This window comes from Homo sapiens, chromosome 19 (assembly GCF_000001405.40).
Source record: "Homo sapiens chromosome 19, GRCh38.p14 Primary Assembly".
Taxonomy (NCBI): Eukaryota; Metazoa; Chordata; class Mammalia; order Primates; family Hominidae; genus Homo; species Homo sapiens.
The window spans coordinates 27,724,152-28,300,867 of record NC_000019.10 but is presented as its reverse complement, the minus strand read 5'-3'; the positions used below and the strand labels follow the sequence as shown (position 1 = coordinate 28,300,867).

The window sequence follows — 576,716 nt, the reverse complement described above, 5'->3', positions numbered from 1 at the left end:
CTGCGCACATGGCCTCCGGAGGCCCCTGATTGCTCTCCTTCCTGTCTCCCCTGAAAGGCAAAGCTTTTTCTGCCAGCACTTAGCATTTGTAGACTTTACAGCTTGCCACACATTTTGTACTAAGTAAAATTATTTGTTGATTTATTTATTTATCTAAATTTCACTAGCTTTGGGGGTTCCAGTGGTTTTGGCTACACGGATGAATAGTATAGTGGTGGAGTGTGGCATTTTAGTGCACCCGTCACCACAATAGTGTACATTGCACCCCAGAGGTGACTTTTTATCCCTTTCCCCCTCCTAACCTTCCCCCTTCTGAGTCTCCAGTGTCCATCACACCCCTGTACATGACTTTGCATACCCATAGCTTGGCTCCCACTTATAAGTGAGAAAGTGCAGTATTTGGTTTTCTGTTCTTGAGTTTCTTTACTTAGGATAATGGCCCCCAGCACCACCCAAGTTGCTGTGAAAGACACTATTTCCTTCTCTTTTATTCACCACACATTTAACTTATTTTGTTCAATCCTCAAAACCATCCTGTGAGATTAGTGGTATTGCTCCCATTTTACAGAAGAGAAAAAGGAGGCCCTGATGATTCAATGACTTTTTTGCTTTATATTTTAGTTTGCCCCTAATGTGAGAGATGAAGGAAGCTGAAATGTCACCAACTCAGGGTGAACTATTCAAACCTGTTTAAAAGCAAGCTAGGAAAATCTGTCCAGAATACTTCCCCTTAAATCCTGCAGCCTCCCCTTCTCATCCCTGGGTTCCCTAGCAGGGGGCCAATGGTACAATGACTATCCAAGCCCTGCATTATTCCCTAGACCCTTTCTTCAGGAAATCCAGCAGGCAGGAAGGAGCCCAGACAGGCAAGTCTCCTGAGCACCTGCAGGCATTGCACCAAGCGGCCCTGGTGCTGCAGGAGGGGTGCACCCAGCAGCCTCCCACACCTGGGACAGGCACGCCTGTGGTGCACGCAGCAGCCTCCCACGCCCAGGACAGGCACTCCTGCCATGCACCCAGCCACCTCCCACGCCCGGGACAGGCACTCCTGCTCACCTCTGGAGGAAGTGCTTTCAGGAGGAGGCTGCAGAGCTGCACCATGAGTATGGCACACATCCCCAGAAGGGGCCGGGGTGCTTTCTGTGCAGTCTCTGGGGAAGGAGAAAGAGGATCCTTCTAGCAAGCAGGCTCTGGGCCCCTGCTCTGTGCCATGGCTTGTGTGCACTCTGAGTGGGATTCGGGGCTGAGAGAAAACATCTGCTCCCCTTACTCTTGGTGTGTTTGCAGTCAGCTCACAAATCTTCCAGAGATGCAGCAGATTCTGCATAAATAAAACTGAGGGATGGGACAGATATGCACCTGTAGAGCACATAGGAAGCTAGGCAGAGAAGCCCAGCACACAACATGTCAGTGACAAAAGTTCAATTAAGAGAGAGAGAGGATACAATTTAAACAGCACTGACAATTGTGCCCATGATATGCTGCATGTGTCTGCCCCAGAGAGGACAGAGCAGAAATCACTATCACCGCTTTTTAGCTCAGATTGGTCCCGGAACCTCCAGACCTAAGCATCTCACATCACTGATTGTGACTTCAGTCATTGAAGACACTGGTTTTCCTTATACCATGGCCCTGCAGTACAAGCCAACTGAGTGAGCAGGTCTACCCTAATGCTGGAGGGAAGGCTGGTTGAATGGAGTCACTATGAGCAAGTGTGTTTATCTCCAGCATGGCATCTTTCTAAGAGAGTTTCAAGAATCATCTTGACCATCCATGGCCTTGCTTTTTGTGTCAACTTTAGAACCCAACTATAAGGGGAATCCAGGAGGCCTCTCATTTACCATCACAGCATCTGGGAGGCCATCCTCTATGGATCCTTCCCAATCCATTCCACCCTCTGATGTGCCAGCAACACGTGGAGCTGGTTGGTGCATTTTGCAGGTTTGCTCTCCGTCAGTCCCCACCTCCAGCATGGGATGAGCTACCCTAGAGACAAATACCATGTTGTTAGTGTCCAGAAACTGATACATATTTGCTGGATTTAATTTGACTGTGAGTTTTGAGCCCTGAGTGCATAGGAATTTTAAGAAGTGGTCAGCCCTGTGGCTGGATAGTCAGGAAAGGGTTCCTGGAAGAGGAGGCATGAGCTGTACCTTCAAGAGTGGGCAGAGCTGAGGTTGGGGGGGATGTCGGGGGAAGGCTGGGCTCCTGCCCTTCCCTGTGTTCTCTGCTCTGTGCCTTGAGGCTCAGCAAGTTTAGGGTCACTGCCTATTGGTTCTCCCAACACTGGTTCCAGGACTTCTCTCAGTCCTCCCTGGACCCTCAAATTAAATTGTTTTAGCAGCCTTGACTACAGATGCTGGTGTTAACCAGCCTGGAGAACTGACCCACTCTCAATTGCATTAAGCTATGATGACAAGGCCAGGCTTGGTTGCTCACACTTGTAATTCCAGCACTTTGGGAGGCCAAGGAAGGAGGATCATTTGAAGCCAGGAGTTTCAGAACAGCCTGGGCAACATAGCAAGACTCCATCTCTAAAAAATAAAAATTGGCACATGCCTGTAGTTCCAGTTTCTTGGGAGCTGAGGTGGGAGGATCACTTGAGCCCCCGAAGTTGAGGCTGCAGTGAGCTATGATCATGCTGCTGCACTCCAGTCTGGGTGACAGCGTGAGACCCTGTCTCTAGAAATAGAAAGCTGTGATGACAAAAGAATGAGGCCTAGCAATTCTGCAGGTGGATGAGAAATTCTCACTGGGTGGTAGAGAAATATGCAGGCTTCCCCGTGTCCACCTACTTCTGAAAACAGTGCAGATTCATTCCAGTCTCAATCAAAAGGCCTCTCCTCTGCCATCCAGTCTGCCTGCCAGGGCAATGGGGAGGGGGGAGGGCCCAGAGATGGGAGACCAGCCGAGTGGCTCACCCCTCACTGCACGGATTATGTGCAGCAGTGTCTATAATGAAGAGAGGTGGCAGGAATGCATGAGGTTTTAAAACACTGAAATGAAGAACGTGCTTGGGCGAGTTGAACTTGTGCACATTGTCAGCCTGCTTCCTGCACAGCGTTGCTCAGCTGCCACTGCTCAGGGGCGTACGGAAGCCCAACTTGGCGGAGGTGGCTCACAGTCCTGAGTGCAGCCCTGTGGAGTCAGCCGTGTGGAGGCAGCCTGCAGACATAGGCTCAGGCCATCTTCCTGCTCACATTTGCCCGCCAGTTTGTTTGTTTTGTTTATTTTTCCCTTCATTTTTTGAGCATTTACTAGATACTGGGACCTGTACAAGGGTATCTCTAATTATGTGAGGATTTTGCCACATTGAGTGTTTTTATTCAAATGTACATTTGTTTGAATTCATTTAGCTATTTGGGTGTCTTTAATTATTTTAAACTTTTACCTTACAATCAAGGGGTACCTGTGCAGTTTTGTTACAAAGGTATATTACATGGTGTTGAGGTTTGGAGAGTGATTGAACCCATCACCCAGGTAGTGAGCACAGTACCCAATAGGTAGTTTTTCGGCCCTTACCCCACCCTTCACCTTCTTGTATTCCCCAGTGTCTGTTGTTCCCAACTTTATGTCCATGAGTACCCAATGTTCAGCTGCCACTTAATACGTGAGGCATTTGGTTTTCCACTTCTGCATGAGTTCACTTAGGATAATGACTTCCAGCTGCATTCATGTTGCTGGAATCATGACATGATTTCATTCTTTCTATGGCTGCATAGTATTCCATGGTGTATATGTTCCACATTTGCTTCATCCAGTCCATCATTGGTGAGCACCTGGGTTGACTCCATGTTTCTGCTATTGTGAACAGTGCTGCAATGAACATAAGGGTGCATAGGTCTTTCTTGTAGAATTTCTTTTCCTTTGGATCCATACCCAGGAATGAAATTGCTGGGTTGAATGGTAGTTTAACTCTTAGACCAGCCAGTTTCTTTTTTGCTCTTTCTTGGCTTCCATCCCAATCAGATTCATGTCCTCAATCCTCTCTTGTCTGCTCTTCTGGATGAGTGTAACATGCAAACACAGAGGGCCAACTTGTACACCCCCCACTACCTCCATGCACAGGCTTAGCTGGCAGAGTGGTAGAGTGAGAGGATCCCTGCCTGTCATGGAATAGCTACTCCATACTGTGGGTGAGTATTTCCGGTGTCACATTTTACTCATCCTGCTGAAGTTCATTAAGGTTTCGTAATCCTGTGGTCAACTGGAAAAAAATTTTTTTGGTAATAAAAGTCAGTGGGAGGTGAGGAACAAGACAGGGACTGAGAAATAAGAGATCATCCGTCTGATCACATTTACTGGCTGTGTGACCTTGAGCAAATCACCAAGCCTCTCTCAGCCGAGAGGCTGAGGTTATTCCTCTTATAAGGAATAACATTCCTTATAAGAGAAATGGAGATGCTGGAACTAGAAGTCCTCAGCATCTCCTCTGGACCTAATTTGGGCTAGTTTCTAGCTAGGTCACCTACGCACCGTCTGTCCCATCACAGTTTTACCATTTGGTACTCTCTGGAGCATTGCCATGGCCTAGACCTGTGATTAAATTGGTGCACCATTCTTTAAACTGATTAGCAATCTTTGTCAAAGAAATAAGTCAATGGAGAAAATTTTATTGGTTAAATGAGATACAATTGAAGGGCATGCGACCAGAGAAGTTTTTAGCTTGGCTCACATATAGCTTTACAAGTTCAGCTGGTTAAAAGAAGATTAAATTATATGTAGCCTTATTGATTTAACCAACTGTAATGAACTATAGCAGACTTACTAAAAGGACAGTATCTTCAATAAATGTTGCTGGGAAAACCAGATATCTGTTTGCAGAAACATGAAACTAGACCCCATCTCTTGCCATATACAAAAATCAAATCAAAATGGATTAAAGACTTAACTCTAAGACCTAAAACTATGAAACTACTAAAAGAAAACATTGAAGAAACTCACCAGGACATTAGCCTGGGCTAATACCTGAGCAATACCCTAGAAGCACAGGCAACTAAAGCAAGATGGACAAATGGGACCACATCAAGTTAAAAAGCTTCTGCACAGAAAAAAATAAACAAAGTGAAGAGACAACCCACACAATAGGAGAAAATATTTACAAACTACTCATTGACAAGGGAAAAATAACCAGAATATAAAAGGAGCTCTAACAACTCTATAGAAAAAAAAAATCCTAATAACCCAATATAAGATCTGAATAGACATTTCTCAAAAGAAGATATACAAGTGACACACAGGTATATGAAAAGGTGTTCAACATCACTGATCATCAGAGAAATGCAAATTCAAACTACATTGAAATATCATCTCACTCCAGCTAAAATGACTTTTATCCGAAAGGCAGGCAATAACAAAAGCTGGCGAGGATGTGGAGAAGAGGGAACATTTGTACACTGTTGGTGGGAATGTAGATTAGTACAACCACTATGGAGATTAGTTTGGAGGTTTCTCAAAAAACTGAAAATTGAGCTACCATATGATTAAGCAATCCTACTGCTGGGTATATACCTGAAAGGAAGGAAATCAGGCTATTGAAGAGATGTCTGCACTCCCATGTTTATTGCAGCACTGTTCACAATAGCCAAGATTTGGAAGCAACCTAAGTGTCCATCAACAGATGAATGGATAAAGAAAATGTACTTATACACAATGGAGTACTATGCAGCCATAAAAAATAATGAGATCCTGTCATTTGCAACAACATGAATGGAACTGGAGGCCATTATGTTAACTAAAATAAGCCAGGCACAGAAAGAAAAACTTTATATATTGTCACTTACTTGTTGGAGTTAAAAATTAAAACAATTGAACTCATGGGGATAGAGAATGGAAGAATGGTTACCAGAGGCTGGGAAGGGTAATGCGGAGGAGAGCAGAGGGGAAAGTGGAGATGTTAATGAATACGAAAATATCATTAGAAGGAATACATAAGATCTAGTATCTGATAGCACAACAGGGTGACTACAGTCAATGATTATTTATTATACATTTAAAAATAACTAAAAGAGTATAATTGGAATATTTATAACACAAAACAATGATAAATGCTTGAGGGGATGAGTACCCCATTTACCCTGATGTGATTATTACACATTTCATGCTTGTGTCAAAATATCTCACATACCCCATAAGCATATACACCTACTATGTACCCATAAAAATTAAAAACAAAATGAATCCAACTTTCTGAGAGTCAGTTAAAGATAAAAGCCTTGTCTGGCCGGGCGTCCATCCACAGGCACAGAGGGAAATGACTCATGCTGTTCCCAGGTTGGGTGTGTGTGTCCTCCTCCCCGGCCTCTCTAACTGCAGCATCTGATTGCTTCCTAGTGGCAGCTCTTTGTGGACTCGCGAAAAATTGGCTGAAAAGGAAGGACTGTGACCCAAAGATGCCCAGCTCCCTGGAATAGGGCACGTTACAGTGGGCTGAGGAGCTACAGTGAGCTGTGCTAAGAGTGTGCCTGGGAAGAGAAACCAAGGACGTGAGATTCAAAAACAGGCTTTGCCTAAGACTGCATAAAGCTGCAAGCTCTCCAGCCCTTCCCTGGCCAGTTCCCTGTGACCTCCTAGGCTGGAGAAACCAAGACCAATGGCAGCTTCCAACCAGCTTGGCATAAGTGGTTGGCAAGGCAGAGCACCCCCATCTGTGCCCAGCTGCAGGTCTTGAAGTCTCTCAGTCATCAGCTCACCCAGGACATCCAGTTCATCAGCCAGTCTTGTGGGTTAACTCGTATTCTGATTCTCTTTACTGTTCCCTCTGGTTTTAAAAAAACAGCTTTACTGAGATATAATTCACATACCATACAATTCACTCATTAGCGTGTTCAGTTAAATAGTTTTTGGTATTATTAGTTTTTTAAAATGTGCTTAAATATTGTTATTTTTTCAAGGTTCATCTGCGTTGTAGCTTTTATTACAACTTCATTCCTCATGTTTCTTAAATTTTTTTGTTTGTTTTAGAAAGAGGGCTTTACTATATTGCCCAGGCTGGAGTGCAGTGGTGCAATCAATCATAGCTCTGCAGCCTCAAACTGCTGGGCTCAAGCGATCATTCCACCTCAGCCTCCTCAGTATCTGGGACTACAAGTTTCTGCCTCTACAACCTGCTCACTTTTATTTTTATTTTTATTTTTATTTTGATAGAGATGGGGTTCTCACTATGTTGCCCAGGCTGGTCTCAAACTCCTGGCCTCAAGCAATCTTCCTACCTTAGTCTCCCAACGTGCTGGGATTACAGGCCTCTGACTTCTCTTTTAATCACTGTTTCTGCCACTCCATTCCGGGCCAGCATGGTCTCTCCTCTGGGTGGCAGATGCTATCAGGGCCCTGCCCCATGCCCTGACTTGCCCCTGCCAGCCCCTGTGTCTCTTTGTCAGAGCCTCTCTGCCCACACAAATCAGGCCAGGAGTGCTGGGCTGGTGTGATAACTCTCAAATGCCCTCAGCCCTGGGGCAAGACAGATCTGAGACATGTGTTCTCCACTGCGGTCCTTAGGGCCCAGCGGGATCAAACTCCAGCTGCTGACAGTGGGAACCTGCTTGCGGACACCCTGGGCTGGCTGCCCTCCCTTCCAGATCTCATTTCCCTTTGCCCCTACCAGTCTTCCGGCAACACTTCCTAAACAAACTACTTATACTGGACCAGCGTCTGTTTCTAGGAACCCGGACAATGACAGCCTCCCATCCAGACCCTCTGCTTTCACTCCCATCTTCCTAAAATACACACTCCACAGCAGCTGGAGTGGCCTGTTAAAATGCAAATCAGAGAATGTAGCTCTCCTGCTGAAATCTGCTCAACACCCTCCCAGGCCCTGAGAGTAAAATCCAAACACCTTACTGAGGCAGGTAAGGAATGCAGGTAAGGTATGGGACCCTCCACACTTGTCACATTCCTGCCCCCCACCCCCATGCCTGGCTGTCGCGAGGTCTTTGCAACTTGTGCTCTGACTGTTTATTTTATCATAACTGGGACCAGAAGAGATAGAGACTAAGCAGCCAGTCGTGACCACTGACCCATTAGAAAGGATGCCAGTTGTGAACAGCGTGGACATCTGTGACGCTGCCATCCGCACATGTCAGCCTGGCTGAAGCCGTTATTTTACTCAGGCCTCAGATTAGGTGTTTCCTCCTGAGCTAGGCCTTCCCTGGCTGGTCAATCTATTATAAATTGCCCTCCCCGGGCATGGTGGTGCATGCCTGTAGTTTCAGCTCCTTGAGAGGCTGAGGTGGGCAGATCGCTTAAGCCCAGGAGTTCGAGGTTGCAGTAAGCTATGATTGCACCACAGCACTCTAGCCTGGGTGACAGAGTGAGACTCTGTCTCTAAAAAATAAAATTAAATTAAATTTAAAAAATGACCCCCCATAAACCTCTCTTTCTCATCATATCACTCTGCTTCTATATCTTCATAGCACTTGCCACTATCTGCAATTATCTTGAATTTTTTAATTTGTTGTTTTTTGCCTACATCATGTCTCTCCAAGTAGAACACAAGCTCCATGAGCTCAGAGGCCTTTCTGTTTTGTTCACTGCTGGATCCCCAGTATCTGACTCAGGCTGGTCACCTACTGTGGCAGTTGTTCAAAAAATACTCATTGAACGACTAACTGAATGGATGAGTGTCATGGTTTCCAAAATCAAGAACCCCATGGCCTTAGCAAGTGGCAACCCCTTCCAGAGCCTGGGTACTATCACAGAGGGGCAAAGACCGTGCTGCGGCTGCCTGGAGAAGACCTACAGGCCCACGTGCTGTGCAAAGGTGACAGGAAGAGAAAGTGTTGGCCCATGCTACAGGTGACTCTGAGAGGTAGACAGTGAGAATGTGTGTGACCAGGGTCCTGATGACCTCTGAGAGTTAGGATGGATGGAGAAGAAAGTCAGGTTGCAAAGGCTTAGGGAGAAAGGAGTGTGAAGGAAATAGATATAACCAGGAGGTTGAGGTATGTTGCAGTGGGAGCTGGTGGTGATGGCTGAGGGAAGAGACTTGTTTTGGGGCTGCAGAAAGAGACTAGGGAGAAGCAGAGACTGAAGGTGCAAGAGACTAGAGACTGAGTGACTGAGGCCTGAGTAGAGGAGTAAAGACAGGACCAGGGCTTCAAGAGGTAGGATTTGCTTGGAACCAGAAAAAAAAAGACACTTTTTCCTTGAATATAGGAGGAAAGGAACAGAAGTTGAAGGGAGAATCAGAATATTTGAGCAGACAAGAGGAGGGAATGTGACCTCAGGGTCCTTGGAGTTAAAGGCAGGAGGGGTGGGGGTCTTCCAGAAGGGGCTGTTCTGTAAGCCATCCCCCAGTGAGAAGCAGCAGTGCAGGAGATTTCAGCGCTCCCCTGGGAGTGGGGAGGCTGGGAATCTCTCCTCTTTTATCTGAAACACCAACCACTTTATTTATTTGCACCACTGGAAACTGAACTGCTCAGCAGGGCCTCTTTGTGAGGTATCTACAGGGGAGCAGAGGACAGGCTGAGCAGCATTTCAAGAAACGCTTGGGTGGAGGGAGTGGGGCAGGGAAGTAGGGGACTGGAGGGGCAGGTTGGGCTGGCAAAGATTCTCTGTTGACTGGCAGGGAGGGAGGGGGCAGAGGGCAGCTAGTGTCTTCCTCCACTGCAGCAGCAGTTGCTGGAGGCAGGGGCTGCTAGGCAGGCTGTCCAGGCTCCTTTGGGAATGTGTACATGGGGACTAAAATGTTTGGGGCAGAACCTCCTAGGGGCAGATGGAGGTGCAGTCTCCCTGTGATGGAATCCCTCCCTGCCTTTATCTCCAAAGCCACAGTGGGGTGATGGTGGGGCTGTTCCAGGCTCACAGGGCCCAGGGCAGGCTGTGGCTCAGGGAGACCATTTTGGTTCCCTGGGCTATATGGTGCCATTACCTGCACGTGGCTATTGGCACCTGAAATGTGGCTAGACTGGGATGAGCTGTGGCAAGTACACACCTGATTTCAAAAGTTTAGTGCCAAAGAATGTAAAATATCTGTTTCATATTTTTTAATATGGCTTACACATTGAAATACTAATATTATGGACATATTGGGATAGATAAGATACATGACTGCAATTAATTTTTTTGAGTTAATTTTTTTAAACTAGAAAATCTAAAGCTACGTATGTGGCTTGCATTATATTTAATTGGACAGCACTGCTCTAGGGAGAAGGATATCTAGGAACCCAGTGGTCGTGATGACCTAAAATAATCAAAAGGATCTGAATCTAGTTTAAAGAAAGTTTATTCAAGCGCAAAGTTGAGGACAGGCCCACCCAGGACATCACGTATACAGACAAAGCCTAAAAAAGTTTAACAGAATTTAAACATCTTTCTATGAGAGGCTTACTGCATAGTCATAGTGATCTGATTAGACGAGGTGGTCTTTTTCTTTCAGAAAACGTATATTTAACCTTCCACATTAAGGCTGTAACCGTGCTGAGGTCTTGGACACCATCTGGTCTGAGTTGGGTACAAGACTTTATGGTAATCATTTAATCTATATAATTTAATATATAACATTTGCTCTATAATCATTTAATCTATAATAACCCATGATTAGTCATTTACAGAACAACAACAAGGAAGAGTTAAACTCTCATCTAAGAAGAAAAACTGCAAATATGCTACATGACTCATTCCCCAGGGCTTGCCTTCCTCCTCGGCATAATACATTCAGAGGGTCCTAAGTTTTATTTTCTTTTACAGTTGGAGCCCCCTGGGTGAAGTTGAGGAAGGAAGACCTGCCCACAGCCCCAGTTCCCTGGAAGTCTGTGAATAGCAAGAAATGGGGCAGGCTGGGCTGTGCTTGCTGTCATCTCTGGGTGGGGGGAGATGGAGGCCTGGGCAGGAGTCCTAAGAATGCTGGGTGTCCATGGCTGCCTAGTCGCTGGGGTCTCTCCAGCAGAGGACGGTGTGGCTGTGCACCTTGTCCAATGCCAGGAAGCCAGCAGCCGGGGGTGGAACTCGGTATTCTGCAGGGATGTTGTGACTGACACAGTAATTATGGGTTTTTGCATTGTTTATGCCTCTCTGGGAGCAGAGCCAAATGCTATGAGCCGGTGGCTGCAAGGCACTCAGTAGATTTCATGACAGAGTATCATTGTATTTACTCTTTCAGGCCTCCCGGACTATTGGCGCCTCATGAAGCTTTAACACTATTTGCTGTTCTCATAATTAAATCACTGACTAAATAAAAAAAAAAAACAATAAAAGAAATACCAAATCATTCTAAACAGTGATCCAACATGGCTTGGGTGCATTCACATAAAAGCAACTTTCTGTCATTTTACATTTTTTTCTGCTCTGATCTGGGCTATGTGGGTGCTTTGATGCTGGGCTGGAATCAGGCAGCTGTGTCCTGCCCTGTCCGCCTGGCCTGCAGCTGAGGGCTGGAGCCCCCTGCACTGCCCCTCCCCACCCCCTGCAGACCCCAGGAGGAGGGAGGGAGCAAACTTTGCCAGTACCCAGGGTGGAAAAACTCTCTCTGCTGTAAACTAAAAATAAAATCCTAAGCCTCATCAACTAAACAGACATGCCTTGTGGTGAAGGGGACCCAGAGAAGTTGAGTTCCTGCCATGACAGGATGGGCGGTCAGACATGCCTCTTTATACCCCTCTCCTTTCTGGTTCAGACACAGCAAGTGACCAGCGTTCATGTTAAAATAGAGATCGTAAGACTGGCAGAATGGACTTTTGTGGCAATAGATACCAAATTGTAACCTGGACCTAAGATCCTGCCCCACACTCCCACACTTAAAGGAGAAACTGTGCTCTGTCACAGGTGTTTCTTTTCAAAACTCCAGCAGCTGAGCAAGCACTGGCCTGGAGATAAGCAATGTTAAAACAGTTACAAGTTACCCAGCTCACAGACGCAGGCTAACTGACCCCTGTCCCACCAGCCATAACTGCAGCCTGTACTAGATAAGAGGCTGATTTCAGTAACTTTCTCCCGATCAGAGACTGCTGACCATGGACTAGTTCTGGCTGGTTTTTGGAAGTTCTACAGTCATGTGCCTTGTGTTCTGAAAAGGCCTTTGGATGGGCTAATACAGTTAAATGTTGTCTCATCCCCAAAGTGAATATGCATCATATATAGTCACATGCATATATCAGGACCACCTTCATGAATATTCATGGATTCTCCTGCAATCTGTTGAATATGTATGTTTGGCCAACCTGCTCAGCATAGAGCTCCTGTCCCAAACCCCTTCTCTTTCAGAGTGCCTGTCTCTGGTCTTGGCCAAAGGCTATGCTTCCCAGCCTGCGGACAGCCACCTTGTAGGCTGTACCCTTTTATAAGAAAGCCTCCTTTTCTAATTTATACATCTTGTGATTTTTAAGTTAACACTGCTCAACTCTGAGCTGTTGGGAGAATAGGAGGTACCCTTGTCTATTTTCAGCCCACAAACATTTTTCCTCCTCTAGATGCATTTGCTCAGAACTGGATCAAAATTGTGTGTGTGTATGTGTGTGTGTATTTGTATATATTTGTGTGTGGTGTGTGTGCACATGCATGTAGATATTTTCCTCTTCAATTTCACAAAGTACACACGTATACTGAAATAAACTCCTTCTGGATCTGCTGAGTGTGAAATTGATGAGACTCCAGCCTGTCTCACTCTCACTTTCCCCCAGGAGTGCCTGCTCTGCGGGTGCCTGGGCTGAAGCAGGATGGGCTCTGGGTGACTCCTCTACTGGGGAGGTGGGTAGGGGAAAGCTGGCCAGGCTTGCTGCGTGCTGGGGTCCAGGCAGACAGAGCTCCCCTGGGAAGTTTTCTTCAGGCAGGAAAACTCACCCTGTGGGGCCTTCACCTCCCTTTAGCCTAAAACATATAGATATTAAATTTTCACTTATTTTTATTTGTGGAGTACATGTGTAATTATGTGCATAGACTTCATAGTGGTCAAGTCAGGGCTTTTAGGGTATCTGTTACCTGAATAACATACATTGTACCCATTAACTGATTTTTCATCATCCTTACCCCTCCCACCTGGCACCCTTCCCAGTCCCCTTCTCTCTCATTCCATTCTCTATGTCCACATGAACACATTTATCATCCACTTATGAGTGAGAACATGCGATATTTGTCTTTCTGTGAAATAATTTTAACATGGAAGCAATGTCTTTTGTTTTACCGTTAAGGCTAGGACGTTATTGCAGATTCCCCCAGTGTCTTAAATTTACACCACAGAGTAAATGACCCATTAGAACCTCTCCTGAAAAAGCCTTTGATTGTAGTAGAAGCAATGATGATGATGATAATGATGACGACGATGATGGCGATGATGATGTTGACGATGATGATGATGATGATGACGATGATGATGATGATGATGATGACAATGATGATCGTCGCAAATGCTTCCATAGCTCTAGCTGTGTGCTGGGCGCTGTTCTAAGTGTGTAAATAAAAGTGGTGTATATAAGAGTTAATTCACAAAATACACTAATGCCTTGTGGTCATTAAAGCCCAGAGAGGTCAGTAGCAGTACCAAGACTTGAATTTGCATATGTCTTTAACCTCTATACAATGCAAGGCATAAATCCGCCTGATAGCTAGAATCAGGCTTGGGGTTGTCGGTGCGGGGGAGTTTCCCAACAAACTCTTCAGATCCTCAGGTTGGTGGAAGTTGGATTCTGTGGAAATGGTGGCGGAAGCAGCAGGAGATGGGGTGATGTGGCTGCTTATTACTGGCAATATTTAGGCCAGAATTAGCAGTAATTTTTTCTTCAATTAGCAAATATTGGACACTTAGAAAACTGTCTTAGAAAATCATGTGTTAAAATCAAATATTTTAATCCAGCTCTTTTAACAGATTACATGGCAAAGATAATTAGGCTGCTGGGAACAGGATATAGTGTTTAATTAATGCATTAATTTTGAAAGCGAAATTCGATTGTTAAAGAAAATACAATAAAGGATTGAAACATGAAATTAGCATAGGAGCATTACCCATTTCTTCAAGCAGCTTACTGGGCATGATCTTTTTCCTGCTGTTTCCCGGGGGAGGTTAAGTAGGAAAGTAGGGTCATTTGTGTCTTGCAGGAGAATGAAACTCTGCCATCCTGTTTGTGGGGGTGGAGGTGGAGACATTAAAAAGACCCAGCCTTTATACTGTGCCCCCAAATGCAAACCCACATGAACTATCTGGCAGGTTCCTAGGTGCTAAGTGCACTTCCTGGTCTTTCATGTCACTAGAAGAGACATGGGGCTCGACTTACAGAGATGACAACACACTTGCTTAAAGCCTGAAGGGTATCACTGCCCCTGCCTGCAGCAAAACGTCAGCCCCGGCCCAGTTCCTCTCTCATCACCACTCCTGCCCCTTTCTTTTTCTTTTTAATTGACACATAATCATTGTACACAATTATGGGGTTAAATATTATGTTTCAGGGCATACATATGTTGTGCAATGATCAAATTTAATGAGATATCTGGAGCAATATTACTAGAAGAAGGATGAGGTTGTTTTAGGATACAAAATCAATGTACACAAATTCATATGGAACACAAAAAGAGCCCTCATAGCCAAAGCAAGACTAAGTAAAAACAACACATCTGGAGGCATCACATTACCTGATTTCAAACTATACTACAAGGCTATAGTGACCAAAACAGCATGGCATTGGTATAAAAACAGCCACACAGACCAATGGAACAGAATAGAGAACCCAGAAATAAAGTCAAATACTTACAGACAACTGATCTTCCATAAAGCAAACAAAAACAAAGTGGGGAAAAGATGCCCTATTCAACAAGTGGAGCTGCGATAATAGGTAAGCCACATGTAGAAGAATAAAACTGGATCCTCATCTCTCACCTTATACAAAAATCAACTCAAGATGGATCAAAGACTTAAACCTAAGGTGTGGAACCATAAAAATTCTAGAAGATAACATCAGATAATCTCTCCTAAACATTGGCTTATAACCAAGAACCGAAAAGCAAAGGCAACATAAACAAAAATAGATAAATGGGACCTAATCAAACCAAAAAGCTTCTGCACAGCAAAACAAATAATCAGCAGAGTAAATGGACAACCCACAGAGGGGGAGAAAATATTTGCAAACTATGCTTTTGACAAAGGACTAATATCCAGAATCTACAAGGTACTCAAACAGATCAGCAAGAAAAAGACAAATAATCCCATCAAAAAGTGAACAAAGGAAATAAATAAACCATTCTCAAAAGAATACATGAAAACAGCCAACAAACATATAGAAAATGCTCAACATCACTAATTATCAGGGAAATGCAAATTAACATCACAATGAGATACCCTTTACTCCAGCTACAATGGCCATAATTAAAAAATCAAAAACAATAAATAGTGTCAAAGATGTGGTGAATAGAGAAGGCTTTTACACTGCTGGTGGGAATTTATACTAATACAACCACTTGTTCTAGCCCATTACCTGTCATCCTCCACCCTCTTCTTCCCTTCCACCCTCCAACCTTTTCTTCCCCATTCACCCCTCACCTCCTCCATTTTTCTAGCCTCTTCTTCCCCTCCAACCTGCTTCCCCTCCACCATCCTTCCCTTCCACCCTCCTTCCCCTCCACCTCTTTCCCCTCCACCCTTCTTCCCCTCCACTATCCTTCCCCTCCTTTCTCTCCACCATCCTTCCCTTCCACCCTCCTTCCCCTCCAGCTCCTTCCCCTGCACCCTTCTTCCCCTCTACCTTTCTTTCTCCCTTCCCTCCCATCCTCTTTCCCCTCCATCCTTCTTCCCCTCCACCCTCCTTCTCCTTCTTCCCCTCTACCCATCTTCCACTCCTTCCCTTCCACACTCCTTCTCCTTCACCCTCCTTCCCCTCCACCCTCCTTCCTCTCTGCCCTCCTTCCCCTCCACCCTCCTTCCCCTCCACCCACCTTTCTCTCCATCCTCCTTCTTCTCCTTCATCTCCACCCTCCTTCCTATCTACCCTCCTTCCTATCCACCCTCCTTCCCATCCACTACCCTTCCCTTCCACCCTCCTTCCCCTCCACCCCCCTTCCCTCCACCCTCCTTCTCTCCACCCTCCTTCCCCTCCACCCTCCTTCCCCTCCACCCTCCTTCCCCTCCACCCTCCTTCCCCTCCACACTCCTTCCCTTCCACCCTCCTTTCCTCCCACCCTCCTTCCCCTCTACCTTCCTTCTTCTACACCCTCCTTCCCCTTCACCCTCCTTCCTCTCCACACTCCTCCCCCCTTTTTCCTCTAGCCTCTTCCCTTTCCACTCTTTTTCCCCTCCACCCTCTTTTCCCTCTACCTTCCTTCCCCCTCACCCTTTTTTCCTTCATCCACATTTCCCTCTACTCTCCTTCCCCTATACCCTCCTTCTCCTATACCTTCCTTCTCCCTTCACCCTTCTTCTCCTCTTTCTTCTTCACCCCCTCCACCTCCTCTTTCCCCTTTATGCTCCTTTTCCTCCTTCCCCTCCACCCTCCTTTTCCTCCCCCTCTCCTTCCCTTCCACCCTCCTTCCCTTCTTTTCTCTTTCTCCTCTTTTCCTTCTTCTCCTCCACCTTTCCCCACTCCTTTTCCTCCTCCTTCTTCTTCTCTTCCAAGATGGGGAGAAGAAGTGTGGGGAGAAGATGGTGGGGAAATGATTTTGGGCAGATCGGGAGAAGACTTTGGGAAGAAGGAGTTTGGGCAGAAGATGGTGGGAAGAATGATGGAGGTTTTTTTTTTTTAAAAAAAAAAAGAAACTAAAAGTAGAACTTCCTTCTTATCCAGTGATCTCACCACTGTGAGTAAAAGAAGTTATTAAAAAGAAGCATTAAAAAGACAGATGCATACACATGTTTATAGCAGCACAATTAACAATTTCAAAAATATGGAATGGTGGTGAGAGAGGGTTGAAGGAAGATTTTGGGGAGAGGAAATGGGGAGACGATTCTGGGGAGAAGATGTGCAAAACACAGTGGAGAGAAGACTTTTGGGAGTGGAACTGTGGGTATGAGGGGGGAGAAGATGGTGGGGTGAGAAGTTGGGGAGAAGGCAGTTGTGAAGAAGGTGGTGGGGAAGAGGACGATCAGAAAAAGAGGGTGGGATAGGAAGAAGGTTGGGGATGGGGTGGAGAAGAAGGTGGAGAAAGGGAATGGGGAAGAAGATGGTTGGGGAAGAAGACAGTGGGAGAAGAAGACAAGACGGTGGGGGAAGAAAATAGGGAGAAGAGGGAGTTGGAGAAGTAAGGTGAGGAGTGAAAGTGGGGATAAAACATTGGGGAGAAAGAGTGAGGAGGAGGTAGGGAAGAGATGGTGGGGTGAGCAGGTGGAAAAAGGTGGTGGGGAGAAGGTGATCAGGGAGAAGAGGTTCAGGGAGAAAGAGGATCTGGAAGAAGATGGTGGGGTGGAGATGTAAAGAGAACATGCTAGAGAGGAAACTCTGGAAAGACGATGTTGGACACAACACAGTGGGGAGAAGACTCTGGGGAGAGGGAGTGTGGGAAGAAGATTGTAGGGTGAAGGAGTGGGGAGAAGGAGGTTGGGAGAATGTGGTCAGGGAGAAAAGGGTCAGAAAGAGGGTTGTGTGGGGAGAGGGAGTGGGAAAGATGATGGTGGGGGGAGTGGGGAGAAGACACTGAAGAGAAGCTTCTGGAGAAAAGATTCTGGGGAGAGAAAGATATTGGGTGGAACACAGTGGGAAAAATACAGTGGAGGTGGAGAGGGGGCAGTCTGGAAGAAGAAGGTGGGGTGGGAAAAGGAAATGGCAAAGAAGAAGATGAAGAAAAAATGGTGAAGAAGAAGAAGAGAGTAGGGTGGGAAATGGAAATGGGGAAGATGAAGGTGGGGAGAAGACAATGGGGAGGAGATGTTGGGCAGCACTCAGTGGGGAGAAGAGTTTAGGGAGAGGGCTTGTGGGGAGGAAGACAGTGGGGTGAGGGGTTAAGGACAAACAGTTGGGAAAAAAGTGGTCTGGGAAAAGGTAGCCCAGAAGGAAAATAATGGTGGGGTGAGGGAGTGGGGATAAAAATCTGGGTGGAATGAGTGGGGAAGATGGTGCAAAAGGGGACAGTGGGAAGAAGAGGATGGTGGAGGGGGAGGTGGGGAGAAGATGGTGGCGGTGGGATGGGAAGAAGATGGTGGGGTTGGAGAAGATAGTATGGGAGAAAATTTTGAAAGATGTTGAGCAGAACTTATTGGAGAGAAGACTGGGGAGAGGGATGGAGAGAAAGTGGAGAGGGAGTGTTGGGGTAGACAGTGGCGTGAGGGGGTGAGGAGAAAGTGGTTCAGGAGAAGATGGCTGGGGAGAAGGGGGTGGGTCGGGAAGAGAGGGTGGGGATAAAACACTGTACAGGGAAGATGGTGGAGGGGGAGCTGGAGATAAAATTCTGGGGAGAAAATGTTGGGAAGAAGACAGTGGGGGGAAGACTGTGATGAGGGGTTGGGAAGGAGTCAACAAGGGAGATGATTGGGAAGAAGAGGGTCAGGAGAAAGACTGTGGAGAAGAAGACATCGTGGGGGAGAAAACACTGGGGGAAAAATTCTGGGGAGAAGGTGGTCACAGAGAAGGGGGTGAGGATGATGGTGGGAAGAGAGAATGGGGAGAAAATGGCAGGGAAGAAGGCAGTTAGACAGAAAATGGTGAAGAGGGGCAGGGGAGTCAGAAAGAAGATGGTCTGAAAAAGAGGGGGTGGGAAAAAGAGGGTCAGGAGGAAGACCTTGGGGAGAAGTTGTTGGGTAGAACACAGTTATAAGAAGACTTTGGGCAGAGGGACTGTGGGGAGAGGGAGTGAGGGGAGGAGACACGAGAGGGAGTGTGGGAGAAGACGGTGGGGTGGGGGAGAAGACAGCCGGGAAGAGGGTCGGGGAAGAAGAAGAAAGAAGGGGAAGAGGAGAGGGGAGAAGGGGGTCTGGGAAGAAGATGGAACAAGAGGGGGAAGAAAAGGGAAAAAAAGGAAAGAGAGGGAAAAAGAGGGTAAGGGAAGAAGGTAAAAAAGGGAGTTAGGGAGAAAGGGGAAGAAGGTCAAGGAAGAAGGGAGAGAAGGGGAAGAAGAGGGTAAAGAAAAAAGAAAAAGAAGGTGGGAGTAGAAGGGAGAGGAGAAGAGTGTCAGGGAAGAAGGGGAAGAAAAGGGTAGAAGAAGAAAGCGGTCAAGGAAGAAGGGAAAGAGGGTTGGAGAAGAAGAGAAGAGGGTCAGGGAAGAAAAAAGTGAAAGAAGAGGGTCAGGGAAGGGGAAGAAGAGCATCAGGAATGAAGAGGGAGAAGAGGGTGGGGGAATAAAAAAGAAGAGGGTGGGGGCTAAGGGAGATGGAAGGTGAAGGAGGGTGTGGGGAAGGAAGGCGGTAGGGAAGAAGTTGTTAAGCAGAACACAGTGGGAAGAAGGCTTTGGGGAGAGAGAGTAGGAGTAGAGGGGGAGTTAGGGAAGAACAGTGGGAAGAAGACAGTGGAGAATAAGAGTGGGGACTAGAGAACAAGATGATGGGGAGAAAATGCTCAACAAATCAAGTATAGTGGAAATGTGTCTCACCACAGAAAGGCCGTATATGACAAGCCCTCAGTAAACAGTATTATGTACACTGAAAAGTTGAAAGCTTTTTGCCTAAAATCAAGATCAAAACAACGATACTCACTCTCATCACTTATTTTAAACATGGTAGTGGAATTCCTAGCCAGAATAATCGGGCAAAACAAGAAATAAAAAACATCTGAAACTTATGAAAATATATAAGTGAATTTATCTCTAATTGCTGATGACATGCTCTTACATATGAAAAAAACCTAAATGCTTCTTCACAAAAAACCGTGGGAACAGATGCACACATTCAGTGAAGTTGCAGGGTACAAAATCAACTTACAAAAATCAGTAGTGTTTCTATGTTGGTAATGTTTCTATATACCAATAAAGTAATCTGAAGAAATATTTAAAAATCTAATGTAGAATATTATAAAAATTTAAATATTTAGGTGTAAATGTAATCTAAATGGTAAAAGGCCTTTATACTAAAAACTATAAAACACCAACGAAAGGAATTTCAAAAACAGAAGTAAATAAAAAGGCATTGCATGTTTGTGAATTGGAAGAATTAATATTGTGAAAATGTACATAATACCATTAAGAGATTTAATGCAATCACTATCAAAAGTCCAATGCCATTTTTTTTTACAGAACTGAAAAAATAATGCTTAAATTTGTATGGAACCACAAAAGACCCCAAATAACCAAATGAATCTTCAGCAAAAGTAGCAAAGCTGGAAATATTGATTTCAATACAAATTTTAAAAGAATTGTAATCAAAACAGCGTAGTACAGCATATAAAAAGACACATTGGTCAATTGCACTGGACGGAAAACCTGGACATAAATCTCCACATTTACAGCCAACTTATTTTTGCAAAGCTACACAGTATGGAAAAAAGACAGTCTCTTAAATAAGTGTTGTTGGGATAACTGGATATCCATATGAAAAGTAAAATTTGACCCTTACACCACATAAAAATACCAACTCCAAATAAAGATGAATATAATAGTCGAACTGTAAAACTGATAGAAGAAAGCATAGCATAGGGCTAAAGCTCCATGACATTGCTCTGAGCAATACTGTTTTTGATATGACCTTGATAGCATAGTCAACAAAAGCGAAAATGGACACATTTGTTGTTAGTCTCCATGCTTTGGATTTCTGGTCATTACTCAAGCTGGTAATTGCTTTCTGGCACTTCACAATTACAAGTAGCAGCCCAGCCAAGACGTAGGTCCACCTTCTTGCCTGCAGAATGTGAAAATCATTTTCTGTTGTCAATAACATTCAGGACATAGGCATAGGCATAGGTAAACACTTAATGAATAAAAGCAATTGCAACAAAAGCCAAAATTGACAAATGGGATCTAATTAAACTAAAGAGCTTCTGCTGAGCTATGCTCAGTGGCTCACACCTGTAATCCCAGCACTTTGGGAGGCTGAGGTGGGCGAATCACGAGGTGAGGAGATCAAGACCATCCTGGCTAACACCGTGAAACCCCGTCTCTACTAAAAAATAGACAAAAATTAGCCGGGCATGGTGGTTGGCGCCTGTAGTCCCAGCTACTCGGGAGGCTGAGGCAGGAGAATGGCGTGAACCCGGGAGACAGAGCTTGCAGTGAGCCGAGATCGCGCCACTGCACTCCAGCCTGGGCGACAGAGCGCAACTCATCTCAAAAAAAAAAAAAAAAAAAAAAAAAAGGAAAAGAAAATATCCTCAGAGTGAACAGGCAACCTAGAGAACGGGAGAAAATTTTTGCAAGCTACCCATCTGACAAAAGTCTAATATCCAGAATCTACAAGGAACTTAAACAAATTTACAAGAATAAAACAACCTCATCGAAAAATGGGTGAAGAATATGAAGAGACACTTCCCGAAAGAAGACATTTTATGCGGCCAACAAACATATGAAAAAAAGCTCATCATCACTCGTCATTAGAGAAATGCAAGTCAAAATCACAATGAGATATCATCTCATGCTAGTTAGAATGCCGAGCATTAAAAGTCTGGAAACAACAGATGCTGGTAAGGATGTGGTGGAATAGGAATGCTTTTACACTGTTGGTGGGAGTGTAAATTAGTTCAACCATTATGGAAGACAGTGTGGCAATTCCTCAAGGATCTAGAACCAGAAATACCATTTGACCCAGCAATCCCATTACTGGCTATATACCCAAAGGATTATCAATCGTTCTACTATAAAGACACGTGAACATGTATGTTTATTGTAGCACTATTTACAATAGCAAAGACTTGGAATTAACCCAAATCCCCATCAATGATAGACTGGAGAAAGAAAATGTGGCACATATACACCATGGAATACTATGCAGCCATAAAAGTGAATGAGTTCGTGTCCTTTGCAGGGACATGGATGAAGCTGGAAACCATGATCCTTAGCAAACTAACACAGGAACAGAAAACCAAACGCCACATGTTCTCACTCATAAGAAAGAGTTGAACAATGAGAACACATAAACACAGGGAGGGGGATCTCACACACCGGGGCCTGTCGGGGGGTGAGGGGCAAGGGGAGGGAGAGCATTAGGACAAATACCTAATGCATGCGGGGCTTAAAACCTAGATGACGGTTGATAGGTGCAGGAAACCACCACAGCACATTTATACCTATATAACAAACTTGCGTATTCAGCACATATATCCCAGAACTTAAAATAAAATAAAAATTAAAAAAAATCACATTACTTAGTATCACGAGTAATCAGTCTCACCAGAAAAATCTGTAAGTATTAGTATATTAAGCTCGTGAAGGCAGATACAAATTTTCCAAGATTTTATTTTTTGCTCGAAAGCGTGAGTTTAATCATCGGCAGAGAATGCCGTGAGTTGTTTTACTTGGAGGGACAGGCTCTTTTCATTGATTTTTTGAAAAAACCTATGACATATACCCAAGTATGAATAACCATAGTTTGTCAGTTGGTCTTTCAAGTAATAAAATTATTATTTTTAATGCTCCATTAAGGACATTTTTAAGTGAACAAAAAAAAAAAAAAAAGAAAGAAAAAGAAAAGAAAACCATTGCCTGTTGTATCTTCTGCCTGGTCCTGTCTGGCATCCTTGGTGTCTATGACAGAAATGTATGAACCAGCCACATGCACATAGACTTTGCTTATGGACAGCAACACAGTTGGAAATGTATCAATCACCATTAAACAGGGCTATACATTTTATGTCTGCTTCTCAGATATCTAGATCACATTAAGATGGATTCTTGGATGTTGGGGCTTTTCATGTATAAATTGATAACACACCTCTCCCCTTTTAGTTCTAAACCAATTTAGAAATAAAACCAAGAGGTCAGATCAATATTCAAAGATGTTATTCCTGTTAAAAGCTCATTTAGAAAATAGGGCTTTTTGCCTTGACAAAAAAGATTTTCTTATGTTTTCTCTTTGTCTTGATTTTGGAACCTGAACAAAAGAAATGTTCATCTACAGAACATTTACCCAGCCAATGCAGGAAGGGTCTTCACCTGCCCTACACTTCTCTGCAGAGTCCAGAGGAGAAAAGGAGACTAGATATACTCATTGATGACCTATTAACCTTACTGACAAAAACATGGACCAATGGATGTGAGGTTTCCCTTACACCAAATAAGTTACACCTTGTCTTAGCTCTGGGAATAAACCAGTTCATGAAGAAGAGTTAGCACTGTTTTTACTTAATACTTGTGAGAAGATTAAAGTTCTTGTCAACGAGTAGATAGTAATGTGATGAGGGGCAAAGCGAGTTTCTCTCAGCGTCAACTTCTTTTGATTTATGTAGTTCTTGCTGAAGATTCCCCCTAGAATAATTGACTTTCGAAAAGATGATTTCCCTCACAATGGCTTTATACTGAGTGTTTTTGTATTAAATAACTAATGTTGATTTGTGGTTTCTATTGTGTACATTGAATAATTGGTGAATCTCAGTATGAAAGGAAGATGATAGTTCTCTTTCCTCCTATTTCCAGAGCCAACTGCTGAGGTGATCTGACTTTCCTCATTTGTGATATGAGTGTCCTCAACTACTTTCACAATTCTGTGTATGGTCATTTGAGATATATATCAGAGTGTCACCTGGAAGCATAGTATAACAAGGAAATATGTATTTGTCAAATAAAGATGTAAAAAAAATCAAAAATAAAAAATTGAATGAGAAAGGCAGGGACTAGATTATAGTTTGGCCATCTGGAACAAACATTGCAGGTTTCATCAAATATTTGCCATCTTTGTAGTAGAATATTTTGACATTTAAGTTCTAAATTATTTCTTTATTTATAAGTAACCCTGACAATTAATGAGATGATAGTTGTTAGTAACTTAGACCATCTGTTGGTTTACTACATCCTTTCAAGGCATGTAAGCCTGCGCTCCTGAGCAAAGCAGCAACGTGCCTGGTTTTCCCAACTGTGGAAAACTTCATGAAAGCAATGCATGCATAATATAAAGGAGGTTACCTCAGCAAGATAAAGTTTAATCTTCCCCATATCTTGTTCCAGGAGAGAATGTAGGTTATAGCAATACAGTGGATGTGAGTGGGGTGGGAATTTTGGGCGAATAATAAAAATGCATATAGATTTTTTCCTTTTGGGTGAGGAAGTAAATTATAAAAAAAGATGGACATAAAGAAATATTGTGGTGCTATTGGCAAATTCTTGAGAAAAAAGTGGTTTATGAAACAAAAGTTCAAAATACAGAAACAAAGGACATTAAGAGTTAGAACAAAGTTTATGAGAAAACAGTAATATACATTTTGTTCAGAATATATAAAGCATTCTTACAATTCAACAACAAAAACCCAATCAATTAAAATATGCTCAAAGGATCTGACTACATATTTTATAAAATAAGATTGACAAATGGCCATTAACCACATGAAAAGATGCTCAACATCATTCATCATTAGAGAAAGGCAAGTCAAAGCTACAATGAGATAGCACTTCACATCACTAGGATACATACAGTCAAAAAGATTAAAAATAAAGACTGGAAAGTATCTGAAAAAATGGGAGCCCTCCTACATTGCTGGTGATAATGTAAAATTGTGCAGCTGATTTGGGAAACAACTTGATGGTCCCCAGTCCCTCAAGATTAAATGCAGTTATCATGTGACCCAGAAATTCCACTCCCCAGTATTTTCTCAAGAGAGACATATGCCTATGTGCACATTCGTAGCAGCATTATTCATAATAGTTAAAACCTAGAAACAATCCACATGTCTATTATCTGATACATTAAATATGATATTTATGAGGTAGAATATTACCTGGGAATAAAAAGAAATAATGTAATGATACTTGAAACAATATAAATGAACTTTGAAAACATTATACTAAGTGAAATAGACACACAGACAAAAAAATGTTGTATGATTCCACTTAAATGAGGTACCTGGAATAGGTAAAGTTACAGAGAAAGAGATTAGAATAGAGGGTTCCATGGGCTGGGGTAGAACTTACAGGAAGTTAATATCTAATGGGTACAGAGTTTCTGTTTGGGATAATAAAAGCGTTCTAGAAATGGATAGTAGTAACTGTTGCATTACATTGTAAATGCACTTGATGAAACTAAACTGTGCACTTAAAAATTGTTAAAATGTTAAAGTTTATGTCATATATATTTTAGAATGTTAAAAAGAATTGATAAAACTTGGAAAATTTTTAACAGAATATAAGATTTAAAGTTAAACTCAAATTTAAACATTTTTTAAAAATTTATTATTATTATACTTTAAGTTTTAGGGTACATGTGCACAGTGTGCAGGTTAGTTACATATGTATACATGTGCCATGCTGGTGCACTGCACCCACTAACTCGTCATCTAGCATTAGGTATATCTCCCAGTGCTATCCCTCCCCCCTCCCCTACTCCACAACAGTCCCCAGAGTGTGAAGTTCCCCTTCCTGTGTCTATGTGTTCTCATTGTTCAATTCCCACCTATGAGTGAGAATATGCGGTGTTTGGTTTTTTGTTCTTGTGATAGTTTACTGAGAATGATGATCTCCAATTTCATCCATGTCTCTACAAAAGACATGAACTCATCATTTCTTATGGCTGCATAGTATTCCATGGTGTATATGTGCCACATTTTCTTAATTCAGTCTATCATTGTTGGACATTTGGGTTGGTTCCAAGTCTTTGCTATTGTGAATAGTGCCTCAATAAACATACGTGTGCATGTGTCTTTATAGCAGCATGATTTATAGTCCTTTGGGTATCTACCCAGTAATGGGATGGCTGGGTCAAATGGTATTTCTAGTTCTAGATCCCTGAGGAATCGCCACACTGACTGACTTCCACAATGGTTGAACTAGTTTACAGTCCCACCAACAGTGTAAAAGTGTTCCTATTTCTCCACATCCTCTCCAGCACCTCTTCTTTCCTGACTTTTTAATGATTGCCATTCTAACTGGTGTGAGACGGTATCTCATTGTGGTTTTGATTTGCATTTCTCTGATGGCCAGTGATGGTGAGCATTTTTTCATGTGTTTTTTGGCTGCATAAATGTCTTCTTTTGAGAAGTGTCTGTTCATGTCCTTCACCCACTTTTTGATGGGGTTGTTTGTTTTTTTCTTGTAAATTTGTTGGAGTTTATTGTAGATTCTGGATATTAGCCCTTTGTCAGATGAGTAGGTTGTGAAAATTTTCTCCCATTTTGTAGGTTGCCCATTCACTCTGATGGTAGTTTCTTTTGCTGTGCAGAAGCTCTTCAGTTTAATTAGATCCCATTTGTCAATTTTGGCTTTGGTTGCCATTGCTTTTGGTGTTTTAGACATGAAGTCCTTGCCCATGCCTATGTCCTGAATGGTAAGGCCTAGGTTTTCTCCAGGGTTTTTATGGTTTTAGGTCTAATGTTTAAGTCTTTAATCCATCTTGAATTAATTTTTGTATAAGGTGTAAGGAAGGGATCCAGTTTCAGCTTTCTACATATGGCTAGCCAGTTTTCCTAGCACCATTTATTAAATAGGGAATCCTTTCCCCATTGCGTGTTTTTCTCAGGTTTGTCAAAGATCAGGGAGTTGTAGATATGTGGCGTTATTTCTGAGGGCTCTGTTCTGTTCCATTGATCTATGTCTCTGTTTTGGTACCAGTACCCTGCTGTTTTGGTTACTGTAGCCTTGTAGTATAGTTTCAAGTCAGGTAGCCTGATGCCTCCAGCTTTGTTCTTTTGGCTTAGGATTGACTTGGCGATGCGGGCTCTTTTTTGGTTCCATATGAACTTTAAAGTAGTTTTTTCCAATTCTGTGAAGAAAGTCATTGGTAGCTTGATGGGGATGGCATTGAATCTGTAAATTACCTTGGGCAGTATGGCCATTTTCACGATAATGATTCTTCCTACCCATGAGCATGGAATGTTCTTCCATTTGTTTGTATCCTCTTTTATTTCCTTGAGCAGTGGTTTGTAGCTGTCCTTGAAGAGGTCCTTCATGTCCCTTGTAAGTTGGATTCCTAGGTATTTTATTCTCTTTGAAGCAATTGTGAATGGGAGTTCACTCATGATTTGGTTCTCTGTTTGTTTATTGTTGGTGTATAAGCATGCTTGTGATTTTTGTACATTGATTTTGTATCCTGAGGCTTTGCTGAAGTTGCTTATCAGCTTAAGGAGATTTTGGGCTGAGACAATGGGGTTTTCTAGATATACAATCATGTCGTCTGCAAACAGGGCAATTTGACTTCCTCTTTTCCTAATTTAATACACTTTATTTCCTTCTCCTGCCTAATTGCCCTGGCCAGAACTTCCAACACTATGTTGAATAGGAGTGGTGAGAGAGGGCATCCCTGTCTCGTGCCAATTTTCAAAGGGAATGCTTCCAGTTTTTGCCCATTCAGTATGATATTGACTGTGGGTTTGTCATAGATAGCTCTTATTTTGAGATACGTCCCATCAATACCTAATTTATTGAGAGTTTTTAGCATGAAGGGTTGTTGAATTTTGTCAAAGGCCTTTTCTGCATCTATTGAGATAATCATGTGGTTTTCGTCTTTGGTTCTGTTTATATGCTGGATTACATTTATTGATTTGTGTATATTGAACCAGCCTTGCATCCCAGGGATGAAGCCCACTTGATCATGGTGGATAAGCTTTTTGATGTGCTGCTGGATTCAGTTTGCCAGTATTTTATTGAGGATTTTTGCATCAATGTTCATCAAGGATATTGGTCTAAAATTCTATTTTTGGTTGTGTCTCTGCCCGGCTTTGGTATCAGGATGATGCTGGCCTCATAAAATGAGTTAGGGAGGATTCCCTCTTTTTCTATTGATTGGAATAGTTTCAGAAGGAATGGTACCAGTTCCTCCTTGTACCTCTGGTAGAATTCGGCTGTGAATCCACCTGGTCCTGGACTCTTTTTGGTTGGTAAGCTATTGATTATTGCCACAATTTCAGCTCCTGTTATTGGTCTATTCAGAGATTCAACTTCTTCCTAGTTTAGTCTTAGGAGAGTGTATGTGTCGAGGAATTTATCCATTTCTTCTAGATTTTCTAGTTTATTTGCGTAGAGGTGTTTGTAGTATTCTCTGATGGTAGTTTGCATTTCTGTGGGATTGGTGGTGATATCCCCTTTATCATTTCTTATTGCATCTATTTGATTCTTCTCTCTTTTTTTCTTTATTAGTCTTGCTAGTGGTCTATCAATTTTGTTGATCCTTTCAAAAAACCAGCTCCTGGATTCATTAATTTTTTGTAGGGTTTTTTGTGTCTCTATTTCCTTCAGTTCAACTCTGATTTTAGTTATTTCTTGCCTTCTGCTAGCTTTTGAATGTGTTTGCTCTTGCTTTTCTAGTTATTTAAATTGTGATGTTAGGGTGTCAATTTTGGATCTTTCCTGCTTTCTCTTGTGGGCATTTAGTGCTATAAATTTCCCTCTACACACTGCTTGAATGCAACCCAGAAATTCTGGTTTGTATCTTTGTTCTCGTTGGTTTCAAAGAACATCTTTATTTCTGCCTTCATTTCATTATGTACCCAGTAGTCATTCAGGAGCAGGTTGTTCAGTTTCCATGTAGTTGAGTGGTTTTGAGTGAGATTCTTAATCCTGAGTTCTAGTTTGATTGCACTGTGGCCTGAGAGATAGTTTGTTATAATTTCTGTTCTTTTACATTTGCTGAGGAGAGCTTTACTTCCAAGTATGTGGTCAATTTTGGAATAGGTGTGGTGTGATGCTGAAAAAAATGTATAATCTGTTGATTTGGGGTGGAGGTTTCTGTAGATGTCTATTAGGTCCACTTGGTGCAGAGCTGAGTTCAATTCCTGGGTATCCTTGTTGACTTTCTGTCTCATTGATCTTTCTAATGTTGACAGTGGGGTGTTAAAATCTCCCATTATTAATGCGTGGGAGTCTAAGTCTCTTTGTAGGTCACTCAGGACTTGCTTTATGAATCCAGGTGCTCCTGTATTGGCTGCGTATATATTTAGGAGAGTTAGCTCTTCTTGTTAAATTGATCCCTTTACCATTATGTAATGGCCTTCTTTGTCTCTTTTGATCTTTGTTGGTTTAAAGTCTGTTTTATCAGAGACTAGGATTGCAACCCCTGCCTTTTTTTGTTTTCCATTTGCTTGGTAGATCTTCCTCCATCCTTTTATTTTGAGCCTATGTGTGTCTCTGCATGTGTGATGGGTTTCCTGAATACAGCACACTGATGGATCTTGACTCTTTATCCAATTTGCCAGTCTGTGTCTTTTAATTGGAGCATTTAGTCCATTTACATTTAAAGTTAATATTGTTATGTGTGAATTTGATCCTGTCATTATGATGTTAGCTGGCTATTTTGCTCGTTAGTTGATGCAGTTTCTTCCTAGTCTCTATGGTCTTTACATTTTGGCATGATTTTGCAGTGGCTGATACCGGTTGTTCTTTTCCATGTTTAGCGCTTCCTTCAGGAGCTCTTTTAGGGCAGGCCTGGTGGTGACAAAATCTCTCAGCATTTGCTTGTCTATAAAGTATTTTATTTCTCCTTCACTTATGAAGCTTAGTTTGGCTGGATATGAAATTCTGGGTTGAAAATTCTTTTCTTTAAGAATGTTGAATATTGGCCCCCACTCTCTTCTGGCTTGTAGAGTTTCTGCCGAGAGATCCACTGTTAGTCTGATGGGCTTCCCTTTGTGGGTAACCCGACCTTTCTCTCTGGCTGCCCTTAACATTTTTTCCTTCATTTCAACTTTGGTGAATCTGACAATTATGTGTCTTGGAGTTGCTCTTCTCCAGGAGTATCTTTGTGGCATTCTCTGTATTTCCTGAATCTGAATGTTGGCCTGCCTTGCCAGATTGGGGAAGTTCTCCTGGATAATATCCTGCAGAGTGTTTTCCAGCTTGGTTCCATTCTCCCCGTCACTTTCAGGTACACCAATCAGACGTAGATTTGGTCTTTTCACATAGTCCCATATTTCTTGGAGGCTTTGCTCGTTTCTTTTTATTCTTTTTTCTCTAAACTTCCCTTCTCGCTTCATTTCATTCACTTCATCTTCCATCCCTGATACCCTTACTTCCAGTTAATCGCATCGGCTCCTGAGGCTTCCGCATTCTTCATGTAGTTCTCGAGCCTTGGTTTTCAGCTCCATCAGCTCCTTTAAGCACTTCTCTGTATTGGTTATTCTAGTTGTACATTCTTCTAAATTTTTGTCAAAGTTTTCAACTTCTTTGCCTTTGGTTTGAATTTCCTCCCATAGCTCAGAGTAATTTGATCATCTGAAGCCTTCTTCTCTCAGCTCGTTAAAGTCATTCTCCGTCCAGCTTTGTTCCGTTGCTGGTGAGGAACTGTGTTCCTTTGGAGGGGGAGAAGTGCTCTGCTTTTTAGAGTTTCCAGTTTTTCTGCTCTGTTTTTTCCCCATCTTTGTGGTTTTATCTACTTTTGGTCTTTGATGATGGTGATGTACAGATGGGTTTTTGGTGTGGATGTCCTTTCTGTTTGTTAGTTTTCCTTCTAACAGACAGGAGTCTCAGTTGCAGGTCTGTTGGCGTACCCAGCCATGTGAGGTGTCAGTCTGCCCCTGCTGGGGGGTGCCTCCCAGTTAGGCTGCTCAGGGGTCAGGGGTCAGGGAGCCACTTGAGGAGGCAGTCTGCCCATTCTCAGATCTCCAGCTGCATGCTAGGAGAACCACTGCTCTCTCCAAAGCTGTCAGACAGGGACATTTAAGTCTGCAGAGGTTACTGCTGTCTTTTTGTTTGTCTGTGCCCTGCCCCCAGAGGTGGAGCCTACAGAGGCAGGAAGGCCTCCTTGAGCTGTGGTGGGCTCCACCCAGTTCGAGCTTCCTGGCTGCTTTGTTTACCTAAGCAAGCCTGGGCAATGGTGGGCGCCCCTCCCCCAGCCTCGCTGCCACCTTGCAGTTTGATCTCAGACTGCTGTGCTAGCAATCAGCGAGACTCTGTGGGCGTAGGTCCCTCCGAGCCAGGTGCGGGATATAATCTCCGGGTGCGCCCTCTTTTAAGCTCGTCGGAAAAGCGCAGTATTCGGGTGGGAGTGACCCGATTTTCCAGGTGCCCTCTGTCACCCCTTTCTTTGACTAGGAAAGGGAACTCCCTGACCCCTTGAGCTTCCCGAGTGAGGCAATGCCTCGCCCTGCTTCGGCTCACACACGGTGTGCTCACCCACTGACCCGCGCCCACTGTCTGGCACTCCCTAGTGAGATGAACCCGGTACCTCAGATGGAAATGCAGAAATCACCCATCTTCTGCATCGCTCATGCTGGGTGCTGTAGACCGGAGCTTTTCCTATTCGGACATCTCGGCTCCTCCCCCAAATTTAAACATTTTTAAGGAAATAAAAAATGCATTTAAACACTTATTTTAATAAGTTGAATATTTAACCCTCTTTCAAAATCAATTAATGTTATTACTATATTAATAAAATGAAAGGAAAAGCATACACTTATGTGTAGTATATGCAGAAAGAGCATTTGACAAAATTTAATATCCATTCTTATTAAAAAATAATCTCATCAAATAAAGGATACATAAGATTTTTCTCAACATTTCAAAGGGCATCTTTAAAATACCTACAACTAACATCCTATATAATGATGAAAGACTGAATGCTTTCTCTTACAATCAAGAAGACAGGGATATCAGGTCTTACCACTTCTATTCAACATTGTCCTGGAAGGTCTACCTATTGCAAAAAAACTTAAAAAAAAGAAAAGAGAAGAGAAAGAAGGAAGGAAAACAAGAAAGGGGGGAAATAAAAGGCATCTAAATAGAAAAGAAGTAAGTAAAAATGTCTTTAATCACAGATATAATCATTTATGTAGAAATCCCAATTAAATCCTTTAAAAGCCTACTACTGAAGATAGTAAGTTAGTTTTGCAATGTTGTAGGATATAAGATAAATATGCACAAATCAATGGTATTTTCACATGTTAGAAATAATTAGGAATAAATTTTTAAATATAATACTATTTACAATAGAATTAAAAATATAAAATACTTAGGGATAAATTGAACAAATTATTTGAAAGATCTTTACACTGAAATCTAAAAAAATTGCTGAGCACATGTACATATGCTAGGAGAAAAGAAATGAAACTATACTATTATACTTTTCCTATACCATGTATGATGTTGTATAATATTACTTGAAGGTGGACTTCGATAAGTTAAAATTATGTAAATTCTAAAACAAATACTAAGAAAGCAAAAATAAAAATAAAAAAGAGTTATACCTAATATGCCATAACAGAAATGTAAAACTAAATCATTAAGAAAAGTTACTTGACTAATCTTTAAGAGAGCAGAAAAGAAAAAGGGAATAAAGAACAGCTGGGGCTAATAGTAATCAAACAGCATGATGACAGGTAAGCCTAAGTATGTCAATAATTACATCACACATGACACTGGTCTAAGAACCTCAGTTAAAATATAGACTGTCAGACTCCATTAAAAAAAAACAAAACAAAACAGGACCCAACCAGATGCTGCCAATAAGAAATGCGCTTTAAATTTGAAGACACAAATTGGATAAAAGGTTGAAAAAAGAGAATGCTAACACTTAGAAGAAGGCTGAGCAGGTGTGGCTGCCTTAATACCAAAGCACATTTCATAGCAAAAAATATTCCCATCAATAAACAAGATCATGTCACAATGACAAAGCATTCAATCAATCAAGAAGACATAATCCAAAATGTTTATGCCCCTATTAACATAACAGCTTCAAAATATATGAGACATAAATATCTAGAACTACAGACAGACAATTTTAAAGTAACCTGAGGTTTTAATACCCTGTAGTCAATAAGTGACTGAACAAGGAGACAGAAAATCAACAAGAATAGAATAGTCTTGAGCAACACTGTGCTTTTCAAGTACCTGTGGAACACTTACCAAGATAGATCATACTCTAGGCCATACAATTACTCTCAAAAAAAGGATTAAGTCAAAAGGATAAGTCATACAAAGTATGTGCCCTGACAAGCATATCAATCAAATCAGAAATCAGTAACAAAAATAGCTCTAGGAAATACTCAAATATTTGGAAACTAAGTAATACATACCCAAATACCCATCCTGAGTCAAAGAGGTAAGGGAAAATAAATTAGAAAATATTTTGCACTAAGTAAAAATGAAAACATAATATATCAAAACTTGTGGAATACAGCTACAACTATACTTAAATACAAATATAGCACTGAATGTCTATATTAGAAGAGTCTCAAACAAATAACTTTCACTTCTACTTTAAGAAACCAGTAAAAAGGAGATAAAACTAAACTTAAAGCATGCAGACAAAAATAAATAAATATCTCTGGTGATCTGAATGTTGGATCCTTTCAAAATTTATATACTAAAACCAAATCACAGAGCTGATGTTATTAGAGGTGGGGCTTTTTGGAAGTGATTAGGTAATGGAGGCCAAGTTCTTATGAATAAATTAATGCCCTTACATGTGAGACCCCAGAAAGCCCCTTCACCCCTTTTGCCTTTTGAGGACACAGGAAAAAATAATGCATCTATGAACCATGAACTAGTCCCTCATCAGACATCAAATCTAACAGCACCTTGATCTTGGACTTTGCAACTTCCAGAACCATAAGAAATCAATTCATTTTGTTAATAAGCTACTCAGGCTATGATTTTTTTAAAATAATGAGCCTAAAGGACCAAATCATCAAAGATGAAATTAATAGAGAAGAAAAACAGTAGAGGAAGTCAACACTACACACTTTGAGGAGATCAATAAAAGCAATAAACCTTTGTCTAACTAGGTTACTCAGGAAAAAAAGAAGATACAAATTAGTAACTTAGAATTGAGTAATGTGACATTATTACAGATTCTACAGATACTATAAAAAAGGTAATATTGTTAAATTTATGTGAATAAACATGACAAGTTAGGTAAAATTGAAAAATTCCTTGAAAAAGGTTAAATTACCAAACATAAATCAAGAATAGATAACCTACATTCCCCCATATCCATAAAATAAAATAAAATAACAGTTGAAAACCTTTTTACAGATAAAATTTCAGGCCCAATCAGCTAGGCTGGTGAATCCTTCCAAACATTGTAGGAAAAAATAATAAAATTCTACACAAACTTTGCCCTTCAAAATAAAAAGGAGTATATTCAAACTTCTATAATGCTAGCATCACCACGAACCAAAAGCAGACAAAGATATTTTAAACAAAAAAATTCTCATAAGCATAGATATAAAAATTCAATCAATTTGTGAAGCAACGAAGCTAATCTTCCAGTAGGTGAAGGAATAACATGTGCTACAGCCATACAATGGAATATTAGTGCTAAAAATAAATGAGCTCTCAAGCCATTAAAAGACATGAAGGAAACTTAAATGAAATAAGACAATTTTATCATAAAGAATGCCAGATTTTGTCAAATGCTTTTTCTGCATCTATTGAGATGGTTATATATATATATATTTTTAAAAATTCTGTTGATGTAATGTATCACATTTATTGACATACATAAGTGTTTGTATGTTTATTATAAGTTTTAATAATCTATGTATGATAGTTTAACATGTAGGTCATCATTTTCATGTTCAATTACATTAGAATTTTTAATCTTTCAGCAGCTTTGATACAGTTGAGGATCCTCCAGCCTTGGCTGACTAAACTATTCTATTTCCAGAGAAAGTAACTATTGCTAACATTCTTTCACAGGGAAATAAGCTTGCAAGTTTTACCTTCCTTCATCTTCAATTATTTTACTTAAACTGCTGTCATCATTCACTTGTAGCAGACCACCAGTGAGTAAGTTGGCCTTCTCAAACATTTGTTTAATCCCAGGGTGTTTTGAGGTACAGTTTTTATTTTCATGTTTCTCTACCTCATTCACATGCAAAGAAGTATCAGTATTCTTAAAAAAAAATCCATTAAAAAGGCAATCTTTTAAAAATAACTCTATGACAAAGAATTTTAAAAACTTTTTTTTGTAAAATTCAAAATGTTCCCAATTTCAATTAACTTACTATTCTAAAACCTGTTATGAACTATATATATATATATATATATATATATATATATATATATATATATATATATGTAGTTCCAACGATATACAAGAAAATGAATATTATCTGCTTTAAAAACAGGTAAATATACAATTATGATACAATGTGATACGTAAGAGTTAGGATGCCAAAAAAAAAAGCGTGAGAAAACCATTCTACATAGAGAATAGAATGTGAGCACAAAGGTTAGGCACGAGGCATCTAGGAGTTTCCTAGGAACTCAAAAAACTGTAAAACACATGAAAGCAAATACTGCAAGACGAATGCTACCCTAAACTTGAATACCACGCTCAAAGGCTGGAGCTCACTGCCCACAAGCAAGGACTCACAGGCGTGAGAGTCCTAATTGGATTTTTGTTATGTTTTTTGTTTTGTTTTAAAATATAATAATGTTTTATTTAAATCAAGTTCTTAAAAATAAGCTAAAACATATAACCTGAAAGGAAAAAATGAAATATACAGTGTGGGGAGAACTTTAAAAATATTTATATGTCATTATGTGTAGTTCAAAAATAGCACTATTCTGATTACTTATGATTATTTGAAAATAAAGTAATTTTGAAGCCTTTGTACAGTTTTAGCCCTGTATCTGATCCTAATATAAAAATGTAGATTTTTGGAAAAAAATTGTAATTATATTTTTATAAAATAAACACATGCATAATTGTATCACTATTATATAACCTACATTAATTTGCAAGGAGACTAAAACTTTCTACTGGAGATTATGATGTTAGGAGTTCAGCCTCAGCCCCTAAAACACACACACACACACACACACACACACACACACACGCACACACATGTAAAACTAATAATTATTTATCGAAAAATAACTATATAGATAACTCTCTCAATTGAGAATAAGTGTCTTAAAGAAGGTGAGGGGGGAATCTTTTTGAGAGCGGTTATTAAATAATTCCTCTTTAATCCAAACTTCAAAAATACATCTACATTTCTGGAATATAAAAAATTTTTGTTTTGAACCTAGTTGATGGAAGGCAACTTTGAAACAGAAAACATCTGATGAAAGTTGCCTCAAACTTAAGGAAAGTCTGATCTGTAGCCCCAATAACAAGCAGCCACACAGAAGTCGTTTTAAATCCAGACACATAATCAGTGACCACTAGACTCTTTCCCTAACCAATCAATGTCAGCTGCTTGCATCTGAAAGATAGCCAGTCAGAGACAAACTCACCTTAATCAGCATGCCTGGGAATGCCAACCATTCCATAGCAGTCTCCCTCAGATAATTACGCTGCACCAGGCAGGTGGCATCAACCCACTGACGCCTGTGAGAGCTGGCCAAGCTTTTAATTCCACTCTTCCCCCAAATCTGTATAACATCAGCAGCTGCTTAACCAGAAGAGACTGTGCCTGACAAGAATAGCTTTCTTACTATGAAAAGCAAGAAATTCAAACTGTGTCTTTTTATATCAGATATTGAAGGCTCATAATCTTTTGAAAACAAATTTTACATTTATTGCATTCATCACCCTTATATTTTATTATTTCTAATAAAATACAAATGAAGTTTGCAACTCCTTCGACTCATTTTACCATAATTAAAACTATCATAACAACCAGTAAAAGAAAAAATATTAACCGCAATATTGGACTTTCCTTCCTAAATGGAAGAATATAAATATAGAGAAAATAGAGTATTAAAAATAACTAAAATAATCCCACAAATGTGCATAATGCCAAGTAAAATTGTCAGAATTAGCCCATGTCATACTGTTCCTTAAGTGAGAATTTATGTTTAAAATAATATACCACGGTAAACTCTATTCACTTATTTAATAAATATGTATTGAGTTGCACTAAGGATATGGTAATGAACAGACAAAATCCTGATCATGAGAATGAAGTGAACATACAATAACAATAAACAGCATAAACAAAATGTATATGTTAAAGGAGAAAAATTAAAGCAGGAAAATGAAATGTGTGTTGGAGGAGAGAGATGGTGGAAATATTAGAATGGCCAGATATGGCCTTGCTGAGAAAGTGACTTTCCATCGAAGAACTGAAGAAATGGAGGCAGCGAGCTGAGAGCAGATCTGCGGGAAAAGCCCTCCGTACAGAGTGAGCTGCCAGGTACAAAGGGAAACATGCTGAGCATGCTTTAAAGTTTCCAAGAAGCTCAGTGTGGCTGGATTAGAGCAAAAGGAACGGAACAGTAGACGTTTAAGTCAAAGAGAAAACAGGTTAGAGCATGTGCTGCCTTTTGGGTATTAGAAAGAAATTTGAAATGGGAATCGATGGAGTTGAACAACAAGAACACATGGACACAGGACAGGGAACATCACACACCGGGGCCTGTCAGGGGGTGGGTCACTGGGGGAGGAATAGCATTAGGAGAAATACCTAATGTAAATGATGAGTTGATGGGTGCAGCAAACCAACATGGCACATGTACACCTATGTAACAAACCTGCACGCTGTGCACCTGTACCTTAGAACTTAAAGTATAATAATAATAAAAAGGTTTTGAGCAGAGGAATGACACAATCTGGCATGTTTTAATAGGACCCTCTTTTAAGAATAAATGGGAAGAGGATTAAAAATAAACAAGACCAATTAGCAGTCTAGTCACTCATCACTCATCTAGGCAACAGATGGTGGTGGCTGGGACCTGGAAGATCTGACTGGCTTCTGGTTGTATTTTGAAGGTAGACCTAACCCTATTGGCTGATGAATTAGGTGTGAGGTGTCAGAGAGAAAGAAGTCAAGGATGACCTGAAGGCTTTAGGCAGAGCTGCTGGGAGAGTTACCATGAATGCAAGAAGACTACATGAGCAGTAGGTATAAAAAAAAACATTGGCCAGGTGCGATAGCTCACGCCTGTAATCCCAGGACTTTGGGAGGCTGAGGCAGGCAGATCACGAGGTCAGGAGACTAAGACCATCCTGGCTAACATGGTGAAACCCTGTCTCTACTTAAAAATACAAAAATTAGTCGGGCGTGGTGGTGGGAATCTGTAGTCCCAGCTACTCTGGAGGCTGAGACAGAAGAATGGCGTGAACCGGGAAGCGGAGCTTGCAGTGAGCCAAGATCGCGCCACTGCACTCCAGCCTGGGTGACAGGGTGAGACTCCGTCTCAAAAACAAACAAACAAAAAACAAACAAAACAAAAAACACACAAAAAAACGAACACACAAACAAAACAAACAAAAAACAACCAACCAAACAAAAAACAAACAAAAACAAACACAAAACAAACACAAAACAAACAAAAAACAAAAACAAAAACAAACAGAAACAACAAAAACAAAACAAACAAACACACAAACAAAAACAAAACAAAAAACATCAGCAGCCCAATTTTGGACCTGATAACATTGCAATACCCAGCAGCTAAGTAAAAAGAGGTATCAAGTAGGCAGTTTGATATAGATGTCTGGAACTCAAGAAAGAAACCTGGACTGGAAATACACGTTGGGAAGTCATTAGCATGTACAAGGTGCTGAAAGTCATGAGAAAGATCCTGGCCTGGGTCCTGCAACACTTCAATGTGTGACAGGTTGGGGACAAGAAGAAGCAAGCAAAATAGATGATGGTACATGGATGGGATAGCAGGAGGAAAAACCAGGAGACCCTGAGAGCCAAGTGAAGAAAGTATTATGGAGGAGAGGGTTTTCAGCTGGGTCACACATTGCTGACAGGTTAAATAAAATGAGATCTAAGTAATTGTGTCTACCTTTATTAGAGTGAAAATCAGTGGCAAGCTTGAGAACAACAATTTTGGAGGAGAAGTAGGGATGAAAATTATAGGAGTGAGATCTATTATTTAATAGTACAACAGGGTGACTATAGTCAGTGATAATCTAATTGTACATTTAAAAATAACAGACTATAATTGGATTCCTTGTAACACACACACAAAAACAAATGATTGAGGGGATAGATACCCCATTCTCCATGATGTAATTATTTTGCTTTGCATGTCTGTGTCAAAACATTTCTTGTGCTCCATAAGTATATGCACCTAAATGTACCCACAAAATGTTTTTTACAATTTTTTAAAATAAATGAAAAGGAAATATGAGTTTGTGAGTATAGACAGTTTGATTTCAAAGACATCATACATACGTGGCATGATTGTGAGTGATTTAATTTTCTTCTTGTTCAGCTGTATTTTTCATTTCTTTTATGATGATTCATTATATAGATTTTTTTTTTTTTTTGAGATGGAGTCTCGCTCTGTCGCCCAGGCTGGAGTGCAATGGCGTGATCTTGACTCACTGCAACCTCCACCTCATAGGTTCAAGCAATTCTCCCTGCCTCAGCCTCCTGAGTAGCTGGGATTACAGGTGCCTGCCACCATGCCTGGCCAATTTTTTGTTTTTAATAGAGACGGGGTTTTGCCATGTTGACCGAGCTGGTCTTGAACTCCTGACCTCAGGTGATCCACCTGCCTTGGCCGCTCAAAGTGCTGGGATTACAGGCATGAGCCACCTTGCCTGGCCAATTATATAGGTTTTTAAAACTGTATACATATGGCATTTTTTTAAAATAGTGAGACCAAGATATTAAATAATAATTCATAAAATGATAGAACTAAAAGACCCCTTGAACATTTCTAAATTACATAAGTTGATTATAATTTTGCTCATGCTTATATAATAAAACAAAACCACAGAAAAAATAAAAATTTCAAGGGCATTTTTTTTTGCTTTCTGCCGGTACCATGCTGTTTTGGTGACTATAACCTTGTAGTATAGTTTGACGTAGGGTAATGTGATGCTACCAGATTTGTTCTTTTTGTTGAGTCTTGCTATGGCTATGTGCCTATCACCCTCAGAGCCTAAGGGAGAAGGGGACAGCAGTGGATAGAAACTTGGAAGAAGAAAGATGTAGGGAAGATCTCCTTGAATAGGAGCAGGGCCCCTAATGAGGGATGCATCAGCCTCGGTGAAGGAGTCAAGGGCTCCTACAGGGCCACAGTTTCCTTCTTAGCGGTGTTCTTTGGCTGGAGAAGCAGAAGGCTGGGAGCCTACAGCACATCAAAGCAGGGAGGAGAGGAGGGAGAGCTCTTGAGGAACCCATGGAAGATGTTCCAGGCCACATGTAAACCTGCAAAAGAGGCAGGGGAACAATGGCCCCGAGTGTGATGTGCATTGCACAGACAAGGCAAAAACAGTGAAGTAAAATCACAAAAAAAGTGTGCGGATCTGATTTATGAACAGTTAGCATGAAACATTCTCAAATATTTCATTGCGCTGTCTGGTTAAGTGAAAAAAAATATTGTACAAATGTTCAGATGTATGTCTCTTTCCATAAAAACTTGTAAGGTGAAATGCATTAGCCATGGTTTCACCATGGAGGAAGAATATGGCATGTGAATTAACTGTCTTTTCTTTTTAACCAGTCAAGTATGCTGACATTTGCAGTCTAAAACATAGAAAGTAAAATGATTTATTGTCCTTTGGCATATACCTAGTAATGAGATTGCTGGGTCAAATGGTATTTCTGTTTTATATTCTTCGAGAAATCTCCAAATTGTTTTTCGCAGGGACTGAAATAATTTACATTTTTACCAACAATGCATAAGCAATCCTTTTGCTCCACAGCCTTGCTGGCTTCTGTTATTGTATGACTTTTTAATAATAGACCTCTGATTGGTATGAGATGGTATCTCATTGTGGTTTTGATTTGCATTTATCTGATGATTAGTGATGTTGAGCATTTTTAAATGTTTCTTGGCCACTTGCATGTCTTCTTTTTGAGAAATATCTGTTCATGTCCTTTGCCTACTTTTTATTGGGGTTATTTGGTTTTTGCTTGTGGAGTTAAGTTCCTGATAGAGCCTGGATATTAGACCATTGTTGGATGCATAGTTTGTAATAAATCTGCATATGTAAGCCCTAAATCTAAAATAGAAGTTGAAATTATTTAAAAAAATAGAGAGTAAATATTGATAATGTAATGCTCAATACTTACTGAATACTTCTTATGTGCCATAAGCACTTTCTTACTCAATCCTCCCACAACTCAAGGAGGTAGTTACTTTGATTTGTCCCTATTTGCAAGTGAATTGTCTCAGCACAGTTATGACACTTGACCAACATCAGTGGCAGATTGGGGTCTGACAGCAACCTGTATGACCTGGGACTTGAGTTGGTGGCCTCTGTGTAGCCCCACCTTGGGCCTGGCCTTTCTAGCTCTGTGGCCAGAGGGCTCTGGCTCAGCCATCTCACAAGTTTTACAAAAGCCGGTAGTGAATCACTCTTCTCTCTCATGATCAAGCACCTTCAGAAAGCACCAAGGGCAGGCTCCACGGAAGGAAATAACTTTAAAGTTCATAAGGCATCATTACATTGCGATTGCGGTGCATTATAGGAGGCCACGTCCTGACACTGTGTCCGATCATTACTCCAGAGGAAAGGGCCCTCTGCAGTGTTGAATTTTCTGAGACTGTCTCTCCCCATTATCTCCAATAAACTGGGTCTATTCCATAGAGCAGTTAAATTAACAGTACCTGATGACACTCTGAGGCTTTCAATGAAATAAAAATGATCACAAACTAAGCCGAGCTGCCTGTACCCTCACGGGGAATCTATATACACAGTTGACTGGGTTGTTACATTTATGCCTGTTAGAATGTATGCATGCATCATGGCAGGAATGAATACAGGAAGAGAAAATACCAGGGAATGAAACGGGTTGAGATGCAGATGAACAGTGAGCACGGATGTGGGGTCCTGCATTCTTTTTGCTCCCACCCACGGCCCAGAGCCCTCTCCTCCCTCCCACCTATTCCCAGGAACGCTGCTGAAACATTGTCCTTTTGACAGTTAAATGAAGCCTGGCTTATTGGCAGCACCATCCACAGAATTAAGTGGAGAGCTGAAAGGTGGAGGTAAGAAGCTTGCCATCTGGATTTCCTCCAAGGAGGCTTTGATTCTTATTCTCCTGTCAGATGGACAAGTTTACTTTGAAATGTCTGGGAACGGTAAGCATTTTGCTGTTCACTGCTGAAGGCACCAAAACATTGGCGAGCATCCCAAGAGACAGCAGGATGGAAAGAAGAACACTTCTGACCAGGAACAGAGGGCTGTGGAGTCCAGCCACACCCCTGCTCCAGGAGCTTGTGACCAGGGCCAGCCACTCACTGTCATACCTCAATTTCTTTGTCTGAGAAATGGAGATGATCGAAGCTACCCTGCTCTCCCATTGCACAGGCTGTTCTGCTGACCAAGTGAGGTAATGGGAGAGAAACTGCTTTGAAAAGTACAGAGTGAAACACGAGCCTTCATCCCTACTATTTAACCCTAACTTCAGAGTTATTTTGACCAAGAGGAGTGGAGGAGTGAGGGAGCAGAGCCTGGGTTCTTTCCTGCCTGCCTGCCTTCTCCTGAAATGCCCTGGCTGAGACACCAGTCTCTCCAAGCCTCAGATCCTTCATCAGTAACAGCAGCTATTGGATATCAGTGAGCCTGTTCCAAACAGACTTGTTTTCAGAATTTAATACCAATAGTAAGAGCTGACTTCAGCTGGGAGCAGTGGCTCACGCCTGTAATGCCAGCACTTTGGGAGGCCGAGGTGGGGGAGGTCAGGAGATCAAGATCATCCTGGCTAACACGGTGAAACCCCGTCTCTACTAAAAATACAAAAAATTAGCCAGGCATGGTGGCGGGCACCTGTAGTCCCAGCTACTCGGAAGGCTGAGGCAGGAGAATGGCATGAACCCGGGAGGTGGAGCTTGCAGTGAGCCGAGATTGCGCCACTGCACTCCAGCCTGGGCGAAAGAGTGAGACTCCTTCTCAAAAAAAAAAAAAAAAAAAAAAAAAAAAAGCTGACTTCTATTAATATACTTGCTATATGCAAGATTAAAAAGTGTAAATAAACACTCTGTTTTGTCCTATTATGGCTTCTGGCTTTCATGCCATGCCTTTCCCTACACCAACATAAATGATTACAAAATATTTAAAAAATAGTTTCTTCTATTACTTATATGGTTTTTGTGCATTTAGTTCATTAAGCCATCCAGAGAATATTTTTGTTCATGGTGTTGGGTATATAATCTAATTGATCTAATTTAACTTTTCCAAAGTGGATAGAATATTGTCATGTGAATTTACTCTTTCTTGCCACCAATTCAAAATGTCATGTTTGTCACACTCTAAATTCCACACAGGTCTGTTTCTGGATTCCTAATTGTATTCAACTGATTTCTTTTATTGATTTCAATGTCAATACTATGCCATTGAAATGACCATAACTGTAATACTTTGGACAGGGTATTTGTCATTATTGTTTTTTCTCTGTGGAATGCTGCCATGTTTTCTTTTTCCAGAGAAACCATAGCATTTGTCTCCTTCCTGGAACATGCACCAATATTCACATGCCATGAGCTGTCATTGTTCATAAAGTTGGCTTGGGTCCTGGCATCTGTAAGCTCACAATAGGATGTTCTTCCTTATGTGTTTCCACAAGGGAATAAATGCAGCTCCATAACTGCTTATTGGATGGAAAATGCTCTCTGTGACAGCAGGGAGCTCGTGCCTCTTCTAAAGAGGAGATTGCATTTCTGGTGACATTGGCTGCCCTGTGCTGGATTTTTACTGACTGCCTCTTTAGAATCCAGCTCTCTTCATGGTGCCACACTGCCTGCCTGCTCTTGTCTCTCAGGGTAGAAGTCGTGGACCTAGATTCCAATCCTGCTGATGCCAGCCACAATTTTGGGAACCTAAACAATTCCCTGCACCTTGCTGTACACCTTGGTTTCCCCATCTGCCTGCTGTTTCTGGCTTCGGGTAATACAAAATAGCTGATCGTTGGGCTGTTAACAGGTGCCTGTGGTTTCCATTTACTTCATTCTTTAGTTAAGAGGTATTTAAAGGCTTAAAATAGAGTTGGAACTTTCTCATCCTGAGTTGCTTAAAAAACAAAACACAAACAATCCAAAACTTTTCGTTAAAAAACAAAATGCAGGCTGAGCATGGTGGCTCACGCCTGTAATCCCAGCACTTTGGGAGGCTGAGGCGGGCGGATCACCTAAGGTCGGGAGTTCGACACCAGCCTGACCAACATGGAGAAACCCCGTCTCTACTAAAAATACAAAGTTAGCTGGGTGTGGTGGTGCATGCCTGTAATCCCAGCTACTCGGGAGGCTGAGGCCGAAGAATCGCTTGAACTCGGGAGGTGGAGGTTGTGGTGAGCTGAGATCATGCCATTGCACCCCAGCCTGGGCAACAAAAGCAAAACTCTGTCTCACAACAAACAAACAAACAAACAAACAAACAAAAAAGCCCAAAAAAACCCACAAAATCCACAAATGCTTATCAGGCTTGCCTTCAGATGCTCTGAGTGCACAGATGTCTTCACTGTACAATGAGGTTGGAAAGTGAATCCTCTGTGGGGAGTTTCCAGGTGGCTGGTGCTATAGAGTGGGCTCATCAGGCTGCACTGGCTGTGGGCCTGTCCCTGCCAACCCCAGCTTGGAAATGGGGAGGCCCTTGGACATTTGCTTTCAAGAGCTGAGAACCAGTCCCTGTAAAGAGTAAGGCTTCTTTGCTTTACCTCAATTACATATTTCTATAAGAAGTTTCTTTCACCAGGAGAACCTTGAGCTCAAGGCAAGTGTGGACCATTGGGTTGGTCATGTGGGTCTAAATTTCAGGTCTTGGAAGGTAAGTAGTGCATGGACGGGTAGAAGCATAGTCCCCCAAAAGTAGCAAATTTTTTCTCTTTTTTTTTCCATTAAGACCTAAAAATCTGCTACTCAATTTGCCTAACGGTGAAATTTCTGAGATTGAAGTCACTGGATAATGACATTCCAGAATATGTTCTTTTATCTTCGTTATTTATTTATTTATTTGAGACGGAGTCTCGCTCTGTCGCCAAGGCTGGAGTGCAATGGTGCCATCTCGGCTCACTGCAACCTCTGCCTCCAAGGTTCAAGCGATTCTCCTGCTTCAGCCTCCCAAGTAGCTGGGATTACAGACATCTGTCACCACATCTGGGTAATTTTTGTACTTTTAGTAGAGACGGGGTTTCATCACATTGGTCAGGCTGGTCTTGAACTCCTGCCCTCAGGTGATCCACCCGCCTCAGCCTCCCAAAGTGTTAGGATTACAGGCATGAGCCACCATGCCCGGCCTTATCTGCATTGTTATCCTCTTGCTTGATAACTTTTTAAATTGTTAAATTTATTATTTGTCCCCATGAAAGCAAGCAACATTTAAATTGTTACAATTGACTATGTAAGAGTGTGTCTGATAAAATATAGTCTCAAAAATTATGCGCATTTATAAACCTTTCATCAAACAATAGTGTTCAAGAAAATAATTTCTCTGTATTCCTCTCCTCTTTTTCTTCCTTTCTTCTCCTTTTTTTTTTTTTCTCCCTGTCTCCTACACCTTTGGCTGCAGACTTCAGGAGCAAATTTCCATAGATAGAGAAAACAAATTTCATTACTGAATGTGACCCTATTTTCTAAGGACCCAGAAAAGATGTAAATGAAATGACAAATCTGAACATCTTTTGTAGGAGAGTAAAAGTTAGATTTGGTCAAGTATTTAAGTAAATTGGTTAAGTAAATCTATACCTTTTGCATAGCAGGTTAAAGCAAGTGAAAACTAAAGGAGATGTTTTCAGACAGAGCTGGAAAAAAGCAGTTTTTGGAAACTGAGAAGCAGTTCTGGGAAACCCGATGCATGTGGCTTTATTGATGATGATGATAGAGAATTTGCTGAGACCCTGAAACTATGGTGACTTGAGGATGTTAAGATACATTTAAAATTTATCATTTAAGTACCTACGATGTTGAACATTTTTACAAATGCATAAAGGATATGGCTCTCTGTACCTAAGAGGAGGGTTAGACACCTCTATAAATGCACTCTGCCAGGGGGGTATCTAGTGATATGTCCGTCATCCATGCAGGGGCTATTACTGTCTGTCTGGGTACCAGAAGCAGCCTCTGGAGAAAAGGAGGACTCTTGGGATGGGGAGGAAGTATGATGAAGACATCTTTAGACTTGGAGCATCTCCTAGGTTGGGGTGGAGCTAGTGTAAAAGAAGGATGGGCAGATGGGTGTTAGTTTCTTGGCCCAGGGGTGCACAGGCTCCTCCATTCCAGGGCACTCTGATGAGGAAGATTTTACTCTCTCTGTTTGAAGCTGGTAAAACCAAAATTCTGGAAATTTGCCGAGTCTTTCAAAGACTGCCTGTGATAATTTTATGTGTCAATCTGACTGGATCTGGGGATGCCTAGATGTCTGGTTAAACATTATTTTTGGTGTGTCTGTGGGGGGTTGGAGTTGGTGGACTTAGTGAAGTACATTTATTTTTCTGCTTCACTGTTGAGCTGGGATGTCTTATCTCATCTTGCCCTGTGCTCAGACATTACACCATCGGCCCCCCTGGTTCTCAGGTCTTCAAACTTGGACTGAATGACACCCCAGATTTCCTGGCTCCCAAGCTTGTGACAGCATGTCATGGGACTTCCCAGTCTCCATGATCTTGTGAGCCAATTAATGTGTGTGTGTGTGTGTGTGGTCAGATGTTAATTCTCATCTTACACTTGTGTGTAAGTGAGTGTGTGTGTTTGTGTGTGCGTATTGGTTTTGCTTCTCTGGGAAACCCTAACACATCCTCAAAAGCAGCTGTTCCATGGTGCATGGCAGCCTTTATGGAGATTGGACCAGCTTCAAGGAGCCAGGACTGACACTCACAGGGGCTCAGGGGCCTTTCCTCATTGGCCCCTCCCTGCAGGTTGCTTCTTTGTGGTCCGACTTTAATTCTCATTTTACACTTGTAACTTAGCGTGTTTGTGCATCCATGACTCTTGTGATTAAAGTTAGAAGCTTTTGTGAAGGGCTGGGGACACAGTAGAAGAGTGCCTTTGGATAATAAAAGAAAAATAGGCTGCATACTTAACATGTGCTGTGCAATGTGCAAAGCAACTTACACACATTACCTTCTTTAATCCTCAAAACAGCTCTATAAGGCAGATTCTACCATCTCCATTTTCTCAGAAAGGGCACTCTATGGTTTGCACCAGGTTCATGGAGTCTTTCTCACTGTTTGGAGATGGCTGAATGGCTGTTTCCTGCATTATAATACTTGAAGTTATACAAGGAAACAGAGAAAACGTAGGAAGTGACAGAGAGGACTTTACCCAGAAGAATCCTTTTGATATCAGGTGACATAAAATCTGACCTAAGTTGGTAAAACGGTACAGAGAATTCGTTGGCTCCTGTAATTGAAAAATACAGGGCTTGTCTCACTTCAGGTACAGCTTGATCCAGCTTCAAACACTATACCCAGGTTTTACTTTCTTTATCTATTTCTTGACTCACCTTCAGGAATGTTTGCTCATTTCTTTGGCAGGCTCTTTCTTCAGTCTCAAGGTGGCTATCGGTACTTCAGGGGCTACAGCCTTCCTTGTGCACATGCAGCAGAAGAGAGAGGGTTACTATTTTCAATTGTTGAAAAGAAGTTTTCAGCTGGATTTTTACTGGCCTGAGATGTCAGTGGAAATGTTCATCCACGAACCAATCTCTGTGACCAAGAAGGTGGAATATGCTATTCGGTGAAAGCCAATCAGAGCCCACCCCTGGGGCTGGGGCATGGAGTTAGTCCCTTTCCATTAACTTGGTGTGAAAGTGAGGGACGGCTGGTTACCCAGAAAATTGCTGAGACACTGTTTTACCAAAAGAAGGATGGAAGGATAATGGGCAGCCAAAACGACTGATGTCAACTGTAGGCATAGAGGATGAGCTCCCTGTTGGTTCCACCAACTGCTTGTCAGGTCTTTAGGTCTCGATTGAATCATAGATTTTTTTGTTGTTGTTGCTAGAGAATGGACCTACCTTCTTTTTCCCCTCAAGCGGTTGGCAAGTTTGGTCCTCCCCTGGCTGTGATAGTGAAGAGATTAAATTGATACATCACATGACTTCTAATTATGTTTTGCAATTCCCATATGTGCTGTTTTATTTGTTCCTCTTCGCCAACCTTTGAAGTGGGAAAGACTGAGATTATCACCTCCATTTTTCAAATAAGGACATAATCTCAGAAAGTTAATGATGAGGTTCAGGTCATGCTTGTCATTTGCCCAGTTACTCAACACATTCGGCTATTACTCTACAAAAAATATTTTGAGGGCCAGTCATGTTGGTAGAGCTGTTGGCAAGACACCACTTTATGCCCTGGGCAGCCACATTTGGCTTATCCAGGTCTGAGCACCCAGCTTTGAAAAGGTCACATTGGTCATAGGGATGATGTTCAGAGACAAGTGGCCCAGGGCAGAGGAGACCTGCGTTTCATGGCAGAAGGAGAGTGTCTGAAACAGAGGAGAAAAGACCATGAGATGCCATGACTGCTGTCTTCTCATACTGGAAGGCCTATCACATGGAAGAGGGAATCATTCTGAGCCAGAGGAGTGGCTGTCAGCTAAGAATATAGGAGAACTCCCAGCAATGAGGTCTGCTTACCAACAGGACAGTCTATCTTTACTCAAGCAAGAAATAAATGATGACAGAAAAGAGATGCCTTCATTTGGTAAAAGAGGCTGGATTTAATTTAATGAAATTATTTCACTGAGTCCCTCACACGTAAGAATTCCAAGGACTCTGCCCTGAAGCAACTTACAGCCTAGCCAGGGGGATGAGGAAGGTGCACAGACACACTAATATGGAAAAAGGTGCAATGCAGTCAGATCGTGCAGAGGTGGCAACAGGACTTTTGTCTGCCTGGGTTTGACTCTTTACTTTCTGCCTGCTTTGATTGGTTGTGCCTCAGAGTCCTCATCTGTAAAGTGAGACCATAGTGCCAACAACCACATGGGCATTCAGCACAGGGGTCCGCACAAGGAAAGTGCTCATTAAATCCTAGTGATTACTGTTGCTAGAAAAGAGAGAGTCCATGGGGTGTGCCAGGCTCAGGGTTTCTGACCCTACAAAGGCCGGCAGGGAGCTGAGGAGGTGGGGAGAAAGCAGGAAAGGCTTCAGTAGCGAAGCCCTGGAAACAGGTTTTCCTCACAGTCCATCATGCTTCCAATTTCAGGACTGATGCTGATTGTTTTGCAGACTCATCCATCCCAAACAAATTCCTGCAAACCCAAGTTAATCTGAACAGCATGTGGAGAGCTTCTGGGGCTTCAGCTGCTAACGGGTGAAGTGCTGAGATGCTTGGGTGATAATGGATCCATCTCCCAGAAGGACTTTTCTGGAGGAGACCAAGGAAAGAAGGGGTAAAGCTGGGTAAGTTACGATGGGCTGGGGATGGGGCACAGGTGGCTGCCTCTCCCTGGTAGCACTCTGCTCTGATGCAGCATTTGCTAAGGTGCCTGGTGTGGGAGGCGTGCTGAGATGAGGATTTCCACTGCAATCTAACTTTAGGTTTTCCCCTGGCTTTAGGCTTTCTCCCCTACTTATTTACCTATGCTCTGTGATTTGTCTCTCACCACTGCAGAATACTTATTAATAAAAATCCTGACAGTTCCTGTAATCAAGAGTTAAATTCTTTCAGCTCTGAGAGCAAAAGCACCTTTGGATTTTTTTTCCTTTGGGCTCCTGAAGTAGTTTCCAGAAACCTGGGTCTGTTCCAGGAGAGCAGACCCTGGTGGGTGTTGACATCATGATATTTAAAAAAGTGAATAACATCTATTTAATTGTCTTAACAATTTTATGAGATAAATACTATTATGAGGAAACAGGCACAGAGAGATAAAGAAACTTGTTAGAGGTCACACCGTAATGACCGAAGCTGGGTGTGGGCCCAGGTGGCCTTGTCCAGGTCATTCCACTGTGGCAGATGCTGTCAGTGTCTCACCTGTACCTCCTGCCTGAGGGCTTTCTCTGGCCACTACAGTGCTTGGGCCATGTGCAGCCTGGACAGAGGTTCTGGGGAGTCATGGCCCTGGAACACCCCTCAACTAGTGATGGACAGGAGGTGGTGGACTGATACCCAGCTCTCTTGGACTCCTGGGTTGGAGAATTTTAAGGTGTCTTTCTGTGTCACCTCCCAGAGGTCCCCAGTGGGACTGAGCCACTTTCTGCAGTAACAACCTGATCACCGGCATACTTTCCCCCTTCTACTCCTCCATTTCCCTTCTTCCCTACAGTTACTTTCTGGGGTCTCCTTTCAGGAAAATGATTTGCACAAAGGTCGTTGACTCAGAGTCTGCTTCTGGGGAAACCCAGCCTAAGACATAGACTGGGCCAGTCTTTTCTATGTCTGGCTTATATAGTTTTAATATTTCATGTTTAAATTAGCCGATTCTCTTTAAATTCTAAGCAGGTGATCTTAGAATTGTCTATGGTAAATCACAAAAATGGTCACAAATTACGTAGCTTGTTGTTGGCCATAGGATATCAGCCGAAAATGACACAAGCAGAGACTTGAGAAGCACTTGTCATTGCAGCTCGCTCTCTTGCTGCTGTTAGAACCCTGAGGTCACTGCGTGAATGAGCCTGAGCTCGTCTGTTGAGGACAAGAGGCCACAAGGAGGGGAACTGGCCTCCAGCCTGCCAATTGTCTGTGTGAGGCCATCCTAAACCATCCAGCTGTTATGGACCCACTGCCAATGAGATTGTCCCGCAGAGATCAGCCAACCTAATCTGGACCAGAACCATCCAGCTGACCACAGAGTCATGAGAAATAATAAAGGCGTGTTGCTTTTAAGCCAGTAAGTTTGAGGCCACTTTGTTAGGCAGCAAAAGCTGACATATAAGTCAGCTAACATCTCACATGTCTCAAACCAGGGCATCTCAGGTGATACAGGGACAAGAAGACCCCACGGAGTGAGTGTGCCACTTGTTTCATCCACAGGCCTGCCTGTCCTTAGCTCAGCCAAGAGGCTTCCTGGGCTCCTGGGAGGTGCACAGGCTACCAACAACAGGAAGAAAAGTGCATTCAGATTTTGTTTATAACATGCATTAGCTTCATGTCAGAGCATAAATAATTCCTTCCAAATACTGAAGCACAAAATCCAGGAGAGTGCAACCTATGCAGAGAAGACTTGTATATAAAATCTGGCTTCCCCTAGGGCATTTCATATATCCAGAGAGTTAATTGTTCCACTGAGGTTTCTTTTGATTTTATTGTATCTGAAAACAGCCAGGAAGAGCAAAGAAGTTGGCTGGGTCTCAAGCCAAGTAGAAAGGTGTGTAGGCCTGTCAGCGTGATGAGGGAGGCAGGCCCTTCCTTCGTCCTTCTTCTTGGGTGATCTTCCCAGTGACAACTGACTCCCAGAGAGAATAAGTGCTCCATAAATGTGCCTGTTTGGTTAACACAGTCATGAAAAGGGTGGATGGGGTTGACTTTGTAGATGTATTTTTACTCAGGGCTAAGAAATTTTGGAAATGGAGTAAATGCCTCCATTCCTGGCACAAATACAAGTGCATTTCCAGAAATTCTGGGTCTCATACTGGGCACAGCTGAGAGAAGCAGAACACAGCTGCCCGGTTAGGTGGGAAATGGGGTCACTTTGCCCCCTGTGCTTGCTTCTGCCATGTCAGGGTGCTAGGTCCATTCACTAGCACACAGCCCCTGACAGCAAAGAGTTTCACTTGCGCGTCAAAGGGAACAATCTAATTCCGTTTGTAAATGATGGCCGACAACAGTTATCATTGGAAACTTGTCACTAAGCGTGGTTGTTCATGTGGTCTTTGTGTTGATATAACCAATTACCAATTCACACCACCAATACCCAGTTTGATGTCTCACTTCTCGTTACTAATTTCTTCCATAGATTTAGCCTGGGTTCATTCAGGAACAGCAGTAGCTGGCCTGTGTTAGGTGATGAGGTTTGATTCATACTTCCAGGACTGTGAATCTTCTCCATATGTGGACTGTTTGCACTGAGTAATTCAATGTAAGCACAACACCTGCGTTTCTAATGCCGCCATATTGGTGAGACAGGTCCCAACTTACAGTCTGTCCATCATTACTATACCCATGCTGTGGTGTCTACTGCAGCAGTCAGATTCCCTTTATCAGGTACTGTCTGCCTGAATAATTGCTGTGGATTTGTTTTAACATGCTTTCTGGAGAAGCTACACATTCTTATTCTGTGCAGACATTCTATATATGTCTTGGTTGATTGGTTTTAGATTAGCCATTTAATGAAAATAAAATGTATTTGGAGAGCTTGGAAGCCACTGTCAGTTTATCAGGAGCTCTGCAGACAGAAAAATGAAATTATTTTGTGGATTCCTCCTCCTTAATGGGAATGTCATGCTACAGGCAGCTCCTTGGGATAATGAAAAAAGCTGGATGTAAAAATGTAAACATGCAATTAAGGAGGCCTAGCTGTTTGGTGTGTTTATCTACTGCGTAATTCTCCAAACTAATTAATTTTATGCTAAAATGCATGAAATCTAGATAATTCAGGCCTGATTTGATTAACCATCTCTTATAAAAGAAAACACCTTGTATCAAATCTTTCTCTGCTGGCAAGCAGGTTGCTACTGGGTGCTGGGGTATTTTAGTATTTGGTCTCAAACTAAATTGATGGGGGAGTAAGGGCTGCAATGCTAGCAAAGTGTTTGTGCAAATCTCTTTGCGTATTATTCTACTCCAATGTAGAATGAAGGCACTGAGGCCTCTTGAATGGTCAGAGAAGTCTTGTAAATCATAAGTATGTAAGAAATAAAGGTGAGCTGTCTATTCTAGCATTTCCCCTTCTGTATTCCAAACTGCTGGTTCCAGGAGAGATGGGCAGGGAGGGTGGCTCCTCCATGCATCTTACGCCCAGTTCTTGGAGAGTTGGTCTTTGCATGTGAGCCCAACTTTATTTGAGTGTTGGCGGTCTCTGAATTTTAGGATTAATGACATTAAATGTTTTGTTTTGTTTTGCTGAGACAGAGTTTCACTCTGTTGCCCAGGCTGGAGGGCAGTGGCACAATCACAGTTCACTGCAGCCTTAAACTCCTGTGCTCAAGAGACCCTCCCACCTCAGCCTTTCCAGTGGCTTGGATACAGGCATGCACCACCATGCCTGTCTAATTTATTATTATTATTATTATTATTATCATTATTAGCTGTAGAGATGGGGTTTTACTATCTCTACAATATTATTATTGTAGAGATGGGGTCTTACTATGTTGCCCAGGCTGATCTTGAACCCTGGGCTCAAGGGATCTTCCTGCTTTGGCCCCTCAAAGTGCTGGGATTACAGGCATGAGCCACCTTGCCCAGCCCTAGATAATATGCTTAATCTCAAATCCCTGCCTAATTGATACTTAAAAGTCTTCCATTTGCAATTCTATTTTTTTTAGTTGATTGCCTCATTCTAGGCTATGAATGGGTAACACGAACCTCTTTGATCCCATGTAGCTCCCTGTCACTCCTGCTCTAGGTCCAACTCTGACATTTATTGAATTTTTGAAGTTTCTTAGTTATTTTCCAGCTGTTTTCCAGAGTTAGGAGCTTGGAGATAGAGGTTTGCCATGAAAAATTACCATAAAGTCAGTACATATTTCTCCATGGGGAAGCCGAGCCAGAGAGGCCTGATTCATGCAAGTTCATGTTTCACCTTTGTCATAATTGTTCTAATGACATGGTAACAAGAAGCAGATGGCCTTCCTTACAGGAACCTCCAGAAACCAGATGGTGTGAGCATCTGAGACAGGCAGGGACTTGGTGGTGAGGGGAGCAGTAAATGAGGGGAGAGCCACAGGCTCTGACCTGTACTAGGTTTCAAGGTTTATCAAACTGAGCTGCATACCTGGGGTGTCCATTTAGACAGAGAAGAACATCGCACCATCTGGTCAGTGGGGTCCCTCTGAAAATGATACCTCTCAGGATGGAGGCAGAGACCTTCCTCTCAGCCTCATTCCTATGGTCTCTTGTGTCACACTGAGCAACACATCTGTTTGCTACTTCCTGGAAGAGTGTAAGAGAATTCATGGTCATTATGAAAGGTGTGGATGCCAGAAGTTATCTAGATATTTCAGATATTCAGACATTCATGTTTAAATATATTTGTAGCCAAAAAATGTTGGACAGTTTAAATAGCAAGATGCATGAAATAGTTGTGATAAAATAATTTGTACAGTGACATTTAAGCTTTGCACACAAGCAATATTCATTAAATATCAAATCGAACCTCTAATGTTGAATTTCTCTGAATTAAGTCCTGGCTTGTTTCTCTCATCTCTTCTTCTCCATTCTTTTACCAGTTTCTCTCATTCATCCCTGAGGCTTCAATACCTGCTGACACAGCTAGGCTCTGCCACACAGCTAGCCTGGATGCCTCATCTGAGAGACAAAAGTAAAACATATGTTTGATAAAGGGTTAATATCCAAAATATGTTGGAAACACATACAACTCAATAGCAATCTACCAACCAAACAAATCTGATTTAAAAATGGGCAAATGACCTCAACAGACATTTTTCTAAGGAAGACATGCAAGTGGCCAACAAGTACAAGAAAAGGTACCCAATATCATTAACCATCAGGGAAAAGCAAATCAAAAACCATAATGAAATATCACCTCACACTTGGTGAGTTGGCTGTTACCAAAAAGACAAAAGATAAGAAGGATGTGGGGCAAGCACATGGAGAAAAGGGGACGCTTGCGCACTGATCATGGGAATGTACATTTGTACAGCTATTATGGAAAACAGTATGGAAGGTCCTAAAAAATAGAACTACCATATGATCTGCAATCCCACTTCTGGGTATACACCCAAAAGAAAAAAATCAAAGATATATCTGCACTCCCATGGCTATTGCAGCATCATTCACTATGGCCACGTTATGGAATCAACAACCTAAGTGTCTAGCAATGGGTGAATGGATATAGGGAATGTGGTATTTATATATGATGGAATATTATTCAGCCACACAAGAAGGAAATCCTGCCACGTGTGATAACACGGATGAACCCCAAAAAGACTGCTAAGTGAAGTAAACCATTTAGTTACTTTTTTTGTGGAGAGACACTTAAGATCTCTCTTAAATCTCAAGTAGACCATGCAATATTATTAACTATAGTCACCATTATTCTCATAACTGATGGTTTATGCCATTTGACCAACTTCTCCCTATTTTCCCCACCCTTCAGTCCCTGGTAACCACTGTCTGCTCTTTGTTTCTGTGAGTTTGACTTCTTGAAATTCCATAATATAAGTGAGATCAAGCAGTATGTTTCTTTCTGTGTCTGGCTTATTCACAGATCAGGAAGCTGACTTAGAGATACAATGTGACTTAAGTAAGGCCAAGTGGCTCTTGAGCGGTGGAAATCGAATCTGGTCCTCAGGTCTGTACACTTACCCACTGCTCTATGCTGCCTGCCATGACTTCTAGTGCCTCTTTCTCTTCCTGGAATTCTCTAAGCACCCAGCCTGGCCCTTCTGTCTCCTTTGTACCTGCTTATCCCATTACTCAAAGGTCAAGATCATGGGATGCATCTGTGAGCATCTGTGAAGTTCTGGGAATTTCCATGTGCTTGAGGGATCCAGTGGCTGTTATCATCTGTGGTGCCTGAGAACTGGGAAGAAAAGACAGAAATGGAATGAGTGATGTCACCGAATGCTTGCTTAATGTCTGCCCATGTTCACAGCTCAGGATGAGGACTTTTAGTTGACTAACAGCTTCGATTTCCAGAATAAAATATCTAGTGATTGTTTGAACTGCGAAATCCTCATTATGTGAAATGCCAATTCGAAGCCCCAGCGTGTTACCTTCTCCTGGACAGTAATGCTTCTGAACAGAAAGGGCATCTTACTCGAAGTGAGCATGCAATTAGTCTTGACAAAAGAATTGAAAATGAAATCCTAATTTGTGCTGTGTTTATCGATCTGCACTGCTGTCTTTGCTGCAGCCTTGGAGCTTGTCTCCATCAGCACCTTCTTCCCAGGGACAGCTCTTTTTATGTTGAACATGGTCAGGCCTAATTGGAGTCTTGCTGTTGGTCTCCCAGAGCTTCAGGAATCTCAGTTCAGCCTCAGTTGGAACAAGGGAGTTGGGTTACCCCAACAGTACTTTGGAAAATGAATCATGGTGGTTGCCGATATTTTCGTTGGCATTTTTTCAGAAAGAGCCAGTGCCATGGCACTAGGAAGGGCCCCTGCTGAATAGCAAAGGAGGAGGCAGTCCTTGTAGAGAGACCAGGCGGTAGGACAAAGTTAGGGTTTGCTTTATGGTTTCCCCTTCCCTCTGTTTCTAGAACTCACACAGAGAGTTTGGACCCCTGAAAGTGATTATTCTTTTGCTTGGGATGATTTTCCCAGCATGTGCATAACTGACTGTGTCTCATTATTCAGGTCTCTGCGCAAGTGTTGCATCCTCAAAGAGGGCTTCTCTGGCAGTCCTATATAAAGTGTCTCTACTTTCCTGGGCATTCTTGTTCATACTTTCTCATTTTATTTACTCATGTAATTTGTTATTCTGTAAAATTACCTCATTTATTTTATGTCTCTCCAGCTAGAATATATGTTCCATGAGGTCAGAGACTCGGTTTTGTTTTCTGCTGTCTGCTGAGCATAACGGGTGCTCTATAGGTGATTTTTTAGTGAACGATTAAGTGAGCGAATTAATGAAATCCATTATAGAGGCAGCTAATCAGGTGGGCCTTCCCTCTGTTTTAGCTGGCAGATTTTAAGAGTGAAACCCAGAATATCTCTTCCAGAAAAGCCTAAGATGAAGCAAGGTTTGAATAAAGTCAAGAGGGATAGAGCTTGGTGGTGAATAAAAGGAGACTTTTACTGCTTCTCTCAACTTCAGCTGAAAATCTTTCCTGAGGCAACATTGTCAAGCCCATTACTTGGGTTATTTCACAAGTCATCAAAGGGTCTGCCATTGATCTGGGTTGTTGGGAGACTAAACAAATGCAATTCCCTAATTGGCTTCTAGATGGAAACTGCATTCAGCCCTGAGCTGAGAGCGATTTATCTTGTATGCAGGACAGTGGTGCGGAGAGGAGGAGTAATGGGCTAGCATCGGAAAGGGATAGATTGAGTTTAGGTGTTTAGAAATAACTGTTTTGTCAGATAAATCAGGCAGTGGGGCGATCTGATTAACGATCACAGAATAATCATTTGGTGCTTTAAAAGAAGCTAGAAATACTGAGAGAAGAGAGAATAAGAAATTGAGGGACAAGACGAGAAAAAGTTTTCTTATTCTGCATTGTTCCCACCATCCACTTGGGGCCACCCGCAAGTAAAAGAGAAGCTGTGTTCACACACAGATGAGTTTAAAAGGGTGAGAAATCTCACTTGAAACTAGCATTAAGATGCATCTTATGCTTTAAAAAATTTTTAATTAAGGTATAATGCATGCAGCAAACTTTGTAAAGTGCACTAATTTTAAATGTACAGCTCAATTAATTTTTACGTCTAAAATCATCAACCAGACAAGACATAAAGCATTTCCAGCTCCCCAGAAGAGTTCCTTTTGCCTCTTCCCAGTTAACATCTCCCAGAAGTAGCCACTGTCCTGAATTATACCCTCATACATTATGTAGTCTTTTGAACCTGGCTTACTGTGTTCAGCTGTGAGAACAATGTCTGTGTGATTTATCCATGTTATTGTGTTTCTTAGCAGTTTATTATTTTTAATTTCTGTGTCATATTCCATTGTATAAATATACGAAATTTATTCTCTTGCTGATGAACATTTGGATTGTTTCCAATTTTTGGCTATTATAAATATATTTAAAATAAATGTTTCCAATAAATGTTGGAAATATGCTTGGATATTTTCTTGACTCTTTGTGGGTGGCCAGGAGGGTTGAGGATTGGAACTTGGAACCAAAGTCTCTGAAATAAAGTTCGAATCAATCATACCCTCTGGTTCCCAGCAGCCCTCCATATAGCAGAAATTATAATCTCTGGACATTGCACACAGTTAAACAATTTATCTAACCTAGGCAGCCAAAATGTATTCCACTGCAATGATGACAATTCATTCCTCCTTATACATGATGGGTCACAGGCAAGAATGACACCGTAATAGCCAACATTTATTAAACACACATTATGTCCCAAGCCTGTGCAAAACTCCACCTGGGCTACCTCACTCATTCTTATTTACAGATTACAACATAGGCAGTATTTTTATCTCTTTTTAAAGATGAGAGGCTGTAGAAAAGATCATTCAAATGCAAAGTACTAAAATAATATAAAAACTTAAATCCTTTAATAATGATAGACTCAAAAACAGTAATAATTTAAAATAGATGGAGTGGACAGGGTGTGTTAGGACAGGGTTAGCCATCAAGGAGTCTGTCCCCGGATAAGATAGGCCTTGGGCAAACAGCTCTATGGCGGGTGTTCCAGTGTAGCTTCCTCTTTGTAGACTGACTAGCTATATAGGGGAGTAGTTCGCAGGCTCAGGGATGTCTGCACATGCATGAGTTGGGTGCTTCACGAAAATGCCAGTTCCTTGGTTACGCCCTAAGGTGACTGAACCAGAATTTTGGAGGATGGCTCTCAGGCATCTTGTTTTTAACATGCACCCCAGATGATGCTGATGGGTAGCCAGGGTGGATGTCTCTAGAGCCCCCTCTAGCGGTGACTTTTGAAGAAAGTCTTTGCCATTGTTGTCTCATCTGTTCAACTTGTGGGTGATTGACTGGGCCTTTGAATGCATTGACCAGATGACTTTATGTCACAAAGCCTTAATCACTAACTTTATATAAATCTACTTTCACAAATAATATAACCGTTCAATTCTTTCTGTGATGGCTGCTTTTATTTCCACAAAAATCAAGACAACAGCACATCTAATTAGACTCACAGAATGCTCAAGAGTTTGGGTCATGTGTTTTGGCTTTTGAAATTTATCTTTTTAATTTTCAGTGATAGAGATAGGGTGAGAGGAGCATACTTTTTTTTAGAACCTAATTTTTGACTTTCTAAGTTCAAGACTCATTATGACCCAGTTTTTCAGGGATCAGTAATGATACAGTGCTTACATTTCATAGAATGCCCATATTGGAGATGAAAACATATGCTCCTTTCCTTGCTGCTGTTCTATTTGGAGGGTATTTTATGAAAGTGTCAGGCTGATGAGTAACATATCCTTATCCATATTCAAATTTTCCAGGAAGTTATCTACAAATGGCTTCCAGTAATTTAAAGTAACTTAATGTACTGTAAGCAAAACTCCTTTTCTCATTTGTTTTCTGAAGTGAGAGAAGTATCACCTAAATATTTCATTAATGGGAATCTTACAAAGCTTCCCTGTATCTCAAGAAAGACCAAGGGCTACTGAAGGATCTTGTCCTTGGTCCAAGGGATTTCAGGGGATGCACCTGTCTTCCAGGTGTATCATAAAGGTCAGGAGGTGTGTCTGGAGGTGTTGCAGGGAATGGTCCTTAGCTACTCCAAGCTTCCTTAGCTCCAGTCTGGGGAGCTGGAAAGGCGTCAATCTTGTGCAAGGTGAGTGGAGATGCTCATGGAAACAGTGGAGGAGCTGGTGCTTGAGTGGAAGAGAAAACGGAACACCCTGCATTTGGGTCATGGTCCCAGCACATACTGACTGCACACCCTTGGGCAAGTTATCTAACCTTTTTGTGCATGCACTGATCTATAAAATGTGCATGATGATGATACAGCATCAGCCTCCACAGGGTTGCTGTGTGCACTCCACGGGAATCTGTATAAAGCTCAGTGTCAGACAGCAGTCACTTTTCTTATTGTATCTGGGGCTGCAGACCCTGTGTCTCTTTCCCAGTGGAACTTATAAGTGCTCAGCTGTGATGTTTTTACAATGTACAAATAAGTTGCTGATTTGTTCAGTTTTTGTTTACACTTGGACTTTTATTTATTTATTATTTTTAGAGACAGTGTTCTTCTCTGTTGCCCAGACTGAAGTGCAGTTGCACAATCACAAGTCATTGCAGCCTTGAACTACTGAGCTCAAGCAATTCTCCTATCTCAGTCTCCCAAGTAGTCATGACTGTAGGCACGTGCCATCATGCCAGAAAAATTTTTCAATTTATTTTCTTTTTTTTGTAGAAACAGGGTTTTGCTTGTTGCTTAGGCTTGGATGGTCTTCATAATAAAAACTCCTGGAGCAGGAAGTTTGGAGTGGTTGTTTCATGGAGTGTTGATAACCTGAGTTGTATGATTTAGATGGATGGATAACAGTAGGGGCTTGATGGAATAAAGCCTCTCCAGCCAAACTACTCATCCCTCCACCTTGCCTGTGGGCCCCATATTTCACCATTGTGATGTGCGGGAGTGTGTGGCAGCAGGTGGCAGTTGTCTTGATGAAGCCCAGAGCTACCTGGCAGAATCCTGGGAGAATAAGGTACATGTGTTCTATGGGGAAAATGTGCAGAGACATGGGTGCCATGGAGCTGGGTGTAGCCAGTGAACCAGGAATGGCAGCCAGGTCTGCGGAGACATGTCACTGCCGCAGTCCCTCCAGCCCACACGTTTCAGCTTGCAGGTGCCTGCTAGCCACGTGACTACAAAGGAGGGGCCTCCAGCGTGTCCTTCCAACACTCCTCAGACCTGAAGGATTATTTTTCCTCTCAGCCAATCTTCCCCTTTAGGGGTCCTAAATCTCTTTTAAATTTCAGCTTAGCCAAAACTCTCCAGCATTTAAATACAATTTGAATCTGAATGTCTTGGGACTGGGTCTGTGCTACAGTTACCTCCATTTCTGCTGCCTGTCACTCCCAGCTTCACTTTTCCCCTCCTGCTGACCCTTCTGGGCACTTAACTGGGTTGCCTTTGGGAAGATATGAGTTTTTCCAGGAAACCTTCCCTGCTGCCCCCAAGAATCCAGCGTTTCTTTGGACTTCTGCAGCCTCCTGCGTTTTCCATCAGTGCTTTGCACATCAGTGTTTCTTTAAACCATTTATTAGGAAATAGTTATAGATCAGAGCAGTTGCAAAACAAGTGCAGAGTTATACCCATCTCCCAGCCTCCACCTATGGCAATATTTTATATAACTGTAGTGCATTATGAAAATCAGGAACTTGGCATTGGCACAATGTGCTTAACTACTAGACTACGATGGACAAATAAGTTGCTGATTTGTTCAGTTTTTGTTTACACTTTGGAATTTGTTTTTAATTTTAGAGACAGGGTCTTGCTCTGTGGCCCAGACCGGAGTGTAGTTGCACAATCACAACTCATTGCTGCCTCAAACTCCTGGACTCAAACAATTGACCTGGTCTACTCAGATTTCACCAGTTTTTACATGGACTCATTTTTTTGTGTGTGTGCATGTTTTTGTGCACAGTTCTAGGAAATTTTGTCACCTGTATGGAGATTTGTATAGACATCACCACAATCAAGATACAGAACTGTTCCCACACCATAAGGAACCTCCTCCCCATACTGTCTGTGTCTTAATTTCCTCTTCACCTGTCTGACTTCTCCAGCAGGTGGTCAGCCTGCTCAGAGCAGGGTTCTGCTCACTGCTGAACTTTTTAGGACACAGAGTAGGTGCTCAGAAAATAGGAGTTGAAGAATGAGGGAATGAATCTGGAAGTCTTTCCAGAATGACCTGCGCATGCCAAGCCCTGTGCTGTGGGGGCTTCAGGGAGAGTGAGATGTGGTTTCCTGCCCTCTGGTGGTGGCTGAGGTCCTGGGCCTCTTGCAAGGAGGGGACTGCGGTTCGAAGCCTGGGACTTCCAGCGGCAAACAGGTGGGCCCAATGCCCACTGTGCAAGACAAGCCATTTTCTGCTTCTCGTGTTTGGTTTTAGACAACCCATTTAGGCATCTTGTATGGGACACAGTTGGGGTGCCTGAGATCTTCACTTCTGCCTCACAAGCCTGACTACACTCAGAGCCTGGCACCGGCCCCAGGAAAGTCCAAAGTCATTTCTACCGCTAGGATACAAAGTTGGTGACAAAAAGACACTAGCTGAGGCGCTTCTCAAGCAATTGTGTGGGGTCTTTTTAAAAGATTAATCTGTGCTCACTATTTTCCCAGCCAAATTGTTCAGGTTGGAGAAGCCCCTCTCTTTTCACCACCATCTCCTGCTCCACCTGTTCAAGGTGTCTTTGGATTTTTATCCTGCCTGGGTACATAGAGGACTTTAAAAAACAGACCCAGGAGGAGAATTGCTTTTTGAGGCTTTTGTTTTGCTCTTGCTTATTATTTTCTCCCTGTTTACTTGTTTGCAAATTTGCACAGTTATTGGAAGAAACTTTCTGAGCACAAATCATGTAGGCAAGATTAATTTTGTTCCCCAATCAAATCTATTTCTGTGACAAAAACATTTTAGCTTAGGTTTAAAAGTGTCTGGTGAATAAAATTAATTGCATCAACTAAAGAAAATGCATTCTGTCCAATGCATATAGATATTCTGTCAACAAGACAAATGGACTCAGTAGTAGAAGTATCTCTGTGGGTGAAATGCATAATAATGTAATTACTTTGCCAACAAAATGCTAACTTGCTTTAATCATTCTGTTCACAGTATAATGTAAAGTGATTTAGTGAGTAAAATGAATCCACTACAAATTGTTTTATGGTCATAATGCAGCCCTTTGGTGGACTGTAAATTGATGATAATAATTTTATGGGCAAATGATTTTTCAATTAAAATGTCTTTTTACAGACAGAATGGGAGTGTTACAAATGGCTCCCAATAACCCTGTGCCAAGTCACAGGCAGAAAGTGCTGTCACCTACATTAACCAAGCCTCAATTGGAAAGACTCAAAAGCTCAAAAGGTGATTTATTTTCATCAAATTTGTAATTTCCTTCCCTCCCACTTGAGAAGTATTTTCTTCCTGCCTTTACTGACCCAATAACAAAAATTAAATCTAGCAACCAACCCACCAGTCACCAGCAGCCATGTTTCCTTCCTGTGCCTTAATTGACTATGGCTGTATTGTTCATTAATAAGCTCTTAAACCAGGGCAATTGTTTCTGCTTTCTAGTATGGGCCCCATTATCTCTAGTGCAATAATTATTGCACCCATGAAAATGAAAAATTATTATAGTATAGTGGTTTTGAATTTCAAGCCTATGTTGAAGGAAATAATGTTTTTATGTGGGCTAATTGTCATAATTTCTTTTTAGAAAGGTGCAATTTCTGACCGGTTATAACTTTGCTGTTTCAACATCATAGGTGCTTGGAAACAGCCCCTTCCACAGTGAGTTTGCCTCGGTAGGGAGAAGAGCTGTGCCCTTAAGCAGCCCCATTTGCTCTGCCTCAGGCTGGTCACATGAGTGAAGGGTCCTGGGTGCTCCTCTCTGCCCTTGTCCCACCCAGCAAGGTTGGAAACTTGGTCACCACCATCCTTTCCTCCTTAAGCAAGGCAGCTTCATTGCTTTCGTTGTTGAGAGTTCCACGTTCTTTCCAATTTCCTTTTCTGGAGGCCACACCCACTGGAAATGAAGCAGACATCATTTAAGGCTGCACAGAGAAGGGGAGGTCATGTCAGAGATGGTAGGTGGTTAGTTACGTCAAAGGTGGCAGAATGGTGAGTAAGGGCAGAGACTAAGTCACTAGAGCTACGCTGGGAAGAAGCTGGCCCTGCTTCTTCCTGGCTGTGTAATCTTGAGCCATTCACTCTGTTATTCGTTTTTTTTTTTCCTTTTGAGACAGAGTCTCAGTCTGTTGCCTAGGCTGGAGTGCAGTGGTATGATCTCAGGTCACTGCAACCTCTGCCTCCCGGGTTCAAGCGATTCTCTTCCCTCAGCCTCCCGAATAGCTGGGATTATAGGTGCCCACCACCACACCCGGCTAATTTTTTTTTTTTGTATTTTTAGTAGAGATGGGATTTCACCGTGTTGGACAGGCTGGTCTCGAATTCCTGTCCTCTGGTGATCCACCTGCCTCGGCCTCCCAAAGTGCTAGGATTATAGGTGTGAGCCCTCACCCCTGGCCCATTCACTCTGCCATTCTGAGACTGCCTTTCTGCATCTACAGAGTAGGGATAAATAGTACCTACTTCTAGATTATGGAGAAGATTGAATGAGGTGATGTCTAGAAAGCACTCACATATAGCTGTACACAGTAAGCAATGGCTGTTACTGTCACTGCAGTCACTACCACTCAGCCAGGCCCTGGGAACTATTCGATGGGGAAATAAGAAAAGATATATAAGGCATAGCCCTCCTCTCAGGAAGCGTGATCTAAATGTGGACTTACTGATACAGTGGAGTGAAAGATTCAGATGTTCTTTGCCCTCTTCTGTTTTACCTTGAATCTCAACTTCCTGTGTTTTTGGAACTCACTGGAGTTTCTGACTGCACTCACAGCTCTTGAATTTCCTTCTTCTTTTCTTCCAGGGCAGTCAGAGCCCCTCAAGAGTGGCTGCCCACCCTCACAGCACTGTTCATACCCATAAGAAGAATGCCAGGGGATGGCTCGAGGTATCGCCACTTTGGGCTCCTGAAGTTTGAGTTGAGTTTTACTTTCAGCTAATTGGTGAACATCCCCCTTTCTCCATTCTGGTTCACAGTTGGTCAAATTCAAGATCAGAGGCAGGGCCGCTTCCTGCCCAGGGGGCTCCTTCTGAAGCCAGCTCGTCAGCCTCCATCTAAAGCCAGCTCGTCAGCCTCCGTCTAAAGCCTTCCTTTGCACAACACAGCTGGGCCCCTGGAGCTGGATGGGGCACGCGGCAGGCGTGCCTGTCTTCTCGTAAAAGCACATGATGTGTGAGAGGGAGCTACTCTTCTCCTTTCAGTTCAATGAGCCAGGCTTTGTGTCTCTCTGGCTGCCATGATTAGTTCCAGCAAGGGGACATGACCGGTGTGTTCACTGCCAGATGGTGGCTTGCTGTGCTGGCTGAACATGAACCACCCATGGGTGGGACTACTCTGTGCACCCAGTGCCTAGCACAGGACTGGGCAGGGGCTTGGGCAGGTACTGCATCCACCCGCAAACAGGCCCATTTGACAGAAACTTAAAAAAAGGTAAGCAGAGAGGAGCATTACTGTCTTCTCTTCAGACACCTCTCTGCCCTGTGGTGGCTCCCTAGGATCTGCTCCATCACCCCTTTCATTAGTTTAGGTGATCAGACCTGCAGTCACCTCCATAAACAGTGGGTTCACGTGGGAGAACAGGAGGTAGCCAGGGAGCTGAGCAGACTCAGGGAAAGCTATTACAAGCATGCTTATATTTACTCCTCACAACAGCCCTATGAGGTAGGGCTCGAGGTTACCGGCCAGAGGTTATGCAGTTAGTGAGCATCAGAGCCCAGGCTCAGACTGACTTCAAAGGCTTTGTTCTCTCTCCCACTATGCAGCTCTTAATGAGATAGGTTAAAATGGAAATCAGCCACCCACCCACTTACTTCTTCTTCAATCACTGCACTCTTCTCAGGCAACTGTTACTCACCAGGGAAGTTGGGTATAAAGAGGAGCAGGACACAGTCACAGCACTGAGAAGCTCAAAGGTGGCAGGAAGAGGGAAGCATCCTAGAGAAATGAGTAACTTTAGTGTGGAATATCTTTTGAAACCTGCTTCTCGTAAGGAAGTTGGTTTTTAAAAAACTAAATTGAAGAAAGCAAATAGTTATACTTCTTCAAAAATCATATTATAAAATGTGGTCACCACCTGCTAATTTCTATTCAGCTGATCTGAAACGATTGCATTTTAGCAAACACTTAACTGTGTCAAACACCTAGACGTTCCTGAAAACAGGCTTTTAGAGAATTGGAGAATCACAGTGATGGCACAAGCCTTCGTGAGCCTCTAGCCATCAGGGCGTCCTCTCAGTGGGTTCCGGTCAGGTGGATCCATTAAAAGATGGGAGAGGAGACCAATGGGACCTGGTCAGGTCAGCTGAGCTGGCTCCTCCTCTGTTCACTTTTGGGTTGCTTTGGGGGAAATGTCCTATTTGAAACTGTGCTCTTAGGAAGTCATGAAATTTTTTAAAAATGCTTTATTGACACATAATTGACCTTGACTTTTTTGTTTGAGAATGAGGAGATGGAGATTTTCATGCGCACACACACACACACACACACACACTTATGATAGTTGCAATTTTCTGAAATCAGATAATTTTTCCTGAAGATTATTTTGGCCTTTTCCGATTTACTGGATACATTTCAACAACAACAACAAAAAAGTTCACACGTAGAGGAACAGGAAGATATTTGTTAGTTAAGCTGAGAAAGAGTAGCAAATAGGTTAAAGAAACCTGAAGTCCTGTTTCTGAGAAGTCATTTCAAGTTCCGCTCAGCTCAGTGGAGAATGCTCTACAGTGCAGCTCCGAACTGCTATGAAGCCGGGCACAGGAATGCGGCTGTCAACACCCAGATGAACTTGTGTGCATGACTCAAACTGAAAAGTTAACCAGCCTCACAGAGCCTATTAAAAAGCCAATCAGCAGGACAAGAGAGGCAGCCAGAGCCTGGTGCAAAGAAGAATTTCAGTGCAGCATGACCCAGTTCTACAGCAAAAGTGCCTCTTTGCCTTGAATCGGTGTTTTTTGAAAAGTCAGTGAATGACTTGGGGAAAACATTGTGGAAAATTAGTGCCTCATTGGATGGTGTCTCTGCTTTTGCCCCAACTCTCCAATCTGCCTTGGTCAGGATGAGGCTCAGGAACTAGAACGGCGATTTCTTTATGATATACCTTCTGTAGACTGGTGTCAAAGCTCAGACACGATTCTGGTTTTATTTGTTTGTTTATTTCCTGCTGATAAGGGGAGGATCGGTAATTTCAAGTCCAAGTTTTCCTTTGTTTCCTATTTTGGATGATGTGTTAAATATGTGTAATTAATTATGTTGTTTGAATCTCATGATGAAATAACCTTGATATAGAAGTTTTCCCTTTTATAGTACTTTATTTTCCTTCCTCATTTATTTGTTCCAACTAATTTATTCATCTAGTTCAGTTTTCTTCATGCACTCCATTAGTAAAGACTTTTCAGCCTGTCCTCCCAGTAGATCAATATTTATTTATTTGTAAATTATAAATATGTACTACTACTATCTTTATCTAATTTTTAAAGGCACAATTGGTACTTAGGGCCTATCATTATTAATGACAACAGATACAAAATCACTTGAGTGTTTTGTTCATTTTTGCTGACCTTTTTGGACCAGTTATCTAATAAGATAATCATGGTTTTTAACCTCATAATGTGGCTAAAAAGGAGCTCAAACTGGGAGATGGAGTTCTATCACCCCGTTTTGCTGCTCCATTGTGCTCGTATCATCAGTAAAGAGATGAAGCAGGAACACTTTCTGAGGAGCCTGCCAGCCCCACCACCCCAAGCATGGGAATAAATAAAAATCCTATGTTCCTTCAAGGAAAATTCAAGGAGCCCAGTGATCCATGAGAAGTAAATAAACAACTTGATAAGCAAGAAGGTAATAAATAGGAGCTTAAAACAATAGCCAAGGAAGTTAGAATCAGGAGATGTTTGGTTTCTATAGAAACTAAAGATAACATCTTATATGATCCTGAGTTGTGTTTCAAAAACTCTATTCCCTACTGAGGACGCCCACCAAATAGATCCACGGGGATTAGACCTTGGAGAGAGGAAAACTGAGGACTGAGCTCTGGCCACCTTTCTCTCTTCTAAATTTCTTCCTGGAGTAAGTTATGGCCATGGGCCAGACTTCACATTTTTTTCCCTGACCTCAACATTTTAAACAAAGCTTCTCTTCCTTAACCAATTGCAGATAAGAAAATCTTTGAATCTACGTAAGACCTGTAAGCCCTCACTTCAAGATATCTTTCAGTCCAAATAAATGTATTAACTCCAGTATTTATTTATAATTTTTGCCTACAACTTCTGCTTTCCTGAAATTTAAAAACCCATTTAAAGTCCTGTTTCTGAGAAGTCATTTCAAGTTCCACTCAGCTTATGCCTTTAAAAACCCATGCTTGTGAGCCATTGGGGAGGCCAGGTGTTAAGCGTGAGCTGCCTGATTTTTTTTTTGTTTGGTGCCCTGCAAATAAATGACCTCCTTTCTCCCGCTGCAAAGCCTCAGTGTGGATGTTTGGCTTTACTGTGCAAACCTCAGTTCAGCTCAGAAACAATATTATCTCCAGTCTGCAGCTTTCTCTGTAGGAATCTTCATAAGCCTCCTGTCCATTGGTGAATGTTGGTTTGGTTAAAACAAGATGTCACCATCCATAAGTCCACTAACCAAGCCAAGTAACCTGCAAAAACCACACTTGCTTCTGATTGATGAAACTCCTCTCTCTCTCAAGGGACCTCATGAACCACATGGGACATGTGTTCATCTGATAAAATATCTGAGAGCGAGATCCAGAGACAATCATGTATTAACACGCTTTTCTTGTTCAACGTTTTTGTCCTGCGCCCAGTGGATGGTCCTGTGCATCCCTGGAGGTGCATGTAAGTTCCTTTGGAGAAAATGTCTGACTCAGCCCCTTCCTGGATCTGAGGACCCTGCACACACACCACATGGGAGAGGCTTAGGGACCACATGTTGGTCAAGGGAGTTCTGAGATTAGCAGGGAGTGGGCCATGAGGTTACAAAATTCCTGACATGAGCATGGCTTCAGAAAAGAACTTATGAGATGTAAAAGTGTCAAAAAAAACCTTCACCTGCGTCAAAATTTTGATTCCATATTTTTAGGTATTCTATCCCCTGCCACGTGAGCTAAACCTTCTTTCTTCTGCCTGATGCTCTGGTCTTTGACTTGGTTTTGACTTTGTTGGTACTGTACCCCACACACGGTAAGCTCCCATATATGTTCAACAATAGCATTTAATGTCAAGCAGTATTGATGGATGTCTTTAAGTTCAACAATAAAAGGCTTAGTTGTGTTTTGTTTTTCTTTAAAATCTTGTGCCTCTTCAATCTTAGCAGCCTTTTTTTTCTGTCTGTTGCATGGATGCGTGCTATGTTCTAAGTCATCCTGCAACTATCTTTGCCACCCACTAGGACATCTGTAAGTGACCTGAAACAGGTCTAAGTTCCTCATATCACCCAAGAAAATGCTGGGCATAGAGTAGGTACTAAAACAAAACTTTATATCAGAAGATAGAAACTGGCCACACACAGGAAAATTCAGCCCTGAGATGCATATCCCTGCAGATGTTAACATGGTTTTTGTTAGTTGCTAACATTTATAAGTTACATATGTTGCATAAAGAGCCAGATTCCTAGCTTTCTGGAGAAAGAGAAGACCTGGGAAAGTTCACCTGCACTCCTGCATGGAAACTGTCAGCTGGAGCTGACCTGTCACTGCCCTTCTTGACAGTTCAGACACTCACCAGGTTGTCCCCTCCTACACCACTCCCTGTTGATCCCTGACATGAAAATGGAGCATCAGATGCTCATTAACCATTGTTCCTGTGCTTTGGGTTTGATAGAAGAGAGATAGGATAATTGACTCTTCACTGACCCTGTAGCACATGCTCTTGGTGCCCTACATGTTTGCTCCATGCTCCCCTCTCATGCCCAAGACCACACTGGGGCAGGCCAGAAGTGCTGGGAAGTTAATGCTACCCAGAGCAGCCAACAAACAATGACAGACAGAAGTTGGTGGGTAAAAATAAGAGTCCTCACCGCCTTGCCCCCAGGTAAAGTAACTGCAGCAAGCTCCATTCTTTCTCCCATAGAGCCCCCGGCTTCCAGAGAGCAGGTGGAGCCTGACTGCCTACAGTGCTTGGGAGCACGCTCTTCATTGCCTCCCTTGCCCTCTTGTCCTGTCTGACTTCTCTCCACCAGAGGATCACTTCTCAGAGAAATGACTTGTTACCAAACCCTTGTCTCAGATTTTTGTGTTTAGGAAACCCAAACTAACACTCTTGTTTCTATCAGAAGTGAAGGAAAGATTGTGAGAAACACATGTTTCAGGAAAATTAGAATGAAACCATGCCTTTCTTAGCTTAATGGACAAGTGGAAATAGACTTTACTTTCACAAGTATCTGTTGAGAGAATATCCCAAGACCACTTCATCTACTCACATTACATTTCTATAGGCATCTAAGTTGGAGAGTCCTGCTTCAATAGACTAAATAAAGAGCAAAAATATCGAAATTACTTCTCACCGTTCTTACGCTTTTTAAAAGCTTTCTGAGCTTTAAGAAAGCTTCTGAGATTGAAATAAAAGCTGCAATATGAAATACAATTAGAACCTCTTTTTAATTTTCTAGAACTCACACCAAGGCCAGTTCCCTGCAGCCTCTAAACAAATACAAACTAAGAATTGAAATAGTCCCTATGCGGTCACTAGAGTTTCAGCACATGGGGTGCTTCTTGGTGTCTGCTTTGCCTAAGCATGTCATGGTAGATGTACAAGCCTTTAAAATAACAAGATTTTCTCATTTTATGAGCAATGAGTTTGATGGTGAAGCCCTTTGAAGCCCTCCCTGGCAGGCTGCTGGGTCTGAGAGAAGGCATTCATAAGGCCTGGGCCGGTAGGTTTGATGAGCTGTACAGAGAAGAAAAAAAATGAACATACAGTTGTAACTCTGCACTTTACACTGTATCTTCCTCCAGGCAATTGAGTTATTTGGAACCAGCTAGGGGTCAGTGTCTGTGATGGAGAGGTGCAGTCTTGAGGTGGGGGGAGGGGGGCTGGCCTCAGACTTACATTGATGATATGATTTTTAAACTAGAATTCCAGCCACTTTCTTGTGACTCAGAGATTTTCCTTTTTTTTTCTTTTTCTACTGCTGCTTGCCTTGCTCTTTTTTCTTTTTCTTTAATGTGTCAGGTGTCACATTAGGCATCTGAGTGACCAGGTGTACATCTGGTGACTCCTAAGGATAATTGGTACTTTAGGCGAGGCATGCACTCCCTGGTTCACCTCCATGCTCTCTGCTCTGTGTTGTCTTCTTGAATTGGCACCTGCTGATCCCCGTAAGCTCCTGAGTCATGGGCACATGTCTATGCTTATGTGGAGACTCTTTCTAGAGTGTTCACCCTCTTCCCAGAAGAGACAGTGAGGCCAGCCCAAAGGGCGCTGGCTTTGAAAGGCCTCCTGCTGTATTGCTTGCTGGGGTGACCTTTAGAAAGACGCTGAAACTCTCAATTCCTCAGTCTCTTCAGATGAAAAATGGGAAGAGTCATCCCTTAGATCACGTAGGGATCAAATGATCTAAGGGATCAAATGAGATGACAAATTTAAAAGTGTTGTGAAGTGCTATGTGTCAGGTGACTGATTAGTTGTGATAATATTAAAAGCTGCAGGCCGGGCACAGTGGCTCATGCCTGTAATCCCAGCACTTTGGGAGGCCAAAGCAGGCAGATCACCTGAGGTCAGGAGTTCAAGACCAGCCTGGCCAACATGGTGAAACCCCGTCTCTACAAAAATAAAAAATTAGCCGGTCATGATGGTGGGTGCCTGTAATCCCAGCTACTTGGGAGGCTGTGGCAGGAGAATTGCTTTAACCTGGGAGGCGGAGTTTGCATTGAGCTGAGATCACGCCATTGCACTCCAGCCTTGGTGACAGAGTGAGACTCCATCTAAAAAAAATAAAAATAAAAATAGTGAAGAAAATTTAAATTATTGTCTTAATTTAAGTTTTCAACTGCCTTCAACGAAAAAAGCTTTTTCTTTTCTCATTTTAGCTCTAAGAATGGAGAGAAGGTAGAGAAAAAGTGAAAATATAAAAGGTCATTAAGGAACTTGTGTTTCTTGGCAGCAACAGCAGAGTGGAGATTTGTACCTTTGCCATTAAGAGGAAGAAAACATCATGAAGCTCCAGGGGGCTAAGTAGAAGCTCCTCTCTGAGCTGGGGTGGGCTTCTGCCATTGCCTTGTGTTTAAAGCATTCTGGTTCACTGGCAGCTTGTTGGGCCAATAAGTCCTCATTACCAGGCAACCTATTAGTCAGGCAAATAAAAGACAATGTGTACAATCTTAGGACCTGTGTAAAATTTCATACAGCCTAGAAAAAACTTGACTCTAGGCGCTTGAGAAAGTTAGCATTACAAGGAATGGATGCCATGGACTCATTTGTTTCATCCATTAAAATAAGTCATATGAAATTGCCAGTTTTGCAGATCAGCCCTCAATGTGGGAAGGCACTGTCTGGTCAGCTGAGACCTGGATAGGATGAAAAAGCAGAGTAAAAGCCATTCTCTCTCTCTGTCTCTCTCTCTCTCTCTTTCTCCTTTCTCTCTCTCTCTCTCGGAGCTGGGACATCCTTCTTCTCCTGTCCTTGACAGTCTGTGTTCACTAGTCTTTAGACTCTGAGACTTGCACCAGTGGCCCCAGATTCTCAGGCTTTCAGCCTGGGACTGAGTGACACTCAATGGACTGAGTCAACAATGGCTGAATATTGTTGATTTTATGTGGTTCCACCTAATATTAAAAAACAGCAACAACAACAAAACTGAAGTAAATAACTAAAGGCTGCCTTTGCCATGTTGGTGTAGGGTGACCTGGGAAGAAGCATGACTTAATCAGACCTCAGCTCTGCCCTCCAGATGCTCACAGAAATCACCAAGCTCAAGCCGGCCACAAAAGATCCATGACCAAGCTGCAGCACACGTGGCCTTAGGGAGGTGAACCTCATCTGGGGCACCTGGTGGGCCGGCTGGAGGGAGAGGCTGTGGATGGAGCCAGGAAGAAGAGGGGCATGTGGTATAGGGCCGGGTGATGGTGGCGATGGGTCTCCTATAAGTCCTGTTCTTTTTGTTTTGTTTTTTTAAAATTTTTAAACTTTTATTTTAACTTCAGGGGTACAAGTGCAGGTTTGTTGGATAGGTAAACTTGGGTCCTGGGGTTTTTTTGTGCAGATTATTTCATCACCCAGGTATTAAGCCTAGTGCCCATTAGGTATTTTTCCTGATCCTCTCCCTCCTGCCCCCTGCAACTCTTCCAATAGGCCCCAGTGTGCATTGTTCCCCTCTGTGTGTCCATGTGTTCTCATCATTTAGCTCCCACTTATGAGTGAAAACATACGGTATTTGGTTTCTGTTCCTGTGTTCTTTACTCCTAAATATGTGCAGTCATTTCTGGTGTCAGCCTTGGCAAGGCCCAAGTCCACAGTCTCGGGAACATCTGCAAGAAAAAAGAAGCAGGTTTAAGTCACTATCTGAATGCTAGGTCTTGTGTGGGAGAACATCGGTGTGTTTGTCAATGTATGGATATTAATATTAAAGTAAAAATTGAGGTGGAATAGAGCGACCCAGAAGGAAGTGCGGACTCACCAAGAAATAAGTGAGTCCCTGCGTTGTTGATGGAGGGCACTATATACTGTATATAGCATAAACCAACTTTTTGTTTTGTCCCCTTTCCTTTCAAGGTTAATCTTTAAAAGCCAGCAGCATAGAAGAGAACTATGATTTGTTTTTCTCGTACACTCTGAGATGTGGCTGCGACTTAAGTTTTTCATTTTGATGTTAACTAAAAATGACTCGTGTTCATTTCCATCTCAGCAGCCGGGGATCACTTTGATAGTATCTTCAATTTTTTTGGTACCATTTCCCACTGGGGGTTGTTACCAGAACTCTAGCAAGAATGGTAATTTGCTATAGCATGTGAAAATGTCTATAAATCCTTAAGGCTTGTCATATTAGGAAGAATTTAACTGCATGATATGGGCAAAAAGTTGTAGAATCAATGATAAGAATAAATAAGGAACAGCAGGTGGTTCAAATTGATATTGACATTGCACAATGCGATCTATCTCTACCCTATTATATCTGCCCTCACCCTGGAGGGATGCCGAGGCTCACTGACATTGCATCAAGGAAGAAAGGTTGAAGAGTATCAGTTTTGAATATGCTATATATTAGTTTCTTTTGTTCATGTGTGTTGGGAATGGCTGTCCCCAAAGCTGTAATTCATATTTTAGCATCAGGTCTCTTAAAAATGTAGAGATTGTGTTTGTCTGAAAACAGATGGGATTTCAGACAAAGCTAGGCTATCATTGATAAGGTGCTTCCTGTCAGTCAAAAGGTGGGAATTCTAGGCAGACTGATTATTTTTCTGATATATATATATAAAATGTCCGGTCAGAAAGAAAAAATGTTGGTGCAGAGAACCTGAGGAAAGATGCACTTGATATTTCTAAAAAGGAATATGTAATTCTAGTTCTTTAAGACCCTCTAAAATAAAAGCCCTGCCCATGTCTGCATGGGAGAATGTTGATTAGGAATCCCTGGCCCCTGGGGCTGGCTGTGACACACAGCTGAACGGCACAAATCCAGCTTGCTTCAGGATGGTCCTGCTGGCTCTTTTGCCTTTATATGTTTAATTGAGGAGTAACCTGCCAAAAAAGCAAAGATTTAGCTTGGCTACTGGGAGCTAGAAAATGTTTTCATTTCTCTAGCGCCTCTCAGTCCTGATCTCCTTTGTTATCTGTTCAATTTTAAAGCAGACCATTCATCTACTGGGAGCTAAAAACAAACCTGTCTGTCACATTTGATAACAGTTTGAAATTAGTGGCCGAATTGTATTTGGAATTAAATGGTCTTGTGAATGATCAGACTGCACAAGGAGCTCTTTCATGAAAAGCAAGGAACTTTCTGTTGGATGTAGGAGCAGAGCTGAGCCAATGCATCGTGGACTCGGGCATGGCTACTTGATGAGATAATCATTTTCTATTTATGTTTTATATTTCTTTCCTGCTGCAGTTTGTCGGTTCCTGCCTATTTTACAGGCTCCGGCTCTTGGAGGTGTTGAGTAAAGGGGCTGCATTCTCCATAGATCCACTTCCTGAAAGTGATGTGATACAGAGGTCTTAAAGACCCCACCCTGCCACAATAAAGTCCTAGGAGAAGAGCAAATAGCTATATGAATAAACTAATACAAAAAAAAGTATTCTAGAAGCACAGATCATTCAGATTCTTCTTACACTGAGTTTTGTAGGAAAAATATGTGATTTTTTAAAAAATTAACTTTTCTACTGCATGTTTACCAGAAAATCTGCAGATAACTACTTGATGCCAAGACTCATTAAAATGTTAGTGCAGTTAATGGAGGAGATTATAAAATCATCGGAGACATGGTTCATAAGCACTGGGCAGCCAAACCTGCGGTCAGAGCTCCCTGGGTATTGGAGGAAAAAATGTTATCTTGGGTTTGTGTATGTGTGTTTGTCTGTGTGTGAAGAGGGGAGGAACCACAGATACTTTTTGAAGATCTGGGAGACCTGTCCAGCGCAGTCTCTGAGCAGAGTTTCAGACCTGCTTAGAAACATATAGTGCCTATCTCTGCCTCCATGTTTATGACACACTGGATTGGATCAGCTATTCTTGAGATGAATATTCCAGCCTTGTTCTCAGAAATTAAAATTAATGCTTAAAACATATGAAAAATGCTCATGATCACTAATCATCTGAGAAATGCAAATCGAAACTACAGTGAGACACCAACTCACACCAATCAGAATGGCTTTTGTTAGAGAAAAGCAGACACTTATGCACCATGAGTGGGAATGTAAATTAGTCCAGCCACAGTGGAAGGCACTTTGGAGATTTCTCAAAGAACTAAAAGTTGAACTATCATTCGACCCAGCAACCTCATTACTGGGCATATAACCACAGTAGAATAAATCATTCAACCAAAAGGACACATGCACCCATATCTTCATCACAGCACTAGTCACAATAGCAAATGCATGGACCCAACCCAGATGCCTATCAATGGTGGATTAAAGAAAATGTGGTACATACACACCATGAAATATGATGCAGCCATAAATAAGAACAAAATCATGACCTTTGCAGCAACGTGAATATAATTAGAGGCCATAATCTTAAGTGAATTAATGCAGGAACAGAAAGTCAAATACTGCATGCTCTCAACTGTAAGTGGGAGCTAAACACTGCGGACACATGGATATAAAGATGGCAACAGTAGACACTGGGGACTATGAAAAGGGAGAAGGAGGGATGGAGGGAGAAGGGCTGGAAAACTTCCTGTTGGGTACTATGCTCACTACCTGGGTGAAGGGTTCCATCATACCTCAAATATCAGCATTATGCAATATGTTAACACTTCTGTAACAATTATGCACATGTACTCCCTGATTCTAAAATAAAAGTTGAAAAAAAAGAAAAAGCAAAAAATGAAATTAATATTTAAGGAAAACTGCTAGAAATTTTCAAAATTTGATAATAGCCCTGGTGAGGAAAGGAGAGCTGGCTGGTGCAAAGATGAAGTGAATTTAAGGAGATGGGGAGGAGTCAGACACCTCCCCCAGGACACTGAGCCAGAGTGTCACTGCCTATGCCCTCCACCATGACCTCAGGCCCAGCACAGTGCCCGCCACAGGGCATGATTCAGTGCACAAAGAAATACAAAGAGAACAGTCATTGAGAAACCATCTTCCTGAATGGTTGTAACCAATGTTATAACAACAATGATAACATTATTATTATAATTATTTCACATTACTAGGAAGCAGCTCTGGGCCAGGTCTTGAGCTAAGTACCTCACATGCATTATCTGGTTTAATCTTCACGCATACGCCAAATCTTAAAAGTAAGTGGGGGCCATTTTCTTCTCCACGATGAAACAAAAGCTTAAAAAGGATGAGTCACTCACCCGAGGTCACATGGCTGACCCACAAGGAACCAAGAGTCCAGAGTCCATGCTCCTAGCCATGATGCTCCACTGCCATGCCTTGAAGTTCCTGCCGGCGTTGTCCATGCTCAATGATTTTCACTTCTGTGAGATGTAGGCTGCGTGGGCGCAGGAACCACGTCTGGCGCCAACAGTGCTGTGTCCCCAGAGTCTGGCACAGTGCTTGGTACATAGCACAGGTGCATTAATGAGTATTGAATGGATGTTGGAGGGATGCAGAAGCCCTGGTACACACTGGGAGGCCCAAGTGGCCATGGCTGTGCTGCAGGACTCTGCTCCTCCCTCTGCCTTAGCTCAGGGACAGGTCTCCCCCTACAGTAGCCACTGTTGGTACCCCACCCAGGAGCCTTTTATCTGGCCAGTGCAACCACTTCTCGCCTGCTGTGGGTGTCAGCTGAAAATGGCTCACACCTGCACCTTTTTAGGAGAATAGTTATCTGCTGTTGATGTCTGAGGGTTAGGCACTGCCCCTCTTTTCTCCCCTTACAAGGATGGACCTTGCTCATGTCTGTGGTGAAATTCACGCTCCAGAGAACCCATAGAATCGGGTGGAAAAGAGACTTCTGCTGATAGCACGCGGCTGCTTCTCCTTCCCTCATTTTCTAGCAAACTCACCTGAGAGCATCTCTCAAATGATTACTTATACAAGAATCCCTGTCTCAGGCTTGCTGTTAGAAAACGTGACCTGGGATACTCCAGAATGTAAACCTTGAAAAGGAGATTCTTGCGTATCTCCTTTCACCTCTGTATCATACTCATGGAATACTCTAGCATCTTTCTGGACTTTTTGCTGAGGCCAAACAGGACAGTTATTGTTGCCTGTTATTAAAATGAGCTCAACACACACAAATCCCAATCTTCGTGTATTTATTAGTGAAGAGGAAGAAAAATGGCCTCAAACTCGGAAACTGTAAGGAGTTTCTCTGATACCCCAATGCCTTCAGAATGTGGGTATCTTGGTCTAGGATGGTGACCAAGATCTGATAACAGTACTGTCAAAGAACTCAAAATGCACCCCTGCTACCGGGTGGGACTCCTGTGTGTCACATTGAAGAAGCTGTATTATCTGAAAACAGCACCCAAAGGAGTCCCTATTCGGTTCTCAGGAAAGAGACACGCAGCTGCTGCTACAGTTTTTGTTCTTACTGACAAGGGTTCAATGGCAGACTCCTGTTCAATTTTATCAAGATCTGAAATGATTTTGAGGTAGTTAAGGGGAACTTTTGGCTGAACTGACAAACACAGAGAGTCCAGAACAAGAGAGGAGAAAGCCCCACCTTGCCTGATGCTGCTTGCCTGCAGAGGGGTGGTAGAGCAAGTTAGGGAGGCATCTGTTAAACAGGTGACTGGCAGTCTAGGTGGGAAAAGGCCAGGGGGAAAGTGCCTGGAAATCAGGTCACCTGGAGGACTGAGGATGCTGAGCCTGAGAAAAGAGGCATAGTGGGGACTGGCTGAGGAAGGCTTGGTGCTTCTGGAAGGCTGCCATGTGGCTTCGGATGGAGAATTCACAGTGGGCGGAAGCTGTGCCCCAATTCACCTTAGCATCAGGAAGTCTTTCCACCAAAGTCACTCATGAATTTGAAGGCTGTTCTGGTGGCTTCCCAGCACAGAGCTGTTTGAGCTGAGTCTTGAGGGCTATTTGCCTGCGCTGAGGAATGGGGCAGTGTGTGCTGTGCACAGGTCTCTATGAGGTAGCCTCTGGGTTCCTTTTGACTCTTTAAGACTCAGATTCTCTACATTGGGGTTGAACAGGGACATACCTTGTAGAGATGATCTGGTTACATAAATTTATTTGTGGGGAAATTCTTGGGGAGAATGTGTGGATAAAACCAAGACAAGACTCAGTCCATGGCATTTATAAGATTTTTCAGCCTCAGCCCTCCAGCTTGGGCAGTGAGGCTGTCACTGGGGCAGCTGGACATGTATCCTAAGCCCCTACAGCAGCCTGTCTCCTTGAGAGCTGTGCTGTGGTTCCAGAGGGTTCCAAGGAAGCGTGGCTTGGAAAATGCCATAGCGCAGCTTCTAGATGTGCTGGCTCTGCTGCTCATGAGTCTTCTGACTTTGGGAAAGCCCTTGAAGTCTCTGTTTCCTGTGAAGATGACAATTTCTGCTGTGTCTATGGATGAGACATAAGAGGAAATGGGAAGAAGCCCAGACAGGACTTCACATTTGCGGCTCAGCAGTGTCAGAGCTATAGCCTGCTTCCCAACAGAAACCCTACAGCATTTGCTGTGGAAGGTGCCGAGTTCCTTGCGAGACCTGGTGAGGCTGCTGGGAAGATGGGAAACTGGGTCGGTAATGCTGGGGCCCAGGTAGGAGAGAATCAGTGCTGGGCCCAGGAACCTGGAAGCCACTTAGAAGTGATAACTGAGGCCCCGTGAGTGGACAACCCCTGAGGGGAAAGCATGCAGGGAAGTGGAACAAAAAGTCAGGCTGCAGGAGATTTACAGGGTTGATCAGAGGATCCCAAAAGGGGCAGTGGAAGCTGGAGGGTCTGAAGGAGGGAAGAAGGAAAGCTGCCAAGGTGTGGATTCATACAGGCTTCTGATGACCAGCATTAGATGTCAGGGATCATGGCAGGCGAGGAATGGGAAGGAACACTGGGCCAGTGGCGGGGAAGCCACCAGTGAGGAGGCAGGGCAGGACTCCCCTGGTGCCACATAACTCAAATTAGCAGTCATAAATGGTAACTATTGGCTCTTAACATCAAAGGAAGGATTGACTCAGAAATCCACAAAGAATGCCAGAAATGCAGCTATCCTTAGAATGGCTAGGACCAGGAGCTCAAACAGCACCCAGGCTATTGTTGGCCTTTCATTCTCTTTCATTCTCACTTCTCTCTGCTTATTGGCCTCATTCTGATTTTTTGAGATGGAGTCTCGCTCCTGTCATGCAGGCTGGATTGCAGTGGCATGATCTCGGCTCACTGCAACCTCTACTGCCTGGATTCAAGCAATTCCTCAGCCTCCCAAGTAGCTAGGATTACAAGCGTGCACCACCACACCTAACAAATTTTTGTATTTTTAGTAGAGACGGGGTTTTGCCATGTTGGTCATGCTGGTCTCAAATTCCTGACCTCAGGTGATCCACCCACCTCGGCCTCCCAAAGTGCTAGGATTACAGGTGTGAGCCACTGTGCCTGGCCTGGCCTCATTCTTACAGTGATTATTTCTTACAAGGGAGAAAAACCTGGCCACCTGTAGGTCCTCATCATCTTAATTACAGAGACACTGGACATACAACTGGACAGTGGCCAGACCACATAGAAAGATGAAACTTTGACCCACAACCTCCATCAAACCCACCCAGGAAACTGGCCCATTTATATACAATAAACAGGCCAGGATGCCAGTCTGATATGTCAGACATATAGAAAGTCAGATGGCTCTTCTCTAGCGAAAATCGGGGAAGCTCAACAATAAATTCTAAAACAATCAACCCCAAATGGTCAAGACTTGATTTATAATTGACAGATTTCCTAATGTTTGTCCCTGCTTCCAAATTAAGGCCAATCAGATAAATCCAAATATGCACCCCTAACCTACTGCCTAGGACCCCCTCTTCTAGGTAGCAGGCCTACAGCTTCCCTGTGCCAACAGCCTTCAATCAGGGCGCACATGAAACCTTCCCTTGTTTCTACTAAAATGCTTTCCCACTCCTCTGTCTGACCCTGAGTGATGCTAAAATGCGAATGATGGTGGTTGGCTCCATTGAAAGCTCTGAATACATAGGCTTTCCTAGTTCTCATTTTGTTGGTCTTTGTTTATTTCCATACTTCATGCCTCAGCTTCAGTTAGAAATCCTCATGACAGCATTGCGACTGATCTGCCTTGTGCTCCGTCCCTGGACCAAGCACTCCTGCCATTGTGGGTACACATATTTAGATTAGCTCAGGATAGATGCCACCCCTCAGAAAGATGTGACAGCTCCCATTCTGATTAAATGCATAGATAGGGAAGGAGTGATGCTCCTAAGAGGAAAGGAAGGCTCTGTATCTCCGTAGCTGAGACAACTCGAGACGGTTGGTGCTGAGGAGACCAAAGAGCTAATGTTCTCTAGAGAGAATTAGAAGGTGCAGCTGTTTAGAAGGGCACTCAGAGTGTGCATCTCATGTGAAGACGGAGTGGGGAAAGGGGAAGGGATGGAGAGACTGGGGCTGGAAGAGACATGGCTGCAGACATCCCAGAGCTGAAATGGAAGCAGGATCAGAAGGAAGGATGACAGCTGAAATCACCCTGGGGTGGAAGCAGATGATGAGCTGTGGAAAGAAAGAAGCTCCAAATCAAAGCAACAGCTTGGTATTTTCCACCAAGCCATTTTCCTGAACCTTCTTGCCCTTTTCAACTCTCCTATTCTTCCTCCTGATCTCTCTTTCTGCATAAAGAACAAACTGACTGACAGAGGCTGAGTGTTGAAAAGGGCATGTGATGCGGGGTTCTCGGACCTTTGCTTTCTGTGCTTCCTCCCCACAAGCCCCAGATGCTGCACCATGACTCCTCCCACAGCATCCGCTCCCAGCCTCTGTTTCTCCCCAGAAGGAGGTCTTGGTGCTCAGTGACTTCTCTGACAATGCGAAGCTGACTCCTCTGGGTGATGACACCCATTCTGCTTTATTTATTCACCATTGCACTGGTGTGGCATGGTGAGAAGGGAAGAGAAACTTAAAACGGGAGCAGAAGATGCTTCTCTTTTTTGCTTTCTCTCTTGAGAATACTGCGGGAGTGGCCAAGCCAGAGGACCCTGCTCCCGTTAGAGAAGCTGCTGTGGTGTGGGAGGCTGTGAGCTTCTCCTGGGTGATCTCCACCAGCATTAGCTGCAGGGATGCAACGACATCTAGGAGAGCTGGTGGCTGATGAGCCATCAGCCCAATTCCCTCAGCCCCTCTTCTAGTGCCTGGGAGTCGGGCAGAGTTAAAAAGGCAGATCTAGGTTTCCCATGGTAAGACTTGGATGTCTCTTCCAGGGAAGTAACTGACAGTTCCAGAAATGGCAGAGATGGAGAAGAAAACCTAGGAGAACAGGTGCTAAGGCAGGTTGGTGCCATGAAGAGTTCCGAAGCCCATGGCCAAAGCTCTCCAGAGGTGATTCTTGTGGAATCCACCATCTCTGCCAGTGAGGGTGATGGTAGTTCAGGGGCTTCTGCCTGTCCTGAGTTCCTAATCAAAGGCCAGGAGAAGCCAGGAGAGATCTGGGGATCTCCTCTGACCAGGAAGGGCCTTCCGGGGATCTCCTCTGAGTGACCACCTCACCCTGATAGGAGGTCTATGCCATGGCTGGTCCTCCTCTGGCCAATGTAGTGACTGGTGTGTGGTGGGTTCAGGTGTACTTTTTGGGGCTGATGTTGACAATGGCCCCAGATTAAACTGGGATGGACAAATAGGGTGGCCATGGAAAGAACAGTAGTATTCTAAAATGAAAATTTATGAAAATTAAACTTTGGGAAACAAATAAGTGTGAAAATCTGTCTCCAACTAAATTTGGATTCTGTTAGCACCATTCATCCAGTTGTGAATCTGGGGCTTTTGCCTTGGTTCCTAACATTCTAAGCACCACCATGGATTTAAGCATTGTGAGAGAGGGTGAGCATGAGCTCCAGAAGCCTCCCTCTGCCGTGGGTGTCTGGTTTCCTGGGAGAGGCGGGGAGGAGCCTGCATGGCGATCCCTGCATCTTTTGTGGCTCTGCTTTCTGGGCCCAGCAGGTCCTGATAAGAGCCACAGCCTCTCCTGGGCTCCACCTCAGCTGTGCCCCTCCTGCTGACAAAGAGCCCTAGGTGACAACCCGCCTTCCAGGATGGATCCAGGAGTTCTATCCCCTCTTTCCAAAGTCTGCTGGTAGCCTCCTGTGAACAGGAGTCTCCTTTCCCATGCTCGCTCCTCTGAGGTAGCAGCTTTCACAAGAAAGGAGAGAAGAAGTCCGGGTTTTGTGCTTTGTTTCCTGAGAGCTTTTTTTTTGCGGGATTTGTGTCAAAGCGTGGCTGCTTGTGCCTCAGCCCTCAAAAAAATCCCCGTGGAAACAATGCCCTCATCTTTCTCCTGCAGAGAAGCTCTCTGCACTCGTCCCTGTGGGGATATTGCCCTCTGCATCTCTCTGCCTCTGCCTCCACTGTCCTCAGGGATCTGAATGGAAAATGTCCTGCTCCAGGCCTTCTTCATTCTGTGATATCAACATATGCAAATAGACACCTGAAGAAGCCAATTTATTAGACAGAACCAGAGTCTACAAACTACCTCAGGTGCTATTGGAACCCTTGCAATAAAGACACAGCAAGACGGGCAAAACATCCTAAACAGATCACAATTGTTCTTTTTTGAGAGACAAGGTCCTGCCCTGTTGACACAGCTCATTGCAGCCTGGAACCCCTGGACTCAAGTGATCCTCCCACCTCAGCCTCCCAAGTAGCTGGGACTACAGGTGCCTACCACAAAACCTGGCTGATTTTTAATTTTTTTTTTTTTTTGTAGAGACTGGGATCTTTCTATGTTGCCCAGGCTGGTCTCAAATTCTGGCCTCAAGTGATCCTCCCACCTTGGCCTCTCTAACTGCTGGGATTACAGGCATGAGCCAATGCCCTGGGCCTGAAATACATTTTGATGCCATCTCTGACGTAAGAGAGGAAAGCCTCTCTCTGCCGTGGGTGTCTGGTTTCTCCTTTATGTTTTTTTCCTCTGTCCCCTGAACCTCTGGAACCACATGTTTGGAACTTTCTTTAGGCAGATATTGTGCATTGTCTTAATTCATAATTTTATAAATCCACTTGATAAACTGTAAGCACCACGGAGCTTACACACAATGCATTTAAGTGCTTGGTACACATATCAAGGTATCCAATACTTCTGTGTGTATGTATGTCTGTATACATATATATACACACATACATGCATTTTATATATATATGCTCCATAATTTCATAAAGCCTGCTGTCATCTTTGGCACTCAGCAGATAATAATTTCTGTTGAAAGAGTTGAGTGATTTCTTTTCTGTGCACGGGCTTCTCATCAATCACTCCCTGCATCTTGAAGCACAAAGGATTCTTTTGACACCTGGGGAGAGGAGTGTCTCTGCATCAGACACTGCACCTGCAGAAAAATTCCCATGCTAAGGAAGATTTGGGGAGCTCAGAATAGAAAGTTTCATTAGTTCCATTCTGTGTGTAATGACAGCTTCTTCTCAAGGCTGAGGCAAGCACTCATTCTCCAGGTGAGGACAGCAATTTACCTGTAGCTCTATGGGTGGCTTGGGAATTGACTGCTCCCCAATGTCTGCCTTGTCCCATTGGGTAGCCTCAGCTTCTGCTCACCTGTGCCCCCAACTGGGCCTATGGGCCAAATAGCTCTTTAAGACAAAGAACTGGGAAATTTGAAACTCAATGATTCAGTACTCTCCTTGGAAATTCAGTAGTGTCAGAACCAGGGGGCACCAGATAACCATTTTCCAACAACACAACAGCACTGCTTTTTTTGTTTGTTTGTTTTTACCAGAAGAAAGCGGCTGCTAATGGATGCTGGGCTGACAGCAACATATTATTTTCAAGCTGGCCACACAGACTTTCTTGGCTGCTCCCAAGGGAAAATCTGATTTGTTTATTCTGAGTGAAAATCAGTATGATTGCAGTTTCTGCCGCTTGGTTCAGGATATCTTCATCAGTGCGGGCCTGTTTTGATAACCTACAGATGGATGGCAGCCCCAAAACGAACATGGCATGCCACCCTGTTCTTGTGTCTACTGATTGGAAGCATCTATCAAAATACCTCTTTGGAGCTGAATTTCTCCCTGATTGAGTATTTTGAGGCAGCATATCAGGGAGCTTCTATGTGTTGAAAGGTTTCTTTTCACACAGATGAATGTGTGTTAGGTAACTTGTCATCTCTTAGAGTTCTGCTTTAATTGCAATTAATGTTAAAAATATTTTTAGTTCCTGCGCGCCGGGTTCTGTTGCTCTTTCTGTCATGAGTATTTTCACACGGGCTGTGTAAATCCTCAAAGATTTTATTGGAAAGTTCTCACTTCCTATTGGAATTTTAGAATAACTATATAGTGTAATGAAGAAAGTGCCACTGACCATTATTTTTTCTTGGGAGGCTGCTGGATGCATTTGGAAGACGAACTTTGATAAGCTTCTAAAAGTAGAGGACTGGGGTCCTAGAGGGCCTGGATGTGGGCAGGTGTGTTTTGCATGACCCAAGGGGAATAATTCAGGTTTTTGTTGTTGTTGTTGTTGTCTTCTGCAGAGGGCGTGGGGGCAGAAAAAGAGAGAGGGAAAGAGAGGCTGGGAGAGGGTGGGAGTGAGGTACTGTGTGTTGTGAACTTTCCCATAAATCTCAATGAAGTCTACAAAAAACAAAAACAAAAACAAAAACATGAGATACTTAGTGTGATGCTGTTCCTTTTAAAAACCTGTGATGACTCTAGGTTTTGAAACTCAAGTTGATATGGGATGAATTGGAGAATGCACATGGCTGCAGGAAGCTGAGAAATGCGTGGGCAAGAGAGTGGCAGCACTGTACCAGTGTTGGAGTGGCAGCTCCAGATCTCATGGGACATGGAATTCGGGTTTGAGAACAAGATCTCGTAGGTCAACCTGGTCGAGTCAGAGCATACATTTGCATTATGGCTATAAAGCTCTTAAACATTCTAGAGTAATATAACTTGAGACATTACATTCATGCCTGCCTTCCTTTACTCATTCATTCCATCTGATTCTTTTCATAAGTCCCACTTTGTGCCCAGCCTTACACTAAGTTCTGTGTAACATAAAGACAGTTTATGCCTCAAGCAATTTAATGTCTCATTGGGGAGGTAAGCTCATGAGAAAGTTTGAAATATTCAAAAGGTGAACCTTGCATATTCTTACTTTAATGCACTGAATTGCTTTCTCACTTAATAGTAGCTTGGATTTGGTTAAAGTGCGATTGAACCACTTCTAGACATTTTATTTTTATACCTAAAACAAAGGGGAGCTGATAATCTCTTTGCTGCTGGCCGTCTTCTGCATTGATACATGACTTTTCTGCATGCCTTGCTCTGCCCTTGGCCCACTCACATTTCTCAGCTTTGTTACCATCATAGGACCAGTACTTTTTCCTGAATTTCAGTTTGAAAAATCCCCAGGAAGAACAGTGATTGGCTTGACTTGGATTGGCCAGAGACTACATATAGGAGCCTCTGAAGACCTCAGTTGGAGGGGAAAGGAGCAATTCTCCCAAACAAGAGGTGCTTGAAACAGATGTCAGGAGAGTTTCTGGACAGACAAAAACAAAACAAAACAGAAACCTTCTTACATATACTTGAGTGTCTACTATAAGTAGTTCAATTTAACACTGGGGATATAAAAATAAAAAAAAACATAATCAGCATCCTCTTGGAGCTCAAAATAAGCCTGGTTTACAATGTCTGATATAAAAATGATAAGCACAGTGTGCTGTGGGAGCTCATAAGAGAAGCCCTCACCTGGCCTTATCAGGCGAAAGTGAGCTCTTTGGCAGCAGGAAAGGAAAGGAGTAATTTGTTAAGTAGAGAGAGAATCTTGGGCTGGGGCCCCGCACGGTGGGGATGCTGGGAAGCTGAGAGGAGGTGAGGCTGGCCATGTCAGCAGAAAAAAGTCCTCATGGGCCAGATGGGTCAAGGTCAGAAGTGTGATGTTTATTCTGTGGACAAATGGAGCAACATTTAAAAGTTTTAAGCAAGAAAGAGCATGATGAGATTTTGATTTTAGAGAGGTCACAAAGGCCGCAGGGGTGGAGGATGGGTCTGAAAACAGTAGGAATGAGGAGGAGATTGAGGATTACAAGATGGTAGGCAGTAGTGGTGGTGGACGGTAAGGGGAGGTAGACATATTTGAGTGACCTTATGGAGGTAGGAGAAAGACATGAACGGGTTTGGGAGGGGGAGCAGGGACAGGGAGACATGCGGATGAAATCAGCAAATGCTGTGGCATAATTCTGTAACTTGTTTGGAACACAGCTCACCTGGATGCCTTGCTCTTTTTTTGCTGTTGTTGTAGAATATAATGAACTTGAGATATATTAAATGTAATTTCAAATAAGTCAATATATGATATCATTCTAAGCCTCATGTTAGATCCAGCAGCTAAGTGCCAAAGCATTTTTTTAAATTAATAAAGGGAAATTAAAAGTAGGAGAATATTTGGTTTATTACATAAATAGTTTGCTCCTGAGAATTGGGAAAAGGTCACTGTTTTTAATTTTGGTAGTAGAAAATTGGTCTCCTCATTCATGGCCAGCCAGAGCTCAATGAGAGGATAGCTTGCAAGTTGACTTACTGTGAGAAGTTGTGGGCAGAAGCAGAGTCTCTGAAAATTAGACTGAAAAACTAATTCAAAAGTAGATCAAATAATGAAGTGTTCATTGATGTGTTTCCATAGTAGATTTTGTGATTTCTGTATTCTACTTTTATTTATTTATTCATTTTTTTCTTAAATAGATTCGCTTTTCTTAATTTAAATTCATTTTGTAAGAAAATTTTATATTTCTGCCATAGAAGAAAAACCAGTTTCAATTGCTAAAAATGGAAAACATAAAATAAGTAGAATGAAAACAAAACAATGTTATTAAACTCTAGTGAAAATGGCACTACTTGGGAAGGCTCCACGCCTGAAGTCTTAGTGCCTGCCATATTATGGAGCATCTCCAGGAGATTACTCAAAGCCTTCTTTCTGGGCATGCAGCATGACTGCATTTCCCAGAATTCTTTGCAGTGGGCTGTGATCATGTGACTGAGCTCTAGCCAATGAAATGAGACAGAAGTGATGAGTACCTCTTCAAGGACTTTCATAATAAACTTCCATGCTGCCTTCACATTCCCTCTCTTCTCCTTCTCTGTTAGTTGAATAAAAACGAGCCAGATAAAAATCTCTGAGACCCTAGCAGATGGCAGAGCCACAGGATGGCAGAAAATGTGGTCCTTGGGTCACCGTGTGGGAGGCACTCAATCACTTCTGTCTCATTCCGTTGGATAGAACTCAGTCACATAACCACAGCCCACAGCAAGGGAGTCTGGGAAACTGGATCATGAGTCACTGTGTGAAAGGCTGCCCCATAATCGTACTCACTGAATAAAAAATGACTTTGGATTGTGTAAATTCACTGAGATTTTAGGATTTTTTTTTTAAACAGCAGTCAAAATGCTTCGGCTAAAATACTGCTAACGATATGTTTGCCCAAATGGAAACTTTCTCTTTTTAATTTGTAAAATAAAATAGGACAAAATAAATCTTAAAAGCTAAAAATATTTTTTCTCTACAATTTAGTGTGATTTAATGCTGGGTCTATTAGCCTCTAACACCATATTTCATGCACACTCTGGAAAATATCAGAGCAGGTCATCATGTGCCAATCTTTGGAACTAGGACTTTATCTGTCTTAATCACTCATCTCTCTGTTCTCAAGTGTTTCTCCTACCCCAAATTTGCCAGAAGCCTCTTATACATGCTCATTATTAATAATGGCTAGCTAGCACAGCAATTGTTTTTCACCCATAATATGGGTGTGTCATTTTCTGTTGGGTTGGAGTGAAAAAAGCACGTCAAAAACTACAGTAGTGAGACATATTAAATGTTATAGTCAGCTACCACTTCCTCCTCAAACGTGCATGCTTCTGGTTCAGACAGGGCCCCACCTTGTGCTAAACCAAAGCTTCAGTGTCTATGGGTCAGTTTTGAAGGATGCTAAGTAGGGCAGTGACATGATTTGATTTGTGATTTAAAAAGAAAATTCAGGGCCAGGTGCAGTGGTGCTCATGCCTGTAATTTTAGCATTTGGGGAGGCTGAGGTGAGAGGATCACTTGAAGCCAGGAGTTCAAGACCAGCCTGAGCAATATAGTAAGACTCCATCTCTACAAAAAATAAAAATAAAAATAAAATAAAATGAAATAAAAATGTTGATTACAGCAAGATAGATGATTTGGAGGAGATAGGGACTGGAGTCTGGGTTTAGAGCAGAGCTAAATCACATCTTTATTTGTTTTTTGTTGTTGAGAATCAAGTATAAATTAAGTTGTGAAAATGGGTGACTCATATATCTCATATGCTAGAGATGAGTTATTTTAATTTGAACCATAATGACCATTCAAGCTATACTCTTCCATCACAGGTAAAGAGGTAGACATTCATGGATCATGAAAGGAATGTTGGAGATTAATTGGAACTACCGCAGTGTGGCACTGATGCTATAAACTCATTTTCAAATTGTACTTAATTAACATTTGCTTACAAGATCTCCTTTCTCTGCTGAACACCATGAATTTAAACTGTGTTTTTCTCTCTCCTTGTCCATGTCCTTGGCTAGTGTGGAGGCTCCTGTCCAACTTCTTTTCCACTTTATTCCTTTTATAGACCCAGAGATAAATGAATGAGCATTATAATTAACATTTCACTGCGTAGACCCTTGAGGTTCTTTGCAGTCCCACACCCCACTTCTTTTTATTTCCAGGGCAGGAACTTGTCCTGAAAGCCGTCCCACATTTCATGGGGTGACATGGAGTTCTACCCCACCTCTTCCAGGAAGCCTGAAAGTCTCTGGTCCGAACTGACCTCTCTTCTTCAAATTCCTGTAGCACCTGCAGAACAGAATGAATCATTTTCCATCTTGTGCTGTGCTGCGCTTGTGTGTCTGATGTATATATCTGTGTCTTTTATTTTACTTCAAAAAATGACCCGCGGAAAGACACATCCTTGTGCCACCCCCAACTGTTTAATCCGGCCCCTGTGTGCCACATGGAAGGGCGCAGTGACTCAGGAAAGCAGCAAGGCTACTAAACATTGTTGACAAAGGAGCCCACTCCACTGTCCAAGGCAGGGAAGGCTTCACACATTGTCTCTTTTTAAAACAATGAATTCAAACCAGAAACAGTAAACAGGCATCCACATGTAGGCCAAACTGTTTTGTTTGAATTTAACAAGTTCAAATATTTGAAGATTTTATATAAAAATCTAGATTGGATTAAGAAAATCTGGCACATATACACCATGGAATACTATGCAGCCATAAAAAGGATGAATTCATGTCCTTTGCAGGGACATGGATGAAGCTAAAAACCATCATTCTGAGCAAACTACCACAAGGACAGAAAACCAAACACATGTTCTCACTTATTGGTGAGAATTGAACAATGAGAACACTTGGACACAGGGTGGGGAACATCACACACCAGGGCCTGTTGTAGGGTCGGGGCGGGGGCTGGGGGAGGAATAGCATTAGGAGAAATACCTAATGTAAATGACAAGTTAATGGGTACAGCACACCAACATGGCACATGTATACCTATGTAACAAACCTGCACGTTGTGCACATGTACCCTAGAACTTATAGTTAATAAAAAAAATTCAGACCCTCACATAGAGGGACATCTCTTTTTATGGCCTTATAAAGAAGTAAGACTAATGGAGGGAATACTTTGACCAATTTAAAAAAAAAATCTAGATTCCTATCCTTTCCCAGAAAGTCATATGATCTGACAAACCTAGTTCAACTTACACACAGCAGCTGTGCAGTGGGGTGAAATAACAGCTGTTCCTCTACATGATGGAGGAGGGCATGAGCCCTGCCAGTTTCCACTCTGCCCACTGCACACAGTGACTGGCTTAACTGCCTGGACTCGGTCCTTAAAAGTCATTTGATTTTGCAGTCCCAGAGCCTGTGCTCTCTCTGAGATTTCAAGTTTTCTCTTTGGATGTGTATCTTAACGTTTGCTGTGTGTGTGTGTGTGTATGTGTGTGTGTGTTTAAAAATTCACCTGCTGGATAATTGTAACATAGAGTGTATTTGAACCTCACACTACTTTAAAGGTGATTGGATTTGGGGCATCTCTGCATGTAACCTGGGGATTACAGTGGACTCACAACCACAGACTTCCTACTGCATTATTCTAGATGGACTGACTCCCACTTGGGGAAATGTACTACTTGGGAGAGGAAGAGAAATTCACAGAGTGGATAAAAGGTGGGGTGCCCCCAAGCTCATGGCTATACATCCTCCTGAGACCAGAACCAGCATGCGCTTTCTCAGAGAGCTTAAGGCAGGGGAGTGAGGTCACAAACCAGGGGATCACCCTCCCTGCCCCAGAGTTTTAGCTACTTGAATACTTTAATTTAGACAAAGGAAAAGTCATATTTAAAATACAGTTTTAAAAATCCCTCCCCCATTTTTCCAGATGCTCCAATTTCCACTAGTGACTCCAATACTTCAGTACAATCTCTAATAGCTCCTGGGCTTGCATGGCAGTGCTGAGGACATGCACCCCTCACTAGTCACCAGTGCCCTTGCGGTGGGGTGACTCCAGGAGCTTACAGTATCAACTGGCAGTATTCTTTTTTTTTTTCTATTTTTCATATTGTTTTTATTTTCCAAATTGTTGTCATTCTACTCAATCCTACCCTCAAAACTTTCTTTTGCACTGTAATTTCAGTAATTCTATTTTTAATTTCAGTAATTACATGTTTAATCTCCCTTGTTGGCTGATTTCTTATTTTAAAAAGCATTCTGTTGTTTTAAGGAGCTGACCTCTCTTCCACAGTTCTTGGGACCAACTTTCTTCTTTCTACATCAGTAAATACTTTTCCCTCTACTTGGTGTTCCAGAAATATTGGTTGAAATATCTTGTTTCTGAATTGTCCCTCCTTTCTTTCTATTTTTAAAATTCATTTTTCTCTCTTTAGGGGAAGAGGTGGGGAGACAGAGAGACAGAGGGGGGAGGAATATGAATATAATATATGAATGTGTTTACTCTGCTCAAAAACCTTCAGTAGCAGATTTAATCAATGGAATGTTGATGAATGAATGGGTCCCTTAGGGAGCCATGTCTTTTTCTCCTTCCATGGGAAGACAGCTCTCGGTTTTCATCTGTTTTTGAAGGGGGATTATGACCCATGGCAGTGTCAGCTAGCCGTACCCCAAAGCCTGTGCCTCCTTCTGTGGTGTGAAGCTGGCTGGCCAGGGATATGTTTCCCTTTACCTCCAGATGTGGCCATGTGAAAAGTTTTTTGGCAGTGCTGCATGAGCAGAGTAATGATGTAGGTGGACAGGTGAGCCCCAGAATTGAGGCTTAGCCTGGCAGTGTTCTTGGCTTTGCCCAGGAAAAAACTCAAGGGCGAGCCAGTGGTGTGAGATGGCAATTTTTCATTGAACAGTACTGTTCCTTGTGGGTCAGGGATAATTCATAGGCAGTGCGCCCAGAGTCCACAGGCAATGGTATTTACACTTTCTTATGTCCACTTTAATTCCATGCAAATTGAGGGGTGGGTTATTTAGAACTTTCTAGGAAATGGGTGGCAATTTCCAGGTCGCTGCCATAGAAAGGGGCAGTAGCTTCCTGGTTATCACCATGCATTTATAAATTGTCATGGCAGTTGTGGGAGTGCCTTGTGCTCTCGTGCTAATGCACAGTGAGGGCAGCCAGGGGTCCCTTTCCTTGCCATCTGCTGGTCTCTGCTGGTTTCTTCACTTCATCTCATTGGGACTGAGAAACAAGTGCTGATGTCCTACCTCGGTAAGATGGGTCACATCCCGACTGCTTTTAGGGAGCAGGCGCGCCCCCTACACTGTATCTTTCTCTTTTGGCTGATTGACTGCAGAAGCCTCTGAGGCCTTAGGGGTGGTACAGCCACAGATGGAAGGAGACGGTCACTGAACCTCCACATGAGGAATGCGGCTTGCTCACCCACAACAGCCACAGTAGCACCCTGCTAGAAGCGAGCTCCTGTTGTGGTAAGCCACGGACATTTCCGGGTTTTTTTGTTAAACAGCTAGCAGTGCTCTAAGTAAAATAGCCTTCCAAAAAGATGAGCACCACTGTCCCAAGGCATCTTTGGGGTGTAGCAATGCTCAAGAAGCCCTCAAACCACAATGACAACGCAGCTGTCAGGATCCCAAGACTGGGATCATTTGTCTTTTCTTGAAAATATCTCTATTGTTCAGTTTTCAGGGGACTTTACATGCCAGCTGGTAGCAAATGCTTCTGCTGTTTTACAAGTTGGTAGTTTTCTCTTCTTGGCATGGTGAACGTGCCCTAAAGGCCTGATGTCAGGCTCCATCCTCCATGTTAAAATAGTGAGTTCTTAACTTTGTGTAATGATTTCTAGTTTTCAAAGTGCTTACAAAGCATTAGTTCATCCACAAAAACCAAAAGGAGAAAAAGAAATCGGAAGTCTATTTGCAGGGATAAAGTCAGTGCGAGAGGAATTAGAGGGACTTCAAAATTTCACGGGATCAGGCTCCACCATGTAGGCACATCCCACCCCTCTCCCCCTGGGACAGACCTGGGGAAGGGCCCAAAGAGTGCCTCAGGGCTGCTCCCACCCCCACCTTTGACATGGTCTTTAGGTTTGTTAATGGCTCTGTCCCTTAGGCTCCAGCTGAGCTCATGGCTTCTCTTGCTCGGGCTCTGGAAGGCAGCCTGTCCTTTAGATGTCCTTGACTCCATCCAACCTCAATCTATTATGCCTTAGTTTTGTAATTTAGCTCTCAGAGTTTCAAGGGTGCCTTGTTGGCACCTCTATGTAACAGCTGCATTGCCATCTTACAGACGTGAGGATGGAAGCAAAGAGAGAGGAAGGCCTTCACTCAAGGTCACCCAGTGAGTAAAATGCAGAGGGAGAACAAGGGCGATTTAGAAAACAATGCTGCTGGGCCCCTGAATCTGTGTTCCTCATCTCCCAGAGGCTCACTGTTGGGTGAAGAGACAGGTACCTGAGGACATAACCAGGTGTCCTGGCTGAGCCTGACTAAGGTGGATGGGGGCATGGGAGTCCTGGGGCTCTTTTCACTTCCTCTGTAAATACTCCATTAACATGGAAACTTGATGTCAGGGATGGACGTTCAGTTTGGGGCAGGCATATTGAGAGAGGCCCAGTGGAAGCCAAGCCAAGAACCCAGGAAGCAGAGGCCCTGGGAAAGAAGCACCCTAGGAAGAGGGCCTGGGAGAAAAAGTTGGATTCAGTACCAGGAGTGAGGCTCCAAGCCCCTCCTGACCTGCCCTGCTGCAGCATGTGTGCCCCTCTTGGGGAGAAAGCGGGACATGTTCTAAGCAGAGGGAGTAATCCTGTGGGATCCATCCTGTTACCGGGCCTCTTGAAGTGAGGCTAACACAGGTGGGGGCATCATTTTCCTACCCATACCACAGTGAGGGAATGAACAGCTGTCCTGAATACGATGGTGGCATCAATGACGTCATGGTTTGGGGGTGGCTGAAGCCTCCCTGGGGTGAGTGGTTTGAAGGTGAATTAGAGCAACACAGCAGCAATGCACTGAGAAGTGGAAGGGACGGACCTGCGAGGGTAGTAAGACCCAAAACAGCTCCCAAGTTATTCTGATGCACACTTCTGATTCAGACCGTGGAGGAGCCTTGAAGAGAGGAGGCTGGGCTCCCATATTTCCATGGGGGTGTCTATCAGGCTGTAGAAAGACAGGCTACAGCCTGTGATACATCATCAGTACTTGCAGACACAAGGCCTGGCAGCTCTAAGCTACTCAAAGTCCTGATGACATGTACTTATCAAAAGAGCTCTAGCAAGGAGAAGAGGTGATACTGATCAAGTGCATGGGAAGCTGGGGTGCCTAAGCTCCTAGGCCAGGCCTTTCCTTCTCAGGAGCCTCCTCCTGGAGGCAGGATGCTGAGGAACCTAGCTCCTTCCAGGATGCAGCCCCATCTATGCACTCGAGAGTCTACATCTCTGAAACTGGGTGTTGGAAATTCTCCAGGTTTTTGATGTTTTGTGAATTTTTCTCATTCTCTCTCCTTCCTTCCTTCCTTCCTTCCTTCCTTCCTTCCTTCCTTCCTTCCTTCCTTCCTTCCTTCCTTTACCTGAGAGAATTTTTCACTCTGCTGCCTAGGCTGTAGTTCTGTGACATGATCATAGTTCACTGCAGCCTCAAACTTCTGGGCTCAAGCAATCCTCCTGCCTCAGCTTCCTGAGTACTTGGGACCACGGGCATGCATCACTACACTCTGCTAATCTGTGTATTTTTTGTGAAGACAGGATCTTGACATGTTGCTAAGGCTGGTCTCAAACTCCTGGGCTCAAGTGATCCTTCCACCTTGGCCTACTGAAGTGCTCCAATTACAGGCATGAGCCACTGCACCCTGCCTGTGAGTTTTTCATTTGTTTTCTTTGTTCTGGTACATTCAATTTCATAACTTAGAGAAGACTTACTCCTCCCTAAACTCTTAGCAAATGCACCTGGATTCTTCATTTTTGCTGTCTGTTGCTGCTTTGCCCCATGTCTCTGGTTATTCCCTGAATTTTACTAAAAATCCACTCAGAAGCTCTTTAGTTTAATTAGATCCCATTTGTCAATTTTGGCTTTTGTTGCCATTGCTTTTGGTGTTTTAGTCATGAAGTCCTAGCCCGTGCCTATGTCCTGAATGGTATTGCCTAGGTTTTCTTTTAGTGTTTTTATGGTTTTAGGTCTAACATTTAAGTCTTTAATCCATCTTGAATTAATTTTTGTATAAGGTGTAAGGAAGGGATCCAGTTTCAGCTTTCTACATATGGCTAACCAGTTTTCCAAGCACCATTTATTAAATAGGGAATCCCTTCCCCATTTCTTGTTTTTGTCAGGTTTGTCAAAGATCAGATAGTTGTAGATGTGTGGTATTATTTCTGAGGGCTCTGCTCTGTTCCATTGATCTATATCTCTGTTTTGGTACAAGTACCATGCTGCTTTGGTTACTGGAGTCTTGTAGTATAGTTTGAAGTCAGGTAGCATGATGCCTCCAGCTTTGTTCTTTTGGCTTAGGATCGTCTTGGTAATGCGGGCTCTTTTTTGGTTCCATATGAACTTTAAAGTAGTTTTTTCCAATTCTGTGAAGAAAGTCATTGGTAGCTTGATGGGGTTGGCATTGAATCTATAAATTACCTTGGGCAGTATGGCCATTTTCATGATATTGATTCTTCCTATCCATGGGCATGGAATGTTCTCCCATTTGTTTGTATCCTCTTTTATTTCGTTGAGCAGTGGTTTGTAGTTCTCCTTGAAGAGGTCCTTCACATCCCTTGTAAGTTGGATTCCTAGGTATTTTATTCTCTTTGAAGCAATTGTGAATGGGAGTTCATTCATGATTTGGCTCTCTGTCTGTTATTGGTGTATAGGAATGCTTGTGATTTTTGTACATTGATTTTGTATCCTGAGACTTTGCTGAAGTTGCCTATCAGCTTAAGGAGATTTTGGGCTGAGACAATGGGGTTTTCTAGATATACAATCATGTCATCTGCAAAGAGGGACAATTTGACTTCCTCTTTTCAAAATAAACTACCATCAGGGTGAACAGGCAACCTATAGAATGGGAGAAAATTTTTACAATTTACCCATCTGACAAAGGGCTAATATCCAGAATCTACAAAGAACTTAAACAAATTTACAAGAAAAAGTCAAACAACCCCATCAAAAAGTGGGTGAAGGATATGAACAGACACTTCTCAAAAGAAGACATTTATGCAGCCAACAGACACATGAAAAAATGCTCATCATCTCTGGACATCAGAGAAATGCGAATCAAACCACAATGAGATAGCATTTCACACCAGTTAGAATGGCGATCATTAAAAAGTCAGGAAACAATAGGGCTACAGAAGATGTGGAGAAATAGGGAAACTTTTACCCTGTTGGTGGGACTGTAAAGTAGTTCAACCATTGTGGAAGACCGTGTGGCGATTCCTCAAGGATCTAGAAGTAGAAATATCATTTGATCCAGCCATCCCATTACTGGGTATATACCCAAAGGTTTATAAATCATGCAGCTATAAAGACACATGCACACATATGTTTACTGCGGCACTATTCACAATAGCAAAGACTTGGAACCAACCGAAATATCCATCAATGATAGACTAGATTAAGAAAATGTGGCACATATACACCATGGAATACTATGCAGCCATAAAAAAGGATGAGTTCATGTCCTTTGTAGGGACATGGATGAAGCTGGAAACCATCATTCTGAGCAAACTATCACAAGGACAGAAAACCAAACACTCCATATTCTCACTCATAGGTGGGAATTGAACAATGAGAACACTTGGACACAGGGCAGGGAACATCACACACTGGGCCCTGTCATAGGGTTGGGGGGGCTGGGGGAGGGATAGCATTAGGAGATATACCTAATGTAAATGACGAGTTAATGGGTGCATCACACCAACATGGCACATGTATACATATGTAACAAACCTCCATGTTGTGCACTTGTACCCTAGAACTTATAAGTATAATAAAAACAACTTATAGGTACAATAAAAAATCCACTCAGAAAACATTTTGTAAGTTTTTTAATGCTTTTTGGAGGATTTCAGGCTATGAGGGATGGTAACTTTGCACACTGCACAGCTGCCTACCGTAAATATCTTCTCTTTTCTTTCTTAACCTGCTTTCCTTCACCTTTTTCTCCCACCCGCCTTCAGAGCAAACCTGTTCTCCTCTTTGGTGCAGAGCTCATTTCCACTGTTCCTCTCCCTCAGCATTAAGGCTGTACAGCTCCCACCCTCAGCATCTGAAGGTATTTCCAACAAATGCCACCCTTCCTTCCCCTTCCTAAGAGAGGTGTTTGGGGAAGAATATTCCTTCCTCTTCTGGTTTCTAGTTTATTTCTCCCAAGTAGCTTCTTTCCCTCTTACATCAGAGCTTTCACCAGCAGACATCAACTCATTGACTTATCTTTCAGGGTGCATCCTGGAGAGGTTAAAAACAAACAAAAACAGACTCAGGATTTCCACCCATGATTTTCTTTCTGTTGTTTTAAGAACCATAGCTATTATTTCTGTTGTTCTAAGAACCACAGCAGTTATTCTGGGGCCATCTCCCATCATTAAAAATCTAATCTTTTGTTTTGTTTTGTTTTTTGTTTTTGAGACGGAGTCTTGCTCTGTCGCCCAGGCTGGAGTACAGTGGCACAATCTCGGCTCATTGCAACCTCCGCCTCCTGGGTTCAAGGGATTCTCCTGCCTCAGCCTCCTGAGTAGCTGGGATTATGGGTGCACACCACCAGGCCTGACTAATTTTTTTTTTTTGTCTTTTTAGTAGAGATAGGGTTTCACCATGTTGGTCATGCTGGTCTTGAACTCCTGACCTTGTGATCTGTCCACCTTGGCCTCCCAAAGTGCTAGGATTACAGGTGTGAGCCACTGCACCGGGCCTAAAAATGTACTTTAAAAAATATATTTTATGTTAGATTCTGTACATGGGCAGATTTATTACATGGGTATTTTGAACACTAGTGGGAATTGGGCTTCTAGTGTATGCATTCCCCAAATAGTAAACATTTCACCTAATGGGTAATTTTTCAACCATCACCTCCTCACCTTCACTGCTTTTCGAGTCCCCAGTGTATATTATTTTCATCCTAGTATCTCTGTGTGCCCATAGTTTAGCTCCCACTTATAGGTGAGAACATGTGGTATTGGGCTTTCTGTTTCTGAGTTACTTCACTTAGGATAATGGCCACCAGCTGCACTCATGTTGCTGCAAAGAACATGGTTTTATTCATTTTTATGGCTGCATAGTATTCCACAGTGAATCTATAGCACATTTTATTTATCCAATCATGTATTGGTTGACACTTATGTTGATTCCATGACTTTGCTATCGTGAATAATGCTGTGATGAACATCTGAATGCAGGCGTCTTTTTAATACAATGATATATTTTCCTTTGGGTAGATACCTAGTAGTGAGATTGCTGGGTCACATGGTAGTTCTATTTTCAGCTCTCTGAGACATCTCCGTACTGTTTTCCATACAGGATGAACTAACTTATGTACCTACCAACATGGTATGAGCCTTTCCCTTTCTCTGTATTCATGACAAATCTGTTGTTTTTTTATTTTTTATTTTTTTGAGTTTTACTTTAAGTTCAGCGGTACATGTGCATGCTTGTTGGATAGATAAACTTGTGTCATGAAGGTTTGTTGTACAGATTATTTCATCACCCAGATATTAAGCCTAGTACCCATTAGTTATTCTTCCTGATCCTCTCCCTCCTCCAACCCTCTACCCTCCATTAGGCCCCAGTGTGTGTTGTTCACCTCTATGTGTCCATATGTTCTCATCATTTAGCTTCTACTTAACAGTCACAACATGCAGTGTTTGATTTTCTGTTCCTGTGTTAGCTTGCTAAGGATAATGGCTTCCAGCTCCATTCATGTCCCTGCAAAGGACATGATCTTGTTCTTTTTATGGCTGCATAGTATTCCATGGTGTGTATGTACCACATTTTTTTTTATCCAGTCTACCATTTATGGGCATTTAGTTGATTCCATGTAATAATGGATATTCTGATTGGTGTAAAATGTTATCTCACCATGGTTTTAGTTTGCATTTCTCTGATGATGTGATGTTGAACTTTTAAAAATGAGTTTGTTGGCTGCTTGCATGAAAATCTGCTCTTTGCTGGCATTCTGGTCATCCCCCTAAGCTTCCAGAGAGAAAATAATGGCTGGGTATAAAATGGAAGGTGTGGCCAAACATGGTGGCTCACACCTGTAATCCCAGCAGTTTAGGAGGTTGAGGTGGGCAGATCACCTGAGGCCAGAAGTCCAAGAACAGCCTGGCCAACATGGTGAAACCCTGTCTCTACTAAAGATACAAAAATTAGCCAGGTGTAGTTGTGGGTGCCTGTAATCCCAACTACTTGGGATGCGGAGGCAGGAGAATCACTTGAAACCAGGAGGCGGAGGTGGCAGTGAGCCTAGATTGAGCCATTGCACTCCAGCCTGGGCGACAGAGTGAGACACCGTCTAAAAAAATAAGGAAGGTGTGAGGCACTGACTCATTGAATGATCTCCTATGATTAATGAGGGAAACTCTGGGACAGTATTCAACAAGTGGCTGAAAACATGGAACAAACAGGTGTTTTGAGATCTTGGGGAAAGGAGGTACCAACAGTCCTGGTGCCTAGAACAGTGCCTGGCATAGAGCTGGGACTCAGCGATGAGATGGATAAAGGCCTTCCTGAGTGGATAAGGCTTGAAAGTTGGTGGAGATTTGAATGGGGAAGGGGAGGAGCAAGTTGAAAGGGCAGTACAGGTCCAAGTTTGGAGCTGGTGATGAATGCTGTCATTTTGGTGTCTGAGTGGGCCTCTGGCCTGACTAGCCCACAGGAAGCAACAAGTGGGCCAAAGCAGGGGCCCGAAAGGCTGGGTTTTTGGAAGTGGAGAACCAAGCAAGCATTACGGGCAAGGGGTGTTGTACATGCAGTGGTGTTTTATGGAGATTGATAGGGTTTAGTGTGTTGGGTATTCCCAGGGGGAGAGAAAGATGGATGATGAGAGAGACAGGCTTGGAACCAAGGTGCTGTATGGCATACCCCAGGCCAGGGACTGCCAGGCGTGAGGCTTCCCCTCCTCAGCCCCATATGCAACCCTGGCACGTGTTCCCTTGGACTTCTCAATCCTAGCACAGACACTAATCAAGTTAGGACTAGAGTTCCTGAAAGATAACCTTCATGGGTTATCTTTCATGGGATCTGCACTTTCTTTAAGGGGAGAGAATGCTTTCATGTCCTCCTTCAATTCTCCTGCTTCTGGCTTTGAACTTGAGCTGCTCCTTTCTCTAATAGAACCCAGGAAAAGGAACACTTTGATTTTTCATAGCAGGAGGGGCAGGTCCAGCCTGATTTATTTATTTACTTTTTCACATGAGGGGTGTGCTTTTTTGCCTTGTTTTGAAATCAACAAGAATGCACAACAAACCCAAGCCTTGGAGACAGTGATAGTCTCCTGGTTGTGTTGCCGAGCTCTGGCATTCTGCTTAAGGGAGGCTGTCATCAGAGTACAGTGTAGGTGGCTACTACTGGAAAAGAATGCCAAAATTTCTCAGATGTCTATGTGTCAGGGTGGGAATTAGCTGCTCACCCAGAGGCTTCAGTGGGGAGGGGACTGCCACTGTCCACCTGGCATCCTCTGCAAGCAGGAGCTGCTTCCAGCAGTGTACCTGGCTCTGATTGGTTTCTGATGGAGACAAAAGCCTGAAGTCTCATGATTCCCTATGCAAGATCGTGGAAACTTGCAAGGTCGGGATTTCATGGCAGAGGGCGGGCCAGACGCAATTCCCCTGCCTCCAGCCTCCGCATGCATCCTTGCTTCTTTTCTCTCTTCCTTTCCCTCCCTCTCCACTTTCTTCTTAATCTGTTCCTCTTTTCTTTATTATCACCGTTCCTCCTTTCTTATTTAAAATCACTTAAAGAAGCCAGGCATGGTGGCTCAGGCTTGTAATCCCCACATTTTTGGAGGCCAAGGCAGGAGGACTGCTTGAGGCCAGGAGTTTGAGACTAGCCTGGGCAACACAGGGAGACTCAATCTCTATAAAAAGAAAACAAAATTAAAAATTAAAATAATTAGCCAGGTTTGGTTAATTTTTTAATTAACCTGTGGTCCCAGCTACTTAGGAGGCTGAGGTGGGAGGATCACTTTAGCCTAAGTACACTCCAGCCTGGGTGACAGAGCAAGACCCAGTCTCTTAAATAAATAAATAATAAAATCACTTAAAGGGATATTACACAAAATTGAGGCATGCAAATAATGTTTGGACAATTCAAACATTTACCCTGATTCGTTTGATGATATTTCCTATCTTCAGAATTTCCTCTTGGGTAAGGCATACATGAATGTGCTTTTTTAATCGGAGAAAAAAATTCTAAATCTGCAAGTCTAGCCCAAGCTTACAACTGAGAATCATGCTAAAGACCTCCCTCATTATGGGCAGGCCATACTCCAAAGTCCCGGGGCCCTTTTTCCAGGAGACGGAGACAGGTGGAGGTGTCCCAGGCTGGGCTAGATCACCAAGAGAGACGTAGCCAGAGCCTACATGTGCTGTCTTCAGGTTGGCCTGGCTTCCTGAGACAGGTGAAGGAGAGAGACAGATAATTACGCTGGAGCTGTGGTGGTGTCACACAAGTAGCTCAAGGCTGTTGGGACTGGCCAATGCCATGCATGTTCATGGGTCAACCTCTTCGGAGAATACACGTGCATGTTTCACACTTGCTTTTGCTTTGCCTCTACTTGCAGGAGAGTTCAGGATCATCAAGAAGCTGGCAGCTTGCTCTGCCAATGCAATGTTGGCAGCAGGCGGTGGGTAACTGACTGTACTTTGTGTTCTTGCCAGCCCCTCCCGTCTCTTCCCCAGTCAATCATTTGAGGGACCCATACCTCGCAGCTTCCTTGTATGACACCATGCTTGCTGCAGAACATAAGGAAATAGGAGGCAGCTTCTCCTTGCCAACACCGGACAGAAGAGATAAAGTCACACCATAATGCACTCAACTGCAATTTCTGAACTCTGTGCACTTACTGGCTGCTTTCCCCTGGTATTTAACATTTTAGGCCTAGGCTTGTCTTCAAGGTAGGGCCTGAGGACGATCTACATTCCAGTCCGCAGGTATGTTTATTAAAAATGGAGATTTCTGGCCGGGCACGGTGGCTCATGCCTGTAATCCCAGCACTTTGGGAGGCTGAGGCAGGGGGATTACGAGGTCAAGAGATCGAGACATCCTGACCAATATGGTGAAACCTAGTCTCTACTAAAAATACAAAAAATTAGCTGGGCGTGGTGGTGTGTGCCTGTAATCCCAGCTACTCGGGAAGCTGAGGCAGGAGAATCGCTTGAACCTGGGAGGCAGAAATTGCATTGAGCCAAAATTGCGCCACTGCACTCCAGCCTGGTGACAAAGTGAGACTCTGTTAAAAAAAAAAAAAAATGGAGATTTTGGGCGACTTCATGGTTTTCCGAAGTGATTGCTGTGAATGGGGCTTGGAAGCCCTGGGAAGCATTTGTGTGCACATTCACATTGAAGCAGCACTGCTTCCTGACAAGTAAGAAGGGGACCTGCCCGGCACTGTCTTCCCTGGCATTGTCTTCCAGGGCTCAGCACAGTGCCTGCTGCACACTCAGTCATTCATAACCATTCCACGATGACGAACATGCAGCAGGTAATTCCCTCTGTGGTGTTCATGGGCGCTTTCTCTCTACTTCTCTTATTGCCATTCCCTATCCCAGGGCTCTACAGCCCCTTCTTTCTTGCCTCGAGGAGGAATGGAGGGCAGAGCACAGCATAGTTGGCAAGGCGGCCTGTCCTGGTTGCTGTCTCTGAAGCCCCTCGGGGAGGTACGCCAGGGAGGAGATTGGAGAGGGACGTCACGGAGGAACACAGAGAGTGGGAAGGATTTTGCAGGACTCAAATTAGATTCCTTCCTGATGGAAGGTTGGGGGAGGCTTGTGGCTTTCAGGATCAGAGACTTGCAATGTGTCTGTTTCCTGAGATTTATAAACCTGAAGTTCAGCAGCAGAAGGGCCAGCCTGGAGGGGCCGTGTACCTGGGATGGACACTTCTGTGGAGCTCACCAAGTTCCAGGTGCTGTCCTAAGTGCTTTGCGCATATTACCTCATTCAATCCTCAACATCCCCATGAGGCAGTTACTGTTCTTATCTTCTTTATACAGATGGGGAAACTGAGGCTCACAAAAGTCAACAGCTCACCCAAGGTGACCCAGCTAATAATTTGCAGAGGCAGAATTAAGATCTAGGTCATCTGATTCTATGGTTCATGCCTTAACTAGGACCTTTGTGCCACTTGGGTGAGGTTGGATTTGGTTTTCAAAGAATGGGCAGTTCTGAGAATGACAGAAGCTAGAGGAATGTGGGCTCAGAGTTGAAATTACGGTAACTTAAAAACAAAACAGAAATGTGACATTTTGGACATACCATGGCTTTGGGTTGGGATTTGCCAGGTAGGAAGGGGCAGACAGGTGCAAGGAGACTTCATGGTGAGTGCAGAGATTCATGCTGGCCACAAGTCAATGAATGGTAGTTGCTTAACCCTAACTTACGATGATCTCCTGATGGGAACCAGTTTATTCCTCTCTGGATGCCCTGATGCCCGAGCCCAGATGAGTTAGCATGCTTCCCTCTGATCGTGGCTGGGAAGCAAGGGCTTTCCCAAGACTGGGTACTCGATTCCTCATCCCCAGGAGAGTGGGACATAAGTGCCTGAGGCTGAGTTTTCCAAGAAGCAGGCCCTGAGACAAGGATGTGAACACAAGCGTTTGCAGGAACTATGGTAGTGAGATGGGCGTGGTGGGGGGTGGGGGTGGTGCCACAGACAATATGAGCAGATTATCTGTCATCGTGGGCAGCAGGGGTTCAGTGTTAGCATGGGACCTTTAGTAAGGGACATGGGTGTCATGTGATAGTTGTTCCACTGAGGGCTGAGAATGCTGGTTATGTGTCTTCTGACTTCAGCTTGTCTCTGTCTTTGCCTGAGGGCTGCTGGGGAGGGGAGTAGCATTAGTGCCCTCCTGTATCCAGCCTGACCCCATCCCTGTGCAGAGAGAGCACCAGGTGGGGCAGTGTGGACAACGGCAGGATGCCTGTAGGTGATTAAGGCAGAGAGGATGGGGCCGGGGCTGTCTCCGCTACAGTCTCCCAGAGCCTTAAGTAGAGCTGTCCTGGGCCTCTGCCCACTGCCGCCCTTTCCCCATGATGCACAGCTGGTCATTCCTTGAGGCTCCCAAGGATTTGGGATTAGAATGCTGTGTGTTAGAATGCTGGCCGGCAGACCGCATCTGCTCCATATCTGTGCATGTCTGTCAGGAGCCATTTCTGAATGTGCTGCTTAGTGGTTGGTTTTGGGCTCCTGTTTTGCACCGAGAAGCCTTCTGCAAGTCGCTTTTTCTGACACGTTAATTAACAGCTTGTAGGAAGATACAAGTTTGCTGACAAAATGACACATTTAAGCTGTGACACAGTTAATCAGTAGTTTGGTGTGGGATCCAGCACAGTAAACAGCCTTTCTGCAGCTCTCACTGGGGCCGATGTGGGGATGCTGTGTGGTGGCCTGTCCTCCTGCCGGGGCCATCCTCCTGGGACCCCCATTCCTGTGTCTCCCTAATGCCTCTTGAAGGTGGCCCTGATTGTTTTTGCCTGATTTGCATAGTCCTCATAGTTAAACCATTTTTTAAAAAAAATCTATTTCCCTCTTACACAAAGATGACTCCTACTTTTGCTCACCAATCTCCTCTGGATGTTTCTTTTCCTTTCCCACCACTGTTCACCGATTCCTCTCTGCAAACCATCCTTGTCCCCAAATCAGATCCAGTTTCACCTCCTCCTGTTGCAGCACACGCTTGGAGGGGGAGAAAGAATGAGGAGGAGTGGGGAGGAAGAGAGAGAATGTGTGAGTGTGTTTCTATCAGGGTGGGCAAAGTGCATTTGACCCGCAGGCCTGCCTTTGTGAGTGGCATTGTGTTAGAAGCAGCTACACTCATGGTTTACTGCGTGCATACAGCTGCTTTCTCACTACAAAGGCCAAGTTGAGTGTCTGTGACAGAGATAGTCTGGTCTGCAAAGACTAAGATATCTGCTAGCTGGTAATTTACAAACAGTGCTGCCTATCCCTGGTTTATATTAATATATTCCTGAACTTGCTCAGAAAAAGCTTAGGCAGCTGAACAAGGACTTACAACATGTAGACATTTAACTGTGCCCCTTCATACCCCCTTTACTCTGCTCCACTCTGTTAAGGCCCCAGGAGGCTGACCTGGGCAGGCAGCGTTTCCTTGATCCAGGTTTGCGTTTGACCCATGAGAGGGCAGAGGAGATCAGAGGGAAGGAGGGGAGTTGGTTTTTTTCTGGATTATTTGGGCTGGCTGTCTCTCTTGGCCAAAGGCCAAGGCTCCCATCAAAGGCCCTCTCCTCTACTGTGTGACTGGCCCTGGGATGTTGCACTATTCTTTTGGATTTCCTACACTCTGCCCACACTTTTACACATGATATCTTCATTAAGATATCATGTATAAAATAGCAATATTATTCTCTCCTCAAATTGTCCAATTTAGGTGAGCCATCTCTTTACTGCAAGGACTCTGATTGACACAATAATAAATTAAAGCTTTTTATAGTTTCTTTCCTTAAAAACATTTATTTTAGATTCAGGAGGTGCATGCGTAGGTTTGTTACATAAATACATTGTGTGTTACTAAGGTTTGGGCTTCTATTGAACCCATCACACAAATAGCATAGTACGTAGAACATAGTACCCAATAGTTAGTTTTCAACCTTCTGCCTTCTCCCTCCCCACCTAGTAGTCCCCAGTGTCTGTTGTTCTCATCTTTACATCCATGTATACTCAATGCTTAACTCCCATTTACAAGTCAAAGCATGGTGTATTTGACTTTCTGTTTCTGCATTAATTCACTTAGGAGAATGGCCTCCAGTTGCATACATGTTGCTGCAAAGGACAGGATTTCATCCTTTTTTCATGTCTGTAGTAGTCTGTGGTACATATGTACCACGCTGACCTCTGCAAAGAATTTATGACTAAGTCCTCAAAAGTAAACACAACAAAAACAAGAATTGACAATCGGGACCTAATTAAACTAAAGAGTTTCTGTACAGTAAGAGAAACTATCAACAGGGTAAACAGGCAACCTACAGAATGGGAGAAAATATTCAAAAATGATGCATCCAACAAAAGACTAATATCTAGAATCTGTAAGGAACTTAAACAAAGTAACAAGAAAAAAACCAAGCAATCCTGTAGAAAAATGGGCAAAGGACATGAACAGATATTTCTCAAAAGAAGACATAATAGGAATGGTCAACAAACATATGAAAAAATGCCTCACATCACTAATCATGAAAGAAATGCAATCAAAGCCCCATGTAATTTCTAGCCAAAGGAGAGGGCCTTGTGTAATTTGTGGCTGTAATAGATGTGTGCACTCCGCAGTGCACCAGCTCAGGCACCTGGTGACTTGCTGCTCACTGAAGTGTCTGACCAGCACCATGGGGATCACCTGGAACTCGTTACAAGTGCAGAGTCACAGAGCCTAGCCCAGCTGAATCAGTCTGAATTAAATGCAAGCTCCAGGTTCCTTGGTACAAATTCCACTTGTTCCCTTTCTTTTCTCCAACCAAGTGCAGAAGCTCCTCTTCTCCATCTCTTGTCATACACTTTTTGATCTTAAAGTTATCCTGGGGAAGGAGACAGGGGATATTGGAGGGTTTCCTTGAAGGCAACCAGATGGAGCAGTGCTAGTAGCAGACGTGGGGAAGCAGGTGAGGGCCAGGAGGTCTTCAGGCAAGAACTGTGCTGCAGGGCACCTTCTCACACCCTCCCAACAGTCTGCTTCCCAGGCAGCCTCCACCCAGGCTGCCCCTCTACACAAAGCCCTATTCTCTCACCACAGCCCCTCAGGCCTACTCAGGAAGTGCCTTTACAGCCCAGAACTTAAATGGAAGAAAGCCCAATCCTCTCTTCTCTGATGGCTGGGAAGACCAGAAAGACACAGACAAAACCAAAAACGTACAGTCATGCCTGTTTGCTGACTTATAGGGAGGACAGGAGATCTTTGCAGTCTCTCCAGGGGAAGTCTTTGCCCTGGAAAGCTACCTTTTAATGCCAAGTGGCTCCCAGGGCAGCAAGGGGGAATCAGGATGGTTGGTTTCTCCATCGGAACAGGCTTTATGCCATGCCCTGAAGATCCCTCTCCAATCTTCTTCCCCTCCACTAGGAATTGGTGGGTTTCTTCGTTCTACTTTCTTGCCCAAATAAATGTTTTCTGAGTTTTCTTGGTCAACAATTACCTCATGCTACTGCTTCTGTTTCTTTTGAAAGCATTTGCTGAGCATCTGCTATGAACTGAGTCTTCTGAGGGGTGTTGTAGAGACAGAGAGATGGCAGGCAGTTTCTGATTCCAGGAGGGTGTGGGGCTCACAGGAGTGACAGCCACGGCACAGCTGAAACCAGCAGGCTAGGGGACTTGAAGAGGCGGTTGGTGTCCTGCCTGGATCCCCTCGGTGCTTCCTGTATGTGTTCCTGGTATATTTCTGTGAGTGTCTGTCACTCTCCAAGACCTGAAGGCTTTCTCCTGCATCATAAGCAGGGTAAATTGAGAGTTCAGGACACTGACACCCTGGGGAGTACCCTCAGTGATAACCAATAGGAGTGGTAGGGAAACACCTCAGATCCTTGTCCCTACTGTGGGACTGTCCTGTGTGTCACATCATTTCCCAAAGGTCCCCCTGAGGGTATGGGGCCACAGCTGCCTGAGGCCACACCATCCCTGAATGTGCCCTGTGTCGGCTGCCTTCCCTTCCTGTCTCATACCCGACTCATCTACAAATGCTGCCTAAGATTGTCTTTCCAATATTCCCCTTGCACTCAAGGGACACATTATCTCAGTGTCTGCTTCTGAGGAGCTCAGACTAAGACAACAGAGTGTAAAACCAGAAAATCTGAGACAGATCTCAGTTAATTTAGAAAGTTTCTTTTGCCAAGGTTGAGGACGCATCCGTGACACAGCCTCAGGAAGTCCTAAGGACATGTGCCTAAAGTGGTCGGGGCACCGCTTAGTTTTATACATTTTAGGGAGACATGAGACATCAATCAATGTATGTAAAAAGTACATTGCTTCAGCCTGGAAAGGTGGCACACTTGAAGCAAAGGGTGGCACACTTGAAGACATGAAGCGGGGAGGGGGCTTTCAGGTCACAGATAGGTGAGACAAATGGTTGCATTCTTTTGAGTTTCTGATTAGCCTTTCCAAAAGCAGACAAATCAGATATGCATCTAGGTCAGGGGAGCAGAGGGGTGACTTTGAGTAGAATGGGAGGCAGGTTGGCCCTAAGCAGTTCCCAGCCTGACTTTTTCCTTAAGCTTAGTGATTTGGGGGCCTCAAGATTTATTTTCCTTTCACAAGAGACATTAGTGGTGCGTGTGGGTGGGAGACAGAAGCAAAGCTTGTTGGAGTCTGGAAGGCAGGTGAAGGCAGGAGAACATTCTTCAGAAGTGACATTATTGCAAACATTTTTTAAGAATTCCTGTTCATAAAGTCATTGTTAAGACTGTGATGAAAGAATGTTTAAGGAATTGTTATGAAAGTAAAACAGATATTGGGGAAAAATAGGCTAAAAGAGGCAGCTTTTCTCTGTGCTCATACCCCAGCATCTATCCACAGAGGGAGATTCCCCCTTTGCCCCCAAAGGCCTCTTCGCTAGCCTCCACACCTGACTTAGCTACTCCCCTTGGGAGGAGTCCTCAAGAGCCTGTCTTAGCAACATGGTGGACGTGCAAAGTTTTGCTCAAAGAAGAGATTTGTGGGTGAGGAGGAAATTGAAAGTGATTGCATTTTACTGATTTTACTGGTTGACCTAGTGAGAAAAACAGCTGGTGGATGTGCTGTTGGTATAAACCAAAAACTATCTAAGACAGATCTCAATCAATTTAGAGTTTTTTTTTTTCCTAGGTTAAGATCCATGGTTTGTGATACAGTCTCAGGAGGTCCTGGGAACCTATTGATTGGGTTACAGTTTGGTTTTATGAATTTTAGTAAGACAGATGTAGGCAAAAACATAAATCAATACATGGAAAGTATACATCGGTTTGACCCAGAAAGACAGGATGTCTTGAAGCCAGGGGATTCTAGGTCATAGATGGATTCAAAGATTTTTTTTTTGATTGGCAATAGGTTGAAAAGGTTAACCTATGCCTGAAAAGCTTGAAGCCAGCCTTAATACTCAAAGGAATGTAAATTGTCCTACCATAAAGACACATGCATGTGTATGTTCATCACAGCACTGCTCACAGTAGTAAAGACATAGAATCAACCCAGAAGCCCATCAGTAGTGACTGGACATATACATTAAGAAATACTATACAGTCATAAAAAAAGAACAAGATCATGTCTTTTGCAGCAACATGAATAGAACTGGAGGCCATTATCTTAAGTGAATTAATAGAGAAACAGAAAACCATATATCACATGTTCTCACTTAAAAGTGGGAGCTAAACATTAAGTACACATGAACACAAAGAAGGAAACAAGTAACACTGGGGCCTATTTGAGGGTCGAGGGTGGGAGGAGGGTGAGGATTGAAAAATTTCCTATCTGGTATGATGCTGATAACCTGGGTGACAAAATTTTCTATACACCAAACCCCTGCAACATGAAATTTACCCAGTAACAAACTGGCACATGTACCCTTGAGCCTAAAATAAAAGTTGGAAAGAAAAAATAAAAAATGCTTGAATTTAGATAAAGGAGGTTGTGGAAGCCAAAGTACCTACAATGTAAATGAAGCCTCCAGGTAGCAGACTTCAGAGAGGGTAGTTGGTAAAAGATGTCAGGCTGGGCGTGGTGGCTCATGCTTGTAATCCCAGCACTTTGGGAGGCGGAGATGGGTGGATCACTTGAGGTCAGGAGTTTGAGACCAGCCTGTCCAACATGGTGAAACCTGTCTCTACTAAAAATACAAAAATTAGCCAGTTGTGGTGGTGGGCACCTTTAATTCCAGCTACTTGGAAGGAGAATGGCTTGAACTTGGGAGGTGGAAGTTGCAGTGTGCTGAGATAGTGCCACCGCACTCCAGCCTGGGCAACAGAGTGAGACTCCATCTCAAGAAAAAAAATGATAAATAAAGGATGTCAGACTCTCTGGAAAAGACCTAGTAAGGGAAGGAGATTCTCTACAGAATACAAATTTCCCCCACAAAAGAAATCTTTGTAGGGTCATTTCAAAATATGTTAAAGAAACATATTTAGAGAGAAAACACTTTGATTTTCTTCAAAGCAGCATCTGCTGTTTTATAATGCTCTACTTGAGTCAGGTTGGAATTTGGTGTCTTATTGCTACAAACGGTCTATCTTGTCAGTCTTATGATTTCTGTTCTAATGTTAATGCTGGCCAGTTTTACCTAAACTCCAAAGGAAGGCATGTGTGACCGTTCCTTCCCACTATGGCCTGAACTAGTTTTTTGGGTTTCTTTGGGATTTCCTTAGCCAAGAGGGAGTCTATTCAGTCAGTTGGGGGGCTTAGAATTGTAGTTGTGGTTTTCACTGGTCATGTATCAGGGGTAGGGAGAAAAGCCAACCCTGAGGATCCTGCCTCAGCAACTATAAACTTTGTTTTCTAGGGCAGAATCATAGACTCTTAGAATCAAGAAACACAGCTTGCCTACCTTATTATTTTAGCACTGAGGATTACAGGCTAGGCTTGGAAAGATGTTCAGTGGTTGACCATAAATAAAGGCAGCAGGTTTTGTGTTTGTAACCATTTCACAAATGCCATCAAGAGTTCCCTGTGGCCAGCATTCTCGGTAATCCACTTAGTCCTTCAGAGAAGGACCACATCTACTGCAGGACCGTGTCTGCTGCATTCTCACTGTCTGATGATTTTGGTGGCTCTGGAGAGGGCTGCCTCTCTCGACCCAGCCTAGCTGTCCCACTAACTGCAGCTGACAATTCCCAGAGGCAGGCTGATGGAGGTGTGTGCAAGGGATCCAAGAGGGCCCAGAGAGAGTGACTGAAAACAAGGGAAATGCAGATTTGTCACAGCTGTTGGCATCTGAGAAGAGAACCTTATGGCTTTGGTTGGAGAATATGTATTTTCCAGTTTGATTGAGCTCAGTTTTCTAGGGTTGTAGCCCCCAGTTCTGTTTCATTCTGATATGCTGCTGCCTCATACCCAGAGAGGAGCAAACAAGCCTGGAGAAAATCATGTTTGTCTTTTACTAGTCTTACAGCTTCACTAAAAGATAGCAATGCTGAGGTCACAGGGGGAGCGGCACTGTAATGGAGTCTCTACCATGCCTGACCCGTGGCTACTCCAGTCTCAAAGCATATCTGTTAGGTTTTGAATGCAATGTTGAGAGCTGGTGTGAAATGACACATCTGTCCTAAAATGGGTTGAAAACTATGCATGTTTGTTGGAGGAGGAAGATGGTACTGGCAAGACCAGAAATGTGGTGATTTTTAATGTAGTTAAACAGTTTTAGTAGGAATGGCAGCTTGATCCAGCCACCTTTATCCATCTGAACTGGGTCCATCTCTGACCCAGGCTGAGAAATGGTCTGGCAGAACTCCCTGAGGCGGGCACACCTTGTAACATGCACCCTGGTACCTTTGTCCACCTCACCTCAGCCCTCTTCCAGTGAGAGCTGGGGCCATGGCAGACAGTTCCACCCAGGCTCAGGGTCTCCTCTGACAGTCACCAACCTGAAGCTTGTGCTATTTGCCTCTATTTCCAACTCAGCATTTCTCTGATGCTACAGCCCAAAAGTGGGGTTTCAAGAACTATTGCCTCAAGGTGCAGTCCTCAGCAATGAGGGACAGGAACTGGAAAAAAAGCCTACACTGCCTGTCCTGAGATGATAATTCTGGGAGCCATTCTCCATGCCTCTCAAGAGGCCCCGGCAGAACTGAGCTGCTTTTGCTCACAGCAGTGACTTGAACAGTGCATCCTTATATTGGTCAATCTTTATTCTTTTGACCACTCTCTCAGCTCCCACACTCCTGCTTCCTGAGATCACCTCCCAAACAAAATGTCCATTCCTACTTTCTTTTCTCAGGCTTTGCTTTTGGTGTAATTCCTCATGGCTGAATATTTAATTTTAAAAACCTCTGGCAACCAGACTTTCTCTGAATTGAGGGAGTTGACTGTCCCATTTGCCATTCAGAGATACAGCTATCTCTCACTCTGTTTTCATAGTCCCAAAAGAGGTTTTATTTTTTACAGGGCAACGGGTACCAAAGAATTCTGAGAACCTAATCAACTAGCATTTGCCAGGTTTTTGCTAAGTAGTTTGGGGACTACCAAGAAACTTCCATATTACAATACATAAGAAGTAAATGTAATATAAATATAAGACACAAAAATTAGTCAAAAGATGGACATACATGGTATTGGAGTATCGGGGAACCTGCCCTGATAATCACGTAGGTTCTTTTCTATTTTTCCTAAGCATCAGCCAGCTTGAGAAATAAAGGGACAGAGTACAAAAGAGGGAAATTTCAAAGCTGGGCATCCGGGGGAGATATCACACATTGGTAGGATCCGTGATGCCCCACAAGCCACAAAAACCAGCAAGTTTTTATAGGGATTTTCAAAAGGGGAGGGAGTGTGCGAATAGGTGTGGGTGACAGACATCAAGTACTTAACAGGGTAATAGAAAATCACAAGGCAATTGGAGGCAGGGCGGGATCACAGGACCACAGTACCGAGGCAAAATTAAAATTGCTAATGAAGTTTCAGGCACCATTGTCATTGATAACATCTTATCAGGAGACAGGGTTTTGAGATCAACTGGTCTGACCAAAATTTATTAGGTGGGAATTTCCTCTTCCTAATAAGCCTGGGAGTGCTATGGGAGACTGGAGTTTATTTCATCTCTGCAGCCTCAACCATAAGAGACAGGCACACCTGGGGGGCTGTTTATAATCCTATACCTCCAGGCGCGTATTCTCTTTCTCACGAATGTTCCATGCTGAGAAAAATAATTCAGCGATATTTCTCCCATTTGCTTTTGAAAGAAGAGAAATATGACTCTGTTCCACCCAGCTCACCGGCAGTCAGAGTTTAAGGTTTTCTCTCTTATTCCCTGAACAATTGCTGTTATCCTGTTCTTTTTTCAAGGTTCCCACATTTCATATGGTTTAAACACACATGCTGTACAATTTGTGCAGTTAATGCAATTACTACAGGGTCCTGAGGCAATATACATCCGCCTCAGCTGACAGGATTAAGAGATTAAAGTAAAGACAGGCATAGGAAATCACAAGGGTATTGATTGGGGAAGTGATAAGTATCCATGAAATCTTCACAATTTATGTTTAGAGATTGCAGTAAAGACAGGCATAAGAAATTACAAAAGTATTAATTTGGGGAACTAATAAATGTCCATAAAATCTTCACAATCCACGTTCTTCTGCCATGGCTTCAGCTGGTCCCTCTGTTTGGGGTCCCTGATTTCCCACAACATTGAGGAAGAGCTGTGGTCCTGCTTGTCTGGCATTTGCTTTCCCTTCCGCTGGTTAAAGTCCTGCAGTTTCCCTTTGTAGAGCCCACCCAGGTCCATGCTTTATTTTGTGGCTAGCTTGGCTGGTTCCACTCCTGTCTCTTGAGGGAATGGCTTGATTCAAGGATGGCCACTTGGTTTAGTCCGCCCCCCAGGTCACAGTGCTTATTAATTCAGGGATGTCCATGTGGCTCAGATTGGTCCAATAATATTTAGAGCTGGGATTTTTGTTGGACGTTTTGAATAGCACAGTTATTTTTTAGCTGGAGTCACTGAACTGGTAGAAATTGAACTTTGAAGCTGTTGGTGACATTTTTGCCACCACGATGTGAGTCTATTAAATCTGAAGGCAGCTTAAGGAGAAGCCTGGCAGAGACTGAATCCTGATGGTACTGCAAGAGCACCAGGATCCATTTTCATGAGCTCATAGCTTCAGTTTGCTGTCTGAAGTTGAGTTAGGTAGATTTCTAACACTTGTAACTGAAAGAATCTGGACTAAAAAATTATTTTGATACAAGGTGATAACAGCTGAGCCCAAACTGGGATTCAAAGCTTTATCACGTCTTTTAAATTGAGGGGTTGGTAATCCTACTTCTTTCCCAGGTGTCAATTTGCATGAGTTGATAGGGAGGGAAAGGGGCCCACAAGGATGATGTTCCAGCATGGGCTCCAGTGGTCAGAAATGTGCTACTCTGTGCTAACTGATGGTGAGAACAATTTGATATCTATTCTCTCTCTAAGCAATACTAAAATAAGGACTCAGCTGGGGGCTTTGGGAGACCAGGGCCACAGCCTAGATGGTTTGGACTCTGATAACAAGGTCCACACAGATGGAGAAATATCTATTTTCCATGTTTGCCTGAAACACAGCATTACTCTGGTAGAAAGGGACTAAAAGGAGCCCAGGAATTTTTGTGGGACATTGGGAAGCAGAGCTCTGGGCAAGGAAGCATGTTCTCATGAAGGCTGAGATGAGCTCCTCAGGTAGCTGCTGGGAGGTTGCATTCAGCCTGGAGACTGGACTGAGAATGTGTGCATCCCAGAACCTTCCAGACATAATAGGCAGACCTGTGGCAGAGAGGCTGAGGAGGGGTGGTGGTGACACAGTGGACTATCACAGTGGGTGACAGTCCATTTTTATGTAAGCTTGCATAAAATGTTTCAGAGAGAAATCATTCATCTCTTTTCCTCTCCAAGTTGTGAACGAATTGAGATATACACATAAGAGTGAGAAAGATTCAAGGTATCACTTTATTGTTGCTGAAGTTGGTTCGTAGAACATGCTTGGATTTGAGTCTTGCTTATTTTCCACCCAGATACAGGCAGAGCAGCTGGACTGCAGTAGGTCTTTGCTCCTCAATAAACAAAGGAAAGAACATGAATGTGACTTCAGGGCATGCTGGGTTGAAAAGCTCCCAGATGCAGGCTAAGCTGTGATGTGAAGGAATTAGTTAGTGAGTAGAGAAAAGTCCAGAAGATTACTTTTGAAAACTTTTGAGAGGTCAAAAGTTTCTATTTCATGGCTCTTGGCAAGAATGTGGCAGAGGAAGAAAATAGCTCTCTTGACAGTGTGTGCTATGAGTTAGCAAAATTTGGGCATTAACATTAATTTGGCCTCATCTGGATGTTTTACTAGTTATTGAGCTGTTATCTCCCAGCTGCAAACCATGTCTTATACTTTGCTTCATGATGCTGTGATTGGAACCTGCAAACCACATTCCTCTTCTGCCATGGGTCTCTCTGTTAGTTCTGCTAATAGAGGATGCTGGATGGAGACTGGAGAGCTGGGTGAGGAAGACAGGACTTGTTTTTTTGTTTTTTCTTGTTCTGCTCACATCACCCAATAATACTTCTTCACCCCAGTGACGGAAGCTGGTTGCTGTGTTCCTGTTTCCAGGTTTTTCTGCAGTGCCAGAACCAGCCTCATCACATTCCCTTGGAGACACTAACACCAGCCTCCTCCTCATGAGGCTGGCTCCCAGCTTGATGATCTCTCCTCCAAGCTGCAGGCTCTTAGTAAGCACAACTTCCTCCCTCTGCTCCCAGCCTGGGAGCGAAGAGTTTCTCCCTGAAGTTGCTGTCTTAGTGTGCCCTTGCTCTTCCCTCTTGGCTTTTTGTTCCGTCTCCTAGGCCTGTTTAACCAGCTCCCTATGTCAGATTCCTTCTGTTTACAGGACTAGTGTGGTTTCTTTTTTCTTGAGTGAATCTGGCTGATGATGCACAAGCTCAGGGGGCCTGGGACATTCAGTTTACCTGACATGTCCTGTCTGTGATCCTGCCACTGTGAGCCCCAATTTCAGTAAAATGAGGATATTGGAGGAAAAATGTGTAATGTTGCTTTAAATACTGGCATTTGAGGTCAAATATGTCAAATAAGAGTGACAAAAAATGAAGGTGATCAGTTAAGGTTGTGAGGGTTATATAAAAATTCATATAGGGCAACAGAGAAAATGCCATGGTGAAGGCCTGAATCCTGTAAAGTTGCAGGCAAGGTGAAAAGTTAACCAGCCAGTGTTTCTAAGCTTGCCTTTCTAAATTGCTTACTGCTCAGAAGCCATAGCCCCAAGAGGGTTATGATTTGGGTATATCTCTCTCAAACTTGGCTGCAGGCTTTTCTGATTCATGCAGTGACTCAGCAGGTTAGCAGCAAGAGGTGAGTGCTGTAGAGTTTGCTTCTTCCCTCATCTCTTGCCATTCCCCTTCTTTTAGTGTTCTCCATAGCTATGAGTTCCCAAGCCCTTGAAAGTGTGTCTCTCCTCCTGTCTGGTGAAAGGGACTTTAATGGCACATCCCCAAAAGTTTGATATCTGCCCCTATAGTAAGGGGGTCACTGGGAAGTGTAGAGAACAAAACATGCCTGGATAGCTGCTTTAGTGGGGGGAGAAGAGGTGCTGCTGCATGAGGGACATGTGTTCTTCCAGACATTGTTGAGGTGGAAAAAACATGAATGTTTCCTATGGATGAGGATCAGACTTGTCAGGTAAATACCACTGTTGATGAGAAAAGACAAACTCTATAAAATATTTGAGGAGGTTTTTACTGAGCCAAATATAAGTGACCATTGCCCAGGATACAGCATCAAGCTGTTCTGAGAACATGTGGCCAAGGTGATTGGGTTATACCTTGGTTTACTACGTTACAGGGAGACAGAAGTTACAAGCAAAGACATGAATCAATCCATGTGATATATACATTGGTTCAACCAGGAAGGTGGGACATCTTCTAGCAGGGTGTGGTGGGGAGTGGTTTACAGGTGGATTCAAATATTTTCTAATTGACAATTGGTTGAAAAATTTAAACTTTGCCTAGAGAGTTGAAGTTAGCTAAAATAAATGCTTGAGTTAAGGGGAAGATAAAAGCAAGGCTCTTGTTATGTAGATAAAGCCTCTAACTAGCAGACTTCAGAGAAAATAGATGGTAAGTGTTTCTTTTTTTAATGAACCTTAAAAGGTGTCAAACTCTTAGTTGCATCTCCTCCTGGATCAGGAAAACACACATAAAGGGAAGGAGATTCTCTACAGAATGCAAATTTTTCCACAAGTGACAACTTTGCAGGGCAATTTCAAAATACATCAAATACATATGTTTCAGGATAAAATGCTTTGATTTCTTTTAGGACCTGTTATCTGTCATGTGATGCTATACCAGAGCCAGTTGAAACTTGCTGTCCTATTGCTACAAAGAGTCTGTTTTGTCAGTGTTAAGATTTCTGTTTTAATGTTAATGCTGGTCAGTTGGAACTAAACTCCAAAGAGAGGTGGTACAATGAGGCATGTCTGACTTCCCTTCTCAACAAGGCCTTTCTCAGTTTTTCAGGCTTTTTTGGAATCCCCTTGGCCAAGAGAGGGTCTGTACAGTCAGTAAGGGGGGCTTAGAATGTTATTTTTGTTTCACACTTTTTTTTTTTTATCATTATCTCTTTTCTTCTCATCTCCTTCTTTGACTCAGGTAGAGCTTGAAAATTTAATAAGCAATTTGCAGAGAAAGAAGAAATACTAGATAATGAAATGGAGAAAGAACATATTCTTCACCTTTTTTGACTTCCTCTGACCCATCCTTGCAAGTAGCTAGTATGCAATTTTAGGCTTTGCTATGGAAGGGAAAAAATATTTAGTGCTAAGTAACTTTGGAGCTTTGATTATTAGTTGGGACTGGGCAGTTTTACCTAATGAAATTTGACTTAGTTATTTATTTATTTATTTATTTATTTATTTTTATTATACTTTAAGTTTTAGGGTACATGTGCACAATGTGCAGGTTAGTTACATATGTATACATGTGCCATGCTGGTGCACTGCACCCACTAACTAGTCATCTAGCATTAGGTATATCTCCCAATGATATCCCTCCCCCATCCCTGCCCCACAACAGTCCCCAGAGTGTGATGTTCCCCTTCGTGTGTCCATGTGTTCTCATTGTTCAATTCCCACCTATGATTGAGAATATGCGGTGTTTGGTTTTTTGGTCTTACGATAGTTTACTGAGAATGATGATTTCCAATTTCATCCATGTCCCTACAAAGGACATGAACTCATCATTTTTTATGGCTGCATAGTATTCCATGGTGTATATGTGCCACATTTTCTTAATTCAGTCTATCATTGTTGGACATTTGGGTTGGTTCCAAGTCTTTACTATTGTGAATAATGCCGCAATAAACATACGTGTGCATGTGTCTTTATAGCAGCATGATCTATAGTCCTTTGGGTATATACCCAGTAATGGGATGGCTGGGTCAAATGGTATTTCTAGTTCTAGATCCCTGAGGAATTGCCACACTGACTTCCACAATGGTTGAACTAGTTTACCATCCCACCAACAGTGTAAAAGTGTTCCTGTTTGTCCACATCCTCTCCAGCACCTCTTGTTTCCTGACTTTTTAATGATCGCCATTCTAACTGGTGTGAGATGGTATCTCATTGTGGTTTTGATTTGTATTTCTCTGATGGCCAGTGATGGTGAGCATTTTTTCATGTGTTTTTTGGCTGCATAAATGTCTTCTTTTGAGAAGTGTCTGTTCATATCCTTCACCCACTTTTTGATGGGGTTGTTTGTTTTTTTCTTGTAAATTTGTTTGAGTTCATTGTAGATTCTGGATATTAGCCCTTTGTCAGATGAGTAGGTTGCGAAAATTTTCTCCCATTTTGTAGGTTGCCTGTTCACTCTGATGGTAGTTTCTTGTGCTGTGCAGAAGCTCTTTAGTTTAATTAGATCTTATTTGTCAATTTTGGCTTTTGTTGCCATTGCTTTTGGTGTTTTAGACATGAAGTCCTTGCCCATGCTTATGTCCTGAATGGTAATGCCTGAATGGTAGGTTTTCTTCTGGGGTTTTATGGTTTTAGGTCTAACGTTTAAGTCTTTAATCCATCTTGAATTTATTTTTGTATAAGGTGTAAGAAAGGGATCCAGTTTCAGCTTTCTACATATGGCTAGCCAGTTTTCCCAGCACCATTTATTAAATAGGAAATCCTTTCCCCATTGCTTGTTTTTCTCAGGTTTGTCAAAGATCAGATAGTTGTAGATATACGGCATTATTTCTGAGGGCTCTCTTCTGTTCCATTGATCTATATCTCTATTTTGCTACCAGTAGCATGCTGTTTTGGTTACTATAGCCTTGTAGTATAGTTTGAAGTCAGGTAGCCTGATGCCTCCAGCTTTGCTCTTTTGGCTTAGGATTGACTTGGCGATGTGTGCTCTTTTTTGGTTCCATATGAACTTTAAAGTAGTTTTTTCCAATTCTGTGAAGAAAGTCATTGGTAGCTTGATGGGGATGGCATTGAATCTGTAAATTACCTTGGGCAGTATGGCCATTTTCACGATATTGATTCTTCCTACCCATGAGCATGGAATGTTCTTCCATTTGTTTGTATCCTCTTTTATTACCTTGAGCACTGGTTTGTAGTTCTCCTTGAAGAGGTCTTTCACATCCCTTGTAAGTTGGATTCCTAGGTATTTTATTCTCTTTGAAGCGATTGTGAATGGGGGTTCACTCATGATTTGGCTTTCTGTTTGTCTGTTGTTGGTGTAAAAGAATGCTTGTGATTTTTGTACATTGATTTTGTATCCTGAGACTTTGCTGAAGTTGCTTATCAGCTTAAGGAGATTTTGGGCTGAGACAATGGGGTTTTCTAGATACACAATCATGTCGTCTGCAAACAAGGACAATTTGACTTCTTCTTTTCCTAATTGAATACCTTTTATTTCCTTGTCCTGCCTAATTGCCCTGGCCAGAACTTCCAACACTATGTTGAATAGGAGTGGTGAGAGAGGGCATCCCTGTCTTGTGCCAGTTTTCAAAGGGAATGCTTCCAGTTTTTGCCCATTCAGTATGATATTGGCTGTGGGTTTATCATAGATAGCTCTTATTATTTTGAGATACGTCCCATCAATGCCTAATTTATTGAGAGTTTTTAGCATGAAGGGTTGTTGAATTTTGTCAAAGGCCTTTTCTGCATCTATTGAGATAATCATGTGGTTTTTGTCTTTGGTTCTGTTTATATGCTGGATTACATTTATTGAATTGTGTATATTGAACCAGCCTTGCATCCCAGGGATGAAGCCCACTTGATCATGGTGGATAAGCTTTTTGATGTGCTGCTGGATTCAGTTTGCCAGTATTTTATTGAGGATTTTTGCATCAATGTTCATCAAGGATATTGGTCTAAAATTCTATTTTTTGGTTGTGTCTCTGCCCGGCTTTGGTATCAGGATGATGCTGGCCTCATAAAATGAGTTAGGGAGGATTCCCTCTTTTCCTATTGATTGAAATAGTTTCAGAAGGAATGGTACCAGTTCCTCCTTGTACCTCTGGTAGAATTCAGCTGTGAATCCATCTGGTCCTGGACCCTTTTTAGTTGGTAAGCTACTGATTATTGCCACAATTTCAGCTCCTGTTATTGGTCTATTCAGAGATTCAACTTCTTCCTGGTTTAGTCTTGGGAGAGTGTATGTGTTGAGGAATTTATCCATTTCTTCTAGATTTTCCAGTTTATTTGCGTAGAGGTGTTTGTAGTATTCTCTGATGGTAGTTTGTATTTCTGTGGGATCGGTGGTGATATCCCCTTTATCATTTTTTATTGCATCTATTTGATTCTTCTCTCTTTTTTTCTTTATTAGACTTGCTAGTGGTCTATCAATTTTGCTGATCCTTTCAAAAAACCAGCTCCTGGATTCGTTAATTTTTTGAAGGGTTTTTTGTGTCCCTATTTCCTGCAGTTCTGCTCTGATTTTAGTTATTTCTTGCCTTCTGCTAGCTTTTGAATGTGTTTGCTCTTGCTTTTCTAGTTCTTTTAATTGTGATGTTAGGTTGTCAATTTTGGATCTTTCCTGCTTTCTCTTGTGGGCATTTAGTGCTATAAATTTCCCTCTACATTCTGCTTTGAATGCGTCCCAGAGATTCTGGTATGTTGTGTCTTTGTTCTCGTTGGTTTCAAAGAACATCTTTATTTCTGCCTTCATTTCATTATGTACCCAGTAGTCATTCAGGAGCAGGTTGTTCAGTTTCCATGTAGTTGAGTGGTTTTGAGTGAGATTCTTAATCCTGAGTTCTAGTTTGATTGCACTGTGGTCTGAGAGATAGTTTGTTATAACTTCTGTTCTTTTACATTTGCTGAGGAGAGCTTTACTTCCAACTATGTGGTCAATTTTGGAATAGGTGTGGTGTGGTGCTGAAAAAAATGTATATTCTGTTGATTTGGGGTGGAGAGTTCTGTAGATGTCTATTAGGTCCGCTTGGTGCAGAGCTGAGTTCAATTCCTGGGTATCCTTGTTGTCTTTCTGTCTTGTTGATCTGTCTAATGTTGACAGTGGTTGTAGTTCTCCTTGAAGTCTCCCATTATTAATGTGTGGGAGTCTAAGTCTCTTTGTAGGTCACTCAGGACTTGCTTTATGAATCCAGGTGCTCCTGTATTGGGTGCATATATATTTAGGATAGTTAGCTCTTCTTTTTGAATTGATCCCTTTACTATTAAGTAATGGCCTTCTTTGTCTCTTTTGATCTTTGTTGGCTTAAAGTCTGCTTTATCAGAGACTAGGATTGCAACCCCTGCCTTTTTTTGTTTTCCACTTGCTTGGTAGATCTTCCTCCATCCCTTTATTTTGAGCCTATGTGTGTCTCTGCACATGAGATGGGTTTCCTGAATACAGCACACTGATGGGTCTTGACTCTTTATCTAATTTGCCAGTCTGTGTCTTTTAATTGGAGTATTTAGTCCATTTACATTTAAAGTTAATATTTTTATGTGTGAATTTGATCCTGTCATTATGATGTTAGCTGGTTATTTTGCTCGTTAGTTGATGCAGTTTCTTCCTAGTCTCGATGGTCTTTACATTTTGGCATGATTTTGCAGTGGCTGGTACCGGTTGTTCCTTTCTGTGTTTAGCACTTCCTTCAGGAGCTCTTTTAAGGCAGGCCTGGTGGTGACAAAATCTCTCAGCATTTGCTTGTCTGTAAAGTATTTTATTTCTCCTTCACTTATGAAGCTTAGTTTGGCTGGATATGAAATCCTGGGTTGAAAATTCTTTTCTTTAAGAATGTTGAATATTGGCCCCCACTCTCTTCTGGCTTGTAGAGTTTCTGCTGAGAGATCTGCTGTTAGTCTGATGGACTTCCCTTTGAGGGTAACCCAACCTTTCTCTCTGGCTGCCCTTAACATTTTTTCCTTCATCTGCAATTTGGTGAATCTGACAATTATGTGCCTTGGAGTTGCTCTTCTCCAGGAGTATCTTTGTGGCATTCTCTGTATTTCCTGAATCTGAATGTTGGCTTGCCTTGCTAGATTGGGGAAGTTCTCCTGGATAATATCCTGCAGAGTGTTTTCCAACTTGGTTCCATTCTCCCCGTCACTTTCAGGTACACCAATCAGATGTAGATTTGGTCTTTTCACATAGTCCCATATTTCTTGGAGGCTTTGCTTGTTTCTTTTTATTCTTTTTTCTCTAAACTTCCCTTCTTGCTTCATTTCATTCATTTCATCTTCCATCGCTGATACCTTTTCTTCCAGTTGATTGCATCGGCTCCTGAGGCTTCTGCATTCTTCACTTAGTTCTCGAGCCTTGGTTTTCAGCTCCATCAACTCCTTGAAGCACTTCTCTGTATTAGTTATTCTAGTTGTATATTCTTCTAAATTTTTTTCAAAGTTATCAACTTCTTTGCCTTTGGTTTGAATTTCCTCCCGTAGCTCAGAGTAATTTGATCATCTGAAGCCTTCTTCTCTCAGCTCGTCAAAGTCATTCTCCGTCCAGCTTTGTTCCGTTGCTGGTGAGGAACTGCGTTGCTTTGGAGGAGGAGAGGCTCTCTGCTTTTTAGAGTTTCCAGTTTTTCTGCTGTTTTTTCCCCATCTTTTTGGTTTTATCAACTTTCGGTCCTTGATGATGGTGATGTACAGATGGGTTTTTGGTGTGGATGTCCTTTCTGTTTGTTAGTTTTCCTTCTAACAGACAGGACCTCAGCTGCAGGTCTGTTGGAGTACCTGGCTGTGTGAGGTGTCAGTCTGCCTCTGCTGGGGGGTGCCTCCCAGTTAGGCTGCTCGGGGGTCAGGGGTCACGGACCCACTTGAGGAGGCAGTCTGCCCGTTCTCAGATCTCCAGCTGTGTGCTGGGAGAATCACTGCTCTCTTCACAGCTGTCAGACAGGGACATTTAAGTCTGCAGAGGTTACTGCTGTCTTTTTGTTTCTCTGTGCCCTGCCCCCGAGGTGGAGCCTACAGAGGCAGGCAGGCCTCCTTGAGCTGTGGTGGGCTCCACCCAGTTGGAGATTCTCGGCTGCTTTGTTTACCTAATCAAGCCTGGGAAATGGCAGGCGCCCTTCCCCCAGCCTCACTGCCGCCTTGCAGTTTGATCTCAGACTGCTGTGCTAGCAATCAGCGAGACTCCGTGGGCATAGGACCCTCTGAGCCAGGTGCAGGATATAATCTCCTGGTGTGCCGTTTTTTAAGCCGGTCGGAAAAGCTCAGTATTCAGGTGGGAGTGACCCGATTTTCCAGGTGCCCTCTGTCACCACTTTCTTTGACTAGGAGAGCGAACTCCCTGACCCCTTGCGCTTCCCAAGTGAGGCAATCCCTCACCCTGCTTTGGCTTGCGCACGGTGCATGCACCCACTGACCTGCACCCACTGTCTGGCACTCCGTAGTGAGATGAACCCGGTCCCTCAGATGGAAATGCAGAAATCACCCATCTTCTGCCTCACTCACGCTGGGACCTGTAGACCGGAGCTGTTCCTCTTTGGCCATCTTGGCTCCTCCCTCCAAATTTGACTTAGTTTTTAACTCAAACTGCCCATAGTTTTTTTGTTTTTTGTTTTCCCCTAAGAATGAACAGAAAAGTCACTGCCTAGGGTTTTATGTGGAAGCAGGAAAGTATCTTCACTGATTATAAATAAATGAACTATATAAGTCTGGGACCAGCAGGCAAGAAGTGGTTAACACATGCAAACTAGGTAATTGAAGAGGGTTTAAGGAAAGAACTATTTACAAAAGTGTGAGTAGGCTTAAATAAAATTAACAAAAGATGGCATAGAACCCCTGAGCTAGCAACAGTGAGGAACACTGCTGTCCTGAGGCCTAAGGGGCAAGGGAAAGGGTGGTTACAATGTACAGCCTGGTGGATTCTTCTTGCCCACTGCCCAGAGAAAAACAATACACTGAGACAGTAGGTGTTACAGCAGGGAAAGAGTTTAATAATTGCAAGAGAGCCAAGCAAGGAGGACAGGAGAAATCTCTCAAATCTACCTTCCTAAGAACTTAGAGGCTGGGATTATTAAGGTAGTTTGGTGGGCAGGGGTCTAGGGAATTAGAGCTGCTGATTGGCTAGGGATGAACTCATAGGGGTGTAGAGTATTGATTGTCTTGCACTAATCCAGTTTCTGGGTTGGGCAGGGGTGTCAGCCTGTTGAATCAATTTCTTGGAATGGGCCCTTGGTCCAGTCAGTGCCATTTGGTACAGTGGTTGACAAGTCTGAAAAATATTTTGAAGAACAGTCATAGGTTTTACAATAATGATCATTGACTACAGTAAGAAATTCTTCTTCAAAGGTTTAGCTTGTTTAAGTTTTCTTGTCCTTTGTTCCCTGATTTCAAGGCCAGACTTCCTTACTCTCTATATTCCCCCAGCCCTGGTAAACAACATTCCTGCCAGTCCTTATCTATAGAGCCCACATTCCACATCTGCTACCCACTCTGTGAATTACCCCTCCCAATGCAATGACTTCTCCCACTGAAACTGATCTTCTTGTCTTCCCACTGCTGATGTAACTACATTTCTGCATTTTTCAAGTTAACCAACCAGGTTCAGCTTAGACTGTGTGGTACAACTCTAGCCAATGGAGGCAGACACAGTAACAGTGACAAGCAGCGTTAAGAGATAATAAAAACCCCTGCTCTGTTTTGTTCTTTGTGCTCTTTCCATTGCTCCACATGGGAGAAGCACCCTTCTGCAGAAGAAAATTTGCCTTGCTGAGAGATCCTTTGTCTCAGTGCTGGTTCTTCTTTGTAGCACTAAGCATTTGTTTTCAACAATGATGCTATCTATAAGAGCAATTAGGAGAAGTTACAGCCCTTGTGACCACTGGCTACATGGCTTCTGGGCAGTAAGCAATTATGGGATGAGCTTAGAAACAATGGCTGGTTAACTTTTAACTATGCCTGCAACTTTTACTCTGTGGTCCTATGTTAACTGTTATATAGGTGGTTTCAGCCAAATACCTGATAACATTAACTGAGCACTAACAAATCAAAATGGCTTGTGGAATTGGTTTTGGAAAATGCTTTCAAATTAAATTTCACCAGAGTTGGAATAATTTTGACCAAAGCATTTTTACTTATAAACATAGGGTCAAAGTGTTCTTTTGTTGAATCCAGTAGATCAAAGTCTTGCAATGCCCAAGATAAATGAAAAAGAGAAAAGAGCTCAACCCATTTTCCAGACACCACATTCACTGGTATAAAACATATGGTTGGCTGGCCATAGCAGCCAGGTACCCACCAATGTTCAGGTCTCTGATAGAGTACACAGAACTTAGGCAGAACAGATTTTAGGATCAGGCTTCTAAGCCTAGAGTTTTTACACCCAAAATATTTTTATTAATGCCAGGCACTGTTCCATGCACCGAATATAGCAAAGAATAAAATAATGTTCCTTCCCTCCTAGAACTTACATTACAGTTGGTGTGGATGGGTGGTGTAGACAATCACCTTATTATGAGTTGGGTGGTGAAAAGAGAGAAAAAGAAAACAGTATTGGAGATAGAAAATAATGGGGGTGCTATTCAGATGATATGGGCCAGGAAGGCCTCTCACATAGAGTTACATTGAAGCAAACACCTGGATGAAGGTGGGGAGTGCATTAGTCTGTTTTCACACTGTTATAAGGAACTACCTGAGACAGTAATTAATGAAGAGAAAAAGTCTAATTGACTCACTGTTCTACATGGCTAAGGAGGCCTCAGGAAACTTACAATCATGGAGGAAGGTGAAGGGGAAGCAAATACCTTCCTCACATGGTGGCAAGAGAGAAAGAGTAAGCGGGGAACTGCCAAACACTTTTAAACCATCAGATCTTGTTAGAACTCCCTCACTATCACAAGAACAGCATGGGGGAAATGACCCCCATGATCCAATCACCTTCTACCAGGTCCCTCCCTCAACATGTGAGGATTACAATTCAAAATGAGATCTGGGTGGGACACAGAACCAACCCACATGAGGGAGTAAGCTGTGGGGCTCTCTGAAAAAAGAGAGTTTCCACAGAGGGGACAACAGGAGCAAAAGCCCCACTGCCTGAGCTTACCTGGAGTATGGAAACCACAGGGAAGCCAGCAGGGCTAGCTATAGGACATGGGGTGAAAACGGAGCCTCAGGGGTGTGGGGTGAGGGCCAATCGTGCGGCACACTGTGGGCATTAGAGGGCCTTGGTCTGTGCCAGGTTTCCCTGCTAACTCCTCCTGAGCTCCTCCTTCACCCTAAGTTTCCTTGTTTGTGCAGAGGGAATAATCGTCTCGAACCTGCCTTTGTCACAGAGTGGCTGGGAAGTTTGGGGGTCCCAGACCCAGCCTCAGCCTTCACTCCTAGTCTTTGAAATGACTTTGGAAAGAAATTCGGGAAAACTGAAAATAATTTCTTTTCTGCTTTTCTCTTCCAATGGCTGTTCTCTGGTCCATGTTCCCTCTCCCTTGCTCAGAAGATGTGCAATTGGCTGGCCAGAGAGGCCCCCTGGATGCCAGCCCAGCCCGAAGAACAATGCCTGTCTCCTCCCATCTCTACCTGCTTCTGTTTTCCAAGGACATTTTAAACAAACACACACACACACACACACACACACACATTATATAACTATAAAATTATCTATTACATATAATTGAATTATGTGATTATAGTTATGAATAAATATAAATTATAGTTATGAAAAATATAAATTAATTTTTAATGTATTTATGTATATAACTTAGTGTGTGTATATATAATAAAGAACAACATATGGAGTGTTCACCGTATCAGGTACCGTGTGACTGCTTTGAGACATTTCTTTATTGAATTCTAACAAAAACAATCAGTGAGGCAGAAGTTACAGTAATTTTGATTTGATAGGTAAAAATATTACATCTCAGGGAAGCCGAGAAACTCATCTCAGTCCCTGAACCAGACGCAGGGGCTCTGATGCAGACCCACTGGGCGTGCCTACCTCTGAACTGCCTTTTTGGGGAGTCTCGGCTCTACCTCGGGTCCTGCACTGCAACCTGGGAATATGCTTGTGCATGTCAGTAAACCTACTGATATTATTACCACTCTTGTGATGCTGTGGTCAAGACCAAAGCTAGGCAAGGTTGAATTCAAGGCAGTGCTGCTCTATAACGAATTCATAAACTTGAGCATGACCTGTGGTTTCTACCAAGCTTGATTTATATTTAAGTTTTGTTTGGCTAATTGGCTCCAAAAAAAAAAAAAACCTTGTGATTTATCTTTTTTTATTGCTACACATTTTTCCACAGCATGGTATAAAGATGCCATCAAGTACATTTTCAGAATGGTAATACATTTATGAATGGTGGAATTTTGATGGTATAATTGAGGCTGAACTAAAATAATATGGTTCAAGGGAGAAATTTGGAGAAGAATATTCAGAAATGGAAATTTCTGTGCAGCTGAGCATTAATGGCATTTAATGTTCAACAAGTTAAATGCCGGCTCTTCCAAGGGTACTTTACATGTCTCTAGAATGCTGGAAATATCTGTGTGCTACTGGTCCTTTCTCCAATGGCTAACTAGACATTTGCTCATTCTGACCTTGAATATTGTTCATGAAAATGCAACTGAAAAGTACATTTAGAGATGACTCTTGAAAGCTTTTCATAAGGGCCATTTAAAGGAATAAAAGTGATTTTATGAATTCTCAATTTCACACTCTCAGCTAAATGGAGAGCAAAATTCAGAGATAGCCCTCAGGAGTGGAGAAAGCAAAGTGTGCCCTTCATGGCTCCCCTCTCTCCCATTGTCCTGACCCCTGTCCTGGGGGTTCCCTCATGCACTGCTCTGGCTGTCTTCCCCTTCACTCCCTTCAAAAACATACTGCCCTCTGCCCCATCTCTGCTAGGGCCATTTCTAGCATGTTCCTAAGATTATGCTAGTTATTAGCTCTCTTTTCACACAGAATTTAGAATCTATTAATTATTTATCGATTTTGAGTCCCACAGTACTCCAGCCATGGTTTGAAGGACAGATGTAAAAGTATCTGGAATGATTGGGAAGAGAGGGAATGAGACAAAAGGGTGGTCATCTGCTGACTATGAAGTTACCCAGTGTATTAGTGTATTTTGTGTTGCTAAACAAATACTTGAGACTGGGTAATTTATAAAGAAAGGAGGTTTATTTGGCTCATGGTTCTGCAAACTGTACAATAATCATGGCACCAGCATCTGCTCAGCTTCTGGTGAGGGTGCAGGAAGCTTTTACTCATGGCAGAAGGTGGAGGAGGAACAGGCATGTCACATGGTGAGAGAGGCAGCAAGAGAGCTGGAGGAGGTGCCAGGCTCCTCTAAGAAATCAGCTGTTTCATGAACACATAGAGTGAGAACTCACTCATTACTTTAGGGAGGGCACCAAGCCACTCATGAAAGATCCACCCCCATGACTCAAACACCTCCCACCAGGCCCCACCTCCAACATTGGAGGTCACATTTTAACCAGAGATTTAGAGCAAACCCATATCCATGCTACAACAACCAGACTTTGGACTTCTGGGGCCATGAGGCGTTATCACAGCCTGATGAGAGAGAGAGACGAGAGTTCCTCCCGTGAAAAGTAGGTGTTCTGCCATGAAAAGTAGGTGTCAGGGAGGAGACCCATACTTGGCCTGGTTGGAGCAGTTGGGCCTGGATGCTAGATGCTGAGGCGTGGGGAGCTCTGCACTGGTCATGGTGGCTGGGGTGAGCTGTCTCTGGCAATGTGGATGCAGGCACTGGAGAAGATCCTGAGGCGTGTCTGGGCTCTGCTTCCACTGGCCATTGGCAACCTAAGCACATGTCATTAAACCCTGAGACCCCGAGCCAACACAGGGGCTTAGACATGTGGGGCACCCCGGCAGAAACTTGCTGTCAGCAGGGACAGCTGACGTGGGTAGAATGAGGACGTGGAGCCAACAACATCTATTCTGAAGCACACGGGAGGTGACACAGGGAGGATGACTCAGAGCAAGTGGAGCACGTCTGCAGTTGAATGGATGAAGGGAATGCGGGGCATAGAAACAGTGGAATATTATCCAGCCAAGAGAGAATGAAACTCTGTCATTTGCAACAACATAGATGGAATTGGGGGATATTCTGTTAAATAAAATAAGCCAGAAACAGAAAGGAAAATATCATAGGTTCTCACCATTTGAAGGAGCTGAAAAAAAAATTGCACTTATGAAGACAGAGAGTGAAATGATGGTTGCCAGAGGCTGGGAAGTGGGGGAAGGATAAAGAGGGGAAGGTTAGGCCGGGCGCGATGACTCATGCATGTAATCACAGCACTTTGGGAGATGAGGTGGGAGGATCATTTGAGACCAGCCTGACCAACATGGTGAAACCATGTCTTTACTAAAAATAGTAAAAATTAGCTGGGCGTGGTGGTGAACACCTGTAATCTCAGCTACCCAGGAGGATGAGGTAGGAGAATCGCTTGAACCTGGGAGGCAGAGTTTGCAGTGAGCCAAGATCGTGACACTGCACTCCAGCCTGGGCGACAGAGTGAGACTGTCTCAAAAACAAACAAACAAACAAACAAAAAACAACAAAAAAAGGGAAAGTTAATGGATTCAAAAATACAGTTAAAGAGAATGTACAAGATTCAATATTCAGTAGCACAACAGGGTGACTATAGTTAGCAATAATTTATTGCATATTTTAAAATAACTAGAACAGTGGAATTGGAATGTTCCTAACACAAAGAAATGATAAAGGCTTGAGGTGGTGTTTGCTCCGATTGCTCTAAGTTGATCATTACACAATGTGTGCCTGTATCAAAACATCACATGTACTTTATAAACATATGCTACTATTATGTACCCATAATAATTAAAAATAAATTTAATAAAGATTACACTGATCCTCTCAAAAACAAAAGAAGAAAAAGAAGAAGTAGAATGCAGAATGCAAGAGAGAGGAATGAAGTCATAATTTTCAGCACAGGGATGAATGGGGACTCATGGCATCTACTGACTTCTAAATTAGTCTATTGACTTTTAAATTAGTACCGTTTTATTTTATGGTCACAGAGGATACCACATTTTCATCTTTTACCACATTTTCTTTATCCCATTCAACACTGGTGGACACCCAACTTGATTCCATGTCTTTGTTATTGTGAATTGTGCTGCAATGAACATATGAGTGTATGTGTCTTTTCGGTAGAATAATTTAGTTTCCTTCGGGTAGATACCCAGTAATGGGATTGCTGGGTCCAATGGTTGTTCCATTTTTACTTCTTCGAGGAATCTCCAAACTGCTTTCCACAGTGACTGAACTAATTTACGTCCCCACAATGGTATATAAGTGTTCCCTTTTCTCTGCAGCTTCACCAGCATCTGTTGTTTTTTTGACTTTTTAATAATAGCCATTCTGACTGAACATCAACATTTATAAAGACTGGCACATCAGAGTCTCAGCCAGGCTCCAAATGTAATTTCTGGCATCAAAAAAGAAGTACTGATGGAAATAATCTGTAGTGTGAATGATCAGTATCCACATCTGATGCATGTTATTAGAGCCTTGTATCCCTCCCCACGTGAAGGCCTTCAAGAATCCACACTGTGGTCTCCTCTTTCCTGGCCGATTTCCTCCATTTACTGTTGCACTTCAAGGGTTAATAGCTGCAGATGGGAGAAGCTGAAATACTTACAGGTTATCCCACTGGATACCTACAAGGTTTGTCCTGGGATTATAGGAACCCTTGCCCTCAGCCTTAGTGACTAAGGCAGGGCCTCCATGGCTTTCCAGGTTGTGCATGTCAGCCGCACACAGACCCATGTCTGCAGGGGCGGGGTCATCTACTTATAGAGCAGGTGCAAGTTTCAGAGCCAAGACATAGGCAGGTGTTCATCCAGAGCTCTAGAGCCTGCTCCCTGGTGAACCCGAGCTATACAAGGCTGACTGATGTGTAGGGCTGGCCAGATTACTGGGATGATAGGGGATTTGCACAGAAATGACAGTGGGGGTTGCTGATATTGGCAGAGTACCTCCTGGGCAATGGGAGGAGGGAGGCTGCCTCTTCCAGCCAGGGAAGGGGAGGGAAGGATGGGACGAACTGTACCTTCAGGAAAACAGGGTGGAGGTTTCATTAAGAGCAGAAGAGAAATCACCAACTCCCTCACCAGATAATGGTTTTGACATTTGTTTTGAATTTGCCCAACTGACTTGCCCTTGTGACTGAAGCCAAGAATCACAGACTCTTGGAAGTGAGCAGAACTAGCAAAGCAAATCACAAACAATTTGTTTAGCATTTCCTCTGTGATTCCCCCATATCCCGACAACTCTCCTGGAGTACTCCCCATACACTGCAGGAGGCTTATCTCCTTATAAAGTAGCCCCTAGAGGGAAGCTGTGCTTTTTAGGAAACACTTCCTATGCTGGGCTGAGACCCTGCTCTAGAGCCAGATTTACTCTCTGAAATGGTGTAATGTTTCAGCACAGAGGCTTAGCCTGAGAGCTGTGACACAGGAGGCTTTGAAGAGGGCAGCAGGGGAGGGGGCTGCTCGCTTCCTTGTTTCAGACTCTGGGATTTAACCCATAAAATCACTCCCTAAAGCTCATTTTGGTTTTGGTTCATGGCAACAGATTTCCCAGATGAGGAATGAGCTCTAAACCATTGGCTTTTCTCTAATTATATATCAGAGGTCTGTCCTCCATGGGCTTCTCTAAATCTCCTGTGTTTTCTGCACTGAGGAATCCTCTGGTTGCAGATGCTAGGTGCAGCAGAGTGGCATTCCTGTGACTTAGAGGTGTTGCAGTCAGATTCCACGGCGGGGAATGGTGGTGCTGGACCCCTAGGGACTTGAGCTCAGTCACCATGCCCTCTCATCTCTACTCCTCTCTGCATCTCAACTTCGTTGTTTTAAGTTGTTCATTTTTGCTTTCATGGAGGAAAACATGGTTGCCACCCTTACCTTGCAAGAATCTCTTTCCATGGCTTTATTTCCAAAAGTTCCAGGGAAAAACCTTAATTGACATGGCTTAAGTTACGTGTTCACTGCAAAGCAATTGCCTTTAGCCAGGCAGTGTGATCCTGCTGTTGCGATTTGTATCATTATGGTTTCCTGTTTTTTTTTTTTTTTTTTTACAAACAGGAAACCATAATGATACAAATCACATAACTCTTAAGAGGGTAAGAGGGTCTTACCCTCTTAAGAGTGACCATAAGCCAAGAGAGCCATCTGTAGGAGCACTCTGACCAGGGGGATGTTGGGCCTGGGTGTGTCTGTCAGATGAAACACACTGAGGAGGTGAAACCAAAATGCCTGAAACAGAAGGAATTCATTACTTATAAGTCACAGAGAGGTTCGAGGTGTTGCTGAGAGGACAGCAGGAGGTCTGGAGGAGGCAGGAAGCTCAGACAGCAGGGAAGAGAGAGGCCTGAGGCCTGTGAGACTCTGCCTTTGTTAAATTCCTGGGAGTTTTTCAGACTCTCCTGCAGGGAAGCTGCAGGTTGGCTCCTTTAAAGAAATCATGCGTGAAGGGGAGCTCATTTCCATGACTCTGGTGTTGATCATTGGTTTTCTCATGGTCAGTAGCTGTGGGTGTGTTAGATTTTTGGTCAGTGGGATGAGGAACAAGTGGGTTATGCTGCAAACAACCCCATGGGTAGGGGAAGTTTTAATTAGGCCCAAAGTGACACATGGTACAACCGGGTTTCAAATAACTTTTATTAGGACTAAAAATGGATACCAAGACAGCAACTACATTAAACAAATGAATGACACCCGCTCTGCCTTGAGCCTCCTTATTGTAGCTGGGAAGGAACAGTTCTCCAGAAAAGTAGAGGCGCTTCACTCTGGACCAAGCAAATAGCATATGCCTGCTGCAAAACCCCGAAGGGGCAATCACTGGGAGGCTCCAATGTCTACTTCATAAAATTCCTTCAGCTTCTCATGCTGCAACTGTCTACGAAAAGGGAGCCGTAAGGAAAACAGTCTCAAAGACTGGATGTGCCAACAACCTCTAATTACTGCAAAAAAGGACACAGTCCCTCCACAAATGCCAGTCACTTCTTACTTCATCTAAATACAGCATGCTTAGTAGAACTAAGCTCTGTCAATCACATCTAGGAATCAGAAAAGAAACCTAGGAAAATAGGCATCGCTAAACCAGTGAATTGGAGCTTATACTTTTTCTATGACTAATAATGCTTATTTTATATGATGCTTAAGAAGCTAGATAATTCTTCAGCACATGTGAATATGCTGGGCTCTGTGCTAGGCACCAGGTGCAGAGAGGACAATAAAATGGACCTGGAATTTTAGTTTAGTGGAGGAGACTGGGTAGTAAGGCATCAATGTTCATAGATAATAATAAGCACTGTGGTGCTTTGGGGAGGTAAAACTGTTATCTGCCTCCCAAACACATACGAATAAAGATAGGGACCAGGTGCAGTGGTTAAAGCCTGTAATCTCATCACTTTAGGTGGCCAAAGTGGGAGGATCACTTGAGGCCAGGAATTTAAGACCAGCCTGGGCAACATGGTGAAACCCTGTCTCTATAAAAAAAATAAAAATAAAAAATGAAAAATTAGCTAGGCCTGATGGTACGTTCCGTCTGTAGTTCCAGCTCCTCGGGAGACTGAGGCTGAAAGATCACTTGAGGCCAGGAGTTCAAGGTTGCAGTGAGCCAGAATTGTGCCGCTACACTACAGCCTGAGTGACATAATGAGATCTTGTCCCTTAAAAACAAAACAAAACAAAACAAATAGAGTTTGTTTGATTTGGATAGACTGAAGGATTAAGAAGTGAGTTGATAACATGGGAGGAGGCAGAAGAGCTATGAAAACAGGCACAATAACTAAAATAAAATACAACAATTGGAGCCCTGTGGTGCTGGAGCAAAGAGTCTAGGCATCTTAAATACCCAGAGAATTTGACCATGGCTCCTCGGATGCAGCTTTCTTCAGGGCTAGACTAGAAGTCAGGGTGCTAAGATTCAAATCATAGATTTACCACCTCAAACCATGGTCCCTCCACCTCTCTGGGTCTCAATTTACCCATCTAAAAAATGCATGGGATAGACTATCTAATGTCTGATATTCTTTAATTGTGACTGCATTCATAATGATGACCTTGTGTTCAAGGTTAAACTATGTTCAGCTTACTCTGTGTAGGAAGGAAATGTATAATCAATTTGAGAAAGGCTCTTATCCAAAAAGAATTGATTATACGTTTGCTAACCTACCGGTGTGGAATAAGACAGCATAAATAATAAGCACATGTTTATTGAATGCTGGGCACTGAATGGGGCAATGAATTCACAGTCCAGGGGAGGGTCAGGTGGGTGATCAGGCAGTTATAATGCAGAGCTGTGCCTCAGTGGAGGTAGAGAAAGAACCCATGTCATGGGAATGTGGCCGATGGAAAGGGGTGGGTGGGAGCATCGAGGAAGACTTTCCAGGGGTGGTAGCATCGATCTTGAGACCTGAGAGGTAAACTGAGCTTGTTTGGGCAAAGGTAGAAAGTGGGTAGAAGAGCTCCAGGTAGAAGGAGAATCAAGTTTTATGGAGGCGTGTTGGGGCATGGTGTGGTGTGGAGTGGAAGCCTGGGTGTGATTCCCAGAGGCCTTTTACACTGTGGCCAAGAGTCTGGCCTTTGCTCTGGATGATTTGGAGAAGGGGAAAGAGCTTACATTCTGGAGAAGCCACTCGTATTTACTGCCTTTTCCCACCTGACTGCCTTGCACTCCCACGCATCCCTGTTCTCCAAGCCTGTGCCCACTCCCCTTTGCATCCCACCTGCACCTGCGATGGCCTCCTCGGTGGCTGCCTCCGTTTGTTCCCACTACCCTTTCAGCCATTCTCCAGAGCAGAGCCAAACTCACTTCTTCCAACTCATCCTCATGCCTTCACCATCCTCAGCACTCTGCGGTGGTTTTCTGCCTCGGTTAGGATGAGTGTAAACCCCTAGGTGCGGCCTGTGAGTCCCTGCATGGCCCAGCTCCTGCTACTTTACCAGCCCCTCCTTGAATGAACTTCTCTTGACTCTCTCCACTGTGGTCATGGGGGGGTCTCTGAAGTGGTCTTCTGAGGGTTCCTTCATGTGTTTCACAAAGGCCCGTCTGGTGAAAATAAGAGATTGTCTCCAGTGTGAAAACAACATTGACACTGAGCTTGAACCCAGTGCCAACCCTCAAGGGCCGTGACACATTGGCGAGCTCTTCCCCTTTCCAAGTTTTAGTTTCTTTATTTGTTCAATGAACATGTTGGACAACATCCAACAAAAAAGTTTAAACTATGTTCAGCTTACTCTGTGTAAGAAGGAAATATATAATCAATTTGAGAAAGGCTCTTATCCAAAATGAATTGATTATATGTTTGCTAACCTACCGGTGTGGAATAAGAGAGCATAAATAATAAGCAGATATTTATTGAATGCTGGGCACTGAATGGGGTAAGGAATTAACAGTCCAGGGGAGGGTCAGGTGGGTTAAAAGGGACATTCCTGATCTCTTTTAGCTCTTACACTTTGTCAGTTTTTAGAGAAACATTCTATTTTTTTCATAGACTTCTAATAATGCTGTTTTTTCTTGTATGAAATTTAATCTCCAAGATTCAGTCCAAATCTCACCACATTTAATATGTTTAACTGCAATATATTGGTGTCCTTTCTAGGGCACAGGCCAGAGGCAGGTGCTGGGGAACAGAAGGCAGTGAAGTCACGCTTGTGCTCTCAGGGCTGTTCTCGTCTCTAAGTGATCAGTGCTTCATTCGTATTGACTGCCCCCTTCCAACACTCTATACTGTCTTCCTGTTCCATGTATTAGTGCCTTGATTACATACTCTCTTGATTTTATAATATCTAATACAAATTATAATATATAATTATATAATATATTATATATAATATTACATTATATATCATAAGTCAATTTTTTTCCTCCAAAAAAACTATAACATCAACAAGGTCTGCTTTAATTTTTAAAAAACATGTTCCCTAGAGCTTGCTGGTTGTGGAGTAGAAATGCAGTGAACACTGGATAATGAATGGTCTGTGGGATCAGAACCATCGGACTCTGCTTCTACCTACCTTGTGGTGGGACCCCTGCAAGCTCAATGTCTTTGTCACTCAGGCAAGAGCCAGCTTTGTCTCTGAGTATGTCTACACCTTTTAGAAACTTCCTCTTTGTTCTGGATGAAGCCACTTCTGGGTTGTTTCTAGGGAGCCCCACAGGCTCCTCAGGGGTCAGCCAATGGGTCAGAGCCATGGTTGTCCATCTCAAACAAGCAGTGACCCTTCCCTGATCAAACACCCTTAGTGCCAGCTTAGTGACTGGTGTGTAGGCTCCTCAGAGTTCTCATTTTCCTAAGACTCTAAAGCCCTTTTAGCTACACCTAAGTGACCTTAGTCATCCTTTTCTGAGTTCTCAAGCAATCAAAGAGCAGGAGCTCTAACTAATTGTTGCCTTGAGATCCACTCCACCTCTCTCTCCAGTCTTCTTCCAGGACCACCAACCATGCAGGGATTCTGCTATTGTCTGTGGCTTTCAGCTGTCTTTGAATTAGAAATAGAATGAAGACAACAAATGATATGAAGAGAGTGGTTTGTCCATTTGAGGGCATTCCTGGACTGTGTTCCTTTCCACAGGGAGGGAGAAGATCCCATAGCAGCTTTGCAGTCCCTTACTGATTTATGCTCTGGAAGATAAGACACGCTTTGCAAGATTCAGCTGACGCAGACCTGCTGTGGTGAGTGAGATATGCCAGCTCTCTGATTTAAATGCAACTTGATGCTGTACAGCCCAGGGTACAATTCCAGTATCCACCAAGAGATAACAAAACACGGAGGTACATATGTGCAGGTGCAGAAAGCCCACAGAGGCTGAACTCACTGGGTATTAACCATAGCTGCAAAAGGTGTAGAGGAGGCCTTGTTGTGATTTTGAAGGTGAGCATGAGGCTGAGCCCCCTGGAGTTGGAGAAATGGTTCAAATCTGTGCTGAGCAGAGCAAAGAAAACACATCTATTACCCCTTATGGGACATGCGATACCTAGTTCATAAAAACTTATGAAAAAAAAACATGTCTTAAGTTCAAATAACTCATCTCATTGTACAACAAAATGGTTTTCTGTGTTTTATCCTTCAAAGACGACTGAGTTTGCTGCAGTGAGTCTGGTGCATGCATATTCACTGGAGGAAAATTTACTAACAAATAAATTTTGTTATTTCTTATTGTTCATTCCTACAGAAGCCAACTGTTTCTTAAAAGCAAAAACACACAAAATAGTCAAGTCAGTTATAAATTTGTCTTTGTTAATATTCATGACATACAGGTTAAAATATGAGTTTCAAGTTGTTGTTATTCCCCCAAATGTTCAAGTAATTAATCCCCCAGTGTGTTGAGATGTTAAATAGTCACAGTCAGCAAAGGCTGCAGTACTGATTTTGACAATGGGCTCAGCTTTCTCTCTGGACAAGCTGTGACGCTCTTCTAGTTTGTTACCTGGAAATAGTAAATGAGAGAAAGGTTTTAATGCACAGACAACAGCCAAGCTCCCGTTTCTGCTACAAGTTTGGCTCATTCAGGGTAAAAGGTCAACAGTGCTTCATATTTCATTTAGGGGAAATAGATAACATAAAAAGTTCGGGTTGCTTTCCTCAGATACTTTGTTACATTTATCTTTATTTTTTTTCAGTCATATTACTTTCTTTGTCTTGCTGGAAAGAAGTGCAAAATACCTAAGGAAACCTCCTTGTGGCCTCCATTAACCCCAGCTAGCACCTACCAAATCAGCAAAATCCGAAATATGATTTAAATAAATTATGCTTAAAGAAAAAACGTTCTTTTTAATTCCTTACTTTTCAAGGTTTACACAAACAATGAGAACAAAAAGAATCAGTAAATGGTATACAAATGTCATTATAATTTTACTTATTCTATTTTTTTATCAAGAGGAAACTATGTGTTCCATGAAAATTTTTAGTAATTATGCTTAAGAGTTTATCAAATGGAAAAGACCATTCTAAAATTCATGTGAAATCACAAAAGATCCAAATGAACAAAGAAATCTTGGGCAAAAAGAACAAGCCAGAGGCTTCACATTACCTGATTTCAAAATATACTACATACCTATAGTAATCTAAATAGCATGGTAATGGCATTAAAAACAGACACATAAACCAGTGAGACTGAATAAACAGCTGAGAAATAAAGCCATACATTTACTGTCAATTGATTTTGACAAAGGTGTCAGAAACACACAATGTAGAAAGGCCAGTCTCTTAAATAAATGATGTTAGTAAAACTGGATGTCTATATGTAGAAGAATGAAATTAAACTCTTATTTCACACCATACATAAAAATCAACTAAAATAGATTAAAGACTTAAAAGTAAGACCTGAAACTGTAAAACTACTTGAAGAAAACATAGGAAAAAGCTTCTTGACATTGGCCTGGGCAATGGTATTTTGGCTATGAACAAAAAAGCACAGACAACAATAAAAACATAGACAAATTTGATTAAATCACACTAAAAATCTTCTGCATAACCAATAAAAAATCAATATAGTGAAGAGACAACCTGCAGAATGGAAGAAAAATATTTACAAACCGTACAACTGATAAGTGGCTAATATCCAAAATATATAAGACCTGAAACACCTCAATAGTAAGAACATAACCAGATTAAAAATGAGAAAAGCCTATGAATAGACATTTCTCAAAAGAAGACATACACTTGGCCAAGAGGTATATTTAAAAATGTTCAATGTCACTAATCATCAGAGAAATGCAAATTAAACCCACAATGAGATATCACCCCCTACCTGTTAGAAGAGCTATTATCAAAAAGAGGGAAAGTAACAAGTGTTAACAAGGATGTGTGAAAGGGACCCCTTGCACACTGTTGGTGAGCATGTAAATTGGTGCAGCCATTATGGAAAACAGTGTGGAGGTTTCTCAAAAGTTAAAATAGAACCACGGTATGATGCAGCAATCTCACTAATGGGTGTACATTCAAAGAAGATGAAATCAGTATGTTGAAGACATATCTGCATTCTCATATTTATCAAAGCATTATTCACAACAGTCAAAATGTGAAATCAACCTAAGTGTCTATCAGTGGATGAATAGATAAAGAAAATGTGATATACATACAGACACACAAGGGCTCTTCAATAAGCTCATGGAAAATGATTACTATGAAAAAACAATCATGTATGGATTTCAAAATATTTTTTTGCAACAAAATAAACTCATACCTAATATGTGTGAACAACACTTAGTAGAAGAATAAGGCATGAGTTTGAAAAGAGCCCCTATCTGAGCAACATGAAGTCTGTTAAAATTGAAGCAAAAAAATTACATTTATGGTTAAGTTTGGGTCAAAGAAGGATGAAACCATAGGTGATTTACAAAAAGTTCATGGGGACAATGCCCCCCCAAAATTAGTACTTTTCAAATGGATACCTTGTTTTAAGAAGGGATGAGACATGTTGAAGATAAAGTATGCAACAGCAGACTATCCACATCAATTTGCGTACGTAAGCAATAATAAAAAAAATTCATATTGTTTATGCCATAATTGAAGAGAACCAACAATTAACAACACAAACAATAGCCAGTGCCATAGAGATCTCATTCGGTTCAGCCTACACAATTCTCTCTGAAAAGTTAAAGCTGAGCTGCCTCTTGGGTTCATGTGATTCTCCTGCCTCAGCCTCCCGAGTAGCTGGGATTACAGGCACCCACCACCACACACAGCTAACTCTTGTATTTTTAGTAGAGACAGGATTTCACCATGTTGGCCAGGCTGGTCTCAAACTCCTGACCTTGTGACCTGCCCACTTTGGTCTCCCAAAGTGGAATTACTGCCGTGAGCCACCACACCCAGTGAGTTGAGCAAACTTTCTACTTGATATGTGCTAAAACTGTTGTGCCCAGGTCAGCTGCAGACAAGAGCAGAGTTTTCAATGAAACATATAAACAAGGGGGATAAAAATTCTGAAGCATTTTTTCAAAGTATTGTACCCGGAGATGAAGCATGTCTTAATGAGTATGATCCTGAAGACAAAGCACAATCAAAGCAATGGCTACCAAGAGGTGGAAGTGGTCCAGTCCAAACAGAATCAGACAGCCAAGAGCAAGGGTCATGGCAACAGTTTCCTGGTATCCTCAAGGCATTTTGCTTGTTGAGTTGCTGGAGGACTAAAGAGCAATAATATCTGCTTGTTATGAGAGTGTTTCAAAAAAGTTAACCAAAGCTTTAGCAGAAAAATGCCAAAGAAAACTTCACCAGAATCCTTCTCCACCACAACAATGCTCCTGCTCATTTCTCTCATTGGCAAGAACACTGTGGGGGGAGTTTTGATGGAAAATCATTACACATCCATCTGAAAGTGCTGATTTGGCTCCTTCTGACTTCTGTTTGCTTCTTAATGTTAAAAAGATCTGTAAAGAGAACCCACTTATTTTCTGTCAATAATGTGAAAAAGACTGCACTGACATGATTAAATTTCCAGGACCTTCAGTTCTTTAGAAATTGACTTAATGGCTGATGTCATCAATTACAAAGTTAATTGAACTTGATGGAGCTTACATTGAGAAACAAAGTTTATATTTTTAATTTTTATCCTTTAATTTAATTTTTCACTAATTTTTTGAAGTTCCTCTGTGTGTGTGTGTGTGTGTGTGTGTGTTGTGTAGGCGTGTGTCTGAAATACTATTTGGTCTTTAAAAAGAGCCTTAAAAAGAAGAAAATTTTGGACATGGATAAATTTTGACTACACTACGTTTAGAGAATAAGCCAGGCACAGAAAGACAGGTACCACATGATCTAACTTATATGTGGAATCTAAAATAGTTGAACTCATAGAAGTAGAGAATAGAATAGTGATTTGGGGCTAGAGTTGGTAGGCGTGTATGGGGAGTAGGTTGGAGAGATGTTGATCAAAGGATACAAAATTTTAGTTAGACCAGAGGAATAAGACAAAGAGATCTATCATACAACATGGTGATTTTAGTTAGTAAAAACTTACTATATTCTTGAAAATTGCTAAGAAATAGATTTTAAGTGCTCTCACAACAGAAGGAATGATCAGTATGTGAGGTAATGTATATGTTAATTAGCTTGATTTAGCCATTTCATAATGTATACATACTTCAAAACAACAATTGCAGATGATAAATATGTACTTCTTTTTAAATTTAAAATAAAATAACAAGCCCTATTCCATGTTAAAAATATAAATAAAACTTCTATTTGCTTCTTTAAAGAACATTAATCATGCATACTTGATGATGGAGTCTAAAATTAATAAGTATTTTCATCTTCAACTTAAATGGTTAAAAAATTTAGAAAACTTTATCTCTGGCCTATTCCCACCATACTTTATGTTATTGTTCACCAGTGTTTCAGTTCTAGCTAACTTGTTAAAAGCTAATAATATTTCATTATTACCACATAATACATGTGTGTTTATATGTATCTACATATGTATGTAGGTATATATAAACAATATGTAGTACACATATGCAATATTATATCTTATATACATTCTCTTATATGCAATGCACTCTTTATTGCTTTTAATATTTTTCTCCTTGTTTCCAATGTTTGGCAGTTTTCCTATGATGTGTTAGACACATGCACACACACACACAACACATACACACACAACATACACACACATTTACATTTGTCCATCTATTTGCCAATTTTTTTTTTATATTTGTCCCTTACACTTATTTTTTTCTTTCAGGTTTTATTTCCTATTACTTGAAGGAAATAGTCTGACAGTTCATTCTTTGAGACCCTGCACATAAATAAAAACTCCTAATTTGTTTTAATCTGAAAAGTATTTTGTCCTTACATATGAATCATACTTCAGCTGGGTATAGAATTCCAGGTTAACAATAATTTTTTTCTCACAGTTTGAAGATGTTATACCATTATATTTTAGCCTTGGTTTTTGCTCCTGAGAAATTTCACTGGTTTCTTTTTGGGGGGAGATTTTCAACTAATGACCAATGAAAGTTGATAGATAAATAAATCAACCTGGCTAGGTATGGTTTCTCACCCCTGTAATCCCAATGCTTTGGGAGGCAGGAGGATTGCCTGAGGGAAGTAGTTCAAGACCAGCCTGGGAAACATAGAGAGACCTTGTCTCTACAAACAAGTACAAACATTAGCAGGGTATGGTGTTGCATACCTGTAGTTATAGTTATTTAGAAAGCTGAGGTGGAAGAATTCCTAGAACCCAGGAGTTTGAGGTTTCAGTAAGCTTTGATCACACCATTTCACTCCAGGCTGGGTGACAAAGTGATACCCTATCTCAAAAATAAATAAATATGAATAAATAATAACTAAACCCTCTTGGGGCAATGGTCTACACTGTCTCCCAGAGTTGGCTTGGAAATTTTATTTGCTTATAATTTTTCCTTGCTTAATATTGTACCTTTTATTTGCTTCCTTCCCTTCTATATCTCACTATTCTGTTCCTTCCCTTCATCTTCTCCCAATTGAATTATTTGTACTCACAGACTCGTCTCAAGATCTGATGGTTGGGGAGCCCAAGCTAAAATGCTTATAGGTAGCATCACCTAGCTCCATTTCCCTCTTGCTTCCAGGTGAATTTAGACAGGATAATTCAGGAACAGATTAGAGAGTGGAGGGAGAGAGGGATTTTGCACACTATAATATCTGTCAGGGCTTTATCTCTTTATGACTGCAGCTCTGTGGCTCTATTAATTACCAAACTTGAGTAACATTGTTTCTTCTACCTTGGCTTGAAACCTGAGTTATAGGTCTTACAACTGTTGCTAGTCTCACGGTTCCTCAATGTGCCTTGTTTTTCCCTCTGTCAGTTATCAATTTATTGCCTCTCAGCCCAAACGTGCAGTTCTGTAGCACTGAACATAAAACGTGCAAACAATTCTCCTTTGCCAGCTCATTCAGTATGAAACTTTATTAATAGAGAGCATTAAAGAACACTTCATGGCCATGCATATTTTTGACACAGTGAATGGGAATGTGGGAGGCATGAAGACATTCTCTTCAGCAGTCTTCTAGGGACCAGCTTTGGCCCACCCACAGCCTCTAGCAAGTTTTTCTACAAGCCACTGGGCTCTTAGTTTGGACCAGCACTTTCTGAAAAGTTTTTCTGTCACCTGGTGGGCTGTCCTATGACCAGCTTCAGCTCGCTCCCTCTGCTGCAGGCTGCATGTGGTGGTGGCCAGGATCTCTTCAAAAATATCTGAATCTCAGCTTCGAGAGGCTGGATTATTCTGCTAAGGCTGCTCTGACAAAATGACATAGACTGCAGGGCTTCAACAAAAGAAATTTATTTTCTCATGTTTCTAGAAACTGGAAATCCAAGCTCTCAATGCCTGCAGTGTGAGTATCCAGTGAGGGCTCTCCCTTGGGGTCACAGACGGCTGCCTTCTCTCTGTGCTCACATGGCCTTTTCTCAGTGCAGGTGCATGGTGGGAGGATGAGTGCCAGTGCATCTTCTTACAAGGACACTAATCCCATCAGATCAGGGCCCCACTCTCATGCCCTTAATTTACCTTAATTACCTCCATAATGGCCTTGTCTTCAAATACAGTCACATTGGGGGTTGAAGCTTCAATATATGAATTTTGAGGGACACAATTCAGTCTATATCACAGGCCCTCTTTAAGCTGCCTCTTTGTTCACTTTCTCTCAGGCAACAGGTGGCAGCTGCTTTCTGCATTTTCTTTCAGAACCCTTGAGACTTATTTTACTTCTTTGTGAAGAAAGTCACTCTTTCTAGTTAACAATTCTTTGTATCAGCTTCCCCTGCTTCAGTTACTCATGTAGTTTCTTTCTCTGACTGGACCTTGTCTGGCACCCCCACCTTTGTAAGTAGCCTCTGTTAAATTTCTTCAATTCCAACTGAGTGGACTCTCTATATCTTTTGGGGATCTTGGCTGATATAAATTATTTTACCAAATCTGGCTGATCACCAGGCAACTCTAATAGTAAGGTCACAGTTTATCCAAAATTATTATTTTGTTCTCTCTGATGATTGGTTCCAAATCCCCCATCTCCTGTTTTGCATCAGCACCCTCTACATAGCCCATCTCCCTTCCTACACTCCAAGGAGCTCCATCCTTTGAGGTCTAATCACTCAATTCCATCCTTTTTACTTTGAGTTTACCCCCAACCTTGCCCCACAAGACTGCATGAGGCCCATTAAGAAAACCGTTGACTTACCACAACATTATGTGTGCGTCTTTTACAAGAGGAGAAATAATCAACACAGAGACAGAAGTCTTTAATGGTGGAATTTATGGTGGGCTGGTAAAAAGTGCCTTGGGGAGAGTCCTTTTTGAAACTACTTTGGTTCTGCTTTTTCTTTCAGGTGTCCAAGCGAAAGTTAATGGAAGTGTAGGTCTACATGTGCAGAGAATCAATAATTAAATTTAAGCCCCCCACACCTATGTTTTGCTTGTTTTTTTTATTAGAACAGTTGGCAGATTCTTATCAGTGAAATTGATATTTGATTAGGTTATTACCCAAGGCCACAGAGAGAGTGAGTGGCGAGAGGAGTGGTGGTTTTCCAGGCTTCTGATTCTGCCTAGTCCCCTAGTTCATGCTGAAGGATGTAATTTTAGGGACAAGAGAAAGTTCAATTGAGGAATTTTGTTTTTAGTGCAGTGGTTGTTTATTCTAATTAGAAATTTGCTTCCCAACAATTTTCTCTGCATGTTTAAATTCAGCTTTAAAATGTATTTCTTTCTTTTTATACTAAAAATTCCATTAGATTGTTAAAAATTACACGTTTTATGAGAAAACTTCTATTTATTTGGGAAAAATAGAAATATATAGAGTGATGCAGAGAACAGAAAAAGATCGGACAGTTCTTATGCAAAAATAAGTGAAAAAGTTGAGAGAGTATTTTATATAATTTTTATGTTTTTTCACTACTAATATTGTTGACAAGTATTTTTCCATGTAATAAAAAATGTTAGCACAATTTTAGTGACAGGATCGATGTAATTAAAAATGTTACAGATGAATTATCCCCATAAGCTTAGCTCTAGGGGTGACCCAGGCAAGGCTTTTGGGTGGGAAAATTAGACAATCTATTTTCACTTAAAAAATCATTTGGGGCTGTTGTGATTTAACCTCTTTGGCCAAGCTCTCCGTTTGGGAGAGAAGTGAGGTCAGCATCTTTTCCTGGCATTGAGAGACCAGGGAATTTTCTGGCCAACATCCATGGGAGAAATCTGACTGTCATACCAGCAAATCTGAAAAGAAGAGGAGGAAAAATTGTGCTGGTACTGAAAGGATGATGGTAGAAAGATAACTAAGAAGCTCGTGTTTGCTTCCAAGGGACCTCACTCCCCTCTTGCCCAGAATAACAGCAGATGAGCATTTCCCACGCTGCCTCCACGGTACTGGGAGGAACAAGTGGGGAAGCCAGGCCTCCCAGCTTGGAAGATACGGCTCTCTGAGTTCCTTTTCCAAGTGTTCTTTATTCTCCAGGCATTGATTCTGTTTAACATTTTGCACATCTTAAGGTTGCAAACAGAAGGAAATAAATGTGGAAATGCTTTTAACAGTGTTATCCACAGAAACTATCCTTTTCTTGTCATCTGAGCAGTTCTATTGCTACTGCTTCTTCAGAGACTGTAATTTCTGTTGATGTCTGTCTATTCTTGACATTTTTGTCTTATTAATGGATCTATTTCTCTTGTTTACTCCCCCTTGGCCTGAAAGTTGATAGACAGATGCATGCATTCCACTTGAAGTCTTTGCGGCCTTCTTGCATCCCCATTGCTCTAAGCAATAGTTCATATATAAGAACTGTCACCAAAGTAATATGGTCCTGCTTGTTGTGGTGTGTGAGGTGCCTGGAGGCCTCTTCTACTCACAGTCCCATGCAGTAAACATGAGTGGAATTTTAAGAAGGACATAAATTACTTTTCTAAGTTATATTTTAAAGTGGATAGAGTGAAAAAGAGAACTCCTGTTTCCCAGAGTTATAGCCTGACCCAAAGCCTGTGGATTTGTGTGATAACCTCTGAAATGTAATAACCCCTGACACTTGCTTTTTAAAAGAGAAAATTCACATTCTCCTTTTCTCCCCACCTTCAGGAAATATATATGTATTGGTTTTGCTATGAAATTACAAGTGGAAAAGAAGTTTTAGATTGACAGATTAACTCTTGGGAAAATTTTTAAAAAGCAACTCTTAAAATAGTCTTTCTGGCAAGCTGAGAATATAGCCTACTTATAAGGCCAGTGAGGAATATTTTTAAAAATAATTTCAGCCTTTATTTTAGATTCAGCGGGTACATGTGCAGATTTGTTACATAGGTATACTGCGTGATGCTAAGGTTTGGGGTATGATGGATCCCATCACCCAGGTAGCGAGCACAGTGCCCAATAGGGAGTTTCTCAACCCTTTCCCCCAACCTTGTATTCCCCAATTTCTATTGTCATTTTTATGTCCGTGAGTACCCAGTGTTTAGCTCTCACTTATAAGTGAGAACGTGTGGTATTTGGTTTTCTGTTTACTCGTTAATTTGCTTAGGATAATGGCCTCTGGCTGCATCCGTGTTGCTGCACAGAACATGATTTAATTCTGTTTTATGGCTGCCCAGTATTCCATGGTGTACATGGAATTATTATCCAGCTTACCACTGATGTGAGCTTAGGTTGATTCCATGTCTTTGCTATTGTGAATAGTGCTGTGATGAACACACGAGCATGTGTCTTTTTGGTACAACAGCTTCTTTTCTTTTGGATATATGACCAGCAATGGGATTGCTGGTTCAAACGGCCATTCTAAGTTCTTTGAGAAATCACTGAGGAGTAATTTGGATGTTATTGTTACTACCTTTAATTTGCATTTATTTAATGATGAGTCATGTTGATAGCATTTTCTATGTTCATTGGCCATTGGTTTATTTTCTATAGCACTGTGAATTTTTTTCTTATGTAATTTAGTGCTGTTAAAATCATTTTATTAAAAGTGTTTAATTGCTAATCTATGATTAGAAAAAAAAAGCCCTGAAAACTAAGTGAAAATTGAGAATCTAGAGTGAAAAATGAAGTCTTTATTCCATTTCTGTTCTCCAGATCTCCAGTTTTGCCTCCTTCCTGGTGACCACTGTTATCCATTTCTTGTCTTTATAGTGTCTTAGAGATATTAGGCTTCCAAGTCTTCCCTTTTACTCCTTCATCTGGCTTTGTGGAGACAGAAGCCAGAAATGCTCAGTAAATTTGGCTGGGCTACGATGGCTTTGGCTACCATGGCCACAGCTGGAAAACTGGAAACGTTGGCAATTTAGCACAGTTTTTACTTTGTGCCCACATTCCTTCCTTGTAGCTCCCCGGTGTCTGCCATCAGGGGTGCTAGCTTGACCTCACCAGTTTGGTAGGGAGGTTGCAGTTCTCACCCTTACTTGAATTTTGGGCTTTTCTTCAATAGCTTGTTCTCCCTGTATTATCGAGGTCTTCTTGAGAAAATCCCCTACATGGGCACAGGGCCCCAGACTCTATAGAAGGAATTTCCTTCTCATTTGAAGTGCAGGGAAAATGACAGGTGTAAGAAGGGTGCTGGGAAAAGTGTAGCAGCATGCTGATATAAGGGCCGTAGAAAATTTCCTACAGGGGGAAGTTGTCAATTAGGTTTATCTCTAGGAAGACTTATGTCTGCAATCACATTCATGATTTTGTTATAAGCTCTGTGCTGCAGTCACCCAGCATGCTTCCAAGCTTTTATGAAAGTGTGGTGCTTTTGGGGAATGAAGGAAAAGGATCAGTCCTCAGGGTGAGAGAAGCATGTCAGTGTGGAGGGTGGGGGCTATGGAGATCAAGGCTGTGTTAGTCAGCTCAGACTGTCATAACAGAATACCACAGGCTGGGAGGCTTACGTGACAGAAATTTATTTTCTCACAATTCTGAAGACTGGAAGTCTCAGATCTTGGTGCCAGCAGGGTTAGAGTCTTGTAAGGGCTCTCACTCTGGATGGCAGGCAGCGGCCTCCTCAGAGTCCTCACACGGCCTTTTTACTGTGTGTTCGTGCAGACAAAGGGATCCGCTTTCTAAGGTCATTAGGATTCCACTTTTATGACCTTAATTTAACCTTAATTACTTCTGTAAAATCTGTCTCTAAGTACAGTCACATTAGGGGTTAGGGCTTCAACAAATTTTAGGGTGCACCACTCGGCCCATTAAAGAAGGTGGCGGCACAGGTGCAAGACGTAGCCTGCACTTTCTCAGGGAGAGATAAGAAATATCCCTCTCTTTCTCCAAATTTACCAGAAGCTGTCTTTATGACGGGATGGACAAAATCTTTGGTTTTGTTAAACAAGGTGCATCACTGAATGTTTTTTGTTGTATTCCTGCATCAGAGTTAACTTTCCAGCTTTCAATCCAAGGTGATGCCTGCTAGCATTCAGGACAGGGCTCACAGAGGCAGGCATGGCACTCACTCCTCAAACTTTCACTAAAATGAGAATCTTCTTCATCAGATGACACAACATGTATAACTCAAAACAGTCACCAAAACCACGCAGCTACTAAACAATCGCTGATCCACAATGCTTCAAGAGCAGCTAATGGAGTTATTCTTAGCAAAAGGGGTCACTTGTGTGAAGTGGAATCTTCCTTCTTAAATATCAAAGTGGCACCCAACCTGAAGGGACAATTTCACTGCAGAGATCCAGACCTGCCCCCAGTGTCAGCCACCAGAGCTGCAGGGCCTCTGTGGAAACGCAGTTAGCGCCATTCCCGGGTGATGAATTTGTTCCACTGTGTTTTCAGAGCCAGCCTCTTCCTGAGTAGAAAAATGATAGATTCTGCTCCATCCAGGAACACATCAGCCTATGACTTTCCTTTCAGAACAATCAGCGCAATGCATTCAAAAGAACAATTGTTTGATTATGGTTGCGATTTGTAAAATATCAGCTTGGGGAAGGGAAGGCTGAGAAGAGGCTTAGCTCAGCTCGTTGAAGTTTCTGAATAATAAAATAGGAATCTGCGCTCCATCTGCACCCAGGGGGCACTAGGATACCGTGATGAAGTTCACAGGGTTGGGAATCAAACCCACCTGAGCTAAGACCCTGGCTCTGCCTCTTGCCAGCTGCAGGGCTGTGGCTGTTCAGTTCCTGGGTTCCTCCACCTGTGAGGTGGGGACAATTATGTTATAAGGTTATCGTCTAAGACAATGCTTGTGACTGTCTTAGCACAGTGTTTGATACTTACTAAATGCTCCAGAAAATGTCTACTCTAAGTGGGATGTCAAATAATTGTCCAAAATTCATCAACTTTGAGATGGAAAGGGCACTATTAGTATTTACTCTGGGTCACAGGCATAAACCTGGACTTTCCCAGGCAAATGGTCATGTGTCATCCTGCCAGCCACAAGGACGAAACTGCCTGGTATAGCTTCTGTTTCTAACTCGATGGCCACTCTGGTGTAGTGGAAGATTTCCTCCCCATAGCAGATGAATTTGCCTTGAAATTGGAGAAAAGACACCAAAGTTGTAGCTAGGATCATGTTATAGATTGAATTTTGTTTTCCAAAAAAGGTCTGTTGGAATTCTAACTACCAGTACCTCAGAATGTGACATTATCTGGGACTGGGGTTGTTGCAGATGGGAGTAGCTAAGATGAGGTCATTCTGGAATAGAATGGATCCTTAATCCAATAGAACTGGTGTTTTTATAAGAAAAAGACAATTCAGACAGAGGCACTGAGAGAAAATGGAGGCAGAGTTTGGCGCGATACTGCCACAACTATCACAAGCCAAAGAGCAGCTGAGCTACTAGAGGTGAGAAGAGGCAAGGACAGGAATCCTCCTGGAGGTTGGGAAAGGAGCACAGCTCTGTTAACGTGTTGAATTTGGGCTTTTAGCATGCAGAAAAGCAAGGCAATGAGCTTCTGTTGTTTTAAGCCAATCAGTTTGTGGAGCTTTATTAAGGCAGCCCCAGGAAACTAGCACAGATCACAACGTTGACTAGCTCTGTGGTGCTGAACAGACTGTCCTCCTTGCTGAGCCTCAGTTTTTTGCCTTTAAAATAAGAACAGAGGCTGGGCACGGTGGCTCACGCCTGTAATCCCAGCACTTTGGGAGCCTGAGGTGGGCGGATCACCTGAGGTCAGGAGTTGGAGACCAGTCTGACCAACATGATGAAACCCCATCTCTGCTAAAAATACAAAAATTAGCCAGGCATGGTGCTGGGCACCTGTAATCCCAGCTACTCGGGAGGCTGAGGCAGGAGAACTGCTTGAACTTGGGAGGTAGAGGTTGCAGTGAGCCAAGATGGTGCCACTGCACTCCAGCCTGGGCAGCAGAGTAAGACTCTGTCACACACACACACACACGCACACACACACACACACACACACACACACAAAAGGAACAAAAGACTCACAGGTAGTGGTGAGGATTCAACATTGTGAGGTAGGTGGAAGTGTTCTCTCAGCACATTTCTGCCCAAGGGACAAAGAGAGAGGCACGTCACGTGTCCCGTCTTTCCACAGTTTAAAGACTCTTTGCTGCCTAACAGACAGTGGATGCAGTCAGCAAAACATATTATTAGTAAAAGACAAAAAAGGTTATTCTAGTTATTTGAACTGAAGGATTGGCTAAACCAAGTGGCCAGTTAGACAGGAGGGTGCTGAAGACCTTGGCGAGCTCTGGCGGCCCCTCCATGAGCACCTCTGTGACCCCACCCCCATAGGGTGTTAACAGGAACAGTGGGGATCCTGGTCAAAGTGTGGGGCTCTGAGGACATTTGTCAGAGGACTAAGGAAAGGGCAGGTAGGCAGATTCCTGAGGGAGCTCATAAGCCCTTAGCCATAGTGCTGGTCTCCCTGGCTGCAAGCCTGGGGACATTTGCAGATTTAAAACAGCCACTGATAGGAGCGATTTGGGAATTTCTGCTTACCCATCCCCGCTTGGCAGTGCTGAGACACAGGGATCTTTATCCAAGCCAGGCTCTGCTTGGAATCAGGACTGAGAACAGTTACGAAGGCCACATTTCAGAACCTGATGTTCTCAGAATCCACAGGCAATCTTGGAAAAAGTAAATGTAAGAAGGAAAAGTAAATAGATAATTGAAAGAATAAATAAAAAGCTGTCTGAATTGTGGCCTGGAGTTTCAGTCTGTTAGGAAGGCAGAGAGGACTGAGGGTGAAGGTGACATGGGGCAGCAGCGTACACTTGGGACGGGAGTTCCAATGACGTTTCCCTCGGAGGGAGCATAGTTTAGTGTTCACTAAAGCAACAAATCCGAACACCACCGAGAGCTGGTGCGGATTATATTAATAACAAAACACACCCCAATTTTATGTAGGCCCTTGCACAAACTCCTCCTCTGCGACTTGCTTCCCTTCCTAAGAAAGTTGAGCAGTTAGGATGGCCATGTGCCCCAGGGCCCTCTGTCCTTCAGCTCAGTGGCTGCAGTCTCAGCAGGATTCAGGGCTCGCCCTCAGGAGATGAGACACCAGCTTCCATGGTGCTCTTCCTCAACTTCTTCTCCAGATAGAAGCCAGAGTAGTCTCTCTAACATGTGAATCCAATCACGTCTGTCCCCACTGAGAATCCTCTCCGTAGGTCTGTCCTCAGAGAGACTGCGGTGTCCTCACGGCGCCTCTGCCTGAACGGCGAGGCTCCTGCCTGCCTTGATGACATCAGCTCCTGCCCCTCTCACTTTCTGATTCAGTTCCACCCACACTGTCCTTTTTATTCTTTGACATTCCAAAACTGACTCCAAGAAAATCACTTTATGGTCTATCTTCTATAATTCTCTTCTGGATACTTATATGGCTTTTGCTTTCTTTCTGGACAGGCCTTCTCTGGCCTCAGTGCACAAATAGGCAACTCCTCTCACTCTGTCTACAAAGGGGTTATCACTGCCTGATGTTAAGTTAGATGATGACACCTTCACAGAGTGCTGATCCCCCTACAGTGCCAGTTCTCAGAAAGCAGACATTTTGTCTCATTTCCCATGACCCCCAGGCACCTAGGACAGTGCAGGCATCTGGTGGGAACCGCAGTAAATGTCCACTGAATACATAGATGAGTAAATGGATGCATGAATCAGGTATTGAGATGCAGAATTATAGCTTGAAATTGCTGTCAACTTTTGTCACAAATCCGTGTTCCACAAAGCCTTAGGGCTTCATGTGCTGGCAGCTGTGTGACTCTGGACAAATTCTCATTCATTCACTCATTTATGGATTGCTCAACAGATGAGGATCATGCACCAGTAAAGGCCTGGCACCATGCAAGATGCCTGGGGCACGCTGCTGAGCAGACAGACCTGGTGCTGCTTTTCGTAAAACTCATATTCTACCAGTAGTATGGTCAGTCAATTTAAAAGGCAAACAAATTTAAAAAAAAAGGAAGTACTAGGTAGTGATATAGGCTATTTATAAAACAAAAAAAGGAAATGGAAAAGAGAGCAGCTGAGGTAGGTGAAATATACTTCACCCAGATGCCTGGGAAAGTTTTTTCTGAGCAGGAACACTTGGACTGAAATCTTAATGAAGAAGCTGGCCTGGTGAAGAAATCCAGGCAGAGACAGAAGCGAGTGCAAAGGCCCTGAGGCAGGAACAGACTTTGAGTGTTTGAGGAAAAGAGAACAGACCTTTATGGCAGGAGCACAGGAGATGAGCAGCAGGAGATTACCTTGGCGAGCAGGCGGGTGCCAGGACTTACAGGAGCTTTAGAGTCTTCCTCTGTGAAATGGGCCCAGGAGATGAGCGGCAGAGACAGCCTCGGTGAGCATGCAGGTGCCAGGACTTATGGGAACCTTAGTGTCCTAGTCTGTGAAACGGACACAGGAGCACCTATCCTGTAGGGTTGTCCAAGGGATCATGTAGGATAATGCACGCAGTGCATACAGCACATGGCTGAATACAGTGTAAACAGAAGCTGAAATCATCATTCTAGCACTGAAGCTTTGCCAGAAAGGGCACACAGACTTCAATGTTTGTAATAACTTTACTGTCTGGTCTGAGTAAGGCAGGACCTCTTGGCCACTGAGAGACAGAGATGGCCTGGAGCCCAGATGCGTGCCCTCCACCTGAGCGCTTGCTGCCTGCTCTCCCATCCGCCTGTCTGCCTACAAGTTTCCATAATGTCCATTCATTTTCAAATGGGTACACATGGGGAACCAGGCAAGAGCCACTGGGCATGAATGTTTCTGCTTGTTACAATCAGTTTTGGGGCCATTATGTAGCTGGAGGAGTTTTAAAAATCAAATTCTCATGTATCGGTAAAAGAGGAAAGAAGACCATAAAATATGAAAAGTCCTCCCATCTTACCATGGTGAGACTGGGAGCAAAACCCCAGGGCCTGACATGGCTCTGGAGTAAGTGGTTCGAAATTTGTCATCTCCGAGAGGGACTCCAGCCTCCCTTAGCTCTCCCTATGGTGAACTTTCCACTCAGGCTGACAGGTTCAAATGAAAAGGGAGGTGGCATTGGGAAGGTTTCTGGGTATGCTGGGCTGAATAGCACCCAGCTCCCCACTCTGTCTTCCAAGGAGCCACCTGCTTTGGCCTCTGCCTGAGTTTCTAGCCTCACCTCCCTGTGCCCGGCTGTGCTGGCTTCCATCCTGCCCCTGAACACTCCAAGTCGGTTCCCTTCCTATAGCTCTTACATCCAATTTTACCTTTGCATGGCTGGCTTTTTTTTATTATCTGTGATTTATCCCTGGCTTAGCAAGGCCTCCCTCGACGAGGCTAAATACAACATCCCTTCCTTCATTCCCCACTTGATTTTTTTCTCTAATGCTTATCACTGCTCTAAATTATTTTCTTTTTTATTAGCTGTTTCCCCTCAGTAAAATTGCATACGATATTAAGGAAGTGACTTTATCTGATTTGCTCCCCATGACACTTTAACATGTAGAACAGTGCCTGACATTTAATAGAAGTTTGTTGAATGAATAAATTATGTGAGAGAAGCTAACATTGAACTTGAACTTGCATAGGAAAAAGTAAGAAAGTATTGGAGGAATACTGGGGTATCTCATATAATTGCGGAAAAGGTCAAGCATTTGAGGCATAGAAAATACAGAGAGATGGCTGGGCCTCTGTTATCAGGGACTTGAATGCTTCTGGGACTCTCTCCATCTCTCTCCTCTGCTTCTTTTTGTGTGGGCATCATTCTACCTCACGGTGGATCCCCTCCCCACACAGCGAGAAATATAGCTGTGGAGGCTCACACATTTTAGTTTGTGACTAAAGAGGGAATCAATCTTTTATTAAATTCTCTTGTAAAATATCTCAGCCAAGAACTCTGATTGGTCTGTTTCAGCACCAAGGAACTCTGGTGGAGGGGGATGATGGAGATGGCTCATGGAAGAATGTGGTAGCTCCTAGTGTCACTGTACCCATACCCATGAGTGGGAATGGAGTGAGGGGTAATTTCCAAAATAAAGAAGTATTGGGAAGATGTCCACCAGACTGGGCCTTGAAATGCATATACATGGGAACATTTGAATAACTAGGAATAAAGATGGGAAGGAGAAAATATTTATCATAGGAAAAGCAAGCAGGGAAAGAGGCTAGAGTTAGGAAAACTGATTGGGAAACCTCTGCAGTCCTCCAGATGTGAGGTGATGCATGCACGTGTGCCTTAGCCTGGGTTTCTCTGAAAGAGACAGGTGTTCTATATTACTGACAAGCATTGTACCAGGACACAGGACAACATCTGACATTTAATCCAGGTTTGTTGAAGGAATGAATGATGTGAGGGTAGGGTGCGGCAGTGGGAGGAGAGTCAGTGAGTGCATGTGCCATTGAGCTGCTGCTGCCCTGTGTCAAGCACACAGCTTAGTATCAGGGCATTCTCTCCCATGAGGCACATAACTAACTGCTTCCAGGACAGTGCATCCGAGGGGAAAATAGAAAAGGAGTTTATGTTCTGGAGGATTTTTCCTTGACGAAAATTGGTCCCATGGAGCAGCAACTCCTCATACATCCAGACTGCACAGGGACAGGCACATAGAGAGTCTGTGCATCTCCTGCCTTATCAGCAGGGAAACCTCTAGGCATGAGGCAGGGCATTGTCAGGCTGCAGCCCCGAGGACCAGGGAGGGGGCAAGGGTCTGAACGGATACATAAAATGTGTCTGCTGCAGCGCCAAGATGGAAGGGAGAACAGTTGAGGGAGAAGAGAGGAAGGATCTAGGAGATGTGTGAAGGTTGGATGGAGCTTGCAAACTGATTGGATGTGGGGAAGAAGGTGAACTAAGAAGCTAAGATGGTGCAAGGTTTCTCCATGCTGGGTTGCCCAGGGTCTTAGGGTCAATCCCCTTTTTACTGTTTTCCTAAATTCTGATTTATCTGCACAGATTTTTGACCAAAAGACTTGATTTCTGGATCTCCAAACTTCACATTTCTCACCCACTTGGCAAATTCTGTCCTCACTGGCAAGTAACTAAGAGCTGAGATCTGGCTTTAAGTAAATAAAGCCAGGACACAATCAACCATTGGGGTAGAAAAAGCACAGCTGCCTAAAAGGTAGATCAGCACCAAGGCCATATTTTAAAAACACCAGGGGATGCTTCTGTCCATGTCCCAACCATAAGCAGCAGCGGCAGCAGGTGGCAGAGGGCTCTGTTGGGCAGAGCGTGGCCTGTCTGTTGATGGGCTCTCTGTCATGACCCGAGCCTCTGTCCAGGCACGTCAGGAAAATTCAAGGACATAAGGGTAGTCTGTTTCTTATCTCTTCCAGGGAATAGAATGGGTATTATATCATGGGCAAAACAGCAGGTGGGCAAGAGTGAAAGGAAGCCCAAGATGGAGTGGGGATTGGGCCACATTCTGCAATGAGTGGGTGGTGTCTTACACATCACACTCATCTCCCCTCTCCTGCAGTTGACATCACTGCCAATAGTAAACCACAACCAAATAATAAAAACCTGTTTTCTTAAAAACCGTAGTGAGTTTGTTTGCAGCGGCAGGAAATTGCATGGAGCTGGCATCTCTTAGGGTTTTAACTTCTAGAGTATAGTACAAAAAATATTATCATAGGAACTGAAAGACTATTGCTTTTGTCTAACCAAATACCTTGATAAATTGCTGGCGGGAGAAGGTAGGACCATGGGGACATTTGTTAGTGAGAAGCAAGGCTTCAAATCAGAAAACAAACTGGCAGGCATCAGAAATGAGCAAAGGATGGATTGGGGAAGAGTAGAAAAGGGAAGAAGAAAGAGGATGAGAGAGGAAGGATGGCTGAGCACATGGCCAGGTGATTAAGACCAGGAGTGTTTAACTACCAGTTTTAGAGTTTGCTTTGTGTGTTTCACTGCAGTGGAACCCCTTTGTCTTCTCAAACCTCCAGTCCTAATGATGACGGTGATAAAGCTGTTATTAACTGAGCTCTTACTAAGTGCCAAATACTGTACAAAATGCTTTACATACATTATCTCATTTAATCCTTCCAGCAGCATAGGAGTTGAGTATTACTATTATCTCCATTTTAACTATGAGGCAATGGAGGCTTGGAAAGATAATATGACCTACCCAAGATCACAAAGTTATAACACGGTAGAATCAACCTTCAAGCCCATGCAGTCTGATTCTAGAACTTGCTCTTAACCACTTACTTGCTCTGCTAATATGCTACACACAGATGCCATCTCTCTCTCTCTCTCTCTCGTGTATGTGTATGTGTGTGTGAAGCTACAGAAACTGCCTCAAGATGCAGGAGAGAGGAAGCAGGAAGTTGAAGACTTAGGTGGCCACAAGATGGAAGTTCCCCATGCGTTTGTGGGAATGTGAGGCCAGGATTGGCCTTCCCCAGGGCACGGTATAAAGATTATCCTTTCTAAATTTTAGAGGTCAGGGAGACCTTAGCTGATAACTGGTTTACTTTTCTAGACTAGCAATTCTCAATTTTGCATCTTGATAAGGAGGTGCTATTGTGAACAATTGTGAGGACTGCAGTGAGGATTCCTCCAGGAAATTTATTAATAATAAAGTAGTAGTGTTTGTAAATGATTTTTTGTTCTTGTGTAAATGAAAGCAGATTTAAGGTCATGCATGGTGGCTCATGCCTGTAATCCTGGCACTCTGGGAGGCTGAGGTGGGCAGATCACCTGAGGTCAGGAGTTCAAGACCAGCCTGGCCAACATGACAAAACCCCGTCTCTACTAAAAACACACACATACACACACACACACACACACACACACAATAGCTGGGCGTGGTGGTGCATTCCTGTGATCTTAGCTACTTGAGAGGCTGAGGCAGGAAAATCATTTGAACCTAGCAGGCAGAGGTTGCGGTGAGCCATGATTGTGCCACTACACTCCAGCCTGGGCTACAGAGTGAGACTCCATCTAAAAAAATAAAAATAAAAAAAAGAAAACAGATTTAAGTTGTTCCCTAGAGCAACATGGCTTTCATCCTTATGTATTCTGATTCACTTCCAGGAATAGGGGAGAAAGGCTGCAGCTATGTCACACATTACACATAACTCTACTCTGTCTTGCCCATGTTGTTGTCCATGGTCCACATTAAGCATGGAGACATTTTCCATCAAGAGATATCTTGGCACAAAAGCAGTTTAAGAATAACTCGACTGGGCAACTGCTTTATAACTAGAAGACTTTCCTCTCTCCTGGATTTTTGCAACACCTATAGCCCTTTGGAGAAAAAATGACATTAGGCATTTGCACGGGGGTTTTCTATATCATCATTCTGCATTGCTATGAATTTTGGCTTCCAGAAGATGTTTAATTGCTACCACATATAAAAGTGCAAACTGTGTAATTTTCCCACTGTGGAAATGATGAATGGTGGTGGGGTAGAGGTGGCTCGGACTTTAATTGGTGAAGAAGTTGGAACTTGTCATATACACAGGCAAGCAGAAATTTGTTTATTCTCCTGACAATTTTGCAGATATTCAGAAGCGAGTCCACAGCCAACAAAGAAGCAACTCATTCTCCTAAACCAGCATCACTTCCTTATCTAGATTAAGATGCATGATGGAAGGAGACCTGCTGGTGCCCCCTACAATAAGCTGGATTACCCCCAGCTTTGCTCACCATGTCCTTACCTAGGGCTTATTTGCATTTCAGAGAAAAGAGAGGGTGGGAGCAGCCAATGCTCATCCAATTCCAAACTGCTCTAGCTGCTGAGTTGCCAGCATGTCAACCGCAAGTCCCTTCTTGCTATGTGAGCTTTGAGCCCAAGGGCAGCCATGGTTGAGATGTGGGCTGAAATAATCAATGGGGACTGTTTTTGTACAAGTTTATTTGGGAGCCTCAGTGGTCACTCAGTTGATGAAATGGTATTTTTAGGGGAAGCTTTTAAGCCAGTGTTGGCCAAACATTTTTAATCTGGGAGATTTAATATAGCCCCACCAACAACAGAGGTAGCATTAGTGGTAGAGTTCTTATTCTTTTTTTCCTTCCCTTCCCTTCCTCCCCTCCCTCCCTCCCCTCTTTCCCCTCCCTCCCTTCCTTCCTTCTTTCCTTCCTTCCTTCCTCTCCTTTCCCCTTCCCTCCCTCCTGCCTTCTCTCCCTTCCTCTTTTTTCCTCCTCTTCCTTCCTCTCTTTCCCTCTTTCCCCCTTCTTTCCTTCCCTCCCTTTCTTCTCTCCCTCTCTCCTTCCTTCTCTCCCTCTCCCTTTCTTCTCTCTCTCTCCTTTCTTCTCTCCTTCTCTCCTTTTTTCTCTCTCTCCCGTTCTCCCTCCCTCTCCCCTTCCTTCTCTCCCTCTCTCCTTCCTTCTCTCTCTCTTTCTTCCTCTCTCTCTTCCTTCTCTCCTTCCTCTCTCTTTCTTCCTCTCTCTCTTCCTTTTCTCCTTTCCTTCTCTCTCTTCCTTCTCTCCTTTCTTCCTCTCTCTCTCCATTTCTCCCTCCCTCTCTCCTTCCTTCTCTCCCTCTCTCCTTCCTTCTCTCTCTCTTTCCTTTCTTCCATCTTTTCACTATTTCTTTTTCCCCTCCTTTTATCCATTTACTCTATGAGCATATATATATATATATATATATTCTTTGTTTCTGCTTTCTGACATAGAACTCCTAAAACCCTTAGAATTTACTGAATAATAGGAGTAACTTTTGTTATTCATAACAAACCCCTTTCAACCATACCTGCATTAGTGCTAGTGAGGTGGCTCTTTGAGAGTCATTTCCTGGGAGTGTCTGGATAGCAGCTGGTCCCCAGAAAGACTAAGCTTTGATTAGGCTTGACTGAACATTCAGCTCTGCCTGCTGAGCTACTGGGAGGAGAGAAGGGCTGCAGTTAGAGTTCGATTACTGATGGCCAATGACATAATCAATCATGCCTACATAATACAATTCCCTAAAAACCTCCAAAGGATGAGCTTCCAGATTGGTGAACATGCCAAAGTGCTGGGAGGGTGGTGTGCCCAGAGAGGATATGGAAGCTGTGTCTCCACCCTCCACACCCTGCCCTAAGTGTCTCTTCCGTTGAGCTGTTTCTGAGTTGGAAATGTTTTCCTGAGTTCTGTGAGCCCTTCCATCAAATAATTCTACCTGAGAAGGGGGTCATGGAGCCCCTCCATTTATAGCTGCTCCGTCAGAAGTGCAGGTAGCCTGAGTCTTGGGCCTCAAGTGGGGTTTGTCCTGTGGGAGAAAATCTCTTAATGTGTGAGATGAGATGCTGACTCCATGCAGAGAGTGTCAGAATTGAATTGCATTATAGGACACCCAGCTAGTGCTAGAGAATCAGTATTTATCCAACAACTAGTGTGTCCCTAGTGCTATTAAAGCTGAGAATAACTCATAAAAACATCAATTTAATAAATATTTACTGTAGCAATCCCAAAGGGACTTTTTCATAATCATATTCAAATATTAGTTTATTCTTCATTTACCCTGAATTAGAAATAAAGTCAGGGAGCTTTTATTTGTTAGACCATTAAGAGAGTCGCTAGTGACCAAATATGACACTAAGAAAAAAAATTTGGTTAACTATATTGTGAGTAACATTACAGAACTGCCAAATAGCTTTACCTACTATGCACTTAAAACTAAGTCAACATAGACAACTAACTCAGCAGTAAACAAGCATTTACCAAAACAGAGAGCAAAGGAGAAAGGAACAAAGGCAAGCCCAGGCGAGAAGAGTAGGATGGGTGGATAGGCCAAGGGTGTCTCCTGTGTGCTCCTCTTCCTTGCTTAAGAATTTCTGGAGAAAAACCCTTGACATGTCCCCCTCTTAACACTCAAGACACAGCAGCACTATTCACAATAGCTGAAAAGTGAAAACAAAACGAAGATCCAACTGATGAACAATAGAGAGAATGTAGCATATTCATACAATGAAATATTATATGGAAGTAAAAAAGACGAAGTACTGATACATGCTACCACATGGATAAATCTTGAAAATATGCCAAGTGAAAGCCAGCAGACCCAAATGGCACACATTGTATAGTACGGTATGTTAGAAATGTCTGTGTAAACCAAAAAGTACCTGAGGCAGGTCTCAATCAATTCAGAAGTTTATTTTACTAAGGTTAAGGATGCACACCCGAGAGACAGGTCTGTGCCTTTCTCCGAAGATGACTTTGAGGGATTTACTATTTAATGGGAAAAGTGTCTGGAGGAGAAAGAAAGAGGGCATGGTCACATTACTCAATCCATATGTTACAAGGGAAAAGAAGCAGTTGGGGAATTGTCAATTAGATATTCAGCTCACACTCAGTAAATCGTCTCTTTACACAAGATAAGGTGAACACAGAGTCGCTACCTGTTGAGATTTGTAGCCTTTCATCTGTAGCTCTCCACTTAGGAACAAAAGGAGAGGCAGCTTCTTGCATGACTCAGCTTTCGGCTTCATGTTTTTTTTTTTTTTCTTTTGACAGAGTGAATTGGGGTCCCAAGTTTTTATTCATCCTTTTGCATTCATAAAAGGCAAATCCATAGATACAGAAAGTAGATTAGTGTTTCTCAGGGGGTAGGGAAAGGAAAAAACGGCTGAAGGAATGCTAATGGCTAGAAAGTTTCTAACTGGGGTGATGAAAAACTTGTAAAATTAAATAGTTGTGGTGGTTGCACAACTTTGTGACTATGTTAGAATACACTGAATTGTGGCCAGGTGCGGTGGCTCATGCCTATAGTCCCGGCACTTTGGGAGACCGAGGCGAGCATATCACTTTGAGCTCAGGAGTTTGAGAACAGCCTGGGCAACATGGCGAAACCCCATCTCTACAAAACATACAAAAAATTAGCAGGTCATGGTGGTGTGCGTTGGTAGTCCCAGCTACTCAGGAGGCTGATGTTGGAGGATCGCTTCAGTTCTGGAAACGAAGGTTGCAGTGAACGGAGACTGTACAGCTTTACTCCAGCCTGGGTGACAGAGTGAGACCTTGTCTCAAAAACAAACAAACAAACAAACAGAAAACCCCACTGAATTGTACACTTCAAAAGTATGAATTTTATGATATGTGAAATATATGTCAATATAATAATTAATTAAAAATTGAGAATGAAAATATGAATAAAACTAAATTTCTATTTCTGTTTGATTGAGAGCAACCTCCAAAGTGTTGCTGAAGAATAGAAGAGGTGCCGGTGTGTCTATGTGAGCACCAGAGGAGCCTCACGGTCGAGGAACTATTTGAAATAAATCAAAATCTGCATAGGAGATTTTCCAGGGAGAGCAGAGAACACTCAGGGCACAAAGAGTCACTTTTACCAGAGCACAGCGGTCACTCTGGGGAAGTCACCTGTGGCTGGAACATGGCTGGGAGTCACAGGAGTAGAAGACGCTGGGCCCAGTGGAGGCCTCACTATGGAGGGACCTCGCATGCTGTAGTCACCAGGTTAGACTCACCCTGAGGTGGAAGAGACAAGTTAACAGGCACACTGGACACTATGCCAGGCTTCTCTACCTTATGCCTTTTCCATCTACCTTTTATTCCGTCTGTTGCTACAGCAATTGTCCTCTTGCAGGTGTAAACAGCCAGCACTCTGGTTTGCCTGCGCCATGTAGATCTTTTTCTCCTTCTTCTAGTGCTTCTCTGATACTGTGAAGTGTCTGTGAGAGCCATCCTGAAAGCTTGCATATGTGACCTGAAATTGTGAGGGAATTTGCAGCCCCATGGGGGCCACACTTGACCAACGGGAGGCTGGAGACAATGGATGAATACTCCTCCTGTCCTCTGGCTGGAATGATTTGCAGTGTATCCTAAATGGCTCCTCAGAGGATCATGGCAGAGTTCTGAACCAGTTGCCCATATTGGTGGCACCATATTGGCTGACCATCCTTTTCTGCCTTGCCCTTCCTAGTGCCCCATTCCTATTCCCTGGGATCATAGTCCATTTTTTATGGATGCCTGTAGGCAGCTGTCTCACGCTCTGCTTTCATAGGGGTGGTTGCAGGGTTGGGGCGTGGGGGCTCAGGGTAAGCATGAGGTTCCTGCAATAGTCCAAACCAGAGTAGTGAGATTTGATCCGCTTGGAGAGAAAAGCATTGGTAGTCATGGTGATTACAGGTGTTTGAAGTCAATGCTAAAGCAGAACAATGTTCACCAAGAATGATTCTGGAGGAGGAAAGTGAGGCTTCTTTCGTTTTCCTGGGAGTGAATGATGTACTCTTGTAGGCCTTGCAGCTCTATTTGAATTGTCTGTTCTGTGCCCAGATGAAGAATAACCAGTCACAGTCTCAGCTCTTGAGCCTGCAGCCTCCTGGGGGGCACTCAGGTGAACAGACAACTTGAACAGGAGTCTATATTTGTACCAAGGGACTTCAGGATAGGTAGAAGAACATGTGACCCGTATGCCGATATGCCAGTGGCTGTCTCCTCAGCCCCTATCATCTGTTACTGTGATCCTTTGCAATCTGGAATCCAAATGCTTTTTAAAAAAATAACTCTTAATAATTCACAGGATGGCTGTGGTCCCTTCTTCCCATACAGCCATTTCTGGGCTTTCATCCCATCTGTTCTTTCACCGTGGCATGCCTTCCTCCCCTTTCTACTTATTGAAATCCTACTTACCTTCTAAGGATTGGCTGGATTGCTGCCTCCTCCTTCAGAAACAGTGAATTGCTCCCTGCTCTGCAGTCCTGAGTTACAGAGCTCATCACACTCTGTCTGGCACTAGAGTTGGCTGTTTGCACATCTGTCTTCACCACAAGGCTAGAATTTGGGAACAGAGGCAGCCTAGTGCACCCCATCCTCCCTGTGTCTCTTAGACATGTTTGGCACCTCGTGGTTGTGTATTGAGGGTAATGTTACAACATAACCCTCCCTAATTGGTCCATTAGTCCTTTCTGATAGTAAAGTGCAGAGCTTTGCAACAACAACGATGACACAACAACAACAATACAATGGCAGCAATGACTCAGTCTTCAGTGAGTTGAGTGGTTTGGAAGAGTCATTGGAAGGGGAAGCCCTGGTGCCGCCTCGCCCTCAGAAGCCTCATCTTCCAGGACTGATCAGGACCAGGGTGCTGAACTCTTCCTCTTGTACTTAAAGAACTTAGGGGTTTATTTGTTTTATTTTAATTAATTAATTAATTAATTTTGGTGTCACTTCAGTGAGGCCAAAGCCCAGTGAAAGCATGTCTTCCTCTGCCTCCTGCCGCTGCACAGAGCCTTCATGGAGCCAGCTGTGCAGCTTCGGCAGAGTCCCACTCACACTCCTAGACCTCTTTCAGCTGAAGTGTCCCTGAGGGCAGCAGCGGCCACTCCCGAGCAGGTGCTCTGTGCCGGGCCCTGTGCTGGATCCTGTGTGTGCATTTTCTCATTGCTTGTCATCCTCACTTTAAACACAAAATACTGAGACCCAGTGAGTGATGTTGCTTGTCTGGGGCCTGGGCTTGAGACTCCAGGTTTTCTGTGGTCAGAGCTTGAGCTTATAACTATTGGGTTTTCCTGTTAAATCTGGGCACAGTGTAGAATCTTCACCTTCTTATAAGCCTGGCTGGGTGTGGTGGTTCATGCCTGGAATCCCAGCACTTTGGGATTAAGCCAAGGCAGAAGGATTGCTTGAGGCCAGGAGTTCAAGACCGGCCAGGGCAACATAGTGAGACACCATTTCTACAAAAACTTAAAAAATGGCACATGCTTGTAGACCCAGCTACTTTGAGGGCCTGAAGTGGGAGGATTGCTTGAGCCTGGGAGGCTGAGCCTGCAGTGAGCCATTATCACGCTACTGCACTCTAGCCTGGGTGACAAAGCAAGACCCTGTCTCAAAAAGAAAACATACACACACACACACACACACAAACAAAAACAAAACAAAACAAAACAAAAAAAACCAAACCAAAACAAAAAGCCATTAACTCAACCAACAGAGGCCAGCTCCAAGCAGAGGGGACAACATCTCTGGAGGAAATGATCTCATCATAGCCTTGGGGTCTTTAGGGCTTGCTCTGAAGTTCAAATACATAAGCCTCCTTCTGTTTTTTCTTTTCTTCTTTCTCTCTTGTTATCCATCATCCAAGTTTTTAACTGCAATGTTTTCAGTTAACATTCTGATAATGGATTTCAACAGACAGCTAACTATTTTGTCCTTAATATTCTTCAGTGGGACAATACATATAGAGGCTGCTCTTAATTACGAAGGAGCCTGGCATTCTATTTAGATGAGCAAGGCATCCTCTGACAGGTTGTAGTGGAGAATCCCGCCTGCTGGCATGTGGGGCATTAGGCAGTGGAGGGTAACATTTAAGGATGCACCTGGGCCTGGCTTCTTACGCCCCTGCTTTGGAAAGAACAAAACTGTGTGAGTGATCATGAAGGACTCTGACAAGTTTTCCTTCCGAAATGCTATTCGGTAACAAATACAGCTTTGTCTTTTCTCGGCCAGTTTATGGGTGTATTTCAGTTTAAAAATAGGTTTAAGACAATGAAGAAAGCTAATGCAAAGTTCTGAGGCCAAAAACATCCAGTTTTCCAGTCGAAGGAGGAATGGATGCTTGATGTGAAGTTTTGCTCACCAAACCATAGAGCAGAAAGACACTCATATGTTCTATGAGGTTTTAAACACTAATTGTTGCATTCCAAGTGGCACAAACACACACATAGGATTTTCCCAGCAAGTGTGGTGACTGTGTGCACAAAGTAGAACTCTTCTATGAGAAGCATTTAGTTCACAGCAGTTTCCTGAACATAGTGCTGGGTGGCACAGCTGTGCCTCTGAACACACTGTTCTTTCTGACAGGAGTTCCTCCCTCCCTACTCACCACTCCCTGAAACACTCATCTGTATGTATTATTGAAACTCAAGCATCTCCTTTCTTTGCAAGATGTTTCCCTACTCAGCCAAATTTGATCATCCCATCTCTGCACTCCCTTTGCCTAGCATATACTTAGCTCTCATTGCTCAACCTTGCAAATGTTTACATGTCTTTATTTACTATTACAGGGTTGTCCAAACATCTTGTGTGTCTTACTTTCATGATTTTTCCTGTGTCTGTGTTTTATTCATACTATTACTGTCTTAATGATTTTCCTTAAGTTCGGTCACCTTTAACATTTGCAAGGACACTATTCACAATAGCAAAGACATAGAATCAGCCCAGGTGCTCAACAATGGTGAATAGGATAGAGAAAATGTGGTACATACACGTATGATTATTGCAGCTCTATTTAAAATAGCAAAGACTTGGAACCAACCCAAATGTCCATCAATGATAGACTGGATGAAGAAAATGTGGCACATATACACCATGGAATATTATGCAGCCATAAAAAAGAATGAGTTCATGTCCTTTGCAGGGACATGGATGAAGCTGGAAACCATCATTCTCAGCAAGCTAACACAGGAACAGAAAATCAAACACCACATGTTCTCACTCATAAGTGAGAGTTAAACAATGAGAACACATGGACACAGGGAGGGGACATCACATACAGGGGCCTATTGAGGGGTGGGGGGCAAGGAGATGGAGAGCATTAGGACAAATCCCTAATGCATGCAGGGCTTAAAACCTAGACGATGGGTTGATAGGTGCAGCAAACCACCATGGCACATTTATACCTATGTAACAAACCTGCAGATTCAGCACATGTATCCCAGAACTTAAAGTAAAATAAATAAATAAATAAATAAATAAATAAATAAATAAATAAATAAATGCTTTCTATCATAAAAGAAAATGTGGTACATATGTACTATGGAGTACTACACAGCCATAGAAAAGAATGAACTTATGGGTGTTTTTTTTTTTTTTTTCCAGCAACACAGAAACAGCTGGAGGCCATTATCCTGAGTAAATTAACACAGGAATAGAAAAGCGAATGCCACATGTTCTCATTCATAAGTTGGGAGGTAAAAGTTGGGACACAAAGAAGGAAACAATAGATACTAGGAACTCTGAACGTGGGGAGGAAGGAGGAAGGGTAAGGGCTGAAAAACTGCCTACGAGGTACTGTATTCACTACCTGGGCAATGGTACCATTAGAAACCCGAACCTCAACATCACAAAATACACCCATGCCACAAACCTGCCCATGTACCAACCACCCGAATCAGAAATAGAAAATAAATCAATAAAATTTACAAGGAAGCTTAGCATCTCCTCTGTAGATGAGACACCAATAACAGTTGCCAAAGCGGTGACTGGACAACATTCTTCAGTTCCAGCAGAACTCTGTCGCCTGTCAAAGCAGGCATGAGACCTGCTCTATATCTGAGATCAGCCAGTGATAGAAAGGCGACAGACAGGCTGGCACCAAACTCAGACCTTTTCCTAAATGTAATCAGAAGCATGGAAGGTGACTGAACATGCAGTAACTTTTCACTCTGCAGTGATGTGACTTTATACTGTGTCTGTGAGTCACCTACAATTCCCTCTTATCTTACCCAGGGCAGGGGTTCTAATGTCTCACACTTTGAGAAACACTTTCCCCTGGACTGGGAGCTCCTCTGGAAGGCAGTGACAGGTCTTTCTCATATCTACTGTGCCTGGCACACAATAGAATGAACATTTCTGGGTGGAGTCAATATTATTGTACTATATTTAATGAACAAATGAATTCACTTGTTCTTCCTGACTGAGGAGCACTGTGTTGGGAGGACACAGATGCAGCCATCAGCAATGTATGGAGAGATTTTGAAGTTATGTGGCTCCTATTTTCTTGCCTGGTAAAATGCAGGACATATCTAATAATAGCTTTAGCATTTACTATGTGGTAGGTACTGCGTGAATGGTTTGCACAATGAGATCATTTAAACCTGAGAGGTAGGTGTTTATATCACTGACTATAAGATGAGGAGGCTGGGGCCCAGAAAGGCTAAGTAAGTTATTCAAGGGCACACAGCAATAAGTAACAAGATTAGGTGTTAAACCTGGTTAATCTTACTCCAAAGCCATCTCCACTTTACAGAGCTTCTTCTTTACACTTCTTGATGGAAAGCCCAGGCTTGGGCATCTGGAGAGCTGGAGGCCAGCTTCTTGTCTGATGCTGATTCCCCATGAGAGCTTGGGCCTCTGTGTTCTCCAACTCTAAGAAAGGGAATGAGACAAAAACACTTGGAAAGCTTGTTAAAACAACTAGCCCCAGTTGACAAGCCAGAACCTCTGAAGGTCGGGTCCAGAACACCACATTAAAAAAGAGAAATTACAGATGAATTTTATATTAGTTTCATGTTGTTGTGACAACAAATTACTACAAATGTTGTTCCTTACAAACAATGCAAATATATTATTTTAGAGTTTTGTGGCTCAAAAGTCTGGTATGGACCTCACCAGGCTAAAATCAAAAGGTTCAAAGGGCTGTGTCCTTTCACTAAACTCTAGGGGAGAAGACATGTTCTTGCGGATTCAGGTGTTGGCAAAATTCAGCCCCTGAAGTGGCACTGCTGAGGGCAGTGTTTCCGTGTGGCCAGCAGTTGGCAATCATCTTTACCTCCCAGCATTTCCTCCTGGTTCTTGCACATAAGTCCCCTGTGTCTCCAAATCCACATGGGGTGTCACACCCTTCACACGCCACCATCGCTCTTGCCTCTTCTTCTTGTCATGGCTTCTCTCTGGCCCACGCTTCTGCCTCCCACGTCCACACACAAGGCCCCCCTGGGTAATTCAGGGTACCCCCCACCTCAGGGTCCAGAACGCTCATCACATCTGCAGACTTCCTTTTCTCAAGGCAGGTGACATAGTCACAGGTTCAGGGATTAGGGTGTGGACATCTTTGGAGGTCCACTATTTTGCCCATTCCAAATCCCACACTAAGTAGTGAGAAGATGGTCTGCCACATTATTTTTTTCTCTACAATAAGTATTTTGGCATGACGGCCTTTTGGTTTTACTCCCTGTACCTTGAACAACTTTCTTTCCCCTCAGCTGCAGCTCATTGTTTCTGCTGCCTGGAGTATCTTCTCCCATCACATGTCACTGTGTTGAAGCAGCACACACCATTAGCCAAGAGTCAGCTTGAACCCTCCCTGCTGTACAAAGCCGTTTCTGGGACCCTTGTCAAAATATTATTTTGTGCCTATTGTCTTATAGCATGCCACCTTATAGCATTCCACATGGGACACCTCCCAGGCTGCCTGGCCAGCTGTTTGCCCGCAGTAGGCACTGTGTGTGTTTGTGTGTGTGTGTGTGTGTGTGTGTTGAATGGAACCAATGGAGCAGAGGCTTTGCTGGCCCAGTCACGATGGTCTTCTTCTTCTTCCAGAGATTGTGTTAGCCTAGCCATGTGACCCAGCATTGGCCCTTGGGTACACTCCAGTGATAACTGCTTAAACAGAGTCACACAAAATATGGTGCCACTTCATGGACTTAGATTGCCATTTTTGCATCTAAAAATGTTTATAGTAATTTAATGGACTAATTTTATGCTTGCTAAATCTAATAATAATAAATAATTGAAGCTTGGATTTGTATATATTTTCCTTCATTAATTTGTTGATTTGTATTGTAGTTTACAAAAATATTGATTCATAATGGATTGAAAATAAAAACAAACTAATTCTTCATCTCAGATAGTTTGAGAAGCTAGGGAACTTTGAGGAAAGGCTTTCATAACTAAAAGGAAGGATGTTCCTTCTCTGTGGGGTGTGCCGCATCTACACATGACACTGTATTCATCCAAGGGATCACATAAGAATTCTATATGGTTGGAATGTCAGAGCAGGAAGAAGAATTCCACCCTGGTGAAATGCCAGAGCTGAGGATATCAGAGTAGGACAGGCTGCTGACATTTATTGGTAACATTATTAGCTACTACTCACAGAGCACTTACTATAGAACCAGCACTTTTCTACATTATTTACACAAATTTACTCATTTAATCCTTACAATGTTAACATACCATTGTTACCCTATTTTACAAAAGGAGAAACTGAGACAGAAAGAAGCTCAGGGGCAGGCCTGGCTCCCGAACTCAAACAATCTTATTACAGAAAATGGCTCTTGACCATAATGACGTGATGGAGCCACAGACTGATGAGAGTTGAGCCACCCTGGAATCAACTATCCCGGGTTTCTGTATGTGAGGAATTAAATCCCCCTATCTGAGCCACTTTAGGTTGAAGCCATTACCTTTGGCCAAAAACACAGGCACTGACACAGTGAGAGAAGGACTGTCTCACCTGAAGTGTGTATTTGCTCACTCGCTGAGGAAATGGCTGGTAAAGCAATGGGTGCCATTGAAGGGGTGGGTTGCCCCTCCACACCTGTGGGTGTTTCTTGTTAGGTGGAACGAGAGACTTGGAAAAGAAAAAGACACAGAGACAAAGTATAGAGAAAGAAATAAGGGGACCCAGGGGACCAGCGTTCAGCATACGGAGGATCCCGCCGGCCTCTGAGTTTCCTTAGTATTTATTGATCATTCTTGGGTGTTTCTCGGAGAGGGGGATGTGTCAGGGTCATAGGATAATAGTGGAGAGGAGGTCAGCAGATAAACAGGTGAACAAAGGTCTCTGCAGCACACACAAGGTAAAGAATTAAGTGCTGTGCTTTAGATATGCATACACATAAATATCTCAATGCCTTACAGAGCAGTATTGCTGCCCGCCTGTCCCACCTCCAGCCCTAAGGCGGTTTTCCCCTATCTCAGTAGATGGAACATACAATTGGGTTTTATACGGAGACATTCCATTGCCCAGGGACAGGCAGGAGACAAATGCCTTCCTCTTGTCTCAACTGCGGAAAAGGCATGCCCTCCTCTTATACTAATCCTCCTCAGCACAGACCATTTACGGGTGTCGGGCTGGGGGATGGTCAGGTCTTTCCCTTCCCGTGAGGCCATATTTCAGGCTATCACATGGGGAGAAACCTCAGACAATACCTGGCTTTCCTAGGCAGAGGTCCCTGCGGCCTTCTGCAGTGTTTGTGTCCCTGGGTACTTGAGATTAGGGAGTGGTGATGACTCTTAAGGAGCATGCTGCCTTCAAGCATCTGTTTAACAAAGCACATCTTGCACAGCCCTTAATCCATTTAACCCTGAGTGGACACAGCACATGTTTCAGAGAGCACGGGGTTGGGGGTAAGGTCATAGATTAACAGAATCTCAAGGCAGAAGAATTTTTCTTAGTACAGAACAAAATGGAGTCTCCTATGTCTACTTCTTTCTACACAGACACAGTAACAATCTGATCTCTCTTTATTTTCCCCACATGCCATCCACTCCCAGTGAGTGTTTGCAGCTGAACTGTCAGCCTCAGGCCTGTAAAGTTGAATAGATTTGTTAGTGAACAACACTCATAACCTTATCTCACCCATATCATGATTTCATTTGTCCTCTAAATCTTCCTCTAGATGGTGTGGAAATAAACTCTTTAAGACACGTAAGCAGAGCAACTGCAGAATAGGCAGGGAAGTGCCGTGGCCAGCCCACCCACAAACACCATAATCAAGCAGCCTCCCTCCTGTGCCTCCCTCCGGATCTCTTTCTGCTCAAGGCAGACTCACACTGCTGTCTTTTGCAAGTGTATTTACATCATACTTCCTTCTAAAGCCAGGCCAAGAATTCACCTGCAGGGCCTGCGAAGATGCTGTCACATCTGTGTTTAGAGGCTTCTGAGATTTACAGAGTAGATTTTCCTGGCCCCACTTGTTCTCTGGTTGAGACAGGTCAAGTGGACCTTTATGACCCCTCTTGAGGTGGCTCATTCTTGAATGACAGCTGCAGTCTCTCTTGGTGGCTTGAAGGTTTTTACTGAAGGCCATGACCTAACAACAAATGATTAACTTGGCATGTTGAATTTAGACTTTCTGGTTTGAGTCACAGAAAATGAGATCAGAGTAGATGATTTTCACTACTTTCGCTTCATAAACATCTTTTTGAACTTATCTTTATCTTTAATTGCAGAAAAGTTATTTTTAAAAGTTATTTTAAGAGAGAAAGCTATACAAGCTTTCTTCTAAAGTCAATGTTAAGGGATTTATCACTGTAAGTGACATTTTTTTCAAAGCTATGTTGGTGAAGATTTAAACTCAGGGGTTGAGAAGGAAAAGATTAAGCAGATGTCACTGTTTGAGTTGAGGCTGTGCTTTGCAAATCTTCTTCCCCTTTAGCAATAAAGACAGAAGTAGTGATATTGACATAATCTGCATTCAGATCATCAGAATTTTTTTGGTTCATAACATGAATCAAATACAGCTTGGCTCGATTCAACGCAACCCAGCCAGAATAATGTTTTGATTTCTTAATCTTACTCTTCTTCCTAAAAATGATATAATGGAGAGCTACCAGAGTCAGATTCCTCCTCCTTAGTGGACATTAGGAGAAACCAAGTCAGAGTGATTACTGCCCCATTTCCCTTTGACTTTGGGAATGAAAATAAATTGTCTCAGCTCTTATAGACAGCAGTGTGTGTATTAGGCCATTCTTGCCTTGCTATAAAGAAATATCTGAGACGGGATAATTTATAAAGAAAAGAAGTTTAATTGGCTCACAGTTCTACAGGCTGTACAGGAAGCATAACACAGGCATCTGCTGCTGAGGAGGCCTCAGGAATCTTCCAATTATGATGGAAGGTGAAAGGGCAGCAGGCTTCTCAGCTGGCAGCAGCAGGAGAAAGAGAGAGGGAAGGTGCCACACACTTTTAAACAATCAGATCTCACAAGAACTCACTCACTATCAAGAGAACAGCACCAAGGGAATGGTGCTAAACCATTCATGATGAAACCACCTCCATGATCCAACCACTTCCCACCAGACCCCACCTCCAACAATGGGGATTACAATTTGACATGAAATTTAGAGGGGACACATCCATGCTATATCCATGTGCATATGGGCAGGGAAGTTTGCTAAAGGTGTGAGTACTGAACACAGTAAAGGCACTTTCATAAGTGATGGTGGTTAAGGCTAACGGCCCCTCATTCATGAAGCTTAAATTCTTTTCCACTTAGAAAGACATTCCAAAACAGACTCAACTGAGATTTTTTCTCTGCCTCTTCATGAGAGGTGAAATTATAGTGATCTGAGAATCTAAGCCATAGTCCAGAAGGAATCTTCTGTAAGCCACACCCATCCCAAGGCAAATGAAGCCCCAAGCAAAAGTCTTCCATCCTGGGGCCAGGGTGGTGGTGGTGGAAAATGAGGGCTGTGTGAGTGATGCCATTTTTTTTCTTTTCCTTTACACCCATGCGCTCAGTAGGCAGGCCTTTCCTCCTTTTTCAAGAACCTGATGTTAAGAGGGCTTAACTGGAGGATGAGCTTGAGAATCTTGGAATAAGCCTCTTATGAGCCACAGCAATTGGCATAGAAACCAGGCCGGCTCACACCTGACAAGGGGTTGGGTAACCATTGACATCTTAAGGATTTCCAATTGAGAAGCTCTCCCAATGAAGACCCGGCTTGCACAGGATGGAGTCTTTTTTTTTTTTTTTTAGTTTATTTCACACACATCTGTTGCCTATTCTTGGTTGGATTCTGCTCTGGCTGCTGAGCACATGGCGATAAAAGCCAGAAAGACATAAGAATGAGACTTCCAGTGATGGAGGAGAGATGGAGTTAACTAAGTAAACATAACCTGTATTACTTAACCCTGGAAGTATCATTTGCTGTGGAGCTCAGAGTGCTGGGTGTGTGGGGAATAGGGCAGCCTGACTTGTCCTGAGGTTCAGAGAAGGCTCTCCTATTTGATGGAAATCTGAGATAACTAGAAACTGGCAAAAAAAGAAAGAGTTACAGGCAGAAGCAGGAGCACAAGGAACGAGAGACAAATGTGTATTTGAGGAATAGAATGTATAAAGGGCACCTTGGTTTAGAGCCTGGAGGGTGATGCAAGTGTTACAGACCCAGGACACACTCAGGGTTACATGAGGAAGACCTCAAAGGCCACGGTGAAGAGCTGAAAAGAGCCTGTTAACAGAAGTGGGAGGCGTTTTAAGCAGAGTGTAAGATTAGGTTACTGTTCTTCGACAATCACAGCAGTTACTATGTGTAAATGGATTGGAGAAGAAAAGACATAAAATGTGAGGCCAGTCAGTAAATAATACAATTGTTCAGCAAGAAACGATGAGTGGCACTTGGGTGTTGTGGCATGGGTGTAAATTTTGTTTTGTTTTGTTTTGTTTTGAGGCGGAATCTCGCTTTGTCCCCCAGGTGGGAGTGCAGTGGCGCAATCTTGGCTCACTGCAAACTCCACCTCCCGGGTTCAAGAGACTATCCTGCCTCAGCCTCCCAAGTAGCTGGGATTACAGGCATTCACCACCATGCCCAGCTAATTTTTGTATTTTTAGTACAGACAGGGTTTCGCCATGTTGGCCAGGCTGGTCTCGAACTCCTGACCTCAGGTGATCCGCCTGCCTCAGCCTCCCAAAGTGCTGGGATTACAGGCGTGAGCCCCAATGCCCGGCCTGGGTGTAAAATTTAAATACTTGTCATCCAAATTCACTTCTCAAACCTTTCTATCCACTCAGAGGACAACAATGTTATGATTCTGTATGTGTTAATTTTTTATCAGGGTTTACGTATCAATTACATTTGTAATGCAGAATAGCTGAACATGTAGAGAGTCACAGATGGGTCCCTTTGCATACTCAAGATAAGCAGTGTAGTTTCATGGGGCTTGGGCACACAACTAAAGAGATTTTCATCTATTACAAAGTTGTGCTTAAGACAGTTTTGTCATAGCTCTGATTTATTAGATGTTGAGCTCTTGGTCTAGAACAAACCTCCAATAAAGGCATTGTTTTTGTGGGGAAATGCAATTAGCTTTATAATAGCATGCTTTATGGGTGAATTCCCAGGGGATTCTTTGATAAAAAGTGAGAAGTGGCTATACCCTATTGATTCATTTATTCATCCAACCATTCATTTTTGAGCACCAGATATATTCTAGGCTAATTATGTGCTAGATACAGGAGATAGCAAGATGCCCTCAATAAGGAGTTTGGAGCCCAAAAGGGCCAGGCTCATCTTCAAGCAGGAAAATCCCAAACCTAAACTTCATCTCATCAGAACTCATGATAATCTCTGCTGTCATATTTTCTCACACCACCCTTTCTCCCACTTAGCTGGCCCTTTATTGCATCCAGACAGACATTATTCATAGGCACAGTTCCCTAGAGACCCAAGACAACGGGCCAAAAAGAAAAGGCAAAGAAAGCCAATTTGTTCAAAAAGATTGCTGTGTAATATCTGTCTAGGCCTTGAGTTTTGTGGCTTAGTGTTTATTCCCTACAAATGACTCAGTATCTCAGAAATATTTTAAAGTGAACCTTTAAAAAATCAACAAACTGTGTCTTTTTCTACAATAAAATTATCTGAGTCAAAGGCACTGCCCTTCATTGATAAAATAGATAATATTTATTAACTCCCTGATGTAATGAAAGATGCGGTGTTTAGAGATGCAGCAACCATGTGGATGATTTATCACTGAGCCAGCTTCTGAAGCTGGCTTCCCAGGCCTGACACATAAATAAGAGCTCAGAATACCTCTTTTTAGTGACCTGGACTTTATGCTATATCCTCTCCTGAGACACAAGATAAACACTTAGCTTCTTTTAGCAGAAACACTTTGAAGACATAAAAGCTTTTCCAAGAAATCATTTATAAAAGCTGCTGCCTTTGAGAGGCCTGCCCATGGCTCTGTAATGAAGCAGTGGCTTATGTTTTTCTTTCTCTTGCTGAACTGTCTTGTTGTTTATTCTTTTTTGTGTTTTTAAAATGTGCTTATTTTTCAGAGGCATTTGAGGATGCAGCCAGAGCACAGAACTGTTTAAAATGTATAATTGTTAACCAGCAAACCAGGTCTGCGCTTTTGTGAAGGAACAAGCAGAGGGAACTGTCAGCTGGGGTCTCAGAGCTGGTTCCAGAAAAAAGTTCTCCGGAGATTTTATGTGTAATACCTGACTGTTTCCCAGCTCTTAATTTCTGTGAGTGTCTATCACTAAGCAGGTAGCTCTAAGGGTCAGAAATGGCATCAAAATCCTGCAACCTTGTTTATCTCCATGGGCATATGTACCTGTGTGAGAGAGACAGAGACAAGGAGAGGGATAAATCAAGATGAAAAATAATGGCTTCCACAGTTATTGGTAATGATAACAACATTAAGAGTGGTAATAATAATAATCATATTAGTAGAAACAATAATAATGATAGTAACAATGACTACATTGTGTTGAGTACTGCTATGTGTCAGACACTGAACTAGAGTTGATGTTCATTATCTACTTTAATCCTCAGAATTCCAGAGAACAGATTATATTAGTCAGAATAGGACAGGTTATGCTGCAGTAATAAGCAAATCTTGAAATCTCAGCAATCTGACACAAGTTGGCTGTGTTTCTTACCATATCACAGTCTGCTGTAGTTTCCCTGGTCATCCTTCTCCAGCAGAAACTCAGAGATTGAGCTGGTCCCTTCCTGTCACTCTCCATCTCCAAGTTCTTAGATCTCTTGTCTGTGAAGTTGGAAGCAAAGTGTGGAGAACTTGTATCTTTCCTTAAATGTATCAGATGAGAATTGAAGTGTTCCAATTCCCCTTACAAACTATTGGCCAGAAATCTTCAGATAGCCCAGACAAACTGCAAAGGGGCTGTGAAGCAATGGGAAACCCATGAGTTACTTATTGAGCACGACTGTCTCTGCCAGGCAGATGCCACAATTGTTACCATCTTTTGGAAGAATGAGAGATTTTGAGGGGTCAGTCTCACCATAACGAGAGGCAGGACCAAGGCTGGACCCAGACTGGGGGGACCCTGACCCTGCATACTCAAAAACAGGGCTCAAGTACCTTGTTTGTATTCTTTCTGGATAATTAGATTTCTTCTTTCCTTCATTCCACAAACATTTGACAAGCATCCACCATGTACCAAGAGCTGCCCTGTGCTCTGAGGATACCACAGTGGACAAGTCAGATGAGATTCAAGAATAAAGGAGACAGATGGCTGTGGGGCTGAAGCTTGCTTTTTCTTCCTACTCCCCAGACTAATTTCTTGAGCAATTACTGTGTACATAACACTGAGCCGAATAGATCCTGATCTCAAGAATTGTTGATCTATTGAGGTAAACAGGATGTCACAGTTCTTTATGCTTTATAGGACTCTTATGCTCTGCCTGATTACCAGGTGGAATAGACCAGTTATTGTGGGACCCATGCTAGGGAGAGGTCTAGACATGCTCCCGTGTTACAGGTGGAGTGTGAACAGGCGACAGGAAGTAAGATGTCTAACAGATATTGATGCAGTGAAGGATGAAGAGACTTGCAGGAGCAAAAACCCACAGTCAAGGGCATCACGTCTGTCCAGACAGATGCAGCAAGGCCCACACTCATGTAGAAGGGGAATGTGTGTGCAGGGCATGTGTGGCGGCAAGGTTGGAAGCCTTCTGTCATCAGAAGACATGGAGAAGGCAGTCCAGCAGCATGGTCAGCACTCAGGCTTTGCCATGAGACAAGACTGAATACCAGCCTGGCTGCCCTCCTGCTGTAGCCTCAGACATGTCCCTTATCATCTCTGAGTTTTCATTTCCTAATATTTTAAAATAGGGATAATTTTCGAACCCTCTTATAAGATTGCTGGGAAAATTTAATTACATAATCCTTGTAAAGTGTCTGGCACATAGAATCTAGGTTTAGGCCACGCCTACTTATTTAAACAGAAAGCAAAAGTGAAGTGGCTCATGAAGTTGATCACGCAGTGTGTTTGCTCCATACTACATCCAGAATCTTCTCGAGAAGAGAGAACCTAAACATAACTTTCTCTCTCTCTTCTCTCTCACCATCTGTGTCCCTTTCAATCCTATTTCTATTTATCTGTTTAAATCAAAGTGCAAAGACAGACATATTAAGACACAATTAACAGAGAAGACAAAGGCAAAGTTAAAAGACAACTCCCAGTGACCCCATATTTGTACTTAGAGAATCATAAAAGGTGCTTCCTCCCTGGGGCAGGCAGGTTAGGTGGTGGCTGTCAGGTAACTTCTGGATTCCTACCTCTCAGGCTTTTCATTGTTGAGACTGATTGAAGGATATGATTGGTATGTTCTTGTTTCTAAGGACTCCAATATAACATTAATCTCTTCGGGAATGTGTGGCAAGGATACTAGTTCTTGGAGTGTGTTAGAGATGGCAAAGCCACTGTGGCTCTTTACAGAAAATTTTTTAACTCCAGAGACATACTTGTTTTTTGGAATTAACAACTTTGCTGGCTGTTTTCCAATTAGAAAGAGCTTCTTTTCTGTAAGCAGACAAGCATTAAACATTTCATTAGTTTTTGCAAAAACACTTCATGTTTTTAACTAGAGAAAAAAATAATATTTTCTCGTCTCAGAATTGTGATACTCAACACATGCTGGGTTTTGAGAGTAAATTGTCCCATCATTTGGCAAGGATGACACTCATTTTTTTCTAACAGACTTTCAGGGAAGCACATTACCTCTCAAATTGCCAGATGCAAGCTGCCTCAAACTGATCTAGAACTGGAGCCAGTACTATGAGTTTCAGCTGCTCAGAAGAGCACAGGAAGGCTACCTTTTCAGAAAAGTATTTTGAGCACTTTATGATATTAGCTTCCTTGTAGGGTAAGGTGCCAAGGTAATTTCAGTCTCCCCTGTGATATAAAGCTTCTGCTTGCTGGCTTACTGCTATTTAATACTGATAGCTTCTGGATATATAATAGTTTATATTTATTTTACTAACTTAAGGGTCTGCTGAGAGGACTCAGGTAAGGAAGTGTATCGCTGACTATTGCCATGTGGCAGAAAGGGAGCTTCCTCTCTATGGCCTGCCTTAGCATCCTCAAGTACGCTCGGGAGACAGGTCACCTCGCATCCCTGAGAGCAATTCTGCCTCTGGTAAAGCCATAGATTCTGGCTTTGAAACTTCCTCAGCAGAATTTATGACAGACTGTGCGATGCCTCACTCAGGGATGAGTGTGTGCAGGTGCATCATAAGCAGCTGCTGAATAAGTCAGTTAATGAATGTCTACATGACATATTCAGGAGAGTGGAAGAAAAGGGTTCTGTAGATAATCCTCAATTTACCAGAGATTCTATCATTTTGCTCAATGCATATTTGTGGTGGCTCATTCTTTCATGGAAGTGTTTTGTGCCACTATTACAAATAAACTTTTGTTTGTAGATATAACACATTAGGAAGTTACTTATATTGGATGTGAGATATTATGCCATATATGTATTTGTATTTATAAACATAAATGAAACCTTAACACATAAGGTAATAACAGCATATCAATTATCTATTGCTATAATTAAGGCTGTGTAACAAGCAACTCTGAACATGGTGGTTTCACATAGCAACCATTTATTTTCATTCACAGGTCTGTGGGTCACATGAGCAGTGCTGCTGATCTTGGATGAGCTTGCTCATAAGTGTGAGGTCAGTTGCGTGTCTGCTGGCTGGCTGATCCAGGGTGGCCTTACTTTGAAGGACTGGAAATCTTGACTCTCTGTAATATGTCTCTCATATTCCTATAGCAGCTGGCTCAGTCGTGTTTCATTGTGGAGGCAGAGCTTCAACTACAAGCAAGAGGAAACTTACCCGACCTCTCGAGCCACAGGCTTGGAGATGGCACCGTGTTACCTCCTCTGGATTCTACTGGCAAAAGCAAGTTATAAGGTCATCTCAGGTTCAATGAATGGAGAATAAGCCCTCTTTTTGAAAAAAGTGAAGAATTACTTCAATAAATTTATCATAAGCAGGGAATAGTATTAGCTGGAATTACCAAGCATAAGCTAGGAACAACAGAATAACCAAAGATAAAAATTGTAAATGTTTAATTAGAACCCACTGTTGGAGCTAAAGATTTAATGTTCAGAGGAATTGATGGGGGAAGCCTGATAAACAGATGGTGAGGCTAGGACCTTTTACCCTGGGGAAATTTCCTGGAGGTTAAGAGCCTAGGAGAGAGTTGATATGGAATTACTATAACAAATTGAATGGATGAAATCCCACTCTAGCCTCGTAGGGATGGACTAGCTCTACAGGCCTGTGTCCAAGCACAGCCTCACTGTCTGTCTGTCTGTTTGTCTAGAGTACAAGAAAGAGGTTATGACCTACTCTCTTACCTTTGTAAACTTTATTCTTACACAAATATTTAGTAGACTAAAAGTGAGAAGAGCTGGGTGTGGTGGCTCACGCCTGTAATCCCAGCACTTTGGGAGGCCGAGGCAGGCGGATCACGAGGTCAGGAGATTGAGACCATCCTGGTTAACACGGTGAAACCCTGTCTCTACTGAAAATACAAAAAAAATTAGCCGGGCATGGTGGTGGCACCTGTAGTCCCAGCTACTCAGGAGGCTGAGGCAGGAGAATGGCATGAACCCGGGAGGTGGAGCTTGCAGTGAGCTGAGATCACGCCACTGCACTCCAGCCTCGGCGACTGAGTGAGACTCCGTCTCAAAAAAAAAAAAAAAAAAAAGTGAGAAGAAGAAACCTATACATTTACTTCTCTCTCTTTTCTCTAGCCCTATCCCATATAATCTTATTTCCATTTTGTTCTGTGTTTAGATGGAAGTGGCAAAGGAAGAAATGTTAAGAAACCATTAACCAAAGACAATCTCATCTTTGTTTCTCAATACACCCCTATACATCCTAGGCTTGGTGCTAATGTTTCTGTTGTGGGATAAAGTTGGCCAATTTCAATTAGATTTTTGAAATTAAAAATGAGATAGCAGATATTTTGGTTCTAGATCTGCATATAATTTCCTACATGGCGGTGAATCAATCAGTTATCCATCAATCAGTCAGTCAATCCATTTAGGGCACATATTATGTTCATCTCCATTATAAGGAAAAGTAAGAGCCAGGATCCCTACTGCTATGAGCTTTTATTCTGTTTAAATTCACGTTTCAAGTTGCTGAACTTTGGGTTTTTTAAACTGAGACCAGAGTTTTTGGCCTGGGTAACTTACAGAGCTGATAAGGAAAAGAAATGGACCAATGATGCAATAAGAGTTTGAATAAATGCCTTTAAGATATCAAATTATTGAGACTTAAAGAGGTTGGCTGGTTTGTTCTAGGGCACTGTGCATAAAGACAAGCACTTTAAAGTGGAGTGTTCTTATTTCAATCAGCGTGTTTTAATGCTGGGTGATATAGGAAGATGTGTGGGGTGACATACATAATGAAAAGGTAATTCATAATTACTCTACTACATTCTAATGCAGAATATGACAAATGAGAATTCAACTGTTCACTCTGTGAGGGCTACACTCACTCTCTATTTAACAGACAAGGTCTCTGATGTAGAGGCTTTCTCACCAGGACCTTGGAGAACATTTTTGCAGTCTCCACCATCCTGTTCTAAGGTGGGGGTGATCTATCCAAGGGTCAAGGAGAAGCTAGGCTCCTCTTATTGCACTGGACCATGCATCTAGCTCCTTGATTGGAGTGCGAATCCACTGACGTGTGTGTCTTTATTGAGTTCCTAGGGGTGTATGTAGCACTGATTCTAAAGATAGAAGAGGAGCAGGACTGAGAAACCTACATTCTGGCAAGATTGAGAAGCACATATTGCCAATTAAGGAACAAGATAGCACATGGCTGGTTTAACATCTTCCAAAGTGGATTGTTTTTGGATATATTTTGCATTTAATCTAGTCTTCCTTGTGTTAACTGTGTCAAGACCTGTCCCTGCTACTAATTGTAAATTTTGGAGGAGGAAAAACTATAACTTATGGTATTATAGAACTCTCTTGATTAAAATCCTTTAGTAGGAGCTCTTCTTCAGGTCATAATATAGTTTTGGGTACTGAACTCATTGTCCTGTGATAGACCGTGATGACATTGGACAAATATATAAAAGCACTGTGCCTGCATTGGTAATGCTGACAGTGTACAATTATGGTTCCAGATACATGGGAGGCAAGTGAGGAGGGCCCTATGCCCCAGCTTTTTTTCTGGAGGAGTTTTCCAGAGGACAGTGTAGGGATAGGAAACCCAAGCAGATCAAGGTGATGATGCCGGGTTGAGCATGTAAAGAGTGAATTTCTGAAATGTCTGTTTCTGGCTTCTGACTGGAGGCTCTGCTTCCCAGTCTGTTAGAATGGCCACCCTGCAGACTGTAACCCTTTATAAGAAATAAAGTCTCCTCTCCTTCTTTTCTAAATTTATAGATTGTATATTTTTAAGTGAACATATCTGGTAATGAGGATGAAATCCATGGAGAACCCCAGGGTCTCTTGGCATCACTGGGAGTCACCACACAGAGGCCTACAGGTCAGTTGTCTCTCCCACTGCACTGGAAAGACACCATGTAAGTTCCTCTAAATCTAGGATCTCCTGCTTTAAGGTTGAAGATTTCAGAGACTTTATTTCTCTCTACCTCTTCCCTTCATTTCATCTTGGTCTCTCCCCAGTCCCTGTTCTGGTTTCCTCCATCTGGACCCTGCAGGGGACCTTCCCTGTTGGCCCCGGGTTTGGTGGGGGTCCTTCCCAGTTCAGTCAGACTCAGCTGGTCCATAAAGATAAGGTGTTGTGGGAACACTCATGCTAAGAGCACTCAAAGAGACTCCTTCACCCAGTGAGTGAGTGAAGGTATAGAGAAACTTAGTTTTATTTATATATATACCTTCTAAGGCAGAAGCAAAGTTCTAAGGGCAGGGTGTAGAGAGCCTTAGTTCTGATGGGGCAATCTCTGATCAGCCACCATAATGAGCCTTATTGGCTTATATGGTTAAGGAAGATGGTAGGATCAAGTTTAAAAATAAACAAAAAAGCAAAAGACATAAATAGTGTCATGACCACCCTTAAAATTCCTTTGACAAACAGACCAAAATGACCTAAAACAAAGCTAAAAACCCTGTGCCCACTCAGGCTGCCTGCTTGGAGTCCATGTGGGATTAACAATGGAAGCTGGTCCACACTGTAATTTCGTGGTTAAAATTCAGAATCAGGGAATCAGTCCTTTTGGTTTAATATTTGTGTGACTTTTGCCATTTATTGATTATTTTTTCTTCCAGGAACAGCTTTTGATTTCCTGTCTTCAATCTGTGGAGGCTTACAGGGCTTTGGGGCCTCTGTGTGTAGACAGTAGCTGGGAAGCTGAGACCCTAGAGAAAATGGCTGAACAAAATGTAAGGTGTATCCCATTTGTGGCCAGCAGAACTTTACTTTCCTTGAGCTGCCTTTCAGTGATTCTGAGTCTTGTGAGGACTGCTTTGCAACTCTGTGGAGATGCCTCTCGTGTCTTCAGTTAAGTCATAACCTTGGTTGAGGCTTACTAGTTTCACTTGAGAGATTGCTTTGGTAAAGGTTCAGGAGCCAGGAATATCAGCTGTTTGTCCCAGCTAACATCTGGTAATAAGAGACTTGAGCGGACTTTCTTTCCTTTTAAAGAGCTCCATAGTTAGAAGTCATCATAATTAAAAACATATGTCCAAGCGATTGTAACCGGCAAAGGGGTCCAGCTGCTCACCGCTTGTGAAAACAAGTCAAACCAATCACGAGTTATGATAAGAGGAAGCAAGATTCCCTTACTATCCATGCTGGCAAGGGAAAGAGCAGAGCACCATTCCACTCTTTAGTTTGTGGAGGGAACACAGGCATCTTTGAATAAAGGGTTTGGAATGCAGAAAAGGCAAGGGAGGCCAGCAGGTGCCACGTCACTCCAAGGGTCCTCTTGAGTTATTGTTTCATTTGGTGAAACGGCTGGTGTCATCATGGATCCTGCCAGGTTGTAAATGGATCAGTAAGGCATGCACCGCCACACCTGGCTAACTTTTTAATTTTTTTTTTAGTAGAGGACAGGTCTCACCATGTTGTCTAGGCTGGTCTTGAACTCCTGAGCTTAAGCAATCCGTCTGACTCAGCCTCCCAAAGTGCGAGATTACAGGCTTGAACCACTGCACCCGGCCTGAGACATATGAGCTTTCAGTGCCTTCCCCTCACTTAATAATCCTGCAGAGATAATTATATGCTGATTTCCATCATCATCAATACTATTACCTTTTTTGTGAGTTTCATATTAATAGGCCGACTCCATACTGATCAAACTTCTGGTCTTCAGCATCTTTTACACAATACTATATTTTTAACATTCAGCCAGGTTCTTGTGCATCTCTATATTGCAGTTTGTTCTGTCTATTGCTCTGAATATATGTATTTCATTATGAAAACACTGTAATTTATTCATTTTCCAAGTGGTGAAAATTTGTTTTGTTTCCAGTTTATGACTATTATGAACAAAGCTTCTCCTTTGAAAGTTCAAGTATGGCAAAAGTAAGCTAAAAACCATACAAGTTGAAAATGGAAATTGAATGAATTAATTTCCACTACTCATAGGATTTCACTATTTGAACTCCAGTGTAGCTGTACAGAATTAGTCTCAATGTTTTTCTATGCTGCAGTAAGAGCAAAATAGAGTATTGGCTCAGGCAATTTAGCAGTGTTTTTTTTTTTTTTTCACCAAGACCATATCTTTGCTGGGCTCCCTCAGAATTTTGTTAGCCTTTGCCCTTTCTGTTAGCTTTGGCAAACACTGAGGGATAGAGAGCCACATTCATCTTGCCTATTGAACAGACCCTGCTTAGAATGTATCTACTGTGTGCAGAGATGCCAACATCCTGTTTTTCTGCATGGCATTCAACTAATACTGGAGATCATTTCCTAAGCCACAGAATAAGCCCATCATTAATAAATATATCATGCACAAAATAACCCCTAGGAACTCTCTGTTCTTTTCTGTTATCCTAACAGTGCTCATCCTATAATGACAAGGGTGTGCCCATCATTTCCTGGAAGATTGCCATGGCTGCTTGGGTCCACAGTGAGTTCTGAATCTTGGAATTCTACAGGCATTGAGGCTGAGAGACAGCAAATTCAGGTGGGAGCTGGGGCCCTGAAAAACAGTAAAGTTTTGCCCAGCTGAGACCAAAGCAAGAGATAAGGTGGCACAAATGTTTAGAGATTGAGTTCAAATAGTTGGGGAAGAGGACACCACCAGATGAGAGAGAAATGGACCAGTGAATGGTCTCTGCGAATCAGACACAGCACCCGTGGGGCTTGCTGAACAAGTGGAAGGGGCAGGGCCAGCACGGGAAACAGCATTGGAGCTCAGCACCAACTGCTATAATTTACTGACTGGGGGCACAGCCATAAATGCTTTCACTTGTGGAGAGAGTACGCTAATTTCATGAAGATTTCATCTCTGAGTGCTGGGTGATTACAATATAGGACAACACTCTTTTAGAAGACTTTACAATTAGATGGACTTGAATCAATGATAGACTGGATTAAGAAAATGTGGCACATATACACTGTAGAATACTATGCGGCCATAAAAAAGGATGAGTTCATATCCTTTGTACAGACACAGATGAAGCTGGAAACCATCATTCTCAGCAAACTATCGCAAGAACAAAAAACCAAACACTGCATGTTCTCACTTATAGGTGGGAAATGAACAATGAGAACACTTGGACACAGGAAGGGGAACATCACACACCCGGGCCTGTCATGGGGTGGGGGGAGGGGGGGAGGGGAGATGGATAGCATTAGGAGATATACCTAATGTAAATGACGAGTTAATGGGTGCAGCACACCAACATGGTACATGTATACATATGTAACAAACCTGCACTTTGTGCACATGTACCCTAGAACTTAAAGTATAATAAAAAAACAAAAACAAAAAACACATAAACCAAACCAAAACAAAACAAACAAAAAAAAGATGGACTTGAAAGTTTGCCGGTTGGGATTCTTTATCTTCCTCCAAGTGCACTCAGAGCTCCTAATTGTGTACCCGCAAGAGCCCTGTGAGATTGGGACCTGGTATTTACATTTGAGTGCGGGTACACATACCCACGAGAGTGAAGCCACCAGGCAGTACATGTGAGAGGCACAGTGTGCTCTCTGGATGTGTCTCAGTCACACCCTCTCCCCATCTTCTCCCCGAACTCTTAGCCTTTCATGAACCAGGCACATGGACTGGGTTTGCTTTCACTGTGGCCAGGAGCTTCTAAAACTGGTTATTGTTAGCAAGTTTCTGTTAAGTTGGCAAATCAAACTTTTGAAGGAAAGTGAAACCGTAGTCCTTTTGCCCCATTTCCAATTACGCAGTCTCAACCCACGCATTCATTATTCATTTCCTCATTAATAATCATAGCTTGCTTTAGTTGAATTTTGTGTCTTTTATGTGTCTAAAAGTTGAAATAAGTAAAATTCATACTGTGATTTTCTTATGTGAAAATTTTAGTATTTTGTATTTAAATTTCCCTCATAGCATAAGGAATTATACAATAAGATCTCTTTCAGAATCAATATAAAAAGGATGAGGAGGAAGGAGCTAACATTAGATGACCATCTATTGAATTCCAGACCTGTTGTATGTACTTTGAATGAAACAATATATGCAGTTTTTACAGCAAATATGCTGCGATAAACCCCAAATTGCCATGAATGAATGGAGGGTCAGAAAGGTTAAGTAAGTACCCCATGTCCATAGCTGACTAGAGAAGGAGCTGGGATCAAACCAGGGTGGTTTTGCTCTGAAGTCCGTCTTCTTCCTATTGGATCATATGACCCCCAAAACAAGCCGGTGAGCGTATTTTTTGTTTTGTTTTGTTTTGTTTTTGAGATGGAGTCTTGCTCTGTCGCTCAGGCTGGAGTGCAGTCACACGATCTCGGCTCACTGTTTTTTTAACTTATTGGCTAGACAGCCTTAAGAGCGGCACTTGGTAAGCATAATCTTCATCAGCCTTTTGCTTTTTAAATACAATTTGTCTATCTTTTCTTTTTGGTCTACCTTCTGTATTACATTCTCATATTACCAAAACACACAGAACATTTGGGTATTAGTAGCCTGCCATAATCTAATGCAGTTGGTGAAATTATGGCCAAAAAAGATAATTCAGGTGAAACCATGACAAGGCACCAGACATATCTGAATTGGCTGGTGATAAAATTCCTACCCTGAATGACCTCTACTTCTCACTCTATTGTTTGGCAAAACCATTAGATGCAGGCAAATTTATTGTTCTGATATTTCCACTCTGATTTAAGATCATACAGGGATTATATAAGCCGTATCTTGATCAAATGTAATCTAATGTGATTATTTATATACAATATTCAAACTAGCCTCCCTGTAGCCTGTTATTTTAGTGACATAGTCTTGGTAACAATGTCTCTTGTTTCTGGTAAATAGTTGTTTGCTTTCTCATAGTGACTTAACAGGCAATTTTTATTTAATTTTATTTTATTTTACTTTTATTTTTATTTTATTTTATTTTATACACAGAGTCTCGCTCTGTCACCCAGGCTGAAGTTCAGTGGTGTGATCATCAGCCTCAACCTCCTGGGCCCAAGCAATGCTCTCACCTCAGCCCCCCAAGTAGCTGGGATTAAAGATGCACACCACCATACCCGGGTAATTTTTTTCATTCTTTTAAATTTTTTAGAGACAGGGTCTCGCTATGTTGCCCAGGCTGATTTCAAAATGATAACTCCTGTCCTCAGGTGATCCTGGTCCACCCGCCTCGGCCCCACAAAGTGCTAGGATTACAGGTATGAGCTACCGTGCCCAGCTGGTAATGATCTCTTTCTTTCCTTTCCTTTTTTTCTTTTCTTTCTTTCCTCTCTTTCTTTCTTTCTTTCTTTCTTTCTTTCCTTCTTATTCGTTCTTTCTTTCTTTCTTTCTTTCTTTCTTTCTTTCTTTCTTTCTCTTTCTTTCTTTCTTTCCTTCTTATTCATTCTTTCTTTCTCTTCTTTCTTTCTTTCTCTTTCTTCTTTCTTTCTTTCTTTCTCTTTCTACTTTCTTTCTTTCTTCTTTCTTTGTCTTTCTCTTTTCTTTCTTTCTTTCTCTCTCTTTCTCTCTTCCTTTCTTCCTTCCTTCCTTTCTCTCTCTCTCTCTTCCTCCCTCCCTCCCTCCCTCCTTCCCTCCTTCCCTCCTTCCTTCCCTCCTTCCTTCCTTCCTTCCTTCCTTCCTTCCTTCCTTCCTTCCTTTCTCTCTCTCTCTCTCTCTCTTTCTTTCTTTCTTTGAGACGGAGTCTTCCTCTGCCAGAGATTGTTGCTCACCAAGTGAACTCCAGCCTCCCAAACCTGGTGTTCAAGACTCTCTAGACTCCAGTCCCACCACTTCCTCTTCTGCAGCCTATACAACTTGGTATTCAACAAGCACACTCTTTGTCTTTGCGCTTCTGCAGTTTTGATCATGTCACTCATTGTCTGGATTACCCTTGATGACCTCTCCCTTCCTATCCATATGATGTTTACCCTTCAGGACTAGCCAACTTTTCTTGGCATTATTTCTCATTGCCTTCTGCAGAAGGCAATAGCCTCTTCTGAAATCTTGGGCTCTTCAATCAAATGTCATGAATCACTTGCTTCCTTGAGCCATTATGTGTATGTGCTTTATTTTTGTCACTGTATCACATTTTTCTTAAAGGCATGGAGTTATTCTTGTATCTTTTTAAAAAATTTCATGTATCATTTTAATTTTTATAAGAAATATTAATTCTGTAACCAGAACATTGAAAAACATAATAAAGAGAAAATTTGCAAATTAAAAAATTGCAGTACTTATTTATCCTTTATTTTGTATTACTTTTGATTTTTTAAAAACACTTAGTAGCTTTGGGGTCCAAGGGTTTTTTTTTTTTTCTTTTTTTTTGAGACGGAGTCTCACTCTGTTGACCAGGCTGGCGTGCAGTGGTACTGTGTCAGCTCTCAGCAACCTCTGTCTCCTGGGTTCAAGCAATTCTCTTGCCTCAGCCTCCCAAGTAGCTGGGATTACAGGCGCCCACCATCACACCTGGCTAATTTAAAAAATATTTTTAGTAGAGACGGGGTTTCACTATTTTGGGCAGGCTGGTCTCGAACTCCTGACCTCAGGTGATCCACCCGCCTCGGCCTCCCAAAGTGCTGGAATTACAGGCGTGAGTCACCATGCCCATCTCCAAGTGGTTTTTGGTTACATGAATGAATTATATAGTGGTGAATTCTGAGATTTTAGTGCACTCATCACCCAAGTACTGTATGTTGTACCCAATATATAGTTTTTTATCCCATACCCTCCCTCCCAATCTCCTGCTTCTGAGTCTCCAGGATTCATTACATCACTCCATATGTTTTTGTGTATTCTCTGTTTAGCTCCCACTTATAAGTGAAAACACACAGTGTTTGATTTGCCATTCCTGAGTTATTTCACCTAGAATAATGGCCTCCAGCTCCATACAAGTCCATGCAAAAGACATTATTTTGTTCCTTTTTATGGCTGAGTCCATGGTGTGTGTGTGTGTGTGTATATATATATATATACACATACATATATATATCCATATTTATATATCCATATATATATCCATATATATATTTATATATCATGCCTTTTTAATCCATTTATTGGTCAATGGCACTTAGGCTAGCTCCATATCTTTGCAATTGTGAATCAGGCTGCAATAAATATTCATGTGCATATGTCTTTTTCGTATAATGACTTGTTTTCTTTGGAATAATGATATGATCTGGCTCTGTGTCCCCACCCGAATCTTATATTCGATTGTAGTTCCCATAATTCCCACGTGTTGGGGAGTGACCTTGTAGGAGGTAAAATCATGGGGGAGGTCCCCCTCATGCTCTTCTCATGATAGTGAGTGAGTTCTCATGAGATGTGATAGTTTTATAAGGTTTTTTTCCTCCCTTTGCGTGGCACTTTTCTCTCCTGTGGCCTTGTGAAGAAGGACGTGTTTGCTTCCCCTTTTGCCATGGTTGTAAGTTTTGAAATAAATCATTTTTCACAAAACTAGGAGAAACAATTCTAAAATTGTGGCCTCTTCAGCCATGCTGAACTTTGAGTCAATTAAACCTCTTTCCTTTAAAAATTACCCAGTCTTGGGTATGTCTTTATTAGCAGTGTGAGAACGAACTAATGCAGGTAGATATCCAGTAGTGAGATTGTTGGATTGAATAATAGATCTACTTTTAGTTCTTTAAAGAATGTCCATACTGTTTTTTTATAGAGGTTGTACTAATTTACATTCCCACCATCAATGAATAAGCACTCCCCTTTCACCAAATCCATGCCAACATCTATTTTTTTTTGACTTTTTAATAATAGTCATTCTTGCAGGAGCAAGGTGGTGCTCCATTGTGGTTTTAATTTGCATTTCCCTGATGATTAGTGATGCTGAGCATTTTCTCGTGTTTGTTGGCTATTTGTATATCTTGTTTTGAGAAATGTCTATTCATATTATTTGCCAATTTTTTGATGGAATTATTTTTTTCCTTGAAGATTTGAGATGTTTTTTTTCTTTTTTTGTATATTCTGGTTATCAGTCCTTTGTCAGATGCACAGGTTGCAAATATTTTCTTCCTTTCTGGGTTGTCTCTTTACTCTGATGATTATCTCTTTTTCTGTGCAGAACCTTTTTAATTTAGTCAGGTGCCATTTATTTACTTTTGTTTCTGTTGCATTTGCTTTTGAGGTTTTAGTCATAAATTCTTTGCCTAGGCCAATGTCCAGGAGAGTTTTTTCAAGGTTATCTTCTAGAATTTTTATGCTTTGGGGTCTTATATTTAAGTACTTGACACGTTTTGAGTTGATTTTTGCACAAGGTGAGAGATAGAGATCCAATTTAATTCTACATGTGGCTAGCCAGTTTTCCTAGCACAATTTATTAAATAGGGTGTTCTTTCCCTAATTTATGTTTTTGTATGCTTTTCAAAAATCAGTTGGTTGTAGGCATTTGGCTTCATTTCTGGATTTTCTATTGTGTTCCATTGGTCTCTGTGTCTACTTTCATACCAGTACCATGTTGTTTTGGTAATTACAGCCTTGTGGTAAAATATGAACACTGGCAATTTGATGCCTCTACTTTTGCTTTTCTTACTTAGGATTGCCTTGGCTACTGGGGCTCTGTTTTGGTACCGAATAAATTTTAGAATTGTTTCTTCTAGTTTTGTGAAAAATGATGTATTTTGATGAAAATTGCATTAAATCTGTAGATTGCTTTGGACAGTATGGTCATTTTAATGATATTTACTTTTTCAATCAATGAGCATGGAATGTGTTTTCATTTATTTATTTCAACTGTGTTTTCTTCAGCAGTGTTTTATAGTTTTGCTTGTAGAGCTCTTTCACCTCCTTGGTTAAGTATATTACTAGGTGTTTTATTTCTTTGCAGCTGCTGTGAAAGGGGTTCAGTTCTTCTCAACTTGGTTGTTTTTGATGTACAGCAGTGCTACTGATTTGTGTAAATTGATTTTGTAACCTGAGACTTTACTGAACTCCTTTATCAAATCTAGGAGTCTTTAGGGTTTTCTAGGTATACAATTATACCATTGGTAAACAGTAGTAGTTTGACTTCCTTTTTTCTTATTTGGAAACCCTATATTTTCTTCTCTTTCCTGATTGCTCTGGCTAGGACTTCCATTACTATGTTGAACAGAAGTGGTGAAAGTGGGCATCCTTGTCTTGTTCCAGTACTCAGGGGGAAAGCTTTCAACTTTTCTCCATTCACTATGATGTTGGCTGTGGGTTTGTCATAGATGGCTTTGATTCATTTGAGGTAAGTCCCTTCTATGCCTAGTTTGTTGAAGGTTTTATCAGAAAAGATGCTGAAGTTTATAGAATGATTTTTCTGCATCTATTGAGATGATCATATGGCTTTTGTTTTTAATTCTGTTTATGTGATGTATCACATTTGCTGACTTGCATATGTTAAACAATCCCTGCATCCCTGGAATAAAACTCACTTGTTCATGGTATATTATTTTTTTGACGTGCTATTGGATTTGGTTAGCTAGTATTTTGTTGAAGATTTTTGCATCTATGTTCATTAAGGATATTGGTCTGTGGGGTTTTCTCTTGGTTATATCTTTTCCTGTTTTTAGTATCAGGGTGATACTTGCTTCACAAAATGACTTAGGGAGTATTTCCCCTATTCTTCTTTTGGAATATTTTTAGTAAGATTGGTACCAATATGTTTGGTAGAATTCAGCTGTGAATCCATCTGGCCCTGGGCTTTTGTTGTCGTTGGCTTTTTAAAACTACCGATTCAATCTCATTGCTTCTTATTAATCTTTTCAAGGTTTGTATTCCCTATTTAATATATGAGGGTTGTATGTTTTCAGAAATTCATCCATTTCCTCTAAATTTTCTAGTTTGTGTGCATAGATCAGTTCATAGGATCTTGAATAATCTTTTGTATTTCTGTGGTGTCAGTTGCAGTATCTCCAGTTTCATTTCTATTTGAGCTTATTTGAATCTTCTCTCTTCTTGGTTAATCAAGCTAATGTTCTGTCAGTTTGGTTTATCTTTTCAAAGAACCAGCTTTTTTTTAAATCAAACTTTTGTATTTTTTGTTTCAATTTCATTTAGTTGTGCCGTGATCTTTGTTGTTTACTTTCTTCCTCTAGCTTTTTATTCAGTTTGTTCTTGTTTCTCTAATGCCTTGAGGTGTGACATTAGGTTGTCAATCTGTGCGTGATCTTTCAGACTTTCTGATGTAAACATTTAGTGGTATAAACTGTCCTCCTAACACTCTTTTGTTATATTCCAGAAGTTTTGCTAAATTGTGTCACTATTATCATTAATTTCAAATAATTTTTAAATTTCCCTCTTGATTTCATTGTTAACTCCAAAATTACACAGGAGCAGATTGTTTAATTTCTATTTTTTTGTATAGTTTGAGGATTCCTTTTGGAGTTGATTTCTAGTTTTATTCCACTGAGGTCTGAGAAAATACTTGACATGATTTTGATGTTTTCAGATTTACTGAGACTTGTTTTTTGACCTGTCATATGGTCTATCTTGGTGAATGTTCCATGTGCTGATAAGATGAATGTATATTCTGGAGTTCTTGTTCTATTCTGGAGTTAGAATGTTGCGTAAATATCTGTTAGACCCATTTGTTCTAGAATGCAGTTTAAGTTCATTCTTCCTTTGTTGATTTTGTGTCCTGATAATCTACTAGTGCTGTCACTGGAGTGTTGAAATCTCCCACTGTTATTGTGTTGTTGTCTATTTAATTTCCTAGGTCTAGTAGTAATTGTTTTATGCATCTGAGAGCTTCAGTGTTAGGTGCATATAAATTTAGAATTGTAATATCCGCTTGTTGGATTGATTCTTTTATCATTAAATAATGACCATCTTTTTATTTTTCTATTCTTGTTGCTTTAGTCTCACTTCTGGTTTCTATTTATGTGGAATGTCTTTTTCTACCCCTTTACCTTGAGTTTATATGAATCCTGATGTGGTAGGTGAGTCTCTTGAAGATAGCAAATATTTTATTTGTGATATTTGTCTGTTCTGCCAATCTGTGTATTTTAAGTAGAGCATTTAGTCCATTTATATTTAACAATATCAAGATGCGAGGTACTGTTACAGTCATCATGTTAGTTGTTACCTGAATACTTTGCTGTTGTTTATTTCATTGGTTTATTGTTTTGTAGGCCATGTGAGTTTTATGCTTTCAAAAGGTTTTATTTTTGTGCACATCAAGCTTTTTATTTAAGATTTAAAGCTCCTTTTACCATTTTTTTGTAGGGTTGGTTTGATAGTAACAAATTTCCTCAGTATTTGTCTGAAAATGACACTATTTCTCTTTCATTTATGAAACTTAGTTTTGCTGCATAGAAAATTATTAGCTGAGAGTTATTCTGTTTTAGGAGGCTAAAACATTACCCCCATCCCTTCTGGCTTGTAGGGTTACTGCTGATAAGTCTTCTGTTAGTTGGATGGGTTTTTCTTTATAGGTTACCTGATGCTTTTGTCTCACTGCTCTTACAATTCTTCTTTTCATGTTGATGTTAGATAGCCTGATGGCTATATGCCTTTGTGATTATCTTTTTTGCAATGGATCTCCCATGAATTCTTTGAGCTTCTTATATTTGGATATCTAAATCTCTACCAAGGCCAGGGAAGTTTTCCTCTATTATTCCCTCAAATACATTTTTCAAAGTTTTTGCTCTCTTTTCTCTCTCAGGAACATTAATTATTCTTAGCTTTGGCTATTTTAGATAATCTCATATTTCATGGAGACTTTGTTGATTTATATTTTTGATTCTTTTTTCTATATTTTTATCTGATTTGTTTAATTCAAAAGTCTTGTCTTCAAGCTCTGAAATTCTTTCTTGTGCTTGTTCTAGTCTATTGTTAAAACTTTTCACTGCATTCTGTAATTCTCTAAATGTGCCATTCATTTCTAGAAGTTCTGATTGGTTTTTCTTTAAAATATCGATCTCTTTAGACAATTTTTCATTTATATCCTGAATAGTTTTTTTTTTAAATTTCTTTTTGTTGGTTTTCATCTTTCTCTGGTATCTCCTTGAGTAGCTTAATAATCAACCTTTTGAATTCTTTATCTCGTATTTCAAATATTTCAACTTTTTTTGCATCCATTGCTAGAGGGCTGAGGTGATCTTTTGGGGTGTTATAGAACCCTGATTTGTCATATTGCCAGATTTATTTTTCTGGTTCCTTGTCATTTGGATAGACTATTTTTTATAATTATTCTAGCATTTATTCTTTATTTGACTGTTTTTTTTTAATTTTTTCCCCTTTAAGGATATGACTTTAACATTTACAGTTTATTGCAAACTAATTTGGCTCTTAGTGCTTTCAGAGGTGAAGACTCTGTAAGAGTTCCTTGGTTACAGACAGTCTTTGTATGATGCCTTTCTTGGATGCTTATTGTAGTAGCAATGTGCTTGGTGCGTGAGCAAGTTCATTCTCTCCTATGGGATTGGAGTGGCAGAGGTCTCTTGAAGCTTATTTCACTCTTCTGTGGTGTGCGCTTATTTATTTTTCTAATTTCCCTAGTATTTTATTTACTGGGTTGAATAATTTAGGCTTCGGGCTAATAGAGGAGGCATCCACAGGTAGAAATTGTCTATGGCTAAAGCAGGTGGGCAGATGCAGTACCCTTTCATGGGCAGAGGTCTCAGCTTTTACAGAGTGGATGGGGGAGCTTTCAGTGAAACACACGGAGGTCTTATCAGAGGGAAGGACCAGAGCTACCTCAGCTCTTCTCCCAGGCTGGCAGGAATGCTATTCACCTCCCAGACACACTCCATAACCAGTGTTCCAGCTATTCAGATCAGACAGGTGCCTCTTTATATCTGTGGGAGTGGTGATGTTCCAAGTAGAAAGAAATTGTGACTCTACCCCTTGTGCAGGCCCGCACGTGGATGGTGCTTTTCCTGGGGGGATGCAGTCGCTCTGAAGTGTTCCAGAGAGGCTGTCTATAGGTGCACCCACACCGCCTTCCAATGGGAAAAGCCCCAGCGGTGTCTGCAGTGGTGGATGCGGGGGAAAAAGCCTTCTTCTCCAAGCTCCTTCATGAGCACCAGAACTGCCTGGCAGCTGGAGAGAGCTGCAGACTTTCCCTGCTGAGCCTCGCACTACAACTGACCTTCTGCTGAAAGACACTTCCCACCAGTGGAATGATCTGAGACTCAAGTCCTGCTGTCCAGTTCCTTTGTCCTATGGAGGGTTCCTTTCATGTGGTTCACTCCCTCTTCCCCTAGGAGTCGGAGTCTCTCAGAGCCAGGTTACTGCACATGTTGTTGCTCCTCTGAGTCTAGCTGCCTTGTGTCGCTGCCACACTCCAGGCTGGTGCTGTGGAATGTCTTCAAGGGATCCAGTGATGTAACCTATCCTTAAGTCTCCCAGTAGTGGGAACCAGCACCAGCCCTGATGGGGTTGGCAGGGGAGTGACATAGACTCTGTGAGATTCCTTGGTTATAGATAGCCTCTGTATATTGGCTTTCTCAAATGCCAGTTGTGGTAGTAATGAACAGATCTCATGGATATACTAGGGACCTCCTGGTTAGCCAGGATGGTGCAGGCAATGGTGATAGCTGAGGTCATGCCCATGTTTTCTCCTTCCTGGACACCGTGTTATTCTGCCTGGAGATGTTGTAATGGACAGTGTTCGTTGGTCTCCAGTCAGAAGGTGGCACTTGCAAGAAAGTGCCAGCGGCAGTAGTAGCTTAGGAGGTCAAGGCTGCAGTAAGCCATGATTTAGCCACTACACTTCAGCCTGTGCAACAAAGACAGACCCTGTCTCAAATAAAAATTCAATTCATGCAAACTTAACAAGGATTTACACACACTAAATGTTTAATGAATTGAGTGGTACAGGTTAATTAACTTTTTAAGCCATTTTATGTGTATAGACCAAAGATCACAAAACTATATTCAACTGACCACATTTGGTACACAGGTATTATTCTTCCCGGTACAATGACTTTGTTTGATTGAAATAAACTTTTATGTCCCATGTCCTAGCCTCAAAAGTGTTCAACTCATGACCATCTATACCCCCACCAACTGACCTACACCCAGATTATTTTTGAAGCAAATCCCAAATATCATACGATTTTATCTGTAACTAAAAACGTATCTCTAAAAGATAAGAAATTTCTTAAAACCTGTAATCACAATATTATTTTATACTTTAAAAATCCCAATAATTTTTTGTACCATTACATGTTAGTGTTCACAGTTTCCTGATTGTTTTATAACTGTACCTGTTTGTTTGAATTACAATATAAGTAAAGTCCGTATGTTGCAACTGGTTGATGTTTTTCTTGACTCTTTTGATGTCTCTTTTCATAAGTTCTCCATCTCTTTCTCTTTTATTTTGCCTTGAAATTCTTTTGTTGAAGAAATCAGTAGTTACCGTAGTTTCCCACATTCTGAAGTATGCTAATTGCTTACTTATAGTGTTGTTTCTTCTGTACTTCTTGTAAATAAGTAGTTAGATCTAGAATCTTGATTAGATTTAGGTTTGATGATTTTGGGGGAAGACTGCAAAATAGGTCAAGCTGTGCATCTGCCTCAGTAAGCACCTCAGGTCAAACTATCTTTGTTATGATGTTAGGCATCGTTGATGGTCATTGTCTAGATTCTTTAATTTATTATTGGCTGAAATATGGGGAATATTTTAATTATATTTATATATTATATTAATATATTATATTTATATTTTTATTGTATTTATTTATATTAATTCTTTTTTTTTTTTTTTTTGAGACAGAGTCTCGCTCTTTCGCCCAGGCCAGACTGCAGTGGTGCTATCTCTGCTCACTGCAAGCTCCGCCTCCCGGGTTCATGCTATTCTCCTGCCTCAGCCTCCCGAGTAGAGTAGCTGGGACTACAGGCGCCTGCCACCGCGCCCGGCGAATTTTTTGTATTTTTAGTAGAGACGGGGTTTAACTGTGTTAGCCAGGATGGTCTCGATCTCCTGACCTCATGATCCGCCCGCCTTGGCCTCCCAAAGTGCTGGGATTATAAGCGTGAGCCACCTCACCCGGCCTATATTAATTCTTAATATAGTCATATTAGGCTAATCTGAAGTACAGTTCTATTTTTAAAAAGCAGAATAATGTTTAAATTTTTAAATTTTTAAAAAACTGTATTTTTAAAATTTATGATTGACACATAATAATGGTACATGTGTATGGGGCACTATATTTCACAAGTTGTGGCAGGCAGCCTCTAAGATACTGCTTAATGATCCCCACCTCCTGATAATCACACCCTTGTGTAATCTCTCCTTGAGTGTGGGCCAGAATTAGGATTCACTTTGAAATAATAGAATAAGGCAAAAAGGATGGGATGACAGTTTGGAGATCAGGTTACAAAGAGGCTGTGCTGTCTTCTTGGGTGGTCTTTCTGACAGTTTCTCTGAAGGAAGCCATTGCTTGTTGTGAGTTGCTCTGTGGAGAGGTCCACTGATCAGGAATGTGATGTCATTAGCCAAAAAGCCTGAAGCCTTCCCTCAGCATGGAGGTAAATTTCAGTGGAGGCTGAAGTGCCCGCCTACCCAGCACTCTGCTGCCAGACGGGAGACTCTGAGCAGGAGGCACCAAGTTAATGATGACCCAGATTTCCGCCCCACACATGTTGAGAGACAGGAAAGGCTTGCTGTTTTAGGCTGCTAGATTTTGAGTATTTTGCCCTCTTTTTTGGCACATTTTATATTTAGAACGGTTAATGTATCTCTGCAGGCATTTTACACTATTCAGGCTTTATAATAGCCATAGTTGACCCCCCATTTTTAATTTTAGTTATTACTATGGCCCACACTTTCTTTCCTTAGTACTTCTAATGTATTTCCTGATTTTATTCTGGCATAAGTCATTGCTTTAAAAAGTTTAAACGCAATCTGTGGTGAATGGTTTCGTGCACCCCCAGGTCCCCTCAGGACCATGCAGTCACACGTGCTAGGGGAGTTTTGGCAGCTGACCACGCTCAGGTGAGTTCCTGTCTGGGACGTGTCCTCTGAGGAAAAGAGGCATTTCATCCGAGGACATGTCTCCTCCTTTTTGACAGTCCTCGCCCAATGACTCGCTAATTTAGAAGTGGGGATAAAAAGCCTGTCCCCTCGTTTCAAGGTGGGATGCTCTGAAGGGCCATCTCAGCTCTAGAAGGACATGTGAGATTAGCTGAGATCCTTGTGGCTGAGGTACAGTTCAACTCCTCTCCCTAGTTTCTTTAGTTCCCCATAGGTATTTACCCTGAGGTTACCCCTCAATAAACTCTCTACACACAAATCCTGCCTCAGTGTCTGTTCCAGGGAAACCCAACCTGAGACACCCAAATCCTGAATTTCTTTGTTTTATGTGTGACTTGATCATTTTATCCAGAAGCTCTAATAATTTTTTCTTTACTTTTTAAATTAAATTGTTTTACCAAAATTTGTTTTTCAGTCAAAAGTCCTGGGTTAATATTCTAAGGTACATGATATATTCTTTCACTATGAGTTGAATAAGGTCCAGATCAAATTGAAGCAGAAGACACAGATTTCATGCAAAGAACTGAGGAGGTAGCTTTAAAGCTATAAAATTAGCAATTTTCTCCTGGCCCTTTCCATTTTTCTCAAAATTCAAGTAAAATTTTTTTCAGTTAAAAATAAGCAAGACACAATAACTGCAGTCAAATCACATACAAAGTACCCTAAAACTTAAAGTATAATAATAATAAAATAAAAAATAAAACAAAGTTATTATAGAAGAGAATATGAAGTAGAATAATGTTTTTGTAAACAATGAAAGCAAATCAAATGGATACATTCAAAAAAGTTTCTCCTTCTAGTGGAGCCATCCTTATACATTGGAGCCTGAAGAGCGTGCTCACATTTTCAGAAGCTGCTTCAGGCTGACCTGACGCGCATCCTGTGAGCACCTGCTGGTGGCATTGATTCCATGCTCCCAGGACCATCAGAAGCTGCTGCATTTCTCCCACCTTCTTCCAAGAAGATGGTGATGCCATGAGGTTTTGTCTGAAGTTTAACCCATCTGTCCAAATTTTCGGGTTGATGGGGATACCTGGCCACCCAGTTTGTTGTAGATATTTTCTGTAAAATTTTGGTTTTCCTCTATTAGGCAAAATTTAAAAATACTCTTGCATTTTTTGTTGTGTATTTTTGAATGCATATTTTTGTTCCCCAGATTTAAAATTTTGGATTTTCTGCTTTTCTTGAAGAGCTAGATGATAGAGCAAGACAGTCTACATTTATTTCATGTCTGAAAGGCTGGAAAAGAGATCATGTTCCCCACCATCTTCACCTGATCATGTAAGTCCTCTACAAGGCACTTAGCCCTTCTTAACTGCTGAGCATGTCGCCCTTCTTATATACACTCCTAAGGATTTTTATCCATGATGCAGTGGGGGAAATCCACATGACAGAAAATTTAGGGAGAGTGCTTTCTTTGTATTACAACTAACTAAATACAGTGACCTGACAGAGGCTCAGAGAGTCCAGGCATCAGTCAGGTGTGGATAAAGAGGTGTTGTTAGTGAATAGCCTGAAGGCAGGGAGAGAGTATTGAGATCATAGTTCAATTAGGACTCTCAAAAGTAGGTTGTCAATGAGGAGCTTCAGCTTGAGTTCTAAAGAGAGGAAGGCAATGTCCTTTTTTAGCTTAGTGAAGTGGTGTTGTGAAAAAAAAGTTAGTTACCAGGACATTTAAGTAAGATCTGTGATTCCCTAAAGAAATGCAGGTGAAAGTGGTGCTGTCAACATTTCCAGGGAGGGCAGTTGAATAATTGAAGAAATTATAGATGCTTGGCATAGAGACAACTGTGGGACTTTAACAGGAATGGTAGTCCCCTGCTTTTTGGAGATAAATTTTTACCAAAGAGGCAACTCTCCTATATCATGTGCAGCTACGGAGCTATGATGGCTCAATTGGTTGCTGCAGGGAATAAAACTCAGGCCTTCAGGTCTGAGAAAAAGATCAGCCTTTAGCTGATGACTTCATTCATTAATCTATCCAAAATTTTTGGTCTTCTGATTCTGGGATAGAATGGGATTTGTATCTTGAAAAGTAGTTTTTTGAGCATGTTGGAGGAACTCATAAAAAATCACACACTGGCATTATTTGGCCTGAAATCATACTTTGTTTGAATAGCACAGTATTATTATTTGTTTAAATTTGAATGTCTTCAGGCAGGGCATACACCCTTAAGTTTTTATTATCTCCACCAGTTTTATTTTCTTAAATCTGTTCAAGTGTACTTATTTATATTACCTGCTTAATATTGTTAGTTTTATTAAACTAATAATATAATTTTATTATAATTTTATAATTTTTATTTTATATAATTTTATATAATTTTTATACAAATTTTATTGTAAACTCCACCAGTTTTATTTTTTAAATCTGTTCAATTTTACTTATTGCTTAAATGCTGTAGGAATTTTATTTTATAACCTCAAAAAGAATACACTGGGCTTTGTCAGAGGCATAACAATAATAAAATATCTGCTTATGAATACTGCCCTACACAGCTTAGGAAGTCTGTTAAAATTTCTATTTTGATTTATAACCAGATAAGAGATAAGCGGTTTAGGGAAACAGGTTCAGAGATGGTATGAGCAGTGCCACACAGCTAATAGAAGATATAACACAAGTCCAGTTTGCCCCTTTTCCTGGCCACTAAACATTTCCCCTCAGCCAATAGCTGCTGAAACCATGTGTCTAGCACTGATAGATCAATGTGACCCGAAGAAGCCTCTGATAGTACCAACGACATACTAATCATTGCTAATAACTGCAATCATCACTAATAAACTCTACTAGAGTATGGAAATATTGCCATCAGGTCCAGGCTGAATGCAAACACCATTATACTCAGCTCATCTTTGCTGAGTGACTGGCCTCACAGGTATGTTGAGTGCAGTGTGAGAAAAGACTACAGCAGGTATCTAGCCATCCATGCCTGCTGCAGAGAGCAGGAAGGGTGGGAGAAGATGCCTACATTAGGGCCAAAGCTCCTGTCAATGGGCTTCAGGCTTCCATGAGCAAGAGCTATCCAAGTGCCTCAACATGTTAAATAGGGACACCAGTTTGACCACACATTTCCAAGCCTAGTGGAGCCATATTTAGTCACTAAATATGAACAGCACTTGCCTCAGAATTATCCCCTGAAAGGGAATCATCATTGTTTGACAGCTTTCCCAGATAGTGGCAATTTCCAGCACTTCCAGGCTGCTGTACACATGGTTCCCAGGAAGGTCCTCAGGCACAGAAAGACAAAGAAGCGCAAGGGAAGTCAGCAGGCCACTGACAGGGGAAGGACTGTGGGGTGCAGAGGAGCCAGCTTCACTAATTTGCTCCAAAGAAGGATAAATGAACATATAAAACTTCTCCATGCTCCTCAGATTGCTATATATAGAGTAAGAAGTAATAAAACCCAATTTTGACTAAATAGTTACTGCCTGCCAGGCACATTACACACGTTATATTATTGAATACTTCCTACAGCCCTTAAAAGCTGCCCATATTCTTATTCTTGTCATGCAGAGGAAGACATGGAAGCATAGAGAAGCCATGTGACTTTCCACTGGCACAGCTCATGCAGAGCAGCCAGTTCTACCATGCAGATGGCCTGTCTCCCAGCCCACTTCTTCATCACAGTGCTCCATCACACAGGCAGGGCTGAGCGTCTTCTGAATTCCTGAGGTCAATGGGCCCTTCAAGACCTAGCATGACTGACTTTCGCCATTTGCCTATCACTTGTGGCCCCATTCTGTAGGTGGTCCATGTGACTCCAGGGCTTTCCTTGCTGCTGGGTGTGTACTCTAGTCTTTGATTCCTGCACAGTTGAGATTTTTGTATCCCCCTCTTTGATAATGTTTAGACTGAACTTATAAAGCTCCATCTCCCCTCTTCACTGAACTCCTCTACTTCCATAGACTCAGATCTTGTATGAATCATGGTTCTTCTAGCCCACGGGGAGATACAAAGACATTTGTCAAAGGGAAGTGATCCCTTTCAGATCTCTTGAAATGAAATGTCACCATTGACCTTTCCACCTGAACCTCATCTTCCTTGGATGGCTCAGCACCTTCTGGGCTCCCTAGATGCTCCTGGAGCTCATATGAACCAACTGACAGGTCATCACAGCAGAGGTGACAAAGCTGAATTACCATTGCCACAATGTGATCATTGGAAGGCCCTGCCAGGTTATTTTAAAGATGAGAAGAATGGCTCTGATAATAAGGCTATAGCCCAAATCCCTTAGAGCCACTCTTTCCTGGATTCATGCTTATGGAGCTGTTCATAACCACAAGCACCTTCATTTCCCCACCCAATAATGACCATTGGTTATTGTATCTTGATTAAGCTTGCAAGCTCTTAGCCAGGCATGGGTAGTCACTTATGTGCAGGAAGAAGGGAAGATGTGCACCTTCTCTCAAGTTTCCTTTTGTTTCCCCCAATTAAAAATTTTATTAGTAAAAGCTGCAACCCCCCAGTCCATGAGACCTGTCTGCAGTGGCACCATCCCCAGGAATCCTTTTCTGAGCTCCAGGCAGATCCGGCCCTCTCCTGCTTTTCTTTCTGGACTCAGGCTTCCTCCATGCTTGCATTCAATATTTAGGCTCCTGGAATGGATGGAGGTCACCCCCTTCTTGGCATCTCCTATTTCCTCCTTCTGCCATAACCCAAGGGGTCCTTAGGATTCTTCTCCTGCCCATTCTAGTGGCAAACTTGCAACCTGGCCTTAGTTCAGCATCTGGCATTTTCTCCTTCTGGGTTTTCTTACATTATTCTGCCTGGCTTTGGCTGCTCTTGTCTTACCTTTCCAAGATTCTCTTCTTCTTCTTCTTTTATAGGGAACCAGAGAATATAGGTTCCCCTTTGCCCTCTGAAGGTTCCCTGAAAAATCAGCTCACAAAGGGCAGATTAATTAGAGAACAGGCATACAAATTTATTCAATGTGTGCACATTGAGACCTTCAGAATGAAGACACAAAGATACAAAGAAAATTGTCTACTGTTGTGCTTAGGTCCGACACAGTAGGAAAGCCATGTAGAAATATGATTGGACAGAAAGCATGTGATCTAATGCTACTAGACATAGTGGGGAAACCCGGAAAAGCCCGTCTTTCTAGATCCTTTTTGGCCTCTCTGAGCAGCATTTCTTCCTTCTGGGTATAGGGCAGGATACTCTCTGGAATGAGGGTTTTCTGATCTACAGTCCAAAAAGGTAGGCCAGATCATTCTTTATGGCCAGTTTTTATGGTAAGAAAGTCAGAGAGAAGTTTATTTTAATGATAATTTTTTTACCATTCAGGTTTTAATCATTATTATTTAATGATAATTTAATGACATTGATTCTATCTATGAGCATGAAAAGGTTTTCCATTTGTGTCGCCTCTGATATCTCTGAGCCGTTGTTTGTAGTTCTCCTTGCAGAGATGTTTCACCTCCCTACTTAGCTATACATTAGGTATTTTGTTCTTTTTTTGGCAGTTGTGATTGTGAGTTTGTTCTTGATTTGGCTCTTGGCTTGACTGTTGTTGGTGTATAGGAATGTGAGTGATTTTTGCACACTGATTTTGTATCCTGAGGTTTTGCTGAAGTTGTTTATCAGTTTAAAAAGCTTTTAGGCTGAGACTATGGGTTTTTCTGGATATAGGATCATGTTGTCTGCAAACAGGGATGGTTTGACTTCCTCTCTTCCTATTTGGATGCCATTTATTTTTTTCTTTTGCCTTATTGCCCTGGCAAGGACTTCGAATGGTATGTTAAATAAGAGTGGTGAGAGAAAGCATCCTTGCTTTGTGTTGGTTTTCAAAGGGGAATGTGTCCAACACTTGCCCATTCGGTATGAAATTGGCTGTGGGTTTGTCATAGATAGCTCTTACTATTTTGAGGTATGTTCCCTCAATAGCCAGTTAATTGAGGGTATTTTATTAAAAACATGAATGGATGTTAAATTTTATCAAAACTCTTTTCTGCATCTATTGAGATAATAATGTTTTTTGTCTTTAGTTCTGTTTACGTGATGAATCTAATTTATTGAATTGTGTATGTTGAACCAACCTTTCATCCCAGAGATAGAGGCTACTTTATCATGGTGAATAAGCTTTTTGATGTGCTGCTGGATTAAATTTGCTAGTATTTTGTTGAAAATTTTTGCATCAATGTTCATCAAGGATATTGGCCCGAAGTTTTCTTTTCTTTTCTTTTTTTTTTTTGCTCCAGTCACTCCCCCATTATTGGTCATGTTCTGAGTGAGGTTGAACGACCCCACAATCTGTCAAGGATATTGGTGGGACCATGGGCTGGATATGCATTAGGCTCTTCCAGTGCCTAGATTCTATGAGTGCTTGGATCTCCTGGTCTTTTGAGATGAGATGGTCTCATGGTCCCCCTGCTAGGTCTAAGAAGTCCTCTGTCCTCCTCATTCTGTTTCCAACACCCACTAAATGACCTCCCACTCATGTATAGCTTCTGTTTTATGTGGAGGTACAAGTAAAATTATATTTGAAGTTGAAAGTTGAACATGGAAATTATATTTGAAAATCACATATTAATGCTAATTGTGTTTTTCAAGTTCATTGGTGTTTTTAGCCCACAGACTAACAAGGAACTTGAGGATTTCTTCACTCACTCTTTCCTTTAGGAAGGGATGTTGCTCTTTCTTCCTGTCTGGATCTTCTGCATCTTTCCAGTTGCTTCTACATGAAGCCCTAAGGGGACTTGGCCCCATATAGTCTGCTTTCTCATTTCTGGACTTCAGTCCATTTCTACTTAGCACTGCACAAAGTGGCACTGGTTCACATTTTCTTAAACATATTAGTTTTCTGGTGACTTGAGGGCTAGGACAATATCATGAAAATTATACTTCTTTCTTGTATCCTCCAATATGCCCTCTCCCAAATCCATGCATTGATGCCATGGATTTTTGGATGGCCACCCAAAGACAAAAGCTGGTTTTTCCCTTTGTGGTCAGACCCTTATCAGTGTAGGCAATTATCATATGTTTATTCACTTATTCAACAGACATTGAATGAGTGCCTCCTGGATGACTAATATTGTGTTGAATTAATCATTTAATGAGGAAGACAAAGATCTAGGGACCTCTAGGACAGAAACATGAAACTTTGGCTTTTAAGGGACCACTTTTATAAGAAAAAAAGGTCAGAGATGAGGGAAGAGAAAGGAAGACAGTGTGATCAATAGTAAGGAATTCACAATATTTAAGGAAGATGTTTTTAGTAAATGTTTTCAATTTTGCAGTTGGAGAAAACGGATCAGTTCAAATGAGTGGGCCAGTGAGGTTTGCAGGAATTAAAGACAAAAAGGTGTCCCCCAGCCCTAATTCCACTCTGGCTAATACCTCCTTGCCATGAGGGTCAATCAGAGGAAGGGAAAAGTAAGCTAAATGAATGACAAGAGGAGAAAGGCAAGGCAGGGGTTCAAGGAAACAGACCTTGAGCAGTGCATTGAGGCCACAGCAGCCGGAATGTGGACTCAAGTGCTGGGGACTGTGCTGCTAGCTGGGAATTTGCTCACTCAACCAACACACCTGATACTTCACCTCCATTATCAGATCCTTTATTGTCCAGAGCACATCTGACAGAACACCCACCTTGCAATGAACTAAAATCATCACCTGTGTGCCTTGCATCTGCTCCATTCTAGGTGGGTTCTCCTATCATTTGTAGCTGAGTATAGCCTGGGTAGAATAAATCCCCTAATTCAGTTGTCTGCCTGGGGAAAAAGAAAAAAAAAACAGTGAATGGGTAGAGAGAAGTAGAGAATTATTATTTTTTTCCCCTAGTGGCTTGGTCTGGAAAAGAAGATAAAGTAATAGAATTGGAAGGCGGGGAGGAGGAGCAAAAACTGGGATGGGATCCAGAGAAGGCTCTGCTTTATTTGTTTGCTTTTTAAATTTTTTAACAATGGAAGAAATAAATTTGAAAGGAGCTTTTATTGTTTCTAAGAGTCTGAAGTCTGTAGAAATCAGAAGCCTGTCTCCAAGTATATCTACTATGTGGTTGCTAGGGAGGCCGTAAAGTTCTCTGTGACCAGGGAAAAGAACATTCAAGATACAGGTAGAGAGGCTATACCATGGGTGTATGGAAGAGTTATTTGGAAGTAAACAGCATTTGGAAGGGTTCTTCAATATTACATTAGGAAGGTTTAAGAATACTGAAGGTGGCAGAGTCATTTTGAGGCACAGGTAAAATTAGAGGTGAGTTGAAATGTCGATCGGCTCTGGAGTACCCATCTGTATCCTATCCTCTGCTCTCTGCCTCGACCCCAAACCCATGTCTTGTGACTCATCCCGAAAGATCCCCTTGCTGAGCTGTTGAGATCTTTCAGGCCCCTCCAGCCTTGACATCCTGTTATCTTGAAGATCATATGCAGAAGTTAAAAATAGACATGATTAGGGGTCCTGGCTATATGTGGTTCTTTTTGGGCAACCCATAGACTTTTATGCCCTGCGACTTCTTGTTGGTTTAGATTTGTTTTAAAATTTATTGATTTCTACAATTGCACATGTAATACATAAGGTTTTTTGGGAGATACTATATTCAAACAATAAAAATATAAGTGGACAGATGTGAATAGGTCTCTTTACCACTCCTACACCCACCTCCCTCTTTGTATGTAACACATGCCAACAAGTCCATAATTCCAGTCCATTCTCTGTGCATTTACATCTAAATATATAGAAATTTGTACAAATATATTTCTGGTAGTTTGTGACTGGGTTTTTAAAACAATTGTATTCATACTACATGTATCATTCTGTAAAACATTTTTTGCATATAATTATATATCAAATATTTTCATGCCAAAACATGTATTTATGCCATTTGTTTTAATGATTGACTGGTATTCTATGGCATGAATGTATAATGTATAATAATTAAAGGACATTATGTTTTGTTTCCTATTTCTCCTCCTCCTCCTCCTTCTACTTCTTTTTGCTATTGCAGACAAAAGTTAAATTCAATGATCATCTTCCTGTCTGTCATTCTGTGAACATGTGTGAGTGTATTCTACAGCTATACCCTGGAAGGAGAATTGATGAGTTAAGGGGTAGGCACATTTTGGATTTTGAATAGATTCAAGTGTTGCAGGAGGACCTAGGTAGGTCTCCCAGCCACAGCCAGTGTTCCAGGTTGTAGACATTGTTGCAAGAAAAAATTCAAGGATGAGTCAGAATGAAGGGAAAAGCAAAAAGCTTTTATTGCAAAGGGAAAGTATGCACTTGAGAGTTGGAGTGCAGGTATACTTGGGAGAGTGAATTGTGCACAGGAGAGTCTGGGTATCTAATGTTATGGTGTCTTCTAATTAGGAAGTAGAATAGAATAGATTTGCTAGGAAAAGAGTAGATTTTCTAGGAAAAAGGTGGAGATTTCTTAGGCTTGAGGGCCACCCATTTTTATAAGAAATATGGCCATGCTCAGATCTACCATGGTGTGGTGGGTGTGTGACTTAGTTTTGGAATAGGCATATAATTAGGTCTGGAGTAGGGCATGGGTCAAATCCAATGCCATGTTGGACCTAGACTGTTTCAGCCAGTGTGGCCCCATTTTATCTGTGAGGATCTTATCAGGCCAGGCTCATCTTTGTCCTTATAGCTAATTTTAACAGCTCTTTTCTTGACATTATGTAAAATTGTTTCTTGATATTTTCCTGCTTCTCCTGTGATCACCCAGCATTCCTATCTTATGCCTGTTTCTTTAATTTGAGAGTGAAATAATCATGAAATATTATGGAAAAGGAGGGGTTTCATGGACTCCCCAGTTACTGACCCCTATTTTCCCTTATTTGGGTTTGCCTGGAAGGGTCATGGACATGTCACCCTCACTGGGGCTTTAGACATTTTCTCTCCCTTATTTTGGGTTTTCTGTTATCCTGTGGGTTTTTGTGCCTAGTTCTTGTTTCAGCTATTGTTTGGGTTTTTCCATTTTCCTGCAACAACCCAGTTCTATTCCTATCTCACAACTAAATTATCCTAAAAAAAAAAAAAAAAGCAGTTCCCATTCATATTCCCACCAAGTGCTTCTGGCAATAATCATTTCAATCATTTCTTTTTTTTTTCTGTAAAAGCCTTGATTATTTATTTATTTTTTATTTTTTTATTTTTTATTATTATTATACTTTAAGTTTTAGGGTACATGTGCACAATGTGCAGGGTTGTTACATATGTATACATGTGCCATGTTGGTGTGCTGCACCCATTAACTCGTCATTTAGCATTACGTATATCACCTAATGCTATCCCTCCCCCCTCCCCCACCCCACAACAGTCCCCGGTGTTTGATGTTCCCCTTCCTGTGTCCATGTGTTCTCATTGTTCAATTCCCACCTATAAGTGAGAACATGCTGTGTTTGGTTTTTTGTCCTTGCAATAGTTTGCTGAGAATGATGGTTTCCAGCTTCATCCATGTCCCTACAAAGGACATGAACTCATTATTTTTTATGGCTGCATAGTATTCCATGGTGTACATGTGCCACATTTTCTTAACCCAGTCTATCATTGTTGGACATTTGGCCTTGTTCCAAGTCTTTGCTATTGTGAATAGTGCCGCAATAAACATACGTGTGTATGTGTCTGTATAGCTGCATAAATGTCTTCTTTTGAGAAGTGTCTGTTCATATCCTTCAACCATTTGTTGGTGGGGTTGTTTGTTTTTTTCTTGTAAATTTGTTTGAGCTCATTGTAGATTCTGGATATTAGCCATTTGTCAGATGAGTAGGTTGCAAAAATTTTCTCCCATTGTGTAGGTTGCCTGTTCACTCTGATGGTGGTTTCTTTTGCTGTGCAGAAGCTCTTTAGTTTAATTAGACCCCATTTGTCAATTTTGGTTTTTGTTGCCATTGCTTTTGGTGTTTTAGACATGAAGTCCTTGCCCATGCCTATGTCCTGAATGGTATTGCCTAGGTTTTCTTCTAGGGTTTTTATAGTTTTAGGTCTAACGTTTAAGTCTTTAATCCATCTTGAATTAATTTTTGTATAAGGTGTAAGGAAGGGATCCAGTTTCAGCTTTCTACATATGGCTAGCCAGTTTTCCCAGCACCATTTATTAAATAGGGAATCCTTTCCCCATTCCTTGTTTCTATCAGGTTTGTCAAAGATCAGATAGTTGTAGATAAGCGGCATTATTTCTGAGGGCTCTGTTCTGTTCCATTGGTCTATATCTCTGTTTTGGTACCAGTACCGTGCTGTTTTGGTTACTGGAGCCTGGTAGTATAGTTTGAAGACAGGTAGTGTGATGCCTCCAGCTTTGTTCTTTTGGCTTAAGATTGACTTGGCAATGTGGGCTCTTTTTTTGGTTCCATGTGAACTTTAAAGTAGTTTTTTCCAATTCTGTGAAGAAAGTCATTGGTAGCTTGATGGGTTTGGTATTGAATCTGTAAATTACCTTGGGCAGTATGGCCATTTTCACAATATTGATTCTTCCTACCCATGAGCGTGGAATGTTCTTCCATTTGTTTGTATCCTCTTTTATTTCATTGAGCAGTGGTTTGTAGTTCTCCTTGAAGAAGTCCTTCACGTCCCTTGTAAGTTGGATTCCTAGGTATTTTATTCTCTTTAAAGCAATTGTGAATGGGAGTTCACTCATGATTTGGCTCTCTGTTTGTCTATTATTGGTGTGTAAGAATGCCCGTGATTTTTGCACATTGATTTTGTATCCTGAGACTTTGCTGAAGTTGCTTATCAGCTTAAGGAGATTTTGGGCTGAGACGATGGAGTTTTCTAGATATACAATCATGTCATCTGCAAACAGGGACAATTTGACTTCCTCGTTTCCTAATTGAATGCCGTTTATTTCCTTCTACTGCCTGATTGCCCTGGCCAGAACTTCCAACACTATGGTGAATAAGAGTGGTGAGAGAGGGCATCCCTGTCTTGTGCCAGTTTTCAAAGGGAATGCTTCCAGTTTTTGTCCATTCAGTATGATATTGGCTGTGGGTTTGTCATAGATAGCTCTTATTATTTTGAGATATGTCCCATCAATACCTAATTTATTGAGAGTTTTTAGCATGAAGAGTTGTTGAATTTTGTCAAAGCCCTTTTCTGCATCTATAGAGATAATCATGTGGTTTTTGTCTTTGGTTCTGTTTATATGCTGGATTATGTTTATTGATTTGCACATGTTGAACCAGCCTTGCATCCCAGGGATGAAGCCCACTTGATCATGGTGGATATGCTTTTTGATGTGCTGCTGGATTCGGTTTGCCAGTATTTTATTGAGGATATTTGCATTAATGTTCATCAAGGATATTGGTCTAAAATTCTCTTTTTTGGTTGTGTCTCTGCCAGGCTTTGGTATCAGGATGATGCTGGCATCATAAAATGAGTTAGGGAGGATTCCCTCTTTCTATTGATTGGAATAGTTTCAGAAGCAATGGCACCAGCTCCTCCTTGTACCCCTGGTAGAATTTGGCTGTGAATCCATCTGGTCCTGCACTTTTTTTGGTTGGAAAGCTATTATTGCCTCAATTTCAGAGCCTGTTATTGGTCTATTCAGAGATTCTACTTCTTCCTGGTTTAGTCTTGGGAGAGTGTATGTGTCGAGGAATTTATCAATTTCTTCTACATTTTCTAGTTTATTTGCGTAGAGGTGTTTATAGTATTCTCTGATGGTAGTTTGTATTTCTGTGGGATCGGTGGTGATATCCCCTTTGTCATTTTTTATTGCATCTATTTGATTCTTCTCTCTTTTTTTCTTTATTAATCTCTCTAGCAGTCTATCAATTTTGTTGATCTTTTCAAAAAACCAGCATGTGGATTCATTGATTTTTTGAAGGGTTTTTTGTGTCTCTATTTCCTTCAGTTCTGCTCTGATTTTAGTTATTTCTTGCCTTCTGGTAGCTTTTGAATGTGTTTGCTCTTGCTTCTCTAGTTCTTTTAATTGTGATGTCAGGGTGTCAATTTTAGATCTTTCCTGCTTTCTCTTGTGGGCATTTAGTGCTATAAATTTCCCTCTACATTCTGCTTTGAATGTGTCCCAGAGATTCTGGTATGTTGTGTCTTTGTTCTCATTGGTTTCAAAGAACATCTTTATTTCTGCCTTCATTTTGTTATGTACCCAGTAGTCATTCAGGAGCAGGTTGTTCAGTTTCCATGCGGTTGAGTGGTTTTGAGTAAGTTTCTTAATCCTGAGTTCTAGTTTGATTGCACTGTGGTCTGAGAGACAATTTGTTATAATTTCTGTTCTTTTACATTTGCTGAGGAGTGCTTTACTTCCAACTATGTGTTCAATTTGGAATAGGTGTGGTGCTGAAAAGAATGTATATTTTGTTGATTTGGGGTGGAGAGTTCTGTAGATGTCTATTAGGTCTGCTTGGTGCAGAGCTGAGTTCAATTCCTGGGTATCCTTGTTAACTTTCTGTCTCGTTGATCTGTCTAATGTTGACAGTGGGGTGTTAAAGTCTCCCATTATTATTGTGTGGGAGTCTAAGTCTCTTTGTAGGTCACTAAGGACTTGCTTTATGAATCTGGGTGCTCCTGTATTGGGTGCATATATATTTAGGATAGTTAGTTCTTCTTGTTGAATTGATCCCTTTACCATTATGTAATGGCCTTCTTTGTCTCTTTTGATCTTTGTTGGTTTAAAGTCTGTTTTATCCGAGACTAGGATTGCAACCCCTTCCTTTTTTTGTTTTCCATTTCCTTGGTAGAACTTCCTCCATCCCTTTATTTTGAGCCTATCTGTGTCTCTGCAGGTGAGATGGTTTTCCTGAATACAGCACACTGAGGGTTCTTGACTCTTTATCCAATTTGCCAGTCTGTGTCTTTTAATTGGAGCATTTAGCCCATTTACATTTAAGGTTAGTATTGTTATGTATGAATTTGATCCTGTCATTATAATGTTAGTTGGATATTTTGCTCATTAGTTGATGCAGTTTCTTCCTAGCCTTGATGGTCTTTACAATTTGGCATGTTTTTGCAGTGGCTGGTACCGGTTTTTCCTTTCCATGTTTAGTGCTTCCTTCAAGAGCTCTTTTAGGGCAGGCCTGGTGGTGACAAAATCTCTCTGCATTTGCTTGTCTGTAAAGTATTTTATTTCTCCTTCACTTATGAAGCTTAGTTTGGCTGGATATGAAATTCTGGGTTGAAAATTCTTTTCTTTAAGAATGTTGAATATTGGCCCCCACTCTCTTCTGGCTTGTAGAGTTTCTGCCGAGAGATCAGCTGTTAGTCTGATGGGCTTCCCTTTGTGGGTAACCCGACTTTTCTCTCTGGCTGCCCTTAACATTTTTTCCTTCATTTCAACTTTGGTAAATCTGACAAATATGTGTCTTGGAGTTGCTCTTCTCCAGGAGTATCTTTGTGGTGTTCTCTGTATTTCCTGAATTTGAATGTTGGCCTGCCTTGCTAGATTGGGGAAGTTCTCCTGGATAATATCCTGCAGAGTGTTTTCCAACTTGGTTCCATTCTCCCCGTCATTTTCAGGTACACCAATTAGATGTAGATGTGGTCTTTTCACATAGTCCCATATTTCTCGGAGGATTTGTTCATTTCTTTTTATTCTTTTTTGTCTAAACTTCTCTTCATGCTTCATTTCATTCATTTTGTCTTCCATCCCTTATACCCTTTCTTCCAGTCAATCGCATTGGTTACTGAGGCTTGTGCATTCGTCACACAGTTCTCGTGCCATGGTTTTCAGCTCCATCAGGTTCTTTAAGGACTTCTCTGCATTGGTTATTCTATTTAGCCATTCATCTAATTTTTTGAAAATTTTTAACTTCTTTGCGATTGGTTCGAACTTCCTCCTTTAGCTCGGAATAGTTTGATCTTCTGAAGCCTTCCTCTCTCAACTCGTCAAAGTCATTCTCCGTCCAGCTTTGTTGCATTGCTGGTGAGGAGCTGTGTTCCTTTGGAGGAGGAGAGGCACTCTGATTTTTAGAGTTTCCAGTTTTTCTGCTCTGTTTTTTCCCCATCTTTGTGGTTTTATCTACCTTTGGTCTTTGATGATGGTGACGTACAGATGGTTTTTGGTGTGGATGTCCTTTGTGTTTGTTAGTTTTCCTTCTAACAGTCAGGACCCTCAGCTGCAGGTCTGTTGGAGTTTACTGGAGGTCCCCTCCAGACCCTGTTTGCCTGGGTATCAGCAGTTGGAGGCTGCAGAACAGCAGATATTGGTGAACTGCAAATGCTGCTGCCTGATCGTTCCTCTGGAAGTTTTGTCTCATAGGAGTACCCGGCCGTGTGAGGTGTCAGTCCACCCCTACTGGGGAGTGCCTCCCAGTTAGGCTACTCGGGGGTCAGGGACCCACTTGAGGAGGCAGTCTGCCTGTTCTCAGATCTCCAGCTGCATGCTGGGAGAACCACTATTTTCTTCAAAGCTGTCAGACAGGGACATTTAAGTCTGCAGAGGTTATTGTTGTCTTTTGTTTGACTGTGCCCTGCCCCCAGAGGTGGAGCCACAGAAGCAGACAGGCCTCCTTGAGCTGTGATGGGCTCCACCCAGTTCGAGCTTCCCAGCAGCTTTGTTTACCTACTCAAGCCTGAGCAATGGCGGGGGGCCCTCCCCCAGCCTCGCTGCTGCCTTGCAGTTTGATCTCAGGGTGCTGTGCTAGCAATGAGCGAGGCTCCATGGACGTAGGACCCTCGGAGCCAGGTGCAGGATATAATCTCCTGACGTGCCGTTTGATAAGCCCATTGGAAAAGCACAGTATTAGGGTGGGAGTGACCCGATTTTCCAGGTGCCGTCTGTCACCCCTTTCTTTGACTAGGAAAGGGAATTCCCTGACCCCTTGCACTTCCCGGGTGACGTGATGCCTTGCCCTGCTTCGGCTCATGCACGGTGCACTGCACCCACTGTCCTGCACCCACTGTCTGGCACTCCCCAGTGAGATGAACCGGGTACCTCAGTTGGAAATGCAGAAATCACCCATCTTCTGCGTTGCTCACGCTGGGAGCTGTAGACTGGAGCTGTTCCTATTCTGCCATCTTGGCTCCACGCCCCCTCCATTTCAATCATTTCTATTCCAACCCTGGATATTAATATTTTGGATAGTTAAGTATTTACATATTTTAAGCATTTGTCAATCTGACAAGTGAATGTTGTTTTGAGTTATATTTCCTTAATTATTGGTGAGGTTGGGTATCTTTTTATGTTTATCGGCTATTTGCTTTCCTTCTATAAACTGGTTGTATGTATCATTTACCAGTATGTTGTATTTTATGCCAATGTATTATATTTTTAATTTAGAGAACACTTTATGTAAGATGGACATTTATCCTTTTATTGTCTTTCCACTTAGACAGTAAGTTGTCAAATAGTCTGTTCATTCCTCTTTTTCCTGTAAGATCACCTTTACAGTCAACAAAATCTCCCTGTGTGCATTGCTAGAGACTACTTTGTTGTGTTGATTTACTTGTCTCTTCCTACTAGGATGTAGTTCTCTTTGATCACTGTAAATTTACACTATATTTTACTATCAGCCATGTTTCACTTCTCATTTCTTCCTCAGAGTATTTCAGGCTACTAATGGGCATTTATTCCTTTGAAGAAACCTAAGATTGAGTGTCTAGAGTTTCATAAAGAAATATATTATGATTATGACTGGGTTTGTGGTGGAATTTTTAGGTTTACCTCAGGAAATTTTCTTATATTTACTCTACTGAGTATCCTAACGAGGACAGAATTCCCTTTATTCAGTAATAAAGCTATATACTTTTTTCATATTCTTACTAAATCCATTCCTAGGGATTTATACATGTAATGCTATTATAAATAGGTCACCTTCACCTAGGGATGTCATGTACATTCTGCAGCTACTTTTTACAAATTGAACATTTTTTGAGATAGTTGTAGATGTACATACTGTGCAAGAAATAATACAGAAATTCTGTGTACCATTTACCCAGTTTTTGCCAATGGTAACACCTTGTGAAACTATAGAAGGACAGCACTCCCAGGATATTAGCGTTGATATTACAAGATGCAGAATCGTAAATCAACACAACAATCAGTCATGTTGCTCTTTCTAGCCACACACACTTCCCTCCCACCTCCACACCTTCATTAACTTCTGGAAATCACTAATTGCTTCTTCATTTTGTTATTTTTTTAAAGAATGTTACATATATGGAATTGTACAGCATATAGCTTTTGATGGTTAGCTTTTTTACCAGTATAATTCTCCAGCAGTTCCTCTGGGTTATTGGTGTGTAAATAACTCATTCATTATGTTTTCCTAAGTTATAAATTTTTTTAATTAATTATTTTGAGACAGGGTCTCCTCTGTCACCCATGCTGGAATGCAGTGGTAGAAACTCCCAGGCTCAATAGATCCTCCCACCTCAGCCTCTCAAGTAGCTGGGACTACAGGTGTGCCCCACCACACGTGGCTAATTTCTTAGTATTTTGGGGGTAGAGATGGGATTTTGCCATGTTGCCTAGGCTGGTCCCAGACTCATGGGCTCAAGTGATCCTCCTGCCTCTGCCTTCTGGTGTTGGGATTGCAGGTATAAGCCACCGTGCCCGACCCATGTTTATTGTTGAGTAGTATTCATTGTATAGATGTACCACACTTTGTTTACCCTTTCACCTATTGAAGGACATATGGGTTGTTTTCTGGCTTTGGCTATTACAAATAAAGCTGCTAAAAGCACTCCAGCATAGATTTATGTGTGTGAAAACAGAAGTCATTTCTTCTGTAGGATGAATGATGAGGAGTGCAGTAACTGGTTTGTATGGTAGTTGCATGTGTCAAATTTTTACAGAAACTCCCAAACTGTTCATCAGGGGGTGGCTTTATCATACTACGTTCCCACCAGCAATAGGGTTATTAGGATATTTTTAAATTTGGTTATTCTGATAGGCATTTAATTATGGCACATTGTGGTTTTAATTTGTGTTTCTTAATGGATAACAATGTCAAACATCTTTTCATGTGCTCTATACTTTCTGTATACCTTCTTTGGTTGAAATGCCTCTTCATGCGTTTGGTCATATTCTAATTTGGTGGTTTGATTTGTTACTGAGTTTTTATTGTTGAGTTTAAATGCCAGTCTTTTGTCATACATAAATTTGAAAATACATGATCTCAGTTTAAAACTTGTTTTTCTATCTGCTTAACAGGATCTTTCACAGAGCAAAAGGTTTTCGCTTTGGTGAAGTCCAGTTTATAAATGGGTCTTTTTGCAAATCATGCTTTTGGTATCTATCAAAAGAATATTTTGCCTAGTCCTAGATCTTGAAGGTTTTTTTTTCTATAGTTTTGTATTCTACATTTAAATACATGATCCATTTGGAGTTAATTCATATATAAAGTATGAGACTAAAACTAAAGGATTTTCGCCTATGAATGTGTAATTATTTCAGCACCATTTGGTTTTTTTAATATATACTTTAAGTTTTAGGGTACACATGCACAACGTGCAGGTTGGTTACATATGTGTACATGTGCCATGTTGGTGTCCTGCACCAATTAACTCGTCATTTAACATTAGGTATATCTCCTAATGCTATCCTTCCCCACTTCCCCAACCCCATAACAGGCCCCAGTGTGTGATGTTTCCCTTCCTGTGTCCCTGTGTTCTCATTGTTCAATTCCCACCTATGAGTGAGAACATGCTGTGTTTGGTTTTTTGTCCTTGCAATAGTTTGCTGAGAATGATGGTTTCCAGCTTCATCCATGTCCCTACAAAGGACATGAACTCATCATTTTTTATGGCTGCATAGTATTCCATGGGGTATATGTGCCACATTTTCTTAATCCAGTCTATCATTGTTGGATTTTTGGCTTGGTTCCAAGTCTTTGCTATTGTGAATAGCAGCACCATTTGTTGAAAGTCAATCTTCATCCATTGTAAAAATCAGTTGAGAATATTTATGTGATTCTATTTCCGAGCTCTCTGTCTGGTCCATTGATCTACAGGTCTATCTCTCTACCTTGTCCTTTTTGACTAGGTAAGTCTTGAAATAGAGTAGACAAATTTCTCTCATTTTTTTTCAAGATGGTTTTGGGTATTCTAGTTCCTTTGTCTTTTTGTATACATTTAGGATAATCTTATTTATATCTACAAAAAAAAAAAACCTTGCTGGGATTTAAAAGGAATCACCTCTAACCTATGAATCAATTTAGGGAAAAATGACATCTTTACTATATTGAATCTTCCAATACATAAACATAGTATGGTTTTTTATTTACTTAGAACTTTGAATTATTTTATCAGTGTTATGTGGTTTTCAACATTTAAGTCCTGTACATGTTTTGTTAGATTTACTCTATTGTATTATTTTCTAAGTGATTGTACTTTTAAAAATTTTTTAATGCTTGCATGTTATTTCCAATACAGTCATCCCTCAGTTTCCACAAGAGATTGGTTCCAGGACCCCCACAAATACCACATTCTGCAGATGCTTAAGTCCTTTATATAAAAGGTCATGGTATTAGATATTGTCTCACCCAGTTAAAATGGCTTATATTCAAAAGATAAGCAATAGTAAATGCTGGTGAGAATGTGGAAAAAAGGGAACCCTCTTACACTGTTGAAGGGGATCTAAATCAGTACAACCACTATGAGAACAGTTTGGAAGTCCCTCACAAAACTAAAAATTGAACTATCACATGATTCAGCAATCCTACTGCTAGATATATACCCAAAAGAAAGGAAATCAGTATATTAAAGAGATGTCTGCACTCCCATGTATGTTGCAGCACTGTTCACAATAGCCAAGATTTGGAAGCAACCTAAGTGTCCACCAAGAGATGAATGGATAAAGAAAATATGGTACTTATATACAATGGAGTATACTCAGCCATAAAAAAGAATGAGATCCAGTCATTTGCAACAACATGGATGGAAATGGAGATCATTACGTTAAGTGAAATCAGCCAGGTACAGAAAGACAGACTTTGAATGTTCTAACTTATTTGTGGGATCTAAAAATTAAAACAATTGAACTCGTGGACATAGAAAGTAGAAGGATGGTTACCAGAGAATGGGAAGGGTAGTGGCGGATCAGGAAGAAAGTGGGTATGGTTAATGGGTACAAAAAATACTTAGAAAGAATGAATAAAACCTGCTATGTGATAGCACAACAGGGTGAGTATAGTCAATGATAACTTGATTCTACATTTTAAAATAACTAAAAGAGTGTAATTGGATTGTAACACAAAGGATAAATGTTCGAGGGGCTGGATACCCCATTCTCTATGATGTGATTATTTCACATGGCATGAGTATATCAAAACATCTCATGTATCTAATAAATATCTACACCTACTGTGTACCCATAAAAATTAAAAATTAAAAAAATTAAAACTAAAAAGGGCATAGTATTTGCATATAACCTACACACATTCTCCTGTATTCTGTAAATCATTTCTAGATTATTTATAATACTTAACACAATGTAAATTTTATATAAATAGTTGTTATATTGTTTTTAATTTATAATATTTTATATTTTATTGTTCTTTTTATTAGTTTTTATTTCAAATATTTATTATCTCTGGTTGATTGAATCTGCAGATGTGGAACCCACAGATACCAAGTGCCAACTATATGTATTACACACACACACACACACATTACACACACACATTACACACACACACATGAACTCATTTATTTCAGGAGGGGTTTTTTTTGCTTATTATTTGAAAGTTTCAGGAATTTTCACACGATCATGTCATCTGCAACTAGGGTCTGTTTCTTTCCTTCTAATTTATAGTATTTTCCTTGCCTTCCTATACTGGCTAGAATTTCTAGCAATATTGGAATAAGAGTGACAAAAGTGGGCATCTTTGCCATACACCCAATTTTTGCAGAAAGCATTCAGTTTTTCATTCTCAGGTGTAATTTAGCTTTCTTTTTTTTTCTACAGATGATTTTATCAAGTTAAAAATTCTCCTATTCCTATTTTTCAGATAGTTTTCTTCATAAATTCATGAATGGGTGCTGAATTTTGTCAAACGATTTTTTTGAATTGACTGATATAATCGTTTGATTTTTTTCTTCAGCCTGTTAATGTCGTAGATTACATTGATTTTCAAACATAGAAGCAGCCTTGCATTCCTGAAATAAACTTCACTTGGTCATAGTGTGTAACTGTTTTTATACATCAATGAATACTATTTGCTAATATTTTCTTAAAGGTTTCTGTTTCTACATTTATGTGTCTGTAGTTTTCTTGTTTGTACTTTGTCTGGTTTTGATATCAGGGTAATATATTTTCATGAAATAAATTGTAGTATTTCCTTCTCTTCTGTTTTCTGAAAGATATTGTGTAGAATTGGTGCTATTCTTTAAATGTTTGGCCAAATTCTACAGTGAAACAATCTGGACCTGGAGATTGCTTTTTTGATAATTTTAATATAGGAATTCAATTTACTTAATAATTGTGAGTATATTCAAACAATTTATTTTACATTGAGTTATGTTAGTTTATGTTTTTCAATGAATTTGTGAATTTTTATTTGTGAATATTTAAGCTGTCAAATTTGTATGTGCAGAGTTGATTGCAGTATTTATTTATTATCCTTTTGATCTCTGCATGGTTTATAGTGATATCCCATTTTATTCCTGATAATGAAAATTGATGTATTTTCTCTTTTTTCTCATTAGCAGACTTGCTAAGATGTGTCCATTTTATTCATCTTTTCAAAGAACCAGTTTTTGGTTATATTAATTTTCTGTATTATTTTTGTTTTCAATCTCACTGCTTTTCTTTCTTTCTTTCTTTCTTTCTTTCTTTCTTTCTTTCTTTCTTTCGTTCTTTCTCTCCTTCCTTCTTTCTCTCTCTCCCTTCCTTCCTTCCTTTCTTTCTCTCTCTCCCTTCCTTCCTTTCCTTCCTTCCTTCCTTTCCTTCCTTCCTTCTTTCTGTGTCTTTCTTTCTTTCTTTCTTTCTTTCTTTCTTTCTTTCTTTCTTTCTTTCTTTCTTTCTTTCTTTCTTCTTTCTTTTCTTCCCTCCTTCCTTCCTTCCTTCCTTTTCCTTCCTTCCTTCCTTCTTTCTTTCTTTCTTCTTTCACTTTTTTTTCACAGAGTCTCACTCTGTCTCCTAGGCTGGAGTGCAGTGGCACGATCTCGGCTTACTGCAACGTCTGCCTCCCAGGTTCAAACGATTCTCCTGCCTCAGCCTCCTGAGTAGCTGGGACTATAGGCACACGCCACCATGCACGGCTAATTTTTGTATTTTTAGTAGAGACAGGGTTTCACCATGTTGGCCAGGATGGTCTTGATCTCCTGAGCTCGTGATCAACCGGCCTCAGCCTCCCAAAGTGCTGGGATTATTATTTCCTTTCTTTTAGTTGAATTGGGTTTATTTTAAGTTTCTTTTTCTAGACTCTTGAGGTAGGAGCTTAGATAATTGAATTGAGAATTTCTAATACGTACATTTTATGCTGTAAATTTTCCCTTTGGCACTTCTTTAGCTCTGTCCCACAATTTTTGACATATTATATTTTTATTCAGTTCAATATAATATCAAATTTCCTTTGAGACTTTCTCTTTGACCCAGGGATTATTTAGAATGTGTTTAGATTCACAGTATAATAGCTTTATTTTGCTGCTGTAACAAATTGTCACAAATTTAACTGCTTATAACAACAGAAATTTATTTTTTCTCAGTTCTGGAGGCCAGGAATTTAAGCTGAGTGTTATGTGGCTAAAATCAAGGTATCATCAGGGCTGCTTCCTTCTGTCAGCTCCAGAGAGAATACGTTCCTTGTTTCTGCCAGCTTCAGGTGATGGCTCACATTCCTTGGCTTGTGGCTGCACCCTTCCAGTCTCTGTGCCTATCATCATGTGGCTTTCTCCATTTCTGTGGTTAAAATTCTCTCTCTTTCCATCTTATAAGAACACCTGTGATTATAGTTATGGCCCATCTGGATAAGCCAGAATAATATTCTCATTCCAAAGTCTTTAAGCTAGTCACATTTGTATGTTACATTTTCACATGAGGAAACAGCCACACTGAGTGTTTGCAGATTTTCCTCTTACCTTTATGTTATCTTCTTGTTGAATTCCATTGTGGTTGGAGGATACTCTCAGTATAATTTCAACTCTTTTAAACTTTTGAAAAGTTTGTTTTATGATCCATATATGATATATCTTGGTATATGTTCTGTGGGCACTTGAAAATAATGAGTAGTTTGCTGTTGTTAGATGAGGTGTTCCATGTATATATAATACATATGTATATATGTACATACATATACATAGTATTGTTATGTAAACAATATTATATATAGTTTCTCTCTGTCTATAATGATTTTTATTGATCTGATGTCTACATGATCTGATATTAATATAGCCACTCTTGTATTCTTTTGATTAATATTTGCATGATATACTTTTTTGTATCCTTTACCTTTCAAGCTACCTATATTATTATATTTGAAGTGAGTTTCACTTAGTGAGGCTACTCGGGTTAAGGTTTTTAAAATCAACTCTGCCCATTTCTTTCTTAATTTGTCAGGGCTTAAGTCTGGCATTTTACTTTTTGCTTTGTGATTGCTCTCTATTCTTTGTTGTTGTTGTTGTTTATTTCTCTTTTTATTTTTCCTGCCTTCCTGTTTGTTACTTCAGCACTTTTTATAATAAAACCTTGATTTATCCACAGTGTCATTGAGAGTATCTCTTTGTATAGCTTCCTAAAATTGCCAATGTGTATTTCAAATTTATACATAACATTAGCCATTAATTATGTTTACAGTGTTGTACAACCATCACCACCATTTGCAAACATTTTCATCATCCTAACAAGAAACTCTGTACCCATAAATCAATAACTTTGTATTCCCTCCTTTTCTCAGCCTGTAATAATCTCTAACTTTATGTCTCTTTAGATTTGTCTAATATAGATACTTCCGTGAGCAGCCCAAGCCCCTCTTCACTGACAAGTTCTACCTCACCTTAACCGAGGGCATTGCTCTTTCAGACAGACCACCTTGCAAAGGACAGCTGCATACTCAACCTGCCGCTGTTTCTCCTGGAGGCCAACCTGGTGACCTTCCTCTTCCCTCTGGACCGCCTGAGAAGGGCGGCAGAAAAGGAGATGGTGACAAGATGCCTCTGCACAACCTCGCCATGGTTTTGGCCCCATGATGCTCTGGCTTTCTAGTCTTCATTGCTTTGTCTCCAACTCAAGCATAGTTTTTGTTTGTTTGTTTGTTTGTTTTACTCATTCTTGAGAGGAAGCCATTAGCTTTCTTTGGATGCTTTGTCATTTATCTTATGTGACTACACCAGTTAATCAAAGGATCACTTGCTGCTCTTCTTCCACTAAAACAACACCCACTTCATGCTCATTGTCTAAAGTGGGGGCATCATTTGTAACTACAGATACTAATTGTGGGGATCCCAGGTTTATTATGTGGGAGAGACTGAGACTCCCCTCATCTGTCCCCTGAGGAGGGTTCATAGGTGAGTGAGAAAGGGACAAGGCAGCGATGTGGACATCTCCCCACATTGCCCAAGGGGCATTGCTTCCTAGTGAGGAAACTCTCGCTGCAGTTTTCTGGCAGGGAAATAATACAATCTCCAGATCATTTATCAATTTTGTTTTTTTTAAATAAATATTTTGCCATTATTAGATGAGTATATAAAAAATAAATAATATGGATTTATCTTGCAGTGTACCATTTAACTCCATCCCAAAATAGATCTATTATCTTCTCTTTTGTTCAATGAATACTATTCATACCTAGGCAAAACTGTTGCTGTTACTCATGATTTAAGGGCATTAGGAATACAACTCTAGGGAAAAAATACTGCTATTGGAAACCAAAAAGAGTGTCTGGGACAGGTGTCAATCTATTTAGAGGTTTTTTTCACCAAGGTTGAGGATGCACCCGGGAAAAAGAGACACAAGCCACAGTGGAATCTGTGGCCTGCACTTTTTCCAAAGAGTTTTGAGGGTTTCAATATTTATAGGGGAAAAAGCAGGCCAAAGGGAAAGGAAAGAAGACAAAAAGGGGAGAGTAGAAAAAATGAGACAAGTGGTCTCATTGTCTTGAGGCTTTCATTAGTTCTCACTGAAGCCACAGGTTGCCCATGAAAAGGAGGGGGTAGAGGAACAGCTGATTATGTGCTCGCCTGGCACTGGTAAGGCTGCACCTCACATGAGATAAAGCAAACATAGAGTAGAGGAAGCATCAACATGCATTTGTCTTGGGGTGGTGGTAGGAATATTTCTAGTTTCCTTTTGTCCTGTATCCCTGAAGATAAGTTGCTAATTTACATGGTCAGGGTGAGGGAGGTAACCTGGAAAGATATGTTTAGGAACAAAAGGAAAGATGGTTTCTGGGTGTGACTCAGTTTCCAAGTTTAACTTTCCCTTTTGGCATAGCGAGTTTGGGGTCCCAACATTTTATTTTCCTTTTACACTATTGACTACTAACAGTCTTTGTTGTTAAATTCCATCTGTTTTAAAATTTTAATAAAATATTTATATCATAAAATATAAATTATTCACTTATAAGATTAATATAAATAATATTAACAAAACATTGTCTTGAAAAATGTAGTTTGACAAAGTTTCAATCTGAGTAAAAGATAGTATCTTAAATACAGTATTTTTTCACTGCTGGTGAGAGAGAATCTAAACTTTCTGTGAAGACTAAGAAAGTCTCACATTCTTGGTGCACGCCAGGAAGCCCCGTGTTCCTTGGATGTGGAGGAGTTGAACATGAAGGAGCTGGCTGTGATGTCAGCATGTGAAGGTGGAGGAACTCCAGCCCAGGAGGGGCTCCTGGATCCACCCGCCCCAGATGGACTCGAGGTGGGGAAGGCAGCCTGGAGGCTTGGGAGGCCTGAGTAGAGAGGAGGGAACAGCGCTCCCTTAAGACCCAGGCCCACTCCCAGGGAAGGGAGCAGCAGGGCCACACTCTTGGCCACCTTGGAAGAGCTCCTTGCTGTGGGCTGATTCCCACGACCTTGTCTAGGGATTCCAGCATTTTAGGTAGCTCCTCCATTGCCTTCGTTGGTTAGAGCATTTGGAACTTTTCTTTTTCACTTCTCGAACCAAAGAAGTTAATTCCTTCATCGATACCAAGTTGGCACTCTTCACCTTTTTGTAAGCATCTGCAAGGCTGGGAATATTTAAAGACTCCTTCTTTAGCCAGGCATTCTCTAGTGCTGCCTCCATCTCTGCATACTCCTTTTTCAAAACACCAAGCTTCTAAATGAATTGATTTTTTTCTCACATTCTGCAGCCTGTGTTTTGTGAGTCACTTTTCATGTCTTACATAAAGTCAGCTTCTAACAGATTCAACAAGTCTGAACAAAAATAAAAGACCTACCAAGAAGCTGATGAGACCAGTGTCTCCCCTGATGGCTTTGGAAAGTGAGTTGTGGACTGAAGCCATTGGGCAGCATCTTATATATCACCTCACACATTTCGTAAATATCAGCCCCAAACGAAGTTTCACAGAAGATCCCGGCCCCTCCATCCCTGCAACCATGGATTCTGCACCACAACAAACCCTGGGGAACACCTCAGCATTCCACCTGGAATCAACCAGGAACAGGCAGCCTATACTAGTCAGTTTCATGGTCACCATCAAGGAGGATTAGTAAATAAACATGCTTGTCTCCTTACTGTCTAGTAATCAGTCTTCTTTACCTGTTTCTTATTGTATGTGTATCAACAGACAATTAAAATATAGTGAAAGGTGCCAATCTTAAGTGTATAGCTTGAATAAGCCTTTAAAATGTTATACCCCCACTGCGTCCTGCAACCCTATCAAGGTATGAGTCCTGTGTATCAACACAGAAATCCCCCCCAGTTCCTTTCCAATCAGTGTCCACTCGCCCTGACTCACGCAGCCTTGGAGAAGGTTGCTCTGAACACATCCCAGTTGAGCCTCAGCATCAAGGTCATGGAATCAATTACAATGTGCTTTCTGATCTCTGCCTGCTTTGCTCAAAGTGTTTTTGAAACTTATCTGTTCTTGTGTAGATAAGCAGTTCACTCTGTTTGTTTCGGTAATATGACATTTTATATTACTGAGACAAATATTACACAAAATATTTCATGGACATTTTGTTTATTTTCAAATGTGGGGTATTATGAATATATTATAGATATATGCATATGTCCTTTTGATCAATATGAGCTTTTATTTTCTCTGGGAGTAGAACATCTGGGTTGATATATGCTAATATTTTATGAAACAACTTTATTGAGCTATTATTTGCATGTCCTAAAATTCACCCAACTCAATTAATTTAAAACAAAATCTGCAGAATTAAACAAGCACCACAATTCCATTTTAGAACACTCCCATCACCCAAATAGGTCCCTCTGACTTTTCTCTACTGGCCGCATTTGACACAGTCCATCCCTCTCTCCCTGAAATGCCTCCACTACTTAGCTTCCAGTTCAGTGGGCTATTTTCTTTCCAATCTCACTGGCCATCCTTTCTGTTTCTCTGTTGTTGGATTCTATTTTTCTCTCAAACCTGTTACCATTAGCTTTGACTCATGAATGAGTTCTTGCGTCACTTTTGTTCTTCAGAAACTCATCCCCTTGCTGGTCTCACCTAGCCCCTTGGCTTTACATGCCACCCATACTGATATGACCTCTGTATTTATCCATTCCACACTCTTTCATTTAGTCTAGATTCATAGCTACACAGCCACTGCCACAACATCTCTATGTTGACATCTAACACACCAAGCCCAAGCTCTAGACCCCTCCCCTGAGCCCAACCTCCCTCATCCTCCTCTTCCATGAGAGCAGCTCCATCCCCACAGGTGTTCAGGTTCCCACTGTTTTGTTTTTCTTGACTTCTGTCTTCTCTCTACCTCATCTCCACTCCATCGGCAGAGCCCCTCTCTGTAGCTTCACAGCATGTCCACACCTGACTGCTTCTGTCCCTCCACCTATTCTACCTGGCCAGAGCCTGATCTCCTCTGAACAGGATGACTGTGCAGCTTCCTAACCATGCACTGCCTCCTGCCATCACCCCTGCAGTCTGGGGTTCTGCCTATAAGGAGTTTGGAAGTCACCATTCCATGTGATCTGGTTTGTCTGTGTCCCCACCCAAATATCATCTTGAATTGTAGCTCCCATAACCCTCACATGTCTTGGGAGGGACCTGGTGGGAGGTAATTGAATCATGGGGGCAAGTTTTTCCTGTGCTGTTCTTGTGATAGTGAATAAGTCTCACTATCACTTTTCTACCTATATGATCATGTCATCGGCAAATAGGGAGAGTTCCCCTGCACAGGCTCTTGCCTGCCACCACCTAAGACATGACTTTGCTCCTCCTTGGCTTTCCACTGTGACTGGGAGGCCTCCCCAGTCATATGAACTGTGAGTCCATTAAACCTCTTTTTCTTCATAAATTACCCAGTAATAAATTACCCATAAATTACCCACACTACTATTTATTCATAGCAGTATGAAAATGGACTGATACACCATGTTAACAAAAAGAACAAAGCTGAACAATCAACTATTCATCATAGATTCACAAAATAATTAAATTCATGGGGCAACTGCTGCTTTCAAAATTACAGAGACAGGAAAATGAATGCAGGGAGTCAAGACACACAAGTGCAGAAAGCTCTGTGGGAGCCAGGCTAGGGCAGGAGAGCTTCAGCTGCAATGAAGCTGCTAGAGGCTGGCTGTGGACTGGCCTGAGAACTAAAAACACCAGGGGCACTCAGTCATGGGGAAGCGAGATCGTTTTGTGGTTTTGACCTCCAGTAGCTCAACCAGGTTCTCACAGTAAATACTGGGGGGAAATACTCATGCTACCAGAATGCTCTGTGCTTAACAAAGTCTGTCCTCAGGCAAAACTACTTAACCAGAACCTAAGTTTTCTAAGATTTTATCAGAACCTCACTGACCTAGGTAGGGAAAGTGAGACTGGATCTCAGCTAGCTCCAGCCCTCTGTGTTGGGGGAGGGAAATGTCCAGCTCCAGTCCACCTTAGCTATCCTTTGCGACCTCGTGGGAGAAGCCTGAGAAACCCATGTGAAGTTCAGAGACACAGGCTCAATAAAGACTGAGATCTAACTGGAGAAATGCAGAACGCCTCCTATCCACATGCCACCCTCACTAAGTGTCCATCCATCAATGGATGAATAGATAAAGAAAATGCACTGTATATACTCAATAGGATATTACTCAGGCTTAAAAAGAAGAAAGCTCTATCATTTGCCACAACATGAATGAACCTGGAGGGCATGCTAAACAAAACAAGCCAGACACAGAAGATAAATTCTGCATAATCGCAGGATATGTGGAATCTAAAGAAGTTGAACTTACAGAAACCAAGAGTAGAATGATGGTTTCCGAGGACTGAGAGGTGAGGAAAATAGGGAGATATTGGTAAAAGGGTTCCAAGTTTCAGTTATGCAAGATGAATAGGTTCTGGAGATCAAAGGTGCAGCATGGTGACTAGTTAATATTACTGTATTGAATGTGTAAAATTTGCTGAGAGAGTAAATCATAAACGTTTTTACCATATCCCAAAAAGAATGATAAGTATGTGAGGTGAAGAACATGTTACTCAGTTTGATTGGGGGAAATCATTTCATGATGAATATGAGTATCAAAATATAACTTTGTATACTGTAAACATATACATTTTTATTTGTTAATGATACCTCAATAAAGATGGAAAAATGAATAATATTTTAAAAAAACAAACAAAAACCTCCCAAAAAAGAAAAGCCCAGAACCAGGTGGCTTCGTGAGTGGATTCTACCAAACATTCAAAGAAGAATAATAACAATCCTTATCAAATGCTTCCAGCACATGTAAGTAGAGGGGACACTTCCAAATGCATTTGATGCAGCTGGCATCACACTGATACCAAAGCCAGAAAAAGAGCAAGAAAATAAAGCCACAAGCCAGTATCCCTGATGAACATAGATGCACATATCCTCAATGAGACATGACCAGACTGAATTCAAAAGCACATTACAAGGATCATACAGCATGACAAAGTGAAATATATCTCTGGGATATGGGAGTAGTTCAGCTGATGTGAATCAATTAATGTGGTGAATACACAAACAAGGAAAAAGTACATGTGATCATCTCAACAGATGGAGAAAAACCATTTGACAAAGTTCAACTTCTATTATTGATTAAAAAAAACTCTCAATAAAATAGGTATAGGAGGAACATATCCCCCACACAACAAAGGCCGTAGGTGATAAACTCACAGCTAACATAATCAATGGTGTAAAGCTGAAGGCCTTTCCTCTAAAATCCCATACAAGGCAAGGATATCCACTCTCATTGATTCTATTCAGGATAGTATTGGAACTTCTATCCAGAGCAATAAGAGAAGAAAAAGAAATAGCATGTATCTAAATCTAAAAGGAAGAAGAAAAACTCTCCCTATTTGCAGTTGACATGATCATATACATAGAAAAATCTAAAGACTCCACAATGGCTATAAAAACCTATTCGAACTGGTAAAGCAATTATACCTCATTAAAGATGGGGGAAAACTACTCCAACAAAACAAAGGAAAAATAGGAATAAAATATTTCTTTATGACACCCTTCAAGAATACATTTACAAATCCAAAGCTATTGCTTCTAACTTCATGCATTGTAACTAAATTCCTTTACTATTGCGGCTTAAGAATTTTATTTATACTCTTTCAAATGCTATCATTTTAAAATTTAAATAAAGACATTTAAATCAATATTTTAGGAAACAAACAAACCAAATTAATTACATTCATTTAGCAACTTATTTAACATTTTTTAGCTCTGTCATTTAACTAGCAGTGTGACTTCAGGCAAATAAGCCAAAATTTTAATCTTTTTACCTGTAAAATATAAACAAATGTGTCAATTCTTTAAAGTTGTTTGCATTATTTCAGGCTATATAAATATATATAATTATTAAATATATTGATAAATAGTAAAAACAAAGGAACTTTACAGTTTCTATTTATATGTAAACTAGTATCACTTGCTATTATTTTTGAAAAGGAAATCACACTACTGAAACCAAAAGGAAATCAAGAGATTTACTTTTTGCAAATGTAAATGCCATGGGCAAGCTCTGGGGAACATGACTGAGGCTTGGTTCCCTCAGTTGCCACAGCAAATATACTTGAGCATCCTGCAGGGGAAGCTCTGCTGTGAATACTTCTTATGACTGAAATGAGACCTGGATATAAAAAAGGTGATCATCCTACTGGAACCTGGGCCCCATCCAAGTACCTTTTGATTTGCAATCTAAATCTCTTACAACTGAGCTACTTCAGGTGTTCTTGTAAGATGAGGACATATATAAACAATTCTTCAATTTTGCAACTCAAAATTAGTATATGGTTACTGTGCATATCTTGCAAAACTCAGCAAGGGAATCTTTCCAGCCTTGTCAGCCTTGATACTCCAGTCTGGAGTCGTTCATGATGTCCACATCAGGAACATCTTGTTCTCACATCACTTTCTTTCTTTCTTTCTTTCTTTTTTTTTTTTTTGAGACGGAGTCTTGCTCTGTGGCCCAGGCTAGAGTGCAGTGGTGCCATCTCAGCTCACTGTAACATCCACCTCCCGGGTTCAAGCAATTCTCTGCCTCAGCCTCCCGAGTAGCTGGGATGCCCGCCACCACGCAAGACTAATTTTTTTTTTGTATTTTTTGTAGAGACCAGGTTTCACCATCTTGGCCAGGCTGGTCTTGAACTCCTGACCTCATGATCTACCAGCCTCGGCCTCCCAAAGTGCTGGGATTACAGGCGTGAGTCACCACACCCAGCCACTTTCATATCCTGAATGGCCCTCATGCCAGCTCTCTCCTGCCTTTCCCTTGATAAGAGGGCATGGTCCCAGGCACATTGCACATGTTGGTTGGAGAACAAACTAGGAAAGACAGTTTTCAGGGCAATCAGACTGTGTACACTAAATGCAAATTTTATTTTGTTTTTATAACCTTTTTTTATTATTATTATACTTCAAGTTTTAGGGTACATGTGCACAATGTGCAGGTTAGTTACATATGTATACATGTGCCATGCTGGTGTGTTGCACCCATTAACTCGTCATTTAGCATTAGGTATATCTCCTAATGCTACCTGTCCTCCCTAACTATTGTTTTTTTTTAAGAAAAAAACTCATACACTTAAAGATGACAAGGAAGCCTACTCCAGAAGAGACAACTGCAATGTGGTTTTGCAGTAGGGGAGAGAGATCAAGCTCAACCCTGAATACAGTGAGGACAAGTGGAGATTTATAGCCAAGAAGCAGAGCTGGGATCAGTGGATGGTAAATTCCTAAGAGAACACATCAAGGCTAAAACTCACCAGGATTCTTGCTGAAGGCAGGCCATGATGACAACATGTTGAGGGTCAGCAATTTGGCATTTGGTCAGATATGGACAGTGATCAGATACCAAGAGTGGAGGATGTTTGCTAAATGGATTCAGCAGGGTTCTTTCTAAAACTGGACTAAATGGGCCAAGAGCAGAGCTCAAAGCTGTGGCCTAGTCAAAAAGAGGACTTAGAGGAGGCTGACTCTAGCTTGGTCAACGAGATAGTCTTTGTTACCCTTGGCCCCCTTATTCAAAGAACAAAGAGACATTGTTCTTTCCTTTGAACAATACAAGATTATTTCTCATTTGGAGGGGGATATTTGCTGGATGATACAAGCATTTAGGCATTTAATGATGAAAATCTCTATGAGTAAAAAGGAAAATGAGAGTAACTACTACTTCAGAGTCCAGAGGGCAGTTAGCCCAGATTTGTAAATGCTGGGCTTGAAACACCTTTACATGCTGGAGTGAGGAAAAGCAAGGTCATCCAATGGTTCTTTCCATTTGCAGCTTGAGTATCTTTGGAGATACTGTGCAGTGTGCTGGGGAGCTTTCTGAGTGGCCTACACAGCAGCAGGCATGAAGGTTGTCCACACTTGAGTTGTTGTGTGATTTTCTTGAAACTTATATCAGGTCATGCAGTTTCAGGTTGCAGGGCTTGGGGAAAAGGGCAGTTCTAGTTCTCAGATAAGCCAAGTCAGGAGGGAAGGAGAAAAGTTGCAAACATTAGTTTGGAAAGTCTCCATGGAAATGTGAAGTTTCTATAGTCATTGCCTCCCAGTTAATTGATAAAAAATAACCAAAGTAAATTTATTCTTGTTTACAACATAAGTAATCTTATTAGATTTGAACTGATTATTTATATGACTGCAGCAAGAAGAGATGACCACATAGACAAGCTTTTCTGTAACTTGTAATACAGAATCTCCAATTAGCCTTTAAAAGACTCTTGAGCCTAGAAACCCAAGCCTAGGAAGATAAGCTAAGCCATCACCTCCAATACCGATAGATGTGAATGAATTCTTCTTTTTCCGGGTCCCCAAATTATCCTGTTTCCTGGGGATGCCGTGAAGTGGTTTTTCCTTAGTCACCTGTATGCCTGGAAACCCTATAAGCCAGGTGCCAGGCTGGTTTCCTCAAGAAGTCTTTGTAGGCATTGGCTCCATAAAGTTTATCTTATTTCCTTAAAATTGTCTGGTCATGTCTGATTTTATGCATTATTCCCAAATATGACATTCCAGTCAAGGCCTTGGTAATATAACCAATATTTCTAATTGTGTCCTGTTGCAAAGAGAACAGATTCTTTTTGAACTTATGCAAATAATTTTATTGCCCTTAAGAGTTTCTAAATTCTGAAGGAATCAGGCAGGGAGAAGATAAAATGTTTATTTCTGTTCACAAAATTTAGTCTATGAGTTGTAGACAGCTGAACAGAAAAGAGAAAGGAGTTCCATACACCCAGAAAATACTACATTAAAGAGTCAGCAATGTTTCTTTTTTTATGAGTTTTTTGTTTGTTTGTTTTGAGATGGTGTCTCGCTCCGTTGCCCAGGCTGGAGTGCAATGGCACGATCTCAGTTCACTGCAACCTCCGCCTCCTGGGTTCAAGCAATTCTCCTGCCTCAGTCTCTGGAGTGGTTGGGATTACAGGTGCACGCCACCACACCTGAATAATTTTTGTATTTTTAGTAGAGACGGGGTTTCACCATGTTGGTCAGGCTGGTCTCGAACTCCTGACCTCATGACTGGCCTGCCTCGCCTCCCAAAGTGCTGGGATTACAGGCGTGAGCCACTGCGCCTGGGTGAGCCGGTAATGTTTCAAACAAAATCCATTATCATTCTTTATCAGTTCATTCAGTCCTATGTGATTAAATTCTGTTCTGCTTGATCTTGAATTAGCAGTTTTATGCATCCGTCAGCTCCTCCATTCATTCTGCAAATCTTAACTCAGTCAAGTGGTATGATCTCAAAATTATGTAAGTAAATGTCATCGGAAACGTTTACTCGAAGCCCCTATGGGTCTCAGACCATCACTTTTTTTTTTTTTTTTGAAGAGGAGCCACTTTGGCTGGTAACTGAAAATATTTTAAAGAAGAATAAGAGAATAACAAAATCTGTGAATGACAAGACTTAAAATGACCATATTAAAGGCCTATTGAGACCTCATTATAAAAATAATGCAATTCACAAGGGATTTAGGTGATTTCCATGGCATGCAACATTTAAAAGTAACAGCTGGAATTATGACTGATAACATACCCGGACACATTATGAGCAGTAGAGACACTGACACATTTCTAGGAATTTCATACAATTTCTGAAATATTTATGTTAATACTTTCTACCCATGCAAATAAAACCAAGGGAAGGTTTTTGTTTCTTATTTGACATCATCTTTCCAGGCAACTGAACTTATCAAATAAACCACATTATTTTGAACATATCTCCTCATGAGATGAAAGAACAAATTCTCTCAGGTTTTTCTAAATCCCTCTGGGAAATCTCAAGACCATTGGAGAAGAAAGTTTCATCTAGGATCTGCTTTTGAGAGGCACTTTTAAAAGTAAGGAGCACTAATTCTCTTACATAAGCAAGGACCTGATAAAGGTTAACATTAAGCCCAAGAAATTATGATGATTAGATACAAAATCTTTGTTTCCTGGGCAAATAATTTAAAAGGTAAAGAAAAACTTTTTACAATCTTTTTAAAAAGCCGACCAACAATCTAAGAAACCATTGTTTTAACAGACAGAAATAGAAATTCTAGTTTTGCATCGGTACACTATTGGCCACATTTAATGAATTTTATAAATAAATGTATCTAATCTTACTGGCTTCACCACATATGCATTTGCCTTCCACAAACCTTCTACAACTTTCTATGTCCATTTATATTTTGCCCTACTCTTTTTTTTTTTTCATTCTGGAGTAACGAATCATTTTAGTTAAGGACAAAGTACTTTTTCTTTAATAAAAACATTTCCTTCACACTTAATACCTTTCCTTATCAGAAACACACCCTGCTTTTCTCACAGGCTTCACAGTTGTTTCTCTTACTGCTTTTAGTGGCTTCGTTTAAGCTCTGGTGGTCTCCTTCCCCAGCCTCATCCAGATCAGTCTCTGAGCTAAGTATTCTTGCTCTAGACTTTCAGTCTCTGAGCTAAGTATTCTTGCTCTAGACTTTCAAGCAGGAAATGAAACAGGTCTCATCAGAATCAGCCACTTGCATTTATTAGTTGGAAGTAAATGAAAATGATAATTGTAACTCTAAGGGGAAAGAACAGGCAGCCACTCAAGATCTAGATGAGTTCTTTCAGAATGAGTAGACACTTCATGAGAATGATGGATGGCCCTTTCTGAAATCGGCAAGTGTGTGAAACACAGGGCTTCTGAGGCACAGCTGTGAACAGATGTGCCTGTTCCTCCCACCCTCGAGTCCCCCTTTGACTGCCTCTTGAGTTCTTCAGCTGCCTCCTCACTTGCCCTGAGCCTCTCACTCCTGCCAGTCCATCCACTCTCGACACAGTACCCAAAGTCACTTTTAAGGACCTCAAATCCAATGCTGTCCATCCCTTTCTGAAACCATTCCAGTGTTTCCACACTGTCCTAGGGTCAGGCCCTGACTAAAGACAGCCTTGCAGCCTGACCTTGCTCTGTCCAGAGTCCATGCTCAGGACATGGGAGCATGCACAGGTACTGCTGCCACTGTTGGTGCCACGGGAGGCTCTGCTCCATGGCCTGGGCTCTGGGAGACCTGTTCTGCCATGGAGCCACTGGATGGGTGAGGCCTTCTGAAGGTCAATGGGGTCGAGGACACAGGTTAAGGGCACCTGATGGGGGGTGGTGCTTGTGGGATGTCAGTGAAACAGTTGAATTAAGGGAAGATGGGAGATTCCTATTGGCAAATATTGTGCATCTCCTGGTCTGAAGGAAGGTCAACAGTGAGTAAGAGATGGTCAGGGCTGTCCTGGGGTCATGGGGGCCCCATCATCAAAGGAGTCTAAACAGGCCCATCCAGGGACTCCTTGGCAAGGGCACCATGGGAGGGGGCTTTGGGTGGCCCTCCCCTGTTGGGAGCCACCATGGCCCTGGGGGCTGCGGGTCTCCAAGGTTTCTTCCACCTGTGAGATCCTGCAGTTCAGAGCCCAGGCCATTGAGGCAGGGCCAGGCTGCCATTGGGGCCACAGTCCCGACAGGTCCTCCAGGGAGGCATGCGGTGACACTCCGCTGCTACCCATGCCATGCATCCGGCTCCTACTAGCACTCCGTACATACCCATGCCGTGCACCCACCTTCTACCAGCACCCCACTCCTACCCGTGCCCAACTCCTACCTGTGCTGTGCACCCAGCTCCTACCAGCACTCTGCTCCTGCTCCTACTCGAGCCATGCACCCAGCTCCTACTAGCACTCCGTTCCTACCTGCACCAGGAACATACATTAAAGAAAGAAGAGTCTCTTCAATAAATAAGGGGAAAACTGAACATTCAAAGGTAGAGAAAAAACTGGGCCCCTATCTCTTATTATATGCAAAATGCAAATCCAGATGGATTAGAGACTTTAATGGAAAACCTGAAAATATAACACTACTAAAAGAAAACATTGAGAAATTCCTCTAGACATTGGTCTGGGCTGAGATTTTTAAAAAAAACCATAGGTGAGAAGAGCAAAAATACATAAATAGGACCAAAACAAGCTAACAAACTTCTGCACAGCAAAGAATCAAGGGAGTGACGAGATGACCTATAGAATGGGAGAAAATATTTGCAAACTATCCATCGAATGAGAAATTAATATCCAGACTATATAAGGAACTCGAGTCAACAGCAAAACAAAATAATCTCTTTAAAAATGGTCAAATGACCTGAAGAGACATTTCTCAAAAAATGACATACAAATGGCCAGCAGGCCTATGATTATGTGCTCGGTCCCACAGCACTGTCCTCACTTAGATGCCAGCAACCAATGGGGTGGCCTAGCTGCCGAGGCTTCTTCCTGGCAGACTACCAATTCAGGAGTTCCCACAACACCTCCCTCAGGTTCACCAGAATGAATCAGACAACTCAGAAAAGCACTCTACTCATATGTACAGGTTTATTTCATATTAAAAAATGCAGCTCAGGAAAAGTCACATGGAAGAGAGGCATAAGACAAGGTAGGTGGAGGTAGGGGCTGGCAGAGAGGATAACAACTATTTGCATAGCAGTTCCTGCCTATGGGGTTGAGGAGAGATCTGAGATGATTTCAAGTGCACAGGAGCACGGGCATGGCTTATATGCAGATGCTGTGCCACTTTATACCAGGGACTTGAGCATTGTCAGATGCTGGAATCTGTGGGGGTCCTGAAACCAACCCCTGCAGATAACGAGCAATGACTGTAAGCCTCAGCTTAGGAATATGTTTTCCAATTGCTCAATAAGAGGATTTGGGGCATAATATGACAGACATGCTTTTATATGTGGACTAAATTTTTAAATATTAGTAAAGAAAATTAAAAGAGTTCTTTCTTTTCAGAGGTTACTTCCTAAATAATACTTTTTAATAAAACATGGGCAATAATTTAAGGACAATTTATGGGGATTTTGTGACATCCACAGTGCACTGTGAAGAGCCTGTTGTCTATGCCTGAAAATGTCAAGAGGCAGAAAGAGTTTGTGGCCCAGTTAGACATGACCCTGCATGTCTGGGAATCTACTGGATTCAAAATAAATAACAACCACCCAATACCTAAAGATAAATCCCCACAGCAAACAACAAATCACTTTGAAAAGAGATACATCTAAAATCATGTGAAAATTAAGTCTAAAATCACTCAAATATAAACATCAAAATACAAAAAATCTTAAATACACAAAAAAGTAAAAATTGATAATCATAAGAATAAAATACTGACAAATAAAAATAAATAAAATAAGTCAGAGAAGAAACCGGTTTTCAGATATATAACAGAAAAGAACAAAATGATCTGGAAAGTGAATATGCACTTAAAGTGAATCAGCTTACATTTTGGCAATATTGTGGCAGTTGTCCCCTTGCAAGACAGTCTTCCCATTTAGGAGCAATATTCAGTTGCAGGTTCCAAAGAGAGGATTGGAGTGCAGTGGAGGAAACCAGGGAGGAGGCTCCTGTTACAGAAGGGGAGAAGCACAGAGGCAGGAAATTCCAGGAAACCGGTGTCATAGTTGTGAGCACTGCACAGAGATTTCAGAGAGAGAAGCTCTATGAGGTTGGAAAAGGTTTCTGAATTATAATGCTCATTACAAATTCATGAAGACAAAATCCATATAAAAATCAGCAACAGAAATATATTGATGCCAATTCTCATACAAAGACATGTAATAGACAAAATGAATACTTATAGAGTAAAACCACTAGAAAATGTGAAAGTTCCCACCTCAATGTAACTCACCCACTGGACTGTGGCCTTTTCAACAATGAGATCAAAGGCATTAAGAAAATAATATCAAACACAAAAGGACACCATTCATCAGAATTAAAGAAATAGAGCAATGCATGGATGAAACTCCAAAAAGACTAAGAAAAATAATTGGAAACACTCTTCAGCTATAAAATGTAAACTAGAGACAACACAATGACAGCTTCTGCCTTCTAAGAAACAGAAGGTTAAAGTGAGGAGAATATTTCAAAAGAAAATGAGCAAGAGGTTATAAATGTTTAGGGAGAGTAGCCAAATGGATGCATGATTAAGGTGCCTGAACGAGAACAATCAAAGCAAAGACACAAGGAAATATGAACAACGATCATTCCAATTTTTTCTGAAAATAAAAACAATGTTTTGTAAGTGTTTCTTCAAAAGAATACTGAGGATTGATGTGAAATGGCTAACAGCAAATGATATTTGAGTAAACTCCTGAACTTGAAGACAAAACGCATTTTTAAAGCATCTAGACTAGAAGAGTGAGTAATACACAAAGAAGTGAAAATTAGACTCTCATCCACCTCTCAGCAAGAAATACTCTATGCTGGAAAAAAATGGAGAAAAATTCTGAAGACACTCAGGGAAAGCGCCAGTGAGCCAGGAAGCTCACACCAGCTGTGCTGACCATGGGGCAGGAAAGGCCCTGACAGCTAAGTCACTGTGGAGACCGTGGGGAAGGTTGTTCCCAGGATCCCTTCCAGAGGAAGGAACAGATTTCAGACAACAATCTCTCGAAGGACACTGATGTAAAGACAATGAGTGAGGGTGTATTTGCTGGTACTTCGGCCAATTAAGATGAAATTAGGAAGACATAAGAGAGAGAGTGGCAGTCACTGGAGGGACTGCTTTCTAATTCAGTGAGTCCTAGCTCTGCTGAGGGAGATTTCCTATCATGGGTTTCATTTCACAGGAAAATATTCTATAAGCAATTAGAAGGGGATAACTATTACTTAATATGTAACTTTAAACAAATATAGAAGACAACAAATAATATAGCAAGACAAATATAATGACGTAACAAATAAAGCCACTATAAAAACAACAAATAAAAGAACAACAAATATAACATCAGCTATATACAAGACATTGCTAAATAAAATCTTCCAGAGCATCATGATTTGTATCCTTTCTGGGCCAGGGTGACATCCCCACATCATGACTCTTTCATGTTAGAGGAATCTGCAACACAGGCAGAGGTGCGGGGGTCACTGGGAAGGCACAGAGGTGAGGATGCGGGGACTCTCTGGGGCAGGGTGCAGGTCTCAGAGGGCTACTTTGGTCTCCCCAGAGTCAGGTCCACAGGGCACTGAGGCCTGCCCGGGAGTTCACAATCATTTTCATAGGAGCAATGTCCAGGTTTTCAGAGCTGTATTCATGGGGCTTAGCCTACATGTTCACTGTCGTCCTCATCAGGATCAGCCCAGGCATTCACAGCCGTACTCACTAGGCCAGTCCGAGTTTTACATGGCTGCCCTCATTGAGGTCAGGTCAGGTGTTCACAGCCATCCTCATCAGGTCCAGCCTAAGTGTTCAGAGCACTCTTCACTAGTTTTCAGACCAGATGTTAATAGCTGTCCTCATTGGGCCCAGCACTGTGGTTACAGAGGTTCCCATCAGGGCAAGTCCAGGTGTTCAGAGCCATCCTATTGGGCCCAGTCCAGGTGTTGGAGACATCCTAATGAAGGCCATCCCAGGTGTTCCCAGCTGTTTTTATCGGGCCTATCCTAGGTATTCACAGTTGTCTTCATTGGGACCAGCCCAGGTGTTCACATCTATGCTCATTTGGGCCAGCCAAGGAATTAGAGCCATCCTTATCAGGGCCAGCCTGGCGGGTCACAGCCATCTACCTTGATGCCACCCCAAATGTTCATAGCCATCCTTATCTGGCTTAGTGTTCACGGCTGTCATCATTGGGCAGCACAGATGTTAATAGCTGTCCTTACTGGGCCCAGCTTAGGTGTTCAGAGACTGTTTAATAGTGGCCAGACCAGGTGCTCACAGCCATCCTCATGAGAGCAAGCCCAGGTTTCATATCTGTCCTCACTGGGCCTCACCCAGGTGTTCCTAGCTGTCTTCATCAGGACTAGCGTAGGTGTTCATAGCTATTTTCATCTGGGCCTGCCCAAATGTTCACAGTGGTCCTCATCAGAGCCAGCTGAGGAGTTGACAGCCATCCTCATTGGGCCTAGCTAAGTTGTTCATAGCCATCCTCATTGGGTCCAGCCTATATGTTCCCACTTACGCTAATCGGGTATAGCCAAGCTATTATAGCAACACTCACTGGGACCAGCCAAGGTGTTCACTGCCATCATCATCTGGGCTGTCTCAGGTGTTCAAAGCTGTCCTCACAGGGCCAAGCCCAGGCATTCTTACCTGTCCTCATGGGACCCAGGCCAGTTCTTCACAGCTATCCTCATTGGGTACAGCCTAAATGTTCACAGTCATCCTCACTGGGCCCAGCCCAGGTGTTTCCACCTTTCCTAATCAGGGCCAGCCTAGATGTTCACAGTGGTCCTCATCAGGGCCTGCTCAAGTGTTCACATCTATGCTCACAGGGCCCAGCCAAGGTATTGTAGCCGTCCTCATCAGAGCCAGTTCAGGCGTTCCCAGCCACGCTCATGAGAGCCAGCACAAGTATTCACAGTTGTCTTCATATAGGCAAAGCCCAGGTGTTAATTGATGCCTTACTGGGCCCAGCCCAGGTATGCACAGCCATCCTTATCAAGGTCAACCCAGTTGTTCAAAGCTGTGCTCATTGGGCAGCTTTGTACTCATTGCGATCACTCAGGTGATCACAGCTATCCTGATTGGCCTCAGGCCAAGTGTTCAAAGCTTTCATCACTGGGTCAGCTTAGGTGTTCACTGATCTCTTTAATGGGCCCAGCCTAGGCATTCACATCTGTCATCACTACAAGCTGACATGTTTTCAGTGGTCCACATCAGTGCCAGCAAAGTTGGTACCATTCACAGTTGTCATCATCAAGGTCAGCCCAAGTGTTCATAGCCATCCTCATTGGCGCTAGCCCTGGTGTTCACAGTGGCACAGTGGTTCTCACAGGGGCCTAGTCAAGGTGTTAATAGCTGTCGTTATACGGCTTAGCCTATGTGTTCACAGTTGTCCTCAACAAGATCAGCTCAGGTGTTCAAAGCTGCCCTCATGGGAACAAGCCTATGTGTTTATTATTTTCTTTATTGGGCCAGCCCAGGTGTTCACATCTGACCTCACTGGCCACCATAGGTGTTCACTGCTGTCCTCACTGAGCCTAGCATGAGTGTCTACAGCTGTCCTAATTTGGTCCAGCTCAGTTGTTCACAACTGTCCTCATCATAGCCAGCCCAGGAGTTCATGGCTGTCTTCAGAGCTTTCCTCTTCTAGACCTGCCCAGATGTTTACAGTGGTTCTCTTTGGGGCCAGCCAAGATAGTCATATTTTTCCACACTGCCACCAACCCAGATGTTCATAGCCATCCTCACTGGGATCAGCCAATTTGTTCCTGCCCGTGCTAATTGGGTCCAGGTAAGGTATTATAGTCACACTCATTGGCACTGGCCCACCTGGGCTGAGCCCAATGAGAACAGCTGTGTACATCTGAGCTGGGTCTTATGATGATAGCTGTGACCCTCTGGGGTGGGTCCAATCAGGGCAACTATAAAAATCTTGGCTGGGCACAATGAGGACAGCTGTGAACACCTAGGTTGCCCATTGGACAGCTGTAAACAAGTTGGCTGACCCTGAGAAGAATGGCTGTGAACAAATTGGCTGGCCTTGATCAGGGTGGCTATAATAATTTGGCTGGTCCCAATGAGGAGGTCTGTAAACACATTGGCTGGTCCCGATAAGAATCGCTATGAATACCTGGGCTGGCACTAAAATAAACTGCCCTAATACCTGGTCAGGCCTCAATGATGAAGATGGCACTAATGCCTTGGCTAGGCCCAGTGAGCATGGATGTGAACACCAGGGGTGTTCCTGATAAGGATGACTGTGGAAACCCAGGCTGGCCATGGTAAGTATAGCTGGGAACACCTAAGGTAGCCATCTTGAGGATGGTTCTGAACACCTGAACTGGGCCCAATAGGATAGTGCTGAACACCTGGACTCACCCAGATGAAAACCACTATAAACACCTAATGATGATAGCTATGAACACATGTACAAGTCCCCTACGATAACGACTGTGAAGACTTGGGCTGGGCCAGTGAGGATGTCTCTGAACACCAGGGCAGGGCCGAATAGGATGGCCCTGAACATCTGGACTTGCCCTAATGAGTATTTGGATGGCTGTGAACATCTGGGCTCAGCCCAGTGAGGACAACTATTAAACACTGGACTGGGTCCCCATGTGAAGGACTGAAAATTCCTGGGCTGGCTCGGATGAGGATGGCTGTAAGAACCTGTGCTGGCTCTAATGAGGACAGCTGTGAACACCTGCACTGGCCAATATTTTAAAAGCTGTGAATACTTTGTCAGGGCCAATGCAGACAGCTTTAAAAACCAGATATGCCTTGATGAGAATGGCTTTGAATATCTGGGAAGCTCCAATGAGAATGGCAATGAACAATTTCCTGGGTCCAAAGAGGACAGCTGTAAACACGTGAGGTTGACCCAATGTGAATAGGAGTGAATACCTGGCTGTCCCAGATGAGAACAGCTGTGAACACCTGGGCCTGTCCACATTAGGACGGCTATGAACACCTGGGCTGGACCCAATGACTATAGCAGTGAACACCTCAAGGGGCTGGACCTGATGAGGATGGTTATGAACACCTGGGGTAGCCTCAGCTTAGGTGGCTATGAACACTTGGGCTGGGCCCAAAAGGATAAATGTACATTTGGTCCTCAGTGGGGCCAATCCAGGTGGTTACAGCTGTCCACATTAGCACCAGCTCAGATGTTCATAGCAATTCTTAGTGGAGCCAGCCAATTTGTTCACACTCATGCTAATTGGGGCCAGCCCAAATAGGATACCACCCTCAGTGAAACCAGGCAAGGTGTTCACAGTGGTCCTTTCTTGGCCAGTCACAGGTTTTCTCATAGCTGTTCTCCTTGGGCCCAGGCCAGGTGTTCATGGCTGTTCTCTTCAGGGCCAGTCAAAGTATTCACAGCTGTCCTCATCAGGGTAAGTCCAAATGTTCAAATCTGTCCTCACAGGGACCAGCCCAGATGTTTCAAAGTTTTCCTCATTGTGCCCAGGCCAGATGTACTCAGTTAAGCTTTTGGGCCATGCCCAGGTGTTCATAGCCATCTAGGTTGGGGCCAGTCCAGGTGTTGATAACCATCCTTGTCAAATCCAGCTGAGGAATTCACTGCTAGTGTCACTGGGCCCATCCCAGGTGTTCATAGCTGTCCTAATGTGGGCAAGCCTAGGTGTTCACAGCTGTCCCCATCTAGGACAACCAGGTATTCACTCCTGTCCACATTGGGCCAACCTCATGTGTTCACAGCTGTCCTCCTTTGGCCCAGGAAATTGTTCATTGTCATTCTCATTGGGGCCAGCCAAGGTGTTTGTCGTCATCTTCATTGGGCTGAGCCCAGGTGTTCATAGCCATCCCCATCAGGATCAGCCAATGTGTTCACAGCCATGATCTTTGGGGCCAGCCAACCTATAGTATAGCCACCCTCATTGGGGCAGCCCAGGTGTTCACAGCAATCCTCCCTGGGTCAAGCCAGGGGTTCCAGGCTGCCTTCATGGGGCCCAGCCTAGATGAACACAGCTGTCCTCATTGGGCCCTGGCCAGGTTTTAGAGTGAATACCTGGGCTGGGCCCTATTAGGACATCTGTGATCATGTGGGCTGGGTACAATGAGGGCAGCAGTGAACACCTGAACTAGGCCGCATTAGAACAGCAGTGAATACTTGGGATAGGACCTATGAGAACAGCTGTGAACACCTGGGCTGGCCCCATGAGGACAGCCATGAACACCTTAGCTGGCCCTGGAAAGAATGGTCATGTACACCTGGGCTGGCCCCGATGTCAATGGCTATGAATACCAGGGCTGGGCCCACAACCATAGTTGTGTATGTTTGTGCTGGGCCCAATGAGGAAACCTTGAATACCTGGGCTAGGCCCAAATAAGGGTAGATGTGAACACCCAGGTTACACCCAATGATGACAGCTGTGAACACCTAGGCTGGGTTCAGTTAGGACAGCTATGAAAAACTTGGCTGTGCCCAGTGAGGATGGCCCAGGTGTTCACAGCCATCATCATCAGAGAAAGCCCAGGTGTTCAAAGATCTCTTCATGAGGGCCAATGTAAATGTTTAGTGCTATTTTCATTGGGCCAGGACAGGTGTACAAAGTAGTTCATATAGAGACCTAGTCCCAGTGGAGGTATTCACAGCTATTCTAATAGGTGTCAGTCCAGGTGTTCAAAGCTCTCCTCATAGGGTACAGCCCACATGTTCAAAGCTGTCTTTGTTATACCCAGCCCTAATATACAGTTATTCTTTTGAGCCCAGCCCAGGTGTCCACAATTGTCCTCATCTGGTCCAGCCCCAAGAAATGTTCACTGATGTAGTTATTGGGTCCAGCACAAGTGTTCACAGCTGTCCTAATGTGGATCACTGGTGTCAATCAAGGTATTAAGGTCACCCTCATCGGGGCCTGGCAGGGTATTCATAGCTGTCCTCATCTGAGCTAACCCAGGTCTTCACTGTTGTCCACACTCAGCCCAGCCCAGGTGTTCATAGCTGTCTCCACTGGGAGCATCCCAGGTTTTCATAGCTGTTCTTATCTGGGCCTTTGCAGGTGTTCACAGTGGTCCTCACTTGAGCCAGCTCAGCCCATCACAACAATCCACATTATCACCATCCCAAATGTTCATAGCCATCCTCATCAGGGCCAGTCCTCCTGTTCACAGCTATGGAAATTAGGGCTGGCCAAGGTATCATAGCCGCCTTCAAGCAGGCCAGCCAACATGTTCCAAGCCTCTTCTTAGGGGTCAATCCAGGTTTTCACAGCCGTCCTCTCTGGGCAAAGCCCAGGTTTTCATAGACATTCTCATTGTGCCAGGCCAGGGGTTCATAGCTCTCCTCACTGGGTCCAGCCTAAGTGTTCACCGTGATACTTCTCTGACCCAGTTCACATGTTTATAGTTCACATGTTTTCATGACTATAAACATAGTTGTATAGAGGTCCATCTCAGGGCAACTTCAGGTGTTCACAACCATCCTATTGTGCCTTTCCTAGGTGATCAAAGCCTTCCTCATGGGGGCCAGACCAGGCTTTCCTTATCGGGGGCAGCTTAGGTGTTCACTGTGGTCCTTGTCAGGGACAACCTAGGTGTTCACATTCATGCTCAATGGGTGCAGCCAATATCGTAGGGCCACCCTCATCAGGGCAGCCCAGGTGATCACATCCATTCTCATCAGGGCCAGCTCAGGTGTTCTCAGCCATCCTCCTTGTGTCCAACCCAGTTTTTTTTTGTTTGTTTATTCATTTGTTTGTTTGTTTTAAGTTCTAGGGTACATGTGCAGAATGTGCTGTACCCATCAACCTGTCATCTACATTAGGTATTTCACCTAATGCTATCCCTCCCCTCACCCCCCACCCCCCCACAGGCCTCAGTGCATAATGTTCCCCTCCCTGTGTCCATGTGTTCTTGTTGTTCAATTCCCACTTGCAGTATTTGGTTTTTTGTTCTTGTGTTAGTTTGCTGAGAATGATGGTTTCCAGCTTTATCCATGTCCCTGCAAAGGACATGAACTCACCCTTTTTATGGCTGTATAGTATTCCACAGTGTATATGTGCCACATTTTCTTTATCCAGTCTATCATTGATGGGCATTTGGGTTGGTTTCAAGTCTTTGCTATTGTGAACAGTGCTGCAATAAACATACATGTGCATGTGTCTTTACAGTAGAATGAGTTATAATCCTTTGGGTATATACCCAGTAATGGGATGGCTGGGTCAAATGGTATTTCTAGTTCTAGATCCTTGAGGAATGGCCACCAGTGGAGGCTGCAGAACAACAAAGATTGTCTTCCACAATGGTTGAACTAATTTACACTCCCACTAACAGTGTAAAAGCATTCCTATTTCTCCACATCCTCTCCAGCATCTGTTGTTTCCTGACTTTTTAACGATCGCCATTCTAACTGGCACAAGATGATATCCCATTGTGGTTTTGATTTGCATTTCTCTAATGACCATTGATGATGAGCATTTTTTCATGTTTGTTGGCTGCATAAATGTCTTCTTTTGAGAAATGCCTGTTCATATCCTTTGCCCACTTTTTGATGAGGATGTTTGTTTTTTTTCTTGTAAATTTAAGTTATTTGTAAATTCTGGATATGAGTCCTTTGTCAGATGGATAGATTTCAAAAATTTTCTCCCATTCTGTAAGTTTCCTGTTCACTCTGATGATAGTTTCATTTGCTGTGCAGAAGCTCTTTAGTTTAATTAGATTCTATTCGTCAATTTTGGCTTTAGTTGCCATTGCCCTTGGTGTTTTAGTCATGAAGGCTTTGCCAATGCCTGTGTCCTGAAAGGTACTGGCCAGGTTTTCTTCGAGGGTTTTTATGGTTTTAGGTTTTATGTTTAAGTCTTTAATCCATCTTGAATAAATTTTTGTATAAGGTGTAAGGAAGGGATCCAGTTTCAGCTTTCTGCATTCCAGTGTTCCCAACACCATCTATTAAATAGGGAATTCTTTCCCCATTGCTTGTTTTTGTCAGATTTTTCAAAGATCAGATGGTTGTAGATGTGTGGTGTTATTTTTGAGGCCTCTGTTTTGTTCCATTGGTCTATATATCTGTTTTGGTACCAGTACCATGCTCTTTTGGTTACTGTAGCCTTGTAGTATAAAGTCAGGTAGGATGATGCCTCCAGTTTTGTTGTTTTTGCTTAGAATTGTCTTAGCTATGTGGGCTCTGTTTTGGTTCCATATGAAGTTTAAAGTAGTTTTTTTCCAATTCTGTGAAGAAAGTCAATGGTAGTTTGATGGAGATAGCATTAAATCTATAAATTATTTTGGGCAGGATGGACATTTTCACGATATTGTTTCTTCTTATCCATGAGCATGGAATGATTTTCCATTTGTTTGTGTCCTCTTTTATTTCCTTGAGCAGTGGTTTGTAGTTCTCCTTGAAGAGGTCCTTCACATCCCTTGCAAGTTGTATTCCTAGGTTTTTTATTCTCTTTGTAGCAATTGTGAACTGGAATTCACTCATGATTTGGCTCTCTGTTTGTCTGTTATTTGTGTATAGGAGTGTTTGTGATTTTTGCACATTGATTTTGTATCCTGAGACTTTGCTGAAGTTGCTTATCAGCTTAAGGAGATTTGGGCTGAGACAATGGGGTTTTCTAAATATACAATCATGTCATCTGCAAACAGAGATAATATGCTTCCTCTCTTCCTGTTTGAATACCCTTTATTTCTTTCTCTTGTCTGACTGCCCTGGCCAGAAATTCCAATACTATGTTGAAAAGGAGAAGTGAGAGAGGGCGTCCTTGTCTTGTGTCAGTTTTCAAAGGGAATGCTTCCAGTTTTTGCCTATTCAGTATGATATTAGCTGTAGGTTTGTCATAAATAGCTCTTATTATTTTGAGATACTTTCCATCAATACCTAGTTTATTGAGAGTTTTTAGCATGAAGGGCTGTTGAATTTTGTCAAAGGCCTTTTCTGCATCTATTGAGATAATTATGTGGTTTTTGTAATTAGTTCTGTTTATGTGATGGATTACGTTTATTGATTTGCATATGTTGAACCAGCTTTGTATCCCAGGGATGAAGCCCACTTGATCATGGTGGATAACCTTTTTGATGTGCTGCTGAATTGGGTTTGCCAATATTTGATTGAGGATTTTCGCATTGATGTTCATCAAGGATATGGGCCTGAAATTTTCCTTTATTTTTGTTGTATCTCTGCCAGGTTTTGGTATCAGGATGATGCTGGCCTCATAAAATGAGTTTAGGGAGGATTCCTTCTTTTTCTATTGTGTGGAATAGTTTCAGAAGCAATGGTACTAGCTCCTCTTTGTACCCTTGGTAGAATTCGGCTGTGAATCCATCTGGTCCTGGGCTTTTTTTTGGTTGGTAGGCTGTTAATTACTGCCTCAATTTCAGAACTTGTTATTGATCTATTCAGGGATTCTACTTCTTCCTGGTTTAGTCTTGGGAGGGTGTATGTGTCCAGGAATTTATCCATTTCTTCTAGATTTTCTAGTTTTTCGCATAGAGGTGTTTATAGTATTCTCTGATGGTAGTTTGTATTTTTGTCAAATTGGTGGTGATATCTCATTTATCATTTTTTATTGCATCTATTTGATTCTTCTCTCTTTTCTTCTTTATTAGTCTGCTTAGCAGTCTCTGTATTTTGTTGATCTTTTCAAAAAACCAGCTCCTGGATTCGTTGATTTTTTGAAGGGTTTTTCGTGTATCTATCTCCTTCAGTTCTGCTCTGATCTTAGTTATTTCTTGTCCTCTACTAGCTTTTGAAATTGTTTGCTCTTGCTTGTCTACTTCTTTTAATTTTGACGTTAGGGTGACAATTTCAGATCTTTCCTGCTTTTTCTTGTGGGCATTTAGTGCTATAAATTTCCCTCACACACTGCTTTAAATGTGTCCCAGAGATTCTGGTATGTTGTGTCTTATTCTCATTGGTTTCAAAGAACATCTTTATTTCTGCCTTCATTTCATTATTTACCCAGTAGTCATTCAGGAGCAGGTTGTTCAGTTTCCATGTAGTTGTGTGGTTTTGAGTGAATTTCTTAATCCTGAGTTTTAATTTGATTGCACTGTGGTCTGAGAGACTGTTATGATTTCCATTCTTTTGCATTTGCTGAGGAGTGTTTTACTTCCAATTACTTGGTCAATTTTAGAATAAGTGTGATTTGGTGCTGAAAAAAATGTATATTCTGTTGATTTCGAGTGGAGAGTTCTGCAGATGTCTATTAGGTCCACTTGGTCCAGAGCTGAGTTCAAGTCCTGAATATCCTTGCTAATTTTCTGTCTCGTTAATATGTCCAATATTGACAGTGGGGTGTAAAAGTCTCCCACTATTATTTTGCAGACGTCTAAGTCTCTTTGTAGGTCTTATTTATTTATTTATTTATTTATTTATTTATTTTTTATTATTATACTTTAAGTTTTAGGGTACATGTGCACATTGTGCAGGTTAGTTACATATGTATACATGTGCCATGCTGGTGTGCTGCACCCCCTAACTCGTCATCTAGCATTAGGTATATCTCCCAATGCTATCCCTCCCCCCTCTCCCCACCCCACAACAGTCCCCAGAGTGTGATATTCCCCTTCCTGTGTCCATGTGATCTCATTGTTCAATTCCCACCTATGAGTGAGAATATGCGGTGTTTGGTTTTTTGTTCTTGCGATAGTTTACTGAGAATGATGGTTTCCAATTTCATCCATGTCCCTACAAAGGACATGAACTCATCATTTTTTATGGCTGCATAGTATTCCATGGTGTATACGTGCCACATTTTCTTAATCCAGTCTATCATTGTTGGACATTTGGGTTGGTTCCAAGTCTTTGCTATTGTGAATAATGCCGCAATAAACATACATGTGCATGTGTCTTTACAGCAGCATGATTTATAGTCCTTTGGGTATATACCCAGTAATGGGATGGCTGGGTCAAATGGTATTTCTAGTTCTAGATCCCTGAGGAATCGCCACACTGACTTCCACAATGGTTGAACTAGTTTACAGTCCCACCAACAGTGTAAAAGTATTCCTATTTCTCCACATCCTCTCCAGCTTTTTGTAGGTCTTTAAGAACTTGCTTTATGAATCTGGGTGCTCCTGTATTGGGTGCATATATATTTAGGATAGTTAGCTCTTCTTGCTGCATTGATCTCTTTACCATTATGTAATGCCCTTCTTTGTATTTTTTGATCTTTGTTGGTTTACAGTCTGTTTTATCAGAGACTAGGATTGCAACCCTTAATTTTTTTTTCCTTCCATTTTCTTGGTAAATCTTCCTCCATTCCTTTATTTTGAGCCTATTTGTGTCTTTGCATGTGAGATGGGCACACCAATTGGTCTTGCCTCTTTATTCAATTTCCCAGTCCGTGTCTTTGGGCATTTAGCCCATTTACATTTAAGGTTAATATTGTTATGTGTGAATTTGGTCCTGTCATTATGATGCTAGCTGGTTATTTTGCCCACTAGTTGATGAAGTTTCTTCATAGTGTTGATGCTTTTTACAATTTGGTATGTTTTTGCAGTGGCTGGTACCGGTTGTTCTTTTCCATGTTTAGTGCTTCCTTCAGGAGCTCTTGTAAGGCAGGCCTGGTGGTGACAAAATCTCTCAGCATTTGCTTGTCTGAAAGGATTTTATTTCTCCTTCACTTACGGAGCTTAGTTTGGCTGGATATGAAATTCTCAGTTGAAAATTCTTTTCTTTAAGAATGTTGAAAATTTTCCCCTCACTGTCTTCTGGCTTGTAGGGTTTCTGCCAACAGATCAGCTGTTAGTCTGATTGGCATCCCTTTGTGGGTAACTCAACCTTTCTCTCAGGTTGCCTTTAACATTTTTTTCTTCATTTCAACCTTGGTGAACCTGACAATTATGTGTCTTGGGGCTGCTCTTTTCGAGGAATATCTTTGTGGTGTTCTCCGTATTTCCTGAATTTGAATGTTGGTCTGCCTTGCTAGGTTGAGGAAGTTCTCCTGGATAATATCCTGAAGAGTGTTTTCCAACTTGGTTCCATTCTCCTCGTCACTTTCAGGTGCACCAATCAAATGTAGATTTGGTCTTTGCACATTGTCCATATTTCTTGGAGTCTTTGTTCATTTCTTTTCACTCTTTTTTCTCTAATCTTGTCTTCTAACTTTATTTCATTGAGTTGATCTTCAATCTCTGATATACTTTCTTCCACTTGATCAGTTCAGCTACTGATACTTGTGTATGCTTCAAGAAGTTTTTGTGCTGTGTTTTTCAGCTCCATCAGGTCATTTATGTTCTTCTGTAAGCTGGTTATTCTAGTTAGCAACTCATCCAAACTTTTATCCAGGTTCTTAGCTTCTCTGCATTGGGTTAGAACATGCTTCTTTAGCTCAAAGGAGTTTATCATTAACCACCTTCTGAAGCCTACTTCTGTCAATTCGTCAAACTTATTATTTGTCCAGTTTTGTTCCCTTGCTGGCGAGGAGTTATGATACTTTGGAGGAGAAGAGGCGTTCTGGTTTTTGGAATTTTCAGCCTTTTTGTGTTGGTTTCTCGTCATCTTCGTGGATTTATCTACCTTTCGTCTTTGATGTTGTTGATGTTGATATTATTCCTTTCTGTTTGTTAGTTTTCCTTCTAACAGTCAGGCCCCTCTGCTGCAGGTCTGTTGGAGTTTGCCAGAGGTCCACTCCAGACTCTGTTTTCCTGGGTATCACCAGTGGAGGCTGCAGAACAAAGATTGCTCCCTGTTCCTACCTCTGGAAGCTTCATCCCAGAGGGGCACCCCCTAGATATCAGTTAGAGCGCTCCTGTATGAGGTGTCTGTCAGCCCCTACTGGGAGGTATCTCCCAGTCTGGACACATTGGAGGTCAGGGACCCACTTGAGGAGGCAGTCTGTCCCTTATCAGAGCTTGAACGCTGTACTGGGAGAACTGCTGCTTTCTTCAGAGCTGTCAGGCAGGGACGTTTAAGTCGGTTGAAGCTGTACCCACAGTCTTCCCACAGGTGTTTTGTCCCAGGGAGCTGCAGTGGGCTCCGCCCAGTTTGAACTTCCCGGCAGCTTTGTTTACACTGTGAGGGTAAAACCGCCTACTCAAGCCTCAGCAATGATGGATGCCCCTCCCCCCACTAAGCTCAAGCATCCCAGGTTGACCTCAAACTGCTGTGGAGCAGTGAGAATTTCAAGCCAGTGGATCTTAGCTTGTTGAGCTCTGTTGGGGTAGAACCCACTGAACCAGGCTGGACCCAATGAGGATGGCTGTTAACACCTCAGGTGTCTCAGTTGAGGATCACTGTGAACACCTGAGCAGGCTCAGATGAAAATAGCTATGAACACCTAGGCTGGTCCTGATGAAGACAGCTAGGAACACCTGGGTGAGGCCCAGTGAGGATAGCTATTAACACCTGGCTGGCTTTCATGAGGATGGCTGTGAGCACCTGGTCTGGCCACTATTAAACAGTCTCTGGACACCTAAGCTGGGCCCAATGAGGACAGCTATTAACACCTGGGCTGGCCCAATAATGACCGTTGTGAACACTAACCCAGATAAGGATGGCTATGAAAATTTGGGCTGGCATCTAGGTAGATGGCTGTGACCTCCCAGGCTGGCCCCAGTGAGGATGGTTCTAATTCTTTAGCTGGCCTAAAAGAGCATGGATGTGAACACCTGGGCTGGTCCCAATGAAGACAACTATGAATACCTAGCATAACCCCTAATGAAAACAGCCAGGAGAGAATCTCCTGGTCTGCTGGTTTTGAGGACTGCGGGAAAAGTGCAGTATCCAGGCCGGAATGCACCATTCCTCCTGGTACAGTCAGTCTCTCAAGGCTTCCCATGGCTAGGAAAGGGAAATCCCCTGACCCCTTGCACTTCCCAGATGAAGCAACACCCCACCCTGCTTTGGCTTGCCTTCCATGGGCTGTACCCACTGTCCAACGAGTACCAATGAGATGAACTGGGTACCTCAGTTGGAAATGAAGGAATCATCTGTCATCTGTGTCGATCTCACTGGGAGCTGCAGACTGGAATTGTTCCTCTTCGGCCATCTTGCCAGCTACCCCACAACCCAGTTTTTCATAGGTGTTTCCTTTGGGTCCAGCTCAGGTTTTCACAGCCATCCTTGCTGTGGCCAGCCCAGGTTTTAACGGCTGACCTTATTTGGCCTAGCCTAAGTGTTCACCACTGTTCTTATTGGGCTCATGCTGGGTGTTCACAGTTGTCCTTATCAGAGCCAGCCCAGGTGTTAACAGCCATCCTCATTGGGGCTAATGGAGGTGTTGATAGTCATCCTTATTGTGCAAGCCTGGGTGTTCAGAGCCATTCATATTGGGCCTAGCTTAGTTGTTCACAGCTGTTTTCATTGGTGCCAGCCCAGGTGGTCACAGCCATTCACATGGTGCCAGTTCAGGTGTTCATAGTCATTCTTCTTGGGGCCAGCCAATGTGTTCACCCTCATGCTAATTGGGGCCAGCCAAGGTATTATAGCCAGGTGTTCACAGCTGATCTCATGGAGTTCAGCATAGGTGTTTATAGCCATCCTCACTGAGCCTAGCCCAATTGTTCATAGCTGTTTTCACTGGTGCCAGGCCAAGTATTCACAGGTGTCCTAATGGAGCTCAGCTCATGTGTTCAAAGCTATTTTCTTGGTGTCTAGCCTAGGTGTTCACAGCCATTCTCATTGGGTTTAGCTCAGTTGTTTTACCTTATTTTGGCCAGCCCAGGTATTCACTGCTGTTCTCATGGGGCCCAGACAAAGTGTTCACAGCTGTCCTCATGAGGGCCAGCCTGAGTGTTCACCACTGTCCTCACTGGACCAAGCCCATGTGTTCACAGCTTTCATAATTGAGCTCAGCCTAGGTATTCATAGCTGTCCACATTGGGCAAGCCCAGGCATTTGCACTTTATCTCATAGGAGCCATGTCCAGGTATTCAGAGCTATCTTCATTGGGCTTAGCCTAGATGTTCACCATTGTCCCCAGTAGGATCAGTCTACGTGTTCACAGCTGTCCTCACTAGGTCAATCCCAGTTTTACACAGCTGTCCTCATTGAGGTCAGGTCAGGTGTTTACAGCCATCCTCCTCAGGTTCAGCCTAAGTGTTCAGAGCACTCCTCACCAGTTTTCAGACCAGGTGTTAATAGTTGTCCTCATTGGGCCCAGCACTGTGATTACAGAGGTCCTCACCAGGGCAAGTCCAGGTGTTCAGAGCCATCCTATTAGGCCCAGTCCAGGTGTTGGAGACTTCCTAATGAAGGCCATCCCAGGTGTTCCCAGCTGTTTTTATTGGGGGTTATCCTAGGTATTCATAGTTGTCTTCATTAGGACCAGCCCAGGTGTTCACATCCATGCTCTTTTAGGCCAGCTAAAGAATTAGAACCATCCTCACTGGGGCCAGCCTGGGAGGTCACAGCCATCTACCTAGATGCCAGCCCAAATTTTCATAGCCATCCTTATCTGGGTTAGTGTTCACAACGGTCATTATTGGGCCAGCCCAGGTGTTAATAGCTGTCCTCATTGGGCCCAGCTTAGGTGTCCAGAGACTGTTTAATAGTGGCCAGACCAGGTGCTCACAGCCATCCTCATGAAAGCCAGCCAGGTGTTAATAGCTATCCTCACTGGGCCTCACCCAGGTGTTCCTAGCTGTCTTCATCAGGACCAGCCTAGGTGTTCATAGCTATTTTCATCTGAGCCTGCTCAGGTGTTCACAGTGATCCTCAACTGAGACACCTGAGGTGTTAACAGCCATCCTCATTAGGTCCAGCCTATTTGTTCACACCCATGTTAATTGGGGCCAGCCAAGCTATTATAGCAACACTCGCTGAGGCCAGCCAAGGTGTTCACAGCCATCATCATTGTGGCCATCCCAGGTGTTCAAAGCCTTTCTCACTGGTCCACGCTCAAGTGTTCATATTCGTCCTCACAGGATCCAGGCCAGTTCTTCACAGTTTTCATCACTGAGTATAGCCCATTCTCACTGGGCCCTGCCCAAGTGTTCCCAGTTTTCCTAATTAGGACCAGCCTAGGTGTTCACAGTGCTCCTCATCAGGGCCTGCCTAAGTGTTCACATCTATGTTCACTGGGCCCAGCCAAGGTATTATAGCCATCCTCATTGGGGCCAGTTCAGGTCTTCCCAGCCAGGCTCATTGGAGTCAGCACAAGTGTTCACAGTTTACTTCATACAGGCAAAGCCCAAGTGTTAATTGCTGTCCTCACTGGGCCTACCCCAGGTGTACACAGCCATCTTCATCAAGGTCGGCCCATTTGTTCAAAGCTGTAGTCTTGGGGACCAGCCCAGATGTTCATAGCTGTCCTCATTGGGCCTAGCCCAGGTGTTCACAGCTGTCCTCATTGGGCCAAACTCAGGTGACCACAGCTATCCTCAGTGGCTCCAAGCCAGTTTTTCACAATTTTCATTGTTGGGTCAGCTTAGGTGTTCACTTCTCTTTCCACTGGGTCCAGCCTAGGCGTTCATATCTGTCCTCATTACTGCAAGCCAACATGTTCACAATGGTCCTCATCAGTGCCAGCAAAGGTGTTCACAGTTGTCATCATTGAGGTCAGCCCAAGTGTTCATAGCTATCTTCATTGGGGGCAAGCCCAGGTGTCCACAGTGGTTCTCATAGGGAACTAGTCAAGGTGTTAATAGCTGTTGTTATTGGGTTCAGTCTATGTATTCACAGTAGTCCTTATCAAGATCAGCTCGGATGTTCCAAGCTGTCCTCATGCGGATAAGCCAAGTGTTCACTGTTGTCCTTATTGGGCCAACCCAGTTGTTCACATCTGACCTCATTGGCCACCATAGGTGTTCACTGCTGTCCTCATTGAGCCTAGCATGAGTGTTTACAGCTGTCCTAATTTGGCCCAGCTCAGTTGTTCACAACTGTCCTCATCGTAGCCAGCCCAGGAGTTCATGGCTGTCTTCAAAACTTCCTCATTTTGGCCTGTCTAGATGTTTACGGTGGTTCTCTTTGGGGCCAGCCAAGATATTCATATTTTTCCACACTGCCACCAACCCAGATGTTCATAGCCATCCTCACTGGGGTCAGCCAATTTGCTCCTGCCCATGCTAGTTGGGTCCAGGCAAGGTATTATAGTCACACTAATTGGCACTGGCCCACCTGGGCTGAGCTCAATGAGAACAGCTGTGTACTTCTTTGCTGGGTCCTATGATGACAGCTGTGAACCTCTGGGGTGGGCCCAATCAGGACAGCTGTGAAAACCTTGGCTGGACCCATTGAGGATGGCTGTGAACACCTATGCTGCCCCCGGTGAAGACAGCTGTGAACAGATGAGCTGGCCCTGATGAGGATGGCTATCATAATTTGGCTGGCCCCAATGAGAATGTTTGTGAACAGATTATCTGGTTCCAATGAGAATGGCTATGAATAACTGGGCTGGCACTAAAGAGAACTGCCATTACCACCTGATCTGGCCCTGATGATTAAGATGGTTCTAATACCTTAACTAGGCCCAGTGAGCATGGATGTGAACACCACGGCTGTTCCTGATGAGGATGACTGTGGAAACCCTGGCTGACTATGATAATTACAGCTGGGAACTTCTAGGCTAGGCACCACAAGGATGATTCTGAACACCTAAACTGGGCCTAATAGGATGGCTCTGAACACCTGGACTTACCCATAAACACCTAATGATGACAACTATGAGCACACGTACAAGGCCCTGATGAGAACGACTGTGAATACCTGGGCTGGAGTAGTGAGGATGGCTCTGAATACCAGGTCAGGGCCCAATAGGATGGCACTGAACACCCGGACTTGCCCTGATGAGAACCAATATAAACTCCTGGGCTGGGCCCATAAGGACAACTATTAACACCTGGGCTGGGCCCCAGTGAGGATAGCAGTGAACACCTTGGCTCACCCAGATGAGTGTAGCTATAATACCTTGGTTGACACGTATTAGCATGGGTGTGAACAAACTCACTGGCTCCAATAAGGATGGCTATGAACATCTTGGATGAAGCCAATGTGGATGGCTGTGAACACCTTGGCTGGCTCCAAAGAGCATCACTGTGAACACCTCACCTGAACCCCATGAGGACAGTTATGAACACCTGGGCTGGACACAATGAGGACAGCAGTAAACACCTGGGTTGGCCTTGAAAGGAACAGCTGTGAGTACCTCACCTGGCCCCCATGAGGACAGCTGTGAATACCTTGGCTTGGCACAATGAGGACAGCTGTGAATACCTGGGCTGGCCCCAGTGAAGATGGATGTAAAAAACTGGGCTGAACTCAGGGAGGGGGTGGTAAACACCAGGCTGGGTCTCATGAGGACAGCTGTGAACAACTTGGCTGAGCTCCATGGCCAGCTGTGAATACCTGGGCTGACCCTGATGAGAATAGCTATGAACAACTGGGCTGGACCCAATGAGAAAAGCTGTGAACACCTAGGCTGGTCTCAATGAAGATGGCTAAGAGCACCAGATCAGGGTCCAATAAGCACAGCTGTAGTCTTGGGGCCCAGCCCAGATGTTCATAGCTGTCCTCATTGGGCCTAGCACAGGTGTTCACAGCTGTCCTCATTGGGCCAAACTCAGGTGATCACAGCTATACTCAGTGGCCCCAAGCCAGTTTTTCACAATGTTATATGAAAATATAAACAAACCTCGGTGAGGGCAGCTATGAACCCTGGGCTCGTCCTGATGAGGATGGCTATGAACACCTGCATGGGCCCAATGAGGTCAGTTGTGAACATCTGAGGTGGGCCTAGTGAGGATAGCAGCGACACCTGGGCTGGCCCTGATGAGAATGGCTGTGAACACCTGGGCTAGGCCTAATATGAATGCCTCTGAATGCCCAGGCTTGCACGATGAGAATGATTGTCAACACCTCCATTGTAAACACCTACCCCATACCTCTGGGCTGTCTTATTGTGGACCTAGAGTTCTCTTGTGAAATCAGACAGAGCCTCACAGCAGAAAGTGGAATGATCACGAGGTGGGACAGCACCAGAGCCAGGTGCATAAGCTGGTGTGGACCTCAGATGAGAGGTGAGCTGGAAGGTGACATGGCCCAGGGTGCTAGGTGGTCAGCTGTGCTCTCCCAGGACCATTGTCTTCATCTTACAGAGGAAATCCAACTGGTGCTGCCAGAGCCTGGCCCAGAAGCTTTTCTGCCTTGCTCTGTGCCTCAGGAGGGGACCTGGAGGCATGGCCCAGGTGGCTAACTTGCCTCTACTCCCTCAGCTCCCAGGGGGCCCTTGGGAGGAAGGCAGACGGAGTGAGGAGGGAGACAGGGCCTTGATTCCTCCTGCGTCCTCCCTGCTGGGTTGCTCGGGCTGACTGAGTCCCTGCTCTCGAGGCAGCTTCCTCCTTCTGAGCACCTGGGATCATGTGCTCCTTCATCTCTGCTGTCACTGTTCCGCCGAAATCTTTGCAAATTGTCAGGTTATTGAATCCTCTGATGTCCATGTGCCACCTGTTCCTTTGGGGACCCTGATTGATAGAAGAAACTCAATCCATTCACAGGGAATAAGACTACTGTGGTCTCTCTGAAATGATGGCAAGCAAAGGAGCTCAATTTCTCCATGGCCTCCCCGGGCCCTGGCTCTGTGCCTGCTCATTGCTCAGGGCTGTGGAGGGGATGGGGCGCAGGTGTGCAGGTGTGCAGCTCTTGCCCTTGGGAGGCTTCTAGCATGGTGAGTGAGATGAATGAGAAGGGGAATGAGGCCCTCCAGAACAGTGAGACAGCTGTCCTCCAGGACAGCGAGAGTGCTCAGAGTCCATCTGGAGCTTTGTCCCACACCAGAGTCTTCCCAGGTTCCTCTAGAGACCCCCGCCCAGGCCTTCCAGGGCCACCTCCCACATCTCGCCTTTCTTCTCTTCTCCACCCTAGCTGGAGTTGGGCTTTTCCCTCATTCTCTTTCATGTTGCAGTTCCAGAGGTTTCTGCTGACTGATGTCTCTTTTATAGATGTTCATATGACTGAAAAGCAGGCTTCAGATGCACACATCTCATATTAACAAGAGAGTGAGTGAGGATAATGGGGAAATTAACGGTCTTTTAACCAAGCACAGGGATTTTGTGACAGTGTTTTTTTTCCCTTTTCTTTGTGAATTCTGCAGAAGCTGTTATACTAATAGTTGTGATTTGCGTAATTTCTGAGTGCAGCAGAATAAAAAGCCAGGCTTGCAGGCAGACAGTCTGGCTCTGCTGGTGGAGGGCAGGGCCTTGTATTAGGGGAGAGACAAATCGACATATAGCCGCTGGATGAGGAGGTATGGCTGGGATGGGTGCAGTGAGTCAGAAGGTGGCTTCCACGATGAGGATGACTGTCAACACCTCCATTGTAAACACCTACCCCATACCTCTGGGCTGTCTCTTAGTGTGGACCTAGAGGTCTTTGTGAAATCAGACAAGGCCCTGCAGCAGAAAGTGGAATGATCCTGAGGTGGGACAGCACCAGAGCCAGGTGCATGAGCTGATGTGGATCTCTGATGAGAGGTGGCTTCCACACCCTCCCCTGTGACAGGAACTGACACATGGAAGGGCCTGGGGAGGGGCAGTCCTCAGCCTGTCCTAGATTGGTCCAGGTCAACCTCTCCACAGTAGCTGTTGCTCCGTGTGGAGCTGCACAGACATTGGCTGTCCCGGGTGAGGGTAAGGGCTCTCTGATTTGGGATCTCCCTGCCAAAGGGGTTCTTTGGAGAAATCAATCTTTGTCAAGTCTAGGCTATACCTCACACCAGACTCACACAATGGTGAGTCTCCACCTTCAATGGGCTAAATGTTGCACCACCAAAGGGCATCTCTGTGGTATCGAGGTAAACAAATGGGCTTTAGAGTTGAAAAGAGAAGGCTCTCCATGTGCGAGGCTAAGCGAGTGACTTTGGCTTAAGAATAAAGGTAATATGGCAGCACACAGTGGCTCATGCCTGTAATCCCAGCACTTTGAGAGGCTGCGGCAGGAGGATCATTTGAGGCTAGGACTTTGAGACCAGCCTGGGCAATGTAGTCAGACCCTGTCTCCACACACACACACACAAATTAAAAACCATTAGCTGATCTTAGTGGCTCGTGCTTGTAGTCCCAGTCCCTTGGGACTCTGGGGTAGGAGGATCACTGGAGCCAGGAGTTGGAGGCTGCACTGAGCACTGCACACTACCTTGTGTCACTGACTCTAACTGGGGCAACAGAGTGACACCCTGTCTCATAAATGAATAAATAATAACAGAATGAAGGCAGTGTGGCTTCGAGAGGATCTGGTGACTGTGTGAGATCGTACGGTGTGTGTGCTGACTGCATAGTTGCTATTGTTACATTTCATTCCCACTGGCTTCCTTTGCCAAACTTTTACTTCAGAGTTTGTGTTAAGGGGTTGGGTTAAATTTATCAGTGTCTTCTGAAAGACAGGAGTCATGGTTACAGATGTTTTCTGACGATTCTAAATTTTATGAATTCCCCACTAGAAAGTCTTGTTCACTCCCCCTGCTTCCTCCCTCTCTCCTGAGGGGTAAAGGCCTGTTCTTGGAGGCAGGCCGACAATGACATGTTTGTCAAGGCTATAGCTGCAGAGGCTCATAGGAGGAGCCCAGGTCCTCTCAAGATGCAGTGGCCAGAGAGTTCTGGAGTTTAATTAGCAGGACAGCAGCTGTGGAGACTTGGGCCGACTGTTGGTGTCAAAGGACATCCTCCCTTTACCCCACTCTGTGCCAGTGTGCCTCATATTTCTCTCTGGGCTACAACTGTTATTAACGTTCAGATTTTGGAGATAATGGTCTTAATTAAACTACTTTGCTGTTTACTACTGCTTTGGGAATTTGCTAATTAATCTTTATGTAATTATTTTGCAATGGTTGTACAGCAAAAGTTCTTAAATTATAAGTGAAGCTTCTCACAGATAATCTGAGAATCTAATTTTTAATCAGCATCCCATGTTAGTAAGTGACAATGGGGGTGGGGAATTAACTAATTGAAGTCCGTGCTCCGTGGAGGTTGTCTGTCTTCAACCTGACAAGTTGGCTATGCTGTGCAGAGCCCTCTCCCTGCATCTCCCCATGGTCTTTTCATTTCGATGGTGCTGAAGGAACCGCAAATGTCCACATATTAGGATAATAATTCTGATGCTTTCTTTGTAGGAGATATGTCTCCAAAGGAGCTGCTCCTCACTGATGCCTGAGGCCACCTTCAATTAAACCCAAGCCTCTTCCTCTTCTACTGGAGCCCCTGTGAGTAAAGTCCATAGAAATCATATCTGTTGAATTTTGGAGAAGGGTCATGAAGTATTGAGAGGTGTTTCAGGCTATCCCACAATATTTGATATGGAAGAAGAAGCATTTCTAATGGAAACTGGTGGAGATTGCTCTTTAATTCCTAAAATAAGAACGAGAGGCTTCAAGTACATCTGGAGCTCGTTTCCCTACTGTCTTACTGTCTTAGACTGTTTGTGCTGCTATAACAGAATACAAGAGACCAGGTAATTTATGAAGAAAAAATTTAATTGGCTTGTGGTTCTAGAGGCTGGGCAGTCCAAGATCAAGGGGCTGCATCTGGTGGCAGCTTTCTCACTAAATCATCCAGTGGCAGAAGGCAAGAGGGCAAAAGACATAAACAGCAACAGATGGAACTCACAGCCTCAAGTTCTTTATAGTGGACATTAATCCATTCATGAGTGTGGTGCCTCCATGACCTAGACACCTCTCATTAGGCGCCACCTCCTGACACTGTTGTGTTGGGGATTCAGTTTCCAACACGTGCTTTCTGGGGGACACATACAAACCATCATACCTACCTTGGCCAGAGTCCATCTCTCTCTAATTCAGGATTCTGATCCCAAGACTCATGGAAGGGACAAGCAACAGATCAGACAGAAAAGTCTGATCTCCCTCCTGGTATTAGCCCTCAGGAACAGGCATATAATATCAGCAATGCTTACCTCTGCCTGAAAGTTAGGATTAGCAGAGAGCTCCACCAGGCAGTACAGCACTCAGGTTAGAAGCATGAAACTTGAAGAAATACTTCCTGGGCTCCAAGCCTGACTCTGCTACTCTTATTGTGGCCTTGGACTAGTTACCCAACTTCTCTGGCCCTGTTTTCTTGCCTGTAAAATAAGGGTTTGTAAGAGTGCATGCCTGGTCGGGTGCAGTGGCTCATGTGTGTAATCCCAGCACTTTGAGATGCCGAGGTGAACGAATCACTTGAAGACAGGAGTTAGAGACCAGCCTGGCCAACATGGCGAAACCCCACCTCTACTAAAAAAAAAAAAAAAATACAAAAAATTAGGCAGGTGTGGTGGCATAGCTGTAATTCCAGCTACTTGGGAGGCTGAGGTATGAGAATCACTTGAACCCAGTAGGTAGAGGTTGCAGTGAGCTGAATTTGCACCACTGCACTCCAGCCTGGGTGACAGAGCAAGACTTTGTCAAAAAAAAAAAAAGTGCATGCCTTTTTATTACTATTTTGATGAGCAAATGGGATGAAAGATGAGGGTGTTAGTACACTGCCTGTCACACAGTTATGCATATTATTATATCTATTAAGCAATTGTATCCACGCTTCTGTTTTCAACCTTTACCATAGTGCATGCTGGTTCTCACAGAGGGATTGCCTAATTTTCTCATAGCTATAATCTTTTCAGCACCAAATATTTCTTTCCTATTGTGCTTTTCTATGTTGGGAGCTAGTCTGATGTTGCTTCATCTGTGATCTCAAGTATGTTTAAGGGCTGCTGACTTTAAACACATATTTGCTGCAGAAGAATAGTTCGGGGTGACAGGTACTGAGTATCTTTTCTTATACCTTTGGAAGAACTCACTCATGCACCACAGCACTCTTGTTCACCAGGTGTGAGTCCAGCATGGACTCCTTCTCAATACAATGCCTCAGCATTCAAGAGTCAGAGTCTTAACCCAGGAAACAGAGCCCCAAGCAGAGCGGACATGCTAATGCTTTATTGGGAGGTGCAATCCCAACAACCAAAGTAAGGGACATAGGGAAATAAAGCAGGAAGGAGAGAAAGCAAATACAAGGTCATATGTTATCAGCATGGCTGCAGTTTCTCCAGAGCTCCAGTTGGTTGCTCAAGTCATGTGGGACATCTCCAGGGAGGACATGTAAAACACTGTGGCTCAGAACACTCTGTCATAGGGGAGGAAGGCCAGGTGATTTTTCTGTTGGCTTCTTTCCATTTCCTGTCTCTCACTGGTCAAAGTTCACCTTATGGACTACCAATGCCTTGCATGACCAGGTTGTGTTAATTGTGCTAACCAGCCTCCCTGTCCCAGGGCAGCCACTGAGGAGGTCAAAGCCTCCATAAATACAGTGGAGTCAAGCTAGGGGCACAAAAACTGTTTTAGGTCCCAGCACAGCAAGTGTAGTAGGAGCCATGCAAGCCTGGCAGACTCCCCAGGGGAGGCTGAGTGCACTTGGGTGGCAAAGAGTCAGGCCACAAGCAGTGGTGCATCTACGGGAATTGAGCCAAAGCTTGGGGAGCTGGAATTGCTGAGTGCAGCTGGTAGCTCATAGACTGGCTTCCGTGAAGTTGGCACGTGGCACAAAAACCAGTCTTGGCGTTCAGTGTTTTGTTGAGAAACATCCCAGGAGGCTGGGCATGGTGACTCATGTTGTAATCCCAGCACATTGGGAGGCCAAGGTGGGTGGAGTGCTTTAGGCTGGAAGGTTGAGTCCAGCCTGGGCAACATAGTGAGATCTTGTCTTGATAAAAAATTAAAAAATAAAAATTAAAAAAGAAAACATCCAAGGGCTTTGGTCTTTTAAGTCTTCATCCTATCTTTTTTTTCATTTCCATCTCTTTAGTTCCTTAACTTTTTGCCAAAGTGCAGGGACCACCCCTACTTAGGGTATGAGGTACACATTAACCTCTTATCCCAGACCCTAGAGACCATGGTGGGACCACATGGGAGAGGAGCAGGGCTGCCAGTGGTTCCAAACTGAGACACCCTGACATCAGCTTCTGTGCCCTCTCTACTGCACCGTACTCCTTTCTTTGTCTCTCACCACCTTCTTCCACCTGTTCAGGTCATATCTCATGTTCAGCTCCTTACCTGATGGTCTCTGGTCACACTGTCTTTTTTCAGCTCTCAGCAAAGAGAACAGTTTGTGCTAAGACGTGGTTGGAAAACACATTCACCCCTCTCTGTCTTGTGAACTCCTGCTCATCCTGCCAGTTTCAGCTTCAGAGAGACCTGCCAGGGCCCCACCATGTAAAAGTCTCTGTTGCACATTACATCATATCACCTTTCTTCAACTGTAGGAGAATATTTATTGGGGCACTTACTGAATTCACATCTTTGTCCTCCACCAAGCCCTGTGCCCCATGAAGGCAGGGAATATGATTATTCTCTGCACCACTGTGTCACTGACTCCTGCCCTCTCGTTTACAACAAATGTCACACACACACACACACACACACACAGAATAAGTGAACACATAGGTGAGCACCTGGATCTAACTTTTCGATGCTTTGTCTCCATGAGCTTGGAGGCTGACAAGCTGGTAATTCCTACAGGAAGAGTAAGGCTGCTATCATTTTCTGTAACTGTTGTCCTGATTGCCTTGCAGAAGGTAATTGACCTTATGCCCTAAGCTGACCTTTTGAGTGGAACTGAAGAATAAATGAAGAGGGAAAAATGACTCAGAATGGTCCTGTTGGGTCCAATTATCAGTAGAGAAAGGTAGTGAGGATGAGGCCTGGATAAACCTGGGCTCCCCGGCATGAACTGCACTGTCTGCTCATTACATGTTCCCTGCAGACTGTCTGAGCTTTTGGGAAACTGGTCTGCTCATTATTCATGCCCATTTATCCTCACTGACAGGGCTGGTAGAAATAAGCTCCGAGTTGTGAAAACAGTGGGAATTCTAGGCCCCCAAGATTAAGTATCAACAATAGCTATTATCCTTCCATCAGTGGCAAAATCTACACTTCTCCAGGTTTGGGCAGCAGGTATTGTTTGAGTAACCCTGACCCCAGGGCCAGAGGGCAAGGGGGTGGTTGCTGAAGTTCTCTGCCTCCAATCTTATGATAAAGTGTGGCCTATGGAGAATGGGGAAAAGGTTACCATGGACCTCAAGGGACCCAGCAGAAAAAGCCACATGTGGGAACCAAATCACCTCCTTGTCTGTTAGATGGCAGAGTCCCTGTTGCAGGGAGGTGTAATTAGGGCCTGGAGAAGAGGATAGCTAGGTCTCCTGGTGAGCCAGTTGCCCCTGCCAGTTGACTCTGGGTGAAGAAGTTTATGCGGAGCACAGATTTGGTACTCACAAGGGATGGTGCACCTGACATTTCAGACCATTTCATGGTATGATGACTTCTCTGTTTCCCATTCACTGGGGCTCCATGCACCCCACTTGGTTTGTTTTGCAAAGAGCAATCTGTTCTTTTCTCTCAAAACTTCTGGGACCTGATGTCAAGCTTACCATATTCTCTCCTCATCCCTGAATTCAAAGAAGCCTCAAGAGTTGACTCAGATACCTTAATCCCTTTGCTGTGAGTGTCAAGAGATCCAAAGAGATCTACTCTTCCTTTTCTTCTTTCAGAACCCACCTTCCTTTTGAACTCAGGAAAGGTGGGGGCTGTGTACATCCCCTTGTATAATTGCCAGGGATGTGCAGGGTGATGCCTTTTTTGTTTTTTTAACACTGGGGAAAACTGACACTCTTTTTTTTTTTATCTCCAATTGGGTGGGCTATTGCTTGCTACTTGCACTCCTTATTTAAGAAAAATCCCTCTACAACAAACCCTCAGGAGAATGTCTTAAACCTCTGGTAAAATGTCTGGAAAGTTTGGAATAGGTGAGCAGATACGAGGACTGTACAGAAACATCCTGTCTTTATAGAGTCCTTTTCAATCATATCTTCCTTTCCATTCACTGGAAATGTTTGTAATTTAGGATGAGCAATAAATGGAGCATAACGTATCCATCTGCTTGTGAGAATGAATTTCGTGCCTACTGAAGGTTCTTTGCCCAATAAAATCTCCAACGAGATGAGGGTGAAAAGACTCACAAATGTGTTCTGTGTCCTGAGGGGAGAGGGATGTACATTGTCATTTTTATGCCATGCATAAAAATATCCAAGCTTCCCAAGTTACATGAGATATTATTTTTGCAGAGGCCAACATGGGGAATATTAGATTACTTTGTTTATATTTTCTAAAATAGTTTTACAATAGATTTCAAATGTATACAAAAGTAGAAAGCCTAATATAGTAACCCCCCATGTACTAATCACCCAGCTTCAACAATTACGAATGAATGGCCACCTCAGATTTTTACAATTTGATCTATAAATATTTCAATATATATCTACAAAAAAATTTCAAATATCAAATTTTTAAAAAATTATACCCACAATACAATTTTTCACCTCTAAAATATTAAAAATTTCTTAATAACATCAAACACTAAGTCAGTGTTCAAATTTTCTCAGCTGTCATATGGATGCTTCTAAAATTTTTACACAGTTTGTTTGTACCTGGATCCAAAACAGATCCATTCATTGTACTTGGCTGGCATAACTCATGTTTCTTTTAATTTATCTTCTCCTTCTGTATTTTTTCTTTCTGGCAGTTCTTTTCTCAATGTTGTTGTTTTTGAAGAATCTAGATCTTTTGTCCTGGAGAGTTTCCAACAATCTGGATTTTGTGGATTTTGTCCCACAGAGACATTTCCCTTGCTCGTCTGTCTCCTGCATTTTCTCTATATCCATATCCATATTTTCTCTATGTCCATCTATATCCATAATCAATCCAGATGCTTGATCAGGTCCAGGTTTGATGTTTTGTGGCAAGACTGCTTTAGAGGTGGTGCTGCCTGAGGTTCATAAGGCCTTATTATGTGATGTCAGCAGCTGTCAATGATCATGTAAAGATCTGTCACCTCACAGAAGGTGACACATGGGGATATTCCAGTCCCATCAAATTTGTCAGCTGGAATATGTCCATAAAAAGAAAATTTCCCTTATCAGTTCTGTGGTTCCACTGAGAAAGCATGCATACAGGGAAGGTGTTACACACGCTTTGGTTTTCCCCTTTTATTTGCAAGGTTATTTTTTAAATTAAACTTTCCATTTTAAGATAATTGTAGATTCACATGGAGTTTTAAAAAATAAGTACAGAAAGACTCTGTGCATCCTTTACCCAGCTTACTACCTATGGTACCATATTACAAAGCCGTAGTATGATACACAGCCAGGAAGCTGACATTAGTACAGCCAAGATCCTGAACACGTTCATCACCATAAGGCTCCCTCCTGCTGGCCTTTCATAGCCATGCTTCCCTGACTCCTGCCCACCAGTCCCTGACCCCTGGAAACCACCAATCCATTCTTCATTTCTATAATTTTGTCATTTCATGAATGTGGAACAAAAGGAATTATATAGTCTATGACCTTTAGGGATTGGCTTTTCTCACTTAGCAGAATTACCTGGAGATTCATCCAAGTTACTGCATTTGTCAATAATTCATTTCTTGTTATTGTGAGGAGAATTTCATGGTATGGATGTGCCATGATGTGCCAATAATGTGTTCACCCATTGAAGATCATCTGATTGTAGGTTTTTTAATGTGCTTACTTGCCATTTATTACATTACTTAGTAAATTATCTATTCAAATCCATTGCCCATTAAAAAAATCAGAGTTTGGCTGGGCACGGTGGTTCATGCCTGTAATCCCAGCACTTTGGGAAGCTGAGGTGGGCGGATCGCTTGAGCACAGGAGTTTGAGACCAGCCTAGGCAACATGGTGAAACCCTGTCTCTACTAAAATCACAAAAATTAACCAGGCACAGTGGCACATGCCTGTAGTCCCAGATACTTGGGAGGCTGAGACAGGAGATTCACATGAACTTGGGAGGCAGAGGTTTCAGTGAGCTGAGATCGCGCCTTTGCATTCCAGTCTGGGTGACAGAGTGAGACCCTGTCTCAAAAAAACAAACAAACAAACAAAATTCCAAGTTTGTCTTTTTTTAAATTGAGTTTTAGGGTTCTTCATATATTCTTAACAGAAGTTCTTTATCAAATGAACGTTTAGAGAATATTTTCTCCCAAACTGCACCTTTCCTTTAAATTTTCTTAATGGTGTTGAAAGTGGAAGAACTCAAGCTGTTTCTCTTCTGCTGTCATCCCACACAATAATCAACAAAGACTTCTGTGACCAAATGTGTGGGAATTTCTCCCCACCAATGAGGAAGCAATCAAGCCTGCAGTGAACACGAGCTGGGCCTCCTCCCATTCAACGCTGTTTACCTAGAGACAGTTTAGATCTCACGGGTTAAGAGCTCAGTCACTGAGCCTGTGAGGGGGACCACTGCACCCTTCAGTCACCAGTCACAAGTTCGGGCCTTCAGAACTTCTGAATGACTAGCTATATAAATCAGGGCTTCCAGAATCCCCTTTTTAGGTTCAATTAATTTGCTAGAGTGGCTCACGGAAATCAAGGAAACACTTATGTTCATCAGTTTATTATAAAGGATATTACAAAGAATAAAGAGAAAGAGATGCATAGGGTGAGGCAGTGGGGAAGAGGTGTGGAGCTTCCACATTCTCCCTGGGTGCACCGTCCTCCAGCAACCTCCATGTGTTCTGCTGTCTGGAAGCTCTCCAAACCTTGTTCTTTGTTGTTGTTGTTGTTGTTTTCTGAGACGGAGTCTCCCTCTGTCACCAAGGCTTGAGTGCAGTGGTACGATCTCGGCTCATTGCAACCTCCACATCCTGGGATCAAGAGATTCTCCTGCCTCAGCCTCCCGAGTAGCTGGGATTACAGGCGCCAACAGGTGCCAACACACCTGGCTAATTTTTGTATTTTTTAGTAGGGACAGGGTTTCACCATGTTGGCCAGGCTGGTCTTGAATTCCTGACCTCAGGTGATCTGCCTGCCTCGGCCTCCCAAAGTGCTGGATTACAGGCATGAGCCACCATGCCTGACCTCCATCACACCTGGCCTCTACCACGCCTGGCCACGAAACCTTGTTCTTTTGGGATTTTATGGAAGCCTCATTACGTAGACATGATAATTTAAATCATTGGCTATTGGTGATGAACTTAACCCTCAGCTCCTCTTCTCTTCTCAGCGGTTGAGGGGTGCGGTTGAAAGTCCTGACCCTGGAATCTTGCCTTGGTCTTTCTGGTAACTGCCCCCATCCTGAAGCTACCTACGGTTCCCTGGCCACAACTCAACTCAATATGAAACAAAATACATCATTTTGAAGATTATAATCTTCAAAAGGAGTTGCATGTCAGGAAACCAGGTTAAAGACCAATATCACACGTGTCTTTCAAAAAGCAGATTTCTAAAATATACATTTTGTTTTCTATCAAAAAAACTTTCTGACTCCGAGGTTCCAAATATTTTTTCCCTATATTTTCTTCCAGAAGTTTATAGTTTTAGTTTTTAAATTAATGTCTATGATGCATTGAGTTATCTTTTATATGATGTGAGGTAAAGATTAAGGATTCCTTTTTTCTATATGGATATGGCACCAATTGTTGTTAAGACTATCTTTTCCCCATTAGACTATCTTTTCTCCATTGAATAACCTTAGCATCTTGGCTGAACATCATTGGATCATTCATATGTGGATCTATTTCTGGATTCTTTATTCTGTTCCATTGATTTATTTATATTTCTTTACACAGTCTCTCTGAAGGCTCAGAGGTTAGGGTTTTTCAAAGATAGTTTATTGGGCAGGGGCTAGAAAATGGGTGCTGCTGCCTGGTTGGGGGTGAAATCATAGGGGTGTGGAAAACAGTCCTCATGTGCTGTGTCTGCTTCTGGGTAGGGGCCATAGGACCGGTTGAGTGATGAGTCGCAAGTCCAGGTGGGGTTAGTCTGTTGCCAGAATGCAAAAGTCTAAAAAATGTGTCAAGATACCAATCTTAGGTTCTATAATAGCATTGTAGGAGCAACTGGGGAAGTTACAAATCTAGTGACCTCTGGCCACATGACTCCTGGGCGATAAGGAATTATAGAAACTACAACTACATAGTAGGAGAATTCAGGGTTCTCCTATAATCTTGTGGCCTTTTGTTAGTTTTACAAAGGTGGTTTCAGCCCCTAAACAAGGAGGGATCAGTTTTAGGGAAAGACTATTTTCATCCTTCCTTCAAAGTTTAACTATAAACTAAATTCCTCCTGTTGTTAGCTTGACCTCTGCCCAGGCATAAGCAAGGACAACCAGTCTCTGAGGCTGGAAGCAAGATGGAGTCAGCCATGCTAGACTTCTTTCACTGTCATCATCTTTGTAAAGGCAGTTTCATTTCTGGTAGCCCAGTCTTTCAGCTGGGTTGCCAAGTGAGACACATGAGCAGTTACACCAGCTGCCTTGAAGATCCACAGCCTAAAGCAGAGCTGCCCCTCCTGACCCTAGACTCACATCTCAAAGAAAGAAGACGAACCTGGTGTGACCCACAGGCCTGGGAACATGGGAATCAGTGGCTATTCTTTTAAGCCACTGAATTTAAGGTAGTTTGTCAAGACATGGTTTGGCTGTACTCCACCAAGATCTCATCTTGAATTCCCACTTGTTGTGGAAGGCACCCAATGGGAGGTAATTGAATCACGGGGGCAGGTCTTTCTGGTGTTGTTCTCGTGATAGTGAATAAGTCTCATGAAATCTGATAGTTCTAAAAAGGGGAGTGTTCCTGCACAAGCTCTCTTTTTGCCTGCTGCCATCCACGTAAGACGTGACTTGCTCTTTTTTCCCTTCTGCCATGATTGTGAGGCCTCCCCAGCCACATGGAACTGTAAGTTCATTAAACTATTTTTCCTGTATAAATTGCTCCAGTCTCAGGAATGTCTTTATCAGCAGCATGAAAATGGAGTAATACAGTAAATTGGTACCAGTAAAATGGGGCATTGTTGAAAAGTTACCCAATATTGTTAAAGTGACATTGGAACTGTGTAACAGGCAGAGGTTGGAACAGTTTGGAGGGCTCAGGAGAAGACAGAAAAATGTGGAAAAGTTTGGAACCCCCTAGAGACTTGTTGAATGGCTTTGACCAAAATGCTGATAATTATATGGACAATCATTATCAGGCTGAGGTGGTCTCAGATGGAGATGAGGAATTTGTCGGGAACTGGAGCACAGGTGACTCTTGTTATGTTTTAGCAAAGAGACTGGCAGCATTTTGCCTCTGCCCTAGAGATTTGTGGAAAGTTAAGAGAGATTATTTAGAGTATCTGTGGGAAGAAATTTCTAAGCAGCAAAGCATTCAAGATGTGACTTGGGTGCTGTTAAAAGCATTCAGTTTTGAAAGGGAAACAGGACATAAAAGTTTGGAAAATTAACAGCCTGACAATGCAATAGAAAAGAAAATCTTATTTTCTGAGGAGAAATTCAAGCTGGCTGCAGATATTTGCATAAGTAAGGGGCAGCTTAATGTTAATCCCAAAGACAATGAGGAAAATGTTTCCAGTGCATGTCAGAGACCGTTGTGGCAGCCCCTCCCATCACAGGCAGGGAGGTTTAGGAAGAAAAAATGGTTTCATGGGCCAAGCTCAGGGTCCTCATGCTGTGTACAGTATAGGGACTTGGTGCCCTGCATCCCAGCTGCTCCAGCCATGACTAAAAGAGGCCAAGGTACAGCTCAGACTGTTGCTTCAGAGAGTAGAAGCCCCCAGCCTTGGCAGCATCCATGTGGTGTTGAGCCTGTGGGTGCACAGAAGTCAAGAATTGAGGTTTGGGAAACTCCACCTAGATTTCAGAGATTGTATGGAAATGCCTGGATGTCCAGCCAGAACTTTGCTGCAGGGGAAAGGCCCTCATGGAGAACCTCTGATAGGGAAGTGCAGAAGGGAAATGTGGGGTCAGAGCCCCCACAAAGAGTTCCTACTTGGGAACCACCTAGTAGAGCTGTGAGAAGAGGGCCACCAGAGCCCATAATGGTAGATCCACTGACAGCCTGCATTGTGCACCTGGAAAAACCACAGACACTCAACTCCAGCACATGAAAGCAGCCAGGAGAGGAACTATGCCCTGCAAAGCCACAGGGGCAGAGCTGCCCAAGACCATGGAAGCCCACCTCTTGCATCAGTGTGACCTGGACATGAGACATGGAGCCAAAGGAGATAATTTTGGAGCTTTAAGATTTGACTGCCCTGCTGGATTTCTGACTTGCATGGGGCCTGTAGCTCCTTTGTTTCACCCAATTTCTCCCAATTAGAATGGCTGTATTTACATAATGCCTGTACCCCTATCGTATCTTGGAAGTAATTAACTTGTGTTTGATTTTAAAGGCTCATAGTTGGAAGGGACTTGCCTTGTCTTGCATGACACTTTGGACTGTAGACTTTTAAGTTAATGTTGACATGAGTTAAAACTTTTGGGGACTATTGGGAAGGCATGTTGGGTTTTGAAATGTGAGGACATGCGATTTGGGAGGGGCCAGGGGTGAAATGATATGGTTTGGCTGTGTCACCACCCAAATCTCATTTTGAATTCCCATGTGTTGTGGGAGGGACCCAATGGGAGGTCATTGAATCATGGGGGCAAGTTTTTCTTGTGCTGTTCTCATGATAGTGAATAAGTCTCATGAGTTCTGATGGTTTTATAAGGAGGAGTGTCCCTGCACAAGCTCTCTCTTTGTCTGCTGACAGCTATGTAAGATGTGACTTGCTTCTCCTTGCCTTCCACCATGAACGTGAGGCCTCCCCAGCCATGTGGAACTGTAAGTCCATTAAGCCCTTTTTCCTACATAAATTGCCCAGTCTTGGGTATGTCTTTATCAGCAGCATGAAAAGAGACTAATAAAGTCACATGCCATTATTGCAGTTACAGTTGGCAGATACAGTAACCATTTTTATCTTTCCTTTTTTTAATATAAGGAAATCGTACATACATTATATACATGTGTGTATATATATACACACACCTTCATATGTATCTGTGTGTATGTGTGTTTGTGTGTGTGTGTGTGTGTGTATATATATATATATATATATATATATATATATATTCTTCACCCCTTTTGAATTTTTGTAATTTTATGTTTTAGTAAATGATAGTGTACTAGCACATTATTTTCCTTTTGAAGAATCTTTTTACTATAGCCTGGAGGTTACTCCATATAGTGTATGAAGATATCTCTTATTTTTTTTTCTTCACAGCTGCATGGTACTCAGTTGTGTTGTGCACTCTACTCTATTTAACCAACTTTCTACTGGTAGGCATTTGAGATTTTGCTATTTCTAATAGTGCTGCAGTGAATAGCCTCTTTTCATGTTTTTTTTTTTCTTTTCTTTTCTTTTCTTTCTCGGTTCATCCTTGGGCTAGATCTTTAGAAGTGGGATGGCTGGCTGAAAGGATAAATGCATACATGGTTTTGATGGATATTTCTGAATTTTCCTTCACTGTATCATGTTGCACTTAACACTGCCAATTTATCAGAGGGCCTATTTCTCATAGAATCACCAACCAAATATGTCATCAAGCTTTTAGATTTTTTGTGTCTGGTTACACACAACTCAGTACACCTTTAATCTGCATTTTAAGTTATAAGTTAGGTTTAACCTTTCAAAATATTTTAAGAGATATTTGTGCTTATGTTTCTGTGAAATGTGTGTTCATAATCTTAGCCTATTATAAAGTAATTGGTTCCCTGCACCAACATTTAAAAAAGTTCTTTGTGTATTAGGTGTATTAACCCTTGCCTTAAATATACTTTGCAAATAATTTATTCTGTTTTGCCATTTAACCATTTACTTAGATTATTTTTTCTATTGTTCCCAGAAAGGGGTCCCAATCCAGACCCCAAGAAAGGGTTCTTGGATCTCAGCAGGAAAGAATTTGAGGGGAGTCCACAGAGTAAAGTGAAAGCAAGTTTATTAAGGAAGTAAAGGAATAAAGAATGGCTACTCCATAGGCAGAGCAGCAGCTTGGGCTGCTGGACTAAGGATACTTATAGTTATTTCTAGATTATATGCTAAACAAGGGGAGAGTTATGCACGAGTTTTTCAGGAAAAGGGTGGGCAATTCCTGGAACTGAGGGTTCCTCCCCTTTTTAGACCATCTAGGGTAATTTCCTAACGTTGCCATGGCATCTGTAAACTGTCATGGTGTTGGTGGGAGTGTCCTTTAGCATGCTAATGCATTATGGTTAGTGTATAACAAACAGTGAGGACGACCAGGGCTCACTTTCATTGCCATCTTGGTTTTGGTAGAATTTGGCTGGCTTCTTTACTACAGCCTATTTTATCAGCAAGGTCTTTATGACCTGTATCTTGTGCCAATCTCCTAGCTCATCCTGTGACTAAGAATGGGAATTCAGCCCAGTAGGTCTCAGCCTTATTTTATCCAGAGCTTACTCAAGATGGAGTCACTCTGGTTCAAATGCCTCTGACATTATTATACTAAGATTTTAAACATTTTATGTAAATTTATTAAACATTTTCTTATGTTTCAAAATTTTATGTTAGGAAAACATTTCTTCACTCCCAGATGATAGAAAAATTTATCAAGTTTAAAAAAATTGTTTTGTTGCATTTTTTTACAGTTAAATATCTGATATATTTAGAACTTTTTGGTATAGGGTGTAATGAATGGATTCAATTTTACCTTGTTCTATATGGTTATATGGTTTTTCCAACACTACTTTTTAATAATTCTATTTTTTCTCCACTAATTTGAGATGTTGCTTTTATTGTATACTAAATTTTCACTAATATTTGGGTACAGTTCTGGAATTTTGATTCTGTGATTGAATTCTTTTTGAATTTCCATAAAGATAAGACATATTGCAATAAATATGAATCTTTATCCCAATAAAGTTGATTATTGCAGGGGTTGAAAAAGTAATTTTTTGTTTATTCTTCTAAGGTCTTAGCTAGGATCCCTTGTTAAAAAAAAAGACACATTACTAGAACAAAACAAACCAGAAGTTTATCAACATGTATTCCTTTTGTATACATAGGAGATACTCAGGAAAAGCGGGAAAATCTGAAAAAAAAAAAAAAAAAAAAATAGAAAAAAAAAAGGCTTAGAATTCAGGCTTTACTACCATCTTCATCTGAAATAAAGAAAGGAGGCTGTGGGGGAGGCCAGTTCTGGAAAGGTGACCAGGAAAAGCATGGCAGACAAAGGGTGAAGTTTGTTATGCAGATTTAAGTCAGAGCTTTCTCTATGGATGAGAGTCTCTTGTGATTAAGCCATCCTTCTCATCCTAGTGCTGAAAGGAAGGCACCCTTATGAAAGAAAATTTTCATCATAGAAGTAAGTCTTCCTTGCAAAAGAGTAACTTCTACTCTGTTTCTCTGGTGTCTGCTGTTTCTCAAAAATAATTGGCTCAAAATAATGCTTATGCCAAAGGGGTATATTTTGAGATGGCATATTCTGGTCTCTTAAGTTATCCAAAAGTGGAAAAACACATTAGACATGCTTAACACATTAGAGAGGCTTAAAGATGTCATTCAGAGTGTGGAGCTAATAACACTGCTGTGGTTGTTTAATTACCAAATAATTGCTCCACAGTTAACATTGCTGGTACAAAGAGAGTCTAGATATTGGAGGAAGAGCCCTTTGAATGGTGTCTGTTGCTCATGGAACAGGAGGATGCTAGGCCATTGTGGTGTACCAACCTTAAACAACGAGATTCAGAAATTATGATTAAGTATAGAGTTTATTTGAGCTTGAAGATGGCCACCTGGGAGCATAGATTCAAGTTGCCCTGAATACACACTCTCATTAGTAGCAGTTACAAGTGAGTTTTTTTTTTTTTTTTTTTAAAGACACACAGCTCAGTCTGTTATGAGCTGCTTTCCTTCTCCAGGTGGCTGTTATCTTTTGGGATCCTCTATACAATAGTCAACAGGGGTGCCTTGGAATGCACTGAAGTGTGAGATCCTTCTGGATTTTAGTTCCTGATCGTGAAACCAAAACATTATCTCCCCACAGCATCCTCTGAATACCTCTCACAGCCATGCTCAGGCAAGAGACTCGAATGCTACCATTTCCCAAGTGTGTGGTAATGACAGCTAACATATTCTATATTCTGGAGAAATGGCCCAACCATTTTAGAATAATTAATCATGGGACAAAGGAAGCTTGTGGGAGAAAAGGACTAGCCAAATATTTAAAAAACAGAGGGTAGTTTTACACATCTTGTCATTTCCAGCATTTAGGAATTCATTACCCACTCAACCACAGCTTTGCAGAAAGGAACTTTTTAGTATTACTGTATAATTGTTTAAGCATTGACACTGCTGCTTACTGAATAAATGTAAATTCTAGGAATTCTTCTATTTTTTTCTCTTTTGTCCACTTAAAAAGAAGAGAATGAAACACAAAGTGAGATTTAAACAGTTTACTTGAGACTGAGAAATAAAAATAAAATCCTAAGTCCCCCAGTGGACTAAACAGCCAGGAGGATCCCAGATAAACCTTAAAAACTGAGTTTTCCTGGCTGTGATGGGATGGGAGGTCAGACACGCCTCAGTAAGTCCCTTTCTCATTAACCTTTAACCAGAATTCTTTCCTAAGGAGTAGGCAGAAACCAGCTCTAGAAAGCAAGAAACGGACAACTCATTTTTCTATCACCTTTAGCCAGTCATCTGAGGCCACAACTGGACTCTCCTTTCCTCTCTGCACGTTTGGCACAGCAGCTCAGCAGTTTCACAATGCTTTCCTTCCTAAAAACTGACCACCAACTCTGGACTAGTTTTGGCCAACTTGTGGAGGATGCTCAGTGAGAGTTTTTGTGTTCCCCTCTTTGTCACTTTTTGACATCAGAGGGCCAAAGACTCCTTAGATCATGCCAAGATCACCATTTTTTGAATATGTGACCCACGAAGAGGCATGAAGCTCAATTGCACATGTGCCTGTTTCTCCTTTCACAGATATTCATGACATCTTCTATAGCTTATTAAATATGTATATTTAGCCAACCTGTTCAGCATAAATTCCTGTTCCCTTCACACCTCCCTCAAGCTTTGGGCTTCTGCTGGAGGCTATGCTTCTCAGCCTGTGGAATGGCCAGCCTGCAGGGTGCAGCCCTTTATGAGAAATAAAGGTGTCCTTTCCAAAGTTGTGAGCCTTGTGAGTCTTCAGCTCGCATGCTAAAATAAGGACAAGCTGCCCAGGAGGCTCAGACCCAAGTAACCTTGGATATGAGCTTTGTTCGGCCTTTGTTACAGGCATGTTTTTAAAGGAAAAGAAAAGAAAGGGGGAAAGGGAGTGTGCAAAATCCTGTCAGGAATTCTCATTGGTTTACAGAAACAAAACTGATCACTGATCAGCTATACATTGTTGTACTGTGGGGTGTGGAATATAGTGTCTGGTGAGGCATTATTAGGTTAATTCATAGCTGCATGTGACAATAGCAAGCCATTTCAATAGGTAAATACATAGCTCAAAAGCAGGAGTAGGATATGATTGCTGTCTCATTTTTATGTCTCTCCAGGCCTGATAATTTGAAAGGGCTCACATTTCTCAGATAAAAGTTTTTTTTTCCCCTAACTTTAATGTGGAAGACAAATAGCTTAGCTCTTTGCACTTCTCTAGACCCTCTCATCTCTTCCTCACACATTCTCTTAACAGTATAACTTTATTTTTAGTTATGCTTTCAGTTACTTTTATAACCATAGATAATATACATGCATCTTATTTCTTATTCTCTTAGTAGTTTAGAAGAGTACGAATTTCTAGATTTGAAATTCTGCACTCTCTGTCAGAGTTTATCTGTCTCAGATGGTTCCCTTAACTATGTAATTGGGCAAATTTGGATAAGGAGACAGATATTAAAAGATGTGGGCAATATTTAGGAAAATCAAAGGGAGAATGGAATATCCACCTCAAGCCTTCATGAGCTCATTAAATTCCAAAGGCCCCATCTTCTAATGCCATCATATTGGGGTTTAGAATTTAAACATATGAATTTTGGAATGGCACAAACATTCAATCCACTACAGGAAATAAATACATGCTCACTCTGTCAGCTGAACCAGACCCAAAAGTCAACTTAAAATTTTTACTCCTTAGATAGTTGATATTCTATGCCGAAGGGATGCTTTGAGTTTTGCTATTGAAGAGCCCTTCGCTAGTTGCTGGTTTACACATCCTTCTCCCAGGTCTTCAGTCACCTTGTGCACACCTATGCTATAGATGTGGTCTCACTGTACACTAATGTCTGCTTGTCCACTTCTGCCATTATGGAAGAATAGGCAGAAGGGTCCTCCCAGCATTCACGGTCACTTGCCCAGCACCTGTTGCATGCTCAGCATTTTACTCAACCCCTATGCCTTCACCTGTTCCCCACCTCACTACACAACACGAGGATTTGACACAGATCACAAATTCATACTGAACAAAGACAATTGAGTTTTAAAACATTGGAGCCAAAGAAAATGTTTAATAGTGTTCCATAGAGTTGGGGTATAACACCAGTAAAAGGAGTGAACAGTGGGGAAGAGATGACATTCAGGCCTTCAGGGCCTCTACGGTCATGAAAACTGTGCTACAAATGTGGCTTTTAGCCTCTGGGAGGCCACAGGAAAAGTGAAGCACATTAGAAACACCTATTTTGTATATAATGTGTTCTTGAAAGCATGTATAAAAGACATCATAAAACAAATAGTATTATAGTTTTAGCTGTGGTGGTAGCTGGGTGGATGTGCTCTGTTGCCAGAAGCCGAAAACTAGTATAAAATATCTGAATACATTGTGCCTTTTATGCATAATATTGAACACATTTCATTGAATCTAGTTTTTTTTCCTTTATAATGCAACCATTTGAAAGTCTATTTGAGATGGAGACTTACGCATGCAGCTCATTGATCCATTCCATCTCGGTCTTAATTATATTACAGTGATGGGACAAACATCTTTGTTACTAGTATCATTTTTCTGTTCTGTTCTAATTTATTTTTTGAAGCGTAAAATAACAAACACATAAATAGTGGCACAAACACTGGCTTACCGAGTTGGACCTTTTGGAGATTGGCATTGCTGCACCTGAGAAAGCTTCCAACACTTGTGGACTCATGTGCAAAAGTCCAAATTCTGATCATGAAACATTTAATTCTACCAATATATAATTAAGGCAAGTCAAACACATGAAAGTTAAAGAAGACTAAAATAACAAAATTTATGTTTTTCCAAAAGAAGTAACTCAGTTTATGGCAATGAACTATTCAGGCCTCAGAGTCCTGTACATCAGAAAGTAGGAACCCCTCAAAAACACACACACACACACACACACATGCACACACACACAGGTGTAGTTTAGAAGACAGATATAGACATAAATGTTTTTACTAAAGTTTTCATTTGCCTGGGTAAGTTAACATACAGAAGGACATGTTTCGTGACAGGTAATATATATTCTCACCACAATAAATTACTTTTATTTAAATTCATATTTTTTTCAAAAATGTAGCACTTACCCATGGATGAAAGAAAGTTAAAGTTGAGATTTGTTCTTCAAATGACATTTATTCTGTTTGAGTTTTGGTGAGAACCTCACCAATATAGATGCCATCTATTTCCATAATCCATTGCAAGTTGCAAGACCACCTGTTTTAGTTCAGGTAGTACTTGCTGCTCTAAAAAGGAAATCCCACATCTAAGGACTTAAAATAAAACTTTATGGACTGGCATGGTGGCTCAGGCCTGCAATCCCAGCACTTAGGGCGGCCGAGGAGGAAGAATTGCTTGAGGTCAGGTGTTCAAGATCAGCCTGGTCAACATAGCAAGACCCTGTCTCTACGAATAATAATAATAATAATAATAATGATAATAATAATAATAATAATAATAACAAAATAGCCAGGTGTGTTGGTGCATGCCTGTAGCCTTAGCTACTCAGGAGGCTGAGGAGGAAGGTTTGCCTGAGTTCAGGAGTTCCAGGTTGCAGTGAGCTGTGATTGTGCCACTACACTCCAGCCTGGGCAACAGAGCAAGACTCTGTCTATAAAGAATAAAATAAAATAAAATAAACTGAACTTAAAACATCTTAATGTTATCCTTGGACATATACCATCTCCTAATCCCTCTGGCCTCAGCTTTGGCACCTGCACAATGAGAATGGTTTTACTCACCACACAGAAATGTAGTCAGCGTAAAAGAACGTAACAAATACCAGGGAGGCTCAAACCTTCTTACAACTGGAGTGGAATGTGCTTTCTATGTGGAGTGCTGCGTGTCTCTGAAGTTCCCCACAAGCTGTTGGCCCTCACGGACTTTGTTCTTTACTGTCATTTCCAAGTCTGTCCTGGTTACTGTTGTGTGTGGTGTAGATGAAGCACGTCTCATTTTCTTAGTATCTCGACTACAGGGGAAAATTATAGTCATTAATGCACACTATTAAATTATGTCAAACACTAGACTCAAAATTTCTGCTGAATACCAAATAGATTTTAGTTAAAAGGAAAATCTGATGTAGATTTAGGGCTCTTTTTGGGATTGTCCCTCTAGCCTCCCCTCCGCTCTGCCCCATCTTCTTCAAGGTGGTGTAATGAGTTGCTGAATTTGGAAGGAGATAGGAATAAGTAGCCTGTGGGAGATCTGGGCCAGGGGTAAAGTCCAACCTTGAACCTGGCAGTGTCAGACTGTGGACCTGAGTCAGGGGCTGCCATGCACCAGCACAGCCATGAGAAGAAGCGAGTGCTCTGTTCCCATGCAGCCTGGCTGTGGCAGGTCTCCCACGGGCAACCCCGGATCTAACCTTGCGCCAACCTTGCAGCCCCCAAATGCAAGCCCCTTTTACAAAAGTGGCAGTCGTGTGATTACTAAAGTTTTCACTGGGAGATCAAGAAAAAGGTCTCTATCACTCACCACCTGTCAGACAACTTCAGAACCTACCCTGTAACATCGCAGCCCCCGTCGTTCCCCTTTCCTGCTACCCGCCTGCCAGCTACTCAATTTTCCTTGGCCCCACCCAAACCCCATGTTAGCCACTGCCTTACTTTTCATTTATTTCTCTGTTGTATGTTGGACAATTCAGCTCTGTACCAACTCCTCTTCTCCTGCATCTCCATACCCATCACCCCCTCAGCAGAGGCCCTGATGAGGGATTCCCCTCCCCCACATCTCCATACCCATCACCCCCTCAGCAGAGGCCCTGATGAGGGATTCCCCTCCCTCCCATCTCCATACCCATCATCCACTCAGCAGAGGCCCCTGATGAGGGATTCACCTCCCTGGGAGGTAGCGGGGGCAGTAACATACACATTTACAAGTGCTTTCCTTTCTCTCTATGGTACCATGGATGGCACAGTGTGAAGCTCTGTGAATCCAACAATGATTAAGAAGCAGGTCTTGGCCAGGCATGGCGGTCACACTTGTAATCCCAACACTTTGGGAGGCCATGGTGGGATAATCACTTGAGGCCAGGAGATCAAGACCAGCCTGGACAGCACAGCAACACCCTCTACCAAAAATCAAAAAAATAAACTGGGTGTGGTGTTGTGCACCTGTAGTCCCAGCTACTCAGAAGGCTGAGATAGGAGAACTGCTTGAACCTAGGAGGTCGAGGTTACAGTGAGTTGTGATCCCATCACTGCACTCTGGCCTGAGTAACAGAGTGAAATTTTGTCAAAAAAAGAAAGGAAGAAAGGAAGGAAGGAAGGGAGGAAGGGAGGGAAGGGAGGGAAGGAAGGAAGGAAGAAAGAAAGAGAAAGAAAGAAAAAAAGAAAAGAAAGAAAAGGAAAGAAAGAAAAGAAAAGAAAGAAAAGAAAGAAAAAAATCAGGTATCATCCACAAAGTGCTCTCCCTCTGTGGGGTGAGCAGCCAGCTTTCTGTGCCTCTGTGGGGTGAGCAGCCAGCTTTCTGTGCCTCTATGGGGTGAGCAGCTGGCTTTCTGTGGTGGCTTAGTTTTTCATCATGCATTTAACGTCGTTCGTCACTGTTTGTGCTCATAAGAACCCCCTCCAGGAAGACAGACTTCCTCATCTGCACACAGCAGCAGGTGATGCAGGGCCTGCGAGTTGTGGCTTCTCTGGCATCACATGGGGGTCTCAGGCAGAACAGACCACAGTCTGTCATCTTTTAAGAAAATGTGGTTTTTGATTCTATAACAGAAAACTCACAGGCCATCCAAGAGAATTCCAAATGACGAAATGAACAGAGCAGGTTTCATCACCACACGGAGCCTCCCTCTCTGTGGAGGCATTTGGAATTTGGTGAGGACTCCCCGTGTCCCTGCCCTATGATGAGAACTAGGGCAGTGTCTGGAACCTGCACACCAAGGCCTCCCAGAGAGGAAAACAACAGGGGATTCCCAGGGAATCTAGCCTTCCCTGTGCTCTCACCTCCAACCAGCCCCATCTCCTGGAAAAATACAGAATAAACTTTCTGCTTTGAGTCTGAAATTTGGAGCCAGCTCTGGTGGAGGGAAGAGGGTACCAGCCCTCCAGATACCCAGCTGCCAGCCCTGGGCCCCTTCATAACTTCTGTGGCGCCTCTTCTTTCTGGCAGAGTTGCTGATGGGAGCTAAGCACGGCCATCCATGCCAGCAGTTGCACAGGTTTAATCAAGGGTCTGGTCTGTCTGACAGTGCTGGGGCTCAGCAAAGCAGCTCCCCTGCTGTGAAAAAGTGCTGATCGATGCTCCATTGTTCTTTCATTTATGGGTGGCTCTCCTCCTCCTCTCCCCTCCTCCTCCCGCTCCTGCTTCTGTCCACCTGTCACAGTGTCAGAGGCTTGGGAGAGCAAGACTGCTCCTGCAGACACCCTTTTGCACATCTAGACAACCAGGGGACAGTTTCCACGTGGACTTGGAGGGGCCGGGGACGCAGCTGCACCAGGCTGCCCGGCAAATAGAGGGAGGAGGTCCCATGGAACGGCTTCACCATAGTCTTCCTGACTGTCAACAACTCTGCCCTCTTCCTTTAAGGTGCAGATTCCTGTATGGTTTAAAGCAGCAGCTGAAAGGGGTTTGTTAAGTAGTCAACAAGGCTCCTGGAAGCTTCAATCTCTCACTTCCAGTGTTCAGGTTTTCTGTCCTCCTAGACCAGGGTTTTTTAACCTGGGCCCCACAGACATTTTGGCTGGACCATTCTTTCTTGTGGGGGCTTTCCTATGCATTATAGGGTGCTTAAGAAGGTCCCTGGCCCCCACGACTGGATTCCAATAGCACCTCCCCCAACAGTGTGAACAACTAAAAGTGTTTCCAGGCATTGCCAAACATCCCCTGTGGGTGAAATCACTCCTGGTTCGGAACCACTGACCTAAATGGTCCTGACATGGCAGAGCCGTGTTCTTTCTTGTGTCCTCACTGTTATCCCATCATCACAGCAGCAGCGTAACCACAACTTTATCATCACCATCACCACCGTCATCATCCCGTAGGCAGCATCTGTGTCAGTCATGATTACTAACATCTGTTCATGATGATCGAGGACCTCCTGAAGGAGCTGTACTGCTCCCCAGGTGCCTGGAATGTTCCTGGAAATGTGTGCAGACTAATCCAAGATCCCTGGGAACCCTAAAAGGTGAATGTTATTATGCCGGTTTTAGAGATGAGAAAACCGATGATCATGGAGCTTAGGTCCTAACTTTTCTTGAGATGAGGCAGAACACAACCGTGCCCCTGTTTGACCTAAGCGGGAGATTTTGTTCACTATACTCGGCTACCGTGTACTTCTCTTTGTCCCTTCATTTGTGCTCTCCAGCTCCTGATAAGGGTTAGGCACAGGCCTGGCATCCTCATCAATGTAAGGAACAGGAATCAAGTCACTCAGCTTAGCTGAAGTAATTCAAATTGATGTGCACCTTGTCCGTTGAGGCAATAAAGAATTGTTGCAACACAGGACTAATCCCAGAATTCTGGTTCCAGCTTTGACTTGCTCTGTGAGCTTAGACAAGCCACTTGACCTTTCTAAGCCTCCCACACTTTATTTGTAAATGGACTAATACTTGTAAGAAGATAAGAACGACACCTGCATACAGTTAACCCTCAGTGAAGGCCGCATGTTACTATTAGTGACAGATGCTCTCCGGGTAAATCGACATCTTTCTTTTTGTTCTCTCCACAAAAGTGGTTGGGGAGGTGCTGTGTGAGCTTAAGGGAGATTAGAACCCTGGTGTTGGGGTCAGACAGGAAAATGCCTGGCTGCTTCTCTCAATTGCTCCCCTGAGAAATGGCAGCATGTCTTAGAGCCCAGCCTGGGTGTCAGAGGTCCTGAATTTCAGTTTGGGGAATGGACCATACACAGCAAGACTGAGAAAGTCATGTACCTACCAGGGCCCCGATTTCCTTATCTGCACATTAGGCTAGATAATTGCAAAGCTCCTATATCCGCATGTGTACAATAGACAGTTTTACTCACCTGCTATTGTAACGCGCACACTGGGGCCGTCTATTTCAGTGTTGGATGAGTCTTTCTCTGGTGCTGCCTGGGCTGGCTAAGGTCCGGCTCCCTCCCTGGAACAGCTCTCCAATGGCTGGCACCCATCCTTGCCCATCTCTGACAGCACACACCCTGCCCAGGATTGAGGACCGGAAATATATATATAATAGATAGCTAGATAGATAGATCAATAGATGCTTTTTAAAATACACATTTTATCTTTGTCTTCCCTTTAATCCTTCTACAGCAACAGATTCTTCAAACAAGCTGCACTCTCACGTGTACTCAGTGGGGTATGCTTTTCTTAGGCAGTAAGCAGGATATGCAATCGGGTTCATACACAGCTGTTGAGACTTCCTGAACACATCTGAAAAATCGATTGGCTGGGCACTTTTTTAAAGATGTCTCCTCTTGACCCGTAATCTGAAGATTAATTCTGCAGACAGAAAGGGCTGACTTGCAGGTCAATACCTCCTTTTAAGAACCTCCTCACTTTAATTAATTGTCCCTACAAAGTCCTAGATTACAGCTGAGGGATAGGTGATAAAAAAATTAATGAAAGCGCAGAGCATAGGGAGGAGGTAAGCCCTGACAAGATTATGGGGTGCGGGGAAAGGAGGATTTGGGAAATAGACTGAGAGGAAGCAACATCCTGAGTGGTAGCAAAGGGGAGATTACCTGTCTGTCTGTCTACCTGTCTGTCTCTCCATTTGACATTACTGTCTCTAGGGCATTTTGTTTTTCAGTGGTGCTGGGCACAGCTCACACCATCACTGTTATTTATAAGACACATGGTTATTGGAAGGAGCTCAGGGTTTGCAATCACATGATCATGCTGGCAGCTCCAGGTCTGTCCATTGCTCACCTTGGCTTGCTTCTCTGATAAATGGGGATAAGAGTTCCTACTGCATAAGGAAGCTACTTGGCTCTATGGCAAGCAGGGGCTGTGGATGGGCCAGGAACAAGGTTGGGTGACATCCCAGGGTCACACCAAAGCCATGCTCAGCACCCTGTCTCCTCCCTGAGGTCCCTGAGGCACAGTGAACTTCTCCTGCCAGGTAGGGAGAGGCCCACAGGAGCTTCAGACATCATTACAGTGGCCCTCTTCCACATAGGCTTGATGTATACTTTCTGCTTCTTTGTTTCTTTCAGATTCATTTCTTCAGGAGCATTGTGTAGTGACAAGGGTGGAGATCTTTGAAACCAGAGAGCCACCGTCAAGTTCTGCCCGGCTTCGCGAGCTTATGGAAGGCAGGCATTTAACAGAAGGGACACGCGCTGAAGCATGCTAAGAGTTTCATGAACTGCCATGCAGGAAAACTAGAGGGGAAGTCACTAGCAACCAGGAGCTAGACTGGAAGATCAGCAAAGCTCTCTCTGAGGAAGTGACATTAAAAGGCTGAAACAGGAATCAAAGAGGACAAATACAGACAGGGGAAGCAGGTGGAAGAGTTCCAAGGGAGGGAAGAGACTGCACAAGGCCCCATGCAGGGCAGAGGCTTGTGTGTGAGGAGCTGAAGGCCTTGCCAAGCAGGGCTGGCAGGAGGGAAAGTGCAGGAGATGAGGTTGGAAACTGAGGAGAGGGGATGTGGGGATTTATAGATGCAGTAGAAGTTAGTGTCTCATCTAAAGGGCAAGGAGAAACTCTTAAAGGATAACGATTTCCTTTTTTTTTTTTTTTTTTTTTTTTTTTTAAGAAACAAAGTTCTGTTGCCCAGGCTGGAGTGCAATTGTATAATCAGGGCTCACTGCAGCCTTGAACTCCTGGGTTCAAGCAATCATCCCGCATCAGCTTCTTGAGTAGCTGGGACTACAGGCATATGCTACCATACCTGGCTAATTTTTTTAAGAAAATGTAGAGATGGAGTCTCACTAGGTTGGCCAGGCTGGTCTCCAATCCCTGGCCTCAAGTCATCCTCCCACCTTGGCCTCCCAAAGTGCTGGAATAACAATCGTGAGCCACCATGCCAGGCCTCTTGAGACTTTAGTGCATCAAAAAATTGTCTCTACAAATCAAGACTCTTTATATCCAAAGACTATTTTGAAGCTATAAATCCCACACTGCCTTTCTTTGCTCTGGTATCTAGGAACCCTTTTCCTGGGGTGTGGGGTTGGAAAGCCCTGGCTGCCTGCACTGGCAGGTGTGGAGGACTCAAGGGTCCCATAGAAACCTGTGCATAGGGCGTGGGGAGTGCAGTGGTTGAGTTTTCAGAACACAGTCCTCATCGGCTACCAAAGCATTTTTCCTGAGGTGGACTCTTAGTATCATTTAGCCCCGAAGCCTCCCTCCCAGCAGATCTTTAAAATGTTACACTAAACATCAGCCTGAGTGCAAGCAACCATACAGGCATGCCCTTGACAATGCTTACACCAATGATGGCTTCAGCCATCTTTCCAACCACTCACTAAGTTCTTCATTTAGGGAGGCACAAATTGTCTACTGGTTTTAACCAGGACATGGAAAGTCCAAAGCTGATGGTGTCTTCTCATGCTTGCACAGATGAGATTTGGGCATCAACCCTTTGATTGGTCTCAGCTTGCTAAGAAAGATGCTTTTGGAATGCACCAGCCACTCCAAATAACCTAAATCAGGACTCTTGATCCAGTTCAATGCAGGCAGGTATATACACTTCAAAGGCAGCGACCAGGTCTGTCTTCCTCCTCATGTAATCCCCCAGTGCTGAGTATGGGGCCTGGGGTAGACAGAGTACTCAGGTCCATCTGTGGAAGGTGCCAGCCATAACTTCCTGATGTAGATGGAGACTGTGGTGGTGTGGGGAGTCAAAATGGCAGAAAGAAAAGACTTTGGTCTTTCAATCAAGAGGCCTGATTTAAGTCTTTAACTTAGAAGGTGGTCTTTGGGAAATAATTTTTTTCTCCTTGGGTCTTCATTTTCTTATCTGAATTAACTCATCTCTCAGCCCTAAATGATCTTCCGTTTCTTGCATTTTATTATTCCCTTACAGACTTAGCTGTAATCCCTTGTAACTCTGATGAAATGCAGTAGAAGTGAGATATTTTTTGGTAAGAAGATGGTATCAGTTCCTTAGATGCTTGCAGGAAAAAATTCAGGTACAAACTTAATGGATTCATTTTTTATTATCAACCAGCTTCAGTGGACTGGAAACTAGGATTCCAAGGTGTGGGCCTATGGCCAGGGGCCAGCAGAACAATGAGAGAGATTTTTCCCGGTGACACAGGCCAGAGGGTAAAATGGTTTCAAAGGCATGTTGTGTATTATGAGTCTCTCTACCATCTAAGTGATGAAGTTCCAAGGTCATGTGGGGCTTTTAATCTTTTTACTTACCCTATATTCCAAACAAAAGCTAAATGACAGAGGAAAGGATGGGGAGGCCAGGCAAGTGTCCCCTCTCTTGTGATACCTGTCCTTTCTATACTTTTACAAGTGAGTTCTGAAGCCTTGCTGGGCCACACAAAGGCTCACCTGATCCAATCGAGGAGACGTCTATTGAACAGGGCCACAACTCAGGTGTGCATGAAAGAAACACAGCTTGATGTTTCTATAGCTGAACTTAGTTTCTCTCTCAACCTCCCTTCCCTACCAGAGCTGAAACTTCATGTTAGTAAATGAGTAAATTCAGTCTTTGCATGAGTTTTCCCCTCTCCTCCTCAGGGAAGTTGCAGAAGAACTTCAAGAAGCTCATGTGTGCGGTCTGGCTTTTAAGCATCATTGTCTGTGAATGTTGACATCTGCTGAGTGACCTCCATGGTCCCCCTGACCTCTGGTCTCAGCAACCTCTATACCTTCTTGGGGTGTACACAGGTGAAACACATGGAACTTAAAGGGATCTCTCCTGCCCTGCATGGGCCTGCAGGAAACATGGGCTGGGGGGCTCTGGTGCCTTGATTAGACTCCACCACAGCTCCGATGCTGACACACCCTGCTGGTGCTGGAGGCCCTCAGGAGACTTGTTGGTTCCCTAGGCTCCACTGGAAGTATGGTTCAGGCTCCCCAGGCACTCAGCTTCTGGCGTTAATCTAGGGCTTCAGTTCTTTATTGTTAAGGAACTCAGCCCAGGGGATATTGATGCAGGGCAGGTGAGCCCTTAAGTGGGGCTCAGCCTTTGAGGGTTCTTGGCTGCGCCCAGCAGAAAATGGCTTTACTGAAGCAGCAATGTGGCAGCTCCACGACTGCTCTTGCAGAGCAGGGCTACCCCATGAGCAGTGCACTGAGAGTAGCAGCACCTCTAAGCAGTTCTGCATGCATGTTTACACCCACTTTTAATCACATGTAGATTAAGGGGTAGTTTATGCAGGAACTTTTAGAAAAAGTGTGGTAACTTTGAGGTTATTGGGTCATTGCCATAGAAAGGGGCGGTAACTGCCAGGTGTTGCCACGGTAATGGTAAGCTGATGTGGCACACTGGTGGGTATGTCTTATGGAAAGCTGCTTCCGCCCAGGCCCTATTTTAGCCAGTCCTTAATTTGGTCCAGTGTCTGAGCCTCACCTCTAGAGTGGAGTCTCACTTTTACTTCAGTATGACAGAGCCCTCAGTGGGCTTCTTCAACCCTGCCACCCACTACCTTCCACCCCGAATGCCTGTCCTTTGCCCCAGTTTCAAGGGTCTTTATCTGTTTTGAGGGATGAAGATGGGAGAGGGAGGGAAAACTGGCTCTGAGAACTTCTTATTATGTTTTTCCCACATTTATTGCTGTGGCATAAATGCATTGCTGAGGTCCTTCTAAGCTTCCTTCTCTGAAGCCAGTGTTGGTCCATTCTGGAGGCCTTCGCTTTGCCCCTCACTCTGCTCTGGGTGGCTCCGCTGCAAGGGCTTTATCCATGGCTCCCTTGCCTCCTGGTTCCTGGATGAGTTTAGGCAAGGGTGGCCCTAGCAGAGTCTAAAGGAAGACAAGCACAAAGAGGGGCATGTCTTCCTCCAGCTCCATCCCTGCTGGGTCCCCGGCTGAATGTCACAGCTCCTGCCAAGCAGTCCTTTCTGCTAGGCTTTCTGGTATGGTTTGGAACTGTGTCTCCATCTGAACCCCATGTTGAAATGTGATTCCCAATGTCACAGGGGGGCCTGCTGGGAGGTGATTAGATCATGGGGGTGATTTTTTTTTTTTTTATAAATGGCTTAGTGCCATCCCCTTGGAACTGTCCTGGTGATAGTGAGTGACTTCTCAGAAGATCTGGCTGTTTAAAAGTATGTGGCACCTGCTCCCTCTCTCTCTTGCTCCTGCTTCACCTTCCACCATGAGTAAAAGCTCCCTGGGGCCTCCCCAGAAGTAGATACCACTCTACTTCTTGTACAGCCTGCAGAACCATGAGCCCATGAAACCTCTTTTCTTACAAATTACCCATCCTCAGGTATTTCTTTATAGCAATGCAAGGACAACCTAACACACTTTCTCTTCCCTTTCACTCCTCTAGCTTAAGGTGATAAAGGCGTCCCGATGCCAGTGGCTATGTGTTACCCTGAACGTGGCCCAAATCTCTGTAAATAGCTCCTTAACTCATTAAACTCTCAATTTCAGCTCTGTGTGTCTGCTTCCAGAAGGGCCCCTGGTGACACCAAGCCATTGGTTTCAATAGTCTGGTTTGAAGTTGAGAGGTGAGAACTGACTTTTTTTTCTCTTTGCCTTTCTGCAGCAACAATTTTTTCTTTAAGGTGATGGAAAACTCTGGTCTAGTTTGAATCTGACAATTAATAGAGAGAATGGAAGAAAAAAAAGAAGGCAAAAAGAACAAGAGGGTTGCCAGCCAAAAAAAAGCATGAGTGAATATTTTAAATTATTATATTTCTATCCAATTCTTTGTTGTTATTTGGCTTGTTACTTTTTTACTGGTAAGTGGGACAAGTTAGCTTAGAAAAAAAGGGGACCTTTGCCCCATCGAAGAAGCTATGACCATTTTAAAAAAGAGTGTAAGGAATACTGAACTTGTCTACCTCCCAAGTTTTCTAGTTGAGAAAACTAAACTCTAGAAAAGGAGAATTTTGTTCACCTAGCCAATGAATGCTAACCAAAATAGTACCTGAGCTTAGGCTCTGTAGTAAATGCTAGAGATATAAAATTAAGAAGACCCTACCCTTGAGGAGCTCATAAAGTCATGGAGGATCATCTACATAGATTTAACATATAGTCACCAAGTCTTTGTTTGTTAGATCTGCTACATGCTGGGGCTCTATACTAGGAGAAAATCCATCATAATCTATGCCCCCATGGAGCTTGCTGCCCAGTGAAGACACAGACATTGAACAATTAATCCCAACAAAGATGTGGAACATTTTAACTATAATCCAAGGCCATTGTAAAGAGGAGTAGAGGACTTTAGGGAAAGCACAGCATCTGCAAAGGCCCCATGGCAGGAGGGGTCCTGGTGCATCTGAGGGGCTGCAGTTGAAGTGATGAGAGGTCACTCTAGGAGGAAGGTTGGGGACAGACCCTGCAGGTCTGCTGGGCCTTGTGAGTAGCCCTAGAGTGTGGTAGAATCCACACACTGCATACAATGCACAGAGGGAGCGGGGGAAGAGCGACCCCACCTGGAGGATCAGGGAAAGGCCTGTGGACAGGGATCTGGGTTTAAAGGATGCTTTGTCCCTCTCTCAGCCTGGTGTGGAGAAAAGCATATGAACAGCAGGATCAGAACATGTTCAGAAAAGTTCCTGTGGCTGGAGATCCGGGAGGTGGGGGTGGAAGGTGAGGTTACAGAGGGACACAACTAGAACCAGATCCTGGGAGCTTTCTAGACCAAGCTAGCACAACCTGGAAAAAAACATCTACCACCTTCTTGCAAAAGCACTTAGCCCATGAGTGAAAGGACAGGTCTAGAATTCAGATCCAAGGGAGTATCTTGCCCAACATCTTCTCTTTAAGAGGAGACTGAGACCCCTTCCAGCTCTGACATCCTCTGACTCTCAAACGTGATTTGCAGACTCAACCATCCCAGCCTTGGAGACTGTTGTTGGATAATGAGGAAGTGTAAGATGTGGTGTTTACACTGTGGTGCACTAAAGCCCAGGAGAATGAAGAAGAGAAGCTTACCCCACGCCTAAAGATGAGAACATGCGATAGTGTCCTGAGGCTGCAGTAACAGATTCTTACACACTTGGTGGCTTCAATAACAGAAATGCATTCTGTCACAGCTCTGGACACCAGAAGCTGAAATTAAGATGTTGGCAGGGCCATGCTCCCTCCCAAGGCTCTGGAAAATAACTCTTCCTTCTTCTTTCAGATTCTGGTGGCTCCAGGTGCTCCTTGGCTTGGGGCAGCCTCTTTCTAGTCTCTGCCTCCACCTTCAATGGCCCTCACCTCTTCTCTCTGTGTCTCTTCTCTGTGAGTCTCTTATCACTGGATTTAGGGCCCATAAATTAATCCAAGATTATCTGCTTCTCCTGAGACCCTTAACTCAGTTACATCTGCAAAGACTTTTTTTTCCAAATAAGATCACACCCACAGACTAGGACGTGGACATGTCGTTTCAGGGACCACCATTAACACACTACAGACAAGCATCAGAATTTACTGCTAAGTTGTTTTTCTGCAAAGGTGCTCACAGTAGTCTCATAGAACTTTCTACTGATATAAACTGTTTTAAAGATCTTTGTTTATGCAAGAGCAAAATGAGAAAAGGAGAATTCTCCACACTGGTAAAAGCTTTTACAAAACCCTTCATTCCTCTCTACACACAAGTCCTGGGCCCACGTAGGTGAGCTGTGAAGGTCTGACCAGAGGTGATTTTCAACCAGGCTCAGTAATAAAGCATGTGCCACCTCTGTAACCAAATGCAAGGATATAAGAGGCAGGAAGTATGAATTCACTGGGATCCCGAGGCATCTTGGTGCCCACTCCCGAATGACAGTCTCAACGATTGCTTGTTGGCTGCGGGGCTTGAACGCGTGAACCCTGCTTAGTGAGGCTTCCCTCCCTTAACCAGCACTCCGTGGTTATCTGATGCCTTTCTCCACAATACCCTGGTTCTGAGAAATCAAATTAAATATAAATTCTTTCTGCCACTAAGCAGCTCCTTGGAATTCCCCTAATAAAAATTCTCTTGAATATGCCACTCGGTGGAATTCTGTGTAATTCTAGACAAGAATAATCATTTCAGAAATAGGTTCCTGTATTCAACTGTGTAATGAACACAATTATTCTTATTACCCAGCACCGAGATTGCGGGTGTGACTGCATGTTAAAGACTGTTTGTAAAAGGGGCGCCTTATCTATCCTGGCAGCACACCCAGCCACCGGTCCACGTGGGACTTGCCTTATCTCCTTTCTACTGCTATGATTGTGGGAGAGGAAGATAATGAGGTTTTTTTCTTGTTGTTTTTTGAAAAAAATATGTTACAAAGGTAAGTAGAAACTTAAGCCCCAAAAGAAATTTCTCCATTAACATAACTTATGAAAATATTTTGTTCAGAGAAGTGCATCATGCTACCTCTCCAAAACGCTTGCAGAAAAGAAAAGTGGAAATCCATCTAAAAGCAGAGTTGCAGTGTTCCTCATGGCCCATTCAAGACATCGTTGTTCTCACAAACTCTTCAAACTTCTCACCCAGGCTGCTGGGCATTGCAGAGTCTGGTCTGGATCACTGAGGCTCACATTAGACACTATTTGAAAAGGAGTGCTGTTTCATTCTACAGACCTTACACTACACAGGACAATTAAATGTGGTGCCAGAGAAGAGTGGGAGAAACAGAGCCTGCTGAGCCAACTTCAATGAACTGATAAAAATGACTATAATTAGTGGCACCAATTTCCATATTCCATGTTAAAAACCATGGATTTGGTTACAAAGATTAAACATATTCCTTACAATGTTATTTTCCCCTTCTACGGAGAGCACACTTAATGGCTAATCAAGGCTGAGTTCTTAGTGCCTGGATTTTTCATGTGCATAGATTTGTATGTTTCACAGGTTCCTAAATGTTACAAGTCAGAGGCCAGAGCAATGTGAACTGAGCTCACAGAATTACCACTGCCAGTCGAGACATTCCAACATGTTTTTCTGACATATCTGTGTCAGTTGTCATCTCTACAATTAAAACTTAAACTAAGTTTAAAACTTGGACTCTTTCCATCCCTGCCAATCTCAAAAGAGTCACTTGAAGCATGATTCACATTTTAAAACATGTTAGGCTCAGGGTAGTGCCTCAAAGTTGGTGTGACCTGCTCAGGCGTGGGAGCTGGGGGCAGAGCGTGTGTGAGCCCTGCCTGTGAACAGTGTACCCTCATGAGCTCTGTGGTTCCAGCCGTTCCTGCAGAGCTGAGTCAGACAGACAGTGCTGCACAGGAACTCCTTCTCACACTAGAACTCTGCCAAAAGATACTCATGGGCTGGAACTGCCAGAGTCACTTTTTGGCTTAGAATATCACACAATGTCCATATGATCATTTGCACAATGGAATCTATGTTGTGGAACAGCCAAGATAAAAGAGGCAGATTCAGCAAGAGGGACTCTCACCCTGATTTATAAACACTTGACATTTAATACAGAACCTCTCTTGGTCCAAGCCCTGCTCCCCTTTGACTCCCTGATCAAGTGACAGGCAATGCATCCTCCTGTCTGTCCCATCAAACCACAAAGAACCTGTTCATCCCCAAATTTCTTCACATTCCTCAAATCTGCCCAAAGCCTTTGGGTCAGAACTTTCTCCTACTATACCTGCTTTCTAGCTCCCCGGCTTCCCATTCCTTCCCTTGGTGCTATTATCTTAGTTAGATGCCAGCATGGGCTTCATTTTGATTAAAACCAAAGGCCACCCTCACACCTCAGTGTCCTTCATCATCTCCCCACTCCCTGCCAGAGCAAGTCCAGCCTCCTGAGATTTATCCATGTCTTTGCAGCATCTGGCCTCAGCCTCCTCTCCCAGCCTCCCTCTTTGCTCCCCTCTACTAACATGCTGTGCCCTTTCTCATGTGAGCACGGCAGTCTCTGAGCTCTGAGGAATGCAAGACCTATGGACATGTGAGCACAACCTCAATTTCCAGCTACCAATAATCAAGCAGGTACATCGTTAACCCTGACAACAGCTTTGAACAACGGCCCAGTACACAGAAGTTACAATTTCCTGTCTGTGACAGACATGAGCTGGTGTTAAAGTATGTGCTAATTATTGAAATGTGCCCTCTCTGTTCTGAGCAGCATTTTCATGCAGATTTATAGGGCCCTGCTGGCTGCCCAAGCACAACCTGCTTCTTTTCTCATCTAAACTCAATCTCTTCCCTGCTGGCTCTTTGCATACTGGAGGTGAGAGGTAAAGCCAGCTGATCTTCTGGGTGGGTGGGGACTTGAAGAACTTTGGTGTCTAGCTAAAGGATTGTAAATGCACCAATCAGTGCTGTGTCTAGCTAAAGGATTATAAACACACCAATCAGCAATCTGTAAAAACACACCAATCAGCACTCTGTAAAACGGACCAATCAGCACTCTGTAAAATGGACCAATCAGCAGGAGGTGGGTGGGGCCAAGTAAGGGAATAAACACTGGGCACCCAAGCCAGCAGAGGCAACGCACTGGGGTCCCCTTCCACGCTGTGGAAGCTTTGTTCTTTTGGTCTTCACAATAAATCTTGCTGCTGCTCACTCTTTGGGTTCGCACTAGCTTTATGAGCTATAACACTCACCGCGAGGGTATGCAGCTTCATTCCTGAAGTCAGTGAGACCACAAACCCACCGGGAGGAACAAACAACTCCAGACTGCCATGTTTAAGAGCTGTAACACTCACTGCGAACGTCTGCAGCTTCACTCCTGAAGTCAGCGAGACCACAGACCCACCAGATGGAAGAAACTCCAGATACATCTGAACATCTGAAGGAATGAACTCCGGACACACCATCTTTAAGAACTGTAACACTCACTGCAAGGGTCCGCAGCTTCATTCTTGAAGTCAGCAAGACCAATAACCCACTGGGAGGAACCAATGTCAGACACAGAGGGACTGCCAAGTAAAGATGTCAGAACGTGGGCTTCATTGAACCCCAGTTCAGCTGCAGGCTAAAGACTGTGGAGGCTAAAGACTGCTCATCTCCCTTTGTAATAACAGAATGCTGGCTTTTCTCTGGGACTTCTCAAATCTCTAAATAAGCATTACAGTTTTTAAAAGGTGGGTAGGAGGGCATTAGAGTATATAAATTTTCCCAAACTCGGTGTTCTTGAAAATTTATTATTTCTATTTTTTCAGAGCCTTTCATACTGGTTTTCTGCAGAGCTCATTTTGAAATACACCGTCTTACAGTTTTCTGTTGTCATTCCTGTAGGCAACTGCAGAATAAAACCCCGCCATCAAACATCATTCCCACAACATTTATTTTTCTATTTCTTGGATGAGGTTTTCAAGCGGGACATCTGGTTGTTTGCTGCTTGTATTAATTTGCTAGGGCTGCTGTAACAAAGTCTCACATTCTGGATGCTTAAACAACAAATTAATTTTCTCACAGTTTTGGAGGCTGCAAGTCGCAGATAAAGATGTTGGCAGGTTGGTTTCTTCTGAGGCTGCTCTTCTGAATTGCAGACAGCCATCTTCTCCCTGTGGGCTTCCCCCTGTATGTGTCATGTCCAAATCTTCTCTTCCTGTAAAGACAGCAGTCATAATGGATTAGGGTCCATCCTAGTAACCTCATTTCAGTTTACCTCTTTAAAGACCCTGTCTCCCAATACAGTCACATTCTGAGGTCCTGAGGGCTAGGATTTCAACGTATGAATTTTGGGGGGATATCCCATAACACTGCCAGAGCTTGAAAGCTGGATTTGCAGGATAATTGTAAGTGATGGCAATGTCAGACAGACCCAAGATGTATAGAACATCTGGGCTAGTCCCTAAAGAGAGGGGGAACATTCCCTGTGATGATACAGGATGGATCCACTCTTTGTAGTAACAGGTGAAGGGAAGTGAAGGGAAAATGTGGGAAAAAAGTCCTTGACTAGGAGCTGGCCCCATCTTGGTGTGCTTGGTATCTGGGCAGAGGGCATGCCATGTACTGCACATGGACACTCTTGTTTAATTGTCCAGCACCTCTAAGAGGTAAGTACTGTTATAACCATCACTTTGCCAGCAAGGTTGTTGAGGCTAAGGGGAGTCTGAGAATTTGCTGCAGGCCGGAAGTGATTAAGTGGTACACTTGGCATTTGAACCCAGGCAAGTTTACGCCAAAGCCCACATTGTGTGCATTTCTCAGCTTGCCTAGAATCTTACCAGCTACGTGCCTTTGTAAAAGTAGTATTTCTAGGCCTTGATTCTCATCTTCAAAATGATACTAATGAAACATGTGTCCCCTATGTCTCTTTGCAACCTCAGTGAGAAAAGCCAGAGCAACTAAGGAGAAATGAGAGAGGCTATGGTGATCTACCTAAAACACTCCTAGACTTTAGGTTACCCCCAGGACCATGGTCAGTTCATTCATTCATTCAGTCATTTGCTTATTCAATGATTCAATGTATACAAAACATCTACTCTGTATAATGATAATGCCAGTAATAGTAGCTAACATTTGCCAGACATAATATGGGTCAGGACATTTCCCTGATGCTTTCTCATTTGTTATACATTAAATTTTTGCAAATTCATGCTAAGAATAATGGTGAAAATGAAATAATTTATTCCAAGAGTTGATAAAGCTGATATACAATGCCCCTTGGGGAGAGAATTCTAGAGAACCCTTTTTGATTTAGAAGCACCACCTGAGAAGCATATGAAGGATGAAGGCAAAGCACTTTGAGCACAGAATGTGATTAGCGAGGCTACTATGTGAACAAAATTTTAAAAATAAAAGAAGGTGGATTTGGGGGGAGGGAGAGAGAAGAGATGGCCGGGAAAACTTTAAGGGCAGAAATGCCAAACGTCACACTTGGATTATTCTGAACTTCCAGGGAAGTCTACCATGCACAGCTGTGAGGCAGTCATGTTCTGGGCAGCTACCACTACCCAAAAGAATCAGGCTGATGTTAAGCAAGGCAATTTGGTGTGGAAAAATGAAACTACTAACAAAAGCATGATGCAAAAGAAAATGATATAGGCCAAAAGAGCCAGCAGTAACTATGAGAACTGAAATTCCTCCTGGAGTCCTTGGAGATACTGGAATTTCCATGCACCTGGGAAGGGGTATACCATCTTCTATTTGGATGACAGAAGAAGGGATTGACTTTAATAGATATGTGGATTGTCTTCTTGGAAGATCTTTCAAGATCTTTCAAAGGATCCGTATCTCAAAAATAAGATTCAAGTGAAAACCAGAAAAAAAATCACCATGGTTGTTGGCTTCCTGAGTGATTAGATGTCCTTTTGTATTTGGAACCTGTAGACTTGATCTTTGAGTCTCAAACCAGAAAAGACCTTGAGTGTTGGGACAGAAACAGAGGATGCTCCTCCCTGCCCATGGGACACAATCTCGGTTGTGTGAGTGGCTTTGAAGGATTCCTGAACCATGGAAGACAAACACCTCACAGGAGCTGAATGCTGGACCACAGCAGGGATGGTGAGAAAAACCTGGCATTTGTAACCCTGAAGAGTGCAGACAAAGACTTCCAGCACTGCTGTTCCAGCAGCTCTCTTAGAATATTCTGGAGTCACAGAAAGCTACCTAGGTCCTCGATAAGAGACTCAAAATCAATGGGAAGGCCAGGTCCACAGAGAATCATCTCAAAGTGCTACATAGGGGGGCATTGCAGGCAACATGAATAAATTACTAAGTGCAGATAAAGTTTCAGGATGCTGTAAGAAAATAGGTAATCAAAAATACATATATAATCAAAGTGTTCAATCATATAGGAAACCTCATTTGAAAAGCAGATTCTACAAAGGAAAGAATTTGCTGGTTTTGGTGGATGTGGCAGGAATAACATAGAGAATAGCATGTTTTTATGGATCAGTGTTTCCAGAATCAAAAACAGAATGTAGTGGATTATCTACCTCATTATCTGAAATACACATCACCTTGTCCTCTTCATTATAATACACACAAACCATACACACACACACACATCCCCCTAGAATTTAATTTTTGAAATTTCACATACATTTTTCCAAGAACTCCGGCATCTTTTGTCTCGGCTGGTTTCTACTGCAATCCTATTAAACAAATACAGATAAGTTTATTATTTTCCACTGACAGGTAAGACCACTCAAAGCCAAAAGAAATTAAGTGATCTTGGCTCTTTTAATAAATCTATTAGGGTGCTTTGGGTAGCAAATAACATAAACCCAGTTCATATTGGCATAAGTAAACAGGGAAAAATGGGCTCATGTAACCAAAGCTATAGGGTAGCTTTCCTTGCCTAAAAGAATAGCTTGGTCTTCATTTTCAGATAGCTTCTCTTCTCTTGGTGCAAGACGGCTACCACCAGCTTCAGATTTCTCTCTCTTTTCATCTGATCAACCCCAGTAGAAATTACGTACCGCTCTTCAACATAAAACATATTTTGTTACAGAGAAAAAATGTGTAAATGAAGACTGTTTTTCTTTTTTCATAGGCTTTCCTGATGGATTAAGACTCTGCTGCTCAGTGAGGTATTTGAATTTTTGTCTTCATTTGTCTATTCCACACCCATGGCAGACATCATTAGTCAATCATGGCATATTTGCTGCTTTCAATCAGTAAGATCCAGTGTGTGAGTTGAAACCTTAGACCTCCTGCAAGCAAGGATGCAAAACCTGGTGTCATTGTCTTCATCTTATTCTTCTTTTACTTTTTGAAATTTCATCAATCACCTGAATGTTTTTTTTCCCAGAAGCCTCAATGATAAGCATTTCCCCAGTAAAACCTTAATGAATCAAATAACAGTGAAGTGAATCACTGAAGCATAGCTGTACTCTTCTTTAGCTTCTCCTTGGCCCTATTCTCTCCCCAACAGACCAGGAGCTTAACTCTAAAATCCAGGAAGCTTTCTGCAGAGCCATTCAGCCCAGCCCATACTGATTAAGAACAAGCACTCATTAATATTTCCCATAATGATGCCTTTTCAAATTAGAGCCTGAGTATTTGCTGCTACCGTATATCCAGCATAATCTCATTTGAAAGACTGCATCAACAGACCCTAATTTGGGCATTTTAAAGTAAACACAAAGTAGCAATGTCACATCAACTAATAACTCTGCAGAAATTACAGAGATACTAGCATTGCAGTGGGAAAGAAGAGCCATACACACTCTTTACCCTCCCTCTCCACTCTCCCTATCCCACACAGTGACCAACAGAGTCTGTGGAGAGTGGCAGCTCTGGTCTCCCATCCTGTCTTGCCCACAACTGGCATGTTGGTGCCCATGGTGGGCCCTCAGCATGAGTGGCAACAAGACAGAGCCAGCAAGTACCCTACAGGCCATTGAGTTGCTGCTGAATTAATAGGCTGGCAACAGGTAGTTGCAAAAAGATTTGCCACTGAGTTTGATGAGACAGCTTTCTATGCCTAAGAGAGCCATGGCACAAGGAAGCCTTTCTGCCAAGAGACCATGACCTCCCTTGGTGTCTTGGCTACTTATGTCCAACACATTAAGAAGCTGTTTCCAAGAGTAAAATAAAGCAGTCAAGCCCAGCGGGGACCTGGTGAGAGCATCGTCTGTGTCTTGGGTGGGAGGGTCTTGGACAAGGCTGCAGGAGGCCAGCCTCTGCTCTCAAGTGCTTGAGATCCTGGGTGAGAGGCAGGTGAGCACTGGGTCCTCCGTAATGCAGGTGGCAGGGAGAGTGACAGGGGGTGTCAGCAGGAACACAGAAGCGCACAGGCAGGAGTCAACGCAGTGGAACTTGGTCCAGGGAACAAAGCTTCCTGCAGCTGAGTCTTGAGAAGTGAGTAGGATTTCCACAGGCCAGGAGGCTATGCCAGGCAGGGGGAATGATGCCAGCAATGACGAGGGACCTCTGTCTGGGGTGTGTTCCCAGGTGAAGCAACCAAGCTTCATTTCTGTAGGCAGGAAGAGCCTACAGTGACTGATCAGAGGCATGGCTGTGAGAAGAGCATTTGCGAGGGCTCTGAGAGCAGCGCTTTCTATTAATCACTTTTTCAATTCATCACTTAACTTCACTGTCTCTTCCAGACCAATGCGTGTGCTAAGCTGTCATTTATTTACTCACAACTTCCACTGAGCACCCGTCTGTGCCTGTGCTGTACTCTGTCCATGAGGCGAGCACGGGCTCTTTCCAAGGTCATGTGGGTGTGAATGACCTTTGGGCCTCACGCACCTTGCTCAGCTCCTGGTCCAGAGTAGACACCTACAATTATGTGTTGAAAAAATATCTTCATATCAGGTCTTCAGATCGTCAGTCAGACAATCTGACCCATCACTTAAGGTTCTCTTCCTCATCTTGTTACCCACATGGCAGGTGGGTTCAATGGCTTGTCAGGTGACGTCCAATGACCACAGCCAAGGCGGGTTCAACAAGGGGATTTTATGTGGCAAGTAAGGAGGACATCATGGATAGTTTTTAAGCAGTGCCTCCCAGAACAAAGGTGAAAGCTGGGCTTTTACTGGGCTGGCTAGCTGAGTCATTAATCGTAGAGATGGAGTAAAGGGTGTCACTGGTCATGTTCCACATACCTCGCATGTATAAAAAATGGTAAATGGGCTGGGTGTGGTGACTCACGCCTGTAATCTCAGCACTTTGGGAGGCTGAGGCAGGCGGATCATGAGGTCAGGAATTGTAGAGACCAGCCTGGCCAACATAATGCAACCTCGATTTACTAAAAATACAAAAATTAGCTGGGTGTGGTGGCATGTGCCTATAGTCCTGGCTACTTGGGAGGCTGAGGCAGGAGAATCATTTGAACCGGGGAGGCATAGGTTGCAGTGAGCCGAGACCACACCATTGCACTCCAGCCTGTGTTACAGAGCAAGACCCCATCTCAAAAAAAAAAAAAAAAAAAAAAAAAGTGAATGAGCTCCTCCCTCCCTGGGTGGGGATTTTAGTACGCTAACAAGGGGAGTTCTCCAAAGTTTATCTCCAATGCAGGCAACTCTGGGTCAAACCCATTCTTGTTTTCCAGGGCTGAGATTCCTCTTGGAAATTTTTGAAACAACTCTGGATGCAATCGTTACCAGTGGGTGCTTGTTCACAGTGCATGCACAGAAACCTGTGGACCATGGGTTAGGCTCTTGCAAGACTTCCCTGAAAGATTAGACCTGGTCACTAACAACATTTGTCTGCATTTCCCCTTGACAAGAAAGTCAACTGTGTGACCAAGCCAGGCTCTCCAACCAGTCTAGATTCAGAATGGTTCCTGGAAGAGAAAGCTTAGGAGTCGCAGCTTGAAAGGTACTTCAGAGATGTTGTATTTGTCTTCCAGCCATCTATTCTCCCTTCTGCTGGTGCCAGCACCTCGATTTGCCTTGATGAATCATCCTCCTGTTGGTCTCAGACAATGTGGGTCTGGTGCCCAGCTCCTTCCTGTACACACCAGCTTGAGCAGTTGACAGCTGACTCAAGATGACAACTTTGCCATCCCATGACCCTCGAGGCTGCTTCAGGACCATGCATATTAAATAGGTCAGTCTACTATGGACCAATCCCACACATTTTTCTAGAACTGGGAAACGGGACATTGTCTTGTCTTAGGAATTGAAGCCAGTAAGGCTTGGTGGCTTCAATCTTGGTGGACTCCCCAAGAATTTGGCCAAGCAGCAAAAATAGAACCAGGAGATGGAGATGGCCAGGGTTTGATTAGAGTTGGGGAAAGGCTTTAGGTGGCTCTCCTGATGTGGCAGTTTCTAAAGAATAAGGATAGTTTTAGGTAATAAGAAAGAGACCCCTGGCTAAGCTGTAGTGCCAAGCATGCTGTCTGGTTACCAAAAGCATGGCTGACCAAAACCTTCTTCCAGAGTGGCCCTGGGAAATATTAGTGGGGGATTTACTGAAGGAAGAACTACACTGAGAGACTTCCATCCCAAAGTTGCAGCAATGGCAGATTTGGGCAAAAATAATAGAAAAAAAAAAGAAAAAAAAAACAGTGTAGTGTGTCTCAAATTATTCCACCTCTCTCCATCTCTATCACCACTACAAGCGTTTAGTCCACTGTTGCCTCGCCCTGAAAGACTAAAACCATCCTCAGTTTTCATCCACATCCTCCTGTCTTCCATTCTCCACAGTGCATCCAGAATCATCTTTTTAAAATACACATTCCGTTAAGTCACTTTCCTGCGTAAAATCCTCTGATGACTTCTCATTCAAATGAGACTAAAATCCAAATTCCTTACCAAGGCCTGTTTGGCCCTAAAAGACTTGTTCCCAATCTCCTCCTCTACCTCATTTCATGTGACTAAAACCCAGCCACGATGGCCTTTATTTTGTTTTTCAAAGACATCAAGCTCCTTCTGACCCTATGGCTTTGTTCTTGTGGTCCCTGTCACCTGGAATATACTCTCTCATACTTTCCTCATAGCTGAATTCTCAACCTTCTGTCCCAGCTAAAATGCCACCTCCTCAAAGAGTTCTTCTCCACCTCAATTAGTTTTTAACCTGGGTAACTCTGATAAATTGTTTTGTGACATTCAAAAATGTAACCATAGTGGCTCTAAATAATTGAAAGTCAGCTATGCAAAAATAGAGATTTTGTCTTTCCTTGTCAACAGCAGTTTTTTGAGGTCTTAGAAAGAGTTCCATATTCCATATTCAGTTAGTATTTGTTAGATAAGTGGCTGGAGGCTGACTGGATGGCTAAATGGTGATTGGACAAACAATGGTGATTGTCTATGCAATGTAGTTCCTACACGCTACTGAAAGCAGCCACCCTCAACCAGAAGCACTGGACTTAGGAAAGTTTGAAACCAAAGAATCTCCAGCTCTTAGAGCCACAGAGCACTTGGCAAGAAACAGGCTTCTCAGCAGACTACCATCAAGTGTAGAAGCAGACAATTCAGGTGAGAGCCAGCACCTTCCATTGCAATGACATTAAATCTGCTGGTAGGTGCTTGCAATAAACATATGTGTGCATGTGTCTTTATAGGAGCATGATTTATAATCCTTTGGGTATATACCCAGTAATGGGATGGCTAGGTCAAATAGTATTTCTAGTTCTAGATCCTTGAGGAATCCCCACACTGTCTTCCACAATGGTTGAACTAGTTTACAGTCCCACCAACAGCGTAAAAGTGTTCCTATTTCTCCACATCCTCTCCAGCACCTGTTGTTTCCTGACTTTTTAATGATCGACATTCTAACTGGTGTGAGATGGTACCCTAGAACTTAAAGTATAAAAAAAAATCTGGTAGGAACAAGTGCAAGGCGCCTTAGTTACTCATACCTACTTGCATTGAGATGATGACTAACTTCCACATTGCCATGTTATGCAACATGTCTTATTTTCCTTCACATGGGATGGGTGATGTGCTGATGGCATGACAACTGCTACCAGCCAAAACCTTTGCATTTTGCTAAACTAAGCTTCATAAATGAAGGAGAAATGCTAAGAAAAGCAAATGCTAAGGGAATTTGTCACCATTAGACTGGACTTACAAGAAATACTAAAAAGAGTTCTAAAGATAAATATGAAAGAGCAAAATTTGCCATCATAAAAGCACACGTAAGTAAAAAGTTCACAGATCCTATAAAGCAATTCTACAACTGTTGCTACAAAACAACCAGGTAACATTACAACAACAACAGAATCTCACATATCAATATTACCTTTTAATGTAAATGGCCTAAATGTTCCAATTAAAATATACAGAGTGGCAAATTGTATAGAAAAAGTAAGATTCAAACATTTGCTGCATACAAGAGATGCATGTTAGAGGTAAAGACAACCAAGCCTCAAAGAAAACTGATGGGAAAAGATATATCATACAAATGGAAAACCAAAATGAGCAGAAATAGCCATACTTATATGACATAAAACAGACTTTAAATCAACAGCAGTAAAAAAAGACAAAGGAGATTATTATATAATGATAAAGGGCTCAATTCAACAATAAGATATAACTATCTAAATATGAACCCAACACTGAAACATTCATATTTATTAAACAAATGCTGATAGAAAAGAGATAGACAGTAATACAATAAGAGACTAACGCCCTTCTGACAACACTGACAACAGAATATCTCAAATTAACAACATAATGTTGCACTGCAACGAGTTTAAAAAACAAAAACAAACAAAGCCTAAACCTAGTGGATGAAAAGAAAGAACAAAGATCAGAGCAAAACCAATGGGATTGAGAACAAAAAAAGATAAAAGGATCAACAAAATGACAAGTTTGTTTCTTGAAAAGATAAACAAAATTGACAGATTGCTAGCTACACTAAACAAGAAAGAGAAAATTCAAATAAACACAACCAGGAAAGATAAAGGTGACAATACACCTGATACCACAGAAATACACAAGATCACTAAAGACTACTGTGAGCATCTCTAAGCACACAAACTAGAAAACCTAAAGGAAGTGAATAAATTCTGGAAGCATACAACCTCAAAAATAAACCAGGAAGAAACAAATCCTAAACATACCAATAACATTTAATGAAATTTAATCAGTAGAAAAAAAATCTCCCAACAACAAAAAACAAAACCAGGCAGATTCATAAATTTTTCCAGATATACAGAGAAGAGCTGAAACTATTTTGCAGAAACTATTCCAGAAAATTGAGGAAGAGAGATTCTTCCTCAACTCATTCTATGCAACCAGTATTGCTGTAATATCAACATCAGGCAAGAACACAACAACAAAAACTACAGACCAGTATCTTTGATGAACAAAAATCCAAAGATCCTCAACAAAATTAGCAAACCAAATTCAACAGCACATCAAAAATATAATATATTATAATCAAGTGGGTTTTATCTCAGGGATTCAAGATGGCTTACCATATCCAAATCAATAAATGTGATTCACCACATAAACAAAATTAAAAACAAAATCATATGATTATCCCAATAGCTGCAGAAAAAGTATTTGATAAAATCTAATACCCCTTCATGATTAAAAATAATCTTAACAAATTAGCATAGAAGAAATATATCTCCAAATAATAAAAGACACATACAACAAACCATAGCCAACATCATACTGAATGGGAATAAGGTGAAAGAATTTCCGTGAAGAGCTGGAACTGGTCAAGAATGCACACTCTCAACCATTCTATTTAACTTAGTATGTCAATTCCTGACCAGAGCAATTAGGCAATAAAAAGAATTAAATAGCAAAAAACTGGAAAGGAAGAAGTAAAATTTTCTCTGTTTGCAGATGTCATAATAATAAACATAGAAAAATGTTACAACTCCACCAAAAACTATTAAGACTAATAAATAAGTTCAATAAACTTACAGAATAATCACATAAAACATTAATGTAAACGTGATTAACAAACATAACTTGTTTTTCTATACACAAATAACAAACTATCCAAAATAAATTAAGAAAACAATCCAAAGACAATAGCATCAGAAAGAATACATATGAATAAATTTATCCGAGGAGGTGAAAGATTTGTACATTGAAAACTATAAAACAGAGATAAAAATCTTAAGAAAAACATAAATAAATGGTGTGTATCTTATGTTTACAAATTTGAAAACTTGTTAGTGTTAAAATGTCTATACCACCCAAAGTGATCTACAGATTGAATCTAATCTTTACCAAAATTCCAATGGAATTTTTCACAAATATAGAAAAACAATCTTTGTATGAAGTCACAAAAGACTCCAAATAGGGCAAACTTGAGGAAGAGAAGAAAGCAGAAGGCAGCACACTTCTTGATTTCAAGCTTTACTATAAGGTTATAGTTAACAAAACGGTATGCTACTGGAATTTTAAAAAGACACAAAGACCAATGGAACAGAATAGAGAACCCAGAATACAGAGTCATCTGCAAACAGAAATAATTTGACTTCCCCTTTTTCACTTTGGATGCCTTTTATTTATTTCTCTTGATGACTGCTCTAGCTTAGACTTCTAGCACTATGTTTAAAAGAAGTTGTGAGAGTATGAATTCTTGTTCCAGTTATCAAAAGAAATAATTTGAGCTTTTGCCCATCAGTACGATGTTAGTTGTGGGTTTGCCATAGAAAGTTCTTATTAGTTTGAGTCATATTTCTTTGACGCCTAGTTTGTTGAGGGTTTTTATCATAAGGGATGTTGAAATTTATCAAAAGTTCTTGCTGCATCTATCAAAACGATCATTTTTTGTTTTTAATTCTGTTTATGTGGCAAATTCTGTTTATTTATTTGCATATGTTGAGCCAGTCCTGTATCCAAGATATAAAGCCTACATAATCATGGTGAATTAACTTTTGAATTTGGTGCTGGATTTTGTTTGCTAGTATTTTGTTGAGGATTTTTGCGTCTATGTTAATCAGAACATTGAATTTTATGTGTGTGTGTGTGTATGTCTTTGGCAGATTTTTATTACCAAAATGATGCTGGCTTCATAGAATAAGAATGATTTGAGTAAACTAGGTAGAGTTGGTCAAATATGATGGGAGAAAGACCACGACAACAAACAAACCCAACAATATGATTACTGAGCACTCTAATGGTAAGGAGAAATTAAGGCCAGCTGGTTGTTAATCTTTTCCTAGAAGCAGGAAGAAACAACTCACCTTCTTTGTTGAAAGCGAGCTGAAATTCCAGGAAGTAGTTGCCTGCACTTTTTTGTCACAGAAGCAGAAAACTTGTCTTCCCTTTTTGGAAGCAAGTAAAACTCCAGAAAAGAAGTTGTACAGCAAAATAAACTTCAGATCTTGACCAAATTTTGGGAAATCAAAAATTCTCTGGAGTGGGGAGATAGCTCAAACTGGTACCAAGCATTGATAGATTTGTCAAAGGTCAGGGACACCTCCACTCAGAATCCTCTATGGTTACCAACTTGTAAAGCAAAAAGTATCTGAGACAGGTCTCAATCAATTGAGAAACTTTATTTTGCCAAAGTTAAGGATGCGCACCACGGAGCCTCTCTCATTGCTAGCACAGCAGTCTGAGATCCAACTGCAAGGCGGCAGCGAGCCTGAGGGAGGGGAACCTGCCATTGCTGAGGCTTGAGTAGGTAAACAAAGCTGCCTGGGAGCTTGAACTGGGTGTATCCCACCACAACTCAAGGAGGCCTGCCTGCCTCTGTAGACTCCACCTCTGGGGGCAGGGCATAGCCGAACAAAAGGCAGCAGAAACCTCTGCAGACTTAAAGGATGCATCCATGCAACAACTTCGGGAGGGCCTGATAAACAGTCTCGCTCTGTCACCCAGGCTTGAGTGTAGTTGTGCCATCTCAGTTCACTGCAAGCTCCGCCTCCTGGGTTCACGCCATTCTCCTGCTTCAGCCTCCTGAGTAGCTGGCTACAGGCACCTGCCACCACATCTGGCTATTTTTTGTATTTTTAGTAGAGACGGGGGTTTCACCGTGTTAGCCAGGATGGTCTCGATTTCCTGACCTCGTGATCTGCCTGCCTCGGCCTCCCAAAGTGCTGGGATTACAGGCGTGAGCCACTGTGCCGGGCCATAGCTTGCTTTTATACATTCAAGGGAGGCAGAATACATCCATCAATACATGTAAGATTAACATTGATTCAATCTGGAAGGATGGGATGAGTCAAAGTGGTGGGGGAGGGGGTGCTTTTAGGTCCTAGGTAGATTTAAAAATTTTCTGATTGGCAATTTGTTGAAAGAGGTATTATTAGTAGTAAGGAATGTCTGAGTTCCAATAAGGGATTGCAGAGACCAAGGTTTTATTAGGCAGAGGAAGCCTCAATAAGCAGGCCTCAGAGAGAATACATTGTAAATGTTTCTTATCAGACTTAAGGTCTGTGTTTATGTTAATGCTGCAAAGGTAGTGTAGTGCTACCTCTAGCACTACACTGTTTCTTTCCTTCTGAGAAAGCCTGTGTTTTGATGAGCACACACATACACACACACACACATACACACACACACACACACATACACACACACACACACACACACACAGAGAACTTCTTTGCTATTAGATAATTTGGTTTGCTTTACTAAACTGTTCAACCATTCCTTCATTCATATTTGAAAGCCTATATAATGATACACACACACACATAGACACAAACAGAGATTTCTTTGCTATTAGAATTTTTTAAAAAATTTGTTTAAGCATTCATTCATGAAGGATTTGAGGTGATTACTGGACAAGAGAGTGGCAGTGCATCAGCAAGCAAAATACCAATGACCAAGATTGAGTGAGTGCTAAATTTAGAAAGATAAAATTGCTACTGCAATTAACATTTGAGGAAACCTACCTGGAAAAACACCTGGAGTCTAGGCATTTGGATTTAATTTACACCAAAATTGGAAAAGTAATGTTTAAGCCTAGGTCAATTTTTACTTTGTGGATATTGAGTAGATAAATGTATACTTTCCACAGGCAATTTGAACATTTTTTATGGGGAACAGCGGGGGTTGAGGGAAAAAGTTAGTACTATAGTTTTAAGGACTCTCAAAAGCTCTTAACATTTATATATATATATATGTATATATATGCCTGCTCTTACACAACTCATCCTCTGAATCATAATTAAAATTTCAGTGGCCACAACAAAACCTACTACACATAGCTACAGAACTTTAGCCTATCTTATTTATTCTTCGAGGAAGAAGCCCCTTACTCGTATTTTGAAACAGATTGCCTGTCTGGGCAACAGTTCCTCTTCTGTTTTTCAGATGAGAATCTCTGGTCACCTTGAACTTTCCCCTCGTCTAGTATGTATTCCCACAATGTATGTAGACTGCCCTGCCTCCTTCAGTTATGCTGCCTAATTTGGGTGTTCCCTCTTTTCTTTGTGGAGAAATCTAGAAATGATGCACGGTTCCCTAATACTGTGGAATGAAGTAGATAAAACTGATTTATTTATTTTTAGATTTTTAAAAAAAATTTTGGCAACATGCTAAACCTAACAACAATTAATTCACTCAGAAATAAGACAGTTTTAGAAAACATGCTAACCCCAAGGGCAGGCAGTATAAATCATGGTCTTTGGGATCTAGTTCCAGACTAACTTTCAGAGGCACTTAAAGAAAATTCTCATCCCTGCTATCCCTCTATTCCCTCATTCCCTGAAAGACACAAAGATAAAGGCCATCTGCTTCCCTGAAGTCTACCATCAGCCTCCCTAGGGAAGAGAAGCTGGATTTACAGCCACCCCCATTTCCATCCATATAATTTGCATTTGATTATGAAAACTAGTTTTACTCATAAAAATACTTGTAAAATAAAAGGTTATGGGGTGGTACAGCAACTCCTTTACAGCTAGCTTTGTAAAAGTGGGGACAGACTTAGACACAGTGGAGTTTCATATGGACAGCTTGAGGGCTGTCACTTTCACAGCGTGATTCTCAGCAATGTCTCACTTCGTAGACAAGGGGATGAGAATTCAAATAGGTTATCTAAAGAAAGTAATGGGAACTCTCAGTGAATCAGTTGACCAGATTTTCAGGAGTCTTTTTTTTTTTTTAATTTCACCCATTGTAATTGGGAAACTGTTCTAAAAATTCTTTTTAATCATCCTCTTATTTTTCTTCCTTTTCTCCCTCTCACCCCTCTATTCCTTCCCTCTCTAGAGTACCCTCCAAGCTTATCTAATTATGTTCTTGCTTAAGAAATGTCAGAAGGTAATCTTAGAACAAGTAAGGCATGGAGTCCCTGTGAAATTCTCCTGCTTAGGGGGAGTCACAATTAGTCCATCACATTAAGGCCAAAGTCAAGATAACACCAACCAGGCCTCCAGTTGGGTGATTAACCCTGACAGCCATCGCAACAAAGACACAGATGCTGCACTCCACACGGCTCCCACATGTCTCCCATAGCAAGTTTTTCTTTAAAAACCCTATGGTAATATTTAAAAATCTGTGATGGTATTTTAGAAAGCTAGTTTGCCATCCTTGGGGTTTGCTGCCTCTGATTAAACCTGCTTTTCCTTCCACCAACCCTCACCTCTCATGTCTGGCTTTTAAGTGGTAAGCAGCTGAGTCTGGTACAACCTCATATTTTGAAGTTAACTGGGAATTAACTGAAATTAACTGGAAATATTTTTTCTTGGTGCCTTATTGGTATGTGTTTGCAAACTTTTGTCATATTTTCACGTGATCATTGCCAGTGAACTGGTCCTGGGTGTGTGGTGTAACTGATGCATGTACAAGCTTTAAATAACATGCCCACGGCACTATTTCAAAGTTAGCATTCTTTAGGCTGTTTCGTCCTGTTTTGTCACACACCAAACCTCAATAACAGCATCCATGACCTGCACTCTCCAGTAGAGAATGGAAACCTTAGAGCTAGGACATGCAGTTACATTTTAATAAAACGGCTATTCTTGCCAAAGGAGCTTCTTTCACTTTTGTGCTCTACAGAAAGACCAAAGGGAGTAGCAGACACAGAACTTTGAATAACTGCTTTCTAACCCAAATGTGTCCAATGAGACAGAAAACAGCACTCATCTCAGCAGGTGTGAGGGAAAGTGGCTGAGAGATGCCTGCCTCTTCTGCATGACCCCTTTTTTCTCCAAAACCCAATCAGGTCATCCTGGAAAAGAAATCTTAACTGCATTAAGGGGAAATGGTTTTGTATGAACAGACTACCAAGACATTACAGAAGCATGAGGGTAGGCAGGTGGGAAGTAACTCACCTGACTCAAAACTCCCAAAAGTTTCTAGTAGCTTGATGACAATTACAATATTTATTTTAGCCAGATTAATGTTCATCTGTGGTATATCATTTTACAACAATGTGACTTCATAGCCTAAGCAACATAGCGAAACCCTGTCTCTACTAAAAATAAAAAAAATTAGCTGGGCATGGTGGTGTGCACCTGTAGTCAAAGCTACTTGGGACGCTGAGATAAGAGGATTGTTTGACCCTGGGAGGTCAAGGCTGCAGTGAGCCATGATCATGCCACTGCACTCCAGCCTGGGTGACAGAGCAAGACCCTGTCTCAAAAACAAAACAAAATAAAACAAAACCATAAAACAATATGACTTCATGTTTCTAAAAACTGAATGTATAGTATATATGCTTTGTAGATGGGTGTGTATCTACAGAGTATATATGATATAGATGAAATATTTTGTGACTTTTGATATGAGGTTGGTACAGGTGGATTTATTAGTGAGCCAAATGAAGCACATACCAAGTCAACGGTTCAAGTCCAGGCATTCAATGCTCTTTATGATTTCTATACATGTATCGTACCCATCCCATGCAGTGTAGTCACTGTCATGCTAACTCCAGAACTTACATGTCAGAGCCAGTGATGTATTTGTAGATAATCAACTTTGAACACTTAAATTTTTACTGGCAGATGATAATTATAAATCTGAATACTAACAATAACAACAACAACAAAACCCAGAGCATCTTGATTAGGAATTTTTTGTTCCTCGGAGTCAGTAGAATGACTATGTGGTTATGTTAGTCTCAAAATGTTTAATTAGTTGATACTGTTATTGCAAAAATTTTTGTATGTATTCTGTTTGTAGTAAGGAAAAAATAACAGTTTGAGCTTTTTTAAAAATCAAATATAAAGACTAGTTATGACAAAAAGTCTTTTTGTTCCTTTATTCTCAATTAATATAGATTAATTTTAAAATGCATTAAAGCAATAGTGAAGAAAATAAAAAGATGCCATGGAAGTCTTTTTCTCGTCATGTTTCTATGAAGAAATACACTTCTTTTAAAGAATATCTGGGGAGAGATGTAGATTTTAACTTTATAATCAGATTTTTCAGATGTACTTAAATATAAGCAGAAAAATTTTATAAACAAGTAAAATTAAGCAAATTCTAATCACCAGAAGCAGAACTAATTAAAACATGTTTTAATCGAAAATACTTCCTAGGTTTCTCCTGCCAATCTTAATTATTCATTTGAAGAAATAAAGAGGGACATGAAAAAAAGTTATTTCCTGAGATTGCCTTCTATTTTATGAGCCCTTCATTTACACTGAAATCATCTGAATAGACATGGTGCTCTTTTGTGTGTCTGGCTGGAGGACAGAAACTTCTACAGCTTTTTAATTCAGCAGTTGTATCCATAATTTGCTGTCAAACTCTAAAGTCAGGGAGCCCAGATGAGAACGTAGAAACTGATTGAAAGTAGATTTCTCCCTTAAAATCTAGAAGGATGCTTAGTGAGCCTGAGAGTACTGTCAGACCACCTTCTGCTGATTTCTCTTTGGCAAAATAAAGATTAGCCACCAATCTACCAAATGCCACCTCATTTTAATGCCTGGTATATCCACATTCTCCATCAATGATCCCAGACATAAGTGTGTGGGAGACACAACTATGTGAGTAATTAGGAGATTAAAATGTTTGGGGGAGGCAACATAAATCCAGGAAGAGGTGAATTAGCAATATGGGAGCATGGAATTCTATGTCAAGGTGGGTGACATGGGTGGGTGCTGTCACTTCATTCAATTGGTACATAAGGCAGTTGGGAGAGGCAGATTAGAAAATATAATAGTTGAGCTGAATCCTAAGAGAAGAGCAACTGTCCCTTCCATGTTCAGGACTTTACAGTCAGCACATCTTCCCCATGCTTTCTCATTGCTCATTCATCCCCAGTGGAAAAGCAGGGGAGGCAAAGTCTGTATGCTGAAGCAGAAAGACTGTTTGTTGGACTTAGAAAGTTACAGAAATAGGTAGGCCTAGGATAATATTATTGGCAATAATGCTGCTTTTAGTGCTTTACCTACAGAGCTTTTTAGCTCACTGTGGATAGAAATAGGGTTGATGGAGAGTGGTTATGAACATAGACTTGGGAGCCGGGCTGATTGGGAATTCAAGTCCCAGCTCCACCTTTTCTGAGCAGTGTGATCCTGGATGCCTCAGCTCCTACTATTTCAGCTTTCTCATCAGGGAAAAAACAGATAATAATAGTACTTACATCATAGAATTCAGAAGGTTTAACAGATTAACTCAGGTTAAGTTAGGTAGGTGAAACAAGGGAGAAGCAACTGTTCAGACATGGAATTAAAGGGAATTGAGAAGAGGAGGATTTAAAATTTGAGGCTGTATAACAATCATTTAGGTTGCCTCTTAAAAATTTAGATTCCCAGGCCTCAGCCCCAGGCATTGAGACTCAGTAGTTCTGGGGCCCAAGAGGCCATTTTATAAAAGTAAATTTACAAAAAGTCGCCAAAATAACTCAGAGTTTCTGAATACCATTGCCAGTTTTCCCCTAATGCGAACATCCGAACATCTTATTAACATGGCACATTTGTTAAAACTAAAGTCAGTGTTGACACATTACTCTTAACTCCAGACGTCATCAGATTTCCCACTCAAGTTCTTTATCTGTTCCAGGATCAAATCCAGGATACCACACTGGACTTAGAAAATCTTCATTTTTCATAAGCTCTTTCAGTGGAAGAGAGGCAGGGGAGCTGAGGACCACATTTTGAGAAAACACTCAGACATTCAGAGAACCAAACCAAAATTGCTACCTCCCCAAGTTGGGGAGGTAAGTGCAATTTTAAGGAAGATAATTGATGGAGCAGGTGTAAATAAAAGGTTAATTTTAGAGTTAGAAGTGGAATGCTTTCCATTAGATGGGAGGGGGTTACCTTCAGAACAAGGAATTTCATGCCAGAGGAAATAGTTGGTTTTGGAAGGTGGGGGTGCAACCTCAACCTCAGTCTAGATTGAGAATACATGACGAGGGTTGTGAGTAGGTCAGGAGAATAGGTAAGTGCAGCAAGTTGGGAAGAGCTGCTTTGGAGAACACAGGATTCACATAAGTGATGAAAGGGAGTTACAAGGGGTCAGTTAGTCTGTAAGCCACATACAGCCTGCATGCTCTGGAATCCGGTGCTAATAATGCTTTGGCAGTGGGTCATAATGACCAACATCAAACATTGCAGAAAAAGCAAGGATAACGCTGGAAGAATTTTGTTTAAAGAGGGTCCTAAGGGTCTTGGGTGAAGCAGCTGGTGAAAGAGAAGGTGGAAAAACACTTGAAGCTCTACCTGTGGAAGAGTCAGTTATCACACCAAGGAGACACAGGAGCCACCAGCTTGGGCTGACAGGTAAGAGTTTGTAGAATAGACAAGGTGGAAAAGACAAAGCGATTTTTCTTACAAGAAGGTAGCAGCCTAATTTGAGAATCAGTGGAGGTCTTTTGAAGAAGATACTACTGGTATTTTATTAAAGACCTTAAATTCTGGTACTATCACTGAATTTTCCTAATCACATTAAAATTGCTTAGCTCCCTTACAGCAGTTGTAAGAATCACCTAACCTGTTCCTCTTTAAAGAATATTAACGTTATTTCATTGGACTCAAGATTCTCATAATTTTTATTCTATTTCACTTTCCCAGTTAGTTTTTCTTCTTGTACCCTGGAGATCCTAAACCACAAGCTGATATTCTTAAAATTTATTTCACATTAAGTGCATGTTCTGACACTTGCCGAACACATTTAAAATAGTTGAATGGAAATTGCCTTAGAAACTTGTGTTATAGGGGTGCAGACTTCACTGAAGGGCTCCTACATCTTTTGCCTTGCCTGCTGGCACAATGTCAGGCCCAATCAGGTCTGGAAGTGGCTGTTGAGTAGATTTAAGTTTAATCCTTAACTTGATAGATTCTGGGCGTACTCTACAGATCCTGCGTAGAAACTAGCACTTACCTGGGAGATTTCTCTGCCGTCTGTGAAATCATTTTCCAAGTAGTTTCATATTCAACAATGCTGTGTGAAGGAACAGTCAGGCCACAGTCATCTTAAATGTGCTTAGGGAGAAGCCTTTGCTGACGAAAAATTCAAGCTAACTTGCATACTGCAGCTAAACTAGTTTCCAGAAACACTGCATGAGCTGAATACAGAACAAAGAATGATTTGATTTTTGGTTAAAATTGGCTTTGGCATTTTTTTTTAAATCAAGAAATAGAGTATTTAGAAATGTAAAAAAACTAGGTCAAAAATGAACCTTGAATTGTGATAAAATTGGGATTTAGTGTTGTTGGATTTTAATAACATGTGGGCATATTGGTTACATAAAGAGGAAATGTGAAGGAAAGGGCCGGGATAAGATTTCTCCAGAAACACTGAGCTCTAAGCAGTCACCTTAGGGTGAACCACATGAAATTGCCATTAGACAACCATTTTTGACTTATAAGAATGGCAATTTCACTTGGTTCAAATGTATATTTCAAATCTTTGTCTTTTCCTTGTAATGATGTAAAAGTTCAGTTCACAATATACTGGAGTTAAAATTTCACTGGTGGCTGTATTACAACAGTTGAAATATTTCCTAGATATCAAACTATAAGAAAACTGCCATAGTTGCCACTGTACTAGCAGCTTGGTTTCCATGCTCAGCACGGATGATAAGCCACACATGCAGACTCTTTTAGATAGTTCACAGTTCCAGCTACTTTGGCTGAGGTTCACACTGCCAGGTTCTGGGGCCCTGCCACCTCACATTCTCACATAACATTTGTCAGAAAACCTACCCACTTTCAGTGACATTTATATTCTTATCCTAAGTTGACCCAATTTCCCAATTATCAAAATGACTGTGTTGCCTTCTAGAATTCAAGCCAAAGGGGAGAGCAATGTTACTGATTTTTATTCTACTGACTTACTCCTGAAGTCACAAATTCATGTCCAGTTCTTCTCTCCCAAACTGTTTTTTGAACCTTTGACCACTCATATATGTCAGGATTTCTGCTTATTGTCATATTATATGCTGCAAACTTTCTTATAAACAGTAATTTATAAATATTTTCTTTTAAGTTAAATGAGATCATTGATTTTAGTCAGCACTTTATCAAGATAAGGTGATAAGTTATTTAAAATTTTACCTTAGGTACTAAAGAATTAAAGATTTAGTGAGAATCACTGAAGCTGAGTGGCTAGACTCTTAGTTCTAAAAAACAACCTAACTGATTTGATATATTTTTAACTAAAATGTAAGCTTGAAAACAGTGTGCGAAAGTCAAATTATGTGGTTTGTCACCCTCTGTACAGCAACACTAATTCTACTTTTTGTACTTCCAATTTTTTTTCTGTGTAATTGAATACTTCAAACACCTCTTGTTCTAATTCTGTACTATTTCTGGAAATCCTTTCTCTTTTGTATATTTACATAATTTTATATCCTAATAAGCATATTATGCTTTTTTCTCACAGGCACAATAACCATTTATTCAAAGATGCCATCTAATGCACTATGCCACTAAGTACTGTGGCTGGACAGTGATTTTAAGTGTAACAAATTATCTTCACTTTGAAAAGAGCTTAAGAGAGAGAAAACAAATATTACATCTTAAACAGAGGCATGAATCAAACCAACTTATGAACGGTGAAAGCAACTTATCAAAATGTCTTCGGACATATCAAGACTGACTTAAACCATGTAAGTTAGGCAGATATGTAACATAATGTAATTACAAGTGTTATGAACACATTGGTCACATTTTAATTAAAACAGTTTATCAGGTTTTATTTTAATGTAAACATGAGAAATAAAAACCACATAAATTATAGATAGCATTTATCATTTGAAAATAAAACTGCAATAAATACTTAAATCTCCAAGCTCTAAACTCCATAAACAATAATTTTTGAGGAAGTAAGATTTCTAAGGTTTATGGAAGTTCTTTTTTGTAAACAGCAGGACATGAAATATAATACCTGTAGCCAGGCTAACAGGTGGGATAATAAAATGTTTAATCACCTGCTACTATTAGGGTCCAATTCCTTCTAATCTGTTACATGTAAATTAACACTGATCATATTCTTCCTTTACCACATGTAGGGAAAATAATTTTAGGTGATCAACGTAGATAACAGCCCTGCTAAGAACTACTTTAAAAGAGAAGAGGGCACTTTATAAAAATACAAGAATTCCAAAAGTCTTAGTGTAATTTTAAGCTTTGATACTTGTACAAGTATCAGTGCTACAAACATTTACAAAACATCATTGGAAAGTTTATTATATTGCTTATACATGTATTTAGTTTTGCAATTCTTTAAAGGCATAGGGTCTCACTATGTTGCCAAGGCTGTAGTGCAATGGCTATTTACAGGCACAATCATAGAGCACTGCTGCCTCCAATGCTAGGCCTCAAGTGATTCTCCCACTTAAGACTCATGAGTAGCTGGAACTACAGGCATGCCCAGCTCCTAAATATTAAGCTTTTAATTTTTTGTTTCAGCGTTTCTTGGAGACAGCAGATATTGACTGAAACAAAAAGTTAAAAGCTTAATATTCAGTTTTTGCAAAATAAAACCAGAGGTGGTGGTACTACACCTATAGTCCTAGCTACTTGGTAGGCTGACATGGGAGGATTGCTTGAGGCCAGAATTTCCAGGCTGTGGAGTCATGATTGTGCCTCTGAATAGCCATTACACTCTAGCCTGGGCAACATAGTAAGACCCCATCTTTTATAAAAAAGAAAAAATAAATACTATGAAACTTTTGAACGGTATTTTATAAAGGTTTATAGCATATATACATAAGCTGCCGTGCACTGGAGGGTCTAAGCACACTACATTAAAACTAGAATCTGCCCTGAAACTTTCAGATCACATCACTTATTATTATTTTTATATCACCACTGGATCATCATGTGGTTTGGCATTATGAAAATATCTCTCAATACATTTATTTAACAAATAAGAAAATTTATCAGCAAATAAAAAATAAGTAAATAAATAAATAAAATTCACACACACACACAAAAGGATCATTATAGTTTATAAGAAACATACCATGGACCCTAATACAAGTAGGTAACCAATAACTAATAGTTTTTCTTTTGTGACCCCAAACATGCTAAAATGCTAGCAAGTAATGCTTACAAAAGATATGAATGGCAAATGAACTCCATCAGCTTTTGTTTAAAATGATTGCCAGTGACGAGCAGCTCCGATGGTAAAAGTAGGCAGGTAGAACCCTTCAACACCTGAAAATGAGCGGTCTGCTTCTAGTGGCTTCATGAGTTATTACAGTCCCATGTTTTAATAGTAATACTGCATTTATTTTAAATGTGTCTGCAGCAATATTGGGGGAAAAGAAAAATAGAAAAGAAACAGAAAATTATGTCTGAAATCTAAAAATTTAAACTATTGTTTTAAAACCCTTACATAGTTCACAGCTATTAGTCCACACACAGAAAAAGATATCTATGTATGGGCAAGAAGTCTTCACTTTGGAGTAGTTTTTATACCTGTTTACGTTTAAAAAGACAGAAGAGTGTACGAGAGTTGTTGCACTGCAACGATCCCATTTTTTTCCTGTGGAGTGCAATCCTAGTTGCCCACAAGCCTCTCAACTTTGAGATTTTTCTTCTTTTGAAAATACTAACTTTTCTAGTTGTTGAGCATGAGAGGTAATATTTTCCGAACTTTTTTGATGAGGGGTTCACATGATATAGCCCCTCATTTCTTCCTTCAAGAGTTAATGGCTTTAGAGCGCTGAAGATTAATGAAATTATCAGCGCTGAAGGACCTTCACTATAAAAGATTTTGGCGTCTTCCATCCTTGAAATAGCCTAAGAAAGTAAATGAAACAGAAAAGAGGTACAATTTTAAAAAGGGCTCCAGCCTTTTAACAAGCACCATTGATGATAAGCCAGACATGCAGACGCTCCTTTAGATAGTTCACAGTTACAGCTCCTTTGGCTGAGGTTCGCACTGCCAGGTTCCGGGGATGCTACTCCCTGCCACCTCACTAAGGTAATCTCCTTTAAGGGCTATGATTAGATTGCTGGAGCAAAGGAAAATTTATAGTTTATTAATCTATTCAGAGTCTACCCCATCTGCAGTAGTTATTATATCCTCAAAGCAAATTTGAATGAAGCAGATGTGTGCAGGAGTGCACTGGAACATCAAAGAGGTCGAACGACTAAAGCAGCAAAAGGCAGAACCTGGCACATTAATTATGGTAGAAGGTATGTTATTCTAAAGTACTTCTAAGGTACCACAGAAAGTACTAATTATAAATATGCATCCATTTCAGTTGCAACTTTGCTCACAACTGAAACCAGAAGTCACAAACCATAAATATTGCTTTGCCCCCCAAAAGTTACCATTTCCAGTAAAACACATGTACTTCTTGCATCACTACCTGAGACGCTCATACCTTATACAGACTAAGTGTAGGTCTCTTGGCTTAAGCACTAATGCTTTGCCTAACAAATTTATGGAACTGGCTGCACTGTAATATATACAATAAAAAATGACATAAATTTGCAAACTAAGTAATAAAAAACAGGCAAAAGTGGTAAGTGCATTACATATGCAGATATCATTTAAAATAGAATTGCAAGAAATTATTCATGTATGCTTACTTGAAAGGGCAAAGATTCAAAAAGAATACCACTAAGACTGAATTAAATTTGGTTAAAAATATTCTGAATTATGGTCACAGAAGAGATCTATAATATTTAAATAATGTGGATTCTTGTATAAACCATAAATGATACAGGAAATAAGCTCTTCAGTATGTAAGTTAATTTTGGAGCTTTTCATTTTTCTCATCACTACTTAATCTAATCTAGTCACAGATGTTGGCTTTGGTGGTTGACAGAAAACCCCCCTTAGTGACTTTATCGCCTTACTTCCAGGTTCTGTGCCCTTTCTTTGTTGAGAAGATAAACTGGAAAATGCAAGCTATTGTCCTTTGCCAAGGATCGAAGATCAAAATAGTACTTGGCATAAACACTTCCAGAAACTTCGACGTTATAGTCAATTAGCTGCAAAAACTGTCTTTCAAGCTCATTCCTGTGGGAGGAGAAACACAAGAAAACCAACATGGGACAATGTTAGTCCACTGGGCTATCTTCAAAAACATTATTCTGATGTAAGAAATGTGATAAAGCAATTATAAGTTCTAGTTCTTTAAGAACACATGAAAAAGCACACACTAGAGAGAAACCCTATTATGTAATAAATATGGGAAAGCCTGGAATTTTCTCAGTTCTCTTTGAAAACTTAGAAAAACTCATACTGGGGGAAAAGCATAAATGTAAAACATGTGATAATAAACTTGATTTTCCCACTTGCTTTTAAAGACATTTTAGGATTTAAAATGGAGAAAAACCACAAAATTTTAAGAAACATGGTAAAGCCTTCGGTTTTTGTCATTTCTCTTTGAAAACATAAAAGGGTTCAATGAAGAAAAGCCTTATAAATACAAACATATGGTAGTGTTTTACTCGTTCCAGTTCCACCTGAAGACAAGAAAAAACTCATTTCTGAGGTAAAACCTATGAATGTACAGAATGTCAGAATGCCTTTAGTTGATATTCACTCAAAGACCCATGATATTACATGCTGTAGAGATGGACCTTATAAATATAAAAAAAGCACCCTGAATTGGAACCTCAGTAGTTTACAAAATACAAGAAAGTTTTCAATTTTAACATATTTTTCAAAAGTTGTGTGAAAACTCCCACTAGAAAATAATTCTATAAATGTTGCTAAAATGAAAAGTCTGATGCCAACTGATTATTTTATAATCCTCAAAAATGCACATAAATTTTATATGACTTTTAAATATTTTGTGTTTCTCAGTGGTTCCTTGTTACAGAATGTCTCTTCACTTTATATTTTCACTTCTTTTGCAAGAAAACATTAGGGTGAGAATTTTGTAGATACCCTTCAAACAATACTACATAAGTTTAGTTCATGTACTAAACATGTAGTGGTTTTTTTCTGTTGTCATTTAATAAAATTTATTTCTATTCATTTAAAAATATAATTCTGAGCTACTAGGATGTCTCTAAATTCTGTTTTGAAACAAATAAAGGCTACCCAGTTGGATTCCTATGCTAATGTCCAAACAAGGCACAGTTGCTTGCAGTCCCTTCTGCATCCAGCACCCTGACTCTGGGATGGGGAGAAAGGTGACCACCTCTCATGCATATGTGCTGCTGACTCGGGGCTCATTCTTGAGAGTTCCCTTAGTGCAGGTGCACAGCTCAGACTCCATGCTCACTCACAAGGCCCCACAACAGTGATCAGATGACAGGAATGATGAATGCCATTTATTAGCTCTGAAGAACTTGCAGACTTTTTCACAAGGATAACAAAAAGAGGCTTACTGAAGTCAAAAAACACCAACAAAAGCCATGGGTACAACACCATGGCAACAAATGGATCCATGGAGAGCCACCCTGTTATTTCTGAGGAGGAAAAACTCCAAAACAACAAGGATTGGTCTCAAATACATACATAAGCTACATTTGATGGGAAAGGGAATCCCTCCCCTCTGCCTCAGTGCATGAGGCTATGTCAAAGGGCATAACGCCAGTTTCTACTCACCTTGAAATTATGAAGGTGAGAAACTGTCACTAGACAGGACAGGAATACTCTTTAAACACTGGAAGGCAGAGAGATTAAAGAGAGACATCTTGGCTAGACTAAACTCACTTTATGATATGACTTCTGGCAGGGCACTGGACTTACTCAGTGTTTCTCCTGAGCTGGAAATAAAACCCTAAGGTGCTCAGCTTCTGTCACCCACAGACAGAACAGAATGTGGGGGATGAGTTGAAGGCAGTGGGAGAGATAAAGGCTGAGAACAGCCTTCTGTCACATGATCATAGAGCTGCCCTTGCCTATTTTTTTTTTTTGTTAAGAAACAGGGTCTCAGTCTGTCACTTAGGCTAAAGTGCAGTGACATGATCCTAGCTAACACCAGCCTCAAACTCCCGGGCTCAAGCAATCCATTTACCTAAGCCTTTCAAGTCACTGCGACTACAGGCTCATGCCACTGAGCTGGGCTAATTTAAAGGAAAAATTCAATTAAAGACAGGGTCTTTGTTGCCCAAGCTGGTCTCAAACTTCTGTGCTCAAGTGATCCTCTTACCTTGGCCTCCAAAAGTGCTGGAATTATAGGTGTGAGCCAGTGTACCTGGCTTCTTGTTAAATGTTTAAACAAATGAATATAAAATAATATAGAACCACTTTCACAGTAATCCCTGTAAAGACTTAATTGTATAAAAACAATCAATACCTGAACAACATATTTAGTTTCTTGGTTTTAAAGTTTTAATATCTTATCCACTGGCTAAGTCAACAAATGTTTGATGTTCTCTGGAAGAGCAGTTAAAATATGAGCAGAGATGTAGTTTTCTCATCTGTTTAACTGAAAACCCATCTGAAACTATTTCCAACATCAATTTCCTGTTCATATGACCGTAAGGCTATAGAAATGTAAATCAGACAATGTTTTAATAATCAGCTAATCAGGACTTTTGTATTTATTTGTTTTATATTATCTCACATTTTTCCATGAACACATTTTGACTGTGTAGAAATACAATATTTTATTAAATTATTACACCTATTAATAGAGGTTTAGTTACTGAAGATAAGCATAGGCCTACAGGATATGGATCTTCTTAGTTTTTTTTGTTTATTTTTTTTAAATGACTGAACAGCATACCCTTTACAGGCACAGCACATTTTCTTAAGAGCAGCTGCTCAGTTTAACTGATATTTTGAAGGAAAATATATTCCAACAAGACATGAAGATGTTGAAGAGTTTTAAGAAAAACCCAATAGACACTCATTTTTAAATGGTCCAATTTACAGTCAAAACAAGATTATTATGCATAATCAACAGCAGGGAGACAAGGTAAATGTATATTCAACACTTTGTTGTAATGCTTTCCAGTTTCCAAAGATCATAAACAAAAGCAGCCTTTGCAGAGCATAGCTTCTGATGCTTCCACATTCACAAACAGCATTGTGTAGAACTGGGTTTCTTACAGCAGGCCTCTGACACCACTGCCCCTGGAGCTCACGTCTGTGAGAACTTGCACATTCCCTGACCTTGTAACTACAACTAGAGCTCAGCCAGCTTAGTTGCAAGTTTTGAGAATAATTTAGCTGCAATTATAGCAAAGCTAAGTGTTCATAATGACAAATTTTGTTTCCTTTGAGAAATCAGTCTGCAGACTGATGACAGTAGTGATCAAAGTCAGTTTAGTGTCTGCAACTTTCAAAGTACTTCTGTTTCAAATTAATTTTCTGTCACATCTTTTGCTAAAATGGCTACTAGCAACATCACCATCATCACTCGTTTATACTATCAGCAAAGTGGTCATTTTCACCAACAGCCATTTCAACAGCAACCAACAGTCACTAGTCTTTTGTTAGTCACAACATCCTCACTTCAATTGTATATTATGCACAGTGTAGTAATTCTGAATGATAGCCTTTTTTTGGCGGGGGGGGGGGGGGGGCGGGGGATGAAGTCTCGCTCTGTCACCCAGGCTGGAGCGCAGTGGTGAGATCTTGGCTCACTGCAAGCTCCGCCTCCTGGGTTCACGGCTTTCCTCAGCCTCCCAAGCAGCTGGGACTACAGGTGTCCACCACCATGCCCGGCTAATTTTTTGTATTTTTAGTAGAGATGGGATTTGACTGTGTTAGCCAGGATGGTCTCGATCTCCTGACCCCATGATCCGCCTGCCTCGGCCTCCCAAAGTGCTGGGATTACAGGCGTAAGCCACCGAGCCTGGACGAATGATAGTCTTTTTTAAAAATTGTGCATACATTATAGCTTTATATATTCATAGGGTGTATAGGATATTTTGATACAGGCCAACGATGTGTACTAATCCTACCAAGGTAAATGAAGTATCCATCACACATTTGTCCTTTGTGTTACAAATAATCTAATTATAATCTTTTCATTATTATTAAATGTACAATTAAATAATTACTGACTATAGTCACCCTGTTGCGCTATCAAATACTAGATCTTATTCTAAATACATTTTTGTACCCATTAACAATTACTTCTTACTCCCCATCCCCCATACTACCTTTACCAGCCTCTGGTAACAATTCTTCTACTCTCTATCTGCACAAGTAAAATTGTTTCAACATTTAGCTCCCATAAAAAGTGATAACATGGGAAGTTTGTCTTTCTGTGCCTGGGTTATTTCACTTAACATAATGAGTTAATACTCCATTTCATTATACTCCATTTCCATCCATGTTGTTATTGCAAATAACAGAATCTCATTATTTTTTAAGGCTGAATAGTATTCCATTGTGTACATGTACCTTTTCTTTATCCACTCATCTGTTGATGGACACTCGGGATGCTTCTAAATCTTAGCTATTGTAAATAGTGCTGCAACATACATGAGAGTGCAGGTATCTCTTATCTCTGATATACTGAGTTCCATTCTTTTGTGTATATAGCCAGCAGTGGGATTGCTGGATCATATTGTAGCTCTATTTTTAGTTTTGAAGACCCCCAAACTGTTCTCCATAGGGGTTGTACTAATTTACATTCCCACTAACAGTGTACGACTGTTCCCTTTTCCCCATATCCTATCCAGTGTTTGTTATTGCGTGTCTTTTGGATAAAAGTAATTCTAAGTGAGGTGAGATGGATGTCTCACTGTAGTGTTGGTTTGAATTTCTGATGATTAATAATGTTGAGTATCTTTTCGTATATCTGTTTGCCATTTGTATGTATATTTTAAAGTTTTGAAACAGATCCTCACCCTATTACCCAGGTTGGAGAGTGGCACAATCACAGCTCACCACAGCCTTGACCTCCTGAGCACAGGTAATTTTCCCATCCAGGCCTCCCTTGTAGCAGGAACCAGAAGCATTTTCCATCAGCAGCTAATGTGTCTTCTTTTGAGAAATGTTTATTCAGATCTTTTGCCCATTTTTAAATCAGATTATTAGTTTTTTTCCTACAGAGTTGTTTGCACTTCTCATATATTCTGGTAATTAATCCAGATAGTTTGCAAATATCTTTTCCCAGTCTGTGGGTTGTCTCTTCACTTTGTTGTTTCCTTTGCTGTGCATAAGCTTTTTAACTTGATGTGACTTCATTTGCCCATTTTTGTTTTGGCTGCCTGTGCTTATGGAGTATTAAAAAATCTTTTTCCAGTCCAATGTCTTCAAGAATATTCCTAATCTCTTATTTTAGTTTCATAGTTTGAGGTCTTAAATTTAAATCTTCAATGCATTTTGATTTGATTTTTGTATAAGATGAGAAAAACTAGTTTCATTCTTCTGCATATGGATATCCAGTTTCCCCAGCACCATTTATTGAAGACACCATCCTTTCCCCATTGTGTATTATTGGCATCTTTGTTGAAAGTGAGTTCACTGTGGACTTATGGATTTGTTTCTGAGTTTTCTCTTCTGTCTCATTGGTCTATGTGTCTGTTCTCATGCCAGTGCCATGCTGTTCTGGTTACTATAGTTGTAGAGTATCATTTCTATTCAAACAATGTGACTCCTTCTGTTTTGTTTTTTTCGTTTTTTCCTGAGAATAGCTTTGAATATTCTGTGTCTTTCGTGGTTCCATATAAATTTTAGGATTGTCTTTTCTATTTCTATGTCTATGAAGAATGTCATTGGTTCTTGCAGATATGTAGAGGTAGCACATTAGTGATCTCGGATTTGATCTGGAAGAATTCTCTGCATTAGCAGCCAGAGACTCATTTCTTCTCTTACTTTCCCCCAAACAAAAAGAGTCTCTCTGTGCTGAGCTTTCTGGAGTTCGAAGATGAGTGATACAAGCACCCCTGTGGCCACTACACCTAGGACAGCACTGGGTCTGATCTGAAGCCCACACAGCACTGTTACTGCCCAAGGCCTCTACTGTAACAACTCCCTGGCTGCCAGCTATTTTGCAGTAAGCCCCAAGGCTCTACAATTAGCAGGTAGTGAAGCCAGAGAACCTTCTGTCCTTCACTTAAGTGTAGTAAGTTCCCCCGGCCCCTGGATGGGTTCAGAGGTGCTGTCTGGGGGCTAGGGCTGGGGTTATAAACCTTAGAAATCCACCTGGTGCTCTGTTTTACTGTGACTGAGCTGGCACTAAAACCATCAAACACCTTTCCACTCTTCCTTCCCCATTACCCAGGCAGAGTAGTCTGTCCCCATGTTCACCAGCATCACAATCCCCTGGGGTGTACTGCCAGGTCACCACTGATGTTCACTAAGGCCCAAGGGCTCTCAGTCAGCTTGTGGTGAATGCTGCCTGGCCTGGAACTCACTCGTCAGAGCAGTGGGCTCCCTTCTGGCCCAGGGAAAGCCCAGAGATGCCATCCAAGAGCCAAGGCCTGAATCAGGGACCCCAACAGCCCACTTGGTGCTTTTCTCCACTGTGGCTGCTCTGGTGTCTAAGCTCAAGACAAAGTCCTCTGTACTCTTCCCTCAGATTTTCTCAAGCAGAAGTTGTCTCTCCTCATAACCACCACAGTTTGGAATGTGCTGGGTCACACATGAAGCCAGCAGATCTCTGAGGCTCACTAAAGACCCATGACATGTACTACCTGCTTACCACTGCTGATTATTCAGGGTCCAAGAGCTCTTTAGTCAGAAAGTGATGAATCCTGCCCTTACTGATTCCTTCCCTTCAAGGCAGCAGGTTCCCTTCTGGCCCAGGGTTTGTCTAGAGGTATTATCCAAAAGCTAGGACCCAAAATGGGAGCCTCATGACTCTGACCAGTGCCCTCTCCTACTGTGGCTGAGCTAGTATCCAAGTTGCAAGACAAAGTCCTCTTTACTCTTTACTCTTCTCAAGCAGAAGAAAGAGGTCTCTGTCAGAGCTGTGAGCTACACTGCCTAAGATTGAAGGAGGGGTGGTACAGCACTCCCTGGGCTGCCCCATCTGCTGTCTCTCTAGGTCACATGCCCCCCAAATACACCGGCTCCAAGCCCAGCACAACACTCAGACTTGCCTAAGAGTTGCGGTCCTTGTGGCCTAGACAGTCTTTCAAGTTTATTAAGGACCCCAGAATACTTTATCCCACAGCAGTGAGGCTTTCCACAACTCAGTTTTCAGCCACTGGGATGGGTGATTCCCTTCAGGCTAGGGCTAGAAATGTTCCATCCGTGGGTGGGCACTGGCTGAGTTCAGCCCAGTTTTGCTTTCTGCTATGACAACGCAGCACTGAGTTCAATGCAAAGTCTCACACTGCTGTGCTCTCCCTTCCCCAAGCATGCAGATTCTCTTCTTGTCACATGGCCAATGCTAGGACATAAGGGAGGGCTGGCATCAGCAACTCAAGACTGTCTTTCCTACCGTGTTCACTGCCTTTTTCAGTGATACAAAGTTTAAACCAGGTACTATAATTATTTAGCTATTTTTAGTTCTAATAAAGGTGTTTTTTATTTAGATAGTTACTCAATTTGTTATTCTTATGAGGAGAACAATTGGCAGAGACTTCTAATCAGCCATCAAGCTCTACTTTTGTGATCACATACATTCTGGATGGCAGTCTTATCTGGAGTAACGGGCAAATGTAAAAAAACAAACTCTTGCCACTGCCTGTCATGATATTGTTCTTCATATGCTGCTCAACGACAGCAACAGGTGTCCCTTTATATTTTCTTAAGTGTCACCCATATAGCTATTCTCACTGTCCTGTGGACATTACTAGAGTGTTTGGTGGAAATGCTTCCCTAGCTCACCCTGCTTACAAGCTCCAAGGCTCTTCCCTTTACAACAGTCGTAAGGCCAGACTGGAAGAAAGCCCCCATGAAGCCCATGTTTCAGTATCATGTTGGCACCGTCTATGAGCAACCCCATGACTCAGCAAGATTTCTCGCACTCTCCTTGGTAACTCAAGTCCCACAGATTGCTGCTGTGGTTGTATGAGTGCCCCAGGAGCCTCTTGAGTGTGGTGGGCATTGTGTGATGCCTGGGCAATTTTTTGCATACTGCCTCAAGGAAACACTGGAGCAGCAAACTCATCAACCCAATTTCTAAACACATGCAACACTCCTAATGGGGAGGGCACAGGGATCTGTGGCTATTCTGCATCTCAAGTTTTCTATAAAAAAACAGACATTTAAATATAAGGGAGAAAACATCAGCAAAAGCAAATACACAATGTGTGACTGAGGCTGAGGCTATAACTTCTCCATAGTCCAGAGGCCCTAGACCTTAAGAGTGGCCAATTATTTCAACAGCCAGACATGTGTCCCTTAAAAAGAGACTGGAACTTACAGACAGCTTCTAAAAAGCCATAAAGATATTTACTGTGCTATGGTGTTCTGGTAGTGCACTTGTGAAGTATTTGCCAAAAACCACCAGAAAAATACTTTTCCATGTATGAGCAGAGCAGATTATTACAACAGTAACTCACCAAGACCTACCCATTAACAGTGAAAAGATATGAACTTTTATACTAAAGCTGGATATAAAGAAGTATGTGGTTTTATGTGTTTTCCTTATCTGCACACTGTAGCCTTTAAAAATATGTCTTAAAGTGTTACATTTATGGGAGCAAATAAGGTAATGAAAATGGTTAGAAAGTTCACAAAAACCTTAGAAACTCACATGTCTTTAATGCTAGTGTTCACAAAGAGCCTGCAGTATTCCCTATTCCATATAGTCACATCTTTCCAAACTTTGGAGGTGAGAAGAATGGCTCCCATGACAATCTCTTCCAGTTGGTCGGGCAAAGGTCTATCTCCACATAACTTAAGAGTCTTTCTATGTAAATATGCAAAATAGAGCACTGGCCTTTGATTTAGTTCACTTTAAGTGCTCTGATAAGAACTCTTTTGAATGACAGATTTCTTCTGGTTTTGACCAGAAAGTGTCTTTTATTCTTATGCTCTACATACTTTGCTTGGTCAGGCAAAGCAAGAGACCACATTACAATCATAGGTCAGATACTTCTGCTGCCTACTCTGCCTATGGGAATTTCCAGCCCAATTTCGGTGACAAGAATGCCTGCATATGTCAGCCAAGGCCACCATGAAGAGAGGCAGTGTCATCATCTTCACACTCATAAAAGGCAGCACACACTAAGGACCAGTGTGGATTGAAGTTGTTCAGGAAATACTCAAGTGCCTACCAAATGTAATGTCTCATACTTAGCTGGGAGGTAGATAGAAATTCTACAGGCATGTCAAGCTTGAATATATAAAACCCATGTGATAGTGAGCAAATGTTAATCTCCTTTTCACAAACACTAACCCTTTTGTGGTGCTAGCTTAAAAAACTGCTGGTCAAGAGAGCCTCCCAGTGGCCGCTGTGCAGAGCAGCATGGCAGGTGCAGGTCTCAGGGGTTGTAAAACATTCTCAGTATTCAGTTGCTTGATAAAAAACACATGTGTATAAAAGAATGGCCCTCCTCTCAGCCCCTATTTTCCCATCTTCATGATCACTTCATGAAAATTTATTCTCTCTTACATCCTGCAACTTAGTCAATTCTGTTGGTTTAAAGGTGGAAACAGCTGCCAGTTTCTGCATCCCTGGGATTCCTCTAAGCCTGCCGAGTAGTTTGTGAGACAATCTCATGAATTAGCACATGTTTGATAGTTTACATTTATCAAACATCTGCTTTACAAAGAATTGGGCAAAGTGAACAGCTGAGTAAAGATTAAAGGTGAGCTGTGAGGAGGTGTTACCTCAGAGGGTGCTCTGCAGAAGAGTATGTCTGCGAGCTACCTGAACTCTTTATGTCAAAACAAAGGGAAAAAGTTTATTTTATACGAGTTTATTTCTTGTCTGAAGGTTATGATCATCAGCTCAGATGTAGAAATGTTTTCCCCACTGATGCCAACTTTTCTCAGTGCAGTTGATCCCATTCCACTTTTGCAGAACACTGTTCCTACAATCACCTCTTTTTGAAGATTTTGTGCCTCTCTACTAGCGATTTTCCCCAATCTAACTGTGTTTCCTTTGTTCCCATCTCACTCCCCACTACTCCTCCAGCTGTGTCATCTCATTGGTGCTCACAGCACCATGCCCTCATGCCAGCTCCTCATCTTCCATCTCTCCTTAATGTACACTGCCTGCCCCACTGACATTACTCTTCCAACACTTCTCTTGCCTAGGTTTCTGGTGCCTTCACACTTACAAACTGGAAGTCTCCAGCCCAACAGTCAACCCCCCAAGCCTTTTCTAATCTTGTACAGGACATTGCCATCTGCCTAGCTGCTGGGGCCAAATACCTGCATTTGAGTTACCCTTCTGCAATGTCTCCAATGCCTGTTATGTCTGCCTTCACTGGTAGTCTGCCTGGGTTGATTATGAGCCACAATCTCTCATTGCTCACCTGTATCACTCTAATTGCTTTTTAGCCCTCTTCTCTGCCTCCAATCTGCCTCCCAACCATGGCCTACTTTCCCCAAAGCAGTCACCATAACCTCTTTATTAACAGCACTCACTTCCCTGCTCAAGATCTACATGAGTCCCCTATCAAACTGGAATAAAACCTTAACATCTTCCTATGGCCTGAAGCCAAAAGGCCCTGTGAGCTGTGGCCCTGCCTGTGTGGCCTTATCTCCACTGCTTCCCTTATTCCTCACTCTGACCACACTGGTCACCTTGCTGTTTGTTCTGTGAACACATGTGAAACACATTCCTGTCTCTGCTGCCTGTAATGCCAGCACTCCTTCCCTTCGTTGCTTTGGGCAGGTCACTGTTCAAATGTTGGCTCTCTAGAGAGACTCTTCCTTATCATTCTATCTAAAGTACTGAGCACCCCGACACTCTGAATCCCTTTATCCAGCTTCCTCTTCCTGCTATTTGACACTACCTGAAAAACTACTTGTGTCTCACTAGAACATAAGCTCATAAAGGCAAGAACTGTATTCAACCTGTCCTCCCTTCTACCCCAGCACTTAGAAGAGTGACACAGAGTCAGTATCCAGTGAGTGTTTATGGAATGAGTCACTTCTCGGCAGCATTCAGCACTGTGACCACAGCATCTTTTAACTCTTTTATTATCCTTTCCTGCTTTTCCTCCTCCCATTCTAGCAGCTACTCCTCTGGGGGCCTGTCCTTTACTCACTATAAGTCCTTACAGACCTATCGTCTCTCAATTTTCTTTACCTTTTTTAAGACAGGGTCTAACTTTGTTGCCCGAGCTGCAGTGCAGTGGCATGATCATGATTCACTGCAGTCTCCACCTCCTGGCTCAAGTAATCTCCCTGCCTCAGTCTACCATGTACCTGGGGCCACAGGCATGTGCCATAATGGCTGGCTAATTTCTTTCTTTTTTTGTAGAGATGGGGCCTCACCTTATTGCCAAGTCTATTCTAGAACTCCTAAGCTCAAGCAATCCTCTTGTCGTGGCCTCCCACAGTGCTGGGATTATAAGGGCGAACCACCACACCTGGCTTTATGTTTTCTTTTCTCAAGATATGGGTTCTCACCATGTGGCCTAGGCTGGACTCAAACTACTGGGCTCAAGTAATCCCCCCCAGCTCAGCCTCCCAAGTAGCTGGGACTAAAAGTATGAACCCACCATGCCTGGCTTGTCCAATTTTATTCTACACACTTACTCTGCATTTGAACAGCTGCTATTACTCTTCACTCTGCATCTCTACCACAAATTCATGCTCTAGTCCCATATATCCAAATGATGACTAGACACTGCTACTCTGCTATCTAAAAGGCACATCTAGTTTAGCCTGAGTACAAAACTCTCCCTTTTCCAATCCAGCTTTCCCCCCAGCATCATCTATCTGTCTAAATCTGGAAGCACCACTCCTGCTTCCCTCCAGCATGTGCTGAGAGTTCCAAATGACTTGCAGCTCCTCGAAAAGGCCTGTGTCTGGTCCAGCACCCATTGAGGGCTTTGACTCAAGTGCACATCAGAAGCCTTCTCTCCTAAACTCTAATTGAATGGTAAATAAGTAAGTATTGACCTAAGTATTCTTTCCTTCCCAGCCATGCAGTTGACTTTCCTCTATAGGTTGGCTGTGAAGAGGGGTAAAACAATTTCAACAATTTGAATAGAATTTATTATTAACATTTTTACAATAGGAATTCTGTAGGGATGATGTAAATGTAAGGAAACAGCTATGGCTTGGAAGACTAACGAGCAAAGCTTGTGTCCCAGGCCTACTGGAACCACATTCCTGGGCAATTTCATAAGCAGGCACAAGTGATCAGTAGGGGTAGATTAAGACTCATGGCCCAAGGAACAAAGACGACACGGCAGCAGCTGTCAATCACAGCCTGCATGAGAACTGCCTGAGGAATGCAGCCTGGGACTCAGCTCAGAGCTCCACTGGAATCCGTCTCCTTACTGCTCCCCATCCCAACACCTCCGCCTGCCTTGCATGTGTGTACACTTCATATGCACTGATGTGTGGGGGGGAAATCAGAAATCTCTCCCGCTGCTTTTAATAGCAATGGTTCTATTATGAAAAACGCAATGGCAACATTTTAAGCTGTAATGATGATACAACTCGAATGTGTGTATTTACTTTGCTTTCATAAGTTTCTCTTAAAGTTTGTATAATAATTTCAGAAGCAAACTTTTTTATTTTATTTTATTTTTTAGGCAGAGTTTTGCTGTGTCACCCAGGCTGGAGTGCAATGGGGAGATCTTGGTTCATTGCAACCTCTGCCTCCCGGATTCAAGCAATTCTCCTGCCTCAGCCTCCTGATTAGCTGGGATTACAGGCATCCCCCATCACACCTGGCTAATTTTTATAATTTTAGTAGAGTTGGGTTTTCGCCATGTTGGCCAGGCTGGTTTCAAACTCCTGACCTCAGGTGATCTACCCGCCTCAGCCTCCCCGCAAAGTGTTGAAGTTACAGGTGTGAGCCACCACTCCCAGCCCAGAAGCCAACTTTTATTTAAAAACAGCACCATACCCTGTGTACAAGTACCAACTTCTAAAAATGCTTTATAAATAAGAAATATCTTACCAAAGTTACTATTGCAAATTCAGCTGTTAGGTTTGTGGCTTTAAAAAGAACATGGACAAATCTGTAAATAAACTTGTGTTCAGGAACATACTCAAAGTATTCCTTTGGCATCTTTTCTTGCTGAAAGAAGAAAGGATGTGATGTAAGTATCCGTTGGAAAAAAAAATGAAGTATTCTTAAGACAGCAATATTCATACTTGTGCCTGTGTGTCACTTAGAACAATTTGGATTGGGGAGATGTCTTTTAGTTTCTAAAATACGAACAGTGGAATCTTAAGATACTATAATGATTCAATAGTCATCAACATTCAGTGAAAAAAATGGGCTCAAGCTCAGAAAATTTTTATGTTCCTTTCTACTCTTTTTCCCATAGAATTCTATAAAAATGTAAACTACTTTTAGGCTTTAAAGTCTTACTTACTGACAATAATTCATTCTCCTCTGCAACAAACTTTGAAAAAACACATTTAGTTTTCTGTAGCCATAAGGCTCTAAGGTTGCACTATTCAATACAACGGTCACTAGCCACATGTGGCTATTATGTACCTGAGGAAGTACACTTTTAATTTGTACACCATTTATTTAAATTTACATTGTTTTTTATTTCTATTCACAGAAATCATGTATATGTGTTAAAGGCATTTACAAAAATGTTTATTGTTTGATGCTACTGACAATTATCTTTTTAAAAGATACATTTTCTGTTATTTGGATTATATATTTACTCTCATTAGCTCACTAATTAACCAGAGCTGCAGGTCATTTCTTATTCCAGCACATCCTTTTTATAACAGTTCTTAAATAAGACGATTAGATGCAACATGGCATGGGGAAGAATACTTAAAAATGTCTTTGACTTCAGTGTGAAACAAACACAAGTCTATGAGAAAAATACGGCCTCAATAAAAGTGATACAGTGAGTGGATGTAATTGCTCGTCAAACATATCGAGGGATTTATCTGCATCTCTATAAAGTAAAAATGTGCATTTAAGAAATTAATTCAGAAATGATTAATATATTTACTAAACATATCTGTTTAGTAAAATAATGCCTCCTGTGTGTTTTGCTGTTTTGCTTCACCAAGGCAAACTGTTTTACAAATCCTTCTCCCGGAGCCTGACCTTCAGAGGGTCTCCTGGACTCTTCTTACTCAGCACATCAAGTCCTATGAAGTCTTTTATTACAGTAACCAGTCAGAATTGCCAGTAAGTACTGACCCTCCCTAACAGGCCATGGTAATGAACCTGTTGTATTTTCACTCCTCTAACCTGACATTGGAACACAAGAATGTTTTAGAAAGCAGTAGTAATGGGCAATAAAGTCTTTAGAACTTTAGTAAATGTGAATATGGCCGGGCGCAGTGGCTCATGCCTGTAATTCCAGCACTTTGGGAGGCCAAGGCAGGCAGATCACGAGGTCAGGAGATCGAGACCATCCTAGCCAACATAGTGAAACACCGTCTCTACAACAAATACAAAAAAAAAAAAAAAAAAATTGGCTGGGCATGATGGCACATGCCTGTAGTCCCAGCTACTCAGGAGGCTGAGACAGGAGAATCGCTTGAACCCAGGAGGCAGAGGTTGCAGTGAGCCAAGGTAGTGCCACTGCACTCCAGCCTGGGTGACAGAGAGAGACTCCGTCTCAAAAAAAATAAAAAATAAATAAAATAAAATAAAATAAATAAATAAATGTGAATGAGATTCAGATTCCCTAGTCTTTTTCTCTTAATAATTACTAATTAAAAAGTATTAATAATAATATAATAATGACTATCAATTACTGATAATAGTATAATTATTCTCTTTATCATCATTTTCTCTGTATTAGATTCTCATGATATATTTATTTATTTTAAGTAGTTTGAATTAAAAACTTAATCTGTCTTTTTATTTTCAAACAGGCCAGTCTTTGATGAACTTAAGAGGTTAATACAACTAATACATTTTGCCTGTTTAATAAACCAATGGTTCTTGCAATGTGCTCTGTGGACCTCTGGAGATCCCCTAGACCATTTTTCATGAGGCCCAAGCAGTCAAAACTGTTCTGATAAAAATACTATTTCAGCCTGAGATATGGAATCAACATAAATGCCCATCAATATTAGACTGTATAAAAAATGTGGTACATATATACCATGGAATACTATGCAGGCCATTTTTCATGAGGCCCAAGCAGTCAAAACTGTTCTGATAAAAATACTATTTCAGCCTGAGAAAGCTGATTAAAAATAAAAAATAAATTAAAATAATTTTTAAAAGGATATGAAGGCATTGCCTGCTTTCTCACTGTGACACTTGCCATGATTTTATAAAAGCAAAAGTGGGTGAAATAGCTGGTTTTTCAGCATAAATCAAGGTTTCTCAGCATAAATCAAGGTGATCAAATTACACTAGAAGTCATTCTATTCTCCACAGCCCCTTACAGTTAAAAAAGAGAGCCTGATTTAGTTAAGAATGTCTTTGATGAAGCAGTAACAATTAATGGTATTATTAAATCTTTGCCTTCCTATTTAATACTCTGAATAAGTGGAAAGTTAACAAGAAGCACTTCTTCTTACTGCAGTATGGTTGTGTTAAGAAAAAGAAACAATGATTTAAATGTAAACTGAATAATCACTTTTTTAAATAAAATATTGTTTTTATTTAAAAGTACAACTGACTATCATTCTCAAAAATGAATAAAGTAAGCCTTTTACATCAATGAAAAATAAGTGTTCCCCTATTGGTGAAAGTGTAAATTAGTTCAACCATTGTGGAAGACAGTCTGGAGATTCCCCAAAGACCTACAGACAGAATTACCATTCAACCGACCAATCCCATTACTGGCTATATACCTAAAAGAATATAAATCATTCTATTATAAAGTCACACGCACACATAGGCTTACTGTAGCACTATTCACAAAAGCAAAGATATGAAATCAACATAAATGCCCATCAATGTTAGACTGTATAAAGAAAATGTGGTACATATATACCATGGAATACTATGCAGTCATAAAAAGAACAAGATCATGTCCTTTGCAGGAATATGAATGGAGCTGGAGGCCATCATCCTTAGCAAACTAACACAAGAATAGAAAACCAAATATCACATGTTCTCATTGGTAAGTGAGAGCTAAATGATGGGAACACATTAACACATAGAGGGGAACAACACACACTGAAATCTTTTGGAGGGTAGAAGGTGAGAAGAGGAAGAGGATCAGAAAAAATAACTAATGGGTACTAGGCTTAATACCCGGGCAGAGAAATAATATGTACAACAAATCCCCATGACACAAGTTCACCTATGTAACAAACCTGCACATATACCCATGAACTTAATATAAAAGTTAAACAAAAAAAGAGAATAACTGTTCTCAATGATAATAGTCAAGCTTTCAGGCTAAAACCCAGAACTTTGGAAAACACACTCCTACCGTAAACTCGACAGCTTCTCAATACTTAAAGAGCTCTTAATAAGACATGGTGATACTAACAAAAGTGAGTTTTTGACACAACAAAACATAAACCATTATTTCCCAAATAACCAATGCATACTCTTATACAAGCAAGCATGGGGGAAAGACCCATTTACTGCACAAGAAAAATCAGTGAGTATTGATGGAATAAATGTATTGATATGCAAAATTCCCCTGTAACTAAGAAACTAGTTACAGGGGAGTTTTGAGGTAGTATTAAAGAACACTCACAATTATCTAAAAACATTAAAGATACACCTTTTAGTAACTATATATTTGCAAAAAGCTTGATCATCTTATTGCTTCTCTAAAAATATTGTGAAGGGAATCCATCTGTCTTCTATTATGCCAAACTTTAGAGGTTTGCAATAATATCAATGCATGACACACTTTTTACTCAACTTTTTATTGTAGAGAAGTTATTTTTCTTTAAAAAATGCTATTTATGTTAACGATATAGTTTTCAGAAAATATTTTTGTTGTCACAACCTGGGTTATTGCTTACTACTGACATCTAGTGGGTAAAGGCCATCAATGCTGCTAAACTTCCTGTAATGCACCAACAAAGCATTTATTTCCTCACAACAAAGCGTTATCTAGCTCAAAGTTATCAATAGTGCTGAGGTAGTAAAATCCAAGCCAGAAGCAGATTTTTTAAAAATCTCAATTTTAATTTCTTACACAGTATATAAACACAGATTCTTTGGGATTCTCAATAAGTTAGGACTTAAAGAGTCTCAAGGGTGAAAGAAAACACAAATAATATGCTTCAATATTTCAGTAGGCACAATACAGCTTATGGTGTCTATAGCTATGAACTAACACTGAGATTGATATTATAAAAAGTAATGAGTTGGAATAACAAGAAAGGTTTTAAAAGAACTCACCTTTTCTTCATGTGATAATATATTGCTAAGGCCACACTACGGAAAGAGAAAAAATCATAACAATGGATTTTATCATTTGTTGGGTCTAAAAACTTTTTTTAAAAGGGGGGAGGAAGAAATTATCCCAGTGGCCCTGAAATTTAAATCTTCTACTTCAGAACAGTACCATTAGGGCACTATATTCTTGTTTTAGTTTTTTGTCTTTTAACAAAAATACGAGGATCAAAATGCTAGGCAATATACTGTTAGAAGACATGTTTCTGTTGATGATTATAATATATAAATAATAACATATTTCCCTGTTAGATGCTCTTCTACCCACAAAACCTTTCATCCCATGCAATTTATACCTATGTGTACATATGCTTAAATTTAAGACATACAGTAGTGTTTTTTTTAAGTTGTTAGGCCCTGCACTTTAGTTGATTTAATTAACTATCTCCTACCCATCCGTGTTTTATGATTTCCTAAAAATTAATGATAAAAGTGTTTTATACCAAATTAAATCATTTACAATAACTTTTGCATAATTCATGTTAGTAAACCTAGGTACACACAAAATCAGTGATAGCTTTCTGAAAATAAGCAGTGCTAACGATAATGCAGCATAGCACTACACAGTATAATATTAAGGGCAGGTACTTTCAATTAGTTTAAGTGAAATATTTATGAACAAGTAAAACTCTTCAGATATATGTTACTGTATTCTTAAGTTGTCTACAGACACTGTGTATTAGGAAACATAAGTTATGTTTTTCCATGTGCCCACAGCATCTAAAATGAGGCTCAAATAATTGAGGGAAGGCAAATCTGAATTTAACAATAGGTTTATATAATATTAGCATGTTTTTAAAAGCCTGTAACATTAGTATCTAAGATGGCTATGTCTATAGTGCTTCAAGAAGTTTTTAATCTCTAAAATAATTTTAAAATCACACAATGTGAAGTTACCTGCTGAAAAGGACCAATGATCTAAATGACATTGAATCCAACACCATTTTACAGATAAGAAAAAGAATGTTTAAAATTGACTTGCCCAAGGTCCCACCAAATAGGAGCAGCTTGTTGTCCTAAATTCAAATCAGGCAGTAGCTCTCAAACTTTGCTGCACGTTGGAATCACCTGAAGAGCTTTAAAAACTGCCTTCTTTTTAACATGAGACATTTTGATTTAATTAGCATTGTGTATAACTTTGAACATCAGGGTGGTTGTTAAAATTTCCCAAGTGATTCCAATGTACAGCAGGGTTTCCGAATGATTGGGTTGGGGTTCAAAGCAGAATCTTCTGAGATGCTTTTATCCATATAAGAATGCCTCACATCCATCCCTATTTTCTTAAAAGGCTTCTGAGTGCCTAGAGTTGAAGGAGAGGTGGAGGTAGGAAGAGGCATGTGATTGCAGACATATATTTTAAGAAAACTTGCGTAAGTAATCAAATGTGGTCCATGCATTCCATTGAGAACAATGCTCTACTCACCTATATAAAACATTTTCCAAAATCTGTTCATAAACCCATTTTGCCCTATTAATTTGCTCAATAAACCTTTATGTTACCAATAGTGAATATACCAAGTGATAATTTCTCAAACTTGCTGACAGAAAATTAAAACTTACTACACTTCCAAAAGTAGAATTCTAAAAATTAGAATGATGGAGGAAAAAAACATAAACTTTATGAATACTTGTTTGAGCAAGATTAATCTTTAAAACTACTTTTGAATTGTATACTAACATATTACAATCTTTTGAATAGAAGCCAGGGACTCTAGCCAAAGTACAGTAATTTTTTTTCCCAAGGGTTTAGAGACTTGGCTGAATACAGAAGTTTAGGGATTACTTAATAGGTCACAAAGCTTAAGACTTTAGACAGAGTTTGAGTCAAGTTTTTGCTGAAACACAATTTTATCTCAACCACTGTTAGAAGTGAGATAGAAAAGTGACATTATCATGAGTGTAAACTTCCTACTTTTAATTAAAATAGAAGTTACTGACAATTGGTTTGGCTAGGAAAGCTAGTGCATTAGAAACAAAATTGTTTATAAGCTAGCTATGTTTATAGAATGAAAAGTAAAACTGACAACCATCCTCTTGTGAAGAAAAAGAAGTACAATGAAAGATAAAGACATTAATATTCTAAATTAGCACTTTCCAAACTGTGTTCTAAAACTGTGTTCCAAAAATTAAACGCTCATAATCCAAGCAGATGATAATGATGTTCTCTAGACAACCCCAACAGAGCTGGTGTTGTTGTTGTTGTTGCTTTTAAAATAAACTTGAAAGGCTCGTCTTAGGTTGTTCTAAAAGTGCATCTTCACTTGTGCCCTATGAGGTATTCATGCAAAATGAAGGGAAGTCAAATGCAGATACACTACGGTGCCAGTAGAGAAAAAGTTGTTCTTTCTTCCAAGATTAATGTCAAAACTAGTACACATTGATTGATTTAGGCCTGTAACTCATAAGAAACCTTTTTTTGGGGGGAAAACATCCTATAAAGGACACCTATCTTACTCATTGTGTTCAACATTGTCATAAGGCATAAAAGCATCAAATAAATAACTATACTTTTCCAGGGATTGATTATTTGCTAACTAATTTTCCCTTCCAACGTGAAATCTAAAGTTAAAGGAGAAACTGAAAATTAGTATTTTTTTGAAAACTAATATATAGAATCAGAAATCAATATATAGTTGACACCAGTTTCTTAAACTGATTGCCCAAAAGGACAATCAAACGGCTGAAATAACCGAGGATGGCTAGGATGATCTTAGAATAAGGGGCTGTGTCCCTTGACATCATAGTTGTACTCACGATTTTACTATGATTGTAAGATGAGGCTGGCTGGCTGTGCTGTCATCTAGGTATATGGTTGAACACGAGCTGTACTTTTTAGTAAAATGCTTAGTAGATACCTGAAGGGGAAAGGAAATAGAAGAAAACATCACAGTAAGTTAAACCTATAAAAGTGTATTTTTTCCCATTGGTTAAAATGTCAAATGACAAAGTACTAAGGTACTTCTTACACTTCGTGAACTGAGTGTGGACTTATGTGCACTCCATAGGAAACCCATTGGAGGCTCTTAAATTCAATAGAGGATGTTTGAGAAATGGGTTATAAAAGGCTGCCCTTAATATGGTACCTATCATCAGACCTGGCAAGCGTCTATTGTGAATTCCCCTTCTTTATAAATGAGAAATGTTTAAGATGTCAGTGTTTTTAAAGCAATATAAAGCAGCTGAGATTTTCTATTATTTACTTACTGCAATAAGCTGTAATGCATTAAATAATATTGGCACAAGAGCATTTTATTGCAATGAATGAAGACTAATGCTACATTACTAAGTTACTAATCCTAAATGTAATATTCCAGGAGACAGTGGGACAAAACAAGTGTTTTAGATTCAGAGGCTCTGTGTGCCAGGGCTGCTCCATAACCAACAACAGAGAAAGCCATAGCATTCTCTAGTCCTGTTTTCTTACATAGAAGATAAAAAGACTATCACTTTAATATTCTCTCACATCCTGAAAACAGATAACAAAGACAACTCTACGAATTTAACTTTCACTTCATGTTTCAATAAGACTGCCAGGACATCACTCAAATGAGACTCTCGGAGAGTACTTTCCATTCATTTCCAAAGTTGATTCATTTTATTCTACAAGTCATTTGACCTGCGCATAGGCATTTTCCTGCCACACAGTTTCCTGCTGCTCTCTGCCTAGGATTCTTTTTCTTTGTCCCAGCAAACTTGACCCCATTTACCCTCTGTGATTCCTTTGCCAGCAACCACACCACAGAATATTTCCATTTTTGTAAACTAGTCAGTCTAATTCACAACTTGTCACATGATACCAATTCTTACAGAGTATTCCCCTCATAAGAAAGTAGGTCTTTCCAAGGAAGGGAGAGTCCTTTCTTCTCTACCTGGAGATGCTGAGCACAGAATTTTGGACAAGTTTAAAAGTTCAACAAGTGCTTGACAAATTAATTAAATCAGTTCCAATTTGGAAGATAAATCTTACTATATTTAATTATATCAAATACAGTAACAATTTACCATTTATAGGTATTATTTCAGGTAGTCAAAACTAGAAAGGAACAAATTATCTTCATTCAGTCAGCATAAATACCAAGAATATAAAATTTTACAAACTTTAACACAAAATGGAAAGTGTTACTTAGTATTCTTAAGGTTGAATAATGAAGACTAGAAAATCATCATACCTTATAGTTTAGTAAGCCAAAACCAAAACATTACCATCAAAGGTCCAGTATCTGTTGAACTCCTATACTGACTTTTTTTCATTGTACCTGCTGCCTTTTGTTTTAGCCCATTGAAAATTCTAAAGTTTACTTCTGTCTCTCTCCTTTTTGGGAGGACAAATTTTAGGTATTTTTCAAAAAATTAACTTTTTTTTTTTTAGACAGAGTCTCACTTTGCTGCCCAGGCTGGAGTGCAATGGCACAATCAGAGCTAACAGCAGCCTCAAACTCCTGGGCTCAAGTAATCCTCTGCCTTAGCCTGCTGAGTAGGTGAGACAACAGGGACATGCCACCATGCCTGGCTAATTTGTTTTTTAATGTTTTTGTAGAGATGCAGTCTTGCTATGTTGACCACGCTAAAAATGAACACATTTTAATTTAATACTTCTAACACTTTGGGCATTAATGAAAACAGCTCCATTTATAGTGTGAAGTAATGGAACAATATGGCAGGGTATAAAATTTGAATAGGAATACTAAACAAGGGCTGGCCACAGTGGTTCACACCTATAATCCCAGCACTTTGAGAGACCAAGGCAGGCAGATCACTTGAGGTCAGGAGTTCGAGACCTGCCTGGTCAACATGATGAAACCCTGTCTCTACTAAAATTTAGCCGGGTACAGTGGTGGGCGCTGTAATCCCAGTTACTCAGGAGGCTGAGGTGGGAGAATCGCTTGAACCTGGGATGTGGAGATTGCAGTGAGGTGAGATTGTACCACTGCACTCCAGCCTGAATGATAGAGTGAGACCTTGTCTCAGAAATAAAAAGAAAATTTAAAAAGGTAATGGTATAAAAGTGTAATGTTTATTATAAATATATAAGTAAAATTATCTGGATTAATATTAATTATATTGAAATTAAATTATAATTTACACTTTAAATATAGGTCATAAATTTGGGTTAAATGTAATAGATTGACCATAAATTTATTCCCTCTCTCCTGAAATTTCATTAGAATTACTCATATAACTCAAGTTATATGCAGGACCAATAGGGAAGATTGACACTGATGATTTTTAATAAATGCTGAATTATAAAAAGTAGATAATGGAGTGGTAACTGGCATGGTAGCACAACTTTGGTGCCTACAAGAAGTGACTGGAACAGAAACAAGCAAGCCAGTTTGTCTTCCAGAACCCAAGGCAGACTTCAACTTAAAGGGAAATGGCATCTCTGAAAGTAGGGTGAGACATAAAATAAAAGCGAGCGAGGTCAGTTGAAAATCTGTGGTTAGATCCCCAAGTCTACCTGTCCTTCCATCTTACAAGGAATTTAAATGTGTGTTCTCTGGATATATAAAACCTGAAATTTCTGGGTTCAGAGATACCATAGCTAAAACCTGAGAGATGGAAAAAAACTGTACAGCAAGAAACACAACTCCACCTCTGCTTCTGGAAAGCAAGTAGCCATGCTTTTACATCCCAGGCAGAAAATTGGGAGAGCCTTCTCGGAAGGAATGGAATGGTCCCAGAGTAAAGATCCCCAGATAATACACTGAAGTCCCCCAAATGAAATGCTGGCTTCATTTCCAAAACCTCACAGTGAGTCTCCTTCGTGAACAGAAGTCCTGCTTCCAATGAAAGCCAAGGACCACCATTCAAGAGAGATCAAAACAACAGGAAAAAATAATTCATGGGACCAGTAAAAATTTTGGAGCAAAACTTTAAAAAAATGCCCTCAACAAGAGAAACATGAGAAATATTAAACTATAAAGTAAAAAAATATCCAAGAAGTAGAATGAAAAGACAAACTGGAAAATAGGAGGGGGTGGGGGATTAAAAACCAATGCGGATACAGGAGTCTAAGCAGCCCAGCATCTGAATAACAAGAATATCAGAAAAATTTAACAGAGAAAATAGAGAAGAAAAGAAATTCTCTAGAAGAGATAATCTGAAGACTTAGTAGCCCCAATAAAGAGAAAAGATCCCCACACCAAGCTGCATTATAAAATTTCAGAATCCCAGAGAGAAAGAAGGTCCTGAAAAGCTTCTAGAGATATGTAAAACCCGGTTACAAATAATGTATCACACAATGGCAACAGATTAAAAAACAATACTATAATAAGAACACAATTACAAAATACCTTTAGAACTGTAACATTTAGTTTCAACCTAAATTTTTTTTTTTGGCTAATAGTGTATTCAGAAGTAATTTGTATAACAATAACACAAAGAAGAGGGTAGAGAACAGAGCTATTTAGAAGCAAGATTTTATATACTACTGAAATTAACTTGGTATTAATTCTAACTATATTGTTATAAATTGAGTTATTTCTATTAGTATGCATTTTAGTTGTTTGCAACCTAAAATTTTATACTGTATCAAAGAAGAAGGGTTTTAAGATTGGCTGGGTCTCTAAACATGTTCCCATGTGCCCTTTCCCAGGAAAATGTGCTCTAGTACAACTAGAGAAGATAACAAGGCAGAAGGAAACACAGAATCTAGGACTCAGGGAATCTCACAGAAGAGGGCAGTTAAGTGAGATCTCAGAAGACTTTCAAGAGATAGCTTAGAAAAGCAAGCATGTAGCACATCTAGGAAAGCCACTCTACACTGAACTAGGATGACAAAAGGCCAAGGAAAATTGCCCCAAGAGAAATATAAAACAGATGTATTTGAGCTGATGAATATTTTTGATATGCATGTGACAAATATTACAACACTTGGGGTAAGAATAACTGTTAGAGACAGGCAAATGAATATAGTCAGACAATTAATTCTATGCTAAAAATTACAGGATGTGAAAGCAGAGAGACCAGCCAACGGCTACTTACTGCATTTGGCTGGGTAAACTAACATAGGCCAGGAAAAGGATTATCTGGGAGAAGTGAAGAAGTGCTCAGATGCCAGAACTGTTTAAAGGAATGAAGGATACGTAATGAAGATGCACAGCTGAAACACCGTATGACTTAGCAGTAAATAATACTGGCATAAGCAGAATCATGTAAATATTACTGATTTAATAAAAATGTGCTACAATTGGACAAAGCAATGGGAAAAAAATAATGTCATGGTATACCCAGAAAGCTGTGCTTTTACCTGCTATACCAGAAAGTCAATAGACAGTGTGGAAAATTAACTTAGTTATTCTAATTTTGTTGTTTGATTTATTTTAAGATTAAATAAAGATCTTTATACCAACCACATTCTTAAAATTTAACTTGCATGTCAGATCCTTTAAAAGATGGACACACTAAGCTAAAGACTTTTCTGCATAAATCTGATACTTGGAAAGATAGAAGAGATTTACAAAGTCCACAAAGAGAGTTCCATGCTAATAACACTGGGTCCTCATTTTATTTTTAAGGAATCAAGATAGACATATTTTACTTCAAACTATGAATTTCTTAACTTTGTGACTATTTACTTACATGGTTCATGTCGTTGCTCTTTCTCTTTTCTTGAACTAAGAATAAAAAAAATCAGTTCTGATACAAATATAAAATAAAATAGTTGCTAACATCTGATTGATTATCTCTATGTAAATGAGACAAAATTCCATTTAAAAATAATTTCCAACTATTTATAACTTAAATTATAGGGCCTAATAAATCTTATAAAGTAAAATCTAAAAATTTGGCTTTACTTTTTGTCCTAACAGATATTCTATTACATTCATAACCAGGCATGGTGGCATGCACCTGTTATCCCAGCTACTTGAGAGGCTGAGGCAGGAGAATGACTTGAATCAGGAGGCGGAGGTTGCAGTGAGCCAAGATCGCACCATTGCACTCCAGCTGTGGGCGACAGAGCAAGACTCCATCTCGGGGTAAAAAAAATATCTATCTATCTATCTATCTATCTATCTATCTATCTATCTATCATCTATCATCTATTCTATTACAGTCAAATGAAAGAATGCTCATGTACAAAAAAAGGGGCATAACAAATTAAGCCAGATGAGAAATTTAGCTAATAAATAAGTTTAACAACTGTTGCATATATGAGCCATGATTCATTGGTATTTTCTCACTCTGTGTTTACACATGGCTTACTTTAATTACTAGAATCTAAGAGCTAGCAGCTCTAAGAACTAGTTCCTGGCAAGGTACAAATCTGTAGATGCACCAGAATCCCTGTAAGCATCTCAAACCACTTATTGGTCATCTACTAATATGTCACTAACAAAAAAAATGTGTCTTTGCACAACTGGAAAGTAACCTATCTTACATTTAAATTTTAAAATGAGTATGCAAACTTAATTGGACATAGTATCTGCAGCAAACAAAATCATTTTTTTTTTCTAACAAAGGCCAGAATAATAAAAGCTCCAAGAGGGACTTGGGCCATGCTTTGTTTCCTACACTGCCTCCTCCTTTGATGCTGGAAGGCCTTAAAGGCAAACATTCCTACCACTGAAGACTTGAGGGACAGGAAATAGCCTTCAGGGCTTCCACACACTCTGTGAGAAGCCCATGGCTCTGGAAGGAACTGAGAAATACAATTCTTATATGGTTTAGATATTTCGCCCCCTCCAGATGTCATATGAGAATGTGACCCTCAATGTTGGAGACAGGGCCTCCTGGGAGGTGTTGGGGTAATGGCAGTGGATTCCTTATGAATGGCTTGGTGCCATCCTCACAATAATGAGCAAATTCTCATTCTGGTAATTTACATAAGAGCTAGTTAAGAGTGTGGCACCTTCCCCCTTCCCCTCTCTCTTGCTCCCTCTCTCATGTGAAACCACCTGCTCTCCCTTTGCCTTCCATTATGATTGTAAGCTTGCTGAGGCCCTCAGCAGAAGCAGGTGTTGAAGCTATGTTCATAAAGCCTGCGGAACTAGGACCCAATTAAACTTTTTTAAAAAATAAATTACCCAGACTCAGGTATTTCTTTATAGCAATGCAAAAATGAACAAACACAAGTCCTGACCAGAGATGACTGACTTAAGGCAGGCAAAATCCACACAAACCATAAAAGCACAATTAGAAACCCAAATTTTATTGTACTGCATTACTTCAAATATTATTATAGAACCCTCATTTATATTCTTGCTGTTGAAATCAACTAAAAAACTTGGTTGTATATGGCTTTTTAATCAAATAAACTAGGATTTACCATAACATTTAAAATATAAGCAGGAGTACTGGATGTTTAAATTTATATTACATTAGCAGGAAAAGTTTAATAGCTTAAAAGTTTTGAGTAGCATAAACTTGGATGTGATAAGCTCATATGGTTAAAGCACTGTATAAGAGGAGGCTGAAATCACAAATTCAATCCCCATTGATGAACAAATGGTTTTTTTATTTGTTTAAATAAAGATCAAGCTGAAGCCTAAATTCTATCATTCATCATTAAAATGAACTCTTTGGAGCAAGGGAAAAAGGGCGAAAGACAAAAAATATGAATAAAAAATTATGAATAAAGATAAATCTATGACTACTCTTAAATCACATGACAAATGGTGTTGCCAAAAGGTAGCAAAATGTATAAACAGAAAGTTTACATGTTTTCACTCACACAGTAACAACTAAAGAGAAGTATTTCACACATTAAAATAGGACAAGTGAATATATGAAAAGTTGAAAATTTTAAACCAATGTAAGTTTCTCTAAATGCTTTCTATAATACACTCATTATGACAGAGAGTTTTCAGTCGTCTTCTTGGTGGAAAAAACAGTGTCGTCTCACCATCTGTTTGAGATTTTTGCAAGAAGACTGTGCTTGCCCTTGGATCATCAGAAGGGTTTGGCTCCAAAGCTCTATCTACAGAGAAAAAAAAATGTGATAATTTATGCGAATAGAAAAAATGATTTTTAAAGTAGCTACACATTCATTTCAATCATTTTAAATAGTCCTGAAAAAAGTTTCTAGTAATAAATATGAAGGAAATAAAGGCAAAAATATAATAATTCTACTTGGGAATGCAAAATTATAGCCTCTCTGTATACATATGGAATAAAACTGGGCTATGTCAAGGACTTTCAAAAAGACTAAAACTAAATAATCTAATGCAAAAGAGAAGTCATATACATGCCCTGCTCCTTCTGCTGCAAAACTCTGCTCCTTAGTTCAGCTAAAACCAGGTTCTTGTCACACGACCAAGAAAGATTAGTCTCAAGGACACATTGAAGGGTGAGTAGAACAGAATTTATTTGGCAAAAAGGAACAAAAAATCTCAGAAAAGCGAGAGGGGATCCTTCCAGCGGGCTCCCAACTCACAGACTGAATACCAGGCCACCACACACAAGCTGAAGAGGCCAGGCTCCTCCCCACTGCACAAGATGCAAACTTCCCGTGACCCCACCCCATTCTCCCAGTGCACAGGCAGGTCACAGATTCTCCGGACACCCTCCCCCTCATCTGCCTCCTGCATCTACCACTTCTACTTATCAAATAAAAATATAATCACTTGCCTCTCTACTGATATTCGCAGCACATTTTAGGAATAGGCTCAAGCAGCAACTGATGCTGTGTGAAATTACTGTCAGACATTAGCTCAATATATCAAACATGCTAAAATAAAGAGCTGTTTTTTGGCCACTATCCCTCAGAAAATAACATGGCTAATTCATTTACTTATCTGTGATTTATTCAGGGGCAATTCATCATGGCAGATTTAAGTGGACTGCATAAAAATTTCAATGCTCTAATCTATAAGGACACTTTCATGTCAGAAAATGATTTTTAACTTTTGCCCTCCATTTCCAAAGCTAAAATCTCACTTCTTTCCAACACATGATTCATTTGGGACTTCATCAAGAATACTTTTGAAACAGATCTTACTTAGACCTTCTTCTAAAAAATGTTGGCCCTATGTATGTCAAGGTAGGTCTGTTTACAGTCCACCTTGCACCAAAGTGAGATAATCCATTTAAGCAAGACTAAAAATAATATTCTTGAATTTTTATTACACATTTTCATCATATAATAAAAGGTGTAATAAGGGAAAACAATAAAAACCTATGACACTCCTCAGCACTGTCCATCTCAACCCACTTATCTTAAGCAATCTTGTAAGAAACTAGGTGAAGATCCACTCAGAGTAATAATTAAGGCAATATTTTCCAAATCACATATTAGTAACTGTTCTACTTTTTAAAAAGGGTTTTAGTGGGCAAATCACAATCCACTCTATCCCTTGCTTTTACAAAATCAAAGTGCACAGTGGTACAGTAAAAACTAATCAGCCCGTTAGTGAATAATGTCCAACTCAGCATTTCACAAATTTATCTACCCAGGATCCTTTTCTTCCCTCCAACTAAAGTGGTTAGAATCTAGTATAAAAATAATTTAGGAGTTTCTGATTTAGCAGAAATCCGAATCATCTATTTTAATAATACTGCCATCTCACTAGAATATTACATAGCTAAAAAATCTGCTTTTTCTCCATGATTTGAAGTTTACTGGGAGAAAACTATTGTTATGTAAAAAACTTACACAAAAGTCATTTTCAAGTTTTTTCCCACATATTTGAAAATTTGATGATATAATGTTAGCTATGTGGAAAAATAAAATTGTTTGTGCACAACATGACAGGAAGAGACTTGTATAGCCGTCCCTAACCTAAAGCTTCTGAAAAAGTCCATGACTACTTTGTATCAAAAAAGCAAATATATTATCATTTGAGTGTGAAACATAACAAGTAATGTTTGCAGAACTCATATAATGTTTCAGTACCTGTGTCATAATGTTTAATTTGGAATTTTCCATGGAAGCCCAGGAAAATTATGTACAAGATTCAAAAAGTAGCAGGCTTACGCCCATACACATATACCCCACACATAAAACCAAGATGTGCTATTGTGTATTTCAATACAAAAATCAAGAAGAAATGAAAACATACAGGAAATAAAACAAGATCAGCCCAAGTAACAAGCTGTCACTCTCCCATTCCTGGGGTTTTAGGCATCTGACCGAGAGGTTGGCCAGTCAATCGCAGTTCATCTGGGACTTCCCAAGAACTAGAGGAGAAAGGATGAACTGGCTCACAGGACTGGTAGCTGACCAGGAGTTGCCAGTGGCTCCCATTACCATCAAGAGAAGGGTATTTTCAGGAGAGATCAACAGAGAAGAGCATAACTGAGATAGGTTCTGGGGATATCATTTGATTCCTTGGTCAAGCAGTGCCTCACTGACTCCTGTTAACTCCCTGGCTATGCAAGTTAATTTTTCAATAAACATTTTTAACTATTTTGAGGTAGATTTTCTTCAACTGGCAATTGTAAGAGACTTGGTTAGTCAGCACTGCTGATAGTACTGATGATTACACTAAAGGCAGGAATAGGTAAAAGTCTCTTGCTTACTTCTTTAAGAAATGTCTTATCAAGAACAGAAATTTGCAAGAGCCAAAATAATGCCTTGTTTAAAACTCACAACCATTACTTTTTGTTTTCCTTATGCATGGTAAAAAAATAGCTCTAAGCAGTACACCATTTATGTTTTATTTTCTTACAAATGACCTTGACCCCTTTGGAAAATATTGGCTCATCAAGTGTTATTCCTATACTTTACTTAGCCAATGCCCTATTGTCGGTGATTTAGGCATTTACAAAGTTTTGTTCTTATGAGGAAAACCTTCATGTATAGTATCTTGTACTTTTTCTTAGAGATCCTTTGGAAAGATTTTCAAAAGTGGAATGACTAGAACAAAGGTGAGATTGTTTTCATGAATCAATATATAGTGCTAAGTTGCTTTCTAAAGAAGATATGGGCATATTAGGGCACAGTGCTTCAAATCACACCAGTTTTAGCTTCTAGTTCAGCTTTGGATACTTAAAAAAATTCCTACTGATGTGAAGGAGGAACACTATTGAGGCTCTAACTTATATTTGTTTATTAGATTATACACTTTGACCATTTTTCCATAGTTAACAATGTTATTTCCACTTTGATGAGTTTCATATCATTTGTACATACTGTATGTACTGAATTCACTAGGAATTTACTAGTGTTTATTTGCATGGGGTTTTCAGAAAATATTCATTTTATGTCTATAGCCTACCACAATTTTCTATATAACTTGTAATTTCTGCTGATGACAAATACCACATATTGCTATTTTATAGAATGGACACTTAAGCCATTAGACAGAAACTTAAACACATACACTGTTATTTCTTCATTCTCCATTAACTCTTTTCCCAAGAGCCTAAGGAGAGTCGAGAAATCACACTACTCTTTTTTCATTGTCACAAAAGACTGCCAACTATTAAATAAAATATTAGGCCCCATAAACAGGCACCTGTGGAGATTTAGAGACATCCAGAGGATAAAAACACAATAACTACACAACTTGATGTGAATACCTTCAAAATTATTTTTGTAACCTCCTAAAATGTTTGAAACTAGGAAACTAGGAAAATAATTTTGATCTCATGATTAGGGGTTATAACTATCACTGTATTTTAAGACCCAGTGTTTTTGTATTATCAATTTAAGTTACAACGTGATCTGGCAGCATAAAAGAATGATGGGGAAACGTATGACTTAAAAAACAGTTATGCTCAGGTCTAAATGTAAACATCCCTCAGAGGAAGGAATCTGTAGACTCGCTGACACTGAATACCGGTTTTTCTCTAAGATTCTATTAGTCGTAAGATCTATCTCAATTGTAAAGATGTTAAAAATGTAACAAAACAATGTATGCAATTTAGAATAAGTAAGATGCATTATTAAAGGCCAAAGGTATTAAAGTTATGCAACTGTAAACTTACGTAAAACTTGTAAAATTATGCAAGAAATAATTTTTCCTGTCAAAATATTAAAAGGGAGAGGGCAGTAATGAAGGAATTAACTGACAGAAGGAGCATATTCAGAGAAAGAGATTAATTTCAACATATTATTTTCATATATCCCAATTAAATAAAATACGTCAACACTTTCTGAGCCCACTGCTGAGCATCTGTTTATGTAAAGACTTACTGCATTTACTGACCTGCTCTATCATCCCTATACTGTACCTGGTATTAGTTTTATGGCCCATAAAAACATTCCAAGTCTCTCAATTATGATGCAGTTTGAGATTTTATCTAAGGCCAGACTTTTCACATATCAGATGCTACCTACCTGATAGCCTTGAGCTGGCCTGCCTGTATCACCTGAGGGCACACGTGGAGCTCCTTTGTGCCCATCTCAGGCTCACTCATGCCTTGGTTCTGCTTTCCCAGGTCGGACAACCCCACCTTGGGCTTCCTAACCACTGCTGTTCCTCCATGTCAGTTCTCAGTCTTGCCATAACTTTTTAACTCCTCGATCTGTTTTAGTGACTGTGACTGAGCTGTGACATTTCACATTAGGTAGTATACTTCCCCCTTTATATGTTTCTTTTTTTTTTTTTTTTGACAGAGTCTTGCACTGTCACCCATGCTGGAGTGCAGTGGCGTGATCTCAGCTCACTGCAAGCTCCACCTCCCAGGTTCATGCCATTCTTCTGCCTCAGCCTCCCGAGTAGCTGGGACTACAGGCGCCCTCCACCACGCCTGGCTAATTTTTTGTATTTTTAGTAGAGATGGGGTTTCACCTTGTTAGCCAGGATGGTCTTGATCTCCTGACCTCGTGATCCACCCACCTCGGCCTCCTAAAGTGCTGGGATTACAGGCGTGAGCCACTGCGCCTGGCCTATATATGTCTTAAGAGCACTTAACTCTACTTCTTAGGCTTTTAAGAACATTTCTGAGCCAGCTGTGGTGACTCATGCCTCTAATCCCAACACTTTGGGAGGTTAATGTGGGAGAATTGCTTGACACCAGGAGTTTGAGACCAGGCAGGACAACACAGTGAGACCCTCATCTCTATAAAACATATTTTGAAAATTAGCCAGGCATAGTGGTACACGCTTATAGTCATAGCTACTTCAGATGCTCTGAGGTGGGAGAATTGCTTGAGCCCAGGAGTTCAAGGCTGCAGTGAGCTACAATCGTGCCACTGCACTCCAGCCTGAGTGAGAGCAATAATCTGTCTTTAAAAGAAGAAGAACACTTCTGGGTTATAAGTACCTCCTTTTCATTTCTCACCACTGACTATTACAGTTTTAACTCTAAAGCCTAATTACTTTAATAAACTTTAAGAAAGTAAAATAAAAAGGGTATTCAAATAAACTCATGAATCATTCTATAAATTCTAGTCTTATGTAGAATTTACACTCTCAGTTTACCAAGTCTTATATATCCAAACCTTGAAAAACCTAATTTGTACTTCTCAGAGGCCTTGTCCTCACATGTAAAACAAGTATAATTCTTATATCAACAAATTCAAAATATTATGAGGATCAAATGAAATGCAAGAGCAATCTATATGCTAAAAAATAAACAATAAATTACAAAGAAAAGCTTTCACAAATTAACTCAAAAGCAAAAAATAAATGGTTAGCATTCACTGGAAAACCAATGCCAAAATAACATCTTGAGCAAATATGCACTTTGTCTACCCACTGAAGTTAAGGGAAAAACTGTCACACATCATCATCAAGAATCCCTTCCAGTGTTGTTTTTTTTTTTTTTACAGTAAGCAAATACATGTTTCCCCTGCTTTCTTTTATGTATATTACTGTACATTCTCCTCCTTGCTTTTTTTTTTTTTTTTTTTGAGATGGAGTCTTACTCTGTTGCCCAGGCTGGACTGCAGTGGTGCAATCTCAGCTCACTGCAAGCTCCACCTATCGGGTTCACGCCATTCTCCTGCCTCAGCCTCCCAAGTAGCTGGGACTACAGGTGCCTGCCACCAGGTCTGGCTAATTTTTTGTATTTTTAGTAGAGATGAGGTTTCACTATGTTAGCCATGATGGTCTCGATCTCCTAACCTCATGATCTGCCCACCTTGGCCTCCCAAAGTGCAGGATTACAGGTGTGAGCCACTGCACCCAGCCCCTCATTGCTTTTTTTTTTACATAATATAACCTGGAAATCACTCCACAGCAGTAAAGAGAGATTTCATTCCTTTTACAACTCCATAGTTCTCCTTTGCATTGTTGTATCACTTTATTTTATCAGTCCCTTTCTAGACATTTGAGTTATTTCCAATATTTTGCTATTGAAAATAATAGAACAAAAATTTTGTGTTTATGTTATTTTATATTCATGGATACACCTTCAGGAAAAATTATTCACAGTAGAATTTCTGGATTAAATGCATTTACAGGGGATCTGTTCCAAGATGGTCAAATAGGAACAGCTCTGGGCTGTAGCTCCCAGCGTGATCGACGCAGAATATGGGTGATTTCTGCATTTCCAACTGAGGTACCTGGTTCATCTCATTGGCACTGGTTGGACAGTGGGTGCAGCTCACGGAGGGCGGGCCAAAGCAGGGCGGGGCATCACCTCACCCAGGAAGCTCAAGGGGCCAGGGTATTTCCCTTTCCAAGCCAAGGGAAGCCATGACAGACTGTACCTGGAAAAATGGGACACTCCTGCCCAAATACTGTGCTTTTCCCAAGGTCTTAGCAACTGGCAGACAAGGAGATTCTCTCCCATGCCTGGCTTGGTGGGTCCCACACCCACGGAGCCTTGCTCACTGCTAGCACAGCAGTCTGAGATCGAACTGTGAGGCAGCAGCGCGGCTGGGGAAGGGGCATCCGCCATTGCTGAGGCTTGAGTAGGTAAATAAAGTGGCTGGAAGCTTGAACTGGGTGGAGCCCACTTCAGCTCAGTAAGGCCTACTGCCTCTATAGACTCCACCTCTGTGGGCAGGGCATAGCTGAACAAAAGGCAGCAGACAGCTTCTGCAGGCTTAAACGTCTCTGTCTGACAGTTCTGAAGAGAGCAGTGGTTCTCCCAGCACGACGTTTGTGCTCTGAGAACAGACAGACTGCCTCCTCAAGTGGGTCTCTGACCCCTGTGTAGCCTAACTTGGAGACCCCTCCCAGTAGGGGCTGACCGACACCTCATACAGCCAGGTGCCCCTCTGAGACAAAGCTTCCAGAGGAAGGATTAGGCAGCAATATTTGCTGCTCTGCAATATTTGTTGTTCTGCAGCCTCCACTGGTGATACCCAGACAAACAGGGTCTGGAGTGGACCTCCAGCAAACTCCAACAGACCTGCAGCTGAGGGAACTGACTATTAGAAGGAAAACTAACACAGAGAAAGGAATAGCACCAACATAAACAAAAAGGACATCTACACCAAAACCCTACCTGTAGGTCACCAGCGTCAAACACCAAAGGAAGATAAAACCACAAAGATGGGGAGAAACCAGAACAGAAAAGCTGAAAATTCTAAAAACCAGAGTGCCTCTTATCTTCCAAAAGATTGCTGCTCCTTGCCAGCAATGGGACAAAGCTGGATGGAGAATGACTTTGATGAATTGATGGAAGTAGGCTTCAGAAGATTGGTAATAACAAACTACTCTGAGCTAAAGGAGCATGTTCAAACCCATTGCAAGGAAGCTAAAAACCTTGAAAAAAGGTTAGACAAATGGCTAAGTGTAGAGAAGACCTTAAATGACCTGATGGGGTCGAAAACTATGGTATGAGAACTTAGTGATGCATGCACAAGCTCCAATAGCCAATTCGATCAAGAGGATGGAAGGGTATCAGTGACTGAAGATCAAATTAATGAAATAAAGAGAGAAGACAAGGTTAGAGAAAAAAGAGTAAAAAGAAATGAACAAAGCCTTCAAGAAATATGGGACTATGTGAAGAGACCAAATCTATGTTTGATTGGTGTACCTGAAAGTGACAGGGAGAAGGAACCAAGCTGGAAAACATTCTTCAGGATATCATCCATGAGAACTTCCCCAACCTAGCAAGGCAGGCCAACATTCAAATTCAGGAAATACAGAAAACACCACAAAGATACTCTTCGAGAAGAGCAACTCCAAGACACATAATTGCCAGATTCACCAAAGTTGAAATGAAGGAAAAAATGTTAAGGGCAGCCAGAGAGAAAGGTCAGGTTACCCACAAAGGGAAGCCCATCAGACTAACAGCTGAACTCTCAGCAGAAATTCTACAAGCCAGAAGGGAGTGGGGGCCAATATTCAACATTCTTAAAGAAAAGAATTTTCAACCCAGAATTTCATATCCAGCCAAACTAAGCTTCATAAGTGAAGGAGAAATAAAATCCTTTACAGACAAGCAAATGCTGAGAGAGATTGTCACCATCCAGCCTGCCTTACAAGAGCTCCTGAAGAAAGCACTAAACATGGAAAGAATTAACCAGTACCAGCTACCACAAAAACATGCCAATTGTAAAGACCATTCATGCTATGAAGAAACTGCATCAACTAATGATGCAAAATAAACCAGCTAACATCATAATGACAGGAACAAATTCACACATAACAATATTAACCTTAAATGTAAATAGGCTAAAAGCCCCAATTAAAAGACACAGACTGGCAAATTGGATAAAGAGTCAAGACCCATCAGTGTGCTGTATCCAGGAAACCCATCTCATGTGCAGAGACACACAAAGGATTAAAATAAAGGGATGGAGGAAAATCTACCAAGGAAATGGAAAACAAAAAAAGCAGCGGTTGCAATCCTAGTCTCTGATAAAACAGACTTTAAACCAACAAAGATTAAAAGAGACAAAGAAGGCCATTACATAATGGTAAAGGGATCAATTCAACAAGAAGAGCTAACTATCCTATATATGCACCCAATACAGGAGCACCCAGATTCATAAAGCAAGTCCTTAGAGACCTACAAAGAGACTTAGACTCCCACACAATTATAATGGGAGACTTTAAAAGCCCACTGTCAATATTAGACAGATCAACAAGACAGAAGGTTAACAAGGATATCCAGGAATTGAACTCGGCTCTGCACCAAGCAGACCTAACAGACATCTACAGAACTTTCCACCCAAAATCAACAGAATATACATCCTGAGCACCACATGGCACTTATTCTAAAATTGACCTGATAATTGGAAGTAAAGCATTCCTCAGCAAATGTAAAAGAACAGAAGTCACAACAAACTGTCTTTCACACCACAGTGCAATCAAATTAGAACTCAGGATTGAGAAACTCACTCAAAACTGCACAACTACATGGAAACTGAAGAAACTGCTCCTGAGTGACTACTGAGTAAATAACAAAATGAAGGCAGAAATAAAGATGTTCTTTGAAACCAATGAGAACAGAGACACAATGTACCAGAATATCAGGGACATGTTTAAAGCAGTGTGTAGAGGGAAATTTATAGCACTAAATCCCCACAAGAGAAAGCAGGAAAGCTCTAAAATCGACACCCTAACATCAAGAACTAGAGAAGCAAGAGCAAACAAATTCATAAGCTAGCAGAAGGCAAGAAATAACTAAGATCAGGGGAGAACTGAAAGAGATAGACACATGAAAAACCCTTGAAAAAATCAATGAATCTAGGAGCTGGTTTTTTGAAAAGATCAACAAAATTAATAGACCACTAGCAAGACTAGTAAAGAAGAAAAGAGAGAAGAATAAAATAGACGCAATAAAAAATGATAAAGGGGATATGACCACTGATCCCACAGAAATACAAACTGCCATCAGAGAATACTAGAAACACCTCTACACAAACAAACTAAAAAATCTAGAAGAAATGGATAAATTTCTCGACACATACACCCTCCCAAGACTAAACCAGGAAGAAATTGAATCTCTGAATAGACCAATAACAGGCTCTGAAATTGAGGCAATAATTAATAGTCTACCAATAAAAATAGTCCAGGACCATATGGATTTACAGCTGAATTCTACCGTAGGTACAAAGAGGAGGTGGTACCATTCCTTCTGAAACTATTCCAATCAATAGAAAAGGAGGCAGTCCTCCGTAACTCATGAGGCCAGCATCGTCCTGATACCAAAGCCTGGCAGAGACACAACAGAAAAAGAGAATTTCACACCAATATCCCTGATGAACATGGATGTGAAAATCCTCAATAAAATACTGGCAAACCAAATCCAGCAGCACATCAAAAAGCTTATCCACCACGATCAAGTTGGCTTCTTCCCTGGGATGCAAGGCTGGTTCAACTTATGCAAATCAATAAACGTAATCCATCACATAAACAGAACCAATGACAAAAAACATATGATTATCCCAATAGATCCAGAAAAGGCCTTTGACAAAATTCAATAGCCCTTCATGCTAAGAACTCTCAATAAACGAGATATTGATGGAACATATCTCAAAATAATAAGAGGTATTTATGACAAACCCACAGCCAATATCATACTGAATAGGCAAAAACTGGAAGCATTCCCTTTGAAAATCAACACAAGACAAGGATGCTCTCTCTCACCATTCCTATTCAACACAGTGTTGGAAATTCTGGCCAGGGCAATCAGGCAAGAGAAAGAAATAAAGGGTATTCAATTAGGAAAAGAGGAAGTCAAATTGTCCCTGTTTGCAGATGACATGATTATATATTTAGAAAACCTCATTATCTCAACCCAAAATCTCCTTGAGCTGATAAGCAGCTTCAGCAAAGTCTCAGGATACAAAATCAATGTGCAAAAATCACAAGCATTCCTATACACCAATAACAGACAAACAGAGAGCCAAATCATTAGTGAACTCCCATTCACAATTGCTACAAAGAGAATAAAATACCTAGGAATCCAACTTACAAAGGAAGTGAAGGACCTCTTCAAGGAGAACTACAAACCACTGCTCAATGAAATAAAAGAGTACACAAACAAATGGAAGAATACTGGGGGAACCTACCCCCAATATTTTAACATAGGTCCTTTCTATTCTCTGTAAGTGTTGACTGGCTGAGAAATAAAGAGAGACAGTACAAAGAGAGGAATTTTACAGCTGGGCTGCCAGGGGTGACATCACATATTGGTAGGACCATGATGCCTACCTGAGTCTCAGACCAGCAAGTTTTTATTAAGGGTTTCAAAAGGGTAGGGGGTGTAAGAACAGGGAGTAGGTACAAAGATCACATTCTTCAACACGCAAAAAGCAGAACCACTGATAAGGGTCCAACAAAGATCACATGCTTCTGAAGGAACAGGACAAAGGGCAAAAGGAGAACCACTGATAAGGGTCTGTGTTCAGTGGTGCATGTATTGTCTTGATAAACATCTTAAACAACATAAAACAGGGTTCGAGAGCAGAGAACTGGTCTGATCACAAATTTACCAGGGCAGAGTTTTCCCAGCCCTAGTAAGCCTGAGCGTTCTGCAGGAGACCAGGGCGTATCTCAGTCCTTATCTCAACTGCACAACATAGACATTCCCAGAGCGGCCATTTATAGACCTCCCCTCAGAATGCATTCCTTTCCCAGGGTATTAATATTAATATTCCTTGCTAGGAAAGAATTTAGCAATATGTTTCCTACTTGCACGTCCATTTATAGGCTCTCTGCAAGAAGAAAAATATGGCTGTTTTTGCCCGACCCCACAGGCAGTCAGACCTTATGGTTGTCTTCCCTTTTTCCATAAAAATCACTGTTATTCTGTTCTTTTTCAAGGTGCACTGATTTCATATTATTCAAACACACATGGTTTTTTTTTTTGTTTTTTTTTTTTTGAGACGGAGTCTTGCTCTGTTGCCCAGGCTAGAGTGCAGTGGTGCGATCCTGGCTCACTGCAAGCTCCGCCTCCTGGGTTGACGCCATTCTCCTGCCTCAGCCTCCTGAGTAGCTGGGACTACAGCAAACACACGTTTTACAATCAGTTTTTACAGTTAACACAATTATCACAGTGGTCCTGAGGTGACATACATCTTCAACTTACAAAGATAACAGGATTAAGAGATTAAAGTACAGACAGGCATAAGAAATTATAAAAGTATTATTTCGGAACTGATAAACTTCCATATTAAGATGAAATCTTCACAATTTATGTTGTTCTGCCACGGCTCCAGCCTGTCCCTCCGTTCGGGGTCCCTGACTTCCTGCAACAGAAGAACAATCCATGCTCATGGATAGGAAAAATCAATATAGTGAAAATGGCCATACTGCCCAAAGTAATTTATAGATTCAATGCCATCCCCATCAAGCTACCAATGACTTTCTTTACAGAATTGGAAAAAACTACTTTAAAGTTCATATGGAACCAAAAAAGAGCCTGCATTGCCAAGACAATCCTAAGCAAAAAGAATAAAGCTGGAGGCATCACACTACCTGGCTTTAAGCTATACTACAAGGCTACAGTAACCAAAACAGCATGGTACTGGTACCAAAACAGATATATAGACCAATGGAACAGAACAGAGGCCTCAGAAATAACACCACACATCTACAGTCATCTGATTTTTGACAAACCTGACAAAAACGAGAAATGGGGAAAGGATTCCCTATTTAATAAGTGGTGCTGGGAAAACTGGCTAGCCATATGCAGAAAACTGAAACTGGATCCCTTCCTTACACCTTACACAAAAGTTAATTCAAGATGGATTAAAGACTTAAATGTTAGACCTAAAACCATAAAAACCCTAGAAGAAAACCTAGGCAATACCATTCAGGACATAGGCATGGGCAAGGACTTCATGACTAAAACACCAAAAGCAATGGCAACAAAAGCCAAAATTGACAAATGGGATCTAATTAAACTAAAGAGCTTCTGCACAGCAAAAGAAACTACCATCAGAGTGAACAGGCAACCTACAGAATAGGAGAAAATTTTTGCAATCTACCCATCTGGCAAAGGGCTAATATCCAGAATCTACAAAGAACTTAAACAAATTTACAAGAAAAAAACAAACGACCCCATCAAAAAGTGGGCAAAGGATATAAACAGACATTTCTCAAAAGAAGACGTTTATGCAGCCAACAGACACATGAAAAAATGCTCATCATCACTGGTCATCTGAGAAATGCAACTCAAAACCACGAGATACCATCTCATGCCAGTTAGAATGGTGATCATTAAAAATTCAGGAAACAACAGATGCTGGAGAGGATGCGGAGAAATAGGAACACTTTTATACTGTTGGTGGGACTGTAAACCAGTTCAACCATTGTGGAAGACAGTGTGGCAATTCCTCAAGGATCTAGAACTAGAAATACCATTTGGCCCTGCAATCCCATTACTGGGTATATACCCAAAGGATTATAAATCATTCTACTATAAAAACACATGCACACATATGTTTATTGCAGCACTATTCACAATAGCAAAGACTTGGAACCAACCCAAATGTCCATCAATACTAGATTGAATTAAGAAAATATGGTACATATACACCATGAAATATTATGCAGCCATAAAAAAGGATGAGTTCATGTCCTTTGTAGGGACATGGACGAAGCTGGAAACCATCATTCTCAGCAAACTATTGCAAGGACAAAAAACCGAACACCGCATGTTCTCACTCATAGGTGGGAATTGAACAATGAGAACACTTGGACACAGGATGGGGAACATCACACACCAGGGCCTGTTGCGGGGTGGGGGCCTGGGAGAGGGATAGCATTAGGAGAAATACCTAAAGTAAATGACGAGTTGATGGGTGCAGCAAAGCAACATGGTACATGTATACCTATGTATCAAACCTGCATATGGGCACATGTACCCTTGAACTTAAAGTATAATAAAATAAATAAATAAATGCATTTGCAATGCTGTAAGATTATGTCAAAGTTTTCTTTATGGAGCTGAGCCACTTTGCATTTCCACCAGCAACATATGGACACAACTTCCTTCACAGCCATACCAAAGAATGTATTGGAAAGTTTTTGAAATTTCTCCCAATAAGAGAGAAACTGCAGCATAGTTTTCATTTGCATTTCTCTTATGTGTTAAGATGTGTTTAAAGATTATCTGCATTTTTTTGTGACTTGTCTATTGATCACTTTGTTACCTACTTCCGGATTCACTTAATTTCTTCAAGTCAGCCTATTTCAGGTCCTTCTTATTTTTCTGTTCACTGTTGAGTCTCATCTGAACCACTCCATCAGCTTCCTAGCTGGTCTGCCTCCTTCCACCCTCACCTGCATCCCAGCATATTCTCACAGAGCAGCTAATCTGATCTTTTTCTTAAAGAACTATCAGTATTCCCTGGGCTATATTCCTCCAATGGCTTCTCATCACAAAGTCTATAATCTTTGTCAAGGCTCATATTGCATACAAGGTCTTAACCCACCTGGTCTGCCTTTCACTCTGCTGCAGCCATCCTTGTGTCTTTCTGTAAGGTCTTAACCACCTGGCCTGTCTTTCAATCTGCTGCAGCCACCCTTGTGTTTTTTTGTCCTTTGGTCAAACCAAGTTTGCTTCCATTTAAGGAACTCAAAAGCAGCTATTCCTCTGTGTGGAAGCTCTCCACATCCTCACAAGTTTCCCCTCACTTTTAGAACTGCTCGCATGTCACCTAAGGAAAGCAGCCAACTTCTGCCTCCTTCCCTACTGTAAAACTGCCCTCCTCTTCAATCCATTGCTCTGTTTTACTTTCTTCTAAACATTTCACCACCTCACATTCTTGATTATTCAAGTGCTATTGATCCCTAGCTCCCTCTAGAATGTAAGGTTCAGAGTTAGGATGGGCAGTCTGTCTTGTGTAGTACCATTTGCCCTGCATCTGGAACACATATGCTCATTACATATGTTTCAGTATACCTAAAACTAGTTAAGTTCTCCCAGTTTTCCCACATCTTCTAAGATTTCTTCTAGTGCTGTCTCCTGATTGGTCATCTAAGACAGCATCAGAACTCTTAAAGGGGCAGCTATTCAGAACTGCCAGGAACTGCAAAAGAGCTACCAAGAATCACAAAAACTTTAATGAGAAATGCTAATATCCAGTGAATAGTCAATGGTTAACTTCAGTTTGGCAAAGGAACATTTAATACTAAACTACCCTAACTACAAAATGACTCATCCCATTGATTTATGTTCTGAGACAAAAATATACCATCTGAATTTTATAGGGAGGTACAATGCATCAGTTATCAAAGTACATTTTTTATCTGTGTCCGCATGATCAAACAAAATGGAACTGTGTATGATGTTACTATAAAAGATATACAGTCATAAATGACAAGTAAATAAGTAATGCTCCAACCAGTCCATGGTATACCAATATTCTATTAGAAGGCATGAGGTAGAACAGGGTGCAGGTGCACAGGCATGGAAAGACATCCTGGAGTGCTCTCTAGATGTCAAGCACTGTTTCAGGAACTTATGTCATTATTTCACTGTGTTAGGTAAAAGTTAGGAAGCAGCACATATACAGTAATCTTGTTTTTGAAGAAATGTTATATTCACATGCATAAAGATTAAGAAAGAATCAATATCAGAATCATAATGAATATTAGCTTTGAGTATTCTGAGTAGAACAAATTACTTTTCTGTATTTTCTGTATGTTTTCCATTAAACACATTGGAAAGGAGGGCTTAAAATAGCTACTGAAAAGAGGACAAGTCTGTTGCTCAGAGGCTTTTTCACTTCATATTGTCCATTCTTTCCTTCCCTCACCGCTAGGGTAGGGGAAAGAAATGGGTCACTGGAGAGCACCTTTACCTCCCAAATTAGTAAAGCTTCTAAAGTCAGAACATAAAAGGCTGCATGAAAAATTGGTGAGTAACAGTGAAACTGGATAATAAGATCACAGTACCTTACTTTGTGTTACAGTTACTACCTTGAGTTACATTAGCTAGGCTGCTAAATGAAGGTAAGGTAGTAAAAAACACTTTTGAGTAATCTGAAATCTATTCCAGGTTCTTAGAAACAGCTTTCTGAAATGCCTTAAATAAATCTCGTTCTTCTGAAATGTTTCAGGAGAGAAGACAAAAGTAAAGCATAACTTGTGTCTAATTTTTTCTAAACAACCGAAATAATTTAATTCCTCATTGAAAAAAAACCAAAATGTTTCACATCTAAGTAGAAATTTCTCAGTTTCCAGGAGTACCAATATAAAATTGTCTCAAATAAAGATTTTAGAAGCAAACTTTCAATGTGTCTATACTTTTATCATTTGGTGCTTTGCTGTGTTCCTATGAAAAGTTAATAGGCAAATGATGAAATTGAGATTTTGCTTATTGTTTTATTGAATTCCACACAAATACAATTAAAAAGACAAATTGAAATAAAAATTTAATGGTCATGGTAATCAACACAAAATGAGAAATTCTGTGCTCACAAACTTTTTTTAAAGCTATTCTGCTGTAACACTCCTTATCACCCTATGCTTAATGCCTGGTTCCTTACCTGCCTCTTGCCACCTTCTCCTGTCCCACACACTCTCAGCTTCAATTCACAGTAACCAAGAGAAATTCTTTAGAATTTATCAACTTGTTTATTTGAATGACAAACCTGAGCTATTTCACTACCTCTACTTTTATTCTTATCCATTGAAATAAATGTATAGACATGAGATAGGGCCAGGCAAGATGGCAGATGCCTGTAGTCCCAGCAGCTCAGGAGGCTGTGGTGGAAAAGTCTATTGAGCCCAGGCCAGCAATTTGAGGCCAGCATGGGTAACGTAGTCAGACTCTCCTTTATTTAGAAAAAAATGAAGAGGTAAATGTTGCCTTTGAGTTGTGTAAAATGAACTTTAAATGGAATAAATAATTTTAAAAATCATTTAAAAATCATTTTAAAAGACAGGTCTACTTTACAGTAAAATATAAGATGTATTCTGGAGTTTTAAAAACTTTAAAGAACTAAATTCAGCATATCTATCATTTCCATGTCATTCTGAGGACTTACAAACCTTAGTTCTGTTTAGTAGCTGTTTTACTAGTCATTTAAGATCTCTTTTTGTTTCTTCATTAGCAATATAGGGAGAACATACAGAGGCCTTATCTGTATTTGGAGGGGCCAAATGAGACATACATAAAATGTGTTGTAGGCCGAGCAAGGTGGCTCACGCCTGTAATCCCAGCCCTTTGGGAGGCCAAGGTGGACAGATCACGAGGTCAAGAGATTGAGACCATCCTGGCCAACATGGTGAAACCCTGTCTCTACTAAAAATACAAAAATTAGCTGGGTTTGTTGGCATGCGCCTGTAGTCCCAGCTACTCAGAAGGCCGAGGCAGGAGAATCGCTTGAACCCAGGAGGTGGAGGTTGCAGTGAGCCGAGATCGCACCACTGCACTCCAGCCTGGCAACAAAGTGAGACTCCGTCTCAAAAAAAAAAAAAAAAAAAAAAGTGAAAAAAGTGTTGTAAATCCTGAAGAATGACAATAAAGAGTCTATTTTGGGCTGTCATCCAAAACTACTCGTCTACTAACTCATGTATAAAATCACTCAGAGTCTTACCTTACACTTTCAAGCAAAGCAGAAGTTTACACAAGTACTTACGTGCTTTGTGGATAAAGGTATAATCAATTAATTCATATAACGTATTTATTTATTCTAAGACAATTCTGAAATATCCTGAAAAGTGAGTATAGTACATCCCAGTTACAAAGTCACATTCATCATGAGTCTTAATTATTCTACCTTTTTAAAAACTTAAGAGCCCAACCAAAGTTTTTATAGAAGAGCTACAAGACATTTCCTCTAAATTAATGAAATCTCTGACATTTAAATGAAACCAATGAACCAACTGGATTTAAATATCTTTACAATACAGTGTTTTCTATTTTGGAAGATTTACTTTTTATTCAAGACATATTGTTATCCAGAATTATTTTTACCTAGATTTATCTCTTTCCAAAATTTTAGAGGCAAAATTTTAAATGTTTCCTCTTTTCTACCTCTTCCCATCCCCCTGCCTCTCCCAGAAGTTTAAAGTCTGAAGAACTCCTACTCTCTTATCTTTGAACAAGATGCTACTGGCAGGAGGGGGAAAGAGGAACCATGGCAACAAACACTCTTGCATAGTTAAGGTCTGGCATTTTGACTTCCAATCTTTACATTACAAATTGAAGTCCAAACTTATGTTTCATCTCTTTGAAGCTTTTGATCATGAACCGCCCCACTTCTCTTTTAGAACAAGGAGGTAAATGAAGTCTGTTAAGTCACCAAAATAAATGTGGAGACCCATTTTGTGTTAAACTGGGAATTTTCTTTCTTTCTTTTTTTTTTTCGAGACGGAGTCTCGCTCTGTCTCCCAGGCTAGAGTCCAATGGCACATCTTGGCTCCCTGGAACCTCTGCCTCCCGGGTTCAAGCGATTCTCCTGCCTCAGCCTCCCAAGTAGCTGGGATTACAGGGGCTCACCACCATGCCTGGCTAATATTTATTTATTTATTTATTTTTAGTAGAGACGTGGTTTTGTCATGTTGGCCAGGCTGGTCTCAAACTCTGGACCTCAGGTGATCCACCTGCCTAGGCCTCCCAAAGTGCTCGGATTACAGGCCTAAGCCACCCTGCCCAGTGTAAACTGGGAATTTTAAAGTAAACAGAACTTCATGGGTAAATTCCTTTGGGGGGAAAACACGTTAATTTTTCTGCAGCCCTGGCAGTAGCACTTCACATCTTTCCCAATTATTTTAAGCACGCTCCATTTTCTTTCCTTCTGTGTTCAAATTATAGTTAGAAGGAATTAGCAGCTTCTATCAAGGTGACTTAAAACAACCTATTAAGAATACCATGGCAACCTCTATTTTGAATTTAAATAAGAAATTCCAAAATATTTGGGTATGAATTGTCCTGAGTATTAGTATTAGTATTATTTCTTCCATACGCTAATAAATGGAAGGAAGGGAACACTTGGGCACTTACCTGGTTCCTTTACTTAGGCACCATCTGGATAGGTAAAGAGAGAGAATGGATAGGTACTGGAATGCTGGGGTATTTGAGATATTATTTAGAAGCAGGAGAGAATATACCAAAAAAAAAAGCCTCAAATAATGCTTCTTATGCCAAAGGATAATAAATAGAGACACAAGCAGGAAGAGGCACAAAGTGGAGGGTCCAATGCCAGCCTGGAAGAATGAGATGAGACAGCAAGAACTAGGCATTTAGGTAGAGAGGAAAAAAATTCACTGGACCCTGTGGGGAAAGACTAAGGGGTGGGAATACAAGGCAGAGCCAGTCTTTGTGCCTGGTGCCCAGCCCTGGGAAAGCTGGCTACAGGCATGAAGGAGACCTATGTAGAGGATACCTCCCAGGGGACCCTGGGGACAGTGGCAGCCAAAGGTGTGCCAAGAGCAGATGGCATCCATCACCTCCTTACCTTCTGGAATCTCTTGGTCATGGATGTGGTGTACATGGAGGCTCTCAACAGCTTCAAAAGCAAATTCAGTAGGCTATACAGCAGCAGGCACTGGTGCTACTGGCGTTGTGTTCCCAGTTATTGCCTCACAGATCTCAGGCTCACAGGGCCACACACGACCCCGGTGCCAGCCCCACTTGGGGCACACACAACAGTTCAGTGTGTTCCCCATGGGGGGCCTCTACTCCTCTCTGCCACTACCTGTGCCTTAGCTTGCAGGTTTGGCCTCTCACACCTGCTGCTCTAGGCCAGGGCTTCACTGCGCCTGCAGAGATGGTCTTGCCTGCTGCTCTCCTGACTGCCCCACAGCTCAGCCTTGGGTGGGGCTCAGGCCAAGGCCCGCACCCCACCGCCTCCCTTGAGCTGACTTGTCTGGGAGGGTGAAGACCAGCTGGCTTTTAAATAGGTTGTGAACCCAACAAATGCTGAAGAGACACTACAGCTGCCTGAAGAGACAACAAAGGGAGCTGCTCCTCCTTCTGCAATCACCTCCAGACTGAAGCCCACTGACCCAGGGGATCCCAGGCATGTGGCTCACAATGCCCCACCCGGCTGCCCTATCCCACAGTTCACAATGCCCTGCCCAGCTGCTGCCCTGCCCCACAGCTCACAGTGTCCCAGACTGGGCTACCCCACCCTGTCATTTATGATGCTGCTGCTTTCCTGGCCCCTTGTGCAGTGCTATTGGGACTAATGCTTTCATTCATCACAGGCTTTCTGAGCTTTTAGGTCCTGAGGAAAGCACAGGCCAATTTGTTAGTTGAAGCCATCCTCCTCTATAAGTTCTGCAGGAAGTCCCAGTTAGTAGAATGGGTCCCATTAGCAAGTTCGTTTTGCCAAGTAGTACATTTTTCATTTGCTCACTGAATTTAGATATGCCTAAATTGTTGAATGTTTTTGTATCTAAACACTCTCCTCCCTCTCCTCCTGTCTTCCAAGGGGTAATTTTTGTCAGAACTTTGTCCATAGCAATTCCTGGGACCCTAGTTCTACTCTCAGTAAGGAGTTATCACTGTGTATCTTGCATGAGATCCCAGGACACATCCTGCCTCCACTTCCTTGTTTATAAAATAGGGAACTAACTTGTCCCCACAAGCTCTGAAATACTGAAACTAGCCCACTCCCTTTTTTCCCCTCTGTGTCTTCCTTCCATGGCAGGGTTTTTCTGATTTTGTTTCTTTGATTATCAATGCACTAAGCATGATTTTCTCATACAAACTTGAGAACCATAAAGTAGAGTACCATAGTCCTAATTCAATAAAGATGAATAGTCAACAACTGGCAAACAGCATGTGCCTGACAGTGTTCCAACTGTGGTATGCTCATTTAACCCTCAGAAATAATCTCATTTTACAAATTTTACAGAATAAATTGAGATGAAGAAGTAAGTAAGCTCCCCAAAGTCACATGACTGCTCAGGGGTAGCCAGGATTTGATTCCAGGTAGTCTATATTCCCCAATTCCCCCAGCCTGATTATCAGAAAGTGAAGGTGGAAGTCGATCTTTTAGAGGAAGTGATATTGTAGGTTCGTATAATTTTTGAAAGAACAAAGATTTTTTTCATGTCGATTTAAAAATGTCTCCCCTTCATTCTTCATTCAGTGGCTGACACTGTCCCCAGGGTACCCTGGGAGGTATCCTCCACATCGGCCTGTAGCCAGCTTTCCCAGGGCTGGGCACCAGGACCAAAGACTGGCTCTGCCTTGCATTCCCACCCCTTAGTCTTTCCCCACAGGGTGCAGTCAATTTCTTTCCTCCCTACCTAAATGCCCAGTTCTTGCTGTCTCATCTCATTCTTCCAGGCTGGCATTAGACCCTCCATTTTGTGTGTCTTCTTGTTTGTGTCTCTAAATTATCCTTTGGCTTAATAATAATTAAGTCCCTTCTACGTGCCAGGCACTGTATATATGAAACAGTCCCCACTCTCAGAGAGTTTAGGCAGATAAGCAAACAAAGGCTTAGAAAGTTCAGTTTTCTGAGACCACACTTCTGGACAGTGCATGAACCTGGGATACAAACCCAGGTCTATTTGATTCCAAATTTGGTGCTGGGGTGGTTTTAATTTTATTCTGAAAACATGAGAATCTTTGAACCATACAAAGGTGAGGCATCACTGTCAGATGTGTGTGCAGTGTGGTCACTCTGAACAATAATAAAGGATTGCAGGAAACAACAGGACCAACTAACAGGCTTCATCTTAAAGAAGAGTAATGTTAAAGGCAGTGGCAGTGATTAAAGCAAAGGGAAAAGTTTTGTGATCATTGGGAGATAGAATAGGTAGTGCTTGGTAATTATATGTTAAGAAGAGGGGAGATACAGGGAAAACAGAGCTGCTAAGGCTCTGGTGTGGGGGACTGGGGAAACAGTGGTGCCTTTCTCCTAGCAGAGAATGTAGGAAGAAAAATAGGTAAGAAGGAAAAGATAGGTTTTTAGTCTCAGCATCACATTAAAATGGAGCTCTCTAGTCAAGAGTTGGATATAAATCTCTGTAGACTAAGTCCATTTGTGACATCCCAACATATATTTTCAAAAATAATACACATACTAAATCAAACCATTAAGAGTAATTGGGGAAATTCCCTAAAATTTACATGCTAAAAATGTCACCATATTTTAGCAATTACTTTTATGGAGCAACTTTGAATCTATGTTTATAGCAAATGAGGCATCTTGTATAAAATAAAGCTATTAAATGAAAACATTTATAATTGTTTTGTCCTCAAAGAATAGAGAAGGCAACTGAAGCCATGAGCATGGAGACAATTGCCTTGAGAAGTTGTGTATAGCAAGGGGAATCGGAAAGAAAGACTTGGAGAATAGGGAGATTTACATGGCATTAAGTGAAGCTTGCAAAAGCTAGGCCAAGTCAAGCGACCTGCATATGAATCAGGAATAGCTGCTCCACTGAGTCTTATCAGAATGGAGAGGATGTCTGCTTCTCATTTCTATAACAGCAGGACCTAACGCAGTGCCTGGTCAATAGGTGCTGAATACATATTATCCCAATGCACAGAGTCAAATTTTGCCAGGAGGGCAGGACAGCTAAACGTTGTCTATGGCAACTTAGTGACAAGGGATGTGCATGAGTGAGCTGGATGTCAGGCAGTGGGGAAAGTGAACTGGAGGTGAGAAAACAATGACACAAACTGAGGGCTTCTCTTCCCAAATATTTCGCTGAGAAGAGAGATGAGGTAGTAAAGGAGATACATGGTAAAGCAAGCCTTTTTATTCTGAGATTTTTAAAAAGGGTGGGTATAGTTCTATGTTAAAGGGTAACAGCCAATACAGAAACCTCATTTTTGAAGTCAAGAGAGAAGAAAAAACACAAAAGGGCCCTGAGAAGGCACAAGTGCATGCAGTCCAGATCAAGGAGAGATTAGTTTTGGACTCAGACAAAAGCAAGAAGGGAGAAAGGACCATGTGACTATAGAAATATTTCTGGTAGAGGGGAGGTTTAGGAAGAGCTCTTTCGAAGACCTGTATTTTTCTCTGTTTTAATAGACTTTTCAGAAAACTACTCTGGAAAAAGAAATTCTTTATAGAGAAGTCTACACTTGTTGATACACCTATCAAGAAAAGCTTGATACACCTAATGAAAACCAAATAATGTCTTCTCTAAAAAGCAGGTAACTTGAAAAGCAATTTGAGCAGAAATCAAGGAGCTCAAGTATAAATAAGTATATAACAAAAGTAAAACATGAGTTTAATTTTTCTCACGAAGAGTTAAATAGCAACAACTTTGGAGGTAGAGTAAAAAATAATTAATAAAATTATATGCATTTGCAAAAAATGTATTTACAAACCCTATAACCATAAAAGTGGCCATGAAAAGGGCCCAGAGGAATTGTTATCATAGGAAGAAAAGGATCACTTCAAAAAACAGGGCAGGAGTAATGATTAATATTTAATTTATTTCTGTTGAAAAATTTAAATAAAGTTTGAGGACAAGTATAGGTGATATGTTGAAATGCGGGAGACCACAGTGGAAGGAAAAGAATTCAAGAAAGTTCAGTTTCAGTAACTAACATCTAGTGAAATCCTCAGGATCCAGTGGCTGCATTCTGTGTTAAGAATAATATTGTCTGAAGTCCTAGAATTTTGAACTTGCTAAGCAGGAAAATATTGGAAAGCACTGTTATAAAAACAGCTTTTAAAACATTTTAATGGAAAGGAATATTGATGTACATTTAAAAAAAATCTTATCTTTCTATAACATTGGCAAGGCTGAGGCAGTAAAGATAAAAAAATAGAGTAATGTGATTTGATCAGGAGTTTGATTATGTGAAATAAGCTGAGACCTTGTTTACTCATGACTCCAGAGTGAACTATTAATTTATTCATTCATTCAATACCCATTTGATACCTGAGCCCTTAGCACATGCCATACACTTTGTGTGAGCGCTGGGGATATTGCTTTGACCAACATAAACAAGATTCTTATTGTTCTGAAACTTATCTTCTAGTAAATAAGTTAATAGACTGTGTTGCCCTTCACTCCTGCCTGCATTACCTAGGAGGGCTAGTGATGTCCAGCTATTGTATTTTCATTCCAGACTGCTTGGTAGATGAAGAGAAGAAGGAGGAAGGATTTATAGAAGGTACACATAGCACAGTGCTTACAAATCACTGGCTTAGTCAAATAGCTATAACAAGCTGCAGGGAAGCTCAGAAAATATAATCACATAGCTAGGGTGATAAATGCAGAAGAAACAATTGGATATGAAAAGGAAACTAGCATGATATGCCACAATCTCTAAGGGAAGATTAGGGAAGTTTCAGCCTAAAGTAAGAATAATCAAAACAAAATTGTATAATCTTTTGCAAGTACATATGAAAAACATACAAAGTTTGCCATAATCTTTCCTTAAGCTAAGAGAACAGAAAAAGTGGAAAGAAGATTAAACTATAGAATGAAGTGTTGGTTTAGAGGCAAGAAAGATTTTACGGCAGTCAAAAATCAGTCTTATATTGTTGCAGGATTTAGGAGGACAAGAGATACCTCGGGTTAAAACAGGAGAATCTCTTATTGAGTGCACTCAGGCCCAGCAGACTCACATCCAAAGACTGGGCCTGAAACAAAGACAGCACTTGACTTTTATACACACTTCACAAAAGGGGGTAGGCTAGCTTGAAGCAAGCTTACAGTGGCATGAAAGCAGGATACAGAGACAGGACAAAGACAGTTAATCAAATTGTAACAGGTTCATAACTCAGGATTGCACATAACTGTTGCTATGAAACCCAGATGTCCATTATCTAGGTTTGCCTAGGCACGGGCTTATCCCATAACCTTCACTATGGTGTCTAGATAGCTGTAGTTCAGGCCTGCTCAGCCTTCTCATGACCTTTGCTGTGCTTTTTAGATAAAACAGAATACTTGAAGTTACTGGTTACAGAGAACAAGAATCTATAAACTCATACCCTAAAACAAAGGAAAATTTTTCTTCTCCCTATGTTGAGGGAGTGCTGGGAGAGTCTCCAGAGTACATTAGATAATATTATCAAGACTTTTCTTGGGTCTGGGATGTGCCAGTTTGTGCCTCTGGGACAAGTCAGCCTAATACAGGAAAGCTTATTTCTCTTTCTTTTCAATTTTATTTTTCTTCAATTTCCCACCTCATTATGGTATATTATGTGTATATTGTGAGTAATTGGATTTATCTTGGATATATTACTTGACTTTTTAAAAAGTCATTTTTGATGGGAAATTTCCCAGGTGTTCTATAAAGTACTGTCCCATCAGACATTAATAATAATCTTCCATATTCTTGAGTATTTTAATGACTCCTTCTAAAGTCTTCCATTTTTTAGTTTAGATTAACCTGGGAATGATGTTTGAGTATTGTCTCATCCAAACTGCTGTTACCCATCCCCATCATAAGTCAGAGAGGTCTTGGTTATTTTGTGCTCTAGCAATTAATTCATCATGAACCCTGGAGTTATTTGCTATTCCAATCATTTGTGCTAATTCACTTCTCATAAGCATAATGGATTTACCATTGTTAACCCATAAACCATATAGAACTTATACATCTGGTTTGAGCCCGTGTGCTAAAGTTCTACATATACCCTGTAACTCTTCCCTAGTATAAAACTTATTTTCAGTAGAGATAATATTTCTGCACTCATGTCCCTATGTAACTTTTACTGTTACTGCTGGTCAGGCTTTCTGGGGTCATCATAACCTCCTGGGTCCTCTGCATGAGGGACATATTCTTCAGGATAACTTTGTAATAAATCTTTTATCCATCTAAATCAATAGTACCTAAAGTCTTGAGTAACAAGGTTAGTACTTGGTTTTTCTTAGCTCTGTGAGCTAATGTGACCAATGCCTGAGGTTGTGTAATAAGGCCAACAATCAGCCAGGTCTTTGCCAGAACTTTTTTTCTAATACATTTCTCTACTGATTTCCAGGGGTCACTGCATGTCAATATATGAGTTCTGGCATCGCAATTTGTTTAAATGTTTTGTGAATGACTAGCAACATAGTAACTTAATATAATTTCAAATATAATTTGCAAGTAAAATGTTGACATGGTTTGATTGTGTCCCCATCCAAATCTCATCTTGAATTCTCACATGTCATGGGAGTGAGTTGGTGGGAGGTAATTGAATCATGGGGGCAGGTCTTTCCTGTGCTGTTCTCATGATAGCGAATAAGTCTCACATTATCTGATGCTTTTAAAAAGTGGAATTTCCCTGCACAAGCTCTCTTTTCTTGTCTGCTGCCATGTGAAATGTGCCTTTCACCTTCTGCCACAATTGTGAGGTCTCCTCAGCCACATGGAACTGTAAGTCCAATAAGCCTCTTTCTTTTTGTAAATTACCCAGTATATATAATCACTGTTTTCAGATTCTAAAAGTAATTTTGGATAATTCCACTAAATCAAGGCAAATGAACACTTGAATTCAGTTCTATTCCTACCCAAATTCCATTAAAATGACTGAATATAAACAATTGAATAAGAAACATAAAAACTGAGCATAAAAAACTAAAAGGAATTAAAAAATAAAAAAAAGAAATGAAAAAAGCAAACAAGTGATGGCTTCAAAGTTATAGAAATTGGAAAATGGATGGTCTAATGGTTGCTGACATAAAACAGAAAAAGTTGAAATCCAGCTCTCAGACTTGAGGGACTCCCATAAAAAGAAAGCTACCTAATGCTTTGGGATAGAGTGAAGACAGCCACCATAACAACAACAACAACAAAATGAAGTAGGCAATACAGAGTAGCAATGGCAAAACTTAAATATTATTACCACAAGTAAGTGTGAGAATGCTTAGTGTGTACATTGTCTAATCAGCCCACAGCGTTCTGATTGTTCATGTAACTCAACACGGTGAGCGGTGAGCTAATCTCATTAAGCCTAATCCTAAGCAAAGCCAGAAAGTCACTGATGCTGTTTTTGGCCTGAGAGTTCTTAAGCTGTCATTCTCAGTTGAGGGTGGCTAGATATTTCAGATAGCCATGAAAATTAAGTGCTTCTTAAAGCAAACAAAGAAATGTCTCAGAGAACAAGACAAGAGAATAGGAAAAGAACAAGAAACAGAACAAGAAAACATCACTATATAGTAGAAGGATGCCTGTTCAAAGATTTTGTTCGGTAGCTGCTTAAGTCCTTCTTGGATCTGTAAAGACTATCATGTGTGGTTAACTTCTCAATGATCTGACCACACTCTTCCAACCACTGAGCTCCATTTTTCAATGTGTTGCTGGCTTCTTGATAGCCTTTCAGCCACTCCTCATAATCATCCTCAGAGAGAACAGCGTAAGCCACAGAGTGCACAAGCCTGCAAATCAGCCACTGGTGAATGGAAGCAAGCAGAGTGTTTTACCTCACAGGGGACATCACACATGCTCAAAAGTTAAAGAAACCACTGCTTTTTAAGGACACTTTAATTCAACATTTACACAGTTCCAAAGGGATATTTAAAAACAGTTCTCCCATTTTCTAACTAAACCACTTCTACCGCAAGATGGAGAGTGCACAGTAAGTTGCATGAGTTAATTCCCCACAGCAGAGAGACACAGGACCTGTGCATTATCCATGTGTACATGTACAGTAAGCAGGTATCAATATGAGGAAGCAGGAAGTATGTTTCAACATAGCAACATAATGCCCAATGTGCCTTGAGCTCAGGAGTTTGAGAGCAGCCTGGGCAACATAGGGAGACTCCTTCTCTACAAAATAAATATTAAAAAAAACCAGTCTTGGTGGCATGTACCTGTGATCCTAGCTGCTTGGGAGATTAAGGTGGGACAACTGCTTGAGCCCAGAGGTTTGAGGCTACGGTAAGCCATAATCACACCACTGTACTCCAGCCTAGATGACATTATGAGACCTTGTTTGGAAAAAAAAAAAAAGCCTAATGTGCTGTCCCATGAAAGATCCAGTCTTTCAAGCAGCTACACCCATGTATCTGCATGTATTCACAAGTGCATGCATCATGCATTCAGTGGAACACACTAAGGCAAGAAAGCAGCCAGCATCTGAGCATATCTCCAGCTATCATTACTGGCAGGAAAACCTGACATCAGGGTTGTTTAAAGCCTTTCAGATAACACCTTTCCTGCTCACAATGGGTTCCATGAATTTTTTGTTCAAGTCATAGATCAACCAATGTCATAAGCATAAGAGAGGGATAAGAAAACACTGTTTTCTTATGACAGTTATGACAATGTTTGAGTTTTCTAAGAAAGAGACCAGTAACTAAAGTTGATTCTGCATGGGATGCCTCCTCTTTCTGCACTACTGGTGATGAGTTATGGAGGGCTATACAGGTAATTGACTTTGGATTTGGCCACACATCTAGTCCCTGCCATGGGCACAGGAGGAGTAGGTGGGAGGGAAAAGGGGCAGGCAGTAGAAGAATATGCTCCTGTGAAGCCAGCCAACATGCCAGAAAGTACAACTCCAATGGTCAAAAATAGCATTTTCACATTTCACTTACCTTCTGTGGCAAAATATCCAGATGGCATAATGTTTCCTCCATGTATTTTAACACTTTTAAAAGTGTCTCACAAAATACACTATCCTATAAAAATACAGAGACACTGTGGCTGGAAAACCTTTCAATAAACCTTGTAGCCAGCATGCTTCGCATGGCTTTGTATTATTGTTTTTCCAGTGTCCATGAGAATACTGAGTGGTCAAATAGGAATACAGCCTTCGGTTGGGCTCAGGCATGAGCTTTGGAAAACAAATTGGGTATAGATGTGTCCAAACAAGACTAAAATCTGTTCTGTACATAAAAGTCAAACAAAAGCAACACTGGGGAGAGCCAAAGTTGCCAGGAGAGTCATCAGAGAAACATCAGTGCCTACATGCACCCAACTCTGTAAAACTCATATCCCAACATTTATATTTTTGTGCAGAAGTGGAAAGGGTAAAATGCACATCCTAAATTGCTCAAGTACAACTTTGCTCCCTGATACTGAAGAAGCTCCTAATCAGGTAAGACACAACCCAGTAGGCAGCCAATCCATTTCTGCCCAGAAACATTTGGGTGTACACAGCTCATTGCCCTGTGAGTATTTCCATGATGACAGACAGGGCTAGGGTACTGGATTCCACAGATAATCCAATATGCTATAAAGTACATAGTTTTAGGATGCTTTTTAATAAAAAAAAGTAGAAGAACCTAGCTTGAATTTTGGAAAAAATAAAATCCTGTAAAAATAAAATACCTCTATAGAAATAGAATATGCCTCTGTGGTGTTTTCATATGGACACTGTTCTATATTTACAGCCTTCCTCTCTCCACTGCCTCACATTGATGCCTTTTGTACTTTCTGTAGTACTTAGAATTTGATGTCAAATCAACAAAAAGTTTAAGAAACAGATCACGTGAGAACAAAACCTAGACGAAATTAATTTAAGTAGCTATTACTCAAAACATAATTATTTCATGTATAAAATATAATGTTAAATAAACAAAAAGTTTAAGAAACAGATCATGTGAGAACAAAACCTAGATGAAATTAATTTAAGTAGCTATTACTAAAAATAGAATTATTTCATGGGTAAAATATAATGCCCTGAGAATTCCCATGTATTCCTCATTTTTAAAAACCGCTAGTCATACTGTACTCATATGAAACCACCGTTCTTCCCACAATTGGTAACGATTACTAAGATTTTCAACTAATCAGTAATCCTAGAATAGCTTTATATTTTTGACAGTCAAATAAAATAAGCTTAATAATTATTTTCCTCAATACATAAGATCATGATTTAACAAATAAGATTCACAAATTCCTTAGGGAATACATAAAATTAAAAAAAAATAAGATTCACAGATTTCTTAGAGAATACATTTAGATTTGGGTACTAGGAAGCAGACAGGACGAAAAGCCTGACCAAAAGGAGCAGCAATAATGCAGCCACAGATGGACACTGCCCTTGTCCCCACAACATAGCTCTTGGTGATGAAAAAAAAAATTAACCACAACAATTGAGAAGAATAGCTGCTAGAGAACATATATTTACATATCAGAGCACTTAAAGAAGATCATCACAGGCCAACCAAAATTCTTTATCTTCCCAAAGTCACAACACAATGCTGGTAAAACTGGAATCAGAATTTATACTCCAAGGATTTTGCCTGACACATTGAGTTGCTGTTTCTGAAACAACTATTGGCTAAAACTGACCATCTGTGCCATTCTGCCTTGAACCACCATGGGCTTTTACTCCTAAGTCAACTTGACAACCTACCTGAAAGAACCTTTCAACTTTGGGCAAACAATAAGCAAATGATGAGAACCACAGTTAGGAAAAGGAGCTGATTGACAAAGTAGTTGCCAAGAACTCTCTGCTATGCAGGACACTGCACCGATACTTACAGCCCCTTTACAGTGGAGTTAAAGTTGCACTGAAAGACTTTGAACAATTACATCCTTTTTCTGTCACTGGGAGAGTAAAAAATGAAAGGTCACCATTGCTCTGTTGATAGAATGTGTGTCCTACAGCTAAACACCAATAAAAACAAAAGGTGGCCTGACACTCCTAAAAACAGTCAAGCTGTATCTTTCCCTACCTTTTTCCTCAAAGTTGAACGTAACTGTGTATCTCCTAGTCTTTTCATTTACATCTAATGGACATAAACCTATTTATTCCCCTGCCACAAAAATATACTAGCAAAGCTATTTGCAGTAGGAAAAAAAGAAAAAGAGAATTCTAGCACTGGCTGTGTATGTGATTGACTTCTGGATCTACTCTCTAAAAGTATTCTTTACTTTTTTAGCTAGGAATTATCAAGTAACTTGATCTTTAGGTAGCAAACTGGGAGATTCAGTATAGATCCATTTGACTCAAAAGTTCCTCACTGTTTCATCTTTAAACTGGGTAGAAAAAAAATTACAAACCTCTAGAACATTCCCAATTCAGCACCAATAAACTCTTCCTCTCTCCTTTCCTCACCAAAGCATCTATAGTTCCTTACACATCTTTCATCATGGTCCACCCTCACCCACCAAGGCTTTCGTGAGTCCCAATCACCCATAAATTCTTCTTACTGCTATCCACCCACTTGTGCAGCCTCCTTTCATCTCCCACTCATCCTTCCATGCGCAACCTCCAGACTTCAAGCACACACAAGCCTCACCATTCTCCTTTTCTGTACATTCCAATCCATGCCTATGTCAACATGTTATCATTCTGAGACACACCTCAACTATAGCAGCCCTGACCACCCATCTCTGTGGATCTTCAGTTTGGTCCTTCCCAATCAACTTTAAATGCCTAAGAGTGAGGATAGTCTCTCCTCAGCTCTGGATAAATTCCTGCATTCTCTCTCAACTACCTAGTGGTTGTGTGCGCTTACCAAAGATATCAAATCCATGTCTTAGGTTCTCAATATGTAAAGCAACTGCTTGAAAAGAGTGTTATCAAAATTAAGTGAGGCCAGGCATAGTGGCTCATGTCTATAATCCCAGTACTTTAGGAAGCTGAGGTGGGTGGATCACCTGAGGCCAGGAGTTTGAGACCAACCTGACCAACATGGTGAAACCCCATCTCTACTAAAAACACAAAATTAGCCGGGCATGGTGGCGCATACCTGTAATCCCAGCTACTTGGGAGCCTGAGGCAAGAGAATTGCTTGAACCCAAGAGGCAGAGGTTGCAGTGAGCCAAGATCATGCCACTGCACTCTAGTCTGGGCAACAAGAGCGAAGCTCCGTATCAAAAAACAAAAAACAACAACAAAAAAAACAAATTCATGTCTTAGTTTCTCAATATGTAAAGCAACTGCTTGAAAAGAGTGTTATCAAGATTAAGAGAGGCTGGGCACGGTGGTTCATGCCTGTAATCCCAGCGCTTTGGGAGGCCAAAGCAGGTGGATCATGAGGTCAGAAGTTCAAGACCAGCCTCGCCAACATGGTGAAACCCCGTGTCTACTAAAAACACAAAAAGTAGGCGGGCATGGTGGCAGGAGCCTGTAATCCCAGCTACTCATGAGGCAGAGGCAGGAGAATCACTTGAACTTGGGATGAGGAGGTTGTAGTGAGCCGAGATGACAACACTGCACTCAAGCCTGGGTGACAGAGTGAGTCTCCATCTCAAAAAAAAAAAAAAAAAAAAAAAAGATTAAGTAACTTCAGGTAAAAGATTAATTAAAAAGAGATAGGACCACAACTATAACCACAAATGACCTGTTCTTTCTTATTCTCCCATATAATTTAAAATTAATCGGCTGGGTGAGGTGGCTTATGCTTGTAATCCCAGCACTTTGGGAGGCTGAGGCAGGCAGATCACCTGAGGTCAGGAATTCGAGACCAGCCTGGTAACATGGTGAGACCCTGTTTCTACAAAAAATTAGCTGGGCGTGTTGGCACGCGCCTGTAATCCCAGCTACTCGGGAGGCTGAGGCAAGAGAATTGCTTGAACCTAGGAGGTGGAGGTTGCAGTGAATGGAGATCGTGCCATTGCACTCTAGCTTGGGCAAAAAGAGCAAAACTCCATCTCAAATAATAATAATAATAATAATAATAATAAAATTCATCTTCACATCTTAATCCATATTCACCCATTTTTATCTAACTCCCTTCTTGCTTGTCCATTAACTGCTGGTCCTAGTTAATGCAACTAGAAAGTAATGGACAGTCTCCAACAAGAGATGGGCATAAAAAAGTCTGGAGGGCTGCCTAACACGTCCCTCACCTCCATACCCAGAGCACCATCACCACCCACTCCACGAGCTATCACAGTCATCAACCATCCCCAATCTCTCTCGTTAAATATGTAACCCCAAGGGTTGTTGTCTCACCAAAGTTCACACTTGCAAACCTAAAGACTAGATCTGGAAGGTATTTCCTACAAGCGAATGCAGTGCCGACATTTATCCAATAGCTTATAAAGCAGACAGAGCAAGCAATTCATGAATCATTTAACAAACGTTACAGAAAAACTCCCCTAACTTTAGTAACAGGAAAAGATGCAATTCAGATAGCAACAGAACCTGGTTTTAGCATTGACCATTCAGTGTTAAAGAGGCAAAAACAAAAAAAAATTAAGATGCGTTTTCTTATAACAAAGTATAAATATCCTAGGGGAATAAGATAATTTAACAAATGTTTATGAGTCTTAATTTTCAAAACTGCTCTGGGGAAAAATGCTTACACACATGCGCAGTAGAACTGTCCTACATGGACCAAGCCTCTAATGAGATGAATTTATCTCATCTGTCATCATTTGTCACTTTCTCAGATCTCCAGAGGCACGCTCAGATGGAGCTAGGAGAAAGACCTCATAGGACGTGGGAAATGCCAATGAAAATAATGCTCTCATCACATGTATAAACTATTCAGACTGCTCTGCAGCTGCTGATGCAAGAACATCAAACTGTAGAAGTGTAAAGAAAAGGAGCACATGAAACTTTACTTCTGTTGACTAAAACAAAGAAAATAACTTACTTCATTTTCTTTAATAAAAGTCTCAAATTCCAAGGAGAAGAAGATTTGGAGAGATGTTTACTGTATTTAATACTTAAGTACTATATTGAGTCATGCCATACAATCATACAAATGAACTGAGATAAAGCTTTTAAAAAGATATATTTAAAAACTTTCATACACTTAAACTTTCATAAACTCCTTCATACACTTAAAACATATTTTAAGTGTATAAAAGAGATACAGGCCTAGAAAATTCCAGGACTATAAGGATTCCTAGTGTCTGTTCCTGTACCATCTAAAGGAAAAAATAAATAGGCTCTTACCTATTAAAAGTGTAAGTATTAAAATCTCAAAGCAATTTTCTCCCACTCATAAACCCACTCTCTTTCTATCTCTCTCTGCCCCCATCTCTTCTGCTTTCTCTCCCCTTCCCACCCTCTAGCCTCCTGCAACATGTACTATTTTCTGACAAGTCTTCTGGGGTCATAGCTTGCTCTTCTGATAAAAGCTTCTCATTTTTCTTCAGTGACATGGCTGTCTTAACAATTGGCTGGTGTAACTACCTCCAAGAAATGAAGATAAAGAACACAAAGCTGCATGGGTCCATCAGAAATCTTGGGGCTAGTTATGCCTCTGAATTCAGGATTTTCCAATTTTATATAGTTATATGCGCATTCTAGACCATTTATCATAATGCCCCCTGCACGGTCTGGGGTAACACTGCTTGCTATAACATATCCACTTCCTGCAGAAAATTGTATGAAAGTCACATGCAGTGAGATTCATAAAGATTATAATAGCCTCATGTCAGTTCTGATTAGATTTTGCTGCCAAATGACTATTCCCCAAACTTAGGACAAAACTTTTGGAATTCAAAGGCTTTTGGATCTTGGTGCAGATAAGAGATGGTAACTCTGCACCTGGTTTTAGGGCAATTAATCAAATGCTCTTCTTCTTTGGGTTCTTTCAAGTTAGAAGTCAAGAATCACAATTTCTTTCCATCTACAAAATCCCAGATGCTGTGTATGCTGTTTCTAAAGGTTTTTGTTTTTGTTTTTAGACAGGGTCTCACTCTGTTGCCCAGGCTGGAGTGCAGTGGTGCAATCACATCTCATAGCAGCATCAACCACCTGGGCTCAAGCGATCCTCTCAGGTAGCTGGCACTACACGTGTGCACCACTACACCCAGCTATGTCAAAATTGTTTTTTGAGAGATGGGGTCTCTCTGCATTGCCCAGGCTGGTCTTGAACTCCTGGGTTCAAGTGATCCTCCTGCCTCCCAATTTCTGGCATTACAGGTGTGAGCCACCATACTTGGCCTGCTTTCAAACTTTTTAATCTAATCTGGTATTTCCATAACACATCACAGTAGAAAGAATGTAGCCTTTGAAGCCCAGTAGATGTGAATTTAAATTCAGTTTCTTCCACTAAGTGTTTGACTTACTGATGAATAGTGATAGCACTCACCTCTTGGGGTGAGAGAAATAATCAGTGAAGTAATGTATCTGAATGACCAAGTACATGACTGAATAATCATCTCCACAACGCTTTACTCCTCACTACATCCTAAAATACAACTAATAATCTACTTCATCCAGCCTTCACCCATCTTTATTCAGCTCTCTCTGGATCCACCAGTTCCCTTTCTCCTCAGGCTGAGGAATGTTATAATATCCACTGTCTAGCAGCAGGGCTTCCATTCCCAGGAGCCACATCTCTCGGTACGATGGTTACATCAACCACCTCCACGTGCACCCATGGACTCAGCTCTTATGATGACCAGCAAGGTCATCATAATACCTGGTAAATACCTGGTATCTAATTTGACAATCTGTGGTTCCACGTCACCCCAGTATTAATGGTTTAATAGGATTATATTTATTATGATTATTTGCAAGTCCTAATGAATAGGGTATTCTTTTTTACTCCCAGAAATATGACCAAAAAACTTCAATGAAATAACAAAGTGGTACCAGTCTGGCATCTAACACTAAGAGGATGGTATCAACAGGCTCTGTAGATGCTCGTCTTTCTTTGGCATGTGAGTGAGACAGAAGCAGCTGTTCTTGTCTGTCTCTCCCACTTCTGATTGACTAGTCCCTGCCCACTACCCCCAACCTCCATTTTTGCAATGCAGATAAATGTTGCAGCACCCAAGCACCCATGCGATTGAAAGTTCTCCAGTTAAGGTTAGAAGCCTCCTCAAACGCAAGAGGGAAAGGCCTCATTTTTAAAAAGCTTCTGTAAAGGAAATACTATACTCAATCAGTACTTTGTTCTATTTTTGCACACTTCCCTAAGCTAAATTCCCTCTGTTGGTTACAATAAAAATAAACATAATCTGATCTTTGTACTCCATAAGAAAGGAAACTGCAGATGCTAAGAAATAAGCAATTTGTACAAGGTCTGATATTTCACAGGTTTTGCATAGAAGCAAAGGCAAAAACTGACTACAGTACTAAACAGTCAGAAACAATATCACGCTAATATACCCCTTGGAAGTGAACTTCGAATGCACTATAGCCCTTCTAACTGGTCATCATGACAAACTCCCCTGCCCTGCTTGTCCTCATCATCATTTTACCCTGTTGCCCATCTCAAGGGTCCCTATTTGATCTTATTCTTGATATAACCTTTTTTCTATCACTAAATTTCTTCCTCTGAACCATAGGGAGCAAAAATAAAAAAAAAAAATCAGAAAATACATGACCTCCCTTTACTTTAGTGAAGAAGAACCCTCCTATATAGATTAGGGATATTAAGCTTTGACCCCTTCTCTCTCAGCCAGCCAGACAGAAGCCCAGAGGACTGTGAGGCTTCACTGTGTAAGAAATCTTAGGTGCTGAGGCTACAAGAGGCATAGAATATGCCCTTATGTGCAACAAAAAATTAATTTTCCAACTATTGTAGAATGAAAACTAGACTTTTGAAGTTTTTTGCTACTAATATTTTCACACCAATGTAAAAAGATGTGTGGGGAAGCATCTTAAAGAGCAAACAAGTATTGTAATGCAAATAACACTAATAATATAATTACATTAACAACTTTTCAACAGTTCTGTTTTTTCACAGATAGAAAAATAAACATTTAGCTATCATTCTTGCAATAGACATGCTATGTCCAATACACAATCTTCAAGAAAGTAGCTGTTCTAAAATGTGCACAAGTTTGCCACTTACTGCTTCTATGATGACCGAATATGGTGTTCTCACTGTACAAAGCCCAGCTTTTTAGCACCTTCCACCAAAGCAGCTTCATCTGTCAATAAAGAGTTGGTGAAACATTGACAATCACTCATAATGGTAAAATTCTGTTTACTGTCATTTTTCAAATTAGCAAAACTCACTCTAGTTAAAGAGGCCTGGCATTATCTGCACAGTAGTAAGGACTCAGGGTATAGCAGCACTCACTCTTCCTACCACCATGGTCCTGAAATAAGCGCTTCTGTTAAATGGGAGCACATGGACCTAGAGCTAATTCACCAGGAAAGTGATTTACATTCCTGCTACTTTCACGGGCAAGTTCTCTCTAATTAACCTAAGTAGTATTCCCACAACTTTCTGACCAAATGTCACCTCTGAGCAAGGCCATGTTTAGTCGTGTGCTGTGGGACTGCCAGAGCCACACAAAGTGGGGAGAGTGCTTCATACACAGCTTCCACAGCAGTTGGAAAACTCCTGGGGGCTAGGGGATGACAGAAGCTTGCCCTGCTCTCTCTTCAGAGACTTACTTAGCCCAATAGCCACTGCTGGGAAATGCAAGACAGCCTGGGTCCTCCCTCTGTTGTCAGCGTTAGGAGAGTCGGGAGAGCACAGTCCCAGTTCTCTACAGCTCTAACACCTGTAGTCACAGCCTGGTCATGGTATGAGGGCAGGGGCAGACAGCTGAGTCTGTGGCAGAGGTGGCACCATTGCATCATTCACGAATAACTGCCAATACCCTTGTCTCCTGAGGAGGGTCTGGCAGGATGCATCTCACCACAGCCCTCACCTGGGGAGGAGGCGTGGTAGATGATGTCATCTCCATCCTCCTCAGTAACAATCACATGGCATAGGACCAGAAGAATGATGATCTCCTGTATGCAAGGCACTGTGGGCTGCAAATGTGAGGCCTGGTTAGTCATCAGTTACAACACTATCAACATACACCAAGGCTATGTGCAAACCAAACCCACCTAACATCCATTCATGGGTCTCCACTCCCTGCAGGACAAGGTCGAGGTCCCTAGTGTGGAGCCTGGGTCCCTGCAAGTCTAGCTCTCCTTCTGCTGCTGTGGTTTAGAGTCCTTTCCAATGGTCCCACCGTGTCCTGGTTTCAGCCAGCTCTCCCAGGTACGCTTCTGTTCTTTATCTGTTCTTTAAAAGATGTTTTGGTGCATCAGCCACTTTGCCCCAGAAGTCCACTATTCCCCAAGTCTTGGAACTCAGCTCCTGGGCCCCAGTGAAAGTGGTGGCGAGAACAAAGAGAAGCCATGAGCCCTCTGGTGCCTCTGGAGCCCTGCCTTGTCCACGTGCTTCCTCCTCACTTTCCCAAGACCCAGCTAGAACCTGTGTTCCACCTCCCTCACTGATATATTCCCAGACCCGCAGGTAGAAGACATGCCTATCTACCTGACTTTTATAAATGAATTTCCAATTGTAACCAACCTCTTACTAGTACTAAGTTGCTGTTGACTCTTCTGGGCTTCCATAGTGGACAATTATATCATCCAAAAATGACAAGTTTTTCATTTTCTTTCTTATATACACAGTTATTCAGTTCTCCCCTGTCTGCATGGGCTAGCACTTCAAGAATGATGTTCAAAGAGAGGGGTGATAACAGGTTTCCTTTTTCTGAGGTTATTTTAATGCCAATGTATTTTATGTGTCCCTTTTAATTAATGGCTGGGTTTAAATTTGAAATAGATTGGTAGATTTTTATTAAGGAAGCAGCTCTGCACTTGCTATTTCTCATGGAATTTTTCTCTTCTTTGTTAGTCATAAATGAATGCTGACTTCCACAAATTTATTTTTAGTTTATTCTATGACCTGTTTGTTTGACTAGAGAGGAATTTTATGGAAACAAATCCCAACTGTTCACGTGGCCACTTCTTGGCCTACAAGAAAAGAAACTGCACATTATATTATGGTTCAGTGAAATCAAATAGGTGAGCTTAGAAAATTCCCTAAGGTCAACACTGCAAAAATGTAAGAAATTGTATACAAAACACTTTAATTTGGGAATTGAGCTTCAAGATTACCTTCCTCTGCATCTGATAACTATTCAGTCCTAAAAATATCCTTGTACCATAATGAAAAAAATCATAGAGTCCTTGCCCTTATAGCAAATAAACAAAATAGTGAAATATTTTCTGAATTATAAAGAAGAGTGGCACACACATTCAAATTGAGTTTCTACTCTCAGTGGTAAGCCAAATAAAATTCAAAAACAAAAAAATTCCCAGGACCAAATTAATCTACTTTTCCTTCCCTACCTAACTTGGCATTCTATAATAAATTAGGGAGAAGAGGCAAATTTAATCTGAAGCCTATGGATGCATGTACACATGTATATGTATACATGTATGTATGTATAATATATGTGTGTATATATATATCTTCTTAGAAGTTACAGGTTTTCATTGTATATATACATGCCATATTTATCATCTTAACCATTTGTAAGTGTACAATCCAGTGGCATTAAATGCAATTACAATGCTATGTACCTATCACCACTACCTAAACCCCAAACTTTTTTGTCTTCCCCAACAGAAATTCTGTACTCACTAAACAACTCTTGCTTTTACCTCCAGTAAATTCTATTCTGTTTTTACCTCTATGAATTTGCCCATTCTAGGTACCCCATATAAACAGAATTATGAATTTTATTTTCTTCAGTAAACAGCTTTTAACATGCACAAATGCTGTATCTAGAAATGAATATTTTCTATTTAATATACTTAGAAAATTATACCTCTTAAAAATAGTTTTGCATGCCAAATTGCAGCTACAAAGTATCTAAATAATATACATTATATAAATAATTTCTTTTTGAAGATTCAAGCTCAAAAAACCCAGGCAAAATAATTCAAAAGAAAGTTATATATTATTCCTTGATGAATCTTTGGAAATCTTTCCCACACAGGGGCAGGCACTGGGTAGGAATGGAATCAAGGGATCACATGAATTGTCCTCTGAAATTTGCTATAGGTTGATTCTCTAAGAGTTAAATTACATCTTGTCTATCAGTCCACACAAAGCTTAAAACAGCCCTAAAGGACCCAGAAAACCCGAAATGATAATCAAGGATAAAAGAAAATTCTGTAGCAGATGCAAATCAAATATTCTCTTGGGAGGAGAGTAAGAATTTTCTTGGGTAAAATGCTTTAATTTTAGCCAATGGTCCCATGACAATTTAGATGAGAATGTGGGGCCATCCATAGCCTAAAATCCTCAAAGGCTCCTTCTCTCTCCCCAAATATATTTTAGCAAAATGAGCAAGTGATCTAACAGGCTCTGTATTTAAACTGCTTAAAAACATCCATTGGATATATTTGATCCAATCCCCATCTTTGCAAAAGAAAAAATATTGAGGGCTCTGGTGTTAATTATGTATAGCAGAGCTAGATGCATGCAAATTGCCACAATTTGGCCTTTTCCCCCAAGCAAATTAACAGAGAAAAAGAAAAACAAATACCACATGTGCTCACTTATACGTGGGAGCTAAACATTGGGTCCTCATGGAATTAATGATGGGAATCAAAAGACAATGGAGACTCCAAAAGGTGGGGAGAGGAAGGAGACAAGGGTTGAAAAAGTACCTATTGGGTATGATGTTCACTGCATATGTGATGCATTCAGTCAAAGCCCAAACCTCAGCATCGTGCCACATACCCTTGTAACAAACAAGCATATGTTTTCCCTGAATCTAAAATAAAAATAATAAAAATCTTCATGCCAAGAATATGCCCAATCTCAATTGCATCAGTGATGTGTATTTTGCCAATTTTTGATGAACAATTACAACCAATCCTTTACAAATATGAAAAAAAGGAGAAGGAAAAACTTCCCAATTAATTATGCTAGGCCAGAATTACTATAATACAAAAACCACAGGAGAAAAGAAAAAAACTGCAGAACACTACCCCTGTTGAATTTGACAAAATAAGTTCTCAATACTAGCAAAACAAACCCAACAACATTTAAAAAGAATTAAGGACCCTTACACCAAGAGGAATTGTGGCACAGATATGCAGTTTATGTGGCAACTAAAAAAACTTGATGTTTCCATTCATATCCATTCTTCTAAATGATTTCTCAAGTCCCTGGATGTGTGGGCCCTGTGGTCATTACAATTAACATAGATATATTTATTATCTTGATTGTGGTTCTATATCACAAGTGTTTGTCCACACCTAACATATTGAATATAATAAACATTCAGTTTTCTGTACATCAATTGTATCTCAATAAAGCGGCTAAAACAATTAATGTAATATACCATATTGTAAAAGTGATGGAAGACCAAGAGATGGTTATCGGATTGACACAGAAAAAAAATTCACTATACCTAGCATATAACGAAAATTTTAACCAAATCAATAATTGAAGAGAATTTCCACAACCTGATAAAGGTTATCTATAGAAAACCTACAGAAAACGTCATACTTAGTGGAAAGAATGTTTTCCACATAAGACCGGGAACAAGATGCACAAATATTCGCTTTTGCCACTTCTATTCAACATTGTCCTTGATGACATTGTTAAAAAAAATCACAAGGAGGGGAACATCACACACCAGGGCCTGTTGGGGAGTTGGGGGGATAGGGGAGGGATAGCATTAGGAGAAATACCTAATGTAGATGACGGGTTGATGGGTGCAGCAAACCACCATGGCACGTGTATACCTATGTAACAAACCTGCATGTTCTGCACATGTATCCCGGAACTTAAAGTATCATAAAAAAAAAAACATGAAAGAACAAATGAAGAAAAGGACTCCAGATTCCAAAGGAAAGTGTAAAATTGCCTTTTCATATCCAAAACATAATCTCATATGTATGAAGTCCTAGCCAGGCACAGTGGTTCATGCCTGTAACCCCTGAACTTTGGGAGGCTAAAGTGGGGGAATCACTTGAATCCAAGAGTTTGAGACCAGCCTGGGCAACATAGTGAACTCTCATTCCTACAAAAAATAAACAAAAATTAGTTGGGCAGGGTGGCAATATGCCTGTAGAACCCGCTACTCTGGAGGCTGAGGTGGGAGCAGTCAACCGTGTTCGTGCTACTGTACTCCAGCCTGGGCAACAGACTGATATACTGTCTCAATAATAATAATAATAATAATAACAATAATCCTGAGAAATTTAGTAAAAACTCACTCAAAGTAATAAGTTTAGCAATATTGCAGACGATCGAGATCAAGATAGAAATATCAATTGCATTTCTGTGCACTACCAATATTCTCAAAATATAATTAAAGAAACAATACTATTCAAAATACAACCCCCCAAAAAACACATAGGGAAGGACATTTTTTTTTAAACTGTAACTTTTTTTAAAACTGTAACTTTAAACTAAAATGTTTTTTAAGACTTTTTTAAACTGTAATTTTTTTAAAACTGTAACTTTAAACTTAAGAATACAAACTATAAAGAGACAAAAATACAATTTTAAAAATGAGATTTTAATAGAAATTTTTACCGTTGCCAAAATATATACAAATTTTAAATAGTATGTATAAATATATTCAATATTAGTCCATTAGGGAAATTATAATCAAAACCTCAGAGAGATACCACTTTACACCTTGTAATCCAACAACAACAAAAAGTGTTGTCATGAATGAGAAAAATAGGAAAACCTCACATTGCTGGTGGGAGTGTAAAATAGTGCAGCCAGTTAAAACACAATGAGGCAATTTCTCAAAATGTTTAAGAAGGAACTATTGTTTTGACCCAGCAATTCCACTCCCAGTTATGCGCCTATAAGCTATGAAAGTCTACGTGCACAACAAGATTCACTGCAGCACTATTCATGATGAAAACTACCTGAATACATCTCAAGGAATGAAAGGAAAAACATGGGTGGTATATCTTTATTATATTTTTTGTCAATCAAAATAAAGTAATAATACACATTACAAAAGGAATGGAACTCAAACACATTAAGCTGACAGAAAGAAAGCAGCAGCAAATGACCCCATTCTGTGATTCCACTGGCAAGGCATGTCCAGAAAAGGCAAATCTCTGGAGACAGAGGGGAGATGTATAGTGGTCTAGTGCTAGAAGGTAATAGGGACTGGCCACAAACAGCATCACCTTTTGGGGATGAATGAAATGCACTTCAATTATACTGTGCCTATAGTTCCATAACTCTGCAAATACACTACATGTATCAAATGCACACTTACATGTGATTGTTGGGGATTATCAGGCTGGGTCCTGAGGCTGGCAGTTTAAGGAAGGTTTCCAAATTCAGAAAGATACATCCTGGGTGTCCAGGGAGCAGGAGCCACCACCCCCAGAGCCACAGACTACAGCAACACCAGCTTCCATAGTGCCTCTGCCACCTGCAGGCTCCAGCCTCCAATGACCAACTCATCCTGCTGGCCTGGTTTAGGCCCAGGACCTCTGTAGGTGGGATAAGCAACCATGAAGCAGGCACCCCCAAAACTAGCACACTGGAGCTCAATACTCTCAAGGGAGGTGCCATGGTACCCTAACTTTACAGACACACCAGCAGAGACTACAGCAGTGGGAGTGATAAAAGATTTGGTGCAAAGCCTCCAGTCCCACTATGTAACTCTCAAATCAAGAACTAAAAACAGTCCCTAAAGGGCCTTGGGTCAGTATTTTCAGGTTTTCCCACTGGTGTCTGTCCCAAAGACTCAACTCTGCCACTGTAGCAGGACAGCAGCCTTCTGCAGACACCCTGTAAAAGAACAGGCATGACTGCACCTCCACAAAAGTTTTCTTCTGGACATGGAAAATTTCAAAATGTCCTTAAGTATTATTATTCTTTTGATGAATTCTACCATTCGAAAATAAAAAGCTATTTCTTGGCTTATAGGAGGCACAAGACCAAACAGGGATAGGCTGCATCTTGCCAACCTCTGGCAGAAATGGAGCTCAAAGGAGGGGATAACAGAGTGGGGCAAGCCCAGGCTTTTCAGAGCAAAGATTTACCCCAGGAGAAGACCCTCCCCATTCCTCATCTTGGCTTCAGGAGCAGTTCAGGTGAAAAGTGAGAGACAGAATAGACCTCAGTAATGAGGGGGAAGGAGATGCAGGATCAGGAAGCTATGTCCACAGATCACACTCAGCAGTGTAGACTGCATAGGCCATTTTTGTTTTCATCAAGCTGAGCACATGCACAGCCAGCCCAAAGGGGGTGGAATCAGGGCTTGCTGATGTAGGGACTTTCTGGGGTGGGGAACATTCCATATCCCGAAACTTATATGGAAATGCTGTATCATTGCCATTATAGCAAACATACACTGAGAAAAAGAGAGATACAAATAGGACACCAGGTCTGGACATTTGGCTTTCCTACACAAGTGGAGTGAAGAGGCCCAGGTGGGCCCACAAGGGTGGCTGGTGGTTGGATCCTAAATACAGGGGGCCTGGGATCCCCATCTCATATGAGGAGAAGACCTTGGGTCAATCTCAGACAACAGGCAACAAATTCAGACTTGTGTCTGAAGCTGGTTGCTCCGAGGGATTTAGGTTTTGGGGTGAGATGAGGGCCCAGGGTCAGGGAACACATCATTCTAGTACTGGACATGCATGAAGTTCTTCCCAGCTCTCTCAGGTACAGGATGAGTTGCTAGGCACGTGCTTTAAAAGATCCTAAAAGGAGTGGAATGCCCTGAAGGGACTGTTAAGCCAAGAGAAAGTATCCCAGCCTTCCTGCCTCCCCATCTCTAGATAATCCATTGAAAAGATCCTTAAAGTCAGGAAAAAAAAATTTAGAGAGCCAGTAGGCTGAGGGTTTCCCAAAGTAACAAGTCTAATAATCTAAACACTGCCATATAGGTCCCCCTGGTCAGGTGAGGAAACTGAAGGCTAAGGAGGAAACCCAGAACCTCAGCAGGCAGCTGGCAGCCTGGAGCCCTGGAGGTCTGGAAAGACCCCAACTTAAAGCCCAGCCAGAGGTGGCTCTACTCCCAGCTCTTTCTCTTTCTGGCTGGGCCGACCACCCTCCCCCAAACCCACTTGCTCCCTGGGCAATGGCCTCTGTGCGTGCAGCTGCCAGGCTGTGGATGGGAGCTGGATTTCCCCAGGAGGCAGGCTCCTGCTCTGTGCCAGGCCGCCTGGTGCCTAACAACACACATAGGGGTAGGATGGCACCCGGCGTGCTGGGGCCAGCTTGGCTGGAGGACTATGGTGCTTGTGTAGAGTGGGCCTGGCTTACCCACCCCTCTCCTGACCCCATAGCCCCATGGCCCTTCCACTTCTGCTAGAAGACCCTCCACATCCCCCCAGACCTTGACTACCGACTTGGGTCTGTTGCCCCACCACCATCTCACATCTGCCCCTTCCTGCGGTTGAACACACTCCACCAGGCCCCTCAGACCATCTGACTCAAGAGTAGGGTGAGGAGAGTGGTGACACTAAGTTGTGTCACCGTGTTATGCTGGCCACTTGGGATAAGGGGCCAGGTTTCAGCTGACGGACTCACACCCACCCACCCTCCAAAGTGCAGCCTCTCTTTGCAGAAACTGGGGCCCCGGGGGTGAGGGCTGCGGACAGCACAGTCCCTGGCTCCCGGCGGTGGTTCCGCACTTGGGTGGAGGTCCTGAGCCTCGGGGCATCACGCAAACTACGACCACTGGAGCTACGATGTGGTGGAATTAGGAGCAGCAGAAACTGGGAACCAGTCCCTCAGTGCCATTCACACCTGGTGGCCCCTTTTCATGCAGGTGCGAGTTCCTGGTTCCTGATGCAGCTACCTACAGGGCCCAACCCTCCTGTGCCCCCTAGGTTCTTCCTTGCCTGCTGCTCTCCCATAATGGGGCTGCTCCCTGCCCAGTGGCTCCTAGGCAGTCCTGGCCACACAAACTGCAAGGATGCAAACCTGGGAACCCACGGCAGGAATCCTGACGTTCCCAGGCTATCTGCATGGGCATGCTGTCCCCCACGCCTGGCTGGGTCACAACCGGAAATATGAACCCTATTTTCCCTGGCCCCGCTACCTGCTGCAACACTGTGCCACCCTCCTCCCCCGGCCCCAGCAGTGTTGTATCCCCCCAGCAGTGTTTTATTCCCCAGCAGTGTTCTATCCCCCCAGCCTCCAACTCCAAAGTCACATCCCTCATCCCCTGGTAACCTGGTCGCACCGGTACCGCTGACGCTGAAGCTAGGCCACCACCAGCAGAGCGATGCTACCTCCCGTGCCATCCGCCCACCAACCAACCTCCTGTTGCCATAGGTCCCCCTCCTAGCGGCTGCCATCTCACTGCAGCCATCCGCAGACTCCAGTCTCCAATAAAGCCGCCCAGCAGGTAGGCCAGCTCGTCCTCCTTTTGCCAGAACAGGACAGCACAGCACACAGAACCAGAAGAGAGTCAAACGAGAAGACTGACCCACCTCAACAGCTATATACCCACCTTCTGCAAGTGCAGGCTCCTAGGACACATGTTCTGATTGATGAGAAGGAAGCTTTTGACCTAATCTCATTGGACTAAATTATCCAATCAGAGTTGTCCTATAGACTTGCTCTCATTCAATCAGAACACGTGTTCCAGGAGACTTTATTTGCATAAAGCTGGTATAAAAGCCTGCTGAGGGCCTGGTCCAGCGTTTGAGTTGCCTGTGGTTTTTGCCCAGGGCTGTTTTGTGCTCTGCCAGAGGAGAAGCCGGCGCCGAGGCCACCCGCCAGCGTCCTCCTTGGAGGCCGGAACTTGCGGGCGCTAAGGAGACCGCTGCGGGATGTTGCACTACCTGGGCGGTGGCAGCGGCTGCCACGGTGGAGGGGGCTGGGGCAGCAGGCAGCCGGCGGGCGGTAGTGGAGGCAGGCAGACCAGGGGTAGGGCAGTCAGAGGTAGGCGGCCATTGGGTAGGGCAGGACAGTGGGGCGGAATGGCTGGGGAAAGGAGAGTTCCCTCCTTCGGTGCCCAGAAGGTAGCACCGACCTGTGGCGGCTGCCTCGGCGACGCGACCGGGGGTAGGACAGCGCTGGGGCAGCAGCGGGAGGAGGCGGCCCGCGGGTAGGGCCTCACTGTGCGGGCACAGCTAGGGAAAGAAGGGGTCTTCCTCTGGTGGTGGCCAGGGGGTAGGATAGCGGAGCGGCCAGGGGGCAGGGCAGAGCTGAGGCCTAGATGGCCGGGGAGAGGAGCTGACCTCCAGCCGCGGGGGCGGCAACAGCGCGGCAGAGGGCGCCGACTCAAGAGGGCGCCCTCCCTCTGCAGGTGCCCGAGCCAGGCGTGGGGACCACAAGCCGGCGTGGGGACCACAGGCCCGCGTGGGCACCCCCAGCACGTCAGGGCCTCCGGCATGAGTACTGGGACCTGCGACCTCGCGCTCTGGGTGGCCGGGACCGCCCCAGAGCCCCTGGGCAAAAGAGCAGCCCCGTTGTGGGGAGAGCAGCAGGTGAGGAAGCACCCACCAGGCACGGTAGGGACGGGGCCCTGCGGGTAGAGGCCTAAGGAAACCGAACCTGGCACCAGTTGTGAGCGCCCGCGTTTCTGCTGATCCTACTTCCTGGTGAGCCCAGCCCCAGTGGGCACAGCAGTCTGCGTGGCGCCCAGAGCTGCGGGACCACCATCCAAGTTCAAGGACACCCACGGAGCCGGCCCACAGGTGTCTGCGGCCCTTTCCCCGGGGGCCCCCCATTTTCTGGCCACCTTGGACCAAAGTGAGAGCTGGCTTTCAAGTCCCTTTTATTAAGTATCTGGCTTCTTTGGGTGGTAAAAATTTTTACAAGCTCTTGTAAAGCCTGTATCCTGTTATTTGTTTTTATTTATTTATTTTTGTAGAGATGGGTGTCGCTCTGTTGCTTAGGCTTGTCTTGAACTCCTAGCCTCAGCCTCCCAAAGTACTGGGATCAAAGGCATGAGCCCCAACACGCCTGGCCCATCCTGGTATTTCTAACAGAGCTCTGGAGAAACTAGCTTGAACCCCAAGAATTAGTAGCCACTTCTAGCCTGAGTCCATTTCCATTTGAAGAAAAGTTATGAAGATTGGGCCCAGCTTATTCCTCCTGTGTGTCTGCTTCAATAGCCTGTCGATGTGTATGTCTGCTTTGGGTTTAGGGACATATGAAGAAAACTCTCCATACTTACTCTAGCTCCCACAGAGGTTGCTGGTGCTTCTGTGGTTGGTGGGTTTTTGTTTTCAAGTTCCATATCAGTATGACAGTGTTTTCATATAGCTGAGGTCCTGAAGCCTTGATTCATGTTGAACTGAAGTGTTGTGGACTCAAGATGTAACAGGAAATAATGATCTGTAATTTTGTGATCCTGGTGTGCTATATAATTTGTTTTTTTCTTTTGAACAGAATGTAGAAAAGCTGAAGTTGATGGGAATAGATTTCATTTGGAAAATAACCATGAAATTACCTGATGAAGAAATTGCTAATGAAGCTATTCAGTTAATCATAAAATATAGTTATGGTAATCTAAATCCTAGCTTAAAGAGGATGAATATCTAAGGAAAGAAAGTTACTCATTGCTATGCAAGATTTGAAGTAAGTCATTAGCAAATTTTATTTAGCCTGTCTTTGAAATAAATGCTTTGGGATTTTTTTTCTTTTATAATTTTATATTTTCAGATAATTTATAAAGTTGATGTTTGAGAGTGCATTCTATTGAAGAATTTGTCAACTGTACCACTGTGGCATAGGGAACAGGAACTTGCCATGATACCCTCAATATGGATGTGTACTGTAGCAAATCTCATTCTCCTACCACCTCTCTTCTGCACTCCATCCTCCCACCACTATAGAAATACAGGTACTATCTTCAGAAAACAGGTCTGCTATATATTCCGTATTTTTGATAGTTTTTTCTCCTTATTCTCTTTCTATACAAGAACTTTATACAAGCACCGCTTCTTTTTCTGTTTTTCTTCATGTTTCACTTAGTTATCCTGTAAATACTATTAAAAGCCACAGCAGAACACTCAGTAGTAGGGGGTGTTTGTTGTCTTTATCCATTAGAAGCCTGCTGTGTAATACTAGCTCATGGGTATTTCTGTCTTATTTCAATCAAAAAGTATTCAAAAGCATGAAGCGTAGCCAGGCACAGTGGCTCATTCATGTAACCCCAGAATTTGGGGGAACTCGGGAAGGAGGATTGCTTGAGGCCAGAAGTTTGAGACCAGCCCAGTCAGCATAGTAAGACTGCTGCTACAGAAAAAAAAAATACAAAAAAAAAAAAACCATGTATGTGTACAGATATATAACATATATAATCTATATCTAAGATATATATATATAACATTTCTCTTTGTTCTCTGGTAAACCATTATCATCTTGGTGAATCTCAGCAGATTGATTTGTGGTAAATTAGCTTGAGAAAGCTTAAGCAATGGGAAAGTAGACATTTTAACTTTGCAAGTGGACACACTGAGGCCCAGGGAGGAAAGAAAGCTCCCTGGCCACATGCCACATCCTAACCCTCCTGCACACACTTACCCCCACAGGCCTGAGATCAACGACATGACTGGTCAGGGCCTCCCAGGCCTGATGCTGAAAACCCATCCATTCACCCAAGTGGTGAACACTGAATATCCCTGCCTCTCTTGAAAATGCTACATTTAAACAGGCAGAGAAATGTATTTCATAGAATATGCATACTTTTTCCTTTGTACAAAAGCATTTTAATCTCTCTTAGTTCATAGCCAAGATGAACAAGAGGAGGAACAATCACCACACACAAAAATCAGTCACCAGGCATCAGAGCCTTCTGGGGTGAACATCTATCATTACCATCATCACCACCACCATCCTCACCGCCGTCATTGCTGTTTTTTATGGTTAGTGCAAATTTTGCTTTGTTCCTTGGACATTCAGACTGGATCTTGTTCATTACATTAGCTGCCTCACCTAGAATGATGTTTGTCACATGTCTGATGCCTATGAATATCAGATATTGTAAATGTTTATTAAAAATTAATGAATGGTAAAATATAATAAAAACAAATGAAAAATTTTAAAAAAGAAAATCAATGAATAGGCTAAGTGCAATGGCTCAGGCCTGTAATCCCAGAATTTGGGAGGCCAGGGCAGGCAGATTGCTTGAGCCCAGGAGTTTGAGACCAGCCTGGGCAATATGGCAAAACCCCATCTCTACAAAAAAACAAAGTAAAAGTTAGCCAGGCATGGCTAACCTGTGGTCTCAACTACTTGGGAGGCTGAAGTGGGAGAATTGATTGAGCTCAGGAAGTTGAGGCTGCAGTGAGTGGTGACCACACTGCTGAACTCCAGCCTGGGCCACAGAGCAAGACCATGTTTCAAAGAAAAAAAAAAAAATCAATGAATGAATGAGGTTTCACATACATTATATTACTTGTTTGTTACTGATTATAATTCCACCAGATGAGCAAGAGTAGGTATCATCACCACCCAATTTTATATAAGAAAACTGAAGCACAGATAGGTGTATTGTCTTGACACAGGCCGTGTTTTGTGGTGTGACCTGGTAGAGATGTATTGCTCAGCTCTGGCCAAAATTCCCCCATGAGCAGAATCTGGTCAGGAGCCTCCCTGCCCCTCCCTCTCTCGCTTTGGCACTGGCCTGGGTGCCTCTTCTTGGGGCTGAAAGCAGCCCTTTATGTGTGTGGCTTTTGTGTTCTAGCAGACTAATCTCACTCCCATGGACAATAGCCCCTTGTCAGCGCTAGAGCCTAAAGGAGCAAATTCTTCATTATTACATGGAGTAGACAGGCAAGAACAATTGGACGAAATAGACTGTATTTTCCAAGGTCATCCCCTGGCTTCTAATTCTATCTGCAAGATAGAATTAGAATTTGAATGATAATAAACTTCTACATGAGAATCCAAGCCCTTGATCAGAAATGGAGAATGGGCCCTCATGCAGTCCAGTGGGAAGGAGGTTTCTGGGCCTGCAGTAGGCCAAGGACCCTTCTTTCTCAGAAACAGTCTCTGGTGAGAAGGAAACCAGACACTACTTTCTCAGAAGTTCACAGTCTGGTGGGATATATATCATTTTATGTCTGTAAGCACACCTGCATATGTACAGGGGTGTGTGGTGTGGGGAGGCAGCTAGCACTGGAAATGGGAGCAAAGTCTGGCCTTAGCTTGTCCATTGCTCTGATGAACATGGACTCATGTGGGTGCATGGGTGGGGCCAAGTTCCCACAGGATGTCCAGGGTAAGTGCCAGGGAAGCCCTGGGAAACCAATTCAGCCACAGGGGCCCCTGGTCTGTCACCTCTGCCCAGCCTTAGCTCTCATATAGCCCCATGGGCAGGAGCAGCTGCTGCCAACAGTCACCCTGATGAGGCACCTGGAACAGAGGAGCACTTCTGCTTCACTCCCTAAGTGAACAACAAGCCTCAGTGGGGAGGCAGGAGAGAAGGTCACTGTCAACTGAGCCTGCCAGGGTTGGGAGGAATGTGCTGAGAGTGTGACAAGCATGGCCTTAGTCAGGGAGGCCTTAGATGGGGAGGTTGGTGGGCAGCTGAGGGCCAGCCTGCAGCATATTCTTGGCATTAAGTAGTAAATTGAGTGTTCCAGTCCTGGGATAGGGGCAGTGGTGAGTGGGCTGGCTGGGTGCCCTGGTCAGAGGCCTTGATCTTTTCTCCCTGGACTGGCCTGTCTGCAGGAGGTGAGAGGTGGATCTGAGAGCACCTGGGACTGAGTAGCCAGTGGTTAATCATTTCCCAGGGGCTTGAGCTGCCTTCCCACCTCCATGCACTGCCCTGGGGACTCCCAACACTTTGCCCAAAACCATCAGGGCTGGAAATGACCTCAGTGACCACCCACAGTGACCCTTTATGTTGAAGGGGAACCTAAGGCCTACCCCGCTTAGGGAATGAAGGTAGGTCCAAGATCATGGCCAGCCCCCACTGCAGCTTTCTCCTCTGTTCTCCCTTTCTCTATCCTAGCCCCTAAGAATTGCAAATTATGCTCCTTGAGCCCCAGGGTTCTAGAAAATGCTTCTGGGGCAGCCTTCACACCCTCTCCCTACTTTAACCAGAGCATCCGAGCCTTGATCTGTTGTATAAGAAGCATCTACCTATAATTCAGTTTGGGAAAATGGGTTTTACTTGTAAACATGACCTTTACTAACCACTGCACTTAAACCCTTGCTATCAGTTGCTACATAATAGATGGAAGTTAAACTTTAGGAAGAAAATTCCAAAAGGAGAGGTCAAAACAAGCTCTCCAATGAGTAACGGGGCAGATGTCTTTTAGAAATATTTAAGAGAAAAAGTGGAGCCCCATTTTGGAGTTGGTGAAGTCTGGAATAGGGAGGATAGCAGTATGACATGCAGGCATAAGGAGGGAAATGTGTCCCCTGGTGAAGGCCAGCACAGGGGGAAAGCATTGTTCGGAGGGAAGCAGTGGTGGGCAGCCACCTGGGGCTGTGCCCTCAGCTAGGGAGAGTGGCTGGGACCCCCAGTTGTTGGGGCCTTTAGGTTTCACCCCAGGCCTGGCTCTGGCCTTGACGGTCAATGTTGTACTGGCCACTGGGTTTCCCCAAAACTCTGCCCTCCCAGGCTGTGCCCTGAGCTGCAGCCTGCCCCGGGGTGGGAAAGCCCACACCTCAGAGGCCCCTCTGTTCCTTCTCCTGAATGCTCAGCTGTTGAGCTCCCAAGGAGGTGGAACCTCACTCTGGTTTAGGGCCAGGCTTCCTCAGCAGCCTTTTCTGGCAGTAGTAAAGTGGTTAAGGGTATGGGCACTTGAGATGCTAATCTAGATTAAAATCTTGGTTTCCTTTTTTTTTTTTTTTTTTTTTGAGACAGACTCTCGTTCTGTCGCCCAGGCTGGAGTGCAGTGGTGCCATCTTGGCTCACTGCAACCTCTGCCTCCTGGGTTCCAGTAATTCTCCTGCTTCAGCCTCCAGAGTAGCTGGCATTACAGGCACTTACCACTATGCCTGGCTAATTTTTGTATTTTTAGTAGAGATGGAGTTTCACCATGTTGGCCAGGCTGGTCTCACACCCCTGACCTCAGGTGATCCACCTGCCCTGGCCTTCCGAAGTACTGGGATTACAGACGTAAGCCACTGCATCTGGCCTGGTTTCCTATTTTTACTAGCTGCGTAATCTTGGGAAAGTTATAATCAAAATGGGGATAACACACACTTACCTCCCAGGGCTGTTGTAAAGAGGAATGTCAGTGACATTACAGCAGTGCCTCTCATTGGAGTAAGCACACATGTGAGTGTCCTTTCTTCCTCCTTTATTCCTTTAGTTACTGATTATTATTCTCCACATTCAACAAATGCCAGGCACTGTTCTAAGCCCCTAATTATTAATTTATTCTCATAGGGGTCTCAACACCTGCACCTGCTGTGGTCCCTCCTGGGGACTGACCTTTGCCTTCCATTTCTATCAATTTCCTCATAACTTTTGCTTATTGGAGATAGCTTTTCTTCCCAGGGTTGGATGGTGATTCTCAAGGGACTCAGGTTTTGCCAATGTCAGGGGTTGAAGGTGGCCACATGATTCCCAAGCAGCAGGAGTGGTAGCCACATCACCTTGAGTGAGCTGTGGGCTCTTGGTGTAAAGCTCAGGGACATTCAAAGATGCCTGGGCCCCATCTTCTATAGCCCAGCCCCCTGGAGACCTCTCAGGACCAGAACCAGCCTGGGGAATGAGTCAATTCCAAGGAGACCAGGCTCTGATCAGACACCATAAAAGGCTTCACTGGAGGGTAAACAAATAGACCACTTCCCCAAGGGCTGAGGGCAGTATGTGGAAACTGGATTGCTCAGGATTCAGGGGTCCTGGAGGCTCCAGCCCAGCCAGCTCAGGGAAGAGGTGCTTTGAGCTGTGTGGGTCACTTTCCCCAGTATATGAATCCCTCAGCTTTGGAGGGCAAGAGCTGTTCCTAGACTATGGGCAAGGGGCAGGGGTGCATCCAGAGAAGCAGGGGTGTGGGGGCTGGAGATGTGGTATCAGATGAAAGACAGCAGAAGTTGGCATTTCTAACTTTGAACAAGAAAACCAAGGAGAGGTGCGACGTTGAATCCTACCTCATAAGAGACCATCAGTTGGTATGCAGTGAATGAACGATGAATGATCATTCTACAGAGCTCACAGGAGTCATGTGGAGGCCCAGGGGAACCTCGCTTAAATTCCATGATGAAGGCCATGGGGAGAAACATTTGACTGGGGCCCTTCTGCATGAGGAAGTGGAGGTAAGACTGACAGAGGGACTGAGGTTCTAACCTGGAAGAGCTGCACTGATGGCAGAATTAAGAGGGTCCAGAAAGTTCCTCTTCAAAGGTACATCCTTTCCTATAGAGTGATTGGCAGGCACACACCTTCCCGGAAAGAGAGACAGACAGATTGCCTTTGGGAAAGACATAGAGTTTTCTCCTGCTTTGTGCTCTTCAGTATCAAGGCAGAGGTTGAATAGTTCCTAGGGAGGAGGAGAGCCCTGCACTCCTGAAATTGACATTGCCTTGCTCTTCTACATTGGTCTGCACTTGTTGGGTGCCAGGTGCCATGCTGGGTACTAGAGAAGAAAGAGGCCCTATCCTGCAGTTGTTTCCCTCACTGCAGGACAACTTAATCACCCTTTCTTTTCAGGCCCTCTCTACTCTCCTGCATTTGCTCATTTTTTCTAAGAAAAGCAAAACTTAAGATCTGTACATTTATATAAATTATACCTCAACTTAAAAAAAGCATCCTGTGACCTCACATCCTCTTCTGGGTACTTACTGTCCCCTTCTATTTGCTTTTCTTCTCAGTAATATTTCTCAAAAGAGTGCTGCTAATCACTAATTTCTTTCTTCGTTCCCATTCATCCTCACCAGCTGGGTCAGGCTCTGGCACAATCACTGAAGCTGCCGCTTCCAGGAAGCCTGGCACCCCTGTACTCATTACTCCACCTGGTCTCATTCTCCCTCACAGCAGCATTTGACTGAGGCCCTCGCTCCTTTGCCCATGCCAACGCCCTGGCTTGGTATTTTTCCAGCTTCCTGACTGCAGCATCTTGATCTCCTTTGCTTTTCACTACCAGAAACACAGGTCTTCATTTCCCTCCTGTCCCTCCCCTCTACCACCCAACATCCCCCACACTCCTTGCTCCCCTGGTCTTCCTGTCCTGCTCATGGTAGCTCCAGGAATAGCTCAGGCCAAAAATCTTGTTCTTAATTATTCTTTCCTCACCAACCACGCGCCTCCCCCAAGTCCAACATCCAATATAGTAGTAAACCTGGTGGCTCTATCTTCAGAATGTGCCCCGAATCCATCCCTTTCCCATATCTCTCTGTCAGTTCAAGTCATGATAGTTCTTACCTGTGCAATTGCAGGTGCCTCCCAACAGGTCTCCTGTTTCCCCTTTCCCCTGCCCTTTCCATTCTTTTTCCACACATCAGCCAGAGAGATTTAAACTACAGAAATCCCACCCTGTCACTTCTCTGTGTACAACTCTCCAGGGCTGTCCAGCACACTTTGATTAAAACCCAAGTTCCTTCCTTGGTCTCCAAGACCCCATGCTCTAACCCTGGCACCTTGTCCAACTTCCCTTAAGGCTACTCCTTGGCCCACGCGTACCCTCTTCCCTTAGATACCTACCTCCTCACATCCAGGCTCTGCACTCGCTGTGCCCTCCTCCTGGGACTCTGGCTGCCAGATCTAGCTCTGCCTCCTCCTCATGAACCTGATCTCTCAGAGGGTTTCATCACCCAGCCACCCTCTCCCACATTGCTTACTTTGTTCTGTTGTCCCAGTGACACTTATCTCATTTTGTTCATGAGCTTGTTTTCCTCACTCATGGTCTGACTCTCCTCCACTCTGGATCTGTGCTCCATGAAGGGGAGGATCTTGGTTTTAGTCCCTGGAAGCATGCCTGGCACATAGTAGATGCTCAGAAGTATTCGTTTAGTGAATATTGGCTCAATACATGTGATGCTGGACCTAGAAAAAAATGAGAGCTGTCTTGTGGTTGAACCTTCTCATTTTAGGAGGGAAAATGGAAAAAGAGAAAAGGAAATGACTTACCCAAGTGCAGGAGGACTAGAAACCAGATCACCTGACTCTGTCTTACCTAAGACTCCATGTGGCACTGTTTTATACCATCCAGGAGGGAAGAGGCTCAGTAGGAACTAGAGGTGGGCAGCAAGGGAGGCTGGAGAGCAAAAAGAAGGGAGAGTTTGGTGCCCAGGAGTGGCAAGGGCAGGCCTTATAGTCATTGCTGTAACTCTGGAAGGGAAGACGGAGGCTTTTTCCAACCCAGGTCTAAGCATGGGGGAGACAGAGGGAGGTGCCAGGAGGGGCTCACCTGACTGACTCTCTCAGTCTGCTACTCCCCTGCTCAAGCCCTCTCCTGCCTCCCTTGGGAATTACAGCCTTTTTGTCCCCAGCAAACCCCGAAACTTCTGGCCTCCTGGGGTGCTCAGTACTTCTCCTTTGCCTGGACTGCCAGTCACCACATCCGAAGCCTGGTTGCTCACTGAGATCCAGCCTAGGTTCAGTCTCTTCCTTGAGCCTCTCCGGATAATCTTGGCTTGTAGCATTTGTGTTCTCACTCTGCAGAGTGACTTGTGCACTTTGGTTGGGGGAGTTATTGGTGAACATTCTTCTGTTTCTTGGTGGACGTTCTTCTGTTTCTTACTAGGTTGTTAGTGTCTCCAGGGCAGATACCCTGCTATGTTCTCTGACCCCCCTCCCCACTCCACCGCAGTTGCTGAAATGGTGCTGGCTTGTCACAGTTGCTCAGTAAGTATGCATTTGCTCCTTTGTTGGATTGGAAGAGATGTGGTGGTTGGAAGGGAGGATGGGCTGGGGGGCAGTGGGTGAGTGTGTGGTAGGGAAGGTGGGACAAGGATGATGGAAATGGGTGGGTGGCTGGGTACACAGATGTGTGAGTGAGTGGTAGATGGATAAATTGGTGGGGCTTGACTGGCTGGCTGCGAGAGTACCTGGATGGCCACGTGAATGAAGGGTCATTGGGGCAGGAGCCAAAAGTATGGTGTGTGGGCTCCCTTTGCTCCCCAGACAAGTGAAAGTTTTCTGGATTTTCATCACCATCTGTCAAGCTCTCTGACTCAGCTCTTTTCAACTAGAAGGTGACAGAGACCCCAAGAGCCCCTGGGAAGCAAAGAGGAGATGATATCGGGGTTTTCAGGTGTAATTGGTTTTATTTGCAAGTCTCCCCATCCCCAAAGCTAAGAAATTCCATGGGGAACTGAGTAACTCTGAGGAAATCTCACCCTGACTGTCTGTCAAGGAGTATTATCTAAGAATCCCAGGACTAAAAAGAGAGAGGCACTTGGCAAGCTCATCTACTTCCTTCAGGCATAACCATGCCCACCCTTCCACATTCCTAGTCACCCTCAGGCAGGGAGGCCTCACATTCCCACCCTGAAGTCCAGAGTAATGTCCAGCCCAGGGATTCTCATCTGAGGTGATTTTGCCCCCCAGCGACATTCAGCAATGTCAGAAAGCATTTTCATTGTCACAGCTGGGGGATGCTACTACTGGCACCCAGCAGGTATTGGCTAAGTTTGCTGCTAAACATCCTACAATCCAGGACAGACTCACACACGGAATTATCTGGTCAAAGTGTCAGTGGTGCCGAGGTGGAGAAACCCTGGTTTAAATCAAATCCCTACAGCTTTAGTAGAAATTTAATAGACATATAATGGGAACTACATTTAAAATGTTAAAATTTTGAGTGGTCACATTAAAAAAGTAAAAAGTAAAATTATGTTAATACGATAGCTCATTTACCCCAATATATCAAAAATATTACCATTTCACCATGTAATTAGTATACACAATTCCTAATGAGAGTTTTAACTGGTTTTTAAAATCCAGTGTGTATTTCACACAGTATGTCTCTGTTCAGACCAGCTGCATTTCAAGCACTTGACAGCCTCTTGTGTTCAATGCAGGCAGGAGGGTATGTGGTCTCTTCTTTCAGCCCCACAGGAATATGCAATGGGGAGGGTCTTATGTTTCTCCGTGCTGTGCTGACCCTCTCCTCCCCTCCCTGAGCCTTTCCTAGTAGTGGTCTTTGGAAGATAAGGAGGAGCAGAAGCTCAGATGGTGCCACTGCAGCCAGAGCTAAACCACAGAGGACGAGGCTCCCAGGATCAGCCAGATGGAGAACGTCGGGCCTCTGAGAAGTGCTCAGGTCAAGGCAGGGGCCAGGGTACCATTGTGGTATCCTGGGTGGTGGGGATGAATTAGCTTCTCCAGATTTCGTGCAGCGTGTTCAGCCGGCCAAGCACTGAAGCCCAGAGAATGAAGCTGAAGGTTGTGAAGATAAATTTCAAATTCCTCACCTTCTCCAGACCCCTCAGACCTGCTAGGTTCCACCCTCTTCACAACAATGATTGCCAGTATTGAGATCATCCATGAGCCAAAACTGTGTGGGACATTTTATGGCCATAGCTCACTTAGTTCTCACAATATTCCTGAGAGGGAGGTATTGTGAACCCATTTTACAGAAAGGGAAACTGGGCTGAAGGATACTGAGGGAATCATATGCCTACAGAGCAGCAGGACCAGAGTTTGTATCCAGATCTGTCCAGCTCTGGGGCTCACCTCTTCCTGTTAGCCAGCCTGCCTCCCTCTAATCCTGACCCCCATAATTCACTTCTGAGGGGAGGAACATTAGAACTGGTTTTGCCATCTAGACTTTGAGATTATGAGGAAAGGAAGAGAAGGGCCCAGAATTTACTGAATGCCACTCACATGCCAGGACTGTGCTGGGCACTCTCATGAGATGAGTCTCCTTTTACTTCCTTGCAAGCCTTGTTTGCAGATTTGAAAACCGAGGCTTTGAAAGTGAGTTAACCTGCCTGAAATCACATGGAGAAGAGGTAGTTGAGGAAGGAAAAGAATCTCCTTTCTCTGGAGGCCGAGTGCTGTGGGTTTTTGACAGTCTTCTCATGCTGTTGTTTCCCTGGGTGCCCCAGAGGATGGAGAACAGGGCATGTGCCCTAGGCCGCAGCAATACCTGTGGCTATCACTTGGTCTCAACTGTACCCATGTGACTGACAGGAAAGTGGAATGGTGCATCAGAAGCCCTCGCTTTCACTCCAAGCTCTCCTGTCAATTAGCTGTGAGACCTTTGACAAATCCCTGAATACTTCTAGTTTTGATCTAAGTTCTAAGGAACAGAAGCTGTGCTTATTTCTTTTGACCCTCAATGCCTAGCACAGGGTCTGGCACATATAATATAGTTGCTTAATTTTTTTTGACTATGTCTAAACATGGAATAGTTGGACCTTACTAGGGGTTTATTAACTTTTTAAAAAAGCATGGCTTGCTTTGTTCAATGACCCCTTGGAAGCCTAATATGTAGAGTAGGTAAAGATAATCCTTATTTAAGTGGTGGTGGGGAGGAGGGCAGGGCCTGACATTCTTGTATTCCCCATGGTGGTCCTGAAGGCATCTCCATTGGTTAGGTGCCCCCAAGGTCCCTTCCATTTCTGATATCCTGTGATTATATTTCCAACTCCACCTCCCTACTCAGACTCTCAAGCATGGAAGAAGTAGAGGTTTCCAAGCTGCTGCCCCAGCCTCCAAAGATGAGGAGGAGGACATCCAAGCTATCATAATCTGTCAGAAGGGGCAGAGGTAGCAGGTGGTGAAGGCTGCATGGGCACCCATCTGGGAGAGGCAGAAGGCAGAGGAGCAAAGGGGAAGCTGGGACCCTAGCAGGACGTGCAGCATCTCCTAGTCCCCAAGAAGGAACTGGAGACCCCACCTCACCAGAGACAAAGCCAGGAGCAGCGGGGTCCCTGGGCCCTGGAGGAGGAGAGCTTGGTGAGCAGGGAGCCATGAGGGAGGAAAAAAAACAGAGAAGTCCCCAGTCTTCTCAGAGAAATACTCCATGCTAGGGAAGACAGCACTGGATGAGAGACTGGTCTCAGAAAAAACCTCCATCGCCAAGAAGGTGCTAGCCTTGGAGAAAACATCTCTATCTGAGAAGACAGTGGTATCAGAGAAAAGACAGCTCAGAGAAGAAGCTGGTTCCAGTAAAGACAGGTGTCTCAGAGAAGACACTGGCCCCAGGAAAGGCATCAGTGTAGGAGAAGATAGTGGTGATAAAGCAAAAGTCCATCTCAGAGAGGTCGGTTCTAGAAAAGACAAGTGTCTCAGAAAACACACCAGGCTCAGAAAGGAGACTGGTGTCTGAGAAAGCATCGATCTTCGAGAGGTCACCAGTCCTAAAGAAGAGCCTGACAAGACATCAAGCTGGCTCCAAAGAAGACTGCAGCCTCAGAGCAGCCCAGGCCCAGGAGCAGCCGGCCTCTCGGAGGAGGCCAAGCCACCACTGAGAGGCAGACAGAAAGGGCCCTCCCTTGGAAGAAACTGCCGTCCTCTGCAGAGCAGGGCATTTTGGGCCCTCTGACTGTAGTCTCCTGCCTCTCACTAGTCACACTCCTGGTTGGCAGTGTCCTCTCCCTCCTACCCTTCCACCCTCCACCCTGGAGGGCTCCTTCCTATTTCCACTCAGGTGGTCTCTGGCTCCCTGTCTGTCTCTCACCCACCCCACTAAGGCAGGTTGGTGTTGGCAGTCTCTTCCCCACTGCCTCCTTCCAGCCATGGTCAGAGCAGGGACTGAGATGGGGCAGGCTGCTAGACTTCAAGGGGCACCAGCCATGGGGCAGGGAGACCTGGTACCCCCTACCACATCCTCATCCAGGCCTGGACTCCAGGGCTCCAACAGACTCTTGGGAAGCCTCAGATCATTCCGGAAGCTCCCCTAGGAAGCTCTGCCTGGTGACCTGGCCCCAAGGGAATGCTTATCCACCAACCACTCTTACAGAAGGTGAAGGAGGCAGGAGAGAGAGGCAGAGGACTGTCTCACTTTCCCCTTCTCCTGCAGCTCCTGGGATGAAACATGGGGTCTGTGGCTGCCTGAGCCCACTGGGCTCTAGACCTCTGTGTGATGCTCCCCCTGCCCTGTCTGGGTAAAAAACCCCAGCAAGGAGGAAGAGGCAGACCCCCTCATCCACTCGATGCGCCTGCAGTAGCTCCCTCAAATACTCCAGGCCAGGACCACCTCCTTTCAGGTAAGAGCACAGCACACCCTTGTCTTGAATCCATTGCAAGGTAAACTGAGGAATCCAGCACCCATCACAGCATAGGAGCCTCGGACTAGATAGGACCATGCTCTGGATAGAGTAGGCTTTGGGTTCCCATGGGTGGCCCCAAGCAGACAAGGCTGTGCTAAATAAAGGAGAGTAGGTTAGTGACCCAGGAGCTGGGTGCCAGTAAGCATTAGCAGCCCCACGTAGTGGGCAAGGTCGGAGCTGCAGATGACAGTACAGGCCAGGATGGCACTGGGCTTCAGGAGGCCCACACCTGCCTTCATCAGTTTCTGGCATCACTTAGGAGGCTTGCACAGGAGCAGAGGGGAGAGGTGGAGAGCAGCAGGGCTCTCCTAATGCTCTCTGCTAGGCCACTGCTCCAACAGTACAAAGTATGCGGTGTGGGGAAATCTCATATTGCCTTGTCCTAGTGTTTATTCTTCATTATTTGGTTCACAGGGTCACTCACTCATTCACTGGGCATTGCGTCTCTAATGTGTGCCAGGCCCTAGGGAGGAGGCTGAAGGCCCGATGTTGATCGGTGCCCCACAGGGCTGGCAGGCAGATAGGCAGATAGGAAAACAGGTAGTTAACAGCTTCCCAAGAAGGAAACCTAGAGAAGGGCTTGTGACCCTGACTGGTGTATGGGGTTTCACAGATACGTTTACCAGACAAGACAAGGGTCTTTAATGAAGGCTTGTCCACAGACTTCTTTGGTCACAGTTGACGCTTGGTGGAAGCTGTAGGATATCCAAGGAGGAGGAAGCGTCCTGACTTGAGGGGGCCACCGACCTCCCCAGGACTCTCACAAGCCACCGCTTTTCCTGCCCCCTTCAGATGAGCCCCAGGAAAGACAACTGAGAAACCACTTTAATCTGCAGGTTGGGGCGAGGGGGACTGGAGGCCCCAGCTCTTTCCTGTTGGTCATATTCAGATTGTTTTCTGAGTATCTGCCACCCATGTCCTTTGTGCCAGGCTGTACCCTATGATACACAAAAGGAACATGCATTCCTTGCCCAGGGCTCCAGATCTGGCAAGGGATGGGATTAACAGGAGAGACTGTAGCTGGATTAGATGGAACAGGGAAGTAGGATCAGGGAGAGCTGCTTGGAGGATGCAGGGCTTGGATGGGGCACCAAAGAAGGAGGAGGGTTTAGTCTTGAGGTGGGAAGGAGGAGGAGGCTTTTCAGGAGGGAGACCAGGAACAGCGTAGGGAGGGAAAGCCTCTACCTCAGCAGGCCTGGTGCCTGTGGATCTGTGGGATTGATAAGGGTCCCCATGCTCCATAACATTGATGCAGGAGTCTGAGGATCATGCTTTGGGAAAAAAATATCAGATCTGAAAAGGAGTTGCACGTATGTGTTAGGAATTTAATCCACTTGTGCTGTATTCATCTGCCCTCTAAACATTCACTGAAGCTGACTGCTGGGCTAGGCCTGGGGGTTGGGGTGGGGATGGAAGAGGATGAGTACAATGATGAATGGCAGAGTTGCTGCCCTCAAGCAACTCACATGAGACCATGAAACACACACAGACCACTCGAGCAGGGAGGTGCAGGGACAGGAATTTCAAACCCAGGGCTAGGAGCTCAGGAGTAGCTGCAACCACTCAGCCTGTGAGAGCTGGGGAAGGTATTATGAAGCAATTGACATTCAACATGGAACTTGAAGAACTAGTGGGATGTTTTCAGGTGGAAAACTGGAGGAATGGCATTTCCAATAGAAGGAACAGAATGTGGAAGGGCACAGTGAAGAGCATGGGTGTTCTGTCGGCTGGCACATAGGCATGAGGTGTAGGCAGGGGGAGGGACCAGATAATGAGAGCCTTGTGTGATATGCCAAGGAGTTTGGCCCCTGTTCTGCAGTCTGAGGGGTCTGAGCGGGAAGGACCAGATCAGATTTATTTGAGGTATAAGCAGCCTGGTGAAGAGCTCTGGGTGGCAGGCCGGGGAGCAGATAGATGTTGATTGCTTTGGTGGGGAAGATGGAAAGGAAGGATCTGACTCAGGAGGTGTCTTTGAGGTGAAAGTGATAGTTGTTGGAAGAGAAGGGGAGAAGGAAGGAGTGGAAGATGTTCTGATCCTGGGGATGTCCTACTGAGTGGGATGTTTCTCAGGAATGGAGAAAAATTCCTGGAGTCTGGAAGTTCTTCACTTTGGCCAAGTCAACATAGTCCACTCTGTGATGGAGGACCATGTTCTCTTTGGTGCTGGGGACTACTCCTCCAGCCCTAGGGACAGACCTGGTCTTCCTGAGGTGGGGATGTCTCACATGGCTTGTCTGTCCTGTCTTCCATTCTGCAGTGCCAGCATGAGGCTCCCGGCCAGCACAGTGAAGTTGGGAGAGACACTGGCAGGATACACACAGCTATGCAGGTGAGTGGGGCCCCTCCAGAAGTGTAGAGGATACCTGATGTGCTGGGCATGGTCTGTGCACCTCACCTCTATGGGTCAGGGAGCAGTTTGTGTTCTTGGTTCCCAGAGATCAGAATCCATTAAGTCTCTGAGCTCCTGTCACACTGAGCGCTTCATTGTTTGTGTGGGTATAGTCAGCAAACACCACCTCTTGGAGAAGGAACTGGCAGATCGGCCTACAGCCAGAAGGTGGGGGGCTCAGGGCCTGCAAGGGATCTTTAGGCTGATTAGCTCGGAGGTCTCCAAAACCAAAATCTTGGCCATGGCAGTGCTAGAAAACTCTGTATTTTCATATGTCAAGTAATGTTGGCAGAACCTTGAGTTACCATCATGTTCCTGAGCCCATCTCCTTAGCTGAGCACATGGCTTCCTAGGGACAGTGAGGGAGCTTTTTCATGTGTCTATAGCATGTTCTGGATGTAATGGGAGTGAGGCAGAGTCTATCCTCAATCCAGGGCCTCTGAAAATGCCTTGCTGCTGCAAGTGGCCCTAAACCCTAGGATGGAAGGCTCTCTTTTTAGGAGATCTTGAGGGTCTTAGGGGTGGTGATGTCAAGGCTCAATGTGTGGATCAGAAGGTCCAGGAGTCTGGAGATCAAGACTCCCAGGTACCCTTTCCTTCCCTGATGTCTCTTACTCTGGGCCCAGGGCAGAGGAGGAAAAGCCCCTAGAGCAATGAGTCATTTCAGGGGTAGATACGGGGGAGGTAAGGGGGCAATGGACAGGCCTGTGGGTCAGACTATAGCAGAGGGAAGGGGTAGGTATTGGTCGCTTCCCTTTCAGGAAGAGGGGGAATACCCTGAGCAGGGGGCTGGGCCTGGGGGATCTTGAGCCCCTCACTGTCCTGCCTTAGTCCCTGATCTCCACCTTGATTCTCTCAATCAGGAGGCATGAAAAGAGTCAGCAACCACAACAGGACTCAGTGGGAAAAGAAATCTGACCCCTCACTGGACACTGAGGGGCAGGGAGGGGCCTAGCTCTGGGGCAGAGGACCACAGGTGCATGGTGGGAGACTCTCACATACTCCCCTTTGTGCACACACTAATATGCCTGCAGTTGCACAGTCCAACCACCCAGAATGCCCCACACCTGCTCACATAGGCTGGTCTGAACCAACCACAGGAACATAGGAGAACCCTCAGCTGGCTTTGCTTCCCTGCAGCTTTGCAGAGCCCCTGCCCTTTCAGCCAACAGATTGCAGGACTCTGACCCACTGTGGGCGTATCATTCATGCAAAGGAATGTGCTTTATTAGTACTTTATCACATTGCTATAAGAAAATACCCGAGGCTGGGTAATTTGTAAAGGAAAGAGTTTTAATTAATTCACAGTTCCACATGGCTTGGAAGGCCTCAGGAAACCTAAAATCATGGCGGAAGGCAAAGGGGAAGCAAGCCACCTTCTTCACAAGGTGGCAGAAAGGAGAATGACCAAAGAAGGAACTTGCCCAAACACTTATAAAATAATCAGGTCTCATTAGAACTCACTCACTATCATGAAAACTGTACAGGGGAAAATGCACCCATGATTCACTTACCTCCACCTGGTCTCTCCCTTGTCACGTGGGGATTTTGGGAATTATAATTTAAGATGAGATTTTGGGTAGGGACAAAGCCAAACTCTATTAGTTGCCTTCCTGTCCGGTGACCCCTTCCTCTCCCAGCCTTTCCTTGTTCTAGCTCTTTGCCCCACAGGTGTGACAAATCCTGCCAAGACAGACCTTCGAGTCTGCATCTCAAGAGGTCTCCCTCATGCCAGAGCCATGACTCTTGCAGAAGCACCCGTGTGTCTCATTGCCTCTGCTCCCTGTCTGCCTATGGACCTGTCTGGCCAGAGCCTCTAGGGCTCAGGGATATTGGCGAGACTCAGCCAACTTCTTCCCAGCCCAGCCTCTGGGAGCAGGTGTGCCCTGACACCTTGTCCCACTGCAGGCACAGCAGATACTGGAATCTGTGCTGGTGCACATCAGCACTATGGGGGCTCAGCGCCCTTATCTGGAGATGTCCATCCCTTCCAGCTCACTTCTAGGGTCAGGTGCAGTGTCCTTCAAGAACTCCAGGGTCATCTGTCTCATCAGCTTCCAGCACATACCTCCATGTGCCTGTGATATCCTCATCACTGAGGTCCTGATCTGCTCCCAGCTGCTTGTCCCTCCTCTTCTCCTCACATGGACTGTGTGAGCTTGTAGAATGATGAGCCTTCAGAGACTCTAGGACCAACCACCCTAAGAAAATCAGCCTGGTGCCTCTCAGCCCCTTCAGGCTGTAGTTTAATGCTTTTCTTTCAATCATTAGAACTCTGTTGATTGACTATCCTGGTGCTATCCATAACCAGAGAGGGTGAGACCAGGTGCAGAGCCGTGCCCACTCCCCACAAGCATGTAGGGCAGGAGCCCTGCCCTGGCTCCATGATTCTGGATGAGGGCTCCTGTCTCAGATCTGGGGTCCAGGGAACAGAGGCCCTCAGAGCCCCATCTGTGCAGGATTCCCGGTGCCCCTGGGCTGGCCCGCTTCCAGCCAGTGAGTCTCCTGTGCCTGCACTGAGCTAGGGGTACCAGGACCTGAGGGCCCTGCCCCAAGCAAACCTCACTCACTGCCAGGGCCGGAGCTTGGTGAATATTCCAATTCCACAGCTGAGAGTTGGAGGACAAATCGAGGACAGGGCAGAGGAATGGGTTCAGTCCTGCCCAGAGCTTTGGGTGATTTCAACAGCTCTGGCTCTGCCGGAACCTCCAGTGTGACCCTGATACATTTTTCCCCTCTGAGCCTCAAGCAGATGACCTTCACATGCTCATTTTCTAAACTTTGGAAAGTCCCTCTCACACGTAAACTTTTTTAGTAAGCAAAATTCTCCCCACACAGGCTTAGGAGAGGCTCCTAAAAGCCTTCCCAGGTAGTGGAGCCGGACTCCTCTGGAGTAAGAGCCTGAGAGGACACCGAGGGGCCTCTTCCTGCAGCTTCAGCTCCAGGGGTGGGGCCCTTCATGCCTGCACACTCTCCCTGGGGTGCCCATTGAGGGCAGGCTGCTGGGGAAATGTCAGGGGCACCGCTCCACAGCTCCCTCTCATTTGTATGTGTGCATCCAACACATGAGGTCCCTGCCCTCATTCCTGCTGGGGACACAGCTACTAAAGAGACCAGCATGTGTTCAAGATGACTTCATTTGGCAGTTAAATGAGTAGTAGCCACTGGGTAGGCAGGTGGGTGGGGAGGCCTCTTGGAGGAGGATGACATTGAGCACCCTCTGGAGACAGAACAGGGCTCCCACTCACCAATCTTTGACCTGCCCACCTGCTCTACTGTCACAGTGGCCCTGTGACCCCATAAGTGGCCTGTCCTCTTGTGGCCCCTGAAATTTGCAAGCACTGTTTCAGCACATACTTTCTCCTGCTGCTACAGCTTGGATTTCTCTTCCTATCAATTGTTGTGCTGGAAGGTGACTTTTGTTACATCACTTTGCAAGGACAGGGATATCCACAATGGGCTGGGAGTAACTATTTGGTGTTGAGCAGTGGCTGCTGGATGGTGGCTGGATTTCCTCACTAGATAAGTGACTGTCTCATAGCTTCCTGAACAGAGTTCCTGCCTTGGAACGGTCAGTAGGAGCCTCACACATGCAGTCCATGATACCCAGGATCTACTGGGGTTTGTCCATTGGGCTTTGTAGGGCTCTAGTTGCCCAGATCCCTCTTCCAGGCATCCAGACAAATAAGCTGTAGTCTGTTTGAAGGGCTGTTCAGCTTACAAGGAACAGTAAGCCACCCTTAAGTTAAGGGAGGGTTTAAGAAAAGCAATTCCTAAATTCTAGATTATTCCAGGCCAGGACACAAAGCAAGTCTGGACCCTGGTGGGCTAGAATGGGAAACAGAGATTAAAGGTTCCCTGACTTTTCTCTGAGCAGCCTGGCTTCTTTCTCACTCTCCACTTTATCCCCCAACCCATTTGTCTCTCTCTGTCAAGCCTCTTGCTTTCCTGATATCTCCTCCTTCTCAGGATGCTGGCTGGCAGGCATGTGGCTTCAGCTGGCCCTGCTGTGGATCTGCTAGTAGTGTGGAGGCCCACATGGAGGAAGATAAGCCTGGCTGGGGAATCAAGGCCACAGGACTCAGAGGCCACCGGGGACCGTGGAGGGGATGGGGTCCGGAATGGTGTGGAGCAAATGGAAGTCCCATGTGCAGAGGATTCTTTCAAGGACAGGAGCTGTAGATGCAACATAGTAGTTCCCAAGGCAGCAGGATTGAGAGAAGAATTTGAGGACTGGAAGGCAGGACATGTGGTTGAGTGACTGGAGAAGGGAGCAGATAATGGCAAGACTTCATTCTTTGTCCACAAACAGAAGAGTGTGGATCGCAAGTAGGCAAGATCTGCAGGTTTCGGGGGGCTCATGGGGGAGGGGAAGGCCTGGTCCAGAGGACCATTTCTCCTTCAGAGCCAGGCAGGACCTGGGCTGTGAGGATTCAGAGACAGATCAAGTGGAAGAGTCAGCTCAGCTGCCACCAGACTTGCTTTCCTCCTCTCTCATTTTCATTATGTACTGAACCTACAATGTGCCATCAACGAACACAAACATGCACATGCATAGGCATCCATGTGCAAGCCAATAGACCTCCTGGGTCCTGAACTATGGATTTATAATCTGGTAGCTTTAGCAGATTGTGGTCTTACATCCCTTGATTTTAAAACCACTGGGAAATGATCTTTATCGGTCCTCACTACCCCCCTCAAACAGTTTCCTGTTTTAGGTTTTTGAATGAAAACTCTGCTTTGTATCTGACCTCTTGTAGCACTTTAAGTCCATTCCCTGGGAGGAGGGCTTGCCACATGGCCTTGGGGTTCATGGAGAAGATCCATGTTGCAGATGTTCTCACTGAGCCCTGCAGAGCCAGCAGCCTGCCAACACTGCTCAGCCCATTAAAAGGAGCCAGTAGTCTGGTCATGGGGTGACCTTTCCTAGTAGGCAAAACTGTCCCCACATAGATTTAGGAGTGTGTATCCACAGCATCAGCTCAAGTACAGCTGTAGGTGTGCTTTTACCCTCTGACTTCCAAGATCCTGGCACAGAGATTAAGGAACATCTTGGAGGTTGCCTTCTACCCCCAAACTCTGCTCCCAGCCTGCAATCCCAGGCCTGGGTGGCCTCTGCTTTATCAGGATTCTCAAGAGGGACAGCTGGTTTACTTTCCATCCGTGTTCCCTGTGTATCTGCTCTGGTTTCAGATAGCTTATCTGAGCACCTGGAGGGCCACATGGGCATCTATGGCATGGGGCACATATTTCTGTGGCTTTGTTCCTGCACCTGCCAAAATAGCCAACACCCCCCACCACCATCTCCCCACTCTGCCCATCCCCTGCCACACATTCTTCCTGACACAGGGCTGGCTCACCAGGCTCCATCCCAAAGGCCTGCTTAAAGCCCTCTCCAGCCCTTGCCCTCACCCAGTCCCTGCTGAGGCTGAGCAGCATCTGTCAGCAACTGCTGATCTTACGTAAGACTAGGGCAGGGCTCTGGGGAAGGAGAGAGAGAGTGGAGGGAGAGACATGAGGATCTTTGGCCCCGGCACCTTCACCCAGAGTCCACCTACATCTACAGAAATCCATGGTCCCTCCTGGAGGAGGCCACACTTCAGAGAAGGTGTTGTCATGGTTGGGCTATGATATGGTTTGGCTCTGTGTCCCCCACCGAAATCTCATCTCGAGTTGTAATCCCCATGTGTCAAAGGAGGGACCTGGTGGGAGGTGATTGGATCAGGGGATAGTTTTCCCCATGCTGCTCTCATGATAGTGAATTCTTATGAGATCTGATGGTTTAAGAGTATGGCACTTCCCTCTTCTACTGCCATGTAAGACGTGCCTTGCTTCCCCTTCACCTTCTGCCATGATTGTAAGTTTCCTGAGTCCTCCCCAGCCATGCAGAACTGTGAGTCAATTAAGGTTCTTTATAATTACCCAGTCTCGGGTAGTTCTTTATAGTACTGTGAAAATGGACTAATACAGCCTCCAAGATTAGTGCAGTAGAGCAGAGCAAACACCGTGATAGCATTTGGAGACTAGGGTTGGAGTCCTGAATCTGCTACTAAAGATGTTGTGTGCACTTGGGTAAGTCACTTCCCCTGGCTGGACCTCAAATGTTCTCATCTGTAGTGTAGACTGCTAGTTCTCTGTCTGCTATAAACACAATGAAGCTGTAAATAACAGGGACTCCCCCAAATTGCTTGGTCCATCCCCTGCACTCCAGGCCAAGGGCCATCAAAACCTTTCCAGGTAGGGTCTTCCTGAGACCCAGAGAACAGAGACTGCAGCCAAATTAGTCACATGAGTCCCTGTGGTCATATTCTTAATGGCAGGGACTCAGAAACTGTCCTGTAACCATGGGGAAAGACTAAATGTACAGCAGCAGGCAAGGACCACTGGCGTGCCTCTCCAGGCTGACAAATGGATTCCATTTGATTTCCCTAACTTGGAACCATTCCCTCTTGAGAGAAGAGCCTGAACTGAGCAGTACTTGGGGCTGATGAGGAAAGGCCTCACTAGGAGAGCCTTCCATGGGGTGTGTGTCCAGCTTGTTGGCAGGAGAGGGTTAAGCCTGGGTCCCTGCAGGTATGACCCTTGTCCCAACACACCTCTAGAGACAGGGTTTGCTTTGTGTGTAGGAGTGGTAGAGAAAGTGTCCCTTGATTTTTCAACTTCTCCTTGGCAGGCTAAGGACTGTATGGGGAGAGGGTTGGCTTGTGTGTAAGGAGTTCTAAAGAACATCCCTGGCTTGGTGCATGAGAAGCCACTGCCCTCCTAAATTCTTACCAGGCACATTCTTTTTCTCTCAGGCAAAAGAGGAATCAAAAAGGATCAAGTTGCCAGCTGCCATCTGCCTTTTGCCTTTCCCTTCCACTTCCCCCAGCCTGTCACCCTCCTCTCCTGGTGGGCTAAAAGTGGCACGTTTAGGAAGATCACAGCTGAGTGTTTGGGACAAGGACTGAGGGGTGGGGTTGGTGTTCCTGAAGACAAACATCATGTTCTCAATTATTCGTGGGAGCTAATAATTAAAACGATTGAACTCATGAAGGTAGAGAGTAGAAAGATGGTTACCAGAGGCTGGAAGGGGTAGTGGAGTGGGAGGAGATGTGGGGAGGGTTAATTGGTACAAAAACATAGAAAAAAACCTAGTATTTGCTAGCACAACAGGGTGACTAGGGTCAAAAATAAATTAATTGTATGTTAAAAATATCTAAAAGTATATAATTGGATTGTTTGTAACACAAAGAATAAATGCTTGAGGGAATGGATACCCCATTTACCCTGATGTAATTTTGATGCATTGCTACTTGTATAAAAATATCTCATATACTCCATAAGTATATACACCTACTCTGTACCCACAAAAATTAAAAATAAATAAAAAAGAAACTCAGACTGTTTCTGAAAGACTGGAACTTGAGGCTCATCTATTTGATAGACAAGTTAACTGAGTCCAGAGAGGATGAGCTACTTAACTAAGGTCACACAACAGAAGCAGAGTTTTAAACCCAGGTTTTCTTGACCCCAATGATACGGCTTCGATGACTGGAGGAACACCAGGGTCCTTTGTCCTGCACCAATTTATATAAAATGACACGGACACACATGGAGCGGTTTTAAGGAGCAGAGAGTTTAATAGGCAAAACAGAAGGAAGAAGCTCCCTTGTACAGAGACAGAGTGAGGGGGGCTCCAAGTGGAGAGAGGAAACCACAAGTGCAGCGGAAAACAGTAGGTTATATTAGGAGGCTGGAGGAGGCGGTGCCTGATTTTCATATGACCCAGGGGATTGGTTTGACCAGGTATGTCATTTATGTAGACCGCGAAAAAACTGGCCCTTTCACCCTAGCCTTTTAATATGCAAATGTAGACCGCCATGATGTTCTGCAGACATGGAGATCTCTGAGGCGGGGCGGGGGGCCTGAGGCTTGGCACTCATGGTGACAAGGAGAAGAGGATGGGAATCCCCATATTGGATGGACCCAGTTTGTAATGGCTGGCATTTGCATATCAAAGCCTGCTGGCCTGGCCCTTCAAGCCATTTTTCTGCTAGAAAAGAAATGTTTTGGGAGTTACTTTTAAGAAAAAAACTTACCAAGGATCCCTTATCTTATCTGCCTAAAACAATTTCTTAATAACTCATATAATATTCGCCCCTGAGGAGACGTTACCATAACTGCTGTTAGGGGGATTTGGGCAACGACTCTTTCTGGCTACTTCCTGCTGAAAAGGGGTGTCGATTGGGGAACAGCAGTTAGGGCTCCTCCTGGATTCGATATAAGTGTCCTTGGAAGAATGGCGTGTTCCTGCATGGTTCGGTTTGCAGCACCATTTGGAGTTTGATTTCAGAGGAAACAATTCAAGTTATAGTATTGAGTGTACAGGTTCAAATGTTAATACAAGACATATAAGCAAGAGGGGGCTTAATAAAGGAGCTAACCAATTCCATAAAGAAGTCTGGAATTTATTAAAGAGGGATTGTAGCCACCTGGGACTGAAGCCTACATATTCTCTTAGCCTGATAATACTTTTGATTTGATCTTTACGTACCTGTAGATTTTCCTCTACTAGAAGTGTTAATTCAGAAGCAGCATGTTTCATTTAAAAGTGCACACCAGTACTTCCTACTTCAGCTGTGAGGACATCTAAGGCCCATCTATTTTGTGCTGTTACTGAGGATAAAGGGTCTATAGATTGTTGTTGTGCCTCTATGGCACTTATAGTTACCTTCCATCCTTGTTGCATCATAATAGAGACAGTAAGTACTGATCTTTCAAGAAGAGGGATGCCCGTAAATCAGAATAGGCCTCTGGCTATAGAATTTCCCATCCATGTTTTTTTTCAAGTTGGGATTGTCATGTGCATGCCCTTCCCCAGTCTGCCCTTTCAGCTAAATCTCCATGTGAGGGCTTAGAAATGATAGATCTCTTTGTCCGGTGTATTTGAGATAGTGCAGTTTCTAGAAAAGAGCCTAAGTTAGGTATGTCCCATGATGATGCTGCCAACTCAGTAGAATTTAAAAATAAGTTGGAAACTACTGCTACTGTAATACAAGTTCCCTTCTAATGCCTTGGGAGAACTAAGTGTATCTAGGAGCCACAAGGAATATCTAGCCCTGTTTCTTGAAGGGATGGTTCCAAGTTGTGGTTTGTGAGAGACAGTGGCAGACTTTTCTCATATCTTAGAAATTCCCCTTCCTTACACATAATAGGGGCATCCTTGGGATAAGGATAACCATATTTAAGATAGTCATTTATGATGCCAATTGGAATTTGACATGCCAAGTGAGAAGGGTCCACCTAACAAATGGAGTTTCAAAAAATTAGACATTTTATACCCTGGCCAATATCTCAGATGATCCTTGTGGCAAGGGCTGTCAGTCCAGATGTCTCCAGTTTGCCCACAGATCTGTAAGCCACTACTATTAGCAAACGTCGTGCAAGGATCTGGAATTCTATAAGCATGCATGTTTGAAAAGGCCCATGTGTTATTCTTTACATTGTAGTCAAGGTGGTTGTTTAGAGCATGCCACTCCCATCATAGGACTTCCAACCAGAAGGAGAGGCTAGATTCTGAAAGCCCCCCACTAGGGCTTCTGATCCTGTTAGATCCCCTTTGTTGCAGTCTTCTCCCCAAATCTTTGAACTATCAACAATTACAAATGTGATGTTACAATATTTGAGCCCAAATATGGGCTTTCCCCACTGCTTTCAAAGCATTTGCTGTTACTAGGCCAACTTTTCCCAACCTGAGGGTGTGAAGCTGAGTTTTAGGGAAACTGTTCTTTGGCACTGGGGGCAGAATGTTCTCTGAGAGGAGTTAGTTACCCAGTTGAAAGTCCTCCCATATCATGTCCCATTTATGACTGATAAGTCTTTAAAGGTTAGAGGTAAAGCCAACAAATGAAATCCTAAGATGGCAAGTTCTGGGTCATTTTAAGGTTTCTTAGTGTCATCGAACTGAGTGAGCCACTTAGGACAGACCCAACAATTAGTCTTATTGTACAAATGGGCTATGGTGAATATTGTAGGAGCTAAAGGGTGTGATGTATTACTAAGTCCAGTAAAAAGTTTTAACACTTAGTGATAGTAAAATGCTCATGTTTACTTCCAGTTAGGAACTGTTATTCCTGCTATGAGGATAATAATTAAGCAAAATCGTACAGTAATTGAGATTCCTGTCTGATATTCCACCCAGAGGGTGGTACAGTGTATAGTCCTAATGCAAATAGTAGCACGAGTATAGCAATTCTTGCAAGAGTGGCATAGTCAATAATTTCCATCAAAATAAGTTCTAATATTTGGCAACAAATCTGAAAGGAGAGGTAGAAACAACAAAAAGTATTTGGTGAGGTAGGGGTGAGACTAAGATGAGTAGATCTCACTCAGTTACTTATATTTTGTGATTTTCAGCTTAAGACCTCCTATTTCTTCACATTGATATTCAGGACATTCCTCTGGGCTGTCAGGGGTTGTTCCCTCAGCTCTCCAGGCTTTGACTCGAGTGTGATGTATCCAGGCATTGATTCCTTTGACTTTTATTGCCAAAGGGGTTGAAAGAACAATAGTGTAAAGCCCTTCCCAGCTTGGGTTTAGGGAGAGAGAGAGAAGGGAGAGACTTTACCAGTACCAAATCTCCTGGGTTAAATAGAGGTGGTTCAATGTCCTGGGGTTGGGCTTTTACTAATTGTGCTAATTCCTGTTGGAAGTGAGCCAGAGAGGTTACATACTTAACTAGCTCAGAGTCTTCCCAATCTAATAGAAAATTATTGGGAAAAAAAGCCATCCGTACAACATCTCAATAGGGCTAAGAACTAATTTTGAAGGGGTATTTGTTATTCATAGTAAGGCCATGGGAAGAAGAGTGACCCAAGGAAGATGAGTTTCTTGGGATAATTTTCTGAAATGTCTCTTCATAATATCATTAGTTTTCTCTACCTTTCCTGAGGATTAGGGTCTCCAAGCACAATGGAGATGATATTCCATGGCTAGTGCTTTTGAGACCCCTTGAGTGATAGCTGCCTTAAACAACAGCCCATTGTCACTTTAAAGCTACTTAAGTAGACAAAGTGGGGAGTTATGTAATTAACTAACACTTTTATTACCTTAGAGGCTTTTTCTGTATGGCATGAAAATACTTCTAGTTAGTGAGGGTATCTACTCATATCAGCAGGTATTGAATGCCTTTTGTCTTTGGCATGTGGGTGAAGTCTATCTGCCAGTGTTCCTCTGGACAATTTCCTATTCTTTGGGTTTGAGGAAGAAGGAGTCACCTGTTCAGGGGATTATTTTTAAGACAGACTTCACAAGCATTAACAATTTGCTTGACTGTTTTTAGTAAGTCCTCTCCTGAAAATGATTCCTGGGCATATTGATAAGTTTTATCTTTTTCCAAGTAAAAAGCTTGGTGAAGGATTTAAATGATTTTCCACTGGCTGGAGGCTGGCAATTGAGTTTGCCAGCCTCCAGTCAATGGAAGGAGTAGCCATCCATTGGCTACTGTAGCCATCTGACTGTGGCCATCCTGAGAGCTGAAATGTATACCATAGAGAAGTGGCCAATTCTATTTCTGTAGGGGAGTACTGAGGTTTAATTTCTCTTATGGAGCCTTCCCAGATTAGAGGGTTTTGAAGCATGTTGATGTCTTGAGGCTTCCTTGTTGCTGATTTAGCTGCCTGATCAGCTAATCTATTTCCTTCGGCTACCTCATCTGTTCCCTTTTGATGTCCCCTACAATGCATCACTGCTATTTCTCATGGAAAGAAAACTGAGGGTAATAACCTGTTAATTTCCTGGTGACATTTTATAGGAGATCCATTGGTGGTAAGAAAATGCCTTTCCTTCCAAATGGCAGCATGAGCATGGAGAACCAAGAAAGCATACTTGAAGTCAGTGTAAATATTAGCTACCTTTCCTTTGCCTAATTCAATTGTTCTTGTAAGAGCTATTAGCTCAGCTAATTGAGCGCTTGTGCCTGGAAGGAGAGATGCACTTTCAATGATGTCATTTAGAGTGATTACTGCATATCCTGCCTTACGATCCCTTGTTCTACAAAAGAGCTCCCATCTGTGAAGAGGGTCCAGTCTGCGTTCTCTAGGGGAGTTTCCCTGAGATATTCCCTGGCTGCATAGGTCTGTACTGTGACTTGTTCACAGTCATGCTCAGGTTCCCCAGTTTCCTTGGGGAGGAAGGTGGCTGGATTTAGGAGAGAACTAGTTTTTAATTGGATGTTGGAACCTTCTAACAGCAGGGCTTGATATTTAAGGATTCAGCTATCTATTAACCAAAGGCTCCCCCTAGAATGCAGTAGTCCTGCCATGTTATGTGGAGTGTAAACAGTTAAATCATTTCCCAGGATTAATTTGGAGGCTTCTGGGACCATCAGAGCCACTGAAGTAATGTCTCAGAGGCAGGCTGGCCATCCTTTAGCCACCAAATCAAGTTCCTACTTAGGTAACCCACTGGCTGTTGGACTGGTCCTCGAGCCTGTGTTAAAACTCCTAGGACCATTCCCTTCCTTTCTGATACATACAGATTGAAGGCCTTCCCTACAGGAAAGCTGAGAGCTGGTGCCTTCAGCAAGGCTTGGTTTAGCTGGTCACAGGCCTTTTGAGTTTCAGGTTCTCAGGTTAAAAGAGAGGTTAGCTCCCTGAGTTTCTTTCATGAGGTTATACAACAGATGGGCTACTTCACCATACCCAGGTATCCATAGTCTACAAAAGTCTGTATTGCCCCCAAATCCTCTTAGTTTCTTGAGGGTTTGCGGGAGGGGAAAGGAGGAAATAGGCTTAATCCTTTCTTCTCCTAATGCTCTGGTCCCCTTGGACAACACTAAATCTAGGTACTTCACTGAGGTTTTGCAGAGCTGGGCATTGTGTTTTGAAACCTTATGTCCTCTGTTAGCTGAGAAGTTGAAAAGAGCTTCAGTGCCTTCCTGAGAAGCTTCCTCAGTTGGGACACAGAGCAGAATATCATCAACTTATGGCAAGACCCTAACTTGAGGATGAGAGAACTCAGAGAGGTCTTTTGACAGTGCCTGTCCAGATGAGGACTACCCCGAAGTCCCTGAGGCAGCATCCATGTTAACTGGGCGGACTGGCTGGATCTTTGAAGGCAAACAGGTATTGAGAGTCAGGATGTAATACTATGCAGAAAAAGGCATCCTTTAAATCTAGGACTGTAAACCATTTATTTCCCTCAGGTATTTGAGTTAACAGGATACAAGGATTAAGTACCACTGGATGGATTGGAACTACAGCTTCATTAATGAGGTGAAGGTCCTGAAGTAGTCTCCATTCCCCATTGGGTTTCTGCCCTCCTAATATTGGGGTGTTGCAGGGGCTATTACAGGGTTTGAGGAGGCCCTGCATCTTTAGGTTATTAATTATGGCTTTCAGCTTTTTCCTAACCTCTGACCTTAGGGCATACTGTCTCTGGCTAGGAAGAGAAGTGGGATACTTAAGGTAGATCTGTACTAGCCTAGCAGTTATAGGTCAGCCTATTTTTCCTTGACTTACCCACACTTATGGATTAATGTTAGCTTCCACTGGGGGAGAAAAAAGTTTGTCCTGGGGCATTAAGGATGCTGGCCCCCATGTGAGCTAGAATATCTCTACCTAATAAAGGAGTGGGTCTTTCAGGCATGATTAAAAAGGCATGTGTAAATAGTAGGTCCCCCCATCTGCAGCTAAGGGGTTGAAAAAAATATTGGATTAGATGTTTTCCTGAGACACCACTATGGTCATGCTATGGGAAGAGGGGAGGCCTGGATTAGAGAGGAGAAGAGAGAGACTGGCTTCAGTATCTAGAAGGAGATTTACTTTCCTTCCTTCAATTTCCAGAATTACCCAGGGCTCCTGTGCTGTAATGGCAGTCTGAGTCACCAGAACCAGAGGTTTGAGTCCCAGGACCTGTCAGTCCTGCTGGACCATCTGTGAAACTGGTTCTGAACCCAGTGACCTCTGTCTTCGGGGGCATATCCATCTCTAGTGGTCTCTGCCACAGGCTAGACAGGGTTGAAGTGGCTTGGTCTTGCTTCCAGGGCATTCCTTTTTAAAATGCCCTGACTTGCTACATCAGTAACAGCTAATGGAGGTAACTTGGGAATCCTGGACTTGCAAGCTTGCAACCCTGCTGCTAGAGGTTCTGTTCTTCTCTTGTATTTCCTTTATTTTTTCTTGGGCCTCTTCTTGATCTCTATTGTAAAAAAAAAAGTGGCTATTCTCAGGAGGTTCTTTAGGGTGCTATCTGGTTCTATAACTTGCTTCTGTAGTTTCCTTCTAATATCGTGAGCTGCCTGTGTAATAAACTTGTCCTTCAGGATGAGCTGTCCCTTGACTAAATTAGGAGTAAAAGAGGTGTGTTTTATTAGTGCTTCTCTCAGCCTTTCCATAAAGTCTGTGGGATTCTCATTTGGTCTTTGGCCTATTGTGGACAGCTTAGTGTAATTGAGAGAATTGGCCCTGGTTTTCCATAGTCCCTCTAATATGCACCTTAAAAAGTGTGTCCTTTTTCAGTTATCTCCTGAATTATTGGGGTTCCAGTTAAGGTTATTTACTGGAACAGCTTCCGTTTCTAATGGGAATGGAGTTTCCACCTCTTTCTCACCTTCCCTACTTCTTCTTTTTCTCCTTGGTCAGCTATAGGAGGCATGTTGCTCAACTCTTATTTTTTTTCCTGCTGCCTACAGAACAGCCTGCTTTTTAGCTGCAGTGAGGGTCTGACTTATCAGCAACATAATATCCCTCCATGTGAGGTCAAACACCTGAGTTAAATTTTGGAAAATTTCTATGTACCTATTAGGGTTGTCAGAAAATTGGCCTGAGTCTCCCTTTATTTGTTTAAGGTTCTGTAATGAGAGGGGAACTTGAACCCTCATGGCACCATTCCCATCAGACATTTCCTACAGAGGTAAAAGTGAAGGAGGAAGAGTAGGATATACTGGAGATGGTGGAGCTGGAGGAGCTGATGGTACGATTGGAGGGAGACTGGAAGGGTTGGGACATTCAATAGCTGTGTTAGATTGCTCTTCTGGAACCTTCCTTTACTCTGGGGAACTATTTCCTGGGCTTTCCTGCCATGGCTGCTAAAAGAACTGGGTCAATTGTACAGAACTTGTAAATGTCTGGGTTGTCTTGCAGGGCAAAGAAAGTGCACATAGGGGATGTCAGTCCATTTGCCCTTCTGTCAGCAGAAAAGACCTGTTAGATAATATTAAAATTAAGTTTCCCCCCAGCAGGCCAGGTTTGTCTGTTCCCAAGATGGTAAGAAAGCCATGCCTTGTGCAACAGAATATGAGGTGGCTTTTCTTCAGAGTCTCGGGGTCAGAGGAGTCCCAGTGCTTTAAAATATACACTCCAGGAGAGTCCATGCTGAAGATGATTTGTTACCCATCTAGAAAGAGAAGTGAGAATAAAAGCATTCTTTTAGTCTCCTTTCTTTCCATATGTGACCTAGGATGAAGAAAACAGTGGGGGCATTCCCCGAACTATTTTCCCTTCCTGATTCCTGGGTCCCAGCACCCTGTTAAATGTGCTGCCCATGACTGTGGGCATAACCCTTCAAGCCATGGCACCAGAGGAACTAGGCTTTTGAGGCCTGGTCACACTTACCCAGTTAGCCCTAGTCCTCACCTATTATTTCCCTTTGACGTCCTAGACGTGTGTGTCCTGTGTGCCTCCCTTAAAAAAAAAGGATCTCAAGAAAAACTATGTAATTGGGCAAGGCCCCTTTAATGAAGGGGGCATGCTAGATTGAACGCTATATCCTGCTTTTATGGCCCATGCTAAAGAATTTACGCTTAAAAAAATTGTTTTTAGCTTGCTCCCATACTCACCGCTCTGATGAATGTTATACCTCAGATTCCTGGCCAAAGCACCAAAATGATACAGCTCCGATGACTGGAGGAACACGAAGGTCCTTTGTCTTGTGCCAATTTAGATAAAATGACACGGACACACGTGGAGTGGTTTTAAGGAGTGGAGACTTTAATAGGCAAAAAAAGAAGGAAGAATCTGCCTTGTACAGAGACAGAGGGAAGGGACCTCTGTCCCTTCTGTCCCGAGCGGAGAGAGGACACCCTGAGTGAAGCAGAAAAAAAGTTGGTTATATGGGGAGGCTGGAGGAGGAGGTGTCTGATTTGCATATGAACCAGGGGATTGGTTTGACCAGGTATGTCATTTATATGGCCCATGAAAAAACTGGCCCCAGCATCTTAACATGCAAATGCAGGCCACCATGATATTCTGCATACGTGGAGATCTCTGGGGGTGGCCATGATGCTTGGCACACGTGGTGACAAGGAGAAGAGGGCAGGAATCACCATTAGATGGACCTAGTTTCTAATGGCTTCCATTTGCATATCAAAGCTTGCCAGCCTGGCCCTTTGAGCTGTTTTTCTACTAGAAAAGAAACATTTCTGGAGCTGCTTTTAACAAAAAAACCTTACCAAGGACCCCTTATCCTATCTACCTAAAATAATTTCTTAATAATTCCTGTAATACCAAGGTCAGTATTCTTTCTGCCTTCTCTTGTTTTTGCTTTACTCCCCCAAGCAAGGTGACCCTGATCTCTTGATTTGGAAGATGTTTGGCTAGGAAGGAGCCTGTGAAGCCAGTAGAGCTGGTGTGTGAGGACACAGGTGCCTCAGGACATTCTGGTGCCTTGCCCTGCCAGGTTCTTGATCCTTTCACACTCTGGATCCTGTTTAGGCTGATCCCCTTCCCCTTCACCAGGTCCTGCCTTTGAGCCATAGGCTTGGATGTGTTCTCTAAGCTGTCCAAAAGGCCCCCTGTACCCTCCGTGGTCTGTATGCTATTTTGGGAGCCCGATGGTGCTCCCAGGAACAGGGAGAGAAGTCCAAGTTGCTTGTTTCTTCTCTGAACCCCAGCAAAGTTTGAACTGGTGGCAGTGTAGGACACAACAGGACAGAGAAAGCTAGAAGATACTCGTTCCAGGATGGCCACCCACAATTCCCCTGAAAAACTTTTGTTGCCTCTTGAGTATCATTTAACCCACACCCACATATAGAGTGTGGCAAAATAAAACTATTCAAACACTGGTCACTCCAAGTACCCATTGCAGTATGCATACCTCACTTTGCTGCTGAGTATCGAGAGAAGCAAGACCCCCGGGGGTTACTAAGGATTTGAAGTCAGGCTTCTCTGTGAGGGCTAATTAAGATGGGTAAAGTTTTCATCACTTCATGAACTCAACTCTTGAGCAGTCTGGGTCACAGTTTACCTTATATCTGGTCCTGGACAGCAGCAGAACCAAAAGGCAGGTGAGAAAAGCCCAGATGCACTAATTAAATACTAATTATTGAAATAAAATAGAAGACAAGGTGGGGTCAGGAAGTCCCGCAGATTAACTTTCCTGTAGGATGTTCAGGAAGCAATCAGGGCATCAATTCTGAGTGTCAATTTGCAGCAGTCATTTAAGGCTCATTAGAAGAACAACTCCAGGTAATAGGCATAAAAATAAGCTATTAGAAGGGGGAATACCATTGATCCATTACATTCTCTAAAACTATTCTTTCTCGTGTGTTTTCTTGCTTTACTCTGCTCAGAATAACTGACACAATAGGATAATGTGAAGGCCAAACAGAACAAACTAAAAGACAGAAAATTGGTGAAATCTCTAATAAGAGGAATTAAGAATGGTCCTCTTCTGTTGTTGACTGTTCCAACTGAGTTTTACAATGTATTTTGACAAAACCCAAAATATCTAGGGGTGTGTAGCAGAGCAGTTTGTACCGACCAAATGTCTCATGTTCTCCCCTAAATTTCCCAGCTTTCCTTGCAGTTATGTTGGGGTAATGTGACTAATTCTGGCCAATGAGCTGTAAATGCAAGTGATGTGTGTCACTTCCAGGCTGGAGTAGTTAAGAGCTTGTGGGCCTCCTCCTTAGGCTCTTTATCTTGCCTCAGTAATCTTTGAGAGGCCACATGCTGCAGAAGATGCAGCTGTAAGAGATGGAACAGCTGACAAACCCATATCATGCTTACCTACATTTATTAAAGAATGTATTAAACTTCTGATATTTGTCTCTGTCATAAGGTATCCTGATAAATCCAGACTACCCCTTCCCAGTGCTTTTCCAAAAACTTCCTCCAGCCAATGCAGACATGACAATTTTCAGTTAGAAGCATCCTGGAACAGGATTTCTATGCTTGAGCCAGAGGATGCTGTGGACATAGTAGAACTTTAAGTTCCCATGCTCTGGAAAGTCTTTGCACCTTCTTAGTGGTATTATGCACAGCTCCAAGAGGAAATAGAGCTACTCAGGTTAGTGGTGATAAATTATATTAAAAGAATAAGAAGATTTAATTACTCATAAAATAAATTTTCCAATGGTGACTGCAGTGAGTTGAGCTGGAACCAAAGTCTGATATTCTGTATTAAATTAAGAATACGAAGTGATATGGTTTGGATGTTTGTCCCCTTCAAAGCTCATGTTGAAATGTAATCCCCACTGTTTAAATTGTGGCCTGGTGGTAGGTATTTGGCATATGGGGGCAGATCCCTCATGGATGGCTTAGCACAATCCCCTTAGTGATGCATGAGTTCTCACTCTGAGTTCATGTGTGATCTGATTGTTTAAGAGTATGAGGGATCTCTCCCCTTGCTCTCTTGCTCTCACTTTTGCCATGTGAGCTGCCTGCTCCACTTTTGCCTTCTGCCATGATTGGAAGCTTCCTGAGTCCTTCACCAGAAGCAGATCCTGGCACTGTGCTTCCTGCACAGCCTGCAGAATTGTGAGCTGGTTAAATGCCTTTCTTTATGAATTACCCAGTCTCAGGAATTTTCTTATAACAATGCCAGAACAGACTAGTATACTAGTCTTTGGTCTTTCATGCAGTAAATTAAACAAAATATTGGAACAAAAATGATTTTAGAAACAACCTGTTTATATCTTTCAATTTAGTTCACATATTGAATGAAGGCTACTAGGTTTTTGACATTCTGCAGTTTACTGGGAAGTCAGAGATAATGTGACTCAATTTATTTCCTGTTGATTCTGGACTGGGAATCCACAGTAGGGCTCATTCTCCCAAGAAGTTCATGAGTGAGTCTGGATTGCTAGAAACCATGGCAATGGTTTCCTCAGTATCCCTGTCTGATCCTTGCAGTTCAGTAACCTGATGTCAAAATGTTCAGAAGGAGGAAATGAAAGGTGAAGTGGTTAATGATAAGGTTTGAACAGGTGGACATGTCACAAGCAGGGATGCATCACTGAGGAACATGGAATTTATACTTGTATGGTTAAGAAGCAGCCTTGGGAAGCAGGAGACTTATTTAAGTTCCCATCATTAAATTTGCCTGAACCAAGACTAGAAATATGGTATGTTTTTTCAGGTGATAGCAATTTATTTTCTTTCATACAGTCCCTCCTAATTATCATCCTCATAGGATACCATCTTCCTTCTTTTATTCATTTATTGATTCTCCTCTTATAGAAAATCCAAATACCAGTATGTTTCTTATCTACTGAAAACAGAAAATTAGAAAAATTGTGAAGGACATAAATAACAAATTGAAAATAAAAAGACTTTCCTGAATACAAAAAGCAAGGTGCTCTGAGAAGCTAACAACATGTCCTTTATGGGAGGGAAAATTTTCAGAGTGGCTGAGTAAGTTTTGAAAAGAAGAGTTACGTGCATCAAAAATTCAGTTCAGATTTGGCTTTCTAAATATATTTTTAGCTTAGAATATTTATGAACTGAGACTTTTCCAAAAATACTTAATAAAATACTGGTCACCACCAATCTTTTGTAAATAATTAGTAGATTATGAAAGAGACTAATGCCAGATCCAGATGTATTTGTCCACTCTGAAATCTATGAACCATGATCTACACTGAGTTTGGACTTGAAAAGGCACAGCATATAGGTTAAAAAAAAAAAAAAAAAAAAAACACCAAGGAATAATAGGTGTTCCCAAGCTTAGGATGATGCAGAGAACTTCCTCACAAGCTTATGAAAGAAAGACAAATCATGGATCTTATTTATAAAGGGGATGGTTCTATAGTCATATAACATAGTGTCAAAAAGTTAATCTAAACTTTGGAGTGAGATATTTTTCCCACCTATTGCCAATTTCTATCTTGGCAAATGAGCATATTCCTTGACGTCTCTAAGTCTCAGTTCAATACTTCAAATGAGGATTATACGTGGGTCTTTGCTTTAGAGGTTTTCTGTTTGTTTGTTTGTTTTTTGAGGCAAAGTCTCGCTTTATTACCCAGGCTGGAGTGCAATGGTGCAATCTTGGCTCACTGCAAACTCTGCCTCCCAGGTTCAAGTGATTCTCCTGCCTCAGCCTCCCAAGTAGCTGGGATTACAGGTGCGCACCACTATGCCTGGCTAAATTTTTGTATTTTTAGTAGAGACAGGATTTCACCAGGTTGACCAGGCTGGTCTTGAATTCCTGACCTCATGTGATCCACCCTCCTTGGCCTCCCAAAGTGCTGGGATTACAGGCATGAGCCAGTGCACCCAGCCTGCCTTAAAGTTTTATGTGGGTTAAATTAAAAGATTATGAAGAGAAGCAGAGTCCATCCTAGACTAGAGATGCTCTGTAAAGACCACAGACCACCCCTTGCCAATCAAGGGGGCAAGGAAATGTTTCCAATGGATAATTCAACTTCCACAGCTCAGGATAAGTCTAAGCCACAGCTCCAACAGAAGTTGGGGTCCTCATTGCATAGAGGAGCAGTAGATATATAGAAGGCAAAGCACCAGCTCTATGACTGATCTTTGAGAATGGACAGCAATGTGACCCACCACAGCTAAACTTACTGTAAATCGTTATCACCATGACTATCATCATCAACATTATAATCATCATCATCACCATCATCACTATCATCATCATAGTCCACATCATCACCATCAACATCGTCATCACCACCACCATCCTCACCACCGTTATCATTAGCAGCACCATAATCATCATTATCACCATTTTTGTTTTTGAGACAGGGTTTTGCTCTGTACCCCAGGCTGAAGTGCAGTAGCGTGATCACAGCTCATGGCAACCTTGAACTCCTGGGCTCCAGTGAACCTCCTGCCTCAGCCTCTTATTACCATTATCATCATAACTGTAACTAAATCTGCTCACTCAAATGTTTAGTGACTACATAGGTATCAAGCAGCTACTAGGTGCAAATACTGTTTTTGTGTTCAGGTGGAGCCTACATTATGAAGGGGAAGAAGACAATAGGCATATAATTAAGTCAGTGTAGAATGCTTTTTTTATGGTAATAAGTGCTATAAAGAGATTAAAGATACTATGGAGGAGGTGGCCAACAATAATGTGGTCAGGGAAGTTATTTTAAAAAATCTGGGACAAAGTAATTTAAAATTCTAGTACAATATTACAACCAGAATATTAAAATTAATAAAATCAAGATACAGAAAATTTTATCACCACAATTTGGGCATTTTCATTATGTGTTTAAAATTTCAAATGTCTTTTTCCCCCTTTCAAATAGATTTTATTTTTTAGGACCATTTAAGTTTACAGCAAAATTGAACGGAAAGTACAGATATGTCCCACATCCTCCCTTCCCTCACAGATGCACAGCTTTTCCCTCCAGCATGGCAGTCTTGTTACAATTAATGAATCAATATTTACATTTTACTATTACCCAAAGTCCATAATTTGCATTAGAATTTACTCTTCATGTTGTACATTCTAATGACAAATGTATAACGACATGTATCCACTATTATATTATTATACAGAATATAATGCAGTATGATACTATAATACAGTATATGTATAGTACACATTACAATATTTGTACTGTCTTAAAAATTGTTTGTGCTTCACCTATTCATCCCTCCCTCCTCTCAACCCCTGGAAATCACTGATTGTTTCACTGTTTCTATAGTTTTGTCTTCTCCAGAATATCATATAGTTGAAATCATACAGTATGTAGCATTTTCAGATTGGCTTCTTTCATTTAGCAACAGGTATTTGTTTCTTCCATGTTTTTTCATGTCTTGATAGTTCTTTTTTTAAATAACTGAATAAGATTTAATTGTCTAGATATAATGTTCATTCATCATTCAAGTTTTGGTAATTATGCTTCTATAAATATCTGTGCATAGGTTTTTGGGTGGGCATAAGGTTTTTAACACATTTGGGTAAGTACTAAGGGGCACAACTGCTGAATTTTATAAGACTATGTGTGGTTTTGTAAGAAACTGTCAAACTGTCTTCAAAAGTGGTTGCACCATTTTGTGTCACCAGCAATGAAAGAGAGTTCTTGTTGCTCCACGTGCTTACCAGCATTTGGTGTTGTCAGTGTTCTGAATCTGGACCATTGTAATTTGTGTATAATCATATCTTATTGATATTTTATTTTGAAATCTTCTAATATCATATTATATGGGGCATCTTTTCTTGTACTTATTTGGCATCTACATATATTTTTGATAAAGTATCTGTTCAGGTCTTTTGCCTGTGTTTTTTAATTAAGCTTTTTTACCTATTGTTGAGTTTTAATTTTTTAAATATATTAGATAGAAGTACTGTATCAGATATATCTTTTGCAAATAGTTTCTCCCAGTCTATAGCTTGTGTTATCCTTCTACTGACAGTACCTTTGGCAGAACAGAAGATTTAAATTATAATGAAGGCCAGCTTATCAATTGTTTCTTTCATGGGTCATGCCTATGGTGTTGTATCTAACAAGCCATCACCATGCCCAAGGTAGTGTAGATCTCTTTTCCTATGCTATTTCCCAGAAGTTTTACAGTTTTGCATTTTACATTTAGTCTTATGATCCATTTTGAGTTAATTTTAAGCAGTGTAAAGCCTGTTTGTAGATTCTTTTCATATGTATATCCTGTTGTTTGAGTGCTATTTACTGAAAAGACCATCTTTTCCTCATTGTATTACCTTTGCTCCTTGATTATATTTATGTGGGTCTATACCTGTGCTCTATAACCTGTTGCATTAATCTCTTTTTATCTTCTTTTATGAATACCATACTCTTTTGGTTACTGTAGTTTTATAGTAAGTCTTGAACATGGGTAGTGTCAGTCCTCTGGCTTTTCATTTTTTCTAATGTTGGTTATCCTGGGTCTTTTGCCTTTTCATGTAAACTTTAGCATCAGTTTGTTGATTTCCATGAAATAATTTGTTGGGATTTTTATTTTAATTGTGTTAAGTCTATATGTCAAATTAGAAATAACCAATGTCTTGACAATATTGAATCTTTCTATCCATAAACATGTAGTATCTATCAATTTCTTCAATTATTTGATTTTTTAAATCATAGTTTTATGGCTCTCCTTATATAAATCTTGTACATACTTTGTTAGATTTTTAGCCAAGTATTTTATTTTGGGGGATGCTAATATAAATGTTATGGTGTTTTAATTTCAAATTTCAGGTATCTATTGCTGATATATAGGAAAGTGATTACATTTTGTATATTAACCTTGTATCCAGCAAATGTTGAATGGTAAAGATCTTTGTTTGGTTACACAGCTAATGTGCAGTGCTGGCAGGATTTGAATCCAGGTTAGTCTAATATTCAGGTTCTCTAAACTATGATCTGTTTTCTTTCCTGAAATTTTCTTCACCCATTTATTCCCATTTGGGACCCTTGCTCAACATGCTGTGTGCAATGAAGGCTTACCTATGCCCTCACTGATACTAAAGATCTTTCCCAGCTGCCTTTCACCACACCCAAAAGAAAGTTAAGGGCAATTATTACTTATTTGTATTTTTTTGCTCTAAGTCTTAATTCATTTAAGGAGGAATCTAGTTAACCTATCCCTGTAATCTCAGAGCTTAGCACAAGCATTGACCCAAAGATAGCAGTGAGCAGATACTTCTTTAAATAAATTACTATATGTTGATATCTGCCCCACGTAAGCGGGGAGGGAAAGATCTGGAAGAAATTAGGTGTTCAGAATTAACATTCTATGCTTAGGCAGCCTGGGAGGTCTGCATGTTCATTGAGGCATCAGGGATTTTGTGGTTTCCTTCAAGGAAACCCCAAGCATGTAGAATTTTTTCTCTCCTCACATTATGCTTTGAGAAACTTGAGATGGATCTTGTCAGCATAATTCAAGAGTAATTTAAGTAGTAAACCAAAATCAAAAGCAGAGGCACACTTTCATTGATATACATGAGTGTCAAAGTATTTCTCATGCAAAAAGTATCCTAATTCATCTAATAACTAAAAAGATGGCTAAGCAGAGACAATGGTAAGAAAAAAAAGTGAAAATTAAATGCTCTTAGATTTACTAACTTGTTTCCTTTTTCATTTAAAGTAATATCAATTAAAAAGCAAACTAATTTTCTCTACTTCTTCCACAAAATCAAATAAAATTAAATTTAGATTATAACATATAAATAGAATATAACCCAAAATAAAGGTCAAGAACACCATTATTGGCTGGGCACAGTGGCTCATGCCTGTAATCCCAGCACTTTGGGAGGCCAAGGTGGGCAGGTCACCTGAGGTCAGGAGTTCAAGACCAGCCTAACCAACATGGAGAAACCCCGTCTCTACTAAAAAACACAAAATTAGCTGGGTATAGTGGTGCATACCTGTAATCCCAGCTACTCAGGGGGCTGAGGTAGGAGAATCACTTGAACCCAGGAGGCAGAGGTTGCAGTGAGCATATATCGCACCATTGGACTCCAGCCTGGGCAAGAAGAGCAAAACTCCGTCTCAAAAAACAAACAAACAACAACAAAAAAACACAATTATTTGCTTTGAAAAGTTTGTTTTCATTCTGATTACCAAACAAGAATGCATTCAAAGCCTTAGGGACAGCAAAACAGGCTTTATGGAGATTGTTAGAATTTCCAATTAGAAAGAATGTTTTCTCAAGCATCAATTATGAAGCCATGAAAGTCTCAACCTCCCTAACTAAAATAAGATCTCAAATCCATGAACAGTCCATTAGAGCAGCAATTCATGTTCCTCTTGAGAAAGCCAGACAGTAGTTCCTGCTAGGGGAGACAGAAGAGGTAATGGGCAAATTGGCAGAGTACTGTGCTCACTGTTCTAACATCAGAGCTCTCTTCACAAACCTCTGATGGGTCTAATGCTGGGACAGTTCACAGTAGGACACTACAACAAAGCCTGCCTTTAACATGAAAATTATTCCTAAAATGTCTCTGTTGATAGCTGGCAATGCACAAAATAAGGAGTTGGCTATTTGCAAGGAAGCAAGAATTAGCATAATCAGCAGCTGCAGCCTTACCCACAGACATAGAACCATAAAGAACCTCATGCCTTCTAAAACCAAGTTAGGCAAGAGGCCTGAATAGAATAATACTCACCACCTGCCAATGTCCCCCAAACCACAGCAAGGAAGAGCCATTTGCTACTGGTCTAAGCATACTCTATAGTTTTCTAATTAAAATAGAAACAAATCTTGTGTTAATAATATGACATTCTAGTGATTAGGGATGTTTCCCTTGCAGATAAGATTTTTTTAAAAAGATGGCTTTTATTCTCCATCATCCCAAATGTAACAGCAGATGGCTCAGTTAATCTGTGCCTGGCCTCCTGGCCTCCTGTGAGATAATAGACTTCTAATTTTTCAAACCACTCACTTTGTGATTTTTTATGCAACATAAAATAACAACAATAACACAGGCCTGGGATGGTGGGTCATGCCTATAATCTCAGCACTTTGAGAGGTCAAGGCAGGAGGATTGCCTGAGCCCAGGAGTTTAAGATCAACCTATGGAACATAGTGAGACCCCATGTCTACAAAATAAATAAATAAATAACATAATCCAGGCATGATATCTCATGCCTTTATTCTCAGCTACTCAGGAGGCTGAGGTGGAAGGATTGCTTGAGCCAGGGAGGTTGAAAATGCAGTGAGCCATGTTTGTGCCACTGCACTCCAGCCTGGGTGACAGAGCAAGACCTTTTCTCAAAAACACATGGCCAGGTGTGGTGGCTCACGCCTGTAATCTCAGCACTTTGGGAGGCTGAGGCAGGTGGATCATGAGGTCAGGAGATCAAGACCATTCTGGCTAACACGGTGAAACTGGGTCTCTACTGAAATACAAAAAATTAGCCTGTCATGTTTGCACATGGCTGTAATCCCAGCTACTCTGGAGGCTGAGGCAGGAGAATCACTTGAACCTGGGAGGCGGAGGTTGCAGTGAGCTGAGATTGTGTCATTGCACTCCAGCCTGGGCGACAGAGCGAGACTCTATCTCAAAACAAAACAACACGGAGACATGCAAATAAATAGATTATGTTTATAATAACATGTTTTACCTAGTTTAATGAATAACTGGTGCACTGTTGTATGGATGCACTGTTGGTTATTTCATTACAGTGTCATAAATCCTATGCATACAGGATACTAGCAGGTAAATTTATTTTTAAAAAGTTGGCCATAAAGCACTACTGAGTAAGGGAGTCCTAGAGAATTGGAAAATGCATGGCCAGACTAAAATAAAAGGATGTTACTTAGCTGCAGCCAAATGATTTTTTCTAATTTTTAAATTTATTCATTTATTCTTGTTACTTCACACTGGCATAGAGTATCCCAGATCTTCTCTGTTTTTTGAAGAAAAGCCAGCACTCTAAAATTCTATGTGGGAAGTAATTTTTACAAATATTGACAACAAATTGTCAGAATGACTGAGGTCAACCAGGTGTCTCTCCCCTTAGAATGCCTGAAGTTGGCCAGGAGTCTCTTCAGTTAGAGCGCCTGAGGATGGCCAGGTGTTTCTCTCCATAGAATGCCTGAGGTCAGCCCAGAGACTCTCCTTAGAATGCCTAAAGTAGGCCAGTTGTCACCCCATTAGAATGAATGAGGCCATCCGGCCATACAGGTGTCCCTCCCCTTGGAAAGCCTGAGGTCAGCCAAGTGTCTCTATAATTACAATGCCTTTGGTGGGCCAGGTGTCTCACCTGTTAGAATGCCTGAGGTTGGCCATGTGTCTTTCCCCTTAGAATTCCTGAGGTCGGCCAGGTTTCTCTCCTATTAGAATGCCTGAGGCCAGACAGGTGTCAATTCTGTTAGGATGATTGAGGTAGGTCAGGTGCCTCTCCCCTTAGGATGCCTGAGGTCGGCCAGATGTCTCTCCTGTTAAATATGCCTGCAGTTAGTCAATTGTGTCTCCCATTACAATGAATGAGGTCAGCGAGGTTTCTCTCCCATTACAATGAATAAATAAGGCCAGCCAGGTGTCTCTCCCTTTAGAATGCCTGTGGTTGTCTAGGTATATCTCCCATTAGAACGAATGAGGTTGGCCAGCTGTCTCTTCTGTTAGAATGCCTGAGGTCAGCCAGGTGTCTCTCCACTCAGAATGCCTGAGGTTGGCCTGGAGTCCTACCCCTTAGAATGCCTGAGGTGGACCAGGTGTCTTTCCCATTAGAATGCCTGAGGTCACCCATGTGTCTCTCCTATTAGAGTTCCTGAAGTCTGCCAGATGTCTCTCCCCTTAGAACATGTGATGTTGGCCAGACTTTTCCCTTAGAATGCTTGAGGTAAACACCTATTCCAAAATTGACCACATAGTTGGAAGTAAAACACTCCGCAGCAAAAGTAAAATAATAGAAATTATAACAAACTGTCTCTCTGACCACAGTGCAATCAAACTAGAAATCAGGATTAAGAAACTCACTCAAAACCGCTCAGCTACATGGAAACTGAACAACCTGCTCCTGAATGACTACTGGGTACATAACGAAATGAAGGCAGAAATAAAGATGTTCTTTGAAACCAACGAGAACAAAGACACAACATGCCAGAATCTCTGGGACACATTTAAAGCAGTGTGTAGAGGGTAATTTATAGCACTAAATGCCCACAAGAGAAAGCAGGAAAGATCTAAAATTGACACCCTAACATCACAATTAAAAGAACTAGAGAAGCAAGAGCAAACACATTCAAAAGCTAGCAGAAGGCGAGAAATAACTAAGATCAGAGCAGAACTGAAGGAGATAGAGACACAAAAACCCCTTCAAAAAATCAATGAATCCAGGAGCTGTTTTTTTTTTAAAGATCAACAAAATTGATAGACCGCTAGCAAGACTAATAAAGAAGAAAAGAGAGAAGAATCAAATAGATGCAATAAAAAATGATAAAGGGGATATCACCACTGATACCACAGGAATACAAACTACCATCAGAGAATACTATAAACACCTCTATGCAAATAAACTAGAAAATCGAGAAGAAATGGATAAATTCTTCGACACATACACCCTCCCAAGGCTAAACCAGGAAGAAGTTGAATCTCTGAATAGACCAATAACAGGCTCCAAAATTGAAGAAATAATTAATAGCTTATCAATCAAAAAAAGTCCAGGACCAGACGGATTCACAGCCGAATTCTACCAGAGGTACAAGGAGGAGCTGGTACCATTCCTTCTGAAACTATTCCAATCAATAGAAAAAGAGGGAATCATCCTTAACTCATGCTGTGAGGCCAGCATCATCCTGATACCAAAGCCTGGCAGAGACACAACCAAAAAAGAGAATTTTAGACCAATATCCCTGATGAACATCGATGCAAAAATCCTCAATAAAACACTGGCAAACAGAATCCAGCAGCACATCACAAAGCTTATCCACCATGTTCAAGTGGGCTTCATCCCTGGGATGCAAGGCTGGTTCAACATACGCAAATCAATAAACGTAATCCAGTATATAACAGAACCAAAGATGAAAACCACATGATTATCTCAATAGATGCAGGAAAGGCCTTCAGCAAAATTCAACAGCCCTTCATGCTAAAAACTCTCAATAAAGTAGGTATTGATGGGATGTATCTCAAAATAATAAGAGCTATTTATGACAAACCCACAGCCAATATCATACTGAATGGGCAAAAACTGGAAGCATTCCCTTTGAAAACTGGCACAAGACAGGGATGCCCTCTCTCACCACTCCTATTGAACATAGTGTTGGAAGTTCTGGCCAGGGCAATCAGGCAGGAGAAAGAAATAAAGTGTATTCAATTAGGAAAAGAGGAAGTCAAATTGTCCCTGTTTGCAGATGACATGATTGTATATCTAGAAAACCCCATCGTCTCAGCCGAAAATCTCCTTAAGCTGATAAGCAACTTCAGCAAAGTCTCAGGATACAAAATCAATGTGCAAAAATCACAAGCTTTCCTACACACCAATAACAGACAAACGGAGAGCCAAATCATGAGTGAACTCCCATTCACAATTGCTTCAAAGAGAATAAAATACCTAGGAATCCAACTTACAAGGGATATGAAGGACCTTTTCAAGGAGAACTACAAACCACTGCTTAATAAAATGAAAGAGGACACAAACAAATGGAAGAACATTCCATACTCACGGATAGGAAGAATCAATATTTTGAAAATGGCCATACTGCCCAAGGTAATTTATAGATTCAATGCCATCCCCATCAAGCTACCAATGACTTTCTTCACAGAATTGGAAAAAAACTACTTTAAAGCTCATATGGAACCAAAAAAGAGCCTGCATTACCAAGTCAATCCTAAGCCAAAAGAACAAAGCTGGAGGCATCACGCTACCTGACTTCAAACTATACTACAAGGCTACGGTAACCAAAACAGCATGGTACTGGTACCAAAACAGAGATATAGACCAATGGAACAGAACAGAGGCCTCAGAAATAATACCACACACCTACAACTATCTGAGCTTTGACAAACCTGACAAAAACAAGAAATGGGGAAACAATTCTCTATTTAACAAATGGTGCTGGGAAAACTGGCTAGCCATATGTAGAAAGCTGAAACTGGATCCCTTCCTTACACTTTATACAAAAATTAATTCAAGATGGATTAAAGACTTAAATTTTGGAACTGAAACCATAAAAACCCTAGAAGAAAACCTAGGCAATACCATTCACGACATAGGCATGGGCAAGGACTTCATGTCTAAAACACCAAAAGCAAAGGCAACAAAAGCCAAAATTGACAAATGGGATCTAATTAAACTAAAGAGCTTCTGCACAGCAAAAGAAACTACCATCAGAGTGAACAGGCAACCTACAGAATGGGAGAAAATTTTTGCAATCTACCCATCTGACAAAGGTCTAATATCCAGAATCTACAAAGAACTCAAACAAGTTTACAAGAAAAAAACAAACAACCCCATCAAAAAGTGGGCAAAGGATACGAACAGACACTTCTCAAATGAAGACATTTATGCAGCCAACAGACACATGAAAAAATGCTCATCATCACTGGCCATCAGAGAAATGCAAATCAAAACCACAATGAGATATCATCTCGCACCAGTTAGAATGACAATCATTAAAAAGTCAGGAAGTAACAGGTGCTGGAGAGGATTTAGAGAAATAGGAACACTTTTACACTGCTGGTGGGACTGTAAACTAGTTTAACCATTGTGGAAGACAGTGTGGCGATTCCTCAGGGATCTAGAACTAGAAATACCATTTGACCCAGCCATCCCATTACTGAGTATATACCCAAAGGAATATAAATCATGCTGCTATAAAGACACATGCACACGTATGTTTATTGCAGCACTATTCACAATAGCAAAGACTTGGAACCAACCCAAATGTCCAACAATGATAGACTAGATTAAGAAAATGTGGCACATATACACCATGGAATACTATGTAGCCATAAAAAATGATGACTTCATGTCCTTTGTAGGGACATGGATGAAGCTGGAAACCATAATTCTCAGCAAACTATTGCAAGGACAAAAAACCAAACACCGCATGTTCTCACTCATAGGTGGGAATTGAACAATGAGAACACTTGGACACAGTAAGGGGAACATCACACACCGGGGCCTGTTATGGGGTGGGAGGAGGGGGGAGGGATAGCATTAGGAGATATACCTAATGTAAATGACGAGTTAATGGGTGCAGCATACCAACATGGCACATGTATATATATGTAACAAACCTGCAGGTTGTGCACATGTACCCTAGAACTTAAAGTATAATAAAAAAAAATATATATATATATATATATATATATATATATATATATGAAAAAAGGAAAAAAAAATAAAAAAAGAATACTTGAGGTAAGCCAGGAGCCTTTCCTCTTAGTATGGATGAGGTCAGCCATGCGTCTCTCCCCTTATAATACCTGAGGTTGGCCAGGTATCTCTTTCAATAGAATGAATGAGGTCAACCAGGTGTCTCTCCCCTTAGAATGCTTGAGTTCAGCCAGGTGTCCCTATCCTTAGATGCCTGATGTTGGTCAGGTGTCTATCCACTCAGAATGCCTGAATTTGGACAGGAGACTCTCCCCTCAGAATGCCTGATGTCAGCCAGGAGTTCCTCCCCTTAGAATGATGGAGATCATCTGGCTGTCTCTCCCATTAGAATCCCTGAGTTAGGCCAGGAGTCCTTTCCATTATAATGCCTGAGGTTGGCCAGGTGTCTCTCCCCTTAGAATGCCTGAGGTCATCCAGAAGACTCTCACGTTAGAATGCCTGAGGTCTGCCACATTTCTCCCCCATTAGAATGCCTGAGGTTGGCCAGTAGTCTCAATCTTTTGAATGCCCGAAGTTGGCCAAGAGTCTCTGTTAGAAAACCTGAGGTTGGCCAGTTGTTTCTCTCATTAGAATCCCTGAGGTAGACCAGGTGTCTCTACCCATAGAATGGCTGTGATCGCCTAGGAGACACTCCCTTTAGAATGCCTGAGGTCGGCCAGGTGTCTCATGTTAGAATGCCTGAGGTCGGCCAGGAGTCTCTCCCATTAGAATGACGATGGTCGGACAGGTGCCTACCATTAAGATAAATGAGGTCAGCCTGGTGTCTCTCCCATCAAAATGAATGAGGTCCACCAGGAGACTCTCCCTTTGAATGCCTGAGGTTGGCCAGGTGTCTTTCTCATTAGAATGCCTGTGTTTGGCCAGTGTTTCTCCCCTTAGAATATCTGTGGTCAGACAGGTGTCTGTCCCATCAGAATGAATCAGATTGGCCAGGAGACTCTCCTCTCAGAATGCCTGAGGTCGACAAAGACTCTCTATGGTTAGAATGCCTGTGGTCGACCAGGAGACTCCCCTTAGAATGCCTGAGATAGGGCAGGTGTCTTTCCACTCAGAATACCTGATGTCGGCCAGGGACCCCTCCCCTTACAATGCCTGAGGTCAGCCAGGTGTCTCTTTCACTAGAATGTTTGAGATCGGCCAGGTGTATCTGCCATTACAAAGAATGAAGTTGGCTTGATGTCTCCCCATTAGAAAGCCTGAATTCAACCAGGAGTTTCTCCCATTAGAATGCCTGAGATCGGCCAGGACTCTCCTGTGAGAATGGTTGTGGTAAGCCAGGAATCTCTCCTCTTAGTATGAACAGGTCGGCCAGGTATCTCTCCTCTTAGAATGCCTGAGGTTGGCCAGGTATCTCTTCCAGTAGAATGAATGAGGTTGGCCAGGTGTCTCTCCCATTAGAATGCTTGAGGTCGGCCAGGTGTCTCTTTCTTTAGAAGACCTGAGGTTGGTCAGGTATCTCTCAACTCAGAATGTGTGAGGTCGGACAGGAGATCCTCCTGTTTGAATGTCAGAGATTGGCCAGCTGTCTCTCCCATTAGAATCCTTGAGTTCAGCCAGATGTCTCTCCCATTAGAATGCCTGATGTCAGCCGGGTGTTTCTCCCCTTAGAATGCCTGAGGTCAGCCAGGTCTTTCTCCCCTTAGCATACCGGAGGACAGCCAGGAATCTCTCCCATTTCAATGCCTGAATTCGGCCAGGAGCATGTCTTCTTAGAATGCCTGAGGTCAGCTAGGACTCACTCCCATTAGAATGCCTGAGGTCAGCCAGCTGTTTCTCTCAAGTGCCTGGGATTGGCCAGGAGACTCTCCCCTTAGAATGCCTAAGGTTGGCCAAGTGTCTCTTGTGTTAGAATGTCTGAGGTTGGCCAGGTGTCTCTTTCATTAGAATGCCTGAGGTTTGACAGGAGTTTCACCAGTTAGGATGAATGACGTCAACGTTGTGTCTGCCCTGTTGGAATCCCTGAGGTTGGCCAGTTGTCCCTCGTCAGAATGCCTGAGGTCGGCCAGGAGACACACTCGTTAGAATGCCTGAGGTCGGCCAGGTATCTTTCTCCTTAAAATGCCTGTGGTCGGCCAGGTGGCTCTCCCCTTAGAATGCCTGTGTTCGGCCAGGTGTCTCTACCATTAGAATGAATCAGGTTGGCCAGATGTCTCTCCCCTTAGAATGCCCGAGGTCAGCTAGGTGTCTCTCCCATTAGAATGTCTGAGGTCGGCCAGGAGTCTCTCACTTCAGAATGTCTGAGGTTAGCCAGGAGTCTCTACCATTAGAATGCCTGAGATTTACCAGGAGATTCTCCCCTTAGAATGCCTGATATATGACATGTGTCTCTCCACTCAGAATACCTGAGGTCGGTCAGGAGTCTCTCCCCTTAGAATGCCTGAGCTCGGCCAGGAGTCTCTCCTCTCAGAATGTCTCAGGTCAGCCAGGAGTCTATCGTTAGAATGCCTGAGGTCGGCCAGGAGTCCCTCCCTTTAGAATGCCAGATGTAGGGCAGATGTTTCTCCACTCAGAATTCTTGAGGTCAGCCAGGAGTCCCTTCCCTTAGAATGCCTGAGGTTAGCCAGGTGTCTCTCCCATTACAATGCCTGAGGTCGGCCAGGTGTCTCTTCCCTTAGGATGCCTGAGGTCAGCCAGGATTCTCTCCCATTAGAATGTCTGAAGTCAGCAGGAAGTCTCTCCCAAGACTTCCTGAGGTCGGCCAGTCGTCTCTCCAGTTAGAATGCCTGAGGACAACCAGGAGACTCTCCTTTTAGAATGCCTGAGGTTGACAAGGAGTCTCTTCCATTAGAATGCTTGAGTTCTGCCAGGGGTCTCTTCCCATAGAATGCCTGAGGTTAGCCAGGAGGCTCTCCCCTTAGAATGCCTGCGGTTGCCCAGGTTTCTCTGTTAGAATGCCTGAGGTTGGGCAGGAGTTAATCCCATTAGAATGAATGAGGTCAGCCTGGTGTCTCTTCTATTAGAATTCCTGAGATCGGCCAGGAGTCTCTCCAATCAGAATGCCTGAGTACAGCCAAGAGATCCTCCTCTTGGAATGCCTGAGGTCGACCAGTTGTCTCTCTTGTTAAAATGCCTGAGGTTGGCCAGGTGTCTCTCTCCTTAGAATGTTTGTGGTTGGCCAGGTGTCTCTCCTGTTAGAATGAAGCCGCCAGCTGTCTCTCCCATTAGAATGCCAGAGATCAGCAAGGTGTCTTTCCCATTAGAATGCCCAAATTTGGCCAGGAGTCTCTCCAGGTAAAATGAATGAGGTCAGCCAGGTGTCACTCTCATTAGAATGCCTGAGGTCAGCCAGGAGTGTCTCTTGTGTTATAATGCCTGAGGTAGGCCAGGTGTCTCTTTTGTTAAAATTCCTAAAGTCGGCCACACGTCTTTCTGTTTAGAATAAATGAGGTCGGCCAAATGTCTCTCTCCCAGAATGCCTGAGGTCGGCCAGGTGTCACTCCTGTTAGAATGAATGTGGCTGGCCAGGTTTTTCTCCCTTTAGAATGCCTGAGTTCAGTTAGGTGTCTCCCCTGTTAGAATGCCTGCAGTTGGCCAGGTATCTCTCCCATTAGAATGTCTGTGGTCAGCCATGATGATCTCCCAATGGAATTCTTTTTTTTTCAGAGTAACTTTCTTTTTTTCTCTCCCTCTTTTTTTAAATTATACTTTAAGTTCTAGAGTACATTTGCACAACGTGCAGATTTGTTACATATGTATACATGTGCTTGTATAATTGTGCCGTGTTCGTTTCTTGCACCCATTAACTCACCATTTACATTAGGTATTCCTCCTAATGCTATCCCTCCTCCAACTCCCACTCCACGACAGGACCCAGTGTGTGATGTTCCCTGCCTTGTGTCCAAGTGTTCTCATTGTTAAATTCCCACCTATGAGTGAAAATATGCGGTGTTTGGTTTCCTGTCCTTGTGGTAGTTTGCTCAGAATGATGGTTTCTGGCTTCATCCATGTCCCTACAAAGGACATGAACTCATCATTTTTTTATGGCTGCACAGTATTCCGTGGTGTATATGTGCCTCATTTGCTTAATCTAGTCTATCATTGATGGACATTTGGTTTGGTTCCAAGTCTTTGCTGTTGTGAATAGTGCTGCAATAAACATACATATACATGTGTCTTTATAGTAGCATGATTTATAATCCTTCAGGTATATACCCAGTAATGGGATGGCTGGGTCAAATTGTATTTCTAGTTCTAAATACTTGAGGAATCACCACACTGTCTTCCACATGATTGAACTAGTTTACAGTCCCACTAACAATGTAAAAGTGTTCCTATTTCTCCAAATCCTCTCCAGCACCTGTTGTTTCCTGACTTTTTAATGATTGCCATTCTAACTGGTGTGAGATGGTATCTCATTGTGGTTTTGAGTTGCATTTCTCTGATGGCCAGTGATGATGAGTATTTTCTCATGTGTCTGTTGGTTGCATAAACGTCTTCTTTTGAAAAGTATCTGTTCATATCCTTTGCCCACTTTTTGATGGGGTTGTTTGGTTTTTCTTGTAAATTTGTTTGAGTTCCTTGTATATTCTGGATATTAGCCCTTTATCAGATGAGTAGATTGCAAAAATTTTCTCCCATTCTGTAGGTTGCCTGTTCACTCTCATGGTAGTTTCGTTTGCTGTGCAAAAGCTCTTTAGTTTAATTAGATGCCATGTGTCTATTTTGGCTTTTGTTGCCATTGCTTTTGGTGTTTTAGTCATGAAGTACTTGCCCATGCCTATGTCCTGAATGATATTGCCTAGGTTTTCTTCTAGGGATTTTTATGGTTTTAGGTCTAACATTTAAGTCTTTAATCCATGTAGAATCAATTTTTGTATAAAGTGTAAATAAGGCATCCAGTTTCAGCTTTCTACATATGGCTAGCCAGTTTTCCCAGCACCATTTATTAAATAGGAAATCTTTTCCCCATGTCTTGTTTCTGTCAGGTTTTTAAAGATCAGATGATTGTAGATGTGTGGTGTTATTTCTGAGGCTTCTGTTCTGTTCCATTAGTGTATATCTCTGTTTTGTTATGAGAACCATGCTGTTTTGGTTACTGTAGCCTTTTAGTATAGTTTGAAGTCAGGTAGCGTGATGCCTCCAGCTTTGTTCTTTTGGCTTAGGATTGACTTGGTAATGCAGGCTCTTTTTTTGGTTCCATATGAACTTTAAAGTAGTTTTTTCCAATTCTGTGAAGAAAGTCATTGGTAGCTTGACTGGGGAGGCATTGAATCTATAAATTACCTTGGGTAGTATGGCCATTTTCACAATATTGATTATTCCTATCCATGAGCATGGAATATCCTTCCTTTTGTTTGTGTCCTCTTTCGTTTTATTAAGCAGTGGTTTGTAGTTCTCCTTGAAGAGGTCCTTCACATCCTTTGTAAGTTGGACTCCTAGGTATTTTATTCTCTTTGTAGCAATTGTGAATGGGAGTTCATTCATGATTTGTTTCTCTGTTTGTCTGTTATTGGTGTGTAAGAATGCTTGTGATTTTTGTACATTGATTTTGTATCCTGAGACTTTGCTGAAGTTGCTTATCAGCTTAAGATTTTCGGCTGAGACGATGGGGTTTTCTAAATATACAATCATGTCATCTGCAAACAGGGACAATTGGCTTCCTCTTTTCCTGATGGAATACACTTTATTTCTTTATCTTGCCTGATTGCCCTGGCCAGAACTTCCAACACTATGTTAAATAGGAGTGGTGAGAGAGGGCATCCTTTTCTTGTGACAGTTTTCAAAGGGAATGCTTCCAGTTTTTGCCCATTCAGTATGATATTGGCTGTGGGTTTGTCATAAATAGCTCTTATTTTCAGATATGTTCCATCAATACCTAGTTTATTGGGAGTTTTTAGCATGAAGGGCTGTTGACTTTTGTCAAAACCTTTTTTGCACATATTGAGATAATCATGTGGTTTTTGTCTTCGGTTCTGTTTATGTGACGGATTACGTTTATTGATTTGCATATGTTGAAATAGCCTTGCACCCCAGGGATGAAATCAACTTCATCTTGGTGGATAAGCTTTTTGATGTGCTGCTGGATTTGGTTTGCCAGTATTTTATTGGGGATTTTTGCATCAATGTTCATCAGGGATATTGGTCTAAAATTCTCTTTGTTTGTTGTGTCTCTGCAAGGCTTTGTTATCAGGATGATGCTGGTCTCATAAAATGAGTTAGAGAGGATTCCCTCTTTTTCTATTGATTGGAATAGTTTCAGAAGTGATGGTACCACCTCCTCTTTGTACCTCTGGTAGAATTCAGCTGTGAATCCATCTGGTCCTGGAATTTTTTTGGTTGGTAGGTTATTAATTGTTGCCTCAATTTCAGAGCCTGTTATTAGTCTATTCAGCGATTCAACTTCTTCCTGGTTTAGCCTTGGGAGGGTGTATTTTTCCAGGAATTTATCCATTTCTTCTAGATTTTCTAGTTTATTTGAGTAGAGGTGTTTATAGTGTTCTCTGATGGTAGTTTGTATTTCTGTGGGATCGGTGGTGATATCCCCTTTATCATTTTTTATTGTGTCTATTTGATTCTTCTCTCTTTTCTTCTTTATTTGTCTTGCTAGTGGTCTATCAATTTTGTTGATCTTTTCAAAAAACAGCTTCTGGATTCACTGATTTTTTGAAGGGTTTTTATGTCTCTATCTCCTTCAGTTCTACTCTGATCTTAATTGTTTCTTGCCTTCTGCTAGCTTTTGAATTTGTTTGCTCTGGCCTCTCTGGTTATTTTCATTGTGATGTTAGGGTGTCAATTTTAGATCTTTCCTGCTTTCTCTTCTGGGCATTTAGTGCTATAAATTTCCCTCTACACACTGCCTTAAATGTGTCCCAGAGATTCTGGTATGTTGTGTCTTTGTTCTTATTGGTTTCAAAGAACATCTTTATTTCTGCCTTCATTTCGTTATGTACCCAGTAGTCATCCATGAGCAGGTTGTTCAGTTTCCATGTAGTTGTGCAGTTTTGAGTGAGTTTCTTCATCCTGAGTTCTAATTTGATTGCACTGTGGTCTGAGAGTTTGTTGTGATTTCTGTTATTTTACATTTCCTGAGGAGTGCTTTACTTCCAATTATGTGGTCAGTTTTGGAATAAGTGTGATGTAGTGCTGAGAATGATGTATATTCTGTTGATTTGGGGTGGAGAGTTCTGTAGATTTCTATTAGGTCTGCTTGGTGCAGAGTTGAGTTCAAGTCCTGGATATCCTTGTTAACCTTCTGTCTCCTTGATGTGTCTAATATTGACAGTGGGGTGTTAAACTCTCCCATTATTATTGTGTGGGAGTCTAAGTCTCTTTGTAGGGCTCTAAGGACTTGCTTTATAAATCTGGGTGATCCCGTATTGGGTGCATATATAGTTAGCTCTTCTTGTTGAATTGATCCCTTTACCATTATGTAATGGCCTTGTCTCTTTTGATCTTTGTTGGTTTAAAGTCTGTTTTATCAGAGACTAGGATTGCAACACTTGCTTTTTTTTTGCTTTCCATTTCCTTGGTAGATATTCCTCCATGTGTTTATTTTGAGCCTATGTGTGTCTCTGCCTGTGAGATGGGTCTTCTGAATACAGAACACTGGTGGGTCTTGACTGTTTATCCAATTTGCCTGTCTGTGTCTTTTAATTGAGGCATTTAGTCCATTTACATTTCAGGTTAATATTGTTACATGTGAATTTGATCCTGTCATTATGATGTTAGCTGGCTATTTTGTCCATTAGTTGATGCAGTTTCTTCCTAGCATAGATGGTATTTACAATTTGGCATGTTTTTGCAGTGGCTGGTACCAGTTGATTCTTTCCATGTTTAGTGCTTCCTTCAGGAGCTCTTGTAAGGCAGGCCTGGTGGTGAAAAAATCTCTCAGTATTTGTTTGTCTGTAAAGGATTTTATTTCTCCTTCACTTATGAAGCTTAGTTTGGCTGGATATGAAATTCTGGGTTAAAAATTATTTTCTTTAAGAATGTTGAATATTGGCCCCCACTCTCTTCTGGCTTGTACAGTTTCTGCTGAGAGATCAGCTGTTAGTCTGATGGGCTTCCCTTTGTGGGTAACTCGACATTTCTCTCTGGCTGCCCTTAACATTTTTTCCTTCATTTCAACTTTGGTGAATCTGGCAATTATGTGTCTTGGAGTTACTCTTCTCAAGGAGTATCTTTGTGGCATTTTCTGTGTTTCCTGAATTTGAATGTTGGCCTGTCTTGCTAGGTTGGGGAAGTTCTCCTGGATGATATCCTGAAGAATGTTTTCCAGCTTGGTTCCTTCTCCCTGTCACTTTCAGGTACACCAATCAAACATAGATTTGGTCTTTTCACATAATCCATATTTCTTGGAGGCTTTGTTCATTTCTTTTTACTCTTTTTTTCTCTAAACTTCTCACTTCATTTCATTAGTTTGATCTTCAATCACTGATACCGTTTCTTCCACTTGTTCAAATCGGCTACTGAAGCTTGTGCATGCATCACATAGTTCTTGTGCCATGGTTTTCAGTGCCATCAGGTCATCTAAGGTCTTCTGTACACTGTTTAATCTAGTTAGCCATTCATCTAATCTTTTTTCTAGGTTTGTAGCTTCCTTGCAATAGGTTCAAACATCCTCCTTTAGCTCAGAGAAGTTTGTTATTACTGACATTCTGAAGCCTACTTCTGTCAACTCGTCAAAGTTATTCTCTGTCCAGCTTTGTTCCATTGCTGGCGAGGAGCTGCAATCCTTTGGAGGAGAAGGGGTACTCTGGTTTTTAGAATTTTCAGCTTGTCTGTTCTGGTTTCTCCCCATCTTTGTGGTTTTATCTACCTTTGGTCTTTGATGATGGTGACCAACAGATGGGGTTTTGGTGTAGATGTCGTTTTTGTTGATGTTGATGCTGTTCCTTTCTCTTTGTTAGTTTTCCTTCTAGCAGTCATGTCCCTCAGCTGCAGGTTTGTTGGAGTTTGCTGGAGGTCCACTCCAGAACCTGTTTGCCTGGGTATCACCAGTGGAGGCTGCAGAACAGCAAATATTGCTACCTGATCCTTGCTCTGGAAGCTTCATTCCAGAGGGGCACCCAGCTGTATGAGGTATCACTTGGCCCCTACTGGGTGGTGTCTCCAAGTTAGGCTACATGGGGGTCAGGGACCCACTTGAGGAGGCAGTCTGTCAGTTCTCAGAGCTCAGACGCCATGCTGGGGAACCACTGCTCTCTTCGGAGCTGTCAGACAGTGATGTTTAAGTCTGCAGATGTTTCTGCTGCCTTTTGTTCAGCTATGCCCTGCCCCCAGAGATGGAGTCTACAGAGGCAGGCAGGCCTCACTGACCTGTGGTGGGCTCCACCCAGTTCGAGCTTCTCGGCTGCTTTGTTTACCTACTCAAGCCTCAGCAATGTCGGAAGCCCCTCCCCCAGCCAGGCTTGCTGCCTTGCAGTTCGATCTGGGACTGCTGCACTAGCAGTGAGCAAGGCTCCTTGGGTGTGGGACCTCCTGCGCCAGGCACAGGATGTAATCTCCTGGTGTGTCATTTGCTAAGACTGTTGGAAAAGTACAGTATTTAGGTGGCAGTGTCCTGATTTTCCCGGTATAGTCTGTCATGGCTTCCCTTGGCTAGGAAAGGGAAATCCCCCAGGCCCTTGCATTTCATGGGTGAGGCGATGCCCCAAGCTGCTTTGACTTGCCCTCCGTGGGCTGTACCCACTGTCCAACCAGTACCAATGAGATGAACCAGGTACCTCAGTTGGAAATGCAGAGATCACTTGTCTTCTGTGTCAATCATGCTGGGAGCTGCAGACCGGAGCTCTTCCTATTCATCCATCTTGGAACAGTGTGTCCCCAGTGGAATTCTTGAAGTGGTCCACGTGTCTACTTTATTAGAATGCATGTGGTCGGCCATGAGACTCTCCCCATAGAATGTCTGAGGTCGGCCAGGTGTTTCATGAGAAAGAATGTGGTCAGCCAGGGGTCTCTCTTTTTAGAATGAATAAGTTCGTACAGATGTCTCTCCAATTAAAATGCCTAAGATTGGTCAGGCGTTTCTTCCACTAGAATTCTTAATGTTGGCCAGATTTCTCTCCCCTTATAATTCCTAAGGTCAGCCATGTTTCTCTCCACATAGAATGCCTGAGATTGGCCAGTAGACCCTCTTCTCAGAATGCCTGAGGTTGACCCAGAATCACTCCTTTTAGAATACCTGAGGCTGGCCTGGTGTCTCTCCCATTGGAATGCTTGAGGTCGGCCAGAAGACTATCCTCTTAGAATGCTTGAGGTTGGCCAGGAGTCGCTCCCCACAGAATGCCTGAGGTCAGCCAGTAGTCTCTACTGTTAGAATGCCTGACGTCAACCAGGAGACTCTCCCCTTAGAATTTCTGAGGTAGTCCAGGTATCTCACCACTCAATGCCTGAGGTCAGCCAGGAGACTCTCACTTCAGAATGCCTGAGTTCATCTAGGAAACCCTCCCCTTATAATGGCTGTGGTGGTCCAGGCATCTTTCCCATTAGAATGCCTGAGGTTGGCCAGGTGTCTCTCCCCTTACAATACCTGAGTTAGACCAGGAGTCTCGCCCTTAAAATGACCTCAGACACGGGCCAGTGGCTAAGTATGGCACCCGCGGCTGACAGCTGTTCCACACAGGGTCCAGAGCAAGCTTCCCTCCCCACTGCAGCTCCTGTGAAAGGGCCTGCTGGTCGACCTCAGACAAGGTGAGCCAGTGGCCATGTACGGTGCTGGCAGTCAACATCGTGATGACCCAGAGGCCCGAGGGAGTGAGGAGCAGCTGGTGGGTGAAGGTGGCCGGGTGTGGGACACTCGGGGCCAGGACTTTCAAGACCCTGACCCATCCTGAGCCTGGCTCACCCCTCAAAGGGCATCTCACTTGGTCCAGTGGGCTTCCCTCCCCAGTGCTCTGATGAGAAGACCTGCTGGTCGACCTCGGACACAGCAAGCCAGCGGCTAAGTCAGGCGTGGCTGGCATCTGGTTGACCCGGAGGCCTCAGTGACTGAGGAATGGCCAGTCCATCGATGGTGGCTGGGTGTGGGATGCTCAGGGCCTGGAGCCATACCAGCATGGTCAGGACTCTGACCCGTCCCGAACCCAGCTCCCCGCTGCAGCCCGTGTTGCACTCGGTCCGCCGGGCTTCCCTTCTCACTGCTTACTCCGGGGGAGGGCTTGCTGTTTGACCTCCGACACTGTAAGCTGGCGGCTAAACCAGGCGCTCACGGCTGAACTCTTGTCAACCCGGAGGCCTGAGCGAGCGAGGAGCGCCGGCCAACACAGGTTGGACGGGTGTAGATGGGTTTGCAACGCTCAGGTCCCAGAGTGGTGCTTGCCAGGTCAGGACCATGAATTGCCCAGAGCCCTGCTGACCTCCGTGGCCCACGTCTTGATTGGTTCACTGAGCATCCCTCCTTACAGCTCACTCCGGTGAGAGGGCCTGCTGGTCGACCTCAAACATGGCGAGCCGGAGGCTAAGTCTGGCGTTCGTGGCCGACATCTAGTTGACCCGGAGACCTGACAGAGGAGCGGCCAGCAGGCCGGATGCTGAGGGTGGAGGGTAGTGGGACACTTGGGACCAGAAGTCATACGGGACCTCCCCATCGCTCCCTTCCCCCACCCTGGTAGACCTGGGCAACAGAAAGTGGAGGAAGGGTGCACAAGAGTGGCCCAAGTCCCAGTGTGCCCACACCCTGCCGCAGTGCAGAGGAGATCTGGAACTCAGAAAGCCCCCCCCACCCCGCCCCTGGGCCCACGCGGCCACCCCTGGTAAAGGACTGCCTCAGCTGTCCCCAACATGCTCCCAGAACCCCATCCCAGCCCGAGGATGAGCCCTCCATGGTGTAGGAGGAGGAGGCGGGAACCAGAGTGGCTGGACACCAAGCAGGGGTGCTGCCCTCATTCACCCAAACCACGAAGTCCACTGGTTGAGACCCAGCCAGGGTGAAACTTTCCTACAGAGGGAGGCCTCAGGAGCGAAGGGGGAAAAAAATCACAACTCCAGTTCGGACCGCCCAAGCAGGTGGAAGGCTATAGATGAGAATGCAGTTATTTAGTTTATTGTTGGTTTCATCTTCAGTGGTGGTGGTGATGAAAGAGGCATGACACTAAATTGATTCTTAGGACACTCCCCTCCCTCCTCACCCCACACCCCTTCCCCACACACACCCTCGCCCCTGCACCCCCTGCTCAAGCCCAAGAAAGGAAGAAAAACAGAAAGCAAAGTAAGAGGTCAACCTCCAAGGCGGTGGAGATGGGGGATCTGTTAGGGTAAGCAAGGGGTCCGGGGGGCGGCAGATGTCGTTGCTGAGCTAGCAAAGGTAGGGGACTGACTTTCTAGCCCCACTCCACCCCCTAAACCCCAGGGGAAAACAATACTGGGTAGATATCTGGATTCTGGTGCACACTACCATTATCACTGTTTTCCATGTTGATGTTCATGCCTTTTTGCTTTCTCTTGACAGACTAATCAGCAGGCAGACCAACAAGCTAAAATTTCTACTATTACTGCCGACTCAGACCTGGAAGAAGTAGATTGGGCTGCAATCACACAATGGGTGCATCACCAGTGCGGACACCTAGGCGTACAGGGAACCATGGCTTGGGGAGTGTAAAGAAGGATGTTACCCCAGGATGCAGTTCAGACAATTTTATCCCAATGCACTACATGCCAACAGTTAAAAACCAAGCCAATTCCTCAAAGGGCTATGGGGCACATTCACCGGGGAAAAATGCCAGGACAAATTTGTCAAATGGACTATATTTGTCCCTTGCCACTTTCTAAAGGGTGCCAATATATATGTACTGCTGTAGACACCTACTTAGGGCTCCTAGTAGCCTGTGCTTATGCTAATGCTAACCAAATTAACACTATTAAAACATGAAATATCCTAATTCTATATGATGGTGTGCCCATACAAATTCAAACAGACAATGGCTCCCATTTCAAAGGTGAAGCTGTACAAACCTTTGCAGCCCAAGATGGCATTGAATGGATTTTCCCATATTCCTTACCACCTGCAAGCAGCTGGTTTAACTGAAAGAATGAATGAGTTATTGAACAAACAGTTGAAAGTGTTAGGGCAAGGTAAGTTAGAAAAATGGAAGGATCACCTGTTTGACACATTACAAAATTTAAACAATTGGCGATTAACAACATCTGAAACCCCAGTGAGCCAAATGCTTACCCCACACCTACAAATTGCTAAGTGTGCCAGTGTAGTCCAACCTCTCTCGCTAAAATTCTAGAAAATCCACCCGGAGGCTATACTCCCATGAAAGAGTACAATAGAAGCTACTGGCTTGGACTTACATAGTTTCAAGTCTGGGATAATTCCTGCCCAAAGTACATACATGGTGGCCTCAGGCCTAGGAGTTATAATACCTCGCAAACACTGCAGATGGGTTACATCCTGATCAGGTCTTGCAATGTGGGGTCTTACGGTACATGGGGGCATAACTGACAGTGATTACTGGGGAGAGTTGAAGGTCATTTTATACAATACCACTCCAGATTCTTTTGCTATAAAACTGCAGATGCGGGTTTCTCAATTGTTAGTGACACCTTGTCAACAATTAACCCCTGAGGAAATCTCTGCCCCAAAAGAGGCTACTTATGGAACTGGGGGATTCGGATCCACTGGTACAAGTAGCTTAAATCCTGGAGCCAAAATATGGGTACAGTGTCCATCAGATCCCGTCCCTATGTCTGGTAACCTTGTAGCTATGGGAGCAGAAAATGAAGGCATAGTACAATTTCCTAAAGAGGAAAAACAATATAATGTGCCCCTCCATTTTTCTTATTAAAGAGGATAACCTGTTTGCTAGTAATCAGTACCTGGGTTATCATGTCTGAGCCAAGAATGAGTTCATCAACTGGGTAGCCACCACTGCAACAGAAGCCAACCGCAGTCAATGCTGGCTATGTGTCTAATTGCCAGAGGCCACAGGAAATGGACTACCTTGGAGAATCATCCCTGCCGATGTTTCTGAATGCTATGTCGGCACCAATGAGGCCACAACAACAACACTTGCAATCGAACCCAGACTTTTTTTGGCCAAACCAAGCATTCTGTCTTTGCTCAAGTTGGACAAAAGATTAACTCCACCCTTGCCTTATGTCAGAAGCCTTGGTATTCTGCCCAATATACCTGGAATGGCATATACCTAGAGCCTGCCATGTTGGTGGCTGGACTCCATATAGCCTCCGCTTTGTTTGGAGGCCTTGAATGGCTCCTCCAATGGCACTCTGGCATTTCTCCTTCCAGACAATTGTCAACACATACTCCAAATCAGTGACACTGCTCCTAATGAAACACAATCTCTTTCCTACTTTAATAACACCTTAATACACTATAATTATAGTAAAACCATTGCTGTTCCCTGGAGGGCCCTCTGGGTATGCAGATCCTACAGATGGTGATACCTGCCCCCACACTGGGCAGGAAGATGCATTGGGGGTGGCCATTAATTCCATTCACCATCTGGGATGATATTCCCCTCCCCAGTAATTGAGATGCTTACAAACATTGCTGGTTGTGAATGCGCCAGACTCCCTGGTGGTGGTACCCTATCACAGTATTCTCCCCTGCCGCTGGTACAATCCTGCTTCAGCAACAAATTAAAATATTAAGTTTCCATGTAGAAAAAGCTCTTGAGAGTAGCACTGGATTTATGTTGTTATCGATGAATTTGCTGAGCTGCATACTGTTGTGTTGCAAAATCGAATGACATTAGATATGCTTACTGCAGCCCAAGGAGAGTTTTGCTCCTTACTGCATACTGAATGTTGTGTGTATATCCCTGACAATTCTCACAGTATTACTCTTCTTGCCCAAGACATGCAAAAACAGGTAAAACAGTTGGAATCTAACCAGTAGGACCCCATCAAGGACTGGCTATCCAACTGGCATTGGCATTGGCCATAGTGGGTGTGGTTTTTATTAATTGTGATTTTAATTCTCCTGTGCTTACCCTGTATCTGTAATCTATATCAACTGTGCCTTCCCCATGTATCTGTAAGGGTATTTTCCTACAATTGAGTATCAAATTGAGGCCGAATGTGGAGGAAAACTTAAATATCAAATTTGAACTCAGTTGAACACGGACAGAAACAATGGTCACCACGTCCCGGAAGAGGTTGTGTGATCCCCTTGAGGTGTTCATCCAGCACTGTTGTGGAGAAATCTCTATTTCAATCTATTCCTATACATTAGTTAGTGTAGCTCCAGCTGGGGGCAGTGGCGGGCACCTGTAGTTCCAGCTACTGGAGGGGCCCAGTCAGGAGAATCACTTGAGCCCAGGATGCAGAAGTTGCAGCAAGCCGAGATTGCCCCATTGTGTGTGTGGCAGGCCAGGTCTCACTAACTAAGGCGGGCCTCTGCAACAACCGTTTCAGTACTGACCAAGTGGCTAAGTTAAATATTAAAAGCTGAGAGAACCAGTGCACTCTTGCAAAGGGTGGAATGTCGCAAAAGTCCACCAAGAGTTTTCACTAGGACTTTCCTGGGCCTGCCTTGGAGCATGACAAGATGATGAGGGAATTCTTAACAGGACCATTTAAGATTAAATAAGTTTAATTGGGGGTCTGAAAAAACTCCCTGTTAGGGTCACCCCGACCAGACCCTTCCCCTCCCACAGGCCTCACAATACACTCCCTTGTGCTCTCCACACAGCTACCCCAGGGCAAAAGACAAACCCCTGCCTTCACTGAGCCCTCCAGTATCTGTTTGTCCAGACAGTTATAGGATGCGGTTAACATATCTCTTAACCTCGCATAACAAAGCTGGCAAAAAACATCTCCAGGATGCAGTTGAGACACCTGCATCCCCAACTCAGCTCCTCTACTGGGACCCAGTTCTCCTGCCCCGACTCAGCTCCCCGACCCTGACCTGGTTCTGGCCCTGTAAAACCCTGCTATAGTCTGTAAGTGGGGCTGCCTCCTCTAACTGTGATGGAGCAGCCAAGCAGCTCAATAAAGCTTGCTTGTCTGACTTTGGGTCTCCTCATCCTTTCTCTCAGCTGACCTTACATTTCTGGTGCTGAAACTCAGGAAGGTGGTAGAGTTTGGCCTCCCTTTCTCCCTTTCTCCTTCCCTCCATTCTTCCCCCGGCCGAACTACCCCTTCCAGAACCTGCTAGAGACCCAAGGATCTCATACAGCCTTTCCATCGCTTGGTGAACACATCCGACACCAGGACCACCTCAGGGGTGAGTAAAGGAGACTTTTGCCTTCGGTCTGGAACCCTTGTCTACTCTTTCCTTCCTGAAAGACCTAGCACTGGGCCAAGGGTTTCCTCCTCCCGGCCTCTAGGCCCTTGGTATCTCCCTTTCGGGGATGCCTGAACGGAGGATTATCGCACTTCTCCGACTTGAACCGTGGGACAAGGGATGCCTTCTCCCACCATTCTAGCCAAGTCTCCTGTCTCTACCCCTCCCTTTCTCATTTCACTAAGGGAGCCTCCCAATCCACTCCCTCAAAGACATCCCCCCCCCGCCCCTTGGGTATCTCCTCTGTAACATTAATGCCCTTATCCTCCATTCCAAAATTTGGCCAAAAAAACCTCATCTTTTATTGTAACACTCCCTGGCCAAAATATAAACTAGACAATGGCTCCCAATGGCCTGAAAATGGCACTTTCAATTTCAACATTCTCAGGGACCTAGACAACTTCTGCCATCGCAATGGAAAGTGGTCAGAGATCCCTTATGTTCAGGCTTTTTTTTGCCCTCTGTAGCCGTCCCTCCCTCTGTCAGTCCTGCTCTACTTTCCAAATCCTCCTCGCCTGCTCCAAACCCGACCCATCCTCAAACACCCCCCTCCACCACTCCTAGTGACAATTCCTCCTTCTTTGACCCTGCCAACTTTCCTTCTCTCTGACAACACCATAATCCTCCCCCAAATCATCACAATCCTCCACCATATGCTCCCGCTCCTGCCTTACCTCTTTCCCCTCCTCTCTCCTAACCACCCAACTTCTGATTCTGATTGCTCCCCATCTCCACTTCATACCTGCTCTCGGACTCAGCATGCCCAACAGTCGGCCCCCTTACTTCCCCTCCGAGAGGTGGCTGAGGCTAAAGGATTCGTTCACATCCACATTCCCTTCTCCCTCTCCAACCTTTCCCAAATTAAGAACGGTCTCAGGTCCTTTTCCTCCAATCCTGACACTTACATCAAAAAGTTCAAATACCTCACTCAATCTTATAAACCCACTTGGCATGATCTCTATATTATCCTTTCTTCTACTTTCCTCCCAGAAAAACAAAGAAAAGAGTGCAGCTTGCAGCTCAGGCACATGCTGACGATCTTCATTGGCAAGACCCTCCTAAGCCCATAAAGGCTGCTGCATTTCCCCGGGAAAAATCCTCCTGGGAGTACCAACCCACAGAGCCCGGCTGGCATCTCATAACCACATGATCACTTCCTTATTGCAGGCCTTAACGAAGCTGCCCACAAGGCCGTAAACTTTAAAAAACTCAAAAAAAAAAATCTCCCAAAGGGCCAATGAAAATCTTGCCAAATTTCTTTCCCGCTTTACAGAGGCCCTCCAAAAATACACCAGTGTTGACCCCACCTCCCAGGAAGGAACTATTGTTCTTAATACCCATTTCATCTCTCAGTCTGCTCCTGACATACAGCGCAAGCTCAAAAAGGTAGAAGATGGCCATCAAAACCCTCTACAAGACCTTCTTATCCTGGCCTTCAAGGTTTTCAACAACAGAGATGGGCAAAATAAATTAAATAAAGCCCAACAAGATCAGGCTAAATACCAGCTCCTAGCAGCAGCTATCTACCCAGGCTGCCCAGAGGCTCAAAAGACCCAATAGCAGTGACCCTCCTGGGCCCTGTTTTAAGTGTGGCAAAGAAGGCCATTAGGCCTGAACATGCCCTAACCCACGAATACCAAAAACTCCTTGCCCAGCCTGCCAACAAACCAGTCAATGGAAGTCTGATTGTCCTCTTAACAAGTAGACTAACAGGCCGGTTCCTCAAAGCCCTGGCAAATCAAAGAGTGAAGAGTCACTCACACTCCCACACCTCCTTGGCCTGGCTGCTGGAGACTGACAGAGCCCAGGGCCCCCGGCCCCATCTGCCGTCACTGCATTGGAGCCCAGGGTAACTCTGCTAATAGCAGGTAAACCGATCTCTTTTTTAATCAACAGTGGAGCCACCTAATCGGCTTTACTTGTATTTTTAGGACCCATTTACCCTTCCCAGGTCTCTGTTGTGGGGGTTGATGTACTCTTCTCATGTCCATGCACTACTGAATCCCTTACTTGTTCCCTATTTAATACTGTTTTTTCACACTCCTTCCTTATCATGCCTCATTGCCCCACCCCCATCCTAGGCCGAGACATTTTAGCCAAATTCAAGGCTTCTATCAACTTTTTCTGTCCCCCTCAACCAGAGTCTCTCCTGCTCCTCTCTGCTAGTCCAGCCTCTGATCCCTCCTCCCCAGCACCCGCTAGCCGCCTCCCTCATTAATCCAGTAGTGTGGACACCACCACCCCTTCCATAGCTGCTCACTAGGACCCCATCAAAATCCAGTTAAAACAACCCTCTAAATTTCCCAATGTTCCCCAATTCCCCATTTCCCTAACATACCAAAAGGGCTTACAACCCATCATAAACAAGCTCTGCTCATGCAGTCTTCTTAGACCAACACACTCTCCGTATAACACCCCCATCCTCCCTATTAAAACATCTGATGGCTCATACCACTCATCCAGGACCACCGAGCTATCAATCAGGCTGTCCTCCCTATTCATCCTGTAGTCCCTAACTTCTATACACTTTTCTCTCTTGTCCCCTCCAACACCACCCACTATACAACAATTGACCTGAAAGATGCCTTCTTCACCATTCCCCTACACCCTGATTCCCAAAACCTCTTTGCTTTCACCCAGACTGACCCCAACACTCTCCAGTCACAACAACTCACATGGACTGTCCTCCCTCAAGTCTTCAGGGATAGCCCTCATTTCTTTGGGCAAGCCCTAGCCCAAGACTTCACCTCCTTAAATCTTTCCTCCAGCTGCCTTCTTCAATATGTAGATGACCTCCTCCTCTGTAGCCCCTCCTTAAAAATCTCCCAAACTCATGCTGCCACCCTTCTCAATTTCCTTACTAATAAAGGCCATAGGGTCTCCCCCTCCAAAGCACTGCTTTCCACCCCTATGGTGACCTGCTTAGGACTTCAACTCTCCCCCAGGTCCCAAGCCATGACCCTGGCATCAGCAGCCTTAATAGTCAGCCTATCTCTACCTTCCTAAAAAAGCAAAATCCTTTCTTTCCTAGGGATAACAGGCTTTCTAAAAATATGGATTCCCAACTTTGCCCTCCTAGCTTGCCCCCTTTGTAAAGCAGCCAAAGACCCCTCAACAAACACCTAAACTCCTCACATAACATACTCCCCAACTTCCACAAACTCTAAACCAATCTTATCACTGCACCAGCTCTGTCCTTACCTAGTATATCCCAACCTTTCACTCTCTATACTGCCAAAAACCAAGGAATAGCCCTTGGTGTCTCAGGACAACAAAAACAAAATCCCTCTTCCTTTGCTCCTGTAGCCTACCTCTCTAAACAACTCAGCAACTCAGTCAAAGGGTGGCCAACCTGTCTTAGAGCACTGGCAGCAGCCACAGTTTTAGCTCTAGAAAGCAAGAAACTAACATCAGCCAAAATACCACGGTCTACAGTCCTCATAGTCTACAAGATCTCCTCTCCTCCCAAGCATTAAGCTCTCTTCCTCCTTCCCAGATTCAATTACTCCATGGCCTCTTTATCAAAAATCCCAAATTCTGCCTTGCCAAAAGTGCTCCCCTCAACCCAGCATCCTTACTTCTTGTATCCTCTTCCCTTCCTACTTATTCTTGCACTGACATCCAAGACCACCTGCAGCCACACTTCCCAAACATTTCCTCCAAGACTCTCACCAACCCCAGTGACCAGCTGTTCATAGATGGCTCCTCTTCCAGGCCCACTGGCTCCCCCAAAATTGCTGGATATGCAGTTGTTTCTCTTGACCAAGTAATTAAAGCCAGGCCCTTACCTCCAGGAACCTCCTCCCAAAAAGCAGAACTTATAGCTCTCACCAGAGCCCTAACCCTTCCCAAAGGTAAACAAGTCAACATTTATACAAATTCCAAATATGCCTATCACATCCTTCATTCCCATGCTGCCATCGGCAAAAGAGAAGATTCTGTCTCAGCTAACCTCTCTGGCTGCTAGTAGAAACAAAATGCCCAACCGTGGGGCCATGAAGTTACCATGTGAACCGAGCTGCTCATCACAAACTGGCTGTAAATGGGTGTGCACAACAGCACTTCAGCATAACACAGAAGCTGTGTGGACCTGATCAGGTCTGAACAGACCCTGAAGCACAAGTAAGTTCCATGAGGAAGTGGCCCAAATGCCTATGGTCCCCAGTCAAGAAATGAGCTGAGTTAAGGAACGACATATAATTTTATAGTGTCGTTGCTGCCTCAAAAGTCGAGAGGCATATGTTTCACTGTGGGTTTTTTTCATTTTTTTTTCCTGGAAACTCATTTATTTTTAAAAATCGCAATTTAAGCTAGGCGCGGTGACTCACACCTGTCGTCCCAGCACTTTGTGACACCAAGGTGGGCGGATTGCCTGAGGTCAGGAGTTCAAGACCAGCCTGGCCAGCATGGTGAAATCCCATCTCTACTAAAAATACAAAAATATAGGCATGGTGAAATCCCATCTCTACTAAAAATACAAAAATATAGCTGGGCGTAGTGGTGGGTGCCTGTTATCCCAGCTACTCAGGAGGCTGAGGCAGCAGAATCGCTTGAACCTGGGAGGGGGAGGTTGCAGTGAGCCAAGATGGCACCATTGTACTCTAGTCTGGGCAACAAGAGTGAAACTATCTCAGAAAAAAAAAAATGTTTATTTGGCCAAGGTTGAGGATGCACACCCGTGACACAGCCTCAAGGTACTCTAACGACATGTGGCTAAGGTGGTCACAGCACAGTTTGGTTTTATACATTCTAGGGAGACATGAGACATCAATCAACATATGCAAGATGAACATTGGTTCAATCTGGAATGGTGGGAAAACTCGACCCAAAGGCGGGAAAACTTGAAGCATAGGTGGGAAGACTCAAAGTGGGGAGGGGGCATTGAGGTCATAGGAAATAGGAGACAAATGGTTGCATTCTTTTGAGTTTCTGTTAGCCTTTACAAAAGAGGTAATCAGATATGCATGTATCTCTGTGAGCAGAGGGGAGACTTTTTTTTTTTTGAGATGGAGTCTTGCTCTGTCGCCCAGGCTGGAGTGCAGTGATGCGATCTCTGCACACTGCAGCCTCCACCTCCTGGGTTCCAGAAATTCTCCTGCCTCAGCTTCCTGGGTAGCTGGAATTACAGGAATGCACCACCATGCCTGGCTAATTTTTGTATTTTTAGTAGAAATGGAGTTTCACCATGTTAGCCAGGCTGATCTTGAACTCCAGACCTCAGGTGCTCCACACCCCCTCAGCCTCCCAAAGTGCTAGGATTACAGGTTTGAGCCAATGCGCCCAGAGGGGTGACTTTGTACAGAATGAGAGGCAGGTTGGCCCAAAGCAGTTCCCAGCTTGACTTTTCCCTTTAGCTAGTGATTTGGAAGCCCCAAGATTTATTTTCCTTTCACACCATTTTTAAAACCAAGGAAGAAGAGTCTATGCTTGTTAAAAAAAAAAAAAAAAGGAAAAAGAAACACAAATGATAAAAGAACAATGGGGCCTAGCCAGGGTGGAGGTTCCTTAGGCAACAAGGCAGTGGGTGGAGGGAGGGCGGGAGTGCCACCGAGGTCAGCGTGGGGCCCAAGGGAAACCACAGTTTTCCCTGGCTGTGTGCAGGCAGCCAGGAGTTTTGATGGGATGCCTATGTTTTCAATAACAGTGACCTCTAGGTGACACCAGATGACAACCAAATGAAGGGTCAGCCTGGAATGAGTGGGATCCCTTGTTGAGGGGTGGGCGTGGAAGGGGAAGGGGATGGAGGCATATGGGGTCGCCGGTCTTCTGATCTCTCTTGGATTACATTTCTGAGCCCAGGGCACCCTCCCAGACAGTCCCCACAACTCTTCAACCACAGCCCCTGGGGAAAAGAGTACCATTTCTCAGAAAACAGACACACATGCAGGCACATACGCTCGTGGGAGCGCACCATATGTCTACAAGTTTATATCATGATAGTGAGCTTCCTTTTGCCAAATGTGTTTGTAATGAGTTTCATTAGATAGTATTGTTGAAAATATCAAATTATAGGACTGGGCATAGTGTCTCATGCCTGTAATTCTAGCACTTCTGGAGACCAAGGTGGGAAGATGGCTAGAGGCCAGGAGTTCCAGAGCAACCTGGAAGAGAGAGAGTTTATCACTACTTGAAAAAATTGCTGATCATTGTGGCACAGGCCTATAGTCTCAGCTACTCAGGAAGCTGAGACAAGAGGACTGCTTAAGCCCAGAAGTTCACCATTGCAGTAAGCTGTGCACAGGTGACTAGAGCTTTTTCTGTTCTATGCTGCTTAAATTTTCAATAACGGTCGCTGCTAGGTGACTCCCAATGACAATGAAAGCAAGTATCATTCTGGAATAAATGCGATCCCTGATGGAGGGGTAGGGGAGGAAGGGGGAGGGAATGGAGGCACATGGGGTCACCGGTTTTCTCGTGATTCCCCTTGGACAACGTGGAGGGCATCCTCCCAGACAGTCCCAAAAAAATTCAACTAGAGCCCCTGGGAAAAACAGCCTAATTCTCTGCACATCGGATCATCCAGAACTTTCATTTATCCAGAGAGAAGAGTGCGCCACTGGTGTGTGGCACAGGTTATGGGTAGAGGCAGGAGATACTGCAGACAGATGTTCAGTCTATAGAGTTTCACAGCAAATCCTAGGTTCAATGTCTCACGACCTCAGAGTAGCAATATCTGTCACCATGGAATGAAGTGCATGAAATGCATGCTCTGAACAAAGCATTTCATGGAGCAGATGGCTTGCACACTGTCTCTTGTCCCTAGGCCAGTTGTTTCTTCCAAAGTGCCCATTTCTCAATTGTGTTTCACAGTGTTCACCGTGTTGTGAATGAGTTAGGAATCTTGTTATGTGAATCCTGGAATTTCAATATTTGACATCACCAGATGAACATGAATGCTATCCTAGCCTTGTAGCAATAAAGTACCATTTCTCGGAAAACACACACCCACGCACACACACAAGCATGTATGCACACATGTGCATGCATCATATCCATACAATTTTACACTGTGTTAGTGAGCTTTCTTTCCCTACATGACTTTGTTATAGGTTTCACTAGATAGTATTGTTTAAAATATCAAATTATAGGTGCTGAGTGTGATGGTTTATGCCTGTAATTCCAGCACTTTGCAGGCCAAGCTGGGAGAGTTGCTTGAGGCAAGGAGTTTGAGACCATCATGGAAAACACAGCAAAATTCCATCTCTACCAAAAATACAACAAAATTAGCTGGGCGTTGTGGTGTGCGCCTATAGTCTCAGCTACTTAAGAGGCTGAGGCAGGGTTTGCTTGAGACCAGGAGTTTGAGATCTTATGATCCCCAATCCTGCAACACTGCTGTGGCCCATGAATTGGCTAGATGGTCAGCGACATGTAGGGAACATGATTACACAATTCATGACAAAAAAAATTGGAAAGAATTTTGTGGATAAACCCCTCTCACTGGGTAAGTTACATAAAGATATGTATGTTCCATGTGAATGCCCACCAAGGGATGACCACATCAGAGCAGGATTTTGATAATGACATGGACAGAATGACTTGTTCTGTGGGTATCAGTTATTCTTATTTCCCTGCCACCCTCTTCATCACCCAGTGGGCTTATGAACAAAGTGAACATAGTAGCAGAAATAGAAGCAATGCATGGGATAAGCAGCATCAACTTTGAATCCCAAAGGCCAGTCTGGCTACAGCCAGTTCTGAGTGTTAAATCTGACAGCAGCACATAACAACACTGAGTCCTTGATATGACACCATTTCTAGGGTGATTCGCCAGGTAGCTGGTAGTAGGTTTATTACATTGAATAACTTTCATAATATAAGGGGCAACAGTTTATACTCATTGGAGTAGGCTCTTGCCATGGATATAAATTTGTTTTACCTTCAGGGAATTCTTCTGCCAAAACTACCATCTATGGACTCACGGAATCCCTTATGCATTCTCATGGTATTCCACTCAGCATTGCTCAGACCAAGAAACTCACTTCACAGCCAAAGTGTAGTAATGTGCTCATCTTTATAGAATTCAGTAGACTTACCATGCTTTCCATTATCCTGAAGCAACTGGCTTAGTGGAATGATAAATGACCTTTTGAAATGTTGGTTATGGCACCAAGTAGGTGACAATACTTCTTAACAATGAAGCCAGGTTCTTCAGAAGGTGATATATGCTCTGCATCAGCGTCCAACCTATGGTACCATTTTCCCATAGTCAGGATTTATGAGTCCAAAAATGAAGAGGTGAAAATGGGAGTTATATCACTCATTATTTCCCCTCATGACCTTCTAGAAATATTTTTGGCTCTGCTCCCATGACTGGGCCTAGAGGTGGCCTAGAGGTCTCAGTTCCAGAGGAAGTACTGCTTCCAACAAAAGATTTTAAAAGTTATTAAATTGAACTGAAAGTTAAGAATGCCACTGTGCCACTTTGTGTTTCTCATGCCTCTCAGTCAACAGACTTAGAAGGGAGTTATAGTGTTACCTGGGGTGATAAATCTGGAATACCAAGGGAAAAGTTAGAATACTAATCCACAATGGAATAATGAAAAGTATGTCTGAAATACATAGTATTAGAATGAACTGTAATTAAGGTCAATGGGAAATTACAAGAACCCAATCCAGGAAAAACTAAAAACAGCCAAGAAACATTAGGAATAAAATTTGGGTCACAACTCTGAGTAAAGAACCATAACCAGCTTAGGTGCTTGTTAAATGTAATATGGAGTGGACAGAAGAAAGCTGTTACAAATACAAGCTACAACCAAATGACCAGTGATAGAAATGAGGACTATAACTGCCATGTGGATGGTCTTCCTATATAGTTAAGACTATGTTCATGTTTCTATAGACATATATTAAGCAAATGTTGTTGTTTTTGCTCTTTTATTATTCTTTGTTATGTAATACAATGTTTATTATGTTTATGTCAGTATTTAAATATTGTTAATTTTATATCATAGTCTTTAATCAGGAAAAATTTAACATGGTCCAAGAGCTTTACCTCATCTTCTGGAAAAGATACTGTTGCACTTTTCGTTGTTCTTGGAATAGATGCTTTATATTTGTTAAAACTATTACCTTGTTTTTGTCGTCATTTGGAAATTAGGTATGATATAAGGGCATATGTATAAGTGTCAAGGTGATGAGTGGTGGACTTATAATAATTAATTTTAGTTGTCAACTTAAGTAAATTAAGGAATACCTGGAGACTGCCAGGCATACATGGTGGTTCATGCCTGTAACCTCAGCATTTGGGAGCCTGAGGAGCAGTTGCTTGAGCCTAGGAGCTCAAGAACAGCAAGATAAGATTCTGTCTCTACAAAACATAAAAGAAAAAGGATGAGCTGAGCATCATGGCCAGTACCTGTTATCTCAGGTACTCAGGAGGCTGAAGTGGGAGAATTGCTTGAGCACAGGGAGTCAAGGCTGTAGTAAGCAATGATTACACCACTGCACTCCAGCCTGGGTGACAGATCAAGACCCTGTCTGAAAAGAAAAACACCTGGAGGACAGTTAAAGTATTATTTTTTGTGTCTCTGAAGGTGTTTACAGAAGATATTAGCATGTGAGTTTCAGTGGACTAAGTGGGAAAGACTCATTCTTAATGTGGGCAGAAATCATACAATTAGTAAAGAGCCAAGACAAAAAAGGAAGAAAGGCTGGGTGTGGTGGCTAATACCTGTAATACCAGCACTTTGGGAGGCCGAGGTGGGTGGATCACCTGAGGTCAGGAGTTCGAGACCAGCCTGGCCAACGTGTTGTAACCCCATCTCTATTAAAAATACAAAAAATTTACCGGGCATGGTGGCAGGCACCTGTAATACTTGCTAATTGGAAGGTCGAAGCAGGAGAATAACTTGAACCCGGGGAGAGGAGGTTGCAGTGAGCCGAGATCACACCACTGTACTCCAGCCTGGGCAACAAGAGTGAAACTCCATCTCAAAAATAAAATTAAAAAAAAATTGAAAAGACAATATAGAAGAATTGCTCTCTCTCTCTCTCTTTCTCTTTCTCTCTCTCCCTCCCTCCCTATTCGGGCACACTCTTCTTTTCCTATCCTTATATATCAGAACTCCAGGACTCCAGGCCTTTTGACTCCAGGACCTACACAAGTGAAATTCCAGGTTCTCATGTCCTCAGCCTTGGACTGAGATCTACACTGTGAGTTGTTTATTCTTTTTTCTTTTGTCTCCTCTGACTCTGTATTTTCAAATAGCCTGTCTTGAGGCTCACTAATTCTTTTTTCTGCTTGATCAATTCTACTATTAAAAGACTCTGATGCATTCTTCAGTTATTGCATTGCATTTGTATCTCCAAAATTTCTCCTTGACTCTTTTTAAAATTATTTTTTTCTGCATGTTAAATATATCTGAGAGAATTCTGAATTCCTTCTCTTTGTTATCTTGAATTTCTTTGTTTCCTTGACACAGCCATTTTGAATTTTCTATCAGGAAAATCACATATTTCTGTTTCTGCAGGATTCGTCCCTGGTTCCTTTTTTAGTTCATTTGGTTAAGTATTATTTTAAATCATTTGTTGATGCCAGTAGATCTTTGTGGGTGTCTCACCATTGAAGATTTTGATATTTGTTATAGTCAACACTCCCTGGGATTGTTTGTAGTCATTGTTCTTGGGAAGGCTTCAGAGATATTTGAAAGGACTTGGGTGTTGTGATCTAAGATTTTTCTACTTTAGGGGACTCCTCAAGCCCGGTAACAATGTGGTTCTTGCAGACTCACAGAGGTACTACCTTGATGGCTTTGAACAAGATTGTCTTGAACAAGATCCAGGAGAATTTTCTGAATTACCAGGCAGAGACTCTTCTTTTCTTCCCTTACTTTCTCCCAAACAAATGGAGTTTCTCTGTGTGTGTGTGTGTGTGTGTGTGTGTGTGTGTGTTCTGAGACACATGAAAGTGCATCTCTGTGGCCATCACAACTATGACTGCATTAGGTCAGACCTGAATCCAGCAGAGTGCTTGGTCTTACCCAAGGCCTGCTGTTACAGCTTCCTGGTTACTCCCTATGTTCACTCAAGACGCTGTGGCTCTACAATCAGCAGGTGAAAAAGGCAGCCAGGCCTGTATTTCCCCCTTCAGTTTGGCAAGGCTCTCCAGGCCCTAGGTAGGTTCAGAGGTGCTATTCAGGAGTCAGGAACGAAAATCAAACACCTCAGAAACCTAGAGTTTTGGTAATTGAGTTTGGGTGGAGAGTCTAGAATAGATCTTTAAAAAGACAAGAGTTTTTATTTTATTTTTTTCTTTTTCTTTTTCTTTCTTTTTTTTTTTTTTTTTTGAGATGGAGTTTCACTCTTTGTTGCCCAGGCTGGAGTGGAATGGTGCAATCTCAGCTCACTGAAACTTCCACCTTCCGTGTTCAAGTGATTCTCCTGCCTCAGCCTCCAGAGTCACTGGGATTACAGGCACCTGACACAATACCTGACTAATTTTTTGCATTTTTAGTAGAGACAGGGTTTCACCATGTTGTCCAGGCTGGTCTCGAACTCCTGACCTCAGGTGATCCACCTGCCTTGGGGTCCCAAAGTTTTGGGATTACAGGCATGAGCCACCAGGACCAGCTGGTAAGAGTTTGTAAATAAAGATTAAAACCTGATGGGAAAAACAATAGCGAAATATACAAAAATATACAAAAAAAATTATGTTCTTGTTAATTTTACTTAATTACTCTACTAAAAATACAAAAAAATTAGCTGGGCGTGGTGGCAGGCACCTGTAGTCACAGCTACTCGGGAGGCTGAGGCAGGAGAATTGCTTGAACCTGGGAGGGGAAGGTTGCAGTGAGCCGAGATCGGGCCACTGCACTCCAGCCTGGGCGACAAAGCGAGACTCTGTCTCAAAAAAAAAAAAAAAAAAAAAAAAGTAGTGCTTTGATTTTACTTGTGAAATGTATTCTTTCCTTCTTCTGGACACTAGTAAATTAAACACTAATACAAAGAGAATACATGTTTTCGTCATGTAATATATATCTGTGTATTATCTTTACATATGCTATATATTATATATATTATGTATAATATATAGATAAATATATATTATATACAGAAACGTAGGCAAAATATGCATTGCACACACACTCACACTCACACATGTGCTATCTGGTCTAAGATGTATCCAACCTGTTATTAGTGATCACTGAATAGTAATGACTGAACTTATTTAAAATATATTAAAAACATAATTAGCAATCTCATTCTTAGTTGAAACACCTAATTTGATAGACATAGAGTTACCAGTGGCTAAGCATGTTTTTTAAGGTAAATGTATATTCTATGTAAATCCCTCCCAAATGTTGATCTCAAAAGCATGTGCAACTTTTGTAAACACTTTTATGCGCTGCATTAAGTTAAAAATGGATGTCAAGTGTTACAATAATTGAATAGTTTTTTTTCTGAATATCAACACCAGGCTTTTACCTGTTTATCAAATGCACAATTGTCACCCCCTCTTTTCCTGGCATTGTTTTAGACCACTGGCAAGGGGCTGCTCAGCTTGCCAAAAGGATAGGATTAAATGATTGGTTTTTGAGATTCCAGTTTACCACTTACCAGCCATGTAGCTTTGGTTATTCATTTATTCTTTCTAAGCAGCCACTCACAATGAGACAACATTTTATCCTTCTATGTAAAATTGGAATAATGAGTCCATTGATCCTTGAGTGTCCCTAAAGATTAAGTCAACTCGCACCTGTAAGCTACTGCTTAACACAGTGCTTGGCACATAATATGTCCTTAAATAGCTGCATATATTTTCTTCTGTAGACAACAGATAGTAAATTATTCCAAAGGCAAAGCTCAGCTGGAACCTATTAACATTTCTGGACACTTCAGACACAAACTATGAAAAATCACAAGTTGTTGAACTTTGTGGAGAGACAGAAAAGTGCCAATCAGAGAAGAAATAGATCAATGAAGTACAGTCCAAACTTTTTTCTCTGCTCCCCACTGCCTGGTGACTCACACTCTCTGCCTATTTTTATCATCAGTCAAAGCAGAAGGATCTGACTTGACTTGCCTAACTCACAGTAGTAATCAGAGAACTTTAAAAAAAGAGCCTTGGGGTTGTACTTAATATCAATTAAATATTTACGTCTATAAATCTAAGAACATCTATTGCCACATAATGCTCATTAAAATCTATACTTACAGAACTCTGCCAGGTGTGATGGCTCACTCCTGTAATCCTAGCACTTTTGGAGGCTGAGGTGAATGGCTCAGTTGAGCTCAGGAGTTCGAGACTAGCTTGGGCTACATGGCAAAACCACATCTCTACAAAAAGTAAAAAAATTACCCGCGTGTGATGGTGCACATCCATAGTTACAGCTATTTGGGAGGATCACTTGAGCCCAGGAGATGAAGTTTGCATTGAGCTGAGATTACACCACTGCACTTCAACCTGGGTGAAAGTGAGACCCTCTCTCAAACATAAAATAAAATAAAATAAAATAAAATAAAATAAAATAAAATAAAATAAAATAAGATAAATAAAATAAAATAAAATAAAATAAAATAAAATAAAATCTATGTTTACAGAACTCTGATTGTTAATATGTCCACCCTACAGTTTGTAATTTATGAGAGTCATGAAGCATGTGTGGAATTAATCCAACTTATTTTTCCCTCTGCTCAGCTTTTTCTATGTAAGCACAGACCGTAGTGTTTAATATTTGTTTGAGGCAAGGGCTAAAGTAGGATAGCACTATCCCCTGGGCAGGAGCATGAGGGCGCAAGGGGCCAGAAGTGATTAGCATGCAGAGGGATTGGGTGGTTGGTAGATTTTTTTCTCTCTTGGTTTGCTATACTAAGGTCTGTGATGCCTTACATTTTAAGAGTACCCAGGATTAAGAACTTTTTACTTTCTACCACTTTGTAATCATTCTTGACCCTACACTTGTCAGCACTTCCACCCACCCTTGTACCTATATCTCCCTGTGCACCCTAGGAGACTACACAGAATGGTAAATTGGATACCTGTATCTAACGGAACTACAAAAGCTTGAGTTTCCCCCTCCAAATCTCCAATCCTATGTAGTTTAATATTTAAAGTTGCTTAAGTTGGCTATAGATGAAGGAAAAAATTTAGGAGTGCAGAGGGAGTGAGAACCTTCATCTGGGTAAAGAAGGGACTAACGGCTGGGCGTGGTGGTTCAGGCCTGTAATCCCAGCACTTTGGGAGGCCAAGGCGGGTGGATCACCCAAGGTCAGGAGTTCGAGACCAGCCTGGACAACATGGTGAAACCCAGACTCTACTAAAAATACAAAAATTAGCTGGGTGTGGTGGCAGGTGCCTGTAATCCCAGCTCTAAGGAGGCTGAGGCAGAAGAATCACTTGAACCTGGCAGGCAGAAGTTGCAGTGAGCTGAGATTGCACCATTGCTCTCCAGCCTGGGTGAAAAGCATGAAACTCCGTCTCAAAAAAAAAAAGGCACTAACAAGACCCATTTAATTTAGCTTTTAGCAGCCTTTAGACTGCTCATAGCTCAACCGCATAAACTTCTAGTGTTTTGGACTCAACCAAGCCTCAACATCAGCTTTAAAGACTGCTTGATCCTTCTAGCAGGAGAAACATGAACATGCAAAGCACTCAGGCTCCTAGTTTTAATCCTCCCACACATCAGCCTCTTTAGCAGACAGCAGAGTGTAGAGCTCTTGTTTCACCTCACTAACCACTTGGCTCAGAGAATTTGCTGTTGGACCTGGGGAGACTTCTCATATTCCCTTGAAAACTCTTCAAGTATTTGTTTCTCTCCCCCTTTTAGAAAGTTGTGTTTATCTCAGCATCATATTTTCATCACCAAAACTAAATAATTGTGAAGAATCGTAGATTCTACCTAATTTGTAAACCAACCTATAAACCTTCTAGTTTCATGGATGCTGGTAAAAGGCATGAGACACTTAAGTATGACAAAAATATTTACTTATTTTCTGCATAACTGAAGGCAAAAGCTTCATATTTGTATTAGTTCTCCCTGTCTATACTCGATTTTTAAAAGGGATTTCAAAAGGCTCAGATGGACATTGCACATGGGAAAGATTTGTGTCACAGCCGAGTAATCTCAAGATAAAGAAACCCTAATCTTTTTAAAGTAGTTCACATGCAAACCTGTCCAATCTTTGCCTCACAGACAAACATTGTCTTTATCATATTGGTTGAGTAATTTATCTGTCATTCACCTGAAGAGAAAAACTACTACTCTTTTTCCAGGCTATTTGTGTACAAAAATCTTTGAAAAATAATCTGGAACAGGACAGATATATGATGTAATAAATAACAAAACAACAAACTCTAAGAGACTTTTGGAGAATTATATTTCAGCAGCATGCATCTGTTCCATTAAATGTTGCACTAAGGAATCCTCTGATGAAAAATATCCATTGAAGATTTTTGACATAAAGACTAACTTTGGTTGTTTTGTGTTGTGGAATTGCTAAAGATTGAAAGATACAGGAAGAAATACAATTACCAGGGACTTTACAGTAATGGAAGTTCTTTGTGTGAAGTAATGTAATTCTGGGTGAGTGAATGACAGCTGAGAGTAAATGAAAATAAAACACAATTTAACATTTTTACATATTTAGAACATGCTGAAATTGGTTAGCTTATTGGAAAAAGTTAAATGACTACCAATGTATACAGCATATTTATTCTGAGTGAATCGCTAATCTAGATTTGAAAGACAAAATAATTATTTTTACTACACGGAAATATAAACTGCATTTCCATATACCAACAAGGAACTATTTGAAAGGAAATTAAGAAAACAATTGTTTGCAACAACATTAAAATAATATAATACTTAGCGATAAATTTAAAAAGGAAGTAAAAACCTGTGCAATGAAGACTACAGGATGGGAATATTTCGGAAATAGACTTAAATAAGTGTCAAGGAATTCCATGTTCATGGACTGGAAGACTTAATAATGTTAAGATGACAATATTACCCAAAGTAGTGTACAAATGTAATCCCAACTTTTTATTTTTTCCAACTTTTTTCTGCGTAAATGGAATAGCCCATTCTAAAATTTATATGGAATTTGAGGGTACTCTGAATGGCCAAAATAATCTTGAAAAGACCAAAGTGAAAGGCTCACAATTTTAAATTTCAGAACACACAAAGCTACTGTAATTAAAACAGTTTGATATTGGTATAAGAACAAGGATAGAGACCAAAGAAATAGAATAGATAACTCAGAAGAAAAAACCTTGCATAAATTATTGGTTGCCTTTTGACAAGGGTGCCTAAACCATTTTGTAAAGAAAGACACTCTGTTCAACAAGTGATTCTCGGAAAACAAGCCCACATTTAAAACAGTAAAGTTGGCCGGGTGTGGTGGCTCACGCTTGTAATCCCAGCACTTTGGGAGGCCAAGGCAGGTGGATCACCTGAGGTCAGGAGTTCAAGATCAGCCTGGCCAACATGGTGAAACCCCATCTCTACTAAAAATACAAAAATTAGCCAGGTGTTGTGGCAGGTGCCTGTAATCCCAGCTACTTGGGAGGCTGAAGCAGGAGAATTGCTTGAACCTGGGAGGTGGAAGTTGCAGCGAGCTGAGATCACACCATTGCACTCCAGCTTGGGTGATGCGAAACTCTGTCTCAAAACAACAAAAAAGTAAAATTGAATCTTTATCACATTCCATGTACAAAAATTAAATAAAAATGGATTCAAGACATGAAAATAATTGATGTTAAAACTTTATTGGTTTCTGATGGTTGTTTTTATTTCTGTAGGGTCAGTACTACTACTGTGAACACCTCTATACACACAAACTAGGAAACTTAGAAGAGATAGATAAATTCCTGGACACACATGCCCTCCCAAGACAGAGCCAGGAAGACATTGATTCCATGAACAGACCAATACCACGCTCTGAAATTGCATCAGTAATAAGTAGCTTGCCAATCAAAAAAAGCCCCGGACCTTATGGATTTGCAGCCAAATTCTACCAAATGTATAAAGAAGAGCTGGTACAATTCCTACAGAAACTATCCCCAAAAATTGAGGAGAGTCTCCTCCCCAACTCATTCCATGAGGCCAGCATCATCTTGACACCAAACCCTGGCAGAGACACAATGAAAATAGAAAACTTTAGGCCAATGTCCTTGATGAAAATTAATGCAAAACCTCTCACCAAAATACTTGCAAACTGAATCCAGCAGCACGTCAAAAAGATAATCCATCATGATAAAGTAGGTTGCCTTCTTAGTATGCAAAACCACAATGACATATCACTTTACGCATATTAGGGTGACTATATAAAAAACAAAACAACAGAAATGAAAAAGAACAAGTATTAGCTAGGATGTGGAGGAAGTGAAACCCTGGTGTATTGCTGGTGAGAATATAAAATGGTTTATTGACTGTGAAAAATAGTTTGGCAGTTTATCAGAAAGTTCTACATAGAATTACCGTATGTTCCAGCAACTCCATTACAGGTGTATCTCCAAAATAATTAAAAGTAGGGACTTAAGCTGCAACCTCTGCCTCCAGGGCTTAAGCAATTCTTGTGCCTCCGTCTCCCGAATAGCTGGGACTATCAGCATGTACCACCATGCCCAGCAAATTTTTGTACTTATAGTAGAGACGGAATTCCTCCATGTTGCCCAGGCTGGTCTCAAACTCCTGAGCTCAAGCGATCTGCCCACCTCAGCCTCCCAAAATTCTGGGATTACAGGTGTGAGCCACCGTGTCTGGCCTCTGTTATTCAATCTAAGAACTGCATGCAGAGATGTGTTCAGGTTTTAAAATTTTATTCACTTATGCACTGATACTTTCACACCAATTTTTATAGAAGCATCATTTATAGTACTAAATGTAAAAACAAACCCAGATATCTTCTAAGAAATAAACAGATACAGAAAATATGGTATATACGTACAATGGAATATTATTTAACCTTAAAATGAGTGCACTGCTCATGAGTGTGGTGGCTTATGCTTATAATCCCCAAACTTTGGGAGGCAAAGATGAGAGAATCTCTTGAGTCTAGGAGTTTGAGACCAGCTTGTGCAACATAGCAAATCCCAGCTCTACAAAAAATACAAAAATTTACTGGACTTGATGGTGTGTCCCTCTAGTCCCATCCACAGGGAGGATCATCTGAGGTAGGAGAATCACCTGAGCCCGGGGAAGTTGAGGCAGCAGCGAGTCAGGATTGCATTGCTGTGCGCTCCAGCCTGGGTGACAAAGAGAGACTCCATCTCAAAAAAAGAATGCTACATGGATGAACATTGAAGATGTTATACTATGTAAAATAAGCCAAATACAAAAGGATAAATATTTAATGTCAAATATGGTGTGTAGGGGAATGTCATGTGGGGCTGGCTCATCCTGAACAGGAAGAGATTGTTGGGAGGTTAGAATCCTGGTGGCTCATCATGTTTACACACCTGGTCATGGCTGGCAAAGTAGGGAGGCAAGTGCTGGTGCAAAGATTGTTCTGAGCCCTGGAGCTGTCGTCTGGTGCTTTCCAAGGCTGAAGTTCTGTGTAGACGTAAGTCTATGCCTAATCTGGGGAGCAGAAGGTTGAGTGGGGTATGAGGAGCAGCAGTGATGGCCAGGAATAGCTCTGAGGCTTCCAGGTCTGTCTACCAGTTACTGTCTTTGCAGAGCTCCACACAGGAGACTGGCAAAAAGGTGTTAGTGGGGTAACCATGTTTACTCTCTTGAAGGCCAGAAGCTTGCTGCTGCCAAAAAGGGCCAGCATTGAAATGAGGTGAGTGGAAGAACAGAGGGTTCTCCAAACCAGCCCAGAGATGGCTGATGAAGGACCCCTGCCCAGACACCACCAAGACAACTCTAAAGGGCTCTGTCTCATATATTAACACATATACATAGATGAACACACACACAAAGATATAGTATAGATGTAGATATTTATTCTATTGCTTCTATTTCTCTGAATAACTCTAATACCATTTGTAATAAGTAAAAGACCGCATAAGTTATCAAAAACATACTAACATACTAACAAAGAAAAGTCTGGAACCAGATGGCTCCACTGATAAATTGTTTTAAACATTAAAAGCTGTAACTACAATTTTTCTCAAATTCTTTAAAAATTGCAATCAATCAGTGCAATATACCAACTCAATAGAATGAATTTTACAAAAAACATGATTATGTCAATTGATAGAGAAAAAATTTGGCATAATCCAAAACTCTTTTATGATAAGAGCACTTAGTAAACTAGATATAGACTAAAACTTCCTCAACATAATAAAAGGCACGTATAAAAAACTCAAAACTACCATTATATGCAGTGATGAAAGATTAAAAGCTTTCCCCCTAAAATCGGGAACAAGGCAAGGATACCTGCATTCCTCACTTCTGATCAACATTGTAATAGAAATCTGGCCAGAATAATTGGGCAACACAAAAACAGAAACACTCCAATTGGAAAAGAAAAAAGCTTATTTCTATATATAGATGTTATAATTTTATACATAAAATTAAAATCCTAATTAATAACAATAGAACTGTTAACACTAATAATCAAATTCTGCAAAGTTGTAGGATCCAAGATCAATACAAACACATTAATGGAATAGAATTAAAAGTCAGGAAATAAACCCATACATGTAATTTTTTGACATGGACTTGGCAAAGCTGCAGGAGCTATTGGAAACCATTTATTTCATGTATTTTAGCCCCATTTTAGAAGATCCTTCCTCATTGGGGAATAGTTAATAGCTTTCCATTCAATGTCAGTGAGCTAGAATATGTAGTTTTCAAAGAAAGCTTCCATTTTAAGATACAAATGAATTTAAGACAAAGTTCAAAAGATATAAATAAACTTTCTTTAGCATCTTAATGAAAAAAGTGTTTGGTGTTTTATTTTGTCCAAATTTGAAATTAAATATTCATTTCAATTTTTCCAATAGGCATTAAAAATAAACAGGCTATTGAAAAAAAATTCTTAGAGCATGTTCAAATTTTAATTTAGCCTTAAACATGTTTACAAAATATGACCTGGGGTTGATCAGCTTTTTCACCTGCAGGGTTAATGGAGCCAGCATCCCCACTTTGTTCACAGAGGTAACGTAGCTCTTCAGCTTGTCTTCAAACACATCCAGTTCATTCCTCATAGAAACAGGTATGAAGAATTCTATGAAAACGAACTGGGGACAAAGAGTGAACATTTTACAGTTCCACCTGTGTCCAGACAGAGATCTCTTTTTAGTTCAGAGGCCAGTCTCTCTCAAGCATTTGAAACTTCTATGTAAATGACTCTTGGCACTGGCTATATTGAGACAAATGGGATATTAAATTCTATGAAGGTAGGAGTCACCCACACTCTGTTCTTCACTCCCACAGTGTACAATACAGTCTCACAAGAGCTTGTAGAACTATTCCAACATGAGTGAGATCAGAGTGAAAAGATTCACTTTGAGTAAGGATTGACTTTGGGATAATTCCAACCCTACCCCACCCTACTGCCAAGTTAATAAAGCTTTCTGTCCCATGTTATGGTAGCCACCTCTGTCATCCTATCACCCTGCCATTGCTCAACCATTTCTGCATCCATCTTTCTCTATCAACTAAATCTTACTTATCTTTGAGAGTGGATCTTACTTGCTATCATCTTCAGGAAGTTTCCCAAAGTAGAATAATTAACTAAACTTTCAGAGCCTTTTCACATTATTCTTTTCTTTCTTATGACAGCAGGCACTTCATACCATGTATTTTCTTATTTTCTTAGACTGTGAGTTTCTCTCATACTAGGACTCTGCTGTCTCAGCTCTCTGTCCTCCCTTCAGCCCTTATCACGGTACTTGGCTATAATAGATGTTCAATAAATATTTGAGAAACACAGTAAATCCATATGAGTGACATATTGTAACAGAAAACTCTTGTCGTTCATAAAAATCTATTCTTCCTTTTGTTAGGCACAGATGAATTACATTTCTTAACCTCCTTTGCCTTAGATGTGGAAATGTGACCAGTTATTGATAATGCTGATGGAGTGAGACAGATGTGAACCACATTAAGTTGAGTCCATTAAATCTTCCCACATGTATTTCTTAAAGTACTTTATTTTAAGGGGACTGAGCACAAAGGGCAACCAAGACTCATGGATGGTGAAGGCAAATAATGAAAAAACTCTGAGTTCCTGAATTACCACTTGCAAAGGAGGTGCTTTTTCAACTTGGTCACTCAATAACACTGTTATGTGTGCTAAAATATGCTGTTAATCTACTGCAAATTACGGGGATGGTATTTGACACTTCAGTATAACCTAAACCATGCACTTAAAAACCTAATCACTGAATTAATTTAAAAGGCATCCTTATAGTACATTTAAGATGACAAATGTTAAGTCGGTCTTGCAATTTTTACCCTTTCATTTTGACCATACTATGTTATGTTAGAGAATTTGAACCACACAAAATAATTTTATTATGGGTTTAATAAACAGATAAAATCAGTCAAATAATCAAATAAAATCAGATTTTATTTATTTGAGAATGTGTTTTCCAGAGCAAACTCATATATGACATTTTAACTCCATTATTTATATTTTATAGAACATAACAAATTCAAGTTAATCTGTTCTAATTTTTAATTCAACTGAATTATTGTTATCATGATCACTATATTTAAATAAAAATTATCTGACTTTTTCACATCATAATTTACAGATTCTGCTTCTATAAATTTTCTATATGGACCATTATATCTACCCAGTCAACTTTCCTGGGTCAAACTGTGGATACCCAAATGTTTTTGAGAATATTTTTCTCTTATGTTAGTTTTTAGTCAATGATACGTTGTATCATGTTCAATTTTAATCATCAGTTTTCTTTTTTGTGCATTATCTTCACAGTAATATGGATCATGGACATTGAAGTATCCTCAGGGTTAAAAATGTTGGAATCCAAGCATTCTACCTCTTTTATTTGTATGGTTTCAATTATGACTCAGCATTTTAGAAAAATGTTAGCTCTATAATCTTCCACCCTCACCCCTTTAAATAAGAACATACTTTTTTAGACACGCAAGGGTCAGGCAGATACAACTACACAGTGGTTGACATCATTTTTGGGAAGGAACTGAAAACTGGTTTTATACTCAAACATCCTGTTGGGAAACTGTCAAATTAAAAAAATTATGACATTTGTTAAAAATTCGGAAGAAAGACTTTAACACTATTGCAGTAGATGTTATGGCCATTGTAATACGGTTCAGAAATCGATCATAACTCTGAACACAGACAACTCAGGATTTATAATCAATAAGCAAATAAATCAGTGGATAAAAAATTACTGAAATAAATTTGATAAAATACCAAAGGAGGAGGAATTTTTTTTTGTAACAGAATTCTGTTTACAGGCAGGCTAAGGACTTAAATATCAGGGAAGGGGAATGAGGATTTTAGTAGATGTAAAAAATATGTGGATTTTTACTAAGCAATCTTAGCAGCATTTCTGAAAATAAGCTTCTCAGACCAGGAGCAGGGCAACAAGCCAAGGTTGACTAAGTCAAGAAGAGAGTTAAGTTAAGCTTAACTAACCTTTGGTCATAAAAAGAGTGCTTGTCAGAACCAAGACTTTTTCCCATCTGATCTGAAAATAAATAAACACCAAAAGAGGCTTTGCTTGGAAAATAAGTGCCACTTCACCTGAGACAAACTCCATTTTCTCCTTGTTATCTTTGAATTTAGTGCAGAAAAAGAGCACTGGTTATTGCCATAGTTTTTATTTTTCTTTCATTCTTAAAGACAGAGATTCAGTTTTATTCAAACAGCAACTTACCATACACAATGGTTATAGTTCCTGACCCCTATTGAAGCTAATAATGACTAGAAAACATTCAAGACAATTGGGTGTAACCAGAAGTATTGACGGGACTTTGGGGAGACTGTTCAGATGAGGCTGACACAGCTGTGTGAGCCACTTTGACCTTGCATCTTTCCTCCTTCTTGATCTTTGAAATGCACATGGTTGCTGGTGTAGGCTGACGGTCCTACAGCCATCTTGGCCCATGAGACAGCCTACAGGATAAAAACCATCTACTGAAATATTGTAGCAGAAAAGGGTGCCAGGATGGCTGACTAGAAGTAATATGGTGTGTGGCTCTCATGGAAAGGAACAAAGGAGGAGAGTAAATACAACACCTTCAGCTGAAACACCCAGGTATTTGCACTGGGAATAATGAAGGAAACAACTCAACCCATGCAGAATGGAGAAGAGCAGGGCATGGCAACTGCCCACCTAGAAGTGACACAGAGCGAAGGGAATCTACCCTGTCCAGGGAAGTGGTGAGTGAATGTGTGACCCTGTGAAACCACACTTCTCCCATGGATCTTTTTATCCCTCAGGTCAGGAGATTTTCTCATGAACCCATTTCACCAGGGCCTTTGGTCTGACACACAGAGCTGCATGGTCTTGCCAGAGAAACTGCTCAGACAAATAGAATCTCAGAAGCTTTACACACTCCGGCTCCAGGATCTCCAGCAAAGGTGACTGCAACTCGGACAAAACAGGAGGTGGGACCACCATAAAAATCCCAGAAAGGAAGCCTAAACCACAGGGATGAACAACATCAGTCTGTGGGCCCCACATCCATGATGCCTCACCCGATAAGACCCACTGGCTTGGAATTCCAGCCAGCCCCCAGTAACAGTGTTTTACCTACCTGGGATGAGACAAAGTTCTGGAGACAGAGGCAGACTGCCATACTTGCTGTTTGGATGACTCAGCCTTTCCAGCCTGTGGGTTTAGGAGAGTCCAAGCAAAACTGATGGCAGATGAAGGGAAGCCCTGGCACAGCACAGTGGCTCTACCAAAATGTGGCCAGACTGCTTGTTTAAGTGGGACCCTGACACATTTCTCATCTCAGGGTGGGGCCTCCTACTCGGGCCTCCAGCCAGCCCCTTCCATATTCTCCAGCAGACAGAATTTTGCTTTCTCCCTGGATGCAGTGTCCAGTGGGAGAAGTGGGCCACCACATTTGCTGTTTGGACAACTCAGCCATTCCAGCCTGTGGGCTTAGGAGACCCCAAACCATACAGGGGGCAGAAGCAATCCCCCAGCACAGCACAGTGGCTCTACCATGATGTGATCAGACTGCTTCTTTAGGTAGGATCCTGATATGCCCCTTATCTCTGAGTGGGACTTCCCAACCAGGGCCTCCAGCCACTTCCACTGATGTTCTCTGGCCAACAGAAGTTTGAAAACTTTCTGGGACAGAGTTCCTAGAGATAGGGGTGGGCCATCAACTTTGCTGTTTCAGCAACTTAGCTTTTTCAGCCTCCAGGCTTTAGAGAGCACAACCTGATGAGGGGCAGAAGTGGTACCCCAGCATAGCATGGCTGCTCTATGAAAGTGGGGCTAGACTGCTTCTTTAAGTGGGTCCCCAATCCTGTTCCCCCTGGATAGGTGAGACCTCCCAAAAGGGGTCTCCAGTCACCTCCTACAGGTGTGTTCAAGCCAGCAACAGGTCTGCACCTCCCCTGAGATGGACCTCCCAGAGAAAGGGGTGGGCTGATTTGTTGTTTCACAGCCTTCACTAATGATACCTCCAGATACTGAAAAATCCTAGATGACTACAGACTGGGGCAGATGCCCAAAGAACTGCAACAGCCCTACACAACATGGCCAAACAGTTGAAAGGAAAACAAACAAAAATCCCATTCAAAGGTCAGCAACCTCAAAGATTAAAGGTAGATAAGCACACAAAAGTGAGAAAGGATCAGCACAAGAATACTAAAAACTCAAAAAGCTAGAGTGCCTTCACTCCTCCAAATGACAACATTACTTCTCCAACAAGGGTTCAGAATAGGGCTGAGGCTGAGATGGCTGAAATAACAGAAGTAGACCCCAGAATGTGGATAAAAATGAACTTCACTGAGCTAAAGGAGCATGTTCTAACTCAATGCAAGAAAACTCAAAATTACAATATAACATTGCAAAAGCTGACAAACAAATTAGCCTGGATAGAGAAGAATCTAAGCAACCTGATAGAGCTGAAAAACACAATACAGTAATTTCATAATGCAATCACAAATATTAATATCAGAATAGACCAAGAACATGGGAGAATCTCAGCTCTTGAAGACTGTCTTTCTGAAATAAGACAGGCAGACAAGAATAGAAAAAAGAGAATCAAAAGGAATGAACAAAACCTGTGAGCAATATGGGATTATCTAAAGAGACCAAATTTATAACTGATTGGTATACCTAAGAGAGCTGGGGAGAATGGAGCCAATTTTTAAAAAATATTTCAGGATATCGTCCATGAGAATATCCCCAGCCTTGCTATACAGGTCAACATTAAAATTCAGAAAATGCAGAGAACTCCAGTAGGATACTCCATGAAAAGATCATGCTCAAAACATATAATTATCAGATTCTCCAAAGTTAAAATGAAAAAAATATTAAGGGCAGCAAGAGAGAAAGGCCAGGTCACCTACAAAGTGAAGCCCATCAGACTAAGAGCAGACCTCTCACTGAAAACTCTACAAGCTAAAAAAGATTGAGGGCCAATATTTAACATTCTTTTTTTTTTAAAAAAAAATTATTATTATTATACTTTAAGTTTTAGGGTACACGTGCACAACATGCAGGTTTGTTACATATGTATACATGTGCCATGTTGGTGTGCTGCACCCATTAACTCGTCATTTAGCGTTAGGTATATCTCCTAATGCTATCCCTCCCCCCACCCACCCATCCCATAACAGGCCCCGGTGTGTGATGTTCCCCTTCCTATGTCCATGTGTTCTCATTGTTCAATTCCCACCTATGAGTGAGAACATGCGGTGTTTGGTTTTTTGTCCTTGCGATAGTTTGCTGAGAATGATGGTTTCCAGTTTCATCCATGTCCCTACAAAGGACATGAACTCATCATTTTTTATGGCTGCATAGTATTCCATGTGTGTATGTGCCACATTTTCTTAATCCAGTCTATTGTTGGACATTTAGGTTGGTTCCAAGTCTTTGCTATTGTGAATAGTGCCGCTATAAACATATGTGTGCATGTGTCTTCATAGCAGCATGATTTATAATCCTTTGGGTATATACCCAGTAATGGGATGGCTGGGTCAAATGATATTTCTAGTTCTAGATCCCTGAGGAATCGCCACACTGACTTCCACAATGGTTGAACTAGTTTACAGTCCCACCAACAGTGTAAAAGTGTTCCTATTTCTCCACATCCTCTCCAGCACCTGTTGTTTCCTGACTTTTTAATGATTGCCATTCTAACTGGTGTGAGATGGTATCTCATTGTGGTTTTGATTTGCATTTGTCTGATGGCCAGGGATGATGAGCATTTTTTCATGTGTGTTTTGGCTGCATAAATGTCTTCTTTTGAGAAGTGTCTGTTCATATCCTTCGTCCACTTTTTGATGGGGTTTTTTTTTTTTTTTTCTTGTAAATTTGTTTGAGCTCATTGTAGATTCTGGATATTAGCCCTTTGTCAGATGAGGAGGTTGCAAAATTTTTTTCCCATTCTGTAGGTTGCCTGTTCACTCTGATGGTAGTTTCTTTTGCTGTGCAGAAGCTCTTTAGTTTAATTAGATCATATTTGTCAATTTTGGCTTTTGTTGCCATTGCTTTTGGTGTTTTAGACATGAAGTCCTTGCCCATGCCTATGTCCTGAATGGTATTGCCTGGGTTTTCTTCTAGGGTTTTTATGATTTTAGGTCTAACATTTAAGTCTTTAATCCATCTTGAATTAATTTTTGTATAAGGTGTAAGGAAGGGATCCAGTTTCAGCTTTCTACATATGGCTAGCCAGTTTTCCAAGCACCATTTATTAAATAGGGAATCCTTTCCCCATTTCTTATTTTTGTCAGGTTTGTGAAAGATCAGATAGTTGTAGATATGTGGCATTATTTCTGAGGGCTCTGTTCTGTTCCATTGGTCTATATCTCTGTTTTGGTACCAGTACTATGCTGTTTTGGTTACTGTAGCCAAATTCAAAAAGATCAAAAATTCAAATAAACACAGTCAGAAATAATAAATTACCACTGACTCCACAGAAATAAAAATAACCATTAAAGAATATTGTAAACAACTCTATGCACATAAGCTAAAAATCTTAGTAGAAATGGATAAATTTCTGAACACATACATCCTCCCAAGACAAACCAGAAAGAAATTCAATCCCTCAAAAGAGAAATAACTGCTCTGAAATTGAGGCAGCAATAAATAGCATACCAACCATTAAAAGCACAGGACCAGAAAAATTAACAGCTGAATGCTCCCCGATATACAAAGAAGAACTGGTACAATTTCTACTAAAACTATTTCAAAAAATTGAAACAGAAGGTATTCTCCCTAACTCTTTCTATGAGACCAGATCATACTGGTACCAAAACATGGCAGACAAAAGAAGAAACTTCAGGCCAATATTCTTGATGAACACTGATGCAAACATTCTCAACAAAATACTGGTAATCCAAATCCAGCAGCACATCAAAAATCTTATCCACCACAATCAAGTAGGCTGTATTCGTGGGATGCAATGTTGTTTCAACCTACACAAATCAATATGTGATTCATCACATAAACAGAACTAAAGACAAAAACGACATGATTATCTCAATAGATGCAGAAAAAGCTTTCAATAAAATTCAACATCCATTCATGTTTAAAACTCCCAATAAATGAGATATTGAGAAAACATACCTCAAAATAGTAAAAGCCATATATGCCAAACCCACAACCAACATCATACTGAAAGAGCAAAGGCTGAAAGCATTTCCCTTTAAAACCAGCACAAGTCAAGGATGCCCTCTCTCACCACTCCTATTTAAGATAGTATTGGAATTTACTGGCAAGAGAAACAAATAAAAGGCATTCAAATCAAAACAGAGGAAGTTAAACTACACTTGATGGCAGATGACATGATCTTATATCCAGAAAACTCCATTGTCTCACCCCCAAAGCTTCTTAAGCTGATAAACATCTTTAGCATAGTCTCAAGATACAAAATCAATATGCAAAAATCACTAGCATTCTTTTTTTTTGAAAAGGAGTCTCGCTCTGTTGCCCAGGCTGGAGTGCAGTGGCATGATCTCGGCTCACTGCAAGCTCCACCTCCCAGGTCCACGCCATTCTCCTGCCTCAGCCTCCCAACTAGCTGGGACTACAGGTGCCCACCACCACGCCCAGCTAATTTTTTGTAATTTTAGTAGAGACAGGGTTTCACCGTGTTAGCCAGGATGGTCTCAATCTCCTGACTTCATGATCCGCACGCCTCGGCCTTCCAAAGAAAAGTCACTAGAATTCTTATACACCAACAATGGTCAATCCAAGAGGAAAATCATGAATGAACGCCCATTCACTATTGCCACAAAAAGAACAAAACACCTAGGAATGCATCTAACAAGGGAAGTGAAAAGTCTGTACAAGGAGAACTATGAACTACTGCTCAAAGAAATCAGGGATGACATAAACAAATAGAAAAACATTTCATGCTTATGGATAGGAAAAATTAATATTGTTAAAATGGCCATGCTCCCCAAAGAAACTTACAGATTTAATACTATTCCCATTAAACTACCACTGACATTTTTCACAAAGCTAGAAAAATTTATTTTAAAATTTATATGAAACCAAAAAAGAGCCTTAATAGTCAAGACAATCCTAAGCAAAAAAGAACAAAGCTGGAGACATCATGCTACCCAACTTCAAACTATGCTACGGGGCTACAGTAACCAAAACAGTATGGTGCTGGTACAAGAACAGACATGTAGACCAATGAAACAGAATAGAGAACCCAGAAATAAGACTGCGCACCTACAACTATCTGATCTTTGACAAACCTGACAAAAACAACCAATGGAAAAAGGGCTCCCTATTCAGTAAATGATGCTGGGTTAACTGGATAGCCATATGCAGAAAATTGAAACTGAACCCCTTCCTCCATCATTGTCAGCAAACTAACACAAGAACAGAAAACCAAACATGGCATGTTCTCACTCATAAGTGTGAGTTGAACAATAAGAACACATGGACACTGGGAGGGAAACAACACACACTGGGGCTAATCAGACAGTAGGGGGTGAGGGGAGGGAGAGCATTAGGGCAAATAGCTAATGCATGTGGGGCTTGAAGCCTGGATGACGAGCTGATAGGTGCAGCAAACCACCATGGCACATGTATACCTATGTAACAAACCTATATGTTCTGCACTTGTATCCCGGAACTTAAACTAAAATTAAAAAAGAAAGAAAGAAATAAACTGAACTCCTTCCTAACACCGTATACAGAAATTAACTCAAGATAGTTTAACAAGTTAAATGTAAAACCCAAAATTATAAAAACTTTGGAAGACAACCTAGGAAATACCATTCAGGACATAGGCACGGGCAAATATTTTATGATGAAGATGCCGAAAGCAATTGGAGCAAAGGAAACATTGACAAATGGGATCTAATTAAACTAAAGATGTTCTGCACAGCAAAATAAACTGATGTTCTGCACAGCAAAATAAACTATCAACAGTGTAAACAGACAACGTATAGAATGGGAGAAAAATTTTGCAAACCATGCATCTGACAAAGATCCAATTTCTAGCATCTATATGGAACTCAAATTTACAAGAAAAATCAAACAACCTTATTGAAACGTGGGCAAAGGACATGAAGAGACACTTCTTAAAAGAAGACATACATGCAGCCAACAAGCATATGAAAAAAAGTTCAACATCACTGATCATTAGAGAAATGCAAATCCAAAAAACAATGAGATACCATTTTATATCAATAAAATGGCTATTATTAAACTGTCAAAAAATAGCAGATGCTGGCAAAGTTGTGGAGAAAAGGAACATTTTTACCCTGTTCATTGGAGTGTAAATGAGTTCAACCATTGTGGAAGACTGTGTGGTGATTCTTCAAAGACCTAAAGAAAAAAATACCCTTTGACTCAGCAACCTTAGTACTGAGTATATACCCAAAGGAATATGTCATTCTGTTATGAAGACATATGCATGCACACATTTATTGCTGCCCTATTCACAATAGCAAAGACATTGAATCAACCCACATGTTCGTCAATAATAGACTGGATGAAGAAAATGTATTACACATACACCATGGAGTACTATGCAGCCACAAAAAGGAACAGGATCATGTCCTTTGTAGGGACATGGATGGATGGAGCTGGAGACCATTTTCCTTAGTAAACTAACACAGGAACAGAAAGCCAGATACCACATGTTCTCACTTATAAGTGGGAGCTAGATGATGAGAACACCCAGACACAGAGAAGGGAACAACACACACTGGGGCCTATCAGGAGTTGGAGGGTGAGAGGAGGGAGAGAAGCAGAAAAAATAACTAGTGGAGAGTAGGCTTAATGACTGGGTGATAAAATAATCTGTACAATCAACCTTCATGACACATATTTACATATGTAACAAACTTGCACATCCTGCACATGTACCCCTAAACTTAAAATAAAAGTTAAAAAAAGAAAAAAATTAGCAAAAAGATAGATTATTTTTGACTGCCTTGATGCACAGATCAGAGTCAACATGCACTGCCCAGCTCTAGGATTCTTATTTATGAGAAAGAAAGCATTTTCTCTCTGGTCTGCACTACTATTATATTGGGTTTTCTTCTATATGTGGGCAAATGTAATCCTAACCAAAGTGCTAGCTTTGCCATGGAATCCTTGTATAATCTTGGATAATACATGTCTCCTTCCTAAGACATTCTCCTATCTGTATAGTGGTGGAAGGCTGTGAAGGGGTGGCCTGCCCTTCCGCACCTGTAGGTGTTTCTTGTCAGGTGGAATGAGAGACTGAGAAAAGAAATAAGAGACAGAGACAAAGTATAGAGAAAGAAAAGTGGGCCCAGGGGACCGGTGCTCAACATAAGGAGGACCTGCACCAGCACTGGTCTCTGAGCTCCCACAGTATTTATTGTTCATTATCTCTACCATCTCAGAGAGGGGCATGTGGCAGGACAATAGGGTAATAGTGAGGAGAGGGTCAGCAGGAAAACATGTGAACAAAGATCTCTGTGTTTAAGGAAAGGTGCTGTGCTTTGATGTGCACGTACACAAACATCTTGATGCATTAAAGAGCAGTACTGCCGCTAGCATGTCTCACCTCCAGCCCTAAGGCTGGTTTTCTCCTATCTCAGGAAATAGAACATACAATCAGGTTTTACACCGAGACATTCCATTGCCCAGGGACAAGCAGGAGACAGATGCCTTCCTCTTATCTCAACTGCAAAGAGGTCTTCCTCTTTTACTAATCCTCCTCAGCACAGACACTTTACGGGTGTCAGGCTGGGGGATGGTCAGGTCTTTCCCTTCCCATGAGGCCATATCTCATGCTATCACATGGGGAGAAAACTTGGACAATACCTGGCTTTCCTAGGCAGAGGTCCCTGTGGCCTTCCGCAGTGTATTGTGTCCCTGGGTACTTAAGATTAGAGAATGGTGATGACTTTTAACAAGCATACTGGCTTCAAGCACTTTTTTTTTATTACTATACTTTAAGTTTTAGGGTACATGTGCACAAGGTGCAGGTTTGTTACATATGTATACATGTGCCATGTTGGTGTGCTGCGCCCATTAACTCATCATTTAGCATTAGGTGTATCTCCTAATGCTATCCCTCACCTCTCCCCCCACCCCACAACAGTCCCCGGTGAGTGATGTTCCCCTTCCTGTGTCCATGTGTTCTCATTGTTCAATTCCCACCTATGAATGAGAACATGCGGTGTTTGGTTTTTCGTCCTTGTGATAGTTTGCTGAGAATGATGGTTTCCAGTTTCACCCATGTCCATACAAAGGACATGAACTCATCAAGCACTTTTTTAACAAAGCACATCCTGCATAGCCCTAAATCCATTAAACCTTGAGTCAACACAGCACATGTCTCTGCAAGCACAGGGTTGGGGCTAGGGTTACAGATTAACAGCATCTCAAGGCAGAAGAATTTCTCTTAGTACAGAACAAAATGGAGTCTCTTATGTCTACTTCTTTCTACATAGACACAGTAACAGTCTGATCTCTCTTTCTTTTCCCCACAGGCTGCAGTGAGGAAGATTTAATTCTGAAGTTCTAGTGTTTTCACATGGCCCACATCCATAGTCCCTTGTACAGTTAATAGCATCCCAGATTCTCTTCGTGGGACTACTCCACCATGAAGGGTCCATCAGTCTATGTGTTCAGTGAGGATGTCACCACCTTCCAGATGCAGAGGACAGGGGAAAAATTGGTATGCTCCATGGGAAGCTGTTGGGGGATGGAGGTGGGGCTCACATGCACCCATTGTCTGTGGGCCTTTAAAGATCCTGTGTGCACGACCCTTCTTGGACAGAAGGTCCAGCTGCCCACTGCAGAACCCATCTACTTCTGCTCGAGTAAGGAAGATCTGGGCACACCCTGATCACAGCCCTGCTACATCCATCCTAGTTGGCAGGCAGCTTGGACCATGTGCATGCTGAGTTGTGGCTTAAGCGCTTTGACATCTAACACCTCACTGGATAATTGGAAAACTGGGATCTGGAGAGAAGCCGAGACTTCTCTCCAGGATATGGAGAGAAGAAACTGGGATATGGAGAGAACATAAAGTGGGCAGAGTCCAGAGAATAAAAGAGCATTCTGACATCCTAGGCCAGGGCTCAACTCTCTCACGGGGTTTGCTTTGGGAATGAATCCCTGAAATCCTGGGGATTCCTGCCAATTTTCTCATCATATGATGCAATCTCACGTCTGCACCATTAGACGCGTACAGGTTTGGGCATAAACACACATGTGCGCACACACACAAAAAAACACACACAGACTTCTCAGGTTAAAGATCAGAAGATGAGTTAATACTGATGGAGTGACAAGAAGAAAGGAAAGAGAGGATCGGGGCAGCTTTGCCATAAGGTAGGGGCACCCCATCTCCTGGTAACATGCCCAAGACCCATAACACGGGGGTGGGAAAAGATAACAGGCCAATGGCTTGGGAACCTCAAGGTTCCCATGGATTTGCCTGGGCTGTGGCCATCCCCAGGATAGCCTTCAGAGGACAAAAACTTGTTTTCTGCATTCATTGCTGTGCATAATTAAAATTAGGAAGAATCCCCCTATACCCAGTATGGAGAGGAATACAGTAGTGAAAACCTTATTTTTTTTTCTCTATAAACTGACATAATTGACCTGGGTGGCCCCTAAATTTCAAAGGCTTAAAGAAGTGAGCTGACCTTGGAAATTGCTCTGTATCCTCTGAAGGTCTTTCAGAGCAGAAAGTGGCCTGGGGGTTTGTGGGACTGAGCACACAGGCTACTGTAGAATGTGGCAGAGCATCAGACCACTGCTCCGAGGCCCAAGGACAAGACCATCCCTGTCAGAGCTTTGGTTTGTTTGTTTGTTTTTTTGAGTGGAGCTAAAGTCATTTTCCAGGCTGGGATGAGGAGGCCTGGGGAGTTAACTGGATACCTCAGAATAGTGGAGGCAAACAGGAAGCACAGAAGGCTTCTGAGGCCCCCCACATTGTCCTGGAGCCTGTAGGGCTCCCTCAGTTGTTCTCTTGTTTCATAGTCTATTTTTCTTTGTTTGTTAAATTGTTTCAGTCAGCTAAAATTTACATAACATAGAGTTCAATGTATTAACCGATTTAAAGTGTAAAATTCAGTGTTTTTCAGTCTATTTACAATGCTACACAACTGTCACCACTATCAAATTCCAAAATAGTTTCATCACCCTTTCACAAAAGAACTCCATATCCATCAAGCAGTCATTTCTTATTCTCCCACCCAATTTCCCTGGTAACGACTAATCCACTTTCTATCTTTAGTTGTCTATTCTAGTCATTTTATAGAAATATGTGAACTTTTTTCTTTGTTTTTTTTCTCATTTAGCATATGTTTTTATTATTTATCCATGTTGTAACACATATCATAGGACTGTATTTATTTTTATGGCTAATATTCCATTGTATAGATAATACCATATTTTCTTTATTTGGTTATTCACCCATAGATATTTGGGTCATACCTACTTTATGGCTATTTATAACAATGCTCCTATAAACATAATACAAAGTTTTTGTGTAGGCATATGCTTTTATTTCTGTTTGGTATATACTCAGGAGTAGAATTGCTGAGCTATATGGTAACTCTATCTTAACCTGTGGAGGACCTGCCAAAATATTTTCCAAAATGGCTGTATTATTTTACCATGCCATCAGCACGGTATGAGGGTTCTAATTTCTCCACATTCTCATCCACATTTATTTCTTTTCTTGAATATACCTATCCTAGTGCGTGTAAACTGACATTTAATTGTGGTTTTGATTTGCATTTTTCTAATGAAAAGAGATGCTAAGCATCTATGTGCTCATTGGTCATTTATATTTTATTCTTATATACTGATGCATTGTTATCATTAATAATTGAAATGTTCACTAGTAGAGTATTTTTCTAAGTTATAATAATAATGTGATTATCATTAATTATTATTATTATCCATTTATACTCAATGGAGTTTCACTGTTGTTGCCCAGGCTCAAGTGCAATGAAGCAATTTCGGCTCACTGCAACCTCTGCCTCCCAGGATCAAGCATTTCTACTGCCTCAGCCTCTCAAGTAGCTTGGGTTAGAGGTGTGCACCACCATGCCCGGCTAATTTTGTATTTGTAGTAGAGATGGGATTTCACCATGTTGGCCAGGCTGGCCTTTAACTCCTGACCTCAGGTGATCCACCTGCCTTGGCCTCCCAAAGTGCTGGGATTATAGTCATGAGCCACTGTGCCCAGCTTTAAGTTATTTATAAATGTTACAAAGGTATACAATAATTTACTCAATAAATGCTGTTGTTTTATTTTATTTTATTAAATTATATAAGCTGATTGTCTTCTTGGAATGCCCTGTATTTCTGAAATAAAATCTTCTCAGTTATTATATATGTACATATTGTATATACATATATATATACTTATATGTAATTTTACATCCAAATGTATCTTATATTGGCTTGGTTTTGAAGTTTTGGAATAATGACAGTGTTAGTCACAAAATTTTTCTATGAATTTTATTTCTTTCTTTCTTATAAAATGTATTTTAAAGAGAGATTTGAAATTAAGTAATAATGCAGGATAGAAAACCAACATACAAAAATTAGTAGCATTTCTATATCCCAATAGAAATCATTCTGAAAAAAAATTTTCTTTACAATACTTACAAATAAGTAGGAATAAACAACTAAATAAGGGAAAGATTTCTATAATGAATCTGTAAAATATAAATTAAAGAAATTAAAGAAGATGAAACAAAATGAAAAGGTATTTTATATTGCATGAAATAAAATAATCAATGTTGTTAAAATGTTCATACTGCCAAATCAATTTACAGATTTAATGCAATCCCATCAAAATACCAATGACATTCTTCACAGAAGTAGAAACAAAATTCTAATATTTATATAAAACCACATAAAAGAATATTCAAAGGCATCTTAAGCAAAAGCAAAACCAAACAAAACTGGAACCACCACACTACTTGGCTTCAAAATAGTCTGTAAAGATATACTAACCAAAACAGCATGGTACTGACATTAAAACAGACATGTAGACCAATAGAACAGAATAGTGAATCCAGAAGAAAATTCATACATTTGTAGTGAACTCATTTTTGACAAAGACACCAATAACATACACTGGATAAATGATGGTCTTTTCTGTAAATGATGCTGGGAAAACTGAATATCCATAGGTAGAAGAATAAGACTAGACCCCTATCTCTCACTCCATACAAAAATCAAATAGAAATGGATTAAATACTTAAATCGAATACGTGAAACTATAAAACTACCACAAAAAAACCTTAGAAAAACACTGCGGGTTATTGATCTGAGCAAAGATTTTTAAATAATGTTTCAAAAGCACAGGGAATGAGAGTAAAATGTACAAATGAGATCACATCATACAAAAAACTTCTGCACAGCAAAGGAAACAATCAATAAAATGAAGAGACAATTCCTAAAATGAGAGAAAATAAGGCTGGGCATGGTGGCTTATGCCTGTAATCCCAGCACTATGCGAGGCCGAGGTAGGTGAATCACCTGAGGTCAGGAGTTTAAGACCAGCCTGGCCAGCATGGAGAAACCCTGTTTCTACTAAAAATACAAAAATTAGCTGGGCGCAGTGACACACGCCTGTAATCCCAGCTACTTGGGAGGCTGAGGCAGGAGAATCGCTTGAATCTGGGAGGCAGAGGTTGCAGTGAGCTGAGATCGTGCCACTGCACACTAGGCTGGGTGATGAGAGAGACTCTGTCTCAAAAAGAAAAAAGAGATAAGAGAGAAAATATGTGCAAGCTACACATCCGACAAGCGATTGATAAGCAGAATACAAAAGAAACAAAAAACTCAATAGAAAATAATTAAATAATCCAGTTTTAAAATGGGCAAAAATCTGAATAGACACTTCTCAAAAATATAAGGGGCATAAACAAAGAAACTAAAAGTTAGAGAAAAATTATATAGAAAAACTGAAAATTTTAGAAAAAATAGACCCAGACTAGTCACATTAAAATATAATTAGCAATGAAAAAAAGAAAATTCTACAGCTTTAAAGTAGAAAACATATAGATTAGAAACAAAAATGGGAGTGAAGTATGACTTTGTTTTTACTTCTTGATTGATTATTACTTAGGTATTATCATTTCATTAAAATCCTCATATTTCTGGGCCTACTTAATTCTATGCTATTTTATTTTTTAATTTTTTAAATTTAATTTATTTAACTTTTGTGGGTACACAGTAGGTGTATATATTTATGGGGATAAATGAGATGTTTTGATACAGGCATGAAATACATAATACTCCCATCATAGAGAATGGGATACACCCTCCCCCACTTAAGCATTTATTTTTTGTCTTACAGTCTAATTATTCTCTCTTAGTTTAAAATGTGCAATTGGCTGGGCATGTGGTGAAAACCCATCTCTACTAAAAATACAAAAAATTAGCTGGGCATGGTGGCAGGTGGCTGCAATCCCAGCCACTCAGGAGGCTGAGGCAGGAGAATTGCTTAAACCTGGGAGGCAAAGGTTGCAGTGAGACAAGACTGCACCATTGCACTCCAGCCTGGGTGACAAGAGCAAGACTCTACCTCAATAAAATAAAATATATAAAATAAAATATAAAATATAAAATAAAATGTACAATTAAATTATTATTGACTATAGTCATCTTGTGCTACCAAATAGTAGGTTATATTTATTCTATTTATTGTACCCATTAACAGTCCCCACCTTTCCGCCAGCCCCTACTATCTTGCTTAACCTCTCAAAGAGGTTAAGAAAACTAACCTCTTCTCTCCACGTCCATGGGTTCAATTGTTTTGATTTTTAGATCCCACAGGTAAGTGAGAACATGCCAAGTTTGTCTTTCTGTGTCTGACTTATTTCACTTAACATACTCTCCACTTTTATCCACATTGTTGCAAAAGACAAAATCTCATTTTTATGGCTGAATACTACTCCATTGTATATATGTGCTACATTTTTTTTAATCCATTCATCTGTTGGTAGACAGTTTGCTTTCAAATCATAGCTATTGTAAACAGTGAAGCAACAAGCTGATTTTCTTTCTTTTGGGTATATACCCAGTACTGGGATTGCTGGGTTGCATGGTAGCTATGGTAGCTCACTTTTAGTTTTTTAAGAAACCTTCAAAATGTTTTTTTTATAGTGGTTGTACTAACTTACATTACCACCAACAGTGCACAAAAGTTCCCTTTTCTCCACATCCTCGTCAGCATTTGTTAATGTCTGTCTTTTGGATATAAGACATTTCAACTGGGGTGAGATAATATCTCACTGTAGTTCTGATTTGCATTTCTCTGAGGTTCAACTTTTATATGCCTGTTTCCCATTTGTATGCTTTCTTTAGAGAAATGCCTCTTCAAATCTTTTGCCAATATTTTAATTGAATTATTAGATGTTTTTCTATAGACTTGTTTGAGCTCTTTCTATATTCTGATTATTAACTTGTCAGTTGAGTGGTTTGCAAGTATTTTCTCCCATTCTGTGGGTTGTCTCTTCTCTTTGTGGATTGTTTCCTTAGCTGTGCAGAAGCTTTTCACCTTGATCTGATTCCATTTGTCTATTTTTGCTTAGGTTGCCTATGGTTGTGGGGTATTACTCAAGAAATTTTTGCCCATACTGATGTCCTGAAAATTTTTCACAACTTTTTTATATATAGTAGTTTTATATAATTTGAGGTCTTATATTCACATGTTTAATTAATTTTGATTTGTTTTTGGATATGGTGGGAGATAGGAATCCAGTTTTATTCTTTTGCATATGGATATCCAGTTTCCCCAGCACCATTTATTGAAGAGACTGTCTTTGCCCCACTGTATGTTCTTGATATCTTTGTCAAAAATGAGTTTTCTGTAAATGTGTGGATTTGTTGCTGGGTTCTCTATCCTTTTTCACTGGTCTATGTGTTTGTTCTTATGCTAGTACCACGCTGTTTTCCTCATTCTGGTGATATGACATATCACATTTATTGATTTGTGTATATTAAACTATGTTTGCATCCCAGGGATACACCCCACTTGGTCATAATGAATAATCTTTTTAATGTATTGTTGAATTCTGTTTGCTAGTATTTTGTTGAGATTTTTGCATCAGTATTTATCAGAGATATTGGCCTGCAGTTTCCTTTTTTTGATGTATCTTTGTCTGGTTTTGATATCAGGGTAAAACTGGCCTCATAGAATGAGTTTGAAAGTATTCCCTCCTCCTTATTTTTCAGAATAGTTTGAATAGGAATTGGTATTACTTCTTGAAATGTTTGGTAAAATTCAGTAATGAAGCCATCAGGTCCTGGGCTGTTCTTTCCTGGAAGAGTTTTTTTATTAAAGCTTCAATCTCATTAATTGTTATTGGTCTGTTTAGGTTTTGGATTTCTTTACTGTTTAATCTTGGTAGGTTGTATGTCTCTAGGAGTTTGTCTATTTTTTTTTTTTTTTTAGATTTTCCAATGTATTGGCATACAGTTGCTTATAGTAGCCACAAACCAATCTTTGAATTTGTGTGTTATCTGTTGTAATATCTCCTTTTTTAACTCGTTTTTTTATTTGAATTAAAAAAAAAATGTTTAGTCTGCTGAAGGTTTGCCAATTTTTAACTTTTCTAAAAGGCCAAATATTTTCATTAATCTTTTGTAGTTTTTGTTTTATTTTTTTCTGCTCTAATCCTATAATCCTATGATTTTTTTCTTCTACTAACTATGTTTTTTTTTTTTTTGACAGAGTCTAGCTCTGTTGCTCTTATTACTGCCATAACAAATTTTAATCCCAGCCTATCTCTCATCTACATGACCACAAACCCCTACACTATGGCCTGAGAGAAAACTGCTCACTAATAACCAAAAAACTGTTTATCCCTTTCAATGTCAGTGGGCTGAAAAAAAACCCCAAAAACCTGTTGATCCCAATACACTATCCTATACAACATATACCATTGCTTTTAACAAAAATTACAAGCCAACACATCCCCTTTTATCTTTATGTGAGATCTTTATTTGTGTTAAAACCAAATTAAGGTCCCAGCGTGGAATTCAGGAGGCTCCGATCCCAAGAGACGCCGGGCACTCCGCCTCCTGCCGGTCATGCCATGCCTGCGTCCTGGAACGCACGGCTGATGCTCCTGCTCCAGGGCAGGCGATCCCGGCAGGCAGCCTGGCTGGCAGCATCAAAATCTACATCACAGGGCCAGGCGCGGTGGTTCAAGCCTGTAATCTCAGCACTTTGGGTGGCCGAGGCGGGCGGATCATCTGAGTCAGGCGTTTGAGACCAGCCTGACCAACATGGGGAAACACCGTCTCTACTAAAAAGACAAAAAAATTAGCCGGGAATGGTGGCACATGCCTGTAATCCCAGCTACTCGGGAGGCTGAGGCAGGAGAATCGCTTGAATCCAGGTTGTAGTGAGCCAAGATCGCGCCACTGCACTCCAGCCTGGGGGACAAGAGCAAAATTCTGTCAAAAAAAAAAAAAAAAAAAAAAGAAAGAAAGAAAGGGGAAGGAAGGAAGGAAGTTGGAAGGAAGGAAGGAAGGAAGGAAAAGAAAAAAAAAATCTGCATCCCGTTCCCCACCGAGTTCGTGAAGATGCAGCTGCAGCTGGACTAGCACTCGCATCCACCGGATACCGGGCATGGGGCCTGCAGGCACACAGTCGCAGCCAAGGCAGCCTGGGCCTGGGCCGCAGCCTCAGCTCCCTGCTCTGCGGCTTCATCCACAAGGCGGCGTCAGGCGTTCCTCAGCAACCAGATGCGGGATGCCCAGGGACTGGTGAACAGCAAGGCGGGCAGCGGTGCGGCCAGTGAGCTAGCGTGGCCGAGGCCGTGGTGGTCCTATGTCCCATGGAGACCATCAAGGTGAAGTTAATCCATGGCCAGACCTCTCCAAATCCAAGTACAGGGGATTCTTCCACAGGGTTAGGAGATTGTGCGGGAACACCGGGACTTACCGGGGCCCCACAGGCCCCGTGCTGAAGCAGGGCTGGAACCAGGCAACTTGTTTCTTTGTCCTGACATCCCTGCGCAGCTGGTACCGAGTGGACAGCCCCAACAAACTCATGAACCCGCTGGTCGCTGGGTTCTTCGGAGCCATTGTGGGAGCGGCCAGTGTCTTCGGAAATGCTCCTCTGCACGAGATCGAGCCCCAGATGCGAGACCTGGAGGTGCACAAATGCAGAACACATGGGACTGTGGCTGCAAATCCTGAGGGAAGGGCACAAGACCTTCTACAAGGGCACTATTGCCTGCCTGGGCCGGGTCTGCCTGCATGTGGCCATAGTGTTTATCATCTATGATGAGGTGAGGAAGCTGCTCAACAAAGTGTGGAAGACAGAGTAAGCTCAGAGGGGCCGTGAGGGGACCACCCCAGCACCTCCAGAGCACCCGGCCACCCTTGTCTCACATGATTCCAGTGCAGAAATGCCAAAAGGCCCCTTCCCATATCCCTCGAGCTCTGTGGCCTGGTCTGTGCATTGTGGCCATCACATCCATCTGTCCCATTGTGCCATGTCTTCCCTGTGGTCTGTATGTGACACCGTGTCTACCTCTGGTCCCACCATGGCTGGATGTCAACTGGCCTGTGAATCTGTGTCCACTTGTTCATGTGCTTACTGTGAGCCCTGGGCCTGTGTTTCATGCTCTGTGTCATGGGACACTGTGCTCCGCCTCCCAGGGTGCCCGTGTGGCCTGGGATCTTGGCCCTGTAGACCTTGCCTGGTTCCAGTCCAGTGCCTTCCGCCCTGCCCTGGCCTACCACAGCTGCCTCTGGGCCTCATCCTGGTTTCACCACATTCCAGGGGCTGTAGCCCAAATCCCCAACCCCACTCCACCCCCAGGTTCTCCCACCATTGGCCCTAACTGGCCTTCTGGACCTCCCTTTGCCCAGAAGAGGGTGGCACCTGCCACTCTCAGGACCACCCTGCCAAGGCAGAATAAACCAGATCCTGTTGCAAAAATTAATTCATTAAAAGTATGAAGCACAGAAGAAAATGAGGTACCAGGAAAAGGGGTAAGAAGAAATTAGACACTGCATAAACTTGGCATATTGGAAATACCTATATTATTTTTTTGAGATAGTCTCAGTCTGTTGCCCAGGCTGGAGTGCATTGGCGTGATCTCAGCTCACTGCAACCTCCACCTCCCGAGTTCAAGTGATTCTCCTGCCTCAGCCTCCCGAGTAGCTAAGACTACAGGCGCCCACCACGACGCCCATCTAAATTTTTGTATTTTTACTGCAGACAAAGTTTCACCATGTTGGCCAGGCTAGTCTCAAACTCCTGACATCAAGTGATCTGCCTGCCTCGGCCTCCCAAAGTATTGGGATTACAGGCATGAGCCACTGTGCTTGGCCGGATATATATTTTAAATCTTTAAGTCAAAACAAGTGGGGAAAAGAGGATATCGAAATAATTTTGAAACAGCAGGGAACTATAAACTGAACAAGCAAATTTGGAAAAGAGACAAATATAAGTGGAATAATTTAAAAGTAAATAAATTTAATATACAATATGTGAGTTAAATATAAAATTAGACTGAGTTGACGACAGAATTAGTGAACTGGATTAGTGAACTGGAGTTTTCAGCAGAATGAATACAACCATATAAAAAAGAGAAAATAATAGCAATATGAATGTAATTATATGTATAGGAATAATAGAATGACAAGAAATAAAGCACAACTTAGCACATCAGTCTTTGTCATATTAGAAGATGTAGCTTATGTAAGAAAGTGAGCAGTATTTACTGATACTTAGCACATCAGTCTTGGTCACTTTAGAAGAAGCCACAGTGGGGGAAAGCAGGTTACTACTGAGAGACAAACTGAGAACCCATAGGAAGAAACAGGAGTAGAAAATGTAACCTGTGAATTTCTGTTTAGTCTTCACCAACCAGGAGGTGCTGGGGCTGATGGTGATGACCTGGAGCACAGTCAGGAGAAAGGTGATGGAGCTGGAGAGGCTCCTCATCACCCTGTACATGTAGAAAAATGCCTTGCACTTTAAGTTATTCTGCAAATGTAGTTACTTAAACAGGTCTGGAGATGCCAAGAAGACCGCAATGAGGAGCATCACTAAGTGTGCAAGGTCCAGGTGACAGGTGATGTGGTCAGTGGACTTAGGCTTGTGATCCAGAAGGGTTGTGAAGATGTGGAAGAGAAGGAAGGTGTTGGCTGTAAGTCTGATGACAGCTTGGAAGAAAAGGGCATTTTTTATATTACTATAAGTGCAACATGGTAATCTTAATGATGAAGAGGAATCATCTTTTCTATATTTGAAAAACGCAATAAGACTTCTATCATCAATGTTATTTATTGCATAGTCAAAACTATTACCAACCTTATCATTTTTATTTCACCCATTTATCTTGATCAAACCCACCTCATACAAATTTTTAAAAATGCAGCCTGAGCACTATATTATACAACAAATTACTTATACATATATAAAACATCCACACATTTACAATCACATGTAATCACATGTACGGTCCACATTGTCTATACTCATATAATAATATAGTACCTGGGCTCACTCTTCAGAAAGCATTTCTTTATTTTCTGCATTTTTTGTTTAATTATCACCATCCATAGTAATATGCATGTAAAAATAAATCACAGGTGTTTGAACAACTGAACTGAACTTTATGCTAATGGGAAAATAATCCCCAAAAATTTTCTTAGGAAAAAAATATTGCATTGAGTTGACCTAATATCACATCAGTGTGATAAAGTTTCTTTTTTTCTCCCTCTTTCATATTTAAGCGCCCTTCTAATTACGTGAGGCTTCTGCTCATGATAAAGATAATTTATCATGAAGTCAGCTGCTTGTTAACCTTGACACTATCTATATCTTAATTTTCCTTTGTCACATTACCTAAGATATTCACAGATTCTGGAGTTTAGGATATGAACATTGTTGTATGTGGGCAGCAAGCCACCCAGGTGCCGAGGCAAGAGACCAAGGACACAAGCTGTTCCAGTATAATAAAACATAAAACAAGAATAGTTATACCAAATATAGATCTTAGATATGATTATATATGAATATCATTAATCATTAGTTTGTAGCAATTACTCTTTATTCCAGTATTATAATAATCCTCACTCTATAATCATAACCTAGGAAAAAAAAGGCCATACAGAGATAGGAGCTGAGGGGACATAGTGAGGAGTGTGACCAGAAGACAAGAGTGCGAGGCTTCTGTTATGCCCAGACAGGGCCACCAGAGGGCTCCTTGGTCTAGCGGTAACGCCATCGTCTGGGAAGATGCCCGTTGCCAGGCGGACCGTGGTCTAGCGGTAGCCTCAGTGTCAAGGAAAAACACCGGCTACTTAGCAGACCGGGAATGGGAGTCTCCCTTTCCCCGCGGGGTGGGGGCGGTTTAGAGAAGACTCTACTCCTCCACTTCTTGTGGAGCCTAACATTAGTCAGGCTCGCCCACAGTTATCCGGAGGCCTAACCAACTCCCTGTGATGCTGTGCTTCAGTGGTCACGCTCCTAGTCCGCCTTCATGTTCCATCCTGTACACCTGGCTCTGCCTTCTAGATAGCAGTAGCAAAATTAGTGAAAGTACTAAAAGTCTCTAATAAGCAGAAATAATGGCGTAAGCTGTTTCTCTCTGTCTCCTCTCTCTCTCTGCCTTGGCTGCCAGGCAGGGAAGGGGCCCCTGTCCAGTGGACATGTGACCCACGTGGCCTTACCTATGATTGGAGATGGCTAACTCTCCTTATCCTGCCCCTTTGTCTTATATCCAATAAATATCAGTGCAGCCTGGCATTTGGGGCCACTACCAGTCTCCGCGACTTGGTGGTAGTGGTCCCCCAGGCCCAGCTGCCTTTTCTTTTATCTTTGTCTTGTGTCTTTATTTCTACACACTCTCTTGTCTCCACACATGGGGAGAGACCCACCAACCCTGTGGGGCTGGTCCCTACAGTTGTACTAACTGTATCTTTTCAAAACGCTTTGGTTCTCCTCTAGCTTAGTTTTTATATGAGACCCCTTATATTAACTCTCTTTAACGTCTCAGAATGGAAGTGTTAAAAAGTCCTGCTCTCAATTTTCCAGAGAACAAAAAACACATTTTTCAAATTTATGGCATTCATAAAGTTACATTAAAATGCTCACACGGGGATCTTTTTCTTAAGACTTCACTTAATATAAAGATACCCACTCATGTCTTCAAAAATACTTTGCTCTCAAATAATAAAGACAATTTCTCTCATATGTTAATTGAGAGATCTCCGTATGAAAATATTATTATGAAATTGTACTGAATAATTCAGAAATTGTTCTCATGGTATCTTCTTTGGATGCTGGCAGTATTATTTTATTAAATCAATTTAATACTGGATGTAGAACAATTCAGCTGTAAAATGCTGAGAAAAATCTTTTATATTCACTCTATTCCTCCCGTGAGATGTAAGAGTGTTCAACTGTTTTCAACGTCAGTTAAAACTACTCTGGCCCGTAAGCATAAATATGCAAGGCAATACAGATCATGTGACAGTTTGCATTCTTGGCTTGTACTCAGAGAATAATGGCTGAGGTAGAATATTGCTCTAAACCCACCTGATACGTATGAGTTTATAAAGGAGAAAGTGCATATCTGATATGTATGAGTTTATACAGAAGAAACTGCATACCTGATATGTATGAGTTTATAGGGAGAAATTGCAGTATCTTATTTACTTTTTCTTCAAGCACTTAATCTAATAAAGGGACATATTTATTTCAACTTCCAGAACCAAGCAATTGATAGTTCTCAACAATGCACATTTGGGCCCTCAGCTCAGTTAAAATCTGTTGCCATGTGGCACTCAGGAGAAACACCAGGAGAATACTCACGGAAAGGCTCAATGATCTCCACATTAGAAGGTTAACAAACCACTACAAGTAAAGCAATATTTGGATATAAATCACATATATATGTGGAATTATTCATTAACCATGTATCAGAATTATATTATTATTCTGTCTGTATCATAGGTTATGTAACAGAGAGAATAAATAGAAAAAGTAACATAGATTAGAAATTTAGTAATTTTTCACCCTAAAAGACATCCAGCTCATCATTTCTAATTTATGTCCCCAGTCTGTAAATGACTCTCACATACTGAATAAAGAGTCTATCTGCTAGATCATCATGTGGCCTCCTCTGATGAGACTTGGTCATTGGTGCTGAAACTGTACTGGGGAGAACTACAGTTCTTATGGATTGAGGTCAACAAAAAAAGTCCAAGAACATTAAATATGAAATTCAGGTAAGCAAAAGGATGTGTGTGTGTGTGTGTGTGTGTGTATGTATGTAATATATAATAGGTGGGAATAGAAATATTACACGCAAATGTTTATTTTATAGTTATACTAAAAAGTTATTTGTTTTCTATTGGGGAACCTGCCCCGATAATCACGTAGGTTTTTTTCTATTTTTCCTAAGTGTCGGCCAGCTTGAGAAATAAAGGGACAGAGTACAAAAGAGAAATTTTAAAGCTGGGCGTCCGGGGGAGACATCACACGTTGGTAGGATCTGTGATGGCCCACAAACCACAAAAACCAGCAAGTTTTTACTAGAGATTTTCAAAAGAGGAGGGAGTGTGCGACTAGGTGTGGGTGACAGACATCAAGTACTTAACAGGATAATAGAATATCACAAGGCAAGTGGAGGCAGGGCGCAATCACAGGACCACAGGACCGATGCGAAATTAAAATTGCTAATGAAGTTTTGGGCACCATTGTCATTGATAACATCTTATCAGGAGACAGGGTTTTGAGATCAACTGGTCTGACCAAAATTTATTAGGCGGGAATTTCCTCTTCCTAATAAGCCTGGGAGCGCTGTGGGAGACTGGAGTCTATTTCATCTCGGCAGCCTCGACCATAAGAGACAGGCTATGCCCAGGGGGGCCAGTTCAGAGACCTACCCGCAGGCACACATTCTCTTTCTCAGGGATGTTCCATCATGAGAAAGAATTCAGCGATATTTCTCCCATTTGCTTTTGAAAGAAGAGAAATATGGCTCTGTTCTGCCCGGCTCACCAGCAGTCAGAGTTTAAGGCTATCTATCTTGTTTCCTAAACACTGCTGTTATCTTGTTCTTTTTTCAAAGTGCCCAGATTTCATATTGTTTAAACACACACGCTGTATAATTTGTGCAGTTAATGCAATTATTACAGGGTCCTGAGGCAATATACATCCTTCTCAGCTGACAGGATTAAGAGATTAAAGTAAAGACAGGCATAGGAAATCACAAGGATATTGACTGGGGAAGTGATAAGTGTCCATGAAATCTTCACAACTTATGTTTAGAGATTGCAGTAAAGACAGACATAAGAAATTATAAAAGTATTAATTTGGGGAACTAATAAATGTCCATGAAATCTTCACAATCCTTGTTCTTCTGCCATGGCTTCAGCCGGTCCCTCCGTTTGGGGTCCCTGACTTGCCACAACAGTTTTCTTTCTGAATATTAAACTTAACTGTGTGTCGTGTATTTTTATTTGCTGAGTCTGGCAACTCCAAAATAAAGTAGTCATGAGATCTGAAAACCTGGGCATACCCGAGTGAAATAGAACAAAAACCCATGAAGTCACATAGGTCGATCTGAGTGTAAAGAAGAATTCGCTTCTATTGGATACAGCACACACTTATCAATCTAAATGCAAAACTCAGCACTCACTATGAGACGTAGCAACCAGCTTGCCCTTCGGTTGAAGGTAAAGCCCCTGAGCACTCTCAGAAGGCAGATAATACAGATCAAGTTTATCTTCATTATCCTCACTTATATATTGGGGTATTCTTAATACTGTAAGCCACAAAGCATATGCACAATTATGGATGTTAGGGAAAACACCACCATTAATTAAATGGACCAGGAACCAAAGACTGATTATAAAGTCTATGGGCTTGATCAGACATTAGAAAAAGAAGAAAGATTGTCATGAGAGAAAGAAGCTATTTACAAACCTACTGCAAAATACGCATTAGAGAATATGCTATTTTGGGCAATATAATAATTATATATAAGTATATAATATTTAATATTTAGTGTTGCATTATTTTATCAATATTCTGATAGAGTTCTTTACAGTCTGCCTGACATATACTGAAGTATAAATCTATATCAGAAAAATAACACTTTGTTTTATTTTTACTAGATTAATGATAAAAAGTGTCATATTCTCATCAATTTTACCACCAGAGAGGGACCCCATCTCTCCTAAAAATACAAAAAAATTAGCTGGGCGTGGTGGTGGGCGCCTGTAATACCAGCTGCTCAGGAGACTGAGGCGGAAAAATTGCTTGAACCCGGGAGGTGACGGTTGCAGTGAGCTGACATCATGCCACTACACTCCAGCCAGAGCAACAGGGCAAGACTCTGTCAAAAAAATAATTCAAATCCCTCTCATTATACTTTGGTCTCTTGCACTTGGCCCAGCTATATTCTGCTGTTTTGTTCTGTTTTTTTTTTTTTTTTTTTTGCTCCATGCTTCTTAGCCTGGTGGCAGGGGTGAGGGAGTGAGGATATCTCTGATGTTCTGAGGGAGCCTCACACTTAAGCACTGTTAATTGGGGTATGGGGTTACTGACCTTCAAAGAATTTCCTGCCCCTCCTGTGGATGCAATGCCAGGACAAGAGCACATTCCTCTCTCTCCCTTGGTGGTAGAGAGGCTCCTTGTCCATGTTCCTAGCTTCCAGCTGAAGTGGGTCTGCAACAGTGCCCTGTAAATTAACACTTTAGTTTCTTTATGGGAGATGTATCTGTGCAGAGATGTGTGTGTTGGCCTTGTTTTTCCACACTCAGCTGTGGTGAGTTTTTCCCCAGTGTCCACTGGATCAGGTTTGGATGCTCTTTCTCTGCAGATTGGTCCTTGTGTTCTATATGACAGGTGGGAGAGCTCTGTCTCCAGAGCTGTAGCAGTAGATGGGATAGTGGTCTCTCCTTATCAGCACTGTGGGGAAAACATTCTCGGGATTCTACCCTTTCTTCTCTAACAGGCCTTGTAGTGTTCCTAGAAAAAATATACAGAAAAATGTAAACTCTATGTCTGTAGACTCCAGGGTTTCTCATTCTCCTCACCCACTGACACACAGCCACCAGGAACTAGTTCAAATGTTCTGGCTTAATTATACCAGTTCACCAGGGTGCACTTGAAAGCCTGGGGCCAGGCTCCTGCATGCCCTGATGTTGAGTTTGTTGTCTTCCCCATGACCTCAGTTCTCTAAAGGGCTCAGGAGAAATCGACCATGCGTTTGTAGTTTCTCCAGCTTTTTTGTTTGTTTGGTTGGTTAATGTGTAGGAACAACTCTTTTTGTCAGGTCTCTACATCTACAATCTTAACTCAGAAACTAATATTTTTAGATATATTTCTTTCCTGTTATACCTTTAGTGCTCCTCTGCCTATGCTACTTGTTCTTCAGTATTTTTATATTGTATGTCTTTATCTCTCTATTTTAAAACCAGGTTTAATTCCTTCTTAATCTAATTAACAACTTTTCTATTTTCTTTCATTTATTCTCCTACGTGACTTTCTTCTGAGGCATTTAAAGTATTGATGTGTGTTTCGAGTGCAGGAGGTCAGATTATACATTGACATTTGTCCTTGACCACTGCACATATCACTTCAGCCCTGATTACCTGAAGCCAGATCTACTCTTAACATGTATTAATTTTACTATTCAATAAATATTAAGTCATCATGAACTGTATATATTGTTGCAGTTGTAGGCTTTATGGACCTGAATAGACAATAAACTAAATAAAAACCAAATTACATGGCCTCAAGGGGTATAATTTTTGATTAATGTTTTGGTTAATGAAAACATTCTTGTCTTTCTGTGATTTGCAACCTTGAGTGATTGTCTTGAAATAGGAACCACAGTTGAAACTGAAGTAGTTAGGTGTTAGTGAGATTTTGATGGCTAGGAACATCAGGCTTATTTTATAACTGAAAGGGAAATGAGAACACGTCACCAGTTCCATATGATCACAATGCATTTGGAATAATCACCATGGCAACCCATGACTGTTGTATTTTGAGAGAGAAGAATTGGAAATATAATGACCAAGCATAAAGCTGACCCAATCTAACATAGATCTTTGTCTTTAACACATATCTGTAATATTCATGTAGGCAGTGTATAAATAACTTATCAGAATTATCATTTATGTGCAGGTTCTTCTTTAATTTTCAAGGTTTTGTTTCTCCAGTAGTGAGTGTGGTACTGAGCAAAAGGGGCTTGCTATGCAATGCACAATAAATTAACACTTTGACACTGTTTTTATTTTTTATTTTTTAAAAAGCTTTTATTATAAATTTTGTTAGTTTTAAATTTTTTTTAATGTCAATATCATTTGGGTACAAGTGGTTTTTGGTTACATGAATGAATTATATAGTGTTGGATTCTGAGATTTTAGTGCACTTGTCACCTGAGTAGTATATATTGTACTCAACAGGTAGTTTTTTCATCCTTCATCCACCTGCCACCCTCATGTCTGAGTCTCCAAAGTCCATTATGTCACCCCGCATGCCTTTGCATACGCATGGCTTAGCTCCAACTTATAAGTGAGAACATATGGCATTTGATTTTTAATTCCTGAGTTATTTCACTTGGAATAATGGCCTCCAGCTTCATTCAAGTTGCTGCAAAAGACATTATTTCATTCCTGAGGTGCTGACCTCAGGTTTACTGGACACGTCTCAGAGACAGGGCAGGGGATGAGGGCAAGACCCCTCTAAGGCACTCCCCCACACCCTATCACTCCTGCTCTTAAAGGACCCCTGAAGGGCACTGAAGGGGTTGGACTTCTCAGTGCAAGCCAACACCCACACCTCCGAGTACCAACAGCCCCAGAGAACAGCAGGGGTCCTCAATCCTGAGCACCCCTCCAAGGAGGTCAGGAGAACAAGCCTTAAGCCAGAGAGTGAAGAGGATCAGTGTCTCGGACCCAGAGAGGATTCAGGGAAAGGGCACAGGAGGGACCCCAGTCCAGAGCCAGACAGAGTTCAGCTGAATGTGGGAACTCATGCCATGGAGTGGATAGCCCTGGATGACTGAAGAGCCCAGTGCCCAGGGGCGTCTCACCCACTGTGGAGACAGGCCCTTATATTAGGTGGCAATGGGGCCACCTGAGTTCTGGACCATGGCTCAAGCCCAGGCCAAGCAGCCCTGGAGTAAGGGCATGAGGCAGGGGGCCCCAAGCCAAGTTGAACACTGGGGTACCGTCCCTGGAGCAGCCTGGGGTACCCTGACAGCACCCATGCCCCAGTCTGCACACACCCCTTGTTCTGAAATTAACAGCCTGCAGGGGTGTCCTCAGTATCAGAACTAGTGGGCCACACAAAGCCCTGGAGGACTCTACAAACCCAGGTCCATGGGGAGCAGCCCTGTAAGGGCCAGATGGCTGGGTGGAAAAGCTGACCAAGTCTTCCTTCCTTTCAGCCAAATCTGGAAGAAAGGCACCTTGCCTAGAGCAGTGTTCCTGGTACCCAGGCCTCTGTGGGCATCCTTCAGCACAAAGACCCTCTCCAAGGGGGGATGGGCTGGCCCTCCCAGGACCACCAACCCACTTCCAGAAGCCCATGGGTCATCCCCACCTTCACCTGACTGGGCTGTCCCTGACGCTAAGGCCCAGCAGCACGAAGGGGATTCCACACAAATCAGGGCAGTAGGCTGCTCTCTGGCGGCACTGGGGGCTTAGGGTCTGGCCAGCCTGTCCCTGGCTCAGGACACATGCCTGGAAATTAGGGTTTTCTCCTCTGCTCTTAGCATCTCCTGGGTAAACCAATAATTACTCTCCCTCATGTCTCAAAATTCACATCTATCTAAAAGGCGCTAGTGAGGGTGACATTTCCAGGAAGCCATAGCCCATGTCACCCCCTGCAAAGCTGTGACCTTTTCCGCGGGCAGGCCAGGCGGCGGAGTTCTCCCAAAAGCGGATGAACTGGCACTCTGGCTGGAGAAAGCAGAGAGCAGCAGCACAATGGACAGCGTCTGGGACCTCAGGCCGATTCCACAGCAGCTTAGGAAAGCAGGAGGCCCCCTGGGCGGGAGGAGGCTTGATGCTCTGGAGGGAAACGGAACTGAGCAGCGGGAGGTGGGGTGAGCCTGAGACCCGACCGATTTTGGCAAAGGCGAGGCGCACTTTGCAGTATCATACTCTCCTCACTGCCCAGCCCAGACCTGCCCTTCAAGTCCCTCTATGGACTCACTCCCCTTAGCCAGGGGTGGCACAGATTCAGTAGCCAGCATGGGTTTGGAAACAGAGGTCAACACCGCCCTGCCCCTCCCTGCGGGGCTGCGCAACACCCTTGAACCCTGCGCATGCTGAGACTGTAGTCCCATAGCCCTGCGACCAACGGCCGGAAGCAGCTAAGACACTATTACCAGCATGCCCGGCAGGAGGGCACCGCGCTGCCCCCCCCCCTCAAGGGACCAGCATCATCCCCACTCCCGTAGCATACTGGGATTGTAGTCCCGCAGCTCTGCCACCAACAGCCAGAAGCAGTTAAAAAACTGTTCCTCTCAGCATGCCCTGCAAGGCGCGCACCGCTGCTGTACCTCCCTTAACGTATCCGTAACCTCCCTCAACGTATCCGTACCTCCCTCAACGTATCCATACCTCCCTCAAGGTATCCGTACCTTCCTCAAGCTATCCGCACCACCCTCTCTTCCATTTCATGCGAAGATTGTAGTCCCGCAGCCCTGCGACCAGCGGCCGGAAGCAGCTAAGATGCTACTGCTCCCAGCATGCCCCGCGAGGCGCGCACAGCACAGGCCCTCTCTCAAGGTCACCACCTCCACTCCCGTTGTATGCTGGGATTGTAGTCCGGCCGCCCTGTGACTAACGGCTGGAACCGCCTAAGACACCACCCCAGCCAGCATGGCCGGCAGGAGCGCACCGCGCTGTCTCCCTCCAGGGATCCGCACCGCCCTACAATCCTGCTTTGTGCTGAGATTGTAGTCCTGCAGGCGTACAACTAACAAGCTGGGTGCAGATAAGAGACTACAGCTCCCCGCATCCCAAGCAAAGGTCCCTCCTCTACGGAGCCCCTCCACGCGTCCACTGCGGTTCCGCCGTGCCAAGGGGAGCTTGGCTGTTCACGGGCCTCACCTGCTAGCGAGAAGATAGCTTGGCCGGGCGGCTGATCTCACCTTGTAATTCTGACACTGTGTCTCCCGGGCTTGTCGGCTTCATGACTTGTGCCCAAAGTTTGATTTCTCGCAGACCAGGTAAAAGCCAAGAGGCTCTCATAGGCGCCTTGGCAGAGTTGCCATTGGAACGGGCGTCCTCTAGTAGCTGGGATCTCCCCGCCCCTTCCTCCTGAGGGGCCACTCCTTTCTGCCCCACCCTTCTTATTGCCCCACCCTTTGCCACACTCCTTCAGAGATGCGCAGTGCTGCCCCTTTCTATGGGCAGGGCCGAAGGTCCGCGTGTAAAAGTACCCAGTCCCTGGTAACCTGACACTTCCCTTTTAAAAGCCACCTTTTGTCTATCTCTGGCCTGCCACGATTCTTCCTGTGCTCCATAGGAGGACCCATTGGACCCCCGGGCTGGCTGCAGGGCCCACACCTGGGTTAGACCTCGCACAGGGACGCTGCTGCCACTGTAATAAAGCGTGCCTACACGCTTCTGAAACTGGTGTAGGAACAACCTCAGTTCTGTGAAAGGCGGACGCAGCAGGACAGAATCTCCGTGGACATCTGTCTGGAGGAGCAATTTTACTGCGACATTTTAAAGAAACAAATTTAATTGATTTCCAAGGTAAGAAATTAAACCTTGAAAACTAAACTGAAAAGTCATCTGTGTTTGACAAGTCAGACTTTCTCCAAGAAGAAAACTAAGGAGTGCATATTTTCCATTATTATAAATAGTGAAAATGAGAAATCATAGCAACTCCCTGGAAAATCTTGCTCTGCCAGTTTTCTAAATCACAGTAGGGCCTCGATATGGTTTTATTTGTTTTTGTTTTTGTTTTGGAGTGTGTTCACCTTTTGAATATAAGAATTTGCGGTTTTGACCAAGTTTTTAAATTTTCAGCTATTGTTTATTTGTTTTTGTATTATATTTAATTTTTCTGTCTCTCCCTCTCTGTCTCAGACTCAATCATTTCACAGGTCTCTTAGGCCTCTTTTCATTTTCTTTAAACTTGTTTCAGTCTTCAGATTGGATGGTTTATATTGCTGTCTTCTGTTTCTACTCTGTAAACTAAAAGTTCTTTTTATTTTATTATTTTATTGTCTTCTATTTTACTCTTTTTATAATTTCCATGTCTCTGCTGAGACTCTACATGAGTTAATTCATTATGAGAATATTTTCCTTTACCCCCATGAACGTACTTATAATAGCTGCCCTGAAATACTTGTCTGCTGATTACATCATCTCGGACATCTTAGAAATAGCTTCTGCTGCCTGCTTTTTATCTTGTGTATAGTTTGCATGTTACATTTCTTCACACATTTTATGAATTTTAATATTGTGTAATAGAAATTATAAATATTAGTTATAGAGACTAAATTCTGTTGTATTCTTTGGAAGAGCATTGTTATTATTTGAAGAGGGGGTAAATGTGGCTGAATTCAAACAGAATAATTATCTTCCCTACGGTGGGAAAGGTTGAAATTCTCATTCAGTCACACACACGTATGTATGTATTGTATATAGATGAATGTTTCTATGTAACTATATATAATATTTTATCCAGATTGTATCATTGTTATCTGTGAGAGTGTTAGTTTAGCAAGCTACTCCAGTATTACCGGAAGCCAGAACTTCAGTTTTGTTTTCTTACTGGATTTTATGTAAATGAGAGTATCTACTATGGATAGTTTTACACCTACTTTTTCTTTTTTTCTTTTTTAGTTATTTGAGACAGAGTCTCGCTCTGTCACCAGGCTGTACAGTGCCGTGGCCTGTCTCGGCTCACTGCAACCTCCACCTCCTGGGTTCAAGCGATTCTTATGCCTCAGCCTCCCAAGTATCTGGGACTACAGGCATGCGCCACCACGCCCAGCTGATTTTTGTATTTTTAGTAGAGACGGGGTTTCACCATGTTGACCAGGATGGTCTCAATCTCTTGACCTCGTTATCCGGCTGCCTCCTCCTCCCAAAGTGCTGGGATTACAGGCGTGAGCCACCATGCCTGGCCACATCTACTTTTTTAAATGTGTCATTATATTTGTGATATTGTCATGATGTTTTCTACTTATATTTTATTCAAAAATTTTATACTTTAAGTTCTTACCTTTAGGTCTTTGATGCATTTTTATTTGTTTATGGTGTAGGGTAAATGTTCAACTTCATCCTTTTGCTTGTGGATATCCATTTTTTCCCAGCACCAATTGTTATAAAGACAGTCCTTTGCCCATTGAACGGTCTTTGTATCCCCATCAAAAATTATTTGACCATATGCTGCTTTATACTGTTCCAGTGTCCATATGTGTGTCTCTTTGCCAGTACCACACTATTTTGGAACTTTGTATTAAGCTTTGGAATGAATAAGTGTACATTTTGTAACACTGGACTTCTTTTTCAAGATAATTTTGACTCATTGGGGTCCCTTGAGATTCCATATGAAATTTAGGTAGGATTTTTCTATTTCTGCAAAATAGAATTTTTTGCTTTTTTTGTTACTCCCGACGTATTTTATTCTTTTCAGTGCTATTGTAAATGTGCTTGTTTGCTTAGTTTTGTTTTCTAATTATTCATCATTACTGTATAGAAACACAAGTGATATTTGCATGTTAATTTTGTATGCTGCTACTATGCTGAATTTATTAGTTGTAATACTTTTTGTGTGGATCTGTGAAATCTCTAGAGCTTTCCACATAAAATTATATTATCTGTAGGCTAGAGTAATTTTACCTCTACATTTCCAATTTGGATAGTTTGTTTCTTTTTAATTCTTAATTTGACTAGAACTTCCAACACTATGTGGAATAGAAATAGCAAAAGCAGACACCTTTGCCTTGTTCCTGAGCTTAGAGCAGAAGCTTTTTGTCTTTCACCCTGGAGTACATTGTTTGATGTGGTTTTTTAATGTGTGGATTTCACAATGGTAGTATTTTAGTTTTAAAATTCCTACTTTTTTGAGTGTTTTCACCCTGAAAAGATTTTGAATTTCATAAAATACTTTTCTCTGCATCCATGAGGTGATCAATGTTTCTTTTATTTTGTTAATGTGTACACATTGATCAATTTTTATATGTTAAAAAATTCATGTTTTAAGATATCCTTGCATTCTAAGAATAAATTGCACTTGGTCGTGGTGAGATCATCTTTCTTTTTTTTTAAATTTTATTATTATTATACTTTAAGTTATAGGGTACATGTGCACAATGTGCAGGTTAGTTACATATGTATACATGTGCCATGCTGGTGTGCTGCACCCATTAAATTGTCATTTAGCATTAGGTATATCTCCTAAAGCTATCCCTCCCCGCTCCCCCCACCCCACAACAGTCCCCAGAGTGTGATGTTCCCCTTCCTGTGTCCATGTGTTCTCATTGTTCAATTCCCACCTATGAGTGAGAATATGCAGTGTTTGGTTTTTTGTTCTTGCGATAGTTTACTGAGAATGATGATTTCCAATTTCATCCATGTCCCTACAAAGGACATGAACTCATCATTTTTTATGGCTGCATAGTATTCCATGGTGTATATGTGCCACATTTTCTTAATCCAGTCTATCGTTGGACATTTGGGTTGCTTCCAAGTCTTTGCTATTGTGAATAGTGCCGCAATAAACATACGTGTGCATGTGTCTTTATAGCAGCATTATTTATAGTCCTTAGGGTATACACCCAGTAATGGGATGGCTGGGTCAAATGGTATTTCTAGTTCTAGATCCCGGAGGAATCACCACACTGACTTCCACAATGGTTGAACTAGTTTACAGTCCCACCAACAGTGTAAAAGTGTTCCTATTTCTCCACATCCTCTCCAGCACCTGTTGTTTCCTGACTTTTTAATGATTGCCATTCTAACTGGTGTGAGATGGTATCTCATTGTGGTTTTGATTTGCATTTCTCTGATGGCCAGTGATGGTGAGCATTTTTTCATGTGTTTTTTGGCTGCATAAATGTCTTCTTTTGAGAAGTGTCTGTTCATGTCCTTCTCCCACTTTTTGATGGGGTTGTTTGTTTTTTTCTTGTAAATTTGTTTGAGTTCATTGTAGATTCTGGATATTAGCCCTCTGTCAGATGAGTAGGTTGCAAAAATTTTCTCCTATTTTGTAGGTTGCCTGTTCACTCTGATGTAGTTTCTTTTGCTATGCAGAAGCGCTTTAGTTTAATTAGATCCTATTTGTCAATTTTGGCTTTTGTTGCCATTGCTTTTGGTGTTTTAGACATGAAGTCCTTGCCCATGCCTATGTCCTGAATGGTAATGCCTAGGTTTTCTTCTAGGGTTTTTATAGTTTTAGGTCTAGCAGAGCCCTCAGAAATAACACCACATATCTACAATTATCTGATCTTTGATAAACCTGAGAAAAACAAGCAATGGGGAAAGGATTCCCTATTTAATAAATGGTGCTGGGAAAACTGGCTAGCCATACGTAGAAAGCTGAAACTCGATCCCTTCCTTACACCTTATACAAAAATTAATTCAAGATGGTGAGATCATCTTTCTAATATGCTGCTGAATTTTATTTGCTGGAATTTTGTTGAGTTTTGCATCTGTGTTCATAAGGGATAATTAATCTGTAGTTTTCTGTAGTGTCTTTTTCTGGCTTTGATATACGGTAATGCTGAGATTGTGGAATGAGTTTGGAACTGATCTCTCCTTTTCAATTTTTTGGAAGAGTTTGAAAAAGATTTTCAGTCTTTCAAAATGTTTGGTAGAATTAACTACTGAAGCCATCAGGTCAAGGGCTTTTCTTTGTCAGCAGGTTTTTGATTTTTGATTTGATTTCCTTATAAGTTATGGATCAATTCAATTTTTCTATTCTTGGTAATCAAGTCTTGCTAGGTTTTTTATACCTAGAAATTTGTCCATTTCATCTAGATTGTTCATTTTGTTGTCACACAGTTGTTCACAGTACACTCTTTAAAACATTTTATTTCTTAGAATCAGGCAGGCAGATCATGAGATCAGGAAATTGAGACCATTCTGGCCAATATGGTGAAACCCTGTCTCTACTAAAAATACAAAAATCAGCTGGGCATGGTGGTGCATGCTTCTAATCCCAGCTACTTGAGAGGCTGAGGCAGGAGAATCGCTTGAACCTGGGAGGCGGAGGTTGCAGTGAGCTGAGATCGGGCCACTGCACTCCGGCCTGGTGACAGAGCGAGACTCTGTCAAAAAAAAAAAAAAAAAAAGAAGAATTAGTAGTAATGTCCCCATCTCATTTCTCATTCTACTATTTTGAGTATTCTGTAATTTTTTTCATAGTGTAGCTAGAAGTTTGTGAATTTGTCAACATTTTTGAAGAACCAAGAACCAACTTTTGGTTTTGTTGGTTTTCTGTTTTTCTGGTCTCTATTTTCTTTATCTCTACTAAGATCTTCATTATTTTCTTCTTTCTGTTTATTTCGTGCATAGTTCATTCTTTTTCTAATTTGTTAGGTCATAAAGTTAGGTTATTGATTTGAGACCCTTCGTCTTCTTCTTCTTCTTCTTCTTCTTTTTGTTTTGTTTTTTTGACAGAGTCTCACTCTGTTGCCGAGGCTGTAGTGAAGTGGTGCAATCTCAGCTCACTGCAACCTCCACCCGCTGAGTTCAAGCGATTCTCCTGCCTCAGCCTCCTGAGTAGCTTGGATTACAGATGCCCGCTACCATGCCCGGCTAATTTTTGTATTTTTAGTAGAGACAAGGTTTCACCATTTTGGCTAGGCTAGTTTCAAACTCCTGACCTCAGGTGATCCACCTGCCTGGCCTCCCAAAGTGCTGGGATTACAGGCATGAGCCACCACGCCCAGCCAAGGCCCTTCTTTAATGTGTTTATAGCTATAAATTTCTGATCTTCACACTGCTTTTGTGCATCTCATAACTTTTGGTATGTTGTATTTTCATTTTCCATTCTCTGTATTTTTTAATTTCCCTTGAGTTTTTTTCTTTTACTTATTGGTTGTTTAAGAGTATGTTAAATTTTACAACTTTGTGAGTGTTTTAGTTTTCCTTCTGTTATTGACTTGATTTGTGACATAACATACAGTCCATCCTGGAGAATGTCCATGTGTGATCCATGGACATTGAGAATAGTGTGTATTCTTCTGTTGTTGGGTGGAGTATCCTGTATATGTATCTGTTAAATTTAGTTGGTTTGTTGTATTATATAAGCCATTTATTTCTAACTTATCTTCTATCTGGTGATTCTGTTCATTACAGAGAGTGGAGTATTATCATCTCTATTATTTTAGAACTGTCGACTTCTCCAATTCTGTCGACTTCTCTCTTCAATTCTGTCGATTTGTGCTTCATATATTTTAGTGGTTTATTATTAGGTACATGCATGCTTATAATATTTATATCTTCTTGCTAAAGGGACTTTTGTGAATACACAGTGTCTTTGTATTTTTATGTAAGATTTTTGATTTTAAGTCTATTTTGTCTGATATTAATATAGCCAACCCAAATCTATTTTGCTTACTGTTTGCACGAAATATCTGTTTTCTTCCTTTTACTTTCAGCCTAGTTGTATCTTTGAATCTAATGTGAATCTTGTAAAAACAAGATAGTTAGATCATGTTTTATAGTCTGTTCTGCTGATTTCTGCCTTTTAATTGGATAGTTTAATACATTTACATTTAAAATAATTACTTAAAAGTAGAGAGTTCTGTCCTTTTGCTATTTGTTTTCTGTATATCTTACATCTTCTAGTTTTGTATTTTCTACATTATTTCTTCTTGTTTGGTTGATTTTTTCTGGTGAAACATTTACACTTTTTATTTTCTTTTGTGTATATTCTATGGCTTTTTTGTGATTACGATCATGGGGATGACATTTAACACCTGAGTTTATTTATTTTAATTGCTGCATAGGACTATATTCAGTCACATATTTGTAACTAGTATAATTTTTAAATCCAGTCTACTTTTGATAGTAATCATTGGGATATTTTTTATACTTTATTTTTTTGGTAAGTATCAAGTTTACATAAATATTAAGTGGAAAGCACAGAGTTTCCATGTATCCTCTCCCTGCACCCAGCTTCTCCTCTGTTATTAACACCTTACTTTGGTGTGGCATATTTTTACTGTTAATGAACTAATATAGAAAAGTTATTATTAGCTGAAATCTAAAGTTTGCATTCAAATTCATGGTTTTTTTTATTTTAAAATCTATGGATTTTGACAAATGCATAATGACATGACATGTATCCACCATTACTGCATTATGCAGAATAGTTTTGCTGTCTTAAAATATATGCTGTACCCCACCTATTCATCTCTCCCTTCTTCCCCCCAAACTTGGGGATACCACAGATCTTCTTACTGTCTCCTTGGTTTTGCCTTTTACAGAATGTCATATACTTGGAATCATATAGCATGTAGCCTTTTCAGATTTCCTTCTTTCCCAACCATATGCACTTAAGGTTCCTCATATCTTTTCAAGGCTTGACAGCTCATTTCTTTTTATCAGTGAATAATGTTCGTTGTATAGTTGCACCCCAGTTAGTTTATTCATTTACCTATTGAAGAATATCTTGGTTGGTTTCATGTTTTGGCAATTATGTATAAAACTCTTCTTAATAGTAGGGTGAAGAGTTTTGTGTAGATGAAAGTTTCCACCTCTTTTGGATAAAGGCCACAGAGTGTGATTGCTGGATTGCACTTAAATGTATGTGTAGCTCTGTAAGAAACCGGCAAACTGTCTTCCAAACTGGTCATAGCACTTTGCATATTCACCCGCGATAAATGAGAGTGCTTGTTACTCTATATCCTCACCAGCATTTAGTGTAGTCATTGTTTTGGATTTTAGCCATTCTAATATGTGTGTGGCAGTATGCCATTGTTATTTTCAATTTCCTAATGACATATGATGTTGAGCATATTTTCATATGCTTATTTGCCATGCTTATATGTTCTTTAGTAAGGTATCTGGATCTTTTGCAATTTTATAATTGGGTTGTTCATTTCTTATTCTTGCGTTTTAAGAGTTCTTTATTTCTTGTCGCATATTCTGGATACCAGTCTTTTATCAGTTATGTGTTTTGCAAATATTTTCTTTTATTCTGTGGTTTGCATTTTTATTCTTTTAACAGCATCTTTGGCAGTGCAGAAATGTTATTTTTAAAATAGTTCAACTTAGCAGATTTTCCTTTCATGGATAATATTTTGGGTGTTGTAGAAAGGAGCAAAACCTGAGGTAATTCAGATTCTGATCTTTGTTATTTTCTAAAAGTTTTGTGGGTTTTCCTTTTATATTGAGCTATGATCCATTTTGAGTAATTTCTGTGAAAGTTGTTAGGTCTGGGTTTAGGATTTTTTTTTTCTTTTCTCTTGCATGTGGATGTCTAGTTTTTCCAGTACTGTTTTTTGAAAAATTATTCTCTCTCAATTGAATTGCCTTTGCCATTTCATCAAAAATAAGCTGACTATATTTGTGTGGGTCAATTTCCGACCTTTCTCTTTTGTATCGTTTATCTGTTTCTCTATTATTTTTAACAGTACCATGTTATTTTGATTACTGTAGCTTTATAGTAGTTCTTACAGTTGGGTAGTGTCATTCCAACTGTTCTTTTTGAATATTTTCTGGGCTATTCTGGGTCTTTTGCCTTTTCATATAAACTTTAGGGTCAGTTTGTCAATATCCACAAACTAACTTTGTGGAATTTTGATTGGGACTGCATTGAACATGTAAAGTTGGGAGGTACTGACATTTTAACAAAGTTGAATGTTTCTTGAATGTGAATTTTCTCTCTATTTATTTAGATCTTCTTTGATGTTTTTATTCACAGTTTTGAAGTGAATAAAGTCCTATATTTATATTTATTTTGTTAGATTTGCACTTAAGTATTTTATTGTTATTGGTACTAGCATAAATATCATTGTTTTAAATTTCAGATTCTAATTACACTGCTAATATGTAGGACAATAATTGACATTTACATTTTCTTATAATTTGCAAAGTTGGTATAATTGCTCATTATAATTGGTTATTCTAAGATTTTGTTTTGTGATCCTTTCAGATTTCTCCATAGGCAATTATATCATCTGTGTAAAAAGACAGTTTTATTTCTTCCTTCCTAATCTATGTACCTTTTCTATTCTTGTCATTGTATTACCTGGGGCTTACAGTATAATGTTGTATAGGAATGGTGAGAGGAGACATCTTTGCCTTGCTCCTGATCTTAGCAGGAAGGCATCTAGTGTTTCTACATTTAGTATGAGGTAAGATGTAGGTTTTTTTTAATAAACATTCTTTTGAAATTGAGGAAGTTTTTCCCTATTTTTAGTTTGCAGAGTGGTTTTCTCATGAATAGATTTTGAATTTTGTCAAATAATTTTTCTGATTATATTGATAAGATCATATTATCTTTTTATATCTCTTAATATGATGAACTAATTTCTTTAAAAGACAGAGTCTTGCTATGTTGTCTGCGCTTATCTTGAACTCCTGGCCTTAAGTGATCCTCTTTCCTTGGCCTCCTACTGCACTGGGATTACCGGTATGAGCCACCACACCCAGCCTAATTTATATTCAAATGTTGAACCAGATTTGCATGCCTGTAATAAATCTCACTGGGTTGTAGTGTATAATTCTTTTTATACATTTTTGGATTTGATTTCTTAATATTTGGGTGAGGATTTTTGCATCTTTGTTCACAGAGTAATAGAATAGAATTATAATAAGCACTCTGATAGAAATCAGTTTCGTTCCTGCAACTATCCCTAGAAAAATACAATAGTTGGCAGAAAAGGAAAAAAATAGATGGAATAAATTATAAATTAAGTGGAGAAGAGAAAAATAATCTGCAGAAGTAAATTGTCAACCAGTTTGAAATCAGGTAAAATGTAGATTCATGATTTCTACTCTTTCTGAATAATTGTACAATTCTGTGCAATAGGAGCTTCTGTCAGTGCAAATATGGAGTCACCTATGGAAGAGCTTTGCTCAAACCAGCCCCCTGACAGCCAGTCCCTCAGGCCCAGAAGTCATGAATCGTTCCTCCAATAAGTCATTCAGTTGGCTGGCAGCAAACACTGTTAAGATTCTGGATGGCAGCTGCATTTCATATTAGATTTTAACAGAAACTCATGATGAAAAGTCTTTAAGACCTAAACGTCCAAGTATATTATTGTATAATTTTGAGTATTAGAAAATCAGTAGGATGTTCTTTCAGCATTTCTGAAATAACAGTGCAAAAATAGCTCCAGCTTCATAAGGCCAACCTTTGGTATCTGTGTTCTGCAAAATAGGGTAAGCAAGATGCCACAAAAGCCAGGTTGTATGTGTAATTATCTTCGCTACAACAACAGGACTATCACACTTTAAGCAACCCTGTGGGTCTTTAAAATAAAAAAAAATGTAAGACGTAAAGAAAAACTTTCTTGAGAGAGAACATTTTACAAATCAGAGGAAAATCTTGCAGAACTTTTACATTTTATAACAAATAAATTATATGCTCTATTGTTTTCCTCTGAGTACATCATCAGTACTTCCATAATACTTTTAATGTTTAACTTGAGAAAACCAGTAGCTTAAAAAAACACAAAGGCACAGTAAAAATCCTAGATATGTAGAATTAATATACATATATTTTTAGATGGAGTCTCGCTCTGTCGCCAGGCTGCAATGCAGTGGCGCTCTCTCGGCTCACTGCACCCTCTGCCTCCCAGGATCAAGTGATTCTCCTGCCTCAGCCTCCCAAGTAGCTGGGACTACAGGCGCATGCCACCACACCCAGCTAATTTTGTATTTTTAGTAGAGACAGGGTTTCACCATGTTGGCTAGGAAGGTCTCAATTTTGACCTCATGATCCGCCCACCTCAGCCTCCCAAAGTGCTGGGATTACAGGCATGAGCCACTGTACCCAACCAGAATTAATTTTCATAAGCTGATAAAGAAATAACACACCAGTGTCTTCTCAGGGAAAAGCTTTTAAGCAAAGCAATCATTTCTGGTAGGGATTATAGAAGAGGGAGTTATCATGATGAAATGGTGGAACTAATCCAGGACATTCCAGATTTTGATTATTGACAAAAGAATTTAATCAGTTGCCCAGGAATACTACTTGGAAATCCAACTTGAATTATTATTCTTAGAAACATTTCTGAAACTTTCCCTTTGGAAACAAGTTTTTATCTTAAGATATACCAGACAATAGAAGAAAAAAATGAAACAGCAGGCAGAGGAAGATGAATCTTGCTTAGGCAGGGACTGAGAGGAAATTAGTGCCCGTGGACCACATCTCTGAGTCCACTGTGTGACAGCTTTCTCCAGGACCACATGTGCTCCACTGAACAAGAAGAGTCCACCTTCACCTTATTCCCTGCCAATGTCAAAATTAAAATGAAACAGCCTAATATGAGAATCAGAGTATATAACAAAACTTCCGTTACATTTAAAGCATGCAAAGTATTTAATTGTAAATTCAAACAGTGGAAAAACAAATTTGCTTGCCTCCTGACTAAAACATTATTCTTTTATGAGAACATAGTCTGTGATTGCTAATCTCATCACCAGGGATAACCAGTTTAGCATGGCATAGAACCACCTCTGTGCAGAGGTAAATATGCATTTATTTTTATAAAACAAAGATTATACTCTGTACTTTTATACCACACTTTTAAAATACCTGTTGTTATTGTGATCATTTTATAATTATTTGAAAGAACCTCAATGGCTATACATTAAATCAAAATAACATTTCATAATTTCACAATTTTCCTACTGGACACTGAGTTTGCTTTCATGGAAGTTCATATTTGTATGATAATTTGAGGGAAGTTTCTCTGCCTCACTAGATTAAAAACTTTGTGTTTAATGTTTGTTCACTGTTGTACTCTTATTTCATAGGAGTACCTGAAACATATCAGGTAGACTGCAGCATCTGTTGAATGAAGGAATCTCTCCTTCAAATCTTGGCTAAAATCAGCCTTATCTACAAAAGTTTCTGACCCTCACTTTAATTATAAACCTCTTTCTCTTCTATAATTTGCTTCTCTAGCTGTTTTTTGGGACTCCCTGGCAGGGAAAATACATATAGCAATGCTTTCTACACTATTTAAAACCACCAGAGATCAGGCACACTACCCCTGATGAGGCTTGTGCCACTAGAAAGGAAAGGCAGGTTTGTGAGATTGATCTCTCTCAAAATATTTGTTTTCAATCCCCATATTATCAAATATGCACCCAAAGTGGAAACGAGGACTGGAAAGAATAAATACATCAAAAATATAACCAGACCGTGCATGGCAGGTCATGCCTGTAATCGCAGCAGTTTGGGAGGACAAGGCTGGAGAATTGCTGCCCAGGAGATGTGAGACAACACCTCTAATAATAATTATTATTATAATTAAAGTTAAAAAAGAAACATCTCTCCTCAAAAGATAAGTAGATAGATAGGTATATAGATAGGAGCCAGGCACAGTGGCTCACGCCTGTAATAGCAGCAGTTTGGGTAGTCGAGGCAGGAGGATTGCTTGAGTGCAGGAGTTCGAGATCAGGCTGGGCAACATGGCAGAACCCAGAACCCTGTCTGTACATACATACACATAAAAAATAAAAATAAAATAAACATAACAATAACAAAGAAACAATAACAAACAATAATAGAACAATAAACAACCAAATAAGTGGGAATGAACTAAGGTAAATAGGCAATTAAGATCATAATTGTTGTCTCTCTCTCTCTCTCTGTCCCTTTCTCTCTCTCTCTCTCTCTCGATCTTTGTGTGTCACACTGTCACACCCAGGCTGTAGTGCAGATGTGCAATCATGGCTCACTGCTGATCGCACAAGCTGCACTCCAACCAGGGTGTGACAGAGTGAGAAGACCTAGCCCTCACCCCCCAACAAAAAAATCTAAAACATTAACTTCAGTGTGCAGGAAGGAGTGTAAAAAACTTAAAACAGAGAGAGAGAGCAAAGAACAAAGGAAAAAAGCAGCAACCCCCTCTAAGTATTGTGGAAGCAAACTGAAAATTGTCCGAGTAGTCCCAGCTACTCGGAAGGCTGAGATGGGAAGACCACCCAGGCAAGACCAGGGAGATCGAGGCCACAGTGAATCACGATCACATGTCTCTGTTGGACCTGAGCAGTACTGCCGGTGGTGAGAACCGTCTGGTCGACCTTAGATGTAGCAAGCTAGCAGCTAGGTCCAGTACCCACAGCCGACACCTGTCTCAAAATAAATAAACAAAAAAACACAACAGTAAATATTTAACAATAACAAAGAAATAATAACAAACAATAATAAGACCAATAAATAAGTGGGAGTGAACAAAGGTAAAAGATAATTATCACAATTAAAATCTTCTCTCTTTCTCTCACACTCTGGCTGGAGTGTGACAAAAAGAAAAAATCTGAAAGGTAAACTTCAGCATGCAAAAAGGAGCATAGGAAAATAGAGAAGAACGTAAAACCTAAAACAATAGCAAGTCACTCTAAGTACTGTGGAAACAAACTGAAAGTTGGATTAGAAGAGAAAAAAAAAGAGGAAGTTGAGACCAGCCTGGGCAACATGGCAGAACCTCTAACCCTGTCTTTACACATACTTCCCCATCAAACATTTAAAAATACAAAAATTAGCCTGGTGTAGTGGGACATGCCTGTAGTCCTAGCTGCTCAGGAGGCTGAGGCAGAAGAACCACTTGAACCCATTAGGCAGAGGTTGTGGTGAGCCAAGATCACACCATTGCTCACTCTAGCCTGGCCGATGGAGCAAGACTCTGTCTCAAGACATGAAAATAATAATAATAAAAAAAGTAGAAGTAAAAAATACAAAAGTCAACTGGTGTGGTGGCTTGTGTCTGTAGTCTCAGGTACTGGGGAAAGGGGAGGCATTGGAGGCGTGAGGATTACTCAAGTCCAAAGGGTTGAGGCTGCAGTCATTCTGGGTGACAGAGTGAGACCCTTTCTCCAAACAAACAAACAACATAACAATAACAAAAATATAATAAACAATAATAGAACAATAAACAGCCAAATAAGTGGGAGTAAACAAAGTTAAAGGTAATTAATATCACACTTAAGATCTCTCTCTCTATATATATTTGTCAAACCCAGTATGTAATGTGTCAAAAAAACTCTAAAAGGTTAGCTTCATCGCGCAGGAAGGGGCGTAGGAAAATAGAGTAAAGAACAAAGGAGGAAAACAACAGCAAGTCACTGTAAGTACTGTGAAAATAAACTGAAAGTAGGGCTAGAAAAAAAACAGAGAATGTCCGAGTAGTCTGATGGAATTGGGAGTCTGAGATGAGAAGGCCACCCAGGTGAGACCAGGGAGATTGAGGTCACAATGAATCACGATTGCATCTCTCTGCTGGACCTTAATGGTACTGTAATGGACAAGAGCCATGTAGCTCTTAGATGTGGCAAAGTGAGAGCCTTCTGTTCGTCCTTAGACTTGGCAAGCTGCTGGCTAAGTCCAGTGCTTATGGCCGATATTCGTCTCAAAATAAATAAACAAAAAATACAAGAGTGAATTCTTAACAATAACAAAGAAATAATAACAATATGAAAGATCAATAAATAAGTGGGAATGAAGGTAAAAGGTAATACCACAATTAAGACCTTCTCTCTCTCTCTTTCTTTCTCTCTATTTGTCACACCTAGGCTTGAGTGTGATTAAAAAAAAAAAATTAAAAGGTAAACTTCACCGTGCAGGAAGAAGCATAGGAAAAGAGAGAGAGAAAAGAACAAAGAAAAAAAAGAATAGCAAGTCTCTCCAAGTACTATGGAAACAAACAGAAAGTGGAATTAGGAAAAAAGAGAGGAAGAAGGTCTGAGTAGTCCAAGGGACACGGGAGGCCAGTTGGGAAGACCGCCCGGGCGAGACCAGGAAGATCAAGGCCACAGTGAATCACGATCCCATCCCTCTGCTCAACCTGAATTGTACTGCTGCTGGCGAGAGAGATCTGGTCGACCTTAGACATGGCAAGGCGAGAGGTGAGGTCCATCAGGTCGACCTTAGTCCAACGCTCACAGCCGACATCTCTCTCAAAATAAATAAACAAATCCAACAGTAAATATTTAACAATGACAAAAAAATTAAAGAACAATACATAAACAGGTTGCAGTTAACAAAAGTAAAAAGTAATTAATATCACAATTAAGATCTTCTCCCCTGTCTCTCTGTTTGTCACACCCAGGCTGGAGTGTGTGACAAAATAAAAAATCTAAAAGATCAACTTTATTGTGCAGGAAGGAATGTAGGAAAATAGAGAAAAGAACAAAGAAGAAAAACAAAAGCAAATCACTCTAAGTACTGTTACTGTGGAAACAAACTAAAAGTGGGTTAAAAAAAAAAAAAAACAGAGGCTGGGCGTGGTGGCTCATGCCTGTAATCCCAGCACTTTGGGAGGTCAAGGCAGGCAGATCACGAGGTCAAGAAATCAAGGCCATCCTGGCCAACATGGTGAAATCCCGTCTCTACTAAAAATACAAAAATTAGCTGGGCTTGGTGGCGTATGCCTGTAGTCCTAGCTACTCAGGAGGCTGAGGAAGGAGAATCATTTAAACCCAGGAGGTGGAGGTTGCAGTGAGCCAATATCAGCCACTGCACTCCAGCCTGGCAACAGAGTGAGACTCCATCAAGATCAACAACAACAAGAACAGCAAAAAACAGATGAAGAAGGTCTGAGTAGTCTCAGGTACACGGGGGGCCCCCCAAGATGGGAAGACCACCCGGGTAAAACCTGGGAGTCTGAGTTCTCAGTGAATCGGGAATGCATCCCTCTGCTGGACCTGAATGGTACTGTCACCAGCAAGAGGCATCTGGTCAACCTTAGACGTGGCAAGCTGATGGCTAAGTCCAACACTTGCAGCCGAAATTGGTCTCAAAATAAATAGACAAAAAATCCGATGGTAAATATTGAACAATAACGAAAAATAATAACAATATTAAGGACCAATAAATAAATAAGTGGGAGTGAACAAAGGTAAAAGATAATTATCACAATGAAGATTATCACAATGAAGATTTTCTCCTCTCTCTCTCTTTCTCAATTTGTCATGCCAGGCTAGAGTGTGACAGAAATCTAAAAGATCAACTTCATCGTGCAGGAAGGAGCATAGAAAAATAGAGAAAAGAAGAAAACAGCAAACCATTCTGAGTACCGTGGAAACAAACTAAAAGTGGGCTTAGAAGGAAAACAGAGGAAGAAGGTCTGAGTAGTCCCAGGGACTCCAGAGGCCAAGATGGGAAAGCCACCCAGGCGAGACAGGGGAGATGGAAGCCACAGGGAATCACTATCACATACCTCTGCTGGACCTGAATGGTCCTGGCGCCAGCTAGAGCCATCTGGTCGACCTTAGACATGTCAAGGCAGGAGCCATCTGATCGACCTTAGACTTGGCAAGCTGGTGGCTAAGTCCAGTGCTCACTGCCGACATCTGTCTCAAAATAAACAAAAAGTCCAACAGTGAATATTTAACAATAACAAAAATATAATACCAAACAATATTAAAGACCAATAAATAAGTGGGAGTGAACAAAGGTAAAAGGTAACTAATATCACAATTAAAATATTCTGCTATCTCTCACTCTCTCTCTTCCCCTTTCCATTTGTCACACCCAGGCTGGAATGTGACAAAAAAATATAAAAGGTCAATTTCATCATGCAGGAATGAGTGTAGAAAAAGGGAGAAAAGAACAAAGAAGAAAAACAACAGCAAGTCTCTCTAAAACTTCAGTTAGTTTCACTGTAGAAAAAAAAATTGAAAGTGGGGTTAGGAAAAAAAGGAAGGAGGAGGATAAGTTCAGGTAGCCTGAGGGACTAGGGAAGCCAAGTGGGAAGACCACCTGGGTGACACTGGGAAGATCGAGACCACAGTGAATCATGATCACATCCCTCTGCTGTACCTGAATAGTACTTCCAAAGGCAGGAGCCATCTGGTCATCCTTAGTCATGGCAAGGCGAGAGCCATCTGGTTGACCTTAGATAAGGTGAGAGCCATCTGGTTGACCTTAGACTTGGCAAGCTGGCAGCTAAGTCCAATCCTCTCAGCTGACATCTTGGAGAGAGAGACAGACAGACAGACACAAACAGCGAGACAGGAGAAAATCTTAATTGTGTTATTAATTACTTTTCACCTTTGTTCACTCCAAACAGAAAAAAATCCAACAGTGAATATTTAACAATAACAAAGATATAACTACAAACAATATTAAAGACAAATAAATGGGAGTGAACAAAGGTAACAGGTAATTAATATCACAATTAAATTCTTCTAATCTCTTTCTATCTCTCACTCTCGATTTCTCTCTGTCAACTTCATCAAGCAGGAAGGAGCACAGGAAAATATAAAGAGAAAACAAGAAAAAAATAGAAAGTCACTCTAAGGACTGTGGAAACAAACTGAAAGTAAGGTTAGGAAAAACAAAGGAAGGATGTCGAAATAGTCTGAGGGAATCAGGAGGCCGAGATCATCAGAAGGCCACCCTGTAGAGACCTGGAAGACGCCCAGGGCACAGTGAATCACGATCCGATCCCTCTGCTGGACCTGAATGGTACTGCTGCTGCTGAGAGCCATCCTCTCGACCCTAGACTTACCAAGCTGGTGGCTAAATACAACCCTCGTGGGAAGATCTGTCTCAAAAGAAAAAAATCCAACAGGGAATATTTAACAGTAACAAAGAACTAACCATAACAATATTAAAGACAAATAAATAAGTGGGAGTGAACAAAGGTGAAAGGTCAATTATATCACAATTAAGATCTTCTCTCTCTTTCTCCATTTGTCACAACCAGGCTGGATTGTTCCAAAAAAAAAAAATCTAGAAGGTCAAATTCATCATGCAGGAAGGAGGGTAAGAATATATATAGAGAGAAAAGAACAGAGAAGAAATACAACAGCAACTCACTGTAAGTACTGTAGAAACAAACTGAAAGTTGGGTTAGAAAAAAAAAAAGAAGAAGGTCCAAGTAGTCTGAAGGACTCGGGAGGCCAAGATGGGAAGTCCACCCAGATGACACCGGGGAGATCGAGGCTGCAGAGAATAAGGATCACATCCCTCTGCTGGACCTGAATGGTACTGATGCTGTTGAGAGCCATCTGGTCCTCAGACATGGGAAGGCAAGAGCCATCTGTTCGACCTTAGACATGGCAAGATGAAAGCTAAGTCCAGTGCTCGCTGCCAACACGTTTCTCAAAATAAATAAACAAAAATTTCAACAGTAAATATTCAACAATAACAAAGAAATAATAACAACTTTAAAGACCAATAAGTAAATAAGTGAAAGTGAACAAAGGTAATAGGTGATTAATATCACAATTAAGATCTTCTATCTCTCTACTTCTCTGTTACTCTCTAGCTGTCTCTGTTTGTCAAACCCATGCTAGAGTGTGATTAAAAGAAATATAAAAGTCAACTGCTTCCTGCAGGAAGGAGCATAGGGACATAACGAGAGAAAAGAACAAAGGAAAAAAAAAAAAAACAGCAAGTCACTCTATGTATGTGGAAACAAACTGAAAGTGGGGTTAGAGAAAAAAAAGAAGGTCCGAGTAGTCTGAGGGACTCAAGTGGCTGAGATGGGAACACCAGCCGGGTGAGACTGGAGAGATCAAGGTTACAGTGAATCACAATTACCTCCCTCTGCTGGACCTGAACGGTATTACCGGAGGCAAGAGCCATCTGGTCGACCTTAGACATGGCAAGGCAAAAGTCCTCTGGTTGACCTTGGTCCAATGCTCGTGGCTGACATCTCTCTCAAAATAAGTAAGCAGAAAATCCACCAGTGAATATTTAACAATAAAAAAAGATAACATTGTGTCAATAAATAGGAGTGAACAAAGGTGAAAAGTAATCGATAACACAATTAAGATGTTCTCCTCTCTCTCTCTCTCTCTGTTTGTAACACCCAGACTGGAGTGGGTTCATATTTATCATGCTGGAAGGAGTGTAGAAAAATAGAGGAATGAAGAAGGAAAACAACGCAAGTCATTCTATGTACTGTGGAAACAAACTGACAGTGGGTTTAGAAAAAAACAACAGAGGAAGAAGGTCTGAGTAGTCCCAGGTAATTGGGAAACCGAGAAGGGAAGACCACTCGGGTGAGACCAGGGAGATCGAAGCCACAGTAAATCACGATCACATCCCTCTGCTGGACCTGAACGGTACTGCCGCCTGCAAGAGCCATCTGGTCGACCTTAGACATGACAAGGCGAGAACCATCTGGTCAACCTTAGACATGGCACTCTTGTGGCTAAGTCCAACTCTAGTTGCTGAAATACGTCTCAAAAAAACAAAAACAATCCAACAGTAAATGTTTTACAAAAACAAAAAAATAAACAATATTAAAGAACAATGTATAAATAAGTGGGAGTGAACCAAGGTAAAAGGTAATTAATATCACCATTAAGATCTCCTCTCTTTCTCTTTTTCTCTCCATTTGTGATACCCAGGCTGGAGTGTGACAAAGGAAAATCTAAAAGGTCAACTTCATTTACAGGAAAGAGCATAGGAAAACAGACAAAAGAACAAAGAAGAAAAACAATAGCAAGTCACTCTAAGTACTGTGGAAATAAACTAAATGTCAGGTTAGGAATAGAACAGTGAAAGAAGGTCCCAGTAGTCCCAAGGACTCGGGAGGCTGAGACACGAAGACTGCCCAGGTGAGACTACAGAGACTGAAGTTGCAGTGAATCATCACATCCTGCTACTGGACTTGAACAGTACTGCTGCTGATGAGAGCCATCTGGGCGACCTTCGACATGGCAAGGTGCGAGCCATCTGATCAGCCTTAGACATGGCAAGGCAAGAGCCATCTGGTCAACCTTAGAAGTGACAAGGGACAGCCACCTGGTCGACCTTTGACATGGCAGGATGACAGCCATCTGGTCGACCTTAGAGATGGGAATGCAAGAGGCTTCAGGTCCACCTTCAACATGGTAAGGCTAAAGCCATCTTGTCCAGCTTAGACATGGCAAGGCAAGAGCCATATGGTCCACCTTAGTCATGGGAAGGCAAGAGCCATCTTGTTGACCATAGACATGGTAAGGTGGGAGCCATCAAGTCTGCCTCAGACATAGCAAGGTGAGAACCATCTGGTCAACCTCAGACATGGGAAAGTGAGAGCCATCTGATCTACTTCAGACATGGCAAGGCAAGAGGCATCTTGACCTCAGACATGGCAAGGAAAGAGCCATCCGGTCGACTTTAGAGATGGAAATGCGAAAAGGGTTTGGGTCCACCTTAAGCATGGAAAGGCAAGAGGCATCTGGTCTAGTTTAGGCATGGCAAGGCAAGAGACATATGGTTTACCTTAGTCATGGGAAGGTGAGAGCCATCTGGTCGACCATAGACATGGCAAGGTGGGAACCATCAAGTCCACTTCAGACATGGCAAGGTGAAAGCCATCTTGGTCAACCTTAGACATAGGAAGTTGAGAGCCACATGGTCTACTTAAGGCATGGCAAGGCAACAAGCATCTGGTCAACCTCAAACATGGCAAGGCAAGAGCCATCTGGTCAACATTAGAGATGGTAATGCAAGAGGCTTCAGATCCATCTTAGACATGGTAAGGCAAGAAGCATCTCATCTAGCTTAGACATGGCAAATCAAGAGCCATGTGGTCCACCTTAGTCATGGGAAGGTGAGAGCCATCTCGTTGACCATAGACAGGGCAAGGTGGGAGCCATCAAGTCCACCTCAGACATGGCAAGGCGAGAGCCATCTAGTCTGCCTCAGACATGGCAAGGTGAGAGCCATCTGGTTAACTTTAGACATGGGAAGGAGAGCCAACTGGTTGGCCTCAGACATGGAAAGGCTAGAGCCATCCAGTCGACCTCAGAAATGGGAAAGAGAGAGCCATCTGGACAACCTTAAACATGACAAAATGAGAGCCATCTGGTAGACTTTAGACATAGAATGGCAAGAGCCATCTGGTCAATCGTAGATGTGGCAAGGTGAGAGCCATCTGATTGACCTAGACATGGCAAGGTGAGAGACATCTGGTCGACTGAAGACAAGGAAAAATGAAAGCCATCTGGTTGAGCTTAGACATGGCAAGGCAAGAGTCATCTGGCCGACCTTAGACATGGAAAAAGAAGAGCCATCTGTTTGACCTTAGACATGGCAAGGCAAGATCCATCTGGTCAACCTTAGACATGGCAAGGTGAGAGCCATCTTGTTGAACTCACTCGAAGAGGAGACCCATCTGGTCAACCTCAGACATGGCAAGGTGAGAGCCATCTGATCGACCTTAGACATGGCAAGGTGAGAGCCATCTGGTCGACCTTAGATATGGCAAGGTGAGAATCATCTGGTCAATCTTAAACATGGCAAGGTGAGATCCAACTTGACCTTAGATATGATGAGGTGAGAACCAACTGTTCAATCTTAGACATGGCTAGGCAAGTGCCATCTGGTCCACCTTAGATATGGCAAGGCGAGAGCCATCTGGTCGACCTTAGACATGGCAAGGTGAGAGCTGTCTGTTCATCTTAGACATGACAAGCTGGCAGCTAAATGCGATGCATGCAGTCGACATCCATCTCAAAATAAATGAACCAACAGTAAATATATAACAATAACAAGGAAATAATAGTGAACAACCCTAAAGACCAAATAATTAAGTAGGAGTGTACAATAATAAAAGGTAATTAATGTCGCAATTTAAAAAAACTCCTCTCTCTCTCTGTCTCTCTCTCTATTTGTCACACACAGGGTGAAGTGTAACCAAAAAAAAAAAAAAAATCCAAAGGTCAAACTCAGTTTGCAGGAAGGAGCATAGGAGAATAAAGGATGGAACAAAGAAGAAAAAGAACAGCAAGTTACTCTGAGTATTGTGGAAACAAACTGAAATTAGAGTGAGAGAGAGAGAGAAAAAAAAAGAAGGTCCGAGCAATCTCAGATATATGAGAGGCCAAGATGGGAAGATCACTTGGGTAAGACTGGGAAGATTGAGTCTGCAGTGAGTCACAGTCGCATCATTCTGCTGGATTTGAATGGTACTGCTTCTGGCCCAAGTTGTCTGGGCAACCTTAGACATGGTAAGGCAAGAGCCATCTGATCAACATTAGACATGGCAAGGTGAAAGCCATCTGGTCGACAGGGATTCTAATAGAAGACACTCTGGGCCGATGGCAGACGTCTAATAATAGAGACAAAGGGTGAGCCCGGACATTTTAATGGGAGAGAAGCCTGGATGACCCCAGGTATTCTAATGTTAGAAACACCTACGTGACTCCAGGCCTCCTAATGGTGGAGACTCCCAGCCTACCCCAGGCATTCTCTTGTGAGAGACTTCTGGCTGACCCCAGGCAGTCTATTTATGGAGACACCTGGGAGACCCCAGGCATTCTGGGAGGAACTCCTGGCCAACCGCAGGGAGTCTAATGATAGAAACACCTGAACGACCACAGGAATTCTAATGGAAGAGACCCCTGGCAGGCCCCAGGCAGTCTAATGATAGAGGCACCTGGGTGGCCCCAGGTATTCTAACCAGAGAGACTCCTGGCCAACCCCAGGCAGTCTAATCATAGAGACACCTGGGTGACCCCAGGCATTCTAATGAGAAAGACTCCCGTGTGACAGCAGGCAGTCTAATGATAGAGACACCTGGGTGACCCTAAGCATTCTAATAGGAAAGACTCCTGGCTGACCCCAGGCAGTCTAATGATACAGATACCTGGGTGACCCCAGGCATTCTAATGTGAGAGATGCCCTGCTACATTCAGGAAGTCTAATGATAGAGACAATTTGACGACCCCAGGCATTCAAATGGGAAGGCTCCCAGCCAACCCCAGGCATTCTAATGGCAGAGACTCCCCGCTGACCCTAGGCATTCTAATGATAGAGACACCTGGGCCACCCCAGGTATGGGAGAAACTCTCAGGTAAACTCAAGTATTCTAACAGAGGTACTCCTGGCTGGCCCCAGGCAGTCTAATGATAGAGACAGCTGGGTGACCACGGGTGTTCTAATGGGAGAGACTCCTGGTCAACCCCAGGCAGTCTAATTATTAAAGACACCTGGGCTACCCCAGACATTCTAATGGGAGCAACTCCCGACCAACCCCAGGCAGTCTAATGATAGAGACATGTGGGCCATCACAAGAATTCTAATGGAAGAGGTTCCTGGCTGACCCCAGGAGAGACACCATTCTAATGGGAGAGACTCTGGGCCGTTTCCAGGCTGTCTAATGATAGAGAAACCTGGGCGACTGCAGGCATTTTAATGAGAGCGGCTCCTGTCCGAACACCAGCAGTCTAATGATAGAGACACCTGGGCAACCCCAGACATTCTAATGGGAGAAAATCCTGTGCAATCCCAGGCAGTCTAATTATAAAGACACCTGGGCAACCCCAGGCATTCTAATGGGAGAGACCCCCGGCTGACACCAGGCATTCTTATGGGAATGACTCCTGGCTGAGCCAGGCAGTCTAAAGATAGAGACACCTGGGCATACCAAAGCATTCTAATGGGATAGACTAACGGCTGACCCAAGGTAGTCTAATGATAGAGACACCTGGATGGCCCCAGGCATACTAATGGAAGAGACTCCTGGCTGACACCAAGCATTCTAATGATAGAGACAACTGATCAACCCTAGGCATTGAAATGGAAGAGACTCCTTCTCGAACCCAAGCATTCTAATAATAGAGACAGCTAATCAACTACAGGCATTTTGGAGAAACTCCCGATCAACCACAGACATTCTAATAATAGAGACACCTGGGCGACCACAGGCATTCCAATGGGAGAGACTCCTGGCCAACACCAGGTGGTCTAATTATAGAGACACCTGGGTGACCCCACGCATTCAAATGGGAGAGACTCCTGGCCGACCCCAGGTGGTCTAATTATAAAAAAAAAAAAACCTAGGTGACCCCAGTCATTCTAATGGCAGAGACTATCAGCTGAACCCAGGTATTCTAATGGGAGAGACTCCTGGCTGACCCTAGACTACCTTAGGTAGTCTAGTTATAAACACACCTGGCCAAACCCAGGCATTTTAATGGGGAAGACTACTGGCCAATCCAAAGCATTCTAATGATAGAGACACCTAAGCGACTCCAGGCATTTTAATGGGAAAGACTCCCAGCCGACCTGAGACATTCTAATGGAAGAGAGCCTTGGTTGACCCCAGGCAATCAAAGAATAGTAACACCTGGGCGACTCCAGGCATTCTAATAGGAAAGAGTCCTAGATGACACCAGGAAATCTAATTATAAAAACACCAGGGTGACCCAAGGCATTGTAATGGGAGACACTCCTGGCAGAACCCAACAGTCTAACGATTGAGACACCAGTGCAACTCAAAGCATTGTAATGGAAGAGACTCCCGCAGACACCAGACAGTCTAATAATAAATTCACCTGGACGACCCAAGGCATTCCAATGGGAAAGACTCCCAGCCGACACCAAGTAGTCTAATGATAAAAACACATGAGTGATTCCCGGCATTCTAATGGGAGAAACTACCAGTTGATCACAGGCTGTATCATGATAGAGACACATGCATTTTAATGGGAGACACTTCTGGCTGACCTGGGGCAGTCTAATGATGGAAACACCTGGGCAAAACCAGGTATTATAATGGGAGAGACTGCTGGCTGAAGCCAGGCATTGTAATGATAGAGACACCTGGGCAATCCAGGCATTCTAATGGGACAGACCTTTGGCTGATTCCAGGGTTTCTAATAATAGAGACACCTGGTCGACCCCTGGCTTTCTAATGGGAGAGACTTGTGTGGACCGCCAGGCAGTCTAATGATAGAGACACCTCGGGGACCCCAGGAAATCCAATGGGAGAAACTTCCAGGTGACCCCATTCATTCTAATGATAGAGACACCTGGGCGACCAGATGCATTTTAATGGAAGAGACTCCTGAACGACCTCAGGCATTCTTATGATAGAGACAGTTGGGAGACCCTAGGCATTCTAATAAATCGAACTCCTGGGCGATCACAGGCAGTCTAAGATTAGAGACACCTGGGTGACCACAGACATTCTAATGGGAGAGACTCCTTGCTGACCACAGGCAGTCTAAGGATAGAAACACGTTAGCATTCGCCAAGACACCTTGGCGATCACAGGCATTCTAATGAAAGAGACTCATGGCCGACCCTAGGCAGTCTAATAATAGACATACTTGGGTGACCCCAAAAATTCTAATGTGAGAGACTCCCAGTTGACGTCAGGCAGTTTAATAAATGTGAGAGACTCCCGGCCGACCCCAGGTACTCTAATGATAGAAGAACCTGGGCCACATCTGGCATTCTAATGGAAGAGACTCCTGGCCGACCCCAGGCGGTCTAATGATAAACCTGGGCGGCCCAATGCATTCTAATGGGAAAAACTCTGGTCCAAACCCCAGCATTTTAATGGGAGAGACTCCTGGCTGACCCCAGGTGGTCTAACTAAAGAGACACCTGAGAGAACCCAGGCATTCTAATGGGAAAGACTACCGGCCAACCCCAGGCATTCTAATGATAGAGACACCTTGTTGAGCCCAGTCTTTCTAATGGAAGAGAATCCCATCCAACCCAAGACAGTCTAATAAGACACCTGGGCGACCCCAGGCATTCTAAAGAGACACCTAGGCGACTCCAGGCGATATTATAGCAGAGACTCCCAGCCAACACCAGACAATGAAAGAAACTCCCAGCGGATGCCAGGCAGTCTAATGATAGAGACACCTGGGCAACCCCAGGCATTGTAATGGGAGAGACTCCGGTCCAATCCCAGGCATTCTAATGAGAGAAACACCTGGCTGACCCCAGGCAGTCTAATAATAGAGAACCTGGGTGAACCCAGGAATGCTACTGAAAGAGACTCCCGGCCAATCTCAGGCAGTCTAATGATACAGACCTCTGTGCAACCCCAGGCATTCTAATAATAAAGACTTCCAGCCGAACCCAGACAGTCTAATGATAGAGAGACCTTAACGTCCCCAGACATTCTAACGAGAAGAACTTCTTGCTGACCACAGGCAGTCTAATGATAGAGACACCTGGACAACTCCGGGCATTCTCATGGGAGAGAATCTTGGCCAAACCAAGGCATTCTAATTATAGAGACACCTGGGTAAGCCCAGGCATTCTAATGGGAAAGACTCTTGGCCGAACCCAGGCATTCTAATGAGAGTCTCCTGGTTGACCCAAGGCAGTCTAAGGATAGAAACGCCTGGGCGACTCCAGAAATTCTTATGGGAGAGACTCCTGGTTAATCCCAGGCAGTCTAATGATACAGACACCTGGGCAACACGAGGAATTCTAATTAGAGAGACTCCTGGCCTATCCAGACAGTCTAATAACAAAGACACTTGGACAAACCCAGGTATTCTAACGTGAGAGACTCACGGCCAACCCCAGGCAGTCTAAATATAGAAACACCTGGGAGACCCCTGGCATTTTAATGAAAAAGACTCCGGTCCGACCCCAGTCAGTCTAATTAAAAAGACACCTGAGTGACCCCCGGCATTCTAACAGGAAACACTCCTGGCTGACCCCAGGCTGTCAAATTATGGAGATACATTGTCTACCCCAGGCATTTTGATGGGAGAGAATCCTGGCCAAACTCAAGCATTTTAATGGTAGAGACAACTGGGTGAACCCAGGCATTGTAAGGGGATAGGTTCTTGGCCGACACCAGGCATTCTAATGATAGGAACATCTTGTCAACCCCAGGCTTTCTAATGGGAGAGACTCCCATCCAAACCCAGGGAGTCTAATGATAGAGACACCTGGAAAGCATTCAAATGGAAGAGGTACCAGCTGACCCCAGGCATTCTAATGATAGAGACACCTGAGCGACCAGTGGCATTCTAATGATGGAGACATTTGAGCGACCACAGGCTTTCTAATGGGTGACACTCCTGGCTAAACCCAGTGTGTCTAATGATAGAGACACCTGGGAGACCCCAAACATTCTAATGGGAAGGCTGCCAGCCTAACCCAGGCATTTTAATGACAGAGACACCTGGTCGACCCCAGGCTTTCCAATGGGAGAGACTTTCATACAAACCAGGCAGTCTAATAATAGAGAAACCTGGTTGGTCCCAGACATTACAAAGGGAGAGACTCCTGGCTGACCCCAGACAGTCTAATGATAGAGACATCTGGTGACACCACACATTCAAATGAGAGAGACTCCCCACTGAGCCAAGGCAGTCTAATGATAGAGACACCTGGGCAATCCCAGGTGTTCTAATGGGAGAGACTCCCGACCGACCCCAGGCGTTCTAATGAGAGAGACTTCTAGCTGACCACTGGCAGACTAATGATAAAGACACTGGGGTGAACCTAGCCATTCTAACGGGAGAGACTCCCAGCTGACACCAGGCAGTCTAATGATAGAGACACTTGGGCGACAACAGGCATTCTAATGTGAAAGACTCCTGGCTGACTCAAAGCTGTCTAATTATAGAGACAGCTGCATGAACCCAGGCATTCGAGAGAAAGATACCCCTGGCCGACCCCAGGCAGTCTCATCATATAAAAACCTGGGCAATTCCAGACATTCTAATGGGAGAGACTCTCGGCCAACACAAGGCATTCTAATGGGAGAGATTCCTTGCAGACAGCAAGCAATCTAACAATAGGGACACCTGGGCAACTGAAGGCATTGAAATGAGAGAGACTCCTGGTCAACCCCAGGTAATCTAATGAAAGTAAAAACTGGGCGACCCAAGGCATTCTAACGAAAGATACTTTCAGCCAACACCAGGTGGCCTAGTGACAGAAACACGAGTGACCCCCAGAATTTTAATGGAAGAGACTCCTGGTTGAGCCCAGGCAGTCTAATGATAGAGACACCTGTGCAACCCTATGCATTCTAATAAAAAAGAGTCACCACCGACCCCAGGATTTCTACTGATAGAGACCCCTGGGCAACCCCAGACATTTTAATGGGAGAGATTCCTGGCCGACCCCAGGAAATCTAATAGGAGAAACTGCTGGCCTACCTAAGCAGTATGAGCTTAGAGACACCTGGGCATCCACAGGCATTCCAATGAGAGAGGATTGCGCCAGCCCAAGGTAGTCTAAAAATAGAGACAACTGGGTGACCTCAGGCATTCTAATGAAAGGGACCCCCTGCCAACTCCAGGTAGTCTAATGATAGAAACACCTGGGCGACCCCCGTCATTCTAATGGGAGAGACTCCTGGTCGACCCCAGACGGTCTAATTATAGAAACACCTGGGTGACCCCAGGCATTCTAATGATAGAGACACATGGGCGACTTCAGGCATTCTAATGGAAAAGACACCCTGCTTACCCCAGGCATTCTAATGAAACAGATTCCTGGCTGATATTAGGCAGCCCTATCATAGAGGCATCTAGGCTACCGCAGAAATTCTAATGGGAGAGACTACTAGGCGACTCCAGGCAGTCCAATGATACAGACACTTGGGTGACCCTAGGCATTCTAATGGCAGAGAACCCTGGCTGACCCCAGGCAGTACAATAATAGAGACCCCTGGACAACCCTAGGCATTTCAATGGGAAACACTCCCAGCTGTCCCTGAACATTCTAATGATAGAGGAACCTTGGAGACCTCAGGCATTCTAATGAAAGAGACTCCTGGCTGACCCCAGGCATTCTAATGGGAGAAATTGCTGGCCAACCTCAGGCCACCTAATGATAAAGACACCTGGGCGACCACAGGCATTCTAAAGGGAGAGACTACCGGTCGACCACAGGCTGTCTGATGATAGAGACACCTGCGTGAGCCCAGGCATTCTAATAATAGAGACGCGTTGGTGACCCTCATCATTTTAATAAGAGAGATTCCTGGGTGAACCCAGGCATTGTCTTAAGAGAGACTCCTGACTGAATTCAGGCAGCCTAATTATAGAGACACCTGGGTGAACCGAAGCATTCTAAGGGAAGAGATCCTTGACCAACAGCAGGCAGTCTTATGATAGAGACACCTGGGTGACCACAGGCCTTATTATGGGAGAGACTTTTTGCCGAACTTAGGCAGTCTAGTGATAGAGACAGCTGGGCCACACTAGGCATTCTTATGGCAGAGACCCCTGACCAACCCCAGACATTGTAATTATAGAGCAACATGTTTGACCCCAGGCATTTTAATGGGAGAGACTCTCGGTCAACCCCAGGGATTTTTATGGGAGAGACTACTGGCCAACACAAGGTAGTCTAATGAAAAAGACACCTGGGCAACCCCATGCATTCCAGTGGGAGAGACTCCTGGCCCAACCAAGTTAGTCTAATAGGGACACCTGGGTAACCACAGGAATTCTAATGGGAGAGACCCCTAACCGACCTCAGGCATTCTAATGATAGAAACACCTGGGCAACCACAGGCATTCTAATGGGGGAGACTCCCGGCCAACTTCAGCCATTCTAATGGGAGAGACTCCTGGCCGAACCCAAGCAGTCTAATGATAAAGACACATGGGTGACCACAGGCATTCTAACAGGAAAGACTCCAGGTAGACCCCAGGCTGTCTAAAGATAGAGACACCTGGGCAACCACAGACATTCTAATGGGAGATACTGCCAGCTGACCCCAGTCATTCTAATAAGACAGACACCTGGCTGACCCTGGGCAGTCTAATGATAAAGACATCTGGACGACCCCAGGCATTCTAAAGGGAGAAACTACTGGCCGACTGCAGGCTGTCTAATGATAGAGACAGCTCCTCGAGCTCAGGTATTCATGGGAGAGATTCCCAACTGACATTAGAATGGCAGGCATTCTAATGATAGAGACACCTGGGCGACCACAGGTATTGTAATGGGAGAGGTTCCCCATCGTCCACACTCATTGTAATGATGGAGGCACCTGAACGATCTCAGGTATTGTCATGATAGAGACACCTGTGCGACCCCAGGCACTCAAATGGGAGAGACTCCCAGCAGACACCAGGCAGTCTAATGAGAGAGATTCCTGGCTGAACCCAGGCAGTCAAATGATAAAGACATCTGGGCAAAACCAGGCATTCTAAAGGGAGAGACTCCTGGCTAACCCCAGGCAGTCTAACAGTAGACACCTGGGCGACCTCAGTCATTCTAATGGGAGAGGCTCAGCCCACCCCAGTGATTCTAATGGGAGAGACTTGTCTGATCCCAGGCAGTTTAAGGTTAGAGACTCCTGAGCAACACCCAGGCATTCTAATATGAGAGACTCCCGGCTGACATAAGGAAGTCTAAAGATAGAGACACCTGAGCAACCAGAGGCATTCTAATGGGAGAGACTCTCATGCGATCCCAGGCAGTCTTATGATAGAGACACCTAGGCAATCGCAGGCATTTTAATGGGAGAGACTCCCGGTCATCCAGAGGCATTGTAATGATGGAGACATCTGGAAGATGGCAAGCATTGTAATGATAGGGACACCTGTGTGACCCCAGGCACACAAATGGGAGAAACTCCCAGCCAACACCAGGCATTCTAATAAGAGAGATTCCTGGCTGACCCCAGGTGGTCAAATGATAAAGACACGTAAGCGAAACCAGGCATTCTAATGAGAGAGACTCCTGGCTAACCCCAGGCAGTCTAATAATAGAGACACGTGGGCAACCCCAGTCATTCTAATGGGAGAGACTCCCAGCCACCCTCAGTGATTCTAATGGAAGAGACTCTTGTCTGACCCTAGGCAGGTGAGATTCCTGGGCGACTCCAGGCATTCTAATAAGACAAATTCCCAGCCCAAGCAAGACAGTCTAAGGATACACAGCTGAGCAACATCAGGCATTTTAATGGGAGAGACTCCTGGCTGAATCCAGACAGTCTAATTATACAGACTCCTGGGTGACTGCAGGCATTCTAATGAAAGAGACTCCCAGCTGAACCCAGGCAGTGTGATTATAGAGACACTTAGGTGACCCCAGACATTCTAATGGGAGAGACTCCTGGATGACCCCATTCTAATGATAGAGACACCTGTGCGACCCCAGGCTGTCTAATGATAGAGACAGCTGGGGAACCTGAGGCATTCTTATGGGAGAGGCCCAGGGCCAACCCCAGGTATTCTAATGATAGAGACACTGGGCGACACTAGACATTTTAATGAGAGAGACAACCAACCAGCCCAAGGCAGTCTAGTGATACAAACACCTGGTCGACCCCAGGCATTCTACTGAAAGAAACTCCTGGCCAAACCCTGGCATTCTAATGATAGAGACAAGTGAGCATTTTAGTAATAGAGACACCTGGGCTACAACAGGCATTTTTTTATGTGAGAGACTCCTGGCAACCCCAGGCATTCTAATGGAGAGACTCCTGGCTGACCACAGGCAGTCTAATGATAGAGACACTTGAGTGACCCCAGACATTATAATGGAAGAGACTCCTGGCCGACATCTTGCAGTCTAATTTAAGTGACAACTGAGTGAACACAGGCATTCTAATGGGAGAGACTCCTGGCTGACCAAGGCAGTCTGTGGATAGAGACACCTGGGTGACCCCAGGCATTCTAATGGGAAAGATTTCTAGTTGACCACTGGCAGTCTAATTATAGAGACACATGGGAGACCCCGGGCATTCTAATGAAAGAGACTCCTGGCCAACCCCAGGCAATCTAATGATAGAGGCACCTGGGCGACCCAAGGCATTCTAATGGGAGAGACTCCTGGCCAACCTCAGTGATTGTAATGGAAAAGACTCTTGTCCGCCTTCAGGCTATCTAAGGATAAAAGCTCCTTGGTACCTCCAGGCATTCTAATGAGAGGGACTCCCAGCCAAATCCAGGCAGTCTAATGATAGAGACACTTGGGTGACCCCAGGCATTTTAATAGGAGAGACTCCTGACCTGCCCCAGGCAGTTTAATTTTACACACTTCTGGGAGACCCCAGACATTGTAATGAAAAAGACCCCCGGCCAACCCCAGGCAGTGTGATGATAGAGACAATTGGGCTACTCCAGGCATTCTAATGGGAGAGGCTCCCAGACAACCTTAGGCATTCTAATGATAGAGACACCTCTGTGACTCCAGACAGTCTAATGGGAGTGACTGCAGTCAAACCCACACATTCTAATGGGGGAGACTCCCTGCCAACCTCAGGCAGTTTAATGATAGAGATACCAGGGCGACCCCAGGCATTGTAATGAGAGCGACTGCTTGCTGACCTAAGGCAATGTAATGATAGACACACCTGGGAGACCCCAGGCATTCTAATGGGAGAGATTCCTAGTTGACCACAGTCAGTCTAATTATACAGACAGCAGGGCTACCCCAGGCATTCTAATGGGATAGGCTCCTGGCCCACCCCAGGCAGTCTAATGATAGAGACATATAGGCGACCACAAGCATTCTAATGAAAGAGACTCCTGGCTGACCCCAGGCAGTCTAATGAACAGAAGAAACTCCTGGCCAAACCCAGGCAGTCTAATTATGCAGAGTCCTGGGAGACCCCAGGCATTCTAATGAAAAAGACTCCCAGCCAAACCCAGGCAAAGTGATAGAGAAACTTGGGTGACTGCAGGCTTTCTAATGAGACAGACTCCTGGCTGATCCGAGGCATTCTAATGTTAGAGACACTTGGGCGACCCCAGGCATTATAATATAATGATAGAGACACCTTTGCCACCCCAGGCAGTCTAATGATAGAGATACATTGGCGACCCCAGGGATTCTAATAAGAGAGACTCTTGCTTAAACACAGTGATTCTAATAGAAGAGACTTGTGTCCTACTCGAGGCAGTCTAAGGATAGAGACTCCTGGGTGATCCCAGCATTCTAATGGGAGAGACTCCTGGCAGAACCCAGGGAATCTAATGATAGAGACACCAGGGTGACCCCAGACATTCTAATGGGTGAGATTTTTGGCCGACAATAGGCAGTTCAATTATACAGACTCCTGGGCAATCCCCAGCATTTTAATGGGAGACACTACCCATGGACCCCAGGCAGTCTAATTATAGAGACAATTGAATGACACCACACATTCTAATGGAAGACACTTCCGGATGACCCAGACATCCTAATGATAGAGACACTTGTGCAACCCCAGCCAGCCTAATGATAGAAACACCTGGGCGACTTTAGGCATTCTTACGGGAGAGACCTCCAGCTGACCCCAGTAATTCTGATGATAGAGACCCCTGGTTGACCCCTGTCATTCTGATGGGAGAAACTCCTGGCTGACACAATGTAGTCTAATGGTAGAAACATCTTGGCGACCCCAGGCATTCTAATGGGAGAGACTCCTGACAAAACTTTGGCATTCTAATGATAAAGACAAGTGGGCAACCCCAAGCATTGTAATGGTAAAGACACCTGGGTGATCCCAGGAATTCTAATGTGAGAGACTCCTGGCCAACCCCAGGCATTCTAATAAAGAGACTTCTGTCTGACCACAGGCTGTCTAGTGATAGAGATACCAGGGTTACTCCAGGCATTCTAATGAAAGAGACTCCTGGCGGACCCCAGACAGTCTATTTAAAGTGATAACCTGGGCCACCACAGGCACTCTAATGGAAGAGACTCCTGGCTGACCCCAGGCATTCTAATGGGAGAGAATCCTGGCCGAACCCAGGCAGCCAATGGATAGAGACACCTGAGCAAACCCAGGCATTCTAATGAAAGAGACTCCCGGCCGACCCCAGGCAGTCTAATAATAGAGACACGTGAGTGGACACAGGCATTCTAATAGGAGAGATTCCTGGCTGACCCAAGCAGTCTAATTATAGACACCTGGGTGACTCCAGGCTTTCTAATAGGAGAAACCCCAGGCTGACCCTAAGCAGTCTGATGATAGAGGCTTCTTGGTGACGGCAAGCATTCTAATGTGAGAGACTCTCGGCCAACCCCAGGCATTCTAATGATAGAGACATTTGGGAGCCCCCAGTTATTTTAATGATAGAGACACCTGAGCGACCCTAAGCATTCTAATGGGAGACAACAAGGCTGAAACCAGGCTTTCTAATGGGGAGACACCTGGCTGATCCCCAACAGTCTAATCATAAAAAACACCTGGATGACTCCAGTCATTTTAATGGCAGAGACTCCCGGTCTACCCCAGGTGTTTTAATGGGGAGACTTCTGACCGACCCCAGGCAGTCTAATCATAAAGACAGCTGGGCTAAGCCAGACAGTCTAATGAAAGAGATTGCCAGCCGAACACTGGCTGTTTAATTATAAAGACACTTGGGCAATCCCAGGCGTTCCAATGGAGGAGACTCCCAGCTGACCACAAGCAGTCTAATGGTATTGACACCTGGAAGTCCCAAGACATTCTAATGGAAGAGATTCCCGTCCTACCACAGGCATTCTAATGATAGAGATACCTGGGCCACCCCAGGCATTCTAATGGGAGAGACTCCTGGCTGACAACAGACAGTCTAATGATAGAGAAACTTGGGCGAACCCAGTATTCTGATTGGAGAGATTCTAGGCAGTCTGATAGTGACAACTGGGCAACTACAGGCATTCTAATGGGAGAGGCTAATGGCTGACCACAGGCATTTTAATTGGAGAGAATCCTGACTGACCCAAGGAAATTTAAGGATAGAGACACCCGGGTGATCCCAGACATTCTAACGGGAGAGACTCCTGACCGACACCAGACAGTCTAATTACAGAGACACTTGGGCTATCCCAGGCATTCTACTGAAAGTGACTCCCGTTTGACTCCAGGCAGTCTAATGATAGAAATACCTGGTTGACTTCAGGCATTGTAATGGGAGAGACCCCCATCCAATCCCAGGCAGTCTAATGATAGAGACAGCTGGGCGACCCCAGGCGTTCTAATAGAGTATCGGCTAACCACAGGCAGTCTAATGAGAGAGACAACGTGGAGACCTGATTCATTCTAATCAAAGAGACTCCCAGCGAACCCCAGTCATTCTAGTAAAAGAGACACTTGTCCGACTTCAGGCAGTCTAAGTATAGAGACTGCGGGGCAACCCCACACATTCTAATGGGAGAGAGTCTGGGCCAAACCCAGGCAGTCTAATTATAGGACACGTGAGCGACCAAACTCATTCTAATGGGAGAAACTCCTGGCGGGCCCCATGCCACCTAATGATAGAGACACTTGGACGACCCCAGGCATTCTAATGGGAAAGATTCTTGGCCGACCCCATGCTGCCTAATGATAGAGACATCTGAGTGAACCCAGGCATTCTAATGAGAGATGCTCCTTGCCTATTCCAGGCATTCTAATGACAGAGACACCTGGGCAACCCCAGGCATTGTAATGATACAGACATGTGGGCGATTTCAGGCATTCTAATGAAAGAGACTCCCTGCGGACCCAGGCATTCTAATGAGAGAGACTCTCAGCCGATCTCAGGCAGTCTAATGATAGAGACACTGGAGTGACCAAAAGGATTTTAATAAAAGAGACTACCGGGCAACCACAGGCACAGACAATCTAATAATAGAGACACCTGGGTGACTTTAGACATTTCAGTGGGAGAGACTCCCAGCCGGCCCCGAGCAATCTAATGATAGAGACACCTGGGAAACCTCATGTATTCTAATGGGAGAAACTTTTGGCTGGCCCCAGACATTCTAATGGGAGAGACTGCTGGCCGACCCCAGGCAGTCTAATGATAGAGACACCTTGGCCACCCCCGTATTCTAAAGGGAGAGACTATTGACAGTCCCCAGATTTTTTAATGATACAGACACCTGCGTGAGCCTAAGCATTTTAAAAGGAGAGACTCTTGGTGACCACAGACATTCTAATAATAGAGACACCTTGGCGATTCCAGTCATTCTAATAGGAAAGACTCTCTTCTGAACCCAGGCATTGTCTTGGGAGATAATCCTGGCTGAACCCAGACAGTCTAATTATAAAGACACCTGGGCAAGCCTAGGCATTCTAATGGGAGATACCTCCCCAGTGTCCCCAGGCAGTCTAATGATAGAGACACCTTGACGACCACAGGCATTATTATGAGAGACACACTTTGCCAAACTCAGGCAGTCTAATGCTAGAGACAATTGGGCGACAAGCATTCTAGCGGGAAAAACTCCCGGCTGACCCCAGGCATTGTAATAAAAGAAAAGCCTGAGTGATCCCAGCCATTTTCATGGGAGAGACACTTGTTCGACCCCAGGCATTCTTATGGGAGGGACTACTGGCCAACACCAGACAGTCTAATAAAAAAGACATGTAGATGACCCCATGCATTCTTTTTTTTTCACACTTTAAATACTTTATTTATATAAAAACTCATTTGTTTTTAAAAGCATTAACAAGACAGAAAGAAAAGAGAAAAAGTATGGAGCAGAACACAAGCCCGTTAGCAGTGTTCGGTGGGAAGGTGGGATTTTTGGTTCTCTGGAATTGAATGTTTAGTGTTTTTATAAACAAAAGAGGAAAAAAAAGTTAAAGGTCCCCAAAAGCCCATGGCTATCCTATTACCCATACCCCACTGAGAAGGGAGGGGGCAGGGATAGCATTAGGAGATATACCTAATGCTAAATGACGAGTTAATGGGTGCAGCACACCAACATGGCACATGTATACGTATGTAACAAACCTGCACGTTGTGCACATGTACCCTAAAACTTAAAGTATAATAATAATAAAATTAAATATATATGTGTGTATATATATATATAGCAGTTCTGGAAGACAAAAAAAAAAAAAAAAGAAAAAAAGAAAAAAGAGCACCAGGAAAAGAGCAGAAGAGGGCAAGAGAAATCAAGAGTGGAGCCAGGTCTGGATGGGGCAATTTCACCTGTGCAGTGTGCCCTTAGGGTCACAGAGAGCACAAGGCTCCTTTTTGCCAGAAAAGGTAGATGAAAGTGGGGAGAAATGGGAAGGGAGAAAAGGGTAAATAAGAAATTTTAATGCACCAGTAAAGGGGGTGGTGGGTTGTGCACTTTTCTCCTACCCCATAGCCTCAATATATAAGGGAAGGGGAAGAGAGGGATAAAGAACTCCAGTTACATGGAACAGAGCTTTTAGATTAGATTAAGGGGAGTAGAAGGCAAATAAGGAAAAGGATCAAAAATAATAATAATAATCAACCCGCATAGCAGCTGATTTCTCTAGCCCAACCTGCTAATTAATATATGCTAAAGTGAGAGGGGGCAATACTGGAGGGAGGGAAGGATTGGAGAGACCACTTCCCTGTAACGCCTTCAGAGATGATGGTAAGTTCTGGGCACCTAAGGAGTAAGAGTCACACCACTCACTTCTCTTACCAACCTTACTTTGTGATTCATCAGAATAGGAGTTTTGCAAAATCCCACGCATATGCTGTTGAGCAAAACTTGCTATGGCTGAAATCATGGCTATACCAATCCTCAATGAAGAATCTGAGGTTCTCTAGGTCACTTCTCTTCTTTCTGCTATTTAGGGCCAATAGTAGGTAAGAAAGCAACAAAATGTAATTTGCAAAATTATGAGAAATGAGACTGCAGAGGCAAAGAAAGGCACATGGAAGGGTGGGTGGAAATGCACCCCAGGCCAAAGGCACAAAGAAGAGGCAAAGCCAGGGGCAATCCGCACCTTGTAAGGGTAAAAGGGACAGGAGTTATGTACATCAAGTCCTTTAGTGTGCCAGCCAATCCAGGGCAGAGGCAAGGGACAGGCCTATAAGGATAGGAAAAGGAGAAACAGGGGAGTGAGGAAGCCAGTTTCAGACTTAATTTCTTCATGTACATTCCTACTAGCTCTTCCTAGAGGTCTTCTTCTTTGCAAAAACACATCTTTCTGCTCCTTCTCAACCAAAAGTCTTCCTTGACATTCTCCCCTTTCTACAGCCTCTTGGACATGGCCAGGCCAACTCAACAGACATATCACAGGGCAGGAGAGGTGGGTTAAGGACAGCCTCTGTTTAAGGGGCAGCAGCAATAGCCCAGGCTTGGCATGAGGCTTGCAGAAGAGATGGAGTCTGTAGGTTCTTGATGGTCCCTGCCTTGGAGGTGAGGACAGCAAGGTTTCTTAATCCCAGTTCTAGGAGACCTTCACTTACTCAAGGGTCCTTTGCCAGGTGGCATGTGCCAACGTTGCTAGCCTTCTTTGCTTCAAAAATAGCCATTAGGAATAAGGGAAGAGCTCACACTTTCCCCTCTCTAAAAGAAAATAAAAGCCCCTTCCCCACCAGGAAAACAATCTTGATTAAGAATCATCAGTTTATCAGACTGCTGGACATTGCATATAGAGCATGTAACTTGCAATTCTTCCCACGGCTTCTAGTGAAGATTCCCATTCTGTCCATCCTTCCCTCCACAAAAGGCCAGGAGTTCCAGGGAGAACTGGCAAAAAGAACTAATCTGCAGCAGTTTCTCAAAATATGCAAATAATCGAGTCATGCTTCTTGGGAGAAAATGGAGAGAATGGGGGAGGGGGAGGCATTGAGACAATTAAATTTCACTGGAAGAAGTTGGGAGTTGATGGAAAGAAGGCAGCCATTTAGGGCTGTAAGGGCAGGAGGCAGCCTGGCAGTTGGCACAATAGTCCAGGGAAGAAAAAGGAAAATCATCAGCCAATTTCACCACCAAAAAGTAAAAGTACATATAAGCCCAGATGGAACAGAGATAGTGGTGCTAAATCTTCTGCATCAAGGGTGTTGTTCCTTTCAATGGCTCCATGTAGGCGACCCCATGCATTCTAATAAGAGAGACTCCTGGCTGAACCCAGGCAGTTTGATGATAGAGACACCTGGGTGACAACAGGCATTCTAATGGGGGAGACACTTGGTCAACTTCAGGCATTCTAATGAGGGAGATTCCTGGCCGACCCCAAGCAGTTTAATGATAGAGATACCTGGGAGACCCCAGGCATTCTAACGGGAAAGACTCCAGGCTAACCCCAGGCAGTCTAATGAGAGAGACGCCTGGGTGACTCCAGGCATTTTAATGGGAGAGACTCCCTGCTGACCCCAGGCATTCAAATGGGAGAGGCTCCTGGCTGACCCCAGGCAGTCTAATTGTAAAGAAATCCGGACCACCCCAGGCATTCTAATGAAACAAACTACCAGCCAACCTCAGGCTGTCTAATGATAGAGACACCTTCGCGAGCCCAGGTATTCTAATAGGAGAGACTCCCAGCTGACCCCAGGCATTCTAATGATAGAGACACCTGGGAGATCCCAGTCATTCTAATAGGAAAGACTCCCACTCAACACAAGGCATTCTCTTGAAAGAGACTCCTTGCTGATCGCAGGCAGTCTAATTATTGAGACATATGGGCAATCCCAGGCATTCTAATGGGAGAGACCCCTGGCTGACCACAGGCAGTCTAATGATAGAAACACCTGGGCGACCACAGGCATTCTTGTAAGAGAGATCCGATGCCAAACTTAGTTGGGCAAATCCAGGCATTTTAATGGGAGAGACTGTCAGCCGACCTTAGGCATTCTAATGATAGAAAAACTTGAGCGACCCCAGGCATTTTAAAGGGAGAGACTCTTGGCCGACCTAAGACATTCTAATGGGAGAGACAGCTGACCGGCCCCATGGAGTCTAAAAATAGAGACACCTGGGTAAAAACAGGCATTCTAATGAAAGAGACTACTGGCTGGATCCAGGCAGTCTAGGGAGAAAGAAACCTGGGTGACCCAAGGCATTTCTTTTGAGAGGGACTCCTTCTTGACCTCATGCTGTCTAATTATATAGACACATGGGAGACCCCAGGCATTCTGATGGGAGAGATTCCTGGCTGACCCCAGGCAGTCTAATGATAGAGACACATGGGGAACCCAAGGCATTCTAATGTGAGAGACTTCTGGGTGACCCAGGTAGTCTTATGATCTAGACACCTGTGCAATTCCAGACAATCTAATGGGAGAGACTTTTGGCAAAACCCAGACATTCTATTGAAAAATTCTGCCGGCTGATCCCAGACATTCTAATGAAAGAGACTCCAGGGTGAGCCCAGGCATTCTAATGATAGAGACACCTGGGCAACACCAGGTGTTCTAATGGGAGAGAAACCTGGCCAACCCATGGCATTATAATGGCAGAGACTCCGGGACAATCACAGGGAGTCTAACAATAAAGACACTTGGGCAACCCCAGGCATTTTAATGGGAGAGATTCCTGGCCAACCCCAGTCAGTCTAATGATAGAGTCACCAGGGCAACTGCAGCCATTCTAATGAGAAAGATTCCTGGTCGACTCTAGGCCATTTAATGATAGAGACTTATGGGCGACCTCAGGCATTCTAGTAGTAGAGAGTCCCGGCTGACCCCAGGCATTCTCATGGGAGAGACTCCTGGATGAACCCAAGGATTCCAATGATAGATAAACCTGGTCCAACCGAGGCAGTCAAATGATAAAGACACCTGGGCAATGCCAGGCATTCTAATGGGAGAGACTCCTGGCCTAGCCCAGCCATTCTAATGATAGAGAAAAGTGGGTGACCCCAAGCATTTTAATGATAGAGACACCTTAGTGACCCCAGGCCTTCTAATGTGAGAGACTCCTGGCCAACCCAGGAATTCTAATGAAAGAGACTGCTGGCTGACTCTAGGCATTCTAATGATAGAGACACCTGGGCGATTCCAGGCAATCTAGTGATAGAGACACTTCACAACAGCAGGCATTCTAATGGAGAGAATCCTGGCTGACCCCAGGCAGTCTAATGAGAGACAGCTGGGAGACCCCAGGCATTCTAACAGCAGAGACTCCCAGTCGACCACAGGCATTCAAATGTAAGAGACTCCTGGCTGAAGAAAGCAGTCTAGGGATAGAGACAACTGGGTGTCCACAGGCATTTTAGTGAGAGAGAATTTTGGCCGATGCCAGGCAGTCTAACTATAGAGACACCTGGGTGACCCCAGGCATTCTAATGGGAGAGATTTCCGGCTGACCCCGGGGAGTGTAATGACAGAGACACCTGGGTGACTGCAGGAATTCTAATGGGAGAGACACCCGGCTGACCACAGGCAGTCTATTGATAGAGACTACTGGGCAAACACAGGCATTCTAAAGGAAGATATTCCCCTCTGACCTCAGGCATTTCAATGGGAGAGACTCCGGTCCAACCCCAGGCAGTCTATTGATAAATACACCTGGGTGACCCAAGGCATTCTAATAGAGATTCCTGGCTGACCACAGACAGTCTAATGAGAGAGACAGCTGAGTGACCCAAGACATACTAATGGGAGAGACTCCTGGCCAACCCCTAGCATTCTAATGACAGTGATACCTGGGAGACTGCAGGCATCCTAATGGGAAAGTCTCCTGGCTGACCAAAGGCTGCCTAATTAAAGAGACATCTGGGAGACCAAAGGCATTCTAATAGGAGAGACTTTCAGCCGACCAAAGGCATTGTACTGGGAGAGACTTCTGGCTGAAACAAGCATGCATAGAGACACCTGGGGGACCCCAGGCATAGTAATGGGTGAGATTCCTGGCTGACCCCTGGAAGTCTAATTATAAAAAACCTGGGTGACTTCAGGTATTCTAATGGGAGAGACTTCTCGCTGATCCCAGGCATTCTAATGAGATACCCCTCATCAATTTCCATTACTTTAAGGGTAGAGACTCCTGGGTAATCCCAGGCATTCTAATATGAGAGACTCCCAGCCAACACCAGACAGTCTAATAATAGGGACACCTAAGCAACCCCTGGCATTCTAATGGGAGAGTCTCTCATCCGACCCCAGGCAGTCTTATAATAGAGACACCTGGGCGACCACATGCATTCTAATGGGAGAGACTCCTGGTCCCCCTGAGGCATTGTAATGAAAGGGACACCTGGGCGACCCCAGACACTCAAATGGGAGAGACTCCCAGCTGACACTAGGAATTCTAATGAGAGAGACTCCTGGCCTACCCCACGTGGTCAAATGTTAAAAACAGCTGGGAGCAACAACAGGCATTATAATAGGAGGGACTCCCGGCAAACTCCAGTGAATCTAGCGAGAGAGACTTTTCTCTGACCCCATGCAGTCTAAGGATAAATACTCCTGGATGACTCCAGGCATTTTATTAAGAAAGACTCCTGGCCAAGTCCAGGCAGTCTAAGGATAGAGACATCTGGGTGATCTCAGGCATTCTAATGAGAGAGACTTCTGGCCAACGCCAGGGAGTCTAATTATATAGACTCCTGGGCGACCTTAGGCATTCTAATAGAAGAGACTTGTGGCCAACCCTAGGCAGTGTGATGATAGAGACACCTGGGCAACCCCAGGCATTCTAATAGGAAAGACTCCTGGACAACCCCAGGCATCCTAATGATAGAGACACCTGTGCTACCCCAGGCAGTCTAATGATAGAGACACCTGGCCAACTGAGGCATTTTAATAAAAGACTCCTGCCCGAACCCAGGCAGTCTAATGATAAAGAAACTTGGGTGACCCCAGGCATTCTAATATGCTGGGGTCTGTCCTGCAGACCCTGACTCAACAACGAATAAATAACATACACTGACACAGATCTTATGCTTGTCAGTCCTGCCAAATGTCTGGGCCATTTACGGACTCCAAGGAGAGTCCTGTCAGCCACAGCCCCGACTCATTGGCCCTCCCAGCATTTATTTAGCACACATTCAATGACAGAAGTCCCAAGTAAACACCACTAGAAGGTAATTACTGTTGCTGAGCCACAGAGTAGAGAGCAATCATGCACCCGCGGATGGTCAGAGGTTAGTTTTAGAACCATATGAGTAAACAAGCTATTTAGATAAACTACTCTACATTCCTATGTTAGTTACCCTTGCTATAGTTCAAAGAGGATTAGGCCATCTTCAGCAAAGCTATCTGAAGCTATGCAAACCCCCCTGGCCTTCCAAGAAGGTTTATGTTTTATAATTTTCCCACCTATCCTGACTGAAACCCTGCATCTCCCCCTTTTCTGTTTTCTGCATTAGGTCTTTTTGATTGGAGAATGCAGATGTATGCAGCAACAGGTTTGTAAGGCATGGCAGCCATTGCTTTTATTCCGGCTTTGCATCCTAGAATTAGCAAATCACATAATGTAATCATGATTATAATTAGCAACATTATTTTCCAGTCAAAGAGTGACCCATAGTGTTACTTGGCATCTCAGTTCACTCTATGCCATCAATGAGGAACCCCACCGGGAGAATGTTAATTTCTTTTAGCCAAGCAGTCTCACTGTTAGAAGCTCTGAAGGGGGTGTTTGTTAAGTAACAGGGCATAAAAAAGGGTGGATTTCAGAGATGAGCTTAATAGAGTGTAGCAAGTACTGGTTGCAGGCAGAGTGAGAGAATTAAAAAGGAATAAATTATTTGGCTTAGCCTTATGCCTCTTCAGCATAATGTCTGGGGCCTGCATCATCCATGGAAGCTGCATCGTCTGGGGCTGCAGGTCCTGTAGGGTCTTTTTTAGACTGGCTCGGGTTTTTTCTTCTTTCCATCATTTGATGAGGACGTAGTCTCCAGGCTCGTGCTAGTGTACTGGAAATTCTAGGGGTGGTGCCTGTGCTAAGAGACCTTTTATAATCTTTGTTAAAGAGCAGGTTAGTGCTTTAAGAAAAACCTGTTGTGCTTTATTTTGAAGTCTGGTTTACAAAAAAACTGGACGATACCTTTTTTAACTTTAGCCAATATGTTTCTGTCTGATCTCAGAAGCTAAGCCAGGCAATTTTCTCCATTTCTGGTACTGGGTTGTGTCCTAGCCACACCATGGTATGGTTTAATGCATTGTGCTGGAATCCAAAGAGGACCTGAGGGTGTGGAAAAACAAGCATACCCTCTTCCCCACGTTAACAATTCATTTGGACCATACCATTCGTTTCTGTTTACATCTTCCCATAAAACTGCAGGTTTTATGTCTTCTGAGGTTATTGCAAAGTGCTTTTCTGCAGCTGATTGAACTTTGTCATCTAAATTTTAAAACTTAAGAGTAAATAAGACTTGTGCCAATAACATTACAAGAACTTTACCCATACTCCCTCTTTTCTGTTTTTTGAGCATATTTTTAATGATGGAGTGGGCACGTTCTACTATGGCTTGTCCATATATGGGATGCGTGTGGAATATTGGATATTCCATGTGTGACAAAATTGTTGAAATTGTGAGCTGGCATAAGCTGGACCATTATCAGTTTTAATTTTGGTGGGCAGTCCCATAAATGCAAAAGTTAAAATATGTTTAATGACATATCGAGTTGACTTTCCAGGCAGAGCATGTGCACTAATTAAGTGAGTGTTGGGGTTCTAGTCCTCAAAAGTTAATACCTGTGGAAGGAGGGGATGTGCTTGTGAGCTGACAATCCAGGCATTGCAGGATAATTTGTTTAGCCAGTCTCTGGGTAAGTTGAAATTGTTTAGATAAATTTCTCCAATTTTGGTGGAAAAATTGATGCGATTTGGTGGCTTGGTCAAGCAGTGATGTCATGACTTCTGGATCAACTTGTTAATTTTCTTTTTCTTTTTTTTTTTTTTTTGAGACAGAGTCTTGCTCTGTCACCCACGCTGGAGTGCAGTGGCACTATCCCAGCTCACTGCAAGCCCCACCTCCCGGGTTCATGCCATTCTCCTGCCTCAGCCTCCCGAGTAGCTGGGACTACAGGCATCCGCCACCGTGCCCAGCTAATTTTTTTTGTATTATTATTATTATTTTTTTCTTAGTAGAGATGGGGTTTCACCATGGTCTCGATCTCCTGACCTCGTGATCCGCCTGCTTCGGCCTCCCAAAGTGCTGGGATTACAGGCGTGATTCACCACGCCTGGCCAACTTGTTCATTTTCATAAGTCAATGGGCCAGGAAGAGAGCTGTGGGCTCCAATGCATGTGATAAAAATAGGATGTGTACTTAGATCTAGTAATTGCTGAAGTTGAAGAAAAAGAGCACACAGGATGGGCTCAAGATTGGATTTAATTAAGGCTGTTTTAAGGTTCTGCAATAAATAAACAAAGTAAGCTGAGTCACTCACTATATTGATAGGCTGAGTGGAAAAAGTTTCCAAGACCAGTATCAGGGCCCCATTTCAGCTCTCTGAGTGCTAGTAAGCCCAGATTGAGTGACTGAATGATGTGGTCTCCACCAGACTGTCACTTTTCCATGTTTACAGGAACCATCAGTAAATAGTGTTAAAGCATTAGGTATGGGGGAGTAAACTATTTTTGTGGGCAAGATTACTGGCATATGAGATAAGAAATGAAGAAGTTTATTAGCAGGAAGTTCATGCTCTATTTGTCCTGTGTAATCAGAGAAAGCTATTTGCAGATATATTGATAAGCGCAATACTGCTTCAAATTGCTTTTTACTTAAAGGAATCCTGATGATATCAGGATCATAACCTAGCAGCTGATTGCATCGTTTGCAGCCTGAATAGATGACTTTAGTAATGAACTGAATATAGGGAGATAGCGTTTTAGTCCCGGTATGTGAGCAAAAAACCCATTCTAGGAAGTGTGGCCTGGGGGCTATTTGCCCTATTAACCCTGTAGGGGAGTGTTTGGTGGGAAAGATAAACAATTTAATTGAATAAGGTGAATCAATGCGATTTAGCTGCCTCTGAGAGGTGGCTTGCTCTATTTCCTCGATTTCCCTTTCTGCTGCAGGGGTTAAATATCTGGGAGAATCCAGGGCTGGATTGCCCTTTAAGATAGAAAACAGGTTGTATAGCTTATCAGTAGGAATTCCCGAAGTGGGTTGAAGCCATTTAATATCTCTCAGTAATTTTTGATAATCATTTAAGGTATGTAAGTTGCTGGTATTTAATTTAAACTTCTGAGGTTTTACTCACCAGGCAGTTAGTATGTACCCAACATATTTCCAAGGAGAAGAAATCTGTACTTTCCCAGGTGCAATGATTAGACCTCTTAGCTGTGTATTCTTTATGACAGAGGAATATAAATTTAAAATATTGGCTCCTTTGGAGCTTCTAGTAGAATATCATCCACAAAATGAATATTTGTGCAATCAGGAAATTCTTTTCTACTTGGGAGCAAAGCTTGATTTACATGATACTGACACGTGGTGGGACTGTTTAGCATTCCTTGAGGAAGGATTTTCCAATGAAATCAACAAGCTGACTTTTCGTTATTGATAGCTGGTATTGTAAACGCAATTTTTTCTCTGTCCTGCTAGGGGAATCATATAAAAGAATGTCTTATGTCAATAACAATTATAGGCAATCTTGAGGAATTGCCCTGGGCGAAAGGAGCCCCTGCTGAAGGGGTCCCACAGGTTGCAAATTGGCATTAATAGCACGTAGGTCATGAAAAAGTTACCATTTCCCAGACTTTTGGGGAATGATGAAAATGGGTGAATTCTAAGGGCTGCTAGATAATTCAACATGCCCAGCTTTCAATTGCTCTCCAACTAATTCATGGGCCCTCTGTAATTTCTCTCATTCAGAGGTTACAGTTTTATTTTAATTAGATGTGGAGAGAGTCACGCTAGGGGCAAGCAAGAGATAACAGTGGCTATTATCAGAAAGAGGTCTTTTAAATTCTTAAATTTTACTTAAATCTTAGCAGAGAATTATAATTTGGGACGTCTCTGTATACAATAAACACATGAAATTTTGTCGTGGGCCGCCTGCGGAGCTGTAGAGCTGAGCGGGCAGGTCCGGGGGCAGCGGCTGCGATGTGCTTGCTCAGGCCCTGCCGCTTCTTGTCTGCACCGCTTCTTTCTGCGTGTGCCGCTCCCTCCTCCCGCCACCGGGTGGCTGCTGCAGGTTGGGTGAGCCTTCCCGCGCACACCTTCTGCCCCTCAGTAGCAGGCCGCTCTGGTGCACTGGACCTGGCTTTTCGTCAACACAGCTGCTACGCAGGCCAAGTTTTGGGGAGCATTTGCTGGCAGTGTTTGCTTTCTATTTACTGCATGCTTGACCGCAGCACTCTGGCCTCTAATGCTTTTTCTTAACCCTTTAGGTACCTGATTGCCTTGCTGACCTTGCATTACCAGGCAGGCTAAAAGCTCCCCTTCTAATGCCGCTTGATTAGACAGGGTCTCATAGGTGTAGCGTGTCTCCTGTCCTTTTTCCTATCTCTTGGAGGAGGTGGCTCAGGAAAAACCCCGTTTCCTTTTTGTTATTCTGGCCCGGTGATATATCCGGGCTGAAGGAAAAGGAGGTGGTAACGCAGGTTACGGTTCCTCCTTCCCCTTTTTAGGCTCTTCTGTGTATAATGGAGCCTGGTCCAGCCTAATTACAGCCCATAGCGCTAGAGGTGTTACTGGGACTCATTGCCCTTGTGCATAATGCTGTTTAAGATTTCTCCCCACTTGTTCCGAGAGCTTTATGTCTAGCGTGCCTTTTTCTGGGAACCATAGGCTTTGGCTTATAACAGTTTGCATTAGGTCATTTAATTGAGCCTGCAAAACTGAGGCTCCACTAGCCTTAAGCAGCTGTTTCAACACTTTTATGTACTGTTTCTGTTGAGCTGATAACTGTTGTCTCATGATGAAACCTCAGCCTGAACAATCTCCCCTGAACTTGGAGATCCTGAGTGGGCACCAATGACTTACTGATTGCTCGCTGATGACAAGGTTCCTTTTTCACCTTCGTTTTCAGGGTGTCCATCGCGCTTCCTTCACTGCCTTGATCATGTCGGGGTCACCACCTGCGGGGGTTTGTCCTGCAGACCCTGACTCAACGACGGATGAATAATGTACACTGACACAGATCTTATGCTTGTCAGTCCTGCTGAGCATCCAGGCCACTTACAGACTCCAAGAAGAGTCCTGTCAGCCACGGCTCTGACTTGTTGGCCCTCCCGGCATTTATTTAGCACACATTTAATGACAGAAGTCTCAGGTAAACACCACTAGAAGGTAATTATTGTTGCTGAACCCCCGAGTAGAGAGCAATCATGCACCAGTGGATGATCAGAGGTTAGTTTTAGGACCACATAAGTAAACAAGCTATTTAGGTTAACTACTCTATGTTCCTATATTAATTACCCTTGCTATAGTTCAAAGAGGATTAGGCCACCTTCAGACAAAGTATTTGAAGCTATACAAAACCCCCTGGCCTTCCAAGAATGTTTGTGTTTTATAGTTTTCCCCAGCATCTTGACTGAACCCCTACACTAATGGGAGAGGCTCTGGGACAAACCCTGGCATTCTGTTGGTAGAAACAACTGGGCAAACCCAAGCATTTTAATGATAGAGACAACTGGGCGACCACAGGCATTCTAATGTGAGAGACTCCTGGCCAACCCCAGGCATTCTAATGGAGAGACTCCTGGCTGACCACAGGCAGTCTAATGATAGAGAAACCTGGGCAACCCAGGCATTCTAATGGGAGAGACTCCTGGGTGACCCCAGGCAGTCTAATAAAGTGAAACATGGGCTTAACTAAACATTCTAATGGGAGAGACTCCCAGCCGACTAAAGGCATTCTAACGGGAGAGACTCCTTGCCGACCCAAGCAGTCTATGGATAGAGACATCTTGGCAACCCCAGGCATTCAAATGGGAGAGATTCCAGGCCAACCCCAGCAGTCTAATAATAGAGCCACACGAGTGACAGCAGGCATTCTAATGGGAGAGACTCCTGGCTGAATCCAGGCAGTCTAATGATAGAGGCACCTGGGCAACCCCAGGCATTCTAATGAAAGAGACTCCTGGCTGAACATTCTAGTGGGAGAGACTCCTGGCCAACCCCAGGCAGTCTCAGAGAAACTTGGGCGACTCCAGGCATTCTAATGGGAAAGACTCCAGGCCAACCCCGGCAGTCTAATGATAGAGACACCTGGACAACCCCAGGTATTCTAATGGGAGAGACTCCCAGCCGACCCCAGGCATTCAAATGGGAGAGACTCCTGGCCAACCCCAGGCAGTCTAATGGTAAAGACATCCAGATGATCCCAGGCATTCTAATAGGAGAAACTACCAGCCAACCAGAGGCCGTCTAATGATAGAGACACCTCGGTGAGACCAGACATTCTAATGTGAGAGTCTTCTAGCTGACCCCAGGCATTCTAATAATAGTGACACCTGGGAGAACACAGCCTTCCTATTGGGAGAGACTCCAACTCAACCCCAGGCATTCTCTTGGGAGAGACTTCTTGCTGATTGCAAGCAGTCTAATTATTGAGACACATGGGCAACCCCAGGCATTCTAATGGGAGAGAACCCTGGCTGACTGCAGGCAATCTAATGATGGAGACACTGGGAGGCCACAGGCATTCTTATTGGAAACACCCGTGGTTGAGCCCAGGCATTCTAATGATAGAGACACCTGGGGGACTCCACGCATTTTAAAAGGAGAAACTCCCAGGTTACCCAACACATTCTATTGGGAGGGACCCCTGATGAACCCCAGGCATTTTAAAGGGAGAGACCCTGGCTGACCCAAGACATTCTAATGGGAGATACCCCTGATGGAACCTAGGCAGTCTAAGAGTAGAGACATCTGGGCAACAACAGACATTCTAATGAAAGAGACTCCTGGCTGAATCTAGGCAGTCTAAGGATAAAGAAACCTGGGGTAGCCATGGGTTTTTTTTTTTTTTTTGAGACTCATGGCTGACCCCAGGCAGGCTGTCTAATTATAGAGACACATGGGAGACCTCAGCCATTCTAATGGGAGACACTCCCAGCTGACCCCAGGCAGTCTAATGATAGAGACACCTGGGCGACCCAAGGCATTCTAATGTGAGAAACTTCCAGTCGACCAGGTAGTCTGGTGATATAGACACCTGGGTGATTCCAGACAATCTAATGGGATAAACTTTTGGCAAAACCCAGACATTCTAATGGGAAAGATTGCCGGCGGATCCCAGATATTCTAATGGAAAAGCCTCCTGGCCGAACTCAGGCAGTCTAATGATAGAGACACCTAAGTGACCCCAGGCATTCTAATGGGAGAGACTCCCATCTGACCTCAGGCAGTCTTATGATTGAGACACCTGGGCAACCACAGGCATTCTAATGGGAGAGACTCTCAGTCATCCCGAGGCATTTTAATAATAGAGACACCTGGGCGACCTGAGGCATTTTAATGATAGAAACACCTGTGCGACCCCAGGCACTCAAATGAGAAAGACTCCCAGCTGACACCAGGCATTCTAATAAGGGAGACTTTTGGCCGACCCCAGGTGGTCAAATATTAAAGACAGTTGGGCAAACCCAAGCATTCTAATGAAGAGAATATTATCTAACCCCAGGCAGTCTAATGATAGAGACACCTGGGCAACACCAGGCATTATAATGGGAGAGACTCCCAACCAACCCAAGGCAGTCTAATGATAGAGACACCTTGGTGACCGGTGACCGCAGGCATTCTAATGGGAGCGACTGCTTGCCAACCCCATGCAGTCTAATTAAAGTGACAAGTTGGTGACCCCATGCATTTTAATGGAAGAGACTACTACTGGTCGTCCCAAGGTATTGTAATGACAGAGACACCTGGGTGACCCCAGGCATTTCAATGATAGAGACTCCTGTGGACCCCAGGCACTCAGATGGGAGTTATTCTTGGCTGACACCAGGCATTCTAATGAGAGAGACCCCCAGCCGACCACAGGCATCCTAAAGATAGAGACACCTGGGTGACACCAGGCATTTTAATGGAAGAGACTCCCAAACAACCCCAGACAGTATAATGACAGACTCACCTAGGCAGCCCCAGGCATTCTAATAGGAGAGACTCGAGGCCAAACCTTGGCATTCAAATGATAGAGACAAGTGGGTGGCTCCAATCATTTTCAGGATAAAGACACCTGAGTGACCATAGGAATTCTAATGTGAGAGGCTCCTGGCCAACCTCTGGCATTCTAATGGAGAGACAACTGGCTAAGCATAGGCAGTCTAATGATAGAGATACCTGGGTGATCCCAGGCATTCTAATGGGAGAGACCCCTGGCCGACCCCAGTCAGTCTAATTAAATAGACACCTGGGTGACCCCAGGCATTAAAATAAGAGAGACTCCTACCCAATCTCAGACATTCTAATGGGGGAGACTTCTGGCAGTTTATTGATAGAGACACCTGGGCGACCTCAGGCATTCTAATAAGAGAGATTCCTGGCCGACCCCAGACGGTCTATGCATAGGGACACCTGGGCGATTCCAGGCATTATAATGGGAGAGTCTTACGGTTGACCCCAGGCAGTCTATGGATAGAGACAACTGGGCGATTGCAGGCATTCTAATGCAAGAGACTCTCTGCCAACCCGAGGCATTCTAATGATAGAGAAACCTGGGAGACCCCAGGCATTGTAATTATTTAGGCACCAGTGAGACCCCAGGCATTCTAATGGGAGAGAATTTTGGTTGACATCAGACATTCTAATGAGAGACTCCTGTCTGATGCCAGGCAGTCTAACAATAGAGACACGTGGGCAACCCAGGTATTCTAATGGGAGAGACTTCCAGTCATCCCTAGACAGTCTAATGATAGAGAAACTGGGAGACCCAGACATTTTAATGGGAGAGACTCCTGGCCAACCCAAGCAGTCTATGGATAGAGACTTGGGTGACAACAGGCATTCTAATGAGAGAGATTTCTGGCCCACCCCAGGCATTCTAATGATAGAGACAAGTGGGCAACCCCAAGCATTTCAATGATAGAGACACCTGGGCAACCACAGGTATTCTAATGTTACAGACTCAGGGCTAACCTCAGACATTCTAATGGAGAGATTCCTGGCTAAGCACAGGCAGTCTAATGATAGACATACCTGGACTACCACAGGCATTTTAATAGGAGAGACTCCTGGCCGACTAAACGCAGTCTAATTAAAGTGACAAATGGGCAACTCCTGGCATTCTAATGGGAGAGACTCCTGGCCAACTGCATGCAGTTTTATTAAAAAGACACCTGGGCGACCCCAGGCATTCAAATAAGAGAGAATCCTAGCTGACCCAAGGCATTCTAATGGGAGACACTCCTGGCTGACCCAAGCAGTCTGTTGATAGAGACACCTGGGTGACTGGAGGCATTCTAATGGGAGAGATTCCTGGCTGACCTCACACAGTCTAATTATAGAGAAACTTGGGTGACCCCAGGCATTCTAATGGGAGAGACTAATGGCCGCAGTGGCTGGCATGAAATTAACCAACCCTGGGTTTAGTATAGCTTAAACTTTCATTTATTGCTAGGCTGACCCCAGGCAGTCTAATGATAGAGACAAATAGGCAACCGCAGGCATTTCAGTGAAAGAGACTCCTGGATGACCACAGACAGTCTAATGATAGAGGCATCTGGGTGACCCTAGGCATTGTAATGAGAAAGACGCCTGGACGACCTCAGGCAGTATAATTAAAGACCCCTGGGTGCCACCAGGCATTCTAATAGGAGAGTCTTTCGGCTGACCGAAAGCATTCTATTGGGAGTGACTCCTGTTTGACTCCAAGCAGTCTATGCATACAGACCACCTAAGCGACCCCAGGCATTCTAATGAAATACATACCTGGCCGAACCCAGACAGTCTAATTATAGAGACACTTTGGCGACCCCAGGCATTCTAATGAAAGAGACTTTCATCTGACATCTGAAAGTCTAAGGATAGAGACTCCTGGGCGACCCCAGGCATTCTAATGGGAGAGAGCCCTGGTCGAACCCAGGAAGCTCAATTATACAGACTCCTGGGCGACCACAAGCATTCTAATAGGAGAGACTCTCAGCCCACCCCAGGCAGTCTAAAAATAGAGGTACTTGGGCCACCCAAGTCATTCTAATGGAGGAGACTCCCCAACGACCCCAGGCAATCTAATGTTAGAGACACTAATGAAAGATACTCCCAGACAACACCAGTCAGTGTGATGAAAGAGACACTTGGGTGACCCCAGGTGTTCTTATGGGAAAGACTCTCAGACCACCGCAGGCATTCTAGTGATAGGGATACCTGTGCAACCCCAGGCAGTCTAATGATAGAGACACCTGGGAAACCCCAGGCAGTCTAAATAAGAGACACCTAAGCGACCCCACGCTTTCTAATAAAAGAGACTCCCAGGCGACCCAAGGCATTTTAATCAGACTCCTGGCCAAACCCTGACAATCTAATGATGGGGACAAGTGGGCCACCCCAATCATTTTAATGATAGAGACACCTGAGTGACCCCAGACATTCTAATGTGAGAGACTCCTGGCAAGCTCCAGCGATTCTAATGGGAGAAACTCTTGTCTGGCTTCAGGCAGTCTAAGGATAGGGAAATTTGGGTGACTGTAGGCATTCTAATATGAGACTCCCAGCCGAACCCAGGCAGTCTAATAATAGAGACACTTGGGGGACCTCAGGAATTTTAATGGGAGAAACTTTTGGCTGACCACATGCAGTCTAATGATAGAAAACCCTGGGTGGCCCCAGGCATTCTAATGTGAGAGACTTTTGGCCAACCACAGGCAGTCTAATTGAAGTGAAAGGTGGGTGGCCCCAGGCATGCTAATGGGAGAGACTCCTGGCTGAACCCAGGGAGTCCATTGATAGGGACCTCTGGGTGACCACACACACTCTAATAATAACGACTCTTGGACGACCCCAGGCAGTCTAATTAAAATGACCACTGGGTGACCTGAGGCATTCTAGTAGGAGAGACTTAGCCGGCCCAAGGCATTCTAATGGAAGTGACTCGTGGCCTACACCAGGCAATCTATGCATAGAGACACCTAAGGGACCCCAGGCATTCTAATGGGATAGATTCCTGGCCAGCCCTAGGAAATCTAATAATAGAGACACCTGGGCGATTGCAGGCATTCTAATGCGGGAGACTCTTGGCAGACATGAGGCTTTCTAATGATAGGGACACATGGGCAACCCAGGCATTGCAATGATAGAGACACCTGTGAGAACCCAGGCACTCTAATGGGAGAAACTTTCCGTTGACACCAGGCATTCGATTGAGAGAGACTCCTGTCTGACACCAGGCAGTCTAATGAGAGAGAAACCTGGGAGAGACTCTTGGCTGACCCAAGCAGTCTATGGGTAGAGACACATGGGTGACCCCAAGCACTCTAATGGGGAAGATTTCTAGCTGACTCCAGGCAGTCTAATGATAGAAACACCTGGGCAACCCCAGGCATTCTAATAAGAGATACTCCTGTGTGACCCCAGGCAGTATTATGATAGAGACACCTGGTGACCGAAGGCATTCTAATAAGAGAGACTACCGATCGTCCCGAGGTATTGTAATTATAGAGACACCTGGGTGACCCCAGGCATTGTAATGATAGAGACATCTGTGTGACCCCAGGTATTCAAATGGGAGAGACTCTTGACTGACACCAGGCATTCTAATGAGAGAGACTCCAGGAAGATCCAGGCAGTCTAATGATAAATATACCTGGGCGAACCCAGCCATTCTAATTGGAGAGACTTCTGGCTACCTCAGTCATTCTAAGGTGAGAGACTATTATTCGACTTCAGGCAGTCTAGGGATAGACTCCTGGTCCAATCCAGGCATTCTAATGTGAGATACTCCTGGCAGTACCTAGGCAGTCTAATGATAGAGACACTTGGTCTACCCCAGGCATTTTAATGGGAGAGACTCCTTCCTGACCCCAGTCAGTCTAATTATACAGACTCCTGGGACACCCCAGGCATTCTAATGAAAGAGACTCCCAACCAACCCCAGGCAGTGTGATGATAAAGACACTTGGGCTACTCTAGGCATTCTAATGAGAGAGACTCCCAAAAGACTTTAGGCATTCTAATAATAGAGACACCTCTGTGACCCCAGGCAGTCTAATGATAGAGAGAACTGGGCAACCACAGTCATTCTTATGGGAGAGACCTCCAGCCAACCACAGGCATTCTAATGATAGAGGCACCTGGATGAAACTAGGTATTTTAATGGGAGAGACACCCAAGCCAACACCAGACAGAATAATGATAGAGACACCTGGGCGACCTCAGGCATTCTAATGGGAGACACTCCAGGCTGAACCCTGGCATGCTAATGATAGGGGCACGTGGGTGGCCCCAAGCATTTTAATAATAGAGACACTTGGGTGACCACGGGCATTCTAATGTGAGAGACTCCTGGCTAAACTCAGGCATTCTAATGGAGAGACACCTGGCTGACCACAGGCAGTCTAATGATAGAGACACCTCGGTGACCACAGGCATTCTAATAAAAGAGACTCCTGGCCAACCCCAGACAGTCTAATTAAAGTGCAACCTGGGCGACCTCAGGCATTGTAATGGAAGAGATTCCTAAGTGACCTCAGGCAGTCGAATTAAAAAGACAGGTGAATGACCCCAGGCATTCAAATAAAAGAGACTCCTAGCTGACACCAGACTTTCTAATGGGAGAGACTCGTGGCTGACCCATGCAGTCTGTTGATGAGACACCTGGGTGACCACAGGCATTCTAATGGGAGAGATTCCTGGTGGACCCCACACAGTCTAATTATAGAGAAACCTGGGTGACCCCAGGCATTCTAATGGGAGAGACTACTGGCCGACCCCAGGCAGTCTAATTTTAGAGAAACATGGGCAATCACAGGCATCCCAATGAAAGAGAAACCTGGATGGCCCCAAGCAATCTAATTATAGAGGTACCTGGGTGACCCCAGGCATTTTAATGGAAGAGACTCCAGGCCAACCCCAGGCAGTCTATTGATAGGGACAACTGGGCGACCAGAGGCATTGTAATGAGAAGGAGTCCTGGACGACCCCAGGCAGTCTAATTAAAAAGACCCCTGGGTGCCCCCAAGCATTCTAATAGGAGAGACTTTCAGGTGACAGAAGGCATTCTAATGGGAGTGAATCCTGGCCAACTCCAGGCAGTCTACGCATAGAGACACCTAAACGACCCCAGGCATTCTAATGGGAAAGATTCCTGGCCTAACCCAGATAGTCTAATTATAGAGACACCTGGGCAACCCCATTAATTCTAATGAGAGACTTTCGTCCGACCCCTGGCAATCTAGAAATAGAGACTCCTTAGTGATCCCAGGCATTCTAATGAGACAGACTCCTGGTCAAACTCAGGCAGTTCAATTATATAGACTCCTGGGTGACCCCACACATTCTAATGGGAGAGACTCTAAGCTGACCCTAGGCAGTCTAATGATAGAGACACTTGGGTGACCATGGGCATTCTATTGGTTGAGACTCCCTGACGATCCTAGGCATTCTAATCTTAGGGACACCTGTGCAAAACCAGGCAGTCTAATGTTAGAGAGACCTGGGTGACCCCAGCCATTCTTACAGGAGAGACCCCCAGCCAACCCCAGGAATTCTAATGATAGAGACACATTGGCGACCCCAGTCATTCTAATGGGAGAGACTCCCGGATGACACAAGGCAGTCTAATGATAGAAACACCTGGGCAAACCTAGGCATTCTAATGGGAGAGACTTCCCACAGAATCTTGGTGTTCTAATGATAGAGACAACTGGGCAACCTCAAGTATTTTAATGGTAGACACACCTGGGCAACCCCAGGCACTCTAATGTGAAAGACTTTTGGTCATTACCAGGCATTCTGATGGAGAGACTCCTGGGAGACCACAGGCTGTCTAATGATAGAGACACTGGACAACCACAGAAATTCAAATGGAGGAGACTTCTGGCCTACCCCAGGCTGTCTAATAATAGAGACACCTGAGCAACCCCAGACATTTTAATGGGAGACACTTTCATCTGACCCCAGGCAGTATTACAATAGAGACACCTGGAGACCACAGGCATTCTAATGGGATAGAATACTGGTCGTCTCAAGTCATTGTAATGAGAAAGAAACCTGGATGCCCCAGGCATTGTCATGATAGAGACATTTATGCTACTCTAAGCACTCAAATGGGAGAGAATCTTGGCTGACACCAGGCATTCTAATGAGGTAGATATTAGGATGATCCCAGGCAGTCTAATGATAGAGACACCTGGGCAAACTCAGGCCTTCTAATGGGAGAGACTCCTGGCTACCCAAGGCAGTCTAATGATAGAGACACCTGGGCGACCCCAAATATTCTAATGAAAGAGATTCCCAGTTGACACCAGATACTATGATGTTAGAGACACTTGGGTGACCCCAGGCATTCTAATGGGAAAGAATCTTGGACCACCCCAGGCATTCTAATGATAGAGATACCTGTGCAACTCCAGGCAGTCTAATGATAGAGACACCTGGGCAACCAAGGCAGTCAAGATAAGGGACAACTAAGTGACCCCAGGCAAACCTAGGCATTCTAATCAGAGAGACTCCTGGCTGAACCCCAGCATTCTAATGATGAAGACAAGTGGGCCACCCCAATCATTGTAATGATAGAGACATCTGGGCAATGCAAAGGATTCTAATGTGAGAGACTCCTGGTGAACCCCAGTGATTCTAATGGGAGAGACTCTTGTCAAACTTCAGGCAGTCTAAGGATAGAGAAACCTGGGTAACTCCAGGCATTCTAATAAGAGAGACTCCATAACGAACCCAGGCAGTTTAATGATAGAGACACTTAGGGGACCCCAGGCATTTTAATGGGAGACTTTTGGCTGACCACAGGCAGTCTAATGATAGAGACAGCTGGCGATCCCAGGCATTCTAATGTGAAAGAAGTTTGGCCGGCCATAGGCAGTCTAATGAAAGTGAAACTTGGGCTACCACAGGCATTCTAATGAGAGAGACTCCTAGCTGACCTAAGGCAATCTGATAAGAGACACCTGGGCAATCAAAGGTATTCTAATAATAGAGACTCCCATCCAACCCAAGGCATTTTAATGGGAGAGACTTCTGACGGACCCAAGCAGTCTATTGATAGAGACACCTGGGAGACCCCAGACATTTTAATGGGAGAGACTCCCAGCCAATACCAGGCAGTCTAATGAAACAAACACCTGGGTGACCGAAGGTGTTCTAATGGGAGAGACTCTCAGCCAACCCCAAAAATCTAATGATTGAGATACCTGTGCGACCCCAGGCATTCTAGTGGGAGAGACCCATGTCTAATTTCAGGCAGTCTATTGATAGAGACAAATGGGCGACCACATGCATTCTAATGGGAGACACTTCTGCTCAACTCCAGGCATTTTAATAGGAGAGGCTCCTGGCCAACCCAAAGCTTGCTAATAACAGAGACACCTGCTTGACCCCAGGCATTCTAATGTGAGAGACTTTTGGCAAACTGCAGGCAGTTTATTGATAGAGACACCTTGACGAGCACAGGCATTCTAATGGAAGAGACCCCTGGCTGACCCCAGGCAGTCTAATTAAAGAGACACCTGGGTGTCTTCAGGCGTTCTAAAAGGGGAGACTCCCAGCAGAACCCAGGCATTCTACTGGGAGAGACTTCTGGCTGAAAGAGGCAGTCTATGCATAGAGACACCTGGGAAACTCCAGGCATTCTAATGGGAGAGATTCCTGGCTGACCCCAGGTAATCTAATTATAGAGACACCTGAGAGACCTCAGGCATTCTAATGGTAGAGACTCCCTGCTGACTCCAGGAAGTCTGATGACGGAGACATTTGGGCGACTGCAGGCATTCTAATGACAGACACTCCCGGCCGACCCCAGGCAGTCTAATGATAGAGACAACTGGGTGAACACAGACATTCTAATGAGAGAAACTCCTGGTCAACTTGAGGCTTTTTAATGATAGAGACACCTGAGTGGCCCCAGGCATTGTAATGATATAGACACCTCCACGACACCAGGCACTCAAATAAGAGAGACTCCTGGCCAGCACCAGGCATTCTGATGAAAGAGACACCTGGCCAAACCCAGGCAGTCTAATGATAGAAACACCTGGGTGAACCCAGGCATTCTAATGGGAGAATTTCCCATTTAACCCGAAGCAGTCTAATGATGGAGACATCTAGGCAGCTTCAGGCATTCTGATAGGAGAGGGTCCTGGCCAAACCCAGTGATTCTTATGGGAGAGAATCTTGTCTGACCCCAGGCAGTCTAAAGATAGAGACTCCTTCATGACCACAGGCATTCTAATGGGAGAGACGTTCTGCCAAACCCAGGCAGTCTAATGATAGAGACACCTGGGTGACCCCAAGCATTCCAAAGGAAAAGGCTCCTGGCCAACCCCAGGCAGTCTAATTATACAGATTTTTGGGTGACTCCAGGCATTCTAATGAGAGAGACTCCTGGCCAACCCCAGGCAGTCTAATGATAAAGACAGTTGGGCTACCCCAAACTTTCTAATAGAAGAGACTCCTGCATGACCCCAGGCATTCTAGTGATAGAGACAGCTGAGCGAACCCAGGCATTCTAACTGGAGAGAATCCAGACCAACTCCAGGCAGTCTAATGATAGAGACACCTGGGCCACCCAAACATTCTGATGAAAGAGACTACTGGCCGACTTCAGATAGTCTAATGATAGAGCCACCCGGGTGATCATAGGCATTCTAATGGGAGAGACTCCTGGCCAACCCCAAGCATTTTAATGATAAAGACATTTGGGCAACCACAGGCATTCTAATGGGAGAGAATTTTGGCTGAACTCAGGAATTCTAATGATAAAGACATCTTGGCAACCCTAGGCAGCCTAATGATAAAGACACCTCAGCGACCCCAGGTATTTTTATTAGAGAGGCCCCCCAATCCTGGCATTCTAATGATAAAGACACCTGAACGACCCAAGGCATTTTAATGGGAGAGATTCCTGGCTGACCCCTGGCAATCAAATGATAGAGACTCCTGAGTGACCTCAGGCAGTCTAATGATAGAGATATCTGGCTGTCCACAGGTATTTTTATGGGAGAGACCCCAGTCAGCCCCAGGCATTTTAGTGATAGTGAAACTTGAACAACCCCAGGCATTCTAATGGGAGAGGCTCCCGGCTGACCCCAGGCATTCTAATGATAGAGTCACCTAAGTGACCTCAGGCATTCTAACTTTAGATATTCCCAGCAAACCTCATGCATTCTGATGGGAGAGATTCCTGGCTGGCCCCAGGCCATCTAATGATACAGACGCTTGGGCAATTCCAAGCATTCTAATTAAAGAGACTCCTGGCTGACAACAAGCAGTCTAATTAAAGAGATACCAGGGTGGCCCCAGGCATTCTAATAGCGGAGAACCCCAGCTGACACCAGAGATTCTAATCAGAAAGACTTCCAGCTGAAATCAGGCAGCCTATATAGACACCTTGGTGACCCAAGGTATTCTAATGGGAGAGACTCCTGGCCAACCACAGGCAGTCTAATGATAGAAACACCTGGAAGAGCACAGGAATTTTAATGGGAGAGAGTTTTGGCTGACCCCAGGCAGTCTTACGATTGAAATACCTGGGAGACTCCAGGCATTCTAATTTTAGAGACTCCTGGCAAACCCCAGGCATTCTAAAAAGAGACTCCTAGTAACCACAAACAGTCTAGTGATAGAGACACCTGGGAAACCATAGGAATTCTAATGGGAGAGATTCTTGGCCCAACCCCAGCATTCTAATGATGAAGAAAAGTGGGTGAGGCAAAGCATTTTAATAATAGAGACACCTAGGTGACCCCAGGCCTTCTAATTCAAGAAACTATTGGCCAACACCAAGCATTCTAATAGAGAGACTGCTGGTGAACACAGGTGTCCTATGAATAGAGACACCTGGATGATCCCAAGCATTCTGATGAAAGAGACTCTTGGCCGACAACAGGCAATCTAATTATACAGACTCCTGAGCAACAGCAGGCATTCTAATGGGAGAGACTCCTGACTGACCCCAGACAGTCTAATGATAGAAACATCTGGGTGACATTTCTGAGTCTTTTGAAACCTATAGTAAAAAACTGAATATCCCACTATAAAAACAAGAAACAAGCTCTCTGATTAAATGCTTTGTAAATTGTGGGTTCACCTCACAGAGTTAGAACTCTATTTTCATTCAAAGGGTTAGAAACACTTTTTTTGTAGAATCTATGAAGGGGCATTTCTGAGTCCATTGAGGCCTCTAGTGAAAAACTGAATATCCCATGATAAAAACAACAAACAAGCTATCTGTGAAAGTGGTTTGCAATGTGAACATTCATCTCACAGAGCTAAATCAATCTTTTGATTCAACAGGCTGGAAACACTCTTTTTGTAGAACATACAAATGGACATTTCTAAGCACATTGAGGCCTATAATGAAAAATCAAATATCCCACAATGAAAACTAGAAGGAAGCTATCTGTGATAATGCTTTGTGGTGTATGGATTCATCTCACTGACTGAAACCTGAGTTTTGATTCACCAGGTAAGAAACACTTTTTTTTTTAATAGAATCTACAAAGGGACATTTCTGAGCAAATTGAGGCTAAGAGTAAAAAATCAAATATCACACGATAAAAACTAGTAACAAGCTATCTGTGAAAATGCTTTTCAATGTTTGAATTCATTTCACAGAGTTAAACCTTTGTTTTGATTGAACAGGTTGGAGACACTCTTTTTATAGGATCTACCAAGAGACATTTCTGACCTCATTGAGGCCAATAGTAAAAAATCAAATGTCTCATGATAAAAAGTAAAAAGATGCTATCTGTGAAAATGCTTTCTGGAGTGGAGATTTATCTCAGTGAATTGAATCTGTGTTTTGATTCACCAGGTTGGAAACCTTCTTTTTGTAAAACCTACAGTGGGACATTTCTGAGCTCATTGAGGCTTGTAGTGAAAAACTGAGTTTCCTGCAATAAAAACCGAAAACAGGTTATCTGTGAAAGTGATTTGTGATGTGCAAATTCATCTCATGAAAATAAACCTCTGCTTTGATTGAATAAATGGGAAGAACTTTTTTGTAGAAATTTCTGAGCTCCTTTAGGTCTATAGCAAAAAAATCTAATATCCTGCAAACAAAACTAGAAACAAGCTACATGTGAAGGTGCTTTCTGATGTGTGAATTCATCTCACCAAATGAAACTCGTGTTTTGATTTAGTAGGTTGAAAACAATCTTTTTGAAGAATATACGAAGGGACATTACTGAGCTTATTGAGGCTTATATTGAAAAACTGAATATCCCACAAAATAAACTAGAAACAAGTGATCTGTGAAAATAGTTGGCCATGTGTAAATTTATCTCACACAGTTAAACCCTTTTTTTGACTCAACAAATTAGAACTCTTTTTGTAGAATCTATGAAGGGACATTTCTGAGCTCATTGAGGCCTATCGTGAAAAACTGAATATCCCATGATGAAAACTAGAAAGAAGCTATCTGTGAAAATATTTAGCAATGTGTTCTTTCATCTCACAGAGTTAAATCTTTTTTTTTTTTTATTCACCATATTGGAAATACTCTTTTTGTAGAATCTACAAAGAAACATTTCTGAGCCCATTGAAGCCTATAGTAAAAAAACAAATATTCTGCAGTTGAAACTAGAAACAATCTCTTTGAAAATGCCTTGTGATGTGTGGATGCATCTCATTAAAAGGAGCCTGTGTTTTGGTTCACCAGATTGGAAACACTTTTTTGTAGAATATACGATGGGATGTATCTGAGCCCATTGAGGCCTATAGTAAAAAATGGAATATCTTGCAATAAAAAACTAGAAACGAGCTATCTTTGAATATGCTTTCTGATGTGTGGATTCATCTCACAGAGTTAAACCTTATTTTTGACTCACCAAGATGGAAATACTTTTTTTTGTAGAATCTATGATAAGACATTTCTGAGTCTATTGATGTGTATAGTGCCAAACAGAATATCCCACAATAAAAACTAGAAACAAGCTATCTGGGAAAATGCCTTGTGATGTTTTCATTCATCTTAGAGAGTTAAACCATTGTTGTAATTAAACAGGTTGGAAACACTCTCTTTGTAGAAACTACGAATTGACATTTCTGAGCCCTTTGAGGCCTACAGTGAAAAACAGAATATCCAGTGATTAAAACTAAAAACTTTCTGTCTGTGAAAATGCTTTGTGATGTGTGGAAGCATCTCATAGAGTTAAACCTTTGTTTTGGTTCAACAGGTTGGAAACACTTTTTTAGTAGAATCTATGAGAAAATCTTTGTGAACCCAATGAGGACTCTGTGTGTGTGTTTGTGTGTGGGGGGGGTGGGGGGGCAGGAAACAACGAGGATTTCATGATGGAAACTGGAAAGAACCATCTGTGAAAATGGTTTGTGATGTGTGGATTCACCTCACAGAATTAAACCTTTGGTTTGATAGAACAGATTGAAAACACTGTTTTTGTACAATCTAAAAAGAGACATTTCTGAGCCCATTGAAGCCTGACGTGAAAAACCAAGGGTCTCACAATAAAAACGAATTACAAGCTATCTGTGAAAATGCTTAGCAATGTCCGGATTCATCTCACTGAATAGACCCTGTGTTTTGATTCACCAGGTTGGAAACTCTTTCTGCAGAATCTGCAAAGAAATATTTCTGAGCCCATTGAGGCCTACAGTGGAAAACTGAATATTCTGTGATAAAACTAGAAACACCCTATCTGTGAAAATGCTTTGTGATGTGTGGATTTTTCTCATCGAATGGAACCTCTGTTTTGACTCACAAGGGTGAAACACTATTTTAGTAGAATCTAGGAAGAAACATATCTGAGCCCATTTATGCCTACAGTGAGAAACTGAATACCCTGCAATAAAAAGTAGACAGAAGCTATTTGTAAAAATGCTTTGTGATGTGTGGATTCAGTGTTAAACTTTTATTTTGATTCCACAGTTTTGACACCCTATTTGTAGAATATATGAATGAACATTTCTCAGCCCATTGAGGCCTATCATGTGAAACCAAATATTTTATAATAAAAACTGGAAACAAGTGATCTGTTAAAATGTTTTTTAGTGTGTGAATTTGTTTCACAAAGATAAATCTTTGCATGGATTCAACAGGTTGGAAACATTATTGTAGAACCTATGAAGGGATGTTTTTAGCCTATTAAGGACTATATATATAAAAAAAACTAGAAACAAGCTGTCTGTGAAAATGCTTTGTGATGTGTGGATTCATCTCACAGAGTTCCACCTTTGTTTTTATTCAACAGGTTAAAAACGCTCTTTTTGTAGAACCTACAAAAAGACATTTCTGAGCCCATTGAGGCCTACAGTGAAAAACCAAGAATCCCATAATACAATCTAGAAAACAAGCTATCTAGGAAACTGTTTTGGATGTGTGGATTCATTTAACAGAATGGAAATAGTGTTTTGATTCACCATGTTTGAAACACTCTTTTTGTGGAATGCACGAAGAACATTCTTTGTGGAAGAACATTGATGCCTATAGTGATTAACCAAATATCACGTGATGCAAACTAGAAACAAGCTATCTGTGAAAATGCCTTGCAGCGTATGGATTCATGTCACAGAGTTACACCTATGTTTTGATTCAACAGGTTGGAAACAATCTTTTTGTAGAATCTACAAAGGAATATTTCTGAGCCAATTGAGTTCTAGAGTGAAAAACAGAATATCCTGTGATAAAAACTATAAATAAGCTCTCTGTGAAATTGCTTTGAGACTGTGGATGCATCTTTCAGAGTTATGCCCTTGCTTATATTCAACAGGTTGGAAACACTTTTCTTGTAGAATCTATGAAGGGATATTTCTGAACCTATTGAGGCCTATGGTGAAAAATTGAATATTCTGCGATATAAACCAGAAACAAGCTCTCTGTGAAAATGCTTTTCCATGTGTGCATCCATCTTACAGAGTTAAACGTTTGTTTAGATTCAACAGGTTGGAAATACTCTTTTTGTAGAATCTATGAAGGGATATTTCTGAACTTTTTGAGGCCTATTGGCAAAATCCGAATATTACGTGATAAAAACTAGAAACAAGGTATCAGTGAAAATGCTTTGTGATGTGTGGGTTTATCTCACCAAATAAAACCTGTGTCTTGATTCACCAGGTTGGACACACTTTTTTTTCTATAACCTACATAGGGCGATTTCTGAGCCTATTGAGGTCTATAGCAAAGCAACAACAACAAATATCCTGTCTTATAATCTAGAAAGAAGTTATCTCTGAAAATACTTTATGATGTGTGAATTCATCTCACAAAGTTAAACCTTTGTTTTGATTCAACTGATTGGAAACACTCTTTTTGTAAAATCTATGAAGGGAAATTTCTGAGCCCATTTAGGCCTATAGTGAGAAACAGAATATCCCACTGTAATAAGTAGAAACAAGCTATCTGTGAAAATCATTTATGGTGGCTGGATTCATCTCACCAAATGAAACCTGTGCTTTGATTCACCAGTTTGGAAACACTATTTTTATAGAATCTATGCAGGAATATTTCTGATCCCATTGAGGCATATGCTGAAAATTCGAATATCCCATGATAAAAACTACAAACAAGCTATCTATGAAAATGTTTTGTCATGTGTGGATTCATCTCACAGAGTTAAACCTTTGTTTTGATTCATCTGTTTGAAAACACGCTTTTTTGTAGAATCTAAGAATCAACATTTCTGAGTGCATTGAAGCCTATAGTGAAAAACAAAATATCTGATGATAAAAACTAGAAACAAGCTATCTGTGAAAATGCTTTGTGATATGTGGATTCATCTCAAAGAATTAAACTTTATTTTGATTCAACAGGCTGGAAACACTGTTTTCGTAGAACCTACAAAAAGACATTGGGGAGCCCACTGAGTCTTACAGTGATAAACCAAGGATCCTGTGATAAAACTAGAAACAAGCTATCTGTGAAAATGCTTTGCAGTTGGTGAATTTCTTTCATAGTTAAACCTTTTTTTATTCAATACGTTGGAAACACCATTTTTTAGTGTCTCTAAAGGGACTTTTTCAGCCCTTTGAAACCTATAGTGAAAAACCAAATATCTTGCAATAAAAACAAATAAACAAAAAAGAACTACTTATGAAAATGCCTTGTGATGTGTGGATTCATCTCACAGAGTTAAACCATTGTTGTGATTCAACAGGTTGGAAACATGCTTTTTGTAGAATCTACGAGTTGACATTTCTGAGCCCTCTCTGGGTTATGGTGAAAACGAAATATCCCATGATAAAAACTAGAAACAACCTATCTGTGAAAATGCTTTGCAATGTGTGGATTCATTTCACAGAATTAAACCATTGTTTTGATTTAACAGGTTGGAAACACTCTTTTTGTAGAATGTATGAAGAGATATTTCTGAGGCCTGTTGTGAAAAACTGAGGTTTCCACAAGAAAAACTGGAAACAAGTTATCTGAGAAAATGCTTTATGATGGGTGAATTCATCTCACAAAATTAAACCTTCGTTTTGATTCAAAAGGTTGGAATAACTTTTCTTTTCTTCTTCTTCTTCTTTTTTTTTTTTTTTTTTTGGACAGGGTCTTGCTCTGTCACCCAGGCTGAAATGCAATGGCACAATCTCGGCTCACTGGTTCAAGCAATTCTCCTGCGTCAGCCTCACAAGTAGCTGAGAATACAGGTGCCAGCCACCACAACTGGCAGTTTTTTTGTATTTTTATAAAAGATGGGGTTTCAGCATGTTAACCAGGATGGTCTCGATTTGCTGACCTCCTGATCTGCCTGCCTTGGCCTCCCAAAGTGTTGGTATTACAGGTGGAATCACTTTTTTTGTAGAATCTGTGCAGGCACATTTCTGAGGCCTACAGTGAAAAATTGTAGGCCTCATTGAGGCCTACAGTGAAAAATTGAATATCCCTCAATAAAAATTACAAACAAGCTATCTGTGGAAATGCTTTGTGATGTCTGGATTCATCTCACAGAGTGAAACCTTTCTTTTGATTCATTAGGTTGAAAGCACACTTTTTGTAAAAATTACAAAGGAACATTTCTGGGCCTATTTAGGCCTGTGGTGAAAAATCAGAAAACTAGTGATAAAATCTAGAAACAGGCTTGTGTGAAAATGCTTTGGGTTGTGTGCATTTATCTCACAGAGTTAAACATTTATTTTGATTTAACAAGTTGGAAACACTCTTTTTGTAGAATCTATGAGGGGACATAATTGAGCTTATTGAGGCCTATAGTAAAAATTTGAGGATTCTGCTATAAAAACTAGAAACAAGCTATCTGTAAAAATGCTTTGCTGTGTGTGTATTCCTATCACAAAGTTACAGCTTTGTTTTGATTCAACAGGTTGCAAACACTCTTTTTGCAGAATCTATGAAGGAACATTTCTGAACCAATTTTGGCCTATAGTGGAAAACTGAACATTCTGTGATATAAACTAGAGAAAAGATATCTGTGAAAATGCTTTGCAATGTGTGGATTCATCTCACTGGATGGAACCTATGCTTTGATTTAGTAGGTTGGAAATACTCATTTTGTAGAATCTACAAAGGATATTTCTGAGCCCCTTTGAGCCTGTAGTGAAAAATCAAGGATCCCATGAAGAAAAACAGAAAAACACTATCTGTCAAAATGCTTATTGGTGTGTGGATTCTTCTTACCAAATGGAACCTGTGTTTTGATTCACCAGGTTGGAAACACTTTTTTGTAGAGTCTATGAAGGGACATTTCTCAGCCCATTGAGGCCTATAGTGATGAACAAAATATCCCATAATAGAAGCTAGAAAAAAGCTATTTCCAAAAATGCTTTGCAATGTGTGGATTTATCTTACAGAATTAAACCTTTATTTTGATTTGACAGTCTGCAAACACTTTTTTTTGTAGAAAGTACAGAGGGACATTTCTGAGACCATCAAGAACTATAGTAAAAAAATCAAACAACCTGCCTTAATATTTAGAAACAAGCTATCTGTTAAAATGCTTTAGAATATTTTCATTCATGTCACAGATTTCAACCTTTTTTTTGATTCAACAAGATAAAAACACTCTTTTAGTTGAATCTACAAAAAGATATTTCAAAGTCCGTTGAGGCCTATAGTGAAAAACTGAATATCCCATGATAAAAACTAGAAGTGAGCCCTGTGTGAAAATGCTTTGTGATGTGTGGATTCATCTCACAGAGTTAAACTTATATTTTTATTCAACACCTTGGAAACACTCTTTTTGTAGCATCTATGAAGGGACATTCTGAGGCCATTGAGGCCTATAGTGAAAAGCAGAATATCCTTCCTTAAAATCTAGAAACAATCTATCTGTGAAGATGATTTATGATGTGAGCATTTATCTCACAGATTTAAAACTATGTTTTAATTCAACAGGTAGGAAAAAGTCTTTTTGTAGAATCTATGAAAGGACACTTCTGAGCCCACGGAGACCTATAGTGAAAAACTGAATATCCAGCATTAAAAACTAGAAACAAGCTATATGTAAAAATGTTTTGTGATGTGTGGATTCATCTCTCCCAATGGAACCTGTGTTTTGATTCTCCAGGTTGGAAACACTTTTTGTGAAATCTATGAAGCGACATTTCTGAGCCCATTGAGGCATATTGTAAAATTTGAATATTCCACGATAAGAACTAGAAACAAGCTATCTCTGAAAATCCTTTTCAATGTGTGGCTTCTCCTCACAGAGTTAAATCTTTGTTTCAATTCAACACCTTGAAAACACTTTTTTGGTAGAATCTACGAAGGGACATTTCTGACCCATTGAGGCCTACAGTAAAAAATGTAGGGACATTTCTGAGCCCATTGAAGCCTATAGTTAAAAAACTAATTTCTGGTGATAAAATCTAGAAACAAGCCATCTGTGAAAATGCTTTGTGATGTATGGATTTATCTCAAAAAGTTAAAACTATGTTTTTAACCAACAGGTTGAAATCACTCTTTTTGTAGAATCTATGAAAAGACGTTTCTGAGCCCACTGAGGCCTGTAGAGAAAAACTGTATATCCTGCAATAAAAGCTAGAAGAAAAGCTCTCCGTGTAAATGGTTCCCGATGTGTGGGTTAATCTCACAGAGTTAAACATTTGTTTTTATTTAACAGGTTAGAAACGTTCTTTTTGTAGAATCTACGAAGGAATATTTCTGAGCCCATTGAGGCCTATAGCAAGAAGCCATATATCCGTCAATAAAAACTGGAAACAAGCTATCTGTGAACATTTTTTGTGATGTATGCATTTATCTCACCAAATGGAACCTGTGTTTTGATTCACCAGTTTGGAAACACTCTTTTGTGGAATGCATGAAGGGACATTTCTTAGCCAATTGAGGTGTATAGTGATATACCAAATATCCCGGGATAGAAACTAGAAACAAGTTATCTGCAAAAATGCTCTGTGATGTGTGGATTTATCTCACAGAGATGAAGCTTTGTTTTGATTCAACATGTTGGAAACACTTTTTTTGTAGAATCTACAAAGGGACATTTCTGAGACCATTAAAAACTACAGTAAAAAAAGGTATAATGCACCTTAAAATCTAGAAACAAAGCTATCTGTGAAAATGCTTTGCAATATGTGGATTCATGTCACAGATTTAAACCTTTGTTTTGATTGAACAAATTGGAAACACTGTTTTAGTAGATTATATAAAGGGACATTTCAAAGCCCATTGAAGCCTATAGTGAAAAATCAAAAATCCCGTGAGCAAAAATAGAAACAACCTCTGTGGGAAAATGCTGTGTGATACGTTCATTCATCTCACAGGGATAACCTTTGTTTTTATTCAACACCTTGGAAACATTCTTTTTGTAGAGTCTATGAAAAAAATTTCTGAGCCAATTGAAGTCTGTAGTGAAAAAGCTAATATCCCATTTTAAAATATAAAACAAACTATGAAAATGAGTTTTGATGTGTGGATTCATCGAGAGTTAGACCTTTGTTCTAAATCAACAGGTTAAGAACACTCTTTTTGTAGAATCTATGAAAAAACATTTCTGAGCCCGTTGAGGCCTATTGCGAAGTGAATCTCTTGCAATAAAAAGCAGAAACCAGCTCTCTGTGAAATAATTTTGTGATGTACAAATTTATCTTGCAGAGTTAAAACTTTGTTTTAATTCAACAAGTTGAAACCTTCTTTTTGTAGAATCTGCAAAGAGACATTTCTGAGCCCATTGAGGCCA

At 42.2% G+C, this 576,716-nt stretch overlaps 5 long non-coding RNA genes and 3 pseudogenes across 16 annotated transcripts, besides 12 other annotated features; 6 read left to right on the top strand and 2 right to left on the bottom strand.

Annotated features, from left to right (window-relative positions):
- Positions 9,644-10,175: an enhancer, noted in NCBI's record as "OCT4-NANOG-H3K4me1 hESC enhancer chr19:28781600-28782131 (GRCh37/hg19 assembly coordinates)". NCBI's record gives its function as "activates a minimal SCP1, AML or CMV promoter by ChIP-STARR-seq in naive H9 embryonic stem cells {active_cell/tissue: H9 hESC(naive)}" and the evidence as "EXISTENCE:reporter gene assay evidence [ECO:0000049][PMID:30033119]".
- Positions 30,336-30,836: an enhancer, noted in NCBI's record as "H3K4me1 hESC enhancer chr19:28760939-28761439 (GRCh37/hg19 assembly coordinates)". NCBI's record gives its function as "activates a minimal SCP1, AML or CMV promoter by ChIP-STARR-seq in naive H9 embryonic stem cells {active_cell/tissue: H9 hESC(naive)}" and the evidence as "EXISTENCE:reporter gene assay evidence [ECO:0000049][PMID:30033119]".
- Positions 63,884-64,594: an enhancer, noted in NCBI's record as "H3K4me1 hESC enhancer chr19:28727181-28727891 (GRCh37/hg19 assembly coordinates)". NCBI's record gives its function as "activates a minimal SCP1, AML or CMV promoter by ChIP-STARR-seq in naive H9 embryonic stem cells {active_cell/tissue: H9 hESC(naive)}" and the evidence as "EXISTENCE:reporter gene assay evidence [ECO:0000049][PMID:30033119]".
- Positions 64,595-65,306: an enhancer, noted in NCBI's record as "NANOG-H3K4me1 hESC enhancer chr19:28726469-28727180 (GRCh37/hg19 assembly coordinates)". NCBI's record gives its function as "activates a minimal SCP1, AML or CMV promoter by ChIP-STARR-seq in naive H9 embryonic stem cells {active_cell/tissue: H9 hESC(naive)}" and the evidence as "EXISTENCE:reporter gene assay evidence [ECO:0000049][PMID:30033119]".
- Positions 130,897-131,607: an enhancer, noted in NCBI's record as "H3K27ac hESC enhancer chr19:28660168-28660878 (GRCh37/hg19 assembly coordinates)". NCBI's record gives its function as "activates a minimal SCP1, AML or CMV promoter by ChIP-STARR-seq in naive H9 embryonic stem cells {active_cell/tissue: H9 hESC(naive)}" and the evidence as "EXISTENCE:reporter gene assay evidence [ECO:0000049][PMID:30033119]".
- Positions 131,608-132,317: an enhancer, noted in NCBI's record as "H3K27ac hESC enhancer chr19:28659458-28660167 (GRCh37/hg19 assembly coordinates)". NCBI's record gives its function as "activates a minimal SCP1, AML or CMV promoter by ChIP-STARR-seq in naive H9 embryonic stem cells {active_cell/tissue: H9 hESC(naive)}" and the evidence as "EXISTENCE:reporter gene assay evidence [ECO:0000049][PMID:30033119]".
- Positions 169,787-170,332: an enhancer, noted in NCBI's record as "NANOG hESC enhancer chr19:28621443-28621988 (GRCh37/hg19 assembly coordinates)". NCBI's record gives its function as "activates a minimal SCP1, AML or CMV promoter by ChIP-STARR-seq in naive H9 embryonic stem cells {active_cell/tissue: H9 hESC(naive)}" and the evidence as "EXISTENCE:reporter gene assay evidence [ECO:0000049][PMID:30033119]".
- Positions 225,084-225,193: an enhancer, noted in NCBI's record as "active region_14404". NCBI's record gives its function as "activates an Ori minimal core promoter by ATAC-STARR-seq in GM12878 lymphoblastoid cells {active_cell/tissue: GM12878}" and the evidence as "EXISTENCE:reporter gene assay evidence [ECO:0000049][PMID:35858748]".
- Positions 225,284-225,343: an enhancer, noted in NCBI's record as "active region_14403". NCBI's record gives its function as "activates an Ori minimal core promoter by ATAC-STARR-seq in GM12878 lymphoblastoid cells {active_cell/tissue: GM12878}" and the evidence as "EXISTENCE:reporter gene assay evidence [ECO:0000049][PMID:35858748]".
- Positions 230,013-230,072: an enhancer, noted in NCBI's record as "active region_14402". NCBI's record gives its function as "activates an Ori minimal core promoter by ATAC-STARR-seq in GM12878 lymphoblastoid cells {active_cell/tissue: GM12878}" and the evidence as "EXISTENCE:reporter gene assay evidence [ECO:0000049][PMID:35858748]".
- Positions 275,899-507,437, bottom strand: LINC02987 (long intergenic non-protein coding RNA 2987). 9 transcript variants are annotated; one of them, NR_146734.1, is made up of 8 exons: positions 507,218-507,437; positions 381,010-381,088; positions 344,592-344,666; positions 337,502-337,602; positions 334,694-334,729; positions 330,344-330,463; positions 317,295-317,457; positions 314,366-316,226 (listed from the first exon to the last, which is right to left on the bottom strand). It is a non-coding gene; the product is annotated as a long intergenic non-protein coding RNA 2987 (long non-coding RNA). The 9 variants fall into 9 exon arrangements; NR_146735.1 differs by lacking the exons at positions 314,366-316,226; positions 317,295-317,457; positions 330,344-330,463; positions 334,694-334,729; positions 337,502-337,602 and adding exons at positions 381,821-381,926; positions 382,005-382,180; positions 398,174-398,268; positions 399,527-399,868; positions 399,999-400,079 and having other exon boundaries at positions 344,184-344,666; positions 507,259-507,437; NR_146733.1 differs by lacking the exons at positions 314,366-316,226; positions 317,295-317,457; positions 330,344-330,463; positions 334,694-334,729; positions 344,592-344,666 and adding exons at positions 275,899-277,809; positions 281,809-281,961; positions 293,232-293,366; positions 295,809-295,860 and having other exon boundaries at positions 507,259-507,437.
- LOC105372346 (uncharacterized) lies at positions 300,489-317,644 on the top strand. Of its 4 annotated transcripts, none has more exons than XR_007067372.1 (4): positions 300,489-300,636; positions 311,592-311,756; positions 313,861-314,086; positions 317,301-317,644. It is a non-coding gene; the product is annotated as an uncharacterized LOC105372346 (long non-coding RNA). The 4 variants fall into 4 exon arrangements; XR_007067374.1 differs by lacking the exon at positions 300,489-300,636 and adding an exon at positions 303,427-303,511; XR_935883.4 differs by lacking the exon at positions 300,489-300,636 and adding an exon at positions 310,899-311,241.
- Positions 317,530-318,126, top strand: LOC100419833 (zinc finger protein 709 pseudogene; annotated as a pseudogene).
- Positions 392,675-414,317, top strand: LOC105372347 (uncharacterized). Its single transcript, XR_007067375.1, has 7 exons — positions 392,675-392,764; positions 393,647-393,788; positions 398,036-398,142; positions 400,569-400,669; positions 404,796-404,982; positions 407,303-407,374; positions 414,232-414,317. It is a non-coding gene; the product is annotated as an uncharacterized LOC105372347 (long non-coding RNA).
- LOC105372348 (uncharacterized) lies at positions 439,412-451,233 on the top strand. The gene is made up of 3 exons (XR_935885.3): positions 439,412-439,679; positions 448,975-449,042; positions 450,799-451,233. It is a non-coding gene; the product is annotated as an uncharacterized LOC105372348 (long non-coding RNA).
- SLC25A1P5 (solute carrier family 25 member 1 pseudogene 5) lies at positions 494,660-495,441 on the top strand (annotated as a pseudogene).
- Positions 496,476-497,327, bottom strand: VN1R95P (vomeronasal 1 receptor 95 pseudogene; annotated as a pseudogene).
- Positions 504,768-505,549: an enhancer, noted in NCBI's record as "H3K4me1 hESC enhancer chr19:28286227-28287008 (GRCh37/hg19 assembly coordinates)". NCBI's record gives its function as "activates a minimal SCP1, AML or CMV promoter by ChIP-STARR-seq in primed H9 embryonic stem cells {active_cell/tissue: H9 hESC(primed)}" and the evidence as "EXISTENCE:reporter gene assay evidence [ECO:0000049][PMID:30033119]".
- Positions 506,716-507,195: an enhancer, noted in NCBI's record as "active region_14401". NCBI's record gives its function as "activates an Ori minimal core promoter by ATAC-STARR-seq in GM12878 lymphoblastoid cells {active_cell/tissue: GM12878}" and the evidence as "EXISTENCE:reporter gene assay evidence [ECO:0000049][PMID:35858748]".
- Positions 506,928-510,375, top strand: LINC00662 (long intergenic non-protein coding RNA 662). The gene is made up of 3 exons (NR_027301.1): positions 506,928-507,336; positions 507,636-507,868; positions 508,967-510,375. It is a non-coding gene; the product is annotated as a long intergenic non-protein coding RNA 662 (long non-coding RNA).
- The last annotated feature ends 66,341 nt before the right edge of the window (positions 510,376-576,716 follow it).